Here is a 505,733-nt window from a genome sequence, read left to right as displayed (position 1 = left end):
GCTGAGGAAGCTGTGTAGATATCTTTGTCTATAGGGAATCCCTTGTCTTTCTGGAAACTGAGCAGGATATTCAATATGGCAATAGCAAACCATCTTGGCAGGCATATCTCTCTCCATTTTATACCTCACTTGACATAAATTATCAGATGATCAATGAACAAAGTATTATCTATGTTTTTAACATGTGACTTGGAAATACCTTGTTGGAAGAGAGCCTTTAAGATTATATTTTATTGTACCAGAGTAATATACTTTTTATGATTTCTTAAAAAGGAACATAGTTTAATTTTGTATTTTCTATACGGTTTATGATTGTGAAAATATGTTATAAGCTATTTGTAAAATCTTGTCTGCTTATCTTCTTGTTAAGGAGATGCTGCATAAATAATACTCATTAAAATTTTATAGAGATGAGAAAATAGGCTCATGGATGACTTTATGTTATATACTTGATGGGATGGTGGTGATCATAGTATCGTCTGAGATTTTTTTTGAATCGATAATATCTTTGCTTCTTGCAGATATCTTGAAAATATCTTCCATATCTTCAAAGTTGTGTCATCACCATCAGATTTCCTCTACATGTACATGGTCTGGTTCCTGTTTTCATTTTCTTAAACTGAAAGAAATATCTACTTCCTCGTATAACAGATCTGAGGATCAAAGTATTAAAAGTCTAGATGTGGTTGTTCCATTGTCATCTGTTACATTTTATGTCTGTTGTTCTCCTTCTATGCTCTTGAGGGCTTCCTTTTTTCCACATTTGACCAAGTTTTTCTTTCTTCTTTCTGTAGTTGTAGTCAATGTGTATACAATTCTGACTCTGCTGATATAACACTGGTGATAGCATCTCTTGTAGGGCTTTCATATTCTTTTTAAAACTTCATTCTATTTTTTTATGGCACCTATTACTTTAAGCAACATTTTCACAGGGAATCGGAACCTGGCCTTGAATCCAAGATTGAGTCCTTATCTCTCACTCATCCTAACGATATTATTTAGCACTATATTATTATCACTTTAAAATTCTCTAAAAAAAAAAAAGATATCTATCTGCATAAGGAGTGGGGAATTTCTTTTATTGATGAAATCATAGGTTCAGTTCCTATCTTATAAAATATCGTTATATTAATATTATAACTTATTTTAGTCATTCTTCAATCATTAACAATATAGGCTGTCTCCATTTTTTTCCTGTTGCAAACAGAGAAGCCATGGATGTGTACAGCCAAATCTTGGCTCATTTCCTTTTTTTTTTTTTTTTTGGAAGCCTACAGAAAAACAGGTTGTTGACTTCATAAGTCAATGTAGTATATTATTTGGCCTCTAAGTGTCATCCCCTCAAATCATGAACCAAGTATTTTTGTCTGATAAGGAGTAGCACTTGGCTTTCCCAAAGGCTGTTGTACCTTTACAGCTCCCCAGAGGAGGTGGTTTATAAGCTTTTAGTCTACTTGGAATCACAAGGCTTGTGGTATAGCAGTGCTGGTCCCAATATAGTACGTATCTCGGAATATGGGAAGCATATGATTTTTAAAAATTTTCATTTATCTCATTTCCATCATGTTTCTTAGAGATATTCTTTTTTGTTTATTATAACTTTTTAGTGACAAAACATATGAATGAGTAATTTTTCAACAATGACCCTTGCAAAAACTTCTGTTCCAACTTTTCCTCTCCTTTTCTTCACCCCCTCCCCTAGATGGCAGATAGTCCCATACATGTTAAATATTAAAGTACATGTTAAATACGATATATGTATACATATTTATACAGTTACCTTGCTGCACAAGAAAAATCGGATCTAGAAAGAAAGAAAAAAACCTGAGAAGGAAAAACAAAAATGCAGGCAAACAATAATAGAAAGAATGGAAATGCTATGTTGTGGTCCACACTCATTTCCCATAATTCTCTCTCTGGATGTAGCTGACTGTCTTCATTACTGAACAATTGGAACTTGTCTGAATCATCTCATCCATCAGAGAGTTACATCCATCAGAATTGAGCATCACATAGTATTGTTGTTGAAGTGTTTAATCATCTCCTGGTTCTGCTCATTTCACTCAGCATCAGTTCATGTAAGTCTCTCCAGGCCTCTCTGAAATCATCCTGCTGGTCATTTCTTACAGAACAATAATATTCCATAACATTCATATACCACAATTTATTCAGCCCTTCTCCAATTGATGGGCATCCATTCAATTTCCAGTTTCTAACCACTACAAAAAGGGCTGCCACAAACATTTTTGCACATACAGGTCCCTTTCCCTTTTTAAAGATTTCTTTGGGATATAAACCCAGTAGTAACACTGTGGATCAAAGTGTATGCACAGCTTGATAACTTTTTGAGTATAGTTCCAGATTGCTCTCCAGAATGGTTGGATCCATTCACAACTCCACCAACAATGCATCAGTGTCCCAATTTTCCCACATCCCCTGCAACATTCATCATTATTTTTTTCTGTCATCTTAGCCAATCTGACAGGTGTATAGTGGTATCTCAGAGTTGTCTTAATTTGCATTTCTTTAATCAATAATGATTTGGAACACCTTTTTATATGAGTAGAAATAGTTTCAATTTCATCATCTGAAAATTGTCTGTTCATATCCTTTGACCATTTATCAATTGGAGAATGGCTTGATTTCTTATAAACTAGAGTCAATTGAGAGATATTCTTTAATCCAATCAACTATATTTACATTATAAAGGAGCCTTGCACATGTTTTGTTGTACAAAGAAAGTGATTAAGATACTTCCTAAATATTACCCTATTAAATGATTGATTAATCCTCCAAACCACACTCATCACTCTCTGGGTAATGGGAAGAATGATTAAGAAATGATTTAGTTGTCTTTTACCTTAGATTTAGGGAGAAATGATTTGCATCTTATTGTTCTTGTTCTATAATAGTAGGTCATTGGCCTATAACTCTGCCAATTGCCCATCATAGTGATGCTCCCTGACTTCTGTCACTTCTTTGACTAGTCTTGGTCCTAGCACATAATGCCTTAGATGCAATAGTGGCAGCAATAGCAGAGCTGTGACTTCTGTCCTCTGAACACCCCATGTTTAGTTTGAAATTTAAGAGAAAAACTGAGGGAAATTTCCATGCGATATATCATTTATTGTAAGGGAGCATATGACCTGATAATAATGGATAAGTCTAATGACCATACTTTTGGCCAGGAGATCTCAAATTGAGAATATAATACATTTTTTTATGAGCCGAACAAAGAACAGAACTGAAATCATCTAATCGGCCATCATCACAGAGAGGAAAGATCATTATTGGTTACATAAAACAAAGTGTCATGAAGACCAATTTTCATTATCTCTAAGTAATGCCTTTGCAAATTTATGGTCTGAACTATTCTCTGAGATCCCTGATAATGGAATAATTACTGGCAACTGAGGAATTCAATAAGTGGGGATAAGATCAGGTTGCCTCAGTTAGGTTGTTCTAGCTTCTGATGAATACCTCCATAAACCTTGCAGAGAATGTTAAGACAATGTTATTGAGAACAGTTTTTCTTTAACAACATCCATTATATTCTTTATATCTAACATCAGGATAATGTTTGGATTTTAGCAAATCTAAGCTTTACCACTCAAATCTTCTGAGAAGAGGCTTCACTTTTAATAGTTATTGCAATGTGAAATAAAATATAAAGTATAGCATCAAAAATAATTTCTTCAGGTATTTTCCAGGATCTGAATAGATACAGTGATGAAAAAGAATGAGCCCAACAAAAACAACTGGAATAAGAGATTGGGAGTTTCTCTTTAGAAAAACTTCCAAAATTTAAGAGAAAAGGAACAAATTACATATCTGTATGCTATATTATCAGATGTTCTGCTCGATTTCATTCCTGTTTCAAACTTAGTTTAAAATGTTTAAAATTATTGTAAATGTATAAGTTATATCAGATTGTTTGCTTTCTTGGGGAAGAAGGGCAAAAGAAGAAGGAAGAAAAAAATTGGAATTCAAATTACTACAAAAATGAATGTGGAAAACCATCTTGAAAAATATGAATAAACTTTTTACTCAAGTTGTCATTATAGAAAGTAAGTGTGTGAATTATATAGCTATTATATACATATACATACATGTATACCACTCTAGTGATTTAAGTAATATTTTAAGCTTATCTTGGCTTATAGTTCTGATTATTAGAATTTGAGTATTTTTAAATATTAATAGTTTATATTTCTTCCCTAATTTACCTATTTGTGTCCTTTGACTATTGAGCGCATATTATGTCTAATAATGCTCAATTGCTTGGTACATTTACCCTACCCTTTCATTTCTTTATATTATCATAGAATATCAAGAGAAAATCTGGTCTACTCCTTTTGTTTTGCAGTTGAGAAAACTGAGTCTAAGAGGTTTTTATTAACTGCCCAAGATTACAGAGATTATCAGCAGAACTCAGAAAGCCAAAGGTCCTAATTCTCAGTTTCACAGATGCTTTTACTACTACAACATGCCACTTCTAAATTCTAAATTTTAGAATTTCCCATTCCCCAAATATATCCAACAGCAAAGACTTTGTTTTGATAAGCATAAATTTCAATAAATTTTCTACTCCTGAATACCACAAAACTTTTAATTGCATTATATTTTTTATTCATTTTGTTAAACATTTCCCAATTAAATTTTAATCTAGCTCCAGATAAAATACTTTTAAAAATTCTATTATAACTTTTTATTTACAAGACATATGCATGGATGATTTTTCATCATTGACCTTTGCAAAACCTTCTGTTCCAACTTTTCCCCTCCTTCCCCCACCCTCTCCCCTAGATGGCAGGTAGACCAATACATGTTAAATATGTTAAAGTATATGTTAACTATAGTATAAGTATACATATTTTTCAGTTATCTCACTGCATAAGAAAATTTGGATTTAGAAAGAAGGTAAAAATAACCTGAGAAGGAAAACCAAAAATGCAAGCAAACAATAATAAAAAGAGTGGAAATGCTATGTTGTGGTCCACACTCATTTCCCATAGTTCTTTCACTGGGTGTAGCTGGTTCTCTTCATTAATGAAAAATTGGAACTAATTTGGTTCATCTTATTGTTGAAGAGAGCCCCTTCCATCAGAATTAATCATCATATAGTATTGTTGTTGAAGTGTATAATGATCTCCTGGTTCTGCTCATTTCACTCAGCATCAGTTCATGTAAATCTCTCCAGGCCTTTCTGAAATCATTCTGTTGGTCATTTCTTACAGAACAATAATATTCCATAACATTCATATACCACAATTTATTCAGCCTTTCTCCAATTGATGGGCATCCATTCAATTTCCAGTTTCTAGCCACTACAAAAAGGGCTGCCACAAACATTTTTGCACATACAGATCCCTTTCCCTTCTTTAAGATCTCTTTGGGATATAAGCCTAATAGTAACACTGCTGGATCAAAGGGTATGCACAGATTGATAACTTTTTGGGCATGATTCCAGATTGCTCTCCAGAATGGTTGTATTCGTTCATAACTCCACCAACAATGCATGAGTGTCCCAGTTTTCCCACATCCCCTCCAACATTCATCATTAACTTTTCCTTGTCATCTTAGCCAATCTGAGAGGTTGTGTAGTGGTATCTCAGGGTTGTCTTAATTTGCATTTCTCTGATAAATAATGATTTGGAGCATCTTTTCATATGGCTAGAAATAACAGAACTCAATTTATTGAAATCAATGTGGTTATATTGTACTTGACTAGATACGTAGTAGGTAAAGTTAACATAGTTCAGATTCTCTGGAGATCAATGAGACAGAATCAGATGAATGTCATACCAGAGATAGGTTTTGGACAGGGGTTGCAGGGTGGGCTGGAGATAAAAAGCAAATTCTAACTTCAAACCCAAATACATAAAAAATAAAAATTTAGGGCAAAATAATTTCATGGGATTGGTTACATAGTAATATAGCTGACACTGCCTGGAGCACTGCTACAAAAGACTTATTTGTAGACTTTCTAGTATAAGACAGGAATTCAGTTCACTTGTTCCCCAAGCTCTTTTATAACTTCAATTTCTCCAGGTATTGTAGTGATTCTCATTAAAGATTGAGAGAAAATATCATTACTTTGTCTAGGGATAGAAAGCTAGCTGATCTCAAGGACAATCTGAATCAGCTTGTTGGAAGAAAGATGGGGATAGGCAGGAGGACCACATGTGGAGGAATACTATATTAAGAACCTGGAAGCAAATGTTGGGGATGATCATAGGTTACTTAACTAGCTAGAATGAAGAGCAGCTTATGGATAGATAGCCACTCGTTAGGGTTGTTATAGAGGGGATTTTTGTCTAAGAAAAAGGTTAGATTAAATGATCCCCAAGACCCCTCAAATTCAGAATTTGTGATTTTATGAAATGACAGCCCACTTCCTCCCCTGCCAAGTTTTACTATCCTTTGAGATTTACTGTTCTCCAATTTGCAGAATTTAAGAAATAAGTGGGCAGCTAGGTAGAGGCAAGTAGTCAAGGTGACAGAGAGTAGATAGGACATTGCCTGAGCTCTCCCCAGATTCTCTTAGAATCAGTACTAGTTCAAACCTTTAAACGAATTTTGAGTGACCGGACTCACATTCAGAGTATAATAATTTTTCAGCTTAAGATATCTTGGAAGGACTTCAGGGAGGATCTGTCTCATTAGGCAGGGGGAACACAGCCAGCAGGGAGAGACCTTACGTGGGGAAGCTCCATGAGGGGGAAATCTAGCAGGAGGCTCTTAGCCACAATACAGCAGTGCTGGTTACTCTGTCCTGGTTCAGAAGGCCAGTGGTTCAGCAGATCAGCTGTGAGACCTACAATGCAACTACAGAAGGCAAATTTTGAGCCACCAAACCCCAGTATAACTGGCAAGATTTGGCCAGGTCCACTCAGGGCAGTGGGGAAACTTCCAGCATTACCAGCCCAGTTCCAGTCCCAGCACAATATAGTGAGAGGCTCCTATCCCCCTGCAAATGAGCTTGGGACAATTTTCCCTGTGACTAAGAGCAGAGCTCAACTTTTAAAAATGAGCAAAAAAGCAAAAAGAGCTATAACTATAAAAAGCTACTATGGAGACAGGGAAGATCAGAACACAAACCCAGAAGAGGATAGCAAAGGCAAAATGCCTTCAGGTGAAGGCTCAAAGAGGGATATGAACTGGTCTCCAGCTCAAAAGGCTCTCTTGGAAGAGTGCAAAAGAATCTTAAAAGAGAGCTAGAAGAAAAATAGGAAAAGGAAATGAGTGCTATGCAGAAGAAGTATGAAGTTTAGAGAAAAAAGAGCCAATAGCTTGGAAAAGGAAACACAGAAAATGACTGAAGAAAACAACTCTTTAAAAATAAATTTGACAAAATACAAATGAAGGTAGCCTAGCTGTACTAGATCTAAAACTATATTATAAAAGATCAGTCATCAAAACCATTAGATACTGGCTAAGAAAAAGAGAAGTTAATCAGCAGAATAGGTTAGGTTCACAAGATATAATAGTTAATGACTATAGTAATCCAGAGTTTAATAAACCCAAAGACCCCAGTTTCTGAGATAAAAACTCACTATTTGAAAAAAAAAATTCTGGGAATATCAGAAAATAGTAAGGCAGAAATTAAGACACTGACTATCACTTACCAGTCTATACCAAGGTAAGTTGAAATGGTTTCATTATTTAGACATGGTGATATTATAAACAAATTAGGAGAACTCTCAGATCTATGGAGAAGGAAGAAATTTATAGCTAAAGTAGAACTAGAAAACATTAATTTTGATTATATTAAATTAAAAAGTTTTTGTACAAACAAAACCAATGAAGACAAGAATAGAGGGGAAACACAAAACTGATTCAGATAAAGGCCCCCATCTGAAGACAATTTTCAGATAAAGAAATTAAAACCATTACTAGTCATATGAAAAAATCACTATTGATCAGACAAATGTAAATTAAGACAACTCTGAGGTACACCTCTCAAATTGGCTAAGATGACAGGAAGAGATAATGATAAATGTTGGAGGAGATGTGGGAAATCTGGGACATTAATATCTTGTGAAGTTGTGAACTGATGCAACCATTCTGGGGAACAATTTGGAACCATACCCAAAGGGCTATCAAACTGTGCATGCTCTTTGACCCAGCAGTGTCTGTATCCAAAAGAGATCATAAAAACGGGAAAGGGACCCAAATGTGCAAAAATGTTTATAGCAGTCCTTTTTGTAGTGACAAGGAACTGGAAATTGAGTGGATCAGTTGGGGAATGACCAAATAAGTTATGGTATGTAGATGTTATGGAATATTATTATTCTGTAAGAAACGACCACCAGGATGATTTCAGAGAAGCTTGGAGAGACTTACATGAACTGATGCTGAGTGAAGGGGGCAGAACCAAGATTACATTGTACATAGTAACAACATGGTTATGGGATGGTCAGCTGTGATAGACATGGCTCTTTTTAACAATGAGACGATTCAGGCCAATTCCAATGAACTTGTGATGGAGAATGCCATCTGCATCCAGAAAGAAGACTGTGGGGACTGAATGTGGATCACAATATTTCACCTTTTTTGCTATTGTTTTTTGATTTTGATCTTATTTTTCTTGTGTAGCATGATAAATGTAGACATACATATAGAAGAATTACACATGTTTAATATGCATTGGATTTATTTTATCTCTAGGGGTGGGAGTGGGGGAAGAGAGGGAAAAAAATTTGGAACACAAGGTTTTGCAAGGGGGAATGCTGAAAATCATCTTTGCATGTATTTTGAAAGTAAAAAGCTATTTAAAAATAAATTTGGCAAAAAGGAATAAAATATATTGAAGAAAACAACTTCTTAAAAAACAAATTTGGTGGAGCAACTAGGTAGTGCAATGGATAGAGCACCAGCCCTGAAGTCAGGAGGACCTAAGTTCAAATATCAGACAATTAATAATTCCTGTGACCCTAGACTAGTCACTTAACCACAACTGCCTCAGCAAAAAATAAACAAATAAATAAATAAATAAAAATAAATTTGATGAAATGGAAAAAAAAATCCACTGAACCAATTTCTTTAAAAGTACAATTGGAAATTTTTTTTAAAATTTGGTCAAATGTAAAAGGAGAGGAAAAAAGCTAACTGAAGAAAATAATTCACTAAAAATTAGAACTGGACAAATGTGAGTGAATGATTCGAATCAAATACAACCAAAAAAAAAAAAAAAAAGAAAGAAAAGAAAAGAAAAAATATATATATATTATTAGAAAAGATCCAAGAGAGACAATCTAAGAATTATTGGACTATCTAAAAGCCATGATAAAAAAAAAAAAAAAAAAAAAAAAAAAAGAACCTGGGCAATACCTTTCAAGAAATCAAGGAAAATTGCCCTAATATCTAGAACCACTGGTCACCCCCTGAAAAAGACTTCCAAATAAAAACTCCAAGGAATACCATAGCTAAATTCCAAATTTATCAAATCAAGGAGAAAATACTGTAAGCAGCTAGAAAGAAACAATTCAAATATTGAGGAGCCACCATCAGGATGATCCAGGACCTAGCAGTTTCTACTTTAAAGGATTGAAGGGCCTGGAATATGATATTCTGGAAGGCAAAGGAGCTTGGACTATAATCAAGAATCAACTACCCAGCAAAATTAAGCATTATTTTTTTTTCTTTTTCTTTTATTTGCTGAGGCAACTGGGGTTAAGTGAGTTGCCTAAGGTCACACAGCTAGAAAGTGTTAAGTGTCTGAGGCCAGATTTGAACTCAGGTCCTCCTGACTTCAGGACTGGTACTCTAACCACTATGCCAAGTTGCCCCAATTAAGTATTATTTTTCAAAGGAAAAGTGCACATTCATGAAATATAGGATTTGATGAAAAAATATAAAACATGAGTTTTAAAGGTTAAAATGTTTAAATCCCTACATGGGAAGATGCTATGTGTAATTCTTAAGAACTGTATCTTTGTTAGGGCTGTTACAAACTGTTGTTTGTACAGGAGCCAGCTGACAGTGGCTGCTGGAGATCCAAACCAGAACTGCAGAATGGATCTCCTCCTGAGAGGCAGTTGCTGTTCTCTGATCTGAGAGGCCATTGCATTACCTGACTTCTCTTTTCCCCGTGTCTCCAATTTATCTCATTCCCAGTTTGCAACACTTGTGTCAGCAAAGGCTGCCCTGCAACTCCTTCAGATGTTATGATCCACAGCTGTGAAGGCTCTTGGAATTGACCTGTCCCTTAACAAGAAACTTAGAGGGTGTAGATATAAGTAGACTTTAATACGATGATATAAAAAAAGAAAAATAGGAGTGGAAAAGGAATTGTACTGGAAGAAAAAGAAAGGGGAGACAAAATGTGGCAAATTACAGCACATGAAGAGGCACAAAAAGCCTATTACAGTTGAGGAAAAGAAGGGAGGGAGATGAGCATTGTTTGAAACTTAATTTCATTGGATTTGGCTCAAAGAGGAATAACATATATAGTTAGATATAGAAATTTGTCTCACCCACTAGGGCAGTAGAAGGGGAAAGGAGAAAAAAAAGAGGGAAATTAATAGACAGAAAGGCAAAAGTAGAAGGCAAAAATAGATTGGGGGGGATAAGATAAGAGGGCGGAGATGAAAAAAGAGAGGACAGATTGAGGGAGATGGTGGTTAGAAGAAAAATACTGGTGAAAAGGGAAAGGTGAAAGAAGAAAGTATAAAAGGGGAAAATAGGAAATATAGAGATTTTAATGTAAGAATATGAATGGAATGATCTTTTCTGTAAAATGGAAGCAGGTAGCAGAGTAGATTAAAAGCCAGAATATTACAAAATGTTGCTTACAGAAAACACATGTGAAGCAAAGAGATATATACAGTAAAAGGCTATATCAGAATCTATTATTCTTTAGCTGAAGTAAAAAAAAAAAAAAAAAAAAAGCAGTGGTAGTGATCCTGATCTCAGATGAAGCAAAAGCAAAAATAGACCTAATTAAAGAGATAAGGAAGGAAACTATATCTTGCTAAAGTAATGTAATATCAATACTAAATATATATGCACCAAGTGATACAGTATCCAAAGTCTTAAAGGAGAATTAAATGAGTTGGAAGAAAAAATAGATAGCAAAATACACTAGGTGGGGATCGCAACCTCCCTCTATCAGAACTAAATAAAGCTAAATACAAAATTAACAAGAAAGTAATTGAGGTGAATAGAATTTTAGAAAAGTTAAGTATGATTGACATTGGGAGAAATTTGAATAGGGATAGAAAGGATATCAGCAGTACCTGGCACCTATACAAAAACTGATCATGTCTTAGGGATATAAAAACCTCACAATCAATTGCAAAAAGACAGAAATAGTGAATGCATCCTTTTCAGATCATGATGCAATAAAAAGTACTTGTAATAAAGGTCCAAAGAAAAATACACCAGAAAATAATTATAAACTACATAATATAATCCTAAAAAATAAATGGGTGAAATCATAGAAACAATAAATAATTTCATCCATGAGAACTACAATAATGAGACAACATACCAAAACCTATGGGATGCAGCCAAAACAGTTCTTAGGGGAAATTTTATATCATTCGATACTTACATGAGTAAAATAGAGAAAGAGATCAATGTACTGGGCATGTAACTAAATAAGTTAGAAAAAGAACAAATTAAAACCCTCCAATCAAAAATCAAATTAGAAATCTAAAAAAAGCAAAGGAGGATCAATAAAATTGAAAGAAAAGTATTGAACTAATAAATAAAACTAAGAAAAAAACAACAAAATAGATAAACCTCTGGTTAATTTGAATCGAAAAAAAGAAAATCAAATTGCCAGTATCAAAAATGAAAAAGGTTAACTTGCCATAAATGAAGATGAAATTAAAAAAATATTAGGAGATATTTTGCCCAATTTTATGTCAATAAATCCGACAATCTAAGTGAAATAGATGAAATTTTTTCAAAAATATAGATTTTCTAGATTAACAAATGAGGAAAAAATTACTTAAATAGTTCCATTTTATGGGGAGGATTCCTGGAAACTGAGTGGATGCTCATCATTTGGGAAATGGCTGAATAAGTTATGATATATGAATGCAATGGTATATTATTATTCTATAAAGAAATGATGAGTGGACTGATTTCAAAAAAGCCTGGAAAGACTTACACAAACTGATGCTAAATTAATTGAGTAGAATCAAGAGAACACTATACACAGTGACAACAAGATTATGGACTTGACTCTTTTCACCAAATGAGGTGATTTAAGGCAATTCTAATAGATTTGCGATTGAAAGAACTATCCGTATCCAGAGAGAGAACTATGGAGACTGAATGTAAATCAAAGCATAGTATTTTCTTCTTTTGTTGTTTGCTTCATTTTATTCTTTCTCATTTTTTTTTTCCCCTTTTGATCTGACTTTTCTTACACAGCATGATGAATATAGAAATGTTTAGAAAGAGAGGCGGAAAAGAGAGAAGCAAGGAGGAGGGGAGAAAAATTTGGAACACAAGGTTTTGTAAAAGTGAATGTTGAAAGCTATCTTTGCATGTATTTGGACAAATAAAGTTATTATTAAAAAAAATGAAATCTAAAGGAGAATCAGTTTAAAAAGAGCCTTCCCAAATGAGTCCAAGGGAATTGATAAAAAAGCTGTCCCCAAAGAACTGATTCCAGATCTTAGAGGTACAGATTGATTTAGGTGTTTCCTACTGCTGGAGCTTTCAGAAGCTACTTCCATTATCCAGATCCCAATTTAATACAACCATCTATTAAGCACTCTCCATGTGCCAAGTTTACAAAGATGCCAAAAATAATTAGTCCTTGCATTAAAAAGTGTTTACAATCTATTTAGTAAAGGCATCTTATTAGGTCATAAAGACCTAATACTTCACTATTAAGATGCCTTCTAACTACTTTAAGGTTACCTAATAAACATATCAGAACCTTTCCCCCATGTCCCTTATTTAAGGGAATTAAAACTATTAGTTTTCTTTCTACTACAGCTCCAGAGGAAATAATTTAGTATCAGGCACTGATTATGCTAAATTCCTTAAGGGTTAGGGCAAAAGGTGATCAAATCTCTGCCACTCCCCACAGGAGGGAGGGTAACCAATCCTGGTTCCATATATATATGATTAAACCTTGTTTGCTTTATCTACTCCTCATCTCCACAGTTCTTGCTATCTCATAGGAATTCTCTTTGACATGCCCCATTTCTGGCACTGTCAAGATGTATTCAACTTAGAAATTTGAACAAAGGGTTTGAAACTTCCAGCAGTCACACCTATACTACAAGATTCCTATTAGAATGGAAAATAGTAACTCTAGGCATGAACCATGTATTCCACAAAGGACAATTGTTTCCAAAACCAAATTTCTGAATTTGGTTCCAATTCCTCTCTTGAATAGAACATATGCAAATTAGTACTAAATAAAAGTAGATTGTGATAAGAGCAAAGGAGATATCTTGGAAGGTTCTTGTCCCAATAAGTATAAAGGAAAAACTAAGTAGAATTGGGGATTAGGAGGAGATAGGATAGTCCACATCCTCCTTTTGAACTCTTTTCTTGGGAGAAAGGCTGCAGTCTTCCATAATATTTAAGTGAGTTCATAGATATGTAAGCAAATATAAGAACTTGTGAGAATACTGCTACAATTCTCTCCTGAGCCATCCATCTTTCCTTCTTCTCCCTCCCTTCTCTTACTCTGCTCACATAGGGAATCATATTGTTATCAGCAGGTACTCTGCCCAAAGGGATATAAACTTTGCTGAAATATCTTGAAGGATATAGGCTAGGTTTGTTTTTGCAAGGTAATGGAGTTAAGTAACTTGCACAGGGTTACACAGGTCCTTCTGACTCCAGGGCTAGTGCTCTATCCATTATATCTAGCTGCCCTGAATTTCTTTTCTTTTCTTTTCTTTTTTTTTTTTTTAAAGGACCATACCTTTTATCTAAAGCACTCTCACTGATTGGCCAATAATATATCCCAGCTCAAGTCTACCTTGGTGGACCTTGGGTTCTAATGACTCAGAGTGAATGTAAATAGCAATTGTTTCTGTTTTGGCCAGAAACCCTGAGTATCTTCTTCTCCCAGATTCAATTTTTTTTTTTTTTTTGACCAGGTAAAAAAGTTTTTTTTTTTTTTTTTTAAATTTTATCCAGCCTTAATCACTGAGTAGGCATTGCCTCAGATAAACTGAGATCTTGGAAAGATCTTCACTTTAAAAAGGCTAAGGCCTTCCATTGCATCCAAGGGACACCTCCAGTGGTTCTGATCTGTATCTTGCCATTGGATCCAAATGGTTCAGGCAAGAATAAAGCTAATGGTTATGACTGCACAGTCTTGCCTCATCCTTCCCAACATCATGGTCTTCTTCTGGAATGAAGGACTTGATCACAACTGCTATAATACTTCCTACTTTACTTGTACTTTACAGAACTCTTCCTCCTCTCCCTGTATATACCCCCATGGAATTACCTTTCCCTCCATAATCCACTATTTCTAATATGGATTCTCTTTCAGCTCTATTATCTATTTGACAAAACACCAGATCTACATAGCAATCCCTGCTAGCCCTGGCTTGAGTCATAAAAAGATGAGTTTATAGGTGGTACACCTATCCCTTTTTCAGCAATGAAAGCCATACTTTCTTCATTTTATTTTCTTTCAGTATTTCTCGTTTAATTAAATGTGTCTCTCTTTATTATTACTTAACATTCTGCCTCCTATTACAGTCATGTGTTTGTCTTACCTTTTCATAGATTATCAACTCAAGGGCAGCTGCACATCTCAACTTCAATTACCAAGTGTTTAAAACAGATATTTTCCATATTCAATGTTTCCTGAATGAATAAATGTATAATTTGTAAATTATAGTGGACAAATCATAAGAATTCTCTGGCTCAAATTTCCTTGAGAAAAGGTTTATCTTAAGAGGGTAAACAGTTGCCCTGCTAATCCAGAGGCTAGTGGGAGGATCTAAAGAAATAATATAAAAGGATAAAGGTTAAAGATAAAGAAGGTGGCAAACTCAAGTTCCCCAATTCCTTAAAATATTGACTATATAAAAGAAGCACTTTTCTCCCTCCATTCCTTTTCCCCTCCTTTAGTTGATGCTACTTCCTTGGAACTAGTTAGGTGACTCAGGACAGAGAATGAGGCTTAGAATCAAGAAGATCTCAGTTCATATCATATCAGTTCATATCTCAATTTAGAGATTTTACTAGTTTATAATGAATAAGTTACTTAACTTCTTTCAATCTCAGTTTCCTCATCTGTAAAATAAAAGGTTTGCCCTTGATGATCTCTATTCCAGCTCTAAATCTATGATCCCATGAGTCAGTCAATTTACCAAATACTAGAGATATACACTCTCTGTTGAGCACTTAATTTGCAATTTGGAAACATAATTTGCATTGGGACAATTTCTACAAAAAGAATGCCTATTAAAAGGCATATTCAGAAGACACAGCTAGAGATGGCTTTCATAACACTAGGTCCTTAGGGAGGGTTCAGGATGTCACCTGGTAAGATACAGAGCTGGAATTAAGGTCATCCAATGAATTATAGTCTAAATCTCTGGAGAATAAGATATAAGCTGGTCCTGGTATAGATATTGCAGGAAATAAAATAACTAAAAGAATATGAAAAAAGCCCTTATAATTTTATATTTCAGATAATTTCATATAATTTCACGGTATTCACTTTCAATTATTTTATTGTTCCTTCCATTTACTTTGTTGCACTCATCATGTATATTTATTTTCCTGGCCTGTAATCACTTGGAAGATAAATTATAATGAGCAACTTGACCTCAAAGAATAGAGTTGAGAAGACCCCTTTCCTCTTTCTTTGTAGGGATGGAGAACTATGAGGGTGGAGCACTATATGTTAGAGTAAAAAAATGATTGTCATAGTTTTGTGGTACCATGGCTGTCTGGGAAGGGAAGAAGGGAGAGATAACATTGGGGAAATATTATATTATATTATATTATATTATAAAACAAATGACATCAATTAACATTTTTAAAGCTCGGCCTCAAAGAAAAACTGAGAAAATGATCTTTCTCCTTTCCTTTCCTTGGTGAGGCAAGTGGGTATTACCATGGGTGAGAATACTGTATTATATATCACAGCTATTTTATGTGCTTTTGCTTTTTCTTCTCCTCTTTCACTTTTGTTCTTTATTACAATAAATGACTCCTTGGGTAATGGAGTGAGGAATAACATTACAAATTAAGGTGATGTGAAAACAAAAGATATCAACAAACTGTTATCATGGTTGAATGATAAATGAATGAATAAAATAAGTATTCTACCTTAAAATAAATGATCCTGCCTTTGAAGAATAGAGAAGGGGCTTTGTCAGCTTTTCTACCCTAGGAGCAGAATTTCCTATTTGAGTCCTTAAGACGGGCCTCACAATGTATAACAAAAAACAGCTTTCTTCTTTTAATTTATCAAGATTTACTTCCTGACTCTACTTCATCCCTTTCTTCTTTATCTATCATCTGCTGAGTAAAGATAGTGTGTTAGAGGAGACTTCTAAGGGCTGATGCAAAGATTAGAATCTGTATTATAACTTGTGAGTTCTGTATTTAGAAGAAACCCAGCATTTTAGACATAAAGCTATCATCACACAGTTTTAAAAAGTTACCTTGCTACATTTCACTTTGAGGCTGGATTTCTTCCAAAGTCTAACAGTACCTAACTCATAGTAGGCACTTAATAAAAGCTTGTTGCTCTCTTGCTTTGCTTTCAAATAAAATCTGATCAAAATTATGCAGTCTTACCCAAGGAAAGAAGATATTGCTTTTGCTTCCCTGCAGTGAAAATAATTTTCGAAGGCATGCTGTGGTCATATTGTGTGTATAAGGAGAAGATTCTCATTTGTACAGCATAAGCATAGTGATCCCTTTAGATAATGACTGTAATATTAAATTTCCTATTTACCTCCTAAATGCCTGGAATAATACTCAGTTGCTCTGTTTGTGTTGAAAAACCACCTTGGAAGGTGTGGAAGCTCTGTGAAAATTTGCTGCATTAGTTTATGGGCCATCCAAGAAAGTTCTCAGGATCCTCCGAAATATAGGTTCCTTGAACATAACATTGTATTTATGATTTGATGTAACCTTGATAACCTTAGGAAGAGCAGAAATTATTTGGAATCTTGCTTTTTAAGTAAAAGCACTTTCAAATTTCAGAAAGAATTCATGCAGATGTTTGCCAGATGGGAAAAATGAACTATGTATATGCTCTAGGACAAAACAGGGTCAATATCTACCAGCTCAAGTAATATAGCAAAGCGTTCTTCCCACGTTCCCCTGAGACACTTTTTAATAAAACCATTCAGAGATTTATTTTTTGTTAAAAATGTAAAACTTTTTCCTAGTAATAAAATAGCTTTAAAAACTAAATTTAAATGATTTAGTAAAAGTTTTTATATATTAAAAACTCTTTTTTAATGTTATCTCTCCAACCCCCCCATTGTCATTTCATCCATTGTTTGCCTCATATCCCAATAAAGCATTAAAAAGATCAAGAAATATTTCTTGATATACCTTCTTGTTCAAAAGATTTACCAAAAAAGGGGAAGAAAATTAAGAGTAGCACTCTTAAAATTATTCCCTAACATTAATACTCAGAATTATTGTACACATATTGGAACAAGAGAAAAAAAGTCAATGGTCAGATTATATGCTATATGCTAGCCTACACAAGTCCCTACAGATCTGAGGAAATGAAGGCACCACTTAGAATGGGAGAATTTGAATTCTGGAAGCTTAAGAAGTTGAGGAATGTTTTCGCTAATCTAATCTTCTTCATCCTGAAAACCTAGTTCAAATCAATAATTTGATGTAATTGTACTGATAGCATAGTAACCTCCTTTCAAAACTGGTTCATACTTTATAAAAGTACCATAACACTCTAATGCTCATCACAAGCTGGATTCAGGCACTTTTTTTTTCTGGCCTAAGGCAATAGTGTGGTATTTTGCTCTTTGAAATGTGCCATTGGAATTATCTCCTTCAGAAATACATCTTTGAGATGGGTGGGAGATACCAGCTCCTTTCTGGAACCAGTTGATTTGTCTGGGATACCTGAAGGAGCTATGAACTTGACCTACATCTTTTTCTAAAAAGTTTACCTCATCCTTTGTCAGGCTTCCTCTAAGCTTGCTGAGAAACATGTTATTACCCTGTTCTTTATCTCTACTGCTCCATTTGTTGTTCCATGGGAAGATGAGGGAAGAACTCCTAGAGATCTCTGAACTGTTATCCTTCTCCTTTACCTCTTTTTTTAAAACAATGGATTTGACAAGAGCAAACCTCCTTTGTTGGAGCTGTTCTGACTCAGGAATTCTTTCCTGTGTTTTAGCCTCAGATTTGGCTGAGACTCTTTGATCACTTCTGTTTGTTCCAGAAAAATGTATGACGTTCAGAAAATCCTTGGGACATGGTAAAATGTTATTCCTTTGGCTTTTCCCACAAACATTTGGTTTGTTCATATGGCTCTTTGTCTGAGCCAGCCCTTCAATCCTAGCTGATTTTGTCATAGATAGAGGAATGTCAAGTTTTGGGGGTAGTCTTATCTCTTGACTCAAACTTTCTTTTGGTTTCTTTGTTCTTCTTAGAGAATCAATATTACCAATAGTATTATGATTACTAGAAGGGCTTCTCAGAGGAGCCTGTACCTTCCCATCTGCCCACTTGCTATCCCCTTCATCATTTGTGGGAGCTGTTGAGTTTGATGGTGCTGATACTGATAAATTTGCTTCCTTAGTAGCACTAGTCATCGTCACTGGAATGATGGATTGGTTAGTATTCTTGGGTCTTCGTTCAGACTCTAAATATTCCATCAACTGAACAGAGTGATGTTTTGTTCTATCTTTGGTTCCCAAAGACCATCTAAGGGGCATGGTCTTAAAAGTCCCCTGTGGCTTTCTTTTAGATGTGACAGGCTCCTTCATGCTGGCGCTTTTGCCTTGAACACCTCGAACAAAAGGCTTTGACTTAGACTTTCCTGAAAAGAGAGAGACAGGGTTATTAGTGCCTAAACAACATTCCAGAACCACTAAAAGTAATCAGTTAGTCATCGTTTCCTTTTAGCTTTTCTCAGTGTTTAGTACACTCCTCTGTTGTAGTATATTATTGCTGACTGACAACAACTAGAATGGAATGCATTTGCTAAAATCCTTTAGTATTTCAGTAAGTCACAAAACAAGCCAAAATTAGGGAATTTTCTGATATTCTCTGGCATCTGCTAGCCTTGATTTAGCCTATCTTCACTAGAAGAATCTACCTTCTACTTTTATTATCTCTAAATTGTTTACTTCTAGCTTGAATTTTCACTAACACTGTGGAAGGTCTTACATCACTTGACCTGTTTGCCTCAGTTTCTTTGTCTGTGAAATGAGAATAAAAATAACACTCTCTGAGGGATGCTGTAAAGATATAATGAGATTATAAAGTTTTTAGTACAGTGCCTGGCACATAGTAGATGCTCTATGAATGTTAGCTATTACAATTATTATCAGTTGACTAAATTTAGTCAGCCATGGTTATAGAAGTTATTAGAATGATCATACACTACAATTCATTAATTCCACTGGTGGAAATATACCCGAGTTAGATTTGTTTTTTTGTTACTTTTTATTTTACATTTTTTCCACTATCTGTTCAAAGACAGTAAAATATTATGTATAACTGGGAATAATGGAAGCTATCTAAATATGTTTACTAAAAGAGGCATAGTTAAATAAATTGTGGCCCATTAATATAATGGAATACTGTAAGGCAATTAAAGTCAACAGGTAAGGTGAATATGAAAAAATCTAGAAACATATCAAACAAAGAAAAATGAAAAAATAGAATCAGAAGAATAGAATTAATGCTAAAAGAGGAAAAGTGAATGAATATAAATGAACAAAAATCCTGATGGAGAATTAAAGGAAGGGGCTAAAATATTATACCATTTCAAGTATTTGAAATTAAGTATCAAGAAGATATGAAGTGTAAATATTTCATATTTAAATTGAAATAATGAACAGTTGGGAGAAAACATGTGAAAAATATACTACAAAGTCTGGAAGATGGAAAGGCATCCTCTTAGGAGGAAAAAGAAAACAAATCTTATGATAAATATTTACAATGGATAATCGTTCTAAACTTTTGTTATTTCTCACAACCACCTTAAAGTACTAGTTGAAAAACTGAATGCAGTTTGCTTTTACATGGCTCTCATCTGGTAGAATAGTGACTTCTTTTGAATTAAATAAGTTAATTTCAGGAGCTTCCCATGTTGCTGTGTAATTATTAAGAAATTTGCTATATATTCAGAAAAAGGTGAGCTGTTATACTGAACATAAGCATTTGCCTTCTGATTGTATCTTGTGAACTGTTCACTAGATACCTTCCTTCCCTTCGAAATCTATTTATTATAGTTCTCTGTCTTCTACTTTGAGAGGGCAAAAAGCCAGCAGCAGGTTAATATAATGAGAATTTTTTAAAAATCATAATAATTTTGAGATAATTTGATGCTAGATGCCTGATCACTATCTGATAAGTTATAATTTTACCTCAATTCTCAAAACAAAAAGAACATAATGTTGAGTCTACCAACCTAACAAATATTTTTAATCAAAAACTGACATGAGTATTGTATCTAACATTAAATGCTTAATACATTTATTGTAATCAGCCTATGATATATAAATTCCAAAATAACACTACATTACTGACATTCTCTGATGGAAACTGTTGGAGAACAGTGTCTAGTTGCTATCATTGTATTCATTGGAAATGTAAAAGATTTTAAAAGATAAGAAAAATATTTTAATATGTAAATGTTTCCAGAGAAACAAAATGTGGTTGAATATTGTGAAACTGTGAAATTTCCTTATGAATGTTTAAGCTCTAACCTAGTCAACTTCAGCCCTGGCCATGACCCAAGTTTCAGTAAAGCAGCACCTCTGAATCATTGGCAGTTCTGGTGGTTTCCAGACCTCTTAGTCCAAAGACTACAAAGAGGACTTATAAGATCAGAAGGTCTGTGGCAACAGAGTGGGAGTTCAGCCTGTAAACTCAGCACAGGCTGCACCAGCACAACCATAGGCCTAGCAACAATCCCAGCACCAGCTAAGCAGGACTCTGTCTAGATCTTAAAACTACAGTGGTTCAGGGGCACACCTAACAGTAACAGGGCAGAAAAGAGGGCTTATGATCAGGTCACTAGAAAAATATCTGAAAATAGTGTGGGACAGGACATCCTCAATCCTGAACAAAGAACCCTATTTTAACAAAAAGTTAGAAGCTGAGTGATAGGCTAGGAAAAGGAGCAGGCAATCAAAAGTGTTTGTGACCATAGAAAGTTATTATGATCACAAGAGAGATCAAAATACATTTTCAGAAAAAGATAAAGTCACAGTTCCTACATCCAAAGGCTTCAAGAAAAATAAGAACTGGGCTCAGACTATGGAAGAGTTCAAAAGGGATTTTGAGAATAAAGTAAGAGAAATAGATGAAAAATTAGGAAAATAATTAAGAGTGGTACAAAAAGAAATACAAAATGCCAATGAGGAGAACAATGCTTTAAAAAGCAAAGTTAGCCAAATGGAAAAAGAGATACAAAAGCTCAATGAGGAAAATAATTCCTTAAAAAATTAGAATTAAGCAAATGGAAGCTAATAACTTTATAAGAAATCAAGATACAATAAAACGAAACAAAAAAAAATGAAAAGATAGAAAAGAATATGACTATTTCATTGGAAAAACAACTGACCTGGAAAATATATCCAGGAGAGATAATTTTAAAATTATTGATCTACCTGAAAGTAATGATAAAAATAAAAAAAAATAAAAAAAAAAAAAAAAGCTCTGGACATTGCACATCTTTCAAAAAATTATCAAGGAAAACTATCCTGCTATTCTAGAATCAGAAGGTAAAGCAGACATTGAAAAAAATACACAAATGCCCTCCTGAAAGAGATCCTAAAATGAAAATTCCCAGAAATGTTATAGTCAAATTCTGGATCCCCCAGTGAAGGAGAAAATACAGCAAGCATACAGAAAGAAATAATTCAAATATAGTGGAGCCATAGTTAGGATAATACAAGATTTAGCAATTTCTACATTAAAGGACAGGCAGACTTAGTATATCATATTTTGGAGAGCAGTGGAGCTAGGATTTCAACCAAGAATCATCTACTCCAAAATTCAGTATAATACTTCAGAGAAAAGGTGGTCATTCATTGAAATAGAAAATTTTCAAACATTTGTGATGAAAAGACCAAAGACGAATGGAAAATCTTGACTCTGGAGAAGCGTATAAGGAGGTAATTAGGAAAAGTGATATCATAAGGAACTTAATAAGGTTTTATCTATTTACATTTCTACATGGAAGGATGATACTTGTAACTCATTAGAATTTTCTCATTAAATGACAGTTTAAAGGAGTATATATAAACAGAGGGCACAGGTGTAAGTTGAAGATGAAGGAATAATATTTTTTTTAAAAATGATGAAATTAAGGGACGAGAGAGGAATATACTGGGAGAAAGGGAAAAGTGGAATGGTGCAAATTATCTGCCATAAAAGAGGAAAGAAAAAAACTTTATAGTGGAGCAGAAGAGGGGAAGAGAGAGGGAAAGAGTGAGCTTTACTCACATCAGAATTGGCTCAAAGAGGAAATAACATATACATTTTACTATGAGTACAGAAATCTATCTTACTCTGCAGGAAAATAGGAGGGGAATAGGACATGGGAAGGGGAGGTGATAAAAGAGAGGACATAGTAAGAGAGTGAGTGGTCAATAGCAAAACATTTTTGAGGAGGGACAGGGTGAAAGGAGAGAGAAAATAAAAGGGGAGACACAATTATCAATAGTAATTGTAAAAAGGATTTTCAAACAAGTTTCTCTGATAAAGTCTCATTTCATAAACATAGAGGGAACTGAGTCAAATTTATAAAAAATAAGAGCCATGTTCCAATTGATAAATGGCCGAAAGATATGATCTGTGCTCAAAGGGCTATAAATTTATGCATATCCTTTGACCTAACACTACCACCATGTTTCCCCGATAATAAGACCTATCCTGAAAATAAGCCTTCCCCTTACTGTGTAAAATCCCTCTAAAATAAGCCCTCCCCCGAAAATAAGCCCTATTGAGATTGCTACTGTAGTGAAGGTGATCCCCTGCGCTACATGCTACATTACGGTACCCTCTGTATGCACCACCCCCTCCCCCTCCCCCAGTGAAACGGACGCTGTACTCCGAGCTGCATCCAATCAGAGCTGCAGCAGTGAGCTTGTTTTTTTTTTTTTTTTTTTTTTTTTTTTTAATAGCTTTTTATTGATAGAACCCATGCCAGGGTAATTTTTTACAGCATTATCTCTTTCATTCACTTCTATTCTGATTTTTCCCCTCCCTCCCTCCACCCCCTCCCCCAGATGGCAAGCAGTCCTTTACATGTTGAATAGATTACAGTATATCCTAGATACAATATATGTGTGCAGAACCGAACAGTTTTCTTGTTGCACAGGGAGAACTGAATTCAGAAGGTATAAATAACCCGGGAAGAAAAACAAAAATGCAAGCAGTTTATATTCATTTCTCAGTGTTCTTTCTTTGGGTGTAGCTGCTTCTGTCCATCTTTGATCTATTGAAACTGAATTAGTTCTCTTTATCGAAGAGATCCACTTCCATCAGAATACATCCTCAAACAGTATCATTGTTGAGGTATATAATGATCTCCTGGTTCTGCTCATTTCACTTAGCATCAATTCATGTAAGTCTCGCCAGTCCTCTCTATATTCATCCCGCTGGTCATTCCTTACAGAACAATAATATTCCATAACGTTCATATATCACAATTTACTCAACCATTCTCCAATTGATGGGCATCCATTCATTTTCCAGCTTCTAGCCACTACAAACAGGGCTGCCACAAACACTTTGGCACATACAGGTCCCTTTCCTTTCTTTAGTATCTCTTTGGGGTATAAGCCCAGTAGAAACACTGCTGGATCAAAGCATCCTGTTCTTCCCCAGTGATTTGCTTGCTGGCACCATTGAGAGCAGTGCCGCGGAGGAGAGCTGAGGCAGGACAACATAAAAACCCGGTATGTAAGTGGGAGTGAGGGGGCATGATGGAGGATAAAAGAAGAACTCAGGGGGCATGATGGAGAATAAAAGAAGAACTCAGCCAGCACTCACTGCGCTAAAGAAATGAAAAACTTCCTTGCAGAGAGAAGAATAGATCAAGTAATGATTCTTGCAGGAATGACTGCCTATCTCCAGACCCTTGATATTGCAATAAACAAGCCATTCAAGGACCATTTGCGCATGGAAGTCAATGACTACATTGAAAATAGAATGGAAAGAAATCAGCGTGGAAACTTGGTGAAGCCCTGTCTGCAAGAAGTTGTGACTTGGGTGAAGAAGTCATGGGATAAAATTACTGACAGCTGTGTTGCCAAGGCACTACAAGCAGGTTACCTGGACAAGACATGTTCATTTAAAGAGAGCTATATTGCTGGACATGACAGATTGGGTCTACTTCTTCTGAAGGAAATAGAGGTGCAAGACATCCAGGATGGAATTCAGGGTATGGACACTTATGACGATGTTGTTGAAGAAGATGACATGATCATTATTGAATAAAGGTACTTTTTTTTGTTCACATTTACCTGTTTATTAAAATCGCTGTCAATGTTCATTAAAATAAGCCCTCCCCTGAATATAAGCCCTCTGGTGTTTTTCTGTCCAAAAAAATATTAAGACAGTGTCTTATTATCAGGGAAACACGGTAATAGTCATAGATACCAAAAGAGATTTAAAAAACAACAACAAAAAAATAACCTATATGTACAAAAAATAATTTACAGCACCTCTCTTCTCAGAACAAAAAATTGGAAATTGAGGGGTTGCCCATAAATTGAGCAATGGCTGAATAAACTATATGTGTTTGTGATGGAATATTATTGTTCTATGAAAAATGATGAACAGGATGCTTTAAAAAAAAAAAAAAAAAAAAAACCCTGGAAAATCCTCCATGAACTCAAGCAAAGCCAAACGTATTGTATACAAAGTAATAGCAATGTTCCATGATGACCAGCTGTAAATGACTGCTATTCTCATCAGTACAATGATCTACAATTATGCTGAAGGACTTATGTTGAAAAATCCTATCTCTACCTACAGAAGAAACTGGTTGAGATTGAACCCTACTCTCTCTCTTTCTTAACTTTATTTTTCTTGAGAGTTTTTTTTTTTTTTTTTTCCATTAGGGTAGGAGATCTATGTTTTCTTTCACAACATGACTTTTATGGAACTGTTTTGCATAACTTCACATGTGGTTTCTTAAGGCGGGCTGGGTGGTGGGGATAAGGGAGAGAATCTGGAACTCAAAAGTTTTAAAAGCAAATGTAAAAAAAATTGTTTAAATGCAACTAGGAAAAATTATTAAATAAATTAATTTTTAACAAAGAAAAGAAATTTATTATCAAATATTTTAGTTTTGAAAAAATAAAATAAAAAGTTTAACGCAGTGACTTTGTCTAGACTTACAAATTACATCAGGCATAGCCACTTTAATAGTAATAGTGGATTATATTTGCACAAACTTTAATCTCTACAAACTTCTTCAGGAATCATTATTATGTAGTATAATATCTTGACAGGCCTAGCCTGATGAAGATTGGTCAAAGGGTTCAATAAATAGTGTTCTTTGTTGCCAAGAAATAAATTATATTATCTCTTGGCAATAGACTGAGACAAAGCCTGGAGGATTTTTTATTCTAAGTTATGAGAAGTTGAGTGAGTAAGCAAGGAGTATTTTCAAATTATGTATAAGATTAAGAGTTGAAATAAAATTCTACCAAATTAAAAGATTAGTGATAAAAGAACAATTTTGTTGTGATATGGGAGTCACCTGCCAGTGGCTGCTGGAAATATAACTCAGACCTGTAGAATGAATCTCTTCATATGAAAGAATGATGATGATACAAGGAGACTGAGAGACAGTTGCATTCTCTGACCTTTCTCTTCTTTCCTCTTGCCTCCAATTTATTTCATTCCCAATCCACAAGCAACATCTGTGTCAGCAAAGGCTGCTTTGCAACTCTTTCAAGTGTTATGATTCACAGCTGTGGAGGCTCTCAGAGATTTAACCTGCCCCTTCACCCAGACATGGTCCTTAATACAATTTGAAGTTAGAAGTTTTTTTAAGCTTACTACAATCTTTATGAATGTTGTTCAGATGCATTACTAGATGCATTTTGATAAAATATCACGAAGAAGAAAATAGAGTTTGGCTTGAATAGAGAACTCACTCTGAATTGTTGAAAATCACTGTAACAACATACATTTAGAAGGGAATAAAAATATAAATTTCTAAAGAAATGAGAGGGTGAGGAAATAGGATAAAGGGGGTGTGTAGGTGGGATATAAGGGTGGGTAGATTAATAGGAATGGGATAGAATGGGAACAACATACATACTTGAAAGATTATAAAGTCTTCTAAATTCAGACAAAAACAAGAAGGCAAAGAGAAGGGGAAAAGAAAGATGATAAGGGAGGAATTCTTGGGAGGAGAAGTTAAGGAGGGCAAGGTAATGGGCAAAAGTAAAGCAGAGGAGTCAGGAAGGATAGGAAATAAGAGACACAAATATAAAATAAAGAGGAGGAGTAGAATTTATTATGTAAAAAAAGCAGAGGTATGTATGTAACACATATACACACATAAATACACATGCTTAGTTGTAGTCTTCTGGAGGGGTGATAGAAGAATAAAGTAAAAAACACCGAGAACAAAAGAAAACCTATAAGGAAGCAAAGAAAAGATGGACAGTTTTGAACACAATGTTAGCACTTATCATATAGCCTCTCTTGAAATGGAAATGTATTGGTTTATATTTTGAATCCTCTCATGTTCTGCTGTGTAGATGGTATGTTTTTTTTCCCTTTTCCTGTTTTGTATTTAACTTTAAAAAAAATTAAAAAAAAAAAAAAAGAAAATTACTGTAACAAGCCTCAGAACCAAGGTTCCTAAAGTACAGATTTTAAAATTGTTTTTCTTTGAGGAAGGAAGTGAAGTATTTATATAGCACTTACTACTGATAAGATATTGTGCTAAGCACTTTACAAATGTTTCTCATTTAATTCTCATAACAACATTGAAAGGGAGATGCTATATTAGTACTTCCATTTTATACTTGAGGAAACCTAGTACTGTGCCACTTAGCTGATTTATGAAAGAAGAAAAAAAGAAAATTAGGAAGTAATAGCAACATAAAAATCATTTATATGCAGAGAGATAGCAGTGATTTTAACAAAAATGAACAGTTAAAACAAACCTTTTTCCTGTTTGGTAGAGACTTCTGAGAAGACAAGAGAATCAGGCATTTTTGAAAGGGAGTCAAAATTTGTAGAACTCCAAGATGATAGGCTTTTCTTCTGGATGCTGTTGTTACTCCTAAGCCTCATAAGCCAGTGATCAGACAAGGAGGAGCTCATGGAACCTATGAGAAAAATATAGATTTTATAGTTGATTAGCACCTTAGTACACTGAGGGAGAGCTTATGAAATCTAGGATAAACACCAAAGCAAAAAATAAAATAAAAGAAAGAAAGGAATTTAGGAGAAGAAGGAGAGGAAGGAAAGAAGGAAGGAAGGAAGGAAGGGAGGAAGGGACAAAGGAAAGAAGGAAGGAAGAAAGGAAGGAAGGAAGGAAGGAAGGAAGGAAGAAGGAAGGAAGGAAGGAAGGAAGGAAGGAAGGAAGGAAGGAAGGAAGGAAAAAAGGAAGGAAGGAAGGAAGGGAAGAAAGATGAGAAAGAGGGATGGAAGAAGAAGAAAGGGAAGGAGGGAGGAGAGGAAAAAAAGAAAGAGAGAGAGACAGAGAGAGAGAGAGAAGTAACAAGAAACACAACCTTTTAGTGCTCCAGAAAACTCCTAAAACTATAAATTACATATAAGTCGCCAATTTGTTTCAGTGGATTTTTCATACCAGGACTCTCATACATTAATGACATGACAGATTTAGATATATCTTTCCACTCTCCCAACTACTTAAAAAACAAATAAACAGAAAAACAACCTCCTATTGTTCAGGCTTTCAATCATGTCAATATCTCTGTGACCCTGTGAACCATAATACAAATTATTGTCCATAGGGAATTCTTGATAAAGACACTGAAGTAGTTTGTCATTTCCTTCTCCCATGAATTAAGTGATTTACTTAGGATCACAGAGCTAGTAAGTATCTGAAGCCAAATTTGAATTCAGATCTTGTCATTGAGCTATCTATCTGTCTCCATTTATCACTAATTCTTGACTGGTAAACCCCTCATTTCCTATAATTCATAGAAATCAATGAATCTCAGAGGCCACTTAATCCAACTTGACACTAAATATGAATCTCCTCTACAACATATCCAACAAATGGTCAACACGGAGAATTTGCTTGAAGACCCATAATAAGGAGCAGCCTACTAACAAACACTTCCAAGGTTCCCAACTTCACTGAATTGCTTATGAAGTGCTCTAATTAATAGAAGTTTTTCAACTCTCATCCACTGATACTAGTTTGTCTTCCTTTTCTTACCTCAAACTACTCTTATCCTAGAGTCAAAATAACACATCTAATCGATTCTTCTTTCACTATATATCTCTGCATATACTTCAAAGATAGTAACCTGTCTTTCTAAACTCTTCCCCAAGACAAACATGACCTATGCTTTCAGTTAATATTCTTGAAGTCCTTCTTCCTCCTGGTTACAGTGGCTTCTTAAACTTTTCCACACATAATAACCCTTTCATCTGAGAAATTTTTATGGGACCCAGGTACATAGGTATATAAAATAAGTATAAAGATCAATCATTTACTGATAATATATCATAATTTTGCAACTCCCAAATTTAGTTACAAGATCCCATATTTGGTTGCAAATCACAGTTTAAGAAGCTGGGCTTTAGTTTAGCCTTTCATAAAATATGTAGTATGTCCAGAGGAAGGTAGTATGTCCAGGGATCGTTACCTACCATGTCCTAGCTAGTCAGTCTTTTTTAATAATATAAGATAACATTTGTCTTTTTTTTTTTTGCTTCCATGTAACACTGCTAAGAAATGCTAAGCTTATCTTTTGCAAGAAAACCAGCTGTCTAGCCACATCACACCCATCTTGTATTTGTATGGTTGGGTTTTTTACCCAAGGGGAATAATTTAAATGTCTTTATTAGATTTCTTCTTGCACTACTCAGTCCAGTGTTCCTGCTTATTAAAATCTTTTTAGATTTTGTCTGAGATCCAATATGTTGGCTATTTCTTCTAGCTTTTTGTCATTTCAACAAAGTCCAAGAGGCAATTCACCAGAGACATCCATCCATATTGGCATTAATGACAACTTTTCAGGTCTGCCCTTTCAGCCAGTTTTGAATCCCCCTATACTTTACTAGTAACTGGTGCACATGTCTCCATCTTGTCCCAGAAGGACAGAAAATGTGACAGTATCAAATGCTTTGCTAAAAAAAAGGTAAATTATAGCTTCAAAATCCCCCCTTACGTCCCTCCCCCAATTAGGCAAATCTAAAGGAAATGAGTTTAATTTGCCAAGATGTGTTCTTGATGACATCACACTGGCAATTTGTCATTGACACTTTCTTTTCTAGATTTTCTTTTTTGTTTGTTTGTTTGTTTGTTTTTTATTAAAGCTTTTTTATTTTCAAAACATATGCTTGTATTTAACATATATAGGACTGCTTGCCATCTTGGGGGGGGGGGGTGGAGGGAGGGAAGGGAAAAAAACGAAACATAAGCGAGTGCAAGGGATAATGTTGTAAAAAAATTATCCTGGCATGGATTCTGTCAATACAAAGTTATTATTAAATAAAATAAAATTTAAATTAAAAAAAAAAGAATTTAAATGCTAAAAAAAAAAAAAAAAAACATATGCTTGGAAAAATTTTCAACATTAACTCTTGGAGCAAACCTTATGCTCCAATTCCACCTCCACCCCCTTCCCTCACCTCCTCCCCTAGATGGCAAGTAATCCAATATACATAAAACATGGTAGAAATATATATTAAATGCAATATATGCATATATTTATACAATTATCTTGCTCCACAAGGAAAATCAAATTAAACAGGAAAAATGACAAAGAAAATAAAATCCAAGCAAACAATAAAAAGAGTGAAAATGCCATGTTGTGAACCACATTCGATTCCTACATTTCTCTCTCTGGGTGTAGATGTCTCTGTTCATCACATGTTCATTGGAACTGGTCTGCATCACCTAATTGTTGAAGAGAGCCACATCCATCAGAATTGATCATCATATAATCTTCTTGTTGCCATGAACAATGATCTCCTGGTTCTGCTCATTTCACTTAGCATCAATTCATGTAAGTCTCTCCAGGTCTCTCTGAAATCATCCTGCTGATTTTTTCTTTCTTTCTTTCTTTCTTTTTTTAAAAATTTTATTAATAATAACTTTATATTGACAGAATCCATGCCAGGGTAATTTTTTTTACAACGTTATCCCTTGCACTCATTTCTGTTCCGATTTTTCCCCTCCCTCCCTCCACCCCCTTCCCTAGATGGCAAGCAGTCCTATATGTTAGATATGTTGCAGTATATCCTAAATACAATATATGTTTGCAGAACCGAACAGTTCTCTTATTGAACAGGGAGAATTGGATTCAGAAGGTAAAAATAACCCGGGAATTAAAAACAAAGATGCAGATAGTTCACATTAGTTTCCCAGTGTTCTTTCTTTGGGTGTAGCTGCTTCTGTACATCATTCTTTTCTAGATTTTCAGAAAATCATTAGTATCATGGGTGTAGAGCTATCTTGCAATTTCCCATCTTGCAAATGAGAAAACTGAGACCCAGAGAAGTTACCTAGAGCTAGAAAGTTATCTAATCCAAACATATTATAGCATTAATCATTTCTTTAATTAGATAGTCTTTATTAGGGGTTGGGGGGAAAATGAAGATATACTGTCTAAAGTTTAGAGACTCTATTGTCTCCTGAATATCTTTGAAAATTGATCCATTTCTGTAGTCTTCTGTCATTGTTTATAATTCTCTCTAGTCTTTCAAAAGGATAGCTCAGTCAGTTGTTTTTATACCTGAATTCCTGGGACATGGTGACTTATTTTCCATTTCTCATTTGCCCGAGACTCTCAATTGATGCAAGCTTGAGAAAGGCACTAAATTTGTGATCAAAATTCCAGCTTTGATCTACACCACATTTGCAATCTTGAATAAACTTTTCCTTGTCTTGGCTTCAGGGACTACATTAAATGATATTTAAAGTCTTTTTAACATCGAAATCTTATTATTTTCCTTCTTTCAAAATCTATTCTTCAACTCCTTGATATGTTTCACTTTGTTTTTAGACATATAGCTTCTGCTTTCCTGTGGCAAATAATCTCACTGCCTCCTACCTTGAAGAATCTGTTCCAGGACAATATGTCAGGTGGGGTTGATGTTTTTGGAAGCCCACCTCAACCAAAAGATAAAAGTCTAGCATTAGGAAACTGAGGCAATGGAAGGGTGGGGCCAATAGGGTAAGGGGTTCTCTGCTTGACCTCTTTCTTCTGGGACATGATCTGAAACATTTATCCTTGAAAAAGAAGCCTTGAATAGAAGCTAAATTATCCACTGATGCCTCTGGCTTTTAAATAGGCTCAAAGAAGGTTATTAATCAGAAATGGCAGACACAATGGCTTGGATGGCATGTAGTTGCCCTTTACCCTGCAAATGAGACCCATAGTCACCAACCTACAATCTTTAGGGCTCTTTCAGCATCTTTCTATGCTTCTTCCTTCAGCTCTTTCCTCTGCACAGGTGTACTACTTTTTAGGAAGAAAAAAGAATGAACTTGGAGGATCATTTCTTCTCCCCATACCCTCTTGTGGTTAGCTACAGTACCTGTCATTGAGCTGCTGGCTGACCAGTCAGGTATGATATTCCTTTTCTGATAAAATAGAATATAGGCTCCTTGGGTGCTGATATCATCTTCTAAAACAGGCTCTACTGTGCTGTCATCAAAGTTGTACCACTGGCCATCCAGTGAGTTTTTGCAGTAAGCTGAAAAGTACAAAACTCCAAGTCTCAATTATTATTGCTTTCAGAGGCAAAAAGCATTAAGGCAAAGAGGAACTGTGATTCTTAAAGAAATCAGTCCATATTAGACTTCAAATTTGAACTCAGTATGAGAAAAAAAATTAATGTTCTTATCTATAATTTTTAGAAATTCATAGATAACTTGGCATATTATGATCATTCATTTTTAAAAAATTTTTTTATTTAATAACTTTTTATTGATAGAACCCATGCCAGGGTAATTTTTTACAGCATTATCCCTTGCATTCACTTCTGTTCTGATTTTTCCCCTCCCTCTCTCCACCCCTTCCCCCAGATGGCAAGCAGTCCTTTACATGTTGAATAGGTTATAGTATATCCTAGATACAATATATGTGTGCAGAACCGAACAGTTTTCTTGTTGCACAGGGAGAATTGAATTCAGAAGGTATAAATAACCTGGGAAGAAAAACAAAAATGCAAACAGTCTACATTCATTTCCCAGTGTTCTTTCTTTGGGTGTAGCTGCTTCTGTCCATCTTTGATCAATTGAAACTGAGTTAGATCTCTTTATCAAAGAGATCCACCTCCATCAGAATACATCCTCAAACAGTATCATTGTTGAGGTAACCATTTCACTTAGCATCAGTTCATGTAAGTCTCGCCAGTCCTCTCTGTATTCATCCCGCTGGTCATTTCTTACAGAACAATAATATTCCATAACGTTCATATACCACAATTTACTCAACCATTCTCCAATTGATGGGCATCCATTCATTTTCCAGCTTCTAGCCACTACAAACAGGGCTGCCACAAACATTTTGGCACATACAGGTCCCTTTCCCTTCTTTAGTATCTCTTTGGGGTATAAGCCCAGTAGAAACACTGCTGGATCAAAGAGTATGCATAGTTTGATAACTTTTTGAGCATAGTTCAGGGTAATTTTTTACAGCATTATCCCTTGCACTCACTTCTGTTCCGATTTTTCCCCTCCCTCCCTTCACCCCGTCTCTCAGATGGCAAGCACTCCTTTACATGTTAAATAGGTTACAGTATATCCTAGATATATGTGTGCAGAACCAAACAGTTCTCTTGTTGCACAGGAAGAGTTGGATTCCAAAGGTATAAATAACCCGGGAAGAAAAACAAAATGCAAGCAGTTTATATTCATTTCCCAGTGTTCTTTCTTTGAGTGTTCAACATTCATATTAGAATCCAAATTGAAGATGAATGGCGAGGTTTTCCAATTTTGGTTTTTTTCCTCTGCTTTTAGTTAACATTATGCTGGCTGCATCAAATCTCAGAATATTGCAGTGTTCTTGATGAGATCTGTAACCACTCAAAAGTTTGGCCTAACTATTCCTTACTCTACTTCTGTGAGCATTCTTATTTGTCAAGAGGAGAGAAATTGTGCTGCCAAGCAAAATTGCCACCCACTTTAATGACCTCAAGACCTTTCCTTGAAATGAAGGTCATATTTTAATATCAGTATTTTACTAGTGTTATTAAATGGCTGAGTAATAGAACACTATAGTAACCAATGAATTAGAACCAGACACCATATAGAGAACAATAGTGACGTAGAGGAACCCAGGATTACAGGTCTTTCTAACACCAGGTCAAAGTCCTCTATCCACTGTGCTATGTAGCTGCCTCTTTGACTCAAAAATCTTTACAAAGAAGAGATGAAATGGGTCCTACATATCAACAAGGAAAAAAAATTCTCAACTGTCATTAGGAATAGGATAAATTCAATGCTCTTGGATCTTCAAAGTTGGCCAGTTACTATATAAGGAAGAAATGTGGGCTGAGTTTGTGGGTTTGTTCTTAATCTTTAACTGAAAATGTAATCCTGGGTTCCTCTATTTATTGCCTTGCTCAAATTTCCTCTCTCCCTTTTTTCAAGTTCCTGCAGGGAAAATAATTGTGCTCAGCTGAGGATGGAAGGATTTTTAAATTCATTTATATAAATAGGATCAAATAAGATTAATATATGTAAAGGCTTTGAAAATCTTAAAACATTACATAAATTCTAGCTATGATTTTAAGTATCAAGATGACTAAGGAATATCTTTTTTTCCTATAGAATTAGATGCTCATAATGGATGAACAAAAAAAGCATTAGCGTCTTCCTACATGCAGAGTACTGAAAATACAAACAAATACAGTAGAAAAGAGAGAGCAGCCTATTCTCAAAGATTCACACTATCATTCAGAAAACAACACACAAAACAGGTTTCAAGTGCAAATCAAATAGAAAGATTGTTGGGGTGCCAAAGACATTTTTAAATGTCATTTGTATTTATAAAATAAATTCTCTTCCTCACATCAAATTATCATATAGTACCATAGATTATGGCAGAACCAAATCTAAAGGCTCCTTGCTATGCAAATGAGCACCAAGAAATACACAGCAAGAATTCAACATTAGGAATGGCTTACCTGTATAATGTCCACCTTGCATACTGCCATGGTGATTACATACAGCATACAAATCATACAAGAAGTCAAGGGAACAGCTATTAGGTAGGCAAGATGCCTGTTCCCAAGATGGCCAAGAGTTCAGGCATTCCTGGCTAAAATTTCTTTTGGCTACATGGGGAGCCATGTTGAGCCCATAGAGAGGAAACTTCACCAGAGTGGAGAGCTTGTTTCTTCTCCCCCCAACTTGACAAAATCGTTTGAGGTGAATTATGAGAATATCAGGCAATGTCCACAAACTTAGTTTCACCATTCCCTGTTGGAGGACCTTGCAATGGGGACATTTCCATGCATCGTCAGGAGCCAACTGCAAAAAGAAAATTGTTTTGCACATATTTTAAAATTTTATCTCAGGAATCAACAAAATATTCAAATAGCTAAAATGCCTTTTCCCCCCTGAGGCAATTGGGGTTAAATGACTTGCCCAGGGTCACACAGTTAGGAAATGTTAAGTGTCTAAGATCAGATTTGAACTCAAGTCCTCCTAACTTCAGAAGTGGTGCCCTATCCACTGCGTCACCTAGCTGCCCTTAAAACTCTTAAAGAGAGATCATATATAATACAATAAACTCTCAATTATTTACAATTTGTTCCATAAGTTGAAATTGTATTGCTACCCAGAGTAAGGCCTTTAGCATTCTAGGCAAAGCCTCTATGAAGATTTATGAGAGGACATGGCCAAGAAGCATAACAATGGAGAAGTTAATATCAGTACCACTAGAGCGAGGACTCATATCACTGAAAGTATTGATATATTCAAGTACTTTAACAACATAATTTTTAAAAATCCTATTTGCTTCTATATCCCCTTCTTAGCTCTTTCATTTCTGACTCCACCAATTTTATTTTTGTTATTATTTTTCTTAGGAAAAAGAAATTATTATAATTGTGGAGTTATTTTTGGCAATGTCAACTTGCATGAAAACTATTTACTTCTGTATAGCTTCATACATAGCAAAAACCATACCCAATAAAACACTAGGAACTTTCTTGTACTTAGTCTAGAAGTGTATTTCAGTAAAATCTTTTCCCTATAAGTCCTCAAAGAGGACTAGCTAAATCCATGTTGGTTGGCAAGTACCTGTTCCTCCTTAGTATAGAGCTGAAAGCATTCATTTAGGGTACAGCTGGGCTGTTGATGGGCTTGCTGTTGGAGCTGAACACTTGGGGCATCTTGTACTACTTCCTCCTGAATATTTCCAAACAAGCTGTGGGGAAAGAGGGAAAGAGACACATACAAAGAGAGAGACAGAGAAAAGGCGAGGTGAAAAGTTTCTCAAGTTAGGGCATAAAATTTTTCCCCAACAATAGGCTTCTATAATTTCAACAAACAACTTTTTGATGATTGATTCTTTTCCAAATCAAGACTAATAACCATTCTCACCTAGATTCCTTAAAAGTATTGATTTTATTTATTTATCTGTTTGTTTTTGACATGCATATGTGATTTTGTTAAAATTACAGGGAAATTCTACATGGGAGACTCCAATGCAGAGAAGCAACTGTTCTCCAAATTATTATTCCTTGAAAGCACCAAGAAGTTGTGACTTGACTAGGTTTACACAAATAGAATGGCTTGAATGTACATCTTCCTACATCTAAAACCAGCTCTTTTACTCCATATCACAATGAGTAGTATATAGAAATAGATATATTGCTGTCATAGATACATATTATTTAACATTTCTATTTAAAAGCAGAATTAAGCTCAAGGTAGACAGAATTAAGCTCAAGGTAGACTGAGTCTCTTGGCCAGGGTGCTATCTTTTTTCCAATCTGGGAGAAAAAAAATATTCTTTGGAAATAAAAGAAATACTTTGAACTCACAGTTGTTTGGTATTCCTATCCCATTCTACTGCCAGCTTGATATGTGGGGGACTTCCTGGCTTGCTGAGTTTCAAAGATCTAGGAAGAGAATAAAGGGCAGAAAAATCCATCATAGAATCACAGTAAATAATTTTTCACTCCCATATCTCGACTTTAGCAATTCATCTAACCTAGTATTTCTTTTCAAAACAAGTACATATGCTTGTCAAAGATAAGACTTGTTGCTTAAGTGGTAGTTATGATTATCATTAATAACTAACATTTATATAGTTTGCATATATAAGGTTTGCAAAATACTTTACAAACTTTAACTCATTTTATTCTCACAAGAAATCTGGGAACTTAAACCTAGGTTTCTGGTGATTACAAGTCTAATGTTCTTTTCATTATGCTACAGCCTATATAATATACTCATCAAGACATCTGAGTTTAAATCCTAATTTCTCCAATTACTGGCTGTATGACCTCAAGCAAATTACTTAGTTTTTCTGAGCATCTATGAAATACAAATGAGATAAAACAAAAGTAATCTTGGAAGTTTATCAAAACCTTCCTTTTTAGTTCAACTGAAGCTATTAAGAAATAATATTTCTTAGGCCTAAAATCTTTTCTAGGTTTTTCCTTTTAGGAAAGTATATGAGAGAGCAAAAACAAAAAAAAGTAAAACTTTGGTTAAATTTCACTGTTCTTCTTAAGGAAAAATAAAAGAGCATTATTGGAATAGGGTAGCAATTAAACATGGAACTAAAAAATACTTCTTGCCTACTAAGGTCATTGATTGTCTTTCCCATTTCAATAGAATTTGACATGTTGAATACATGGAAAAAGCCCTTTCAATACTTGAGAGAAGTGATCAAGAAAGAAAGAATTCCAGTAGTTAGAGAAGATTAAATGACCACTGTTCTAGAATATTACTCTCAAACTATATTTTAAAGTATTGTATGATTTTTTCCACATTCAAGATTCCTACAAATGTTACCTAAAATGTAACATTTTAAATAGAGAGGTGTTTGAGAGTATGTTGTTTTGCACATTTTCTCTCTGGACTAACAATAATTGGATTTAGAATGTTAAACTTTAATAAATATTTCTGGAAAACTTGTACCTAAAATGCAGAATATAGCATTCCTATTTTTTATTAACATGATATAAATATAAGCTATTACTTTTAAGCCTATCCCATTCCCAATGCCTCTTTAAAAAGACTAAAAAAAGATGTGTTTACTACAAAATGTCAACTTCCCCATTTTACACATAAATATGCGTATACACATAAACACACACACACACACACACACACACACACACACATACACACACCCCTCTTCTTCCCTTGCCAATTAATTCCATATAAAGAATTGAGGATCATTACAGAAGACCTGAGCTTGTTTGAATTGATTCTAAATTGACTAATTACTTTTTGTGAACTTGGTCACAAGGGTTATTTAGTCTCCTTGGTTCTCATAGCCATATCTCTTAGATAATCATCACTGATCATATTAGAATGTTTCTGAGAAATCTCAGTTAACCTCTAGATGGAGGTTAATCTGTACCTTTTACAGCAATGTAAACTTGGGCCACCTAGGCAGGGAATCAAGAACAATGAAAGACAGAGAATAGGTTTCAAAGTTTGAGGGATAATTATTATTAAATAGAATTAAGGAAAAGATATTTGAAAAAACAAAATTCTATCATGAAGTTTTAGCAAGTAATTCACATGAGAAACCACTCACCATAAATTTATTGATTGTTGGCTAGTCTAATTAATAAATTATTAATTACCCCAAACCTCTTAATTTCAGAATTTTAATTTGTGTCAACTTATATTTATTCTGTCTATACTTACACAGGTATAAGTCATATATCCCAGTGGAATGCTAGTTCCTTCCTCTTTTACTTTCTCTGTCTGTATTCCCAGCACTTAGCACAGTATCTGTTACACTGCAGATGATTAATAGTTAAGAAAATCATATGCTTAATCAACAATCTAATTCATAGACTTGCCTCCCACACCTCTAAAAATCAAAAAAAATAGATAAAATAAGAAATAGAAGAATGTGTAGAAGCCAAGTGGAAACAGCTTTTAGATTAATATAAAGAAAAACTGCCTAAAAATAAAGTGCAATATCTATCTTAGAAGATAGTGAGTTCCTTATCAGTTTGCTTTCAAATGGAGTCTGGATATTCATAAAGTTTTGATGGAAACAAAACAAGTGATTCAAAGAGGCAAAGATCAAGAAAGTGTATGTTTTAAGTATGGGATATAGTCTATATAAAAGCAGAAAGACAAGAAATTGAATATTAAGTATGAGGAATGGCAAAAAGATCTGACTATATCCTAATATGCACAAAGAGGAATAATGTATAACAAAAATGAAAAGGAAAACTGAGGCTAAAAACCATATAAGGGAATTCCTATTCGATTTTAGAATAGGGAACCAACACAGTTTATTCAATAGGGTAATTGTAATGTTCTCTTCTCTAAAATATAATGTTCTCTGTGAGCAGATTTCTTGGGGAGCTTCTGGAGGCAACCTTCGTTTCAGTTCAGATCAATAATCACCTCAAATGGAGCCAGGAGTTAAAATCCAAATCCTTTATTGTCTCCTTCAAAATAGCCCAGTTAGCTTTCTTAGAGGCCTAAGTCTCTCCTTGGTTCCAAGAGCTCTTCCCGATACTCCTTTGCCTCTGCCTCTGCCAGCTTCAACTTCTCGCTCCCAATGTCTCCAGCCAGCACAAAGGTTGAAGTTGGAATGAATCTTGACTCCTCCTTTGGGAGTGGGCTTGTAGGCTTGTGGGCTTCTGGGCTTCTGAATCTTCCAAAGTGAATCCTGACTTTTGAATCTCCCAGAGTCTCTAGTGGGCTTGTTCTTTAGTGGGCTCCTCCTTATATGCTCTCTTAAAGGTGTGAACTCTAATGTGTGGACTCTCTTAAAGGTGTGAACTAAGTACATAAGCATTCTCTCTCTCAATTCTACTGACTTAGCACCTTGTTTCAAGTTCTGGCCCATAACAGGTAAAGACATGGTCAGGTATGTGCATAAGAAAATTAATTTGGCAGCTGAATGATGGATGAATTGAAGAAAAAGACTTGAGTAGGGAAGATCAACTAGGGAGTAATGAAAATCTGAACAAGGAGGTTGCCTACATAACTGGAAATGCAAGAGATTTTATGAAGATATAAACAAGATTTGGCGTTTGACAGGGTGAATAAGGGCAAGAAGTTGAGGAAACATCAAGGTTGTGAACCTGGTAGCTAAAAGGATGGTGGTACCTTGTACAAAAGCAAGAAAGTTAGGAAGAGAGGTGGATTTGAAGAAAATATAATGAAGTCTCTTTTAGAAATATTGAGTTTGAGCTTCCTGTGGAATATCCTTGTAAATGTTCAGCAGGTAGTTGGAAAACATCACTAGAGATAGATGAAAGCTAGAAATATAGATTAGGTAATTTTTTTGCATAACGATGATAGTTGAACACATAGAGCTATGAGATCATAGGAAAAATGTAAAAAGAAAAGAGAAAGACCATAAAACTCTGGGATAACCTATGTGTATTTAACTCATTAAATTTGAGTTGTTTAACCTAAGTAAGATTCAAAGAGCACAGAACAGCTTTCTTCAAGTATCTGAAGTTCATCATATAGAAGAATTAGGGTTGTTCTTCTCTAAGTCCAGAAGGCAGCATCAGAAACAATAGGTGGAAATTACAAATCTGCCAATTTAGGCTTGACAGAATAATTTAGAGTTCTCCAGTGGGTTCCTTTTATATGAGGTCTTTAAATAAAGAGTAGATTACTATGTTCAGATATATTACAGGAGGGATCCTTTCTTAAATACTGTTTAGATAATCTCTAAGATTCCTTTGATTCTAAAATTCCGTGTCCCTATGGATGCAGGATCAGTGGACAAAAAACAACAGGTTGCTAGGCCTTTCCCATCTGTCTTAAGTAAGCTCTAACTCAGTCTCCACCCCCATAAGCATATCGATATTTGCCTCAGTTTTTATTCCCTCCATATAATCCTAATCTCTTCACTTTCCATGTAAAATTTTATGATTTGTACCTTTAAAATATCTTCCATGTTTTTTCTTTCCACTTACACATTATCACACTGATCCAGGTTCTCATGTACTATTACAATAGTCTTCCAGGTGGTTTTCCTGCCTCAATTCTCCCTCTATGCCAATTTATTACCCACTCAGCTGCCAAAGTGCAAATCTAACCACGTCACCTTTCCTACTCAATAATTTCCAGTCATTACCTATTACCCAATATATCAAGAACAAAGTTTTATGTTTGACTGTTTTATCTGTTGAAGTACAATAAGAAGTTTATTAAGATTTTATTAATTATTAAACATAAGTGATTTATATTAAAAGAGTTCAGTGAAATGACCTCCATTTAATGGCTCATTTGCCACAGCAAATGAATCTCTATTACTCAACTTAAGTTCACAATAAATTCTTTCCTATGCCAAAACAGGTTAGGTTTGCACAATGTTGCCTGAGTTGCTGTCCAGTATACAGCATTTTCTTTAAATACCCTTCCTCTCCTTGCCTTATCCAAGCCTGGGGTTTTAAGACCTTCATTATCATAAAGGAAGGGTCCTTATAACTACTAGAAAAAACAGGAGAACAGAGTCAAATTGACCATATCTTCCTTTAGGGAACATGATTCTGTTAATCAGATACTGGTAACTATGTTCTGTACTGCTAAGTACACTGCACTGCCTCCAAGGAGCCTCCTGGAATAAGGAATATTGTTTATTCTCTTGTACCATCTAGAAAAATTCTCTTACCTTTCAACAGCCCAGTGAAAGAGGGGCCTGCTGTCCTGTGGAGATAAGTAGCTGCAGATGTTGGATAATCCTACAACCCGAACAGCAAATAATGATCCCAAGCTCTGCTAATGCAAAAAGGGAAAAGATGAGTCCTCTGGATATTACAAAGTCCTGATTTAATTCATTATTTAAGTTTAAAATAAAGCATTAACTAGATAGACTCAATTTACTAATTTTCTTTTCAGTAAAAACTATAGCCTATGTACTAGGGTTGCATCAGACAAAGCATTTTCAAACTAGAAGATACGCTTCCTTTATAGAAGGGAAATATGAACTGAAGTAAGTACTTGTGCAATAGTTATGGTGTGCATTGTAATTCAACAGAATAGTAAATGCTTTTTTTGCCATACTTTGTTAGAAAAGCAACCACTATAACCCCTAGACAACAGCAATTTGTTTTTATTTGTATGTTCTTGATATTTTCATCTAATAAGAACCTGAAGATTATCCCATTCATGCAGTGAAGACAAATGTCACATAATAAAGAATGGCAGTAAGGTGTACTGTCAAGAGCACTTCACAGAACACAAAAGATTCAAGTTTCTAATTCCCTATTTTGTATTATTGACTAGATTAAGAGCTAGCAACCTGTTGTTAGTAGTTAGTGTTACAAAGGTGTGTGATCCTAGTCAAGTAACTTGGCCAATCAGAATATGCCTCAGATATCTCCTCTGAAAAAGTTGGTCTAGATAATCCCAGGGTTCTATCCAACTCTATTATCTGACAAGAAAGTAACCCGGCCCAACAACCAGGATTTCTGATTCCATAGATTTTTAATTAAATGTTCTTTTTTGTTATAAACTTAACATCAACAAACAAAAAAAGAAAAACAGAAAAAGCTTGCATATGAAACTGTGGACTCCTAAAATATATATATATATACACACAAAATATATATTAAATTTAACATTAAGAGTAATAAAACTACCCTGCTTCTCTTATGTATCTTTTTTAATATTCTTCTGCTTACTTCTGTGTATTTTTTAAATGCTACAAGGATTTCTTCAATATTTCACGTGATTTTGTAGATACAACTATTTTCTTCATATATCCCACTACTTTATATACTTCTTTTTATGTTAACAATAAAAAGTTATCTCTCTGATTGCATTTATTAAAGAATTTTGTATAATTTTAACACAGGCATGAAAATTTTTAGAAGAGATCTTTTTAAAATATGCTTCTCTTTTCCAGTCAATGCATTTTCCCCTTGTCATCAACAAAAAATAAATATAATGGGATTTCTTTATGAATGATTCTTGAATATATAGGTACTAAGCCATGTACATAAGAGTGCTAAATAATATGCACCTACATTTACATACTATACACATACATACATATATATACATAAACATCTGTAATCATACTACTTAATATAGCACTTTTTATCTTGATGTATGAATTATATATCTTAAAAATATTGAAGTATATTTTAATTTCAACCACAAATTTTTACTAGAGCAAGTAGATATTACTTACTCTAATGGACTTGAAAAAACTTATATTTTATGCATTATAATTAATTTAAAGGTAAGTTAGCTGACTGTGATATTCAATGTAAAGCTTTACATAAAACCATTTTAAAAAAAGAAAACATCCAGGAAGCAACACAATTCAGTTACTTTAGAGCTGCTTTGTAATCTAGGAAGCCTGGCCTTCGACATATGCTGAGGGCATGATCTGGGCAAATCACTAAACTGTCAATGCCCTAGTCCAGTGAAGTTACAGAGTAGACACAAATTGGCAGAGGGAATTTCTTTATCAGGAGTTCTCTATTCCAATGAAATCATTGGTCTGGTCCAAAAAGGGAGGAGGAAAAAAAAGAAAACTCATAAAAATAAATACTTTAATTCTCACTAGACACTTTTAGCTAAAGAAAATAAAAATGAATACATAACATATAACAAAATTTTATTCTAGTAGAATTCAGCTATGTACAAAGGAGAGGAGGGTTATGGTATCCGTAAAGGGGCACAATTAAGGCACATTTGAAGGCACAATGAGTGGACCAAGTGGACAAATCAATCTGGTAACGTGTGTGTGTGTGTGTGTGTGTGTGTGTGTGTGTGTGTGTGTGTGTGAAGGGTTTGCATTGGAAATACATAAGATAAACTAAAAGGGTAGATTGGATCTATTTTATAGAAGGAATTGAAATTCTCAATCTACTTAAATAACAAGTTATTTTTAGTAATTCTATAATGGCAGAAAGACTAAGTCAGGACACTGCTATTATTAGCTATTGGCCTAAACTGAATAAAAAAAGAACATTAAAGGTAAGAGGAAATTTTTGTAAGGGCTTTTTACACAAAGTTAGAAAATAACATAAACCCTAGGAATGTGTAATTAGAAATAAGGAGATATACAATAAGTTCCTTTCATTCCAAGGAATCTCCATATAAATAAGAACTGATCATCAGTGAGAGAGGTATCTAATATATTGATCCTAACCCTAATATATATTTATTAAGGATTATTTGATATTCCACATGACAAGTCCCACAAATGTGGATGGGTGAGAAGAGAACAAGGATGCATCAGATAGAATGAAAAAAATAGAACTTCAGAATTAGGTGAGCCCCTAGTGGTACTCAAGTCCAAATCTCATCTGAAGGGGATCTAAGAGAGGTTTAAAGAATTTGAAAAAGAAAGTGTTATGGGAATACTGGATCAAATTACAAATATATTTATCGGATAACTGGGAAGCCTCGAGAGTGGGATTCAAAAGAAGAGTGGAGGTAGCTTATAGAGGGCTGGAACTCTGAAAAGGTGTACTGGAATCTAAGACAGCAGAGTACTTAAGGCTAAGTACCTACTCTATGTGAGATAATAGTTCTATAAACATATATTTAGATGAAATGGTGATGTGATGGCTCTCTTCACATTGGCACTTGCTGAATGTGTTGTGGTGAGGTAATGGTAGGCAAGAATTGAAGGGCTGAGCGAGAAGGTCAGAGGCTCTCTGTCACAATAAGCTCAGGAGGAAAAACTTCAGGCTCCAGAGTCTGAGTCCCATCTTTGACGAGCCTGCTTACTTGCCTCCTTCACTTCTCCTAAAGACCAAGGAGTTTGACTGATCCTGAGGCCCTCCAGAGAGCTAGGACATTATAGTAGCTCAGTAATGTTCAGAAAGACCAGAGTAGAGTATTTGCTTGGGTGAGGGATCCAGGCAATGACAAATCAATTGAGTTAAATAATTAAAAGAAGCTAAGTTTGGGGTTAGAACTTAAGGACAGCTTTGGAGGACAATGGGGGGAAAACTACATAATCCAAAGACAGAGGTGAAAGGTGAAAAACAAACAATCCAGCACAAACAATTACAGCAACATCCTAAAAGATCCTGATTAAAAAGTAATCTGCATCTAACTAGTTTAAGTAATAAGTTACATCTAAGGTTGTATCTAACAATATTGAGATCTATTGTTCTATTATCTGTCTACAGTTTCACACCACATCCATTACTGTAAAATAGATCTGACTCTATATGTTGAAGAGATCCTTGAAGAAACAGAGACACAGGAGAAATACAAGGAAAGGATAATTTCCTTCTTATTCTGCCATTTCTCAGAACATGGAGAATTGTTATGCATAAGGTTTGCTACTTGAGCATTTCTTGTCCACTTTCTAAAATATATACTGTATTCAATCAAAAAAGATGTACCCAACTTGAAAAGTTTACTGTCTGCCCTTTTGTTGCCAAATATCCAACCTGAAATATATTTGATATTCATAAATAGCACACTCTATTTGGTGAAAATGAGTCATTTTCATAAGCTATCAGTCTGATCAAAATATTCAATATCATTAATTATGTTACTTCCAGTCTTATGCTCTGCATTAAAACCAAGAAAAAAGTCATGAATTTATCATTCTTTAAATATCAAAGGAGGAAAAATAAATGTAGACATTGTTATTGCCATTAAAATTTTAACCCAAAAATTACATAATGAACAAAAATGACAAACTTTTTTTGTAGTCCTATAGGATTAAGGAGAGTTGAAACCTGTTTCTAGTTATAATAATAAAAATGATAACAATAACAAAATTGATTCAAGATTTTAAAAGAAATGGATACATTTCTTTTATTCAAATGGTATTGTACAATGATTTATTTCAAAAATTTTTAATACATAATGATATATGCAATACATAAATATACCTTAATATATACAGCTTTACCCCATGAACTACTTAGTACCTGCTACCACATATAAAAATAGTTAAAATAGATTTAAGGGGCACATAAACAATTTTATATATGTATCTATTTTAAAAGGAGCAAAATTAAATGTTTTATAATATTTTCTTTGGAGTGAAAATTACAGCTTCTTCTTTACTGAAATCATAAGATCATTTTTTGCCCTAAGATAAAAACACATACTCATCTTTAATATTTATTCTATGCATTCTCATCCCTGTAACATTAGACACACACACACACACACACACACACACACACACACACACACACACACATCTAATGGGAAAATTGCTGCTGCAGGGCTGTAATTTTCTCATTAGATCTTCATAACTAGGACTAATTTTTAATTTAAATAATGTTATATCATTAGCTAGATTTAAACCTCAGAAAACCCAAACTGTCACTGTGTTATATTCTCTAGCCTTCCTAAGCCAGATGCTGACAAGTTATTCTATATTTTTCTATTTCCCTTGCTTTGGCAAGAAGGCAGAAGACATAATTCTCAAAGGGTTCAGTATAGTTCGTATGATCCAAAATTACAAAGTCTGTCTCTTCAATTACTGGATCAGGGAAATTCACCCATACTTCAGTATGCTGAATTTCCAGCACTCTAAAAGTTTTACTAAGTCTATTTTAAAAGGCATTATGCTATCAGATAATAGATCCATTTAAATGAGGACTTCAATAGCAGAGGGGAATGTTTTCATCTGGTGTCCTACAAATAACAATGATTCTTTTCAGAGTCAAGTCTCTTGGATTCAAGTGAGTCCAATTTGGCTTTGTGGATAAAATTTCCATTGCCAATTGAGTAAAGAATCTCTTTTACAAAAAAAAGTTTGAGGCCCAAAACACAGAAGCAATAGAATTATTTTATCTTGATCAGGTAAATTAGCTATTTGCAGATTAGCTGTTCAATACAAAAATATTGGCGATAAGTTCTCCTTCATTCCTTCTGAAGCCAACAGGCTTTTGATAAATTTCCATGTCTCATAGTATGGAATTTTGGTATAGCATCCCATAGTTGACATTTAAAGTTTACACCCAAAAGAAAGTGAATAATATAATTTTCCAGATTGACATCTTCTTTACCTGATTTCATTGGTCAGGAGCCAATTTTTAAAAATCTAGTTTGAATAACATTAAATTTTATTATTATTTATTAATTAATCAAATATTAAATTTTATAATACTAAATTTTGGTTTAAAAATATATTATATTAAATATTATAAATCAATCATTCATAACTCTAGGCTCAACCTATTAAGGATGATGATAAAATGCCTAATTTCAATTTATCCTTAATTCTTATATCGTCTGATATAGCCTTATATCGTCTGATATAGCCTTATATCTTTCTCTATCCCTAAGCTTCTTTCCTGTCACTATCCTTAGCACTAACCCCTTACCACATACCTAAAATTTTTCTTAAAAAATTACCGCTATTTCAATCTATCCCAGATTCCCTATTTCTATTTCTTTCCATATTAATTCTAATTTTTATATTATACATGTATACACACATACACACACACACACACACATATGTATATCAGACACTAAATATGAAATCTGATCAAAATTAGATACATAAGCTATCAAAGAATAGCCAAAGACAAATACGAAATATTAAGCAGTCTGATCTAAGAGCAAGCATTTCTATCATCATTTTACAGATAAGAAAACTGGCTCTAGAGGCTAAGTGATTTCCCCAGAGTCACACTAATTAAATGACATTATAAAAGCAAGCATCCAGATTTCAAGCTAAGTGTTCTTCCCTCCAAGTCAAAAACTATTTCAGTGACCTACTTGGGGAAAAGCTGGATGGTCTAATTTGAATTTTATTATAGAAATCTGAGTTGGCCTTATAGCCAGCAATCCTGAATTCAAGTGTCTTTTCTGAAATATACAGACTGTGTGAACTTCTCAGTGCTATGCTATTTGGAGTCATAAAATTTGCAATTTGTGTGGATATGTAAAAATAAGTGGTTGGGTTGCATGATCTCTAATTTCTCTAATTCATGAGTTCCCAACAAAATTGCTGACAACAAGGAAGAATCTTTAGACAGCTACAAAATAACAGGTACAAGTGAATAATCTCATTATTTATGATAATAAAAGGGTGTAAACAAAATATGTCCTTCCAAATTAGGGAATGACTCACCAAACTCTAGTATATTAATGTCATGGAAAGCATTATATGGAATGATTAATTTAAAGAATCTAGTAAAAAATGGAAAAAGTTACATAGAAAGATGCAGGGTAAAGATATCAGAAACAAAAGAATAATATGTAATGGCAATGTTATATAAAGAAAGTCAAAATTAAGAGAAAATAAAACTAATCAAGGGAATTCTTAAACTTTTTTTATGACACAGACCACATGCCCACTGGATGAAACCTATGGATAGTTCTCATTTCAGAATGTTTTTAAATGAATAATAAAATATATAGGATTACAAAATAACTCAATTATTTTGAAATACAGTTATCAAAGAACCCCTGCTCTAATCAAAGAGAACATTCAATAGTATTATCATGCTATCAGAATTAAAGTGCATATTCTTCCTTTCTGTTAGCAATGTTTCTTTCCTTTCTAACTTTTTTTAAAGGAAATGTACTTTGTAGAAGAATATTGTTTGAGCATCTGCTGCAAACTGTCTTTGTGTTCACATAAAATGTATTAGCAAATACATTTTTTGTAAATGCTCACAGGAGGTAAAGAAAGCTCCTGATACTGGAGCACATCTACAGGACAGACTGAAGTTTTGTTGCTCTTACCAATGTTAGAGAAAGAATTTTGCACAAACCTGAGCATGATTAAAAGATGCTAAGTTGTGCATTTTGATTTTGCTGCTAACAAATGTAACACCACCACCAAATGCAGATTGTTTTCTTGTGAATTCTGCATTCTTTTTCTAAAACAGAAAAACAAATTTAAAAAAAAGCCCCTTAAATTTGAATATAACCATTAATCCTAATTTTTCACAGGAAGGTAACCAAGACCATCCTGGTCCTTGTCATTTTAATTAAAATTTCATTCTTTTATAAAACCAGTTCCATGAAAGGTTGTTATTATGGTGCTGTGATGATGTAACATAATAATCAAAATCTATCCTATATTGATATTTTAATGCTTTAATGAAAATTTGTAAAGTTTGAAATCTAGATCCTAATGCTTCAGCCCTTACATGAAATCATAAGATCTCTCCCTGAAATTAATTAGCAAATTATATCCTAATTCTCCCCACTCTGGTCTGTCTTCAGAAGTCTCATACCAACCTGCACTGGCACTTCCTGTTTAATTAGATATCTCATTTTATTGAAGACCTGTTGTCGGAGCTGGTCCCAGGATATGGCTCTATCTTCTCTCAATAGTAAAGGTGGACCAAATCTGTAGTAAGACATAGAGAAGTTTCTTTCAATAAGAGAAAAACTAAATAACTGCAGGAGAGTCTTAACTGATTGAGTGATGTTTATCCTTCTTAAACTCTTGTTTTCAATAAAATATTGTCTTTAGCACAGTACCTTTCACGTGATAGATATAGCCAATAATTACATTTTGACTGCACAGAGACAGGGTGGATGTTTTTTATGTGTTTTTAGTCAAGGGTCTTTGAGCTATGGAGAAATACTTAAGGAGAAATGGCATATAACTAGATCTTTAAAAGACATCAATGGATCTGATTATCTCAAATGTTTCCATTTGTAACCTGTATATGACTTCTCCCATGAAAATCATATCCCTATCCTTCCATAATCCTAAAAGGAGATCCAATCAATTAATATACTGGTAGCATCTCTCTAGATGTCTTGTTATTGCAGGAATACCAGTAAAGCATGTAGAACAAGGAAGAATCTTTAGACAGGTACAAAATGACCCACTGATAAGTACAAGTGAATAATCTCATTATTTGTGAAAATAAAAAGATGTAAACAAAATATGTACTTCAGATATTCCTTGCTCCTGCTTTGCACCCTTTTTTTCAGTATTATAGCTCTCTGATCATATACACAGTATTTTTATGACATTCTTCATTGACATTCTTCATTTCTCCCTGATACTTACAGTTATAATTCTTAGCATGACATGAAATTCTGCAACTTCCAACTGTAGCAGCATGAGAAGAATACTACTCCACTAATCAACATTTTTACGTTTTATCCAGTGCCACATAGTCTGGATGATTATTGTTTTGAGTTTAGTTTGAGATTTTATACTGCTAGACCCCCTCCTTCCTGCCTTTTTTTTTCATTATTTCTTTTGAGATTCTTGACTTTTTATTTTAATGACCTAGAAAAAATAACAACAAAATTCATATGGAAGAACAAAAGGTCAAGAATTTCAAGGGAACTAATGAAAAAAAATCAAATGAAAGTGGCCCAGCTGTGGTATCGGCTAAGAAATAAACTAGTTGTCAGTGGAATAGGTTAGGTTCACAGGACAAAACAGTCAATAACTATAGTAATCTAGTGTTTTGACAAACCCAACCCCAGCTTTGGGGATAAGAATTCACTATGTGACAAAAACTGCTAGGAAAATTGGAAATTAGTATGGTAGAAACTAGGCATTGACCCACACTTAACACCGTACACCAAGATAAGATCAAAATGGATTCATGATTTGGGCATAAAGGATGAGATTATAAATAAATCAGAAGAATATAGGAGAGGTAAACCCTCTCAGATCTATGGAGGAGGAAGGAATTTGTGACCAAAGAAGAACTAGAGATCATTATTGATCACAAAATAGAAAATTTTGATTATATCAAGTTAAAAAGCTTTTGTACAAAACAAAACTAATGTAGACAAGATTAGGAGGGAAGTAATAAACTGGGAAAACAGTTTTCCAGTTAAAGGTTTTGATAAAGGCCTCATTTCCAAAATATATAGAGAATTGACTCAAATTTATAAGAAATCAAGCCATTCTCTATTTGATAAATGGTCAAAGGATATGAACAGACAATTTTCAGATGATGAAATTGAAACTATTTCTATTTATATGAAAAGGTGTTCCAAATCACTATTGATCAGAGAAATGCAAATTAAGACAACTCTGAGATATCTCTACACATTTGTCAGATTGGCTAAGATAACAGGAAAAGATAATGACAAATGTTGGAGGGGATGTGGGAAAACTGGGAGACTGATGCATAGCTGGTGGAGTTGTGAACGGATTCAACCATTCTGGAGAAGAATTTGGGACTATACTCAAAAAGTTATCAAACTGTGCACACCCTTTGATGCAGCAGTGTTACTACTGCGCTTATATTCCAAAGAGATCTTAAAGAAGGGAAAGGGACCTGTATGTAAAAAAATGTTTGTGGCAGCCCTTTTTGTAGTGGCCAGAAACTGGAAACTAAGTGGATGCCTATCAATTGGAGAATGGCTGAGTAAATTGTGGTACATGAATGTTATGGAATATTATTGTTTTATAAGAAATGACCAGCAGGACGAATACAGAGAAGCTTGGAGAGACTAATATAAACTGATGCTAAATGAAATGAGCAGAACCAAAAGATCATTATACACTTCAACCACAATAGTATATGAGAATAAATTCTAATGGAAGTGGCTATCTTCAACAATGAGAGGATCCAAATCAGTTCCAATCAATCAATAATGAACATAACTAGCTACTCCCAGCAAAACAACACTGGAAAATAAGTATGGACTACAACATAGCATTTCCACTCTTTCTATTATTGTTTGCTTGCACTTTTGTTTTTCTTCTCAGATTATTTTTACCTTCTTTCTAAATCCAAATTTTCTTATGCAGCAAGATAACTGTATAAATATGTACACATATACTGTAGTTAACATATACTTTAACATATTTAACATGTATGGGACTACCTGTCATCTAGGGGAGAAGGTGGAGGGAAGGAGGGGAAAAGTTGAAACAGAAGATTTTGCAAGGGTCAATGTTGAAAAATTACCCATGCATATGTTTTGTCAATAAAAAGCTGTAATTAAAAAAAGAGATTCTTGACTTTTACTTCTTTTAAAAGACCTCAATTCAGGCCTGTACTATCACAATGGCATCCTATTTGCTCTCTCCCCCTTTTAAAGCTCTTCCCACTCTAATCCAACCTCCACACATCTGCCAAAGTGATATTCCTAAAACTTAGGTCTGATCATGAGGGTGTCTCTCCATGGAGAGAGAGGAGCAGTTTGTAAATTTTTAGTTATTACAAGTTAATATGATCTAGAGAAAATTGTATTCACTGTTCTCCTGACTTGTGCTCTGGTGAGTGACCATAAGATCTGCTGATGCTTCTTTTTACCCTGGGATTGGTCTGGAATTGCATGTAGGCAAAGCAAAAGAGTCCTGCTGCCAATGATAGTAATGGATCCCTTATAATCTCATTCTGACCAATGAGTCTATGAGTTGAGAGCTCTAGACGCCATGAGCTGCCAAGATGCCACCACAAAAGACTGCTACTGGCTTTTCAGAGTCTGGCCTGAGCTGGCTCAGCCTATGCTGGACAGCACTACCCTCTCCCTCCAATAAGATAGACTTTTCCTGCTATCCTTCTAAGGTGTCTTGGGCTGGAAAATTGGTTCACCTCATCCTTTTGTAGGTTGTACTACTTTAGAATTCCCTTTGAGATACATTTTAATATAGATTGAAAGAAAACTTGAGGGAGCTCTGAGAGGTACTGCCTTTACTCTGCCATTTTGGGAACTGTATTTCTTAAGAATTCATTATAAAAACCACAAGAAATAGGATACTGTTTGTTAAACAGAGTATCCTGATTAAAACTAATCCAAAAATTATGATTTAAGAAATTTTTAGCTTTACCATTGCTTAGTATCACATTAATAACTTTGACTACTCTCATTATCTGCACACTAGAGATCACTTAGAAACACTGACTCCAATATTTTCCTATATTTTCACTTTCAAAAACCTCAGATGTGGGGGTATAAGAAGTCTTGTTAATATCATCTTCACCTGTTTCACACAAATCCAAAGGGATTTGTCCCTGTCATTGACCAAAAATTGTAGAACATTTCACACCAATTCTGTTGCACTCATATTCTTCCCAAACCATTTAAAACAACTGCAAACAAATTATAGCAGAGTGACTGTAGCAGGTGATTCAAGCCTTGGAAAGATAACAAGCATAGTGATTGATAGTTTCTAACCTTGCAATTCAGAGTAATTTTTTTGAAGCCAGACCAATTTTGGACTTACATCAACAGAGCAGATGATATTTGGAAGCCATGACTTAAATGCATCATAGTGCAGCAAAATGAAGCTTATATTTTCTACTAAAGCATAAATGTTAATCAAAGTTTTTCTTTTCTAAATTAATCTCTCTAGAGCGAGAAGAAAGTGATCTCCTATGCAAACACCTGTATCTTACACACTGTAACAGTGTAGATAGCAACAGTATAACTTAAATACTGATATTTTTCCTAAAAGCTTTATCTCACTTCTCATGACTATACACCAGAAGAAGTAAATTTTTCTTCTTTCTTCAAATAGTTTATAACATGTATACTTATTTTGTATTTAATTTATACTTTAATATATTTAACATGTATTAGTCATCCTGCCATCTAGGGGATGGATTGGGGGAAAGGAGGGGAAAAATTGGAACAAAAGGTTTGGCAATTGTAATGCTGTAAAATTACTCATGCATATAACTTGTAAATAAAAAGCTATTAAAAATTTAAAAAATTAAAAATTAAAATAAAAAATTAGTTTATGACAGTTCTAATCCCCAACACTTTTCCAGGTTAATATTTCTAGTTCAATATTTTTTACCATGTTGGTTGCCCTCCTCTAAACATTCTCTAGTTTTTTACTAATGTTATTAAACCATGTCACCCAGCATTCAGTTTGCCAAAAAACATTTGATAAATGCTTACTATGTACCAGGCACTGTGCTAAGCATGAAGGACACAAATAAAGTAAAAGATCCTTTCTTCTCTTAAGGAACTGACAAACTAACAGAAAATGAAAAACAAACTGTATTGGATATGACAGTGGAAGTATCTTGCTGGAGCAAATGGAATGGTCTCTCTTTTTTTTTCCCCCAGTAAGGCAAAGTTCTCAATTGGGAGAATGGAAAGAAGATGTAGGAAAGATTAAGGAGGGAAAAAAAAAAAAGAAGTTTAGAAGAGCCTCTGTGGTGAGTGGGATAATTTGAGTTAATTAGGATTGCCTTGCAGTAGTGAGGACCCAGCTGAAATTATGTAAGATAGGGAAGAGTCAAGATTGTGGAGAGGAGACCCATCTTTGAGCTCTCCTGTTGTCCCTCAGATCAACATCAAATCAAGACTCTGAACTGATTTTGGAGTGACAGAACACACAAATATTTGGAATATAACAAATTTCCAGCAGAAGATATTTTAGAAGAACTTCAGAAAAGGTCTGTTTCAATGGGGGGATGGGAGGAGTGGGAAGATGAGGGGAGGATGGAGGTAGAAGCGGCCCAACACAGAGACCCAGGACAGTGTAGGGTTTATATACCAGGGAATCTACTGGAAGAAATCTAAAGCAGTGTTGGCTACTCTGTCCTGGTTGCAAGGCAGTGGATGGACAAAGTAGCTGCAAGACAGCCAACACAAATACAAGAGGCAAATAGTGAGTCTCTAAACCCCAAAATAATATGGGAGCTGGCTATACCCACCTAGCACTGGAAGTTAATCAGCACCACTGTCGCCTGTGGAGGAAGCTTGGGACAATCTCTCCTTTGCTCTAAGAACAAACCTCAATCTTTTTTTTAAAAAAATGAGCAAAAAAGCAACAAGAATTCTGACCATAGACAGTTTTTATGGAGAAAGAGAACAGACCTCAAATCCTGGAGGACGCTAAAAGCAGATCATCTCCAGATGAAGCTTCAAAGGGTGATAAGAGTTGGTTTCCATCTCACAAGGCTCTCTTGGAAGAATTAAAAAAGGATCTTAAAAGAGAGTTAGAATAAAATGGGGAAAGGAAATGAGAACATTGCAGGAGAATTTGGAAAAGAAAACACAGGAATTATCTGAAGAAAACTTCTTACAAAATAGAGTTAATGAAAGGGAAAAAGCATATTACTCTTTACAAAATAGATTTGACAAAATGAAATTATGTAAGATAAACTTGTATTTGACCCAAACAGAAAGGTTTTGTGATTTTCTCTGTCTTCATTAAGTAGTACTTGTGTAGAAGCAAAGGCAGGGGATAGTGAGAATGACCTAAGGCTGAAATATAAGTAGAACTGTAATGGGAAAGGGGGCACAAGAGGAAAAAATGGTGTAGAATTGAATAGTTCTCCAAGGGATCAAGATGGGGAAGAGATCAGAGTGATACCTTGGGGGAAAACTGAGAGACTGAGAGGCTGCCATAATTCAGATAAGATTCGATAAGGGCAGAAATAGAACTGTCACCTTCCTTTTTCTGGAAGTTATGCTTCTGTGTGTATGTGTATGTGTGTGTGCGTGGGTGTCTATCTATCTGTCTCTGTCTCTCTATCTTTTTCTCCTATTCAATTTATAATTTTTTTTTCCCCTGAGGCAGTTGGTGTTAAGTGACTTGCACAGGATCACACAGCTAGGAAGTGTTAAGTGTCTGAGATCAAATTTGAACTCAGATCCTCCTGACTTCAGGGCTAATGCTCTATTCACTGAGTCACCTAGCTGTCCCTTAATTTATAAATTTAAGATAGATGATATTTAAATGCTACACCCAGAAATGAATGACAAGATATGAAAATATAACTAATTTTAAAGAAAGAAGACAATTTAAATTAATTGCTATATAATTTTTAATTAAATGAACACACTGTTGTATTCTATACATTTGACAATAAAGAGAAGATATTAAGAAAAAATACTTTTATATAATCAATGACCTTAAAGCACAATGTAGTTATATTAGATAACGAGAAACCATTATACACAAAACAAGCCAGTTTGCTATTATGTATTTCTGTAATATGAGTATTTTTATGATGAAAGAGTACCCTTTCCCAAATAAAAAAATCTAACACTTCCATCATTTGATTGTTTAAACAATGTGGGGGGGAGGAGGGGCAGTAGATAGTGCTAAGCACTTCCTAGCTGTAAGACCCTGGGGATACTTTCTAGCTGTAAGAACCTGGGCAGGTCATTAACTTCAATTGCCTCAGCAAAAAAAAAAAAAAAAAAGTGGAAGAGGTATGCTTTAATCACCTCTCATTTTACTGAAATAATGTGATAAACCAATAATGCAGAAAAGTTCTGAGGTTCTACAAGATATTTTCTATAAAGATACAAAGCAATGGATACAGAATATTTTAAGACTTTTAAGATGCATCTTCCACATCTATCTTATAATTCAATATAATTTTTATTCCAATTGTTTTCTTCAGTTCCCAAAGAGTGCCCAGATACTGTGCTATATGTTTTATTTATATAATTCTTTGTTTTTCCTCAGCTTGTTCATTTTTAATTTAGCTTGATACTATTATTTGATTTTATTTACTCTCTTAATAGCATCAATTATTTTGTTTAATAGTTCTTTAAATTTTTTTGGTTTTGTCAGTTACCTTTCTGAAGCATGGAGTTCACCTAATTTTATAAGAACTGTGCACTCTTATTAAAGATTTTATGGCATGTAGGCACTGAAGTTAAACCTCATGTGATCTCCTGGGTATCCTGGCCATCTCAAACACACATCTCAATACTGAGCCTCTACCTTTATTAATTAGAGAGAAATATTATGATTGAAAATGCAGCACTTTCTCCCTCCCTTCCTTCCTCCCTCTCTTTATTCCCCCCTCAACCCCCCATCTCTGTCTCTCTCCTGAGGCAATTGAGTCCTTCTGACTTCAGGGTTGGTGCTCTATCCACTACACCAACTAGCTGCCCCTTTCTTTTTTGCCTGACATACACATCATACGGACTCATTTTCCACAAAAACTCCTAGAAATTTTAAAGAATCTATCTATGCTGTCTCTATTAACAAAATGGATTTTTTTTGCATCCAAGAGAAGATTCAACATTTATCACTACTGAATTTTCATTTTATTATACTTAGCTCAATGCAAAATCTTCAGTATTTTTTCTATACTATTTTTAGTCTGTTAGCTATTCTGCACCTATGTTTACCTTCTAGCTTTGTGATAGTGTACATTTCATGAAATATACATTATATATCCCTTCGTCTATCCCTACAACATTTTGGGTAAACAAGTTATTGTGCATTTTCATCTCTCTCTTCTGAAACATCCCATTTTTTTTCTTCTCACTGTAAATGATTTCGTTTCTATCTTCAGAATGTTATTCTTGAACATTTTCTATCCCTCCTAAACTATTTCTGATTCATTTTACTCCATGAAATTCTACTCTACATTTTCCTCATTGAACCCAATGTCTATCAGAAATTATAACTGAATTAAAAGTCACAGGAAGAATATTCTGACATAAGCCTTTTCCCTACCTTCCACCTTTTTGTTTTGATTCTTCTCTCTAAAACCAACCAGACATAACAATCCTTCTTCCATGTGTAGCTATTGAAATATATTTAGACAACTATTCTAATGGTTCCCTCTGTTCTCTCTTCTCCAGATTAAACATCCCTAGTTTTGTCAATTTATCCTTATCAATGTCTCCCTTAAACACAGCACCAGATGCTTAAAGCACAATGCTCTGGAGAGGTTTGATGAGAGCAGAGAATAATGAGGCTATTAACTTCCTATTCTGTAATATTCTCTCTAAAATATAATGTTCTCTTGTTGAGGTTTTCTTGGGGTCTCTGGAGGCAGCCTTTGTTTCAGTTCAATAATCACCACAAGTGCAGCCAGGGGTTAAAGTCCAAATCCTTTATTGTCTCCTTTAAAGTCTTGTCTCTTTTCCTGGGGCCCAGTTAGCTTTCTTAGAAGCCTATCTCTTTCCTTGGCTCTGTAGGCTTGAGCTCCTGCCTCCTTCTCTAGCTTCTGAATCTCTCCAAAGGTCTCTGAATCCAAAGGATTGTGTTTCAGCCTGCAGCTACCACAAAGGTGGAAGATGGAATGAATTTGTCTCAGCCTCCAAGAGCTTCTAGTGCACTTGTCCTTTCTGGCCTTGAGAGCTTCTTGATTATATGCTGTACACTGAGTACAAACCAATCATTATATAACTAGGAAACGATTATTTGTTGTAGGATTAAATCAGTGCTAAATTAGATTTAACCATGTCTCCTCAATTCCACTTAGTACCTTGTTTCAAGTTCTGGTCCATAATATCTCCTTGTAGTATTAAATCAATCATACTGAACCATGCTAAATTAGATAACTATTGTCTCTATCAATTCCACTGATAGTACCTTGTAAGAATCCTTTGTTTTAAGTTCAGAGTTCTGGCCCATAACACAATTCCTGGAAACCATATTCCTTTTAATTAAGTTCTTTGTAATCACAAAAAAGCTAGAAACAAAGTAGATGCCCATGCAATACAGGATAGCTAAACAAATTATGGTATATGAAAGTAATACTACTCTGCTAAAAAGAAATGATGAAGATGATGAATACCGAGAAGAATGGGAAGGCTTACAGTGTGAAATGGAATAAGCAGAACCACTAAAATAATATATAACAATATAAATGGAAATAGGAACAACCAAAAAATTGAACCTGAATGCTTTAAAATTACAATGATCAAGCTTAGCCTTAATGAGGAGTCATAAGAAGGTACCATACTCACTTTTAGCTTATCTGTAATGATGAAGGGAGTCTGGACATAGACCACCACATATAATGTCAATCTTTTTGAATATGTTGTATAGGTTTCTTTCCTTTTAAAATACTTTGTTATAAGGGATTATTCTCTGGAAATGGGAGGTGGAAAATATAGGTAATGTAAAAGGAAAAGAGATTAATTTAAACACTTTTTTCTAGAAATCCAGTAGTCTTTTTTACAAACTATAATATCACTCCACCTAGATCTTGATTCTCAATAGACAGTTTTCAAAGACTTTGATGTGGGTCAGGATACTTGCTTTTGTTGGTGGTAAACAGGCTGAAATGCAAAGTGACTTTGATGGGAGATTCACTTGACAGCCATGGAACTCAATTCTTTAGGTGATCTTCTAAGAACCAAAATCATAATTTTCTTCATGCTCTTAGAGCTTCCATCAAATTTGGAATGAGATGCTGAATGGTAGAGCTACATATACAAAATGAGCCAACTAAACTGAGCCATTTAGGACATAATGAGCATTAACAATGTGTTCACTTATTAGAACATTCCTATTACATATCTGATGGCATTAACTTGACAGATACATTAAAATAAAGTTCTTAATCAGAATATGGTCTTTGATACTCTTTAAAAAGAGTTCCTTTGAAAAACATAGAAATCTATATAAGTTTGTCAAGAACAAAGATCTTTTATGTAGAATGGCCTCTTTTAGATGTGTCTACATGGCAATTTTTTTATATTGTTCTAAGTATGATATACAAAGCACAAGCCATAACTATTTACATAAAATTTAATCTCAGGTAGAATTCTAGTCTTTGCCAAAACAAGCCAAAAATGTCTAAAAATCCCTAAAAGTACTAAGTTAATTAAGAAAGCAAAAAAAAAAAAAAATAGCAAGAATTATAACATACCTTTTAGCTTTGTGTCCTGACCCTACCAAGTTACACAGTAGAATTAGCACTTTGCTCCCATTCCCAGAAGACCAAGATTCAGTTGATAAGGCAGCCATCTGTGGAAGACTTTGGCCTTTGTGTTTGGTGAATTGAACACTGGAGGAACAATCTAAAAGAAAGAATGCACATAAGAGAATTGTTTTTTGATTTATATGAACTACTCTACTGGGCTTAATTTCATACTCCTTTCATTCTAATGCTTCACTTCAAATAACAGGGAAGTAGTGAAAGAGAATGATGGATCTAGAGCTGAGAGAGATAGATCCTGTATCTGAGGCCTATGAACCACATGATCATGAGCAATTCACAACTTCTTGGTATTTCAGGGCTCTTGGTGGTATCTGCATTACCTTCTCTTGCAAGGTATTAAAAGGAAAGGACCTTGTAAACCTGAAAGTATGGTATAAATGTTAGCTGTGTTATTACTGTTAGCAAAGTGGGGAGGGAATAGGCCTTTATATAGAACTTTTTATGTGCCAGATACTATGCTAATTATATTGCAAATATTACTTCATTTCATCCAACTTGCAAAGTCATGACTACCTGTCATGACATGAACTTCAAAATGTTATAGACTTTCTTTAATAGACAGGAGCACATCAGTTTCAACATTATTTCTGATATGTGTAAAATAAAATAGGAATTAGCTTCAGAAACCTAGTACCTGCACCATACCATTTTGTATGTAAAGAGGCAACATCAGTAGTAAATAAACCAAGTGCCTCTGTTTGATTGCCATACAATTTATATCTTATTTTTAGTTAATGGGATAATATATACATATGCATGTGTGCTCACATATGTACACACAAAGTACCCTGTTTGAACCTGCAAACACTACATATCAAAATGCTTCATAGTTTTGGCCCAGTGCAAGATCATCCAAATCCAATTCTCACGCAAAACTAAAAAAGGGATGAAATTGAGCACTTCAATTGAAGTTGAGGATCACAATTTCTCCAAACAAATCCATTAAATGCACCAGGACAAATTCTGAGGGAGAAATCCAGAAAAAAAGTCTGAGTAAGTCCTTTCCTGGTTCAGATTGGTATAGAAAGATGGGTATAGAAAGAAAGGATCAGGGCAGTACCATGCAGCGCAGCACAAAAAACTCCAGTACCCAGCACACCAGAACAAAAGAAAGTCCTAACAGCAATAGGGGTCAACTGGCACCTTTGTGACTCACTACAGAGTTCTGTGTCAGATCCAGGACAGAGTGAGAAGGGAATATGTGTATAGCCAAGGTATTATCAGGTTGGGAAAATTTGGATGATGTACAACAAAGGACAAAGTTTAGAAGCTAACAGCATCAGGGATGTGCTTCAGATCCCTAAACTCTGAATACAATCTAGCTTGCAAAGGAATAACCAAGGCAGGAAACCTATATGAAATGGGAGTTTATTTCTGTAACATTAAACCAGCAGAACTTTTCAGCTAGCTGACAAGGGCATAAATATAGCAGCATGATACTGCTGCTCAGACTCAAACAAAATCAGGGAATTGCTAGGCTGAGACCAGGAGTAAGCACTTAGATTTTGCTCTGGATCAGACTCTTTTGGAAGCAAAAATCACTTAAAGTGTTCCCAGCCTGCCCCTAAGATACTAGAATAACACTACACTGAGTACTCCAAGAAATCAACAGATAGTCCAGTTCAGAACTCCCTTCTAAAAGTGTGGCAGCTCAGCCCTAAAATCAAATCCAGAGTTAGGAAATAGGCTGTAAGAATGGGCAAACAAAAACAGAACAACATAATAATTGTTATGGTAGCAGAGATGTTCAAGGCACAAATGTATAAGAAGATAATTAATCTAAAACACCTAGAAGCAATGCCTCAGAGAAATACACAGCATGGGCACAAATTCAACTAGAATTCCTGGAAGTAATGAAGGGTTATAAAAGGAAAATTAGTGATTTTTTTTCAATAAGTAAAATGAGAAAGTTTTTTTTTTATTTAAATGGAAAACAAATAAGAATTATGGAAGAAAGAAATGGAAAGGGAATTAACAGCTTGGAACTTAGTGCTTTCTCTGTTTCCAATCAACAAAAAATATTGCAGGCAGCTATAAAAAAAGAATTCAAGTACTGAGAAACAACAGTTGGAATCACATAAGATTTAAGAGCTTCCACTATAAATTAGAAGAGGATCTGTAATACAATATTCCAGAAGTCCATTACCCACCAAATGCTACAGTGGTATAATGTCCAGGTTACCTCCCTGGAGGGCCAGCCTCAGGATCAATCAAGAGTCAGGATAAATCAAAGTTCTTGGTCTTTAGGAGACAAGGCAAGCTACCATGTGGCTTGCCAAAGATGTATCCTGGATTCTGGAGTCCGGAGTCTCCAGCCCCTCTCCTCCTTGTCCTGCAGCCAAGTGCATCTGACCTCTCTCCTTCTGGCCTAGGATTACCTCACCACCAAACATTCAGCAAGTGCTAATCATGAGGAGAGGCATCATATTACCATGTCATCTAAAAATATGTATATAAAGCCATTATCTCACATCAAATAGGTAATTAGCATTAAGTGCTCTGTTGTCTGATTCAAGCACACCTTTTCAGAGTTTCAGCCCTTTATATCTCCCACTTTCTTTTGTTTTAGAACACAGGTCGTCACGCCCTCCCTGACTTCTCAGGAAAGGAGGTGAAAACACCAAAAAGGAGGTGATCACGCCCCCACCCCCCCACTTCTCAGGAAGAGAGATGAAAAACACCAAAGGGAAGTGGGGAATCAAGCCAGATATTGTTAGTGGATTTCTGGGCTGAAGGGTCTTACACAAACCCATCAGCATGGGAGGTATTACACAAGCACATAGCAATAAAGCACAGGCTAGCAGTGATGACTCTCCCCACAGCCGGCGCAGATGTGGTGTAACAAACAGGAATTGTACATGTAAGCAGGGATATAACAAATAATATGAATCAACATGGTGCTGTAAAAGATTTCCAGAAGTCCTAGAAGGAGGGTATGTAAATAACAGTCATATATACACCTCCTTCAGCAACCAAGAGACATTCCAAAACCAATCTATTGTCTATTATTTCACATGTCAGAGAATCCAATGATCCCTGCAGATTTTGAAGTCCTGCAACAGTCTCATCATGTCGTAGGGATTCCAATGATTCCTGAGGGTTTTGAAGTCCTGCATCAGTCTCATTAAACAATGTTTGATGCCCATGAGTCAATTGCCATAACTACCATGCTCTTTCAATTGTGGGCACAATCAGCCCCCGATGTTTCTTGGGTCTTCTCCTTTGTTTCAAGGGTCTGCTTCATATCTCTCTGATGGACAAGGCAAATATGGCTCGTTGGCACCCATCTGATTCCTTTTCCATCTGTAGAAATATAAGCAAACCCTCTCCCCCAAGCAGTTAACCTACCTAGACTCTTCCATTCACCACTTTCTGGATCTCTCCACATCACTTGGCAATTGCCAAGTGCATCTTTATCAAAAATCAAAAGGTTAATTGTATAAAGAGCTAAATTTAGAAGTTCTCTAGGGCCCCTTTCTTTTGTTTTTGGAAGAGTGTCTTGATGTCTCTGTTTCTCCTCTCTACTACTGTTTGTCCTTGAGGATTAAAAGGTATGCCAGTAGTGTATAAAACCTTATACTGTGCACAAAAGTGTGCAAAACATTCACAAGTATATGCAGGTCCATTATCCATTTGTAATGCTTGTGGCACACCCATAATTGCAAAAGCTTGTATAAGGAATTCAGTGACTACTTAGGTAGTCTCTTTTGCTGCTGGTATTGCAAAAGCAAATTCTGAAAAAAAAAAAAAATTCTGAAAAGGTATCTACTACTACAGGGATAAAAGCCAGAAAATGACCAGAAGATTTATAATAGGTCACATCCATTTGCCAAATTTCATTGGGTCTCAAACCACGATTGTTCTTCCCTGGAGGGAGCATAGGAGCATGGAAAAGAAGGCAAGCTGTACAGGCTTTTACTAATTTTTAACTATATTTTTACTATATTTTATTATATTATGTTATATTATATATTTACTATGCTCCTTGCTTCTTCTTTTGTTATCCCAAATTGCAAACATAAAGCTCGAGCAGCCTGATAATATTTAAAATGAGATTGTTGGGCTGTCTGAAATAAAGGAGTATTGGCCAACATGATTAGAAGGCTATCTGCCTTTGAATTACCATCAAAAATAGGACCTGGAAGTCTACAATGTGAGTGGACATACAAGATATAAATCTTACCTGGATACTTTCTCACTTGCTTTTGAAGTTCCTTAAAGAGCTGATATATTTTAGAGGCTACAGATTTTATTTGGGCTGTGGCAATTCTTTATATCATACCTAGTGAATAGGCAGAATCAGATATTCTATTTACATCTCCTGGATAATAAGAGCTAGCATAATTGCATACAATTCATTCTGCTGAGTAGACTGAAAAGGAGTTCTGACTACTGTCTTTATAGTTAAGTCATGAGAGGATATAGCACAAATGTCATGTTTGGATGAATCTGTAAAGATAGTTGGTCCTTTAAGAGGAACCATAGAAAGCTTTTCTTCAAAAATCCATTGCCAATTATATAACAGTCAGATTATCTTTAATGGAGACCCATGTGTAAAATTTAGAGGTGTGGCCAATAAAATTTGCCACTCTGGGATGGTTTCACAACATACATTAATTTTTGCATTGGTATAAAAGGCTATGTAAATCTTTTCAGGTCTTATCCCAGATAATTGTAGTACTCACTTAATGGCCTTTAATAAAATTTTAGTCACAAGAACTGGATAAGGAGTAAGTCTTTGTTCTGATTGTACTGAGAGATTCACCCCCTCTACCATACTGTGTCTTTGATAAAGGACTGCTGTGGGTGCCTCTTTTGTAGCAAAAACTGAGATTTACACGGGTTTTTGAGTAACTCTTTCAACCACATTGGATAAAGCCAATTCAACTTCACTCAGAGCCTCTTGAGCTTCTTTTGTAAGCTGGTGTGATGAGTTTAAAGCACTGTCTACTCTTAAAATGTCATATAATGATTGCAATTGATAGGTAGTCAAGCCTAACACTGGACGCATTCATTGGATATCTCCTATCAATTTCTGAAATTCACTTAAGGTGTTTAGCGTCTCTGTTCTTAAGAAAAGTTTTTATACAGTAAGCACCTTAGGGTATACTTTATATCCTAAATATTGAAAAGGAGCATGTCTTTGAATTTTTTCTGGAGCTATATACAATTTGTAGTTCCTTAGTGTTTCTATGATCTTTTGTAGACATGCTTCTAACATTTACTTCAACATAACTTTTGGAAATGCTTTTCTTACTGGAGTAAAAACAGCAGCAACATACATTTGACACATAGTAGGGCTATTTTTCATTCCCTGTGGCGAAACTGTCCATTCACATCTTTTATAAGGCTCAGCTAAGTTAACACTGGGCACTGAAAAGGCAAATCTTTTCATATCCTCCTTATCTAGAGGGATAGAATAGAAACAATCTTTAATGTCTATAACCCAAAGAGGCCATTCTCTAGGCACTTGAGTAGGAGATGGAAGTCCAGACTGAAGAGTTCCCATAGTTTCCATCTGTTCATTTACTTTTCTTAAATCAGTCAACATCCTCCATTCCCTAGATTTCTTTCTTACAACAAATACAGGGGAATTCCAAAAACTCAGAGAAGGTTGTAAGTGTCCTTGGTCAAGTTGCTCCTGTACTATATCTAATAAGGCCTGAATTTTATCACTAGCTAAGGACCACTATTCTATCCACACTGGTGTATCAGTTTTCCATTGAATAGGAACAGTATTGGCAGGCCTTCAATAGCAGCCCTGCCTAAAAAAACGAAGTACTCATTTGTAATCCTAACTGTTGCAAGATGTCTCTTCCCCACAGATTGATGGGGATTTTTTTCAACTATAAAAGGAGTAAAAACTCCTGTTTCACCTTCAAATGTCTATCTCAAAGGGATAGCACTAACTTCAGCTGCTATTGATCCTCCTATACCAGATAAGTAGGTGTCAGCTTTAATCTTTGGCCAGTGACTAGGCCAGTTGGCACCTCTAATGACTGTACAACATGTACTTGTGTCTACCAATCCTTCTAATAGTATGCCATTTATATAGAAAGTGAGCATAGGTTGGTTAGCTGTAACATCTGCTGTCCAGAATATTCCTGGATTCTGTTGCTTGGAGTCAAAATCTGGGCAACTATCACTAGATTGCCTAATAGGAGTCTGTATCAGTAAACCTGATGCTACTACTTCTCCTGGTTCATAAGTCACCTATTGTCTACTGGTATTAGTGACTGGGATATTATCTATACATTCCCCAGTTTCCAACATCGTGTATGGATGAACACTGTTTTGTAAACACTCTCAGGAGGTGAAATGGTCAAATCTATTGTGCCTGAAGGCAAAGGATCCATAGGTTGGACAGGAACAGATTTCACCTCTTCAGAGGATATCTCAGTAAGTCCCAGCTGCATACAACTCTATTCTCCCCAGTTGTAATTCCTTTCTCCTATAGGGTTGCTTCCTGGCTGATTGATTATATAATCCCTTTCTCCCATCAGATTGTTTCTTGGTTGTAACATCTCTGGGTGTAGCATCAGCTGCCATCATATATTTTTTGCCTTGGGTCTGAGGCTGGGCCCCGCCGTCCTGTTTGCCTGAATCACTCTACATTCTGATGCCCAATGGAAGCCTCTGTTCCATTTTGGACATGGGGTTTTGGGTCTTGTTCTCCCACCCTGTTTTCTCACTCTGTCTCTATGCTTACATTGAGCTTTCAAATGCCCTACTTTACCATATTGAAAGCATAGACGAGTCTCTCTGGAAGTCCCTTGCTAAAAGGGACCCTGTCTTCCCATGTTTGGATCTTGGGAAGTCTGCATCATAGCCTGGCTATAAAAGATATTTGTGTCCACTGTGGCACAGTGTCTTATGATCTCCTCTAAAGGAGCATCCTTGTGTAGTCCTAGTATAATTCTACAAACCTCATTAGCATTTTCTTTAGTAAGTTTTCTTACAATTTCTGTTGCTGCATTTTCATCAATGAAGTTCATATGACAGCTGTATGCAGGCGTCTCACAAAATCAGCGAAGGATTCATTTGGACCTTGCTCTATTTTTGTTTAGATTTCCCCTCTATCTTGCTTTCTTGGAAGGGTGCCCCATGCTTTGGTAGCAGCAGAAGCAATTTGCTCATTTGCTGCTATGGGGTAATTTGTGCTGAAGCTTCTGCATATGGACCTACACCTATTAGTTGGTCACAGATGATTGGTGCATTTACTCCAGGTTGCCTATTTTGTTGGGCTTGTATCCTGCAGAGTTCACTATATTAAGAAAGCCACAACGAGTGGCTAAACATGTCCTTGCTATACATTTCCAATCACTAAGGGTTAAAACCCAAATTATGTAATAACATCTTAACATAAGATGATGTAACCTCGTAAAGTATGCAAGCCTTTTTCATAGCTTTGATAATTTCTAGATTAAAAGGAATGTATCTTCTCCTTTCTTGACCTGAAGAGTTAAGCTGTTCAATCACAGGATAAAAATCTATTCTTAAATTAGCTGTATTCTACCCTTCCTCTTTGGCTTTAAGTAGTACCTTTTGCATGTCATGAGGAGATCATTACTGGGGGAGAGGTGCTGGTGATATCACTGCCCCTCCCACTCCTCCTCTTCCCTCCACCCAGGAAGGTGAAATTGATGGGGAAGGGTCAAGAGCCTGCTGGGATGTAGGTGGAAGTGAAGCTGAGCTGTGAGAGTGAGAAGCACCATGCCCTTTAAGTTCCCAATGCCTTTCAGCGATTTTTTCATTCCCCTTCAGCTTCTTTTCCTCTTTCTCCTCATGCTTCCTTATCTAGCTGTTCTCCTTAAAACTTTTCTTTTTTCTAGAATTTATGGGATTCTTTAAGGCCAAATATATTATGTTGTGTATATATAGAATGCTTCCTTAGAAAGTGAATTAGGACCGTTATTATTGTAATATTCACTTAGTTTCCAATTATCTGCCTCTATTTCTTCTTCCTTGAAGAACCAAGGGGACATGCATTCTAATGTGTCTAAGAGTCCACCAATCTGCTCCCAAGTTACAAGCAAACCTTGCCTCTTTATTAACCTAAGTATGCCCTCTATAGATCTCCCTGGGGTGAGGGTGGGGGTGGGGGTGGGGGAGGTTCTTTTCCTAGTATCTGCCCCATTTCAGCCCTTAACAAAGTTTCCTCGTTGTCTATTTTAATACTCATCTTACTTCCTGGTCACAGGAACTTTTTCACTGAAATTACAATCTAGATTTGTGTGCAGGTCCTGATTTTTCCTTGGCAGATAGATTCCTAAATATTTTATACAATCAGTAGTTACTTTAAATGGAATTTCTTTTTGTAACTCTAACTGTTGGGTTTTGTTAGTGATATATAAGAATGCTGATGACTTATGTGGGTTTATTTTGTACCCTGAAACTTTGCTGAAGGTGTGGATTGTTTCTAATAACTTTTTAGTAGAGTCTCTGGGGTTCTCTAAATATACCATTATATCATCAGCAAAGAGTGATAATTTGGTTTCCTCATTGCCTATTCTTATTCCTTTAATCTCTTTCTCAACTCTTATTGCCAAAGCTAGCATTTCTAATACAATATTAAATAGTAACGGTGATAGTGGGCAACCATTGTGTGCAGGTCCTTAGTCCACGTTGGGGCACCAAATATAATGTCCAAGCTAGCTCCCTGTAGGTGCCTCAGGATCAGTCAGAGTCAGCATAAATCAAAATTGTTAGTCTTTAGAAGGAGAAATGAAGGATGCAAGGCAAGCTACCACATGATTTGCCAAAGATATATCCTGAATTCTGAAGTCCAGAGTCTCCAGCCTCTCTCCTCCTCATCCTGCAGCCAAGTGCATCTGACCTCTCCAATCCTTGCTTATGATTACCTCATCACCAAACATTCAGCAAGCAGGAATCATGAGGAGAGGCATCACATTACCATATCATCTAAATATATTTATATAAAGCCATTATCTCACATCAAATAGGTAATTAGCATTAAGTGCTCTGTTGTCTAATTCAAGCACACCTTTTCAGAGTTTCAGCTCTCTACACAGTGGTAAGGTAGGGTAAGAACAGGGGACTTGCTTTTTAATCAGAGAGAGGACTTTTAAACATTCATGATGAAAAGATCAGAGCAGTGAAGAAACTCTGAACTTCAAACACAGGAGTGAAGAGAATCATAAAATGAATAAACTGCTTAAACGCCCCCATTTAAATATGGGGAAACAATATATGTGTCACGGAAACAATATATGTGTCATCTCTGAACACTATGATCTTCAAGGGTCATAGAGAAAGTCTAATTAGAGTCAATGCCTACAAATAGTTTTCTTATGTTTTCATAATTTTAAGAGAACAGAAAAAGAGGGGAAGAGAAATATACTGGGAGTTGAGAAAAGAAAAGGAAGATTAGCAAATATATAGGTGCTCAAGTAGACATCCTTACAAACAAGAAGGAGGGATAGAGGAACAGGTGACAATTGAACTTCGCTCTTCTCTGAACTAGTCAAAAGAGGGAATTCACATATATACAGTTAGTTACTTAGAGAAATGTTTCATTAGATAAGGAAACAGGAGGAAATGAGGAATAGAGAAAATTAGAAGGAGGGTAGATTAAGAGAAGGATTAATCCTAAACAATATAAACTAAGGATGTACAAAAATATGTATAGGTCTTTTTCAGGTGATAAAGAGTGAGAATATGAAAAGATGCTTATCAGTTGGAGAATGGCTGAAACAATTGTGGTTCATACACATGGTAAAATACGTTTGTGCTTCAAGAAATGAGAAAGGGTATGATTTTAAAAGACCTGTATGAACTGATACAGAATGAAGTGAATAAATACAGGAAAACAACTAATACACTGACAATGTGTTTAAAACAACAACAACAACAACAACTTTGAAAGAATTAGGAACTCTGATCACTGTGATAACCAATGACGATTTCCTGCTGAAACATGTTACCCATCACCTGATAGTGAGGTAAATATCTCAGAATAAGACATGTTTTTATTGTTTTGTTGTGGCCATTGTAAAAATATATTTTGCTTGCCAATATATGTTTTTTAGAAGTTTTTTTTTTTTTTTTTAAATCTCAATTGAGTAGGACTATAAAGGCTTTGGGATAGGAGAGTGAGAAGGCAGCTATTTGATGATTTAAAAATATATTTTTTCCCCCTCAAAGATATTTATGCACCTTGTGACAAGTTGCTAAATGACTTCTTCAGCTCTCCCTAACCCCCAATATGCAGAGTAAAATAGAAAGCTAATTTTACTTTAGGCTGAATTAGAAGAGACATAACATTTAGAATTAGCAACACAATAATATAATTTTGTACTCTGTTCTGTTATGGGCCAGAACTTTGAACATGAAACAAGGATTCTTACAAGGTGTTAACTCAGTGAGACATGGTTATCTAGTTTAGTTCAGTATGATTGATTTAATCTTAAAACAAATAATGGTTTCCTGGTGATATAATGACTGGTTTATACTCAGTGTAGAGCACATAACCTGGGACTCAGACTCAGAGCCAGATTCATCTACTTCATCTCCCAGCACTGTGGCTAGCCTGGCCTCTTGCACTTCCCCACTCTGAGACCAAGGCCTGTCAGAGGCAGAGACAGACTCAGAAGGGCTCAGAGGGAGACTCAGAAGGGCCAGACAGAGACGTGGAAGGGACACAGAGCCAGATTCATTCACTCCATCTCATACTACCATGGTAGCAGGCCTGTCCTGCTGAGCTTCTTCACTGAAACCAAGACTCTGGAAGGCCTTTAAGAAAGCTAGTCTATGTACAGTATTTCAAAGCCTGATTCTTTTTATACAGCAAAATAACAGTTTAGACAGGTATACTTATTTTGTATTTAATTTATACTTTAATATATTTAACATGTATTGGTCATCCTGCCATCTGGGGGGGGGGTAGGGGGAAAGAGGGGAAAAATTGGAACAAAAGGTTTGGCAATTGTCAATGCTGTAAAATTATCCATGAATATAACTTGTAAATAAAAAGCTATTAAAATTAAAAATAAAATAAAATAATGGTAGAAAATATTTTAAAAAAAGAAAGAAAGCTAGCCCAGACCCCCCAGGCAAGAAAATTAGACTGTGAAGGAGATAATAAAGGATTTGGATTTTAACACCTGGCTATTCTTGTGGTGATTACTTGGCTAAAAGGAAGGCTGCTTCCAAGACCTCCAGAAAACCAAACTAGAACATTACACTGTTCTCAATAGATAGCATTTGGAGTATATAAGTATGATCTAAGACAAATACTTAGCCTTCCATGGGCCTTTGTTTTTTTATTTGTAAAATGAAAGGACAAAACTATATACATGGCTTCATTTTGAGATTCTGAGGCAGACCATATAGCATATCACATAGAGCAAGATATAATATCCTATACCTGGCAGAGAAGCATGATATAGCTGTGATAGCATGATGAAAGGATTCCATTTATCTGAACAGCAGGTAGACCAATTTGTCCCAAAATTACAAAAAGAAAGCTGTCTGGATTACAATTCAGAATTTACTTGGTACTTTCAAAGATTCTCTCTTGGACAACCCTAACCCTTTTAAAAACTATTATATCCCTTTTCAATTATATCCCCTTTTCTCCTTTAAAGCCCCCCTATTTGTCTTTCACAATATTGATGAAAATGGTACCTTGTACTTCCAAAGAAATCATTTTAATTCTTGTAATTTGCTTCCTTACTGTCCACTCTATTTGCCAACCTTTTTACTTAACTATTTTGTCTGGTTTTCACTTTAGTTTGTATTGTTGAATATTCCTGGGAATCTTGGGACCCTCTAAGTAAATAACTTTCTATCCTTTCTCATGCTAAAGTCATATTATTGATTGGGGATACCTTTAACTGACTATATATATATATATATATATATATATGTTTTGTTTTTAGCTGAGGCAACTGAGGTTAAATGAATTGCCCAGAGTCACACAGCCAGGAAGTGTTAAGTGTCTGAGGCCACATTTGAATTCAGGTCCTCCTGACTTCAGGGCTGGTGCTCTATCTACTACACCACCTATCTGCTCCAACTGACATTCTTTACAAGATGTAAAGCAAATATCTATTTCATCTAGCCTTATCTAATTAGATTTATCTCCACTTTATTCTTCCTTTACTACTTAGCTCCAATTAGTGCTTTATACCTTGTCCCTTTTGTTGTTAGAAAAGGAGAATCATAGAATAAGACAAAATACATTTCTGAGAATCATTAGACTATAGAAACATAATCTATAGGGATCTATATTCTTGACACTATACAATAGAAGTGGTCAGGGTGAGCGTTTGTGGGTTAAATATAGAAAGAAAAATGTCAGCCTTTCATTAATTATAGATACAGGAGAAGGACCTAAGACCAGAGGATCTGAATCACAATTTATTGGATTAGACAGATGCAAATAATCAGATCAAGATCATGTGCCAGAAACAGGTTGGAAACACAATCACAAGCCCAATATACTGACAAGGAATAATTGTAACAGAAATACCAAAGGTAAAAATTCAGGAGATGAGGAAAAGCTGACAGCCATTGGAAACTATAGAAAGGTTTGCCTCAGGTAAATTTTTCCTATATTTTGTGCCAGGAAAATAACTTGTATAGAGCAAAAAGAAAGAAAGCTGCAAAATAAACATATTCTGGTAAAGACATACAGAAGAAAAAAGAAACATTAAAAAGATGAGAGGGAAGACTTTGGGGTTATTTGGGAGTAGACAAATTATTCCTATTGGTGCCATTCTGGTTGAATCTAACTCCCAATCTTCCTGCCAAGACTACCCCAACTTCTGGTAATTAGACATTATCCCTCCTCACTTTTATGAAAAGGAATCCAGAACTAAGAACTCTGCTTGGATCCTTGGGCCCAATTCCTCCCCTCTTCCCAGTGGTGGTAGATGGAACCTCTCCCAATCTTTCTCCCACTCTCCAACACACTTGTTGTGATATAGACAGTTAATCACTGATTGGATAAACGGAGATTTACAATTACAATTCTTTCGGTAAAATTAAGACTCTCTAAGGACTTATCACCTGTCCTGCCATTGTATCCTCTGAACCTTCCTATCTCACCTAATAATGTTCCCTGAGGCCCTTGGCTTTGCCATCTACCTTGGTGCTTAGAACTTTCAGGCCTTTCCATCTGCCCTGTAGTTGACCTCTCTTATATATGTCATTTCCTTCAATTAGAGAGTGAGCTTTTTGAGATAAATGATATTCCTGATTTTCTGTTAATATCCCCAACTAAGTACTAGGACATACAAGCTTCATTCACTTATAGTAAGTACTTAAAAACATTCATTTATTTATTCATCAATTTGGGACCAAGAGAAGGATGAGATTTATAGGTACTCTAAGACCTTCCCTGACCCTGGTGTAGAGCAGGGCTTTATCTTGAAGTAGACCAATTTATCTTGAATTTTCACCAGTTTTTATTATTTTTATTGTTGTTTTTATCCTGCAAAGGCAGTATTTTATCAGCAAAGACAAATGAATTTATCAGAGGATTTTATTTAAAAAAAAAAACTTTATTTCCTTTAATCAGAGAAAAATCTGTCTTTTAACATCCCCCTCTCCTTTTTGAGAACAAGAGAAAAACCAAATCCATCAAAAACATGTATAGTCAATCAAAACAAATTTCCATATTTGCCATGTCCAAAAATACTTGTCTTATTCTGTATTCTGAATCCTTCTCTTTGTTAGATATAAATTATTAGTTTTCTGGAATCCTGGTTGGTGATGATGCCAGTGAGAGTTCAAAAATCCACCACACTGAAATAATTAACTTGTTCATCCAATTCCTAATTTATTCCCCAATTTTTTCACCTTAAAGAATTATAAATATGTCTATACATCCTTAGAATTTGTTTTGTTTGAGACTAATTCTTTCCTTAATCTACCTGCTTTCTAAATTGTCTCCCTTTCTCTCCTTTCCTTCCTATTTTCCTATATGAACTCTTCATATTTTTGGTCACCTTAGATGAAAGTGAAGTTCAAGTGTCAGTCCCCCACCTTCTACCTTTTCCTGGTTTGCATAAATGTCTATCTGAACATCCTGATTTGGTAGTTCCTCTCCTTCTATCCTTTCTGTTCTCTTCCCTTCTTTTTCTATTCTTGTCTTATAATCAAGACATAATAGAACACTCCGGCCCTTGTCTGATTAGGTTTTCTCTGTGAATCTTGATAAAAGGGTTCAGAGAGATATATATATCATCTCCCCACATTTGAAAGTAAGTAATTAATGCTTTAGTCCTTTATTGTTGTTCATTCATGTTTACATTTTTATGCTTCTCTTCACTGGGTTTGAAACTCAAATTTTGTTCTAAATTCTGAGCATTTTCATCAGGAATGCTTCGAAGTCCTCTCTCATTAAAGGACCATTTTTTTCCCTTGTAGAATTACACAGTTTTGTTAGGTAAATAAAGCTCAGACTATATAGTCTTCTGTAAGACTATATTTCAATGTGGAATATATATACACACTATTATATAGTAGCTGTGAAGTTGTGTATGATCTTACCTGGTTCCTTGTAAATAGCTAGCTGCAATATTTTTTTTTAACTAGAAGCTCTAGATTTGGCTATGATGTTCCTGGGGAGCTTTCATTTTGGACTTTCTTTTTAGATTTCTTGAAACAGATTTCTTTTTTTCTTTTTTAGTCATGATATTAAGATAGTCCTGTGATTCTTTAATTTTTTTTTCATTTCTTGATCAAGTGTTTTTTAGTCTGTTGACTTTAATATTTCTCATTGTCTCATGAAGTCACTAACTTCTATTTGGTCCATTTTACTTTTCAGGGAGTTTATTGCTAAAGCAATGTATTGCATCTCTTGGCTCAAATTGTTAATTCTCTTTTCAATTCCTTGTATAGTTCTCATTTCTTTTTCATCAAGCTTTGTCATTTCATTTATTAAAAACATTTTTAAAAATTTTTGGTAATTCTCACGTCACTACTTCCAGGAATCCTACTTGAATTTGTGCTTATACTGTATACTTCTCTGAGACATTGTTTGTAGATGTTTTAGATTCATTCTATTCTTATACACTTGTGCCTTGAGTACCATAATAATGCATTGTTATGTGGTTCTGTTTTTGTTTGTCCATTCTTGCAACCTATTTGCTAACTTTGGATTTGATTTAAGGGCTGGGTTCTACCACACTTTTGGAGGGGAATTCTGGACTGGACTTTCTATTGCTTTCTTGGAGTACTCAGTGTAATATTATTCTAGTGTCTCAGGTGCAGACTTGGGACCTTTCTTTTATTGCTTCCAAAGGAGTTTAATCCAGGGCAAAGTCTAATTACTTGTCCCTGGTCTCAGTCCAGCAAGTTCTTGACTTGTGTTTAGGTCTGTATAAGAGCAAACTGCTACCAAATTTATGCCTTATCATTTGGGGAAACTGCTGCTTCAATGTGACAGAATTGTAGGGTTTTCTTTTGTCTGGAATTTCTGTTTTGCAAACTTCAGATTGAGTTAACAACTTGAACTGAGACCTGGCTGTATTTGTGGGTCTGAGCAATACCACTATTGTTTGCTTCTGAATTTGTTCTGTTGTCACAACACTCTGAATCACCACCCATTCTCAGTCCACTCTCAATCTTTGACCTGGAACTGGGTAGTGGGCACCAAAACTGCCAGTTTGCACTTATTGGCATACCCTCAATGTAATTCCTTGGTATGACGCTGGAATTTCCTTAGCTACTAAAGTCTTATGCAGAAAATATGCTCAGGGCCAGACTCTGTCCCTATTGTCTTCAGACCTCTTTGTCATACTTTGCCAACCTGGGCTGGACAAATGACTTAATATGACTTTTTCTAGATTTCCCCATCATGATTCATTTGGGGGGAAAGGGATAGTCTGTTTTTCTGCTTCTGCCATTTTGCAACCTTAGCTCTTCTCCCATAAATCAATTTCCCAGCATCATTGAGAGATAGCCAACCAAATTGTAATATAACGTATGGAGTGACAAGGAAGAAAATTATATCAAAGGAGAAAAAAGGAGGGAAGTGTACAGGGATTAAACGTCATGACAAAGACAGAAAATAAGTTTAGAAAATATGAGATGAAGATGGGAGGATGGAAAATTATGATAAAAGTATAACTTTAGGATCATGTAAGCAGCACAATTACAAATGACATTGTGATCTAAGGCATGTTCATTCCTGTGAGTGATTGAGGTGACTGATAGGAACTGAATTTTTCATGAACATGGAGGAAGAGGGACTTAGAGATCCTTAAATTATTGCAATAAGGATTTATAGTAGGGGATATAAATGAAGTTACTCTCAAAGGAGAAGATGCTAAGTTGTGATAACAAAGGAAAGTAATGGTGAAGAGAATCAAGGACTATACCTATTTCATGAAAGAATGAACGAAGGTCATGAGAGAGGTCATGAAAGAACTGCCATTTCTATGGGAGAGGGTGGTCAGGACAGCAGTGTCTCCTGGACAAAGACAGATTTCTGAAAACATAAGATAATGTGAGAAAGGAAAGTTTATGTCAAAGGGGAGTGAGTTTCTTGTTTTTCCTAATTAATTAACAATTTAATTTAATTCTTGTTTATAATAATTTCCTAATTATTAATTATTTTAATATATTTTTAAAATTTGAATTCCAACTTTTCCTCTCTCTTGCTCCTTCCTACCCATTGAAAAGATAAGCAAGGGGCAAGTAGGTGGCCCAGTGGATAGAACACCAGCCCTGAAATCAGGAGGACCTGAGTCCAAATTTGGCCTCAGACACTTAACACTGCTAGCTGTGTGACCCTGGGTAAGTCACTTAACTCCAATTGTGGCAGTTTAAAAAAAAAAAAAAAAAAGAAAGAAAGAATTAAGTGAAGCAAGACAGGAATCCTGCAATAGGATTTGAGGTGAAGAAGCTTGGTACTGGGGCTGAAGTATGATGAAAATGAGAGAACTAAAGAAACTGGATTCTGCAGGACAGAGTGAGGCTGATAACTTTGCAGGACTTTTCCTCACTCAAATTCATTTTATTTGCAAGTTAAGACAATGTTTGCAAGTTAATGACTGGTGATCATTGGTCCTTTTGGAAAATAAAGGACCAATATTATCAACAACAAACAAACAACATCCAAAGAACTTATAAAGAGCAAGAAACACATCTGCATGAAGAGAGAAAAACCAATAATTTTTTTCTATCAGCCCAAGAACATTAAGAGCACATATTTATACTTTGTAAAATAAAAATCAACTGATAAGCAATTTAACAACCTTCTACTTAACATTTATTGAAAATCTATTTGAATCTTAGAATGTTAGAAATAATTTATTAAATATCTCCATAAAAAAAAAAAATCAGGACAATCTGACAGTCCAAAGTACAAACATCAAAACATTTATGTCCTATGAAACATACTACTTCAACATCCAATTCAAAATCTAAATGGGATGCTACATAGTACCTGAAAATGTGGCAGGGACTCCCCAGATGGGTGACCAGGATGCTTGGAAAGCATACACATTATCTTCTTCTGAAATGGTATTCAAGTCTTCTTCATCAAAGAAAGAACGCTGGAAGCCATTGGGGGACAACTCCACCAAAACCAACTGAAATGGAGAAAGTTGCTTCTTTTCATTTTTAAAGCTGTAGCCAATAGCAAATAAAGTAAGAAATGAAAACATAAGACCTAAGTACAGTAATTCTCTTCTTTCAAAATCAGGGGGGTATAATAGGAGTCCTTATTCTCTCTGAGTCTCTCACTGAGCAGCTACATAAAGATGTTTACCTTTCCTATTTTATAGAAAGGCTGCCTCCAGATCTGAGATGATCGTCACAGAAATATGTAGGAAAAAAGACCCAAAAAAGTAAGTTATTTTAAAACAGTACTATATAAAGTAATCAATCTAAAAAAGCAAATAGCATAAATACCTAGAAAAGACACAGTAAAAAAAAAATTTTTTTTAAAACTATTTCAACTATTCCGGGTTCATTCTAACCTGGGTATGACTCATCTGATACAATCGCTCTGATTCAGAAAGGGAATATTAAAGTAAAACAATTTAGGGCAGAGAAGATTTGGCTCTGAATCTTGGTTTCATGCTGGAATGAAGAGTATTTTTACTAAAAAAGCAACACTACATTTAGGAGGTCAAATAATACGAGTTCTGTTCTTCTATCACTTTGTAAGCTTGTCTCTTTGGGTAATTCTTGTGAACCTCAGGGAGATAATATTTTGGAAAATAAGGAACTAAAGTGTGTAACTTCTTCTGACTCTCAGATATTAAGATACTAAGCTATTTCTCTAGTCTGAACATTATCCACTTTATCACTTTTAGTGGGTGATCTAATTACAATTGTTATAGGAAGACTTTTGCTAAGTTATGTGCATAAATGCCTATCATCACTACATATGATCAATCAAGAAAGCATTGATCTAGTTATATGCAGAGAATGATAAAGTGATACCCTAGTTCCCATGAAACATAAAGGATGCCTCCCAGCAGATTACATAGACAATTGATTAAAGTGCTATATGGATAAACATGGTCACAAAGCATTTGTGTGAAAGGGTTGCAATTTTCAGGGATGAAGGGAGAACTCAAAGTAATGAGATCATGGATTCACTGTTGTATTGAAAAAGAATATGTAGCAACAATATATCCAGCAGCAACAAACACATCTTGCCAAACAGAATGAATTGTTTGTGAGTGGACTAAATGTTCACAGGAATTTGAAGCATCAAATTTTACAAAGTGGAACAAAAAAACTCAATCTTTAACAAAAGTATTTCCAATAGGGATATAATTCAGTATTCCCTCATTTGTTACTGTTTAGAAGTTTGTTTGTTTGTTTTTTTTTTAAATAAACTGATTTATACTGCTTGGCTTTGAACTTAAGAAGAAAAAATCAATCATAAATAAATTTAAACCAGCAGCATCAAAGTCAAATAGAAGTCTGAGTCCTATATGAGGATCCCTGTGGTCACATACTACCTTAGTTTTTAAATGTAAATTATCTGTTTTATCGTATTTTTATTTATTATTTTTAAAAACATTTCAATTCCATTTTAATCTAGTTTGGCCTGTATTAGAATCCTTACAAAGTGTTAAGTCATTAGAGTTGAGAGAGACCATAATTATCTAATTTAGCATGGTTCAGTATGATTGATCTGATCCTACAAGGAGATGTTATGGGCCAAAACTTGAAACAAGGTGATAACTCAATGGAATTGATAGAAGCAATGCTTGTGTGTTTGGGTTTGCACCTTTGAGAGTTCACACATTAGCTCACACACATTAGTTCACAAGTTTGGAAGATTCACAAGTGTTCACAAGTATGGGAGTTACACAAAGTTAACTTTGTAACTTTGTGAATTCACACCTCCCATAATCCCACTCTCAGAGGAAGAGTCAATCTCTGAGTTCACACCTCTAAAAGAGCATAAAAAAGGAGCTGAATTAGTGAAGTCAGTCAGTTCGGAAGATCGACAAGCTAGAGACTGTAGTCGGGCATAAGGAAGGATTTGGAGGAGGAGAACCAAGATTCAGAAGGAGCTGGAGGTGACAAAAGACAAGCTGCAAGAGCTCTTGGAATCAAGGAGGGAGAGAGGCCTCTAAGAAAGCTAACCAGGCCCAAGGAAACAGATAAGACTTGGAAGGAGAAAATAAAACTTTGGATTTTATCAGCTGGCTGTATTTGAGGTGATTATTACTTTGAACTGAAACTAAGGCTGCCTCCAGAAAACCTCCCCAAGAAACCTGCTCCCAGAGAACCATTATATATTTTAGAGAAAAAGAACATCACATTTTGGCACCTGAACAAGCTTGCACTTGAGAGTGCTATGGACTATACAGTTGCATGTTTGACATTTATGTATTAAATGTATTAATGTATTAAATGACAGTGATAGATGTTTCATTATACACAAAGGAGAATGAAAACAGGACTAGATAATATCAGTGGTCTGATTCAAACATTTATTAAGCGCTTATTGTATGGAAAATAATATGCAAGATGTTAGAAGAAATACAAAACTTGGAAAAGAAACAGTCCATGCCTGATGTAGAAATGCTAGTGGATTTTGCTAAGAAAGAGCTGAAATGTTCCATGGTGTTCCAAGGATAGACACTGTTTTGACCTCAGAAAAAATGCAATTGTATAAAATATAATACCTTCTCATTTATATCTCATCTGTGGAATTTATAAAAACAACAACAACAACAAAGATTTGTAACAAAAGAAAAACAATGGCAATTGTCTTAATGGAATGCTTCTGCATTCAGGTAAATTAAAAATATCTAAATAAAACTGAAAACGGTTCCAATCTTTTTAAGTAAGCACTGGAAAGAAACTACAGAAAATTAACATGAATAGAAGAAGATGGTCACAGGATAAAATGAAAATGAAACCATACACCAGGAAAAAAACAAAACAAAACATGGAGAAGATGGACAAATAAAATGTCAGGAGATTGAGAGGGAAATTTCAGAAATAACAGAGATAACAAAATTTTGGATAACTGTGAGTTCTAAGACAAGACTATTTCAAAGGGATAAGAAAGAAAAAAGATCATGACCAAATAAGGGACAGAGAATGAGAAAAAGTAACATAGATTTTTATTACATGTAATTTAAATTTGTCTTGCAAAATAACCAATGAATTAAAAATTATAATGGAAAATGGATAACTGGAAAAAATTTTCTCTGCAGCAAGTCTTTTAAAAGGAATGTGTGTGTGTGTGTGTGTGTGTGTGTGTGTGTGTGTGTGTGTGTGTGTGTTTATGGAAATGATCCAAATCTATAAGAACAAAAGAATTTCTCAATTCATAAACAATCATGACACAGGAAGTTTTCTAAGGAAGAAATTCAAACTATGAAAAAGTGATGCAAAATAGTAATAATTGGAAAAATGCAAATTAAAACCACTCTGAGCTTACACCTATCAGACTGGCAAAACTGACAAAAAAGGAAATGCATTGTTGGTGAAGCTATAAGTTAATCCAAAATTAATCCAATTCTTATGTCAAAAAAGTTACTAGACTTTGCATAACTTTTGACCCAGAAATACTATTAGTGGTCCATATTCCAAAGAAATTAAAGAGAAATGACAAGACATATATACAAGCATATTTAAAGCAACTCTTTAGCAATAGCAAAGAACTGGAAACTAAAGAGTTGTCCATCAATTTGGGAACTGGACAAATTATGGTACATCAACATAATGAAATAGTATATACATATGCCTACGCACATACCACAAAATTATGAAAGAATGAGTTTTGGTGAAACCTGCAAAGACTGTTTTATCTAATATAAAGTGAAATAAGAACACTTTTTTCAATAACAACATTGTAAAAACAATACTGAAAACTTGAAGAATTCTGTTCAATGGAATGATCAACCAGTGATTCCAGGGGAGCAATCATGAAACATACTACCAATCTAATGATAGAGAAGTATTAGATGCTAAATGCAGAATAACATTCATACACAAACACACACACACACACACACATTTTGCTGTATTACATGTATTTGTTGCAAGGGTTTTCTTTTTCTTTTTAACTGAGGAATGAATAGGAGGTTGTTAATTTTAAAAATTTATTTAAAAATGAAAAGGTATAAACTGGAGCCCAGTAAGAAGCAAGAAAAAGAAGAGTACAAAGACATATTCAACTTTGTAGGTAAATGAAACTTGATAGAATAAGACCCATAAGCAGCTATCAAAGATAATTGCAGACTTCCGGACAAGATGGCAGAGAGGAGCCACACAGCTGTGTAACCTCCGCATTTTTCTCTCATTATCCATTTCATTACAAGCCTCTGAATTAATGCTCGACTGAAAAAAAAACCTACAATTAGTTACCAAGAGAAACCATCCTTGAGACTCGTCAGGAAAGGTCTGTTTTTGATCGAGGGCAGGGACGGGTTTAGATCGGAAGCAGGCTGCGGGCAGGCGGGCAGACAGGCAGCGGCAGCGAGAGCAGGGAAGGCAGCTCAGAGCCGAGCAGAGCGGAGAGGGGGTGGGGTGTGATCGCAGCAGTCTCTGTGGGGAGAGCTTTGCTACAGGATTGGATACTTTGCTCCGGCAGCAAGTCAGCAGCCCAGCAGAGAAACTAAAAACACCAGGGGTGAAGAATACAACCCCAAACAGCTGGAGTCTCTCGCCACCCCTCCCCCACAGTGTCTCAGCTCACTCTCGGATCTCAGAGCCCAGGTGCAGCACAGCCATCGCTGTCCTGTTAGGGCCTCACTGCTGCCCCCAAAGTCTGTAGAGGAAGCTCGGTAACACCACCCAGCCCCTCCCCCCTCCCAAAGAAAGCAGCCTCCATTAAGGGGTTTTTTCTTTTGTTTCTTTGCTAGTTTATCTTTGATTATTAGACAGAATGAGCAAGAAACTGAAGAGGACTTTAACCCTTGACAGCTTCTATACAGAAAGAGAGCAGACTCTAAATCCTGAGGAGTCTAAAAACAGACAGTCTCCAGGTGAATCCCCAAAGGAGGAGATCATCCGTTCCTCAGCACAGATGAACCTCATAGAAGAAATTAAAAAGACTCTCACAAGGGAGCTAGAAGAAAAATGGGAAAAGGAGAGGGAGACTTGGCAAAAGAGTCTGGAGAAGTCATCCCACTCAGTTAAAGAGAGAGTGGATAAAGAAATCAAATCCTTGAAAAATAGGATTAGTGAACTGGAAACAGAAAATAGTTCTCTAAAAAACAAAATTGGAGAAATGGAAAAAAATTCCATAGAACAAAAGAACTCAATTGGACAATTAGAAAAAGATTTTTAAAAAGTGAGTGAAGAAAATACTTCACTGAAAATCAGGGTCGAACAAATGGAATTGAATGACTCGAGGAGACAAGAAGAATCAGTCAAGCAAATCCAAAAAAATCAAACAATGGAAAAGAATGTGAAATACCTTCTGGGGAAGACAACAGACCTGGAAAACAGATCCAGGAGAGACAATCTGAAAATCATTGGACTCCCAGAAAAGCATGATGAAAAAAAGAGCCTGGACACTATTTTCCAGGAAATTATCAAAGAGAACTTCCCAGAAGTCATAGAAACAGAGGGTAAAATAGACATTGAAAGAATTCATCGATCCCCTACTGAAAGGGATCCTAAAATCAAAACAAATCAAAATCAAAAATCAAAACACCAAGAAATATAGTGGCCAAATGCCAAAACCCTCAGACGAAGGAAAAAATACTGCAAGCGGCTAGAAAAACCCAATTCAAGTATCGAGGAGCCACAATAAGGATCACCTAGATCTGGCAGCATCCACATTAAAGGATCGAAGGGCCTGGAATATGATATTCCAAAAGGCTAAGGAACTCGGTATGCAACCAAAAATAACTTACCCTGCTAGAATGAGCATCTTTTTCCAGGAAAGAAGATGGACATTCAACGAAGTAAGCGAATTTCACCTATTTTTGATGAAAAAGCCAGAACTTAACAAAAAGTTTGATCTACAAATACAGAACTCAAAAGAAATCTAAAAAGGTAAAGATTAATCTTGGGAACTATATTTCAGCTATAAAGATGTATAAAGAATACATGTATACCTTGTTCTAGAAACTAGATGTGGAAAGGACATTCTACCAGAAAAAGGAGAAAGTGGGGGTACTACATCTCATGAAGAAGCAAAGGAAACCTATTATATCTGAGAGAAAGAGTGGAGGGGGATGAATATAGTGAGTATTTTACTGCTTTCAGAATTGGCTTTAAGAGAAAAAATTTAGACATATTCAATCTATGGTGAAATTTCTCCCACCGCATTGAAAAGTGAGAAGGGAAAAGTGAAAAGGGAAGGAATAAGCTAAGTGGAAGGGAATACCAAAACTGGGAGGGAAAGGGGTAAGATAGGGGGAGGAACTCTAAGGCGGGGGGAGGAATATTAAAAAGGGAGGGCTGTGAGAAGCAAGTGGTGCTCACAAGCTTAATACTGGGAAGGGGTTAAGGGGGTAAGAAGGGAGAAAATTATAAACCGGGGTTAACAAGATGGCAAGTAATACAGAATTGGTCATTTTAACCATAAATGTGAATGGGGTAAACTCCTCCATAAAGAGGAAGCAGTTACCAGAATGGATTAAAAGCCAGAATCCTACAATATGTTGTTTACAGGAAACACACCTGAAGCAGGGAGATACATGCAGGTTAAAGGTAAAAGGTTGGAGCAAAACCTACTATGCTTCAGGTGAAGTCAAAAAAGCAGGGGTAGCCATCCTGATCTCAGATCAAACTAAAGCAAAAATTGATGTAATCAAAAGAGATAAGGAAGGGCACTATATCTTGCTAAAGGGTAGCATGGATAATGAAGCACTATCTATATTAAACATATATGCACCAAGTGGTGTAGCATCTAAATTCTTTAAAGATAATTGCAGTTTTGCTTTGCAATTATTATACTATGTCTCCTAATTTTCAATTTTTGGTCTACTGGCTCTTTTCGGGCTGCCTTATAACATGTTCAAGTAACTTTCATCCTTAAAATAAAATCAAAACAAAATAAAAAAAAAAAATCAAAACAAAATAAAACAAGAATTCTTTACTTAATTCTATACCATCAACTAATTACATCTCTCTCTCTCTCTTCCCTTTCAGGCTAAATTCTAAGGAAAAATTGTTGACAGGTTGTCTCTACTTTCTCACTTCCCACTCACTCCTCTATCCCTTGTAATCTGATTTCCTTCCCCACCCCTGAATTAAGACTTCTTTTACTGTAAAAGCCAATATCCTTTTGGCAATTTTTGTCTTTCTCAAACTCTCCTCCTTTAGACACAATTAGCCACCCACTACCTTTCTAGATAGTCTCTTTCTTAAGTTTTCATGACATTGTCCTGTTGTGGTTCTATTGTAACCTAATTAACTTATTTTTCTTATGCTTCTTTTCAGATTCATCATCTGTGTTCTGTTCCTGCTCTCTCTCCACATTTTCTCCCATCAGAAGACAAGCTATTTACAAATAGAGATATTTTACTGAATGTACTTATATTTCTAAAGTCTAGCATAGTGCCTGGAGGTTAATAAATAATTGTTAATTTGACTTATTGATCTAACAAGATTCTATGGATTCACCTATCAGAACTATGAAAATGACTCCCAATTTTTTTTTGAGATTATTAGTAATTTCATTTAAAAATTATTATAGTATTTTATTTTTTCAAATAAATGCAAACACAGTTTTCAACATTCACCTTTGTAAAACTTTATATTCCAAATATTTCTCCCTAGTTCTTCTAAACATATTTCCATATTCATCATGCTGAACAAGAAAAATCAGATCAAAACATGGAACTAAAAGCAAAACAAGCAAAAAAAAAAGAATGAAAACAATAACAAAAGATGAAAATAATATACTTTTATCCATATTCAATCTCCATAGTTCCCTCTCAGGATGTGGATGGCACTTTTCATCACAAGTCTGTTAGAATTGCCTTGAATTGCCTCATTGTTGAAAGAGCCAAGTTAAAAAAAATAAATAAAATTAAAATTAAAATAAAAAAAAAAAAGAAAGAGTCAAGTTCATCACAGTTGATCATCACACAATCTTGTTGTTACATGTACAATGTTCTTTTGATTTTTATTCACTTCACTCAGCATCAGTTCATGTAAGTCCTTCCAGGTTTTTCTGAAATCAGCTTGCCCATCATTTCTTACAGAACAACAGTATTCCATTACATTCAGATACCATAATTTAGTCAACTGATGGGAATCCATTCAATTTCTAGTTCCTTGTCACTACAAAAAGGGCTGCTTATAAACATTTTTGAACATATGGCTCCTTTCTCCTCTTTTATGACTTCTCTGCAATATAGACCCAGTAGAGACACAGCTGGATCAAAAAATATGCACAGTTTGATAGTCCTTTGGGTATAGCTCCAAATTGCTCTCCAAAATAGTTGGACCATTTCACAATCCTATCATCAATGCATTAATGTCCCAGTTTTCCCATATCTCCTCCAACATTTATCATTATCTTTTCCTATCATCTTAGCCAATCTAAGAAGTGTGAAGTGATATCTCAGAGTTGTCTTAATTTGCATTTCTATAATCAAGTTACTTAGAGCATTTTTTTTTCATATGATTTATCAATTGGGAAATTGCTAGTATTCTTACAAATCTGAGTAAATTCACTATATATTTTAGAAATGAAGCCTTTATACCTCAACAATGATACTGTCTGAGGATGTATTCTGATGGAAGTGGATCTCTTCGATAAAGAGAGCTAATTCAGTTTCAATTGATCAAAGATGGACAGAAGCAGCTACACCCAAAGAAAGAACACTGGGAAATGAATATAAACTGCTTGCATTTTTGTTTTTCTTTCCGGGTTATTTATATCTTCTGAATTCAATTCTCCCTGTGCAACAAGAAAACTGTTCGGTTCTGCACACATATATTGTATCTAGGATATACTGTAACCTATTCAACATGTAAAGGACTGCTTGCTATCTGGGGGAGGGGGTGGAAGGAGGGAGGGGAAAAATCAGAACAGAAGTGAATGCAAGGGATAATGCTGTAAAAAATTACCCTGGCATGGGTTCTATCAATAAAAAAGTTATTAAAAAAAAAAAAAGAAATGAAACCTTTATCAAAAACACTGGATGTAAAAAAACTTCCCAGCTTGCTGCTTCCCTTCTATACTGGCTGTATTGGTTTTGCTTGTAAAAAATCTTTTTAATTTAATGTCATCAAAATTATCCATTTTGTATTTCATAATATTCTCTAGTTCTTCTTTGACCATAAATTCCTCCCTTCTCCACAGATCTGAGAGATAGATTGTCCTTTGTTCTCCTAACTTGCTTATAATATACCCTTTATGTCTAAATCATGAACTCATTTAGACTTTATCTCAGCATAGGATATTAAATGTTGCTCAGTGTCTAGTTTCTGCCATACTATTTTCCAATTTTCCCAGCAATTTTTGTCAAATAATGAATACTTATCCCAGAAACTGGAGTCTTTGAGTTTCTCAAACACTAGATTACTATAATCATTGACTATTGTATCTTTTGAACTTAACCTATTCCACTGATCCACTACTTTATTTCTTAGGCAATGTCAAATGATTTTGATGACAGACATTTTATAATATAGTTTTAGATTTGGTATATTTTCCTTTGCAATTTTTTTATTAATTCCCTTGAAATTCTTGACTTTTTGTTCTTCCAGATGAATTTTATTATTTTTCTAGTTCTATAATGTAATTTCTTGACAGTCTGATTGATATGGCACTGAATTCATAGATTAATTTAGATAGAAGTCTTTTTTTATTATATTAGTTTAGCCTACCCATGAGCACTTGATATTCTTCCAATTGTTTAGATCTAACTTTCTTTGTGTGAAAAGTGTTTTGTTATTGTGATCATATAATTCCTGTCTTTGTCTTGGCACGCAGAATCCCAAATACTTAATATTATCTGCAGTTATTTTAAAAGGGATTTCTCTTTCTATATGTTGCTGCTGGATTTTGTTGGTAACCCAGAAATGCTGATGATTTATGTGGGTTTACTTTATGTCCTGCAACTCTGCTAAAGTTGTCAGTTTTTTCTTGTAGTTTTTTAGTTGATTCTATAGGATTCTCTAAACATACCATCAAATCACCTCAAAGAGTGATAGTCTGTTTCATCATTACCTCTAATTTCTTTAATTTCTTTTCCTTCTCTTATTGCTAGAGCTAACATTTCTAGTATAATATTGAATAATAGTGGTAATAATGGGCAACCTTGTTTTACCCCAATTTTATTGGGAATGCTTCTAAACTTATTCCCATTACATATAATGCTTGATGATGGTTTTAGATAGATGCTACTTATAATAAAAAGAAAACCATGCTTATTCCTAAGCTCTCTAATGCTTTTTAATAGGAATGGGTGTTATACTTTGTCAAATGCTTTTTCTGCATCTATTGAGATAATCATATGATTTCTGTTAGTTTGATTACTGATACAGTCAATCATGCTGATGGTTTTCCTGATACTAAACCAGCCCTCCATTCCTAGTATAAATCTTATTTGGGATGATCCAAAATCTATACATAAAGCCCTTATTTCCCTATGGCACCCCAATCCCATTCTCCAACTATTTGCTGGAAACCCTCATCCCTTAGATGTCTCATACTCAATAGGTCTTAAGTGAAATTCATCATCGTTCCCTATAAATCTATCTCTCTTCCTTTATTCCCTATTTGTCAAAGGCACCATCATTTTTCTAGTTCTCAGGTTCATAATCTTAGAGACATCTGCTTCTTCTTTATTCCTTTCTTCCCCTCCAATAAACTGCTAAATCTATCGAGCTAACCTTTTCACCACATCTCACAATTATTTCTTTCTTATACTACAATTACCTACATTAGACCTTTCTTACTTCTCAGAGAAATCCCTGAAGAAGAAGCCTACCCATATATCTCCCTGTATCTAGGTTCTTTTCTTTCCAAACCACTATCCCCACAACCATCAAATGGATGTTCCTACATTATTCCCTGCTAAAGAAAATTTACTAGCTTTCCACTTCCTCTAAGATAAAACATGAAGTACTCTATTCAACACTGAAAGAGCTTCATAGCCATAGGCCATATGTCCAGGTTAATCATATTACTTCTTTTCATCTCTGTGTTACAATCAGATTAATCTAACTTGCTGTTTCCTACATACAACATTCCATCAAAGACAGTTTCCATGTCTTTGCAAAGGCTCTCCCTTCTTTACTTTGCATCTTGGAATCCTTATCTACTTTCAATGTACAAATCAATGCCAACTTCTTCAAGAAACTTCTCTTATTTTTCCCCAGTTATGCTTCCTTTATTGAAGTCAATTTGTATTTTGTCTCCTGCATTTGATCATTTGTGAATAGATTTTATTGCACAAACATATTCTGAGTCCCTTGAGGACAAAAACTGTCTTACTTTTGCATTTATACTTCCAGGACCTAACATATTTAGTAGATACTTAAAAAATACATGTTAATTGATTTGAAGAATATATTTTATTCAAAAGAAGCAGGAGCAATATAAGAAAAAGGTAAAGATGGAAGTGCATATTAAGATAATACACTTAAGTAAGGAAGTCTGGGAATCTAGAAACCAAAGTAGGAAATATAATGGAGAACACTTACACAAAGATCAATATAAGTAAAAACAAATACATTAATGCAATATTATAAAATTAGAATATACTCCTAGGACAAAAGGAGGTAATTAAATAAGGAGTTTGGAAAATGGACCACATTTCAAAAAACTTTTGTTTTGGATAGACAGTATTTTTGTCTTTCTTTGTGTCTCCAGCACTTAAAACAAAGTACTAACACATTTAACAAATGTCTATTGACTAAATGCCCTTTTTAATCCCAGCTCCACAAGTTTCTTCATCCTGGAAGTTGCTTCTAATCCTGGAATTCACACAGTGGAAGTACATTCCACTCTCAGAACCTCCACTGAAGTAGGGTCCACATGTTTCATTCCTTTTCTTTTTTCTTTTTCTTTTTTTTCTTTTTTTTTTTTTTGTTTCATTCCTTTTCAAGCTATGCTTTGGACTTTTTCTGCCCCTCACTTTTCCTTTTCCTTCAGTGTGTTGTTTTCTCATTAGAGTGTTGGCTTTTTGAGGACAAGGACTATCTTTTTTTCTGCTTATATTTGAATTCCCAGCACTTAGCATATTGCCCGGCACATAGTAAGTCCTTTACAAATGCTACTTCACTAACTTGATACCATATTTTAGGAAGAACACTGATAAGTCATAGAATATCCAGGTGTAAAACAGCCTTTTAGGATGGTAAACAGCTTTGAGTTCATGTTTTTTGAAGAAATTTAACATGAATAAAAGTAGATTTATTTGTGATTTAAATATCTGAGGAGTTGTCATGGGAATGAGGGATTTGATTTCCTTTGCTTGGCTTCAGAAGGCAGAGTTCAGAATAATAGGTGGAAATTTCCATCTACTAAAATAAGACCTGATTTGAAGAAAATCAATTAGAGCTATTAAAGCTATACCAAAATGGCATAAGTTAGCCAGGGAAAACATGGTTTCAAAGTTAGGAGAAACCTTAAAGGTCAACTAGTTCAATCTCCTCATTTTATTTCAGAGGTCCAAGCAAAGGTTATTGAAATACTTGTTGGGTGTGATATAGAAGGGATTCTTGTTCAAGTTTGGGTTGGACTTCTGAGATCCCTTCCAACTCTGTGTTTCTATAATTATGTAAGGTGATAAAATTGAACGCAGAATAATCACTTCTGGTGGGTTATTTTTATCCTAGATTTTCAGTGCAAATACAAAAAAATACTTTGCCAAAAATGCAACTCAAATTCTATTACTAAAAATGTCCAGCTACCTCTGGAATACAACATGAAAGCTATTTCAGAATCAAACTGAAAAGGAGAGGAATGGTAAAGAAAATATGATCCCATTATATCCTACAGAACCTAAATTCTGGAAAATTCAATAGCTAATATAAAGACAATAATGTTACTATTTCCAAGCACTAATAAAAATATTCTTTGAATGAATGTTTTCAGAGGGAAATCCAAAGTAGCTCCATCACTAAATTATATGCATAGGTTTCAGTTACCTGAAGCATTCATTTCTTTCACAAGAAGTCATTCCACATTTTGAATCTCAAAATCAAAAGAACTAAGTATCAAGTGGCTTAGAAACAGATGTAATAATGTATTATGTAATAAACTTATTAATGTAAATTCAAATAGAAAAGAAAATGATAGCATTTCTACTCTTAAATTCACAATATAACATACTTTGAGTAATTCTTTCCTTCCTTTCTCTGAAAATACTGGGGAAGAGAAAGTATTCAGAAGGAGTTAATAGCTGACAGTGTCAAATGCTATAATGGGTCATAATCTTTTGCACTTGGAATGTTTTGAATCACAGATTTTGAGTTGGAAGGAAGCTTGGAAGTCATGTTGTCCAATTCCCACCCAAGAGAAAGATGCCAAACAAATGGTCATCTAATCCATCTGAAGACTTCTGTAGAGGGGCAACATAATTCCTCCCTTTAGGCTATTCTATTTTTGGACAGATCTAAACATTAAGGCTTTCCTCTCTGGACCTGGCAATCAAGACTTAGCAGACTTCTTATCTTGTAACATCTCTTCTCACATACTAGCCTCATTCTCCAATGCTAAGTACTCCTAGGGCCTCCATTTTGGAGAGAGAACCAGGCTGGCCAGAACTCCTTCCTTCCCACCAGTGATTTTGACTCTCTGGAGTTTGCTGCTACACTTCCAATTAGATATCTTCCTTTCTCCCCATTTTCAGTTCTCTCTTATGTGTAGTCTTTTTCCATTAGAATGTAATCTTGTTGGACATGGCTCTTTTCAACAATGAGATGATTCAAACCAGTGCCACTTGTTCAGTGATGAAGAGAGCCATCTATACCCAGAAAGAGAACCGTGGGAACTGAGTGTGGATCACAACATAGCATTCTCACTCTCTCTGTTTGTTGCTTGCTTACATTTTGTTTTCTTTTTGTTTTTTTTTTCCTTCCTTCTTGATCTGATTTTTCTTGTGCAGCAAGATTACTGTATAAATATGTATACCTATATTAGATTTAACATATTTTAACATATTTAACATGTATTGAATTGCCTGCCTGCTAGGGGAAGGGATGGGGGAAGGAGGGGATAATATGGAACAAAAGGTTTTGCAATGGTCAGTACTGAAAAATTACCCATGCATGTTTTGTAAATTAAAAGCTTTAACAAAAAACAAACAAACAAAAAAGAATGTAATCTTATTTGTGGAGGGCAATTCTCAGAAAACCAAATGGTTTGGTCAAGGTCATATTGCCAATAAGTGACAGAAATAGCACTCCAGCCCAATTCTAATGACTACAAGCTTAGTGTTTTTTTCAATCCAAAGTAGTTTCTCAAAAGTTTTTTTTTTTTTTTTTTATTTTAGTTGTTAAACCTGAAAGCCTCTATATCCACTCTTTTGTTAACCTTTCATTAATACAAAAGCCACATATGATTTCTATGGTAAAAAGGGGTTCCCAATAAAATGTCAGTCAGAAAAGCATTTGATGTCATACATTTCTTAAGATGAAAGTTGATCCCTTCTAGTCAAATTACTAAGTCCAAAGACAAAAAGTACATGTAAATCTAGTGATGAATATGCAATGAAATAGCAATTTATGAGTGAAATAGCCACCATTACTTAGCTTAATCAATCTAGACTGTTAAGCCAATTATTTTTCCACTATCTGAAGAGATTGGCATCTATTAAATTTAATTTCACCAACCTCATTAGCTGTGATTTTGCTTTCTTCTGCTACCATCTTTCTCAAGGTTGCCACTGTGCTGAAAAGTGGCACTGCCAAACCAATCCGCAAGAACCTCTGATTCTTGGACTGGAAGACCAGTGTGACATTTAATGATCTGAAAAACAGAAAAAGAATGTATTTCTAGAAAGACCAAAATGAATGGAACTTTTGTGTCATGAATTATCTAGTTCAGCATTTAAGAGATTAATGTCTGCTTCAGTACTTTAAGCATACTTGTGACTCCCAATTTTACAAGGACTCATTTATGGTAGGTCTCCTATTATGAACACCAGGAACATAAATTTTAAAATAACAAAATTAAAATGTTTGTTTCTTTCAATTACCAAGTATTTTTTTTCTCCCTCACAACTCTCCCTGCACCCTTCACTAAAAGAAAGAAAAAAGTGAGAAAAGAAAGGGAAATAGAAGGGAAAAAAGAAAGAGAAAACAAGCAAGCAAGAAAGAATTAAAGACAGGAAAGAATCATTGCATAATATTGCATCATTGCATCATAGTCAAGTAAAACTAAGTTCCCACCAATATTGACTATAACCAAAAATTTATTTCTCATTCTGGATAATTATTTCAGAACCAGAATTCTTAGGACTTTCAAAATTGTTTTTTAATATTGATATTATGTATAAATTGTTCTGGTTCTGCTCACTTCTCTCTGTATCATTTCAGGTAAGACCCGAAACTCTAAATTTCTTTTTCTTCATTTCTTACAGTGCAATAGCTTTCTTTATATTTCTATGCCCTGATGTACTCAATCATTTCCTAAGTTATAGAAACTTTCAGTTTCCATTTTTTCGCTACCACAAAAAGAATTGCTCTATTTTTGTACACATAGGACATTCTCTTCTTTCATCTCTTTGTGTATAGGTCATGAATGCTCTGTTAAGTAGTCTGGGTTTGGAGGATAGGAACTTAAATTGTTTTCCAGAAAAGTCAGACAAATTCATATTTCCATCAACAGGACAATATGCATGTTTTCCTGAATTCTTTCCAAAATCTGTCATTTTCATTTTTCACTTTTTATTGGCTTTGCCAATCTTATGAACTCAGATTTGGTTTAATCTGCACTTCAGAAAAAGAAGAATTTTTATTCATATAGCTATACACCATCTGGATTTCTTCCCTTGAACAAATTGCATTTTAATATCATTCAATCTTTTATATCAATTGAGAAATAGTTCTTATTCTTATAAATGTTAATCTGTTACATATTTTGGAAATGAGACCTTTATTAGAAAAACTTGTTACATATCATTCTTAATAGGCAAAATTGGGCAAATTTTAGATAAAACCTAAATTTCAAAACATTTCTTTGGAGAAAAATTTCTAAAAACTTAATATTAAAATGCATATAAATATCTTACTTATGGCTTCACAGTAGTTTAAATTTAGGTACCATCAACAGTTCAATAGGAAAACTGACTCACATTGAAAAACCTGGGGTATTTACAAATTAAGCAAACTGAACTCCTGTTTCTCAGTTTCCTCAGCAATAAAGTGATAGGATTAGTCTAATGGCCTCCATACAAAATCTTTACCAGAGCTTGTATCTCTAAAAAGATCAAAGACAACTACAACTGTACACATACAAAAATGCATTATGAAAACATTCATAACAACTTTTTATTGTGACAAAGAACTAGAAACAAAGTAGTTATCCATCAATTAGCTGAATAAATCATTTTCTATAAATGTAATACTGTATTATAAGAAAAACTGAAAAGTACAAAAATTGCAATTCAGTTGCTTAATAAATGCTTTTAAAAAATTTAATTTACCATCTGTAGCATATCCCCCTTTGGGCTACTCTAACTGCCCACCCGTTGGTGGCATGGTTAAGCCAAACTTACCCGTCTTCGGGCACCAATCCAGATTTTACAGAGATAGACCACCAGGAGGTAAGGGTGAAGCAAAAAAGAACTTTATTCTTAAACAGCACATATTTATACCCCCCTGAAGATCCAGGGGAAAAGGAGTTCCTCTAGGAACTTGGCATAACAAGATTGGCCTGAAAAGAGGGAGGGAAGTGTGCTACGTTTTGAGAACACTAAGGAGGGAGATGTAGTACCTGGGATCAGACACCGCCTCTTGGGGCTGTGCCCCACCTCCACATAGAACTCACCTGAGCCTCGGTACCTCTCCTCTCTGAGGTCCTCCCATATGCCTTAAACTGCATTCCTTGCTCTTAGAGGTTTTTTAACCCTTACACCATCCACATAATGCTCTTTTGTATTTTCTCCTCCAGGTAAAATATTGATAATTCTTTCTATTAATTTTAGCCATAATCTCCTTTATCTCCTTTTACCCTTCTCAAGATGATCTTCAATTTGTTAATGTGCTTTAAAAAATACAGTACCCTAATGTGGTATAAGGGAAGTTCGTAAATTACACTGTCCTTTAAGTCTTTTTTCATAAAAAGTTGTTAATGATGGAAAAGTATTTTTGTTCACAGGAAAAAAGTTTGTATTTATTTTGAAATTATGGTGAACATTTTGATACCTAATATAAGTAGAAAAATAACTTTGTTTTAATACATGCTTCTAAAAATACCTATATGAAGAAATAGCTTTGGGATAGGATTTTGTTCAAGTTTAGAGAAAAATGACTTTTGATGGATATTTGCCTTCAATCTTTTCCGATCAATTGGTCCATATTTGGATCTAATTATTGCTATCTGACCTGCATAGAGATTCCTCAGAAGACAAATAAGATGACTTGGTACTCTCATCTATTTGAGTTCTTGCCACATTTTGTTGCAGTTCATACAGTCAAAGGCTTAATATAGTCAATGAAGCAGGAGATGTTTTTCTGAAACTCCCTTGCTTTTTCCATAATACAGTGAATGTTGGTAATGTGGTCTCTAGTTTCTCTGCCTCTTCAAAAATAAGCCTGCTCTTTTGGTAATTCTCACTTTCCATATTGCTGAAGTCTAGCCTACAGAATCTTAACCCTAACTTTGCTGGTATGGAAAATGAGTACAATTGTTTAGAAATTTGAACATTCTTTGGTACTTATTTAGGGGACAACTGATCTTTTCCTATTCCATGGCCACTGTTAAATTTTCCAAATTTGCTAGCATACTGAATGCAGCACTTCAAAAACATCATTTTTCAGCATTTTAAATAGCCGAGCTAGAATTTCATCACCTCCATTATAGTTTTATTGTTTGCAATGCTTCCTATAGTCCATATGATTTCATTCTCCAGGATGTCTGGCTCAAGATCAGTAACCACACCCACATAGTTATGAGTGATGATTATTTTTGTATAGTTCTTCTATATAGTTTTGCCACCTCTTCTTAATCTCTTTTATCATTCCCATTTTTGCATGAAACATTCCCTTGATATTTTTAATTTTCTTTAAGAGATTTCTTGTTTTTCCCATTCTATTGTTTTCTTCTATTTCTTTGCATAGCTCAGATAAGAACCATATTTCTCCCTGATATTCTTTGGAATTTTGCATTCATTGAGTTTATCTTTCCCTTTCATTTCTTTCTTTAGCTATTTGTAAAACCTATTGTAATAGCCATTTTGCTTTCTTGGTGTTATTATTTTTTTTAATTTTTGTTATTGTTATTGCTGCTCCCTCTGGTACAATACTGCGAATCTCCATCCATAATTTTTCAAGTTCTCTGTCTACCAGATTTAATCTCTCATCATTTCTCCTTCATAAAGGATGTTATTTAGGTCATATCCATGTGATCTGTTGGTTTCCCCTATTTTAAATATGAATTTTGCAATAAGATGCTGATGATCTGAGCCAATCAACTCCAGATCTTGTTTTAATTAATTTTATAAAGCTTCTCTATCTTTGTCTACAAATTATATGATCAATTTGATTTCTATACTGACCATTTCTATATTGTCCATGTTAATGACCATTAACATGTAATGATCACATGTACAGTTATCTTTTAGGGTACTGAAAAAGAGTATCAGCTATGACCAGTAAATTATCTTAACAAAACTCTATTAGTGTCTGCCTTGCTACTTTTTGTATTCCAAGGCCAATCCACGGCCTGTCAATCCAATAATGTTTTGATTTCCTACTTTAATCTTCCAGTCCCCTATGAAGAATGTGATATCTTTTTTAGGGCATTATTTCTAGAAGATGTTGTAGATCTTGATAATACTGATTATTGAATTGAGAGAGTTAATTGAAAAAAGTTTCAAAGCCTACATTTCAGTAGAGATGAGGATTTCTTTCAACTGAAAAGTTGTGACAATCAATAGACAAGTAGTGAGCAGAATGCCAATGTTCCTGAATGGACCAATGAAACAATGTGTTCTAAGGATATTTTAAGGAGCAAAGCACTCCCAACAAAGGGAATTATAAAGGAGGAAACATCTGAACTGGGATGAAAAGAAAAAGGATGGAGAAAGAGACATAAGGCCAAAAGACTTCCCATAAAGGGTTAGGTTTAAAATTGATTCACTGGCTGGAATCTGAAGTTTACATACCTGGTCTGACATGATGGAATGGGTAGTGACACACAAAGGAAGGGATCAAAGGTATTGCTCTGTTTTTGGCAGTGAGGACAGGTCAACGAAGACCTATAACAAAAAAGAAAAAAGATAAAGTACAAAAAGAAAGAATACAGCTTTCATCAGACTGGCCAGGAAGATTTTAATGTATTAGAAAAATGAGATTATAGATCTAGAAGTCTCATTAGACTTCATAGGCCATATTAAATCCTAATTTCTTGTTTTAGAGATGAGAAAACTGAAATACAAGAAGGTAATGAGACTTAGCTAAGGTCAGACAGATAGTATCAAATGGGATTTGAACCAGAACTCCATTGTTTCCAAAGTAGTATGCACTTTTTCCCTTGCCCTTGAGGTACTCTATTTTAAAATAATATAAGCTTTATCACTTAAATTTTGATTAATATCACTGCCCTATTTCTAGTTGTGTCCCACTGGGAAAAATATAATCTGAAAATGATTTCACTGCGTGGCTAAACATAATTTAACAGGCTTCAGGCACAGATTGTACACACAACGAAGAGCTTATTATTTTACTGGTTTATCTCTGTGATTCTTTCTTAATAACATAGTTGTAGAGTTGGAAGCCCTAGAAATTATCTAGTCTAATGCAGTCATTCTACAATTAAATAAGCTGATGTTCAGAGAAAGAAAATTACTCACCAAGTCATATAATCTCAAAAACAAACAAACAAACAAAAACCCAACAACAAACAAACCTTAAGATTTGAAACTATGTCTTCTGATTCAATAGTTAGCACTTTTCCTACCACATCACACTTCCTTTTCCGCTCATTTTTGTCCTCCCCTCATGTTCTCCCCATAACACACAATGAAGTACAGCTTATTATTATCTATTGACCACAGTTTTATTCCTGTTAACCTATTCAAGGAGACATTATGAAATGTTCTATATTTCTTATTCTAAAAATTTTTTAAGCATACAAAAATTAAGCATTTGTGCATATGGATTCCCAGGTCTATGGATCTGAGTTTACAATGATTCACATAAACAAGCTTTAGAGAACTTCAACTCTTGAGAAACTGTGCTCCATCTCCATATACTGTGATAGAAATCATCCAGCAAAAAAGTGGTTCCAATTTTACCCCAAGATATATGGAAGGTAAAGTAGGAAAACAGTCAGTGCTGTATAATTTCCAGGACTATTTTCTCAAGACACTCTCTATCAAACTGTAATGGATGGGATACTGGACTTGAAGTTAGGAAGATCTGATTTAAAATTCCATCTCAGATAAGTATCTGAGCTATATGACCCTGGGCAAATCTTTTAACTTCCCTTTGCCTCGGTTTCCTTATCTGTAAAATTTGTAAAATGAAGCTATTAGACTCAATAGCCTCTAAAGTTTCTTCTAACCACTCTGAGATACCACTACAAACCTGTCAGATTGGCTAGAATGACAGGGAAAGATAATGAGGAATGTTGGAGGGGGTGTGGGAAAACAGGGACACTGATACATTGTTGGTGGAATTGTGAATACATCCAGCCATTCTGGAGAGCAATTTGGAACTATGCTCCAAAAGTTATCAGACTGTGCATACCCTTTGATCCAGCAATGTTTCTACTGGGTTTATACCCCAAAGAGATACTAAAGAAGGGAAAATGACCTGTATGTGCCAAAATGTTTGTGGCAGTCCTATTTGTAGTGGCTAGAAACTGGAAAATGAATGGATGCCCATCAATTGGAGAATGGTTGAGTAAATTGTGGTATATGAATGTTATGGAATATTACTATTCTGTAAGAAATGACCAGCAGGATGAATACAGAGAGGACTGGCGAGACTTACATGAACAGATGCTAAGTGAAATGAGCAGAACCAGCAGATCATTATATACCTCAACAACGATACTGTATGAAGATGTATTCTGATGGAAGTGGATTTCTTTGACAAAGAGATCTAACTTAGTTTCAATTGATCAAGGATGGACAGAAGCAGCTATACTCAAAGAAAGAACACTGGGAAATGAATATAAACTGCTTGCATTTTTTTTTTCTTCCCAGGTTATTTTTACCTCCAATTCTTCCTGTGCAACAAGAGAACTGTTCGGTTCTGCACACATATATTGTATCTAGAATACACTGTGACATATTTAACTTGTATAGGACTGCTTGCCATCTGGGGAAGAGGGTGAAGGGAGGGAGGGGAAAAGTCAGAACAGAAGTAAGTGCAAGGGATAATGTTGTAAAAAAAAATTACCCTGGCATGGGTTCTGTCAACAAAAAGTTATAAAAAAAAAAAAAAGTTTCTTCTAACGCTAAATCTCTATTCTAAATTTCAATGAAAAAAAAATTTCCAAAGTCATTATCTCCTTGACATCTCTAGGTCTAAGGTAACAAATGTATAATAATATTCATTTCTTCTGTCATATACTTATACATCCTATCCTGATTATAAAATGATGAACACTAAGTAACTTCCTATCACTCATATAATTTGTATCTTTCAATATTTTAAGTTGCTGTTAATGATAAAAAAAAAAAAGTTTTGCTAGCAAAATCTCCATACAAATGGAGGTGATTTATTCAGCCACTATTAATGAAGCTTTAATTAATGATCTCTCTATTACTGCTGCTGCTCATCAGTTGATTCAACTGTAGAACAGAAATAAATACTGCCATAGATTCATGCCTTAAATAAACTACTTCTCTAATTTTAAAGTCTCTTGTTTTAGCATAGAAAATACGCCCCCACATTTTTTTTTGCTTTCTTCTTAATTTTTCAGTGATATAATTTGCTCCTTTACATTACCACATGCCTCAGACTATTCTTTATACTTCTGACTTTATTAAGTGTAGAGACAATCCACTGTAAAGCTATTTAACTGATAGGTATAACATACTGGAAGTATTATTCTTCAGCTTCCCATCAAAACTACTTTGTAAAAATCTCCTTTTTTTTTCTTTTATATTTCTTTCCTTCTTTCTCTTTTATACTTCTCTATTGTTTGTGCCTTAAAACTATGATTGGCACACACAAATACTGTTTAGCTGCACTATGAGCACTCAGGACCAAAAAAGTTGATCATGTCTATTTATTACATTTTCCCTAATGTCTTGGAATTTTTTTTTTTTAATACAGAACCCACTCTTCTTCAACATGTAACTATGAAACAGTTGAAATTATTACTTTATTTACAACAGCAAAAGCAATAAAATGCTAAAGATTAAAAAAAAAAAGTGCTTGTGATTGAGTTAAGACAGTTCAACTAAAAAAAAAAAAAATTAGTAATTTACTATGAAAAAGAAAAACAGTGCAGTCCCTATGCTCAAAAGTTTACAGTCTCTTGGAGGAGGAGGAGGAGATTACAATTCAATGGAGTAGTCTTGTGATTACAAACTAAGGGGAATAGTCTGGTGAACACCAGTGTTCAGTTGGCTTTTAGAAGATGAGTTTCTTTTGTCTATTTGCAGAATCACATGCTTTAGAGTTAAAATGAATCTCCAGGGTCACCTGCTCTGGTGAATATCCAAACAGGAATGCTTAATACAACAGCTCAAAAGAAAGTCAATCAGCCTTCATTCCATGATCTCTGATGGTGAGAAACTATCTACCATCAAATAAATCAACTTTACCTTTGATTTTGCTTAATTCACTTTGCTTTAATTCATATGTTTTTTCGAACTTCTCTAAATTCTTCATATTCATTAAAAGTGTTAGAGTTATAGTAATATTGCTCAAAAAATAACTGCCAGCAAAGTTTTTTTTTTTTTAGTACAATAAAGGACCTATTGTACACCTCTAGAGAAAGAACTGACAAATGGAAGCACATATAGTATAGTTTTACATATATTTATAAATCTGTGTCAAAATCTCTAAAGCAGGATGAAGAAGGGAAGGAAGAAGAGAAGAAGATGGTTTGGAACTTGAAAGGAAAAAATGAAGAGAAAAACAAATGGAAAAAAAAAAAGATACTGGCAAAAACCAAATTTTTCAACCTAATCAAGACAACCAAAATGAAGCCCCACCTTTAATATTCAGACTTCACAAATTTAACTTCAGTTACATAGCAACTTTGTGACCCTAGGCAATTCCTTTACTTTCTCTCAGCTTCAGTTTCCTTATTGGTAAAGTGTGTATAATATTATCACCTGGGGTTGTGAAGACTTAAATAAATGTTCAATGAACTTCTTAAACTATAGAAAGAAACCCAAAACTTTCCCAGATAGGACTGCTTGCCCTAAACCTCATGGAACTCTTATTTTCAAAATATCAGTCAAAAGATAAATCTGGATATCTGAGAATTTTTATTGCTAAGTAGGTTTACACAGCCAACTGAGGGAAGAAATTTTCTTACCTATACTGGGCTTGAAAGTGATTTTGAACAAAACTTTGTCTTTGAGAAGGCCAATCTGATGATAGAGTTTGCACCAAATTTTTGCTAGGCCCAGGCTGGGACTGTGAAAAATAAAAGCAAATGAAGATTAGATAAGCATTTTCAATTAACCAATAAAACCATAACTATACCAAACTCACTCAATTCCAAGGTCAACTCCAGACTCCCATGTTCCTTTGTCTACCATTATTTTGGCTGAACCAATTCACAATATGGGATCAGATTCAACATTCAATTTCTCTGTACTTATGTCAAAAAATCATCAGAGAAAAGATACAGAATCTTAGAGCTAGAAAGTGAAGAAACTGTGAATGCATGGAGAGAGGAGATGGAATGCAGAGTTCAGCCAACAGTAAGTCTACTTTAGTTATAACAGTGTAAAAATGACTAATAAGAAATATAGTTAGAAAGGGAAGTTTGAGTGGTGAAACTTAAATGCTAAGCTAAGAAGTTTACATTATGTCCTTGAAACAATGGGGAACCAAGTCTGTAAGCCGGGAGTGATGTCAGATCTCAAGAAGATTATTTTGGCAGTTCTGTGGAACATGGACTGGAAAAGGGAGAGACAAGTGCAGTGACTAATCAGAAGGCTTTTATAACAATTTCAGCATTAAATGACAAAGGTCTGAACTAGGGCAGTGAGAGTAAAGAAAGGGAGATTCTATAAAATGTTGCAGAAACAGAATCACTAGAATTTGGCAACTGATTGGATAACAGAATGGAGGAAAGAGTCAGAAATGACTTGGAATTGGGTACAGACCTAGCTGTATGGGAAAATAGCTAAATCTGGAAGGGGAAGTAATTTGGAATGGGGTATTACCTTTAGGGAAGTTCTAGGAGCAAGTTCCTTTTATGGTTTTCTCAGGCTATCTACAAAATATTTAATTTCCCAGAGTTCTCATGTCCAGTTATTCTCCACAACTATTTCTAGTCATAGTGTCTTTTAAAAACCTTCTCTTTCAGCTAATTCAGTTTCAATTGATCAAAGATGGGCAGAAGCAGCTACACCCAAAGAAAGAACACTGGGAAATGAATATAAACTGTTTGCATTTCTGTTTTTCTTCTCAGGTTATTTATACCTTCTGAATCCAGTTCTCCCTGTGCAACAAGAGAATTGTTTGGTTCTGCACACATATATTGTATCTAAGATATACTATAACCTATTTAACATATAAATGTTCAGAGAGGGCTTCTGGCTGAACTCACTTGACACTCCCCTCTCAATCTTCAGCTGAACTCTTTTCTGCCACCAGCCAGCCAAGTGGAAAATGGAATGAATCTCCCTAATTGGGCTTCTGCTTTCTTCTTATATATCAGAGAGAGGGATTATGGGTTTTCTCCCAGAGTGCTCTCTGGCCCTAAGAGCTTCAAGGGAGGTGTGAATTCACAAAGTTACAAAGTTTACTTTGTGAATCTCCCATACTTGTGAACTCCGATGAGTAAAGGTGTAAACACAAGCATTGTATCAATTAGTTCTACTTAGTACCTTGTTTCAGGTTCTGGCCCAAAACATCAACTCTAATGAATTAGCAGTTTGTAAAGATTCCAACAAAGTATCCTTTCTTCAAAGGTCCATCCAACATAAAATAGTATTTTCAGAGAGGAAAAACATTTAGCATAACCAATCAATAAATTTTTAAAAATCTGAAACTCTGGGAAATGTGTAATATGTATAGGCCTTCCAGTTACACAAGGGGGTGTCCTCTCATATCTTTTCATTTGAGTCATTCTTGAGCTTTGAGGTTCTGTTATTCACTTTTAAGTTATGTAGTTGTTATTATGTGTAATAGTTATTATGTATAGTCACTGATATATTATTTTCACTGTATATTATTTATTATTTATTGTATATATTATTTTATTGTCTCTATTTACTTCCCTCTATATCAGTTCATATAGATCTTTCCATGTTTCTCTGTATTTACCATTTGAACAGCACAGTAATAGTCCATTACTATGTCCATTCACAAACTACAATTTGTTAATCAACCAATGGCCTTCTACTTTGTTTCCAAATCTTTGCTAATCATAAAAAAAAAAGTGCTGCTGAAAACATTTTGGTGTATATGAGGGTTTTCTTTTTATCGATGGCTTCCTTTGGGGTATAAGTCCAATGATGAAGTCTCAAGTTTAAAGGGTACAGACATTTCAGCCATTTTACTTGCATAATTCCAAACTGCTTTCCAAAATGGTTATACTATTTCACAACTCTATCAACAATATATAAGTATACCTATCACTATTGCCATTTTTGTCATCTGTGCCAATTTGCAGGGTATGTGGTAAAAATGCAGGGTTGTTTTAATTTGCATTTATTTCATTATTCTCTAATTATTAGTGACTTGAAGCATTCTTTCATGCAGTTGTGAATACTTTGCAATTTTTTCAGAACTACTTTTCATATTCTTTGACCACTTGTCTATTGAAAAATGGCCACTCATATTATATGTATTAGTTAATTTTTATATATCTTGGACACCAAGTCCTTATCAAAGAAACTTGATACAAAGATTTTTTTCCTCCATTTTTCTTCTTATCCTAAGTGTACTAATTTTCTCCATGCAGAAGCTTTTCAAATTCATATAATCATGATCATCTTTTAGAATTGTTTCTATTCCTTATTTGGTTAAGAATATATCTCTTTCCCATACCTGTGAAAAGTATATGATTTGCTTTTATAGTATGACCTTAATAATAAAGTCAAGTATCTATTTAGAACATATTATAGAATATGGTATAAGGTCTAAATCTAAGCTTAATTTCTGTCTGTCTGCCTAGCAGTTTCAATCAAATAAGTAGGTTTTTCCCCGCACAGGTAATTTGTTTTCATTTCATCAAACAGTAAGTTGTTGAGTTCTGTAGCTTCTGATTTTCCCTTGTCTAGTCTGCTCCAGTGATGTTCTCTTTATGTTTTAAGTAATACCAAATGGTTTTGATGACTGCTGCTTTGTAATATAATTTGAGATCTACAAGTGTTATTCCCTTTTTCATCTCTTCTTTTCATCATGCCTATTCATATTAAGATATCTTGTTTCTCTAAATAAATTTTGTTATAATTCTGTCAAGTCCTATAAAACATGGGCTTGATAATTTAACTGATATAGCATTGAGTATAAATTAACTTTGGTTATTATTATTATTTTTATTATATTGACAAGGTTTAGCCATGATGACTGATTGTCTTCAGAAATTTAGACTGAATTAAGGATGTCTTTTGGAGACCTTTTCTAAATCAAATCTATACAGGTCTTTTATGTGCTTTGAAAGGTCTACTACCAGAACTTTTATGCATTTTATAGTTTTTTAGAATAGTTTTCCCTTAAAGGGGCCTGTATGTGCAAAAATGTTTTTGGCAGCCCTTTTTGTAGTGGCTAGAAACTGGAAATTAAATGGATGACCATCAATTGGAGAATGGCTGAATAAATTGTGATATATTAATATTATGGAATATTATTGTTCTGTAAGAAATGACTAGCAGGAAGATTTCTGAAAGATCTGGAGAGACTTACATGAACAGATGCTAAGTGAGATGAGCAGGACCAGGAGATCATTATATCCTTCAACAACAATACTATATGATGATCAATTTTGATGAATGTGACTCTCTTCATCAATAAAAGGAACTAAATCAGTTCATTTGTTCAAAAATGAATAGAACCAGCTACATCCAATGAAAGAAATCTGGGAAATGAATGTGAACCACTACATAGCATTTCCAATCCCTCTGTTTTTATCTGCTTGCATTTTTTATTTCCTTCTCAGCTTAATTTTACCTTATTTCAAAGTCTGATTCTTCTTGTACAGCAAAATAATTATGTCTCTGTATGCATATATTGTATTTAACATATACTTAAACATATTTAACCTGTATTGATCTACCTGCCATCTGGAGGAGAGAGAGGGAGGAAGGAGGAACAGAAGGTTTTGCAAGGATCAATGCTGAAAAATTACCCATGTATATCTTGTAAATAAAAAGCTATAATAAGAAAGAATAGGTTTCCCTTTCTATTATTGCTCCTTGTGTTCTATTATTCTGTAGAAATTGTGTTGATTTTTGAGGTTTATTTTCTCGCCTGATATTAGCTGAATGTGGCTGAACATATTAACTGCTTCAATAAGTATTTTTGGTGATTTCCTTGAGGTTTTCTGAATAAATCATCTAATCAGCTAATGGAAATAATTTTATCTCCTCTTTACCTAGCTTTATTCCTGTAATTTAGTCTTGTCTCATTGTTATTACTAGCATTACCAGAACTATATCAAATAATACTGGGTAAGAGTAGAGATCCTTGTATTACTTTCAACTGGAAAAGGTTCTAGTTCCACCATTGTGTATGATATTTGCTTTTGGTTTAGGGAGATAGTTTTTTATAGTACTAAAAAAAGATTCCTCTATGCCATGTTTGCCTTTTAAGTTTTTTAGTTTAAAAAAAAAGTGTTGTACTTTGTTAAAGGCTTTTTCTACATCTATTAAGATGACCAAGTGATTTGGGATGTTTTGGTTTTTAATATGATTAATTAAGCTGTGTGACTCTAAAGAAGGAAATGGCAAACTACTCTAGTATATCTGCCAAAAAAACCTCAAATGGGATTACAAACAGTCAAAATAATTAAAACAATTGAACAAGTATTTAATCCATTCACATTTAAAATTATAAAAAGTAGATATTTTCCTCTATTTTAGGATCCCCCCAACCCTTCTGCTGTGAATACAAAAAGCTTTTCCTTAAGCTTTTTAAAAGTGGTCTTATTAACAACAGCTCTCTTCTCTCAAGCATAATCTTTCTTCTCATTTGTTACCCCTTTCCCTTTGGAATTTTGCTGATTAGTTTCACCACCTCTTCTTTATCTCCCTTCTCAATTCAATAGATTCTCCATTTCCCTCCTTTGCTTCAATTAGTTCTGTTCATTACTTTTGAAAATTTCTCTTTTTTGCACCCCTTACCAGAAAGGCTTTCTCATTCTCTTCATTATCCCATCGTGTTTTTCTGTCTACTGTAGACCCCTATTCTTTGATTCATGACCCCTGCTGCACCATCCCTGTAGCTTCCCATATTACATTGTAGTCCCACAAAAAACCTTGATTCATAATGCTCTGCGTCTGCCTTTTCTCTGAAACCTCCACCAGATTTTTGCCTTCACTTTGTCTCTTTGCATATTGGCCTCCCTGCAGTCCCTCTATTAACTATTGCTGTTCTTCCCTGCCGCGTTTTATTCACTCCTACTACATATCTGTTATGGGTTTAGAGAAGCAAATAATTTCAGCAGTTCTTGTTTTTTGTTTTGTTTTTTTTTCTCCCTAAAAACATTTCAAATAGTTCTTTATTACTCCATCTTTTTTCATTGATGATTAAGCTCAGATCTACGGGATAGGTTATCCTGAGGTACATATTAAGTTTTACTGTTCTTAAGAACACATTGCTCCATCTCTTTTTGCATTTACTAATGAGTACAGAAAAGTCTTGGATTATTCAAATTTTCTTTCCTTTGTATTTGTTTGGTGAACTATGTGATATATGTGTGGATGTGTATTGGAAGCTTTCTTCAATGCAACATAATTCTAGTGCCTTCCCTCTGTTAATTACTTCCTATTTATCCTGATTATATTTTACTTTGTACATCTTTCTTTGTATGTTATTTCCCCTATTAAATTGTAAACATCTTAGGAAAAGAACTTTGTTTTGCCTCTTTTTGTGTCCCTAGAGTTTGGTGCTATGCCTGATACATACTAGGTATTATTAAATGTTTATAAATTCTTTCACTTCGTCTGCCTCCACTAAAGATTGAGATAGATATAATGAGATATATATCAAGATATATATTTTTATATATACACATGCATATATAATCTCAAGATATATATATATATATATATATACACATATATAGGGGTGTGTGTGTGTGTGTGTGTGTGTGTGTGTGTGTGTGTGCTGTATACACACATACATAAAAGTTAATTGATTTGCCCAAGGTCACACAGTTAGTATGTCTGAGGTCACATTTAATTCCAGAGTAGGTGTTCCAAATACTGTACCACCTACTTATTCCTAAATCCTATCTTCTTTAAGAAACCTTTTCTGGTCCTCCCTCAACTGAGTCCTCCTTTTAAAATTATATTAGCTCTAGCTGAGCCTATCTATATCATTATTTATAATTAAATATATTATATTTAATTGTTAATATTTTGTCTCTCCCACTAGACTATGTCAGGGACTGCCTTTTTTTGGTATCCCTAGTGCTTAGCACAGTATCTGTAACATAAAAATGCTTAATAAATCTTTGTTGCCTAAGTCTCACAAATATACAGAAGTACTGAAAAAAAAAAAAAAGCAATCCACTAACATCAAAAAGATGTTTTCTATGATCATGGTAAATTCTATTTTAAAAGCATTGTACAACTTCCTAAATGTAATCTAGTTCTTCTCTTCCTTATATTCATTTCAATAGCAGTTAAGGTAGTAGAACAGATAAAGCACTGGGTCAGGAGTAAGGAAGGTCTGAGTCCAAATCTGGCCTCAAAAATGCAGTAGCTATGTGACCCTAGGTAAATCACTTAATCTGTTTACTTCAGTTTTTTCTTCTTCTGTAAAATAAGGATGATAATCTTAGCTCTCAGAATTGTAAGGACAAAATGAGATAATATTTATAAAGTGCTCTATAAACCTTAAAAGTGCTAAGTAAATACTAGCTATTATCATTATTTCTAGGTCCTGTTTGTTCTAGTTTTAATTAAATATTTTATCCTTTAAGTTCTCTCTATATATCTCCAGCAGATTCAGTATTTTTGTGTTGGCTGTCTCCCATGGTATGAAATGTAAGCCCTCCTCATTTAGTTCCTTTAAAGTTTGGATTAGGTGCTACTTCAAACAGAAAGTCTTTCTTGATAATCCTAGTAATAAGTATACTCTCCTTGAAATTATGTGACTACGGTTGAATCCTTCATCATAGGCTCCCACAAGATAAGAAGCACATTCCATTTTATCTTTATAAGCCGACTCTATCGTAAGTGCCTTATAACTAGTAAATAACTATCTCCACACGAACAGTCTTCTCACCCTTGAAAATGCTTTCTCCCTTAACTGATAATTTCATAGAGTCCAGGTCATCTATCTACTCTCTAGGCTCAACTCCTTACTCTTTGGACTCTTCCACCATCTGCTATGTACATGCTTACAAGAACTCTTCCTTCTGCTCTTCCTGCCGATGTGGTACCTTTTCCTTCAGACTGTGGAGATTGTCTTTATTTGTATTTGTATCCCTATATTAAACATGGTTCTTGGCATATAATAAATATTTAGTAAATGTTCCATCTATCTATTTATTTTTTCTTCAATTTATAATAAGACGTAGACTGAAGTGGATAGAAGAGATTGATGAGTGGAAGCATAAATTCAAGGGGAGTTTCTTTCTTGTATTTCACTGTTACTACAAATAGGTATACAAATTCTAGTCTGTGAAGCTCCCAAACTCAACCCCATAAATAAGGGTTAGCAGCCTCTTCAGAGTTTAATCTTTACATTGTGATTCATTATTATTTTGGAAGAGCTACAAATTCCTAGTTCAGACTTTGCCAAATGCAATAATGAAAATACCTGCCAAAGTAAAAATAAATTTTAGAGTATTCATCATTTTGGTTTATTCAAGTCACCACTCTCCTCCATTAATATTAGTAATCAAAAGCTGCTAACACATTGTTGGCACAAGCTCTCTATGTTATTAATTCCCAAAGGATATATTTTTTTAACTCCACAATGTTCAAGTCTTGTTTAATTGTAGTGGCTCACCTTTTCAGAAGTCTGTCCAGGAGATGAAATGTTCAAGTCTTCATGCACACGATCCAAAAGCCATAGGAGAAATTCCAGAGCATCATGTTGTGAATTACCTTGGAACTGAGAGCCATACTTAGAAACTGTGTTCTAAAGAAAAAGAGAATCAAAATCATTCATTGAGCACAGCCAAGAGGTTCTTCATATCTCTTTTTAAAAAATTTTTTTCATATCTCTTTACTAAAAAAACGAAAACAAAGAAAAAATTTCATCATGTTTGGAAAGGCAACAAGGATTAAGTGAAAGAAGAAATCAATTTTTGCTAAAGACCACAATGGTGTTTAAAAGAAAAAAAAGACTGATAATAAATATGACCCCTGGCAATCAATTAATGCATTAAAATTTGCATATGAAAATATGAACTTATATAGAGTTTTAGTTGTATATTAAATTTAACAAGAGAGTCCCCAAAATGCCCTGTTTTACTGTATTCCCTACAATATTTACTTCTGCTTTTATATTTCTTTTAAAAAAATATTTATGCTAATTCATTTCTTCTTTTTTCTGCCTTCCTAATACTACCAACTCTTCATATAATACTTCCCCACCTCCCAAAATAAATGTACTCCCTTAATAATAAATATAACAATTCATTGGCCATGTCTGAATATACACACACAGAATGTTTTATCATTAGCTTTTCTGGGTCCTGCTCACTTAATTCTAAATCAAGTAAACCAAGTCCTTCCCAGAATTCTCTGAATACATGGCGTTTATTATTTTTATGATGTAATTTTATTCAATTACATTCACATACAATAATTTGTGTAGCCAATCCCTAAATGATAGATACCCATTTTGTTTCCAACTCTTTGCTTCAACAAATAGAGCTGCTATAAATATTTTTGAACACATGGGTCTTTTCTCCCTGTTTTTAATCTCTTGGGGATATAAGTAATATGACTAATTCAAACGGTTTGAATAGTTGGTGACTTTTTGTATATAGTTCCAAATTCTTTTTCAGAATGAATGGATCATTTAATAATTCTACCCACAGTAAATTAGTGTGCCTATCCTCCTATGGCCCCTTAATTAATTTTCATTTTAATTATTTTGATCAATCTTTTTTTACCCTCTATGAGGCAAAGCTCAAAATTATTTAGTTTCCATTTACTGATAATTAGTGATTTGTAGCATGTTTTCATGTGGTAGCTAATAATCTGCATTTCTTTTGAAAACTACCAGTCAGTACATACAATTCTTCCAATTTCCTTAAATGCATCACTTTCTTCTTTTTGGCTTATAATATTCCATTATTTTCATATATATAATCTCTTCAATCATTTTCTATCTGAAAGACATTGACTTTGTTTCCAATTCTCTGCTACAACAAAAAGTCTTATTATAAATATTTTTGTACAAATGAGTCATTTCCCTCTATCATCTCCTTGGAACATATGCCTATCTAAAAGTTGTATCATAAGTCAAAAGCATATATAGTTTAGTCACTTTTCATATATAAGGGGCACAAATGGAAGAAATTTGTAATTATTTTGTTAAATTATACACACACCTATTGTTACTTGTCTGTTGTTCTCGAAGAGGACTAATGACATCAGGAAGGTGGTATTTTGATCCACACTGAAGTGGATTTCAATGAAGCAGGGTTGTACAAAGTCACCAGTCTCACTTTTCCCTCCAAATCCATCTGAATCCAATGGCAAAATATAGATCAGGAAAATGAGAGATGGCCCTAGCTGCAGTGGGAGATCTCATTCTTTTTAAGTTCAATTTGTCTGAGGCAACACCCATTCAAGTTATTAAGACTGGGTAAGAAATGAGGCCCAAAAAAGGCCTTTTTTACCTAATTCAAAAAAAATCAAAACAATCTAAGAGGAAAAACCAAACTTTCTATACAAAACAGAAACAATTGCTGTTTACACTCACAATGACCAAGTAAGGCTTGGGCTAGGGCCCATTACTGACCAAAGAGTATAAGAGGAATTATGTAGTTATATAATATAAGATTAATAAATAATTATGATAATTACATATTAATATATGTAATTACGTGTATATGTTAATATAATTAATATTATATTATATTATTATGGTCAAGTAGCTCCATTTGAATCCCAATGAGCTGTATCAAAGCTTGGGTTTCCAGTATTCTATTTCAAGAAATCATAAATGAAACTCCATGGGGCAAAAGAGAATTGTTCCATTTTTTAAATTGATAGAATAATTGAGAAGAAAAAAAGAAGAAATCTAGCCCATAAACCCTAAGATATCTTATGAGGTTTTAGTGATCAAAATTTATATTCCTTTGGACAAAGCATCGACAAATAAGGGTATGATTCTTTAAGTGAAGAGAGGAAAGAAGGGAAGAAACACAGAGAAGGGAAGGAAGGAGGAAAGGAACATGACTTGCCTAGGACACACATCTAGTAAGTGCCTGAGGCAAGATTTTAACTGAAGCCTTCCAGTCAAGTTGAATATATGTATACATATCTACACACACACACACACACCACACACACACACACACACACACACACACACTTTGGCATTGATTTTATTATGCAAAAACTTATCATGAGAGGAATGTAAATTGTATATTTTATCATTTATAATTGTCTCTTTCCTTTACCTGACCCCAAACTCTACACAGATGTGAATGTTTCCTCCTTCCTCCTACTCTATAATTAGTTTATGATGTGATTTTTATAGGCCATGAATTCACTTAGAGTTTATTGTAGTATCTGTAGTATCAAATAGCAGTCTGAATCTAATTCCCGACATACTGTTTTCCAGTAGCAATTTTATGTGGTTATGTGGTTATGTCTTTAATTTTACTGAAAAATAAGCTATTCTGTTTGACTGCCACTGGGTCTGATATGTCTAATCTGTTCAGCTGATCAACAAATTGTTTCAATGCTTACTGCTTTACAGTATAGTTATTAGTATTGTAAAAAAAATATTTCTCTAGAGATTATTGACTTTTTGTTCCTCTTCATGAATTTTCTTTATTATTCTATATAGTTCTATAAGATATTTTCATAGTTTGGTATGATTCATTATTTTGAATTCCATAAATTAATTTAAGTATTATCATTTTTATTCTATTAGGACAAACTAACCATGAACAATTAATTGTTATACTTATTTATCTAGATTTCTTTAACCATGTTTTATAGTTCTATTCATATAATTTTTTAGTACAAGTAGACTTACAGATAATTTATACAATCTGAACTTATTCTGAATGAAATTTATTTTTTTGTCTCTACTGAGTTTTGTTAATTGACACTTTTTCAACATTTTCATCTTTTATTATGAACTTAACAAAAAAGATAAAATCAGCATTTCCATGTTAAAAGAACTGCATATATTTAATCTACATCAGATTGTCTACTGTTTTGGAAGGGAGAAAAATCTGGAACACAAAAGTTTTACAAAAATGAATGTTGAAAACTATATATGTATTTGGGAAAATAAAATACTGTTAAAAATAAAAATAGAATAAAATCAGCATTTCTATATATGCTCTAGAACAGAAGGTACAGACTATATATGAATTACTAATAGTATATAACTTTCAAAACTAACATGTTTCATTGCTGGTAGAACACTGATTTTATATGGTGATTTTGGAAAACAAGGAGGAATTATGCCCTCAAAGTTACTAAACTATGAATATGCTTTAATTCAATGCCACTTTGAGGCCTAAACCATAGTGAAAATAAAGAAAGAGGGAAAGGTCTTATGTATATGAAAATATTTATAGCAGTGCTTTTTAATATAGCAAAGAACTGTAAACTAGGGCATGATCACCAACTGGAAAATGGAAACATGAATGAAACGACACTATTTTGAAGAAAAAAAAAAGATGGAAACATTTTCAGAGAAACTGAATAAATTGTTGCAGAGTAAAGTGGTCAAAGTCTGAAGAGTAATTTATACGATAACAACACTGTAAAAAATGAATAAATTTGATAGACTATCATTCTGATCAATAAAATGACCAACTCTGATTCTAGGAAAGTTGTGATAAAAAAATGCTAGTTACCTACTGACAGAGAAGTGACAGAGATTTGCCAAATAGAATGAAACAACTTTTTGGACATGGCCAATGTGACAACTTATTTTAGTTCATTTTTTTTTTTTCTGTCCAGAAGTGGGTAAGCATGCTTCATCATCAGGACTCTGAAAAAAACAGTTTATCATTTCATTGGAGACACATTCTTCAAAATGACTAAAATATTGAAAGTAATGGTATTTCCAGCTAAGGCACTTATACTTTTTCACAAGTTCAAAGATAATTCTTTATACCGTGTCAGAACCTTTCCATTAAAACTCTTTAGGGTTTAGACTGGCATCCATCCATTTCTGAGGAACTTTCAACAACTACAACAAAATAAACAAACAAACAAACTAAAACCTCAAAATCAAGTGGAATCCCTGAAGTGACCCTTAGTAGCATGATCAACAAACAAGATATATAATTAAGCCTGTACTTAAATCTGATGATCATTTTTAATGCAATTAAGACAACCTAGTTTTAATTTCCAGTTGTACTATTACACATGATCTGTGTGATCTTGGGCAAGAGACTTTATATAACTTGTCTGAACCTCACTTTGAATATTTGTAAAATGAGGGATATGATGATCTCTAGATGATTTCTAACACTTCCCCAGTTCTAGCTCATAATCCTGTGACCTTTCTTTCAAAGAACTGGAACTATTTTAATGTCAGTTTTAATCTATAAAATATTTCAGCTCTCATTTTTGTGTACTTCTTTCATACTTTCCTATTTACCACCTCACAATAAGTCCATCCTTTGGGAGGTAGGAGATTTTCAGAAGGTTAAGCTAAAATTACCAAAACACCACCTGTGTTCTTGAACCACAAACCTGAGTATGAATGGTTCTAAAAAGAATTAACTGTAGTATGTTGTTCAGAAGAAATAAAAAGATCTTAGGTGACAACAATATTATGTAGAATAGACTCAAAATATGGCCTCAATTACCTGAAATTATGTCATATTTTCTTCCTTTATCTGTCACCTTATCAGTGTGAATGCTTCCATCATGCAGATTTCAACTCATGTTCCTCCTGTATTCCTAACAACTTACTGCTGCAAGCAGTTCTTTTCAAAACTTACTACTGCAAAAGTCAACTGTACTCCAGACTGACTGGTGCAAACCTGGAAAAGCAGTAATGAGTAGCAAGATTATCAATACCAGTTCACCAAAGAGAACCAGTTTCAGTCATTACATTAAAAGCGAATTAATTAAATGTTTGACCAAATATAGCAGGCTAATTTTTAAGTTTATGATTTTGTATGGCCTACGAAAAATGTTACAAATATCCAAATAGCCCTTAGCAGAAAAAAAGGTTCCCACTCCTGCAGTAGAGGATGGGATTTTAGAAGAGACTTAAAGGAAGCCAGTGGTGGAGATGAGGATAAAGAGCATTCCAGGCATGAGGGATAGCCAAAGAAAATGTTCACATGTACTAGAGAAAAGATAAAAGAACAGTGCCAAATCAAACAACAAATAAGAAGTGCCATTATCCAGATTAAATTTGTAAAAGGTAACCCCCAGAATTCTGCAATCATTGGGGAGAGGAGCTAGGGCAAGAAAAGAAATATATCAAAATCAAAAGATGAAAAAAATTGAAGAAAATGTAAGCTATTTCCTATTAAAAGCTGCAAATTATAAAAGATATCAAGAAGAAATCATCTAAAAAATATCAAATACCAGAGGGAAATGCCACTTGAATACCATATTTAAAAAATAATAATAATAATGGAAAACTTCCCAGACCTACTAGAAAACGAGGACAAAGTGAAAATAAAAAGAATCCACTGGAGATCTAATGAAATAAAACTGAAGATTTGACCAAAGTATAATATGCAAAATATCAGGAACTAACTCAAATAGATAAAAAAGTCATTCCCAAGAGATAAATGGTTAACAAATAAGAACAGGAATCTCTCAAGAGGAAAAAAATACAAACATGCAACAATTACATTACATTAAAAAATATATATAATAAACCGGGGGCAGCAAGTTGTGTACATGATAGAGCACCAGCCCTGAAGTTAGTAGGACCTGAATTTAAATCTGGCCTCAAACACTTAATACTTCCTGGCTGTGTGACCATGGGCAAGTCACTTAGTCCCAATTGCCTCAGCAACAAATAAACACACACACATACACACACACAAAATCTATAATGAGAGTATTGAAAGTTAAAGTAACTCTCAAGGTCTACTTCATACTCATTTGATTAGCAAAAACTGACAACGAAATATAACAAGTGTTGAAGGGGTTATAGAAAAACAGAAATATTAAAGCACTGTTTTTAGAACTTTGAACTGGTCCTTTTATTTAGAACTATGACCAAAAATCATTACACTGTAATTTTTCAACCCAGCAATACCAATACTAGGCCTGCCCCCAACAAGATCAAGGAAAGAAGAAAAGGATCCATGTAGACAAAAATATTTGTAGCATATTTTTTATAGTGGCAAAAGAAGAGGAAATGAGATATCTAGCAACAGGAGAATAGAAGAACAAATTATGGTTCCTAAGTATAATGGATATTAATGTGATTTTAAAAATGATGAAAGATACCAGTTTAAAGATATTTGGGTAAACTCATATGAACTGATACTTAGGGAACGGAGTACACCAACAATATAAAGAAAACTATGAAATACTAAGAATTCTGATTAATAAAAGGACCAATAATGATTTTTGATAGAGCAATAGTGAAATATGCTACCCATCTCCTGATGGAGAGATGATAAATGCAAGATACATAACAAGACATATTTTTAAATATAGCCAATGTGTGGATTTGTTTTGTTTACTATGCATATTTGTTACAAGGTTTTGTTTTATCTCATTGGGAAGGGATGAAGAAAAAGAGCTAGGGTTTCCCTCTATCTACAGAAAAAGATATAGAGAGAAGATAAGGAAGACTGGAAGGAATCACAGACAAACAAGACATTTATTAAAGAGGCATGATGAATGTTATATACTTAAAGCAGAAAGCAAGCCATACAGAATATTATATCCAGAATTTCACAATTTTACACAGATTCACAATTTTATGTGTAACTCTCTATTCTACAATGTATCTGGAAATACTCATTTTATTTTATTAAAATCAGGAAAAAAAATTTTAAATTTTTTACATATACCTTTGAGTAATGAGGTATAAGAAATTACCTATGACTTCTAGAAACTATGTGTTCATAAGCACTTCCTGCTTCTATAACTAAGTCATAATCAAAAATTTTAGATATGTTCAGCTATTCCTTTGTTATTTTATGTTCTATGAGAGGTTGTTAGGGTAGACCACACCCGAATATGGATTCCAGAGCAAAGCTAAGTAATTAGATCACATTTTTTCCATAAGAAGGAATAACCTTGCAAAAAAATCTTACATTTTGACACAGGCAACCTTTTGCAGGCATACTTTTTTTTTTTTTAAATACACATGAAACAAATATTAAGCTATGTAGTACAAACATTAAGAACAACATACAGACAAGACAGAGACGATGTAAAGTAATCAAAGAACACTTCATAAGGTAGATGGGCTTTCCATTGAACTTTGAAGGATACACATGGAAGACTTAGGCAGAAGGGAGAAGGAAACATTGTAGAAACAATATGAAGACTTAGAGACGGAAATGTGCACTATTCAATATATCATCTTTGTTTCCTTTCATCCACCCTCCAAACAAAATACTTTTGCTAGATTGATAATAGGAATGGATGTTATTAACTTTATTTTAGATTTTTTTTCTTTTTCTTGAGATATTGGGCTCAGGGGTATCCCACAAATAACTGATAAAAAGGAAAAAGACATAAATAAAACATTTTAAAAACAAAAACACTTTGGTGAGTTTTAATAAACTTTATTTCTCTTAAGCTTAATAAGCTGGAGATACAGATATTCTGATCCCCATTTTAATATGACAATAATAAAAACAGCTAGCAAATATGTAGTGCTTTTAAGATTTTAAAAGTGTTAGGCATATGTTATCTCATTTAAAAAAAACATTTTTTCCAGTAAATTTATTTACTTTTAGTACACATTGCTTTGTGAATCATGTTGGGAAAAAAAAAAATCAGAGCAAAAGGGAAAAACCACAGGAGAGAAAAAAACAGAAAAAAAGAAGTGAACATGATATGTGTTGATTTACATTCAATCTCCTTAGTTTTTTCTGGATGCAGATGGTATTCTGTCCAAAGTCTATTGGGGTTGTTTTGGAGCACTAAAACACTGAAAAGAACCAAGTTTTTCATAGTTGATCGTCACATATGTTTGCTGTTATTGTATATAATGTGTTCCTGGTTCAGCTTGTTTCACTCAGCATTAGTTCACGAATCTTTCCAGGTCTTTCTAAAGTTAGCTTGTTCATCATATTTTATAAAACATTAATATTCTATTACCTTCATGTGCCAGAATTTGTTCAACCATTGACCAATTGATGGGCATCTATTCATTTTCCAATCTTTGCTACCACAAAAAGAGCTGCTACAAACATTTTTGCACATGTGGGTCTTTTTCTCTTCTTTATGATTTCCTTGGATTGCAGGCCAAGTAATGGCACTACTGGATCAAAGCATATGAAGTCTGATAGTCCTTTGGGCATATATCCAAATTGCTCTCCAGATAGGTTGCATCAATTCACCAACCCCCAACGGTACATTAGTATTCCAGATTTCCCAAATCCCCTCCAACATTTATTATTATCTTTTCCTGTCATCTTAGCCAATGTGAGAGGTATAGTGACTCAGAGTTGTTTTCATAAGCATTTCTCTAATTAATAGTGATTTGGAGCCATTTTTTCCTATAATTATAAATGACTAATTTCTTCATTTGAAAATTATTCATATTCATTGACCATTTATCAATTGGGGAATGACTTGTATTCTTATAAATTTGACACAATTCTTTATATGTTTTAGAAATGAGATCTTTATCAGAAACATTGGCTGTAAAGAATTTTCCCCAGCTTTATACTTCCTTTTAAATCTTGATTCTGTTGGTTTTGTTTGTGTAAAACTTTTTAATTTAATGTAATCAATTGTAATGTAATGTAATCAAATTTGTCCATTTGTCTTTCATGATGTTCTCTAGTTCTTTTTTGGTCATAAATTCCTCCCTTCTCCAAAGACCTGGTAGGTAAATTATCCCTTGTTTGTTTGTGGTATCATTGTTTATGCCCAAATCATATATCCATTTTGACATTATTTTGGTATGGGGCATAGCTCTAAGCTGAGTTTTTGACATTATTTTCTAGTTTTCCCAGCAATTTCTGTCAAATAGTGAGTTTTTATTCCAGAAGCTGAAATTTGGGGGTAGTATTTCTAAAGCAATAGTAGATTGCTTTAGACCTTGATTATTGTGTGTGTTTGTATCTAATTTATTCCATTGAGCCACCACTCGATTACTTAGCCAGTACTAAACGATTTTGATGATTGCTGCTTTACAATGTAGTTTTAGTTGTGGTACTACTAAACCACTATCCTTTGTATTTTTTTTTTTCATTCATTTCCTTCATATTCTTGACCTTTTGTTCTTCCAGATGAATTTTATATTATTTTTTCTAGTTCTATAAAATCATTTTTTGACAGTTTGATTGGTATGGCACTGAACAAGTAGACCAATTTTGACAGAATTGTCATTTTTATTATATTACCTCGGCCTACCCATGAGCAATAGATATTTTTCCAATTGTTTACATATGACTTTATTGTGTGATAAGTGTTTTGTTCTTGAGTTTGTCTTAGCAGGTAGACCCCCAAGTATCTCATCCTACAGAATAGGATATCATCACATCATGTTTCCAGTATGAATTTAATAGTTATGTTAGTTTCATGTCCATTATTTATTATTTCTCTTTTACATATTTCTGTTTTGTTCAGCCATTTTCAAGTGTGTCAGACTTTTGTAACCCCATTTGGGGTTTTCTTGACAAAAATAATAGAGTGGTTTCCCACTTCCTTCCTTGGCTCATCTTATCAATGAGAAAAAACTAAAGCAAACAGGATTAAGAGACTTGCCTAGATTCACACAGCACATCTCTTTTAGGGCCACATTTGAGCCCAAGTCTCCCTGACTTTAGGAACTGCATTCTATCCACTGTGCTCTCTAGCCAACCTTTTTACACATTATTTTCCCACAATTTAATTCCTTTAGAGCAAAAGCTATTTAGTTTTTGTCTTTGTATTAGTACACAGCATAGTGCCTTATACATAGAAGGTATTTAAAAAATGCTTATAAGTTTGGATTGGTTCTACCACTACAGCTGCCCTAAGAGCAAAGAACTCAGTCCTTACCTTTCCTGAACACATCAAAACAACTAGCATTTGCACAATGTACTGTGTATTACACATACCAAATAAATACCTAATGGCTGACTATAAGCAGTAAGTCTTGATAAAGGATATTGTTACTTTCACCTTCTAGTGACAGAGTCCAATTGAACAGACTCAACCACTCCCCTGGGAGGTGTGCAGGAACTACATAACATTTGCAACTGTACAAACCAGTTCTTGTCAGAGTATTTAGTATCTTAAAAACAAACATTCAAGCTATTTAATAAGCACTGTTAAGTACCAGGAAGGAAAAAAAGGCTATAGTAATCATTAAAGGCACCTGGGAAACCTGTCATAAGGACCACTGCCACATTTGCCAGGTAAAAGGTGTTGATCTTTAGATCCACTCTTTGGAAAAGGCCAAAATCAACTTCATTAGGTTTCAGTTTCCTTATCCTCGAAATCAGAGAATAGGGTATACTAGAGGTGTGTCTTTTTGTGATTGTAATTGCACATTGCAATATGCAGAGTAAACCTCAGTATGAGAATAGATATTCGGCATCAAGGATGATTTAACACCAATGTGATTACACAGATATACTAACACTATAAAAAAGCACAGACATTAAAAAGCATAAAATTTCTATCTCTTGCTGCTGAGCTTTGCTAGTAACACATAGAAATGCTGATAACCTATGTGGCTTTATTTTATATCCTACAACTTTGCTAAAGCTGTTCATTGTTCCAAGTAGTTTTTTGTTGATTCTCTAAAATTCTCTAAGTATACCATCACATCAAAGAGTGATGGTTTTTTCCCTCACTGCCTAATCTGATTCCTTTAATTTTTTTCTTATTGCTAAAGCCAACATTTATGGTAGCACATAATAATAGTGGTGATAATGAGTATCCTTGTTTCATAGCAAATCTTAATGGGAATATTTATTAGCTTATCTCTATTATATACAATGCTTACTAATAGTAAGAGAGCTGTTGCTTATTTTTTCAAGAAAAACTCCATTTCTTCCTTTTCTCTCTAGTATTTTTAGTAGAAATGGGTGCTGTATTTTGTCAAAAAGCTTTTTTTTCTATATGTAGAGATTATTATATGAATTACATTAGTTTTGTTATTGATATAGTCAATTATGCCAATAGTTTTCCTAATGTTGAACCAGCTTTGCATTCATGGTATAAATCCCACTTGGTCATAATGTATTATACTGATGATAAATTGTTGTAATCTTTTTGCTAATATTTATTTTAAATTTTTGCATCAATAGAGATCGATCTATAATTTTCTTTCTGTTTTGGCTCTTCTTGGTTTGGATGTAACCTTTATTTTTCTGTCATAAAAGGAACTTGGCAGAACTTCTAAAAAATATAATCTAAAAGACATAACAAATAGACTCAAAAATAATGAAAGAAAAAAAGCTCTGAAAGAAGGAACTGTGAAGAAAATAAATAGCTGAGAACAAAGTTAGTAAATCTTATTCAATTAATGGACTCTCTGAAAATCAAAATAGACCAGACAGAAAGCAGTGGGGGCAGCTAGTTGGTGTAGTGGATAGAACATGAGCTATAAAGTCAGGAAGACCTTAGTTCAAAATCTGGCTCAGACAATAACACTTCCTGACTATGGGACCTTGGGCAACAGGAGAAGGAAGAGAAGAAGAAACTCTGAATCAGACAAGAATCAGACAAGAAAGCACTTAAGGCTACCTATTCAACGTGAGATGATGGTTCTATTGGCATATATTTGGATGATGGCTATTTTCACCAATGGTGCTTGCTGAATGTTTGGAGGGCATAGGGAGAGAAGTCAGAGTCATTTAATGGCAGGACAAGGAGGAGTGAGGCTCAAGACTCCGGATTCCAGAATCAAGGATACATCTTTGGCAAGCCATGTGGCAACTTGCCTGCCTCCTTCACTTCTTCCCCTAAAGATCAAGGACTTCAATTTATCCTGACTCTGGCTGATCCTGAGGCCCTTCAAGGAGTTAGCCCATACTTTATATTTGGCACCCCAATGTGAACTAAGGACCTTAATTTCAGTGAAGAAGTCCCTGTGACCAGGGAATAGGGTGAGTATTAAAATAGACAAATAGGGAACTCTGTCAAGGTCTAAGCTAGTAAATTTTGTTTTCAAGCTAAAATGGGGTAGATATTAGGAAAGTATTTTCCCCCAACCCTATCCCCACCCTCACCCCAAGGGAGCTGTATAGAAAGTATATTTAGACTAATAAAAAGACAAAAGTTTCCTTGTAACTTGGGAGCAGATTGGTGGACTCTTGTAAACATTAGAAAGCACGTCCCCTTGGTTCTTCAGGGAAAAAGAAATAGAGGCAGATAATTGAAAACTAGTAGAAGATCAACTATGTGAATATTAAAATGATAAAGGTCCTGATTCAATTTCTAAGGAAACATTCTATATATACAACATAATACAATTGGCCTTAAAGAATCCTGCAAGTTCTAGAAAAAAGAAAAGTTCTAGGGAAAACAGTCAAACAAGGAAGCCTATAAAGAAAGAGGAAGAGAAGGGGGTGATAAAATAGCAGAAAGGCATGAGGAACTTAAAGGGTGTGGTGATTTTCATTCACACAGCTCAGCTTCACCTCCACCTATACTCCAGCAAGCTTCCCCATCAACTTCACCTTCCTAGGTGGAGGGAGGAGGAGGAGTGAGAGGGGCAGTGATATCACTAGCATCTCCCCCCCAACTACTCCCCCCTCCCCCTAAATCACTCCATTGCAAAAGGCACCACTTAAAGCCAAAGAGGAAGGGTAGAATACAGCTGATTTGAGAACAGATTTTTATCCAACTCTTCAGGTCAAGAAAGAAGATACACTCTTTTTAATCTAGAAATTATCAAAGATCTGAAAAAGGCTTGCACTCTTTATGGGGCTACATCATCTTATGTTAAGATGTTATTACATAATTTGGCTTATGAAATTTTAACCCCTAGTGATTGGAAATCTATAGCAAGGACATGTTTAGAACCTGGACAAAACTTGTTGTGGCTTTCTGAATATAGGATACAAGCCCAATGAAATAAGCAATCTGGAGTTAATACTCCAATCACCTGTGCCCAACTAACAAGTGTAGGTTCTCATGCAGACACTTCAGCACAAATTAATTACCCCATAGCAGCATATGAACAAATTGCTTTTGCTGTTATCAAAGCATGGGGCTTCCTCCCAGGAAAGCAAGACAGAGTAGTCTTCACGAAAATGGAACAAGGTCCAAATGAACCCTTTGCTGATTTTGTGGGACATCTGCAGACAGCTGTCATAAGAACTATTGGTGAAAATATAGCAACAGAATTTATAAGACAATTTACTAAAAAAAATGCTAATGAGCTTTATAGAAAAATACTAGGACTATGCAAGGATATTCCTTTAGAGGAGATCATAAGATGCTGTGCTTCAAACTCAAAATGATAAAGTAGGGTATTTGAAAGCTCAATGTAGGCATAGAGACAGAGTGAGAAAACAGGGTAGGAGAACAAGACTCAAAACCCCATGTCCAAAATGCAACAGAGGCTTCCATTGGGCATCAGAATGTAGACTGATTCAGGCAAACTGGATGGGGGGCCCAGCCACAGGGCCCAAAGCAAAAAATACTTGAGACATGATGGCAGCCAATGCTATATCCAGAGAGTCCTTAGAAGTTCAGTACTCAGACATGACTAATCAGCCAAGAAGCAATCTGATGGGAGAAAGGGATTCCATAATCAATCTTCCAGGAAGCAACCTGATGGCCTCTTTGGGTTACAGACATTAAGGATTGTTTCTATTCTATCCCTCTAGATAAGGAGGATATGAAAAGATTTGTCTTTTCAGTGCTCAGTGTTAACTTAGCTGAGCCTTATAAAAGATACGGACAGTTTTGCCACAGGGAATAAAAATAACCCTACTATGTGTCAAATGTATGTTGCTGCTGTTCTTATTCCAGTAAGAAAAGCATTTCCAAAAGTTATGTTGAAGTAAATGTTAGAAGCATGTCTACAAAAGATCATAGAAACACTAAGGAACTACAAATTGCATATAGCTCCAGAAAAAATTCAAAGACATGTTCCTTTTCAATATTTAGGATATAAAGTATACCCTAAGATGCTTACAGTACAAAAACTTTCCTTAAGAACAGAGAAGCTAAACACCTTAAATGAATTTCAGAAACTGATAGGAGATATCCAATGAATGCGTCCAGTGTTAGGCTTGACTACCTATCAATTGCAACCATTATATGACATTTTAAGGGGAGACAGTGCTTTAAACTCACCACACCAGCTTACAAAAGAAGCTCAAGAGATTTGAGAGAAATTGAATTAGCTTTATCCAATGTGGTTGAAAGAGTTACTCAGAAACCCCTGCAAAATCTCAGATTTTGCTACAAAAGAGACACCCACAGCAGTCCTTCATCAAAGACACAGTGCAGTAGAGGGGGTGAATCTCCCAGTACAATCAGAACAAAGCCTTACTCCTTACCCAGTTCTTGTGGCTAAAATTTTATTAAAGGCCATTAAGTGAGATATACGCCTTTAATACCAATGCACAAATTAATGTATGTTGTGAAACCATCCCAGAGTGGCAAATTTTATTGGCCACACCTCTAAATTTTACACATGGGTCTCCATTAAAGATAACCTGGCTGTTACATAATTGGCAAGGGATTTTTGAAGAAAAACTTTCTATGGTTCCTCTTAAAGGACCAACTATCTCTACAGATGCATCCAAACATGACATTTGTGCTGTATCCTCTCATGACTTAATTATAAAGCCAATAGTCAGAACTCCTTTTCAGTCTACTCAGCAGAATGAATTGTATGCAGTTATGCTAGCTCTTATTATCCAGGAGATGTAAATAGAATATCCGATTCTGCCTAGTCACTAGGTGTGATATAAAGAATTGCCACAGCCCAAATAAAATCTGTAGCCTCTAATATATATTAGCTCTTTAAGGACTTCAAGAGCAACTGAGAAAGCATCCAGGGAAGATTTATATCTTGTATGTCCACTCACATAGTGGACTTCCAAGTCCTATTTCTGATGGTAATTTAAAGGCAGATAGCCTTCTAACCATGTTGGCCAATACTCTTTTATTTCAGGCAGTCCAAGAATCTCATTCTAAATATCATCAGGCTGTTCGAGCTTTATGTTTGTAATTTGGGATAACAAAAGAGGAAGCTAGGAGTATAGTCAAAGCCTGTACAGCTTGCCTTCCTTTCCATGCTCCTACGCTCCCTCCAAGGAAGAACCTTCATGATTTGAGACCCAATGAAATTTGGCAAATGGATGTGACCCATTATAAATCTTTTGGTCATTTTCTGTCTTTTATCCATGTTGTAGTAGACACCTTTTCAGGATTTGCTTTTGCAATACCAGCAGCAAAAGAGACTACCCAAGTAGTCACTGAATTCCTTATGCAAGCTTTTGCAATTATGGGTAAGCTACAAGCAATACAAATAGATAATGGTCCTGCATATGCTGCTAAACATTTTACACACTTTTGTGCACAGCATAAGATTTTATACACCACTGCTATTTAATATATATATATATATATATATTTGATATAAACATAAATATATTATATGTGTACATACATAAATATATAAACATAACATAACAAATATGTAAATACATATATTTGATAATAATATCCTTTAATCCTCAAGGACAGGCAATAGTAGAGGAGAAACAGACATCAAGACACTCCTCCAAAAACAAAAGAAAGGAGCCCTAGAGAACTTCTAAATTTAGCTCTTTAACTTCTTGATTTTTGACAAAGATACACTGGCTCTGGCAGACAGGTTTTATAACCCACTAGAAGGGCAGTATCCAATACAAGCAGTTCCACTACCTTTAGATAATCACCAGATGATGTCGAGAGACCCAGAAAGTGGTGAATTAACTGCTATGGGGAGAGGATTTGCTTGAATCTCTACAGATGGAGAAGGAATAAGATGGGTGCCAATGAGCCATATTCGCCTTGTTCATTGGAGATAGAGCAGACCCTTGAAAAGAAGAAGATTCAAGAAACATTAGGTGGTTCCATTGCTGATTGTGCCCACCATTGAAAAAGCATGGCAGTTATGACAATTGACTCATGGACATCAAACATTGTTAATGAGACTGATGCAGGACTTCAAAACCCTTAGGAATCACTGGACTCCCTGAGACAAAATAAGATTGTTGTAGGCAATCTTCAGAATCTTCAGAAATCATTGGAGTCCCTGAGACATGATGAAACTGTTGCAGAACCTCAAAATCTGCAGGAATCATTGGATTCCCTGACACATAATAAAACTATTGAAGACTTCAAAAACTTGCAGGGATCATTAGATTCCCTAACACGTGAAGTAATGGACAATAGATTGGTTTTGGACTATCTTTTGGTTACTGAAGGAGGCATATGTGTGATTGTTATTTACATATCCTGCTTTTAGGACTTCTGGAAATCTTTTACAATACCATGTTGATTCATATAGTTTGTTAAATCACTACTTACATGAACAATTCATATTTGTTACACCACATTGAGCCTGTGCCTGCTGTGGAGAGTCAAAACTACTAGCCTGGGCTACATTGCTATGTGGTTGTGTTATACCTCCTATGCTGATGGATTTGTGTATACCTGTTTCTACTAAGACCCTTCAGCCCAGAAACCCGCTAACAATATCTGGTTTTACTCCCCACTTCCCTTTGGTGTTTTTCATCTCTCTTCCTGAGAAGTCAGAGGGGGACATGATCATCTCCTTTTTGGTGTTTTCACCCTCTTTCCTGAGAAGTCAGGGAGTATGTGAGCACCTGTATTCTAAAACAAAAGAAAGCAGGAGATGTAGAGGGCTGAAACTCTGAATTAGACAAGAGAGCACTTAAGGCTACCTATTCAATGTGAGATAATGACTCTATTAACATATATTTGGATGATGGCTCTCCTCACCATTGGTGCTTGCTGAATGTTTGGTAGTGAGATAATCTTAGGCAAGGATTGGAGGGAGGAGGGAAGAAGTCAGAGTCACTTGGCAGTAAGACTAGGAAGAAAGAGGCTGGAGACTCTGGACTCCAGAATCAAGGATACATCTTTGGCAAGCCACATAGTAGCTTGCCTGCCTCCTTCACTTCTCCCCCTAAAGACCAAAGACTTTGATTTATCCTGACTCTGGCTGATCCTGAGGCCTTTCAGGGAGCTAGGTAGTACTTTATAAAGTACAATAACCTAATATCTGACAAACTCAAAGATCTCAGCTCTTGTGGCAAGAATTCACTACTGGGTAACAAATGCTGGGAAAACAGGAAAAAAGTCTGGCAGAAATGAGGCACAGACCAACATCTCACACTGTATTCCAACATAAACTCAAAATGGGTGCATGATTTAGATTTAAAGAATATAAGCAAACTAGAGGAACGTTGGAAGAAATTACATGTCAGAACTATGAGAAGGGGGAAAGTTCATTTGGTCAAGAGACAGGAAGTAAAATTTATCTTATAAAAGTGTCACTTCTCAAATACAAAGAAAACTGAGCCACATTTATAAAAATAGAAGCTATTCTCCAATTGATAAATCATGAAAAGATATAAATAAACTGTTGTTAGAAGAAATCAAAACTGTCAATAATGATATTAAAATGCTCTAAATTCCTAATAATTAGGGAAATCAAAAGAACTCTGAGGTACCACCTCCTCTACCCAAAATGACTAAAAAGGAAAATGTTGAATGCCAGAGTGGGTGTGAAAAAATAGGTTTACTAATATACTTTTGGTACATTTGTGAATTAGTCCAACCATTCTGGAGAACAATTTAGAACTATGTTCTAGAGGTTATAAACTGTGCATACCTTTTGATCCAGCAATACCACTATTAGGTCTACATCCAAAGGATATTAAAGAAAAATGAAAAGAACTCCTACGTACAAAAATATTTATAGCAGCTTTTTTAATGGCACTGAAGTAAAAACTCATCAGCTGGGGAATGGCTGAAGAAGTTATGATATATGAATGTGATGTTATGTGCTATAAGAAAAGGTGAAGAGGATGGTTTCAAAAAAGAAAAAAAAACCTGGGAAGATCTCTATGAACTAAGCAAAGTGAAGTGAGCAGAACCAGGAAAAAAAATCTTCAGTGATAGCAATATTGTAAGGGTAATAAAGTATATAGTCTTGATTCAGAGTTATCTGACACATTATCAATATGTAACGACTAGTTTATGATATTTTTTAGAAGTCTCCTCACCATATTTCAAGAAACCATGATTAAAAACTGCCTATCTATTAGAACCAGAGGACAAAGTGAAAATAAAAAAAATCAACTAATCATCTCCTGAAAGAAAGTCTAAAATGAAAAGTCCCAGGAGTATTACAATCAAATCCAGAATTTCTAGGTCAAATTAAAGAAAAATACTTTCAGGTTCCATAAAAAAGTTCAAATACTAAGATCCAATAAGATTTGACATCTTCTATTCTACAAGAAGAGATCTTAGAATATAATATTCCAAATGCTTAAAAGATACAACTAAGAACAACAGATCCTATATTGCTGAAAAATAATCCTACAGAAAAAAATAATAATTTGCATGGAAAGACTTGAAGAGTAGGAAGTTTTACAAGACCCAATAACTCATCCTGCCTTTTCAGGTTCTCTGGGCCTTACAAATTCCACAAAGATGAAGGTCTCCTTATATTTATCACCATGCCATAAGAGCACATTCATTAACACATCAATTTTGAAGATTTACGAAGGTTTTCATCCTAATTCAAGAATAATAGCCAGGGATCCTTTGAATGTATGGCTATAACACTTGTTCATAGTATCATAACATGAGAGTTAGAAGGAACCTCAAAAGATCATCAAGTCTGAACCTCATTTTCAGAGGGAGGAAATTGAGACTAAGAGTATTTATACCTACTCTAGGATTACCTTTATATGTCTAAGATATGCTTCAAATTCAAATCTTCATGACTTTAAGTCCAGTGCTCCATTCATTGCATCCTGGAGATCCTCCATTTCTTAAAGGCTCAAAATAAACTAGAGTATTCAAGATTGCAAGTTCTGCAAGACTCTTAGAGTCTCAAAAATGATTTTGTAAACAGCAGAGTTAAGGAAAAAAGCATAGACAATTTCAGTGTCTCCTAATCAGTATTCCTTCATATCTCTCCCTGTAGTTAACAAATTTATTTCTCTCAAACATAGGTCTTAAAACATTTCCCTACTCAAACCTCAATGACTTCTATTACTTGGAGGATCAAATACATTGATTGTTTTGACATTTAGTGACTTTAACAAACTGGTCCCAACTTACCTTAATAAACATTACTCTCCATCTATATTTATCTGTCTTTCTCTCTGTCTCTGTCTCTCTCACACATCCACACCCACACAAGTTTGTTGACTAATTAAGTAAGTATACCTAGGAATTCTAGCACTTTGGGGAAATTCAGTCTTGCTTCAGGGATGAGACAGTAGTCTGAGAAAAACTGCAGGGAAAGGGGAAGCAGTGGTTAGTCCCATGAATCACTTTTAAACCTTAATCCTGTGCAAGCCACATAGTAAGCATAACTTCTTGGGAAAAGAGAGTTTAGTCTTCCTATACCAAAAACATGGAGCTTATGGAAAGAAACAGCCACAGGACCTTAAGCAATGGTAGCAAGGGAGTCATCTAGTTGAACATGTGATTAAAACACTGGGGCTGAGAAGAGCCAAAGGATAGATAAAATTGGTCTTCCTGACACTTCAATACATTCTCCACTCACTCTCGTGCTAAAATGATTTTCTTAAAAAATAAGACAGTCTGAAGCAGCTAGGTGGTACAGTGGATAAAGCACCAGTCCTTTAGTAGAGAAGAGCTGAGACACTTAATACTTCCTAGCTGTGTGATTCTGGGCAAGTCACTTAATCCCAGTTGCCTGGGGTGGGGATGGGGGGTTGAGGGGAGCGGCAGACTGACCATATTGACTCAATTCAACAAACTACAATGGCTTCCTATTTATCTCTAGGATCAAATATCAAGTCCTCTATCATTAAACGCTCTTAGGCTGATTTCAGAAAATCGCAAAAAGACCCACATGAACTAAGTAGAACCAAGAGAACATTGTACACAGTAACAACAGTATTATATGATGATCAACTGTGATAGACTTAGCTCTTCTTAACAAGATAGTGATTCAAGACAATCCCAATAGAGTTGGGATGGAAAATGCCAATCGCATCCAGAGAGAACTATGGAGACTGAATTTTTATTAGTTTTTTCTTTCTTTTGTTTTTCCCCCTTTTTGGTCTCATTTCTCTTGTACAACATGACAAATATGTTTAAAAGAATTGCACATATTTAACTTAGATCATATTGCTTGTTGTGGGGAGGGGAGACATATGAAAGAGAGGGAGAAAAATTTAGAACACAAAGTTTTACAAAAATGAATATTGAAAACTATGTTTACATGTGTTTGAAAAAACAAAATACTACTGAAAGAAAAAAACATTAAAAGCTCTTTATAACCTGATCCCTTCTTACCTTTCCCTCTCCTCCATTTATCAAAACTGGTCTATTTGCTATGTTTCTCCAAAATAACACTCCATCTTCCATCTGCTGACATTTCTTCTCACTGAATGTTCTTACTACCTGGCAAGTAAGTCTTCCTCTTTACTCTGACTCTGAGATTTCTGTTTCCTTCAGGACCCATTTCAAATCTTACCTTCTTCTAGTCTTTCCAAGTTGGTAGTGTTTTTTCCTCTGAGATTACTTTCCATGTTATTTCTCACATACATAAAAAATGCCTATGACTAAGGCTAAGTATGGCCTCTGTTCAGAAAATCTAGTTTTAACTCACAGTTATGCTGCTTAAACCTTGAGCATATCACTGAAACTTCCTAAGCTTCAATATGATTTCTAGATGTCAAGATGAAAGAAAGGTTGCCTCTCAAAACTGTTAAATCCAAAAAGAAATGAAAAAATTGTATAGCAAAATGATTAATTACATTTATTCTTTAAAAGTTACATTAAGTTTTTAGAAACTAAGTAATTTAAATATGAATATATTTAATGAAATCTTTAATAAATAATTTGCAAAGGAAAATAACACTAAAAAGCTCATTCCCTAATTCTGATTCTGTTTGTCTTTGTTCTCTATAATTCCATTTTATATAAAATTAAACCTATTCTCAATGACCAGAGACAGTAAGAAAAGATGAGGTTAGATATACTGGCAGCAAAGGAATTTTCATGGAAAATTTCAAAGTATATTTTACTCAGATAATCAATCAAAAATACTTATTAAGCACAGTGAGGACACAAAAACAAAAATAAAACATTTCCTACTCTCAAAAGAGCTTATATCCTACTAGAAGAATAGTACATAAAGTAAATAAAAAATAAATTCAAGAGGGAGAGAATGCAGAGTGCTCCAGGCTTTTGTAAAGTTCATTCATAAAGCTACCTACCTGCTAGAGCAACTATTTAGATCTTCAGTTCTCTTTCCTATACAATTTATCACTGAGGTTTTCCAAAAACAAATAACAGTTAAAATCACAGAACTTTAGAGCTGAAGTAGTTTTATAGCTTTCTAATTCCAGTTGCAATTCTCTGATTTTACAGAATAAGAAACTGAGATCCAAAGGAGAAAGTGATTTTACCTTAAGGTAAATTAATCTGTCTTCTAACTCAAAGTTTAGGGCACTTTTAACTAAATTAAGTTTATTTCAATGACCAAATCTTGGCTTTGTCTCCAGCTCTTACACTTCCTTTAGACTCAAAGTAGTAATGATAATAATAAATACAGAATATCTCTTTTCAAAATTTAAATAGCACTTTCTTCACAAGTCTCTGAAGTGGGTACTAATAGATATTGCCATCCTCATTTTTCTCAGTAAGGTAGATTTGCCCAAGGACAAGCAGAAAGGGTCAAAGCCAGAATGTGAACTCTTGGATTTGAATTCAGAAGACTATGGTCCACTTCCAATGGATACGACCTCGGGCAAGTAACAATCTGAGCCTCAGTTTCCTTTGAAAAATGGGAATAGCAGCTATTTCACAGGATTTCTGCGGTATCTCCCAGGATTTTTGTGAGACTCTACAGAGAATCTTAGTAAAGCATTTTGTAAACTCTAAAGTCCTATCTATGTTAATTGTTTTTTGTTTTTAAAATACACAACACATTACCCTTCTCTACTCTCCTCCTATCAACCTTTCCCCTCCTCCCCCCCCCCCCCGCCCCCCAAGGTCTGATAAAGTTTCATTCTCTTGTCCTCGAATTTGAAAACACACCCCTAGTTACTTTAAATTCAAGCCTGCCCAATCACTCTTATCTAGGCAGCTAAAAACTAAAGGAAACTCAATTATAAAGATGTAAAATAGGGGGAAAAAACCAGTTCTGAAATAGAACAGAAGAAAATCATATAATCCTCTTCTGATTGTAGAGCCATTTATCTTTAAAAAGTAGAGTATTGGGGAACAATTAAGTAATTTCATTCCAAGGAGTGCCGACCTGCAAGGTGCGCATCGGACCAGCGCCAGCCCAGTTTTACCCACCTTGAATTCCACTGAGAGGTGTGGAGTGTAGTCCCGAGTCCAGAGAGCCCGCACCAGCCCCGCCAGCTGCTCCGTGACTTCCGCTCGTCCAGGCCAGGCCCGGTAGTGTCCCAGGGCCAAGAACTCGGCCAGCAGGTCTGTGTTGCTGAGGCACTGCACCACCGCGTTCATGAAGCAGGTGTTACCATGGTTCTTCAAGCCCTGCGTGCCAGGGGGACGCGCCTTGTCTCTGGGAAGAGGCTGGGGAAGGAGCACGTCCTCAGCCTCCCAGAAAATCTCTTTGGCTGGCCAGGTGGAGTCTACAAAGACCTTGATGCTGCTGCCCGGGTCAGGATCATTCTGCTCCGCGCCAGGCTGGGTTCTAGATGGGGAGCCCCTGGAGCGGGAGAGAACACCCAGAACTCGCAGAAAACTCCCCAAAAGGCAAAAGGAGCGGCGGTGACGAGGAGAAGAGGGTAGTCCCCCACATGCTTGGACATAGGCCGCCGCGGCTGTTCCCTGGTCAGTCATTGCGCTTATCGCCCCCGCTTCTCCCAGCTTCCCTCAGCTTCTCCCAGCTTCCCTGCAGTGTACCCAGCAAACCCGCGCCAGGGTGGGGCAGGTTTAGACCAGAGAGTTGCAAGCCTACTGGCTGGCCTCTCTTTTGATCAGGAGGTGAAGGGCTCCTGCTACCTGTGGGGCAGGTGAGTTCGGGGTGGGGCCAATCGGGGAGGAGCCAAGTAGCCTCCGCCCTGCCGCAATAATCTGATTGGGGGAAGAAGGAGAAAAGGACTTCTGAAAGTGTGCAGTGATTGGGTCAAGTGATGCTGTGGGCGCCCAGGTTGCTCTCCATCACTTTTCTCATAAAACAAGAGCTGCTCTTGAGAAGTACCACCTAGAGGGAAACTTGAGAGATGCTAGAGGAAAGATAGAGGAAGTAACAGACGTTGATCTGTAAAAAATGCTGGCTGTGTGTAAGCAAAATGAAACGAGTTATAAGCTTAATTCATCTCTTTTCCCTATTTAATTCACGAAGGCACTAAGATGTTTATCTCTTAGAACAATTTTGTATCTCATAGATTTTAATCCGTTCTTCATGTCTTTTTTTTTTGTTTTTTGTTTTTTGTTTTTTGTTTTTTTTATGATCTGTTTTTCAAGTCCTTTGTTTAATTGGTTTTGTTTCTATGAACTTTTGTAACTTTAGTTCGGTGTTATTTAATTTCATTGTGGAGTGAAAATTTATCTTCTATATCACCTTTCCAACCGAGGTGCTCTCAACCGGCTTATTATAATAACCTCATAATGAATCTTGCTATCTGATAACTTTTCTCCCCAGACTGCCACACAGCTGCCTAAGAATATTAAGATGAGTGAACAAGTGGCTAGAGTGCTGAACCTAAAGTGAAAACTTAAGTTCAAATTCTGCCTTGGTCACTTACTAGCTGTGTGACCCTGGACCTATTACTATGCTAAGTACTATGAATAAAAAATAAATAATTTAAATTTTAAAAGGCAAAAAATCTTAGCTCTCAAAAACCTTAAAATCCAATTTAGAAAACAACATGCAAATAAGTAAATACAAAAGTTATAAATAAGATAAATAAATTAGGATAAATTAGAGATAATCAAAGAGGTAAAGCACTAGAATTGAAGATTGGCAAAGACTGCCTATAGAAACATTAGCTGAGACTTGAAAGAAGCCAGAGAAGATCAAAGGCAGAGATGAGGAGAGAAAATGCCAAATATCAGAAATAGCCAGTCAAAACGCTTGGAGTAGAGAGAGGGTCTTATACAAAAACATCTGGGATGCCAGTAATAGTTGCAGAAGACGTAGAGATGAGTGGAGTCTAAAAGCAGAGACTAAATAGAAAGGAGCTAGGTTATAAAGGGCTTTAAAACACAGAGAATTTTAATTTGATCCTGAAAGCTAATAGGGAACTCTGAGTAAAAAGGTGATGTGACCAGGACTTTCACTTTAGAAAGATCACTTTGGCCCTGATAAATCAGAGTAGGGAAAAAAGACTTGAAGTAAGAAATGCAATCAAAAAGCTGTTTCAATAGGTTAAGCCTAGATTAAAATTGACCAGACTGAGAGTGAGAATTGAGGATGATAATTAAATTGGGAACTTAGGTCACTGGTAGGATGGGATGACTCTAAACAATAACTGAGGGGAAGGGGGGAATAAGAGTTCCATTTTTAACATTTTTAATTTGTCTGTGGGAACATGTAATCCATTAGACATGTGAATCTGCAATAGGAGTGTAGGGGTGATATTGGGGCATGAGAAGTAGACCTGAGAATTCCCACAGAGATAATTGAATCCATGGGAACTGATGAAATGACCAAGCAAAATATAGGACACAGGCCTAGGCCCTTGGGGGACACTCATTAGTGGCTGAATCCTGGATAAAGACCCAGCAAAGGAAACTGAAGAGAGAGGAGAATTAACAATTCCAAGGCTACAGAGAGGTCAAGACAAATGAGTATTGAGAACAGGCCATGATAATTAGCAAATAGTTTAAATTGAATAGTGGAACAACGCAAAAGCCAGACCACAGAGAAGAGATACAAGTGGAGAGACTGGTTATGGATGACCTTATGGATTTTAGTTATTAAAAAAGACAAAGGATGACAAATGAGATAAAAGAATGAAAGGCTTTTTGAAAATTGGGGAAATACATATTTGTAGACAACAGGGTAGCAGCTAATAGGCAGAGATTGCATATTAGAAAATAGGAATGATAGATATGGGCAATCTCCTTATGATAGTAAAAATGAAATGTGTGAACATTTAGCTATGTCAAATGCCTTATAAATTTTAAAATGCTATTATACTCCTAAAGTATATTATTCCCCTAATCAAGAAACTCCATTACTTTCCTATTCCATGAATACAAACTCCTGTTTAGTTTTTAGTTCATATACAACCTGTCTCCAATCTCTACTCTTCTCGTTTAATTAATCTATATTTTTCCAGTCTCATTACAGATTATTTGCTTCATATTCTCTTTGGTGTGGCCAAACTGGTCTTCTTGTTCTTTCTGATATGTGATATTCCATTTTCCATTGCTATTATCTTTGTACTAGCTATTCCTCATACCTGGAATGCACTTCTTTACCATCACCTCTTAGAATTCCTACTTTACTTCAAATTTTACTGAAGTGTCACCCCCTACATGATTGTGTAGTCACTGAATAGATTTTGTGTTTACTTAATATGTATGCATCTCTCCCACATAGACTATAAATCCCTCAAGGATTTTATTTTGTTTTTGTATTTCCAGTGCCTTGCTGGACTTTACATGGTAATGCTGTATGTGGAATTTCTGCTTCTTAAATATTTATATAGATTCTATATTTATATATATTTAATTAGACCTGTTATTTAAATGTTTATTTTAAAAGATTTTTAAATGTAATTTTAGCTACCCCTTTCGCAAAAAAATACACCTTTAAGCCTGTTACTCAAAAAAAGGAGAGGGATATACCTTTGTTCTACAATTTAGTTCTCTCCATCATCTGTCTTCCACTTGTTTAGTTCACTTCTAGTATTTATTAATTTTTTTATTTGATTTGTCAAGTTCTGATAAACAACTGTTGAAGTCTTATACTGTTCTATCTTTTATTTCTTGTAAATTCTTTTGAATTCTTTTTATGAATCTGTCAAATTGTTGAATGGATGTAAATTGAGAATTGTTATTTTTTTCCTTTTGCCCTTATGAGCTTTTTCTTCAGCTTTTCTAATGTGAACTCCACCTTCAATATCATTACCATATCTGATTTTTTAATTGAAGTTATATTATGCAACTTCCTAATTTTAATCTAGCTATATTTTTGCACTAAATGTATTTCCTATAAGTAACATGATGAATTTTGTATTTTGATATATCTACTTTTAAGTAGGAGAATTCACACCATTTGTATATATTGTTATGTAATTAATTTTATTTTTCTCTAATATTTTCTTGTTCTTGATATTGCCTAGAGGGAACAAATCTATCTTAACCACACACATTTCAATTAGTAAATAAAATAAGTTCTGTTTCTTCTTTCAGATTATTCACATAAAGTTTTAATCCCAGCTTTTCTCTTTTTTGTGTGAAATATCTTTTTTATTATTAAATGTGAAAAAATCTAAATATCTAATAGCAAGAGAATAGTTAAATAGTAGCACATTAATGCAATTTAATATTATAATGTAGATAAGACACAAATAATTGAAATATAAATACATATGATAATAAAATAATTTGAAGGGAACAAAAGCAGAGCAATAACTATATAAAAGAAAGATAAATTAGAACACATATACCCATAAAATAATATAAATATCTTAATGGATACTTGCAAAGACTAAAAACTGATGACAATTTAATACATTGAAATTAATTTAATATAAGTAGTTAACAAAGCAAGTTTAATAAATTACACTGATATTTGAAACTGAAGTTTTAAGAACCATCAAAAATTCTATTTTGGCTTCCAAAAATAAGCAAATTCAAGTCAACCTATCTCAGATGTTTTTAATATTACTTGATGGAACCTCTTTTTTCCCAACAAAACTACTTTGTGAGTAGAAGTTGGTGGGGAAGGTAAGAGGCTTTAAAAAGCAGAGATTGGAAACAACCATTACCATTTAAGAACAACAAATACAAGAATCTCAGAGCTTGAAATTATCTCTGATACAATTTAATCCAATTAATTTAATTCCTGTTCTGATATAAACAGGAATCTCTGTACTACAAATTTGTACTTATAATCATGATCACATCATTCACTATAGAAAACTCACCACTTTCCAAGGGACAGCATTCTAGTTTTGAATAACTCTACTTAAAAACTCTTAAGTTTTTCCTTATATCAGACCAAAATTTGTTTCACTGAAACTATTCTTATTCAAGTTAAACATTACTATTTCCTTCAACTGATATTTCAGTATAGCAGGTCTTTAGTTCTCTTACCATTCTAGTTACCTTCTTTTAAATATGCTCCAGTTTGCCTGTACTCCAAGGAACCTGTTAACAGGATAAATATTCCTTCCAGGAATTTGTACTGCAATCTATCTGGGTCTGCATATCCTATGTGAGATATATCCAAGTCCTCCCATAAGCTCAGTACAACACTGAGCTTAGTATTCTTTTTGTATTACATTTATATGAATGGATCAATGGACACAGCAGTCAATCTTCATTTTTGCAATATAACCAACCTTGCTTATCTTTTTCTCCAGCCATACATTTCTGGTGGCATTTTTTATACTTCTTATAATTCATCATCTATAATGTGTTTCAGCCTGCTCATGTATTCACCATTCTCATTTTCACTGTCCTATAAATGATCTGCAACAGCTTTTTTGGGAGGAGAAATTCTAGTTTTCTATAATTCTCAAATATGTAGACAAGAAGTAGAGATGAAGATTGCTAAGAAAGTTATGGTCATAGCAAGGAACCATGTCCCATGCACCAAACACAAGTTCTTACGATTATTTCAGTAAATAGGTACTTTTTTTTTTTAAACATTTGTTGATCTTTGTAAAGTACAAGTCCATTCATGTCACCACTCTCCTATTCAATAAACCACAATGGTCCCCTATTATCTCCAATGTGAAATAAAAATAAATAAAACCTTTTCCAGGGTTATTATACCTTACTTCCCCACTTTGTGTACTCCCTCTTCTGATTCTGTGCATTTTTACATGTGTCCCCAACTCTGCCTCCTATTTACCTGGCTTCCTTTGAGTTTCAGAGCCTTTTATATTCCCCTTATATTCCTTTTTATATTCCCCTTAATGCTTCTTTTTCTTTGTTGATTATCTACAATTTGATGTGTGTGTGTGTGTGTGTGTGTGTGTGTGTATAATAGCACAGTTAATGGCACATAGATGACACTTAATGCTTGTTTGCCTTGATTTGAATCAAAGGCAGAATGGTATAATAGATAGATAGTCTCAGATTCAAGACAACCTGGATTCAATTTCCCTGGATTCAATTCTCTGGTTCTATGATTTTGGGTAAACCTCCTAACTTTTCAGTTCTCTCAGTAGTAACTTATTATAAATTGTAGAATAGATGCAAAGCTGTGATGAGAGGAATCTCAACAATGAAATTATGTTTAATTGAAAATTTATTCTTTGGGTTTTTTTTTTTTAAACTTTACTGTCAACTGTCACTTTCTAAGAATTCTTCCTCCCATAGAATCCTCCCCTGCAACAAGGAAATTAAAAACCAAAACTAATCAACACATTTACCATTCTGAAAATATCTAATTTATTCTGTACCGATAGTCTACCGTCTCTCTAATAAGAGAAGGAAAATGTTTTAATCTTTTGCAGTCAAGATTGATCATTGCATTGAATTCTGATGTCTTTTCATGTTACTTTCTTTTTACATTATTGCAGTCAATGTGATGGTGGAATCTTGAAACTATATATTTTTCTCTTAGTTCTGGTTACTTTACTTTGTAGCAGTTCAAATAAATCTCCCCAGTGCTCTATTTTGTATTCTTCATATTTGTTTCATGTAGTACAATAATATTCCATTAAATTTATATGCCATAATTCATTTTAGGTTTAAGAGCCATTTTTATTCCATTTTTTGTTATAAAAAGTATTATGCCTATTCATCTATATCTATATAATGTATATATATATATTTTTATCTAAGTATATCTACTTATACATACATATACATACACACATGTAGACATATATATACAATTCTGTTCATCCTTGACCTCCTCAGGATATATAGTATATGTATATGTGTGTGTATTTGTGTAGTAATAGTAGTTATTGTTATAGTGGTAGTCATATCAAGGTATGATCGAATAGTTTTGTTTTTCTCCCACTTTTTTAGTATAGTAAAAAATGGTTTGTGCTCTCTTTTGCCAAATGAATTTTATTATTTTATTTAGTTTTATAAAGAAACTAAGACACTAGCTTGAGTTGGCGTATCATGTACATTAATTTAAGTTGTATTATAATTTTTACATTATTGGCCTGCCCCAACCATGTATATTTTTCTCCAGTTATTTATTCCCCATTGTTTCTGTAAAGAATGTTTTATATTTGTATTTGTACTAGTCCTGTGTTGTAGTTGTTTAACTTTGTATAGTTGATGAATTTTATAGTTATTTTGAGTGGAATTTTATTTTTATTTGGACTTGCTGGCTTTTATTAGTATTATTAAAAATTAGAATTAGTATTATTAGAAATTAGAAGGAAATGTCAAATCATTCTAATATCTTTGCCAAGAAAAACCCAAATGAGGTCATGAAGATTCAGCTATGACTAAAATGATTGAACAGCAGCAAATTCATGTTTCTCTATTGTAACTTATTCTAGATCTTTATTTTGCATGCCTTTAAATCATAACAAATATTTTATTTTTTTTGGCTTTAAATATGAGTGCTATATTTTGAAGGAATTTTCTGCATTTCAATTATATTTGTGTTTTTCCTAATGTTAGTTTTTCTAATCATATCTGAATATTCTAAAATGATCATAGGGAATAATTTTAATTATTTAATTAAATTATTATATTATATTGTTATAAATTAAATTAAATAATTGCTGCAGCCAATTAATTTGCCAATAATTTGATATTTTTATATCAATATTCATTAATAATATTGAATTATGTCTTTCTCTAGTTTGAATTATCAGGATCCTATTTGTCTCAGAAGGCGTCTGTTAACTTGTCTTCTTTCCATATTTGTTGAGAGAATTTAGTTAGCTTAGAGCCTCAGGGGAAAAAAAAATGGCTTGACCAAAAGGGCTTCAGAAAAAAGTGAAACAAAAAGATGGATAAAGATAGAGGCACAATGTTGCATACATTGGCAGAGTTGATCATTTTGTGGGTTGGTTTTTGTTTAATTTGTTTTTTTACAAGGCAGGATTATATATATTCAGAATTCAGTGGAGGTGGTGGTACTAATGGCAATGTGGTATTGGAAAAAGACTGTATTAACAAGTTTAATACATCAATAAAAACATTTTAAAACAAAAAATTTAAATTAGATCCTTTAAAGTAAAAATAGAAGAATAAATAGAACATAAAGTGGAAAATATGGCCTAACTAGTAAACTCTGTAAAAATGGAAGTAAACAATTCAATGATTCCATCAACAAGAAATATTACAACAGAGCCCAAAGTCTGAAAAATTAGAACATGAAGGTTTTTCTGTTAAAAAAATTTTTTTTGACCTGGAAAACAAGTAAAAGAGACTTATCAGCTTCACTGAAAATGGTGACCAAACCAAAAACCACAATACTCTTATTTCAAGAAATCCTAAAAAACCCTTCCATATAGAACATTTCAGATGCTGGGGGAAGACAGGAATCAGAAGTGTGTGATATACTCCAACTGATTATAAAGCTCAGTTCATTGTGTCCTTAACTTAAAAAATAAGCCAAAAAAATCTTTTTCTTCATCCCTATATGGGGTGGTTGGTTTCATACATTTCTGTAAAGGGCTGAAACTCTGAATAACTGGCACTGGAATCAGATAATTGAACACTTAAAGCTAATTACCGCTTGGCCAATAGTCTATTAAAATATGCTTGGAAAATGGTCCTTCTCACTATTCTGTGCTGGCTCAAACTTTTAGTATATACAGATAATTGTAGGAGGGATTAGGGGGTGGAGTAAGACAAGCCAGAGTCACTTTGGAAGAGAACTACAAGGAGAGAGGAGGTTAGTGGTGAGCCTTGTGGAGTTTCGTCCATCTCCTTTTGTTTCTCCCCCTAAAGACCAAGAACTTTTCCTGATCCTGACTCTGGCTGATCCTGAGGTCAACAGGGAGCTGACCCAGACGTCACAGGTTTCAGAACCAGAAGGACCTGAGAAACACAACATCTTCATTTTTTTACTTTAGAAAATATTTTACTGATGTCTGTTTTCTTCACATCAAGTAGTTCCTTATTTCCATTTTCAAATCCCCCCACCCATTTTACAGAGGAGAAAGACCTAGAAAGAGGGAGTTATTTATCCACAGTCATATGTGTAAGTAGCATATTTAGATTTAAACCTGAGACTTAAAGCAAAACACTTTTACCCAACTAACTAGCATACAGAAATTAGTAAGCCTAAGTCCTCAAAAATTTTAACTATACAAACTGTGCAGTGTTTGGGTGTTGAAATCTTTACAAAGTGTAAAGTCATTAGAATTGATAGAGACATTATCTAATTTAGCATGGTTCAGTATGATTGATCTGATCCTACAAGGAGATGTTATGGGCCAGAAGAAACAAGGTACTAAGTAGAACTGATAGACAATATGCTTGTGTTCACTCCTTTACTCATTGGAGTTCACATGTTTGGGAGATTTCAGGGTTTATTATGAGATATCCGAATTCATAACTCCCTTGAAGCTCTCAGGGCCAGAGAGCATTCTGGGAGAAACCCCCCATTCTCTCAGAGGAGATCATATATAAAAAGCAGACAGAGACTCTCTGGGAGAGTTCAGCTGAATTTAGATTGAGAGGGGAGCATCAAATGAGTTCAGCCAGAAGCTTTCTCTTGGAGGCAAGAAAGATTCATTACAACTTCCACTTGGCTGGCTGGAGGCTGAAGGACAAACCTTTGGATTTTGAGACATTTGGAGGGAGCTCTTGGAACCAAGCAGAGAGATAAGCCTCTAAGCTAATGGGCTATTTTGGAGGAAGCAATAAAAGATCTGAACTTTTATCAGCTGGCTGTATTTGGAGCGATTATTAATCTTAACTGAAACTAAGGCTGCCTCCAGAAAACCTCCCCAAGAAACTTGCTCCCTCCCAGAGAGAACCATTATTATTTTAAAGAAAAAGAACACCACATTTTGGCACTCAATGTGGGGCTGACAGACCCTCCCCTCCCCGCCAGTGGATTTCAGTGGAAAAACTCCAATCCTGATTCCAGTGAAAAAGACTCTCCAACCCAGAAATTAGGGTGCGTACAACAAAGAAATTTTCTTAAAAGAGTTAAAGTAGAATTTCAGCTAAGATGGGACAGATATTTAATTAGTTTAGTTTAGTTAGTTTAGTTAGCTTAGAGCTTCAGGGGGAAAAAAATTCTTCTGTTCTGTTCAAGGAAAATGTTTAGAGAGTCTAAGTTATGGAAAGCCAAGGTTTGATTATAATTTTGCAGCAGATCACTGAACTTTTAGAAACTGTAAAAAACATATGTCCTTGTTTCTCTCTGGAAAAAGAATTGGATCTAGACGAATGGAAATTAGTAGGAGAGGATCTTTGTCAATTCTATAATAAAACTTAACTCAATTTCCAAAGACATACTTAATACATAATTTAATACAACTGACTTTAGGAAATTTTATAACTATTAAAATAAGGAAAAAGATGAAACAGCAGCAGGGAGAGGTGCTAACTAAACTAGGTGAAAAAAGCAGAAAGAATAAGATAAGAAGGGAGTTAAGAGGAATTCCTCCTGCTGTGAAGTATCACACTCAGAATTCTACTTAACTCCATTCTTATCTTATTCTTTCTGCTTTTCCATTCCACATCTCATGACCCTCCCCCCTCAATTAACCCTTCATGGGTGGAGAAAGAAGGGGCAGGGAGAGAGGCAGAAACACAGTTAGCGTCTCCTGTGAAGCAGCATATGACAAGATTAGAAGAGGCATTAATTAAAGCAAAAAATGAAGGAGAAGATATATCTGATTTTATAAATGCATATCCTGTGATTGAAAAGTTTGACTCTTCAGGTCAAAAAGAGAGAAAATACACTCCTTTTAATTTGGAAAAAATTAAAGATTTGAAAAAAGGTTGCACTCTTTATGGGGCTATATCCTCTTATGTTAAGGTGTTACTAGATAATTTGTCTTATGAAATCTTAACCCCAAATGATTGGAAATCCATAGCTAGAACATGTCTAGAATCGGGACAAAATTTATTGTGGCTTTCAGAGTATCATGAATTATTGCCAACTCAACAGGCAAACAGGAGCTAATGTATAAATCACTTTTGACCATCTAGCTGGTGAAGGTCAGTATAGAGAGAATTCAGAACAGATTTATTATCCCATACCAGTGGATGAGCAAATTTCTAAGGCTGAAATAAAAGCTTGGAATTCTCTCCCTGGACAGAAAGATGGAAGTAAAGCTTTTTGCAGATTTTGTGGGATATTTGCAAACAGCTGTAATAAGAACCATTGGAGACAATGCAGCAACAGAAATAAGACCAAACATCTGGCTAAGGAAAATGCCAATAAGGTTTGCAAAAGAATTATATGGGGATTAGACAAAGATTCTCCTTTAGAGGAGATCATAAGACGCTGTGCCACAGTGGGCACAAATGCTTATTATACCCAAACTATGATGAACATGAAAAAACAGGGTCCCTCTTGGCAAGGGACTTCTAGAGAAACTCGTAGATTGAGAAGGGAGCATCAAATGAGTTCAGCCAGAAGCCCTCTCTTGGAGGCAAAAACGATTCATTACAACTTCCACCTGGCTGGCTGGAGACTGAAGGACTAGATGTTTTCAGTGTGGAAAAGTTGGACATTTGAGAGCTCAATATAGATATGGAGATAGAGTGAGAAGACAGGGTGAGAGAAAACTCAAAACCCCATGTCCAAAATGTAACCGAGGCTTTCACTGGGCCTCTGAATGTTGATTGACCCAGAGAAATGAGAGGCAGGGCCCAGCTCCTAGATATCAATCAAAAGACAGATGGGGCATGATAGCAGCTGAGGTTACACCCAGAGAGTCTTTAGAAATGCAGGGCTCTGATGTTATCAACCAACAGAAAAGCAATCAGGGTTACAGCTGGGGAGAATACAGGCCTTTTAAACTAACAGGGCAGTGTCCAGTGCAAACAGTTCCAATGTAATTACCAGTTGATGAAGAGAAACCCCCAAAGTAGTAAATAGAAGGGAATTAGATAGGTTAACTGCTTGGGGAAGAGGGTTTGTTTGTATTTTTACAGATGGAGAAGGAATCAGATGGGTGCCAATGAGATGTATTCGTCTTATCCATCAGAGAGAAACAGAAAAGCAGAAAAACTTCAAAACAAAGGAGAAGATTTAAGAAACATCTGACACTAAAAGAGCATGGCTGACAATGAGACTGTTAAAAGAATTTTAAAATCTTCATGAATCATTGGATTCCTTAACACAAGATGAGACTCTTTCAGTTCTTGAAAACCAGCAAGAATCATTGAATTTCTTGAGATGAAAAATTGTTGATGAGACTATTACAATACTTCAGAGCTTACAGGAATTATTGGATTCCTGGCACATGAACTAATAGACAATGGATTCCTTTTGGACTATTTCTAGGACTTATGGACATGTATAAATTCTCATGTTGATTCATGGTATTTGTTACATTACTACTAGCCTATGTTATATTGCTGTGTGTTTATATATTTTATGTAATTATGTGTAATGCCTCCCATATTGATGGATTTATGTGTACCTGTTTCAAGTGAGCCCTTTCAGAAATCCACTAATCTGATTTGACTTCCTATTTCCTTTGGTGTTTTCATCTCCCTTCCTGAGATGTCAGGGAGGGTATGACCACCTTCTTTTTATGGTGTTTTCACTTCTTTTTTGAGCAGTCAGGGAAGGCGTGATCACCTTCTTTTTGGGGTTCTCACCTCGAGAAGTCGGGGAGGTCATGACCACCTTATGTTCTAAAACAAAAGAAAGCGGGAAATATTAGAATCTTTACAAAGTGTAAAGTCATTAGAGTTGATAGAGACAATAATTATCTAATTTAGCATGGTTCAGTATGATTGATCCGATCCTACAAGAGATGTTATGGGCCAGAAGAAACAAGGTACTAAGTAGAACTGATAGACAATAATGCTTGTGTTCACTCCTTTACTCATTGGAGTTCACACGTTTGAGAAACTTCAGGGTTTAGTATGAGATATCCGAATTCACACCTCCCTTGAAGCTCTCAGGGCTAGAGAGCACTTTGGGAGAAACCCATAATCCCATTCTCTCAGAGGAGATCATATGTAAGAAGCAGACAGAGGCTCTCTGGGAAAGTTCAGCTAAATTTAGATTGAGAAGGGAGCATCAAGTGAGTTCAGCCAGAAGCCCTCTCTCAGAAGCAAGAAAGATTCATTATAACTTCCACTTGGCTGGCTGGAGGCTGAAGGACAAACCTTTAGATTTCGAGACATTTGGAGGGAGCTCTTGGAATCAAACAGAGAGATAGGCCTCTAAGCTAACCGGGCTATTTTGGAGGAAGCAATAAAAGATCTGAACTTTTATCAGCTGGCTGTATTTGGAGTGTTTATTGATTTTAACTGAAACTAAGGCTGATTCCAGAAAATCTCCCCCAGAAACCTACTCCCTCCCAGAGAGAACCATTATTACTTTAAAGAAAAAGACCACATTTCGGTATATTTCTTTTAATGAAACTGTTGAAAACAATTTGAAAAGTGATATAAATGTTGAATCAGAATTGAATTGTTCTCTAAGGGAACTCACTCTGGAGTTCTTCAGTTGGTTTAATGTTGGTATTCCACTAACTTGACTTAAGTGATTTAGGTTCATCATCATGTATTTTTTTTAAAAATATTTTTTTAAAATTTTTAATAGCTTTTTATTTACAAGTTATATGCATGGGTAATTTTACAGCATTGACAATCGCCAACCTTTTGTTCCAATTTTTCCCCTCCTTCCCCCCACCCCCCTCCCCTAGATGGCAAGATGACTAATCCATGTAAAATATATTAAAGTATAAATTAAATATAAAATAAGTATACATGTCCAAACTGTTATTTTGCTGGACAAAAAGAATCGGACTCTGAAATATTGTACAATTAGCCTGTGAAGGAAATCAAAAAATGCAGGTGAGCAAAAATATAGGGATTGGGAATTCAATGTAATGGTTCTTAGTCATCTCCCAGAGTTCTTTGACTGGGTGTAGCTGGTTCAGTTCATTACTGCTCCATTAGAACTGAATTGATTCATTTCATTGCTGAAGATGGCCAGGTCCATCAGAATTTATCATCATATAGTATTGTTGTTGAAGTATATAATGATCTCCTAGTACAGCTCATTTCACTCAGCATCAGTTCATGTAAGTCTCTCCAGGCCTTTCTGAAATCATCCTGCTGGTCATTTCTTACCAAACAATAATATTTCATAATATTCATATACCACAATTTATTCAACCATTCTCCAATTGATGGGTATCTACTCAGTTTCCAGTTTCTGGCCACTACAAAGAGAGCTGCCACAAACATTCTTGCACATACAGGTCTCTTTCCCTTCTTTGATCTCTTTGGGATATAAGCCTATTAGTAACACTGCTAGATCAAAGAGTATGCAGAGTTTGATAACTTTTTGAGCATAATTCCAAATTGCTCTCCAGGATGTATTCACAATTCCACCGACAATGTATTAGTGTCCCTATTTTCCCACATCCCCTCCAACATTCTGCATTGTCTTTCCATGTCATTCTAGCCAGTCTGACAGGTGTGTAATGGTATCTCAGAGTCATCTTAATTTGCATTTCCCTGATTAATAATGACTTGGAGTATCTTTTCATATGGCTAGAAATAGTGTCAATTTCTTCGTCTGAGAATTGTCTGTTCATATCCTTTGACCATTTATCAATTGGAGAATGGCTTGATTTCTTACAAATTAGAGTCAATTCTCTATATATTTTGGAAATGAGACCTTTATCAGAACCTTTGACTGTAAAAATGTTTTCCCAGCTTATTGTTTCCCTTCTAATCTTGTCTGCATTGGTTTTGTTTGTACAAAAACTTTTCCATTTGATATAATCAAAATTTTCTATTTTGTGATCAGTAATGATCTCTAGTTCTTCTTTGGTCATAAATTCCTTCCTCTTCCACAGGTCTGAGAGGTAAACTATCTTGTGTTCCTCCAATTTATTTATAATATCATTCTAATATTTTTTAAAAGAAACCTTCCAGTATTATGGACATGTGAGTTAATAATAATGTGGTTTTGGAAATTTACCAAACGTTTTCCTAACAACAAGCTAATAAGATTGATGTATAAATATTATCATTCCATTTTACAAATAAGGAAATGGAGGATTACAGAGTTTAAGTGACTTTCTAAATGTTATGTATGTATATGAGATCCATTATTTGCAAATAAGTCTTTTAATTCCAAATCTATGTAGGTTTTTTTTTTTTACCTTACTTATGAGAACATGTCCATTTCTTTTTTTAAAAATATATATTTTATTTTATCTTATAATAACTTTATATTGACAGAAGCCATGCCAGGGTAATTTTTTTTTACAACATTATCCCTTGCACTCGCTTCTGTCCGATTTTTCTCCTCCCTCCCTCCATCCCCTCCCCTAGATGGCAAGCAGTCCTATATATGTTAGATATGTTGCAGTATATCTGGATACAATATATGTTTGCAGAACCGAACAGTTCTCTTGTTGCCCAGGGAAAATTGGATTCAGAAGGTAAAAATAACCCGGGAAGAAAAACAAAAATGCAAGTAGTTCACATTCATTTCCCAGTGTTCTTTCTTTGGATGTAGCTGCTTCTGTCCATCATTTATCAATTGAAACTGAGTTAGGTCTCTTTGTCAAAGAAATTCACTTCCATCAGAATACATCCTCATACAATATCGTTGTTGAAGTGTATAATGATCTCCTGGTTCTGCTCATTTCACTTAGCATCAGTTCATGGAAGTCTCTCCAAGCCTCTCTGTATTCATCCTACTGGTCATTTCTTACAGAACAATAATATTCCATAACATTCATATACCACAATTTACTCAGCCATTCTCCAATTGATGGGCATCCATTCAATTAACAGTTTCTAGCCACTACAAACAGGGTTGCCACAAACATTTTGGCACATACAGGTCCCTAAAGGAACTTCTTTAGTATTTCTTTGGGATATAAGCCCAGAAGTAATACTGCTGGATCAAAGGGTATACACAGTTTGATAACTTTTTGGACATAATTCCAGATTGTTTTCCAGAATGGTTGGATTAGTTCACAACTCCACCAACAATGCATCAGTGTCCCAGTTTTCCCGCATCCCCTCCAACATTCATCATTATTTTTTCCTGTCATCTTAGCCAATCTGACAGGTGTGTAATGGTATCTCAGAGTTGTCTTAATTTGCATTTCTCTGATCAATAGTGATTTGGAACACTTTCATATGAGTGGTAATAATTTCAATTTCATCATCTGAAAATTATCTGTTCATATCCTTTGACCATTTATCAATTGGAGAATGGCTTGAGTTCTTATAAATTTGAGTCAGTTCTCTATATATTTTGGAAATGAGGCCTTTATCTGAATCTTTAACTGTGAAGATGTTTTCCCAGTTTGTTGCTTCCCTTCTAATCTTGTTTGCATTAGTTTTGTTTGCAAAAAGGCTTTTTAATTTGATATAATCAAAATTTTCTATTTTGTGATCAGTAATGGTCTCTAGTTCATCTTTGGTCACAAACTTCTTTCTCCTCCACAAGTCTGAGAGATAAACTATCCTATGTTCCTCTAATTTATTTATAATCTCGTTCTTTATGCCTAGGTCATGGACCCATTTTGATCTTATCTTCATATATGGTGTTAAGTGTGGGTCCTTGCCTAATTTCTGCCATACTAATTTCCAGTTATCCCAGCAGTTTTTATCAAATAATGAATTCTTATCCCAAAAGTTAGGATCTTTGGGTTTGTCAAACACTAGATTGCTATAGTTGACTCTTCTGTCTTGTGAACCTAACCTTTTCCACTGATCAACTAATCTATTTCTTAGCCAATACCAAATGGTTTTGGTGACATGTCCATATTCTTGAATAGCTGACATTTATCACCGTTACCACTGATGATAAAAAAAATTTTGCCTGCACATATATGGATTCCTAATTATTTGGTCCACAGCAGAAAAAGCTGAACTCTACTACCTTCAAAGGTGTTTTTCTAGTTACATTTCAAAGTTTCAAAGTTACATTTCTAATTTTTAATTGAATCAGTATGATGGCTGAGATAAAATTGAATGATATTTTCCCTTTGTAAATTACCATTTACTTTCACCAATCAATGAACTTTTGTTAAGAATCAACTATCTGCCAGGCATTTTACTAAGTAGCTTAGGGAAAACAGCCAAAGGATAGTCCCTGCATTCAAAGCACTTAAAATCTGCTGAGGGCTTTCTCCTGTTTCATATTCTAAAGGCATCAATATCATGGCCATCAGTTCCATTTGGTATAAACCTAGAAATGTTATAATAAATAAACCTTAAGAAATGTTTGTAGGGCTTCCTATGAATGGAAGTTCCTCCCTACAGAAGCTGACACATTTACAATAATTTCCAATAATATCAAGAGAATGATCTTTGTATTCATGAAAAATAAATAGTTGCCTTCACAATTTGGGTAGTGGATCCTATTAGAACATATTTTAAAAATACATGATGAAAAGTGCACTTAAAGGGTATTCTGTCAATTACTAGTCTGTGATAGGTGAGCCTCAATTTCATTCTGTGTAAAATTAGGTAACAGCTGAATTTCTTGTCAGTTGAAAATATATAATTGCATCCTAACTTGTACTCACATTGACATAACACTTATTTGGAGAGGACTTTCCTCATAACAACTTTGTGAGTTAAGTATCCTCTTTTATGGAGGAAAAAATATTACCTCAGAGAGGTTGTATCTTGTTTATAATCTCAAAGCTAAGTAAAAATCCAAGGAAGGATTCAAAATTAGGTCTTCATATGCCAAGTTCAGCATTCTTTCTCCTATAATATAGTACTTATCACATTTCTGTACATGTCCCAGTTCTAAGTCAGAGGTTTTTAGACTTAAGGATCTTTTTGGGAATCTGGTAAAAACCTGTGGATGTCTTCCCAGAATATTTTTAAATGCACAAAATGAAACACATATGATTATATTCATATTGAAATAAAGATATATATTTTTTCATTATTCAAGTTTTCAATACTTCCCCCTCTAAAATCTATCTATAAGCTCTTTGGGGATCTGTGGAATCTTTATTAAGAACTTCTGGTCTGGGTTATTAACTTATTGGGGCTAAAACCTGTGTGTCATCCTTCCCCCCCCACCAAGCCTTGCTAATAAATATTTTTTGCTTTGAACTAAACTGAAAAAAATTACTTGAGGAAAAAGATGCATTGGTGGCAAGCTGTAAATTAATACAAAAAATGTTTGAAAAAAAGACATTGTAACTTGGAGTTCTATGACATGCCCATCTTGATCCTGCCACTCCTAAGATCCATTCATTCAACAAATAATTATTAAACATCTACTGTGTGCAAGATATTGGAGGTTAGGTTCTGGAGTTACAGAGATAAAATGACTTTTTTGAAGGAGCTTTCATAATTTTGTGGAAGAGTTTTCAGTATAGGATTATCTGAAGTTTTAAGATTCACCTTATGCCCTTTCTAATGATTTTACTTCCAAGGGGGTAAGTTATGTGAGGAGAATTCTTATCACTTGTAAAAAATTAGTGTAATTAATATTTAATTAATAAAGGTCCCAGACAATTTATATGTATATATCAGAAAAATGTTGTTTTTGTTATTCAACAATGGTGAATTTTGATTAAAAATAAAAATCAAGATTTTTAAAGAACAATACTTCTAATTGAAGAACAAACCACGAATAATTACTAGGAAAGATATTAGGAATTGCAAAGCTTTAGATGACAGAGAAATTATGAAAGCAATCAATCAATGGGATTTTTATTTGTAACAAAAGTATAATTATAATATTAATAAAATCTTTAAATTCAAATCAATTTCAATGGAAAAATCTTCTCTTTTCCTGAAGCTTCTTTTAAAATGTAAAACATCCCATGCAACAAAATTTAAAAGTAAATAAGAAAAAAATAGACATATAATCAAATGTAATTTTGACCAAAGAGCAAACATACAAATGTGAGAAATGAGCACAATTTTCTTGCTCAAAAGTTTGTTCAAACAAGTTCAATGGTGAATAGTAACATGAATAATGTCCTTGAAGAGATTCCAGTACTAATTCAAGAGGAAAAAGGGAATTTCCATCTCAAAATGGCTCCATCGGCACTTACACTAACAATGTGCTGATTTTTGGGGCTTATCTTCATGCGGATAATATTGCCACTGTGTCCCACCCCAACGTGGGTCACTTCACCATCACTATAATTCCACACTTTGACTAAATGGTCATCCCCACCTGAAATGAATGAACATATACACATGAAACTTAGAGTCTAAAGTACTTATAAAAAGGGACTTATTTTTTGTTGTAAAACACAAATTGAGGTAAGAAATGAAATCTCTTTTCTATTAAAAAAACACAATAGCAAATTAAAATTAACTCAAAGGTAAAAGAACATTTTGGACACTTTAAATACTCTTCAGTTTATTAATATTCTAAAAAAAAAATAAAGATGTGTGGAACTGAACATGCTCTCATATCCCTGATTAGAACTTTTTTCAGACAATGCCTTTTTTTGGAAAGCTGATTTTTAAAAACATGACAAAGTTTTTGGTACATTTGTTCCCTGATAAATTACATTAAGAAAAATTTATACGTAGGGCCTCAACAGAAAACAAAAAAGTATGAAGTAGTTCTATTCCCTTAGTAGGATCACAGATTTAAAACTAAAAAGGACCTTAGAGATCATCTAAGTCCTTCTCATTACACAGAGAAAACAGCCTCAAAGAAGTAAGTTGACTTACTCAGGGTCACAAAGCTAATAAATAGCAGAGAATTCAAGCACAAGTTCTTGAATTCTAAAATTTTTCCATTGTACCACGTTGTATTCTATTAAGGACCAATTTTTCAGCTTTTTTTTTCCTATTGTCCATCAAATAAATGAAAAGCAAGTCTTGGGAAGTCTAAATTTTACTCCACTCTTATCTTGGTACTAATCTTGTTTTCCTGACTTATTTTTCTAATATTTTCTTCCCATGAAATATCTGACAGCTGAATTTTCATTTCTAATGAGAGCTTCATGACTCCAAACTGAATTTGACTTAACTTCCTCTAGGAGCTGTATATAAAATTCTTCTCCAGACTAACTTGTTAATATACTTAAATAAGGACAATTTTGCTTCCTTTTCTTATTCCAACACTAACCTGTGACAAAATGCACTCCTTCTGTTGAAATATCCATTCCATTGATTGAACCAGACAAGGAACCTTCTAACTCTCTAATTATTGTCCCATCAAACACTTCCCAATAACCAATCTAGAAATCAGGATAGAAGGGTTTAATAAGAATTTGTAGCAATGAATAAACATGTAGTCAGATGTATATATCTTATAGAATATATGCTAACAAAATGAAATACTTAATACTCCTCAAAAAGTGGCACAGGGTAAAAAGATAAAAGAGATTAAGGAAAAATTGCAAAAAAATTACTTTACACCATTCTTTAATGCTTCAATATTCTAAGAAGCCATGATTTGATCTATATGATTCCACTATCATTTTATCCCTTAAGAGATTTCATTAGTTGATGTAAACAAACAAACACTTCATTACAAACACAAACACTATCAACTATGTAATTCTGAGTCTTTCCAAAGTGGATTGACCAGCACTTGAAGCCTTTGAGCTCTTCTTAGCCTTTAAGGTTATCTTCATATCACAATGAAGGCATTAAAATAGGGTGTTTGTTAGAGGATTTCTTTGTTTAAAAGGTGGATGTACAAAAATTGGAAGAGCATTTGGAGTAAAGTTAACAAGAGTTAAATAGGTTTTTTTCATGTTACATTCTCTTTTTTTTTCATTTTTCAACTTTTTAAAACATTTCTCATAAAAACACTTCTTTTAAAATTTATCATGAAAATTGTTTTATTTATTTAATTGAAAGCTCTAAAGAAACTAAAGAACCTTATAAAAATTGGAGAATAGCAATTTAGGAATTGTATATACTTTAAATGAATGGCTAATAATTAATATAGGTGCTTCTGAAGATCCAAGGAGGACTAGTGTAAAAATAAGGTTTTACATAGTTTAAAATAGTAGTTCTGTAAGGTCTTTACAGAATTAAATTGATAAATTTTTTTATGGATAGTAAAAAAAAGAATTGCTTCTCAGCTCCTATTCAATTATTCCTAGTAATGAATTAAAGAAATCTCAATTAATAAACTTTTTTTTTTAGTAGTAATGAATTGGGGCAGTTTACAAAGCTATGACTATCTAGTCTTTCTCACTTTGAATTTAGTCATGAAATAATAGCAATAATAATTGGTCTAGCTATAGCCTATTAGTACCTTTATGTAATAAATCTTAGCTCTCTAAAGGATCTTGTCTTTTGCTGGTATGGCTACTTACTTTTCTGTCGGTCCCACTGGTGATAATCTGAAACTCTTCTGGATGATAACAAACACATTGAAATAAGGTGTTGGCCAGAATCATCTGGTTCCTTTTCAGACGCCTGAAAAATAGCTAGCTGTAAAAAAACTCTGGAATTTACTTATTCTTTCTCCACTAATTGACTGTGCCAGATTATTTCAGGATTATTTCTTCTAGCTCAAGAAACTCCCAAGATCATTGATTTCAAGATAGCAGAGACTTTCAAGATCAGATAATTCAACTCTACTTTGTAGATAAGGTAAGGGTCCCTTTCCAGACTCCCTGCCTCTTCTTCTTCCCCTTCCCCCCCCCCAAAAAAAAAAGTTTCAGAGAGTTGTCAAAGACCATATAGGCAATGAGACCAAAGCTATTCCAGCTCAAGCCTTTGATTTCCATAATCTGAAACAATCAGTTAGGGAAGAAAGTTCTTAACCTATCTCTTAATTTAATACTCTTTTAAAAGGATATTAGACTATTAAAGACAGAAGAGATTCTCTAGTCTAAACATCTTTTACAGATGGAAAAGTTAAAGATCATAAAAATGAGATGATTTGCACAGTCACACAAAGTTATTAATATCAGGACCAGAATTAGAGTCTAGTTATCCAATCTTCCATTTCTTTCCATTGTCCTCAGATGGATGGGGGAAAAATGCATCTAATGTAAATATCTTATGTTTTTGATTACTTTTCCAGTTGTTCATAGCAATTATTTCTCTTTCTCCCCAAATGAGTACATTTTATAATAATGCTTTCTTTTTCTATTTGTTTTATTCAAGGCTTTCCTATGGAATCAGTTTTTTTTTTTTTTTAATGGATAAAACAACTAATTTCTCTCCTCCAAATTTCTCATTTTCCTGAAAGTCTTTGAGAAAACTAATATTAACTTCTATAAACTGATAGTGAAAAAAATCCTATTGGACATTTATAGTTCATTTCATAGTAGAATGGTTTCCACAGGGGAATTTTAATAATCCAGTCCAAGTCCCCTCATTTTATAGCCAAAGAATTCTGTGATTGCTTAAGGTCAATTCTTTTGATTTGAATCATCTTTCAATTTGGATTCAATCCTGGAAATATGTACCCTCCTGAACCATAACATTATATTTTCAGGGCACTTGACTAATGTCATTCCATCATCCTCACCATTACAGTGTACGTACACAAGGTCCCAAATAATGCAAGTTCCATCTGTGCTGGCTGTGACACACTCTTCATTATTCTTCTTTACCTTAATACAGGATACTGATGATTTATGCTCCTTTAGAGCTTCCTCCAGTTTCTGGGAGTGAGGGCCTATTTCCCATACTCTCACCTCAAAGGAAAACAAAACAACATTGAAAAGACCCTACATCCACTCAAACTCAAATGTATATAACTCAATGTGATCAGAGAATCACAAGTCCTGGCCCTTTCCACCCCATTAAAGAAGCACTTCATTTCTGAGTTACAAATCTCTTCCTCAAAATTGGTAAAGGATATTTAAGTTTATAAACTGCCATGGAAGGGAAAAAAGAAAAGAAGGAAGGGAAATATTAAGCATCTTCTCTTTATTATATGGTAGGTATTGTGCTAAGTACTTTACAAATATTATCTCATTTGACCTACATAACAAGTCTGGAAAGTAGGTGCAACTATAATCCCCATTTTACACTTGAAGAAACTGAAGCATGATAAGTAACTTTCCTGGAATTACATAGCTAGTAAGAGTTTGGGGTCAAATTTGAACTCAGTTTTTTTTTTAATAACTCTGGGGCTCCTTATTTACTGTGCCACCTAGTCCAGAAACTGTTTTAGATCATCTAGTTCATATCTCTAATATAAGAACAGGTCTATGACTAATCTTGATAATGCCTTAGCTATAGGAAAGGAAATATCAATACTGATAAACTAAATGAAATTTTTCTATTTCTTTTAAGCAATAAACTTTTAGTGCCAGTTTTAGAATCCAGTTTTCCAAACTCCCATTTTTTTCCATTGTTCCTAAAAATGGATTAAAAAAATGCAAGTTTCTTGACTGTTCAACTCATGTCCAATTGCCTATAGTAATTATTTTTCTTTATATCCAATAAAATGAATTAAACCTTTCTATTTCTCTTAAGCAGTGGTTTATAATCTCATTTTGCTAAGTCTATCTATTGTCTAAATAGACAAAGTATTGTTTATTTTATGAGATGTCCAAAATCATAAGTTATGTATTCATTTTAAGACCTGCCCATCAATCTTTTAAAAAAAATTAGAGCTAACCACAATAAATCTTACTACCCTTAAAATGATTGATTCGGGTTTTTTTTTTCATTTTTTTCATTTTCAGAGCTAATAAAGTGTTTTCTTCTGTTCCTGTCGATCAGTACTTGCTCTGAAACTCTGAATCTTGGAGACTAGCAGGTATTCTTAGGCTACCTAGTGATTGCTCACTTTGTGATATATAAGACACCTACTATTACTGTTTCATCTCTTTATCACATTCTACCCAAAACACAAAGGCTTCTTCTCCAGGTAAACAGTTACACTAACCTGAAAATAATTGCTTATAATGGGTCCCCTCTTTCTATAATGCATACTTGACAGCAGATCCAACTATCCAAGCCCATGTCTCTTTTCACTTTAGGATTCTGGCTGAAGAGGGTGTTTTACAACTCAGAAACCCTTGTAATCCATTCTTCCTGCTTTTATGAGGATCTTGATCTTGTTTAACAAGATGGCCAGAAGGAGAGGGTTTTAGTAACAATTTCCAACTGCTCTATTTTCTGGCCCTACAGTTTTAAGCCATGCACCTAACATAGTAACTACCTTGCCATCTTTCCTAATTCTTCAACAGTAAATTATATTCCCCTCAAAGGGTTCTCTGCAGGTTCCAAGACTTTTTAATAGTATTTTCATCACAACCTGCATGCACCTCAAAAATCAACAAACACCTTGGTTAGGGCGGATACTTATCCCTATGCCCCAGTCCACTAATTAAAATATGTAGCAATGGTGGCTATTCACTTCCTTCCCCCTCTCCAACCTCAAGCTACTATGCAATGTTTCCTAAACTCATTCTAGACTTGATGCTTACAGGGGCTCCATTCTGATTCATAAGGGATGCCTTATAGCCTGCAAAATAAATAATCCCAGATGAATCCCCCAAATATAACCTATACTGTGACTTCTGACATTACAGACAGAGGTATAATCTTAATAGCAGTCTCTGTGATATATGTTTCCATAGGCTAATAAGCATTCAGAAGCTGAAAGGGAACTCAGAGACCACCTAACCTGATCCCTCATTTTATGGATGAATAAACTGAGGCTTGATTTAAAGTTGCTTTTCTGATTGATTTAATGCTTATAATTTTTAATAATTTAAATGATTCTAATTACCCTGGCATGGATTCTGTCAATATAAAGTTATCATTAAATAAAATAAAAATTTTAAAAAATTATTCTAGACTTCTTTTCTTTCTCACATGTGAAGTAGAAGGAGGAGAAAGAGAAAGAAAGGATGGAAGGAAGGAAGGAAGGAAAGAAAGAGGAAGGAAGAAGGAAGAAAAAGAAAGGAAGAAAGAAAAAAAGAAAAAGAGAAGAAAGAAGGAAACTTTTAACTAGGTAAAAAGCTAGAGCAGCTTTGGAAACTCTTAGGAACTCTAAAGTTTAGAAACTGAGAACAAAAAGATTTTGAAGCAAAACTAATTTGACTTATGACAATCAGATAATTAGAAGACAAATAATAGAAATGAAAAAAATGAGAATTTTTCAATTTCTTTTTTTTACATCATTTGGGGATCAGGACTATTTCTCCTGAATACTTTTCACTTACTGAAATCTTTCTCCCATTAATATTAACCTCACCTGACTAAAACCTAACTCACAAGTTTTAATGATAGCAATAAGTGACATTCCTAAGATAAGAAACCAAAAGAGAAGAAGGGAATATAACAAAATTTTAAACCTCTGAAGGGCATTTGGCTTACCTTTTCCCTGCCTCCTACCTTTTGGCTCTTTGTGACATATAAACTTCTCTTTGATCAGCCCAACATTAATTTTTTACATATAGTATTTCTAGTATTATTGTAGCCTTGTAGTATTATAGAGTAAATTTTTACAGACTCTGTGTTTAAATTGTTCATCAATTTGTTTTTAATTTGTTTAATCTTAATGATTTTGGAGGAAAATTGTGATATGATTCTGCTTGATCAGACCTGTGTGACATTTATGGCATTTAAACATTATTATATGTTTAAACTTTTTTTTTCTGTTTCTCTGACATAATTTTTCTCTATTAAAAGCTTGGTCTGGACTCAGGTCTTCTGAATCTTAAACATGTGCTTAAGTATAATAAAATCTTAGGTTTTAACCTCTAGAATTTCTGCATCATGATAGATTTGTTCAACAATTACCTATCACATGAAATCAATGACAATCTGTTTTTTTCCCCATGATAAAGGAAAGGAGTAAAAAATAATAACTCATATTTAAATAACACATGAAAGTTTATGAAGTATTTTTCTGAAAACAAATATATAAGATATTATGAATCTATCCCCTTTTTAGAGATGTGGAAATAGAAGCCCAGGAACATAAATGATTTGTTTATGGTCATTCAGCTTATATATGTTAAGAGTCTGTATTTTCAAATCAAGGTGACTGCCTCAAATAATGGCATTTATTTTATAACAGCACAAAAGATCTGCTTTGCTATTTATTAGTGGGTATTGAAATTTTGCTATTTTAGTAGATGTCTTTTAAAAATGTCAAATGAGATTTGCAAAAATCTGGAGTGGGTTTAAGCAAAGAACCATTATCCTGAATCTCAGACAAGGAGCATGATATAAGGCTGGGGTCCATTTGGCTCCTACTACCAGAGCACCTAAATTTCAGAGGCAGGCTTTGAAGAAGAAGAAAAAATCCTTTAAGTTTGAAGTAACATAAAGAGTGTTGAGGTACCAATTTTATGACTCCTTTTTCCCCATTCTTACTCTTCTATCATTTGCCTTTATATATAAACTTATTCAACATCCTACCTCTAAGAAAAATGACATTTCTACACTTGCTATAGCGCTGGTCTTACAGTGTCTTAGTTTGATTTTACACAAACTACAATCTATTGAAAACAAACAGAAGTGAAAAAAGAATGAAATCCTAGATGGGTAGATTTAGGTGGGATTGTTCACATTAATATTTTAAAGTGAAGTTCACCTATAGTCTTCCTCTTTAAAAATTATTTTCATTTTGCCAATGATTGTGACACTCAAGAGTGTTTCTGAGTTAAATACCAACTACATCACTTCCAAACAGTCTTAATTTCAAATACCACACCTGCCCTTCACCACCTCCACTGATGATTCTTTTGCAGTCACTTGTAGTTGCAATGGCTGTCACTCCAATACTGTGAGCATTGTTTATCACATACATCAGTCGACCTGTCTCTGGAGTGAATGCACGGATTTTACCATCATTCCATGCTAGGAGAGCAGAAAGAAAGAAAGAAAGAAAGAAAGAAAGAAAGAAAGAAAGAAGAAAGAAAGAAAGAAAGAAAGAAAGAAAGAAAGGAGAAAGAAATATAAACAGGATAAATAAATTAACCTCAACCTGAAACATAGAATTACATAAATCATAATTAAGAGACAATATAGGAAGAGGAGTGATATAGGAAGAATAAGGCTGAGGACTATTTGTTGTCGGAATTCCTTTCTTCTCTACCTCACCTATATTAATTTCCTAAAATGTCCCTGGATTGTTCACATTCTCAGCTTTTGGATTATGACGTATGTGTGTTGTTGTGGGAAGAGGAATAGAGAACGAGGAAATATGTTGGACATTGGTATTACCTAATTAACCATACCAAAGTTTCTTTTTAGGTCATCACACCCAACTTCTTGCCTATAGAAAGGACCTACATAGTATGCTATGACATCTCCATTTCTTGGTTGGGAAGATCTAAACCTCTTCTATTCCATCCCATAATCCATTTCCAATCACTAGATCCTTCCTGCTGAAAAAAAAATCCATTAGATTTGGCATTTAATAGGTCTTTGGTGACATTTGAGAGAACAGTTTCAGTAGGGTCATGGGACACAACAAGATTATAAGAGCTTGAAGTGAGAAAGAATAACAAGTTAATGTCGGTAACACATCCAAATATCAAAATACTCCTCATACATGGATGGGAAAGAGGATAGTGTGAAGAATATGTTATGAGCATTTTAGACAGCTAGTTGCTATAATAGATAGAACATGAGAGGAACTCAGTCAGGAATTCTTGAGTTAAATAGTGCCTCAGATACTTACTAGCTATGTGATCCTGAACAAATTCCTTAGTTTCCTCATCTATAAACTAGGAGTTGTTATGAGGATCAAACTCAATTTTTTTTTCTTTTGAGATGATATCTCCCTATCTCGCCTGGGTTGGAAATTCCTAGCCTTGAATGGCTCATTCTTAGAAATGATATGTTACTGTGCATACCCTTTGATCCAGCAGTGTCTCTACTGGGCTTATACCCCAAAGAGATACTAAAGAAGGGAAAGGGACCTGTATGTGCCAAAAGGTTTGTGGCAGCCCTGTTTGTAGTGGCTAGAAGCTGGAAAATGAATGGATGCCCATCAATTGGAGAATGGTTGAGTAAGTTGTAGCATATAAATGTTATGGAATATTATTGTTCTGTAAGGAATGACCAGCAGGATGAATACAGAGAGGACTGGCGAGACTTACATGAACTGATGCTAAGTGAAATGAGTAGAAGCAGGAGATCATTATATACCTCAACAATGATACTGTTTGAGGATGTATTCTGATGGAAATGGATCTCTTCGACAAAGAGATCTAACTCAGTTTCAATTGATCAAGGATGGACAGAAGCAGCTACACCCAAAGAAAGAACACTGGGAAATGAATATAAACTGCTTGCATTTTTGTTTTTCTTCCCAGGTTATTTATACCTTCTGAATTCAATTCTCCCTGTGCAACAAGAGAACTGTTCGGTTCTATACACATATATTGTATTTAGGATATACTGTAACCTATTTAACATGTATAGAACTGCTTGCCATCTGGGGGAGGGGGTGAAAGGAGAGAGGGGAAAAATCAGAACAGAAGTGAGTGCAAGGGATAATGTTGTAAAAAATTACCCAGGCATGGGTTCTGTCAATAAAAAGTTATTTTTAAAAAAAGAAAAGAAATGATTTGTTAGAAAGCTTTAAATCTGCAAAGTTTTTTTTTTTTAAATCTAGATGGTTAATGCAATCATTGGAAAGTTTGGTGGTGCTCCACTCCCAGAAGCTCACTATATTTGTGCCAGGCTCTGTAGAAATAAACTGTGACCTAAATTTAGCCCTATTCTAGCTTAGCATTTCCAAGTTCAAGGAAATCATTCTATTCAGCCTTCTTCAGTAGAAAGGATTACAGGGAATGGATCAGCACACTATAATGTAAAGTGCTATATAAATGTTAGACATTACTATTGTTGCTTCCTAATTGCCAAACCTACAGATCCCAATGAGACTCCTTACAGAAATGAACATAATTGAAGATACTGGATATTCTGCTGTTCTGAACAGGGTATCCTAATTTAACTACTATATTTCATATTCTATAAGAGATTCACAAAAAAAATTACCCTTTAGCTTATGCAGAGAACTTGAAGGACTGAATGATAGCTACCCATATGACTAGCTATTTACTAGACTTTACTAATGTGAGATTAAGTTCTCTAAGAAAGTATTGAGTATTAAAGCTAGAAGATAAGACATTTTGAATATTTCTGGTATTTTAGCATTAAGTAAGGCCAATTTCAATCTCTTTAGGATATTAGCAGAATACTGTGAATAGAAAATTTGTATTTGATCATTCTATACACTGAACATCCATGCTACTACTATATGATCTTACTAGAAACAAGAGACAGGTTCTAATGAGAGCATCACAAGAGCACCAAATCCCTAAAATTGAGAGTTGATTCAGAAAAGCTAGATTTTGATGACATTTAAGTGCCTGTAAATATATCTCTAGATACATGGTGTTTAAAGAATAGGCTTAATTTTAACCTAGGGATTGAAGAGGAAAAACAAGACTAACTCAAGTCTTGAAGAGCTACCTTGGCAATTAGAACCAATGTGGCAAATTCTTACAAATCACATGGATGCTTATGAAGCAAATTGTTGTAGAACATAGATACAGGAACCACAGCATGTTATAATATCCTTGATATTTTTTCCACTACTGCTTAAATTGTTCTCCCCGCAAAAAAACCAAAAAGCTTTTTTTTTTTTTTTTTTAAAGTGCTCATGAAGTGCTTTTCTCACAACAAATATATAAAATGGATAGTATGGATTTTTTTTTCCTCTCTAAAGCTGCCTTTGAAATTTAGTTGCTCTGCCAACAGGAAGCTAAATGGACCCAGCCTTAATTTACCAAAATGTAAGGCTATTATAGAATTGAAACAGAGCAATAAAACTCTTTTTTTTTTTTTTTTTTTTTTTTTTTTTTTTTTTTTTTTTTTTGCTGAGGCAATTGGGGTTAAGTGGCCTGCCCAGGGTCACACAGCTAGGAAGTATTAAGTGTCTGAGGCCAGATTTCAACTCAGGTTCTCCTGACTTCAGGACTGGTACTCTATCCACTGTGCCACCCCAGCTGCCCCAGCAATAGAACTCTTAATTCCTTGATAAAAACAAATAAAATCTCTATGCCTACTAATGGCATTCCCTAGCAAGCTGTGTATCTCTGATCCAGAGGAACAAAGCAGAGCAGGGATCTTATTTTCGGCATCCATTCCAATCTGAAGCATGGAATAGAATAACAACAACAGGAAGTGTAAATTAAAAAGGGGCCTACAGTTCTTTTAGCTCTGTAAAGGGTGAATTGGAAAATGGAGACACTGGAAGCTGGGGAAACAATTAGAATATTATTTCAATATTCCAGACACATGGTAATAAGTGCCTAAACTAGGGTGCTGATGGTATGAGCAGAGAGAAGATAACAAATGTGAAGGATGCTTTGGATTTAGAATTGACAATATTTGGGAATTAATTACATATGTGGGATGAGGCAAAGGGAAATAAACTTTGAGATTCCAACTGGGGAATATCTGTGAATAGAAAAAATGACATTTTTAAGAAGAGAGGGTATGGAGGGAGATAAGATCATGAGTTCAGTTTCAGATGTGAAGTTTGAGGTGCAAACAGGACACTCAAGTAAAGATCTATCCAAACATTTGAGATGAAAATGCTCACAGTTATTTTATGTTTTAAGTTATTTCTTCCAAGTGTAGGACTTAAAAGAGAGGTTTAAACAAGCAAGAATAATAGAAAAAAGAGCTGTTCTAGATCAACCATGTTATAAAGAAGCCAAAATAAAATAAAAACTGAAATAATCAAACCTATCATGTGAGTTTGAATCTTAACCTGACATAAGAACATTACCTGAAATGATGCTTCTGCCATCCCTCATGAAGTCAATAGCATTGCAGGTCATATTAGGCACAGTGATCCTTAACAGCTCTCTGCTGGAAGAGGTGTGCCACACTCGGATATCCTCCTTGGAACAAGTGGCAAACAAATCAGCAGTTCCACTGAAAAAGCAAAATTATCACAAAATGTGATGTACACATTAGTCTTAAATTCAGTTTTTCTAAGTTAAACATTAATTTTTGAACTGCTTTTCATAAAATAAGGATAATAAAGACACTGTTTACATGGCACTTCTGATATGTATGAAATGCTTTTTATTCTCAAGAGATGTAGTATTCCTGTACTATTTCTGCTGCAAAATATGCAGAAATCTTGTATCTCTCGATAAGAAAGTTACTCAGAAATAAAATATACTATGCTCAGAAACACAGAGATTTATGAGAATCATCAAGGAAAAAAAAACCAAGTGGATGAATTAGGCTATTGTCCAGATTATGATATGTAGTTAAATGGATAACTTAACCAGATTGTCCTTAAGCATAATATCTTAACCATTAATAGAGAATATGTTGAGCTCCAAAATTAACAGAATGGGAGCAGGCTGTATTGTATTTGGAAATTTGTAAAGTTCTTTTGATATCCTGTTTTCCCTGAAATGAAGTTTCATCTTTTTAATAGCAATATTGTTCCACAGAGATGAAATATGACTGTGAATCACGAAACACTCCAGTCTCTGAAGAACTGAAGGTAAGCATCAAACAAGGAACAACGAGGTATGATAGACATTACAATGAACTTAGAAATAAGTGGTAAAAATAATATCATGAAAGAAATGTATGATTGAAAAAGAAGAAAGATTAGTAGGTTGGTCATGAAAATAAAGGATAATTGAAGAATATCTGTGTACTCTACTGGTATGTATATACTATCAAGAGAAAGATGAAGGCTCTGAGTTTGTAAAGTGCTTCCCCTCTGACAACCTTATGAAAGGACAAGAGTAATTATGGTCCAGGATAAGCTTGGATGAGATACGGTCTTCACTAAATGGAATATCCTCCTTGATAAAATCAACAAATCCACTGGAGCACTGGAGTAAAGAAACAAAGTATCTTTCAGTTTGAGGAAATGAAATAGAGAAACGATATATTAAATTCAATGAAATTATGTTAAAGAAAAATCCTGCAAATTATACAATTTTGTTAAAACTCTATTGACTGAGATACCACTTCACACCTCTCAGATTGACTAAGATGACAGGAAAAAATAATGATAAATGTCAGAGGGGATGTGGAAAAACTGGAATACTAATGCATTGTTGGTGAAGTTGTGAATTGATCCAGCCATTCTGGGGAATAATTTGGAACTATAAAGGGATATCAAACTGTGCATACCCTTTTATTTAGCAGTATGGTTGTTGGGTCTATGTCCCAAAGAGATGATAATAAAGGGAAAAGGAACCACATGTGCAAAAATGTTTATAGCCGTGACAAGAAAAAAAAAATTGTAGTTGCACTAAACCATTAAACTAAAAAGAACTAAAAATTGAGTGAATGCCCATCAGTTGAGGAATGGCTGAATAAGTTATAGCATATGAATGTAATAGAATATTATCATTTTATAAAAAATGACAAGCAGGCTAATTTCAGAAAAGTCTGGTAAGATTTACATGAACTGATGAAGTGAGTAGATGAAGTGAAGTGAGTAGAACCAAGAGAACATTGTACACAGCAACAACAATACTACATGATGATTAATTGTGTTGGACTTGGCTCTTTTCAACAAACAGCTGATTCAAAGCAGTCCCAATAGACTTGTGATGGAAAAAGCTATTTGTATCCAAAGAGAGAACTATGGAGACTGAATGTGAATCAAAACATAATATTTTCATCATTTTTTGTTGCTGCTGCTGCTGTTTTTTGCTTGTTTTTTTGTTTCTTGTATTTTTTTTCTTTCACTTTTTGGTCTGACCTTTCTTGTGCAGCATGACAAATATAGAAATGTGTTTGGAAGAATTGTACATATTTAGCCTGTATTGGATTGCTTGCTATCTATGGGAGGAAGTAAGGGAGAAGGAGAGAGAAAAATTTAGAACACAGGAATTAATGTTGAAAACTATCGTTTTATGTATTTGGAAAAATAAAAAGCTATTTTAAAAAACTTAAAAATAAAATTCTATTGATGGTAGGGGAAGGAATAAATAAGCATTTGCTAAGTGCCTAATATGTGCCAAGTTATTTACAGATATGATCTTGTTTGATGCTCATATCAGCCCTGTGAAGTAAGTTCTATTATCCATTCCAGTTTTACACTTTAGGAAACTGAGAGAGACAAAAGTTAATTGACTTGTCCAGGATCCCACAGCTTATAAGTATCTGAAGTAAGATTTAAACTTAGGTTTTTCTCACCATACACCCTACATTCTATCTACCATCTTTAACTGCCGTCCACTAATAAAGGGCTCTCATTGTCTGCTTATGGACTTCTCATAGGTTTAAAGAACAGGATAAGACAGATAAATCCTTAGACTAACCTGCATAGCACTACTATATAAATTTTTTAATTTTATATTATATTTATTTAATATAATATTTATATATTTAAATAAACTTACATTTTCCCAATCAAATTTAAAGAATATAAGATTTCAAGAGACTCTCTAATAGTTAAATTTTATTTATGAATAACTTTCTTCTTTCCTTCCAATGCAAAGAAATTCCCTTTAAAAGACAATTAAAGAAAAAACAAAAGATTCAAGTGACTTAAAAAAAAAACTGCTTCATATAGTGACAGAAAGCAGAACTATTCAACCAACTCCAAATTTTCTTCCACTCTCAAGAAGAAAAATCTTCAAATGGAAAAGGTAAAACAATTAAGATTTTGACGTTCAGATAAATAAAGTAATAATAGTAGAAGAGTATCTAATTGATTTAAATGAAGTTTACAGGCTTATAATTATATCTCAGAATACAAAAACAAAAACTAAAAGATAACTACTGACCATTATCAATCTGAGGGAAAAAAGAGGCATCATAAGCTTAGAGGTGAGAATTCTGACTTATGTAATAGGTTCATCGAACAAACTACAGACTTCTAAGTGTGCTAATTCCATCATTCCAGCAAAATTCTATGTGAAACTTTACATAAAAGTTACATGAAACACCCTTTGAGCATCAAGAAAAGGAAGTGATGATCACAGTAAGCCAGCATGAATTTAAGATAAGTTATGCTAATATTCTAGTGATGATCAATTGTGAAAAACAGATATTCTGATTAATATCATGATCCAAGATAATTCCAAAGGAGGACCTCATAACAACAAATGCCATTCGCCTTCAGCGATAGAGCTGATGAACTCTGAGTACATATTGAAGCATACTTTTTTTCACTTTATTTTTCTTGCTTATTATTATTATTATTATGAGGCTTGCAACATAGCTAATATGAAAAAATTTGCATGACTTCACATGTTTAATAGTCATCACATTGCTAGCTTGCTTCTCAATGAGTGGAGGAAGGTTTGGAAAAAGTAAGAAATTATGGAACTCATTTTTTAAAATTAATGTTAAAAATAAATGCAGAAAAAAGAATAAGTTATGCTAGACTTTATGATAGGGTTATTTGACTGATATATAAATGCCAAATATACAGTATATGTGGATTAATGAAGATATATAATTGCTTCTCTTGTTATCCTTGTGAACAGGTGGTAAAATGTAGTTTGAATAATAATAAAGTTACCTGAATTTATAACTATTTTAACAATTATACCCTCCAAATATTAATGTATGATTATTAATTTGGAGGTATATCTCAAGTGACATGCCAAGGATCATGTGGTGTTGTCCAGTGTCCTTTTGGGCACTTTTATTAGTATCTTGGCACAGCAACTGCTTTTATTGGCTTTGTGACCCCAGGCAAGTCACTGTTTGCTTCAATTTCCTCATCTATAAAATGAGCTGGAGAAGGAAATGGAAAACTACTCCAGTATCTTTGCCAAGAAAATGGCATATGGGGTCATGAAGAATTGGAAAAAACTGAAATGACTGAACAATAGCAAAAAGCTATGTTTGTCTAATTTCCATAAAACAAAATTAGAAAAGAAACCTAAATGAGTTTAGACTTGAAGACCTTGTTAGTTGAAAATGATGGGCCAAATCTAATGAGGTAACGTTTAAGAAACTTTTTTTTCAAAAGTGTAGGATTTGATATCTAAGTCCTGCATTTATTTAAGATTGAAAAAAAACAATTAAAGATGTAAAGACAGGCTGTCAAAAATAATATTTTATGTGAAAAAGTATTTGATGTTTTATCAGATTAATATCCACGAGTTACCAAAAAAAAGAGCTAGTCTTGGGCATCATTGATAGAACAAGAAAGGTGACATTCCCACTGTCATTTATTCTTATCAAACCATGCTCAGGCTTTCATGGTCAGGTCCTAGGCACCATATTTTAGAAGCAAAACTATCAAACACAACTAGAAGAGGGCAGCCAAGATGGGAGAGGAAATGTAACAATCTCACCTTTGCAAACATACCTATAAACTGCTTTAGATTTAGGTTCTTATGTATCATTCTGAAAACTTTGTATTTTCTGACATATTAAACTCTACTCAGTGTAGATCCTACCATGTATTAAACTGTTTTAAAGTGATTACTTTCAAACAATCCTGTCTAGTTGGGTTGCTACCCATTCAACACTCAGCACATTATAAATGCTCAATATTTAACCATCAAAGAAAATTCAGACTTTGTAATATATCTCATTGAGAGACTCTTCTTGCCTTTTCTGTTTATTTTTTTTCATGTTTTTATATCCTTGGAAGATTATGGAAAAGACAATATCTACTGAACATCATCCTGAGTTTTTAATAAATATATAGCCCTTACAAGTAATTAATAAATAATATTTAATAAACATGTAACCCTTACAAATGCAGATCCTTACAAGAGGACTGATTATATTGAGTAACTTTTTTTAACTGAGTAACTTTTAACAACAACATTTTCTCTAGTATTAAACAAAGATTTTAGGTACAGCAAAGAAACAATGTAAGAAGTTTCATCATCTATTAACTTAATAAAAACAAAGCACGTAGTCTTCTTGTAAAAGCAACTTAAAGTCAACAAAAATATTAATTAACAGTAGTGGTTGCAATACACTTTAATAGCCTAAGTTCATAGGCAAAGAAAAATAACAGGAGATAGATGTATGAAAGATAATGAAGATAAATGAAGAATGACTGGGGACATTCTAAGTAGTCAGCTATTCATAACACATGAAATTATTGCTACACTGAGGATCACTTAACTGCCTAAAAGTACCTTCATTAGAAAAAAAAATCCAAAAAGGATGTATAAACTCACACTCTTGTCAGCTCTGATTGGAATGAACATTCATTCTGGTGAATTTTACTTTATTTGAACTTCATTATTAAGATTATATAAGATGGGGCAGCTAGTTGGTGTAATGGATAGAGCACCAGCCCTGACATCAGGAGGACCTGAGTTCAAATGACACTTAACACTTCCTAGCTGTGTGACCCTGGGCAAGTCACTTAACCCCAATTGCCTTGGGGGAGAAAAGATTATGATATGGTTGTATATATATTTGTATAGGATCCTATGAATTACAAAATAATCTATATATTATATTATCATATTTAATCCTGTCAACTCCTCTATGACAGATATTGTGACTAATAATTTTCTTTTAACAAATGAACATACTGAGTTTCAGAAGGAAAATGACCTGCTAAAAATCACACAACTAGGATTCAATATCTATATTGAATATCTAGGATTCAAACATAAGTCTTGTTACTCTGAATCTGTTGGTCTTTCTGCTATAACTTGCTTTAGGGGGCTGTAAAAGATCCGTGGCACATAAGGTAAAGATTTGGAGGATTTGGAATCATGGTTTCAAAAGACCTCTGAAATATTATAGTTATATTACTTACCACAGAGACACATACTGTATCTGCATCATCTCCACAACTTGCCATTTCACACATGCCAAAATTTCAGGAAAGAAGCCATTAAGGAATTTTTTTCAGGGGAAATTATATCCAAATGGTGTGTATATATACATATATATATATATATATGAATTTTTCAGGGGAATAAAATTATATACAAATGGTGTGTATATATATATATATGTATATATATATAATTCCCAACTTCTGATTGAATTTAAGAGATAAATTATCTCCCCCCTCCTACTTACAACGGAAAAACAATGTCTTGGACAGCTCCACTGTGACATGTGGCAATGAGTTCTTCCTTAAAATCAGTGTAACTGAGACAGTAAATGTGAGCTGCTTCTGTTCCAACAAAGAACTGGTGCCCATGACCTCGAAGTGCAATGGAAGTGATTCCACCTTTTAACTGAATTTTCCTTAAAAAAAAAAAAGCAATAGGTTGGTTGTATAGATTTGATCCAATTTAGCATGTATAAAACTAACCATTTGTTATGTATTTGGCAGAGAAAAAACACAAAAATGTGTTGTAGTTCTTACTGTAAGATGGCATTGAAGGCTATGAGACAAAGAATTAGAGATTTAGAGACAATATTATTAACTTGAAAGTCAGGGAAGGGAAGGAAATAAATCTGGCCTTTTTGGAGGGTCAGGGATAGGTGGGGATGGGGAAGGAGAATAAGCACTTATTAAGCATCTACTACATTCCAGGAACTGTTAAGCACTTTGTTAAGCACAAATCATTATCTCATTTGATCCTCACATTAGCACCAAGAGGTAGGTGCTATTATGATCCCCATTTTACAGATGAGGAAACTGAAATAGTGGTACATGGCTTTGTCCAGAGTCACACAGCTAGTAAATTTCTCTGGCTATATTTGAGCTCACATCTTTCTGACTCCTGGCCCAGTGCTAGCCAGCCTAGCTGCCTCCTACCTAGAAGAAAATTATGTATTGGGCAAGAATGGGAGAATAACAGGATAAGAAAGAGTAAGATGAATTGGACAATGTTCTGGGTACCTAATTCCCAGTTAAGGAACTTACAGACATTCTTAAACAGTAGACATATAATGAAAGCAATATTAAAACAGCTCTCAAAATAGAGGCAGGCTCCCTTGTCTAGCTAATACCTACCTACTATTCCTCCCAAACCAAAAATTCAACCAGACCAAAGTTCAAGAAATCTATTGAATTGGATTTATTGGCTGTCTAGGGAAGGGGGGATGGAAGGGGGGAAAAATTAGAACACAAGGTTTTGCAAGGATAAATATTGAATACTATCTGTGCATGTGTTTTGAAAATAAAAAGCTTTATATAAAAAATTATTGAGAAATCTCAGGAAGAGACTTTTTCCAACCAACAAGATTACACAGAAAGTCAACAATCCCTATTAGAGAAGCAGACTGCCACCACACTATTGCCACTTCAGATAAACAAGGCAGATAGGTATTTATTAGATATGCTACATAAATGTATGTAAAAAAGAGATTCACCAGAGTCAAATATAGTTTGTAGAGAATTGTTTCAGAGAGATGCCTAAAGAAAGGCCTATGGTGGTAAGAACATCACACAGATGGTATCTTGAAAGTCATTAGGAGCAGCACTGTGGTCCATTGTATGCTCAAACTTGGACAGCCCAGAACAACAGAACAACTCCTACTCTGTCTCTCTTTTTAATAAATTTATTCATTTTGAACTTAAATATAAAGCAAAAGAACATTTCCATGTTCACAGCCCAACATATAGAGAATAAAACCATGAATTTCCATTTTACATTATTTGCTTTTATTTTGAAAAGTTATGTAATAAACACTACAAATCGTGTTTTCTTTTGTCCTCTGATGTGCACTTTTTTCCTTCTTCCCCTTCCCCACTCTAGAGAAAGCTACACTTAGATACAAATACATATGTATGTGTATATATGTATGTATATCTATATATCTGTACATACATATACTTATCAAATTCTTATCTCCAAAGCTAAAATCTTTGCATTTGTCAAATACAAGGTTACTATAATCATTTGCTACTGTATCTTGTATGTCTATTCTATTCGACTGATTTATCTTTCTATTTCTCAGCCAATACTGTAATGCTGGAGAAACTGAGGCAAGATAGAGATTAGAGAATATTTAATAATTTATTTAAAAGGGAGAGATTTACTGGGACCAAATGGATCCATAGTTTGGTCCTAGGGCTGAATAAAACTATCATCTCCAAGAATCCAGCAAACAATATGAGTTCTCAATGATATATATACACGTGGCAGACTCAGGGGATAGATCCAGGCAGGGGTGGAGTCAGGATGCTGAGAACAGGAATGGGACTCTGACAGGGTGGGGAGGTGGGATGACATAATGGGGGGAGGCACTCCAGAGATGGGGGGAGGCATCTTGAGAAGATGATATCTGATATTCTAATAGCTTGGGATGGGGAGAGGCATTCTGATATTCTAAAATATAAGATTTTTTATCCTTATCAAATATTCTGATTAAGAGGGAGGGGTGGTTTCACAGGACTGAGCAGAACAATTATAAACTGAGGCAGAACAATTAGGGAAACTGAGTCAGGACAATAAAAGAGCACTGTGGCATAACAATACCTGGTAGCTTTAACAATTCTATCTTTATATATTTCTGCTTTATAATATGGTTTGAGATTTAGTATTACTAAACCACTTTCCTTTATATTTTTCATTGGTTCCTTTGAAATTCTTGACCTTTTGTTTTTCCATATAAATTTGGTTATTTTTTCTTATTCAGTAAAATTGTTTTTTGGTAATTTAAATAGGATGGCATTGAATAGATTGGTTTGGGTTAAAATTATAATTTTTATTATATTGACTCTGCCCACTCACTTATAGTTCTCCATTTAAATTGGGTTTATTTGTATAAAAAGGGTTTTATAATTATATTCATGTACTTCCTGTAGCTTATTTTGGCAGGCATTTTATATTGTCTACAATAATTTTAAATGGAGTATCTCTTAATATGTCTTATTTTCAGGGTTTTGTTGGTGATATGTAGGAATGCTAATGATTTTTATAGATTTGTTTAAATCCTGATACTTTGCTAAAATTATTAATTGCTGCAACTAATTTTGGGATGACATAATGGGGGGTTTTATCATTTCATTGCCCATTGTGATTCTTTTAATTTCTTTTTCTTCTCTTATGGTTATTGCTAGCATTTCTAATACAATATTGGATAATACTGGTGACAATGAACATCTTGTTTCACTCCTAATCTTATCGGAAAGGCTTCTAGCTTAGTTCCATTACAAATAATGTTTGCTGATGGTTTTAGGTAGGTACTTCTTATCATTTTAAGGAAAAACCCATTTCCAACTAGGCTTTCAAGTGTCTTTAATAGAAATAAATGTATTTTATCAAAAACTTTTCATCATCTAATAATAGAGTCATGCTTTTTGTTAATTTTGTTATTACTTATTTCCTCAATTATGTTAATAGTTTTCTTTCTGCTATACAATCTCTGCTTTCCTGATATAAATTCTACTTGGTCACAGTTATAATCTTTGTGATATATTGTTTTATATAGCCTCCTCCCTAGTATATTTTTTTTTCTGTGTATTTGTTCTTCCTGGATCAAATATCAATACTATATTTGTTTCATAAAAGGAGTTTAGTAGGATTCCTTCTTTTTCTTATATTGCAAATAATTTAATTAATATTGGAATTGATTTTTATGTGTTTGGTGGAACTCATTTGTAAATCCATCTGTTCCTGATGCTTTTTTCATTAGGAAGTACATTTATGACCTGTTCAATTTATTTTTCTAAATAAGTTTATTAAGCTATTCTATTTCCTCTTTGGTTAATCTAAACAATTTATATTTTTCTCAGTATTCTTCTATTTCACTTAAATTGTTAAATTTGTTGGTATGTAGGTGGGCAAAATATTTCTTTATAATTGCTTTTATTTCATCTTTATTAGTGGTATATTAACTCTTTTCATCTTAAATACTTGTGAATTAGTTTTTTCTCTCTTGTTTAAAAATCATATTAACCAATAGATTTATCTATTTTATTGATGTTTTCATAAAATCAACTCCCAGTTTTATTTAGTAATTCAATGGTTTTCCTACTCTCAAATTTTATTAATCTCACCATTAATTTTTAGAATGTCCAATTTGGTGCTTTTTATTGGGGAATTTCTAATTTGTTCTTTTTTCAAGTTTTTTTTTTTTTTTTTTTTTTTGCATCTCCAATTCACTGGTCTTCTCTATTTCATTAATATAAGCATTTAAAAATGTAAATTTTTTTCTGATTGCTTCTTTTTCAGTATCCCATAGATTTTGATATGTTGTCTCATTGTCATTTTTAAATGAAATTATTGTTTTTATGATTTGTCCTTTAACCCATTCATTATTAAGATTGTTTTTTAAATTTCCAATTAATTTTTAATATATTTTGGGAGGAGAAGTTAGCAATAATGATTATCAAAAAAAGTCTTTGAAACACTTTTTTTTAGATGTACAGAAAAAGTCAGAAGGAAATTCAGGAAAAAAAAAAACACAAACAGGACAGTTTCAAAAATAACATGTGGAACATATTGTATATTTTTTAAAGGAACCAATATGAAATAGATATGCATAGTCCTCTTTTGTTTTCTGCTATATATGTGAAAATGCTCTTTTTTACTATTTAATTTCAGAATTTTTAAAAGTAAGATTAATTTCTAAAAATTTATTACAAAAAAATTAAGAGAGTACAAACAACTCTTCCCTTATCAGTTTTATTACCAATCATGTTAGATTTTCCTGTATGTTTGATAAGAAAGCCTTTTATTGCAATTTACTCTGTATTGTCAATAAGAGGGAAATGATGTGCTAAAGTAAATTTCACCTCAATATTTATGAATTATTTTGATTCTTATCATGAAATCTCAAATATATAAATTTAAATGAATGAATTTTAATATTTAATCTTTTCTCATTTAATTCTTCTAATAAACTTTTGAGATTGTTAGATAAGCATCAGTACCAGCAACCAAAAAAAAAAATAAAAATATTCTTCAAGAACCTACCTTCAGCTAGAAAGTTTAAAAAGCACATATAAAGGAATATATAAAATACATACAAAATCGATGTAAATGTAGGATAAGGCTGAGCATGTGATCAGGCCCCCTAAAAGACATGCATGACCAGCAGCTCCTGAATGATCTGTGTATATTCCCATAAGTAGGGCTTTGTCAAAGATAACAAGCAACTAAGCTGGTAAGAGCCATCCACTCTTGTGGCTCATAAGGAGAAAGCTTCTTTCAAAGTCTCTTTGTCAATCAAGGCAATCTCTCTTTCGATGTGGGAAGTAGGACTAGAAAAAAGAGGGAAACTGACTGCTTTGTACACAAGATATTGAAAAAAATTTTCTCACTAGGATCAGCCTGAAACTGAACTTCAAATCCTCGGCTGCCTCTTTTGCTTTGTGTCCTCCACCCCCAAACACAGGTGACCTCACAACAATTCTGAAAGGTAGATAGAAATTATCTTCAGTAACTTACCTCATGAGTTCAGGAAGTCATGTACTGGTCAACTAGCAGGAAATGATTTCTGCAAAAACTTTTAGACTGGACTGAAAGGACTAAAAAATGGCTTCACTAGCCAGAAGCTCTGTGAATTACTCAGACAATACAGGTCCAAAGTGAATATGAAATATCTGTACAACAGTCCTAAAAAATTTGTCTTTGTTTGTTAATGCTCACTTCTGAATCTTTTGTCTTTTATGCATTTTTATAGTAGAGGAAAAAATATCTGTCCATTATCAGATATATAGGTATAGATTATGCAAACAGATCTATATTGTCTATTTAGAACTATTTCTAGAAAGAACCCTATTATTCCCTTTTAAGGAAGATTCTGAACATGATATAAATATCAACCCTCCAAAACTCGGTGGGGATATAAAGAATTCCTTTGGGTTCAACCTGCTCCAGCACTGAATCTTTTCTTAGACCCACCCTAAAGTCATGAGTGCAAGATGTTACCAAATCCCAAGGATACCTACTCCCATAAAGGAACCAATGTACCTGAACTCAAGGGGAACTATCATTTGGGGAAAAGGGAAAGTTACTGATGCTTAACAAAAAGATTAATATATTCTTTTATCCTAATAATTGGTTAATTTACTTTATTAAAACAAAAGCTTTATAAGAGCAGATCAATATTACTCTGGAGCAGATTTTAGTCTATCTGCCCCACATACTTTACCAATCGAATTTAGGAGAACTTAGGCAACAAAACTCACTTGATTGGTTTGTAGCATGGGCTTTTACAAAGAGCCAACACCCCTGCTCCAGAGCCTATTAACACATTTCCCATCTTCAGACACGTGATAGTGGTGACTCCCTAAGATAAAAATACCATTATCATTGTGTGAACAGTTTCATTGTCAAGAATCAGTTGCAGAAATGAGTCCCCTTACTAACATGGAGGACTGTACTTCTTATACCACACGTTCAGGTACCATATATGTGCTATAGGGAGCCACCTGACAGTGGTTGCTGGAAATCCAACCCAGACCTGCAGAATGGATCTCCTCATGTCAGCAGATGATATAAGGAGATTGAGAGATAGTTGCTGTCCTCTGACCTCTCTGAGAGACCATTGTGTTGTCTGACCTCTCTCTTCTTCCCTCTGCCTCCAATTTATCTCATTCCCAGTCTGCAACACCTGTGTCAGCAAAGGCTGCCCTGCAACTCCTTCAGATGTTATGATTCACAGCTGTGGAGACTCTTGGAGAATTGACCTGCCCCCTAACAGGGGACTGTTAACCTGTTGATAACAGGTAATTTGATTCAATTCCATATTCAAGAACATGTATTAAATATAGTATATGAACATAATGTAATATATCCTATAAGAAATCAGCAAGCTGATTTTAGAAAAGCCTAGAAGGATTTACATGAATTGATACTAAGTGAAGTGAGTAGACCCAAGAGAACATTGTACACAGTAACAAGATGATGTGATGATCAACTATGATGGACTTGGCTCTTTTCAATAGTGCAGTGATTCAAGACAATTACAAGAGACTTGTGATGGAGAGAGCTATCTGCTTTCAGAGAGAGGACTGTGGGACTGAATGTGGATAACAATATAGTATTTTCACCTTTTTTGGTTGTTGTTTGCTTCCCCCCACTTTTGATCTTTTCTTTTTTGCTCAGCATGTTTAATATGGAAAATCTTTAGAAGAACTTCACATATTTAATCTATATCATATTGCTTGCTGTCTTGGGGAGGAAGAAGGGATAGAAGAGGGAGAAAAATTTGGAACACAAGGTTTTGCAAAGGTGAATGCTGAAAACTATCTTTGTATGTATTTGTAAAAAATAAAATACAAAAAAAGAAAGTATCATTAAAAACAATGCACTGAGGTGTTAGAGTTCAAATGTTGGAGTTTGTTCTTCTCAGAGCACAGCCGGTTTAGAGGCTTAGAGCCCTTCGGATATCTCCAAATCCAAAGGTTCTGTCCTTCAGCCTCTGCCTCTGCTTTCTTCTGCCTCCAACAGAGATGGAAGATCTCTCTTATCTCCTTCTGGGGAGCCCAGACACCAACTTGCCGCGGAGAGAGGGCTTCTGGCGTAGCTCCACTGAAGTCCGTCAAAAGTGTTCTCTGCAACAGAGTCGTTCCTCTCGAGTCTAGCGCGATCAGCCAGCCAAGAGGAAAAAATGTATTCTGGAATGGCTGTCTCGCCTTATATGTGAACCTTCTGAGAGAATGGGATTATGGGTTTTCTCCCATAGTGCTCTCTGGCCCAAAGAGCTTTAAGGTGTGGATTCCCTTGAGTAAAGGTGGGAACACAAGCCTTGTCTTGATTAGTTCTACTTAGTACCTTGTTTCAGGTTCTGGCCAAAACAACTTCTTGTAAGATTAGATCAACTCTAATTACTTAGCAGTTAGTAAGGATTCCAACATCTCCCCCTTTCTTTTGTTTTAAAACATAGGGGGTTTCTGAGGGGGTACACATAAATCCATCAATATGGGCCAGAACTTTGTAACAGATATACATGGTATACATAAATCCATCAATATGGGAGGCATTATACATAATTTACATGAGCACATAGCAATATAACACAGGCTAGTAGTAATGTAACAAATAACAAGAATCAATCTGAAAATTTACACATGTCCATAAGTCCTAGAAACAGTCCAATAGGATTCCATTGTCCATTAGTTCATGTGCCAGGAATCTAATAATTCTTGTGAGCACAATCAGCAACAGAACCACCCGATATTTCTTGGGTCTTCTCCTTTGTTTCAAGGGTCTGCTCCATCTTTCTACGATGGACAAGGCGAATGCGGCTCGTAGGCACCCATCTGATTCCTTCTCCACCTGTAGAGATGCAAGCAAATCCTCTCCCCCAAGCAGTTAGCCTATCTGGTCCCTTCCATTCACCACTTTCTGGGTCTCTCCACATCACCTGGCGATTATCTAAGGATAGTGGAGCTGCTCGCACTGGACACTGCTCTTCTGGTGGGTTATAAAACCTGTCTGCTGGAGCCAGTGCATCTTTATCAAAGATTAAAAAATTAATGGTATAGAGAACTAAATTTAGAAGTTCTCTAGGGTTACCCGTGGCTCCCCCTTTCTTTTGTTTTTGGAGGAGTGTCTTAATGTCTCTGTTTCTTCTTTCTACTATTGCTTGACCTTGAGGATTGAAGGGTATGCCAGTAGTGTGTAAAATCTTATACTGTGCACAAAAGTGTTCAAAATGTTTGGAGGTATATGCCGGTCCATTATCTGTTTTTATTTCTTGTGGCACACCCATAATTGCGAATGCTTGAATGAGGAATTCAGTGACCACTCGGGCTGTCTCTTTTGCTGCTGGTATGGCAAAAGTGAATCCTGAAAAGGTGTCTACCACAACGTGGATAAAAGACAGACGACCAAAAGATTTATAATGAGTCACATCCATTTGCCAGATTTCATTGGGTCTCAAACCACGAGGGTTCTTCCCTGGAGGCAGTGTAGGAGCGTGGAAGGGAAGGCAAGCTGTACAGCTTTTCACTATGCTCCTAGCTTCTTCTCTTGTAATCCCAAACTGTAAACGCAAAGCTCGAGCAGCCTGATGGTATTTAGAATGGGATTCCTGGGCCTCCTGAAATAAAGGCGTACTGGCCAACATAGTTAAAAGGCTATACCAACAATCACAATTATAATATATTTAGTATGTCTGTAATATTGTTACACCACCAATAGTAATAATGTAATAATAGTAATGATGATGGTAACAGTCAACAACCACTCAGTATATAAAAAGCTTATTCACATGTGTATGCATAACATAAATAATAAATCTCCAATCTATTAAAAAAAAAAAAAAAAGAAGGAGATAAGAGAGATCTTCCATCTCTGTTGGAGGCAGAAGAAAGCAGAGGCAGAGGCTGAAGGACAGAACCTTTGGATTTGGAGATATCCGAAGGGCTCTAAGCCTCTAAACCGGCTGTGCTCTGAGAAGAACAAACTCCAACATTTGAACTCTAACACTGAGGGACAGTAAAAAATTAGCTATCAACATAGGCATAATAATGTTTGTGATTCAGTTGTGTTTGATTCTGTGTCCCTGTTTGGGAGTTTTCTTGGCAGAGATTGGTTTGTCGTCTCCTTCTTAAGCTCATTTTATAGATGAGGAATTGAGGCTGACAGGGTTAAGTGCCTTTCTAAGGGTCATACAACTATTAAGTATCTCAGACCAGATTTGAACTTGGGAAGATGAGTCTTCATGATTTCAAGCCCAATGCTTCACCTAGTTGCTCCATAGACATAATATTCTGAAAGTATTCTGTTCAACAGTTACAGAAAGAAACTATTAAACATCTATCTATTTTTAGCCTTGGCAACTCTGTCACTAGCAGTTAACATCTGCACATTTAGCTACACAGACACATATATAAAATGTATTCTCTTATGCCGTTCTGCTCCTAGTATGACAATAGATCTCAGAAAGAAAGAAGGCACATATGATTGAAGAAACTGGGTTTTTTTGGTTGTTGTTAAATTTGGGGTTAAATTTCTTTATTTTAAAACTGATGTGTTCCTTCCAAATCTCCTTCCTGTCATTTGTACCGCAGACTTTAGAATGCAGATAGTATTGATTTTGCTTCTAAATCCTCAGGGAAAGCAGAAAAGGCTTTAGCTAAGTCATAAATAGGATGGTAGTAGATAGGAAAAAAAGATATTCAAGATTTCCATTCTCCCCTTTGACACTTTTCTCTTATGGTCATATTAGAGGAAGCAATTTTAGTCTTCTTCTTGTGGCATGTAGCTACAATCAGCAGCTCCCTATTTTGTCTCTCAGGAACTGGGAGAATCCTGCCAAGATATACTCAATAAGGATCTAGCATAGTAATTATCTAAGGATTTAAGAAGTGTCTAAGTGATGTAGTAGATAAAAAGTGATGAGTCTGGAGATAGGAAGTTTTGAGCTTAAATATAGCCTCAGACATTTAAATATCTATATAACTTTGAATGTCATTTAAATTCAAGATTCCTCAACTACAAAATGGGGATAATAATGACATCTACCTTCAAGGGTTGTTGTGGGGATCAAATAAGATAATATAAAACTTGTAAAGTACCTGGTATATAGTAGGTACTATTGATTCCATATTTTTTGCAGGAATACTTGTGTATTTTCATTTTTAGAGGTGTTGTTAAGAATTATATTCTTCAATAACTAGGAGTAATTTAAAGTAGATTTACATGTTTCTATGGTGACACATTTGCTATAATAGGAATTTGAGTCAAAGGGGGCTTTATTCTCATCCAGTCTAATGCCCTCACTTTAATAGATGAGGCCCAAAGGTGGTTATTTCCTTAAGGTCACACAGGCAATAACTGATTCAATTTAACAAACATTTGTTAAGTACCTGTTATGCACAAGGTGAAGGCTGCATGGCAAAATGATTAGAATTAGAAAAACATGGATTCAAATCTGCCTTCCAATACATATTTGCTCTGTGACCTTGGACAAATAACTTCTTGATGTCCCAGATAGCTCTCTGTTCCTGTAAGTTATGGAAGGCTTTCAGGTTAGTACTGGAGAATTGAATTTCCATACATGGTGTGTGGTACATCAATGAAATCATAGATTTATTCAAATGGAGGGGAAAAGTACATGTGTATATCTATACACAGACATAAATACATTTATATTCCACACACAGATATATAATTATACTTTGGTGCCTAGAGAGCTAAGTAGAAACAGAGAGGGAATAGGAAGCAATGAAAAGATCTGTGGATTTGAAGTCAAAGGGTATGGGGTCAAGTGTAAGTTGGTGATTTGCATCAGTAGAAAGATTTTCCACTTTAAGAGTCCCCTTCATTGATACAATCATTGATCTAGATTCCTCCTCAAAACAACAAAACAAACAAAAACCCTTCAAGGAGCTTACATTATATTCCTCCAGGAATTTACATTCATTTTATTGAATGTAGCATAATCATGATTCAGATCCAAATCCTCTGACTCCAAATCTAATATACTTCCCACTATTCCATGGTTGCAAATATTCATTAAATATTTCCCTCTTGTACAAAATCATATTGAATGGGATTCAGTCTATTAGAGTGTCCCATAATAAACTGATACAAACTGTGTCCCCTTTGACTTTTGGGGGGAAAATGATAGGGGTGAACCCTGAAACTGTCTAAACTCTCCTCTAGGAGAGACCCCCCCCTCAGGGAATCAAGTTAAGTGGTCTCATTCAGTTGGAAATCTTGGCCAGGGACATGGTTGTATTGCTATTGAGTTGAAGATTAGTCTAGAACCACTCCCAGTAGCTTATTCAATTGGAGATCTCAGTCTGATTGTCAGTTCAAACTGCTCCCCAGCCCCCAGGCCAAGATTTACCCATATAATCAAAGGTTGGTCAAACTATCTTTGCAGAAGTCTGAAACAGCCCTGCCAGGACTTTTGCCCACTGGTGAAGATATTGTTCCAATAAATCCCTTTTGCCACACAGATTTCAGGTTTGCAAATTCTATTGCATTGGACCTGCACCTCCAATCAGTGGGGATTTCCCACCCCAATTCTGAAGAGGGTACTTCATCATTTGCATCTCATCATTTTGGTGACCCGGAATCCCAGAGAATCTGGATGGGGAAAGCCTTTTATTGTTGTCTATTCTATAGCTAGGATGATACAAATTCCCAGGAAAATTTGGATTGTTGGGGCTCTATGCTCAGGCAGAATTCTATCTCAGGGACACCTAAAATGAATTCCTGCATTCTCTGACAAAAAGTCCCCTTAATCAGGGAGCATTTTGTCATCTCTCCATCTCTAAAGATATCTAGAGAAGGTTGGGGCGCTATACAATCAGGGTTAGGGTTGTGGCAAAATGGGACAAAACACCTCCATTTCTAAGGATCCTTCCTGAGGAAGCCTTTTAAAAAACAGAGACAAATTGGGCCTGAAAGATCTCAAAACTAAAAAGTTTAAATTAAAACAGTAAAACTACTTTTATAACCCTAAAATTACCCAAAGAATCCTAAGAATCCAAATCTGATCACCTAGCAATGTTGCTAACATAGCAACATTTTAACTTTTAAATGACGATATCTTTGATGCAATTCATATGTATTTATGAGTGAGGCTATATTAACTTTCCCATAATTTATTGTTTTTCCCTTATTCTAGTTGCCCCGAATCTGTCCCAATCTCTATACCTTTTCAGTTTCCTCACCCTACACTCCCATCTCCAAAGCTTGCTCCTTGCCAGATGAATCTCATCCTTTTAGTTTTAACTATCTTTTTCAATTAATCCTAAAGTCTCATAGCCCTCTTAAGAATCTCACTGGGATCGAACTTGAGGACAAGAGCTCCTCTTCCATGGCTAGCAGAGTTTGTTTGTTAATAGCTCTATGTAAGTTTTTGCAGGTTTTCTAAAGACATCTCCCTTGTGAAATACCAATATAATCTTTTGAAAAAATATTTGAGGCAGCTAGATTGATACAATGGATAGAGCTCTGAAGTCATTAGGACCTGAGTTCAAATTTGACCTCAGACATGTAGCTGTGTGAGTCTAGGCAAGTCACTTAATCCCAATTGCCTTGCCTCCCCCCCCCCCCAATAAAGTATTTAAAAATAATATAATCTAAATTTGTTTAAATAATTTAAGCAGCATTTATTTTCTCAACTGCCACAATTATCATCTGTTTTTCAATTCTTTTAGCCCAAGGATCCTTATAGTTCACATGCCAAGGAATCTATAGAACATTCTATATTTTTCAACTTCTTTCTGAAGAAGCACTTATTGTTTAAAATAATACAGTATGTATAGATTGTTTGGTTTATATGATTTTTCTTTTAATCCCCCAAATAATCTATTCCCTTTGTACATTATAGTCAACAAAAGTTTCCAAGTTAATGATATTCAAATGTATTGTGGTGACACTGTTGTTTTGTTAAATTCCTTAAAAGTGAATACTATTGATTTTTTCATTGCTGGGGGGAGGGGGGGGAAGGGGGGAGGGAAAAGAGGGAAGGAATGAATATGTGACCATACATCCTTAGGTCCAGAAATGTAAAATTTCTTCTGTAGTTGTGGTGTTCTCTTCTTTTTTATATGATGGTTCTCTGGGAGCAGGTTTCTTGGGGAGGTTTTCTGGAGGCAGCCTTAGTTTCCGTTCCAAGTAATAATCACTTCAAATGCAGCCAGCTGATAAAATCCAAATCCAGCCAGGAGATAAAATCTCCTTCCAAGTCTCTTTCCTTGGACCTGGTTAGCTTTCCAGTCTTCTGAACTGACTGGCTGACTGAAGCTCTATTTATGCTCTCTCAAAGGTTGACTCCTCCTCCAAGAGTGGGATTATGGGAGGTATGAATTCTTGTGTATCTCCCATACTTGTGAATACTTGTGAATCTTCCAAACTTGTGAACTAATGTGTGTGAGCTAATGTGTGAACTCTCAAAGGTGCAAACCCAAACACACAGCATTGCATCTATCAATTCCATTGAGTTATCACCTTGTTTCAAGTTTTGGCCCATAACATGTAGTCACATCCCTGTTGCTAGGATTCAGTACTTCAAGGTCTGTTAACACTATTTTTTTTTTTTTTAAGTACTCTCTCAATCAAAACAGATCAGAGTTACTATGGCCAAAAAATTCATAACCCTGCAACCAATTTATTAATGAGACTCTCCAAACTTACGTAGGCTCCTCCTCCAAGACAAAACATTGGAACCATACTTAAAACCTTTTTGCTTCATCAGAGCTTACTAGAATTTGTTCTCTAGAGTCATAATCTACAAAAACAATGAGTTATCTCTGTGTCATGATGAACCATTTGAGCTTTTGTTAGAATACAGTGTGAACAGGATGGGTGTGACCTTAGTCAAATTGAGATCTGTTGAAGACCTTAGCTTTAAAAGGCCAAGGTCTCCCACAACATCCATGGAATCAATCACTTTCCCGATTTGATGGTCCTCTCTGAGAATGAAGGACAAACAATAAGGACATCAATGAATGTCCTTTGACTTAAGTGATATTAAATTGTGATAAAAAATTGGGAATACCGAAAACTTAAGAAAGACACAAACTATCAAAATGTTTCCCTTTAATTTCTAGGAGTCCCACACAAGATGAAAAGCGCATAATTTCTCTTTAGGAAAGAGCAACTTTGGAGAAATATCTCTCAACATTTATCTACTTCCTCATTGTTGTAGGAAAACATCCTTTAAGTCCTTCAAATTTATAAATCCTTCAAAATTCTTTAAAATTGTAATTGCCGTTCTTCAAATCTTTCAAAATATGAGTTTAATAAAAAAAAATCTTCTCTTTTGTTTAAATCTGTTAAAACAATGAATAATTTAGTTCATATCTTACTTTCAAGGTCTTGTTTTTTGATTAATGATTTGTGCCCTTTTATAAATTCATCTGATGCCACTCAAAAAAGTCTTATGAGAGACATGATTAAAAACTATTTATACTCTCTGTAGAACAAAGAAAATACCATGATTCTAAAGCACTAGACTCTATCATGAAGATTGTCAATGTGACCACACAGTCAAGCTCTTCAGCAATTTATTCTGGGGCCTTCAGTAAAGACATTTTCAAATGTCTCTCTCTGAGTCTCAGAATGCTCTCTCCTAAGAAATGAATAGCATAAAGCACAAAAGACCAGCAATAAAGAGGAGCAGATTTAGTAAAACATATTTTCCAGTATAAATTAACTTCTGCAAATGAACTTAGAAAATTAGGGAGATGGACTAAATGAACTTTCAGGTCCTTTCCAGAATTGACATCATAATCTTTTTTTTTTTTCCCATAATTATAACTTTTTATTGACAGAACCCATGCCTGGATAATTTTTTACAACATTATCCCTTGCACTCACTTCTGTTCTTTTTCCCTCCACCCCTCTATCCCCTCCCCCAGATGGCAAACAGTCCTATAAATATTAAATATGTCACAGTATATCCTAGATACAATATATGTGTGCAGAACCGAACGGTTCTCTTGTTGCACAGCAAGAATTAGATTCAGAAGGTAAAAATAACCTGGGAAGAAAAACAAAAATGCAAACAGTTTACATTCATTTCCCAGTGTTCTTTCTTTGGGTGTAGCTGCTTCTGTCCATTATTGATCAATTGAAACTGAGTTAGATCTCTTTGTTGAAGAAATCCACTTCCATCAGAATGCATCCTCACAGTATCGTTGTTGATATATATAATGGACATCATAATCTTTTATTTATGTTCTTATTAAAGACAGCAACTAGAAGGGGAAATGTTTTCAAAACTACTAGGAAGAGCTACTTTTTGACTATGCTATCTTTCTTCCCAATGATTTTTTTTTTTTTTTTTTTTTTTTTGCTGAGGCAATTGGGGTTAATTGACTTGCCCAGGATCACACACTTGGAAGTGTTAAGTGTTTGAGGTCAGATTTGAACTCAGGTTCCTCCTGACTTCAGGGCTGGTGCTTTAACCATTGCACCACCTAGCTACCCCCTTCCATCTGACTTTTCAATTTCTTGTAATCCTGGCTTTCAATCTTATTTGAATGAAATTCCACAGTCTCCAAATGATCTCTCTTTTGTTAAAGTCCAATTGTCCTTTTCTCAAACTTCATTTAAAAATTTCTCTTCAGTATTTGACACTATAGAATTTTGAACAGTCCCTTCTCCCCACAATACTTTCTTCTCACTGGGTTTTCATAAACTCCTCTCCCCTGGATTGCTTCCTCTCTAGTTGTCCGTTTTCAGTCTCTTCTGCTAGAAAACCATCCATGTCCTCTCCCATGTATGAATATATCTCAGGTTTCTATCCTGGAACCTCTGAAATTATCTTCAATTTATACTTGTTTGTACATAGTTGTTTACATGTTGATTCTTTCAAAAGATCTTTAAGGGCAGGGACTTTATTACCTTTGTATCCTTGAGCATTTAGCATAGTGTCTGGCACACAGTAAACTCTTTTTTTAAAATAGTATTTTATTTTTCCAAATACATACACAGATAGTTTGAAGCATTCACCTTTGCAAAAACCTTGTGTTCCAAATTTTTCTCCCTCTCCTGTTGACACCCTTTGAATTCAACTATCATCTTTATGTAGAAAATGGCTTCCCAAATCTACAAATCCAGTTCTTCTCTCACCCCAGAGTTCCAGGATCATAACTAGAAACCTCTATCTAGATATTCCAGAAGTATCTCAAACTCAACAATCTGAAACAAAACTCATTAATTTTTTCTCTAAATCCATCCCTCTTCCTAACTTTTTTTTTCTGCTGAGGGTACCATCATTCTCTGTGTCCTTCCTTCTCCAATCCATTCTCAACACAGTTGTCAAATTGATATTTCTTTTTTTTTTTTTTGGCATTAATCATTTTTATTATGTTGATTTATCTTTGTTGTTCAGTTTTTTTTTTTAATTTAAATTTTATTTTATTTAATAATAACTTTGTATTGACAGAATCCATGCCAGGGTAATTTTTTACAACATTATCCCTTGCACTCGCTTATGTTTCGTTTTTTTCTCCTCCCTCCCTCCACCCCCCTCCCAAGATGGCAAGCAGTCCTATATATGTTAAATATGTTGCAGTATATCCTAGATACAATACATATTTGCAGAACCGAACAGTTCTCCTGTTGCACAGGGAGAATTGGATTCAGAAGGTAAAAATAACTCAGGAAGAAAATCAAAAATGCAAATAGTTCACATTCGTTTCCCAGTGTTCCTTCTTTGGGTATAGCTATTTCTGTCCATCATTTATCCATTGAAACTCAGTTAGGTCTCTTTGTCATAGAAATCGACTTCCATCAGAATACATCCTCATACAATATCATTGTCGAAGTGTATAATGATCTCCTGGTTCTGCTCATCTCACTTAGCATCAGTCCATGCAGGTCTCCCCCAAATTGATATTTCTAAAGCACTGATCTGACTACTATATCACTTCCTATGGTTCCGTATTGATTTTGGGATAAAACATAAACTCTGCTCAATCTTGCTCCAGCCTACCTTCTCAGGATGATTATATATCACTCCCATGTCCTTTAAGTTCAAGTAAAACTAGCCTATTCCCAGCCTTTGTGACTTGCTCAGACTGTTCCCCAAGCCTTAAATATATTTCCTCCACACCTTCCTCTCTTAAAATCCTTAGCTCCTTTTCAGAATCAGGTCAAGTTCCAACTCCTATATATTACCTCACCACTTGCTTCTCTCCACCCATCTTCCTCCACTGATAATACTTTGTTTATCTTGTATTTATTATGCCTCTTATAATTCCTTCCAATATAATATAAACTCTTTGAAGGGATTGTTTTGTTCTTGCCATTGTAAGCACCTACCCCAGTACCCCACTGTTATTTAATAAATATTCAATGAGTTGAATTGAAAAACAGAGTTAGACAGGTTCTACTCACCAGACTGAACTTTTCCTTGACAGGACCTGTGTCAGCTAATAGTTTTGTTCTGGGGTTCAATTTAAGGATATCTCCGGTTGTTGTTCCAACATAGAAATAACTATCATCTTCTGCCATCTGATGGGAAGATGGAGAGATAATGATAAAATCTCATTTGTCCTGACTTATATGGTAAATTATGTCCTTAAACCTAGCTAAGTCTAAAGATGGCTTTTAAAAAAAAATCAGTGACATACAGAAGATTATGATTATGAAAAGATTATGATAAGAAAGAAAATATCTTTCCAGACTCCCTTACAGACTCAAAAGAGAAATAGGAAGTAGTGCAGAGTAGTTTTGAATATTTGAAAATCAGGATACTGAGAAGTCTGCCATGATTGGGGGAAAATTGATGGCACAGTAGATAGAATGCTGTACCTGAAAGTCAGGAAAATTTGAATTCAAATCTAGTCTTAGACACTATCTATCTGACGCTTAATCTCTATTGGTTCAGTTTCTTCATCTATAAAATGGAGATCATAGTAACACCTTCCCCTAGGATTGTTGTGAGGATCAAAAAGCCTGGTATATTATAAATTTCTATAGTGCTTGACACTATGAAAATATTAGCTATGATGATGATGATGATTCTACAAGGAAATATTTTTATTTCAAATAAAATTAATATTCTCTTTCAACATCTTAATTATGTGAAGAAAGTATTTCACAAGAAAATAGTGTAGAACCCAGGGAAGGTAATGAAGATCCACAAACAATGCAATAGATATGTGATCTCAGTGATATGACTATTCCTTCTCATAATGTTTAAAGATAAAAAGAATTACCTCTTGGAAAACCACCACCAAAAAAATCTCTGAATAGAGCTTATTTCCTGACACCCATCATCTTGTGTCACTGTTGTCAATCACTTTCCATAAGTTTATTCAACCTGCTGAAGGCCTTTCTTACTTTCTTTGGATATTGTAAGGACACCAGCAGAGCACATGGGCTGTTGACTTTGTTTAGTAGAATATTACTGTGAAAGAGATTACCATTCATAACCATTCTAGACTTAAACTTGCAACAGTTGACATGCTAATTTATTGCTTTATTCCTCTCCCTGTTTCAGCTGCCTCATCCTTAAATGGAAAATACCTGCAGTTCTTTCTGTGAAAATTTAGTAACTATACTTATTGTTTTGTAGGTGACAATGACTATAGTCAAAAGAGGAAAAAAAATTAGTAAGAGGTCATGAAATAGTGGATTCAAGCAAGGGGAGGATTATGTCTTCATATCAGAAAATAAGCCCTATTCAGAGGAATGTTTTTTTGGTGGTGGTTATTATCCCAGCAGTTATTCTATTTACCTGTAAAATAAATGTAAAATATGAAGGGAAGTCTTAAGAGATAGGCTTACTGACAGGATATTACAAATATAACATATCTGGAGGGCTATTCATTCACAAATATGTACACCCCATACATACATATATACATACATTTATATATATATACACACACACACTCTAAGAGCATATAAAGCAGTCTTTATGCAACAAACATTTATTTAGCACCTGCTTTATGCAAAGTACAAAAATGGGAATGGTACGAAATTAAGGTAAAACACGATTCTTGTCCTAGAATATAACATTAAGTACCCCAAAAGTGTCCAATTCAAAAGCCAAAGACATTCAAAAAAGGGAAGATAATTGAGCTTAAAGTCTCTCAGAGCAAGTGGAATTTCAGCTGGACTTTTTTTTAAAATGGAGTTTGAACAGTCAAAAGACAGGAAGGAAGGCATTCCAAATGAGGAAATAGCATGAGTAGAATTGGAAGAATAGCATGGAGTTCTGAGAACAGAAAAAAAAAAAAAAAAAAAAAAAAAACAAGGCTTCCTGGAACAATAATTTCATGAGGGAAGAGGATGGGGAGGAGGAAAGCTGCATTAGCCAGTGAGTATAGATACAGCATGGATATCAGGAAAGATGGTGGGAAAAGGGCATCCACATTTAGATCAATTTGAAGGCATGGATTTTAGGATTCTTACAAGGTGCTAAGTCACTGGAATTGATAGGCACTCCAGGAGATTCACAAGTCAGGATTCAGTCGGGAGATTCACAAGTCCAGGAGATTCACAAGTTCAATGGAGGAGATTCACAAGTCACAGCTCCCACAATCCCACTCTTGGAGGAGGAGTCAACCTTTGAGTTCATACCTCTAAGAGAGCATATAAAAGGACAAGCCTAGTGGAAGCACTGGGAGATTGAGAAGCCAGGATTCAGTTGGGCAGAATGAAGGATTCAGAGAGAGCTGGAGGCTGAAGCTGGCAGAGGCAAAGAACTAGCAATAAGAGCTCTCGGAACCAAGGAAAGCTAACCAGGCTATTTTGAAGAAAACAATAAAGGATTGAACTTTTAACTCCTGGCTGCATTTGAGGTGATTATTAATTTGAACTGAAGCTCCCCAAGAAACCTGCTCCCAGAGAACATTATACTTTAGAGAAGAGAATATTACATTTATCACATCAGAGTCCTGACCTTTTAAATACTCTCCGGGTATAAACTCAGCTGTCATCATTCCCTACCTATCTTTTGTATGATATGTTGGAGCTGGGTCCTGCCTCTCATTTCCCTGGGTCAAACAACATTCTGAGGCCCAGTGGAAGCCTCAATTGCGTTTTGAACAAGGGGTTTTGGGTTTTCTCTCCCCCTGTCCTCTCACTCTATCTCTGTATCTACACTGAGCTCTAAGATGTCCATTTTTCCACACTGAAAACATCAACGACTCTCTCTAGAAGTCCCTTGCCAAGAGGGACCCTGTCTTTTCATGTTCATCATAGTCTGAACATAATAAGCATTTGTGCTCACTGTGGCACAGTGCCTTATGATCTCCTCTAAAGGAGCATCTTTGTCTAGTCCCCATATAATTCTTTTGCAAACTTCATTGGCATTTTCCTTAGCTAGATGTCTGGTCATTATTTCTGTAGCTGCATTTTCTCCAGTGGTTCTTGTGACAGCTGTTTACAAATGTCTCACAAAATCCACAAAAGGTTCATTGGGACCTTGCTCTATTTTTGTGAAGGCTTCCCCTCGATTTTTTCCTAGAAGGGAGCTCCAAGCTTTTATAGCTACAGTTGCAATCTGCTCATAAGCTGTTGTGGGGTAATTAATCTGCTCTGAATTCTCTCCATACTGACCTTCACCAACTAGTTGGTCGAAAGTGATTTGTATATTAACCCCTGTTTACCTATTGCATCTGGCTTGAATCCTACATAATTCATGATACTCTGAAAGCCACAACAAGGTTTGTCCAGGTTCTAAACATGTCCTAGCTATGGATTTCCAATTACTGGGGGTTAGGATTTCATAAGTGAAACTATTTAGTAACATCTTAACATAAGATGATGTAGCCCCATAAAGAGTGCAACCCTTTTTCAAATCCTTAATTTTTTCCAAATCAAAAGGAGTGTATCTTCTTCTTTTTTGACCTGAAGAGTCAATCTCTTCAATCACAGGGTATGCATTTATATATATTAAATTATATGTATTAAGTGTGTCTTTGGAAATTGAGTCAGGTCCATTATCATCATAGGATTGACAAAGTTGCTCTCCTACTAATTTCCACTCCTCTAGATCCAATTCATTTTCCATAGAGAACCAAGAAGATATATATTGTACAGTTTCTAAAAGTTCAGTGACCTGCTCCCAAATTATAATCAAACCTTGTCTTTTCATAAACCGGACAATGCTCTCTAAACATTTTCCTTGAAGAGATGGCTGTTTTCTAAATATCTGTCTCATTTCAGCTGAAATTCTACTTTAGCTCTTTAACAAAGTTTCTTTGTTATACTCACCCTAATTCCTGGGTCAAGGAGACTTTTTCCATTGAGATCAGGATCGGAGGCTTTTCCACAGAAATCAGAATTGTGTTTGTCTCATGTTTGGGCACCAAAATGTAATGTTCTCTTCTCTAAAATATAATTTTCTCTGTGAGCAGGTTTCTTGGGGGGCTTCTGAGGCAGCCTTCCTTTCAGTTCAGATTAATAATCACCTCAAATGCAGCCAGGAGTTAAAAGTTCAATCCTTTATTGTTTCCTTCAAAATAGCCTGGTTAGCTTTCCTTGGTTCTGAGAGCTTTTGTTGTTAGTCCTTTCCCTCTGCCAGCTTCAGCCTCCAGCTCTCTCTGAATCCTTCATTCTGCCCAACTGAATCCTGGCTTCTCGATCTCCCAGTGCTTCCAGTAGGCTTGTCCTTTTGTATGCTCTTTTAGAGGTATGAACTCAAAGGTTGACTCCTCCTCCAAGAGTGGGATTGTGGGAGCTGTGACTTGTGAATCTCCTGGACTTATGAATCTCCCAACTGAATCCTGACTTGTGAATCTCCTGGAGTGCCTATCAATTCCAGTGACTTAGCACGTTGTAAGAATCCTAATACATGGACACAGACTGCATGAGCCAGGCTGGCTTGGTATAGGTTCTAGGTAAGATTTGCTTGATACTGCTTAAGAGCTTTAGAGGAAAATGATGAATTTGAAACTGCTTGTGGTCATGACTAATATTTTGTCATGAATTTACTTGGTCTGTGTCCTCCCTCCCATGTAGAGGATACAGAGGAATTGAATTGAGATTTAATGCTTGAAATAACTGTATGGGCATATATACATATATTGTATTTAACTTATACTTTAACATATTTAACATGTATTAGTCAACCTGCCATTTTGGGGAGGGGGTGGGGGGAAGAAGGGGAAAAACTGGAACAAAAGGTTTTGCAATTGTCAATGCTGAAATATTACCCATGCATATATCTTATAAAAAGCTATAATAAGTAAAAACAACAACAACAAAAAAAAAGAGATTTAATGCTTGGTGTCTCATGGAAGCATAAGTGACAGGAGTGTCTAGGTAAAGACACCAAGAACTCTTGCTGCTTCATTAATTTTATCGTTAATTTATATTTCTCTTTCATTAAATTCCTTTTGATTTGATTTCATGTCTTTTTTGTTTGTATTGATGCTGTCACTATTTCTTCTATATTGCTACAGACTCTGGGCTGATGTACCAGTTGATTATTATAAATTATATATATCCAATCCTTTTTTTAATCTTTTTTTATAGCTTTTAATAAAAAGACAGAACATATGCATGGGTAATTTTTCAACATTGTCCCTTGCAATCACTTCTGTTCCAACTTTTCCCCTCTTTCCCTCTACCCCCTCCCCTAGACCAGGCAGTCTCATACATGTTAAATATGTTAAAGTATATCTTAACAATATATGTGTACATATTTGTACAGTTCTTTTGTTGCGCAAGAAAAATCTTTCCAATCCTTTTTTTTTTTAATTGTCCTGTCTACTTTTTAGATTGGTCATAAGGAAAGATTATTTAATTATGTGTGAGTTGATGTTGTTATCCTATGGGCTCACTTCCAGCCTTCTAGAATTGTAGTAGAATTTCATCAAATGAGAAAGGATTTACCAATCCAAAATATTTGTCAAATGTAATCTGTAGTGTTTCCCTTGCAAAATATTTATGTGTCATATCCTCATAAGTTCCATGGGGGGCAAGGAATTTTTTCTTACTTATACTTTATATCTCTTCCATGTCAAGCACAGTAGGTGCTTAATAAACATTTCATTGAACTTAAATATTGAGAATACAGAATAGTATATATTGAAAGGATTAAGCATTAAGGATTGGGTAAAATTGGGTAAAATGACAATAATGTTCCATGTTTCATGAGTTGTCATGACTGAAAAATTCACTTTGTGGCTGACAGCCACCTTTCCTGATAAATCACTTAGTTGGACTAAATATGATACACAAGTACAACAATATTCTCTTGGTCCTCATGTTTTGTTGGTAGAGTCTTCAAGAACCTCAGTTAACCTCCATTCTAAGGAAAGGCATCCAGGAAGGATTTGGTTAGGAAAGGAACACACATAGAGATTAAGAGGTTTAAAAATTCCTAGAGGGGAACAAATACAATTTATAGGTGAATTTTTCCTTTATAGGACAAAAATACTGAAAGTTAATTATCCTATGACTCTAATCATGTAAAAGTCAAATCTAAAGGCAGTCCATAATAAGCCACCAGTTTATATGCTAACAAGTCTCTTAATGAGATAGTAATGAAACCTCTGAAGATTAGGATAAGTCTGTGTTGGATATTGAATGTAGGAATATTAATGAGGAGAATATTATAGTATCATAGGCATAAGGTAATGAGCAATGGGAATGGCAAGGAAGGAACAAAAGTGACAGCTATTTCCAAGTAAGATTAAATACTTGGATGATTGGTTATGGAGGTAGCCAAGAAATTTGTTTTTAGAACTAGATTCCCTCCTTGATGCACCTCATTCCCCCTAAGCTGATAGATCTGGGCAGGATGTTTTCCAGCCAAATGATATCAATTTCATGGATAGGCAAAGCCTAAGTAATGTCACTTGCTCCCAGGAAATAAAGTTCTAGAAGTATATCCCAATATACATAGAAGCATATCTCAACTGGGCATGAGATCACTTTCAAGAATCTGATATTCAAAAACCACACCACTGCTTCCTTTTAGGCTTCTGCTGCAAAAACTCAGCCCAGAGAAACCCACCACTTCTTTGATCCCTTTATCCTAGAAAACTTTATTAAGAAGAGTTTTTTCAAATTGAATTTATTAACTGAAATATCATAATACTTACTGTAATACTTAAAACTATTCTTTTCAATTGTCCTGTTTGGCATTCAGTTGGCCAGATTTTCCTGTTCGGGAAATCGAGATCCCATACCCGGATTGTTCCACTAAAGCCCAAAACAAGAAATTCACAAACTCAGAACTTTTGGGACTTGAACACAGTCCATTAGTGGCACATATATAGCATGTCTCTCCTGTGTGCTACAGTTTCCCAAAAGTTAAGCTGGATAAAATATCTAGGGATTGGGTTGAAAGTGGGCGAGGAAAAGCAGGATTCATCATGTGCTTTTCTAATTCTCTTTCAATCAATACTTCTGCCAGAGGACTCAAGGTACAAAGACTCTACACTAAGGCATTTATGAAAATTGTGTATTACCACTAGTCATCTCATTTTACGTTCAATGTAATTATCTTTAGACCAATGAGGAAAAGTCGATTTTTCTCCTCACATTATTATTTCAGGTCATATAAATACACACATACTCTAATACTTCCATGGATTCATAATCTCATCAAAAGGGAGATTCTTCAAGGATACAAAGCATAATCCAATTGTTTTCTATGGGATTCTGAATCATGTCTTCACATAAATCCTATATAAGGAGTCCACTTAATATATTAGTCTTCCTCTGGATAGCTTTGTGTGGATACAATAGAATATGAAGAATCTATCAAGTTACCCCATACTCTTGATATTTAACTGGCATGTTGCTTTTCTCAACCACATATATCTCTAATGAGATCATTTATGCAATTTCTACTTTGTAATTCTTCATTATAATGTGTTGCAATCTGCTCACATCTATGAGCTTCTCTATATTATTCTTTGTGTGACCTATAACTTTAATTCTTCAGGAACTATGGTATTCATGACTTATAGCCTTACAGACTTGCCAGGAAAGGAGGTGATAGTTTAAAAAAAAAAAGGTAGGGTTTTGTCCTAGGAAAAAAACTTGGAGCCAATAAGAACACAACACAAATGTAGTTTGTAATTTAACCTACTCCTATCCTCCTATTCAATTCATTATCTACTTGAAGATACATTATCTACTGTCCAAGATATATGTAAGGCAGGAGGACTCTTTGTGTCAGGGAACTTATAATTTGTTGATTGTAAGAAAGCATTATGTCTATTTGACATATGGGATGGCTCTTGGGGAGAGGGTAGGAAATACATGTGATACTACGGTGATATGTAAAACAGAAAACACCAATAAAAGCTAGGTGGTACAGTGGATAAAGCACCAGCCCTGAAATCAGGAGGACCTGAGTTCAAATATGACCTTAAACACTTAACGCTTCTTAACTGTGTGACCCTGGGCAAATCACTTAACCCAAATTGCCTCAGCAAAAAACAAAAGAAACTATGTACAAGAAAGCAAAACACTTAAAAGTTCTCCCAAAAGGTATCTTCTTTGAATATTTTAAAATCATAAAAAGTATTCCGCCAAAAGATATAACTTTGTTTGATAACCCTCTGTTTGCTTATATCAAGCAAGGTGCAAAAGGAGAAGAATTATGTTCTTTTAACATGCTTATCACCATCATGGATAATTTTCTTCAACAATTCTACAAAATTCAAAGATTCTGAGTTGAAGAGTTATATGTAGGTGGTAAAGTTTCCAATGTGCTCAGGTTTGCACTTGGCATTATGCTGATTGTGCCAAATTTTAAATCCTGCAGAGACTCCCAAATGAGATCTAAGAAAAGACTTCCAAAAGGGATCTAAGAAGACTCATTGAAAAGAATTTGGCTTAAGTATCCACAAAAAAAAAAAAAAGAAATGAAAGAAGAATGGTAATATTAATATTCTTTTGGAGATGCTAAGTGGCTACAAATTATTTAACTTTATAACCTATGAATAATCGAATTGTTATGATAAAAAGGACTATTGAGGGATGCATAATAGACACAAGTGGAGCACCACATATCACTAGTGATGGCTTGTATGCAACAAGTAGTAGAGACATCATCCAGAAGACTCTCTCAAAAGTTTTAAAAAATAGTGACAAACTCCATTAAAATTAAGATAGACTTTCTAATGCTTTCTTTTTTCCAGAAAAAAAATTGGTCTTGCAATAGGAAAATGTATTTTCATTCACATAAAAACCAATGCTTTTAGCTTAAAGCACATTGAAATTGTTATATAATTTTAAAAATTGTCAATTGTCAAAATGTCTCTTATTGAAGGATTTGTCCTTTAATTTGGATGCTAATATGTTTTCTACATTGGGGGGAAAACTATTTACAATTCAGAGAATATTGAAGAAACTTACTTTCCAGCAGTAACAAACATCTCATCTTTGCAGTTTGAATAGATAATTGTTGTAGCATTCCCAACATTAAGACCTGCTGCAGGACTGCCACAAATGGCATCTCGCTTGGTGACACTCCACACAACCACACTGCCAAAACAAAAACAATACTTAAACTAACAGCTGAGCATCTGAGTGGAATTAGTTTAAGAAAAATGGAAACTAGGACTATCTTTAATCATTCTACTGTAAATTCTTTTTTTTTTTTAAGGCAGGAATTATCTCATTCACTGTATTTGTATTCTTATTATCCAAGTATAATACCTAACATTTCATAAATGTGTGTTGAGTGATTTTTTGATTATTGAGAGGCCTGATTGGTAAAAATCTATCTGGTCTGTAAATCAGGAAGGCCAGCTTCTGACATACACATTGGCTATGGAACTCTGGGCAAGTTATTCAACCATGAAGTCTCTAACGTAATTCTTTATATTCATAAATTATAGGGGGGTGGACCTGCATTTGTAAAGGAAGTTTCCTTACTTTGGGAGTTCCCTCTGCCAAGAAAATCACAGGCCCAATTCTTATCCTTAGATAGTGTTAGTACAAAATGAGAGATTGCTTAGAAACATAACTTTAAACTGAAAGAGCATAGTAAGAATGACTAAATTCTTAGAAAATATTGTTGACATCTAAAAGTTTACATTTTGCATAGAGCTTTCATACATATTATTCAACAAATAATCATTATTAAGCACTTACTGTATGCTTTTAGTGAAGAATATAAAGACAAGAGTTGATCTGGGTCTTGCCTTAAAGGAACTTAAATAAGTAGCTATATCTCCAGGGCTATATATATTTTTTTTTGCCAAGGGAATTTTTTAAAAGAGCAAAGTTACTATTTTTGGTGTAGGAAAACTAGCCTTCCACCATTCTGCTGCCAGGGATCCTTATTGCCTCCAGCACAAAATGCAAACTCCTGTGTGTCTCATATAAAGTTATTTAAAACCTAACTTAACAATGCCTTTCAAGTATTATTATCCTCCTTCTTGTTTTATATAATCCAGAAAAATGAGAGAGAAGAATCATTGTATTACTTGAAAGCCAGGATTCCCTAAAACCCCACCAAAAGCCTAGACATATTATTTTAAGAAATCATAAAAGAAACTGCCCAGATCTTTTAGAAGTGGAGGATGAAATAAAATAAAAAGAATTCACCAGTCACCTAATGCCCTCTCCTCTCAAAATAACTCCAGAAACATTCTAGCCAGTCTCAAAAGAAAAAAAAAATATTGCAAGTAAGTAAAAGAATTAATCTACCAAGGACCCCAGTCAGGATCACATGTGAGTTAGCAGCCATCACTATAAAAAGAGCAGAAAGCTTGAAATATAGTCCAGAAGACCAAAAAAAAAACAAAAAAAACAACAAAAAAAAAACAAACCACATAATTTACCCAGATGAAAGAGATAAAACGGATATCCAAACATTCCTGATAGACAATCATAGGAACTTTGAAATATAAATAGAGTCAAGAGAAATATAAAAAGCTAAATATGAGAAAATAATTAGAAGAGAGTAAGCAAAGATGAATTGTTTCATTTTAATATGAGGAGTATCAGGGCAGCTAAATAGCATAGTGGACAGAGTGTCCTGGCTCAGAGTCAGGAAGACATCTTCCTGAGTTCAAATCTTGACTCAGACACTTGCTAGCTGTGTGACCCTGGTGCAAAAGGAGTCATTTCACCTTTTCTCATCTCATCCCATCACCCTTTAACTTTCTCATCTGTGAAATGAGCTGGAGAAGGAAATAGCAAACAACTCCAGTATCTTTGCCAAAAAGCAAAACAAAACAAAAAACCAAATGGGATCACAAACAATCAGACACACCTGAAACAACTCATCAACACATGTGGGGAAAATGATACATGTGTTTCTTTAGAATGCTATTAAGTTCAAGAGTTAATGAGGGAGTTTTATCAGGGAGTAAGGAATCAGTGAAGAAGTGGTTTTGCTCTATTTTTTGTTATTTCAAAAGAAGAAAGGAAAAGGGAGAGGAAAAATAATACAAGACAGAGAAAAAATTATCTCACAAGATTGGAGTACACAAGTATAAGATAAAATATGACAAAAAGATAAAATATATTTAAAAAACAAGGAGGCAGAGATGGTTTTATGCCTTTCTCTGTAACCCCAGTGCTTAGCACAGTGTCTAGCACATCTACCATACTTATTTGCTAACTGAATAAATTCCTTTGATTTCCTATCATTTCCAGGATCAAATATAAAATCTTTTTTTGGCATTCAAAGACGTTCACAACCTGGCCCTCTTAACTTTATAATCTTCTTGAACCCCATTCCCTTACTCTGTGATGTAGTGACACTGGTGGTCTCTCTGTTCCTCAAATAAGATATTCCATTTTGTGATTCCAAGCATTTTTACCCACTATCCCCCATTTCTGGAATGCTCTCCTTCCTCCTCACTGCCTCTTGACTTCCCTGACTTTCTTCAAGACCCAGCTAAATCCCACTTGTTACTCTGGGATTTCCCAATTCACTTTAATTCCAGTGCTTTGCTAATTTAGTCAGTTTCAGTGTAATCTGAGTAAAATTTATTTGTACATGGTTGTTTACATGTACTGTGCACTCTACAATTTTACATGAAAACCAAACTATAATAATGGGTAATTGTCATATACCATTTTTTGACTAAGATAAATTTAGCCAAAAAGAAAAAGCCAACAATGATCTGAAGAACATTTTAAGAAAATCAGATATAATAGATTTTTAAGAAAATCAGATATAATTTAAATAAAATAGTAAGGAGACTACAGCAACATGTTCCAGAGATTATTTAACATAACCACTCTAACTACGTTTATACCAGGAATGCAGGATTGGCTTAATAATGAAAAAGATGCAAACAGAATCGATTATATTAATAACAAAAGCAAAAGTCATCATATGATTATTATAATAGATGAAAAAAACTTTTGACAAGATATAATAATTATTCTTGTTACAAATGTTAGAGATAATGGGAATAAATGAATCTTTCTTTAATAAGATAAATAATATCTATTAGAGATCTTTCTAATAAGATGAGAAGGAAAGTGAGAATGATATTAAAAAATTCTAGCTATAGTGATAAGGCAAGAAAAAGAAAGTGAAAGAATAAGTAAAGGCAAAGAAAAATATTAAAAAATCCATATAAAGTCAACTAAAATTCATTTAAACAATAACTTCAGAAAAGCTGTAAAATATAAATAAATCCTGTATGATTAATTCATCAGAATTTCTGTATACTACTGACAAAACTGAAGAAGAAATAAATTCCATTTAAAATAATTATAGAACATATGAAGTGCTTGGGAATTTACCTACCAAGATATAGAAACTATATGAATACAACTACAAAATATTCTATATATAAAAACCACTCAGTAATTGGGAAAATAGTAATTGCTACCAGCCAAGTCAATATATATATATATATTTTTTTTTTAAAGTAACTTTTTATTGACAGAACCCATGCCAGGGTAATTTTTTACAGCATTATTCCTTGCACTCACTTCTGTTCTGATTTTTTCCCTCTCTCCCTCCACCCCCTCTCTCAGATGGCAAGCAGTCCTTTCCATATTAAATAGGTTACGGTATATCCTAGATACAATATATGTGTGCAGAACTGAACAGTTCTCTTGTTGCACAGGGAGAATTGGATTCAGAAAGTATAAATAATCTGGGAAGAAAAACAAAAATGCAAGCAGTTTATATTCATTTCCCAGTGTTCTTTCTTTGGGTATAGCTGCTTCTGTCCATTCTTGATCAATTGAAACTGAATTAGCTCTCTTTATCGAAGAGATCCACTTTCATCAGAATAAATCCTCAAACAGTATCGTTTTTGAGGTATATAATGATCTCCTGGTTCTGCTCATTTCACTCAGCATCAGTTCATGTAAGTCTCGCCAGTCCTCTCTGTATTCATCCTGCTGGTCATTTCTTACAGAACAATAATATTCCATAATGTTCATATACCACAATTTACTCAACCATTCTCCAATTGATGGGCATCCATTCATTTTCCAGTTTCTAGCCACTACAAACAGGGCTGCCACAAACCTTTTGGCACATACAGGTCCCTTTCCCTTCTTTAGTATCTCTTTGGGGTATAAGCCCAGTAGAAACACTGCTGGATCAAAGGGTATGCACAGTTTGATAACTTTTTGAGCATAGTTCCAAATCAGACAAGTCAATATAATAAAAATGACAATACTACCTAAATTAACTTACTCAGTGCCATACCAAACAAATTACTAAAGGATTACTTTATAGAGATATAAAAAAATAGCAAAATTCATCTGGAGGAACAAAATTTTGGTAAAGAATAGTAAGAGAATTAAAGAAAAAAAGGGGTAAGGAAAGCAATACCAGAAGACAGATCCCAAATTATTGTACTATGGGATCCAAAATTATCCTATCTGCAAGAAAAGCCATTGAGGCAGACGGAGGTCTATAATGTTCTGGTTTAGCTTTCTTGAGATCTTTGGACAGCCTTTGTTTCAACTGAGTAATCAACAAAAGAATAGTCTTTATTATCTCCTTCACAGTCTGTCTCCTTGCCTAGGGCCTGGGCTAACTTTCTGGAGGCCCTTCAGTTAGGCTTTGGTCTCAGTGGAGAAATGAAGAAGACAGGCCAGCCACCAGAGTGGTGGGAGATGGAATGAATCTCTCGTCCAGTCCTTGTTGGTTCTTATATACTCTATTATAATTACATCATCATAGGTGTGAATCTTGTAGAATAGGTGTCAATCTTGTGGAACTATATGAAGTACTAAGTATATGTAAAACTAGATAACCATTGGCTTATCAATTCCACTGAGTTAACACCTTGTTGTAGGACTAAATCAATCATACTGAGCCTTAAGTATACTTCTCCAGAATTCTGGCCCATTACAGAGGTCTGAGCTAATAACTTTATTAAAGGGAATGGACCCCTTCAATGAATGGGGCCTCAGGTGTCATGATACAAGATGCCCCCTTTCTTCAGGTTCTTATTTTTATCAGGCTTGATACTGAGATATTTAGAAAAGGCAAAGTAAAACACAGTCTTAGTAGTTGATAGACTTTGCTTATGACCTTTCTGAAACAATGAATTAGTATGGGTGGTCAGAGGTTGGACAAGATAAGGGTCATCTTTTGACTAAGAGATCATAAGATGATTCTGGTCTCAAGCTGGACAAGACAGGGTGATCGAAAGGTACAAAAATAAATTAGGAGGCTTTCCATATCACATTAGGACATCCCACCCACATGGGGCTTGGTGCTATATGTTAAAAGGGTGGAGGTCCTCTAGTCAACATTCTTGACTTATGTTAAGCAAGTGAACCTTGGAATTTTTATATCAGGTTATTGAACAATGAATTTATGAGCTCAGAGTTTAAAGTCTGAGGCTTATTGTAAGAAAGCTTATTTGTCCTTAGACATAACTAAATATATGTAAAATATGTATTAATATGCAATTCCTATACTAATATTAGATGATTGGGCAGACAGAATGCATATTACTAGATGAGTACATCACTAATAATTCCTAACAAGCACTAACAGTATAGAATCACACTGAACTGATTAATACTGATTTACTGATTGGAATAGGCTTTGGGGTCCAATAAATCATTTCTTTAGATGTAAAGGTGTAATCCACAAAACACTTTGATACTGGGTAAGAAATAGAGAAATGGATCAGTAGAACAGTTTAGGTATACAATATACAGGCACATAAATACACAGATTTCTAGTGATTGATAAACCCAAAGATTCTCACTACTGGGGACAGATTACTCACCTTTCAGCAAAAACTACTAGGAAAACTTAAACCAACGTTTCATGGTTTATACTAACAAACTCAAAATGGGTACAGTATTTAGATATAGTGATATAAACAAATTAGAGAAGCATGGAAGAAATCACCTGTCTTATCTATGGATAGGGAATTGTTCTTGACCAAACAAAAGAGAAAGAAGTAAAATATACAATTTTAATTACACACACACATACACACACACACACACACACAAACACACTGTGTGCGTGTGTGTGTGTGTGTGTGTGTGTGTGTGTGTTTAATTAAAAATTTTTTCAACAAATAAAACTAGTTCAGGTAAAATTAGAAGAAAAGCAGCAGGAAATTGGGAAGGAAATCTTTGCAAAATGTTTCTCTGATAAAAATTTTATTACTATAATATATAGGGAACTGATTCATATTTATACAAATAAGAGCCATTCACCAAATGATAAATTATCAAAGGATATCAATATGCATATCAACTAGGGGAACAATTTATAAAACAACATAATAAAGACAAACAACTTTTGACTTAAGAACTTTTAACATTACAATAACTAATTGCTTTCTGATTCTCCAGTTTTCAGCACAAGGCCTCCTTATCTCTCTGACATATATCCCTTTGTCCTTGCTGCCCTCTGTGCCCTCCTCTCTGCCACATGGGTTAAGTTCCTTCCAGAATTTTCATTTTGAGGAAAGGCTAACGGCAGCTATCCTTCACTACTCTCCCTGCTCTACTTCTGACATTTTTCCTATTTTTCATGTGCTATTTTCTCCCTCTAGAATGTAAACTCCTTGAGGGTAGGGACTGCCTTTTGTTTTATATTTGTATCCCTAGTACTTAGCACAGTAGGGACATAATAAGCATTTAATAAATGTTTGTTGATTTGCTGACCAACCAGAATTCCAGGAATTCATGATAAAATTTTCTTTCAGTTTTCTAAGAGAATTTCAGATTAAAGATTGAAATATATGTATTTCTGGACTTGGCCAAGGAAGGAATTTGTATTGCTTGACTATGTATACTTATTACAAAACTTTTGTTTTTCTTTCTTTTTCAATTAAATGAGGGGAGAGGTGTGATGGGAGGAAGAGAAGTAGATTTTTGTTCATTTAAATTGTTAAATTAAATTTTTGAAAAGAAAAATGTGTATCATGATTTATCAAGGGCAAGCAAAATGTATTTCTTCTATCTGGCTCTCTGTATCTTTGTGAGGCATCTATCTATTTAAACTGTTGTAGCCATTAAAATCAAGTATTAAATAAATTAAATTTAAGCTAGATCTTCAAATCACTGTATTTTCAAAGTGTCAAATCAAATTAAAAAAATAAACAAACATTTTCAATCATTTAGAAGCAACCAGGTGACATAGTAAATAAAGTGTTGGACCTAGAGTCAGGAAGATTTGAATGCAAATTCTGCCTGGAATATTCATTAGCTATTTTAGCTACTTTAGGTAAATCACCTAATCTCTCATGCTTCTAGCCTCTAAGGGTTCTTCCATTTCTAAATCTATGATCTTATTATGCCTTTCCACTTATTGAAAATATTTTAATAATTAATAACTTATTATTAATAACAGAAATAAGTTATTTTGCATATAATTGGAGAAAATAAAATATTAAATTATAACATATATGAAGAAAGGTACACACACACATATTGATAGAACTGTATTTCATGAAACTGCCTCTCATTGATATCTATAATACTTAACTAATAAATGTGGTTACTCCTAAGAAGCTCAACATCCAAGAATTTCATGCCTTAAAAACTGAATGGAAAAAGTCTAGTAAATTTTTTTTAGTTCATTACCTTCCATCATCTGGACCTCCTAATGATACCAAGTATTTGCTATTTGGAGAAAAAGCCAGAGATTCAATTTTGCCCTTGTGAAGTGACAGTCGTGCAATCAGCTCCTTCTTTGCATAATCCCACAAAATGACATCTGCCTATAAATGAAAAGAAAAAATATATATACAATATACATAATTACAATATTTCATTGTAAAGACAATAATCACTATGAAGATAACTACTTTGTAAACAAGACCTTGACAGAGCAATTTCTCCCTACCTTAACTCTTAAACCAATTCTCTTGACCTTAGATCATGTCATTTAAACTAAAAAGTCCTCCTCCCCCAGTTCTCTTTAAATAATTCTAGTTTCTGGAAAATGAATGGATGCCCATCAATTGGAGAATGGCTGGGTAAATTGTGGTATATGAATGTTATGGAATATTATTGTTCTGTAAGAAATGACCAGCAGGATGAATACAGAGAGGCTTGGAGAGACCTACATGAACTGATGCTAAGTGAAATGAGCAGAACCAGGAGATCATTATACACTTCGACAACGATATTGTATGAGGACATATTTTGATGGAAGTGGATTTCTTTGACAAAGAGACCTGAGTTTCAATTGATAAATGACGGACAAAAGCAGCTACACCCAAAGAAAGAACACTGGGAAACGAATGTGAACTATCTGCATTTTTGTTTTTCTTCCCGGATTATTTATACCTTCTGAATCCAATTCTCCCTACGCAACAAGAGAACTGTTCGGTTCTGCAAACATATATTGTATCTAGGATATACTGCAACATATCCAACATATAAAGGACTGCTTGCCATCTAGGGGAGGGAGTGGAGGGAGGGAGGGGAAAAAAAATCGGAACAGAAATGAGTGTCAATATAATGTAATTATTAAATAAAAAATTTTTTAAAAAAAAATAAAAAATAAAATAAAATAATTCTAGTTTCAATCTTATACATTGGGGGAAAAAAACTTGATATTTTAAAGGATTGTATCAATTTGGGTACACCTTTTAGTGTTATCAATAATGATCTTACCATTTTGTGGGATTCTTCATGTAAATTTTCCACATTGGTCTATTTATGACATTATCTCTTCATTGATCTTGTATGACACAATTTTGTTTGTTTCTTTTTTGAGATTTATAACTTTATGACTTGAGCAGATAGTATCACTGGAGTTCTATTGATGTAAAAGATAAGTTTTTTTTTGTTTTTTTTTTTAGAGAAACCTGGTGTTATTAGGCTGACTTTTATTGAGTGTGGATCATAGGAGACTGAAATGTTGTAGATTTTGAGACAATTAGCATATCATTATCCATAAGAGAAGCATCTGTATAACCTTTTCATCTGTAGGGAATCACTTTTTCATTTGAACTCTTGTGTTGGACATCCTCTGTAACAGTGGCAAGCTTCTTTGATGAACATACCTATTCCTGTTTTATGTGTCAACTGCTATGTAATCATGAAATCAACAAAATTATTTCATCTTCTGAAGAATGTTGTAAGCTTTTAACATATGCATGAGAGGTACCCTATTGGAAGGAAGCCTTCAAAGCTATATTTTATTTCATCAACACAAAAGCTTTTTAAAAATAATCAATAATTAGGATGAGCTATCTTAATAGGATTTCACTTCTATTAATTTATTTTTCCTTCCAGTGCTTCTGATTATTTTAAGAGATACTGCTTATACTTCATAAAATTCTGCCAATTAATTTATATTTAAAAAACCTCATTATTCCAAGCTGTTTTATTTTGCTAAACTTCCTTAAGAAATAGTGATAATCCATATATATCTCTATTTCTTTGTTCATTTTTTTGATTTATCAATATGTTGTCTGAATTGGATAGCTTGAAAATGTTTTGATGGTATTTCTCATTTTTATTATTTTTATTTTCCTGTAATTTCATATTAATTTTTATCTTTGCCTTAACAAATCAAAGATCTAGTTGCTCAACAATAATTAATTTAGATATGACTTCCACACATTGCTATTCTGTCATATTCAGTTAATAAGATTAATTTTGCTAAGTTGTTCTTTTCCCTCTTTTCTATTCTTTTTTATGCTTTATCAGAGCTAACTCTTCGAAGAGAGGGATAGTGATACTTGAAAATGAAGGTGAAATAAGTACAAAAGATAACATTCTTTTTTTAATTTTAAAGAAATGACTTCCACATGACACTAATCATTTCCTTTCTATTAAGATATGATCAATTTAATTTTACACATAATGCTATTCAATGTTTACTATATCCAGAGTCTCTCCACACTTTTCTTGATGTATAGGCTTTTGGATATTCTACACATTGTTAGCATCTTTCACTTCTAGATCATAAACTATATTTTTTGTCATTCTTTACCATCTTCTGCCCATGCTTATCTCTGCAAAGAGGCCATGGCCTCTTTATGACTCAATAAGTCATAAATATTTGGCTAATTAATATGAAGAGTATTATTTTTATTCTGAATTAACTTATTTGTACATGTTGCTTTATTGTCTTCAGAAGTAGATTGTGAACTCCTCGAGGCAAGTTTTACCTTTAATAATTTTTTTAATAAATATTTTTTTCTTTTACCTTTAATAAGTGCTTATTGACTGAGTTCTTCATAAACTTTCTTTCTCCTAATCCTCTACAACACATATTGACACATAAGTTAATTATTTTTATTGTGGTCATATATTATGATCACTTCAAAACAAAATAATCAAATGGCCTAAGGAATTATTTTTATTATATTTAGGCACATGATAAAACCAACTTCTAACAACTCTATGATTTGCATCTCCAACTTTTGACTATCTTTTCATTTAATTGATCTTTCTTGAAGGGTTTTCACTTATTTTAATAAGGTAAAATTAATGTGATTCAGTTCCTCCATAGTATGTCAACTATTTGGTTACTGGACAAGGATCTCACATTTATTTAGAATATCAACTTAGTTAATGTTTAGAGATGGTTTCTTAGAACCTTTTATTCCCTTTTCCACCTCTAGGATCAGTACAGAAATAGGGCTACATAGGACTAAGAACCATTTTTCATTTTTGTTTTATGGGTTCCATGATCAAGAAATGTATCACTTAACAGCTAGTGATGAGCCCCTCAGTATTTAGCTACATAGTACATATAGTCACTAGATCCATATTCAAAGACTTTTCAAGACCAAAATTTGTGCTTACTCTAAGATCATCTTTAAGAGTTATCTCTATGCCATAATGAGTTATTGGAATAGGGCTTTCATAATCAACAACTATGTATATATACATGTGTGTATATGTACATATGCACAGATAAGTTTATACACATATAAGTTTATAAAGATCCTGGAGTGGTTTTCTATTAATTTAATTAATTAATTTTGCTGAGGTAATTGGGATTAAGTAACTTGCCCAGGTCACATATCTAGGAAGTATTAAGTGTCTGAGACCTGATTTAAATTCAGGCTCTCCTGACTTCAGGGCTGGTGCTCTATTCACTGTACCACTTAGCTGCCCCTGTTAATTTTACAGATGAGGAAACTGAGGCAAACAAGATAAAGATGGATTTGAATTCAGGAAGATGAATCTTCCTGATTCTAGGCCCAGAACTTTAGCCACTTCATCACCTAGATGTCTTTATATAAACACAGACAAAAAAAACATACATGTATTAATTACATATGTAATATATATACACATGACACACATATATAATGTATATATAATCAAAATCAAAGACTATATATGATTTACTAGTCCATAGAAAATTCAACTAGGTAAAGTCAAGTAAAAGGAAGGAGCAAGAGTGAGAGACCCATTGCTCAATTTAACTTCTTCATCATCAAACCTAGGTTGCAGAAAGACTACTCACTTCTTCTAGAAGCTGAGTAATCCTAAATAAGAAGCCTTTCTGTGAGGATTATCCTAAATGAATAAAAAAGTAAATATTGAGGTAGTAAAGTACATCATAAAGAACACTGGTCTTTGAGTCTGAGAATCTGATGTTGCACTTATTACTTTATGATCTTGAGTAAATCACTTAAACCCCTGCGCCTCAGTTTCCTCATCTGAAAGTAAGAAGGTTGGACTAAATGACATTTAGATCCCTTCCACATCTAACTATGATATTATGCATGTATTATCCTTAAATTATTCACCTTGAACCCCATAAAGGTAACCTGTCCAGAAGCAATATAATCACCATTTGAGGAGATAGTAACACAGGAGACATTGTTGCTATGTCCATGTAGAAAATATTGCTTATTTGTGTTTATTGATTCAACAAGGACCGTGCAACCCAAAGGATAGACCAAATGTTCCTGATCAGGATGGCATATCAGACCACAAGGAACATGTCCTAGAAGAAGCAAAAGGAAAAAAAAAAAAGGAGTCAGTTGCAGAAGTGGCTTCTATTGCATAACAAACTAAAACATATAAATGAAACAGTGACTATTGAGAGAATATTACATGTCTTTTCTGAAGCAACTACTTCAAGACAATTTCCAAATGATTTAAAATTGGGAGTGGGGCTCCTGTTTCACTGACAGAAGTGATTCTATGGTACTAAAAAAGCCTTTAACAATAACCAAAATTTTGATCATGAACCATGAGTGCCTTTAGTAATTGTATACAAGATGAGTTTCAGAAAAACAAATTGTCATGAAATTTGACTTGTTTTTCTTTTTTGCCCTCAAATCTTCTTGCTATAAATTTGCCTGTTAGTGTCAATCATAAAGAAGCACTATGAAAATGTTAGCTATTATCATCATTATCATTCCAAGATTTTAAATTACAGAGCAGTAGTCTATCTGCATTTGTGGAAAGAATTTCCAAGTCTGCAGTTCCTTAATACAGCACATAGATCTGGACCAAGAAGAAAAACAAAACTTGCGCAGAGGAAAGGACTTTAGGAAACTAAAAAATTACAAACATAGTATTATTACTACTTAGTTTGAAATCTCACTATTGGAGTTATTCCTTTTTAATTGACAACAAAGACCCGCTCCAGATGAAAAACAAATTATCTGTCCTCCTTCCAGGCTTTTTTCACTTTCCCACAGATTCTCCTCACCCATAATCAGAAAATTTTTAATCTAATTTGATCAGTATTTTAAAAGATAGAAAAAACAATGAGTTAATAGCACAGTGGATTTTGAATCAGGAGCAACTAGGCGTCAAATACATAGCAATGCCCCAAACCCAAGTGACTGGAGTCAATATTATAGTGCTTTGGATCAGAAAGAACAACTTCAAAGATCTGAAGTTAGGTACTCCGAAACTGGAGAAGGAGCTTTAGAACAACTTTGTTTATTACAAGGGCCAGCTCTGAGCCAGCCAATAAGCCTATGGAATCATTCTTGATGATTCTAGCCCTCTCTCTCCACCATCCTTGTAGCTAGTCCTCCCCGCTTCTCTCAGATCAACAAATCAGAGCTAGACTCCAGGAACAAGGTCAGGGAGGGAAAAGGGAGGTCGGGTGTAAACTGTCCAGTGTCTCAAACTCCCCGTTTGCCACCTCACTTCTACGCATATGGGTTTTTCGTTCCCCTTGTGGTTCAGAGAATCTTAAAACTGCAAGAGTCCTTATTAATTGTAAACCCAACACCCAGTTTATAGAGTAAGGGCCACTGTGACTAAGTGACTTTCTTAACATCCCAGGGACAGAGCCGGTTTAGCATCCCTCTTCGTGTCTCACCATTGAAACCGATCACCGCTTCAAGCTCCAGTCCAAGCACCTCGGATTCTGGCAGGGTCTCGGAATCCGCCATGGTCACAATACAACTTTCTTCTGCTTAGCTGAAATTCAGCAAGCACTCCGCGTCTCTTTGTCGCGATGGCAACGAACTTGCACCTGCGCTTGCGTACAAGTCAGCGCCAACAACCACTAGCGGGCGCGCAGTACTTCCACGCCTTCTGCAGATCTTAGAGAGCCGGCTGTGTGAAAGAATTCATTCCTCCGGATGAGATGGAATGCGTCACAGTCCCGTCTAATTTTAGATTGTGAAGGCAAGCAATTTGATAAATGTTATACATTTGCTTTCTATACTAGTCATTTTGTGAAAGAAAACCCAAGACCCAAAAACCCTACCAAAAAAAAACCCCTACAAGAAATATAGTTTTTAAAAAAGTATGCTTCAATTTTTATTTAGATTCTACCAGTTCTTTTTCTGGAGGTAAATAACATTTTTCATCATAGGTGCTTCAGGATTATTTTGGATAGCTGAAAATAGTTATCATTCATAGGTGATCATTGTACAATATTCCTATTACAATGTTCTCCTGGTTCTGCTCACTTCACTTTCCAGGTTTTTCTGAAAGTATCCTGCTTATCATTTCCTACAATATTGATGCGAGTAATGTAAACACCAGATGATGGTAAGCACCAAAAGTTGGGGTTCATTCATATAAAGAATTCACAATGACCATTCTCTTTGGCAAAAAGTAAATTTATTTAGGGGGATGAGTTACAAAATGAAAGTATACAATGGTACAATGGTAAGATTGTACCAAGAATGATAAATATGAAACAGAGTGGGAAAGCACATGAAAGACAGGTTCCTCAGTGGAATTTACAATTACCCTGTGGAAAGGGAGCATCCCATGAGGTTGAGGATTTAGCTGGCTGGCTAAATCCTGAAAGGGACTTCACACCCTAATAGAGTTAGCTGTAAAGAGAAGTGGAATTAAGAAGTCTACTGGAGTTAGGAGAGATATTCTATGGCATGGGGAGGGGTAAGTAGAAAGACACCATAAGGCAGAGTACCATGCAGGACTGACCCAAAGGAGGGCAGCAGCCATGGGATGGCCCATAAGTAGATTTTTTTAGGAAAAATTTAATCTCTGGGACATGACTGGGATTTCTCACAGGGTGGGTCTCAGGAGTGTGACATAACTTGAATTTCAGATTGGACCATCTCCTCAAAGGACGGGACCATGGAGCTAAACTACTTGCCTCAGGGATTAATTTTTTTTATCAATTCTTCTGATAACCACACCTAACACTGAAGACCTCATCAGTACAATAATATCCCACTACAATCATATAACACAACTTGTTTAGCCATTTTACAATTGATGGCTGCTTTTCTATTTCCAAGTCTTCGCCAACACAAAAAGAACTTCTATAAATTTTTTTGTACATGTAAGAAAAGTTGACCATTTTAAAGCCAAGTTAATAAGCTTTGTGGAATCCTACAAGTAACTGATGCCCTAAAGAAGTGACCCCTGGTCCTGGTTTTGCTACACCATAAGAATTCGGTCATTTGTAATAATAACATTCTCAAAAAATTAACTTTAATTTAATTTTGTGATTTAAATACTCAAATACTCATATATTTGAGTAATTTACTTTAAAATGAATAAAAAATCTAGTGTTTCCACAAAATTTTTAAAGAGTTATTACATTTTTTGACCTATGCACTCCAAAGTTAAGCAGGATGCACTTTTAAGTTTAATTTGCATAAAATTTGTTGGTCACTTTTTAAAGTTTAGACAACCAATAAAATAGTAGATTAAACTCTGATTTGTAGTTTTTTATAGATAACCTCTGTATAAATATTCAAACCAAAAAAAAAATAGTAGCATCTTTTTTTGATGTTTGGTAATCAAGAACTGGAAACAAAGTAGGTGCCTATTGACTGGAGAATGGCTAAACAAATTGTGTGACATGAATGTAATATTTGTTTTTCTCCCCAATTCAGTTGATGATGTGATCAATGATTATATGATTGCATCAATATATATAATATAATATATGAAATATATAATAATAATGTGTTAACAAGGGCAGGGGACAGATGGAGAGTAAGAATCAATCTGCTAGTCAACTAGCATTTATTTAATACCATTTACATGTTACATACATTAATAATGGGGACACAAAGTAAGTAAAAAAAGTCACAACTTTCAAGAAGTTCACAGTCTAACGAATGAGAATGAATGAATGAAACAGTTCAATGCAAACAGCTATGTACAAACAAGATAAATTGGGGGAGTCTCAGAGAAAAAGTCTAAAAATTTAATTAAGACAGGGAAAAAGTTTTGCAGAAGTTGGGATTTAACTGAGATTTGAAGGAAGCTTAAGAAACTAGGAGGGGAAACAAAAATAAAAATGTTTAGAGTCTGGAAACAGTGTGTTGTGTGTAAAGAATAGCAAGGAAGTCAAAGTCACTGCAAGGGAGTAAGATTTAAGGAGACTGGAAAGGTAATGATGGACCAAATTATAAAGAGCTTTAAAGGCCAAGTAGAAGATTTTGTATTTAATCCTAGAGGTGAAGGGAGACACTGTAGTTTATTGAGCAGGAAAATTACATCAGATCTGTGCTTTAAGATCGCTTTGATAGCTGAATAGAAGGTAGAGTATAGTGCTGAGAGACTAGAGGTAGAGAGAACATTCAGCAGGCTATTGAAATAGTTAAGGAATAAGGTAATGGGGATTATACCAGGGTAATTGTGTCAGAGGAGAGAAGGGATTTTGAGCATGGGTGACTAGGAGGATGGTGATAACACTTGACAGTAAGAGAGAATAGGGAGGGGGATGATTTTTGGGGAAAAATAATTAGTTCGATTTTGGACATATTGAATTTTAATATAAGTATAAGACATCCAGTCAAGTGTCTAATAGACAATCAGAAATGAGAGAATTTGGGACTGGACAGTGAATCTAAGATTTATTTGTATAGTTTAAGTTTCATTAGAAGGAGCAGAGACATATACATCAGCCAAACATAGATATAGAGAGGACAAAAATAGCTTCAAGGGGCATGACACCCAGTAGCAAAGAAGAGGATCTATCAAAAGGGTTCAAGACCGATCTAGTCCTAAGCAATAAAAAAGTTAGCCTTGTGATAAGTCTAATAAAATGTTTCTAATAGAAAATATTTCAAGATCCTATTGTACCAGAGGACAGAGTAACCTTGACCTATCATTCTATTCTAAGTTTGTGTCCCTTCTTCCCAGAGAACCCATGTATAACTGTGGAGGATTTATAGAGATTTAATATATATTGTTTTTTATAATGCCATCTTAGGAAAGAATTTTGCTAAAAACTAATTATTTCTTAAGTTGATGTTAAAGGACACCAGTATGTGACACATTAGTAGAAGACCCTCATACTATCAAATTGAAAAAGATGACCAAAAAAGGTAATAATCAATATGAGAAGTTGAAGAATGATAGGCAATGTATTAGTATATTTTGTTTATGGGGATTTATTTTGTAGCCAGCTACTTTGCTAAAATTATGAATTATTTCCAATAGCTTTTTAGTAGAATCTCTGGGGTTCTCTAGGTATACCATCATATCATCTGCAAAGAGTGATAGTTTGGTTTCCTCATTGCCTACTCTAATTCCTTTAATTTCTTTCTCGACTCTTATTGCCGAGGCTAGTGTTTCTAATACGATATTAAATAATAATGGTGATAGTGGGCAACCTTGCTTCACTCCAGATCTTACTGGGAAAGGTTCCAGTTTTTCCCCATTGCATATGATGCTTACTGATGGTTTTAAATATATGCTCCTGACTATTTTAAGGAAAAGTCCATTTATTCCTATGCTCTCAAGTGTTTTTATTAGGAATGGATGTTGGATTTTATCAAATGCTTTTTCTGCATCTATTGAGATGATCATATGGTTTTTGTTTGTTTGGTTATTGATATAGTCAATTATGCTAATAGTTTTCCTAATATTGAACCAGCCCTGCATTCCTGGTATAAATCCTACTTGGTCGTAGTGTATTATCCTGGTGATGATTTTCTGTAATCTTTTTGCTAATATTTTATTTAAGATTTTAGCATCAATATTCATTAGGGAGATTGGTCTATAATTTTCTTTCTCTGTTTTCAGCCTACCTGGTTTAGGTATCAGTACCATGTCTGTGTCATAAAAGGAGTTTGGTAGGACTCCTTCAATCCCTATTTTTTCAAATAGTTTATATAACATTGGAGTTAATTGTTCTTTAAATGTTTGGTAGAATTCACATGTAAATCCATCTGGTCCTGGGGATTTTTTCTTAGGGAGTTGATTGATAGTTTGTTCTATTTCTTTTTCTGAGATGGGACTGTTTAGGATATTTACTTCTTCCTCTGTTAGTTTGGGCAAGCTATATTTTTGGAGGTATTTTTCTATTTCATTTAAGTTGTCGAATTTATTGGCATAAAGTTGGGCAAAGTAACTCCTAATTATTGCTCTAATTTCCTCTTCGTTAGTGGCGAGTTCTCCCTTTTCATTTTTAAGACTAACAATTTGATTTTCCTCTTTCCTTTTTTTAATCAGATTTACTAAAGGTTTGTCTATTTTGTTGGTTTTTTCATAGAACCAACTCTTAGTTTTATTAATCAATTCAATAGTTTTTTTACTTTCAATTTTATTGATCTCACCTTTTATTTTTAGAATTTCAAGTTTAGTGTTTGACTGGGGGTTTTTAATTTGTTCCTTTTCTAGCATTTTTAATTGCAAACCCAATTCATTGACCTTCTCTTTCTCTATTTTATACAAATAGGCCTCTAGAGATATGAAATTTCCCCTTATTACCGCTTTGGCTGCATCCCATACATTTTGGTATGATGTCTCATTATTATCGTTTTCTTGGGTGAAGTTATTAATTATGTCTATGATTTGCTGTTTCACCCAATCATTCTTTAGTATGAGATTATTTAGTTTCCAATTATTTTTTGGTTTACTTCCCCCTGGTTTTTTGTTGAATGTAATTTTCATTGCATCGTGGTCTGAAGTATATTTTGTTGATGGAGTTGTAAATTAGCATAACCATTTTGGAAAGCAATTTGGAATTATAAAAATAAAGTGATTTTAAAAAGTCCATATTCTTTGACATGGAGATTATTCTGGGCTTGTACCCCAAGGAAGTCCTTCAAAAGAAGAAAGTTTCCATTTATACTTAATTTATTATAGCAATACTTTTTTGTGATATTGAAAAAAATTGGACTCAAAGCAGAAAATCACCAACTGGGGAATGAATAATCAAACTGGTATACTGTCCTGTAAGAAATAATGAGTGTAATGAGAACAGAGAAACAGAGAAAGATATACATGAACTGCTACAGAGTGAACTAAGCAGAGTGAAGAAAACAATATACACAGTGACTACAATAATGTAAACAGTAAAGAACAACTATAGATTGGCAGGAGGCAGGAGTGGGGAGTAGTGGAATCAAGACACAGGAGAAAAGGCAATGTATGGAATGGAGAGATGAGATGAAGAACTTACAGGGATGTGTGAATGTTTTTCTGTATTCACTCTTTGGGCCTCCTGCTGAGTCTTTTTATCTGGAAGTGGGACTGCCCTGACTCTCATGAGTTGCTGTAATAAACCTTTTCTGCTTTCTACTTTGAGTGAACTCTGAATAGTTATTTTGGGTAGGGGTCTTTTTTGTCCCACACAGTAGCAATCCAGCTTTCCCAATATCCCATTTCAGACAATTTAAAAATAACACTGAAATTAAATTTTAGAAGGTCAGAATTGTAATGTTCTTGTTTGGTTTTCTGGAGATCTCTGAGCAGCTTTCCTTTCAGTTGAGCAATCACCATAAGAATAGCCAGGTGTTAAAGTCCAAATTCTTTATTGTCTCCTTCACAATCTAATTTCCTTGCCTGGGGCCCAGGCTAGCTTTCTTAGAGGCCTTCTAGAATCTTAGTTTCAGTGGAGAAGCTTTCTTAGAGGTCTTCTGGAATTTTGGTTTCAGTGGAGAAACTAAGGAGGAGAGCCCTACCATCACAGGGTATGAGATGGAATGAATGAATCTGGTTCTGAGTCCCTTCTGAGTCCATGTCTGGCCCTTCTGAGTCTCTCTCCAAGCCCTTCTGAGTCTATCTCTGGCTCTGACAGGTCTTCGTCTCAGTGGGGGAAGTGCAGGAGGCCACAGTGGTGTGAGATGAAGTGAATGAATCTCACTTTGAGTCTGAGTCCCAGTTTACATGCTCTACACTGAGTATAAACCAATTATTATATCTCTAGGAAACCTTTATTTGTTGTAAGATTAAGTCAATCATACTGAACTTAGAAAATTATTAAGCACCATGCTAAACTAGATAACCATTATATTTATCAATTCCACTGACTTAACACCTTGTAAGAATTCTTGTTTCAAAGTTCTGACCTATAACAAGAGTGAATAAAAGGTCAGGGAGAGACACTTTCACAGTCTAGGAAAACTTAGAAGGTTGGCAGGAAGGGTCTGTGATGCTATGGTTGGGGCCTGCCTGGAGTGCCTAAGGTAACAGCACCATGTAAGGGCATTGAAGGCAGATTTGAGTGTCAGCAGCAGGACCCTTGAGAGTTGTTGGAATCTTTACTAACTGCTAACTAATTAGAGTTGATCTAATCTTACAAGAAGATTTTGGCCAGAACCTGAAACAAGGTACTAAGTAGAACTAATTAATACAAGGCTTGTGTTCACACCTTTGCTCATTGGAGTCCACAAGTATGCTAGCTTCACAAAGTACACTTTCTAACTTCAAGGGAGTCCACACCTCCCTTAAAGCTCTTTGGGCCAGAGAGCACTATGGGAGAAAACCCATAATCCCATTCTCTCAGAAGACTCACATATAAGGCGAGACAGCCATTCCAGAATACTTTTTTTCCTCTTGGCTGGCTGGTGGCAGACGAAGAGTTTACAGAGGAAGAAGCTACGAGTGGAAAGTTCAGTGGACAACCAGATTCATCTTCATCTCACACCACTGTAGTTGGTGCCTGGGCTCCCCAGAAGGATACAAGAGAGACATTCCATCTCTGTGTTGGTTGGAGGCTGAAGAAAGCAGAGGCAGAGGCTGAAGGACAGAACCTTTGGATTTGGAGATATTCGGAGGGCTCTAAGCCTCTAAACCGGCTGTGTTTTGAGAAGAACAAGAACTCCAACATTTGAACTCATAACAGAGAGTAGTCAGCCAAGAGACATTAAGGGGGTCAGAGATTCCAGGAGACATTTTGGATCTTGATTTGCTTGGGTGCTGGTTTGGCTCTGTTCTTTACTATACTATATACAAACTATATATACTTATACATATATATTCATACATACATACATAGATGTACAAACATGCACACACACACACACACACACACACACACACACACACACACACACTATAGACAGGAGGACAGGACTGTTTGGGCTTGGTATTTCCTGGTTACTTATTTCATCTTGTGTCTGGATGGGGCTCAGGCAATGGATATCTGGATGCTAGGCTGATCCTATCCTTTGCCTTGGGGTGGGCTGCTGGGGCACTGTGCTACATTGCTTGGGCACTGATGTAGTCCTGTCTCCTGCATGGGCTCCATTGTAAGAGTCCTGGATCCTGTCTTCTTGTGGTTTCATTAGTAGTGTACCTTTTGACTCTTCTGGTTTACCTCTGCTCAGTGTAGAAATCTTTCTCATAGAGGGGTTTCTAAGTCATTTCTCTTTGTTTTTCTTTATCAGTAATGGTTCTATTTCATATTTTGAGTTTTACTGGAGTGTAGTAATGCATTTTCTCTATGGCCCATTATGTTGCCATCTTAAGCTGGCTGTACAATTTGTCAACAACATAACAAATGTTTGTAGATTGCACAGAGCATGCTTATATATTTTATTCCTAGTTTCTGACCTTCTGATTGTATGAAAACTGGAGAGAAACTGATTCCTGGCCATGGAAAAATAAAGGTTTATGTGATGACTAAAATTTGGTTGCACAACTGGAAGGACTGATAATTTAGGAATTGCTAAACTAAACCTGAGTACAAAAAAAAAAAAAATTACCCAGTCTTTCATCCTTTTTTTTTTTTTTTTTTTCAGCTTTGAGGAAGCTGAATTGATTTGATGAAAAAGTCCAAATTTGATCTTTATAAGTTTACCAAGTTCTTCTGGCCAAAAGGCATCCAGGCTGGGGACCTGCCACCTTGGAGGCAGAAAAGCTAGATTGAAACTGAGTTAGTGCTTTGTTCTTTCCACAAAAATGATTCCTTCTCAATGTGTTAGCTGAAATGATTTCTCTTCTTCAGACATACCTATCTCTGATTCTGTCCAGTCCATTATTTTTATTCAGGTCCTAGAGGATGTGACCAAATGTTTCAACCAACTAAAAAGATTTTTTGTTGCATCTAAAAAAGATAACTAGTTCATACAGTGAAGATGTTTTCACTTGATAAATGCATCTCCATAGTATGTACTTTTCAAGGTATAAATGCGCACATTGAAAATGTGGGTATGAACAAATGTTTCAGTAAATCTAAACAGAATATATTGCACATAGGGATATAGCGAACTAAAGAGATTACTTAATAAATGTATCAGGGCTAAGTGGCCAACATGTGTTAACATTTGATTAAACTTTTATCTTCCTCTAATAGGATGAGGTAGTTGATCTGCTAAATTCATTAATTAACTCACCTTTACAAAGAATTGAATTTAAATTATAAAAATTTAAGATTTTGTCAGTTGATGAAACATTTTCATTTTATATTTAGAATTCTTTGGGTTATTCTAAAATTGTAATATATGCTTAATTCTATTTGATTAAAATATGGGCTAAAATGATTTTTCATAGATTTATGTTGTGGGAGTGGCAATAATCTCTTTGAAAACCACCTCTTAGAGAGTTCTAGGAAGGAACTGAGGTTAAAGAGTATAATCTTAAAGTTTCATCTCAATTAGTCTCTAGTTCACATCTAATGCCTACTCAGATCTTCCTTTCTTTGATGTGGCCTGCTTTCCATTCACTCCTCTTCCTTCCCCTTTCTGCATTTTTGCTCTTTTAATTTTTATTTTACATTCATAGGCTTGTTGGAAAGACCTTTTCAGGTTTTCCTTTCAAATCTTGTCCACAGATGAGAAAATAGACATTAAAGGTTAAGTGATTTGCCCAGGATCACTGTAACACAGGTAGTAACCATTTGAAAGAGGCTTTGAATAAATAATACTATCTAACATCTATATTGCACCTACATAAGGAGCTGTGTTTTACAATTATTACCTGATTTGATTTTTTTTTTTTTTTTTGCCTACGTTTTCTTTCACAACGTAATCATTATGGAAATGTTTTCATGACTTCAAATTTTTAACCTATATTGAATTACTTGTATTCTCATGGGGGGCTGGGCAGGGAAGAAGGGAAAGAATCTGGAATTCAAAATTTTAAAAACGATTATTAAAAATTATTTTTACATGTAACTGGCAAAAAATAAAATGCTAAATAAATTTAAAATAACACCCTCCCCCAAAAGGAAATCAACAAAAAGATGGAGAAATAGGGGAGTTAAAGTAAAGGATTTCTTAGACTCCCCTTCCCTTCTGGTAAGGATTTTTCTCTCCTTTTTAGGTTCCACTTTTTTCCTTCTAGCCCCGCCCCGCCTTCTCGTGGCTCCGCTAGAAAGATACACTCTTGCTTCTCTGACTCCGACCGTTGGAGTTTGAGCCATTTGGTTTACAGTAGCTAACGTCAGCAACCCGGAAGTTTTGGGAAGCAGCGGAGGCAGCGTCATGGCGCCGGATCCCTGGTGAGGCCTGGACTGAGGGACCCAGAGCAGGCTTCTGGGGGACAGGCTGCGGAGGTGGTAGGGCTGGAGCGGGGGGGGGGGGGGGGGGGCGGGGGGGGGAGCTGCTGCCAAGGTGGGCGGGAGTGGGGTTAGATGCTGGGAGCAGCTTTCTCGGGAGGAAAAGAAGGAAGAGCGGAGAGTCTGCTCTTTCTGAGGGCAAACCTAACCTCTAGAGAACAGAACCGCATTTAGGAAACTTGAATTGGATTTCGTTGTCCCTCATCCTCATCCACTTCAGCCTATCGGCGACACAGAGGAGAAATGATAATTAAAAAAAAAAAAATAATGACATGTATAGAGCACTTACTATGTGCCAGGCACTGTGTTACAATTTTCTCATTGGGAAGGAGTGCTAATAGTATTATTCCCATTTTACTGTTGAGAAAACAGGCAGTTTCATTGATTTACCTAGAGTCAAAACTAGTAAGAAAGTAACTAGTAAGAAGCCGAAATTGGAACTTAAATCTTCCTGACTTCTAGCTTTGGGCTCTATCCATTGTCTATCCCAGATGGCCTTGGTAAAAAACATCCTTTTCATTAACAAAAGCGAGCACTGATAAGTAATGCGCCAACTCTCAACTCTCCTACCTGGCTTTTAGAGGACTCTCTGTAGTCTCATTTTATTCACATTCACTCTGAATTATGTACCCTAACATTAGGTAATCTATTGCTATGCTCTACTTTGCTCCTTTATTTAATCGATAAATCAATCAAATAACACTTTTTTCAGGCCTTTGCTATACCAGACACTGTGCTATGTCCTGGATATGATACAAAGACCAAAAGGAAAACAATTTTTGTTCTTGGAGAGAGCTTACATTTCAAGGGAGGACACACAATGGACATATATGGGTGTAGTCAAAACATACATATCATGAGACAGATTTATAACTACAGGTCATCTTAGAGGCCAAACTTAAACCTACTCTCATTTTATACATGAGGAAATTGATTCAAGAAAGTTAAGTGACTTTTCCCAGGTCACTTAGATTAGTAAATAGAAAGTATGGCATTTGAACAAAGATCTTGTTTCCAAACCCTAAATTCTTTAACATGGGGAACGATCTAACAGTAGGATCAGGATAAAATCCATACCGAAAGTAGTTCTTGATCTGAATCTGGAAGGAAGCCAGGGAGTCAGAGATTTAAAGATTTAGTTTTCTAGGTTTGGGACACAGTGAATGCACATATAAAAGTTAGAAGGCAATTGCCTGCAACTTGGTCATGAATAACTAAATACAGGATACAAAGACAAATGCATACGTGCATGGAGATAAAGGCAAAAACCAAATTGCTTCATATTTTATCAATTTTCCCTTTTGAAATTGAGTAAAACATTTATACCAGCTAAGTTAGCATTCACCTTGAAACAACAGAAGTTCTTAATGAATCTTAACCATAGGAAGCTGAGAGTGAATAAGGACAGGTATCCCATTTCTTTCATAGGGGCTTAAAAAGAGTGCTTTTGTGGAAACTTACAGAGAAAAGATGAGAGCTCACAGTAAATAGGATAAGAATGGAAGGAAAGGAGGCTAAGGCTAGTTTGAGTATCAACCTAATAAACTACAAAGGGGATGGGTAGGTGGGAGATCATTTCCAAGTATTCTTTCATTTATTCTTTCATTATGTAAAAACCCAATAAATATTCATTAAATATGAATAATGTGCAAGGTGATGGAGTACTCATCAGAAATGAGGTAAGGAAGGAGTGTTAGCTCATAGAAAAGGAAGGTAGGTGCAAAGAGAACAACTTTGCAAGAAAGTTTTTAAAGTGTCTTTAAATATGTGTAAGTCACAGCGTTACTAAGGCAAGATGGAAAGATACATAAGCCTGGATCCCTTAAGAAAGGTATAATGTAGAGAGAGAAAATATACATGGGTAAATAAAATTCAATAGATGTACCAAATCCATATAGCCAAGACACTGGGGACACTTTTTTTTTTTTTTTTTTTTGCTGAGGCAAACGGGCTAAGTGACTTGCCCAAGGTCACACAGCCAGGAAGTATTAAATATCTGAGGCCAGATTTGAATTCAAGTACTTCAGGACTAGTGCTCTATCCACTACACCAACTAGCTGCCTCCTACATATCTTAAAAACAATATCCTGGTTGTTGAAGAGCTTACTTGGTGAATTGGGGGCAGGGAAGAATAGGGAGTAAATTTTGATATATGAAAAATTTAGGTTTAATTTCAGGGTAATTAAGTGTGACATGCACAGCAGTGTCTATTTGGCCAACAAATGATGAAATTTTTTTTTGTAACTCTATATAGTATTTAGTAATGAAAAAGGGATAGAACCTGCTAGAAATCATATAAGTCCTAAACTCCATAATAGTAATAGTTACTATTTAAATAGTATTTTAAAGTTAACAGAACACTTTATTATTTCATTTGATCTTTATACTCTATGGGGTAGGGTCTATTAATATCTCTATTTTTCAGGTGATGAAACAAGCTGAGATGCTAAATGATGTGTTTTGCTTCACATAGCTAGTAAACATTGAGTAAGAAGCGAAACTCAATTTTTTTTTTTCTGATTCCAACTCTGTGCAATTACCCTGGCTGTCCCACATACCTAAAATGTACACCCTTCTTACTGTTAGGGGCCTTGTTGAAGGCTTAGCCTGAGAAAATATGAAAATACCAAGCTGGGTTAGTTCAGGGTCAATTTATCAGGTTGGTATTTTCTCATTTTCTCAGGCTAAGCCTTCAACAAGGTCTCTAATACTCACCATCTTCTGCATGAAGTCTTACCTGATTTTCTCGAGTATTAATATCTTTCTTCCCAAATAACCTTGTATTTAATTCCTTTGTGTATGTATGTATGTATGTATGTGTATATATATATATATATATATATATATATATATATACACACTTTTATTTATGTTGTGTGTATATATGTGTATATATATACATGTACTTGTCTCCCCATTAGAATGTAAACTCCTTGTGAGTAGAGATTGTCACAGTATGCCTGGCACATAGTAGGCACTTAATAAATGTTGATTTGATTGATCTGTCTGACTCTATATCCACTACAGTTTAGCTACTAACAAACATCAACAAGTGTGATTTTCATCTAGTGATGAAGAGTTTATCCTTTACCAGAGGAACTACATATTATAAGGAAGGCCTCTCATGTGTTGTAGCTTTTCTAGAGAATTTGTAGAAAGACATGAATAAGATTTATGGTATAGTGAAGTTGTGATCTATATTCATAGAAGAATTATGTACATATATAAATCACAAATCATTCTCTTAGGAGTAAATGTCACATGATTTCACAATCTGGCTCCTTTCTATCCTTTATAGATTTATATCCACATTATGGCCTCTATGCACTGTATTGTTTAGTTAAACTGGCCTTGATGTTATTACACTTAACACTTCATTTCCCATTCCTCTGCCTTTACATTGAATGTTCCCCATGCCTGAAATATGTTCCTATCTTGCGTCTGCCTCTCAGGATCCTTTGAAGACTCAAGTGCTACATTCTGCAAGAGGCCTTCCTTTCTCATTCTCCCCAGTTTTATCCTACCTTTCCTACCAAGTTTAATTTATATGTGTTGTTCATTTACTCAATTGGATCCAACTGTTTGTAACCTATGGCCCATAGTAAGTCAATATTATGTATGGAATTGAGGTTTTCTTGACAAATGACTAGAGTTGTTTGCTATTTCCTTCTCTAGTTATTTGAGGCATACAAGCTAAGTGACTTCTCCAGTATCACTTAGCTAGTGTCTGAAGCTGAATTTGAACTCAAGTCTCCCTAACTCCAGGCTCAGCACTCTATCCATTGAGCCACTTAGCTACCTTCATTTTTTGTATGTACTATAATGTATGTCTGTTTTATTTTCCTCAATGTGTTCCCCATTCCTTACACTGTAAGTTCCCTGAGGTCAGACTTTTGCGTTTGTAGCTGAATACCTCAAAAAATACCTCAAATTGTATTGAACTTAAAATGGCATGCATATGTGTGAAGTTTCCAACTTTTTTGTATATTCAGCCTTGAAAAAGAAAATAAGAATTGCTTAGATGACTCATAGACCTATGGATCCAGTGTCTCTCCCCTGAGCTTTTCAATCCTAAGAGCCTTTTGGCTCTTTCAAACTGGATGTCTGCCAAAATATCTCAAACACAGCCTTTCCGAACATAATTTAGTGTCTTTCCTTTCAAACCTATTCCTCTTCTACACTTCCCTATTTCTGATGAAAGTACTATCACTCAGTATCCAGTCAATTGTTACCATTTCTAATTTCACAACATTTCATCTTTCCATCTACTCATACAGCTATCTTCATCTGGTTCTCTCTTCTTGCTTAGATTATTGCAATAGCCTCTTAATTAGTCCATCTGCCTTAAGTCTTTAAAGCTTTTTTAAAAAATCTTTTATTATTCATTTAAAAAAATTTCATTTCCAAATTCTCTTTCTAGTTCTTCTCCTAACTATTGAGAAGGCAGACTATTATACATGTGAAATTTTGCAAAGCATATCTCTACCTTAAGTCTTTCATCATTGAATTCCTCCTAAACTGTGACTTACTAAACCAATTCTACTGATTCCCTGTTGCTGGTTGGATAAAATATAAATTCCTCTGTTTTCATAACCCTTTACAACCTGGTAATTTTTTACATTTTTGTAGTCTGATTGGATTTCCTAAACTTTGCAATTTAGCCAAAATAGCCTTCTTTTTATTTTTACACAAGGCAATCATTTCCTTTCTCCAAATTTTTGTCCTGACCATCCTACATATCCTTCTTTACCTATACCTCATAGAGTCCCTTCTTTTAAAATGTGGCTCAAATGTCATCTTTTCTATAAAGCTCTTTTGATCTCTCGATAGTGCTCATTCTTCCACATTATCTTGTGTTTATTTAAACAAGTATTTACTTTGTACTTATTCTTCTTATAGTTATCCAGCATATGTTTGTTTCTTGCTTGATTTAGGTGTAAGTTCTTTGGTAGGAGAAATTTTTTGTTTTATTGTATTTGTATCCTTAGCACATGGTATAGTGCTGGCACACAAATGTCCATTAATTGTCTTTAGTAGTCATCCAGTCTAATCCTGATTCCCCGGGTTAAGTAACTTGCCTAACACAGATCACAGATATATTAAGTAAAAAAGGTGGTATTCAAACTTTTATTCTCTAACTCTAAATCCAATGTTCTTTTTGAAAAAATTCAGTAAGCTTTTTAAGCTGCATTTTTAGTCTTACTCATCCTTTATTTTTCTGTTTCCCACAAACTCTAGTTTGATAGTTGTGAAGTCTGGGTTAGCACCTTGGATGCCTTAAAATTAGCCAGAGTCAGGATAAGCAAAAGTCCTTGGTCTTTAGAGGGAGAAGTAAAGGTGATGGATGAAAACTCCACGAGCTCTCCACAACCTTCTCTCTCTTCCTTGTCCACAGCCAAAGTGACCCTGGCTTGTCTTACTCCACCGCCTAATCCCTCCTACAATTATCTATATACACCAAAAGATGGAGCCAGCAGAGAATAGTGAGAAGGGCCATTTTCCAAGCATATGCTAATAGAGTATTGTCCAATTGGTAATTAGTCTTAAGTGCTCTGGTGTCTAATTCCAGTGTAGTATTTAGAGTTTCAGCCCTTTACAAATCGGAGCTTTCATATCATGGGCATTAAATGTTTGTTGAATGAGCAAATGATTATAGCCCATTTAGTTTTCTATCAGGTCAAATAAGATAATATTTGTAAAGTGCTTAGCACTATGCCCAGCACATAATAAGTGCTTATCCCTTCCCTCTCAGGTTCCTTTTTTCTCTAAAACACTTTGAAGCTTTGATTGGAGAATTCCTTTAATACTTTTTGATACCTTTTTTCATTTACAACTTGTTTCTATTTCACCAATGCTAGAAAATAGATCTGGATATTTAAAATTGGAAAATAAAGACATTTTCTTTAAGAGTCTGAAATCTTTTTTCACTTAATTTTGATAAAGGTTGTCTACATATGATTCCACTTGTTATATTGCGCAAGAAATTGCTGAGAAAATCCAACAGCGCAACCAGTGTGAAAGAAATGGAGAAAGTACAACCAAGGTAAAAGGCAATAATAAATTTTTTGTTCTCCTTTGTTTTAACTTGGAATCTGACAAACCTTTCATCTTTGAGATTAAGTATTTAAGATCTGTATATTCAGTGCTTAACTGGAACTCACTGATGTGGGTATTCCTGCCAATGCGGGTACACATGCTAATCTTTCATGCTTACTTCTCCTATGTGAATCTTATCTTCCATAGATCTTGCAAAGAGGAATTGTAAGAGGCCTTTCTCTAGGTCTTGTTAATATAGAATAACAGTAATACTACTAACATTTATAATCTGATGCTTTCAAGTTTGCAAAGAATTCTGTATCTTAACTGATTTGAGTTTCTTAACAAATAGATATGATTTTTTTTTTTTAATCCTTATTGTATAGATAAGGAAACAAGCTCAGATTAAATGTCTTGCCCTTAGTAACAAATCCGATAAGCACAGTTCCTGACTCATAGTCCTCCTTTCTTCTTCAAATATTGCTTACATCATTAGGGACTTTAACATATATATTGAAACTCTTTCAAACATATGTGTATTAATACTATGTGTAATTTCTAGTTCCTGAATTTACCCATTTGCCATTATCTATAGCTACACACTTGTCATACTTTTGATTTTGCTGTCACTCACAGATATACCTCTTCCATGTTGGTGAATCCTGAAACAGTCTATTGGCATTTCACATCAGTCTCTGTCTTTTTAACCCTTGTTCTTCCTCTTCATTATGATCTTGACTCCATCTGCCTCTCAGTTCCTTACTAGTGTGTTTCTAGGTATATTCTCTTCCTTTGCCCATTTTGACTAATTAGTAAAGCATTTCTTTCAAAAACAATCTAATCCTGCTCCCTTATCCTGTCAATCCTTGGCACTTCCCAGCCTTATTACCATTGTACTCCTATTCATATACTACTCAACAAAATTGGAGAAAGTTACAAAACCATACTGCTTGGATCCACTAAAATTTTATATTACATAATCTCAATGAGGTCCTCAGTGCTGCAAGGCAATCCTTTTATACCTCCCCAGTTGACTAACTGTCCCACTCACCACGTGGCTCTTTTCATTTCTCCTCAAAAATTTTACAACTTTTCCAAATCTTCTCAGTTGAAAACTTTACTTGATATTTTATCTCCTCTTCCTTATCAAAACCCAGCTGTCATGCTATTTCTCTCCTTTACTCTAGTCTCATGTGAAGAAATGTTTCTTCTTTTAAGAAAAAACCTCTGCTTTCACAAGTGGTACCACTCCATCCCTTCTTTTCCAGTACATTGCCCTCTCTAATATTCCATTCTCTCACTAATCTTCAGTCTTCTTTGTTTATTGGCTATTTCCTTACTGCTTTCAAACATGCCCATTTTCTCTTTTTCCTTATTTGATCTATCCATCTCCATTAGCTATCATCCTTTATATTTCATTCCTTTTTATGACAATACTTCATGAGAAGACAATCTGGAAATATGTTTTCCTCTAAGTACTGCTCTGAGTACATTCCACAGATTTTGTTATGCTGTCTCATTGTTGTAAATTCTCTTTTATGAAATAATGTTTCTTTGCTTTGTTCTTTGATATAATCATTCTTCAGGATTAAATTATTTAGCTTCCAGATACTAAAACCTAAGTGAAGAGTCCAAGTAATTTAACCAAAATACTGGCCTTGTAAGTCAACTATGAAGGTACAATTCCTTCCTAGGACCCATCAGGAAGAAGGCATTACACCCCACCATCAACACCCAAAGCTGATACTCTCCTTAAACTATTTCCTGCACCTTATCGAAAAATTCTTTTTTTAATTTGTGAAATTTAATTTCTTAATTTATGCATTCATAACCTTTTATTGAATGTAGTTTTTATTGAATTATGATCTGAAAATTCTGCTTTTCTGCATTTGATTGTGAGGTTTTTATTCCCTAATAGTCAGTTTTTGTGTTGATGCTGCATAGAACCAAGAAAAAAAGGTATACTCCTTTTCATTCCCATTCAGTTTTCTAGAAGTCTGTCATATCTAGCTTTTCCTAAGAGTCAGTTCATCTTTTTAAATTGCTTTCTTATTTATTTTATAGATAGATTTACCTATCTCTGGGAGAGGAAAGTTGAGTTCCCTTGCCTATATAAGCTTTCTGTCTTTTTCCTCTTATTATAATTCATTTATTTTTTTCCTTTAAGAATTTGGAAACTGCCATTTGGTGCATATATGTATGGTAATTTTTGATAAAATGAAGTATCCTTTATTATCTCTTTTAGTTAGGTCTGTTTTTACTTTTGCTTTGTCTGAGATCAAGATTGCTTCCTCTGACTTTTAAAATTTCAAATGAAGTATAATATCTGCTCCAGCCCTTTATTTTAATGCTATGTATATCTCTGTTTCACATATTTCTTGTAAACAACACATTGCTGGATTCTAGTTTCTAATCCATTTTTTTACTGTTTTATGGATGATTTCATCCTATTCAGTTTGTGGTTATTATTACTAACAACTCATTTTTCTCCTATTTTCTTCTGTTTATCCTTCTTTCTTTTCTGTCTTTCTCTTAGAGTCTGTTTTGGTTCTGATCACTGCCATCTTTTATTGCCCTCCCTTTTACCATCCCTCCCTTTCTCTTATCCCCTTCCCTTTCTACTTCCCTATTGGGTAAGATATATTTCTGTATTGAGTGTATATATATAAATATGTGTGTGTGTGTGTGTGTTTTTCTCTGAACCAATTCTGATGGGAGTGAAGTTCAAGCATTGATAACATTCCCTCCTCCTTTCCCCTCCAGTACAAAAGCTCTTCCTTGCATTCCTCTTTTATGTGAGAAAATTTTTCCCCTTCTCCCTCTCTTTTATCTTTTTCTCTCAGTGCATTTCTTTCTTCACTTTTTTTTTTTGAGTTTATTGCCAACATAATTGACTCACATCTGAATTCTCTATTTAGAATCCTTCTTTATGCCATAATAATAATAAATTCTTAGAAATTACAGATATCATATTTTCATCTAGGATTATAATTATTTAGTTTAACTTTAACCTTGTGATTTCTCTTTCATGTTAACTTTTTTATGCTTCTCTTGAATGTTACATATGAATTTCAGATTTTCTATTTAGTTTTGTCTTTTCATCAGGAATGCTTGAAATTTACCCTCTTATTTAATTAAATATCCAATTCTCCTCCCCCCACTCGAAAGATTATACAATTTTCCTGGGTAGACTATTCTTTATTTATTATTCTAACACCATTGCCTTCTGGAATATCATATTCGTTTGATGTGGATCTTGTGTGATCCTGATTATGGCTCCATGGATTTTAAGTCGTTTCTTTCTGGCTGCTTGCAGTATTTTCTCAATGACCTAAGAACTTTGGAATTTGGCTGTAATATTCCTGAGACATTTGATTTTGAGACCTCTTTCAGGAGGTGATAAAGGATTCTTTTGATTTCTCTTTTGCTCTCTGGTTCTAACATAGAGGAGGATTTCCCTTTTTTTGAAATATGATGTCAAGGCTCTTTTTCTGGTGATGACTTCCAGGTAGTCCAATAATTCTTAAATCCATCCTCAATCTATTTTCACAATCTATTTTCCAGATCAGTTGTTTGTATGATGAGGTATTTCAAATTTTCTCCTACTTTTTCATTCTTTTGATTCTTTTTTATTGTTTCCTGATGTGTTTTGAAGTCATCATATTCTGCCTGCCCAATTCAAATTTTTAAGGAGTTTATTTCAGTGAATTTTTGTGCCTCTTTTTCCATTTGGCCAATTCTTTTTTTTGAGCTGTTATTTTGTTTTGTGCCTCTTTTACCAAGCTGATAATTATTTTTTTATAATTTTTTTGCCTTGTTTTCATTCCTTATCCTAATTTTTCCTTTCCATTCTTATCTCATTATGTAAGTCTTCCAATAATTCTTGCTGGGCTTGTGTTCATTTTGCATATTTTTTCTTTGGAGGCTTTGCTCATGACTGTTTTCATGTTGTCGTCTTCTGAGTTTGATTTTTTCCCTGTCATCAGAGGAGATGTTTATGGTCAGCCTTTTTTTGGTTGCTGTTTGATCATTTCCTCAGGCTGTTTCTTGACTTTGAACTTTGTGTTAAAGTTGGATTTTGTTCACTGTCTCATGTTTTAGGCTTTTTTGTGCTGCTATTTTCTTTTTTTCCCCCCACTTAATTAAAAAATAAAATAACTTGTATTTTTTTCCAATTTCATGTAAAGATAGGTTCATTGGGACCTTGCTCTATTTTTGTGAAAGCATTATTTCCATCTTTCTTGGAATACAAATAATTCAACAACTTTGGCAGATTTAACTCTTCTCAGCAAAACTGCATTCTGTCTCAATAGTTCTTTCTCTGGGTGTGGATGGCATTTTCCATTTCAGGTGTATTGGAATTATCTTGAATTATTTGTATTCCAAGAAAGATGGAAATAATGCTTTCACAAAAATAGAGCAAGGTCCCAATGAACCTATCTTTACTATCTATTATAGGCCTATATTCTTCCCAACTGTAATCCTGATTGCTTTTCTGTTGGTTGATGACATCAGAGTCCTGAATTTCTAAAGTCTCTCTGGGTGTAACCTCAGCTGCTATCATGCCCCACCTGTCCTTTGATTGATACTTTGGAGCTGGGCCTTGCCTCTCCTTCCTCTGGGTCAATATACATTTAGAGGCCCAATGAAAGCCTCGGTTACATTTTGGACATGGGGTTTTGGGTTTTCTCTCACCCTGTCTTCTCACTCTATCTCCATTTCTACATTGAGCTCTCAAATGTCCAACTTTTCCACAATGAAAACATCGACGAGTTTCTCTAGAATTCCTCTGCCAAGAAGGACCTTGTCTTTCCATGTTCATCATAGTCTGGGCATAATAAGCATTTGTGCCCACTGTGGCACAGCGTCTAATGATCTCCTCCAAAGGAGCATCTTTGTTTAGCCCCCATATAATTCTCTTGCAGACCTCATTGGCATTTTCCTTAGCCAAATGTCTAGTCATTATTTCTGTGGCAGCATTATCTCCAATGGTTCTTATTACAGCTGTTTGCAGACGTCCCACAAAATCTGCAAAAGGTTCATTGGGACCTTGCTCTATTTTTGTGAAAGCATTATTTCCATCTTTCTTGGAATACAAATAATTCAAGATAATTCCAATACACTTGAAATGGAAAATGCCATCCACACCCAGAGAAAGAACTATTGAGACAGAATGCAGTTTTGCTGAGAAGAGTTAAATCTGCCAAAGTTGTTCATCTCACAGTCTTGCTATTACTCTGTACAGTATTCTCCTGGTTCTTCTCATTTCACTCAGCATCAATTCATGTATGTCTTTTACATCTCCCATGTTCCACTTTTTCCCTCTATCCACACAGTTACCATTTTAGGCCCCTATAGCTTCTTGCCTAGATTATTGCAGTTGCTGTCCTAATTGATCTCTGCTTTAAGTTTCTCACCATCTGTCTTACGTTCTGCTGCAAAAGTAGTTTTCCTTAAGCCCAGATGTGACCTTGTTTAGTAAATTCTAGTGGCTTCCTGTTGCTAGGATAAAATAAAAATTCCTGTTTTAACTTATATCAGGGAAGGAAAGAAAGATATAATTAATACTGTTTTGAGTTTCAATTTTATTTTCCTTCCTTCCCCCTCCCTAAGGGAGAAAGCAATTTAATATAGGTTATAATCTTTTTAAATGTATTTCCATATTGATCATCTTGTGAAAGAAAAAAGAAAAGGAAAAAAACCTCAAGAAAGAAAAAACAACAAAAAAGGTAAAAAGAGTATGCTTCAAACTGCATTCTGTCTCAATCCGTTGAGAAAGTAAGAATTCTCCTTCCTGGAGGTGGATAGATAACAACCGCAGAATCTTAATAGATTAAATGAACTTTTATGGAGTAGAGATCATTGAATGATGGTGTTAGAAAAAGAACCTGAAAATGACAGGAGTAAATCCTATTTCACTTCTCCCACTGTTGAGTCAGGTTGTATGAGTCAAAGTGCAATGCAAACCAGTGCTGGAAAGAGTAGTCAAGGAAGATGTGTCACAAGGAGGTAACCTGGTCTCAGTGAATTCAAGTGGTTGAAGCAAAAAAAGAAAAAGATTTAAGATAAAAGTAGGTTTGCTACTTATGCAACAGGCATTGCAGAAATCTCAATAGATACTAGTCACTGGAACCCGTACCTTCCTATGAAAACTCTTAGAAAAACAGACATTTGAATTTGTTTTTAATCATGAAGTTTAGGGTGTGGTGAGATTGAGAGTAAACACCTTTCTTCCACTTCAACTTATATATTGATCTCCCTCAAACGTCCTAACCACTCATCTCTCAATATTATACCTCCATCCAACCTCAGCCACACCCAAAGATAGGTCATACTTTATTTTTTTTTTTTAATAATAACTTTTTATTGACAGAATCCATGCCAGGGTAATTTTTTTTACAACATTATCCCTTGCACTCGCTTCTGTTCCGATTTTTCCCCTCCCACCTCCACCCCCTCCCCTAGATGGCAAGCAGTCCTATATATGTTAAATATGTTGTAGTATATCCTAGATACAATATATGTTTGCAGAACTGAACAGCTCTCTTGTTGCACAGGGAAAATTGGATTCAGAAGGTAAAAATAACCCAAGCAGTAAAACCAAAATGCAAACAGTTTACATTCATTTCCCAGTGTTCTTTCTTTGGATGTAGCTGCTTCTGTCCATCATTTATCAATTGAAACTGAGTTAGGTCTCTTTGTCAAAGAAATCCACTTCCATCAGAATACATTCTCATACAATATCGTTGTTGAAGTGTATAATGATCTCCTGGTTCTGCTCATTTCACTTAGCATCAGTTCATGTAAGTCTCTCCAAGCCTCTCTGTATTCATCCTACTGGTCATTTCTTACAGAACAATAATATTCTATAACATTCATATACCACAATTTACTCAGCCATTCTCCAATTGATGGGCATCCATTCAATTAACAGTTTCTAGCCACTACAAACAGGGTTGCCACAAACATTTTGGCACATACAGGTCCCTAAAGGAACTTCTTTAGTATTTCTTTGGGATATAAGCCAAGAAGTAATACTGCTGGATCAAAGGGTATGCACAGTTTGATAACTTTTTGGACATAATTCCAGATTGCTCTCCAGAATGGTTGGATTAGTTCACAACTCCACCAACAATGCATCAGTGTCCCAGTTTTCCCGCATCCCCTCCAACATTCATCATTATTTTTTCCTGTCATCTTAGCCAATCTGACAGGTGTGTAATGGTATCTCAGAGTTGTCTTAATTTGCATTTCTCTGGTCAATAGTAATTTGGAACACTCTTTCATATGAGTGGAAATAGTTTCAATTTCATCATCTGAAAATTGTCTGTTCATATCCTTTGACCATTTACAATTGGAGAATGGCTTGATTTCTTATAAATTTGAGTCCGTTCTCTATATATTTTGGAAATGAGGCCTTTATCTGAACCTTTAACTGTGAAGATGTTTTCCCAGTTTGTTGCTTCCCTTCTAATCTTGTTTGCATTAGTTTTGCTTGTACAAAGGCTTTTTAATTTGATATAATCAAAATTTTCTATTTTGTGATCAGTAATGGTCTCTAGTTCATCTTTGGTCACAAATTTCTTTCTCATCTACAAATCTGAGAGATAAACTATCCTATGTTGATAGGTTATACTTTCAATCTTGCCATCACTCACATATATACTACTTTTATGTTCAAGAATTCTGTAATCTCCTTATCTATTTCAGCTTGGAGGGAGGTCTCCATCTGTGCTTTATCTTGTGGTGTTTAACATTTTTATTAATAAGCAATTCAAAATGCATACTTTTCTAATGATGTGTTAAAAGACTTGTTTTTGTTTATGAAAAGTGGCACATTACTACCATTTCTGAGACAGAAACTTTTCTTGATAGGATCATATATGTATCAGAATTAAAATGATTTTGTGTAATTTGTTGTATATTTTAAGACTAGAATAATTAAATATGCTCTTTTACTTTTCAGCTTTCTGTTGCAATCCGAACTTTGTTGCAGAATCTGAAGGAAAAGATCACCCTTTTGAAGGACTTATTGCTAAGAGCTGTATCAACACATCAGATGTATCCATGCAAATATTTCAATGCCCTTTCCAATATTTTAAGATGGGGAGAAAAAATACTTTCTTGAGAGAGTAATAGGGGCCATTCAGATTTTTCTGCAGTGTGAGGAAGGCCTCTCCAAAATGCTACCTGTAATTTTAATTTTCTATTTTAAGTTTTTACTAAATATTTTGTGGTGAATTATGCTGGCATATACAAGATTTGCTTAAAGAAATTATTTTATTTGGTTATAATGTTCATATATAAGGAGGCTTTGTTTAATGTGTTACATTTAATAGACTTCTGTTAGTACTCCCTGCCTGGAATTCCACTTTCTAAAAAAGTGGAATCCACTTTGATGGATGACTTGAATTGATTACATTTCATGATATATAGTCTCTTTTTAAAGGAACCAACATTAGTAAGAATCATACATTAACTCTTTCTCTTTTTTCCTCTCATGTCTCATATCTGTGATTGGATTATTTTCTCTGTTCTTTTTTTTTTTTTTTCCTTTTCCCTTGGAAGAGTCTGTCTGACATGTACAAAAGTAGACAAAAATTTCAGTTAAACTAAAATTATACTATGTTATTATTTCTTTAACACCCATAAACAATATCAAGCTTTTTTTTTTTCCCCTGAGGCAATTGGGGTTAAGTAACTTGTCCAGGATCACTTTGCTTGGAAGTGTTAAGTGCCTGAGGCCAGATTTGAACTCAGAGCCTCCTGACTTCAGGTCTGGTGTTCTATCCACTGGACCACCTAGCTGCCCCTCAAGCTTTCTTAAAAACATAATTTAAGGAATTCATAATCTGTTGTCTTTTTGATAGGAGATTTTCTCAGTGTAAAGTATTTTTAAAAAGTGATTTTAATTTTTTTTTTTTAGCTCTATCATTTTTGTAATGCTAAAGCAAGCACTATAGCTGATTTTAGGGTTAGTTACATAAGGGAACGGTTAAGAAACCTTCTTTGTTAATAAAAAATATGCTAATTTCAATGAGAGGTATTCTTAGTTTTAAAAATTAGATCATTTTGCAATTTTTTCCCTTTGCCATCTTTAGAATCAAAGAATTTTGGTATTGGAAAGGATCTTAGACTAGCTAGTTTTACTGTGTTCAGTGATCAGAATAAAAATCCCCTTTGTAATATACCTTAGACATGATCATCTAGACTTTGGCTTAAAGTTAAGCCAGAATTTGCCTCTTTGTGACTTTTTACTAGTACTTTCAGATCTCAAATTATATTATAATGGAGCAGTCATCAAAACCATCTGATATTGGTTAAAGAATAAAGAGAGAGCAATGGAATAGATTAGACTAGGAAAAAAATAGAAATAATAGTTTTTTGCTCAACTCTAGTGTTTGATAAAGTAGGAAATATTAGTTACCAAGGGAAAACACTGCTAGTAAGAACTAGTATTTGCTACTTTGCTTGCAACTAGAATAAATCCAATTCTTCTTTAATATGATGATTGTTTAAGTACCTGAAGGGAATTGTCAAAATCTTCTTTTTTTTAGGCTAAATACCTCCAATTCTTTTAACTGATTTTCATTTGCCATGCTCTTGATTGGTCTTCCTTGAGGACTCTTTAGCTAAGCAATAGATTTCAATAAAAATGTGGGCCTAGCCTAAGCACAGTATTCCAAATGTACATTTAGATTCTTACCTCTATAGTTCTATTTTATTATATCTGTCTTAAAGTAGTTAAAGATTAGATTAGCTTTTTTGGCTATATTCTTGATTCCTGCTGAGCCTTTATTTCTATTAAAATCCCTGTATTTTTCAGATGAACTGTTTTTCAATATATCTCCCCCATCTTGTGCTTGTGAAAAAATTTTTTTAGCCTTACTATAAGATTGTACATTTATTCTTAAGTTTTATTTTGTTAGATTCAGTGGTCTAACCTGTCAAGATCTTTTAAAAATTCTGATTCTGTTATATTATCTATCTTAGCTTTGTCTTTTTTTTACTGTACAACTGAATTCTGCTAAAAAGAAAATTATTCTCATTTTGAGACAGGTTTTGCTGAGTCAGTAAATCTTTGTATTTAGATCTTGAAGGCATACAATTTTGATTATGACTTTTTTCCAACAGTCAAATTAAACTCTTGGAGTTCTAGCCTCTGCTGCTTAGCTAATGATAAAAGATAAGATGAGCAACCTGATTTTATATATCTATATATATATATATATGTGTGTGTGTGTGTGTGTGTGTGTGTGTTAAATTTTTTTTTTTTTTTTTGCTAAGGCAATTGGGGTTAAGTGACTTGCCCAGGATCACATAGCTAGGAAATGTTAAGTGTCTGAGACCAGATTTGAACTCAGGTCCTCCTGACTTCAGGGCTGGTACTCCATCTACTGTACCACTTGGCTGCCCCAAACTGATTACATTTTAACATTTTTAAATGTAGGCTTATGAGGTGTTGGAATCCTTAAAAAATGTTAAGTCATTAGAATTGATAAGAGACAATAATTATCTAATTTAGCATGGTCGTCCAATATGATTGATCTGCTCCTACGAGGAGATGTTATGGGCCAGAACTTGAAACAAGGTACTAAGTGGAATTGAGGAGACAATGTTTAAATCTAGTTTAGGATTGATTTAATCATACAACAAATAATGGTTTTCCCAGTGATATAATGATTGGTGTGTACTCAGTGAACAGCCTATAAGCAAGAATCTCTCGGAGGTGGAGTCAGATGCATTCCATCTTCCACCTTTGTGCTGGCTGGAGGCTGAAGAAAGCAGAGGCAAAGGACAAATTGCAAGAGCTCTTGGAACTAAGCAGAAAGATAGGCCTCTAAGAAAGCTAACTGGGCCCAAGACTTGGAAAGAAAAAATAAACGTTTGGATTTTATCATTTGGCTGTATTTGGAGTGTTTATTACTCCGAACCGAAACTAAGCCTACCTCCAGAAAACCTCCCCAAGAAACCTGCTCCCAGAGAACCATCACATATTATATAAAAGAAGAGAACACCACATTTTGGCGCCCTGAATGTGGAACTGATAGGACTCTTATCTCAGTGGAAAAACCTCTGATCCTGATCCAGTGGAAAAGTCTCCTCAACCCAGAAATTAGGGTGAGTACAACAAAGAAATTTTGTTAAAAGAGTTAAAGTAGAATTTCAACTCAGATAGGACAGATGTTTAGAAAACAGCCTTCTGTTTCTGTTCAAGGAAAATGTTTAGAGAGCATTGTCAAGGTTATGGAAAAACCAAGGTTTGATTATAATTTTGGAGCAGATCACTGAACTTTTAGAAACTGTAAAGCACATATGTCCTTGGTTCTCTATGGAAAAAGAATTGAATCTAGATTAGTGGAAATTAATAGGAGAACAACTGGGTGAATACTACAATTCTAATCCAAACTCAATGGAGTGGAAATTAGGAGAGAATCTTTGTCAATTCTGCAATAAAAATGCAATTTTCAAAGACATACTTAATACATATAATTTAATACAACTGGCTTTAGGAAATTATTTAAGTGTTAGAATAAGGCAAAAGAAGAAAGAGCAGGAGGGGGAGGGCCAACTAAACTAGGTAAAAAGAAGGAAGAATCAGATAAGAATGGAGTTAAGTACAATTCTGAGTGTGATACTTCACAGCAGGAGAAATTAGATCATTTCACATCTCATGACCCTCCCCCCTCAATTAACCCTTCATGGGTGGAGGAAAAAGGGGGAGGGAGAGAGGCAAAAACACAATCAGCATCTCCTGTGAAGCAGAATATGACAAGATTAGAAAAGGCATTAATTAAGGCAAAAAATGAAGGAGAAGATATATCTGATTTTATAAATGCATATCCTGTGATTGAAAAGCTTGACTCTTCAAGTCAAAAAGAGAGAAAATACATTCCTTTTAATTTGAAAAAAATTAAAGATTTGAAAAAGGGTTGCACTCTTTATGGGGCTACATCCTCTTATGTTAAGCTATTACCAGATAATTTGTCTTAAGAAATCCTAATCCTGAATAATTGGAAATCCATAGCTAGGACATGTTTAGAACCTGGACAAAATTTGTTGTGGCTTTCAGAGTTTCATGAATTATGTAGGATTCAAGCCCAATGCAATAGGCAAATAGGAGCTAATGTACAAATAGCTTTTGACCAACTATCTGGTGAAGATCAGTATGGAGAAAATTCAGAACAGATTTATTAACCTCTACCAATGTATGAACAAATTTCTAAGGCTGCAATAAAAGCTTGGAATTCTCTTCCCGGACAGAAAGATGGATGTAAACCCTTCACAAAAATAGAGCAAGGTCCCAATGAACTGTTAGCAGATTTTGTGGGACGTTTGCAAACATCTGTAATAAGAACCATTGGAGACAATACAGCAATAGAACTAATGACCAGACATCTGGCTAAGGAAAATGTCAATGAGGTTTGCAAAAGAATTATATGAGGACTAGACAAAGATGCTCTTTTAGAGGAGATCATAAGGCGCTGTGCCACAGTGGACACAAATGCTTATTATACTCAGATTATGATGAGCATGGGAAGACAAGGTCCCTCTTGGCAAGGGACTTTTAGAGAAACTCGTCAATGTTTTCAGTGTGGAAAAGTTGGACCTTTGAGAGCCCAGTGTAGAAATGGAGATAGAGTGAGAAGACAGAGTGAGAGAAAACCCAAAACCCCATGTCCAAAATGCAACTGAGGCTTTCACTGGGCCTCTGAATGTAGATTGACCCAGAGAAATGAGAGGCAGGACCCAGTTCCAAGGTATCAGTCAAAAGATAGGTAGGGTATGATGGCAGCTGAGGTTATACAGCTGAGAGAGTCTTTAGAAGGTCAGGACTCTGATGTGATCAATGAGCCTAAAAGTAATCACATGCAAAGAGATTACATGATCAACCAACAGAAAAGCAATCAGGATTACAGCTGGGGAGAATACAGACTTTTTAACCCAACAGGGCAGTGTCCAGTGCAAACAGCTCCAATGTAATTGCCAGATGATGAGAAGAAATCCCCAAAGTGGCAAATAGAAGGGAATTAGATAGGTTAACTGCCTGGGAGAGAGGGTTTGCTTATATTTTTACAGAGAAGGATACAGATGGAGAAGGAATCAGATGGATGCCAATGAGCTGTATTTGCCTTGTCCATCAGAGAGAAACAGAAAAAGAGAAAAACCTCAAAACAAAGAAGATTTAAGAAACATCTGACATTGAAAGAGCATGGCTGACAATGAGAATGTTAAAAGAACTTTGAAATCTTCAGAAATCATTGAATTCCCTAATACAAGATGAGACTGTTTCATGAAAACCAGCAGGAGTTATTGGATTACTTGAGATGAAAAATTGTTGATGAGACTATTGCAGTGCTTCAAAGCTTGCAGGAATTATTGGATTCCTGGCACATGAATTAATGAACAATGGACTCCTTTTGAACGATTTCTAGGACTTATGGACATGTGTAAATTCTCATGTTGATTCATATTATTTGTTACATTACTACTAGCCTGTGTTATATTGCTATGTGCTTATGTAATTATGTGTAATACCTCCCATATTGATGGATTTATGTATACCTGTTTCAAGTGAGCCCCTTCAGAAATCCGCTAATCTGATTTGATTTCCTATTTCCTTTGGTGTTTTCATCTCCCTTCCTGAGATGTCAGGGAGGGCTTGACCACCTTCTTTTTATGGTGTTTTCACTTCTTTTTTGAGCAGTCAGGGAAGGCGTGATCACCTTCTTTTTTGGGTTTCTTACCTCCTTGAGAAGTCAGAGAGGTCATGACCACCTTATGATCCAAAACAAAAGAAAGCAGGAGATGTTAGAATACTTAGAGTGATAAGTCATTAGAATTGATAGAGACAATAATTATCTAATTTAGCATGGTTCAGTATGATTGATTTGATCCTATGAGGGTATGTTATGGGCCAGAACTTGAAACAAAGTACTAAGTGGAATTGAAGAGACAGTGTTTAAATCTAGTTTAGGATTGATTTAATCATACAACAAATAATGGTTTCCTAATGATATAATGATTGGTGTGTACTCAGTGAACAGCCTATAAGCAAGAAGCTCTCAGAGCCAGAGAACACTCTGGGAGATAAAGAAGCCCTCAAGCCCACTCTTGGAGGCAGTCAGATTCATTACATCTTCCACCTTTGTGCTGGCTGGAGGCTGAAGAAAGCAGAGGCAAAGGACAAACTGCAAGAGCTCTTGGAAACAAGGAGAGAGATAGGCCTCTAAGAAAGCTAACCGGACCCAAGACTTGGAAGGAGAAAATAAACATTTGGATTTTATCATTTGGCTGTATTTGGAGTGATTATTACTCTGAACCAAAACTAAGACTACCTCCAGAAAACCTCCCCAAGAAACCTGCTCCCAGAGAACCATCATATATTATATAAAAGAAGAGAACACCACAATAAGGAATAATTAGGAATACAGTTTTGCTCTAAAAAGCTTAAAAGCTATCAATCTATTTTAAGATATCTCTAATCTTGGTTTGTCTAGGTCAGTATTATTCTTCTCTTTTAGTAAGGAAATCAGGAGTTGCTTATACATAGTTTGTTTGATAAATGTCAGAAATAGACTATTTTAAATATTATTACTACAAATTATAAATCTTAAGTCTTAACTATAAATCCTGTTAATTAGAGTTGTACTAACTTTCCTGGATAGATTTTGATTTTATTATCTCATTTCCCCATTAGTTTTTAATCTAAAGAATTCTAAGAATCAGTCAAAAAGCAAGTGTTTTTCTTGAATAAGCAGTAGTTTGGAGAATTTAATAGAACTCTAGGTAGGTAATTCACGATTATCCAGAGGAAATCATAAATTCTCAAAAATTCTGAGGGTATATAAATTTTCTGAAAAGTCCTCTCTTTTTGATATTATTACTTAGACAACTACAGAGTAATTGGTTTGACTTCCTTTAGAGCCATCACTTTTGTCAGGTATTTAACATGTTTAGGGGGTGTTCCATGTCATAATAGGGGAGGTTTCATGTCTCATATGTTCAGAAAAATAAGTTTTCTTTTCTTTTGAAACAGTAGGAAAAAGGATAAGATAGTAGCAGCTATTATTGTTGTTGTTACATCCCAGGTACAAGAGACTACCTTTTTTTTTTTTTTAATAACTTTTTTATTGACAGTACATACGCATGGGTAATTTTTTTACAGCATTATCCCTTACATTCACTTCTGTTCCAACTTTTCCCTTCCCGCCTTCCATCCCCTCTCCTAAATGGCAGGCAGTATTATACATGTTAAATATGTTATAGTATATCCTAGATACAATATATGTGTGTAGAACTGAACAGTTCTCTTGTTGAACAGGAAGAATTGGATTCAGAAGGTAAAAATAACCTGAGAAGAAAAACAAAAATGCAAATAGTTCATATTCATTTCTCAGTGTTTCTTCTCTGAATGTAGCTGATTCTGTCTATTGTTGATCAATTGGAACAGAATTAGATCTTCTCTTTGTTGAATATACCCCACTTCCATCAGAATACATCCTCATACAGTATTGTTGTTGAAGTGTATAATGATCTCCTGGTTCTGCTCATTTCACTCAGCATCAGTTCATGTAAGTCTTTCCAAGCCTCTCTGGATTTATCCTGCTGGTCATTTCTTACAGAACAATAATATTCCATAACATTCATATATCACAATTTGCCCAACCATTCTCCAGTTGATGGGCATCCATTCATTTTCCAGTTTCTAGCCACCACAAAAAGGGTTGCTGCAAACATTTTTGCACATACAGGCCCCTTTCCCTTCTTTAGTATCTCTTTGGGATATAAGCCCAGTAGTCACACTGCTGGATCGAAGGGTATACACAGATTGATAACTTTTTGGGTATAATTCCAGATTGCTCTCCAGAATGGTTGGATTTATTTTACATCTTTATAGTACTAATTTTTAATCTACATCTTTTCCACAAAAGAACTTTTTTTGAGATCAGAGCTAGCACAATCTTAGAAGGATTAAAATTAAGGGTCAATTAAAGGACATTGGTATTCTTGGTGAGTAGGAATCGTCTGTAACACATTGCCAGTAAAGAATTGTGAAGTTGAGTGTTTTATAACACTTTGAATTTAATTTGAGAACTGTATGACCTGAATATGAAGTGGGCTCTGTATAGTAAGATTGTCGATACTCTGTAAACTTTTCTACTAGTAATTCAATATTAAGAGATCAGTGCACATTCTGTAGGCTGCTTTCGGACAATTTGGGAGAAGTCATATACAAATCATAAGATGGAAAGACATAGATGACATGTGAGCTGCAACCTTTAGATAGATCACCCCACATTCATAAACATATCACACAATCACAGGATTCATGAGTGTTAGTCATGTAGCCGTACATAAAAGGTGTGCCTTATACGATCCAGACGAATGGTTTCCCAGTTTTTACTTAAACACATTTAATGAAGGACATTCCACCACCTCTGGAGGCCATTTGCCCCACTTTTGGACAATTAAGTTTTTTCTGACATTGAACTTGTTTGTCTTCTGCTCATTGCTCCTGGCTTTGCTCTGTGGTCAAATAGATTAAATGTATATGCCCTTCTACATGAAAGCTCTAAAAATATTTGAAGATAGCTATTATGTTTTTCCTTTAGTCTTCAGATCCTTTAGGATCTACAAAATAGTATAAAAGTAGGTCCAAATAGAGTGGAACAGTTAGAAATATTTTTGTATTGGCAAGATTATTGTTGGTAAAATCATCCTGGCTTTTAGTGATCACTGCTTCTCATTTTAAGTACTCCTAAACCCTCTCTATAATATATGTGTTATAGGATTTTAATAGGAATAAATAGAAATGAAACTGATTATCTTATTATCAAGAGATGCTGCCTTTTTTCTTTTTGTGAAATTTGAAACATTTCTCCACTTTTGTAGACTCTGTTCCACTGGTCAAGATCTTTCTTTTTGGTGCCTTGAGTCAATGCTGTATGTCAAGATAACCAAATCTTTTTTAGCAAAATTAGTCAAATCTTTTGCACAATGCTTGCAAACCATATCATTTACTTTGGGTCTCCATTCCCTGGTAACCAATTTTTTGTTTTATTTTTCCCAGTTCAAAGTTTTTGTTATAAGTAGAACAAGTAGTAGAATAAAAGCTAAACAGCTCTGCCCTCGTTTTCAGTCATTATTACGATTCCATTTATATAGACCAGTACCCTTAATGCTTCTTTCATCCACTTGGCTTCATCATAATTAAAAAAAAAAAAATCCCCACGTCCTTTTGTTTTCTCTGATATCAGTCTTAGCAGGTGGCCTTTAGCTTCCAGCCCCATTATTCTTTAATATTCATTTTTGGTTGCATTTATTTTCTTTAAAAATTAGTCTAGTTTTATTGGTAATTCATTGGTATTCATTTTTATATTGTGTTCATTTTTCTGTCCTTCTTTCCTTATCTAAGGGACTGTGATTAACAGGGAAGAGGGTAGGACTTAGAAGAAATAAGATAGGAAAAAAAAATTATAAGGAAAGAAATTAGAATTTCCAAGAACAAGTTCTTGAAGGTATCTACAACTGTAGGTGATATAAAGATCTAAACTTGGTCAGCTCTTTTGATGGATACAGGGGAATTATAAGTATTGGTAGTGGCAGAATCATAATTCAAAACTTAGTCTTCTATGAATCTAGTGCTCTTATTCATGTCAAAACCTCCTAATTTAACCATATACTTTATTGATTTGTTAAATGTATGGTTCTGCTTAAATGCTGATCCTTCCCATATTTTAACCTTTACACCTCTCTCACATCTGTATCCCCTAGACAAGGCAAAATCTTCTACATATACATGTAATCCATTCTATTTTCTTCAGCAGATTGCCTCTTCTATTATCCTCACTCTTTCCTGTCTTCAGTCATTCCCTATCTACTGCTAGCTTCCCTTTTTACTATCTTGAAAAGACACTCAATTGATCTTTTCATCTCCTATTTATTGTTTCATATATATTTTCCCTTTTAGGTCTAAACTCTTAAGAAGGACATTTAAAATAAGTGTTTCTACTTCATTTCTTCTCCCTAATTCTTTGCAGTCAGACTTCTGATCCAATTATTCAATAAAAACTGATCTCCCCAAAGTTACCAGTAATCTCTTAATTGTCAAATTTAATGACGTTTCATAGTCCTCCTCCTTCTTGACTTCTTTGCAGCTTTTGACACTGACCATTACCATCTTTTCTTTCTTCTCTAGTGTTTTTGTGACAATTCTCTGTCCCGGTCCTCCTCTTTGTCTTACATTATAGCCACTAAAGGTTTATTGAGTTTCTACTATGTGCCAACTCCTATACTAAGCACTAGGCATTCAAAGAAAAGACCAAAAAAAAAAAAAAAAAAAAAAAAAAAAAAAGGCAGTCTCTGTTCTTAAGGAACTAATAATCTAATGGGGGAGAGAACAAATGTGTGTTTGTGTTTTGTGTGTATGTATACATAAACACATACATGCTGAATTAGAGATACTCAACAGCAGTCAGACAGTAGCATTAAGGGGAAATCTATTTCTTGTTAGAAGGTAGAATTTTATCTTTGAGTTGAAGGAAGCCAGGAAGCAGGGATAAGGTGGGAGAGAGTTCCAGGCATGAAGAACAGCCAATGAGTGAACATGAACAGATTAAGGAGATGAAATGTCTTGTGTAAGGAACAGTAAACAAGTTAGGATACATGGATTGTAGAAGCAGGTAAGGTATAAAGGGAAAGATAATGAGCTTAGTTTTAGATCTGGATGAAGATCCAGCAAAGGAGACTAAGGGGAATCAGATAGGTAGGAAGAGAAAGTGAAGGGCGTATACTGTAATTGTATCATCCATAGCTCATTCTTAGGCTCTTTTCTCCCTATGTACTATTGAGATATCAGGTCCCATGAATTACTTATGCAGCCCTAACCTCTCTCTTAACTGCTATTTCCAACTGCCTGCATGTCCTATAAACCTTTTAAACTAACTATATCCAAAATAGAACTCATTTTTTTCTAAGCCCTTCCTTCTTCCTGTCTTTTTATTACCATTGAGGGCACACCTCGGCTCAACACATAAGTGTCATCCTTGAGTCTTCACTTTCTTACCCTCTCCCCAATTCCAATCTATTAACAAGTCCCATCATTTTTGCCTTTGTAACATTTCTCATACATACCCCCTTTTCTCCTATCACTATCACGGCCCTTATCGTCTCATGTCTTGACTATTACAATAATTTTCTAGTTGTCCTCCTTGCTGTCAATCTATTTTTATTCCAATCTATCTTCAACTCAACTGTCAAATTGATCTTACCAAAATGCAGGTCTGATTGTGTCACTTCCTGTTCAGTAGACTCCAGTTGCTCTGTCACTTCCAGGATCAATTATGAAACCCTCGTGTTTAGCATCCAAAGCCCTGGTTACATCCTACTTTTCCAATTTGCTTATATTACTCCCACATATTCTGTGACATTGATCTTCTTGCTGTCCTTGTACCAGATGTTTCCATTTCTTGCCTTTGTGCATTTTCCCTGACTGGAATTTTCTTTCTATTCATCTGCTTCAAATCCAAGCTAAAATTCCACTTTGTGATAGAAGCCTTTCCTGAGCTTAATGTGAGTATCTTTAGATTGTATTAAAGTCTTGCTTTTAAAAATTGGTGGGAGATCTTGGATAGTTATTTAAACTCTGCAGACCTCTCTAAAATATGGGAGAGGTTATCCTTTCCTTGCAGAGGTTTGGAATATTGTATAATATTGCAAGTTATGATTATTAGTTTTGCTGAACTACTTTTTTTTGTCTTTTAAATACTTTTTTACAAGGGATACCTTTTGGGTATATCCTAGGAATATATTTAGAAACAAATATAAAAACTAAAGGTATAATTAAAATAAGATAAAATTCAGTAAGAAAGTTGGATAATATAATCTCTACCTTCCACCTCTAAGAGTTTGATTTATGTTCACATGTCACAGTTGATATTATATCCAGTTAGGATGAATTGGACAGCATATTTCTAGTAGGGTCAGAATTATTAGAATTATTAGAATGTATTAGTGAAGACTCCATTCAGTACAGAAAGATTGGGGGAGGGGCATGTGTGTAGGCAATTAAGGTTAAGTGACTAGCCCGCACAACTAGGAAGTTTTAAGGCCACATTTTAACTCAGGTCCTCCTGATTTCAGGACTGGTGCTCTTGTCTATTGCACCAACTAGCTGCCCCTAGAAAGATTGGTTTTTGCAGCATTTCCTAATGCATGCCACAAACATACTGAAGTATGTTTAGTATTTTGAGGAGAGGAGAGTATATTGAGAAGTAAGGTTACACTGCTCTACTCAGTATCATTTTAAAATTCTTCTTTAGAATTTGCTACCTATTCAATTCAATTCAATTCATTGAGAATTTATTTTTTCTCTTTCAAACACATTTTTATTATAATATGACATTTTAAAATTTCTAAAACTAGGCAAGATCTCCATGACAATTTCTTTTTTTCCTCTCTTTTTTAAAATAATAGCTTTTTATTTTTAAAATACATGCAAAGATCGTTTTCAACATTCACCCTTGCAAAATCTTGTGTTCCAAAATTTTCTCCCTCTCTTCTCTCACCCTCCTCCCCTCGACAGTAAACAATCCAATATAGTTTAAACATGTGCAATTCTTTTGAAGATATTTCTATATTTATCATACTGCACAAGAAAAATCATCAAAAAGGAAAAAAATGAGGGGAAAAAAAGCAAGCAAGCAAAAAAGCAAAAAAAGCAACTTATGAACCACATTTAGTCCCATATAGTCTTCTTTCTGAATGCAGATGGCTTTCTCCATCACAAGTCTATTGGAATTGGCCTAAATCATCTTCAGTGAGCATTTATTAAATACTTAGCATTTGTATTACTATCTCTAGCTTGAAAGAAGGTACATTTTGTACAACAGGAATAAATGTGAAATACATGAAAAGTAAATTTGAGTTGGGGAGTACCAATAAAGGAAGGCAACAAAAAAGTCCCTTGGTAGAAAATGGCACTTGGGGGAGAGCCTTTGAAGAATTCCAAGCATTGGGGAAATGGAGCAGCCTGGGAGGAAGCAGGAGATTTGATGTGTTTGTAGGATGTTCCATGATAGTCTATGTTTGACACAGTGTAAATCGGTGAGAGTAATGAGAAATGAGTCTAGATTCAGGTTAAATTGTTATTAATTGTTAATATTTAACTTAATTTTTGTTTTATTTTCTAGGCAATAAGGAAGGCATTAGAATGTTTTGGTTAGGAAATGTCATGGTCAGACCTGCACTTTTGAAAGGCAGTGCTTTAGCAAAGGACAGTGCAATTTTTCAGAAGTCACTTGACTGAAAGCCTGGAATATATTCTAGTTTTAACAACTGGGACTTATTTTTTGCATTCCTGCAAGTGGAGTTAATATCCTAGGAATAAGTTAAAATAGTTTATATTCTTCTTTCAGAAGAAAGGTAATATAAAAATCTCATATGATAGTTTTTGTTAGTGTCACCCAGAAGTGTTTATAAACTAAATTGTGTCTAGTGTTTTTCTTATGACAAAGTTAAAAGCAAATCCTCTAAGATTCAATAGGTGGATCATTTTTTGACTGAATTCAGTAATTTGCATAAGAAATATCCTTTTATCAATTTTTTCCAATTATTAAAATCTTCAAGGTAGATACATTTTTCTCTTGTTTTTTTAATTTGAAAATTTTAAAAGTGTCACAATGCAAATATTCCTTGCTATAGAAAACCTACTGTACCAAAATTTGATTTCTTTTAAAAATCAAAAGTGTATTTTGAGTATTAATATCTAAATTATTGATAGACAAAATTGCTGTTGAAATGGTGAAGATAATAATAATAAAAGATATATTTATAGATAATTTGATTTTAAATTAAAACTTAGTTAACTTTACAATGTAGACTAGGTTATTAATCTTATTGAACCTTAACAAGAAATCTTCAGAACACAGCTTGAAAGGGATCGAAGACAGAACTTATTGGATGACCTTGTTACCCGTGAAAGACTACTGCAAGCATCCTATAAAAATGATGGTACAGAACCAGATCTGATCAGGTATAGTGCTCTAACTTAATAATATTTAGTTGGTGGGTAACAATTTATTCCTGAAGACTACTTGCTTGTAATTTAATGATTGATTTCTTTGAGAAGAAAAAGTCGCCTTCATTTATAGTCAGATAGATTATCTTTCAATTTTGTTTAATTTATTAATTTTCTTTCTTTTATTTAACTGAAATAATGTATTTCTAAAGTAGTATATGGTTGAACTTTACGGTAGATAGAAATAATGCAAGGTAGAGTACAAATTAAAGTAGTAAATGACTTTTGGGTCCTTGGAATACATCTCTTCTAGACTGCTTATAGCAGGGGTCCTCAAACTTTTAAAATAGGGAGCCAGTTCATTGTCCCTCAGACTGTTGGAGGGCCGGACTATAGTAAAAACAAAAACTATGAACAAATTCCTATGCACGCTGCATATATCTTATTTTGAAGTGAAGAAACAAAACAGGAACAAATACAATATTTAAAATGAAGTAAAGTTAAATCAACAAACTTACCAGTATTTCAATGGGAACTATGGGCCTGCTTTTGGCTAATGAGATGGTCAATGTCTGGTTCCATATTTGTCACTGCTAGTCATAACAAGTGATGCAAGTGGGCATCCGTTAGTCTTGATCTGGTTGGAGATTTCAAATGTTTCATTCTAGAAAAAGTCTTTTCACAGACATGTGTTGCCAAAGATGGTTGCCATTTTGAGTGCATGATTCCTAAGATGAGGATATGTCTCCGATGGGAGAGATGCATAGAAATTATGAAGGCTGCTTGGCTTGAATGGGTCTTTCAGAGAGTCACAATTCTGCAGGTCAGCCAGTTCCATTTGGTAAATTGTATCCACATTTTCAATGTCAATAGAAAATGGGTTACAGAAAAGCTGTATGTCCTGTTCATGGAAATGAAGCTCTTTAAATCTAAATTGGAACTCCTTTTGCAATTTTTCCAGTGAATCCACACATGTTTTGTTTGGGAATGTAATCAGCGGTTTTTCTGCTAACAGATTTTGAGTTGTGGGGAGCTGGCAGAAGTTTTCCTCCTTCACTTGTTTGATGAGGAGGCCTAATTTTACTTCAAATGCTTTGACATGTGATTGCATATCACAGATGAGCTTCCCCTTTCCTTGAAGTTGCATATTGAAATTGTTGAGTAGCTCTGTTATATCTGTCAGAAAGGCAAGGTGCCATCTCCATTCTGCATCATTGAGCTCTGGTACTTCTTTGTTTTTTGAAAGCAGAAAAGTTGTAATCTGTGGAAGTAAGTCATAGAAATGTTTCAAAACTCTCCCTTGACTCAGCCAATGGACTTCTGTGCGGTATAGAACATCTTCATTCTCAACATTTAGCTCAGACAGAAATTCCTGAAATTGTCTGTGATTTAGTGCATTAGCTCTAATGAAGTTAACACAAGATACCACAATTTTCATAACAGAGTCCCACTTCAGTGATTTACTACACAGCGCTTGTTGGTGGATGAGGCAGTGTATGGCTATTGGATGAGAATGGTTATGTTTGTCCATCTCTTGGTTAATGCAAGCAATTACTCCTTTCTTAGACCCCACCATGCTAGGAGCACCATCAGTTGTCACACTGGCTAGTTTAGCCCAGTCCAGCTCCAAACCATTCATAGTTTGGCAAACCTTTTCATAGATATTCTCTCCTGTAGTTGTTCCTCTGATGCTTTGCAGTATAGTAAGCTCTTTTATGACTTCAAAATAATCATTCGTCCCACGAATAAAAATTAGAAGTTGTGCAGAATCACGAACATCATTGCTTTCGTCGAGTGCCAAGGAAAAATATGAATTTTTTTTTATGGAGTTTTGCACATGCTGATGCAGATTGTCTCCCATTTCTTCAATCCTCCGTGTAATTGTAAATCCTGAAAGACTCGTACTAAATAAATCGGCCTTCTCTGGACATATCTCTTTGGCAACAGAAAGAAGGCATTCTTTAACAAATTCTCCCTCCACAAATGGTCTGCCAGTGCGTGCTATTATCTTGGCAACTTGAAAACTTGCTCAAAGTGATGAAATATTTAGCTGCTTCTGCTTCACAAAAGTATTTTGCTGAGTTGTCAATGTATTTTTCAGTTTTAATATTTTATCTTTTCTTACTTCTCCAACCAAACAATCATATTTATCTTTATGTTGAGTTTCCTAGTGTCAACGCAAATTATATTCTTTGAACATAGACACTATATTCTGGCATATCAGACATAGAGCTCTTTCCTTGTACTGCATGAAAAAGTAATCATAAGTCCACTGTTCTTTAAATAACCTACACTCCGAGTCAATTTTTCTTTTTCTTGACATCATTATTTCCTAGGGATTCCAAGTTGCTATTAGTAAAATACCTATATATATACACACACACACACAGCGCTATAAAAACAATATACCAGCAATAATTTTGCCCACACACATAGAGACATACAGACTGCAATGCCCAACTTTCTCCAAGCTGCCTCTGCGCTGTGATGCCTCCATTTCCCGCACTCTCTCCCGCTCTTCACGCTCCCGCTTCCGACCTTCACTGCTGCAGTGAATTTCCCCTGCAGTGGCCATGACATGCGCAGCATGCACTGTACATCCCCCGCGCCTGTCTGTTGTGGTAGCTGCTGTTAGTGTACAAGGCTGCGGACTAGTCAGTTCTCCGTCTTCTGCATCTCTCTCCCTACCCCCCACTACACACCTCGGCCTGGGAACTCACCTCACCACGGAATTGCCTCACACTCTGTCTCCTCCTCCTCAGCCCAGTGCTGGAAGTGTGCCTTGCTAACGTGAGTTTAGGTCAAATGTCACTTCCGGTCTGATTTTGCCATAACCCGGAGGGCTGCGTAAACATTCTCAGCAGGCTGCATCTGGCCCGTGGGCCATAGTTTGAGGACCCCTGGCTTATAGCTTCTTTGGGGGATTGCTGTAGTCAGTTATTTGGTATTACTATCTATGCCATCAAATTGAGTTTATCCTCGACAAATATGAAGAGTGCCAGAGAGGTACTAATAGAGAAATTGAGTTATTCTTTTTGTTTCTTGACTGTGTGTAATTTTTAATATTGGCTTGGAAGAAAGTTTGAAATTATCATGAATTTTTGAAAGATTATGATAGCTTATTAAGTTCAGAATCAATGGACTTTGAACTATTATTTCCTCATATGTGTATGTATACACAAAAAAGTAAAAAATACTATGTTTTGATTCACATTGTTTTCATAGTTCTCTTTGCCCTTACTTTTTTGGTAGTTACTAATAGTTTTACTTTTCCTTCTACAAATGTGAGGTTGATGGGTTTTTTAAAAATAATATTTTATTTTTTCAAATACATGTAAAGACAGTTTTCTTTCTTTTTTTTTATTATAGCTTTTTATTTACAAGACATATGCATGGGTAATTTTTCAGCATTGACCCTTGCAAAACCTTCTGTTCCAACTTTTTCCCTCCTTCCCCCCACCCTCTCCCCTAGATGGCAGGTAGACCAATACATGTTAAATATGTTAAAGTTTATGTTAAATACAATATATGTATATATATTTATACAGTTATCTTGCTGCACAAGAAAAATCAGATTTAGAAATAAGGTAAAAATAACCTGAGAAGGAAAAGAAAATGCAAGCAGATAATAACAGGAGTGGAATTGCTATGTTGTGGTCCACACTCATTTAAATGCGCTGGGTGTAGTTGGTTCTCTTCATTAATAAAAAACTGGAACTAATTTGGTTCATCTTATTGTTGAAGAGAGCCCCTTCCATCAGAATTAATCATCATATAGTATTGTTGTTGAAGTACATAATGATCTCCTGGTTCTGCTCATTTCACTCAGCATCAGTTCATGTAAGTCTCTCCAGGCCTCTCTGAAATCATCTTGCTGGTCATTTCTTACAGAACAATAGTATTCCATAATATTCATATACCACAACTTACTCAGCCATTCTCCAATTGATGGGCATCCATTCAATTTCCAGTTTCTAGCCACTACAAAAAGAGCTGCCACAAACATTTTTGCACATGTGGGTCCCTTTCCTTTCTTTAAGATCTCTTTGGGATATGAGCCCAGTAGTAACACTGCTGGATCAAAGGGTATGCACCATTTGATAACTTTTTGAGCATAGTCCAAATTACTTTACAGAATGGCTGGATCCATTCACAGTTCCACCAACAATGTAACAGTGACCCAGTTTTCCCACATCCCCTCCAACATTCAGCATTATCTTTTCCTGTCATCCTAGCCAATCTGAGAGGTATGTAGTGGTATCTCAAGAGTTGTCTTTAAAGACAGTTTTCAACATTCATCTTTGCAAAATATTGTATACCAAAATTTTCTCCCTCTTCTCTTTCCTAAGATAGCAAATGATCTGATATAGATTAAGTATGTGCAGTTCTTCTAAATGTATTTCTACATTCATTATGCTGCACTAGAAAAATCAGATGAAAAGGAAAAAAAAAAAACATGCATCAGTAAGCAAACAACAATAACAAAAAGGAGAAGTACTATGCTTTGGTCCATGTTCAATCTTCATGGTTCTCTTTCTGGATGTGGATGGCATTTTTCATCACAAGTCTATTGGAATTTCCTTTGAATTGCCTCATTGTTGAAAAAGATCCAAGTTCATCCCAGTTGATCATCATATAATCTTATTGTTACTATGTACAATGTTCTCTTGGTTCTGTTCACTTGATTTAGCATCAGTTCATGTAAGTCTTTACAGGCTTTTCTGAAATCAGTCTGCTAATCAATTTTCTTTTCTTTTTTTTTTTTAATAATAGCTTTTTATTTTTAAAACATATGCAAAGGTAGTTTTCAACATTCACTCCTGCAAAACCTTGTGTTCCAAATTTTTCTCCCTCTCTTCCCCTATTCCCTGCCTTAGAGAACAAGTAATCCAATATATGTTAAACATGTGTAATTCTTCTATACATATTTCCATATTTATCATGCTGCATAAGATAAATCAGCTCAAAAAGGGAAAAAAATGAGAAAGAAAACAAAAAGCAAGCAAACAACAAAAAAAGGTGAAAATACTATGTTGTGATATCTATATCTTTAGATATAGGGATAAGATTCTGTAGGCCTCGGCCCTCAGTTTCCCTCCATGTCCATGGGATAATTACAGTACAGTGAACTATTATTCATTGTTTTTTGCAGCTGCTGAATAACCCTGGGAACAAATATAGTGTAAAGAACACTGTCCTGAGTGGATTTTGGCCAAATCCAACAAGGATACATTATCTATATGCTAGACTTAGCCACTCCAGGACTAAAACTTCACTCTTGACAGACTCTGGCAGGAATGCTCCCCCTTCTGGATTCACTCAAGAAAATGAAGTCAGTATTTCTGGCATTTAGTTACCTTTGTCCCCTGGGCTATTTTAAGTCATGATAGATCAATATCCAAATTGGAATCTTACCCATGATGAGGACGTTCTGCCTGGGATATCCTCCCAGTTGGGACTTGCAGGTCTGTGATCTGGGATTCCCCAGTCTGAGGTTTGCAGTGTTGGTGCTTCCCCGAATCAGTGATGTATTCTTTCTTTTCTTCCCCTCTGGCCTATCTCTTTGTATTATACTTGTTATATCAATCATAGGATGCATTAAGTGCTTTTGCTATAAGAACTGCACTGTCAGTTCTTATTTTCCTTTCTTTAAAATAATTCATTGTTATTAAACATTGATGTATGAAAATACAACTTGGAATCTTAGGTCTTGTTGTGGCAAGTACTCCTGAACTAACTTAAACAAGCAAACAAGGAAAATGAAGGTGGGGAAGGAAAGCTGCTATATGGTTATACTTCTAAACCAAATCTGGGTTGTATCATAAAAGAGTCTTTATTCAGGAAATAGTCAGTTTGAAATTTTCAATATACAGTTGGTAATTCAGAACTAGAGTTCATTAAAAAAAAAAAAACTGAGAAGATATGGGTCTGGGAATTATTTGCATAACAGTTAAATCCAAGAATGTTGAATAAGTCACCAAGTGAGACAATCTATTGAGATTCACTTAATCTGGAGCCATAGAGAATATGATGTGTATAACAGCCTAGCAAAGAAGATAAGAGAAGCTAAAATCCAAAAAGTTGGAGAGAGACATAAAGGTTTTGAAGACAGTTCTAATATGTCTAATATGTAAAAGGTGCCAAGTTCTAGGAATATGAGAGTGAACACAAATGAGGATGATGAGAGGAAGTACTAGACTTTCCCAGATAATCAAGCCATGCATACTTAGGGCCTACTTTGTCCAATTGAGGTGTGCTTAAGTGTGGTGAGACAAGGATAGAGATGGCCTGTTTATGCATAGACATTAGACCTCCCACAACTAGCTATAGAGACAGGTATTAGGGAAATGAGGCAGAAGCTTGAGCAGCCCTAACCATGCAGCTATGTCTTGAAAAACTGGGTTAAGAACAGAGCAAAGTATATCCAAGTACTATTGAAGTGTTCAGTCCATCTCTCTAGGATCATTTCCAAATCACTTATTGATGTGACTTCATCAGCACTGAGTAGTTAAGATGCCCATTAAGCCTTTGGCCCATAAATAGTCTTAAGGACATCATAAAAGCCCTTCAGATTGTTACTATCCGCATAAAACTGAATTTCATTTGCCTGTTTACTGCGCCAAGAATCTTGCATCTTTCTAAGCTTCACTTGTACTTTACTTTTGATGGAATTAAATACTGCCTTTTTTTTTGAGATGGATGAACTATCTTTCTGATACAGCCTATGAAGTTCTCACTTTTTGTTTAGCAGCTTCTCGATTTTCTCAACATTTTTGTCAAACAGTTTTAATGTTTCTGGGAGTTCTGACCATGAGAAGCAAATGCAGTGTTGTACACTGTACATTGCACCCTTGAAAGCTGCCCACTTCTTTTCTGCTTCACTGTTGCCAAATGTATGTTGGTTCAACTTTTCCAAGTTAGTAACAAACTGTTCCTGTTCAGAGAAGCACTCTAATCTGTTGACATTAATTCTTCTGGTAGACTTTTTGCCATGCCGTGGGACCACTGCTTTTAATGAAAGTGAAAATTTAGTTTGGAGGAAGTCTGTGATCAATCCAGCACTTTGTACCACACATTGCCTTTGTCACTCTCACATCCTGTCTGTCTTTTCTCCTTAAAATCATAGTCTTTTAAATGCCAGTGTTTGTTGTGAGGGTGCATCCACAATGTTTTATTGCATATAGGTAGATACAAGTCATTGTTGATGAGAAGATCATGAGATACATAAGTCTTCAGTAGTAAGTGGCCATTGCTGTTGCTGTTTCTCCTATTTTCTCCCAGGGACTCCCTGCCATGTCTAGTAATCTGAGTCTATTTTATCATTAAAATCCCCTAGAATTATAAGCTTGTTCTCTTTTGGCACATTGATGACAAGGGTTTCCAGATCTTGATAAAATTTTTCTTTGACTTCATCAGGGTTTGTCACGGTGAGAGCATAAGTATTGATGAAGATTGTACTATTTGGGCTAGCTTTCTATCATAGTCTAACTTAGTCTCAGTCTGAACCAATCTCTTCCAGCAGTCTGACAATCTGTTAGTCTCAACCAGTCTTCCTCCAAGTCTGACTTTGTCCCCATTTTAAATACCCTATTACAATTACAATATACTGAGTATGTGTGAACTGGAGAACCATTATCATCATCATGCTAATTACTAAGTATATATGTGAACTAGAGAACAATCATTTCATCATTTCCACTGAGTTAACACCTTATTTCAAATATACTTCTCCAACGTTCCACCCTCTACAGAAGGTAATATGGTATTTCCTGCAAGTGGCAATCACGTTGCTAAGAGTCTGCCATTCACTTCCTTTGTAGCATACAAGCTTGTTGCCTAGATTGGTTTTGATTTCAAAACCTACACCATCTTCACTGTACTCTCCTTCCCTGTCACCACTTTAGAAAAATGTGTATCTAGTGCCAATTTCATTTGCTGGCCTTATTTTATTCATGGCTGCTATTTGGATTGTGCTATTCTCTCCTAATAAGAGCAGTTTGTCTTTTGTGTCTTGATTTTGTGTTGTCTATAATTGTGTGCACCTAGTCCATGTATTGATGGTGAGTGGAATCATCTGCAGAAGTGTTTGTACAATTTTTTGTGCTTTCAACCACAGGATGGGATCTGTGCCTGCTTGCGGTTATTTTTCTAGGGTTGGGTAAGCAGACAATTTTTAGGTTTAGGTATGTAATGCCAGAGAACTGAGGCAGAATAGAGATTAGAAAACAATTTAATAATTTATTAAATGGAGAGATTTACTAGGACCAAATGGATCCATGGTTTGGTCCCAGAGCTGAATGAGACTATCATCTCAAAGAATCCAGCAGACAATGAGCGTTCTCAATGAGATATATACATGTGTCTCAGATATAGGGGGTAGACTGAAGCAAAGGTGGAGTCAGGGTGCTGAGAGTGGGAACAGGACTCTGGATATGAGATGATATAATCAGGGGGAGGCACTCTGGACATGGAGAGAGCCATCTTAATAAGACAGTATCTGACATTCCGATAGCTTGGGAGGGGGAGAGGCATTCTGATATTCTAAATCATAAGATTTTTTATCTTTATCAAATATTCTGATAAAGAGGGAAGGGAGGTTTTACAGGACTCAGCTTTGAGAAGCAGGGAAACTGAGTTGGGACTGGGTCAGGATAATTATGGAAACAGAACTGTGGCATATAAGATAAGCAGACATATTTTCTATCCCCTTCTTTACTTCATAAGTATAATACTTAAAAGGTGCTGAGACAGCCTTTTAAACATTAAATATTTTAATATGTATTAAAAATTAAATAAATGGTCTTTTGCATAAGACATACATCTTTTTTGACATATGTTTTAAATGTATAATGATTCTTAGGTCCAGTCTGATGGCGAAAACTACTAATCGAATTGTGTCTAATCCATGGCTTTTTGAGGAGCCAGAGGAAACGAGGGGTCTAGGCTTTGATGATCTTCGACAACAGCAGCAGAAAATTATTCAAGGTACTCAGACAAAAATGTGAGACATACGTGTCAGGATTGTCAGCTTAATTGCAAATTGAATACATTTTAGTTTGTTCTGAAGCTCAAGGTTATTTGATATTTGAATGTTGATTTCTTAATGCAAGACTCATTTCTATTCTCATTATATAAAACTACTTTAATCAAATAGCTTTTGCCTTTTTAGATTTGCTTTTTTTAATAGCAGCTTTAAAAAGGCATTTTATTTTTAATTCGTTTTTCCATGATGAAATTTGCTAAATGAGACACTAAATAAGAAACTTTAACATCAGACAGTTCCTTGCCTATTATTACTTTTTGATACCAAATAAAATAAAAGGAATTGTCAGAGAACTAGATCTATTTTTATTTAAATTGCATTGCTTAACCTTGTTCTAGAAATACTAGCAAAATGTAGCTCTTATTGTTTTGCTTAATAACAATTTATTTTTTCTAATCAAAAGATTTCTTATACAAAGTGAAACATCTTTTCTTCTAGAGCGATTACATATAGTGTTACTTGTAATTTGGGTATGAAGAGACTTGTTTTTTGGTCTCTAAAAGATAAAGATACTCAGAATCAGTTCTATGGAAGGTGGATGTGGGGGAGTTGGGATACTAATTTGTTAAATCTAAAATAGGTTTTTTTTCCTTTATCCTATCATTGCCTTCTGCAACTGCAAGAGTTTACTGAGTATTTCAAAGGGAAAAGTCTAAAATCTGTAGTAATGGTTTTCTCAAATTCTGTTTCTAATGTTTGACCTTGGAGAAGTGACTTCACATTTCAGTATCTAGGTTCCAGCTTCTTAAACTTAGGTTTGCAACCCTATATGGGGTTTTATAACTGAATAAGAGGATCACCAATTGATGATTTATCATCTTTAAATGTTTGATTTGTATACCTATTTTTGTATACCTATGTTATATACCTCTCTTTCCACATATATATATGCAGTATACGTGTAAGTATATATTCACACATACTCACACATAGTCCATAAAAAAATTTTTGACAAAAAGTTGAAAAAGTTTAAGAAGCCCTCTCTGAATAACCCAAAATGAATTGGGAAAATTTCTTTATATGCTAGTGCCCTAAAACATGAAGTCACAGTGAAGAAAGGACCCCAAAACTCTAAAAATCCTTGAAGGAGAAAATCTCCTTCAACTCTGCCTCAGTGAGGGACCCTGCCCAAGAGAAACAAGACAATTTCATTCTGTTATGTAGGTGGGGTCAGTTCAGTCCTGAAACTAATGAGTTTCAATTATTTCAATAATGAGTTTGAATTCTATTCAAATTCAGCTCAAGCTGAAACCCATCTTGTAGAACTCCATGAGTTCCCTTCAGCTGGTAGCCAAAGCTCCTATTATAAAAGAGCCAATCTAAAATCCTCTCTTTGTAGAGGTTCTAAACATGCCAGCTATGCCATGCTTGCTATGCCAAGGGCCTCTGCCCACTGCAATATTCTTTTCCAGTGGCACACTCTCTTTACCCTTACCTATTTCCCTAAAGAGACTTTATGCCTCTCTGTCAGGATTTCTAACTTTACTTCCCAATCCCTATAATAAACCTCTTTTATCAGTCTAGGTTTTACAGGTCTGTAAATTCCTTTACAGAAAATTTCTGCACCACCAGACGGGAGTTCCCCAAAACTCCCTACCCTTGCACTGAATCCCAAGGAGGTGCAGGGGAGCCAAACCTCTCCATTTGGCTCCTTGAACCCTGAACCTGCCACTAGACTTTATCATTTAACTCCCTGACCACCAGAAACCCTAATCTCATTTTGGTTCCCTAAATCTAGCCCTTATCAACAGGTCCATTTCTGATCCCTGTCTTTAGAACTATATTATACAGAACATTCAAAAAACTTATGGATTATATGACTTATCATGATAGAGGACTAGATATTTTGCCTCTCTAAAATAGGAATTATCCATCGTAGATAAAGCATTTTTAGATACCGTGTTTCCCCGATAATAAAACACTGTCTTATTAATTTTTTTGGACAGAAAAACACCAGAGGGCTTATTTTCAGGGGAGGGCTTATTTTAATGAACATTGACAGCAATTTTAATAAACAGGTAAATGTGAACAAAAAAAAGTACCTTTATTCAATAATGATCATGTCATCTTCTTCAACAACATCGTCATAAGTGTCCATACCCTGAATTCCGTCCTGGATGTCTTGCGCCTCTATTTCCTTCAGAAGAAGTGGATCCAATCTGTCATGTCCAGCAATATAGCTCTCTTTAAATGAACATGTCTTGTCCAGGTAACCTGCTCCTAGTGCCTTGGCGACACAGCTGTCAGTAATTTTATCCCATGACTTCTTCACCCAAGTCACGACTTCTTGCAGACAGGGCTTCACAAAGTTTCCACGCTGATTTCTTTCCATTCTATTTTCAGTGTAGTCATTGACTTCCATGCGCAAATGGTCCTTGAATGGCTTGTTTATTGCAATATCAAGGGTCTGGAGATAGGCAGTCATTCCTGCAGGAATCATTACTTGATCTATTCTTCTCTCTGCAAGGAAGTTCTTCATTTCTTTAGCGCGGTGAGTGCTGGCTGAGTTCTTCTTTTATTCCTCCATCATGTCCCCTGAGTTCTTCTTTTATCCTCCATCATGCCCCCCTCACTCCCGCTTATATACTGGATTTTTATGTTGTCCTGCCTCAGCTCTCCTCCACGGGCACTGCTCTCAATGGCGCCAGTAAGCAAATCACTGGGGAAGAACAGGATGACGCGCTCACTGCTGCAGCTCTGATTAGATGCAGCTCAGAGCACGGTGTGTGTTTCACCCGGGGTGGGGGTGGGGGAACGGTGCATACAGAGGGTACTGTAATGTAGCGTGTAGCGCAGGGGATCACCTTCACTACAGTAGCAATCTCAATAGGGCTTATTTTCAGGGTAGGGCTTATTTTAGAGGAATCTTACACAGCAAGAGGAGGGTTTATTTTTGGGATAGGTCTCATTATCGGGGAAACACGGTATATCCAGGACACCAAAGGAAAGAATAACATCAACACTAGCTAAATTAATAGCTGAGAACACTATTCCCCCAAATCTAACATAGTCTTCCAAAACTGTTATGAGCCAGAACTTGAAACAAGGTGTTGACTCACTGGAGTTGATGGAAACAATGCTTGTGTGCTTAGGGTTTACACCTTTGGTAGAGTTCACATTAGAGCTCACACCTTTGAGAGTTCACAAGTCAGGAGATATCTAAGTTTATACTTCCCACAATCCCACTGTCTCAGAGGAGGAGTCAACCTTTGGGTTCACACCTTTAAGAGATCATATATAAGAAAGAAACTCTCAGTCTCAGTGAGGGTCAGTTGGAGAAGAGTAGAGCCAGAATTCGGAACCAAAGAAAGCTAACTGGGCTATTTTGGAAGAGACATAAAGAACTATTTTAACAGCTAGCTGTATTTGGAGTGATTATTGATTTGAACTGAAACTAAAGCTGCCTCCAGAAAACCTCCCCAAGAAACCTGCTCCCAGAGAGAACCATCATAATATACAAAAGAAGAGAACACAACACAAAACCATCTCCCTCTTTCTCCCATCTACCATGGTCATGAAAGCAAAGTTGCACAAGCTGAGCCACCTAATTACAGTAGAATTCATCTCTCCACACCTAACTCCATCTCTGCCATCTTCTTCCTCCTTCACTTCTTCCCTTTTAAGTACCTTGGAGATCCAAGCAGCAAATATTTGATCAGGCTGCTCAGTAGTTAGGAGTGGTAACACTGATTGCTTCAACAGAATTCAGGTAGGTACTGGGGAATAGAAGAGAAGTTTGTAGTTTTTTGAAGAATTGTGTGTTGCACTCTACTAAGCCTAAGTAAATGTCCTGCATCCAATTAGGATCAGTCCTGTTCCCCCAGTACCCACCCTCCCCTCCGTCAAAAAAAAAATTTTTTTTTTGGTTGAAAGATCTAAACTAGTGAACCATAAATTCCCTTATGTGAGAAGCAGCTGAGACAACTTTAAGATTTAGCTCTTGAGGGAACTGTTCACAAAGAGAGTAGAATCAGAAAATGAGCAAGAGAGGAAAATAAAGAAAAAAGAGTAAGATTGCTAATGATCCCAGGAGGAAGAAAGTTAGACTAAAGTCCTTGAGTATAATCAAATAAACTAATAGAAAAGACTTTATTGATGTAAGGGTTAGATTAATTAAAATCTCTTAGTTCTGTTTCTGGCACATAGTGGGTGCTTAATGAATATTCATTGATTGAGTAACTGAGAGAAGAGAAAATGGATTCCATATGAAAGAAAATACTCTAGGACTTTATGAATAAGTAATACAAGATATAGGTAAATAAATCCAGATCTGGTGAGGCAGGTAACTGTTGATTTTCAACTATGTAACCACAGAATGGACTAAAAGAGAAATTTAGAAATGTAAAAGCAGAATTTTTGGCCCACATAGAAATATTCAGCAGGGGTCTACTCAGCGTAGCAGCAGCCCTTCTTTCTCCACAGTGGTCAGCTACGACCCCCGACTCCCCAGCAACCATGTCGAAGGGGCCCGCAGTTGGCATTGATCTTGGCACCACTTATTCCTGTGTGGGAGTCTTCCAGCATGGGAAAGTGGAGATCATCGCTAATGACCAAGGAAACAGGACCACCCCCAGCTACGTCGCCTTCACCGACACAGAACGATTAATCGGTGATGCTGCAAAGAATCAAGTTGCAATGAACCCCACCAGCACAGTTTTTGATGCCAAACGTCTGATTGGTCGAAGATTTGATGATGCAGTTGTACAGTCAGACATGAAGCATTGGCCTTTTACAGTGGTGAATGACGCAGGCAGGCCTAAGGTCCAAGTGGAGTACAAAGGGGAGACCAAAAGTTTCTATCCTGAAGAAGTATCTTCTATGGTCTTAACCAAAATGAAAGAAATTGCTGAAGCTTACCTTGGGAAGACTGTCACAAATGCTGTGGTCACAGTACCAGCCTATTTCAATGATTCCCAATGTCAGGCCACAAAAGATGCTGGAAACCATCGCTGGTCTTAATGTGCTCCGAATCATCAATGAGCCAACTGCTGCTGCTATTGCTTTATGGCTTGGACAAAAAGGTTGGTGCTGAAAGAAATGTGTTGATCTTTGACGTTGGAAGTGGTACTTTTGATGTTTCTATCCTTACCATTGAAGATGGCATTTTTGAAGTCAAGTCCACAGCTGGGGATACCCACTTGGGTGGGGAGGACTTTGACAACTGCATGGTCAATCATTTCATTGCTGAGTTCAAGCGAAAGCACAAGAAGGACATCAGTGAGAACAAGAGGGCCGTTTGCCGTCTGCGCACCGCTTATGAACGTGCAAAGCGTACCCTCTCTTCCAGCACCCAGGCCAGTATTGAAATTGACTCCCTCTATGAAGGTATTGATTTCTATACATCAATCACCCGAGCCCGGTTCGAAGAGCTGAACGCTGATCTCTTCCGTGGCACACTGGATCCTGTGGAGAAGGCCTTAAGAGATGCCAAGCTAGATAAATCTCAAATTCATGACATCGTCCTGGTGGGTGGTTCCACTCGCATCCCCAAAATCCAGAAGCTTCTGTAAGACTTCTTCAGTGGCAAGGAGCTCAACAAGAGCATCAATCCTGGTGAGGCTGTTGCTTATGGTGTAGCTGTCCAGGCTGCCATTTTGTCTAGAGACAAATCTGAAAATGTGCAGGACTTGCTGCTGTTGGATGTCACTCCTCTTTCCCTTGGAATTGAAACTGCTGGAGGAATTATGACTGTTCTGATCAAACATAATACCACCATCCCCACCAAGCAGACACAGACCTTTACCACCTATTCTGACAACCAGCCTGGTGTGCTTATTCAGGTTTATGAAGGTGAGAGAGCAATGACAAAGGATAACAACCTGCTTGGCAAGTTTGAGCTCACAGGAATCCCCCAAGCACCCAGAGGTGTTCTTCAGATTGAAGTAACATTTGACATTGATGCAAATGGCATCCTAAATGTTTCTGCTGTGGATAAGAGCACAAGTAGAATAAGATCACCATCACAAATGACAAAGGTCGTCTGAGCAAAGAAGACATTGAACGTATGGTCCAGGAGGCTGAGAAATACAAGGCTGAGGATGAGAAGCAGAGAGACAAGGTTTCTTCCAAGAATTCTCTTGAATCTTATGCCTTCAACGTGAAGGCTACTGTGAAAGATGAAAAACTGCAGGGCAAAATTGATGATGAAGATAAACAAAAGATTCTTGACAAATGTAATGAAATAATCAACTGGCTGGATAAGAACCAGACTGCTGAAAAGGAAGAATTTGAGCATCAGCAGAAAGAATTGGAGAAGGTCTGCAACCCCATCATCACTAAGCTGTACCAGAGTGCAGGGGGTATGCCAGGAGGCATGCCTGGTGGGTTTCCAGGGGGTGGAGCAGCCCCATCTGGAGGGGCTTCTTCTGGACCCACCATTGAAGAGGTTGACTAAGTGCACCAGAAGAAAGAGCATTCCACACAGCTTTCCAAAAATTGAAGGACTCAAATTTGTAGCCAAGGCAGTAGCAGTCTAAAAAGTAACATTTAAGCTACTGTGTATGTAAATCTGGGCATTCTGAATACTTGAATGTGTGCAGAGGGAGAAGTTAAACAACATTGCACTTTATCAGTACTGTAATAAACAAGTGGAAATGCAATTCTTGTCCTGGAGAATAAAATCTATTTAATTGGCACCATAAAAAAAAAAAAAAAAAAGAAATATTCAGCAGAAGAGAGAGAAAATAAGTGACTTAGTTGCAAGTACAAAGAAGTGAAGGAAAATCTAAAAAAAAAAAAATCCAATTAAGAAACTATGATTTCATACAACTAAAATGCATCAGTTTCAAACATAGGATCTCCCAGAAGAAAACAAGTCAAAAAGCTTGAATACTATAATGTGAGAGAGAATTATGAAAAAACTTCTTAGAACTTCTTAAAACAGAAAAACAAATTGACAATCAAAAGAGCCCAGGGGTTGTCTTTTTTGGGGAAACCCCCTATGCAACAAATTCTTTTTTTTTTTTTTTTTAATTTTTATTTAATAATTAATTTATATTGACAGAATCCATGGCAGGGTAATTTTTTTTACAACATTTATCCCTTGCACTCGTTTCTGTTCCGATTTTTCCCCTCCCTCCCTCCCTTCACCCTCTCCCCTAGATGGCAAGCAGTCCTATATATGTTAGATATGTTGCAGTATATCCTAGATACAATATATGTTTGCAGAACCGAACAGTTCTCTTGTTGCACAGGGAGAATTGGATTCAGAAGAAAAACAAAAATGCAGATAGTTCACATTCGTTTCCCAGTGTTTTTTCTTTGGGAGTAGCTGCTTCTGTCCGTCATTTATCAATTGAAACTCAGTTAGGTCTTTTTGTCAAAGAAATCCACTTCCATCAAAATATGTCCTCATACAATATCGTTGTCGAAGTGTATAATGATCTCCTGGTTCTGCTCATTTCACTTAGCATCAGTTCATGTAAGTCTCGCCAGTCCTCTCTGTATTCATCCTGCTGGTCATTTCTTACAGAACAATAATATTCCATAACATTCATATACCACAATTTACCCAGCCATTCTCCAATTGATGGGCATCCATTCATTTTCCAGTTTCTAGCCACTACAAACAAGGCTATCACAAACATTTTGGCACATACAGGTCCCTTTCTCTTCTTTAGTATCTCTTTGGGGTATAAGCCCAGTAGTAGCACTGCTGGATCAAAGGGTATGCACAGTTTGATAACTTTTTGGGCATAATTCCAGATTGCTCTCCAGAATGGTTGGATTCGTTCACAACTCCACCAACAATGCCTCAGTGTCCCAGTTTTCCCGCATCCCCTCCAACATTCATCATTATTTTTTCCTGTCCTTAGCCAATCTGACAGGTGTGTAGTGGTATCTCAGAGTTGTCTTAATTTGCATTTCTCTGATCAATAATGATTTGGAACACTCTTTCATATGAGTGGTAATAGTTTCAATTTCATCCTCTGAAAATTGTCTGTTCATATCCTTTGACCATTTATCAATTGGAGAATGGCTTGATTTCTTATAAATTTGAGTCAGTTCTCTATATATTTTGGAAATGAGGCCTTTATCAGAACCTTTAACTGTGAAGATGTTTTCCCAGTTTGTTGTTTCCCTTCTAATCTTGTTTGCATTAGTTTTATTTGTACAAAGGCTTTTTAATTTGATGTAATCAAAATTTTCTATTTTGTGATCAGTAATAGTCTCTAGTTCATCTTTGGTCACAAATTTCTTTCTCCTCCACAAGTCTGAGAGATAAACTATCCTATGTTCCTCTAATTTATTTATAATCTCGTTCTTTATGCCTAGGTCATGGACCCATTTTGATCTTATCTTGGTATATGGTGTTAAGTGTGGGTCCTTGCCTAATTTCTGCCATACTAATTTCCAATTATCCCAGCAGTTTTTATCTAATAATGAAATCTTATCCCAAAAGTTAGAATCTTTGGGTTTGTCAAACAATAGATTGCTATAGTTGACTATTCTGTCTTGTGAACCTAACCTTTTCTACTGATCAACTAATCTATTTCTTAGCCAATACCAAATGGTTTTGGTGACTGCTGCTTTATAATATAATTTTAGATCAGGTACAGCTAGACCACCTTCATTTGATTTTTTTTTTTCATTAATTCCCTTGAGATTCTCGACTTTTTATTGTTTCATATGAATTTTGTTGTTATTTTTTCTAGATCATTAAAATATTTTCTTGGAAGTCTGATTGGTATAGCGCTAAATAAATAGATTAGTTTAGGGAGTATTGTCATCTTTATTATGTTCGCTCGGCCAATCCAAGAGCACTTAATATTTTTCCAATTATTTAAGTCTGACTTTATTTGTGTGGAGACTTTTTTATAATTTTGCTCATATAATTCCTGACTTTCCTTTGGTAGATAGAGTCCCAAATATTTTATGGTATCAACAGTTATTCTGAATGGAATTTCTCTTTGTATCTCTTGCTGTTGGGTTTTGTTGGTGATGTATGAAAATGCTGAGGATTTATGGGGATTTATTTTGTAGCCAGCTACTTTGCTAAAATTATGAATTATTTCTGATAGCTTTTTAGTAGAATCTCTGGGGTTCTCTAGGTATACCATCATATCATCTGCAAAGAGTGATAGTTTGGTGTCCTCATTGCCTACTCTAATTCCTTTAATCTCTTTCTCTATTCTTATTGCCGAGGCTAGTGTTTCTAATACGATATTAAATAATAATGGTGATAGTGGGCAATCTTGCTTTACTCCAGATCTTACTGGGAAAGGTTCCAGTTTTTCCCCATTGCATATGATGCTTACTGATGGTTTTAAATATATGCTCCTGACTATTTTAAGGAAAAGTCCATTTATTCCTATGCTCTCAAGTGTTTTTATTAGGAATGGATGTTGGATTTTATCAAATGCTTTTTCTGCATCTATTGAGATGATCATATGGTTTTTGTTTGTTTGGTTATTGATATAGTCAATTATGCTAATAGTTTTCCTAATATTGAACCAGTCCTGTATTCCTGGTATAAATCCTACTTGGTCATAGTATATTATCCTGCGGATGATTTTCTGTAATCTTTTTGCTAATATTTTATTTAAGATTTTAGCATCAATATTCATTAGGGAGATTGGTCTATAATTTTCTTTCTCTGGTTTCAGCCTACCTGGTTTAGGTATCAGTACCATGTCTGTGTCATAAAAGGAGTTTGGTAGGACTCCTTCAATCCCTATTTTTTCAAATAGTTTATTTAGCATTGGAGTTAATTGTTCTTTAAATGTTTGGTAGAATTCACAGGTAAATCCATCTTTTCCTGGGGATTTTTTCTTAGGGAGTTGATTGATAGTTTGTTCTATTTCTTTTTCTGAGATGGGACTGTTTAGGATATTTACTTCTTCCTCTGTTAGTTTGGGCAAGCTATAGTTTTGGAGGTGTTTTTCTATTTCATTTAAATTGTCGAATTTATTGGCATAAAGTTGGGCAAGTAACTCCTAATTATTGCTCTAATTTCCTCTTCATTAGTGGCGAGTTCTCCCTTTTCATTTTTAAGATTAACAATTTGATTTTCCTCTTTCCTTTTTTTAATCAGATTTACTAAGGGTTTGTCTATTTTGTTGGTTTTTTCATAGAACCAACTCTTAGTTTTATTAATCATTTCAATAGTTTTTTTACTTTCAATTTTATTGATCTCTCCTTTTATTTTTAGAATTTCAAGTTTAGTGTTTGACTGGGGGTTTTTAATTTGTTCCTTTTCTAGCATTTTTAGTTGCAAGTCCAATTCATTGACCTTCTCTTTCTCTATTTTATACAAATAGGCCTCTAGAGATATGAGATTTCCCCTTATTACCGCTTTGGCTGCATCCCATACATTTTGGTATGATGTCTCATTATTATCGTTTTCTTGGATGAAGTTATTAATTATGTCTATGATTTGCTGTTTCACCCAATCATTCTTTAGTATGAGATTATTTAGTTTCCAATTATTTTTTGGTCTACTTCCCCCTGGCTTTTTGTTGAATGTAATTTTCATTGCATCGTGGTCTGAAAAGGATGCATTTACTATTTCTGCCTTACTGCATTTGAGTTTGAGGTTTTTCTGTCCTAATATATGGTCAATTTTTGTATAGGTTCCATGAACTGCTGAAAAGAAAGTGTATTCCTTTCTGTCTCCATTACATTTTCTCCAGAGATCTATCATATCTAACTTTTCTAGTATTCTATTTACCTCTTTGACTTCTTTCTTATTTATTTATTTTATGGTTTGATTTATCTAATTCTGAGAGTGCAAGGTTAAGATCTCCCACTATTATAGTTTTACTGTCTATTTCTTCTTGCAGCTCTCTTAATTTCTCTTTTAAGAATTTAGATGCTACACCATTTGGTGCATATATGTTTAATATAGATAGTGCTTCATTATCCAAACAGCTGGAGTCTCTCGGGACTAGGACTGGATACTTTTGCCCTGGCAGCAAGTCAGCAGCCCAGCAGAGAAGCTAAAAACACCAGGGCAAAGAATACAACCCCAAACAGCTGGAGTCTCTCGGGACCTGGCTACCTCCCCCCCCCCCCCCCCCCCCAGCCGCCACCCCCACAGTGACTCAGCACGCTCTGGGATTTCAGAGTGCAGGCGCAGCATAGTAGGGCTAGTGCCTCACTGCTACCTCCCCTCCTTCTCCCCCCCCCCCCCCTGCAGTCTATAGAGGAAGCTCGGTAACACCACCCAGCCCCTTCCCCAAAGAAAGACTCCAGTTTTTTCTTTTTTTCTTTGCTAGTTTGTCTTTGATTATTAGACAGAATGAGCAAGAAACTGAAGAGGACTTTAACCCTTGACAGCTTCTATACAAATAGAGAGCAGACTCTAAATCCTGAGGAGACTAAATACAGACAGTCTTCAGGTGAATCCCCAAAGGAGGAGATCATCCGTTCCTCAGCACAGAGGAATCTCATGGAGGAAATTAAAAAGGCTCTTACAAGGGAGCTAGAAGAAAAATGGGAAAAGGAGAGGGAGGCTTGGCAAAAGAGCCTGGAGAAGTCAGTTAAAGAGAGAGTGGATAAAGAAATAAAATCCTTGAAAAATAGGATTGGTGAACTGGAAACAGAAAATAACTCTCTAAAAAACAAAATTGGTGAAATGGAAAAAAATTCCACAGAACAAAAGAACTCAATGGGACAATTAGAAAAAAGATTTTAAAAGAGTGAGTGAAGAAAATATTTCGCTGAAAATCAGAATTGAGCAATTGGAATTGAATGACTTGAGCAGACAAGAAGAATCAGTCAAGCAAATCCAAAAAAATCAAACAATGGAAAAGAATTTGAAATACCTTCTGGGGAAGACAGCAGACCTGGAAAACAGATCCAGGAGAGACAATCTGAGAATCATTGGACTCCCAGAAAAGCATGATGAAAAAAAGAGTCTGGACATTATTTTCCAGGAAATTATCAAAGAGAACTGCCCAGAAGTCATAGGAACAGAGGATAAAATAGACATTGAAAGAATTCATCGATCACCCACTGAAAGGGATCCTAAAATCAAAACACCAAGGAATATAGTGGCCAAATGCCAGAACCCTCAGACGAAGGAAAAAGTATTGCAAGCGGCTAGAAAAACCCAATTGAAGTATCAAGGAGCCAAAATAAGGATCACCCAGGATCTGGCAGCATCCACACTAAAAGATCGAAGGGCCTGGAATATGATATTCTGAAAGGCTAAGGAACTTGGTATGCAACCAAAAATAACTTACCCAGCTAGAATGAGCATCTTTTTCCAGGAAAGAAGATGGACATTCAACGAAGTAAGCGAATTTCACCTATTTTTGATGAAAAAGCCAGAACTTAACAAAAAATTTGATCTACAAATATAGAACTCAAGAGAAATCTAAAAAGGTAAAGATTAATCTTGGGAACTATATTTCGGCTATAAAGATGTATAAAGAATACATGTATACCTTCTTCTAGAAACTGATGTGGAAAGGACATTGTACCAGAAAAAGAGTAAAGTGGGGGTAGTACATCACAACCCCAAACAGACCATGTATTCTTCATCCTCGGTGTTTTTAGCTTCTGTGCTGGGCTGCTGACTTGCTGCCGGAGCAAAGTATCTAATCCTGTAGCGAAGCTCTCCCCGCAGAGACGGCTGTGATCACTCCCCATCCCCTCTCCAGTCTGCTCCCGGGCTCTCACTGCCGCTGCCTGCCGCCTGCGCCCAATCTAAAACTGTCCCAGCCCTCCAATAAAGACAGACCTTTCTTGGCGAATCTCAAGGATGGCTTCTCTTGGTAACTATTTGTGGGGTTTTTTTCAGTCAAGCATTAATTCAGAGGCTTGTAATGAAATGGACAGTGAGAGAAAACGCGGAGCTACACAACTGTGTGCCTCCTCTCCGCCATCTTAACCGGAAGTCTGTGCAACAAATTCTAAAGCACATAGTAATAAATTTAACAATTCTGTTGAAAACAACAAATTTTACAAGTGGCCATGGGAATTCCAAATATAAAGAAAAGGAAATTTGAATAACACAAGACCTAACCTGTGACCAATAAATACTGAGGAGGGAATGGAACAACAATGTATTCTGAAGAGTAAAGGTTCTCAAGATGTAGAAATCTAAACTTAAACGCAAATGAAAAAATGACGGCTGTATTATTTTGTTTTAAAAGAAGCATTCAAAGCATTCCTGGAAAGAAAATTAGTTGAAGAAATAATTTACTTCTCTTATATACTATAGAAAAATAGATAAAAGAAGGGTAAACAAATAAAGCAACTAGTGAGAAATGAGTGTGGCAAAGTAATATCAGAGAGGCCATTATCAAAATATTTCTTTCTAAATGTACATGAGGAGACAAATATGAAAATTGAAATCATATAAAAATTATGGGGAGACACAAACTTAATACATTAAAAATTAAACCTGATAACATTGTACCTACAAATGAATCAGGTTTTGTTTTGTTTTTTTGGGGGGGGGGAATAAATTTCAAGAATGTGCATAAATGGGAGGAGAGGAAGAAAATAGAGTGGAATGTATGGCCTGCTTGAATCAAGTCATAGACTTTATGATGAAGAGAAAATTAATGCCTATAGTCCCTTTGGAAGAAAAGAACCTACAAAAGAATGAGCAAAGGGTAAAGGGAGTCTTGGAAAAAGAAAGAAAAGGAAAGAAAATGTTACAGTGGTAGGAGATGTTACCACTAAAGAATATTCTCGTGGGAGTAAAAAGGCATTCTAAAAATGGAGATAAGATTCTTACCATGGGTCTGATCTGTAGGAATTTGGTCCTTAAGAGAAGCCATTCATCCTACCCCAGGAAAAGGTGAAGCAGTGCTTCTGGGAATAACTGACACCCAGAAGAACAGGAGGGCATATACCCAGGGAAGAGATTTCAAGGCAAATGGGAAGAAAAATAACCCAGGGGAGGGCAAATATCAATAATAAACTGCACAATCAAGGACATAGGAAGATTCCGTCTACAAGGAAATCTATCACTTGCAGGAATTGGTATTTCTGAGAGTGAGGCATTGGTGGGGACAAAACAATATCAAAAATGTTTATAAGAAATAACCCCAAAAAAGTACCTTAGAAGCTTTAATTTCATGAGAAATACTGAAACATTTTAAATAAGTATAAGGGCTATGAATCAAACTATAAATGCCTAGAATAGACAGGAAAACTAAATAATGAAGAGAATGATGGGAAAAAGTTCTTTTTTTTAAAAAAGTATGGCGTGAAATCTAAAAAAACCTAATAAATAGAGTAGGAGAGGAGATTACTTAACTGAGAAAAGAGGAGAATTAAATAACTAGATAAAAGAAAAAACTGATAAACAAAACCAGGGAAAGAAGTAACAAAATGAAGGGGTTGATATCATGAAAGTGAAAGAAAAATAGCTGATGGGAATAGCATTGTCTTAAAATAGATTACACTAAATTAACTGAAGAGATATAATACTGTGTTCACAAGGGAAGAGGAAAATACCTTAATTTGTTCCCAAATTGTCAATATTGTTGACAATTGGAACAAAAAAAGTAAGCCTAACTCATAACTTTAAATATGAATGGACTAAATTCTGTAAAATAAGAAAAGAGTGACAGATGGGATAAGAAAACAGAATTCAACAATCAGATGCTTATAAGGAAAAGATTTTTAAAATCTAATTAAAGTTGGCTCCTTCCTTCAAGTGCCCTTTATTTTTATAATTTATTTGTTTTTGTGGTTACTCTTAAGGGTTGTGTTTAACATTTTTCTTCATGCACAGCTGAGAAAAAAATATATATATTCTGAATTTTAAAAATGAGCTAGATATCACAATGGATAGTCCTTTGGACCTTGAGTCAGGAAGACCTGAGTTCAGATCTGGCCTCAGACACTTACTGACTATGCCTGTTACTTAATCTTTGTTTGCCTTAGTTTCCTCACTTGTAAAATGGAGATAATAGTACCTATCTTCAAGAGGTGTTTTAAAGATCAAATGAGATAATTTTAAAGTGCTTAGTATAAAATCTGGCACATAGTAAGCCCTATATATGTTAACTATTACTATTATTAGTGATCACCAGAGAGGTATTATAGCTAATATAGCATTATAAAACTCTGCTCAGCTCCCTAACTTCTTTCCTGTTTATCTTTTTGTTGGAAGACAGTGAAATTCTGAAAAGATACTTGTTCCTCTCTTAAAACAAAATCAGTTTCTTTATCCAATGACTTGGCAGATAGATTCCCAAATATTTTATTTTGTTTATAGTTGTTTTAAATGGAATTTTTCTTTCTGTCTCTTGCTGATGGGCTTTGTCAGTAATATATAGAAATGCTTATGATTTGTATAGGTTTATTTTATATTGTATAACTTTGCTAACGCTGTGAATTATTTCAAATAGGTTTTTGGATGATTTTCCAGAACTCTAAATATATCATCATATCATCTGCAAAGAGTGATAGTTTTATTTCCTCAGTGTTTATTCTAATTCTTATAATTTTTCTTTTCTTATTACTGAAGCCAATATTTCTAGTGCAATGTTGAATAATAGTGGTGATAAAGGGCAATCTTGTTTCACTCTTGATGTTATTGAGAATACCTTTAGCTTTTCTCTGTTATAAATAATGTTTGTTGTTATTACTTTAAGGAAAGCTCCCTTTATCCCTATGCTCTCTCATGTTTTTAATAGGAATGGATGCTGTAGTATATCAAAAGCTTTTTCTCTATCGAGATTATCATATGATTTCTGTTCATTTTGTTAATGATATGGTCTATTATGATAATTTTCCTGATAATATTCTTAGTATAAATCTCACTTGGTCATAGTGTATATTATCTTGCTGATAAGTTGATATAATTTTTCTTTCTTTCTTTCTTTCTTTCTTTCTTTCTTTCTTTCTTTCTTTCTTTCTTTCTTTCTTTCTTTCTTTCTTTCTTTTTTTTTTAGCTGAAGCAATTGGAGTTAAGTAACTTGCCCCGGGTCACACAGCTAGGAGGTGTTAAGTGTCTGAGGCTAGATGAACTCATATCCTCCTAATTTCAGAGCTGGTGCTCTAACCATTATGACACCTAGTTGTCTCCTAAGTTGATACACTCTCTTTGCTAACATTTTATTTAAATTTTTTGTATCAATAGTCATTAGGGATATTTGTCTGTAATTTTCTTTCTCTGTTTTGGGTCTTCCTAGTTTAGGTATTAATACCATATTTGTGTCATAGAAAGAATTTAGCAGGGCTGTAGTATTGGAATTAATTGTTAGAATTCATTTGTGAATCCATCTGTCCCTGGAGATTTTTTTCTTAGGGACATTGATGGTTTTTTCAATTTCTTTTTCTAAAATGGGACTATCTTAGTAATTTATTTCCTCTTCTATTAATCTGGGCAATTTATATTTTTGTAAATATTGATTCATTTTAGTTAGATTATTGGATTTTCACCATAGAGGTAAACAAAATAGCTTCTAATTATTGATTTAATTTCTTTTTCATTGGTGATAAATTCATTTCTTTAATTTTTGGTGCTGGTGATTTGATTTTTTCCTTTACTTTTTCTAATCAAATTAACCAAAGGTTTAGTTAGTTTTTTTTTTTTTTTAATAAAGCTAACTCTTAGTTTTATTTATTAGTTAAGTATTTTTTTTTAGTTTCAATTTTATTAATCTCGCCTTTGAGTTTCAGAATTTCTAATTTGGTATTTAATTGGGGGTTTTAATTTGTTCTTTTTCTCGCTTTTTTTAGTTGCATGCCCAATTTTTTTATCTCTTTTTTTCTCTATTCATGTAGCTCTTTAGAGATATAAAATAATATAATAAATAAATAAAATAATAAACTTTTTAAAAAACCCTGAGAACTGCTTTGGCTGTGTATTGTCTCATTATTGTCATTCTTTTGGTTAAAATTATGGGTTGGTTCTGTGATTTGCTGTTTGACCTACTTGTTTTTTAGAATTAGATTAATTAGTTTCCAATTGGTTTTTAGTCTATCTTTCCCTGCCCCTTTATTGAATATAATTTTTATTGCATTGTGCTCTGAAAAGGGAGCATTTATTATTTCTGCCTTTTTTTGCATTTGATTGTGAGGTTTTTATTCCTTAATATATGGTCATTTTTTGTGTAGGTACCATGTACTGTCGAGAAAAAGATGTATTCCTTTCTGTTTCTATTCAGTTTTCTCCAGAGGTCTATCATATCTAGGTTTTCTAGGAATCTATTACCTCCCTAGTTTTCTTCTTATTTATTTTGTGGTTAGATTTGTCTGATTCTAAGAGGGGAGGGTTGAGATCTCCCACTATAGTTTTTCTGTCTGTTTTTTCCTGTAACTGGTTTAAAATCTTATCTACGGATGACTGCTCTATCACTTGGTGCATAGACATTTAGTAGCCTTACAACTTCATTGTTTATGGTACCCTTTATTAAGATGTGCTTTTCTTCTTTCTCTCTTTTAATAAGATGTATTTTTACTTTTGCTTTCTGAGATCAGAATTGCTACCCCTGCTTTTTTTTTTTTTTTCTTATTTTTTACTTCAGCTGAGGCATAATAAATTCTTCTAGCTTTTTACCTTTATTCTTTCTGTGTCAAATGTGTTTCTTGTAAACAACATATTGTAGAATTCTGTTTTTTAATCCACTCTGTTATTTGCTTCAGTTTTATGGGAGACTTCATCCCATTTACATTCACGGTTAAGTTTATATTTCAACCTCCATCCTATTTTCTCCTCGGTTTATACTTTTATTTTCTCTTTCCACCTTGTCTTTAGTAGTGTTTTTATTTTTTACCCCCCTTCCATCTTCTATCTCCCTTTTCCCCTTCTCTTACCTTTTTTTCCTAGTGTTTCTGCCTTCCTTCTAACCTGCCCCTCCCTTTTCTTTCCTCTTTCTCCTCCTATTTCTTTGTAGGATAAGACAAATTTCTGTAACCCCATTGAGTGATTAAGGTATTCCCTCTTAGAGCCAAAACTAATGAGCTTAGGGTTTAGATAGTATTTATCCTCCTCCCTTTTTTCTCTCATTGTGATAGATCTTTTATATCTCTTCATGTGATCTAATTTGTCCCATTATACCTTCCCTTCCCACTTTTTTCCAGTAGAGATCTTTTACTACTCCTTAATATCTTTTTCTTTGATATCATCACATCAGGGAATATTCGCAACTATACCCTCCATTTATATGATTCCCTGTCTGCCCTAGTGATAGATACAGTTCTCAAGAGTTACAGGTATTATTTTTCCATCTAGGGATGTAAACAGTTTAACCTTTAAGTAATATGTTTTTCTTGTTTACCTTTCTGTGCTTCTCTTGAGTCCTGTGTAAATAGATTAAATTTTCTGTTTAGTTCTGGTTTTTTCAATAGAAATGATTGGTGTTTTGATCAGCCCTGTCACCATAATAGCTTTCTATGGTCAAGGTTCTTTTGTTTCTTGCTCACTTTCTCTTGATGTCTCTATTTATTTATTTATCTACTTATCTATCTATTTATATATTTACTTGCTTATTTGTTCATTCATTCATTTATTTATTTGTTTATGTATTTGTTCATTCATTCATTTGCTTATTTATTTATGTTTGTTTATTATTTATTCTGTTCATAATTAATTAATTGGTTTATTAATTAATTGCATTTATGAATGAGCTCTTCTTCTGGGGTAAAGCTTGTCCCAAGCTTCATGTGAGGCTCTGAGCCTTGCCTTTGAGCACAGGGACCGTCCCTTTGTGTCTATAGGGGGTAGCTTTATCTGCTCTGCTCAGGAAACAACAGTTTCCCAGAGTTTGTCTTCTGAGCTGGGACTAGAAGCCGCCCCACAGATCTCCTTTATTGAACCAGGACTGAGGGTCTTAGTTGCTGATTTGCTATGAATAAGACCCTCATACCAGCTTTCCCACAATCTGTCTGAGTTACGCTGAACAACCTTTTCACCTCAGTGAAACTGACCTTTCTTGAAGTTTTTCTTGAGCTGGAGAGAGTTTTCATTCCACCAGACTCTATTCAGACAGATCCCACTCATCATGTTTTAGAAAACTCCATTTATTTCTATGCTTTCTAGAGTTTTTATTAGGATTAGGTGTTGAACTTTGTCAAATGCTTTTTCTGCATTTTTGAGATTATTATATGATCTCTGTTAGTTTTGTTATTGAAATAGTCAATTATGCTGATATTATCCTGATATTGAACCAGTGTTACATTCCCGGTATAAATCCCATTTGGTCATAGTATATTATTCTCATTATAAGTTGCTGCAATTTCTTTGTTAATATTTTATTTTAAGATTTTTGCATCAGTATTATTAAGGAAATTGGCTTATAATTTTATTTCTCTGTTTTGGCCCTTCCTTGTTTATGTATTAGCACCATATTTATTGCATAAGAAATTTGGCAGGACTCCTTCCCGTGAAGGAGTTTTTCCATATAGTTTATATAGTATTGGAATTAGTTGTTCTTTAAATGTTTGGTAGAATTCACTTATAAATCCATCTGGCCCTGAAGATTTTTTCTTAGGGAGTTCATTGATGGCTGATTTCTTTTTCTAAAATGGGACTATTTAAGTAATTTATTTCCTCATCTTTTGGACAATGTATATTTTCATAAGTATTTATCCATTTTACTTAGATTGTCAGAGTTACTGGCATACAATTGGGCAAAATGGCTCCTAATTACTGATTTAATTTCTTTGGTTTTCAGAATTTCTAATTTGGTATTTAATTGGGGAGTTTTAATTTGTTCTTTGCATGCCCAATTTCATTGATCTTCTTTTTCTCTATTTTATTCAAATAAGCATCTAGATATATAAAATTTCCCCTAAAAACTAAGTTGGCTGCACCTGTAAGTTTTGGTGTGTTGTGTTAATATTATCATTCTCTTAGATGGTATTGTTGATTGTTTCTATGAGTTGTTTTCTCACCACTCATTTCCAATTAATTTTTAATGTGTTTATGATTATTAGGCCCCTTTATGACACATAATTTTTATTGCATCATGATCTGAAAAAGATGCATTTACTATTTCTGCCTTGAAGTTTTTATGCCCTAATACATGGTCAATTTTGGGGTAGTTGCCATGTACCATTAAGAAAAAGGTATATTCCTTTCTAATCCTATTCAGTTTTCTCCAAAGGCCTATCATACCTAACTTTTCAAAAATTCTATTCAACTCCTTCTTTCTTGTTTATTTTGTGCTTAAATTTATCTAGTTCTGGTAGAGCAAGGTTGAGATTTCCTACTATTACAGTTTTATTGGTTATTCTTGCCAACTCATTTAGCTTCTAAGAATTTAGATGCTATACCACTTGGTACATATATGTTTAGTATTGATATTACTTCATTGAATACAGTATCCTGCAGCAAGATTTCCTTCTCTATCTTAATTAGATCTATTTTTTACTTTCACTTTGTCTGAAATTAAGATCTTTCTCTCTGCTTTTTTTACTTTGTCTGAAGTATAATATATTCTGCTTCAGCCTTTTACCATTGCTCTGTATGTTTCTGTTTCAAATATGTTTACTTGTAAACAATATATTGTAGGAATCTGGCTTTTAATCCACTCTGATATCTGCTTTTATTTTGTGGGAGAGTTCATCCCATTCACAGTTACATTTAAGATTACTAACTCTGTATTTCCCACTTTCTTATTTTTCCCAGGTTATGCTCCCTACATTAATTTTTAAGATTGATTTGCAAATAGTCCTTGAAAAGTAGTGTTATTTGTGAATTCTTAGTATAGTACAGATTCTTAGTATAATTATCACAAATAAGATGCTGATTTTTGTTTTCTGATAACTGAATGAATAGATAGACATTTTAGAGGTCATGGCTAATAATCTGTTCCAAAAAAAATGGTATCAAATTCTTTATTTCCTCAGAGTCTACATGTTCTGTTTTTTCTTTCTTTTTCCTTTTGCTTTCCTTGTAAAAGAAAAGCAGTTTTAAGAAAGTATAGTACAAATCCTTTTAGTAGACTGAAACAGAATTATAATTGTGTCTTTGAGTTTCATAGTTTAGGCTTACTTTTTAGGAGACATCACTTTATATATATCCTTTTGGTATTTCAGTAAGAAAACTCTTGGATGAGATCCAAGATGAACATACCTCATACTGAAAAAATTTCAGTGTTATATATATTCTTAGAGTTTTATATCTGGCAGGTACAGTTTGTATATTATGTCAGCTATAAACTTAATGATTTTTCCATCTGTTTCTTTCAGAACAAGATGCTGGCCTTGATGCTCTTTCCTCAATTATAAGTCGGCAGAAACAAATGGGTCAAGAGATTGGGAATGAACTCGATGAGCAAAATGGTAAGATTGTGTTTTTGGATGTCATTTATAGATAAGAAAGAATCATTAGTTAGAGGTTAAATGGAATGATTATTTTTGGTAGATTAATGTAGTTTAATGCAATTGTTTGTGGTTTATGAAGAAATAATGATGTTAATAATGTTAACTATGTTATCAAATAGCAAATTATTTGTTATTATTTGTTAATTGTGTTAATCCTTCTATTTAGTAGAGATTGTGAGATGAAACTTGATTTGCTAAAATTGCTTGAAATATTCTGTATGGTTTCCTTTTCTATCCAGTTAGATGAAACTATAAGCTGATACTACACATTTTTAGTGAGCTAAACAACTGAAATTGTTGGCAGTAATCTTAGCTTCATTTAATATGTTTTGGGTTGTGTGGGTTAACATGGGTTTTATGGAGATAAAATGTGTTCCCAAATATGTTGCTACTTTAAAAAATTATGAATGTGATTTTTGACTTTAATGAAGCATAGTTTCCAGATCATGGGAGTTGTACTCTGTAATATTCTTCTCTAAAATGTAATATTCTCTTGTTGAGGTTTCCTTGGGGTCTCTGGAGGCAACCTTCCTTTCAGTTCAGTAATCACCCCAAATGCAGCCAGGTATTAAAGTCCAAATCCTTTAGTGTCTCTTTCCAAGTCTTGTCTCCTTTCCTGCGGCCGGGTTAGCTTTCTTAGAGGCCTTCTGTAGTCTTGGTTCCGAGAGCTTGAGCTCTGGCTTCTGAATCTCCCCGACTGAATCCTAGTTGAGGCTCCTAGCTTATATAGCCTCTCTTAAAGGTGTGAATCTTGTAGAATTTTAGTAAGTACTAAGTACATGTACTGAACTAGAGAACTGTTAAATACCATGCTAAATAATCATTGTCTCTATCAATTCCATTGACTTAGGATCTTGTTTCAATCCTTTGTTTCAAGTTCAGAATTCTGGCCCATAACAGTATTCATTGTATTATGTTATTCGGATTGTATCTGGCTAAACAGTCTGAATTTTTGACATCTGAGCAAGCTCTCAGATATTGACCGAGACCCGTGAGTAAAAAGGGTGAATGATTCATGAATTAAATATAAGTTGCAGATAAAGACTAGAATTGGTAAGAGCTACTTTTTTTTTTTTTTTTTGGAATAGCAAAGAGAAGTTTCTATCAATTTGCCCCATCATTTTCATATTTTTGTGAATAAAGGGGGAATGATTCTAATTTTACAAATTTCTTGTAATTGTGATACATGAAACAATAGTAAAACAATTGATGCAATATAACTAAATGATAAGATATATAAGACTAGGACTTCTTAAACTTTTTTTTTTTTTTTTTTTTTTACTCATGACCCCTTTTCTCCTGAGAATTTTTTATGCCACTCTGGGTATATATGTATATAAATATTGATAATAAATCATCAAATAAATTAATTTTAAAACTATTCTAATAAAAATATACTTGAATATATTATAAATTTTACCATTTATTAAAAACAGAATCAAATTTGCTTATGAGATGAATGTGCTTGTTTATTTTTATATAAAAATTAAATCTTGATGGAATATTTGATATCTTTTACTGTTGCCAATTGTTTTGCAATCCCCACATTATGTGACTCACATCTGAAGAAATCTTTGTATATATTAATGTTGTATAAATTCAGAGGTTATATGAACAACTGTTCATAGTAATAATAAGAATATATAAATTTATTAGGGAAAGAAGTGGTGACACATAAGTAGTATTTTGAAGGATTGCAGATAAATAGAAGTATGTATGGAAGACATTTAAAGGGAGGGAAAAACACAAGCAAAAAAAGAGATTTGAAAGAGTTTAGTGAGCTTCTGAGTTAGTTGAATAGGATGAAATTAAATAGGAGAAGACAGATTATAGAAAATCTTGAAAATTAGACAATAAGATGACAATTTAGAACTGTGAAAGAGACCTTAAAGGTTATCAAGTTCAATTCCCTTATTAAACAGATAAGAAAACTGAAATTCAGAGATTGTGACTCACCCAGAGTCACAACATCTATTTCAGGATTCAAATTCAGTTTTTCCTGACTACAAGTACAACATTCTATTCACTATGAATTATGTATGAAAAAGTTAAGTTATTGAAGATTTTGAATTGATTAAGTCTAGTAGCTATATGTGGGATGAATTGAAAGAAAGAATGAACCTGGAGTCAAAAGGTTCTAAAAGACCTTCAATAATCTTGATAATAAGGATCTAGACTATTGTAGTAGAAATATATATAAATATATGTAATATAGGTATTAAATACATAAACATACATGCATACATAAAAATTCAGCAGATATCAGTTATCTTTTTGTATAATGTAAATATGGATTCATATAAAGAAAACTTATGTGGAAGACACTTTGGGGTAAAAATGATGTAAGTTCTTTGTATATAGAAAATAAAAGACAAGCATTAAATAAAAATTAAACATGCGAGAATAGAAGAATAATAATGAATGGAAATAGGGAAGTTAGACTGTTTTTTATTTTTTTTCTGGTTATATTTGTACTTTCATTTTTTAAAATACACATTTCTTCATAAATCATGTTGGGAGAGAAAAATCAGAACAAAAGAGGGAAAAAAGTGAACTTAGCATGTATTGGTTTACATTCAGTCTCCATAGTTCTCTCTCTGGATATTTTCTTTCCAAAGTTTATTGGGATTTCCTTTGATCCCCGAACTGCTGAGAAGAAACAAGACTTTCATAGATGATAATTGCACAGTCTTGCTGTTACTATGTACAATGTATTGCTGTTGCACTTGTATTCACTTACATGAATGTTTCAATTCATGTAAATCTTTCCAGGCCTTTGTATTATCAGCTTGTTCATCATTTTTTATAGAACAATAATATTCCATTCCCTAATTGATGGGCATCTATTCATTTTCCAATTCTATGCCACCACATAAAGAACTGCTACAAGTATTTCTGCACATATGGGTTCTTTTCTCTCCTTTGTGATTTCCTTGAGATACAGACCCAGGAGTGGCACTGTGAATCAAAGGGTATGGCACTGAACAAGTAGACCAATTTAGGTAGAAATTCTTACTTTTAGAATAATGGTAAATTCATTTTTATACATTTTGATTTTGAAGTCTCCAAATAGAAATGTGAAATAGGCATATGGAGGTTTTGTGAGAAGAAATATTTGGGGTTCTTTAGCATAGAGATGTTGAACTCCTGAAAATGGAGAAACTCTTCCCATGAGAGTATGGATAAATAATAGCAGAGGGCTTATGACTGAGCTTAGAACATATGTAACTAACAGTTAATAATGACAGAGAGAAGAATGACTATGAAAGATAACACAGAAGTTAGAGAAGGACTAGGAAATTAATAATGTCATAGAAGCTTGGGTAGTGGTGGGGGGTTATAGAGATTTTCAAGGAGAGTTGTAATCAAACCCTTATAATACATGAAGTCTCCAAGAAAGGGTGGTATAATTCTTGTCTGTTTGTAGAATTTAACTTTTTCCACCCCCCACCCCCCCACTTTTACAGAGAATGAATGGATTTTGTCCACTTTTGCCTACAGCCATTTGTTCATGTGGAACATGTAATAAAGATTTCTTAAACAAAGCACGGAATCTTTTGTCTTCCACAATTCGTTTTTCTTTAATAGTTCAAGCATTATGTGGGAGAATTAATTCATTTTCTTGGTGATAAGTGTTCCTATTTATTCAGTCAGTGGTTAATTACCTACTTTCATGAAGAGAAACATTGGCACCAAAATACAACATTTAGGAAAATCTACTCATTTTCTTTGAGAATAAAACTAAAGGGCATTTTTCATATAATATGACTTTCTAATTTAAATAGAAAATGTCATCTAACTGTAGAAGCATTCAAAATTGATAAAAACAATTAATCCACAACTTAATATAACTTACTTATAAGGGATTTGAAAGTTGAATAAATATTTGATTAAGGAATGATGACATCCTTTTCAGGGCAGAATTGATTACCATCTAATATTTGAATATAGTACATTTCATCCTCTCCTCCATATCACAGTCTATCTCTTATTCCATTTCTCCCAATTATAAGCCTCTATTAGAATTTACATATATTTATAACTATACTCACTATCATAATACACAATAGTGATATTGACATAAATGTATTTATGTACATAGAATTATACAGAATTAACCATGATAGCATTATATTCATCCTTGTAAAATACATGCCATTTATTCAACAAACATTAATTCATAAAACAAACATTTATTAAGTATTTTGAATGTACAGAAACTATGGAAAGGGAGGGACATCCAGAGAAAGACAGTTTCTTTTCTCATTGATTTTATAGATCAGTAGGGGATATGTTATCTGTTATAAATATAGACTGCCATAATAAATATTTTATAAGACATTAGAATTGTAGAATAAAATCCCATATTGTATTTTGTTCCAAGACAGCCCAAACATGGATCTCTGTTTTTCTCCCTGATACTTATACCACACAAATACATACATAAAAAGGAGTGTTTTTTATTCCTGAAATAATTTTATATTTCTAGGATTGGTCACTCAGAAAGATTTCAGTGGAATGACATTTCTATGTTAGAAGTCTCCTTAGAAATATATCAAGAGTCAGCTACTTCTGTAAGAACTAATCAACTGTAAGGGAGTTAGAAACTAGCTGTGCCAGTCTGTTGTTTTTTCTGTTATAGTGTCAGGTTGTCTATTTTACCCAAAGTCGGACATATGATACAACTCTGTGCTGATACATAATATGATCTGATTATCGTACTTGAAAACAGAAATAATTTATCTTTAACTGAGATTCCTGCTGTGACCTTTAGTGAACAACTAATAACTATCAATAACAAGTGACAGAAATAATAGTCATCACTTGTAAAAGTTAACAGGAAATGATGGAGGTTGTTTTAGGGTTACCATTAAAATGCTGGGAAAAAAAAGCAACAGAAATTCAAGAGATGGTTGAGTTGTTAAAGCTTTAAATGTCTTTATCAATTTAAATTTGTTTCCTATTATTTAGAAGAAAAAAAGATTTTGCATAGCATGAAATTCCAATGAATTCCTTTCCATTGTCGAGTTCTAACTTTAACACTCTTGGTTACTTTTAGTAATATTGTTTTGGTTATAATTTGGAACATATCTTTTCTTCTTACTAACCAATAATTCACCAAAATATAAAAAAATCCCTTCACACTTAGGCATCATGGTAAAGTATATAAATAAAGATGTGGTCCACAGTGGAATATATATTGTGGGAAGTGTGTTAGTTCTTCCTTAATTTCATTACAAATAACAAAACAATAAGTTTTTAATTCTCATAAATTTTTCTTAGATGAGAATGTATGGTTAATAGTTTCTCTGTTGCCTTTGTTGTCCAGGCTCACATGACAAACAACCTATAGAACTGGTCTATCATGTATCTTAGATACTGTGAATGGACAATAATGAACTTGGTCTGAAATTGAACAAGAGGAAAGCAGAAAAGTATTGTTGGGAATTTGTATAATGCTTTAATAATGACACTATTTTCCCTGAATATAGGCTAATTTTTTAAAATAAAAAAGCTTTATTTGTGACTTTTTTGGGCCATCCTCATAGTTTTCATTCAGTTTTTAAAAACGTGAATATTCCTTCATTGAGATTTTGTAGCTGAAAGTCATGAAAAATTAAATACCAAAGTCCCTGGAGCAGTGAAGTAACAGGTACAGAAAAACTCAGGGTTGACATGAATAAGATAAAACATATTATCAATGAAGAATTATTCAGAAGAAGTGACATAAAAATATCATCAGTTACATGCACTATTAGAAAGATCATGAATCAGTAATGTAATGAGAATAAGTGATAGCTCATATTTCCTTGATCCCCAATGTCCAGAATTCTACAGAAAGGTGACCCAGCACTTAAGAATATAGACAAGATATTCACAGACAGTAGGATGTACTTATGTGAGTGATAATCATGTCAGAAGTGGTGCACATCCTCTCATATCTTATGTAACAGCTAAACCTAAAAATTTGATGTAAGAAAAGCAAGTACTTTTGCCTGTTCTTCTTTTAACCTCTGATCCATAATTTCTTAACATGTTTAGATAGATAGGTATGTCTATATTTTTAACTATGTCTTCTTAATGTGGAGAAAAGTCCTAAATCATTAATATCTATTTTATATGTATTCAGTCATTTATTCAACAAGCATTTATACTTGTTTTCTGTGGGCTTAAATTCTAACAAGAGGAAAACACATATTTTAGAGAAAAAGAAATAGATTGAAAAATAGATTAGGGAGGAATAAGAAGATTGCATAAAAAGAGTGCTCATTTGAGATTATGTAAAATAAATTTATAGTGGTCCCAATCAATTACAGATTTGTTTCTTTCTTTAGTTATGTTTATCAGCTCATACATTGGAGTGAAGCTGAGGGTTTTCTCACAAGTTGGAGTTTGACAAGGACAGTTAGTGATTTGAGAAAGGGATGACAGAGTTGAAATAGAAAGGTGAAAAATAACTTGGGAAAGTATTTATGGAAAATTTCAGGTCATAGTAAAGATGAATAAATTTAGAATTAGGAAGAGATAGAAAGGCAGAAATAAGAAGTTATTATTATATAAAGGCAATTTCAGAGTTCATGAACAAGGAAATATGGTTTTTTTTATTTCAAGGTGAATAGTCTGTTCATATGTGTAGCTGAGGTAGGATGGAGAAATGGATTATGGAAGTTGAGTCATTGAGAAACTGAAGAATCAGGTTATTTGTTTTTTTTTTTTCCTAATATTTTATTTTATTTATTTAATAATAACTTTATATTGACAGAATCCATGCCAGGGTAATTTTTTTTACAACATTATCTATTCCTTGCACTCGTTTCTGTTCTGATTTTTCCCCTCCTCCACTCCCTCCCCTAGATGGCAAGCAGTCCTATATATATTAGATATGTTGCAGTATATCCTAGATACAATATATGTTTGCAGAACCGAACAGTTCTCTTGTTGCACAGGGAGAATTGGATTCAGAAGGTAAAAATAACCCGGGAAGAAAAACAAAAATACAAATAGTTCACATTCGTTTCCCAGTGTTCTTTCTTTGGGTGTAGCTGCTTCTGTCTCTCATTTATCAATTGAAACTCAGTTAGGTCTCTTTGTCAAAGAAATCCACTTCCATCAGAATACATCCTCATACAATATTGTTGTCGAAGTGTATAATGATCTCCTGGTTCTGCTCATTTCACTTAGCATCAGTTCATGTAAGTCTCTCCAAGCCTCTCTGTATTCATCCTGCTGGTCATTTCTTATAGAACAATAATAGAATGTTATAGAACATAACATTCATATACCACAATTTACCCAGCCATTCTCCAATTGATGGGCATCCATTCAATTTCCAGTTTCTAGCCACTACAAACAAGGCTATCACAAACATTTTGGCACATGCAGGTCCCTTTCCCTTCTTTAGTATCTCTTTGGGGTATAAGCCCAGTAGTAGCACTGCTAGATCAAAGGGTATGCACAGTTTGATAACTTTTTGGGCATAATTCCAGATTGCTCTCCAGAATGGTTGGATTCGTTCACAACTCCACCAACAATGCCTCAGTGTCCCAGTTTTCCCGCATCCCCTCCAACATTCATCATTATTTTTTCCTGTCATCTTAGCCAATCTGACAGGTGTGTAGTGGTATCTCAGAGTTGTCTTAATTTGCATTTCTCTGATCAATAATGATTTGGAACACTCTTTCATATGAGTGGTAATAGTTTCAATTTCATCATCTGAAAATTGTCTGTTCATATCTTTTGACCATTTATCATTTGGAGAATGGCTTGATTTCTTATAAATTTGAGTCAGTTCTCTATATATTTTGGAAATGAGGCCTTTATCAGAACCTTTAACTGTGAAGATGTTTTCCCAGTTTGTTGCTTCCCTTCTAATCTTGTTTACATTAGTTTTGCTTGTACAAAGGCTTTTTAATTTGATATAATCAAAATTTTCTATTTTGTGATCAGTAATGGTCTCTAGTTCATCTTTGGTCACAAATTTCTTTCTCCTCCACAAGTCTGAGAGATAAACTATCCTATGTTCCTCTAATTTATTTATAATCTCGTTCTTTATGCCTAGGTCATGGACCCATTTTGATCTTATCTTGGTATATGGTGTTAAGTGTGGGTCCATGCCTAATTTCTGCCATACTAATTTCCAGTTATCCCAGCAGTTTTTATCAAATAATGAATTCTTATCCCAAAAGTTAGGATCTTTGGGTTTGTCAGAAATCAGGGTATTTGAAGGAAGATCAATATTCAGTTTAAAAAATATTTATAACAGTCTACTTCTATTCCCTTATCTTTCAAATAAAACTTAGAGCATTGAATAGTAATTTTTTTTTTTTTTTTTTTTGCTAAGGCAATTGGGGTTAATTCATGCAGCTGGGAAGTGTTGTGTCTGAGGTCATATTTGAACTCAGGGCCTCCTAACTTCAGGGCTGTTCCTTTATCCACTGCTCCTAGCTGCCCTGAATAATAATTTTTTCAAGAACTATTAAGTGCTTCCTTAGAATTTAGACTTTTAAATCTAAAAGTCTGGAGGTCCGAGATCCCACTTTGTAAATAATACTTGGAGAAAATTTAGGGAGACCTAATAAAGAAATTTCCAGTTTGGAAATGAAATGAATTTTGATGTTGTATTATTTTTCCAGTATTCTGAACTATTTTAGATAAATGTAATATTGGATTTAGTTTCATTTTACTCACAGTGGAATAGCTTAAATGCTCTAGAGACACAATTTCAATATATATTGGAAAAATGTTTAAGTTTTCTTATTGTATTATAATCAGATCCCCATTTTAAAAATTTTTATTTACTAGGTTATGGTAGGTTGTGGGACTAGTGGAATGATTTCTCTGCTCTGTGTTTTAATCATGAACAGAGAATAAGTTGTTTTGTCTGATAGAATCCTAGCTCTTGAAAAGATTTTATGAAGTTTTGTAGAAGGACCTCATTTAAACCTTTTCTGAAAGGAAATCATCTCATTTTCTTTAATAAATTTTTAGAGAAGGAAACTCCATAACATACCTTTCTTGAGGAAGAAAAAGAATTCTCACTTTTACTCTGACAAATTCTTAAAATTATATTAAAAACTATTATTGAAATATTTTTAGGCTTTTATCCACATTAATTTAACAGTTTATTTTTTCCTTTTCTTTTAGGAACTTTCCCCTAAATATTCAAATAATTTATTATTTACTTTGGTACCTCTTCAGGTTCTCCAATGTTACATTTACTCCAGTTTGGGTCCAAAAATATTATGTACTTTTAAGTTTTGGTCAAAATTAAAAATATGAGTATATTTACTCATATTTGAATTTTTTAAAGTATTGTTAGTTTTTTGAAACTAAAAATTTTGACAATGTGTTTTGGTGACATAGTGTCTTTGTAAAGCTAAATTTTTATTCCCCTCAATTTTCTAAAAAAAATTATTTTTAGGAATTATCTGAATATGACTTAAATTATGTCATTTTTCTTCATGCAAGAAGAATTGGTAAAGTATAAAAACTCAAGTTCTCTTGTAAAAGATTAAGAATCTTTAATAGAGGCAAATAGTTACACTTAATGAAACTTCAACTCTAATTCTACATAGGTCCAGCATAGGTTGTAGAATAGCACAGAAATTTGAATGAGTTTAGATTATCTTTGGGATTTTAAAACTCAGAATATGTATCTAGACAGAAAAAGTGACTGTTAGATTAGAAGTAGATTCAGTAAGAAGAATTTTTGGAATCATAATCAAAGGAAAGATTAGAAAGTACTCTGTAATTAAGTGAATTAACATATAATTAATATTAATATAATAGGGTCTTAGACACACCTAGAAGTAATTTTTATTAATTTGGAAGCCAAAAGAATGATATAAAGAGACTTGAGAAGAAACATAATGTGATCATTACAATTTATTTTGAGGAATTACATAGCATTCTTCTTTTCTGCCAATCTTTTACATGAAGTGACATGATATTTCTATTTTTACATTTAAAATAGGGTAAAATAGGAGCTTACTTGTCTTTAAGGTAAAATTATTCTGTTATTAAATAGACTAGGTTATAGTTGTTTGAAATAAACATAAATATAAAAATAAACTAGATATAAATAAACAATAAATAAACATATATACACAGAATATAATAAATAAATTAAAAAAAAAACAAAAATAAAATAAACATAAAGCATTCCTCCCTGCCCCCCCTTTCACAGAGTTAACAAGTCAAGAAGTTAGTGTGCATTACTTATAAGCACTTTTGTCTGTCAGACATAGTGTTAAATGCTGAAGGATAAAAAGAATGGCAGAAATATTGTTCTTGCCTTCAAGAAGCTCATGTTCTAATGGGAGAGACAGAATGCAAACAATGATACACATAAGTAACTTGGAAGTAATCTTGGAAGTAAAGGAGTAGCAGAAAAGAAAAAAGGAGATGGGAAATTGGGAAAAGCCTCCTGTAAAAGACAGGCAAAAGACAACATATACTAGATATCTTGTAAAGATATTAATGACAAGACTTGGCAGCATATTGGATATATGAAATAGGACAAGAGAGGAATTGAGGATAACACGAGAGTTGAGCTTGAAATCCTGGAAGTATGATGGTGTTTCCCTCTAGGAAGAGGGGGGAGAGTTGGAGGGAAAGACAAGTTGAGTTCTTGATGATTATGGGTCTTGTTGTTTTTTGAGATATCTAACTAAAGTCTGGGTAAGAGCTGCTGAAAGAAACTAGGACTGAGTATATATATATATATATATATATATATACATATATATATATATATATATATATATAGGAATCATCTGCCTAGTAGGACTGAGTATATATATATATATATAGGAATCATCTGCCTAGTAGGACTGAGTATATATATATATATATATAGGAATCATCTGCCTAGTAGGTATGATCATCGAATCCATGGTGATAACATCTATAAGTGAGATAGTATAGAGAGAGAACGGAAGAGGAGAATCGTCATGACTGATGGTTGTGACTTTATGAAAATTCATCAAAGAATAATTGAGAAGTAGCTGTCAATTACTAACAGTAGTTGAGAAGTAGGAACCAGAAGAGATTGGTGACTTGAGAAATTTAAGAGTGAAAAGAATATCCAAGAAGAGAAAGTCATTGAGAGTATCTAAGCTAGTAGAAAAATCAGGAAGGATAAATATTGAGAAAATACTGTTAGCTGTGGCAGTTAAGAGATTGGTAACTTTGGAGAAATCAGATTCAAATTGCAAAGAGCTTAGAAGCAAGTGAAAATTGAGGGAATGGAGTCAGGTAACATAAATAGCTTTGGAAAGGAATTAAAAGATGATAACTAGTGGATGATTGAATTAAATGAAGGTTTTTTAGTGATAGATGAGGCATGAGCATATATTTAGAGAGCAAGGAAGGAGATAACAGATGGGGAGAGATTCAAGATTTGGGGATAGTAAAGGAGCCTCTCTACTTCAGGAGATGGAAGTGGATGAGATCAAGGATTCATGTTTGTTAGGGTCAAGGAAAAAGGTCATGTTCAGTGCAACCAGGAGGTTGAACTTTGAGAGCCCCAGAAGTAACTTCTGTTTATTGGAAGAGACTGTATAATGGGCGGAAACTCTTAACCATATTGAGGTAGCTTCATAATGAAGGTGTCTCCCTCTCTGATTGGCTGTGCTCTGACCCTACTTAAGCTCTATGGAGGAGGAAGTCTGTCTCTTTAATCTGGGAGTAGCCGAGAGGTTGGAGGCATGTTGTGAACACGTGTGACCTCAACAAGAGTCAGGGCAGAATGTGAATATGTGAATAAAAGACTTTAAGCTTGCACATGGCGTGCTACCAGTTTTTAAACTAGTTTGTGAAACTGTAGCCAGAGACCTCTGAAAACCACAGAATGAGGTATGCTAGGTAAAATTGGTTTATGCACTGCAAAAGACAGTGGCCAGAGGATTCTCTGAGGGCCTGGGAATTAGGAGAGACTGGCAATGTAAAAAAATGCAGAGTAGTACTAGGGTGTTCGCACATATTGAGGAGTATGTTTTAGCAAGAACAAGGATGACCTTCATGTGAAACAAGTGAAGGAGATGGTAAAAGAGTGATGTGAATTAAGAAGGAATAAAAAGAGTTCTTCCTGTTATGACTTCATTTTGGTGGGTTAACATCTAGATCCCACATAGGCAAGTTTTACCATTTATGAGCCTCAAACTATTGTTTTGTTGTGGAAAATCAGGAAAAATGATATGTTAGCTTTATGACCCCATTTCTCCTGCTATCACCTCATTAGGTAAGTTCTGAGAGTCCCCTGTTAGAAATTACTTGGGTTTTTTCAGTGAAATGACCTAGGTTTTTCACTGATGTATGAGATGAGATACTCATGTGAGAGGGTGGGGAATTCCAAGGAAGGCTTAAAGTATTTGGAATAAATATATCTATCTTTATAAGATCAAAGATAAGAAGAAACAATTCTCAAAAGAATAGATTGTAAACTGTTAACAGCTGCATGAAAGAATCACTAAAAATAAGAGAAGTGCATATCAAAATAACCCTCATGAAATTTCACCTCATACTTAGAAAGTTGACAAAGAATAGGAGTAATCAATATTGGAATGAATGTGGGAAGATAGTTACACTTATACATTATTGGTAGAGATATGAATCTGTATAACCATTTTGGAAAGTAATTTGGAATTATGCAAATAAAGGGAATAAAATATCTATAACTTTTAAATGCAGAGATTCACTGTTAAGTATATGTATATATCCCATGGAAGTCATTGATAAGAAGAAAGAGCCTTTGGTATATATCACCAAAATATTTATAGCAATACTTTTTGTGATAGCAAAGATCTAGAAATAGAGTTGATGCCCCAAATTGGGAAATAATGAATAGAATAGAATATCACTATGCTGTAAAAAATAATAACTGTGATGAATTCAAAGAACTGTGCAAAAAGATAAACTTAACAAAATGAAGTAAACCAAGTCAAGAAGACAATATACTTCATGATTATTATGAGATTAATGGAATGAGCAATCACACAAAAGAAATCAAAAGTGAATATTGTGAAATTATAGAAAGAAGCATGACTTTATAGAAGAGATAAGAGAACACATCTCCATTCTGCTGTTTTCCAGAGGTTTGAAGTCTATAGTAATAAATCATTGTATATAATTTTAGACTTATAAAAGGCAATTAAAATGTAATTTTTATTTATTTTCCTTTTCTTCTTCATCTTCTCTCTTTTTCTTTAAATATATTATGTCATTTAGAATGATTCTCTGAGATAGGTAGTAGGAGAAATACTTGAAAAAATTTTTGGTAATATAAACACAAAAGGTTATGAGCAAAGATTTATTTACTTATTTTTTAATTTTTGAAAAAAGTTTTGAGTAGGTAAGCAAATAAGTTAGGGAGATATAAAAGGATTGTCTGTCAGCAGTATGGGCACAGTTGATGTTACATAACACAGATATTAGGGTAGTTAGTGGATAGAACAAATGCAATAGATTCTTAGTAATTGTGTGACCTGGATAAGTCACTTAACACTATTTGCTTTAGTTATCTTTAACATGAGAAGGAAGTGGCGAACTATCCCAGTGTCTTTTCCCAGAAAACTCAAAATGGAGGCAGAAACAGTTGGATAGATTCACTTAACTAAACACAACAACAACACAAGTATGTAGGACCTTCGGTCAGTCTGGTTTCATGACTATCTTAAATTCACTTAAGCATAAGTGGAAGCAAAGGAGTTAAATGGATGAGACTTATTCCAAGGTTGAAGTCATTATTGACTTTTGGATGTTGGACAAAGGAGCAAATGGTTTAAATCTGAAAGAGTGTGGAGTTGAATGAACTTATTATGAAGTGATAAGTGATGTAGGGAAAGAAGAGTACAGCCAGTACATAGGTGACAGCCTACAAAAGAAATGAGGAATGGAAGGTCACAGCAAGTATAAACACCAAAATTAGGTATTATAAATTGAGAAAAGAGAAGAGATTAGGACAAGAGGAAGCAGTTTTATAGCTCGTGAATATGAAAGAAGAACATTTGTCAGTGATGACAAGTCCAAAGGTATAATAATATGTGTGTAGTCCAGAAGGAGTAAAAAAGTAGATCAGAACAATTAATTAGATTGAAGAATGGGAAGGTTAGGATGCTTGAGGGAATATCAGTATCCATATTGAACTTCCCTAATAAGAAAGGAGAATTTGAAGTAGAGAGAAAGACTGAGGCAGGCCCTAACTTTATTGAGGAAAAAAGACTATCTAAGGGATGGATAGATTATAGCAGCCAGGAAATGAACTTTGAAATCAATTTGCATTTGACTTTAAAGGATGGGAAACAAGGAATCTTTCATTTTTCCCCACCACAACTAGTGAATTATGGGTTATAAATGGCATGCTGTTACTGGAGAAGATAGCCAGGGATGCAGTGTTGTGAAAATGGAGCCAGCTCCAGTTTGTATTGTGCCCAAAGATGGAAACAATAAGAAAAAGAAAAGGTTCAAGAAGAATTTGTTGATTTCGGAGGAGGCATCTCAGAGAATACAATGTTTGAGGAATGTAATCTGGATACTGAAAGAGTAGGCAGTTGGAGATGAGAAATGGGGCTTTTTGTACATCAGTTACTGGTGTTTCAGAATCACTGGAAAGAGGAGAACGAGCACTAAAGAAACAAAAATAGCCATTGGAGTATGACTGATTAATTTTAAATCTTTGAATACCAATCCCTGGCTATATGCTAAGTGCTTTGAGGGCAAGAGCAGTTTATCTTTCTTTTTTATATGCCCAAAACTTAGCTTACCCTATAGGAAGTACTTAAGTGATTGATTATTGTGGGAAAACTTGTTTGTTTTGTTGTTGTTGTTCCAATTCTGTTATTAGACAATTGTCTGGGCTTATGTCGTTTTTGTCAACATTTCTATACTGTGAATATTGCACATAATATCTCTGGGATTCTTTTCTTCATTTGTAGAGGGGTCTAAAATAGATGGCTTCCAAGAATTCTTTCAATTCTATAATTCTTGAATTCTAAAATTCAGTGTGAAGCTTAGAAGCTATCCTAATTAGATTGTCTTGCTTTAGTTCTAATTACAACTCTCTTGACAATATTACTCAAAATATATTTGAATTGTGGGATATTTTGTCTTTTCATTCTTGCCCTAAAGTATAATTGTGGTAACTTTGGCGTGTTATATGATAGTAATAATTACTGAAACTATCATTTAATCATGGCTTATTTAAAGAAATAATTGAATCCATCAACTGTTATTTCCTAGAAAACCCATGTTCTCATGACAGATTGCTCAGTATTCTTTTTGCTTACAAAGCCAGAGGTTTAAAGTCTATAATAAATAAATCATTGTATATATATTTAGACTTTTAAAAGGCATTTAAAATGAAATTTTTATTTATTTTCCTCCTCTTCTTTGGATAGGAAATTTCAATGGAATATTTTGGAGATCCAAAAGACTTTTAGTAGGAAATGACTTACAGTCTGATATAACTTGGGAATAAGATTCCTGATAGAGACTTAGTTCATAAAGAATTACAGGGTAGGAGATGATGTAATGAATAAAATGCTGTGCTTGGAGTTTGAAAGACCTGAATTTAAAATCCAGCCTCAGTCACTTACTAGCAATGTGATCCTGGCTAAGTCACTTTACCTCTAGGTCTTCCTCACTTTCTTCAACTATAAAATAGACTCTATCTCACAGGATTGTTGTAAGGATCAAGTGAGATAATATTTGTAAAGTATTTAACATAATATCTGGCCATAGTTGATGCTTAAAAAATGCCTATTCCCTTCTCCTTCACAAAGTTGGAAGGCATTCATTGACAATCTAGTTCAAGTTAGAACTTGGATAGGAATTCCCTCTACCAAACTCCAAATTCCTAGTAGCCTTTGTTTGAAGCCCTTCAATGGGGGAAGAACCACTATCTTCCAAACTCTAATTATTTGCAAGTTTTTATTTTCATCAAGACTAATTTCGTCTTTGTAATTTCCATCCATTGCTTCTAGCAGTGTCTGGAAACTAAGCAGAGTAAATATAATCTCTCTTTCAAATAATAATGCTTTAATTATTTACAGTGAAGGAGGGAAAAAATGAGGAGTTAGGTAAATAGATAAAAAACCTGATACAGTGGCATTATGTAGTAGAAGTAAGAACCTGCAGTTATGTTGCAATTTGCAAGAGCCCTCTTTCTACTAGAGGTAGAGTTGCTCATAATTTCTTGACTAGCTTTAATAATACTTTTATCTTTCAAAAGGTTGAAGAACTAATAAGGGGAGCCTCTACTCAGTTTAAATAAATCAAATCCTCATCTTTCTCCTGAGTGTCTCTCTCACATCTCCCAACTGCCTATGAGATACCTTTATTTGGATATTCCATAGGCATCTCAAGTTCAATGTGTCTAACACATGCAAAAGAAAACATACATAAATAAGGAAAATAAAGCAAAAAAAAGTATGCATTTTTGACTACAGGTCCTTTGGACTTATCTTGAATCATTGATTTGATTGGAATAGCTAAGCCTTTTAAAGTAGCTCATCTTTACAATATTGCTGTTACTACGTACAGTTTTCAAGGAGCTCATTTTCTGATAGGGAATACAGCACATTTAAAAAGGTTCAGGTATAGGGAACCAAGATGTATTGTTCTAGATATTCACTTCTATAATTGTTATGTTTGAGATAATTTCCCTAACTTTCTTTTCTCCCTTCTGGCAGTATTTTTTTCTTTCCCTCCCTCCTCATTGTTTTTTAACATAAGACATAAGACATCTCTAAATCCTGTCTAATTATAGGTTTCTCTGTATGATCCTTGATGATAATAAGGATCAAAGAGTTTATAGTATTTCTTTTTTTAAACTCTTATTTTTTCTTTTTTTTAATTAAAGTTTTTATTTTCAGAACATATGCATAGATAATTTTCAACATTTACCCTTGCAAAACTTTGTGTTCCAATTTTTACCCCTCTTTTCTCCTCAGCTTTTGCCCTAGACAGCAAGTAATCCAATATATGTTAAACATGTGCTATTCTTCTATACGTATTTCCACAATTATCATGCTGCACAAGAAAACAATCATATCAAAAAGAAAAAAAATGAGAAAGGAAACAAAATGCAAGCAAGCAACAACAAAAAAGATGAAAATACTATGTTGTGATCCACACTCAGTCCCCACTGGCCCCTCTCTGGGTGCAGATGGCTGTCTTCATCACAAGACCTTTGGAACTGACCTGAATCACTTTGCTTTTGAAAAGAATCAATTCCATCAGTATTGATCATTGTATAATCTTGCTGTTCCTGTGTACAATGATCTGGTTCTACTCACTTCACTTAGCATCAATTCATGGAAGTCTCTACAGGCCTCTCTCAAATCATCCGGCTGATCGTTTCTTTTTATAAGAAACAATAATATTCCATTACATTCATTCATGTACCATAACTTATTCAGCCATTCTCTAACTGATGAGCATCCAGTTTCCAGTCTTTTGCCATTTAGTATCTCTCCACATTAAAATATAGGCAATTTATCCTTATTTGTTCTTTTATTATTGTGTTCACTTTTTATGTTTTTCTTAACTCTTGTGTTTGAACTCAAAGTTTCTTCATGGCTCTATTTTTTATTTTTATTTTATTTATTTATTTTTTTTTGGCAAGGCATTTGGGGTTAAGTGACTTGCCCAGGGTCTCACAGCTAGGAAGTATTGCGTGTGAGGCCTCATTTGAACTCAGATCCCCTTGTCTCCAGGGCTAATGTTTTTTCTACTGTGTCATCTAATTTCCCCTACATATCTTTGGTCTTTTAATTAGAAATGCTTAGTCCTATATTTCTTTTTTTTTTTTAAATTTTTTATTTAATAATTACATTATATTGACACTCGTTTCTGTTCCGATTTTTTTCCCCCTCCCTCCCTCCACCCCCTCCCCTAGATGGCAAGCAGTCCTTTATATGTTGGATATGTTGCAGTATATCCTAGATACAATATATGTTTGCAGAACCGAACAGTTCTCTTGTTGCACAGGGAGAATTGGATTCAGAAGGTATAAATAATCCGGGAAGAAAAACAAAAATGCAGATAGTTTACATTCGTTTCCCAGTGTTCTTTCTTTGGGTGTAGCTGCTTTTGTCCGTCATTTATCAATTGAAACTCAGGTCTCTTTGTCAAAGAAATCCACTTCCATCAAAATATGTCCTCATACAATATCGTTGTCGAAGTGTATAATGATCTCCTAGTTCTGCTCATTTCACTTAGCATCAGTTCATGTAAGTCTCGCCAGTCCTCTCTGTATTCATCCTGCTGGTCATTTCTTACAGAACAATAATATTCCATAACATTCATATACCACAATTTACCCAGCCATTCTCCAATTGATGGGCATCCATTCATTTTCCAGTTTCTAGCCACTACAAACAGGGCTGCTACAAACATTTTGGCACATACAGGTCCCTTTCCCTTCTTTAGTATTTCTTTGGGATATAAGCCCAATAGAAACACTGCTGGATCAAAGGGTATGCACAATTTGATAATTTTTTGGGCATAATTCCAGATTGCTCTCCAGAATGGTTGGATTCGTTCACAACTCCACCAACAATGCATTAGTGTCCCAGTTTTCCCGCATCCCCTCCAACATTCATCATTATTTTTTCCTGTCATCTTAGCCAATCTGACAGGTGTGTAGTGGTATCTCAGAGTTGCCTTAATTTGCATTTCTCTGATCAATAATGATTTGGAACACTCTTTCATATGAGTGGTAATAGTTTCAATCTCATCCTCTGAAAATTGTCTGTTCATATCCTTTGACCATTTATCAATTGGAGAATGGCTTGATTTCTTATAAATTTGAGTCAGTTCTCTATATATTTTGGAAATGAGGCCTTTATCAGAACCTTTAACTGTGAAAATGTTTTCCCAGTTTGTTGCTTCCCTTCTAATCTTGTTTGCATTAGTTTTATTTGTACAAAGGCTTTTTAATTTGATGTAATCGAAATTTTCTATTCTGTGATCAGTAATGGTCTCTAGTTCATCTTTGGTCACAAATTTCTTTCTCCTCCACAAGTCTGAGAGATAAACTATTCTATGTTCCTCTAATTTATTTATAGTCTCGTTCTTTATGCCTAGGTCATAGACCCATTTTGATCTTATCTTGGTATATGGTGTTAAGTGTGGGTCCATGCCTAATTTCTGCCATACTAATTTCCAATTATCCCAGCAGTTTTTATCAAATAATGAATTCTTTTCCCAGAAGTTAGGGGCTTTGGGTTTGTCAAACACTAGATTGCTATAATTGACTATTCTGTCTTGTGAGCCTAGCCTTTTCCACTGATCCACTAATCTATTTCTTAGCCAATACCAAATGGTTTTGGTGACTGCTGCTTTATAATATAATTTTAGATCAGGTACAGCTAGGCCACCTTCATTTGATTTTTTTTTCATTAATTCCCTTGAGATTCTCGACTTTTTATTGTTCCATATGAATTTTGTTGTTATTTTTTCTAGATCAATAAAATATTTTCTTGGAAGTCTGATTGGTATAGCACTAAATAAATAGATTAGTTTAGGGAGTATTGTCATCTTTAGTCCTATATTTCTTTAAGGGTCCATGTTCCTCCATAAAATTATACTATATACTCACTTTTGCTACGTAATTTATTCTTGGAGGTATGCTTTATTCTTTGCCTTTTGTATTATCTTATTCAAAATGCTCTACTCTTTTATAGTGATTATTGCTGAATCATTTGACTGAATTATGGCTGACTAGCTTCTTGGTTCTTGAATTCTTAAACCAAGTGTCAACATTTCTAATAGCTGTCTTCATGAAATCTTTACTGTAAATCAAAAATAAATCAAAGATATCCATTATTACCACTAATATTAAAATAGTGCTGGAAATCCTAGTTAGGGTGATAATAAGAAAAAAAACCACAGGAATGAACACAGGAAAAGAGGGAATATAATGATTACTTTTTTGCATATTTTATGTTTACTTAGAAAACTATAGGAGATGAGAGCTACTTAGGAAAGTCACTTTGTCTACTAGTGGAAGGACTGGACTAGGAAGAGGTTTGAGGTAGTGGAATCAACTAAGAAGGTATTACAATAATGTATATGAGAGATGATGAAGGGCAGAATTAGGGTAGGGAGTGTGAGTGAAGAGAAAGCAGTTTATGGCAAAGTTGTGAAGACAGAAGTGTAAGTGTTTGGTTACTGATTGAATATGTGAGTATATTCAGAATAAGGAGATAAATCTTGGTAACTGGAAGATACCCTCAATAGAAAATTTGGGAAATGTTTGCATTTGGGAAACAGAATAAATTTTCTTTAATACATACTCAGTTTGTTATCTATGAGATCTCTACTTTGAAGTGATCACTAGGAAGTTATTGTTAGGGCCTAAAGGTTAGAAGAGAGATTAGGGAATGGAGAGTGTGTATGTGTGTTCTGCAAAGAAGGTAACTTTATGGCAGCTAGTGAGGTCACCAAGTGAGAGGCTACAAAGAAAAAAATGAAGGCCCAGGAAAGAGCTTAAGCTACAACTGTAGTTCGTGAGAATAGGATGAATGAAAATCTAGCTACTAGACTGATTACTATCAGTGGGATCAGAAGTGAGAAGTAGCAGGAAGAGGCTCAGAAGTGATTGGTGTTGTGAAAACCACTGTAGATTGGTTAAGAATAATGATGCTAGCCACCCAAGCTTAAAATCTTGGATTAATCTTTGATATTTACCTTTCTTTATTCCTCATATTCACTCAATCATTATGTTATATTGATGTTTCCTCTTTAATGTCTGGAGTTCCATCTTCAGCATTCTAATCTGTTGTCCCTTTTCCCTTTTATCAACTAGGCATTCATGATCTTCAAAAGATGAGTCAACATTATTACCACATTCAGAATTATTTTTCCTATTACCTAGCATGAAACTACAATCATGAGAGGCAGTCTCTATTTTTCCCACTCTGTGCACTCTGAGCTTTTGTTATCATGCTATTTCCTGTAGTTAGAATATTCTCTTCTTCCTCTCTATTCAGCTCATTTCCTACTTATTTCATGAAGCTTTCTCTGTCTACAAAAATCCATGATAAAATCTTTCTTTTATCTCTGAACTTCTAAACTTCCATTAGGTGAGGGAAGATATACTACCATTAAACTAGAAGATCAGTAGTAGCAGAAACCATGTATGTCTTGAATTCTATATCTCCTGACTTTCTAGCATAATTCTTTGTGCCCAGTGAATATGTAACATATACATTTTTCTGTTTTGCATACATCACAGTGCCAAGTATGTATCAAACTCTCAATAGATGTGTTGAAGAAGTTAGTATTTGAGAAATAAGCCAGAATACAAGTTCAGAGAAGCAGGAATGTTTTACAGTTTGCATTAAGTGCAGTATTTTGAATACTTCAGAATACTTTTTAAAAAAATTTATAAAAAACAAAAAAAAAATTTGGGAAAAATGAATAAGTAATTTGAATTTTGGAATACTCTGAAGTTTAGCAGTAACTTTACAAATTGCCAGATTTATTTCCTATTGTGACCTATATTTATCCAAATTGTTCTTTCTCAAGCAACATTGAAATAAATTTAGGACATTTACTTAAAAGAGGTTGTTTTCATAAATCTAGATGTTTCCTAACTTAAAACATCTTGAACCTAGAGCTAAGGAAGAATTAAGAGAATTAAAGCCATTCATATTTTTTGTCCCTACAGTGTGGGACCACTTATGTTAATAGTTTAATCAGGTGACTTTGACAACTGTGAAAGCTGTTCAGTGACTTTGTTGAACTTAACTGTTGCATTAACTTAGTTTCAAATTAGAAAGGCCAAAGATCACCTGTGGTTTAGTGTTGAAATGAGCTATTTATATTCTTGTGCTTTTAATTATTTTAAAAATGTGTGTGTGTGTGTGTGTGTGTGTATGTATGTGCATGCGCACATGTGCGTGCATGGTTGTGAGGAGTGAGTGTGATCTGAAAAAAATGACATGCCATTACATCATCATCTAAAGATATTTTGGCAAAATAGCATTCTATCGAACCCTACTTCTGTCAGTACTATTCCCTGCTTGATTATTTGGTTGTTTGATTATGGCATTCTTAGAGATCGATATATCATAAAAGATAGTGAGTCAAAATTAAATTTTATTTATTATTAAAATAAATTACCATTTTCTTCTCCAGCTCATTTTCCAGATAAGGAAACTGGCTTGTCCAGAGTTATATAGCTAGTTATAGTACAGTATAGCCTTGAATATAATAAATATTGGATTGAATTATATTAATATTCTTGTTCAATTGTGTCCAATTTTTCGAATGCCATTTGGTATTTTTTTTGGCAAACAAGATGGAATGGTTTGTCATTTCCTTCTCCAGATCCTTTTACAGAGGAGGAAACTGAGGCAAACAGGGGTAAATGATTTACGCAGGTTCACACAACTAGTTTTGAGGAGAGATCTGAACTCACAAAGATGAGTTTGCCTGATCCAGGCCTAATACTATATCTGCTTTGCCCCCTAGCTGCCCTGTATATATAATTTTCTTTATTTTTTTCTCATTTCCTTTACTGTTTTCCAATTAACTGTAATAAAAAATTAGCATTCATTTAAAAAATCTTTTGAGTTCCAAATTCCCCCTATTCTTCTTTTCTTTCTTAAGAAATCAATTTGATATAGACTATACATGTACAGTCATAAATAACATTTTTATACTGCAAATATTTCTTGTTGCCAAAAAACAAAACAAAACACAGATCAATCCCACCTTAAAAAAACAAAATAAAGTTAAAAAAAAGTTTTTAATCTTCAGACTCCATCAGCTTTTTTCCTGATTTTTGTTAGATTTTTTACCATAAGTCCTTTAGAATTATCTTATATCATTGTATTGCTGAGAATGGCTAAGTCATTCACAATTCATCATCGTACAATAATGCTATCATTGTGTACAATGTTCTCCTGGTTCTTCTTATTTCACTTCACATCAGTTCATCTGAGTCTTCCCTGGTTCTTCTGAACTATCCTGCTTGTCATTTCGTATAGCATAATAGTATTCTAGCACAATCATATATCACAATTTGTTCAACCATTCCCAAATGATGGACATCTCTATTCCAAGAACCATGAGGACAATTAAATTTACATCATTAAAACTCAAACTATAATCCTCATGTAAAATTATTCAAATTATTTATCAGTAAACATTTACTGGTCACTTACTGTATGTACAACACTGTACCAGATACAAAGTTTAGATAAGATGGCTACTTATGGGAATTATAGTCTCAAACAATAAATGAGATACAGTGCCCTGAGATAAAGGACGCAATCTGAAATGTTCCTATAGAAAGATGAAGGCAGTTAGGTAACACAGTGAATAGAACACTGGACCTGTAGTTAGGTAAGAACACTATTCAAATCTGACCTCAGATATTTAGTAGTTGTGTAGCCCTTGAGACAAATCATTCAATTTCTATTTGCCTCAATTTCTTTATCTGTAAAATAGGGATAATGATAGCACACAGTAGTTGTGTGAATCAAAAGAAAACACTTTTCAAGCAATTTTGCAATTTTTAGTGTTATGTAGATACTCTCATTATTAAATAATTTATTTAAAATGCTCTTATTAAATTAATTATTATTAAACTGTTATTGAAGAAACCACTATATTCAAGGAGAGCCTAGTGCCCAGTGTAGGAAATCTTATTGGACACTAAAAATATGGTTCATTCTTAAACTTTGGATTTGTGTATCTTTAGGTGGAAAATTTGTCAGTTTAGATTATGTTGAAAATGAGACATAGGAGAAGACTGTATCAGCATTGTAGTAAAAGTTTTATTTATAGATTTAATCTCTGACTCCTTTTTAAAAATGATATAAGGTTTCCAAATATTAAAGTATTAGAAGATTGATTTAGTGTGTGGATTTGAACCCAGATAAAGAGGAATATCAGAGGGAAAGGGGCAATAGGAAATAAAACAATTTTTAAAAATGTTTTTTTTTATTTTCAAAATACAAAGATATAGTATTCAACATTCAACCTTGTAAAACCTCATGTTGCAAATTTTTCTCTCTTCTCCCCATCCTTTCCCTTGGACAGCAAGTTATCCAATATATGTTAAACATGTGCAGTTCTTTTATACATATTTCTGTAAATCATGCTGCATAAGAAAAATCAGATCAAAAAAGAAAAAAAGTACTTTCTCTGGGTGCAGACGGCTCTCTCTATCACAAGTCAATTTGAATTGGCCTGTGTCGGCTCACTGTTGAAAAGGGCCAAATCCATCACAATTGATCATTAAATAATCTTGTTGTTGTTGTGTACACTGTTCTCTTGGTTCTACTCCCTTCACATCATTCACATCAATTCTTGTAAGTCCCTTCAAGCCTCTTTGAAAGCATTCTGCTGATCATTTCTTATAGAACAATAATATTCCATTACATTCATATAGCATAACTTATTTAGCCATTCCCCAATTGTTAGGCATCCATTCAGTTTCCAGTTCCTTGCCATTACAAAAAAGGCTGCTACGAACATTTTCGTACATATGGGTTCTTTTCCCTCTTTTATGATTTCTTTGGGATACAGACCCAGTAGAGACAGAGTTGGATCAAAGGGTAAGCACAATTTGATAGCCCTTTGGGCATAGTTCCAAATTGTACTCCAGAATAATTGAATCAGTTCACAATTCTGCCAACAATGTATTAAGTATACCAATTTTCTCACATCCTCTACAACATTTATCATTATCTTTTCCCGTCATCTTAGCCAGTTTGAGAGGTATGCACAGTTACCTTAGTTGTCTTAATTTGCATTTCTCTAATCAATAATGATTTAGAACATTTTTTCATATGACTAGAAATGGCTTTAATTTCTTGTCTGAAAATTGTCTCTTCATATCCTTTGACCATTTGTCAGTTGGGGAATGTCTTATATCCTTATAAATTTGAGTCAATTCTTTATATATTTTAGAAATTAAACCTTTATCAGAACACTTGGATGCAAAATTTGTTTGCATTGTGTTTTTTTTAGTTTAAAACCTTTTTAATTTAATATAATCAAAATTATCCATTTTGCATTTCATAATGTTCTCTAGTTCTTCTTTGGCCATAAATTTCTTCCTTCTCCACAGATCTGAGAGGTAGACTATCCCTTGTTCTCTAATTAGCTTATGGTTATCACTCTATATGTCTAAATCATGAACCTATTTTTACCTTATATTGACCTACCTTTGGGTAGGTGTTGGTCAATACCTAGTTTATGCCATACTATTTTCCGATTTCCCCAGCAATTTTTGTCACATAGTGAATTCTTATCCCAGAAGCTGGAATTTTTGGGTTTATCAAACATTAGATTACTATAATCATTGATTATTATGTCTTGTGAATCTAACCTATTCCACTGATCAACTATTCTATTTCTTAACTAGTAACCAAATGGTTTTGATGATCGTTGCTTTATAATATAGTTAAGAAAACAAACTTCTAAAGAAAGTATTCCTGTGGTTTTAAGGCATGTATTTTTTAATGATACCTTTAAGCCATTAAAGAAGTAGTGTTTGGGAATATTTTAAAGAAGGTCCTACCCATGAGAAAAGAGTACATATGACTTCCGTGCGAAGGATGTGATCAAGACGTGAAAAACTCAGTAAAAAATCATCATGAGAAGTGCTCCTTAGAGGAAACTGCTTTTAAGGTGATGAATGAAATGTATCTGACTGTACTTAGTGGTTCCTGATACAGTTGCAAAATCAATCAGAAAAGGAAATCACAGTTTTAAAATGTGTCAAGTATATTTTCTGAAACTGAAAATTTTTAGTGTTAGGAAGATTTTTTTTTTTTAATTAAAGTTTCTAGAAAAGAAAAAAAAAAGCTTTTGGATAAAAAGTGATTGGATTATCATTTATATTGATTTGATTGAAAACCAGTCTTTCTTAAGAAACAGTTTTATTCAATTTTTAGCACAGAAAAGTAATAAACTAGTATTCAGTCAAGACATTTTTAACTCAACCACTTCCTATTTTAAATATTTACAGAGATATAAGTACGAAGCACTACTTTGGTGATTTTATGATGGAAAACACTTTACATACATACTTCAGTATTATAAAGGAACATAAAATATTGTAATTGAGATTTTACCATACAGAGATGAAGGGTACAAGTTTTAATTTATGTGATAAATTAATGCACTTATCAAGCCTATTGCCTAATTATAATTATGGCTTGCCCTAGATTGGCTGCCAATATGATATTACCAAAAGAAATCACCTCTTTTTATTGAAACAAAACAATAACTTGGTTTTCCTGAATACACTATATAAGGAATCCAAGTTCTTAACCTTGAATATTTTACTAATAGTATTCTGTGCCAGGACGACATTTTCTGAAATGTTTGAGATTTATAACATAATAGCTTGAACATATGTGTCCCTCCCTCCCCCAACCTAAAACCCATCAAATCAAGATTAATTACCTATTAAAATAACAACAAATAGTGTAGTACAGGTGGTATAACAAGCTGTCTCTCTTCATCTGTGGTTACAAAACAAACTCTTTTGTGGTGACATGAAACATTATATATCTTTTCTTTCTGAGTGGGAAAAATTTGCTACTTATTTATTCTAAGTGGATTTTGGCATTTCATTAGGAAGCATAAGCATGAATCTTCTCCCAGGAAAACATGTGAAAAAACACACTGGAAACTACTAAATTGCTTGATTTTTGTACTGCTATCAAAAACAAGTTTTCCTCTACATCATTATATCTCTAGAAATGAATAATAATAGTTTAATTCTACACCTTCAAAAATATAGGAAAATAGAGTGTAGGTATAATTTGACTTTATTGTGATGATATAAAAAAGAATCTAGAGATAGAAAAGGGATTGTCCTGGGAGAAAAGGAAAGGGGAGGTAACAATGAGGTAAATTATATTACATGAAGAGGCAAAAAAAGACCTATTACAGTTAAGGGAAAGAAGGGGAGAGGGGAGTATTGTTTAAACCAAAAATATAGGAAAATATTGTGAGGTGAATTTCTTTTTCTCATACAGCTTTTCACTTAAGTAATATGGTACTTTTCACTGAGAGTGAAATACCATCTGCAACAAAATAGTGAAATTATCTCTTATTTTCCCACTTTATTTTTTTTTTTTAAGTTAGAGACTATTTTTGATGAGAATTTGCTTTTAAACTAGATATGTGAGAGGAATCTTAAATAATAGTTTTGATATAGTGACCACAGTGATCACTGCCAATAGTTATTTTTTCTGGTGTTAGCTGGAATTCTAGAGAATACATATTTATTTTGAGAATGAGGGTAAAAGGATTGTAGAAAATAATCCCATTGAAAAATTCATACATTTATAGTTTTGTGACAGTTCACAAATACTTGGGTAACCTGGATTTTTCCCTCCAGTAATTCTTAATTTTTTTGTTTTATTGTTGCTTTTTGCTTTTGCACCATAATAAATTCCCTTTGCTTTCCTCTGCCCTTGAACACTCCTTTGTAATAAGGGGAAAAAAAACAACCTTTTTTTTTCCCCCAGGGAAGGAGATGATTTTATTTTATTTTTTTACTTTTTTAAATTAAATTTTTTTAATTTTCAAAAGTTATGCATGGATAATTTCTTAACATTAACCTTTGCAAAACTTGCGTTCCAATTTATTCTCCTCTTTCTCCCCCCATCCACTGCCTCAGATAGCAAGTAATCCAGTGTATGTTAAACATGGTAAAAATATATGTTAAATCCAATATTTGCATATATATTATCTTGTTGCACAAGAAAAAATCAAATCAAAAAGAAAAAAAAATGAAAGAAAATAAAATGCAAGGAAACAACAAAAAGAGTGAAAATGCTATGTTGTGATCAACACTCAGTTCCCACAGTCCACTCTCTGGGAACTGAGTATTGATCGTAACAGCATTTTCACTCTGGTTGTAGATGGCTCTCTTCATCATGAGAACTGGTCTGAATCCTCTCATTGTTGAAGAGAGCCACTGCATCAGAATTGTTCATCATATAATCTTGTTGCCGTGTATAATGATCTCCCGATTCTGCTCATTTTACTTAGCATCAATTCATGTAAGTCTCTCGAGGCTTCTCTGAAATCATCCTATTGATCCTTTCTTACAGAACAATAATATTCCATAACATTTATAAACCATAATTTATTCAGCCATTCTCCAATTGATGGGCATCCATTCAGTTTCTAGTTTCTTGCTTCTACAAAAGGGCTGCCACAAACATTTTAGCACATGTGAGTCTCTTTCTCTCCTTTAAGATCTCTTTGGGATGTAAGTCCAGTGGAAACACTGCTGGATCAAAGGGTGTGCACAGTTTGATAGCCCTTTGGCCATACAGGAAAACACCATTTAAGAAAAATAGTAGATACATGACTGAATCTGACTATCTGTACGCTGTGTTCCACAGCCTTGGGCTCCCTCTACTCAGAGAAGGGAAATATGTTTTATCATCTGTTTTCCAGGGCAGAAGAGTAGTCATTAATCTTAGAGTTCAGCTACTTTTTAGTATGGTTTCCATTGACATTAATGTAGTTACTCTGCATATCATTCTCCTAATTTTGCTTCTTTTACTCTGCATCAGTTCACCAAAGTCTTCCCAACTTTTTATTTGCTATTCTTTAAAACACAATAATATAGTTCATTCATATACCACTAATTCTTTAACAATTCTCCAATTTGTAGGAATCCTATTGTAGGATTTTTAGCTGAAAGAGAGACAGAAAGCTATAATTGAAATCTCTTTAGAAATCTAGGAAAACATACTGCTGCTTTGATCTATGTTTTAAGCCATAACATGGGCTTAAAAACTCTTAAATAAATATGTCTACTCCGGAATTTTAAATGGTGTTATAAAAATCTTTATTTTGTGTACTCTAAGTCACCTTCCTGAACCAAACAGCTTTCTCTAGAATCCTGAACTTAAAGGCTATGGTCACAATTTGCTTTCTTGGGTGTTCAGTTTTTTTATATAGTTTAAAAAAACATTGTAAGTTTTTAAAGAGTCATAAAGCAAATATAACACTTAATTTCCCTTTAAAACTTAAGTCAGAAAGGTGGGAAATTTTATTTTTCTAAGCAAGGAAGCATATGATTAATACACTTAAAGCTTATTTAATTTGTCTTTGCATTTTCATCTTCAACTTCTCTCAAAAGAGTATATACATCAATCTGCCACTGATAGGGGTAGCAAAGAACCTATAGTGGAATGACATAGTTCCATGCTGGTGATCAATTTGTGTTAGCAACATGTTCACCATTAGCTAAATTTCCCTTTTCTGCCATCTTCTAAAAGAAAGATCCTATTTTAATTCTTTATTTTAAAAAATTCTGCTTCTTAAATAACCAAATACTTTTTAAAAAGCAGTATACATTAGCGATTGTGGCTGTGAAAATCATTAAATTTGAATCTAGAATAGAAAGCAATGAAATCATTTTTTAAATTGCTGATATACAAATATAAAGTATAACAACAAGCAATTGTCTTGGTAATCCCTACCACTAATTGCATTATATTTAGTCAATAGGAGATTATAACCTAGATCTTGGAACTGGAAAGGATTTTAGAGGCTATCTTGCCTAAACTCATTTTACAAGTGTGGAAAGTTTTGGGCCAGAGAATTTATATGCTTTAGCTAGTAAATATCTGAGGCAGGTTTCTAATTCAGGTCTATTCAGTATAGCAGACTATCTTGTAACAATATAAAGGAATTGAGAAAAATCTTGCGGTTCTGTTTGGTCACAACCTCATTGTAAATTATTAGTAAAGATATGTTTGAATCAGCTCATATGTTTTTACATTGCAAAATTTTCAGCCTGAGCACTTATACCTGAGAAATTGTCAAATGCTACAAATCAAGACTTAATTTATTATTTTATTGATTTTCTAGACTTAAAAACTGAGGGAGAAAACGTTAACGATGCAACTTAATCTCAAAAGTGTATAATGTGTATATGTTTTGAGAGAGCTGATTGTTAATTTACCAGCATATTCCTCATTAATAATATAATGCTGCTGCTTCAAAGATAATATAAAATTAGGCTTTAATTAAAATAATTATATTACTCCAAATCAAAAGAGGTACCATTATTCTATTTTTACTTGTAGATGTTTATTTAAAAAAGCACATTTTCAACCTGAAATATTTTGAGAGGAGTGTGACCTGTAGGGTAAGTGCTCTAGAAATTATGTTTTATGAGGAATAATTTTAGGTGCTGGAAATATTAGAGCTGTCTTCAAATATTTGAAAGTTTTCAAGTGGAAGAGAGAGAATAACTTTGTTCTCTGTTCTTTCAGAGAGCAAAACAAGCTCCACACACTGAGTCCACACAAGGTCCTGAGATGGGTTCATATAATCCAATCTTCTCTTTTTGCAGATGAGGAAATATTGCCTCCCAAAAGCTGCAGGATTTTTTAATCTTTTTTGCAGCTGAACCTTTTTATATATATTGACTCTCCTACTTGGAGTGTGATCTCTTTGAGAATAAGGACTGTCTTTTGTCCATTTCCAACACAGCTAGCAAATAATAGAACATAGATTTGAGCCTAGGTCCTCTGACTCCAGATCCAACATATTATTTTTCCTAGCCCATACATCCCCCTCAAAATAGCTGACATATTTTGCTTATAGTTTTGTAAAATACTTTAATATCCACATAATATCCTCTAGAGGAATACAGAACACATCTACTCCTTTTTCCACATGACAACTTTAAAGTATATGAAGACAGCTATAATGTCTCCCCTTAGTCTTCTGTATTCCAAGCTAAACATTTCCAATTCCTACAACAATTCCTCAGATGACCTGGTTTTCACACCTCTCACCACTGAGTAAAAATTACAGGAAAGCAAATTTTGGCTCATTATAAGGAAGACTTTTTCTTCTTTTTTAAACCGTTAGGTTCAAGAATTGATTTGGATTGCCCAGTAAAGTAACGAACTTCTTTATCAGCCTAGATAACTAGCTTCCTGCATGGATGAACACTACATACTTTCTAAGATCCTTTCTAACTATGAGGTTCTATGGGGAAGTTCATGTGATGAGTTCATTAAGATTCCTGAAAGTCTGCAGGCATGAAAATTTGTAGGATACATTTATAAGCTAATAGAAAACATACTGTATTTGAGATAGGAGGAAAAGGGCAGGATCAGAAGTTTAGATCTAAAAAGGACTTTTAAAAGCTTTAGACTATTTCTCTAATCTTAAGGTAAAGAATCTGAGACCCAAAGAGGTTCAGTCACTTGCTTAAAGAGGACCATTAGCTTTAATTATAGTTGCAACCTTAAGGAAAGATGAAGACAAGGATATAATCTTTCACATTGGCCTCGTTTTCTATTGCATCACTAATAGTGCCATATCTTTCTTAGCAGCTGATTAGATGCTTCTTGTGGTTTTGTACAGTGTTTTCCTGCTTCTGCTTGTTTTGCTCATGATACATTCATGTAAATCTTTGAAGCTTTTCTAAAATCAGCCTGTTTATCATTTTTCATAGAAAAATAATATTTCATTACTTTCATATACCATATCTTATTCATATGCCATAAATTATTCAGTTGTCCCCCAATTTATGGACATCTACCCATGCTAGAAGGGACTAAGCAATGGAGTATTTATAGGAGGGCAAGAAAAACAGTTAAAGTCCTAAATTACATGCCATTCTGTTGAAGAAACTGAAGATATTTAATCAATTAAAAATGAGGCTCAGGAGAGGATATAATGTAGTAGCAGAAGAAAGAACCTTTCACAAGACAAAATCTTTTTTTTTTTTGGAGGAGTTTTTCAAGGAAAATTGTTAGTTGATTTAGATATACAATGCCAAGAATAAAATAATTGTTCTAGTAACCCACTATTTCTATTGAGTTTCTTTTCACCATAACATCTTTTCTCCTTTCTTAGCTTTATGAAGAAAGAAGAATTTCTTGCTCCCTAGCCACTTCCATGCAATTTAGAAACTTTATATTGTTATGTTTTTATTGTGGTCGGTATTTGGTTATGTTAAGCAATCAATAGTAGTTTATTAAGCACCAACTGAGTACCAGGAACTATGTTATTCTCTGCAACAAGTATAGTCCCCCTGTTAGAAGAGTTAAAAGACTTAAGAAATACCACATGGTAATCCAGATTATCAGAGAGGATGAAATGTTCTTAGATGGTAGTAAAGAAATATCATAGAATTTGAATGGAAGGAACTTCAGACGCTATCTGGTCCAACTTCAACAACATCCCTGACAAGTGGCCTGTCAACCTTATCTTGATATCTTCCAGTAAAGGAAAAAGTACAAACTTCCCTTTCTTTTTTATATTGATCTAATTATTAGAAACTTTTAGGAAGAAAGCCTGAAAGGAAAAAAAAAATTCTTGGCGTGGTACTGGTGAAAAATCAATGTTAAAAAGTGGTACAGTAATGATGAAAAAGATATAATACAGAAAGAAGATCTCTTTTCGGGTGATACATAACAGAAATTCCTTAGGGTAGGAAAACCCCATGTAATATTTCCTCAAGTCCTTGAATGATTGTAGAGACTCCTAAGATTCATAACCACTCAAAATTCACATAGGAAAAACCGTAGGAGATCAAAACATTGGATATTTGTGGTGATCTTTTTCTTCTCAAAACACAGCCAAGTGATAAAAGTTCAGATGTTTTATTGCCTCCAATATAGCCCAGTTAGCTTAGAGGTCTATCTCTCTGCTTGGTTCCAAGTGCTCTTACAGTTTTGTCCTTTGCTTCTGCCTCTGCTTTCTTCAGCCTTCAATCCAGCTCCACTCTTCATATAACTCTGCTGAAATCTCGACTTGTAGCTTCTTCCTCTGAAAACTCTTCTTCTGCCACCAGCCAGCCAAGTGGAAAATATTCTCGAATAGATCTCCTTGCCTCAAAGAGAGGGCTTCTGGTGTAATTCTGCTGAAAATCTCTCAAAGTGCTCTGTGTCTGCACCAGTGTGCTCCTCTCCAATCCAGCTGAACTGTCTTCTGCCACCAGCCAGCCAAGTGGAAAATATTCTGGAATAGATCTCTCTTCACTGGCCTTATATCTGACTCTTCTGAGAGAATGGGATTATGGGTTTTCTCCCATAGTGCTCTCTGGCCCAAAGAGCTTCAAGGGAGGTGTGAATTCACAAAGTTACAAAGTTTACTTTGTGAATCTGGCATACTTGTGAACTCCGATGAGTAAAGGTGTAAACATAAGCATTGTACTAATTAGTTCTACTTAGTACCTTGTTTCAGGTTCTGGCCCAAAACATCATCTTGTAAGATCAGATCAATAATCTATCAACTCTAATGAGTTAGCAGTTTGTAAGGATTCCAACAGATATTCACTAATAAGTTGGAGCACTACAGTTACCCAGAAACTATATCCCCAGTTTCTATTCCCAGAAAAACCCAGAAAAAAAAAAAAAGAGTTATGATTGTTAGTGATAGATAGAGGCAGGCCAAAATAGAAAACTCAATGAGTCACAGGTTGGAACAGGTTGGAAAGGTGGCAGTATTAGAGTGGAGATGCAAACTAGGTATTACTTCTCAAAGGAAGTCCTCAGTTCTTTTAAAAATAGTTAGGAATGAGGGTAGAAGAAAAGTTTGAGACATAATTTCTCTGTAATCAATATCTATTCATTATGACTACTGATAACTAATAAATGAGATCAGTGGTACTTTGGGAACCAAGAGACCACTGAGGGTTTTGATATCTTTGGAAGGGGGAGTGTTCCTAATAGGTAGAAATAAAGTCTGATTGGTTAATAATGAGAGAATGATTATTATAATGAGAAGTGGGCTTATTCTAGAAAAGGGTTGGGCTATGTGACTTTGAGTATATCATTCTTACTCATCTCTATCCAGGCTACCCCCACCTATCCCTCTTTCTGGCAATCTAGACAAAGGGCGCTATCTCCACCCAAATCACTTATGTCCCAATTGGGTGGGATTTTGTCCAAGATTGAAAAGAATGTTAACTCAGTTGGGGGTGGAGGCAAAGAGGCACTCTTCCTATTTCAAGTTCTCTCAGTTTCCCTCAAAAACCACATAAAACCGGCAGAGATTCCAAACATGGCTACCATGTAAGGACCCTCTGTCCACTGGACCCTCTGTCCAGTGCTCTCCTTATCTCTACCTTTGCCTGTACTTTAACTTTGTTTATTTAATAATAAACCTCTTTTATCAATCTAGCTCTCTGGGCCAATAAATGCTTTTATTGGGAACTCACGCCGCTACTAGACCCCCTTGTGCCAAATCTGTACCCCAAACTTGCCACTAGACCTTAACCCTATTTTCATTTAGCTACCCCAAAGCTAGACCTCAACATTTGGTTCCCTGACGAACGAACACCGGAAGCTAGATAATTTGGCGATCAAACTGGACCCCAACCTTTTCGGGGCACTTAGAACCAATCTGGGTTTTGAGCTGTTCAGGCAGTATTCTTCTGGGAAGAATCTGCGTTCTTTCTTTGGTCTCACTCTATCTCTAAAGGTAGTGGGGACAATATCTGTGTTCTGTCTCACCCTACTTCCATTTCAGGTGAAAAGGCTTCTATTTTTAGACACTCCCCTGCCTCTAAAGTCTTTCCTGGAGCAGATGCTTTGCTTGAAGAAACTCCCTCTGACCAAATCCTTTGGAGAGAGAAAGGCCCTTCCTTTGCATCTCAATGCATTTCTAATCTTTTTTTTTCTGTCACGGGATAGTCCTGCTCTCCAGCAGGAACTGTTGAGACACAGAGGAAGTGTCTCTTTAACACCACCCCAGACCAAGGAGACACGTGGCTGTTCTGGAGACCCCACTCCTTTTGGGGGTCCCAGGCCAGCGCTCTCTTTGCTCTGTTGTGGGGAGATAGCCGGAGAAACTTGAGCCCTTCTCCCAAGCCACTGTTAAATGCAATGGAGTCTGTAATGGCCAGGCTGTAGCCACGAGGAGAAAGGTCACTGAATTGGGATGAGTTTAGAGAATGTCTCTGCCTACAGCAACTACTCCCTGGACAGGGGTAAGCGGTCTTGCCTTCAGGTTTTGCTCTCCCAGCAAGATTTGGGGGCTTAGATGAGCTGCCCCACCTTCAAGTTCCAGCGTGGAATTGCCAGAGGAGCCCTCCATTCAAGACGCACTGCGCTGGGTAAGATGGCATCTCTTTCTCCCCAACCCTTGTTCTGGCCTTTCCTCTCCCTTCTTCCATGGAGTGGGGAGTGTAGAACTCGAGGCCTGTTTCAGACCTCTCCCATGTGGCTTGGCAACCTGCCGTTTAAATGTTCCTATCCTGCCCCCTTCTTGGGGTTACTGTACAGTGGGGAGATTGGGGACTCAATCTAAATCTTCTCAAATCTCAGCTCAAATGGCCTGGGCTAATTTTTTTTTAAAATTTTTATTTAATAATTATTTTATATTGACAGAATCCATGCCAGGGTAATTTTTTTTTTTTACAACATTATCCCTTGCACTCGTTTCTGTTCCGATTTTTTTCCCCCTTCCTCCCTCCACCCCCTCCCCTAGATGGCAAGCAGTCCTTTATATGTTGGATATGTTGCAGTATATCCTAGATACAATATATGTTTGCAGAACCGAACAGTTCTCTTGTTGCATAGGGAGAATTGGATTCAGAAGGTATAAATAACCTGGGAAGAAAAACAAAAATGCAGATAGTTCACATTCGTTTCCCAGTGTTCTTTCTTTGGGTGTAGCTGCTTTTGTCCGTCATTTATCAATTGAAACTCAGTTAAGTCTCTTTGTCAAAGAAATCCACTTCCATCAAAATATGTCCTCATACAATATCGTTGTCGAAGTGTATAATGATCTCCTGGTTCTGCTCATCTCACTTAGCATCAGTTCATGTAAGTCTCGCCAGTCCTCTCTGTATTCATCCTGCTGGTCATTTCTTACAGAACAATAATATTCCATAACATTCATATACCACAATTTACCCAGCCATTCTCCAATTGATGGGCATCCATTCATTTTCCAGTTTCTAGCCACTACAAATAGGGCTGCTACAAACATTTTGGCACATACAGGTTCCTTTCCCTTCTTTAGTATTTCTTTGGGATATAAGCCCAATAGAAACACTGCTGGATCAAAGGGTATGCACAATTTGATAATTTTTTGTGGCCCGGGCTAATTTGAGCTCGCTGGGAGACTCCTGCAGTCTTGGGGGGATTTGTCGCTCATAGGACGCTGTGAGATCGAAATCCTGTTTTTTTTTTTTTTTGGCAAACGGTCCTCTGGGAGGGCCCTTTGTGACACCTTCTAGAGATGTCTAGGGAGTTTACGTTATAGAATGCGAAAGTTTTCGGGTTTTGCCATGAATTAGCTTTCTTAACTCTGGACAAGGTAAAAGATTTTTTTTCTTTCCTTATCTTGCAGTGGACACCCAAAGCCCTCGGGATCTGGCTTGGGTCGTCGTTGGGAGCTCTAAGCTCTGGCACAATTCTTTCGGAATTGCTCCAGATTGACAAAAGGCCTTCTTTTGTCGGCTCTATCTCTAAGAAATACTAGGGAGGCTGCAAGGATTTGGAAGAATGAAAGTTTTTACCTGTCCACACCCCATCCCTATGGAGATTTTAAGCTGTCTCTTAATGCAGAGACAAACACTGGGCTTGAGAAAAATGCCTCATTCTCAACACCTGAACTCTGAATAGATTAGCTGAATTCCCAATCTCTCTGGACAAGTCCATCCTTTAAAGTTTTTTTTTCTTTCTAATCCTGGGACTGATTAACACTTGTGCCCTCAGACAAAAGCAGCCAGCCAAAACACACCCAGCACTCTTGTCTCTTTAAAAGCTGAAAGACTCAACCTAGTGAAACCTAGGACCCACCCACCATCTCAACTTTTTCGGGGTCCAAACCTCAATGTTTCTTACACTCTGCTGCTAACAGCTGTTGGTTTCCCTTTAACTCTAACCTGAGACACTGAGCTCTTTTCTCAGGGCAACTTCTGCCTCCTGAAAAAACATTTGGAGCAGAAGCGCCGTTTAATACAAATCTCTCCCAGACTTAGGCCTGTAGGTGCCCTGGAAACTGTCCGAGGAGACCCTAGTCTCTGTCCTGAGTTCGAGCAGGAGGAACAATGGAGAAACTGCGTCACACCACAGGGGCTGAATTGGCCCCCGGTGTCCTGCTCCCCGGTAGGGAATTGGGGTCTGGCCCTGTTTCCCTTTTTATCCCAGGACAGTCCCAACACCTCAGGGGCCCGTAAGCTGGGTTGGCAGTGCTGAGATACTTTGCACTCCCTCTGACCCCTTCTACCCTCCCCCATAAGAGTGGGGAAAGTGGGGAGAAGGCTTAGGGTCTTTGCTTATTGAAGAACCAACTCTTTTTAAAGAAAGGCAGCACAGTAAAAAGATTTCTAAGAGTTTAAATTGCATTCTTATCTTGATTAGATATATAGTCCTCCAGTTTTCCCCTGACTTCTTAGTCTACACCCTGGACCGACACCAGAGAAATTAGCTTTCCTGGAAATTAAGAGTGAAAGGGCTAAACTCCAGGCTACTTAACACTTTTACTATAGACAAATAATCTTTTGCTCCCAGCATTTTCTCCTACTAATCCTTGCTAGATGGGCCATCAGCATTTTTACAGGCAGCCCACTGAAGGGACCTGATGCATCTCCTGCTGTCGTCATCTCCACCCTGGATGACATCCCGGTTTTAACCTGCTCCCGAGATCTGGGCTTGGACTCTCAACTGCCCTTCAGCCTGGAGAACATGGGACAACTGATTGGAAATGACTGACCGGGACACACACACCCCTTAGATGCACTGCTACCATCCCCAAACCCACACCTCACGCCTCACCTCCTGGCATGAAACCCCAAATCTCTACGACCCTTGCCAGCTCAAAGCAGTTAAGAGGAGATCGGCACCCCTTTTCCCACATGCCTTTGGAGGTAACTGCTTGAGGGGGGGGTGAAGAGGGGACCCCTGAACTTGGAAAATCCTGGAAGGAGAAAATCTTCAATTCTGTCTCAATAAGAGACTTTGCCCTATTTCTTTTTCCTTAAATGAATTTAAGTTCCAACTGCTTGAGGGGGGAATGATGTGGGAAAGATTCCTTTCTAGATTCCCACCCTCTCCTAGTTAATAATGTAAATTGCCCTTTAACTCACAAATCCTGGTCCCTTTGAATTCCAATAGAAGATCTGACCTGTTCCTAGCCCCACCCGGATATGAGCCAACTTTGGGGCTACACCCGAAAGCCCCTCGAGCTAAGTCTTCTATTATAAAAAGGCCACACTGGGCCTCTCTTTGCAGAGATTTCAAACATGGCTACCATGTGAGGACCCTCTGTCCACTGGACCCTCTGTCCAGTGCCCTCCTTATCTCTACCTTCGCCTATATGTTAACTTTGCTTATTTAATAATAAAACTCTTTTATCAATCTAAAAAAAAAGAAAACCACATAAAACCAAGCCTCTGAACAGAGTCTGATGGAATGAAACCTCTGTCCATCTCAAAATAGATTAGAAAAACTTCAAAAAAGGTCAGTTTCACTAGGGTGAAAAGGGTGTTTAGCCCAGCTCAGATGGAGTCTGGGAAAGCCAGTGAGAGGGTCTTAATCACAAGATCAACAACTAAGACCCTTGGTCCTGGCTCAGTAGAGTAGCAAACCAGTGAGACAGCCTCCAGTCCCAGCTCAGAAGGTAAGTTCTGGGAAACTGCTCTTTCCTGAAAAGAGCAGGCAAAGATACCGATTGCAAACCCAAGCAGCCCCTGTGTTCAAAGCCAAGACTCAGAGTTTTAAAAGAAGTTTGAGATAGTGCTCTCTTTACCCCAGGAGCAGAGCTAAACCATAAAAGTTTAAAAAAAAAAAAAAAAAGGAGATACCAAAAGAAAAGGAAACAAAATGAACAAGAAATAGAAAAGAACTTTGATGACAGAAAGTTACTATGGTGACAGGGAAGACCAAAACACCAACTCAGGTGAGGACAAAATGTTCACAGAGGAAATTTTCACAGAAATATCCACAGAGGAAATGGGCTTGATAGGAATTGTTCTCAAGCTTATTGGATGGGTTCATAAAAGACCTTAAAAAGCAAATAAAAGAGATAGAAGAAAAGAAATGAGAGGTATGCAAGAGAGCATCAACAGCTTGGAAAAGGAAGGCAATTCCTTAAAAATTATAATAGGTCAAATGCAAAAAATATTTACTGAAGCATGTTAACCCAAACTCATCTATCAGCATTGTCCTGTACAAGGATTGGGCTTTGAATGAGGAAACAGAGAGGGAAAAAAACCCGGGGCCTCTGATATTAATTAAGGTTGTTAACATAAAAGAAAAATTACAATTTTCCCCTTTGAAACTGAAGTATTAAGAAGATTATCTGAGACAAAAGTTTAGGCAAATTACTGGTTGAAAAAAAAAGTCAGAAGGGAAAAAAAAAATACAAGATCTTGCTCATTTTTTGGAACTAAGATCAGGACTGCAACAAGGTTGACTTAATCTTAGGTTGACTAAATTATGACTACATCAGATTTTTGTATTTTTTTCTTTTCCTGGAGGCCAGATTGATCATAGAGCCCTAGGCTACACCTTAAAGCTTGCAGGTGGAGTTAAACAACTTCAGTTTCAGCTTAGGTCTCTACTTTGGGAAAATCTTTTTATTCATGAGCTTTCTATCCCTACAGCTACCATTTCTTTATCATCATATATTTGAATTATCACAATAGTTTCCTAATAGGTCCCTTCACTCTCTTCCCCTCCCATTTCCCATCAGTCCTTTATACCTCAGACAGACTGGTCTTTCTTAAACACAGGTTTCATCTCTCAGCTTGAAACTTGTTACTGGTTCTTTGTTGCCTACTGAGTCAAGGTCAAATTCTTTAGCTTGGCATTTTAAGTTTTTCAAAATCTAATGTTACCAGTCTTTATTGCTTTCCTCATATTAATTTTTTTTTAATAGAACTTTGATTTCATTAGTTTAGGGAATACCCAGTGAGGAAGCTCCTTCTATTAAAGCAGATCTGCAGCAGTTTTAAAGAGTAGCCTGGGAAGATGAGAGGTTAGGTGAGTTGCTTGTCATAAACTTGAATGGAGAAGAGAACTAAGGTTTTTCTGATGTCCTTAAGGCTGGCTGTCTCCATCATGGATGTGAGGAGAACCCTTGCGGGAGTTGGCACACAAGTGAGACTGCTCTCTCCGCTACTACTACTACTACTACTGCCATAGACCTCTATGGAGCTCGCCTTCAACTTTTCTTCCTCTTTCCTCATGTTTTCTTCTTTGTCCAATGCCTATTTTTTTCTCTGTTCTGACAGAGGAAACTCTAAATCCCTGTTCTATTTCAATCATTATTCCTTTCCTAATGATGATGGGCTGCTCTCTTTCATACTCTATGTGTAGTGTTTCAGTATATCCCAAGGATTCTTCAAACTTGCTATTTCCTTTATTATTGAACTAATATCCTCTTGGCAATAATCAATGCCAAATAAATTCTTTTTCAATCACCTATCTGCTATGATTCCTTTATGTAAATTATATTCTAGCCAGACTGTATTACTCACCATTCCTTCTATATGACTAACTACTTATGGATGGGTCTTTGCTTATATTGTTCTCTATATCTGGAATAGCTTGTGCACTCTTACTCCCTACTGGCCCTCTGTAAAGGACCATTACCTTTAAGATTCAACCAAGTTCTACCTTCTCCATGAAGAATTCCTTGATCATATACTCCTTAGTTATCTTTCCCTTCTCTGACTTAACATACTTTTTCAGTTAAATTCAGAAAACAGTCATTAGTATTCACCCTTTAGCATTTGAACTTGATCTAAACTTAGTACCTCCCTCAATATTAGATATTCATTTATTATGCAAATATTTATTAAATGTTCACTAGGTAAATTGATATTATAGAAAGGATTATTACATTGTGTGGGAGAAGGTCATACTTGGTGACCACTAAAGTTAATTCCTGTTACGGGCCAGAGCTCTTTATTTAAAACAAGGATTCTTACAAGGTGCTAATTCAGTGGAATTGATAAATACAATGGTTATCTAGTTTAGCATGGTGATTAATAATTCTCTAGTTTAGTACAAGTACTTAGTTCCACAAAATTGACAACGATTCTACAAGACTCACACTTATGATAATATGATTAGAATAGAGCATATAAGCTGGACATATAATCAGAGCCAGATTCATTCACTCCATCCTATACCACCATGGTGGCGCGCCTCTCCTCCTTCTCTTTTCCACTGAAACCAAGATTCCGGAAGGCCTCCAAGAAAGCTAGCCTGAGCTCCAGGAAAGGAAACAAGATTGTGAAGGAGATAATAAAGGATTTGGACTTTAACATCTGGCTATTCTTGTGGTGATTACTCTAACTGAAATGAAGGCTACCTCAAGACCTCCAGAAAATCAATCAAAACATTACAAATTCCAATTCTTCAGATTCTGTTATCTCAGTTAAAGTAAAAGGAGTGGAATTTCCAAGGAAGCAGACACATACACATTCAGGTATACAAAGCTTCATTCTGGTACTCAGAATGAGGAATTCTGGAATGATTTGAGCAGCTTGTGAATGGGAGTAGCAAAAGTTGACGTATACATTAAACAAGCTTCACTGTGAGGAGATTGAATTTGATGTGATCTTGAAATTCTAGTGTGACTTTAACATTGTCAGTTCAAGTTTGTTAGATGAATACAGAGAATCTTTCAATGTAGTCTTTGTAATCTAGCATGCATTGATTTTTTTTTTTTTTAACTGAAGCAATTGGGGTTAAGTGACTTGCCTAGGGTCACATAGCTAGGAACTGTTAACTGTGTGAGTCCAAATTTGAACTCAGGTCCTCCTGACGTCAGGGCTGGTGCTCTATCCGCTGCCCCTAATGCATTGAATATTTAAGTGTGAACTTAACCATAATTACTAGTATCCCTTAAACTCTTGTATTCACTGAGAAAACAACTATTTCTGTGTTCCTTTTATGGCCTGAACTAAAGAGTATTAATCCCCTGACTCCTTGTTCTTCTGAGCATTTGCTTTCACCTCCCCTATATCCCATTCCTAAATCTGAAAATATTAGCCTGATGAATGATTCCAGATTTATAGCAGGATGTCACAGGTGTACTTTATATTGGGCATAAAGAGAGAGTCGTCTTGTTGATGATTCTTTTAAGTTGCATTAAAAAACAACAATAAACCAGGACTCTATAGCATTTATTTCATTGTGAACAATTCAACAAATGTGTGGAACTGAAACATATTTAGACAGATTAGTAAATCCTATTTTGTTCTCCAGGTTGGTAATTCTAATACATTAGAATTATTAAATCAGTGGCAACATTTTTAATATCAGAACTTGATGAGAGATTGTAATTTAGTCACCTTATATTTATTTTAAATTTTCCACTTAGAATGCTTTTCATATAATCTTGTCCTGACTCTTTAGAGACATGATTTATGTTTTATAATCCTCTAGGGAATGTAAGTATTTTCATATTTATTGCTTGAGCAACATTTTATAGTTGCATGCCTGTCTTAAAGTCATTTTGTCTCTGGAAAAGGGCACAAGAATTTTGACCTCAGTCTAACATTCAAACAAGGAGTCAGAATTTGAAAAATGTGAATAGATTATGTTTGGCCTATGGAGTGAGTTCCATTTAAATATGTGAACCAGAGAGAAAAACAGCTGGTGGGAGGCAGTATTCAAACAATGATGCCTTTTGTTCTATAAATCCATATCGATCAGTCTGGTCACACTGAAAAAAATCCAGAAATCTCCAGCTATTCCAGATTTTCCTCAGACTCTTCTTAGTTATTGAGTTTTTTTTTTCTTTTACCATATTTATAACTGTCATAGTCATTAAGAACTGACTACTTTATGTATTATAAACCCATGCTGGGCAGCATGTAAAGTAACTGCCTTTTGGCAACTGATAGTTTAGTTCCAATATGAATACAATTAGCAGTGGCATAATCATGGTTTAAGAAAAATCGGGAATTTATTTATACATATTGCATTTCTTTCATCCTAACCCCAATAATTTTCCCTACTCTTTTGTGTTGGAATCTTTACAAACTGTTAAGTCATCAGAGTTGATAGAGACAATAATTATCTAATTTAGCATGGTTCAGTATCATTGATCTGATCTTACAAGCAGATGTTTTGGGCCAGAACCTGAAACAAGGTACTAAGTACAACTGATAGAAACAATGCTTGTGTTCACACCTTTAGAGAGCTCATATAAGCAAGAAGCTCTTAGGGCCAGAGAGCACTCTGGGAGAAATCCCACAATCCCTCTCTCGAAGAAGGAGCATAAATAGAGCTTCAGTGAGCCCAGTCAGGGGAGTTCAGCTGAAGATTGAGAAGGGAGCATCAGTTCAGTTGAGGAGAAGCACTCTCTCGGAGGTGCAACCAGATTCATCTTCATCTCACACCACTGTGGTGGCTGGGCTCCTACACTTCCCCCACTGAGACCAAGCTGGTCTGAAAGGCTCTCCAGAAAGCTAGCCAAGCCCCAAGTGAAGGAGACAAAAGATCCATTCCATCTTTGTTGTGACTGGAGGCTGAAGAAAGCAGAGGCAGAAGCAAAGGACAAAGCTGCAGGAGCTCTTAGAACCAAGCAGAGAAATAGGCCTCAACTAACTGAGCTATTTTGGAAGGAGAAAATAAATATTTGCATTTTTAACACCTGGCTGTATTTGAGTGATTATTACTTTCAACTGAAACTAAGGCTGCCTCCAGAAAACCTCCCCAAGAAACTCTCACAGAGAGAACCATCATATATATTTTAAAGAAGAAAAACACCATACTTTTGTCTCTCAAATATCTGTCTTTTTCAGTATCAGAACTAGAAGGGATGATTAATTCATTTAACAAACATTTGGTAAGTGTCAATACTCTTGTCACACAAAATCCTGGTGTTTCAAAAGATAAAAATAAGTGATTCCTTTCTCAAGGAGCTCAAATTCTATTTGGAAGTGAGTTAGAACAATGCCAACATAGATTAGTAAGAATAAAAATATTTACAAAATAAATAGAAAATAATTTCCTGTGAGGGAGGAAGATACTCCTTCTCTATACCAATCCTTATTCCATTCAGCTACCCAAGTGATTTTCCTAAAGCACTGGTCAGCCACCCTCCACTGTAACTTCTTGTCATTTCTAGCATCATGTAGAAAATCTTCTGTTCGGTATTTTTCCTTCACAACTTGTCTTTCTACCCTCCTAGAGTTATCTTACACTTTATACTCCATGTATTCTTTTTTCTAATGACATTAACCTTCTGACTAATTCAGGAACAACATATTCCATCTCTTGCCTCCCATAATTTCACTGTTATATACTTGCTTAAATTGCTTTCCCTTCTCATCTACACGTTTTGGTATCCCTGACTACTTTCAACTCAAAACTTTTGGAAGTTTTTCCTAGTCCCTCTTAATTCTGGTGCCTTTCCTCTTTCTATTTTCTTTTTAACCTATATTAGTGATTTTGTACATATTTATTTGCTTATTTCACCTCCATTAGATTGTAAGCTTTTTGTCTCTTTTATATATTTCCAAAACTAAGCATAGTGCCTGCCACATATTGTGTGCACTTATAAATGCTTATTGACTGACATTGGCAATTTGGAGCATCTGGATGGGCCTTTTGTAGGAGGCTGTACTTAAGCTGCACTTTGAAAGAAGATAATTTAGAGATAATCTATTAGTATTCCCTCATTTTACAGATAAAATAGTCTTATTACAGCATTTCTGCAGATTTTTGTATATAAACGGTCACTTATTAGCAGGCTCTTTATGTAATGTATTGTTCAAAAAACAATGGTCTCTCAGTTTTTATTTTGGTTCTGTCACTAATTCAATATTGAACCAAGAGAATAAGTTAATCTCTCAAAACATCTGTCTTCACATCTGTAAAATCAGGATAATACCTACTTTACTTGCCAAACAGCATTCTTATAATGTTCAAATAAGAGAACATATATAAAAGTACTTTGTAAAGCACTCGAAATAAGAATCTGTAATTTATCCATGTAGTTCTTCCTTTGACTGACTCAAATGACAATCCTTTTTTTGTAGGAAGTCTTTGAGTATTTTGTGACTGATACCTTTGTTAATTAGAAGCCAGTCTGTTGATGATTTTCTTCTGACTGATGAGATTTGAAAGAACTTGTCCTCTGCTGGCATAGTTTTACTACTACCCTGATATTTACCATTACCACTACTACCTTCATTATAATACCACCTAGTATTAGCATCCTGACCTCTATTCTTCCGTTTCATTGTTTTGCAGAAGAGTTTGTAGTGCACAGTTTGTGCAGATAATTCTCCTGAAAAAGTCTGAGATTGAATAGATTATAATAGACAGCTTTGAAGTTATGATGTTGCATTGGTCTTGGTTTTCCTCTTCTTCCTTTCTTCTTTTTTTTCCCTTATTCTCCTCCTCTTCCTCCTCCTTTTTCTTCTCCTCTTTCTCCTCCTTTTCTTTCTTCTTCTTCTACTACTATTACTTCTATCACTAGTGTTGTTTTTTTGGACTGGACCTGTGATTTCATCAATATAGGAGACTCTCAGTGGGGGAAGCCAATCTATAAATGCACAGTAGTGCCAATTTTGCCATTGAAAGATTTTGGATGTTGTTTGGAATTAGTAATATTCATAGGGTAAATGATTAGTAATGATTAATAATTAATGATTAGTAACATTCTTAGGGTAAAACAGATAGTAATTATGTCATAGGCATATTTTGACCTAGATTTTCCTGGCTTCCTGTTTCCTATGCCATTCTGACTCATAGCCAGTAATTTGATAAATTACTAGTTTTATCTTATCATTCCTTGAATTGATAGTCATTCAAGAGTAAAGCCCAAATTAAGGTCCTCTTTAGTCTGGGTTCAATCTTGTCTTTCCAACTTGCAGAGTGTTTCTACTATTTCCCAATCATGTCACGCATACAATCTTTTCTAATTTTCTTTCCTTCAATAAAATGCCTTTCATATCTTTAAGTCCTCTAAGGCCCAGCTCAAGTCTTGCCTCTTAGAGAAAGTCTTTCCTGATTATTCTAGCCAGTAGCGATCCTTCTGTCCTCATAATGTTTATTTCATTTCAATATTAACTGTTTGTTTTTTCTTTTAAATAGTATTTTTTCCAATTACATGTAGACAATTTTATCATTCTGAGTTCTAAATTTTCTCCCTCCCTTTTCCCTAAGACTGTAAGCAAATTTATACAGGTTACACATATGAAACTTTTAAACTATCTATTATGTGGCGTTTTAAATTGTTTTCATGTGTGCATCTTGTGAATTATAAGCTTCTTGAAAGCAAAAATCGTTTGTTTTTTTTTTTAACATACTGTTGACTTGTATTTAGTAGATATATTTAATACTTTGAGAGTAAAGGATTGAGTGAATTTAAATTAATTGAATGCTTTTTATACATAGAACACTAATTCTTTTCACTGTGGACAATAAAGACAGGAATATTTGAAGGGCCTATATACTAGAAGAGGTGAGCATGCATGTCAGGTCCCAGACCTGCCAGATGATTGGTTCTCTGTAGACTATGAAAGAACCATGATAATTATCACATCTCCTTTGACCAAGAGGGTTTTAAGTACAGAGAAGATTCATCACAGGGAATCTCTCTTAGTTGTAGTCCTTTTCTAGATTTATCTTGTTTTTTCCACATTTGATTTTGGCTTTTACAGTTGACTTTTTTATTCTTTGGATTACATTCTGTTTGGTTCAGGATAGGGGCAGCGGGTGGGGAGGCAGACTTCCCTGGGGCAGGGGTGGTTCTAGCCATGTCTGTGAGGGCTTCCAGGTTTGGGGAGCTCTGCATCTTCTTCAGACTGTCATGCCAGCAGCATGGGGTTGGTGCTGGCAGCTGGAGGAGAAGCTGACGAGGAGGAAGGATGTGGTCTCTGAGGATGTAAAGGAAAGGGATCGAGGGGCAGGGAAGGTTCTCTGCGACCAAAGCAGGAGGAGGATCTGTCTTCTCCCCCAAGATTTTGTGAAACCACTGCAAGGCAGTCTTCTTTTCCAAGTCCAGGTCTTCTGTTATGGTGGAGTAACTGAGTTGGGGAGGTGAGGACAGGGTGAGCTAATCTTTTCTCCAAGAAGCCAATAATTGAATTTTGTGTTTGTGCTTCCCACCACTCCCTGAGGTACATTCTATTAACCTGGCCCTTAATTCAACTTTTTGGTATTAGACTTTTCCCTGATATTTTGATGAAAACTCTGTTGTTGTTGTTATTGTTGTTATTATGTATCAAAATGTATTATAGTGTTCATACATAAATAGGATTTCTTTTAGGCTTTATGACAACTTTGTGAATGTTCAGCTATAGGCACTCACTTCATGATTATGCCCAGCTTGTTTCTGCTCTTTCTGAGTTTGGCCTTTGCTTTCTTCTGTTGGCTGTGTATGAATAGTGGTATCTCAGGCAACTCATATTTAATGCTCCAATTCCCAGTTTCCAGAATACAACAAGTATAGGAATAAATTCTACCTGTACTATAAGGCAGCCTACTAGTTTTTTGTATAGTTTACCCTGTTCTCTATAAATATCTTCTTGTTCTAAGCCACAGAAGTTCTAGCAAATGCAGAGAGATAAAAAATGTACGTATAAGAGCAATATGACCAGCAAGGAAAAAAATGTAATTTATGAATTGTATTATTTTCTGTTCTAAATTCATGTAACTCTTTTCAGTGGAGAGTTCAGTCACTTATGAGAATTAAGATTGTAAATTTCTGTAGTAATTGACATCAATTTGACTGTTTATTGACATCTCTCTGTAACCTGATTATTTCCTAATAGGCATGTTTGTCTGCAATTTTAGTATCTGCTTATTAAGTAAAAAGTGATACTAAACTGTTGTTTAGTCTAACCATATAGATTATTTAACAGTATATCATATTTGTATAACAGTAATATCATATTTTTTCAACAATAGTTGTATGCCTTAAAATATGTATTAAATACCTTCTATGTGTCAAACTATGACACATATATGAATCTGAGATTCATTCACATTCTGTACACAGCTAATAAGAAATACTTTAGTTCTGGTGTCTTACTGTGTTTGCTTTCTGACAGCGTAGTGCAGCTAAGTATGGAGAGGCTTAATGACTAAAAATTGGCCAATAATAATACTGAGAATTATTATTATAATAGCTAGCATTTATATAGTACTTTAATGTGTATAAAATGTTTTATCTATGACATCTAAAATTAATCCCAATAATATATACAGATGAGGGAAATCAGCCTGGAATAAGTTTAATGACTTGCCAAATCACAGGGTCACACAGTAAGTGTCAGAGGAAGAATTTTGACTCTGATGTTCCTGACTTAAAGTACAACTCTTATCTAGGAACACTACCTACTTGGCTTAATTCATCACTAGATAATAAATTATTTAGTCATGTCAGCATCAGAAGAAAAGAAAAGTACAGAATGACTCTATGTCTTATTTGTCCTTGGTTTGCTTTTTTTTTTTTAGTAATTGCCAATTATTCCAAGCTATTTTTGATCAATTATTTCATACATTTAAAAAATGCTGAGTATGCACCCCAATTGCATATACTTATTTTTAAGTTACGTACCTATAATGCTACGTAGTCTCACATTTATTATAAAACATACAGAGTAAAAATAAAAAAGGATAAGATAAAGTAGAAAAACTATTTTAAACATTATTTTATGTATGAGCTATACTAGAAGCCTTTTTGTTCTCAATAAAATTAATAATATTTTAGTAAGAGTGTTTTGATTGAAAGGAGTTCATTTTTCATGGAACACTTTATGTTGATACTTTTTAAATTTTACATCTGTCATGACTGATAAAGGTAATTCAAAGGTATTTAGATTTAGATGGAAGAAGTATATCAGTAGATGAACTTTTCTAAATCATGATTCTGTGCCTAGAATGCTCATCCTCATTTCTGCCTCTTCTGGCTTCTTTCAAGGCCCAACTAAAATCCTACCTTCTTTCCCAATTTTTCTTAATTCTAGTGTTTTTCACTCTGTTGATTGTTTCCTATTTATCCTGCATGTGGATTGTTTGTACATATTTGCATGTTGTCTCTGTTTCCTGTAGAGGACCTCAGATATTGGCTAAGTCTGAGAAAAGTATACTTGAAGCAAAGATACTTAGAGCAGGGTGTTTACTTAGTATGATTGATGAGATAATGGATTTCTAGTTCACATATACTTAGTACTTAATGTGATGTAATGGTTGTACAGTTGGCACATGCTCAGTGTGCTGTAGTGATGTAATTGTACTAAGGTATGAGAGGACTTGAAATGAGCAGACTCCAGTGAGAGTATGCTTGAGCTCAGATTCCAGACACTATCCCTGACCATTCTCATGGTGACTCGCCTGTGAAGATCAAGGCCCGTCCAGAGATCCTTTAGAAAACTGTCCCGGACATTACAGTTTCCTACTAGATGGATACTCCTTCAGAACAGTAACTGATTTTTGCTTTTCTTGTTTGAAGATATGTACAGGCTCTGATACATAGTATATGTTTAATAAATCATTGTTAACTGACTGACAGATACTTATTTTTTAGTCCCATATTCATCAGGAGAAGCAACGTGGTTTAGAGGTTTCAGGTACCAACCTTGATATTTCCTGGCTCTCTGATCTTGGATACTCAGATCCCTCAATGCTTTCTTTAAGGCTACAATTGTTAGAGAAGGGGTGAAATTGTACTGTTAGACAGAATTTCTTTCTTTATCCAGGAGTTTCCTCTACCTGTGAAGCATAGGTTTGGTCCCTTTCCTTGTTCTCCATTTAGGCAGATATTTTGGTTGAAAATCAGGTAGTGATTTTCCATCTTCCATCAGTTAATTTTTGCAAATTTATTGGAATATACATACATGTATCTCTGTGTGTGTATACACACACACACACACACACACACACACACACACACACATAATCAAAAGGAGTTAAACTCTACTGCAAGTCTTCATTTTGAACATTTTTAGATAAGTTCATAAAAGAAGGTTACATTGTTTTGGCTATAAGAATTTGGTTTTTAAATGTCTTAAGGAAAGAGGGAAAAGAAAGGAAGGGAATACACATTTATGTTGTATTTACTTTGTACTAGGCACTATGCTAAATGCTTTTACAAATATCTCATTTCATCTTCACAACAACTGCTAAGTAGATATTATGATTATTTCCTTTTTACAATTGAAGAAACTGAGGCAAACAAAGGGTAAATTACTTATCTGGATTCATATAGATGATAAATATCTGAGGCTGGATATGAATGAACTCAGGTCTTTCTAATTACAGGCCTACTTTCACTGTGCTACAAACTTATGTTCTTAAGCTACTTTAATGATAGTAGAGGTGAAGTGAATCTATATTTTAAATAGTATTGATGATTTTGAATTTGTTTGATATTTCATAATATCTGATTAGATTGTCATTGTCATTATGGCTTATATAGAGCTCGTATAATAATAGGAGAAATGTTGTTAGAGTTCAAATGTTGGAGTTCTTGTTCTTCTCAAAGCACAGCCGATTTAGAGGTTTAGAGCCCTTCGGATGTCTCCAAATCCAAAGGTTCTGTCCTTCAGCCTCTGCCTCTGCTTTCTTCTGCCTCCAACCAACACAGAGATGGAATGTCTCTCTTGACTCCTTCTGGGGAGCCCAGCCACCAACTACAGTGGTGTGAGATGAAGATGAATCTGGTTGTCCACTGAACTCTCCACTCGTAGCTTTATCCTCTGAAAACCCTTCGTCTGCCACCAGAGTCGCTCCTCTCGAGTCCAGCTGAAATTTCTTCTGCGACCAGCCAGCCAAGAGGAAATAATGTATTCTGCCATAGAGCCCTCATCGCTGGCCTTTTATCTGACTCTTCTGAGAGAATGGGATTATGGGTTTTCTCCCATAGTGCTCTCTGGCCCAACGAGCTTCAAGGGAGGTGTGAACTCATTGAACTCCAATGAGTAAAGGTGTGAACACAAGCCTTGTATTAATTAGTTCTACTTAGTACCTTGTTTCAGGTTCTGCCCAAAACATCTTCTTGTAAGGTTAGATCAACTCTAATTAGTTAGCAGTTAGTAAGGATTCCAACAAAATGTCATCTCAACATTTTTTTGTTTACATAGGCTTTGTAGTATTAATATTATCCATGGTTTGTTTACAGGAGTCTTTTAAAGCTACTTGTTTATTTTATTAAGGATTGTTTTGTTTAAATTAAATAGCATAATCTATAAGTACTTACCCAGATATAAGTAAATTGCTATATGTATTAGTGCATCGAAGATGGAAAATTAATTAGAGCACCATTATCAACATCTCTGCATTGTGGAACCTTCACATGTATCACATATTGCATATTACCATCAGATGTATGGAACTAATGAGGGTGCCCATGCTAATTTGTATACTCAATCTTGTTAAAGCTTAATTTCTTATTTCTTTAAATTAAAAAAAAAAGACATTTTGTTGTATATTTAAAACTTAAAAAATCATTTCATGGGACAGTTAGATTATTTTCTCTGGTAATACATATGAATGTAATTGAATAAATAATTTAGATAAATGTAGCTTATACACCAACATTTACTGCAGAATAGAGAAATTCTTGTTATAATAATAATAATGATGATAGTGACAATAACTGATTTTATGAAACATTTTTAATGTTTTCAGACTGCATAATTAACTTTATTGTTCTTCTAAGAACTCAATTAGATATTCCAAATTGAATCAGTATATTCTTTATACTTGCTGACTTCATTTTAAGGGGATATAAAGAAGGATGGCAGAAAAGTTGAAAAGTAAAATTTAGGCTCAAAAATAAAAGAGCCAGAGGTATCTGGAAGACCTGAGTTCAGATTTGTCCTCAGATAATTAATAGATATATGACTTTGGTCAAGTCATTGTGGGTGAGTTTTGTTTGTCTCAGTTTCCTCACATAAAATGAACTGGAGAAGGAAATGGCATTTCATTTCATTATCTTTGCTGAGAAAGTACCAAATGGGGCAATTAAGAGTTAAGATACAACTGAAAATGACTGAACATTGAAAATTAGTGTTGCCTCTCATCAAAATCCATTGCAAATATCCCTCTGTTAATGCTTATCTTTAATGAGATTTTAGTTTAGACTTTGAAAGTGTATTTTTCACGTAGATAGGTAGTCTGTATTATGCTATCAATTCATGAACATATAACTTTGAGTCAAAAGACTAGTAGTTTTAAGCAAATTTATTTTTTCTGACACATTTCTTTGCAATAAAACAGATTTTTAATTACCTTTCCATTGATAAAGAGTTTTCCTTGCTTCTCTAACAAAATGAAACTCTTGGAAATTTATTTTAGTTGCTGCCTCATCTTCATTTTTTATCTTTGTCAGGAAATTTTACTGTGTTAAAACATTTCATTTACAAATTTAAAAATATTTTCCAACTGATACTTTGCTGTGAGTTGAAGATGTTGTAATGAGTACATAGTCTGGGAATATGTTGTATTCTTTTAGCATGGCTATAGTATCATTGCATAATAATATATACCTTAAATATGACATTTGACATTTTTTTGTTTGTATGTGTGTGTGTGTTTTTCGATAAAAAAGATCTAGACTTTTGGGCAAAAACAACTTCTTCAACAAAAACTGTTGGGAAAACTGGGGGAGCAGTTTGGCAGAACCCAGTATAGTCCAGTATTTCATACCAAGTACCAAGATAAGGTCAAAATAAGTAGATAATTTAGACAAACAGTGATATGATAAGCAAATTACAAGAGCATGGAAATTTTACTTGTCAGATCTTTGGATAAGAGAAGAATTTAATACTAAATAAGAGATAGAAAACATTAAGGGATATAAAATGAATAATTTTGATTACATGAAATTAAAAAGTCCGCTCAAATAAAACCAATACTGTCCGGACTATAAAGAAAGCAAAAAAACTGGGGGAAAATTTACATCTAGTTTCTCCGATAAAGACCCCATTTCTCAAATATGTAGAGAACAGCATCAAATTTATAATAATACTAGTCATTTCCCAATTGATCAAATTGGTCAAAAAATATGAACAGGCCATTTTTAAAAGAAGAATCTCATTTCTTCATCTGTAAAATTAACTGGAGAAAGAAATGGCAAACCACTCCCAATATCTTTGACAAGAAAACTTTAAATGAGGTTTTAAAGATTTTAGGAGTGATACATATCATTGAACTAAAATACTTGTTTCATATCATCTTTGAATTAAATAAAATCATAAAGGCACAGTGCTTTTATTCTAGCAGATGTTTAAGGTAAAACTGGTAAGAACTTGATGTTATAGTGTCAAAGGATTTATATCAAAAGAGATCTCCAAGATCATTTCCAATCTTCTTTTGTGATTCAGTCAAAGGCTATGTAAGGCGAAAATCCCCTTCTCCATTCTCTAACCTCTGTCATCTTTAAAGCCTATCTCTCCTGTTTCCCTATTCTATTTACAGTCCCCTCCCCTCCATTGTACCATGTGTACAATGTTTAAAAACAAACACAAGCCATTGAGGCCCTCTTAGAGAGCTCAAAGCATATGAGCCCTTTGATCTCAAAGGTGAGATGAATAAGGTGAGAGACACATAAAGTGTTAAAAAGAGTTCCAGTTTATTATGCTTTACAGCCTTGTTGATATACATTTTCGCAAGCCTGATCAGCCTGTGAACAGTAGACAATCCCCAAACACCATTCAGAGAAGCAGTTCCTGGGCTTTGCGTATGCATGGTATCTGCCAATGGGAGGAGAGTCAATCCAGCAATTCAGCAACTTGCTCAAAGGTGAGAGGCTCTGTCATGGAATCCCTGCTTACAAGCCCTCAGCTTGACCCTCAGACTCACACCCGTTCCCATGATCACAAATTACTGCTCCTTGTTCAACAAGGGTGTTTCTGCCATGTTGCAGAAAACTTATTATGCATCAAAGGTCAAGGTGGCCTCAGTATTCCCTCTTGGTAGAGTCCCATAGCTTAGTAGTAAAGCAAAACCAAATAACTGTCCTTTACATTTATTAGATTTCTTCCTTTTAGGCAGTGTGGTATAGTGGAGAGCTAGTCATCGAGCCAAGGGTTCCAGTCCTCCCCTTGTCATATACTGGCTGTTCATATACTGGCTGTATGACCCTGAGTAAATCTCTTAACATGTCAGTTTCCTAGACAGTTGTTTATAATTTGTCTATAATAAGTATATATTAGTCTATATATAAGTCTATAATTTGGTGAGAAGGTGCCACCCTAACTCATATTAATATTTACCATATTAATGAAATAATAGGTCCAGTCTTTACACCTTCCTCCCACACTTTTTCCCTCTCCATGAAGTAATGAAAATTGCTATCTCAGAAGACAATATATTGTAGGCCATTCTCTCCAGGTCTAGATGCTGCTCTTCCATTAATTCATCTTATGCTTGCCATTGCTATTTCTAGAACTCTTCTTCTTCTATTTTAGAAACTTCTATGATATTCATTCCATCCAGGTATATCACCATCCAGATTTTAGTGTCCATATTCTCTTCCAGGGAATTCTCCTTTCATTCTCAAAATGTGCAGTATCTGACCAATGCACATATTGGTGTCCTCTGACTTTGATCAGTTTCAACTCCCTGCATCAGAAACTTCACTCCAACTCATCCATATAATGGTTATTATATAACATTTATTTAATCATCTCTCACAAGTACCCTGTAGGGTCCAGAACTCAAAAATTCCTATACCTGACCATATTAATCTTACTTTTTTTTTTCTAACTTAAACCTTCATTTCTTACCAATTATTGCTTCCTAATTCATCTCCCTGATTCTGATCTCCTGTAAAAAAAAGAAAGTTGAATTTTATAGAATGATAAAAAACATTTTAAAAATCTTATTTATTTAAAATGTCTCCCTTCCTCAGCTCAAAAAGTTATCCATTATAACAAAAATAAAAAGGAAACAAATTAAATCAGTAAAACTAAGCAGTATATCTTTTGAGTCTCAGTAGTATTTCACACCTTAGAGTCTCCTCTCTGCAAAAAAGGGATAAACCTTTATTGTTCCCCCTGTCCCTCCCCTCCCCCCTCACCCCCCAGGGAAATGCTTGATTATCACTTTACATAGTGTTGTTCTTTTAAACCATTTTAAAAAATTGTTATAACTTTTTATTGACAGAACATGTGCATGAGTAATTTTTTACATTATGCCTTGCACTCACTTCTGTTTCGACTTTTCCCTTCCCTCCCTCCACCCCCCATCTCCTAGATGGCAGGCATTCTTATACATGTTAAATATATTATAATATATACTAGATACAATATATGTGTGCAGAACCGAACAGTTCTCTTGTTGCATAAGAAGAATTGGATTCAGAAGGTAAAAATAACCTGAGAAGAAAAACAAAAGTGCAAATAGTTCACACTCATTTCCCAGTGTTCCTTCTCTGGGTGTAGCTGATTCTGTCCATCACTGATCAATTGGAACTGAATTAGATCTTCTCTTTGATACAGTATTGTTGTTGAAGTATAATAATGATCTCTTGGTTCTGGTCATTTCACTTAGCATCAGTTCATGTAAGTCTCTCCAAACCTCTCTGTATTCATCCTGCTGGTCATTTCTTACAGAACAGTAATATTCCATAACATTTATATATCACAATTTGTCTAACCATTCTCCAATTGATGGGCATCCATTCATTTTTCAAGTTTCTAGCCACTACAAAAAGGGCTGCCACAAACATTTTGGCACATACAGGTGCCTTTCCTTTCTTTAGTATCTCTTTGGGATATAAGCCCAGTAGTAGCACTGCTGGATCAAAGGGTATGCACAGATTGATAACTTTTTGGGCATAATTCCAGATTATTCTCCAGAATGGTTGGATTCATTTACAACTCCACCAACAATGCATCAGTGTCCCAGTTTTCCTGCATCCCCTCCAATAGTCATCATTATTTTTTCCTGTCATCGTAGCCAATCTGACAGGTGTTTAGTGGTATCTCAGAGTTGTCTTAATTTGCATTTCTCTGATCAATAGTGATTTGGAACACCCTTTCATATGAGTAGAAAGTTTCAATTTCATCATCTGAAAATTGTCTGTTCATATTCTCTGACCCTTTATCAATTGGAGAATGGCTTACTTTCTTACAAGTTAGAGTTAGTTCTCTATATATTTTGGAAATGAGACCTTTATAAGAACCTTTAACTGTAAAAAATGTTTTCCTAGTTTATTGCTTCTCTTCTAATCTTGTTTGCATTAGTTTTGTTTGTACAAGCTTTTTAATTTGATATAATCAAAATGTTTTGTTTTGTGAACAATAATGATCTCTAGTTCTTCTTTGGTCACAAATTCCTTCCTTCTCCACAAGTCTGAGAGGTAAACTATCCTATGTTCCTCTAATTTATTTATAATCTTGTTCTTTTTACCTAAATCATGGATCCATTTTGATCTTATCTTGGTGTATGGTATTAAGTGTGTGTCGATGCCTACTTTCTGCCATACTAATTTCCAGTTTTCCCAGGAGTTTTTGTCAAATAGTGAATTCTTATCTCAAAAGTTGGAATTTTTGGGTTTGTCAAACACTAGGTTGCCATAGTTATTGACTATTTTGTCCTATGAACTGAACCTATTCCACTGATCAACTAACCTATTTCTTAGCCAATACCAAATGGTTTTGGTGACTGCTGCTTTATAATATAGTTTTAGATCAGGTACAGCTAGGCCGCCTTCATTTGATTTTTTTTTTTTTTTCATTAATTCCCTTGAAATTCTTAGTCTTTTGTTTTTCCATATGAATTTTGTTGTTATTTTTTCTAGGTCATTAAAATAGTTTCTTGGGAGTCTCATTGGTATAGCACTAAATAAATAGATTAGTTTAGGTATTATTGTCATCTTTATTACATTCGCTTGACCTATTCAAAAGCACTTAATATTTTTCCAATTATTTAAATCTGACTTTATTTGTGTGGAAAGTGTTTTCTAATTTTGCTCATATAATTTCTGACTTTCCTTTGGTAGATAGAGTCCCAAATATTTTATGCTATTGACAGTTATTTTGAATGGAATTTCTATTTGTATCTCTTGCTGTTGGATTTTGTTGTTTTTGTATAAAAATGCTGAGGATTTATGTGAATTTATTTTGTATACTGCAACTTTGTAAAGTTGTGAATTATTTCTAATAGCTTTTTAGTAGAATCTCTGGGGTTCTCTAAGTATACCATCATATCATCTGCAAAGAGTGATAATTTGGTTTCCTCATTACCTATTCTAGTTCCTATAATCTCTTTCTCAACTCTTATTGGCGAGGCTAGTGTTTCTAATACATATATTGAATAATAATGGTGATAGTAGTGGTCAACCTTGTTTCATTCCTGATCTTACTGGGAATGGGTTCCAGTTTATCCCCATTACAGATGATGCTTACTGACGGTTTTAAATATATGTCCCTGACTATTTTAAGGAAAAATCCTATTTATTCCTATCCTCTCAAGTGTTTTTATTAGGAATGGATGTTGGCTTTTATGAAATGCTTTTTCTTCATCTATTGAGATGATCATATAGTTTTTGTTAATTTGGTTATTGATATAGTCAGTTATACTAATAGTTTTCCTAATATTGAACCAGCCCTGCATTCCTGGTATAAATCCTACTTGGTTGTGGAGTATTATCCTGGGGATGATTTTCTGTAATCTTTTTGCTAATATTTTATTTAAGATTTTAGCATCAATATTCATTAGGGAGATTGGTCTATAATTTTCTTTCTCTGTTTTCAACTTACCTGGTTTAGGTATCAGTACCATGTCTGTGTCATAAAAGTAATTTGGTATTATTTTTTCTATTTTTTCAAATAGTTTATATATAGCATTGGAGTTAATTGTACTTTAAGTATTTGGTAGAATTCACATGTAAATCCATCTGGTCTTGGGGATTTTTTCTTAGAGAGTTCATCTTTTTCTAAGATGGGATTGTTTAACCAATTTACTTATTCAACTTTGTTAATCTGGGCAAGCTATATCTTTGAAGGTATTCATCCATTTCATTTAAGTTATCAAATTTATTGGCATAAAGTTGGGCAAAGTAACTCCTAATTATTGCTCTAATTTCCTCTTCATTTTTAAGACTAACAATTTGATTTTCCTCTTTCCTTTTTTAAATCAGATTTATTAAGGGTTTATTTATTTTGTTTGTTTTTTCATAGAATCAACTCTAATTTTATTAATTCAGTAGATTTTTTTACTTTCATTTGTATTAATCTCTCCATTTACTTTTAGAATTTCAAGTTTTGTGTTTGATTGGAGCTTTTTAATTTGTTCCTTTTCTAGCATTTTTAGTTGTAAGCCCAATTCATTGACCTTCTCTTTCTCTATTTTATGCAAGTAGGCCTCTAGAGATGTAAAATTTCTCCTTATTATTACTTTGGCTGCATCCCACACATTTGGGCATGATGTCTCATTATTGTCATTCTCTTGGGTGAAGTTATTAATTATGTCTATGATTTGCCCTTTCACCCAATCATTCATTACTATGAGATTATTTAGTTTCCAGTTATTTTTTGGTCTTTTTTCCCCTGGCTTTTTATTGAATGTAATTTTCATTGCATCATGATCTGAAAAAGATGCATTTACTATTTCTGCCTTTCTGCAGTTGAGGTTGAAGTTTTTATGTCCTAATATATGGTCAATTTTTGTATATGTGCCATGAGCTGCTGAGAAGAAAGTGTATTCTTTTCTATCTCCATTTAGTTTTCTCCTAAGATATATCATACCTAACTTTTCTAGTATTCTATTTACCTCTTTGGCTTCTTTCTTATTTATTTTGTGGTTTGATTTATCTTGTTCTGAGAAAGCAAGGTTGAGATCTCCCACTATTATAGTTTTGCTGTCTATTTCTTCTTGCAGCTCTCTTAACTGCTTTAAAAATTTAGATGCTACACCACTTGGTGCATATATGTTTAATACTGATATTGCTTCATTATGCTACCTTTTAGCAAGATATAGTGCCCTTCCTTATCTCTTTTAATTAGATCAGTTTTTGATTTTGCTGGATCTGAGATCAGGATGGCTACCCCTGCTTTTTTGACTTCAGCTGAAGCATAGTAGATTCTCTCCAATCTTTTACTTTTACTCTGTATGTATCACCCTGCTTCAAGTGTTTTTCCTCTAAACAACATATTATGTAGGATTCTAGCTTTTCATCCAGTGTACTATCTGCTTCCTCTTTATGGGGGAGTTTACTCCATTCACATTTATGGTTAAAATTAAAATTACTCTCTATTTCTCTGTTACTTGCCATCTTGTTAATCCCTGCTTATGCTTTTATCCTTTCCTTCCCTCTTAATCCCCTCCCCAGTATTAAACTTGTGAGCACCATTTGCTTCTCACAGTCCTCCCTTTTTAGGATCCCTCCCCCCACCTTAGAGTTCTTCTCCCTTTCTTCCCCCCTTTCCTCACAGTTTCTGTATTCCCTTCTACTTAGCTTACTCCTTCCCTTTTCACTTTTCCACTCCCAATTTTCAATGAGGTGGGAGAAGTTTCTTCATAAATTGAATATGTTTAATATTTTTCTCTTTAAGCCAGTTCTGATGAGAGTGAGATACACACTATGTTCATCCCCCTCCCTTCTTTCTCTCAAATATAATAGGTTTCCTTTGCCTCTTTGTGCGATGTAGTAACCCCACTTTACCCTTTTTCTGGTACAATTTCCTTTCCACCTCTAGTTTCTAGAACAAATTATACATGTATTCTTTGTGTGTCTTTATTATGGAAATACAGTTCCCAAGATTTCTTTTTACCTTTTTAGGTTTCTCAAGTCCTATATTTGGAAGTCAAACTTTTTTTTTTTTTTTTTTTTTTTAGTTCTTTTCATCAGAAATAGATGAAATTCACCTATTTCATTGAATGTCCATTTTCTTCACCTGGAAAAAAAATGCTTGTTTTGGCTAGGTCAGTTTTTCTTGGCTATATACCAAGTTCCTTAGTCTTTTGGAATATCAGATTCCAGGCCCTTCTATTCTTTAATGTGGATACTGCTAGATCCTGAGTAATCCTTATTGTGGCTCCTCTATGTTTTATTATTATTTTTTTTTTCTAGCACCTTGTAGTATTTTTTTCCTTGGTCTAATAGTTCTGGAATTTATCCACAATATTTCTTGGAGTTTTGATTTTAGGGTCCCTTTGAGTAAGAGATCGATGAATTCTTTCAATGTCTATTTTACCCTCTGTTTCTATAACATCTGCACAGTGCTCTTTGATAATTTCCTGGAAAATAGTGTCCAGGCTCTTTTTTTTCATCATATTTTTCAGGAAATCCAATAATTCTCAGATTTTCTCTCCTAGATCTATTTTCCACGTCTGTTGCTTTTCCCAAGAAGGTATTTGCCTTTTTTTTCTTTTGTTTCATTTGTTTGGTTTTGCTTGACTGATTTTTGGTGTCTCCTTGAGTCATTCAATTCCATTTGTTCAATTCTGATTTTTAATGAATTATTTTTTTCACTCTTTTTATTCCTTTTTTTAATTGACAAATTGAGTTTTTAAGTGAGTTGTTTTGTTCTGTGGAAATTTTTTATCCATGTCATCAATTTTATTTTTTAGAGAGCTATTTTCTTTTTGCAATTCACTAATTCTGTTTTCCTTGGAATTGTTTACCTTTTCCAATTCACTGATTCTGTTTTTTCAATTTTTAAACCATTTTTACAAATATTTCCTGCTACTCATCTTTTCTGCATTGGAAAATTCTCTTTCATTGTCATGAGAAAATATTTTATTCAGAATGAACAAGTTTTTTTTTTTTTTAATTGATTTCCTATAGTGAATCATGGTGAAAATAGTTTACAATTCAGGTGCTATTTTAAACATTTTGAATGAAGCAATCTTAAGGTAAAATGTTAGTACAGCAGAATGTATACCTTAAGCAATAAAAATCAAAGTAGACTAATGTAGATAGTACATAGGCTAGATTGAAAGTTTGTAAAGTTATCAAATCCTGGCTAAAGCAAAGTAAATAATTGAGCTGCTTATGTAGAAATAGATATAGGTTAGAAAGGAAATATTAATGTTACTATTGTATTGATCATTAGAATCAAAAGAAACATACAGTTCATTTTCTACTAAGTTAAAAATGAATTTATCATTAGTAAAATACATTTGTGGTCTTTTAAAAAAATTGTTTCCTCATGTTTCTTTTAGTAGTTAATATCCATCTATGATATTGATCTTGTCTGAATCAAGTAATGATTACTGTTTTTCACCTGTAAAGAATAAAGAACTCAGCAAGATTTATTGTTTGTAAGGAATAAATGGGGAATGGAGCTTTAGAGATTTTATATTTGCTCTTTTCAATTTGGCCAAGCTGTTTTCACTATGTATTATCAAATTGTATGCCAGATATTATCTGTGTTTATCTTACACACAGTGTGTATCTTTCGCTTATCAGAATTGGCTTAAAGAGAAAAACATTAGACATATTCGATTTTCAGAGAAACTTCTCCCACCTCATTGAAAAGAGGGAGGGGAAAAGTGAAAAGGGAAGAAATGGGCTAAATAGAAGGGAATACAGAAATTGTAAGAAAAAGGTTTAAGAAAAGGGGAGGGATTCTAAGGGAAGATCCTAAAGAGGGAAGGCTGCATGAGGCAAGTGGTGCTCACAAGTTTAATATTGGAGAGGGAGGAGGAGGAAAGAAAAGGGAAAAACATAAGCAAAGATTAACAAGATGGCAAGTAATAGAGAATTACTAATTTTAACCATAAATATGAATGGGTTAAACTTCCCCATAAAGATGAAGCAAATAGCACACTGGATGAAAAGCCAGAATCCTACAATATGTTGTTTACAGGAAACACACTTGAAGCAGGGAGATACATACAGAGTAAAGGTAAAAGGCTGGAGCAGAATCTACTATGCTTTAGGTGAAGTCAAAAAAGCAAAGGTAGCCATCCTGATCTCAGATCAAGCAAAATCAAAAACTGATCTAATTAAAAGAGATAAGGAAGGGCTCTGTATCTTGCTAAAGGGTAATATAGATAATGAAGTAATATCAATATTAAACATATATGCACCAAGTGGTATAGCATCTAAATTTTTAAAGGAGAACTTACGAGAACTGCAAGAAAAAATAGACAGCAAAATTATAATGATGGGAGATCTCAACCTTGCTCTCTCAGAACAAGACAAATCAAACCACAGAATAAATAAGAAGTTAAAGAGGTAAATAGAATATTAGAAAAGTTAGGTATGATAGATCTTTGGAGAAAATTAAATGGAGACAGAAAGGAGTACACTTTCTTTTTGGCATTTCATGGAACATATACAAAAATTGACCATAAGGACCTCATATTCAAATGCAGAAAGGCAGAAATAGTAAATGCATCCTTTTCAGATCAGGCTGCAATAAAAATTATATTCAATAAAAAGCCAGGGGAAAATAGACTAAACAGTAATTGGAAACTAAATAATCTCATCCTAAAGAATGATTGGGTGCAATGGCAAATCATATACACAATAATTTCACCCAAGAGAATGACAGTATGAGACATCATACTAAAATGTATAGGATGTAGCCAAAGTGGTAATAAGGGGATATTTTATATCTCTAGAGGCCTACTTGCAGAAAACAGAAAAAGAGAAAATCAGTGAATTAGGCTTGCAACTAAAAAAGCTAGAAGAGCAAATCCCAGTCAAACACTAAACTTGAAATTCTAAAAATAAAAGGAGAGATTAATAAAATTGAAAGTAAAAAAACTATTGAATTAATAAATAAAACTAAGAGTTGTTTCTATGAAAAATCCAACAAAATAGATAAACCCTTCGTAAATTTGATTTGAAAAAGGAAAGAGGAAAATCAAATTGTTAGTCTTAAAAATGAAAAGGGAGAACTTGCCACTAATGAAGAGGAAATTAGAGCAATAATCAGGAGTTACTTTGCCCAACTTTAAATTCGATAACTTAAATGAAATGGATGATTATCTTCAAAGAAATAGCTTGCCCAGATTAATAGAGGAACAAGTAAATTGATTAAGCAGTCTAATTTGAGAAAAAGAAATAGAACAAGATGTTAATCAGCTCCATAAGAAAAAATCCTCAGGACCAGATGGATTTACATGTGAATTCTACCAAACATTTAAAGAACAATTAACTTCCGTACTATATAAGCTTTTTGATAAAATGGGGATTGAAGGAGTCCTACCAAATTCCTTTTATGACACAGACATGATCGTGATATCTAAATCAGGTAGATTGAAAACAGAGAAAGAAAATTATAGACCAATCTCCCTAATGAATATTGATGCTAAAATCTTAACTAAAATATTAGCAAAAAGATTACAGAAAATCATCCCCAGGATAATATTCCACAACCAAGTAGGATTTACACCAGGAATGCAGGTCTGGTTCAATATTAGGAAAACTATTAGCATAATTGACTATATCAGTAATTAAATTAACAAAAACCATATGAGTATCTCAATAGATGAAGAAAAAGCATTTGATAAAAGCCAACATCCATTCCTAATAAAAACACTTGAGAAGATAGGAATAAATGGACTTTTCCTTAAAATAGTCAGGAACATATATTTAAAACCGTCAGTAAGCATCATATGTAATGGAGATAAACTTCAACCATTCCCAATAAGATTAGGAATGAAACAAGATTGCCCACTATCATCATTACTATTCAATATTGCATTAGAAATGCTAGCTTTGGCAGTAAGAGTTGAGAAAGAGATTATAGGAACTAGTATAGGTAATGAGGAAATCAAATTATTACTCTTTGCAGATGATATGATGGTATACTTAGAAAACCCCAGAGATTCTACTAAAAAGCTATTAGAAATAATTCACAACTTTAGCAAAGTTGCAGAATACAAAATAAATTCACATAAATCCTCAGCATTTTTATACAAAACCAACAAAATCCAACAGCAAGAGATACAAAGAGAAATTCCATTTAAAATAACTATCTATGGGATAAAATATTTGGGAATCTATCAAATAAAGTCAGATCTAAACAATTGAAAAAATATTAAGTGCTCTTGGATAGGCTGAGTGAATATAATAAAGATGACAATAATACCTAAACTAGTCTATTTATTTAGTGCTATACCAATCAGATTTCCAAGAAACTATTTTAATGACCTAGAAAAAATAACAACAAAATTCACATGGAAGAACAAAGGGTCAAGAATTTTAAGGGAATGAATGGGAAAAAAAAATCAAATGAAAGTAGCCTAGCTGTACCTGATCTAAAAGTATATTACAAAGCAGCGGTCACCAAAACCATTTGGTATTGGTTAAGAAATAGACTAGTTGATTAGTGGAATAGGTTAGGTTCACAGGACCAGATTGTCAATACTTGCAATCTAGTGTTTGACAAACCCAAAGATCCCAACTTTTGGGATAAGATTTCACTCTTTGACAAAAACTGCTGCGAAAAGTGGAAATTAGTATGGCAGAAACTAGGCATCACCCACACTTAACAACATACACCAAGATAAGATCAAAATGGGTCCATGATTTAGGCATAAAGAACAAGATTAGAAATAAATTAGAAGAACATAGGATAGTTTACCTCTCAGATTTGTGGAGGAGGAAGGAATTTGTGACCAAAAAAGATCATTACTGATTACAATGTAGAACATTTTGATTATATCAAATTAAAAAGCCTTTGTACAAACAAAACAAATGCAAAGAAGATTGGAAAGGAAGCAATAAACTGGGACAATATTTTTACAGTTAAGGTTTCTTACAAAGACCTCATTTCCAAAATATATAGAATTGATTGAAATTTATAAGAAATCAAGCCATTTTCGATAAATGGTTAGAAGATTTGAACAGACAGTTTTCAGATGAAGAAATTGAAACTATTTCTACTCATATGAAAGGGTGTTCCAAATCACTATTGATCAGAGAAATTCAAATTAAGACAACTCTAAGATACCACTATACACCTGTCAGATTGGCTACGATGACAGAAAAAGATAATGACTAATATTGGAGGGGATGCAGGAAAACTGGGACACTGATGCATTGTTGGTGTAGTTGTGAATGGATCCAACCATTCTGGACAGCAATTTGGAACTATGCTCAAAAAGTTATCAGACTGCATATCCTTTGATTCAGCAGTGTAGTAACACTACACTGGGGTTATATAGTAACTTACTAGTAACACTAGTAAGTGGGGTTATATCTCAAAAAGATATTAAAGAAGGGAAAGGGACCTGTATGTGCCAAAATGTTTGTGGCAGCCCTTTTTGCAGTGGCTAGTAACTGGAAATTGAATGGATGTCCATTAATTGGAGAACGGGTGGGTAAATTGTGGTGTATGAATGTTATGGAATGTTATTGTTCTCTAAGAAATGATTAGCAGGATGAATACAGAGAGTCTTGGAGAGACTTACATAAACTGATGCTAAGTGAAATGAGCAGAACCAGGAGATCATTATACACTTCAACAACAGTACTATATAAGGATGAATTCTGATGAAAGTGGATATCTTTGTTAATGAGAAGATCCAATTCAGATCCAATTGATCAGTGATGAACTGAACTAGCTACACCCAGAGAAAGAACACTGGGAAATGAATGTAGACTGCTTGCATTTTTGTTTTTCTTCCCAGGTTATTTTTACTTTTCTAAATTTGATTTTTCTTTTGCAACTGTATAAGAGAACTGTATAAATATGTACACATATCTTGTATTTGAGATATACTGTAACCTGTTTAACATGTATAAGACTTCCTGCTGTCTAGGGGAGGAAGGAAGGGAAAAGTTGGAACAGAAGTGATTGCATGGGATAATGCTGTAAAAAATGACCCTAGCATGGGTTCTATCAATAAAAAGTTATTTAAAAAAACATAAAATTATTAAATTTATCCCAAGTCATATCTGATTTAAGAATAAACGCTTTAAATTTTCCTAAATCAGTCTTATTTATGCAGTGCTATCCCAATCGAACTGCCAAGAAATTATAGTTAGGAAAAATAATAACAAAATTTAAAAAAAGGTAAAGAATTTCAAGGGAATTAATGAAAAAAAATTCAAAGGAAAGTGGCCGAGCTGTATGAGATCTAAAACTATATTATAAAGCAGCAGTCATCCAAACTATTTAGTACTAACACTAATAAGAAATAGATTAATGGATCAGTGGAATAGGGTGGGTTCACAACTGACTTGTATAATCAATGACTAAAGTAATCTAGTATTTAAGAAATCCAAAGAGACTAGCTTTTGGAATAAGAATTCAGTATTTGACAGAAATTGCTAGAGAAACTTGTAAAATAGTGTGGCAGAAACTAGGCATTGACCAATATCTAACACCTTATCCCAAGGGAACATCAAAATGGGTTCCATGATTTAAACACAAAGGGTGATACTATAAGCAAATTAGGAAAAGAAGGGGTAATCTACTTGTCAGATTTGTAGAAAAGGGATGAATTTGTGGCCAAAGAAGAACTAGTGAACATTATTAAATGGAAAGTAGATAATTTTGATTTTATTAACTCAAAAAGCTTTTGACAAACAAAACAATTGCAGCCAACATTAGAAGGGAAGCAGAAAACTGAGGAAAATGTTTTTTACACCAGTGTTTCTGATGAAGGCCTTATTTTTAAAATATAGAGAACTGACTCAAATTTATAAAACTACAAGCCATTCCCCAATTGATAAATTGTTTAAGGATTTAAATAGACAGTTTTCAGATAAAGAAATTAAATCACTATTGATTAGAGAAATGCAGATTGATATAACTCTAGGGTACCACTTCACACCTCTCAGATTAGCTAAAATGACAGAAAAGATAATGATAAATGTTGGAGGTGATGTGGGAAAATTGGGACACTATTGCATTGTTGGTGGAATTGTGAAATGATCCAACCATTCTAGAGAGCAGTTTGAAATGATGCTTAATGGACTATCAAACTATGCATACTCTTTTATCTAGCATTCTCTAGTGGGTCTATATACCAAAAAGATCATAAAAAAGGGAAAAGGACCCATATGAGAGAAAATATTTGCAGCAACCTTTTTTGTAGTAGCAAGGAACTAGAAACTAAATGTATGCCTATCAATTGGGCAATGACTGAAAAAGTTATAGTATATGAATGTAATGGAATGTTATTGTTCATTACTGTAATGGAGTATTATTGTTCTAAGAAATAATTAGCAGGCTGATTTCAGAAAAGTCTGGAAGGACTTACACAAACTTATGCTAAGTGAACTGAGTAGAACCAAGATAACATTATACACAAAAACAACAAAATTATGTGATGATCAATTGTGATGGATTTGAGTCTTTTCAACAGTGAAGTCATTCAAGGCAATTCCAAGAAACTTGTGATATAAAATGCCATCCACATCCAAAGAAAGAGACAGAATGTGGATCACAACATAGTATTTTCACTTTTATTGTTATTTGTTTGTTTGCTTTTTTTTTTTTCTCATTTTTCTCTTTTGATCTGATTCTTGCATAGCATGCTAAATGTGGAAATATGTTCAGAAGAATTGCACGTTTAATCTATATTAGATTACTTGAGATCTAGGGGAGGGTGGTGGAGGAGGAGAGAGGAAAATTTAGAACACAAGGTTTTGCAAGAGTGGATCTTGAAAACTATCTTTGCATGTATTTTGAAAAACAAAAAGCTATTTTTACTTTAAATTTTTCCTTAAATGTTAGAGAATTCTCAATTCAGTAAACATTTGTTGTTATCAAAAAAACAAAACAAACAAAAGAAACAAAAGAAATAAAATTGTCAAAAAAATGGACTTTAATTTCCAGAAGGCATTTGAGTTTATTAAGGAAGTTTGTAATTTCCCAAAGTCAAGTCTTCCTATTTTCCTACTATGTAATTCTGGTCCCAACTCATTGTCTATTAGCAGTATCTGTACAAAAAGATATAAATTGATAAATAAAATCTATAAGTTGTTCATCTGATTGTAAATAATAAATAGGGAAAATAGAGGGGGGGGAAAGAATAAATGCTTTTTAAAATCCCCTTAAATATATATCTTTTTCCCCTTTGAATTTCTAGTTGGGAAAGAAAAAAGAAAAAAAAAAAAAGCAAAACAAAACCCTTTTAATCAGTCCACATAATAGAGCAAAACAAGCTCATATTGGCCATGTCTGTAAGTATATGTCTCATTCTATATGTTGAAATCATTAACTACCTCTCTGTCAAGAAGTTGGTAGCTTACATGCTTAAAGTATGAGTAATCAATAGGGTAAACCAGAAAAAGGTGGTAGTTTCTTGCTTTGAAAGAGGATTAAAATAATATCACTTTATCATAATCATATACAGTGTGTCTGTTTCTGACTGATTAGACCAATCTAACACAGGTCTGGCAAAAATAATTCATATGAACATTTGGAGTAGAAATATCTCAATTTCTGCATCTCACAATTTTTTTGAGCTAGGGCAGTTCTGCTTTGCTCATAGGGTGCAGTGCCTTCATTGATGGGGGCATGCCATGTTGAACAGTCCTATACTGTTTCCCATGCTTCACAATTGATTCTATTCTTCAAAAAAACCTTGAGAGTGTCTTTGTATCATTTCTGTTTTCGGTTGAACGTTTGTTTGGTATCTTTTAGGCAAATGTACATTTGGCATTTGAACATGGGCAGCCTATTGGAATTGTGCTCTCCACAGTAGAATTTGAATGCTTAGCAGTTAAGCTTGGGCAAAGGTATTAGTGTCCAGTATCTTATCTTGCTTGGTGATATTCAGAATCTTCCTAGGATAATTTAGATGGAAGTGATTCATTTTCCTTTTATGGTGTTGATATATTATACAGGTTTTACAGGTATACAGCAATGAGATCAGCTCAAAGACTCTGCAGACCTTAAGTTTGATAGTTAGTCTAATACTTCTCTCCCACTTTGGAGCCTCTCAAACACTCAGTTAGCTCTGACAATAAGTGAATTAACCTCAACTCGTGTATATTCTTGGAAATTATGCTGTCAATATAAGTGAACTTATGCATAGCATTTGAGATTTTTCCATTTGTCATAACCAATTGTTGCACGAATGGGTGATGCGCAGTGCTGGCTGGTGGAGAATCTGTTTTCTTAGTATTTCTTAGTATTGTCAGGTCCAAATTTGCATAGGCAGCAGAGAATTGTTGCATCTCAGCCTCAGAGGCTTCATTGAGTGCCCAGTTATCTGAGAACAAAAAGTCATGCACCAGCTCTCCTACTTTAATCTTCACTTTTAACTTAAATAATTTACCATCAATGTGGCATCTGACAGTAATGCTGAATTTTTTTTTCCTTATTGAAGACATTCAGTTCAGGATTACTATATTTTAAACCATATTCTAAAATCTGAATCCCATTCTTATATACTATCTTAATTCTTAGTCACCTGATACCTCAAATCCCCAGCTTAGTTATTTCACAGTCTTTTGAAATGCTTCCTAGGTTTTTTTTTTTTTTTTTTTTCTTAATGGTATCATTTGTCATGAATGGATCACAATGACTATGGATTGCTTATAACATTTGACAGGTATCATGAGGTTCTCTGTCATTATGCCAAATAACTACATCAGGACCATTTTTTTTCCACTTATTCTTCCTTTTCATTACTGAATCACTTCTGAACTTTTTGTTACTTACTGATCCACTTCATTATTCTTTGGACCACAAGTATATCTTTATATTGTAGATGATCTGATGCCTTCTTCCCTCAGACTTATTTCCAAATGTTCAGTGGTCCTTTTTCTTTGACTTTTTCTGTGTTGTTGTTCTTCTTTTTTATAATATGATCATTCTCTCTGGAAGCAGGTTTCTTGGGGAGGTTCTCTGGAGGCAGCCTTAGTTTCAGTTAAAAGTAATAATCACTCCAAATGCAGCCAGCTGATAAAATCCAAACGTTTTATTTTCTCTTTCCTTAGGCCTGGGTAGCTTTCTTAGAGGTCTCAGCTTTTCTTGGTTCCAAGTGCTCTCATTGCTAGTCTTTTGCCTCTAGCTCAATTCCGAATGTCTTCAACCAGCACCAAGGTGAAAGTTGGAATGAATCTGTCTTGCCTCCAAGACTGGGCTTATTCTGAACTGATGCTCCTCCACTCTGAATCTTTTCAAATGAACTTCTGACTGAGTCTCTGTCAGCTTCTTATATATGATCTCCCAAAGGTGGACTCCTCCTCTGGGAGAGTGGGATTATGGGATCTGAGAGTGGGATTATGAGTTTCTGACTTGTGAATCTCATACTGAATACTGACTTGTGAATCTCCCAAAAGTGTGAACTCCAGTGAGTACTTAAATATATTAGTGAGCTAGAGGATTTGCTAAGTACCATGCTAAATTAGATAATTATTGTCTCTATCAACTCTAATGAGTTAACACTTTGTAAGGATTCCAACATTTTCCCACATATCACATTGTTTTCTTTCCATCTTCTTGATTCAAATTAGACTTTCCTTTATCATTTTTCTATTTTTTGCTTTATTTTGACGATGATTTTTTTTTCATTCTTTTAAGTTGAACTTAATTCTTCTTCAAAATAGAGATGTCATTCACTATCATTTCCAATTTCTTCCTTATGATAATACAAATATTATTTAGTACTGGAAAAATGTTTAAGACTTAAGAGATTTTAGTAATTATCTGGTCTAATCCTCATATCAACCATATTTTCATAAGTATATCTTAGCAAAAAAACAAAACCCAAAATAAAACCTTTCAATAAAAAGGGACTTTTTTTTTTTTTTGCTTATGTAGATTATCAAGATCATAAAGATAGTATGTTTCAGAGTTGTGACTAATATCTAGGTGTTCTGACTATGACTCTATTGCCCTTGCTATTATTTCTTCAATTTGAAAGGGCTTTTCTATATTGGTTTTGTGGGTCTGTTAAACACTGCTTGTCATTTTTTCCCTTCCTTTTATAACATCTTACATTCCCATATTCAGTGGAAAGTAAGGAATTCTTGTATAATATTAAACAATGAAATTGTTAAAATTTAGTTCAAATCCAAGAGGAAAAGGTCAATAATAAGTCATTATAATTGTCTTTTTTATTTAAATATAGATGGAAATAGCCATACATAAGTGAAATACATCTATTTGAATGAAAACGTGAAAATGAAGAAATATACAAAAAGGGCCTGAGCAATTAAAGTAGATGTCAACAAGGACATTTACTAAATAAATTTGATATGTTCATGTGTTTATTGATACACAATCTTAGGGTCTCTTTCTTTAAAAAAAAAAATCCACAAATTTCAAACTTGCATGGAAAAGGGCAGAAAAGAGAAATGTTTTATATAGAGAAATAAGATTTGGTGATTTTTTTGGATAAATGAGGTAACTTAAAGTAGATACTTGAGGGTGATACTGAGATTGAATGAAAGGATGGTATTTTCAACAGAAATAGAACAGTTTGGAAGAGAGGTGGATGGTGAGATAGTAATGCAAGAATGAAGTTCAAAAGAGAAGTTAAATCCAATTAATTTTTCATTTGCATGACCTTTCCAAAATGCATTTCCTAACAGACCAGTTCTATGGAATTGTTCATCCAGTTTGCTAGTGTTGTTTGTTTACCAAGCATTCTTTTTCCACTTGGTTTTTTTTCCTGTGTAGATAGTTAGACTGAACTTATTTGAGTGATTATGGATCTCATTCTGAAGGTTTCCTTGTTCCAGAACTTGATGTAATTAGCCCACTGTCCTCCAATAGCAGCATCTAGAGAACCTTACTGCCAATCTGTTTCATTTGGTCTCTGCCCAGGGATTTGACTAACTTCAGGGGATAGCTAATAGGAATAGAAACTAGACAAAAGTGAGAGAAGATCTAAGGAGCAAAAGTAGTTTTAGGCATTTCTATAGGTTATTAGTGAAAGGTAGAAGGGAAGAGTAACAAATAAAATAAATAATCAGAACTCTTAGTTCTTGCCTTTATGTTTAGAATCTATTGCTCAGCAAATCTTTTCCAAATAATCCTTGCTAAATTCTATAAGCTCTTGATCTTCTTTAGAGTACACATGGTCCTGTCCCTGGTAAAGGGTTAAAAGTTAAAAGCTGTTCTTTGTCCTAAACATAATGTTTTGCTAGCACTCTTTTTTCCATTTTTCTTGTTTTGCTTTTGGCTAGAATTTTTGGAACATACAAATTTGGAGAGGATGATCATCTTCCCCTCTCCCATTTTCGGTGGATAGGTGTTTTTATTGTGTAAGGGAAATCTATTGAATTGTTATCATATAAACAGATAGTCTGGGGCAATTGATATCTGCAAGGGATCTTTATTTTCTTTTTAAGGTGGCAAAAGACACTCAACAAGGAATTTGAAAAAAACCTCGCTTGTCTTTATGTTTTACATTTCCCCCATTTTCTCTTCCCCTTTTCCCTTTTCCTTCTTTTTCCCCTCCTTTCCTTTTTCCCTCTTTCATTTTTCTCTCCTTTCTGTCATTTCCCCCTCTTTTCCCTTTCCTTTTACTGTCTTTTTTTTCGTTCCTATTCTTTTCCTTTTCTTTTTCTTTCATTTCATTCCTCCCCTCCTTTCCCTCTCCTTTCTCCCATTTCTCCCTTTTCCCTTGCTAAAAAGAAATTTCTTATACTATTTCTTACACTAATTGAATTCTTCCCTTTTTTCTTTACTCAGTTATTTTTATCAGTTACTGAGTTATTTACTCAGAAAAATTTCATTTAATAATCACAATACATTTTCCTTTTGAAATGCTTTTATTTATAATAACATTAATTATTTTATTTAAAGATAAGTCACTAGATTTTTCATAACTAAAACTGAAGGTATTTGAAAGAGAGTTGTATGGTGTGGTTAAAGCATAATGCCTTTTACATAATTTTTAAGTATTTAATTTTTTTTCCCCAATTACACGTCAAAGTAGTTTTTAGCATTCATTTTTACAAGATTTTGAATTCCAAATTTTCTCCTTCCCTCTCTTCCCTCTTCTTTTCCCAAAATGGGAGGCAATTTGATAAATTATACATACGCTATCTGATTATATTCTTGGTGTTCTTCTTTGGAATTAATTTTATCTTATTTCAGACAGAAATAAGAATTAATGCTCTGATCCATATCATTTTAACAATGTAGTATAGGAATTGTTTGGATATGTGATTGAAGCATATTTGAAAATCTCAAAAACCTAGTTTACTTGAAAGTCTCTTGATGTTAATGGCATACAACTATTTTTCTTACAGAAAAAGTATTTGCAAAGTTATTTTTCCTTAGGGATAAGAGGGTATCAGCCTTGGAACTAATGGCTTAAATATCTTTGCACTGGAACTAATGATTTCTTCAGATCTGGAGAAAGATTGAGAAATTAGATTCCATGCAAGGTGCTTGGGAAAGTTCTCAGTATCTCCCGATTGGATAAGCTTTTGTTTTGGAGGAAGAGATTTGTTTTTAGAGGTTAATCACCGAAACATTGGAAACATCATTCACTAATTATGTGGGTCAAATGCTAACATATGCAAGTTTTCTTTTCAGTGGTGTTATATTATTAAGCAATCAAAGCCTACAAACCTCCAGAACAGATTTATTGAGAAATTTTCTTTTTGTTCATTAAAGTTTTGAAATTCATATAGCTAATAATTATTTAAATACTATACTTAGGTTAAATACGTAACATGGTTAAATTATGTTTGGATGACTATGCTAGATAATAGTAATATGAATTTCTAACATTGAGAACTGCTGGACTTAGGCTGAGACATTATTATCTCTCCCTTTCTTTGAGAGATATATCTGTTCTGGGCCCAGGTCTACAGCTCTGACTGAGTTCAGTCTTGAAAGAGTCTGGTCTCTAATGAGAGGGATTCAATCCAATTTCTCACTGTCTTTGGCCTCAGTACCAATATCATTTCCCCATTCTTGGTCCTCTGCTTAGGTTCTGGCTTATGATTTAGTGTCTTACCAAAGCAGGAATCAGAAGGAAGAAGAATAGGAAGGCGCTCAGTATACAATGTAAATCAGATATGACACAGATATAGTTTTTCTACATAATAGAAATGCTAGAAGACATAAAATATCCACATTGTGAAATGAGAATAAGTCTTAAAACAGGATTAAGTAACTCTCTGGAAGTTAATATTTAAGCTTCATCAGTACATAATATAATTTCTGGATTGCTGATTGATCATTGCTATACAGCACTTTGGTTTTAGACTATCGAAACTACAACTCTATATTTTCTGGCAAAATGGCTCAGTCTTGTTGATTTTACCTTTTCCCAGGAGTTTTGTAATAGTTGCTAGGAGCTTTGCTTTTTTCCAACTAGGAATTCCAACCAAAAAGATCTAGTGTCTGACTCTATTGAACATATAAAGTGGCCTTTAAGCCAAGATTTCCTCCATCTTAGGATAAATATTTGTTTACCTAACATCAGAAAAGGAACAAACACAAAAGAGGCAGCTCCAACCTAAGTTCAGGCTTTTTTAGACAAGATACATGCATTATTTGCTATGTATTTTTAGCCACTTGCTGACCAGTTTGGGGCATACTACCCCTTCTTCATTCCTTATAAAAAGGGAAAATACTACTGATCATTTTCTTTTAAATATCTTCTGGTGTTCGTATTTGCTACTCAGTTCATGAGGGGATTACCTCATCATCTCAAGACTCAAGATACCAAGTTAGGCACTAGAGATACAAAGGCAAAAAAGAAACATCTGTCCTGAAGGACCTTATATTCTATCTATCAGGGATGTGTGTGTGTGTGTGTGTGTGTGTGTGTGTGTGTGTGTGTGTGTGTAATATAAATTACAGAAAATAAAGAAAATGTTATTTTTGAAGAGGAAAAGACATTAATATCTGAAGTGGTGATGGTAATAGCTTTTACATTGTATTTTAATATTTGCTAAATTCCTTACATGTATTATGACTTCAAGCAATAAAGCCCTTATGTTTGAGCCAAGGACTAAAGGAAACTAGGGATTCTAAGAGTTGCATTTTAAAGAATGGAGAGAGCTTTGTGCTAAGGTATGAAAAGGGAAATAAAATGTTGCATATGGCATATATTACATGGATGTTTTGTTTTTAAGTTTTTGGTAAGATGCTTAATGGTACATGGTAACAACCTGGTAAAAGCTTGTTGATTGAATGAACATATAGCATTTAATTGTTGCCTTAAAAAAAAGTCTAAATACATCTTGTGAATGGCCCTAGACAGCTGCATTCCTCATCATTATTCAAATGATTTCTTTGTGTCATCTGTAAAAGTAGGCAACTTCAATAACTAAGCATGGAATTAATTGCATAGCATAATCCAAAATCTTACTAACTTTAGTAGCCAGAATCTGACCTGTAAATAAATAGCATAAAATTTGTGCAAAAATTTGAACATTTTATTTGTCCTTCAATTATAAACTGTCATTTGCTAAATGATTTTTTAAAAGTATATGTTTTATTAGATTTTACTTTTTTATTGTTTAAAGCAGAGTATAGGACTATCAATGGAAATAGTCTTCTCTGGCCTTCAATTATTTGACACAAAAATCAAGAATCAGTAATTTCAGACAGTATTGATAGCTTACTATTAAGTCGTAATGAAGAGAATTCCAGATTTTGTACCACTTAGTCATGCATGAAATGGAATTGAAGGCATTTAGGGGCAACACCTGCAAGCCAATTGTTTTTCCTGTTCCACTGCCAAAATTCTTTTTTAGGTTGCTTTGACTCCTTCACTCTCACTCCCTTTTATTTATAGCATATAAAAAGATGATATACATCTTTAAAAGCCAACTATTCATTTCTGCTTGGCTATCAAATATTTCTATACAGATATCTTTTTGATTGTGGTCAAAGAGACTATCTCATGTTTGTATTGATCTTACCTTCTCTTAGTTTTACATATATCTTTTTGCCAAGCTATAAACAACTAATCTGGCTTTCTTCTTAGTGCTTCCAATTAAGAGAACTGTTATCTCATTCCAAACAATTGGAAAAATATATTAAAAATACTACCTCATGTAAATGCCTGCATTATATTACTGGAAGTTTTGAGCACATCTGGAATGAGAGCTGCTCCAGGAACATTCAAGCATAGTATTTTGATTGGCACTGTGACATTGTAGTATATGCCAATTTGTAATGGCTTTTGGAAACAGTTTTAAACTCTCCCTGAACTATTCCCTTGAGAAATCATTCAATTAAGTAAAAGTAAATTTAATGCTGAGCATTTTTGTTTAAGCAAAACAATAGTTTTAAGGGAAAATCTGTGGTATATACTTAATACTTTTGTTTTTGTTTACTTTAAAACAATAGTTAAAATTAATAAATATGCCCTAGAATCAGTTTGACTTTTTATTGTTTCAAGAATTGGGGAAGCCTTTCATATAGCGATGTTTAACTTTGTAAGAGGTGATATTACTGCCTAAGGCATCTTTACTAATGGATGTTCTTGTCAGTTGTCTTGAATCCCAAACCTTTAAGTTAGTGAAAGTGCGCCATAGATCAAGAAGGAGAACTGTAATCAACTATATATTAAATACCAGTTTGATGATGTTAATAGAAATACTATCTTTTGTAGGCTTTGGGCTTTGATTAATATGCTTTGCTTCCAGATGTTCTGCTTCCTTCTCTAGCACTCACATATTCATTTCTTTTTTTTTCTCTACAGAGCCTTGCTTACATGAAACCTACTAGAGAGTTATACTTAAGACTTTACTACAATAGGTTAGGTTATCCTTTTTACTACTATGAGGTGTAGAAGGAGTTATAGGTAGGTCATGATTATGTATATTAGAAAAATAAGAAATTTAATTTAATATGAGTTATAAGGATATCAATTCACATTTAATGTGAGCCAAAATTCAATTAATGTGATAGGTGTGATCCAGTCAGGAGTTTTAACATTCTGTTATATCATCAGTCTGCTCTTACCTGTTTTCTTGTATGGATGTGATGTGTTGCCGTGAATTATATTAGCAATCCTTTCTTGAAAAGGTAATTTATTGTTATATATTTTTAATACTCCCTGATATTCTGCTTGGCACATGATAATGTTCTGTTTTGTTTTCCTTTAAAAATTTTTTTAAAAAAATAAATTAAAAAAAAAAGAAAAAAACACATATTGATCAATTCAGCTACCTTGTTTGATTATTCTGTACTGATAAAGATATATGTCCTCATCTGCAATAGTTATCTCTCTGGTAATTTAAATATTATGCGACTAAAGGTAACTTTTTAAAGCGAATGAAACACTTGCAGGAAAACTTTCTTTACTTGCCACTTAATATCCATTTTCTTTCATAGCCAAAATTATTGAAGTTTTTGTTGAAATGATTGTTCTGCTAAGAGTTATATTTTCCTTGTAGTTGTTTGCAAACCACAAAAAGCTGGAGACCTTTTTTATTTATATGTTTTATACTATCTCAGACAGTAGATTCAGGCATTCCAACTCATACTACTTTAGAGTTACTACAACCAAGTTTATACCATTCCATCACACTTTCATTCTAATATAACAGGCCTCCTATATATAACAATAAATTACCTTTTCAGGAAAGGATTATATGAGTAGAAAAATTCTGTTCATGAGTGTCCATCTTTTCTTCCTTGTAGATTTTCTGTTGTGCACTTTCCCCCCCCCCCCCCCCTTCATCTTCTCCACCTCTCTCAAGCAGGCTATAATTAAGTAATGGTATATTTTATATGTACACACACACACACACACACACACACACACACACACACACACACACACATACTCCTCCTCTCCCCTCCCTTCCATCCCACCATCCCACCACACACATAAATCTTTTCTATCCCTGCTAACTCTGTTTTAATTCTGCTCCTTAACTTTCCTTGCTATTACTTAACCTTCCCTTACCCATGGATCCTTCACATATCTTCTTCCCCCATTCTTTGCTTTCTCCTCCATTCATCTCTCCCACATTATTTCTTTATAAATTTTGGAGGGGGCTATATAAATAGTGTTGCCTATTTAACTAACTCATTCCCAACTTGAGTAGGTTTTAAAAACTAAGAGCTTTCCTCCCCCCTTCTAATGCCTCTGTGTCTATTGTTCTTCTGTACCTCATTTGTATAATTACTATTTTTACCTTAACTGTCCCAATCTTTTTTTTTTGAGCTACCCAATTACTACTGTCCATCTTAAACATGTGATATGCATTTCCATGTAAAAAACATAAACAGTTTGTCCATGTTAAATTCTGGGAAATTGATCTTTGATATTGACTCTTATATGTTAAATTTTCTATTGAATTCGGGTTTGGTTGAAAGAAAATCCTGAAAATCTGCAAGTTCTTTGAATGTCCATTTTTTTCCCCATTCAATATTATATAATTTTGCTGGATGTGGTATTTTTGGCCACAAGCCTAGTTCTTTTGATTGCAAGTATAAATGATTCCAGAATCTATAGTCCTTTATTGTGGCTACTGATAAGTTACTGTACAATTCTAATTGTAGCTCTTGCTTTTTTGTTTTTTTCTTATTTCTTGTAAGATTTTCTCTTTGATTTGGGGGTTTCAAAATTATTTTTTTCTATTTCTACTTCTCCCTCATGTTCTATCACTCTAGGAGAATTTTCTTGGATTATTTCTTGCATTATTGTATTGAAGTTGTTTTTTTGGTCACAGCTTTCAGTTAATCCAATTATTTTTATATATTTTTTCTTATAGCTTCACATTCTTTTCTATTTTTTCATTATATTGTTTTGCTATTTCTTGGCCTCTTATACATTCATTGGCTTCCCATTAGAATTCTAATTTTCAAAAAGTTATTTTCTTCTTTAAGACTTTTTCCAACAATAATCTTGGATGACTTTTATATATTTTTTAGTTTTTCTTCAATGTCACTCATTTGATTTTTAAATTCTTTTTTGAGTTCTTCTATAAATTCTTTCTGGGTAGGGAGCCATTTAATGTTACTCTTTGGGATAAAAGAAGCTTTTTTTACTTGTATCCTTCTTTGAAGATTAACCCCAGGCTTTCCTTTTGCATTTGGTTGGGTTCTTTGCCAGTTCATTTTTTTTTTTTTTAATGAGAACTATTAGTGTAATCACCTCTAGTCCTGGGGTGAAGGATGGTGCCTCTAATTTCACCTTAGTCATCCCCTCTGATCTGGAACCCCCAAACCAAGAGCTCCACCCTCCTGCAAGTACCTGAAGCTAGGAGCATTTCTGTCCCACTGCTTCTTGCAGTGTACTGTTCCTTCTCCCTTAGGGCTTCTTCTCTGAAGCACAGTTAGGCCTGATGTTTCTGATCAGCAGGAATTCACTCAGTCTTCCAGGTCTCCACCCAAACAGTCTGGGAGTTGAAAATTTCTATGGTTCATGCTAAGGCTCTAATTGAACTCATCTAGTCCCAGGGAGTACCTACTTGCTATTTCTGTGGAGCTAGCCTGAATGTGTTTGCATTTCATACTGGTTAATCTCCAGCCTAGAGTCTTTTTTCGCATTTTCTTGGGTTGTCCCGGGAGAACCCTTGTTTTGCCTGGAGTCGTCTTGATTTTTTACCTATGTATGTTCATCCTGAGGTGCAGATTTGTTCTGTTTGTGGAATCACTCTGGAGAGCTTGAAATTTACTGACCTATGCTCTTCCAATTTATTTATAATCTCATTCTTTATGCCTAGGTCATGAACCCATTTTAATCTTATCTTGGTGTATGGTGTTGGGTCAATGCCTAGTTTCTGCCAAACTAATTTCCAATTTTCCAAGCAATTTTTGTCAAACAGTGAGTTCTTATCCCAAAAGCTGGGGTCTTTGGGTTTGTCAAACACTAGATTATTAAAATTATTGTCTGTTTTGTCCTTTGAACCTAACCTATTCCACTGATCAACTGGTCTATTTCTTAGCCAATACCAAATGGTTTTGTTAACCGCTGCTTTATAATATAATTTTAGATCTGGTACAGCTAGGCCATCTTCATTTGATTTTTTTTTTTCATTAATTCCCTTGAAATTCTTGACCTTTTGTTTTTCCATATGAACTTTGTTGTTATTTTTTCTAGGTCATTAAAATAGTGCTAAATAAATAGATTAGTTTAGGTATTATTGTCATCTTTATTATATTTGCTTGCCCATCCGAGAGCATTTAATATTTTTCCAGTTGGTTAGATATGACTTTATTTGTGTGGGAAGTGTTTTGTAGTTTTGCTCATATAGTTTCTGATTTTCCCTTGGCAGATAGATTCATAAATATTCTATACTATCAGCAGCTACTTTAAATGGAATTTCTCTTTAACTCTAACTGTTGGATTTTGTTAGTGGTATATAAGAATGAGATTATAAGTAAATCGGAAGAGCATAGGATACTTTACCTCTCAGACCTGTGGAAGAGGAAGGAATTTATGACCAAAGAAAAACTAGAGATCATTATTGATCACAAAATAGAAAAATTTGATTATATCAAATTGAAAAGTTTTTGTACAAACAAAACTAATGCAGACAAGATTAGAAGGGAAGCAATAAACTGGGGAAACATTTTTACAGTCAAAGGTTCTGATAAAGGCCTCATCTCCAAAATATATAGAGAATTGACTCTAATTTATAAGAAATCAAGCCATTCTCTAATTGATAAATGGTCAAAGGATATGAATAGAGAATTCTCAGACAAAGAAATTGAAACTATTTCTAGCCATATGAAAAGATGCTCCAAGTCATTATTAATCAGAGAAATGCAAATTAAGACAGCTCTGATATACCACTACACACCTATCAGATTGGCTGGAATGACAGGGAAAGATAATGCGGAATGTTGAAGGGGATGTGGGAAAACAGGGACACTGACACATTGTTGGTGGAATTGTGAATATATCCAGCTATTTTGGAGAGCAATTTGGAACTGTGCTCAAAAAGCTATCAAACTGTGCAGACCCTTTGACCTAGCAGTATTACTATTGGGCTTATATCCCAGAGAGATTTTAAAGAAGGGAAAGAAACCTGTATGTGCAAGAATGTTTGTGGCAGCCCTCTTTGTAATGGCTAGAAACTGAAAACTGAGTGGATGCCCATCAATTGAAGATGGCTGAATAAATTGTGGTATATGAATATTATGGAATAATATGGAAAAGGCCTGGAGAGATTTACATGAACTGATGCTGAGTGAAATGAGCAGGACCAGAAGATCGTTATATACTTCAAGAACAATATTATATGATGATCAATTCTGATGAATGTGGCCCTCTTCAACAATGAGATGAACCAAATCAGTTCCAATAGAGCAGTAATGAACTGAACCAGCTACGCCCAGGGAAAGAACTCTGGGAGATGACTATGAACCACTACATAGAATTCCCAATCGCTCTATTTTTGTCCGCCTGCATTTTTGATTTCCTTCATAGGCTAATTTTACACTATTTCAAAGTCCAACTCGTTTGTACAGCAAAATAACTATTTGAACATGTATACATATATTGTATTTAACTTACACTTTAACATATTTAACATGTACTGGTCAACCTGCCATCTAGGGGAATGGGTGGGAGTAAGGAGGAAAAAAGTTGGAATGAAAGGATTTGCAACTGTCAATGCTGAAAAATTACCTATGCATATATCTTGTAAATAAAAAGCTATAATAAAAAAGTAAAATACCACACAATAAGATTAAAAAAAAAAATAAATTTACTGACCTACTCCGCCATCTTCCCAGAATCCATCCCATATATATATATATATAAAATAGTTTTAATCTGGAAAAGAATACCCTTCAGAACTTACATTTCTAATAAGGAAAAACTAGAACTGCATTTAAAGTGTATAAAGATTGCCTGTTGCTTTTATTGGAAGGTAATTCAGAAGAGGATTTTAAATTAAAGCCAATTCCTGATTTTTGGTCTCAAAATGTTTCACTTCCAGTTCTTTGGTCAAATAACAAATCAAGGATGATTAAAACTATTTTTGAAGACTGTTTTTCAATGATTTTAGCTTAGTATTGAAAAATATTGCAAAAACAATATCTATTTTAAAATATTACTGATTTTTTTAGGTAATGCCTCAAGTTATCCTATTGTTTGAGACTGAGCATTCAAATTCCCTTAGATGTAGTCAGACAGATTGAAAAAGAACTAAGAGAGAACAAAGTCATGAAAATCTAGAGGAGAGTGTTTCAGGAGAAGAAAATTGTTATCAATTATCAAATATTTTAGAGAAGTCAGGAAGAATAAATATTAAAATAATTAGAATCACTAATTAAGAGCTCATTTTGTTGGTCATGTAAATGGAAAGAAGGGGTAGGAAAACAAGAGATAATGTGGAACTAGAATACCAAAATTTGGGGAAAGTAGTTTTGTTTAATAGGTCTGAAGCCAGATTGTATAGCTTTATGAAGATAATTTTGAAGTGATGAATAATTGAGGCATTGATTTTAGATGACTTTTAAAATAAGCATTTAGTTGAGGAGAGACCATAGTAAGAGCTTAATGAATTTTTTTCATTCATTCATTTATTCCCTGTGCATATTTGCTAAACTAATCTAATTGCTATTCCCTATTGATTTTATTCCATTTTCAATGTCTCTGCTAGGCTCTCTTTTTCCCAAGGTATAAGTTACTTCTCCTTTTCCTTTTTGAATTCCTGCTTAGTAACAAAGTTAAGGTCAAATGTCATCTTCAGAAAGTTTATTCTGATCCCCTGATGATTAATATCTTCTTGGGAAATTATCTCGTGCCTACAATGCATGAATCGTATCTTTAATTTTCTGAATCTATCTTGTTTCTTCCAATAGAATCCAAGCTTCTTGAGGGCAGGGACTGTTGGTTTCATTTTTGTCTTTATACCCCCAAACCTACCAGACAAAGTAGTCAATAAAAAAGTTCTTAATAAAGTCTTGAAGTAAATGGAGAGCATAACTGTTGTGAAGACTGAAATGCTCATGTCCACTTGTAATGACATTCCCATTAATATGCTGGTGATATCTGAAAAAACTCATCAGTAAACAGAAAGCTATTAAGAGAAGTTAAAACAAAATTTTATTACATATATCTACTTTGTATAGAATACTATATAGTATAGAAATAGATTATTTAACTGAATATTTTTAGTAAACTGTCTTAGCCTACATGAATAACCTTTTCTTATTCGTTCTACATTTTTAGTGACTGTATTTTTTCTTCTAGATTGTGCAGTATATTGACAAATTTTTTCTTGCTATATGCTGTGGCCATCATTGCTCATTTATTTTTATTTTAAAGAACACTCTTTTTTTTTTTTTAATATTAAAGCTTTTTCACAAAGCATATGCATGGGTAATTTTTTCAACATTGACCCCTGCATAACTCCCTGCTGCAAATTTCCCCCTTCTTCGCCCTATCCCCTCCTCCACTCGGCAGACAATCCAATATATGCCAAATATGCTGAAATACATGCCAGATCCAATATGTATATACATATTCACACAGCTATCCGGTTACGCAAGAAAAATCAGATCAAGAAGGAAGAAAAAGAAAAACTGAGAAAAAAGAAACCAAATGCAAGCAAATAATAAGAGAGAGAATGAGAATGCTATGCTGTGTTCTACCCTCTGTTCCCATGGTTCTCTCTCTGGGTGTAGATGGTTCTCTTCATTATTGCATAAGTGGAACTGGTCCAAATCATCTCAGTGTTGACGAGAGCTATGTCTGTCAGAATTAATCATCATATAGTCTTGATCTTCTGATTCTGCTCATTTCACTTTGCATCAGTTCATGTAGGTCTCTTCAAGACTCTCTGAAATCATCTTGCTGGTCGTTTCTTGTAGAACAATAGTAGTATTCCATAGCATTCATATACCATAATTTACTCAGCCATTCTCCAATTAATGGACATCCATTCAGTTTCCAGTTTCTAGCCACTACAGAAAGGGCTGCCACAAACATTTGCCTCCTTTAATAGCTCTTTGGGATATAATCCCAGTAGAAACACTCCTGGATCAAAGGGTATGCATAGTTTGATAACTTTTTGAGCATAGTTCCAAACTCCTATACAGAATGATTGGATCTGTTCACAGTTCCACCAACAATGTATCAGTGTCCCAGTTTCCCCACATCCTCTCCAACATTTATCATTATCTTTTCCTGTCATCTTAGCCAATCTGACAGGTGTTTAGTGATATCTCAGAGTTGTCTTGATTTTGTTGTATTGATTGATTTTTCTAATCAATAGTGATTTGGAGAACTTTTTCATGTGATTACAAATAGTTTCAATTTCTTCATCTGAAAATTGTTCATATCCTTTCACCATTTATCAGTTGGAGAATGGCTTGAACTATTATTTATTTGAATCAATTCTCTATATTTTTATATTTTCTCTATTTCTCTGTTCTCTATATATTTTAGAAATAAGGCCCTTATCAGATCCCTTGGATGTAAAAATGTTTTCCCAATTTATTTCTTCCCTTCTATTCTTATCTGCATTAGTTTTGTTTGTAAAAACAAACAAACAAACAAACAACTTTTTAACTTAATACAATCAAAATTATCTATTTTATGATCAGTAATGATCTCTAGTTCTTTTTTGGTCACAAATACCTTCCTCCTCCATAAATCTAAGAGGTAAACTATCTTATGTTATTCTAATTTATAGTATCATTATTTATATCTAGATCATGAACCCATTTTGACTGTATCTTGGTATATGGTTTTAAGGTGTGGGTCAATGCCTACTTTCTACCATACCAGTTTCCAGTTTTCCAAGCAGTTTTTATCAAATAGTGAATTCTTATCCTAAAAGGTGAGGCTTTTTAGTTTGTCAAATATTAGATTATTATAGTCATTGGCTATGTTGTTCTGTGAGCCTGACCCTATTCCACTGATCAACTAGTCTTATTTCTTAGCCAGTACCAAACGGTTTTGATGACCGCTGCTTTATAATATAGTTTTAGGTCTGGTATAGCTAGGCCACCTTCATTTGCTTTTCTCTTCATTAATTCCATTAAAATTCTTGATCTTTTGTTCTTCTATATGAATTTTGTTGTTATTTTTTCTAGGTCTGTAAAATAGTTTCTTGGGACTTTGATTGGTATAGTACTAAATGAATAGATTAGTTAGAGAGTATTGTCATTTTTATTATATTTGTTCAACATTTCCAAGAACACTTGATATTTTTCCAATTGCTTAGATCTGATTTTATTTGTGTAGAAAGTGTTTTGTTGTTTTGCTTATATAGTTCCTAACTTTCCTTTGGGAGATAAATTCCCAAATATTTTATATTATCAAGTTATTTAAAATGGGATTTCTCTTTGTATCTCTTGCTGTTGGATTTTGTTAATGAAGTATAAGAATGCTAATGATTTATGTGGATTTATTTTGTATCCTTTCCTTTTTCTAATCAAATTAACTAAAGATTTATCTATTTTGTTGGGTTTTTTTCATAAAACCAACTCTTAGTTTTATTTATTCATTCAATAGATTTTTTTAGTTTCAATTTTATTGATCTCTCCTTTTATAGAAATTCAAGTTTTGTATTTGGGGTTTTTTTTATTTGTTCTTTTTTTTAGCTTTTTTTCTTGCAAGTCCAATTTATTGATCTTCTTTTTCTCTATTTTATTCAAGTAAACCTCTAGATATATAAAATTTCCCCTTATTATCTCTTTGGTTGCGTCTCACAAATTTTGGTATGTTGTCTCATTTTTGCCATTCTCTTGGATGAAATTATTATGTCTATGATTTGGTGTTTCACCCATTCATTCTTTAGGATGAGATTATTTAGTTTCCAATTTCTTTTTGGTCTATTTTTCCCTGCCTCTTTTTTTGATGTAATTTTTATTACATTGTGATCTAAAAAAAAATGCATTTACTATTTATGGCTTTCTGCATTTGATTTTGGGGTCTTTTTGTCCGAATATATGGTCAACTTTTGGATAAGTTCCATGAACTTTTGAGAAGAAAATGTACTTCTTTTTGTCTCCATTCAATTTTCTCCAAAGATCTGTCATATCTATTTTTTCTAGTCTTCTGTTTACCTCGTGAACTTCTTTCTTATTTATTTTATGGTTTGATTTATCAAGTTCTGAGAGAGCAAAGTTGAGATCTCCCACTATTATAGTTTTGCTATCTATTTTTTTTGCAACTCTCTTAACAACTCTTTTAGGAATTTAGATGCTACATCACTTGGTGTGTGTATCTGTTTAATCTTGATATTGCTTCATTATCTATGGTACCCTTTAGCAAGATATAATTTCCTTCATTATCTCTTTTAATCAGATCAATTTTTGCTTTTGCTTTATCTGAGATGGGGATGGCCACCCCTGCTTTTTTTACTTTACCTGAAGCATAATAGATTCTACTCCAGCCTTTTATCTTTACTCTGTACGTATCACTCTGCTTTAAATGTGTTTCTTGTAAACAACATATTATAGAATTCTGGCTTTTAATCTAGTCTGCATTTTATAGAAGAGTTTACCCCATTCACATTTAGAGGTAAAAGTACGAATTCTGTATTTCCTGCTATCTTGACCCCAAATTATGCTTTTTTCTTTCCTTTTCCCTCCTCCCCAGTATTTTATTTATAAGCACTACTTGCCTCAATCAGTCCTCCCTCTTTAAAGACCCTTCCCATTTCTTATACCTTTCTCCTACTATTTCTCTCTTCCTTTCTATTTAGCCTACTCCTCCCTTTTTCCCCTTCCTCCTTCCACTTTTCTATAAGATGAGATATTTTTCTCAGTGAAACCAAATATATATCTAATATTCTTTCTTTGGGCCAAATCTGATGAGAATAAGATTGATACAATATTCATCACCCTCTCTTCTTTCCCTCAATTATGTGTTTTCTTTGCCTCTTCCTGAGATGTAATTTCCCTCATTTTAACTCCACTTCCCCCTCCCCTTTTTCTGTTACAATCTCCTTTTCATTTCTAATTTCTTTTTTATATTATAACAGTAAAATCAGATTATACATGCATTCTCAAGGTATATGCATAACAGAAATACAGTTCTCAAGAGGTTTTTTTTTTTTTTTTTTTTTTTTTTTTTTTTTTTTTACCTTTCTGTGTGCTTCTCTTGAGTTCTGTATTTGGAGGTCAGTTTTTGGTTTAGCTCTGGTCTTTTCATCAGAAATACATGGAATTTACCAGTTTCATTTAATGTCCATCTTCTTCCCTAAAAGAAAATTCTCAGTTTAGCAGGGTAATTTATTCTTGGCTGCATTCTAAGATCCTTCACTTTTCAGAATTATCAGATTCCAGGCCCTTCGATCCTTTAGAGTGGAAGCTGCTAGGTCCTGAATAATTCTTATTGTGGCTCCTTGGTATTCGAATTGTTTATTTTTGGCTATTTTTGGCTGCTTGTAATATTTTTTACTTGGTCCAGTAGTTCTCGAATTTAGTCATGATATTCCTTGGGTTTTTAATTTTAGGGTCTCTTTCAGGAGGTGTTCAGTGAATTCTTTCAATGGTTTTTTTTACCTTCTGTTTCTATGATATTTGGGCAGTTCTCTTTGATGATTTCTTGAAAGATAGTGTCAAGGCTTTTTTCATCATCATGTATTTCAGAGAGTCCAATAATCCTTGAATTGTTTCTCCTAGATCTATTTTCCAGGTCGGTTGTTTTCTCCATTAGGTATTTTACATTTTTCCTATTTTTCATTTTTTTTTTTTTTTGGTTTTGCTTGACTTATTCTTGTTGTCTTATTGAGACATTCATTTTCATTTGTTCAATTCTGAATTTTAATGTTATTTTCTTCATTTACTTTTTTTTTTTTTTTTACTTCTTTTTGTATTTGTCTAATTGAATTTTTAACTCAATTTTGTTTTGTTGTTGTTTTGTTCTATGGAATTTTTTTTTCCATTTCACAAATTTCTATTTTTTTAAGAAGTTATTTTCTTTTTCTGTTTCACAAATTCTGTTTTTCTGGGAGTTGCTGTCTTTTTCCAGTTTATCAAATCTATCTTTTAATGAGTTATGCTTTTTCCATTTCACTATGTCTGTTTTGCATTGTCTTTTCTAAACTCTCTTGCAAGGCTTTCATTTCTTTTCTCCATTTTTCTTCTACCTCTCTTGCAAGATCCTTTTTAAGTTTTTTCTAGGAGAGTCTTGTGTGATGGGGCCAGGTTACTTCACCTTTTGGAGCTTCATCTGGAGACGACAGTCTATTTTTAGTCTCCTCAGGATTTGAAATCTGTTCTTTTCTTTTGCCATAAAAGCTGTCAATTTTTACTCTTTTACTCATTTTTTTTTTTTTTAAGCTAAGGTTTGCCTTTAGGGCAGGAAAGGTTTTCCAACTCACTACAGCTGTGCTGGGTCAGTGCTGATTCACTCTTGGTTCTAGGTCTGCCATGTGGTGTCAGCAATGCCCTGGGGCTCTGTGCTGTGTGCGCTGGCCTTTGTGGTCACAGTCTGCACCACCACCTTGAGACTGCACTGCTCCAGGACTCTGAGCTGTCTGCGCTGGAGTTTGTGGTCAGCTGCCTAGGCCTTTCTGTCTCTGCATTGCCATATTGAGACTGCTCTCTCCTGGGCCTCTGCTTTGTCTGCTGCCTCTCTCCTGTTTCTGATTGAAACAGATCTTTTGTGGTCTGTTTCCTCCTGTAAATTCTCTGCCCTGTGATTTCAAGTTGTCTGTCTGCCTCCCTCCTGTTTCCATTGAAACAGACCTTCTTTGGTGATCTTTGAAATTATCTTCTGCTAATAATCTGTTGCACTTCCAATATTTGTGGGTCTGCCAGCCCAGAGCTAATTCAGAGGCTAGATTATTGTGAGGGTTGTAAAGAAGGTCAGAGATAAATGTGTGTCATCCATGCCATCTTCAAGAATTCCTACTCTTAATAGATTTTCTTAATACCATACAAATCCAATATGAACATTTAATTTTATGTTGATCACATTTTGGATTGGTAGTTTCCTGTTGTTATATAGGATGATAACCTCAATTTCCTCAATAATATCTTTATTTCTGTATCATATTATGAAACGAATTGTTATGTCAGTACTTCATACAGACTATTAATGCCAGTCTGTATATTTTGTTGGCATCATTCAGAAAGGGTAGTCCTTATTGGGTTTACTTATCTTCCTTGCATCATCTCTTGTTTTAAGAATCTGGGGTTCATGGTCTTCACTCAGTCTACTGATTGCTCAATAGATGTGAAAGAAAACAAATCAAAGTCCAGGAAATTTTTGCCAAATTGAATATAAGAAAATGCATAATCAAATAACAAACAATTCAATAGCAACCAATGTTTAGAATAATTTTCAAATTAGTGTTATACAGCTTCTGATATATGCAAAACAAAATTATAAAATGAGAATCAGTTTTGATTATCTCCATCATGTAAATTGCAAATAACATCATTGAAGTAGCATGTTCTATATATGGGATGAAAAAGTCACTCGAGTGATTTGGGGGTATTGCTGGGACTTAAAGAGTACTCTGTTTAAATTTAGAATTTTGATTATCTAGCCAGAAGTCTGATAACATAAAATGGACTAGACCAGTGTTAACTTTGCAGCAAGTACATATTATTTTTGCAGATATTTAAATAATTTATAACAATGATTATATGTAACAATTGCTAAAAAGTATTGAAACATACTGAAACTCCATTAACTTTAATGCAGGTTGGCACTTTGAGAGAGAGGGATTATGGGTTTTCTCCCATAGTGCTCTCTGGGCCTAAGAGCTTCAAGGGAGGTGTGAATTCACAAAGTTACACAGTTAACTTTGTGAATCTCCCATACTTGTGAACTCCAATGAGTAAAGGTGTGAACACAAGCATTGTAATTAGTTCTACTTAGTACCTTGTTTCTGGTTCTGGCCCAAAACATCTTCTTGTAAGATCAGATCAATAATCTATCAACTCTAATGAGTTATCAGTTTGTAAAGATTCCAACATCTCCCCCTTTCTTTTGTTTAAGAACATAGGGTGGTTATGAGCTCCCTGACTTCTCAGGGAGGTGAGAACCCCCAAAAAAGGTGATCACGCCTTCCCTGACACCTCAGGAAGGGAGATGAAAACACCAAAGGAAATAGGAAATCAAATCAGATTAGCGGGTTTCTGAAGGGGCTCACTTGAAATAGGTACACATAAATCCATCAATATGGGCCAGAACTTTGAAACAGATATACATGGTATACATAAATCCATCAATTTGGGAGGCATTACACATAATTTACATAAGCACATAGCAATATAACACAGGCTAGAAGTAATGTAACAAATAACATGAATTACCATGAAAATTTAAGTGCTGCAATAATCTCATCAACAATTTTTTATCTCAAGAAATCCAATGATTCTTGCCATTACATAAAATACATAAGCACATAGCAATATAACACAGGCTAGTAGTAATGTAACAAATAACATGAATCAACCTGAAAATTTATACATGTCCATAAGTCCTAGAAATAGTCCAAAAGGATTCCATTGTCCATTAGTTCATGTGCCAGGAATCTAATAATTCCTGTAAGCTCTGAAGTACTGTAATGGTCTCATCAACAATTTTTCATCTCAAGGAATCCAATGATTCTTGCTGGTTTTTCAAGAACTTAAAACAGTCTCATCTTGTGTTAGGAAATCTAATGATTCCTGAATATTTTAAAAGTCCTTTTAACAGTCTCATTGTCAGCCATGCTCTTTCAGTGTCAGATCCTTCTTAAATCTCCTTTGTTTTGAAGTTTTTCTCTTTTCCTATTTCATCTCAGGAAGTCCAGTGATTGTTGCTGGTTTTCCAGGAACTGAAAGCTGAAGATTTTAAAGTTCTTTTAACAGTCTCATTGTCAGCCATGCTTTTTCAGTAATGAGCACAATCAGCAACAGAACCACCCGATATTTCTTGGGTCTTCTCCTTCATTTCAAGGGTCTGCTCTGTCTCTCTGCAATGGATAAGGCGAATGTGGCTCGTTGGCACCCATCTGATTCCTTCTCCACTTGTAGAGATGCAAGCAAACCCTCTCCCCCAAGCAGTTAGCCTATCTGGTCCCTTCTATTCACCACTTTCTGGATCTCTCCACATCACCTGGCGATTATCTAAAGATAGTGGAGCTGCTTGCACTGGACACTGCTCTTCTGATGGGTCTGTCTGCTGGAGCCAGTGCATCTTTATCAAAGATTAAAAAATTAATGGTATAGAGAACTAAATTTAGAAGTTCTCTAGGGTTACCCATGGCTCCCCCTTTCTTTTGTTTTTGGAGGAGTGTCTTAATGTCCCTGTTTCTTCTTTCTACGATTGCCTGACCTTGAGGATTAAAGGGTATGCCAGTAGTGTGTAAAATCTTATACTGTGCACAAAAGTGTTCAAAATGTTTGGAGGTATATGCAGGTCCATTATCTGTTTTTATTTCTTGTGGCACACCCATAATTGCGAATGCTTGAATGAGGAATTCAGTGACTACTCCGGCTGTCTCTTTTACTGCTGTAATTGCAAAAGTGAATCCTGAAAAGGTGTCTACTACAACGTGGATAAAAGACAGACGACCAAAAGATTTATAATGGGTCACAACCATTTGCCAGATTTCTTTTTTATAATAAACACTGGGGAATTCCAAGGACTTAGAGAAGGTTGTAAGTGTCCTTGGTCAAGCTGCTCTTGTACTATATCTAATAAGGCCTGAATTTTATCTCTTGTTAAGGGCCACTGTTCTACCCACACTGGTGTATCAGTTTTCCACTGAATAGGAACCGGTGAGAGTGCTGGCAGGCTTACAACAACAGCCCTGCCTAAAAAGCCAAAGTACTTAATTTTAATCCTATCTGCTGTAAAATGTCTCTTCCCCATAGATTGAGGGGATTTTTTAACCACAAAAGGAGTAAAAACTCCTGTTTCATTTTCAAATGTCCATTTCATAGGGGCAGCACTAACTTCTGCTGCTATTGATCCTCCTACCCCAGACATGTAGGTGTCTGCCTTAATCTTTGGCCAGTGACTGGGCTAGTTGGTACCTCTAATTACAGTATGATCTGCACCTGTGTCTACCAGTCCTTTTAATGGTATTCCATTCCCATAAATAGCGAGCATAAGTTGGTCATCTGTCACAGCTGCAGTCTAAAATATTCCTGGACTCTGCTGCTTGAAGTCAGCATCTGGGCAACCATCATCAGATTGTCTATTAGGGGTATGTAACAGTAAGCCTGATATCACAACTTCTCCTGGTTGATAAATCACAGGTTGTCTACCTGTGTTAGTGATGGGATATTAGCTACAAATTCCCCAGTTTCCCACATCAGTGTGTGGGTGGCCACTGTTTTGTAAGCACCCTCAGGAGGTGAACTGGTCAAGCCTACTGTGCCTGGAGGCAAGGGATCCATAGGCTGGACAGGAACAGATTTCACCTCTCCAGGGGATATCTCAGTAGTCTCTACTGCATACAACTCTGTTTTTCCTAATTGCAATCCCCTTTTCCCCTCCGATTGCCTTTTGGCTGATTGATTGTGTAATCTCCTTCTTCCATCTGTTTGCCTTTTGATTGAATGATCATTTCTAAAGACTCTCTGGGTGTAACCTCGGCTGCCATCTTGCCCCACCTGGGGTCCCGAAGCTGGACCCCGCCTCTCATTTCCCTGAGTCAATCTACATTCAGAGGCCCAGTGAAAGCTTGGGTTACATTTTGGACATGGGGTTTTGGGTTTTATTCTCTCATCCTGTCTTCTCATTGTAGCTCTGTATCTACACTGGGCTCTTATATGTCCAACTTTTCCACACTGAAAACATCGACAAATTTCTCTAGAAGTCCCTTGCCAAGAGAGACCCTGTCTTCCCATGTTCATCATAGTTTGGGCATAATAACCATTTGTGCCCACTGTGGTACAGCATCTTATGATCTCCTCCAAAGGAGCATCTTTGTCTAGCCCCCATATAATTCTTTTGCAAATCTCATTGGCATTTTCCTTAGCCAAATGTCTAGTCATTATTTCTGTTGCTGCATTGTCTCCAATGGTTCTTATTACAGCTGTTTGCAAACTTCCCACAAAATCTGCAAAAGGTTCATTGGGACCTTGCTCTATTTTTGTAAAAGCTTTACTTCCATCTTGCTGTCCAGGGAGAGCATTCCAAGCTTTTATTGCAGCCTTAGAAATTTGCTCATACACTGGTATGGAATAATAAATCTGTTCTGAATTCTCTCTATACTGACCTTTACCAGTTAGTTGGTCAAAAGTGATGTGTCCAATAGTTCCTATTTGCCTATTGCATTGGGCTTGAATCCTACATAATTGATGAAACTCTGAAAGCCACAATAAATTTTGTCCCAGTTCTAGACATGTCTTAGCTATGGATTTTCAGTCATTCAGGGTTAAGATTTCATAAGATAAATTATCTAGTAACATCTTTACATAAGAGGATGTAGCCCCATAAAGAGTACAACTCTTTTTCAAATCTCTTAATTTTTTCCAATTTGAAAGGAGTGTATTTTCTCTCTTTTTGACCTGAAGAGTCAAGCTCTTCAATCACAGGATATGCATGTATAAAATCAGATATATCTTCTCCTTTATTTTTTGCTTTAATTAATGCCTCTTCTAATCTTGTCATATTCACAGGAGACACTGATTGTGTTTCTGCCTCTCTTCCTCCCCCTTCTTCTTCTACCCATGAAGGGTTAATTGAGGGGGGAGGGTCATGAGATGTGGTATGATCTAATAACTCCTGCTGCCAAGCATCACACTCAGAATTGTAATTAACTCCATTCTCAGCTGATTCGTCCTCCTTTTCACCTTGTAAAGTTGGCACATCTTCCCTCTGCACTTTCTTTTTCTTCATTCTAACACTTAAAGAACTTCTTATAGCCAATTGTATTAAATTGTATGTATTAAGTATGTCTTTGGAAATTGAGTTAAATCCATTTTTCTTATAGAATTGACAAAGATCCTCTCCTACTAATTGCCATTCGTTTAGATCTAATTCCTTTTCCAGAGAGAAACAAGGACATATGTGCTTTACAGTTTGTAAAAGTTCAGTGATCTGCTGTAAAATTATAATTAAACCTTGGCTTTCCATAACTTTGACAATGCTCTCTAAACATTTTCCTTGAACAGAAACAGGCTGTTTTCTAAATATCTGTCCCATCTTAGCTGAAATTCTACTTTAACTCTTTTAACAAAATTTCTTTGTTGCACTCACCCTAATTTCTTGGTTGAAGAATCTTTCCCACTGGATCAGGATCTGAATCAGTCCCTGTTTGGGCGACCTGCGAGATCTGCAAAATTTAATCTTAAGAGACTTGTGTTGGGCACTAGGGGATAAATGACTTGCTCAAGGATACATACTAAGGATGTGCCACGTTTTCCTGGTTCATAGGCCAGCCCTTCATTCACTATAGCACTCTGCCTCTCACTAGGAAAGGGAGTTTGTTCATCTAGAACCTTGATGAAATCCCAGTTCCTATTCCTGCCAGAGTTTAACAAGATTGAGTTGTTTTTGTTTGACTCAAATGAATTTATTGGGAGAGCTTGTTTTCCAAGTACTAGTAAATGACATTACACTGCTATGCTTCATGGAAACATGCTATGGTTCACTAAAGGTCCTTCAAAAAATATATATAACCGTAAAAGCCTGATTCTTTTTTTCCCCTTTCATTCTGCTCCCTTCCCCCAACCTCCAGCCCACCTCCTCCTTTTCACTGGTTTCCATACCTCCAAATTCAGGAAATGCAGAGGCTGAAGAAGAAAATAGGCCTCTCCTATATAGAGAATTTAGATTTTTTTACTTATTTGCAGCTTAATTTACATTAGGAAATAATGATGTAATGGAAAATAGCACTAAATTTTGGGAATTCCTCTTCAGTGTTTGAGGGTGGGTTGGGGGAGACTAATATAAGTGATGAATCAGAGGGTATAAAATACAAAAACAATGTTAATGATGTTCACAAAACATTGTTACTTTCAAAGTAAATCTATTTTCTTTTAATTATTGCATCCTATAAAAATCTTTGGGAAATTTAAAAATTTTATTGAAGACTTTGAGCCAATTCATGTGCAAGTCAGGACGTCACTTTCATGATGGCATTGGTCCTCTTCAAGAATGAAAGATGAACAACAAGAGTGACATTTCTTTTTACTCTATTAGATTTTATTTAGTACATCAGATTTGATTTTTGTGTTCTGAGAGAAGCACAGAAGACAAACAAATGAAATTTTATGTCTTTGGTCTTTTGTATTTATTGAACTGTGATTTCCTCCATCTAGGAAAATCTCAGGTGATGAAACTCTTTTGTAAAATGCTGGTCAGCACCTTCTCTGCAGCTTACCTTATAAAGAGTTGTTTAGAGTATTAAGAAGTTAAGTGACTTACCCAGGATCATAAAGTTAGTATAGTTCAGAAGAAAGACTTCAAAGCTGGACTTTAGATATTTGTATGTAAATTGTCTGCTTAAGGGAACCATTGGTAGTTTTCTTTATCTTCAAAGCATCTTTTTAAATATATCTGGGATGACCATAATTTAATGCTCCTTAATGATTTGAACTGTTTCATTTTTGTCTTTGTATTTGCAATATAACACAGTGCCTGGCACATATTTGGCATTTAATAAATGCTTGCTGCTTTCATACAGGTGAAGCCTGGGGACCAATTAAAACACACATCCTCCATGTTGTTTAGAAAAAGTCACTAAAAATGAATGGTCTTAAGTCATGTGTTCTCTTCCAGGTATATTTTCAATATTTTGTTAATATTGCGTAGTTTTAAAAACCTATGTAAAATTGATAAATATTTTGTTGCTTAATTTATTAGGAATTGGATGTTGACTGGTTAAGTGACCTTTCCCTTCTTATAGATTTTTACTAAATAAAAGAAATATATGGCTGAGTCAGTGATTGACTACCAAAAGAAACTAGGCACATGACACATAGCTTATTACTATATGCATGATAAAAATGCTTCATTTGTATAAAATTAAATAATATATGAATCATTAAACACCAGCATTGTAAAAATAATTGTGATTTATGTGAATGCTTGGAAATTTTTATCTTAAAAAAATTCAAGTGGGAGTCGATCAGGGAAATCTCTCATGCTTATCTCTTTTCTTACAGTATAAATATGTTCACTGGTGTCTTGTTAAGAGAACAGAGAAAATTTCTCATTAGATTTTTAAGGCTGAAGCACCTTTTCACTTGGATTTTCGTGATGAGGGTTTGATTTAAGGAAGACAATTCTCATTCCTTTTTTCTTTTCTTTTTTTCCTTTTTGGTCTTTTTCCTTGTGTTTGTCTTTAACAGAATTCAGGGAAGAAATACATGGGAGTTTCATGTGCCCACCCAGTTTCCTTGCTCACTTGACCTGAGATGAGAGTTCTCATTTTCTGTCTTCTGTATTTTACCATTACTTAGCTGATACCATATCTAAATAGCTGAAGAATAGTGGTAAAGTACATAACAGTAACTAACATTGATATAGGACTTTGTGTGTGTGTGTGTGTGTGTGTGTGTGTGTGTGTGTGTGTGTGTGAGAGAGAGAGAGAGAGAGAGAAGGAGAGAGAAAGAGATTCACTGTGCATTACATTTTATAGATATTATCTCATTTGATCTTTACAATAATCTTATAAGGAAGGTGTTGTTTTAGAGATGAAGAAACTGAGGCAAACAAAGGTGAATTGACTTGTTTAGACACATCTATTAAACGTCTGAAACTGGATTTCAACTCAGGTCTTCCAAACTCCAGGTCTGACATTGTATGATCTGAGAATCTTTCATGAAATCTGTCTTAGGAGCCCTTAGCTCTGGCCTTTCATGGTCCAGATCTTATCTGGAGTCTGACTAAAAAAGGTCATATTGTTTCTCTCATTCAGATGTCAGTCAGGGAAACTTCCATTTATAACTTAAGTTTGTGGTTGTTGTTCAGTTGTACTTGACTATCTGTGATCTCATTTGGGGTTTTCTTGATAAAGATACTGGAATGGTTTGCTACTCCAGTGATGAGAAACAAAAAACAGGGGTAAATGACTTGCCATGGTCCCATAGCTAGTAAGTGTCTGAAACTGGATTTGTGTGTGAGTCTACACAAAGAGGAGTCTTTTGACTCTAGATCTAGTACTCTATCCCTTGTGCCACCTAGCTACTTAAGCTTATGTCTAGGTTTCTACCACAATGGGGATAACAGGATACTCAGCTTCTGTTCAAGATTTTATGATAATAAATTGCATATTGGTTGTAGTCAGGCTTTAATTCAACCCACAGAAAATGTAGAAAATAGCAATGATTCCTAGAAGCCATAAAAAGGTGCAGAATATGTAGATATCCTTTACAGTAACTCTTGGGTTCTGCAGAGTCTTACTGTCCTAAGTGCCTTTTTTTTTTTCCCCCATGAGCTAGTATCTTATATTGACTGTTGTCATTGTCTCTCCTATCAAATCTTAATTATTCAAGTAAATCATTATAATAACAAGTAATGATGAGGCCCAAATTTAATGTCATGATTTTTGTTTCATTTTTGTTGCTTTAACTGCATTTAATTGTCCAGATGGACAATCCTTTTTCCTAAGAGGACCGGTATTCAAGAACTTCCCTTCCTTCTCTAGATGAAAAGTCTCTTTATCCTCAAAATTGGTTTTACTTTTGAGACAACCTTGAAATTTGATTATACCAAAAAATCTCCCTTCTCTGGAAAGGGAGACTCTGAGATCACACTACCTAGGAAATAAATCCCCCCCCCCCCCTTCTCCCTTCTCTTCTTCTACAGGAGGTGGTAGTTCAGTAATAAAGTCTATAACTTTTCATCCAGTATGTGAGGCTTCTGTGTGCTTCTTCAGCATATTTGCCCATTGTTCAATGCTGTTGCCATGTCTTAAAATAGTATTGTCTGTTCTCAATTCTTCAGTTTCTGACCTGTGTCCAAAAAAGTAAAATACAGCTAGGAACTTGAGGTTTGAGAATTCCCTTTCTCAGGTTACCTGGGAAAGCACATACAGCATGGCAACTTTCAGTAATTCTGTGAGGAGTCAGCCATGGAGTGGAAAGGAGTGAGACTTTTCCCACTCTGCTTTACCTCATAGGAGGTAGAAAAGGAAAAGGTGAAAACTCCATTGCAAAGGGGAGTTTTCTCTTATAGATGCTATACCTCCCAAGTAACATAACCAAGCAAATCATTTTTTGGACAAGCCCAATTACTGATATAGGCCCTTCCACTGTGATAGAAATGAGAAGCCACTTCAAATCAGCAGATACATTTTCAAGCATTTGCAAAAAGACCACCATTAATATAATTGCAGATTATGTGCCAGTACTCATTACAAAGAATGGAGTAAGTAGAGAAATTCCATTAAGCACTCAAAAGGACTTTCCAAATTAGACTAGTAATTCTTTGATTCTTGGTGACTGGTACAGAAATAGTCATGGGAAGGATAGCTAAAAATATTTTGGAAAATATTGCTCATGATTTAGAAATAAAAATGACTAAGAGATTCTGCTTATGTATTATAGTGCCTGGCATAGTGTTTAGTTGATTATTGATTTTATTGATAATTGATCCCAAATACCTTTTTCACAAAGAGTTTTGAGAGGTATTGAAAAGAGTATGCCAAATAACATTATAAATTATGAAATTGACTCAACCTAAACAGATAATAAATTGGTTACTGATATGAAAATTTTTTCTGAATTCTCAGTTAGGCCATCAGCTTATTTGAGCAAAGATAAAAATCAATGCCAAATTTTTAAAAAAAGTTAAAATATTTTAGCAAAAATTCTATCCATGGTCCTAATTTGAGACCTCATTTTGTTTGTGGAAGTGACATAAGCTTTAGAATGTTACAAAGGCTTTAGGTACAGTCTCAACAATACACTGTGTCTTGTTTTCCAAACACTAGTCTGCTAAGGACAGTGAAACTTTAGTATAAATTCTTTTGGCCATAGCCACCTTGAAAAGGAAAAAAAAAAATACAATGTGGCCATCAGCCCTCTTGCATTAATGCCAGAGAAAGAGACAGAGAGTATGAAGAATCACAATTTTTTTTTGTTTTTTGACTGTCTATAGACATTAGTTTAGTTATTGGCATTCTAAATGTGAAGTATTTGTTGACTGGCATGTGACTAGAGGAACAAAATCATATGAATCTTGACATTTACTATAATTGAAAAAAAATTCCTCCTAAATGGAAGAATGAATCAAAGGCTTACTTTGGAGTAGAAAATAAAGGAGATGATAGAAATTGGTTTTATCATATATCAAAAGGCAACAAAAATAATTGAACTTTTGGTCATCTTTTATTGCAATACTTATAAGTATTTGCAAAAAGACCAGCAGAAAAATAATTGCAACTTTTGTACAGTAGCTGTTGCAGAGGATGAGCTAGAAAAATTCTAATAGTAATGATAAGCACCACTAGATTAAATGTATTACATATATTTTTAATATTGATCAGCCTAATTGCAAAGACAGTGATAAGGAAGCACTGTGAAAAATATATTGAAAAATGTAATTTAGGAAAAGAAAGAGTCTGGATGCCTTTTATGAAGATGTCATGATAAAAAGAATCAGGAAATACTGGGCAATGGTGAGCCCTGGATAACATAACAAAAAAGTGAAATGGATTATATTTTAACAGTCAGAAAATGACATGGTCATATTGGCATTATTCTTGAAATAGCTAAGTATAATCAAAACTGAAGTGATTGGAGTAGAGATCAAAATCAATACAAAACTAGAAGGAAATACAAATAAGGAAAAAATAGTTATATTATCAAAATAATTACATAGCTATTATTGCCCCCAAATGAGTAGTAGCTAGAAAGAAGAATGGATGTTGATACTGCTTACAGTTATTTTCTAAAGAAGTTTATTTAATGTAAATCAGTTATCATAATGAGGAAACCAAAAAAGCCTAGACACCATCTCAGCCAACAAATAAAATTTATTTTTATTTAAAATTTTTTTAAAATTCAAAACAAATTTAAAATAGAAAAAGAAAAGAAATAGAAAAAAAAGAAAAAAATTGCCATGTGCACAGCAGAACATAAGAGGATTCAAAATATGAGACAAATATCCATTTTAAGAAAGCCTACAAAATAAATACTACACATTGTGTACAGAGCTGCCTATCTTTTCTTCTGTGTAGGTCTTTTATTCTTTGCTGTGCACTTTTACTTTTATTTTTTCCTCTCTTTCCTCCCCACCATATCCTTGAAGAAGGTTCCTTATCATCTCCATTGTGGTTTGTTGTTCGTCCTTTGTTTTTTAAAAGGACTGGTATGATCCCCATGATGAATTATGAACTCCTTAGCTTGGTATTTACCAGTGTGACCTTTAGTAGGTTATATGACTTCTCTTGTTCTCAGTTTCCTCATCTGTAAGATGAAGTTACTAAGATGATCTTCGAAGTCCTTTCTAGCTCATAATTTGGTACTCTTATGAATTTGAAACCTCACACCATCTGGTTCTGCCTTTCTTTTTCAAATTTGATTCTCATTATTCATCTTTACTCCTTCTGAATTCCAGGTAAACTGATCCATTGGTTGGGCTATATTCAGTTTTCACTTCCATCTGTTAAAATCCTAACTAACCTCAAGGCTAATTTCCCACTTCCTACACAAAACTTTTCCCTGTTTACCCAGTTATTATTGCGCTCTCCTGTCTTAAATTATTATTTTTAATTATTGGTATATAATATTTTCCCCATTGTATTCCAAGTTCCTAATAGAATGCCATCTACATAGGCGATGACTAATAAACATTTGCTTTTTAAAAAATTTGTCTAAATATTAGAGTTTTGCATATAAGTAATGCATTTATATAAACAAGTTTGTTCTGGGAGGCCTGTGAACCTTTATTTATCTATATGCATCTTCTCTTTGTAATCAATATGTTTTGCTTATATAGAAATTTATTTTGCTTCTCATCCAGAATACACTTTATTTCAATATATGTATATTCCTAATTTGTTGTTCTTTCTTTCACTTCTCAATATAATATTTAAATTTTGCTATTATGCTAATTATTTTTACTCTAAAGATCATAAAATCTGCTTTTTTCATATGAATTCCTTTCTCAATTCTGATTTGTTTCTTGAACCTTAGAAAGTATTTTGTGTTTCATAAGATATTGATTTAATTTCCTTTATCTTACAATATTTATTTAGAATTGTTTGTAAATCTTGTTACTCATTTATACTTCAGATTTTAGTATATTATTAACGTTTAAAACTGATGTATGTGGATATATTACATTTATATATTTCAGTCAGCAAAAAATTTGTTTTTTTCCCTTCCCGATAACTTTCTCCTCTCCACAATTGAGAACAAAAGGAAAACAAAGCATGTCATAACACGTATAGTCAAGCAAAGCGATTTCCTCAGTGAAGTCCTTCACTTCACAAAAGTCAGGTAACATGTTTCACCATGGAGTCATGATTAGTCATTGCTCTGATCAGAGTTTCTAATTTTTTCAAAGCTTTGTCTTTACCATATTATTTGTATAAATTCACTACATCCTCCAGCTGTTCTTATTTAGTCTTCTCAGATTTCAATGAAACTGTTCCTTTCATCATTTCACATAGTACAATTATATATCATAATTTGTTTAGCCATTCCCAAATTTAGGGCACCTCAGATTCCCATCCTTTTTTTACTTCAAAAAGAGCTACAAATATTTTTGTACCTTGTTAAGGTTTATTTTTCTTAAGACTAATCACTCTTTTGATCTACTCTTGATCTTGTTTTTCTTTCTCTTTAATTCCCTCTTAATTCTCTGTTGAGTGATATGTATTTTTGTACCCATCCATCTGTGGATGTATATATTCTTCCCTCCTTTGATCAGTTCACATGAGTAAGGTTTAAGCGATGGCTGCTCCTTTGCTCCTTTGCTCCTCCTCCTTATTTGTATAGATGTCTGTTTGTAAAACTCGATTATGTGAAATGCATTTCCCTAACCTTTCTTTTCTTCTCTCTTCATATCCCTTCTATCATTCTCTCTAGAAGTGCTCACATTCTGGTCATGCACAGAGTCTGAATTCAGGAAGATTGGGAAAATGAATAAACAAAAGACCATACTAATAATAAACAATATTATGGAGACAGGGGTGCTCAAGAAATAAAACTGATGAAACAATAACCCCATAACATTTACAAACCAAGTCTCAAGGAAAAATGCAGCTTTGCCACATATGCCACTGTGATTTTTAAAAGAAATGAAGTAGCAGTTTAAAAATTATAACATAAATAAAATGAATACTTTAGAGCATAGGTTGATAAACTGTGGCCTGAGGGCTGAATCGGTACTCACTGCTCGCTTTTGTACAACCTGTAAACTGAAACTAAGTTGTTTTTTTTTTTTTTTTTTAATATTTTAGAAATACAAGAAACTACTTAATAAGTAGGTCTATCCAAAAGTTAAATAGGTTGTGTTTTTCCTTACTAGAGGTCTTTAAGCAAAGCTTAAGTGACTTTTCTGCCATAACCTTTCATTTTTGAGGTGAGTTCATCCTATTCATGTATACAGTTATTATCTTTAATTCTGTATTTTCCTATATCCCATTCTTTTATTCCTTTTTCTCTGTTTCTTTCTCTCCTTTACTGTGAAGAAGAATGCTTAGCACTAGTGATTCAAATATTGTTAACAAATATTGAATGTATACTTTGTTTTGTACAAACCAGGGGTCCTCAAACTATGGCCCGTGGGCCAGATGCAGCAGCTGAGGATATTTATCCCCCTCACCCAGGGCTATGAAGTTTCTTTACTTAAAGGCCCACAAAACAAAGTTTTTGTTTTTACTATAGTCCTGCCCTCCAACAGTCTGAGGGACAGTGAACTGGTCCCCTATTTAAAAAGTTTGAGGACCCCTGTTAAACACTGTGAATAAAGATAGAAAGTAAAAGATAGTCCCTGCTTCATATAGAACTTATATTCTAATGAAGACGCAGAGTTGATGTGTGTGTATTGGGATAGGGGAAGGAAGAAGAGTTAAGGATCAAAAGGTACTAAGACATTTTCAGGGACAAGGTGGAGAAATTTCCACCATGTTGGGAATGGAGCTGGGAGAGGAGTGAAAGGGCAAGAATGACTGGTCTGAGCACATCTTCAAAATGGTGATTCTAGACAGAAATCACCAGGTGAAGAAGGGAGCCACAGAGGTGGAGGGATCTATGGTAATGAAGGCTTCAGGGATGAAGGCATTTTCTGATGTGAAGATGCTGCTTGAGCATGATAGGAGAAGTTTAGATAAATTAAGACTGGCCTGGAGAAAGAAATGAAGGAGTAAATTATGTTCCATACGGTGTGCTTCCTCATCCCTTTGTCCAGACCACCATTTTTTACTCTTTCTTCACTATCCATCCTACAAGGTTGAAGTTATGATTAATCTTGAGTCTCCTTCTCTTTTATTCCATCCTCTTCTCTCTTCTTAGTTCATTCCAGTTTCCCTGAATGCATTTCTACTTCAAGACCTATGGGTGTGGGTTTTCTCAGTTAAGATGAAAATGAGGTTCAAATGATGCCCGTTCTTGTTCTTTACATAATCCTTTCTTTTTATACTCAGATTATGTGAGATAGTAATTTCTCATCCCAGCTTCTTGCTTCCCCTTTCTTCTTATGTTATTTCACAATTACCACTCAGTCTGGTGTTGATTGTTCTTATTTAAGTGGGTATAGGAGAGATCTGGTTGTGTTTGGGGCCAGATTGTCAGAAGAACTTAAAATACCAAAGTTGTTTCTAATTTGTCTTAGAGGCAAAAAGAAACCATTGGAATTTACTGAGCAAGGGAACAGACCTGCTTTTTAGTAAAATTATTTTATAAGTTTTGTGGATCTTTGATTGGTAAGGATAGAGAGATAGGAAGAACAATTAGGATGCTATTGCAGTAGTACAGGTGAGGTAATAAGAGTCTTTCTTGTAATGATGGTAGCTTCTGGTCTTGTGATTTCATCTCAATAATGCTTTTTTTTTCTTTGAGCTAATTATAAAAACATTGCAGGGAGGCAGAAAAGAGGAGAAGAGGACAAGTAGGAAGAGCATATATAGGCTATAAATTCAGGAGTGTGGACTCATAGGGCATCTTGGACTTGGGACAGTTATATCCAGGAGACCAAGACAGGAGTGTGATCATCTAAAAAAGAGGCAAGTCTGGAGTGTTGCTAAAACTTGTATAAATTGTATATTATATATATCTTCACAGGTTCTAGCATTGTAGGCAAAGTGACATGAGTAAATATTTCATAAAGCTAAGTTGAAGACTCCAAATTTAAAATGATTTCTCTAAAATGAAAAAGGGTCATTTTATCCCTGTATCCTATATTTAATACATATATTTATATTTATCTCGTTTAGTAAAAATTAATATATTTCCTTTGCTGTTGCTTTTGGTTTTAAACTTCACATCTCTTCTACACCATTTTTACCTTTTCCCTTATTTTTTTGCTCTCATTTTTCTCAATTTCTTCTTCAGACTCAAAAAAATATTTTGAGTTGCTAATATGAAATTTGAAATATAGCAGTATTTAAATTCCTTAGCTACAGTTTCTTCATTTGTACCATTTATATTGTTTTCATCTAGTTCAGATACCTTCATCTGCCACTAGATGGCACTTAGAGGTGAATTTAAGTAAACCCCATTTTAAAATCAAAATTTTTAGGGGAAAAACTTGATATTTTAGGTAAATTTGTAAGATAGTTTGTAAGAACTTGTCCTTTTCTAGTTTTGGGAAGAAAAAATGTGTAGATAATGAGAGTTACACCTAAAGGATATTTGTAAGCTAAATCACATTTTTTCTAATGAGTTTCATTATACTTTCAACATAATGTGTCTACTATTTCCCCAACAGTACTAAACAAAATATATTTCTTCATATCATAATATCCCTTCATAGAATGAGGGTAGTACCTAGGGTTGGAATACTCAGCCACATTATCTGTTTTTCAATAATGAATTATTATTCCTGCCATTTAAGAAAGTTTACACAATTTATAGCAAAAAAACAAACAAAAAACAAAACAACACCCTAGCCACCCACAAAGTGATGAGGCCCTCAGTAATTGGGTGCGATTGGCAGAGAGATTAGAGCACTGATGAAATTGTTCCCTGGGACAAGGCTCTGATAAAGATCAGTTTAACCTTGTGGTTCCACCCTGTGGCGAGGTCATCCCATTAGAAATCCAAGTTATGTCAAGCTCCTGGAGACGCACTCTCTGTGGAGGGTATGGGAGCCCTACCTCGTTGGGTCCTGTCAGAAATCCCAGAAATGCCTCTGATCCTAAATTTCCCATATAAATCTGTTTATGGCCCATGCCATCTTTGCTGAACCCCTTTGGGTCAGTCTGTTTCGTAGTGTCTTTTCCTTCAGCCCTCTCCCATGCCATGTAGTGTTTCTCCTCTCATCCCCCACCATGCTTCATGGTGTCTGTTTTCTTATCTCCCCACTTTGCCTTATGAGATCTTTCTCCTTATAGCTAACTAGCCCCTTTAAAGTGCTACCAGCTAAGGACATATTGCAACCTCATTTTCTTTCTTCTGGTTACTGGTATGTGCCTATGTTCCACTAAGGAACTTGCCCTTTCCATCATTAATTTTTAGAACCCCTTTCTTGCTAACTATATATCTATGCTCTCTCCATTCACATTCTCCATTCACATTTACCAATTCCTGGTGTCTATTGTCTTTTTTTTTTTTTTTTTTTTCTGAGGCAGTTGGGATTAAATGATTTATGCAGGGTCACTCAGCTAGCTAGGAAGTATTAAGTGTCTGAGGCCAGATTTGAACTCATGTCCTCCTGATTTCAGGACCAGCACTCTATCCACTGTGCCATCTAGCTGTCCCCCTGGTGTCTATTGTATCTCTTCATTTTGTCTGTAACATCTGTTCCTAAAAAAAATCTATACCTACATCAATGTCAACATTTGCTACTTCAATCACATCATTAAGATTGAGACATTGTAGAGGAGGCTAAGCCTAATAGACATTGGGGAAAATTGTGGTTTTAGAACTTATAATAATGTTTACATGGCATGTGTATAATTTATATATAGTATCATTTGTAATAATATTTAATATATCTAAAACTACTTCTAATTTGAGACATTTATAAAGTGGGAAATCATAAAATCAGATTTTTCACATTGAAAGTACCTCAGATACCATCCACTTCAACCTCCTCCTGGTCACACTGATTAAGGAATAGAATCACTTATCTACTGAATAAAATTTGTATATCATTGAGTGGAACTTTATATTAAGTGGCTTAATTATATCAAATATATAAGAACATTTCATAAGTAGAAATTAAGTATTAAGCAACTTTTTCAAATGATATATAAAATATTTCATATATATTCCAAAGATTTTTTATTTTTTATTATGAGGAGTCTGGTAGAATGGAATCCTCTTATTCAATTCAGTCCAATATCCCACAAACATTATATACCTACAGTATGTACAACATTGTGCTTGCCAGGAGAGAGAGATACAAACACTGGACAGTTTTTGTTCTCAAAGAGCTTTCATTCTATTAGGAGATAGCATATGATACTGGCAAGTAAATACAATATGATATAAGGAGAGAGAATGCATTTAACAGATGGGATCAAGAAAAACTTGAGCTTCAGCTCATCTTGGACAAATATTTATATGTTGATCCTTGAAAGAAACCATTCATTTTAAGAAAAGGTAAAGAAGATGTGCATCAGGTCTGGGAGTATAGCCTTTCAGGCTTGATGTAGTAAAAACAAGGCTAATTCAAGGAACAGCTAGTATGTTTGTTTTACTGAAATGTAGAGTATGTTAAGGGGAAGGTAGGAGAAAGGAGTCTGATTGTGAAGGACTTTTAAATGTCAGGTAAGGAAGTTTCCATTTTATTCCACAGGCAATAGAGTTTTGAGTGACAGATTGATTGACAAGGTCAGCCCTGGATTTTAGAAATGTTAGTTAGTCAATTTCTAAAATGTTAGTCAATTATATTTATTAAGGACCTACTACAATGTTCTATAATTGTAAAACAAAAATTCTGATGGAGAAAAACAACATAACTGGGAGCTTATTGGTAAAGAAAGTTCTGAGAGTCCAAAATGGAATTGAAAAGGGGTGAAATATGCACCTTTCTTTTATAGATTTAGTTGAAAAAAAGCTTTTTAGGGTTTTTTTAGGTTTAGTTTTAAACAATTTTTTATTTTTTCCCAATTACATGTAAAAACAATTTTTGAACTTTTTTTTAAAGTTTTGAGTTCCTATGCTCAAAAAGTTATCAAATTATGCATACTCTTTGATCCAGCAGTGTTACTACTAGGCTTATATCCCAAAGAGATCTTGAAGGGAAAGGGACCTGTATGTGCAAGGATGTTTGTGGCAGCCCTCTTTGTAGTGGCCAGAAACTGGAAACTGAGTAGATGCCCATCAATTGGAGAATGGCTGAATAAATTGTGGTATATGAATATTATGGAATATTATTGTTCGGTAAGAAATGACCAACAGAATGATTTCAGAAAGGCCTGGAGAGACTTACACGAACTGATGCTAAATGAAATGAGCAGGACCAGGAGATCATTATATATTTCAATAACAATAATATATAATGATCAATTCTGATGGACTTGGTCATCTTCACCAATGAGATGAATCAAATCAGTTCCGATGGAGCAGTAATGAACTGAACCAGTTACATGCAGTGAAAGAACTCTGGGGAGATGACTAAGAACCATTACATAGAATTCCCAATTCCTCTATTTTTGTCTGCCTGCATTTTTGATTTCCTTCACAGGCTAATTGTACACTATTTCAAAGTCCGATTCTTTTTGTATAGCAAAATAACTGTTTGGACATGTATACATATATTGTATTTAACTTATACTTCAACATATTTAACATGTATTGATCATCTTGCCATCTAGGGGAAGGGGAGGAGAAAAATTGGAACAAAAGGTTTGGCAATTGTCAATGCTGTAAAATTACCCATGCATATAACTTGTAAATAAAAAGCTATTAAAAATAGAAAACTTCTTCACTCTCCTGCCTCCTTGAGATTTTAAGTAATCTGATATAGGTTATACATGTGCAAATGTAAAACATTTACACATGTTTAGTCATTTTTGTCCAAAAAAATTTAAACATAAAAGAAAGTTAATAATATAGTATGCATCAGTATGCATTTAGAATTCACATTTCTCTGAAAATAGCATTTTTCATCTTTAGTCCTTTGGAATTGTCTTAAATTTTTGTATTACTGAGAATAGCAAAGTCATTCACAGTTCTTCATTGTACAGTGTTGCTATTAAAATGTTCTCCTAATTTTGCTCACTTCACTTTGTATCAGTTCAATTTTTTTCTGAAATCATACTACTCATTTTTTATAGCACGATAATATTCTATTATAATAACATACCACAACTTGTTCACCCAGTTGATTCAATTTCAAATTCTTATCCTACCAACATACTTCCTTTAAAAATAAAGGTTTTGAGAAGAACTGGCCATTCAGGGATGGAGTCGGCTTCCAGGATGTCTCTCATCAAAAGCTGCTGTGATGGAGTGGAGAAAGTCCAGAGAGTCAAAAGAAGAGCCTGGAGAAGAATGTGTAGAAGATAAGATTCGAGAGAACAGACTTGAGTCAGGGACATTATTGTACTTAGGGCATTATTGCAATGATGAATTCTATTTTTGGTGGATATATAGGAGAAAGAAAAAGATTATATTTGAAAAGGAAATATTAAGATGATTTGAGGTCTTTGAATTGGGAAGTGAAAGCTTGGAATATGGATTACGGAAAATTGAAAGGATTTGAAAAGTTGGAGAGGAAAGATGGAATTAAAAGGGGATGGATTCAATTAGAGAAGAACCAGTTGAATTGAAAGAAGATTTCAAGAGCAGAGGGACTCAAACACAAGAATCTGATCAATTAAAAAATGTAACAGTTGAATGAAAGTTCTCAAAGAAGCAGAAGGACTTTAATTGGAGGAAGAAAATAATTCAAAAAAGCATGTATTTAAGATAAGATAAACAGTTGGTAAAAAGAGATAAGAATTTAGTGAAAGAAAGGAAAGAAGGTGAAATGTGACTATCACAGTGTTGAGGCACTAGAAAGTATCAAGGGTATTGAGTGTTGAAGAGGAGTATGATGGCTCTGAAATGAAATCACCCATAAGCAATTTCTGCACCATTTCTAGGAAATCTGTTTTCAAGCACATACTACTGTGCTATGCCAGGAAATGAAAATATCTTTTAAAAAATCAAATATTACCTGCTCTCCAGGAGTAAAAATTCTTCTACTGGCAATGAGAATGTAAGTGAAAATTAGGAAATGGCCACAAATCTTTAAGATAGAATAATTGTCTGATGGATAATGCATAAGGACTGGTTTTTTTTTTTTTTTATTTTTTTTTTATTATAGCTTTTTATTTACAAGACATATGCGTGGGTATTTTTTTCAGCATTGACAATTGTAAAACCTTTTGTTCCAACTTTTCCCCTCTTTCCCCCCTCCCCATCTCTTCCAAAGGGCAGATTGACCAATACATGTTACATATGTTGAAGTATAAGTTAAATACAATATATGTATACATGTCCAAACAGTTATTTTGCTGTACAAAAAGGATCGGACTTTGAAATAATGTACAATTAGTCTTTGAAGGAAATCAAAAATGCAGGCAGACAAAAATAGAGGGATTGGGAATTCTATATAATGGTTCATTGTCATCTCCTAGAGTTTTTTTGCTAGGTGTAGCTGGTTCAGTTCATTACTGCTCTATTGGAACTGATTTGGTTCATCTCATTGTTGAAGAGGGCTACATTCATCAGAATTGATCATCATATAGTATTGTTGTTGAAATATATAATGATCTCCTGGTCCTGCTCATTTCACTCAGCATCAGTTCAGGTAAGTCTCTCTAGGCCTTTCTGAAATCATCCTGCTGGTCATTTCTTACAGAACAATAATATTCCATAATATTCATATACCACAATTTATTCAACCATTCTCCAATTGATGGGCATCTACTCAGTTTCCAGTTTCTGGCCACTACAAAGAGGGCTGCCACAAACATTCTTGCATATACAGGTCTCTTTGCTTTCTTTAAAATCTCTTTGGGATATAAGCCCAGTAGTTGGGTCAAAGGGTATGCACAGTTTGATAACTTTTTGAGCATAGTTCCAAATTGCTTTCCAGAATGACTGGATGTATTCGATAAGGACTGTTTTAAGAAGAAAATTAAATTTTCAATGTACAGTTTCAAAAATATTAATGGATTCTTGGATAATTTGAAGCTTGCTTTTCTTTTAGTCAAATACCTCAAAACAAATTGTTACCTTCTTTGTATCCCTTGCTATGTGGGATCAGTCAGAAGTTTTAACAAAGTGCAAAGTGTCTCTTTTAAAGGCTATATCATCTGGCAAGATCCCATAAGTCTTGGTGCTCTCACTCCTCACTGTTTCCTTCACTTCTCATTTGCTGGATTGGGCCATGAACTCCAGACTCTCCATTTAAGGAGGATTTCCAGTACAGAACATCATTTTTTACTTGTTTGCATTATTTTGGAACTTTCCTGCTATGCCCTCAGTTTCATTCAGCCTCTTCATTCAACTCCCTTCCCTTTTCAACTTCCTTTTGATTGTCTTCTTCATATAAATTGTAAACTCTTGGAGGCAGAATTAACATGGTTGAGTACAGGCTGAACTCTTCTAATTCCCTCTAAATAATTTAAAAATAACACCTCAAATCAAATTCTGGAGTGGCTAAGCTGACACACAGTCATAGTGAACGAGATAAGGTGAGATCTTTCAAGACAGTTGTGAAAATTGAGTAAGGCTTCATCTATTTCAAAGTTTGAGTAGGCCTGAAGGACTTTATGCATTAAGTCAAGGGCATACTTAAAGTGTCTCCTCCCTGCTATTCTCCTAAGGGCATACTTAAAGTCTCCTCCCTGTTATCCCCCTAAGGGCATTCTTAAGCCCCCTTCTTGTTATCCTCCCTATTTTGACCAAATATGGGCAACTGTGTACTTATTGGTCAAGTTCAATTTCTTGGGTAGTTCCCGTGTTTAGAGTGTAAGATCCTCAGCCAATAAGGATGAGGGTCAGTGGTGGGAGGGGAAATTTGCGTTAGGGATTAAAAGCCTTGACCTCGCCCCCCTACAGGGCTTCCTCCCTTCAATTGTCTGCTCGATGTGTGGGACACCGGATTCTCCCAAGAATGTATAATAAACTTTGCTTTGCTTCTAGAGATCTATCCAGTCTTTTTTTATTAATGGTTTCTGACCCACACAACAGTGAGATATTTTTGCAACCCAAGAAAACCTAGGAGGTTTTGGTCTGTAGCACTGGAGTGGGAGCTGGCCTGGAAGTAGCTCAGAATTCATAGCCTTCAGTAGGTTTTGGAGGCAGCTATAACAATGGTGGAGGCAATTGTAACAATGGCAATAACAGCTTTGAGAACTCTCAGCCCAGAGACAGTAAGGAGGTCAGAAAGAGATTGTAGGAGATTCTTTGCTGGCACTAGGTACAGTTGTGGGCCATACTTCTAGACTGAAGAGGTTCTACTGCTTCAGGGGAGCAGTGTTCTTGATACTAACTCCAGAGCCATGAGGAACTTTAACACCTGTAACTTCAGAATATCTGGGGTTCTGGTCATTGTTTCAGGAGCTAGAAGAACTCTGTTACTTTAAGCTGCACTGGTCACAGTTCCAGAATAGAGAAGAGTGCTTGTGGTTACTCATAAGGGAGCAGGGGCCTAGGTCTCAGTTCCAAAGCAGAAAGGAGCACCAGAGTTTGTGGTTGTAGGGGAATAGGATCACTTTCTGGGTAACAGAGCAAAGGCCAAGAGAACAGTGATCATACTTCTGTTTGAATCATGCTACCTTGGAAACATTGAAAACTTACTTATATTGAAGAAGCAACCCGGAAACACTGTGAAGTTCCTTGAAGGAGAAAATCTCCTTCAACTCTGCCTCAGTGAGAGATCACCCCAGGGAATCAGATAAAATGGTTTATCTAGGTGGGGTTCCTTCAGTCCTGAGCTAAAGAACTCCAACCCTATTGAATTAAAGAGTCTCATTCAATTCTTTTCAAATTCCAGCCCAAGCTGAAACCCAGCTTGTAGTCAGGGGTCCTCAAACTACAGCCCAGGGGCCAGATGTAGCAGTTGAGGATGTTTATTCCCCTCACCCAGGGCTATGAAGTTTCTTTATTTAAAGGCCCACAAAACAAAGGTTTTGTTTTTACTATAGTCCAGCCCTCCAACAGTCTGAGGGACAGTGAACTGGCCACGTATTTAAAAAGTTTGAGGACCCCTGTATGTAGATAAAAAGAGCCAACTTGGAACTCCAACCACTAGCCCAACCCCAATGGAGCAGGCTTGGAGTATAGCCAAAGACTTCCCTTATAAAAACAGCAATTAAAAATTCATTTCTTTCCAAAAGTCCTGACATGCCATGCCATGCTATGTCATGCTAGGCTATGCCATGCTATGCCAAGGAAACCTCTGCTCACTGGAATTATTCTCTTCCAGTGTTATTCTCTCTTTATGCTCACCTATTTCCCTAATGAGACTTTATATCTCTCTATCAGGATTTCTCTATGCCTCTCTGTCAGGATTTCTCTACTAGAAACCTTACTTCCCAGTGCCTATAATAAACCTCTTTTATCAGTCTAGTTTTTTCAGATTTATAAATTCCTTTACAGAGAATCTCTGTACTGCCAGAAGGAGGTTCCCCAAAACTTCCTACCCTTGCACTGAATCCCAATGGGGTATAGGGGAGCCTAACCTTTTGGTTCCCTGAACCCTGAATCTGGCACTAGATCTTATCATTTAACTCCACGACCACTAGGAACCTTAATCTCATTTTGGTTCTCTAAATCTAAACCTCTCCATTTGGTTCCCTGACAGAAGGGAACCCCCAAACCTAAACCTCATCAATATGATCTAGCTCTGAAAACAATAGCATTAAAAAAGCCTAGGGTAATTCCCCAATACTCTTCCCTTCCCCTTCCCCCCCCCCCCCCATCCAATTTTAACATAAAAATTACAAGGGAAAAATGAGCAAACAACAGCAAAGAATATGACTATAAAAAGCTGCTTTGGGGACAGGAAAGATCAAGACAAAAAAATCTGGGGGAAAATTTGGTTTTTCACAACAGCTAATTGGACATAAATTCAACAAGAACTCCTAGAAGCACATGAAAAGAATTTTAAAAATCAAATAAGCAAAGTAAAAAAATGGGAAAAGAAATGAGAGTGATACAAAAAAATTTTCTAAAGGAAAATTAACAATTTGTTAAGAGGGGCACAAAAAACATTGAAGAAAAATAACATCTTAAAAAACAGAATTGACCAAATGAAAAAAGGAGTACAAAAACTCACTGAAGAAAACTTAATTCCCTAAAAATTAGGATTGAACAAGTAGAAATTGAGTCACCAAGAAACAATTTAAGCAACTCAAAAGAATGAAAATATAGAGAAAATTACTTTATTAATTTCTAACTATTATAATTAAATTATCTTAAGGTATAAAACAATAGATCTGGAAAATAGCTCCAGGAGGATAAATTAAGAGTTTTCTTGAAATACTTGAAAGCTATCATTTTTTAAAAAGACCTTAAAAATCATATTTCAAGGAATAATTAAGAAAAACTATTCTACATAAAGATCTCAAAATTAAATGCAGAAAGGCAGAAATAGTAAATGCATCCTTTTCAGATCACGATGCAATAAAAACTACATTCAAGCTAGGGGTAAATAGAACAAAAAGTAATTGGAAACTAAATAATCTCATTCTAAAGAATGAATGGGTAAAACAGCAAATCATAAACACACAATTAATAATTTCATCCAAGGGAATGACAACAATGACACAGTATACCAAAATTTGTGTGATGCAGCCAAAGCAGTAATAAGGGGAAATTTTATATCTTTAGAGGCTTATTTGAATAAAATAGAGAAAGAGAAGATCAATGAATTGGGCTTCCAACTTAAAAAGCTAGAAAAAGGGCAAATTAAAAACCCCCAACCAAATATTAGACTTGAAATTCTAAAATTAAAAGGAGAACTTGATAAAATTGAAAGTAAAATAACTGTTGAATTAACAAATAAAACTAAGAGTTGGTTTTATTAGAAAAAAAAACCAATAAAATAGTTAAACCTTTGGTAAATCTGATTAGAAAAAGGAAAGAGAAAAATCAAATTGTTAGTCTTAAAAATGAAAAGGGAAAACTTTCCACCAATGAAGAGGAAATTAGAGCTATAATTAGGAGTTACTTTGCCCAACTTTATGCCAATAAATTTGATAACCTAAGTGAAATGGATGATTGCCTCCAATAATATAGACTTCTCAGATTAACAGAGGAGGAAGTAAATTGCTGAAATAGTCCCATTTCAGAAAATAAAATAGAACAAGCTATTAAGCAACTCCCTAAGAAAAAATCCCCAAGACCAGATGGATTTAGATGTGAATTCTACCAAACATTTAAAGAAGAACTAGCCCCAGTGCTATATAAACTAGTTGGGGGAAAATTAGGTAATGAAGGAGTCTTACCAAATTCCTTTTATGACACAGAATTAAGCTCTCTATTCTTAATTTATTACTAAATCCTCCTTCATATCTTTGTTTCAGTTGGTATTTTGTTGTGTAGCCCATTGCTTCCTTCTTCATATGCTACACCTTGACATAACGTTTTTATGGTTTCATTATTTTGCTCACTTTGGGACCCTGTTGGGGTGAGCTGATAATGGCGGTATATAGACTGATAAGCGAGAAGGAGTGAGGTGTATTGGGGTTTATTGATTATAGAACAGGCTCCTCTAGGAGGATCTAGGGACCACCAAGTCCTTTGAGTTTTAAGCAGTGGCTAGTAGTTCTCTGGCGAGTAATTTTGTTATTTAATTACCTCGGTTTACGGCTAAGCATAGTGGAGTCTCTAATCCCAATTTGTACCTTAACTAGCTTTAGTGTCTTCAGCAGGGTTAAAGTCACGTAAGTTGCATATTTTAATATCAACTAGGGTGTATTACAGCACAGTTGAGCTTTAACTTTATTTAGTGAGTTGAACACACTTTACACTGTTCTTGTGTTAATTTGGGTTAATCTTATGACCATGGTAAATCATGAGATTTACCAACCCTTTTTATTATGATTTAGTCAAACTTTCATTTATAGCTCAATGTTAGTCATTGCTGTAACCCATGGGGTTGTGGTTAAACAGGTGTCATGGGCTACTTTGGGAAGTGTGCCTGATATCCACTCCTTTAAACTCGATATAAGGTACTGATACAAACCAGGTAGGTTGAAAACAGAGAAAGAAAATTATAGACAGTCTCCCTAATGAATATTGATATTAAACCTTAAATAAAATATTAGCTAAAAGATTACAGAAAATCATCCCCAGATAATACACCATGACCAAGTAGGATTTATACCAGGAATGCAGGGCTGGTTAAATATTAGGAAAATTAGTAGCATAATTGACTATATCAATAACCAAATTAACAAAAACATATCATCTCAATAGATGCAGAAAAAGCATATGATAAAATCCAACATCCATTCCTATTAAAAACACTTGAGTGTATAGAAATAAATGGACTTAAAATAATCAGTAGCATCTATTTAAAACCATCAGTAAACATCATATATAATGGGGATAAACTGGAACCATTCCTAATAAGATCAGGAGTGAAATAAGGTTGCCCGTTATCACCATTACTCTTCAATATTGTATTAGAAATGCTAGCCTCAGCAATGAGTTGAGAAAGAGATTAAAGGAATTAGAGTAGGTAGGTAATGAGGAAATCAGATTATCACTCTTTGCTGATGAGATGATGGTATACTTAGAGAACTCCAGAGATTCTACTAAAAAAGCTATTAGAAATTATCTACATCTTTAGCAAAGTTGCTGGATACAAAATAAACGCACATAAATCATCAATATTTTTATATATCACTAACAAAATCCAATAATTCAGAGTTACAAAGAGAAATTCCAATTAAAGTAACTGCTGATAGTATAAAATATTTGGGAATCTAGCTGTCAACGGAAAGTCAGCACCTATATGAGCAAAACTACAAAACACTTTCCACACACAGTCAGATCTAATCAATTAGAAAAATATTAAGTGCTCTTGGATAGGTTGAGCAAATATAATAAAGATGAAAATACTACCTAACTAATCTATTTATTTAGTGCTATATCAATCAGGCTCCCAAAAAAACTATTTTAATGACTACAAAAAAAATAACAACAAAATAATCTGGAAAGACAAAAGGTCAAGACTTTCAAGGGAACTGATGAAAAAATAAAATAAAATAAAGATAGCCTAGCTGTACCAGATCTAAAACTATATTATAAAGCAGGGGTCACCAAAATCATTTGGTATTGGCTAAGAAATAGACAGTTGACCTGTGAATAGGGTAGGTTCACAGGACAAAATAGCCAATAACTTTAATAATATAGTGTTTGACAAACCCAGTGACCCCAACCTTTGGGATAAAAATTCACTGTTTGACAAAAACTGCTGGGAAAATTGGAAATTAGTATGGCCAAAACTAGGCATTGACCTATACTTAACACTGTACACCAAGATAAGGTTAAAATGGGTCCATGATCCCTAGATAAAGAATGAGATTATGAATACATTAGAAGAATATAGGATAGTTTACCTCTCAGACTTGTGGAGGAGGCAGGAATTTGTGACCAAAGAAGAACTAGAGATCATTATTGGATCACAAAATAGAAAGTGTTGATTATATCAAATTGAAAAGTTTTTGTACAAATAAAACCAATGTAGACAAGATTAGAAGGTAAGCAATAAACTGGGAAAAATATTTTTACAGTCAAAGGTTCTGATAAAGGCCTCATTTCTAAAATATATAGAGAATTGACTCTAATTTAGAAGAAATCAAGCCATTCTCCAATTGATAAATGGTCAAAGGATATGAACAGACAATTCTCAGACGAAGAAATTGAAACTATTTCTATTCATATGAAAGATGCTCCAAGTCATTATTAATCAGAGAAATGCAAATTAAAACAACTTTGAGATGCTACTATACACCTCTCAGATTGGCTAGGATGACAGGAAAAGATAATGCGGAATGTTCGAGGAGATGTGGGAAAATTGGGACACTGATACATTGTTGGTGGAATTGTGAATGCATCCACTCATTCTGGAAAGCATTTTGGAACTATGCTCAAAAAGTTATCAAACTGTGTATACCCTTTGATCCAGCAGTGTTACTACTGGGCTTATATCTTGCAGACATCTTAATGAAGGGAAAGGGACCTCCATGTGCAAAAATGTTTGTGGCAGCCATCTTTGTAGTGGCTATAAACTGAAAATTGAGTGGATGCCCATCAGTTGGAGAATGGCTAAATAAATTGTGATATATTAATGTTATGGAATATTATTGTTCTGTAAGAAATAACCAATAGGATGATGTATACATATATTGTATTTAACATATACTTTAACATATTTATTAGGCTACCTGCCATTTGGGGGAGCCAGTGGAGGGGAAAGAGGGGAAAAGTTGGAACAAAAGGTTTTGTAAGGGTCAATGCTGAAAAATTACCCATGCATATATCTTGTAAATAAAAAGCTATAATTAAAAAAAATTTAAAAAGAAAAAAGAAAAAATGTTCTAATATCCTAGAACCAGAGGATAAAATAGAAACCAAAAGAATCCACTGATTAGCTCCTGAGATTTCAAAATGAAAATGATATAGCCAAATTCCATTAAAGTATGAGAAAAGGGGGAATTCCCTGGGAGAAGGGGGAAGGAAGAGGCAAAATGAGGAATAGTATTTCATAAAAGAAGTGTGCAAGGAAAAACTTTTACAATTAAGTGGAAATTGTGGGGTTAGGATCATTGACAATATCTGAACCTCACTCTCATTGGAATTGATTCATAGAGAGAAAGAACTAATTCATACTCAGTTGGGTTTAGAAATCTATCTTACCTAACAGGAAAGTAAAAGGGGAAACGGATGGAAGATGGGAGAGGTATTAAATGGGAGACAGATTAAGGGAGATCAGAAGCAAAACAGGCTTTTGAGAAGGAACATTGTAAAAAGAGAAAGGATAAAGGGGCTGGGGAGATATGGAAGGAAATACATTATTGGTAATCATAACTGTGAATGTGAATGGAATGAACTTAATCCATTGAATGGAAGTGAATAGCATAATTCATTAGAAAGTAGAATTCAACACACTTGAAACAGAAACAAACTAAAAATAAAAAACTGAAGCAGAATTTATTGGCTTCAGCTAAAGTGAAAAAGGGCAGATCTTGTAATCATTATCTCAAAGAATAAAAAAGTAAAATATATTTAATTTAAAAAGGGTAAATCCATAAATAAACAGGAACCATAGATAATTGTGTAATATCAATACTGAACATATATGTACCAAATATAGCATTAAAATTGTTGAAGGAACAGGAAGATACTGATCAAAGAATTACACATTAAAACAACTCTGAGGTAATACCTCACACCAACATAGACTGTTTAAGTTGATAGAAAAAGAAAATGATAAATTTTGGAGGGAATATGAAAAAAACTGGGACATAGAATGCATTGTTGGTGGCAAAGAATTGGAAAATGAATCATCACTTGGAAAATGGTTGAATAAATTATGATATATGAAAGTAATGGAATGTTGTTATTTTGTAAGAAATGATGAACAGGCTGATTTCAGAAAAGCCTGAACTGATGCTGAGTGAACTGAGCAGAACTAGGATAACATTGTATATAGTAAAAGCAAAATTGTGTTTTGATCACCTTAACTCTTCTTAGCAATATAATGGTCCAACATTTGTTCTTTTACCTTTTAAACATTTTAGCTAATTTTATGGGTGTAAAATGATATCTTAAAGCTGTTTTAATTTTCATTTCTCCAATCAGTAATAATCTAGAGCATTTTTTTTATTTGACTATTAATTGGCTTTATTTCTTAATTGGAAAACAGCCTGTTCATATTCTTTGACCATTTATCAATTAGGGAATGACATATTCTTATTGACTTGACAACAATTCTTTATATAGTTTTAATATGAGACTTTTATACAAACTATCTATAAAAATTTCCACCTGATTTTCTGTTTTCCTTTTGATTTTGATTACATTTGTTATATTTGTACAAAACCCCTTTAATTTAATGTAACAAAAAAATTTTCATTTTACACCTAACTTCTCTGTCTCTTATTTATTCCTAAATTATTTGCCTTTCCATAAATCTGATAAGTAATTTGTTCTATGTTCTTTTGATTTTCTTGAAATCTTTCTCTTTCCATCTAGGACTCATATCCATTTTGAGCTCATCTTGGACAATTATAAATAGGATTTTTTAAAAATCCTACTTATTAATACTTTTTTTACTTTCTTATTTTTCTTGGCAAACATTTTTGTATTTTTTTCTTTGAGCATTTGAGCAAGCAAGAAACTTGGCAATCTCAAATTTATCACTCATTTTAATGGAACTCCTCAGCAAGTACTTACTTTTTTGTATGTTCTGTTTATAGTTAAATTGTATATGTATTTCTACATTCCACTTGTAGAGATTTCAGTTAACCCAGTCATTGCTATGGTACTACTCCACTATGTTGAGATTTAAACCTGTACTCCTTAGTTAAACAGAGAAAATCATAGAACAAGTAAGTACCGTTGTGATTCTCCTGTGTTTCAAAGTATTTTCAGTTATCTTTTCAGTTATTATGAATTTCCTTTTTATCTTTCAGTGAAAAAAATTCCATTGAGTGGGTATCATATATGGCCATGAATATTATAGAAACCTGTTTTGTGTCATAAAAAGCAGAAATTTTATTTTTCTTTTCAGAGGATTTTGTTATTAGGAAGAATTGCCAAAGAAGTATGGTGCTACAAAACAAATAATTATGAATTATTAATGCTTCATTTTGTGTTTTTCCCCTCTAGAGATAATTGATGATCTTGCTAACCTGGTAGAGAACACAGACGAAAGACTATGTAATCAAACCAGACAAGTGACAATCGTAGACAAAAAGTCATCATCTTGTGGTAAGAAAGATCTGTGATACATTTGTATGCTGCTTTAATAATCTTCTTGGGTTTTGAAGGGAACTTAAATTTGGTCTGGGATATTGTTATTTTGAGAGATACATCCAGATTAATTTATCCATTACACAGATGGAAATGTGAAACTGGAATTCAGAGTAACAGAAATACAATTGTGTCCCAACATTATCAAAACTTGGTAATGAGATTAGGTGATATTTCCAGTAGATAGAGCTTGGAATAGTGTCATGGACACTTAGGAGATGACAACACTTAGGGAATGGGATGAGGAAAAAGAAATCAGTGAAGAGGACTAAGATTAAGTTTTTTAAAAAAGGGGCGGGGAGGGGAGGGGAGTGTCGGGAAGAGAACCAAGAAAAGAAAAAAGTCACAGAAACCATGGGAGAAAAATATCATTTTGAAAGAGGGTAAGATAAGAACATCAGATGTTGTAGATAAGTGAAAGATACTGATTACTGGGAAGAGTTTATTATTTTTGATATTAGAAAATGACATGGAAGTAGCAATTTTAATAAACTGGTGGGAACTGAAGACAGGAAATATGCTAATAGAAGTTTGTATTTTGAAATGTTTATTTTTATTGATTAAAATGTATTTCATCATATCATACAAATACCACCCATTCACTGTGTACAATCTGTAAAAGAGTTTAACAAAATGATATAAGTGCAATAGTTTACATACAGTTTTAGTAGTTTTCTGTATATAAGAAAGGCCAAGCATATGCTTGATCAGCAAGTACCTTTACTTTCCAAAGATCGTAGTCTAAATTGTTTTTTGCACTTTAAACTTTTTACTTATGATTATCTTTCATTAATGATTATCTTGTATTATTATTTTTGTTCTATATTGTTCATTTCGCAGTATGTTACATAAGATCTTAAGTACCATATATCTTTGAATTCATCATATTTTATTGTTTCTTATGTAATAATAATATTCCTTCATATATTTCTTCATCACTGTTTGGTCACTGGGGATTCAGTTTTAAATTTTTGCTGTTACTAATAATATTATGAAGAATATTGATTTTTTTCTTACATGCAACTTTCTTGAATTATAAAATCAGCATAGTCATTAGTTCAAAGGGAATGAACAATTTAGGCATTTCCCCTTCAAAATTCCAAATCGTGAAGTGCACTACTATAAGATTTTTTTTACATAATATTTTTTTTATTTTCCCTGATTTTGAACATATTTCAAGTGGTTTTTTTTTTAATACTTAGTATTTCTTCTTTTAAAAACTATTCATATTTTTTATATCCACTTGTCTATTAAGATTTTTAATTCTCTCAATTCTTTTTAAAGATCAAATGTCAGAAACTAAATGGAAAGATTCTCCCCCAAGAGAATATTATTTACACAAATGAATATTAACGGTATCAATGAACTCCTAATAGCCAGTTCCTCCTTTTTGGCATTTCAGGCCTTTAATAACTTGAATCTTAGCTTATCTTTTTAGATAGATTCATGTTTTTTTCCTTATGTACTTTGTTTCAGTCAAATTGACTTACTTGCAAGATAATACATGTATAAGAAGTTAGTTCCATCTCCTACTTCTTTGTCTGTGCATCATACCTGGAATCCTCTAGGCAACTAAATGGGACAATAATTAGAGTGCTGGTCCTGGAGTCAGGACGACTTGAGTTTAAATTTGGTCTCAGGCACTTAGTAGTTTTGCAACTTTGTGAAAGTCTTTTAACCTCTATTTACTTCAGTTTTCTCACTTGCAAAATGGGGATAATAACACTTACTTCTCAGAATTGTTGTGAGTACTGTGCCTGCTATACATTAAGTACTATTTAAACGTTTGCTTTTATTATTATTGTTATTCTTCTTTACCAGAATCCATGTTTTCCTTTAAGAGTAAGCTTAATTTCTACTTTTAATGGTATCACCTTAGTCTTCTAGACTGTGGAGTTCCAGACTTAGTACTCTGCGGTTCTAAATACTTTTTATATATTTTCTTTATAGATTTTAATAGTAGGCATAGTCCCCAAAGAGGTCATTTGCAAAAGTAAAGAAAGCCCCAATTAACAAAATATTTTGTAGGAGCACTTTTTATAGTATCAGAGAATTAAAGACCATGTAAACAGAGCTGACTGTCAGATGATTAAAGAAAATGTGCATACTACTATAAGAGATGATGATTATGATCAATACAGAGAAGCAAATAAAGACTTACTGAAATAATCAGATTGATACATGACCATATCAGTGTGTATGATCCCACCAATGATGATCATAGCCTTTCTACGCCTTATTTATGACTTTTCATAAGTTTACCAGAAGGGGATCTACACAATCCTTTGGGAACCTTTCTGAGCTTTCTAGTAGAGTATATAAATTGTCCCTGTTTTCACATTTTTATTTTTATTTTTAATTATGTTTTAATAATCTAATTTTATTAAATATATAGAATAACATTAGCTATGAAATACTTTATTTTTATATCACATACATTATATTTATAAATTATTTTATATTACATAAATTTCTGAATATTTTCCCCGTCTCACTGATCTAGAACTCCAAAGTTCTGTTTATGTTCTCTTCTCTTTGCTTGCTATATCCTCTTGGTGGTCTTATCGACTTACTTTTGTAAACAGACTGACATTTCATTCATAACAATCTTCCTTTCTAATCTCCTTTTAAAATTCCTATTTTCATTCACAAGTTAGTCATATGCTACTTACTATCTGAGGACTTTCCTGATCTTCCAAACTGCCAGAGCCTTCCTCCAAATTAATATATAAACATATAGATGTATATATAAGTGTTACTTATCTTTGCATATGTTGTTTTCCCCCATGAAATATGTTTCTTAAGAGCAGGAATGATTTTTTTTCCTTTCTATCCTTATTTCCTTGTACAGTATCTGGTAAATGAAATGCTAAAATCTGGTAAATTCTGTGAATTGAAATAGGTTTTTTTTTTTTTTTTTTTAACATTTGCAAGCCCACTATATTGCCCCTGGCATTTTGAAGAAACTGAATAAATGCTTATTGATTTATTGGTTGAAACAATGTGAGTGTTTTGAAGTATCTGAAGGTAAGGAAGATATCAAAGTGGAAACAAACAAATCTTGTACCTCATTAATTGAAAAACAAAGGAGAAGATGAGAATTATCATTAGCCATCATGAATATTCATAGCACATGGTTGATGCTTAATAAAGGCTTCTTTTCTTGTCTCTTGCATCCATTCCTATCTTTCTACTCACTATCCTATTTTGAGCCCTCATTACTTCATACCTGGTTTGACTAGATTCCCTACTTAGTAGCTCTTTATTACTTCTGGACTATAACATAATAATGTAATATAATATCCTTTTATAACTTGGTGCCAACCTCATTCCAAATTACTGTTCCTTATTCGTGCCAAAGTGACTTGATGAGATATTGCATGTTCCCATATTTGTGTCTGCTCTGGCTCGTTCCCTTTGCTTTTAATGCGTTTTCTCCCTTCGTTTTTATCTTAGAACCCATCTTCCCTACAAATCTCAATTCAAACCTATTTTTAATGCCAGTTTCCTGATTTTTCCAGTTGCTAATGTATTCCTCTTCAAAAGTATTTTGTATCCCTATATATGCACACAATACTTCTCTTGATAGAATGTAAACTCTTTGAAGATAGAACTGATTTATTTTGTCCTCATATCCTTTTTTCTGCATTTCAGTAATTTTTTTCCCCAATTGCATGTAAAAACAATTTTTAACATTCATTTTTTAAAATTTTGAGTTCTTTCCTTATCCATCCTGAGAATGGTAAATAGTTTAATATAGAACCAACATGTACAATTATGCAAACCATATTTCATACTAATAATGTTTTGAAAGAAAACAGAACAAAAAAACATTAAAAACAAATTGAAAAACTGTATGCTTTGCTTTGTATTCATGTTTAATCAGTTATTTCTCTGGAGAGGGGAATAGCATTTTTCATCTTGAGCCCTTTGGGTTTGTTTTGGATCATTATATAGTTGGCATTTTGATCTGATTTTCATATATTATTATTGTTACTATGTATGTAGTAACATAGTTACTACATACATAGTAACATAGTAACAGTAATCTATCTCAAGTTACTTCACTTTACGTCCATAGACGTCTTTCTAGGTTTTTCTGAGAGTTTCCTGCTCATCATTTCTTATACTATAATAATATTCCATTAAAATCATATATCACAACTTGTTTATCTATTCCCTAATTGATGGGCATCTCTTTTTTGCTACCACAAAAAGAGTTGCTATAAATAGTTTTGTAGTCCTTTTCTGTTTTCTTTGATCTTCTTGAGATACAGACCTAATAGTGATATTGCTGAGTCAAAGGTTGTACATAAATTTATAGTCTTTTGGATGTAGTTCCAAGCTGTTCCCCAAAATGATTGGACCATCTTTTAAAATGAGCCAGCTTTACCTTGTTTTAAACGAGGTAAGTAGGATTTTTTTTTTTTAATAGGATGGAAAATTCAAGAGTTCTTTCTTTTTGCCACCTAGGTTACTTATGGCCACCTCCTTTTAATCACAGTTTGGTGTGATCTTAGAGAATACATCTGATTTTGATTTTAGTACTTTTAAATAAAAAATAAATAGGAAGTTGAATTTACTGTGGATTTCAGAGCTCAGTATAAATGAACAGTATAAAAGTATGCTTTGAGTTTTCCCTTTCATTTCTATTAGTATTAATAGTTAATTTACAATACTTAACAATTTATTTTATAAATTATTAATGGCATTTTTCTGCCTTTCCAGTTAGATATGCGTTATATATAGATGAGCCAAGTATTCAATGATTTATTGCCTATTTTGACATCTTAGCTACAAATCAAAGATGTTCTCATAGTCAGTTCAATCTCAGATTGATCTTTATGTATTATATTTCTTAGAAAGAGTAAACTTCCTTTTGTCCTATTTTCTTTGCCATTTGTTATAAATTTTTTCATTTCATTTTTGGTCTTGGTAATTTGGTTTACCTCTATTTCTTTAAAAAAATAGATTAAGTTTATCAGTTCTATTACACTTTTAAAAAGCTGTGTCTTTTGTTTATTATCTTGATATTTTGTTTAAAATTTTGTTATTATTTCTTTTGATTTTCAAAATGTATACTTTTGTGTTTTGGGGGGAGAATTCTCTAGTGTATTGCTCTTTGGTTTTTAAAATTGTCTACTTAGTTCATATTTTTCTCTTTTGTTCATATTGATATGTTAGTTATAAATTTTCCTGTAAAGGTTCCTTTGTTTTTATCTTACAAGCTTTATGTTACCTTCTTTAGCATTCAGTTTAATGTCATTTGTTTCTCTGACTTATTCTTTGCTCTGCTCATTTACCCAAACTTATTGTTGTATTCTTGTCTTTTTGTATAATTCACATTGCTTGACATTCAAATATTTAAGTGCTAGTTATTTTGTGTATGTATGTACATGTGGGTACACACTTAGTAGTATTTCAGCATTAGGCAATATGGATTAAGAATCAGCTTTAAGATCAGGATGACTTTTCTGCCTCTTATACATGCTGGCTGTTGCACCTGAGAATGTTACTTCACTACTTAGTGCTTCTGAGACTGTTTTCAATCTTTCTTTTACACAGGAAATTGCTGGGAGGAATTTCCCAATTCATTGCTTAACTTGTTTCCATTTTATGAGCAAAGTCAGCATGTTAATAACATTCACTGCAATAATTAAATTTTTGGTTTTCCTTTTATCAAATTATATTTTTCTTTTTTTAAATGTTAATAACTTTTGATTTTACATAATAGCCATTTCTTGATAACACCATCCATTATATTTAAATTCATTATCTTTTCCCTCAAATGCTTCTTCTTTCAGACAGCACCACCATCCTGATAGTTTCTCAGGTTTATAATCTTGGCATTATTCTGAACTCCTCACTCTTCCTCATGCCACATATCCAATCACTTGCCAAATATTAATTTTTTCTACCTCATCACATTTCTCACCTCTAACCCCTTTCCTCCACTCATATTAGGTTAGGCCTTTGTCACATCTCATCTAGATCATTGGCATGGCTTCCAAATTGATATTCCTTAATCTTTTTCCAATCTCTTCATTTGTATACACTAATACCAAATGATTTTTTTTAAGCACAGACTAGACTGTGTGACTTGTGAACTTTAATGACTTTCTGTTACTTCTAGAATAAATACAGATTCCTTTGTTTAGCTTTTAGAGCTCTATACAATCTAGTCTCAATCTATCTTTTCCTTCCACACTCTGCAGTCCAGCAAAACTGAGCCTTTTCTCTGTATTGTTCACATACAATATTCCATCTCCTTCTTTGGTACTTTATACATGCTATCCTTCTTCCTGGAATTTCCCTCCACTTAATAAAATTTCTTTGATTCTTTACAATGCAGTTCATATATCATCTTTTGTTTGAAATCATTCCTGATAGACTCAACTGCTGTTTGTTTCCCTCTGTCCCAAATTGTTTTGTATTTCCTGTACATTTTGTGTGTGTGTGTGTACACACACACACACACACACACACACACACACACAGAGGTATTTATTCACTTCTGTATTTTTGTTGCATATCTTTATGTATGCACCTGTGGTCTCTTCCTTCCCCCCATTAGAATATAATAAGTTCATAGTGAGAAGGAGCTTTTAAAATTCTGTGTGCTGTATCCCTGGTGCTTAGCATAGTAGATGCTTAATAAGCACTTGTTGATTAATCATCTGGTCCAGTTACCTTCTAGTAGATATTATGATATCATCTCCATTTTACAAATGGGGAAGCTGAAATTTGGAGGTATTCAGTTTTTGCCCAGTCACATATATTGGTAATGTTAGGCCCTAGGACTCAAATTGAAATCTCTTAAGTTTAAGTGTCCTGCTGTTTCTCCTATATTTTATCATTTCATCTCAATTTTGGGGTTATACCATAAAAAGTTATATGTAAATAAAAGTGGTATATAAAAGTGAGCTCTTTGGTCTTGATCTTTTCTCAGTGTGCAGTGTTGAAATGAGCCCTTTAAATGAATCATGAACACAAGCAATAATCCACTTTGGGCAAGTAAAAAACTCTTGTTTCTCCCTGTCCTGATACTGTTCTTATTAAGGAATGATGCATCAAATGTATTAAGCTTTTTCCTGGAGGCCTGGTGGTTTCAGTGTTTAATTAGCATTTGCTGTCTGTGTGCATGCTAATCAGGATGTATTGAAAGAGCTTCCTAGTTCAATTCTTTTACTTTCTCTCCTCTTGCTTGTATTATCACATTCTTCTTAGTAACTGAACTTTAAGAACGGACCAGTGCTACTTAAATCCCTTATTTCTAAAATTATCTAAGTCTTCAAATTAGAGAAAATCCTTTCATTACAGTTTTTCCTCTCCACCCTCTACCCCTAATATTGCAAAAAATTCTCCCTGATCTTTGTCCTCCAAAATATTTTGTATCACTTCATATCAGGATATGATTGATAATATCTGGTATTATAAATCTTGAATCTTCTTTGATTACTAACCCACTAATTTACCCACCTTTCCAACCCTTCATCTCTTCCTCCTTCCTATCTATTCCTTCCCCATCATATTTCAATAATGTCTATAACGTCTGATCCATAATCATTGCAGCCCCACAGTAGCATTATGTAGATCCCTCTTCCTGCCATAGCTGGGATCACTTGTTTTTATATTAATGTAACTTAGCCTCTGGTAACTTTGCTCAGTTTGGGAATGAAAGGGGAAGTAGCAGATGGGATGCAAGTTTGCTTGTTACTTTCAGAACATCTAGATTGTGTTCAAAGTGCACCCAAGTATGTATGTGCTTCTTAGCAAATAGGGCTTTAGTAACTATTAAACCTGAAATTTTTAATGTTTATGGGGTAAGACTCATGTTTTTTAAAACACTAAGTTTTTATGAAAAGATGAAAAAATAATTCTGACTTATGGAAAAATTGCTCTCCTGAAATGAGATTCACAATAATGACTTTGTGAAAATAAGTGGCACAAAATTTTTTTTTAAGGCTTAACCCAAATAAAATGTGTGACAGAGCTCAGTTTTACATATAGTTTGAATAAGTGGTGGCTCTAGAGGCAATGTAATAAAAGGGATGTAGTTATGGTGTTAGTTCTGTGAATAACTATTGTTATTGACCAAATTACTTTCTCTTGAACCACTTTTGTAAATTCTAGAACTGAAAAGGTACTAGAAAATCTTCTAGTCTGGTGTTTTATGATTTTTAAGGGAATTGAGCAGGGCTCTATGTCTATCAAATATTTTCTACCACTTGTCCCCATAAGTAAATGAAAATTTTCACTGTTAGAAATTAATTTCTCCCATTCTTGAAGGAATTAAAGAAATTTGATTTCCTTGTTTTAAAAGAATCTTCTTAATCTCTTACTGAAATGTAAGACTCTTTGAGGGAAGCCTTATTAACTAATTAAAGGGGTCACAGATTTAGAGATAATAAGAGATCTTAAATATCATCTAGACCAACTTTCTTATCTTGTAAATGAGGAAACTGGGGCACAGAGAGCTTAAGTGACATGTGCAGAATCACCATGACTGCATGTGGCAGATGGAATTTAATTTAGATCCTCTGACTACAAATCCAACATTTTTCCTACAAGAACAAGAATCAGTAAATTCTGACCCTTCATTTGTTTTTTATGGCCTTCAAAATAAGAATAGTTTTTAATTTTAAAAAACACAGCAAACATGTATTTTTAAATGTTAAAAAAAAAAACCAACAAACTATTTTAAACTTTGAGGCTATGCAAAAACATGTAGTCTGAAAACTGGGACAATAATATCATAATTTTAAACCTGGAAAACAGTTTTGTCCCAAGATAACACAAGTGGAAGAGCGAGAATTCAGATCAAGGCAGTTGCTTATCAACATTATTTGAACTATGAAGCTTGCCCTTCCCAAAAATAAATCCTCCCTTTTGGATTCCTCATGCCTCAGCCTAGGTCTGTCTTTTGTTTTATATTATTTGTTATCTGTCTATAGCATTATGGTCTATAGTCATATTAAAGGGGTCATAGAATCATAGATTTCATACTTTTAAGAGTCCTTAAAGATCCTTTCATTTAGTCTAGTTCATTATTTATGCATGGGGAAATAGATCCAGAGAAGCAAACTGACTGGCCCAGGGTCACAGAGCTAGTAGCAAGATGAAGCACAAAGTGCTTGCTATTCTAGTCATTGTTCTAAGTCCTGGTAAATGTCAAAGGCAAGATGTATCCTCTGATTTTTCTGATCCTTCTTTATTCTAAATATTATACTGCCTTTCAAGTCAGGTATTAATTTAGGAAAAGATCATTTATGCTGATAGTTCAGCATTATTAATGTCCTATTTCCTAGATGTTAAAGATGTCTTGTTTAAGTAGAGCTTGGGATTGCACTGAAGCTGGACAGGCTTTCTACAGTTGGATCTTGAAGGGAAGGTCTGTATCTTAACCTGGACAGTAGCTTTGTGAAACACAGCTGTGAATTCAAGGCCACTGAATGAGTACCATCTCAGGAGAAGAAAGACACAAGATGGGGTAGAGTGCTTTAGGGGGAAGAGGAATCTGAAGACCTACAGAAGAAAATTTGAAGGAGGGCTGCTGAAGTAATGGAAAGGAATTCTGCTAACAGCTGAATAGTCCTTGTATCCTCAGAGTACCAGATAGTCAGATCTGTTAGAATCCTAGTGTTAACTCAAGAGAGATGTTAGAATTCTGGTGTTAACTCAATGGAATTGATATAGTGCTTGTGTTCACACCTTTAGAGAGCTCATATAAGCAAGATGTAGTTAAGTACTCATTGGAGTTCACAAGTATGGGAGATTCACAAAGTTAACTTTTGTTAATTCACACCTCCCTTCATCCCTCCCTCAATCCCTCCCTCGGAGGAGGAGTCAACCTTTTATACCCAGCATAAATAGAGCTTCAGTGATCCAGTCGGAGTCAGGTCAGCAGAAGCCCTCTCTCAGAAGCAAGACAGATTCATTCCATCTTCCATCTTTGTGTTGGCTGGAGGCTGAAGGGAGCAGAGGCAAAGGATTAGCAGCAAAAGCTCTTGGAACCAAGGAGAGAGAAGGCCTCCAGAAAACTAGCCGAGCCCCAAGCCAAGGAGATAAGATTTTGGAAGAGACAATAAGATTGTACTTTAATCCCTGGCTGCATTTGGGGTGATTATTGATCTGAACTGATACTAGAGCTACCTCCAATAAACCTCCCCAAGAAACCTGCTCCCAGAGAGAACCTTCATATTATAAAAAAGAAGAGAACACTACACAGATCCACATAAGTCCAGAGCTGGAAGTGGCCTGAAACACCATTTAGTCCAATTGATAAGAGGAAGCTGAGGCCTAGAGCATTACTTGCCCAGAAATAGTAAATATCAGAATGGGAACTCAAGCTCAGGCCCAGGGTTCTTCCCACTCCACTTACCTTGGTTCTATCCAGGGTTCTTGGATAGGGTATCCTTATCACTTGGGTCTTAGAGAGCACTCAGGTCTCAATGGTCACTCTAAAGCCTAGAAGTCATGTAATCATCTAGGCAGATGTCTGATCACAGAAGAGCAGCAGGGATGTGGGCAATAGGATGCATATCGAAGTAAAGTTTTGGCAAAAGGTGGGGAAAGCTGTTGAGGTATCTGCCTCTTTCATCCATATCTTTAGCCATGACCAGCAAGAGCCACTTGCCTTTTGGGAAGAAATGTAAGGAAAGGGGGAATTCTCCAGGATTCTTACAGCCAAAATAATGTGTATTTGTTAATTCTATGACTATATCAACATGAGAGGCACAAGCCTCTTAGATGAAAACTCCCTTCACAGATATACTTCTCCAGCAAGATACCAGGAAGATGGTTGTTGTTTGCTTATTCAGTCCTCTCCAATTCTTCTTGATCTGTGGTCCGTAGTATGACAGTCCCTTTTCATTATCTCTTGAAGTATTTAGTTTGATACTTTTCAGCAAAGAATCCAAATCAGGGTAAAGGAATTGGAAACATACCATGTTTAGATATTCTTCAGGACCAGTGATAGATATAAGAAGTTAGTGTCAAGAAGAAAAGGGGGACCCAACATGGCAGATAAGTAGGATAATTGTAAAGGTAGATGTGGAGAGAGGAAGAGATGAGTAAAGATAAGTGTGAGGTAGCTAGACAACTTAGGAACATAAATAGTTGTGAACAAAGATTGGAAGGGAACACTGTAACAAGTATGAGTTCATATATCTTTTGCCATGCACATTTTTAGTCCTACCTTATTTAATAGCGGCCTCAGAATTTATAGTTATGGTACCAAAGAGGAGAAATGAAGCCACACTAAAACCATTTGTGAACTTAAAAATCAAACCCTTCTTCACATCTAAAAATAATGTTGGAACTATGTGAGAGGAATTGAGAGTGAGAAAATGCACCCAAAAGAATAGATAAACTTTGAGTAAGGCTTCCCTACCTTGGCACCAAGAAGTGCCTAGAACAGCCCTCATTATTCATTATTATAGTTTAATTTCTAATGATCCATTTCAAAAAATTAATACCAATATTTATTTCTTAAAATGATACTAAACTTTTTTGTTTTATAGAGTAAAAAATTGTCTTGGGCCCTCTGTTCTGTTTCTCTTTTACTAGTCTCATTTAATCTGGTGGCTTCATTTATTACCTCTAGTAAGACAACTTTCATATGCAGCTTATTATTCTCTGTTCTCTAGTTCTCTATTTCCAAATGCTTGTATCAAAACTTATTCTGTGGGTGACCTCATGGGGGAGTCATAAAATTATGATGTTATCAGTAAATGTTTGATTTTTATCTGTTTTATATATCTATATATTTAAGATTGTGTAAAATTTTCTTAGGGGGTTGCAAGTGAAAAAAGTTTAAGAAGCTGTGGCTTATATGTCAGCTTACCATTGCTTCAAATAAAATAGTCCTAAAATCAAACTCATTATCTTTACACTGAAACTATCTCCTTTTCTGCCTTTTACCATTCTTTTGGCCATTATTAACATGTGAGTCAATATGATTATGTAAGCCAGACAAACTAATGGAATATTTAACTATATTGAGAGGCATAGCATTCAACATTAGAGATATGATTTTTTTTTTCTTTATTCTGTACTTATCATTCCAGAATATTATGTTCAGTTCTGGGCAGCACCACTTCCAGAGTATTGTGGTGAAGTGTGTTGAGTTTATATTGTTCCATGGTCAATGTAAAGAGAGGACTAAGGAAGGAAACATGTTAGCAATCTTGAAGTGTTTAAAAGGTGGTCAAGGGGAAGGGAAATTAATACTATTCCTTTTAGCCCCAGAGGGTGGAGCTAGGTGCAATGGCAAGAAAGTTGTAGAGAGAAAAGTTTAGACTTAAGGTAAAGAAAAACTTCATAAGAATTACAATAATAAAGTATAATTAGCTTTCTTAGGAAATAATGGAGTTTTTTCTCACTAAATATCTTCAAGCAAAGGCTGGATGACCCCTTGTGGATATGTTTTAAATGGGATTTTTGTTGAAGTACAGATTGATTAGATTGCCTCTGATATCACTTACAGCTTCTGAGATTCTATGCTTTTCCTGATACTCTGACTCTATATTCTACCTGTTTGAGAAGTTATGTTTATTAAAAGCAAAAACCCTGTGAATCATCTATATGCCGTTCTTTTATTTCCCAAATCTGATCAGTTACCATGTCCTTTTGTTGCTTCTATCTTTTCCATATGCTTTTTCTTTTTCTTTTCATTGCCTCCAATACTTTAGGCTCTTTACCACATGCCTTTTTTCCCACAGTAATAATCTAACTAATCTCTCTGACCTTTGTATCTTCTTCCTCCTTGATCTTTTCACAACAGTAGCCAAATTAATCTTAAAAACTACTTTAATTTTGTCATATTCCCATTGTTTCCCAGTAACTTCAGGATAAAGTTCAAAGTTCTAACAATATACCAATTATGACAATTATTATTACAATATAAAAATAAGCACTTTCTCCAACGTGTGCTTTTATTTCTAAGATGCTATTGTATACTTTCCTATTTCATCATCACAGTTATCTTTAAACAAGACAGTTGTTATTCAAACTGAGACTCAGATAAGGAAAAAAGCCATATTTTCTGACTTCTAGGTCAGCATTCTTTTTTCTTAATTAAAAACATAAAGGAATAAATATGCCATAAGTATGATAAATAGAATTTTATGGAGGTTATTGGAACCATGATTACTGTCTAAAAGTAGATTTTCAGGATAGGGACTAAAATGAAAAGTTTATCCTGTCAATTATGAGAAATTAATAGAAAAATTCTATTCATGGAATAACAATTCCATTTTATGATTCTTTCAGATTATTAAAGACTTAATAATATGATGCATTTTCCCAACAAAACCAATATTGATGAATCAAATTTTAACCACAACATGTCAACAAGTATGTACTGCCTACTATGTGCCATATTCTATACTTAGCCTTGGCATTACAAAAGGCAAAAAACAATCTCTGCTCTCAAGGAGCTTACAGTCTAATGGGGGAGATAACATGCAAACAACCTTGTAAAAATAAAATATATACAAGATAATTTGGGACTAATCTCGGAGGAAAATCCCACATATTAAGAGAGATTGGGAAAGGCTTCTTGCAAAAAATGGGATTTTAACCAAATTAAACCAAAAGTTGCATTCAGCTTGCCAAATAGAAGTATCCCTTGTCAAAAGGGATATGAAATGTGACTTGGGTTTAGAATCATTTAATCCTGAGATTACCACCCCTGATTTACTAGTTTTTAGTCATATTGTTTAGTAAATTTGCAGGGAACATTTTGAATGAAAAGGAAGCAGTTTTTTAAAGTGATGGGAAATGAATAATGTAGAAATTGCTAACTTGTAGCATTATAAAATATTAGCATCTTTTGATTTGCTGAATTATCTAGATTTAAAAAAAAGTTTCTCTTATGAGATTCTTTTTGAATTTTTTAATCCTTTTCTTAATTGGCAATATTGATTAAATAGACCAAAACTAGAACATTGATTCTTAAACTCTGCATTGTTTTTGGTATTTGGAAAGAGGGAAAAATGATGCTTTCCATCTGGCTTCCCCAACCTTTCCCCTTGAACCCCACCTCTACCCTTATTTCAAACCTTCCAGTTCTTATTTAAAAATCAAAAAGAAAGTAAGTAAGAAAGAAAGAACTGCTTTAGATCTGGTTATTTACCTAATAAACTGGCTCTTGTATTGCCTGGGAAATGCTTACATTTTTCAGCCAAGAAATCCTAGTAACAGGCAAACAGAGGTCTAGCAGTCAGGTCTGAAGAAACAACAAAATGAAGGTCAGCTAATATCACCATTATTCTCTTTCCTGGTGGCCATGACAGCAGTGGGGTTTATTTGAAGATCCCAGACTCAGAATCATTGCTTGCATTGTTAGCCTCCCAAGTATTTTAGTCTGTGCCAACAGTTTCGGATATTAATGTATTCTAGAGATCAGTGAATGAAGAATTCCTCTGTCCTTTTTTTCTTTCTTTCTTTCTTTTTTTTTAATTTTTTTTCCTTCCATACACTTTGTTTGCAGTGTCTTTGTCTGCCAGACGTTGCTGGGCATTTCTAATGAGAAAGCAAAGAATTGCAGAAAGAAAAAGCAAAGGGGGAGGGAGGGAGAAAATAGGAGAGGAAAATAGGGAGTGTTTAGCACTTTAACAGTAAGGTGAAATTTTTACAAGCTAGTCAGGTGCACAAGGCTCATTCAGGGAGGGCATTGGTGATGCAAATACAGAGTGAAAAGCTCATTTTTTTTTGGACACGTCTAACTCATTGATTAGCTTCCTGCAACAAAAAGTACTTTTATTTTTGAACACCATTTTCCCTGCAGGACACCCTGCCTCAGCACTGCTTTAGTATTCATCCAACTTCATTACTGCAGCCACCTCTCAGCCCACCCTGGGTAGCTACTAAAAGGGGGAAAAATTAAAGCAATTCATACTCCTGGTGACTTTCTGCTACAGAATAATTGGTTTCTGTTTGCAAAGAACATTATCACAGCAAAGCCCAGAAAACAGAAAGGCTTGTCTAAAGGAGGGTTGTTGAGAAAGAAACTTGCTAGCAAACATTTTTATTAGATTGTAACAGAATTTGTAGAAATGCACTTTATTTATGAAAAAATCAAGCACATGAAAAAACAATTACCTAATTATTGTTTTGGTAAATCTCAGAAATTTTTTTTTCTAGATTAAAAACAAAATTTCTATTTCATTACTAGAATTTGTACTTAGATTTTTGTATATGTACTTACATACACACATATATTAACATATTCGTTGATCCCTCATGGAAATGTTAATGAGACTAAACCAGTTAAAGAGCTCCCTACACAGTGCTGTGCTTTGGGGAAGGGTGGAATGAAATGCAGACCCTCTGAAGGCTTCTCTGACACACAAGAAGTCCCTTTGTTTCCTGTTTTATAAACCAGTGGCATGTCTAAAATTGCAGAGAAAGTGAGAGGGGACTGAAGAGTTAGTCCTGAAGCTTGGCTTTCTCTAATAAATAGGAAAAAATTATTAGATGCTAGTTTATGTCTGTATTTGAAGTTCTAAAGGAAGGTGCTCTGAAGATGTAAGCAGGATCTGTCTTTCATTTGGACTTAATTAAGAAACTTGCTGGCTTTGTCTGTAGGGGGCCCATTACGTGCAAGCTTCTACCCCTCTGAATAGAGGCTCAGCCTGGAAAGTGTATACATGCCATACTGCCTTTGTGTTATGTTGCCAAACTGGAGACAGTAGCAAGTGCAAGCTAGATTTGCCAAAGGTCATCCCTTGTTGTTCATAAATGTGAACTCACATCCCAAGTAGAAAGCTAAAGCAAGTGTATGAACATTTCTTATAGACCTAGAACTAATGAACTATTTATTGAATATGGCAAATATATATATATATATATATATATATATGTATGTATGTATATATGTATGTATATATCGCAAAGGGTTAGAAAAGAGTTTATCATGTTTTCAAGAGTATACCTTCTCTGGGACCAGCAGTATCATAGTATGGCTGACATTGGACCTGAAGTGGAGTTGGAAGAGTTTGTATCACTTGATATACAGAGTGTTTATGGCATAGTGTAGAAATGCCTTGGAAGCCCATAAAATCTATCTGTATACCTTTAAAACATGTACTTTCAGGGCTCAGAGTTCTACTGCAATTCCACAAAGGAATCTTACCTGGCTCTCCAGCTTTTCTTTCTATCAATACACTCATCTCTATAACTATACAGTATATAGGGAAAAGTAGGGTTGGGCTATTTCTGATTCTACAACATGCCTCCAAATAAGAGGGTCTGATATCATTAGGATTAAAGATAGTATCTACTACTGTGCTGCTCCCTGTCCAGTTTCTCTGATTGTGCTCACTCGTAGACCAGAGGCCATTTAATTCCTGCTAATTCACATAAAATAGGACAGAGAACAATCTTTGCTTAAGAATCAGAGATTATTTTTAGCACTTCTTGTTCACTAGTGCCTTTCTTGAAAGCTCTCTTTGATCCAGATTCTGGATTTTTCCAACCTAGACTTTGGTGCTGGATTTTTCCAGCTAGGGTACCAGCATAGGTATCTGAACCTATGGCATCTGTCTTTCTACTCCATGCTTTAGCAGTCCTGGAGGCAGCCCCTGTGTACTCCTGTAAGTAAACCCACTTTATTTTTTGGACCCATGATACTAGTCAAAATGTTCCTATTTGCTTGAGTTCCCAAGTCCTACCCAGTTTTATTCCTGTTTCCCCTAAGGCCTGGACCATTGCCTCCTTTGCCCAAAGAGATAAGAGCCATTATCCTTTTTCTCTCTTAACTTTCTATTTTGGTGTGTTTTTCTTCTCCCATTCCCCTTCCCCATCACCTATTTTCTTATGTCCTTCTTTGTGGTTCTGTTTTCTTAATACCTTTCTGAATATTTCACAGCATCTAAAAGGATGTTCAACACCTCTTGGCAGATTTTTTCTGCTTTTTTCTTTCCTTTTCTTCTTTTTGTCAATTTGTTTTAGAATATTTTTGGAATTATTGAATGGTATTTTATATTCCTTAAAATCAAGAGGCTTTTCATAATTTCATAATTTTTTATAAAAATCAAATTATAATATTTTAAGCTGCTGTTTTTTTTACACTTATTTGTGACTTTTGTTCCTGCTCTTCCTTTCCCCGACCTGAGTCAGTGATTTGAATTAATGTTATTCTTTCCTCATAATGTACCGAAGAAATAGAAGTTTTTAGAATTATTAGATGATTAGTTTTGACACACACACACACACACACACACACACACACACACGAGTGAGGAGGAGATTGATTCTTGATCTTCAAAGCTGAAAGGGCAAGCTTTAACCTTTTGGTAATGGCAAGATCTGTAATAAAGGCTTTTTTTGAAGATTACCCTTGACATCCAGGAACTATGTGGATAATATTGGTATCTATGTTTTAAATGGTTTTGAGGTGACTTTTAACTGAAACAATTGTAAACATTATAAAGCTTTAGTTTCTTCTAATAGGTTCTTCTAGTTAAAAAAAAAAGGAATGAAACAATTAAAATCTATTCTACTATAGATTAGTTTCCTCAGGAAAGTTAGCAAATTAAGTTGGTATATAATAAAAAAATAGCTAAGAAGCTAACAGATCCATCATTAGCCTTCCTTTCTCTCTTCAGATGTCTAGTCCATTCTTCAGCATACAACATAGGACTAAGGCCTTACACAGGGGATCCAAGAGAACTGTGGACAAGAAACATACAATGGTGTGGGATAAATTTCTTTAGTATAAATAGCTTTCTCCAAAGGTGGCTGGTGTGAAAGGATTCCTGCTGTGTGGGTCTCTGTGCCTACACACGAAAACTATGGCTTTAAGGGCCCTTGTCCTACTCCCTGGGCTGTGCAAGTTCTGAGACTCCCCTGCCAGGCTTGGTGAGCAATCCCCCTGTGGGCCTCCTCTTTCCTTTCAAACTGTAAGTGGTAAGGAGCTCAGTGACAGCTCTCTTTCATTTCTCTTTGCAAATCTCAGTGCTGCTTGGGGCTTTCAAAGCGAAAGTATAAGACATTCTTATGTCCAGCAGGACAGGACCTAAGGTCACTCAAGCAGTAAGCTTGGGGAAGGCTTTCTTTTGCATGTAATGGAAATTCCCTGGAATAACAAGGGTACCCCAAATTGCTATTTTTTCCATCCTCAATATCACCCATCAACTCAAGAAGCTTGATCTGGGATATTATTTTCTTTGGAACTTGTGATCTGTAAACATAGTTCTTCCTGTTCTAGTTACAGTCCCTGACAATTAGGTGTATGATTGGTTATTATCAAGATTGTTGACATAGTGTTCTTTTCTCTTTAGGGAAATGTAGATAACAAAACTACCCTAGAGTTTTCTGAAGCTTCCCCTCTCCTTGGCTACCCTCCCAAAATAAAATAAAAACAACACAAGTACCCCTGTATAGTACATTGACTATTCAGTTCTTGATAGGTATGGCACATATATTTCAAACTCCAAGGTGAACTTTTTGCAGTAACTTGTATTCTCATGAATGGTCTATATGGTAAACAACAATAGTTGGTATATCCTTAGCATTATAAAATCCAGAATGTCATTATCTCATCATTCAGTATTTATAGTGGCATTATTGAATATGTTTTGATTTATTTTATAAAAATAAGTCTTAGAATTCTCCTTACATAAATATGAAATAGATACTGCAGTTGAAAATAGTTATATTCAAAGTCATTTGTAAATCCTTGTATTCTACAATGAATGGCTCATCATTTCAAATAGTTTTATAACATCTGTGAGGAATACAAAATATTCCTGAGAAGAAAATTTAAATGAATTGGATTATTTTATCTTGAAAAATAAAAGCCAAAAAGATGCCCAATATTAAAAAATGTCCAAGTGAAGATTGTTATCAGTAGTTCAAACTTTAAGAACTGCTGGAATTGAAAAATTGAAAATTTTTGAATTGAATTTGAATTGAAAAAAGTGCATAATAGGTATTAGAAAGGACTTCTTGCTCACAAGAATTTTTATCACAAAATCATAGCCCTAGAGCTGGAAAAAAACTTCAGATGTCATCTAGTCCAATTCCCTCATTGCAGATATACTGAAACAGAAGCCTAGAGACTTTAAACAATTTGGCTAAGGATACACAGATATCAAGTTACAGAAGTGGGCCATGAACCTAGGTACTTTTACTCTCAGAGAACCAATGCTAATCCACTGGATTAGATGTTGAGGACTCATTATTTGGAGAGGGGAAAAAGCCAAATCTGGAGAATGGTAGCAAGTTATAGAAGATTTTGAAGCTACTAAAATTGCAATTTAGGAAGAAATAAATATGACAAAGACATTTATATGGTCAGAGGTGAAGAAGAGCTTAGGGGAAGAGGAGGAAGAATAAGTCATTCAAGAAATTGGAAAGATCCTGAACTGTATACCTTAATTTAGGGTGGGGTCACAAGTCTTAATGCCTAATACTAAAAGTGAGCCTTGTAAGATTGGACTAGATAGACTCTTAAGTTCTTTTCCAAGTAAGTCTAAATCTTTGACCCTATAAAGAGAAGAAATGCTGTGGTAGCACTGATAACAATAAATGGCATTTACATATGTTTTAATACTCGATAGAGCTCAACAGTATCCCTGTGAGGTAGATGCTGCTATTATTTTCATTTTACAAATTACTAAACAAACTTGATAAAGTTCAGTGACTTGACCAGAGTCATTGTCAAAGATAATATTCGTGCAATTCTTCCAGTCCAGCATATTTTCTCTTAATTATTTTGAAGCATTAGTTAAAGATTCAATTCATTAAGCATTTATTAGATATGTAGGGGGAATTGCTAATAAAGAAAAGAAAGAAGAGAAAAAACAATTTGGCTTGTTCTCCTGGCATTTCCAGTTAAGTTTTTAAATAAACAAAAAACCAGAACTATATGATAGCAATAAATGAAGGCAAGCCAAGAGAAAGAAGCAAACCTTAAAAGTAAATTCTTCACAAGGATTGGCTAAATAGGGGAGGTAAGTAGCTACCTATTTAATATGTTCTTTATAAATTAGATATAGAATTATATATTCTAATTACAAGGAAAGATAGGAATTATGTATTTTTTGAGACTGTAGATTGCATAGAACTTAAAGTAATTATTAATGTTTTCTGAATGAATTAAAGAGGACTGTATGTACATTTACTATGATCCAAAGACTTGGTATGTAGGAGAAGATTCAATGTAAGCATTTAGAAAAAATATAAATGATCTACTTAAAAAAAATCTAGAATAAATGTTCTATAACTGAAAAAAAGTTTTAATATTTTCTAATTAAGTAAACCAAGTTTAAAGGTTCAGGGTATCAGAGAAATGCAAATTAAGACAACTCTGAGATACCACTACACACCTGTCAGATTGGCTAAGATGACAGGAAAAAATAATGATGAATGTTGGAGGGGATGTGGGAAAACTGGGACACTGATGCATTGTTGGTGGAGTTGTGAACGAATCCAACCATTCTGGAGAGCAATCTGGAATTATGCCCAAAAAGTTATCAAATTGTGCATACCCTTTGATCCAGCAGTATTTCTATTGGGCTTTTATATCCCAAAGAAATACTAAAGAAGGGAAAGGGACTTGTATGTGCCAAAATGTTTGTGGCAGCCCTGTTTGTAGTGGCTAGAAACTGGAAAATGAATGGATGCCCATCAATTGGAAAATGGCTGGGTAAATTGTGGTATGTGAATGTTATGGAATATTATTGTTCTGTAAGAAATGACCAGTAGGATGAATACAGAGAGGACTGGCGAGACTTACATGAACTGATGCTAAGTGAAATGAGCAGAACCAGGAGATCATTATACACTTCGACAACGATATTGTATGAGGATGCATTCTGATGGAAGTGGATTTCTTTGACAAAGAGACCTAACTCAGTTTCAATTGATAAATGATGGACAGAAGCAGCTACACCCAAAGAAAGAACACTGGGAAACAAATGTGAACTATCTGCATTTTTGTTTTTCTTCCCGGGTTATTTTTACCTTCTGAATCCAATTCTCCCTGTGCAACAAGAGAACTGTTCAGTTCTGCAAACATATATTGTATCTAGGATATACCGCAACATATCTAACATATATAGGACTGCTTGCCATCTAGGGGAGGGGATGGAGGGAGGGAGGGGAAAAATCGGAACAGAAATGAGTGCAAGGGATAATGTTGTAAAAAAACTACCCTGGCATGGATTCTGTCAATATAAAGTTATTATTAAATAAAATAAAATAAAATATTAAAAAAAAAAAGACTAAGGACTAAGAAAAAAAAAAAAGTTCAGGCTATGTGTCACTTAATTTCTGTCTGTTAGGTGGTATAGTATATAGAGTTCAGGGCTTGAAGTCTTAAAGTCATCTTCCTGAATTCAAATCTGGCCTCAGTAAGTCACCTTCCTAAGTTTGAATCTAGACTCAGACATTTACTAGTTGTGTAACCCTAGGCAAGTCACTTCACACTGTTCACCTCAGTTTTTTCATCTGTAAAAAGTGATCTGGAGAAGGAAGTGGCAAACCACTTTAGTGTTTCTGCCAAGAAAAATCAAATGGGATCACAAAGAGGCAGACATGACTAGAAATGATTGAATAACAATAACAACAAATAACTTTGTACATACCAATTTTCACAACTATGAAATGGGAAATAATAGCACCTCCGTCCTAGCATTGTAAAGATCAGATTAGATAATCATAGCACAGTGTCTGGGAATGGTAGGTACTTAATAAATGCTTCTGTCTTTCCTTCCATATATGGAGAGGAGAGTATAAGTGTGAAATTGGTGCAGTGCAGAGTAAGAAGGGGGCTAAAAATAGTCTTTAGATAGATACCTTTAGATAGAAATAAAAAGGAGCCTTTCTTTGCATCTTTGAATCTATCTTCCACATTGCTACCCCAAAAATATTTTATGCATAGTCATATTAGTGCTCTTTAAAATCATTATTATATTATATGTAACATACCACATTATTTAATTATATACTAATGATGGAGATGTGAAACTGTGTTCCCCTTTGAGCTGTAAAATGAACTCTCTGAAATTGCATACCCTTTGATCTGTAAAGAGGGGAGATTCGAATCTCAGGCCCTCCTGGGAAGCATATCTCTCAAGACTTACTGGGCCATTTCAAAAGCAAATCATCTCCATTGATAGCCGGATCTCCATTCAAATTCAGGCTGAAAACTTCTTCAAAGTAATTTCAATGGGGAGATCCTGGTCTCATCAATTCAAACTGTCCCCTACCTCCAACCCCATCCCCACCAAGATCAAATCATAACATAGGTTTCTGCTCTCTTCATTTTTTAATAGTATGTCCAAAGCCTGCCAGGACTTATGTCCGCTGTGGAGAGACCCTCTTCTCAGCGAAAAACCTTTTGTTATTTCCCTAATAAGAATTTGCCCTGAAGAAGCCAATTTTTCTAGTAAAGCTGACTTCTCATACAATAATAAACTTCCATTTTTGCCACTTAAAACTCTTTGGGTTTGTGAATTCTTTCATGAAGGATCAAAAGGGGATTTCCACAAATCCCTGACTGCCACTAGAACCCCATCACTAATATGATATATTATGATAAATATATTATTATATATAATATTATGTTATTCATTATATATCATATGTTATATTATACACCATGATATATCATTATGTTTTATATTACTAGTCCTCTTTTTAAAAAATTTTGTTGCCTTCTAGTTATAAGAATAACTAAGTAGACAAAGTTCCTTTGTTTGACATTCAAAGTATCACAATCTGGTACTTCCCCACCTTCACAACCTAATTTTATATTATTCTTTTCAATATATATTCTGGATAATTGCCCTGTTACAATAATTTTTACAAATTACCAATAATAATTCACCATATGTCAACTTTGCCCATTCTTATGAAAAAAAAGGATATATAAGAGAGATTAGGTTTTTGCTGTTTGGAGTAGCCCTTAAGCTACATGACACAAGGGCTTTGCTCTGAACTTCTATCTTGCCCTCTCATGACTACACAAAAGTGCAACAGATACTAATTCATAAGTCAAAGAATAGAGGGAATGGGAACAGGAAACTAGTATGTATAGGTGTACCAAGCCAAAGAAAAGAAGAATAAAATCCAGCTGTGGAGAGTTTTCTCTTTCCCCCTCCTCCATTCCTGAAGCTATTTTGAGTAGGAACCATGGCCAATGAAAAATGAATTTTATAACTTGGGGGATAAACACTTTAGGAAAAGCAGGGAAATCATAAATTTTTATTTACAAATCTTAAATCAAGAGGTCACTAAATTTAGAAAGGAAAATGAGTGTCAAAACATACAAAAGATTACAAATCCCTCTAAATGAATATTTCAAGACAAAAAATTGAATCGAACATCTGAGCAAAGACAGAAACTCTAGGTTTCTATAAAAGTATGGAGTAGAAGGTTTTCAGAGAAATAAAAATCTTGAGATTAAAAGCAGAAAGCAACACATAGAAAAATTTATGGCTTAATTAGCAGAATAGAAAATTTGATTCCATGGAGGTAAGCCTTTCTAGATAATCAAAAGAAAGTAACAGATTGGGAATATAAATACAATGAAGTAGGAAAAAAAGGAAGTAGAGATAGAGAAGCAAAAGGCAATATTGTTAAAAGATCACATAATCTTTCTACTAGAAAAAGACATTGATCTTTAAAACAGAATATATAGAGACCACTTAAAGATCATAATGTTCCAACCTACTCTTTACCCAATAGAAACCACAGAAATATACTTAAAAAATAAAAGTGTAAGATATAATCCAGAATAACATAACCTACACACTTGAATTTAATTATCACTTTAAAAAAACATTCAGAGCATTCCTTGCTCAATATTGTGAGCAGATTTATTTGATTTTCAAATACTATAAACAATGGAAATATAAGAAAGCTAAAATAATTTTCAAGAAAATAATAATGAATTAAGATATCCAATCTCTCGGAAAAACACACAGACACACACACACACACACAAAAAAGGCCATTAGATTAAAAGAATACAAAAACAAAAATAGGACCACTAAGACATTTCATTTTAAAATAAACAAGTGAATAAAGATGAACAACAGGCTTGAAACACCATGGATTAAATTTTACAACCTACTGGTGAATCAAAGTATTTTTTGGGATTAAATTATAAAATGGGATAGGGGAGATAGAAGATAAAGGGAAAGGGGTAATGTACCTTAATCAAACCTATGGATGAATAATAAAACAAAACAAAACAAAACAAAAAACAATCCTTTATTTTCTGAGCAAGAAGAGGAATTATGGGAAAATGAGAGAAGTTGCCAAGGTTGGGATTGAAAAGGGAGAAAGAAAAAAAGAGGGCCCACCAATGAGGAAGGTTAGTGCTCTAAAAAATACTCCTTGGAAAGAAAAGTCACATTCTATAATGGGAGTTGTAGACCTTACAGTGGATCTGATTATCAGAGACCACTTTGACTTAGAAAGTGTTGTGCTTCCTCAGAAGAAAGAAGTTTTAAGTCTTGGGGGACATCTGGCATCCAATAGGGTAGGGAGAACATGGATCCAGAGAGGCAATCACATGGCAAATAGGAAGGAACATGTTCACAGAGAAGGGGAATTTCTATCATAGGGCAATGCTTCTGTCCTCATTACTTCCCTTATGAATTGGTACTTCTAAAAGAGAAGTAAAATGGAAGAAAAAAAAACAGTAGAGAGGAGGTGAATAATAATTAAAAAGCCAATAACAGAAATTAACTAGAATAGTATACTTGGATTTTGTACTTCTGAATTTTAATATGTGAAGAACATGAAGAGATTTGAAAAAGAACAGACATGTATACAGTCCATAAATCTAAAAAAATCCAAATAAAGAAGAAAATTAAGGAAGAGAACAAGTTAAAGAAATTGTTATCAGAAAAAGAAAATACTAAAAAAGAATCCAAGTGGAGTGGGAGTTTGAATTAATCACTTGACTGAGAAAAGAATAAGAAGAAAGAAAAAAGAATGGAAGTTATAGTTAATTTAATAAAAGAAAAAAGCTATCAGTGAAGTTCTCTATGAACATGTTCTTTTTTATTTGTAATCATATCACATCAATAAGTAGTAAAATTTCACAATATAAAGAGAGAGAATCAAGAAATTATGGTGAAAAGAATTACAAACAATAAAATAATAATCAGTATTAAACTTATATGCTCCAAGTTGCATAACATCTAAATTTATGAAGTAAAAATTAATCAGATTTCAGAAAAACTTATTTAGTAGCACAATAACAGAAGATATTAATGTAGCTCCTTCAGGATTGGACAAATCTAACAGAAAACTAAACAAAGGGGAAAATATAGAAAGGAGAAAGGGAAAAAATAGAAATATAAAAAAATTGCTAGAGAAATTAGACTTAAAGGACTTATATCTCCTTCTGAATGGAATCACTAAAGAATATACATATTTCTCAACACTGTATAACATTTATATAAACATTGAAAATTGACAAGGAAATTCTGTTAAACAGATTATAAGCATGTTATCCAATAAATCATTCATTATGATCAAATTAGATTTATACTAGGAATGCAAGAATGGTTGAACATAATGAAAAATATTAATAAATCATATTGAAAACAAAAGTACCTAAACCCAAACTATCCTTATTTGCTGATAACATGATGGCTTAACTTAGAAAATCCTAGAAAGGAATATAAAAGGAAATTTAGGCTATATAAAGGAATATATCAAATTATTTTTTAAAAGCAAAAGAATAAAATAAAATCTTAGAGAATCAGTAAAGAAACTGATTAGACAACAACAGCAGCAGAATTGTATGGTACAAAATAAACCCACAAAAATCAACATTTCTGTATAATAAAACTCAAGAGATAATAATAGAAAGGGAATTCCTATGGAAAATAACTACAAAATAGAATATTTGAGGCTTAATCTACCAAAGCAAATTCAATATTTGTATAGATTGAATTACAAAATATTCCTTAAAAACTGAAGAATAATTTTTATAGCTAAAGGAATGTTTAGTACTTATGGCTGTGTAATGCAAATATATTAAAAATTACATTACTACTCTAATTCATAGATTTGATGCTCTACTAATCAGAACTAGAACTGAACATAGTAGTCCAGATAGTAGTCTAGAATTTAATCATGAGAGAGTACCTGGGACTAGTGCTATTTTTCTCTTAATGTATGCAAAAATTTAGCATTCTCAGTTACCATACGATACTATTGATTCCTCTTAAGCTTATCATAAACTAAAACTCTTAGAACTTAAGCTTGATAAATACTTGAACTGAGTCTTAAATAATGCATGGGATTTGTCTAAACAAGCCCCAGATAGAAGGTTATTCCAAGCATGGAAGAACAGATTTAGAAAATCAGTACATGTTGCTGAATGCCTGATTTAGTTCCTGATAATTGTAAATTGTTTGTTAACATTTTATAATAGGCTGTTGATTGGCTAGAAAGAATCAGTAGGACAACAACCATTTTGGTAAAAGATCTTACTGTTCCTTCTATAGGAGTCAGTTGAAAGAATTGAGCATGTTTATCCTGATGAAGAGAAGGCAGAATGAAAAATTTTAATTATTTTCAAGTATTTCAAGGACTGTGTGTGGAAGAAGAATTAAACTCAATTTGATGGGTCCCAGAGAACATATGGATAGAAATTATTTAGAATTAAATTCAGGTTGACTGTAAGTAAAAATTTCCAAAGAATTAGCGGTAACCAAAAGTAAAATGGAGATTTTTTTAAGGAGATTTGTGGTATTTGAAGACCTTAAATAAAGTTTAATTCTCTCCAAGGCCTCTTCTAATTTTGAGATTCTGTGAGGTTTCAAGTTATGGATCTTTGGTGCTAAATTTTTTACTTAGTCTTAGAGATTATTCATGAATTTGTCCCTTCTGCATTTTTTAAGCATATAAATGGCCATGTTGAGATTATTTGTAGAATTGAAATTGTTTTCTGTCTTACCCTCATTATGTTTTAAAGATATTAATGGAGTCAGGATGGCAATACCTAGTTTAAAATGAAGTTGACACACTCACAGTGGCCATTCTCTTTAGCAAAAGGTAGATTCATTTAGGGAAAGAGGTTACAGGCAAAATGAAGGAATACAATAGACACCAGGAATGGTAAATATGAAATTTTCAGTTGGGAGAGCATATATTTAGACTAATCAGAATTAGCCAGAGTAAGGAGAAAGCTGCCATTAGAAGGAAGGTACTATGGAAAAAGAGAGAGTAACCTCATAGTGGGCTTAGTCATGAAAAGAATTTAGCAGAGATCTTCATGATAACCAAATCTTTTATAGGGGAAATATAGCAAAGACTAGAACTCAAAAGAGGGAGGGTCAGAGAGCTAGATGGAATGCAGCTGACAAACTTGCCTAAAGATATGCTAATCAAGATAGTCAGGGAAAGCTAACTTCCTTTTTGTATGCAATTATGATTGATAGAGTTTATATTATGACTGTCTTAATTTAGGGTAATAAGATAGTCCCTTCAAGGTTGTCTCAAAGGTTGTTGTGAAGATGCAAACTAGATTGGAGATAAAATGTGTTAGAATCCTAGTGTTAACTCAATGGAATTGATACAATGCTTATTGGTTCACACCTTAGAGCAAATCCTTATAAGGTGATAAGTTGCTAATACTAATAGAAACAATGCTTGTGTTCATACCTTTAGAGAGATCATATAAGCAAGAAGCTCTTAGGGCCAGAAAGCACTCTGGGAGGAAACCCACAATCCCACTCTCAGAGAAGGAGCATAAATAGAGCTTCAGTGAGCCAGTCAAGTCAGGTCAGCCGAAAAGATTGAGAGGGGAGCGTCAAGTGAGTTCAGCCAGAAGCCCTCTCTCGGAGGCAAGAGAGATTCATCCCATCTTCCACTTTTGTGTGGTTGGAGGCTGAAGAAAGCAGAGGCAAAGGACAATTGCAAGAGCTCTTGGAACCAAGCAGAAAGATAGGCCTCTAAGAAAAACTAACCGGGCTATTTTGGAGGAAGTAATAAAAGATTTGAACTTTTAGCACCTGGTTGCATATGGGTAATTCTTACTTTTAACTGAAACTAAGGCTGCTCCAGAAAACCTCCCCAAGAAACCCTCTCCCAGAGAGAACCTTCATATTATATTTTAAAGAAGAAAAACACCACAAGAATGGATGAATTAACAATAATTGACTCTGACTTCACATTATTCTATGGGAACAGGATTTGGGCTTTGACAGAGTAAGAGAATAAATCTTATTGTTGTTATTTAAGTTTTTTTCCTAAACCATCCATCCAACAAAATGCTGTTTGGTATTTTCTTTGGTGAAATAAAAACAATTCTCTCATAGTAGGGAGAGATTACTTTGAAATATAATGTTTTTCAGTAACTATGAAATCATTCTATCCTTGATACTAACTTTCCTGTACCTCATATAATCTAACACTTTAAAGAAATGATTGAAGCTTCTTGACAAAGAATATCGTTTTTATTTTTTCCTGTCCTATCAAAATTTATTTCCTTTCAATCCTTAAATATATTACTGATGAGGGGAGCCCCAACATACACACACACACACACACACAACTCTCTCTCTCTCTCTCTCTCTCTCTCTCTCTCTCTCTCTCTCTTTCTTTCTCTCTCTTTCTCTCTCTCTCTCTTTCTGACTTTGGGGAGAAAGTTTGGGAAACTCCCTAAGAGAAGCTCTCCCCTGAGACACCCACTCCAGGGAATCAAGATAAAGTGGTTTCATTCTGTTATCTGGGTGGAACTAGTTGAGTCCAGGACCACTCCTACATTGGTGGAGATCGAGATTTCTATCCAACTCTATTGAGCTGGAAATTAGTCCAGGGATACTCATTCAATTCGAAAATTCTCTATTCTGATTCCAACTCAAAAGTGTTCCCAGCCCCCATCAAGAGTTACCCATACCTGTACCCATACCCATAAGTTTCCTTCAGCTCAATTCCTTGCAGAAGGCCAAAAGCAGGAATCATGCCAAGGAACCTCTCTCTCCCCTTCGTATAGATGCAACCCTCTGCCCACTGAAAAGACATTCTCTTTTCAGGGTTACTCCCTCTTTATCTCTCTCACCTGTTTCCTAATGGGACCTTACCCCTCTTAACCTCTCTGTCAGTATTTCTCTGCTAGATCTTTACTTCTCTGTTGGGACCCTGCCACTAAGGAAGCCAGCCTGTTGAAGCTGATTTCTCAGGTTCTAATAATAAACTTCTTTTGCCAGTTTAACTTTTCAGGTTCATAAATTCATTTACGAAGGATCTGCACTGACCAGCAGGGGGTTCCCACAACTCCCTGCCCTACACCGAACTTCATCATTTTTGGCTTCCTGACCGGGAATCGAGGAGAGCTGACTCTCATCATTTTTGGCTCACTGACTGGAAATCGAGGGGAACTGAACTTTATCATTACTATCACCATTCCATTTCTTTGTTCACAAACCTGAGTTGCTAAACCCAATGGTTAATCTATAACATCATACCACCTAGGTACAATCAATCAATCAATAAGTATTTTCTAAGTCCCTGCTATGTACCAGGCACTATGATGGATTCAATGGATACATAGAAACATTTCTTGTCCACAGAGAGCATGCATTCTGTTAGGGGAGATAGATAGATACATGTAAAAATATGTAGAAAATAAACACGAAGCTTTGTAGAGCTATCATTTCCCTTATACTTATTTCCTATTTTGTAGCAGATTTTGTTTCTTTTTGAAAAATTACCACACAAAATATGGCCCTCTATGTATTTTATGTAGACTAATCTTTCTTGGGAATAGATATACCATAGAATAGTTGTCCAGTTACACTCAAGTTTGAAAAGGCTAACATTTAAGAATTTATGCTAACATAATACTGCGAGAACTCATCACTATCAAACAAGTATCTAAGAGTTTTAATTAATTTTTATTTATTTATGCATTTATGTGTTTTTGGGAGCAGAGCTCTTATTTATTTGATATTTTCCCCAGTTACATTTAAAACAATTTTTTAAAATTTGTTTTTCATAAACTTTAGAGTTCCATATTCTCTCCCTTATCCTCACCTCTAGACCCCATTATGAAACTGGATGTGAATTTGTACAAAAACATTTCCATAAAAGTCATGTTGTGAAAGAAAACTTAGGTCTCCCACCCCAATTTAAAAAACCCTCAAGAAAAATAAAGTTTTGTTTTGTTTTTTTTTTAAAGATAGAGAATATGATTTAGTCTGTATTCAGACACAAATCAGTTTGTTCTCTGGGTATGGGTAGAATTTTTCATCATAAGTTTTTCAGAGTAGTCATGGATCATTGTATTATTGAGAATGCATGAATTTATAGACCTTTGGATATAGATCATATTTTTAAATCATTTATCAATTTGGGATATGGCTCTTATATTTTATAAATTTGACTCAGTTTCATTTGAGAAATAAGGACTTATCAGAGAAACTTCAAAACTTTTACAATTACTATTGCTAACTTATTTTCTCCCATTTATTCTATTCTCTCTCTCCTTTCATCCTACTCATCTTCAGACATATTATTGACCACTCCCTCCGTCAAAATGTACTAAGAGTTTTAATTTAGAAAATAAGCATGACGAGTACATTTTATGTTAACAGGGTTATTCAAGGAAGCATTACAGATATTGGTTTTAGCATATTCCCTATGAGATGCACACACTCAGAGGACTTTCTGAGAATAGTGATAAATGAAAAAATTTCTCTTAATAAAATTTAAATTGTACAGTAAAAAAAAAAGTTCATAGGTGCTTTTTCTTTGTTTTTAGTTAGAGAAAAAACTACTAGCTAATGGGGGGAAATTCAATATATGACATAAGAGAAGTGTACTCTTATACTAAAGTTATAAAATGCTAAAGTTATAATACTAATTATACTAAAGTTATAAAGTTATAATACTAAAGTTATAAAATTGAGTAATAGGAAAGATGGTGGTGTCTTTAACAGAATAATAAATTTCAGAATAAAAGTGTATATGAAGGTAAAAATAATGAATTCTGATTTGGAAATATTTAGTTTGAGATTTCTGTGGTATATATTCAGTTCAAAATGATTAGTGGACAGTGGATTTCCATTTTCTGATAATTCAGTTTCTAATTCAAACAGACCTAAATGACTTGGTTTGTGATCTTGACTTAACAAAAAATTAAGCTGATCTTTTAATTCATAGATTAAGAGGGTGGAATCTCCTTCACTAAAATATGTTCACTTCATGTTGTAAACAAGTATTCAGAAATATTCAATATGAAAAAAATATTTTTGGCATATCTATGGGAACTTGAAAATAGTTACTCTTTTACTAGAAGTATAACTTGTAGCAATAAACTGGGTAAACATTTTTACAGTCAAAGGTTCTGATAAAGGCCTCATATATAGAGAATTGACATTCTATAAGAAATCAAGCCATTCTCCAATTGAGAAATGGTCAAAGGATATGAATAGACAATTCTCAGACAAAGAAATTGAAACTTTTTCTAGCCATATGAGAAGAGGTTCCAAGTCATTATTAATCTGAAAATTGCAAATTAAGATAATTCTGAGATACCACTACACACCTGTCAGATTAGCTAGAATGACAGGAAAAGATAATGCGTAATGTTGGAGGGGATGTGGGAAAACAGGGACACTGATACATTGTTGGTGGAATTGTGAATACATCCAACCATTCTGGAGAGCAATTTGGAACTATGCTCAAAAAGTTATCAAACTGTGTATACGCTTTGATCCAGCAGTGTTACTACTGAGCTTATATCCCAAAGAGATCAAAGAAGGGAAAGGGACCTGTATGTGCAAGAATGTTTGTGGCAGCCCTCTTTGTAGTGGCCAGAAACTGGAAACTGAGTAGATGCCCATCAATTGGAGAATGGTTGAATAAATTGTGGTATATGAATGTTACGGAATATTATTTTCTATAAGAAATGACCATAACAGGATGATTTCAGAAAGGCCTGGAGAGACTTATATGAACTGATGCTGAGTGAAATGAGCAGGACCAGGAGATCATTATATACTTCAACAACAGTACTATATGATGATCTATTATGATGGACATGGCCCTCTTCAACAATGAGATGAACCGCATCAGTTCCAACTAGTCAGTAATGAAGAGAACCAGCTACACCCAGTTAAAGAACTCTGGGAGATGACTATGAACCACTACATAGAATTCCCAATCCCTCTATTTTTGTCCGCCTGCATTTTTGATTTCCTTCACAGGTTAATTGTACACTAATTCAAAATCCAATTCTTTTTCTTTAACAAAATAACTGTATAGATACATATACATATATTTAAAATATACTTAAACTATTTAACATGTATTGGTCAACCTGCTGTCTGGGGGAGGGGGTGGGAGGAAGGAGGGGAAAAATCGGAACAAAAGGTTTTGCATTTATCAATGCTGAAAAATTACCTATGCATATATCTTGTAAATAAAAAACTATATAAATAAAAAAATGGAAGTATAACTTGCATATACCAAATACTATTCCTTTATTTGTCAGTGAGACAGAAAATATACGGAGAAAAAATACTTAAAAATATTGATCTTAAAGAAAATACCTGATGCCAGGAAAGAAAAATATGAAAAGCTGACTACTGTATGTGGTTTTTCTTACTACTATTGCATAACAAAATTAGTTTAATGAACAATTTTATAAGGGAGATGAGTTGAAATGGTTCAGGTTTCCTGTAGCAAAAATTTCCAAGAACCAACAAAGTTAAATAAAAAATGGAATATTTTTGAGTCCTCAAATGTGGATTAAGAGATTTATAAAAATGTAAATGCATTTGAACAATTAGAGGGACTATACAATGATAAGGTGTTTCTATTATAATAGGAGGAACAAAATACATGTCTTTTCAGAATTTTCATGTCTTTAGTGTATTCCTTACTTGAAGAAATAAATAAACCAGAAGATTTAATTTGCATTGGTGATTCCAGAAGAAAAAAAGGTGAAGCGGGAAAAAAACAAACTAAGAAAGAAATGAAAGTAGAATGTAAGTTCTTTGAGGGTAGCATTTGTCTTTTGCAATTGGCCTGAATCGCCTCATTGTTGAAAAGAACCATGCCCATTAGAATTGATCATCACATAAACTTGTTGTTGCTGAGTACAGTGTTCTCTTGGTTTTACTCACTTCACTCAGTATCAGTTCATGTAAGTCTCTCTGAGCCTTTCAGAAATCATCCTGCTGATTGTTTCTTATAGAACAATAATATTCCATAACATTCATATAACATAGCCATTTCCCAACTGATGGGCATCCACTCAATTTCTAGTTTCTTGCCACTACAAAAAGGGCTGCTATAAACATTTTTGCACATGTTTAATGATCTCTTTGGGATACAGACCTAGTAGAGCAACTGCAGCATTCTTTTCCAAAGTTTATTGAATTTTTTTTGTCTTTTTAAAATTTAATTTAATTTTGTAATTTTTTTTTTTTTTTTTTTTTTTTGCTGAGGCAAAAGGGGTTAAGTGACTTGCCCAAGGTGATATAGTTAGGAAATGTTAAGTGTCTGAGGTCAGATTTGAACTCAGTTCCTCCTGACTTCAGGTCTGGTACTCTATCCACTGTGTCACCTAGCTGCCCCAAAAGTTTATTGATTGAATAACTTATTCCTGCCTTTCAGTTTGGTAAGTGGAAATCCAACTTGATTCAAATCAACTTATCTTTATTTTTTTAAAAAAGATGTTCTTAATGATAACTTTTTTTTTAAATTCAATTTTAACTCCTTGAAAACTAGAATTGGGGAAAGGACAATTAGCAAAGGTTATAAGATCAAGAAATTAAAAAACAAAATATAAAGAATGAAAAAAATAGAAGAGAATGTGACACATATCATAAGAAAAATAATATCTGTAGAATAGAACAAGCAGAGAAAATATAAGAATAATTAGACTACCTGAAAGCTACAATTAAAATAAGAATCTTGATATGATAATGATAGAAATGATTAAAGTTTCCCCAAAGTGTTAGAACAAGAAGGGAAAATAGAAATAGAAAAAAAAAAAAAAGCCAGTGATTACCACCTGAAAGAGATCCTATGAGCAATCCTAAAGGAGCATATCTAAATTCTACAATTCCCATGTCAAGTAGAAAATACTAAAAGCAAGTGTAGAAAAAATACAAGTACAATGGAGCCACACTTAGAATCACACAAGATTTAGCTGCAGCTACACTAAAAGACTGTAGATCTTGAAATATTATATGTCAAAGAATAAAAGAACTAGGGTTGATGACAAAAATATCATACCCACAAAGTTAAGCATAATCTTCAATGAAAAAAAAAGGATATTTTGATGGATTGCCTACTTTTCCAGATTTTTTTGCAAAAAGACCTATAAAGATCCGAAAAAAAATCAGATAAACATTAAAGACTCATTTCAAGGAACTGAAAAAGATAAATTGTAAACATTTTTAAAATTATAAAAGGATAAATTGTTTTATACATGGAAATGTAAACCATATGTCCTTAGTAAGTGGTAGTTGGGAAGAAAAATTGGGTTAGAACTGAGTATGATGTAATTCTAAGAAGCAAAACTGTAGGAAACGGTTAAAAAAGTAATTAGATCAGACAAATTAAGTGCAAGAAGAAGAAATGACACAGGAATTAGATGAAGGAGGAAAAGTGGTAGTTCTGGAATACAGCTCACAATGTGAATTAATTAAAGCGAGAAACATGCATACATACGTACATACATACACACATATATTATAAATTTATAAAGAAATAAGAGGAGAAGTGAATAGGTTGGGATTTTTAGAAGGGAATGTAGATTAATAGGTATAGAATAAAGAGAAGGAAAGGGGAGGGGGAGAGGATAAAGGTGGAATCTTTGGGGAGGAGGGAGAACAGTAGAATCCTTGGGAAAGAGAGAGAAAGGTTTAAATAATAGCAAGGCAAGGTAGTGAATAGAATTAAAGTAGATTAGTCAGCAAGAATAGGAAATGAGATATAAACAATAATAATGATCAGGAGTAGAATTTATTAGGGAAAACTAGGTCTATTAATCATTGATCTCTAAAAATATAGATTTAATCAAAAGAGAAAGGTAGGGAAATTATACTATGTGTCAGTCATATTAATATCATTTCAGACTATTTTAAAATAATATAAAGTTGTTATATTGCTGCTGTGTAAGAAATGTTGAGTTGGTGAATTTAGAAAAATATGAAAAGATTTGAACCTAAGAAGAATGTTAGCCACCTTCTGAGAAACAGAAGACAAACAAGCAAAGTACAACTTTACATAGATGTACATGAACATGTATGTGTATATATGATGACTATAAAGAGTTATGTATGTGTATGTATGTGTGTATTTATTTTATACACTTTCTTGAAATAGGATTGTATTACTTCATTTTTTGAATCCTCTCATGTTCTGCTGTATACATGGCAGTGCATTTTTTTCTTCTTTGTATTTGTTTTAAATAAAAATTCAATATATTATATTTTCAGTTTCAAATTGTCTTTGTTCTCCCAACCTTCTTTCATCTATTGAGAAGACAAGAAATATAAAATATAAAACTTATCACAAATTACAAAGAAATCATGCAAAGCAAATTTCTGTATTAACTATTTTATGAGAAATAAAGAAAAAAATATATTTCAGTTTGTGCTCTGAAGCCACCAGTTCTCTATCTGAAGGTAGTAAGCATTTTTTAATTGGGAATCTTTTGGAATTGTGGTGGATAATTGTGTTGAGCAATGTTGATCAGATTCACAATTGATTATCTTTATAATATTGATATGACTACATATCATATATAGGCCTATATAACTAACATATATATATATGTATATATATATATGTAAAACCATATAACTATTCATTTGTATTACCAGATTTTTCTGAAATCATCTCCTTTATCACAATAGTGTTCCATCAATTAATATATCATAATTTGTTCATTCATTGCCCAATTGATAAAGATCCCTTCAGTTTTCATTTCATTTACGAAAAGAGCTCCTATAATATTTTTGTACACATGAACCCTTTTCTCTTTTCCTTGATCTTTTGGGCTATAATAAGGAAATTGCACCATTTTGTAACATTTTTTTGGAGCAGAGTTCCAAATTGTTTTCCAAAATAGTTGAACTAGTCAACAACTCCACCAGTGGTGCATTAGTATACCACTTTTTCCACCTCCTCTCCAATATTTGTCATTTTCCTTTTCTGAAATTTTAGCCAATCTGATTTTATTTTTGCATTTTTCTTGTTATTAGTTATTTAGAACATTTAATATGAACATTTATAGTTTTGACTTCTGAAAATTTCTTTTCATATGTCTTGAGACTTGGATCTTATAGATTTGGTTCAGTTTTCTGTATATTTTAGAAATGAGTCCTTTGTCAGAGAATCTTGCTGCAAAGCCTCTTCCATCCCCCAGTTTTCTACTTTTCTTCTAATTTTATCTACTTTGGATTTGTTTATATAAAAACATTTATTTTACCTTCCTTGAACTTCCCTGTCTCTTCATTATGTATAGATCTGACAGATCATTTCTTTCATGATCCTCTAATTTGCTTTATGTACCCATTTTGAGCTTCTCTTGACAGTGTGAAATGTTTATCTACCCCTTATTTCTGGTGGACTTTTTCCAGTTTTCTCAGCAGTTTTTGTCAAATAGATGAGCTCTCTGAGTTTATTAAACAATAAATCATTGTGCTTATTTTCTAGAATTCTCTGTCTTCTTTCTTATTTATTTTATGGTTAGATTTATCTTTCATCTGAGAAGAATGAGATCCCCTACTATGATAGTTTTATTACTTCTTTCTGAAACTCATTTAACTTCTTTTAAGAATATAAATGATATAACATTTGTTGCATTATTGTACAGTATTTGAACAGTTTTTTACACTATTAATGTTAATTCATTGGCTATAACAGTTTTAGCAAATGGTAATTTTCATGTTTATTTCTTTTAATGTATCTGATTTTGCTTTTGCTTTGTCCAATATAATGATTACTATTTTTGCAATAGTATTTGGATCACCTTCTTCTATTTTATGAATGATTTTATCCCATTCACATTCTCAATTATAATGACTAATTTGTATGTCTTTCCATCCATTTCTTCTTATTCTTCTCTTTTTTACCCTGTGTTTTCCTCACAAGTCTGTTTTGCTTCTGACCATAGCCTCCCTTAATGTACCCTCTCTTTTCATCCCTCTCTGTCTTTCTCCCTTTTCCCTCCTACTTCCCTGTTGGGTAAGATGAATTTCTATACCCAATTATATGTGACTTTCAAGTATTACTTCGGCCCCCATTCCCTCCTCTAGGATATAAATTCTTCTTGTATGTCTAATTTATATGAGATAATTTTCTTCTTCCTTCTCCCTTCTTACCCTCTCCCATTCTTTCCCACCCTTTCCCATTGCATTCCTCTTTCTCTCAACTTCCCATTTGCCTTTTGACTCATTCCCTCTAAATTGACTCTTCTAATGAAGCTATTGATGTTAAAATTCTGATGGTTTACATGTATCATAGGAATGTAAATAATTTAATCCCTTATGATTTCTCCTTCATGTTTATTCACGTATGCTTCTTTTGATTCTTATGTTAGATTGTTAAATTATTCATTTTGGGTCTTTTCGTTAGGGATGCTTGATAGTCCCGCTTTGTATTAAAAGTCTATTTTCTCCTGTAGAATTATACTCCTTTTCGTTTTTTTTTTTTTGGGGGGGAGGAGGTTATTCTTGATTATGATTCTAGCTTCTTGAAAAGAATATTATATTCTAAGCCTTCCATTTTTTGTTATATCAGCTGCTAAATACTGTATAATCCTGATCATATTTTTATGGTATTTGAATTGTTTCTTTTGGCCTGCTAATAGTATTTTCTCCTGAGAGTTCAGATTTCATATATATCATTGCTGGGAGTTTTTATTTTGGGATTTGTTTTAGGTGGTAACTAGTGGATTATTTCAAGTTCTTCTGGTTGTGTGTGTGTGTGTGTGTGTATGTGTATGAAATTTCCCTAATTTCTTGAAATATGGTCTCTGTCTTTTTTTTTTTTTTTTTTTTTGGTTCATTACTCTTAGGTAGTCTAATGATTCTTAAATTTCTCTTTGACTTGTTTTTTCTATGATGAATTTCACATTTTCTTCTATTTTTTTCAATCTTTTGACTTGTTTTATTGCTTTTTGATGTCTTACAGAATCATTAGTTTCCACTTAGCTAATTCTTATTTTTAAGGAATAATTTTTTCATTTAGTGTTTGTGTGTGTGTGTCTTTTACTATTTGGCTGATTCTGATTTTTAAGGATTTATTGTCTTTAGTATTTCTTTGTACCTCTTTTTACTAAACTATTCATTATCTTCACAATTTTCTTGCTTAGCTCTTTTATTTTCTTGCATCAACTTTTCCCCTAACACTCCTGTTTGATTTTTAGAACCTTAAAAAAAAAATCTCTCTTTTAGCTAATTCTTTGGGACTTAAGTCTAATCCTAATTTTTAATTGAGGTCTTGTTTATAGATGTTTTTAAGATATTGTCATCTGACAATGACTTTTTTTGTTTGTGACTTTAACTTCTGTGTCATAAGTTCTGTTGGGTAGGTTTTTATGGTCAGGTTCCACTTTTGTTTGCTCCTTTTTTTCCCCCAACCTACTTTTTATTATTGGACTTTTTATTAGTGATAAACTTTTCGCACTTCTTAGAAGATCTCTTTCCACCCAGACATTCAGTACCCTAATTGTCCCTAGGTACTGGGTCACTCCCTGCCACTATTGCTGCCACAACCCACTGGGGTTTTGGTTTGCGATGCTTTGGCTGCTGTTGTACCACATTTCTGTCCAGCCCCTACCCATGAGTCTACAGATTTTTCCTAAACTGTTCTGGGCTGGAAAAATTGCACACTATACTTTTTTTCCTTCACTTTCCCAATCACAGTTCAGTCTGGTTTGCTTTTTAAATTGTTATGGAGGCAGTTGTGGAAGAGCTAAGGCAAAAAATGTTTCCTTGCATTCTGCCATCTTGACTGCCCTTTAACAGATTTTTGTTAAATACCTATGAGGCTGGTACTCTGCTAAGCCCTGAGGTTTCAAAGCAAAGTCAAAAAGGAAAAAAAAAATAATCCCTGCTCTCAAGGAACTTACAGTCTAATCGGGGAATCAATATGTAAACAACTATGGATAAAAAAAGATTATTGCAAGATAAATTGAAGATAATTATAGAGTGAAGGCACTGAGATTAAAGAGGATTGGGAAAGTCTTCTTTTAGAGTTAGAATTTTAGCTAGGAATAGAAAGAAGAGATTAAAGACCACTAATAAAAAAGCTCTGTCAGTTAACTAGATTTTGGTTGTTTAAAGCTTTTGGTTTCTTTTTCCCTTGTAATTATAGAGCTTCTTTGCTGTACTTAGTGTATTATATGTGAATTGTGACCAAAACAGTGGCTCTTAACTTTTTGAGATATAGTTTCCATGTTGTCATTAATCTTATTAATGGAATAAGCATTCTGTTAGACAAGATACATGTTATATTAGTAGCAATGAAAATTTGTTCCAATCCAACATCAAATCATGCCTAGTGGAATTTATATAGTTATCTGTTAAGGGACAGGTCAATTTTCTGAGAGCCTCTGTAGCTCTAGATCATAACATCTGAAGGAGCTGCAGAGCAGCCTCTGCTGACACAGGTGTTGCAGACTGGGAATGAGATAAATTGGAGGCAAAGGGAAGAGGAGAGAGGTCAGATAATGCAAAGGCCTCGCAGTTAGAGAGGTCAGAGAACAGCAACTGGCTCTTGGTCTCCTTGCGTCATATTCTCACAAGAGGAGATCCATTCTGCAGGTCTGGGTTGGATCTCCAGCAGCCACTGTTAGATGGCTCCCTTGTATTTCAACAGTTCCCATGTATTCCAACAGTCATCAAAAAGTTATCCACAAGACTGCATTTTCCTTCTATATGCATGCTTATTTTCTTTGTATTGGATCTTTTTGTTGTTTTAGGAAACCATAATATACACACTGTCAGAAAAGCTCAGTTATGTTCACTACCTTCCCTTTAAAGAGACAGCAAAATTTGGAGCTAGATAATGGCGAATTAAAATAGAGGAATACATAAAAGCAGTTTATATCACCTATGGTCTTTTATTCTGTGGTTATAAAAGTGCTATATATACTTGTGCCAAGATAGAACCATGAAATATAAAAAAAATTCTATTGGCCTCATGGTTGTCTTAAGAAAATTGTTACCAAGTCATATTGTATACCTAGAGTATAAACACCAGTAAGTCTTTGGAATTTGTGGGCATAGACTTTAAAAAAAAACAAAAAACCCAATTCTTTATATTCATCAAAAATTTTTGCCAAATTTTTTCCTTTCTTCTCTTACTTCTCCCCTTCCTGATACAGTAAACAATTTGGTATAGATTATACATATGAAATCATACAAAACATATTTCCATATTGATCATGATATGAAAGAAGACATATTCAAGGGGGGAGGGCATGAGAAAAATAGAGAAAGGGAAAAATAGCGTGTTTCTATCTGCATTCAGATTCCATCAGTTTTTTCTCTGAGTAGATAATATTTTTCATCATGAGTCCTTTTGAAATTGTCTTAGATCATTATATTGCTGAGAATGGTTAAATCATTCATAGTTTAAAATCATATATTATTGCTCTTACTAAAAGTCTTTGCAATATTTTTATAGCACAAAAGAATTCCGTTACAATCATTTGCCACAACTTATTTAACCATTCCCCAATTGATAGGTATTCCCCAATTTCATTTCTTTGCTACCACAAAAAGACTTACTTGCTATAAATATTTTTGTAGAAATGGCTCATTTTCCCTTTTTAAAATTTTCCTTTAAAAAAAATCTCTTTGGGATATATAGCTATTCAAAAGGTATGTACACTTTAGTAGTTCTTTGAGCATAATTCCAAAAGGAATAAAACATTTCTCCAGTTGTTAAAATCTGTTTTTATGTGAAAAATGTTTTATAATTGTCTTCATATAGTTCCTGAGTTTGTAATGGTACATAGACTCCCAAGTAATTTGTGTCTGCAGTTATTTTAAATGGAATTTCTTTCTATTTCTTCCTGTTGAACATTGTTAGTAATATATAGGAATGCTGATTATTCATGTGGGTTAATTTTATATCCTTCAATTTTGCTAAAATTGTTAGTAGTTTCAATTAGTTTTTAGTAGATTTTTTTAGAATTTTGTAAGTATGCTATCATATTGTCTACAGATAAGTCATATTTTTGTTTTCTCATTGCCTGTTGTAATTCATTAAATTTCTTTTTCTTGTTATTATTATAACTAGCATTTATTGTACAGTATTGAATAACAATAGAGGTAGTTATAGCTTTGCATTTCCTTGATCTTATTGTGAAGGCTTCTAGAAAGATAATATTTGCCCTTGATTTTATAGATATTACTTTCTGTTTTAAGTTCTTCAAAAAACTTTAAAACATGAGTAGGAATTCACTTGGTTAAGGAGAAGGGAAACAAAGCAAATTGACTTAATTTATTAAATTTAAGTTTATAGTGAATGCCCATCTGTTCTGAAGAACTCTACTAGACCAAATCAAGGAATCTCAAAGTTTGAAAGAACCTCCTACATTATCTAGTACAATTTAAATCTTAATAAGAATCCCCTCTTAACATCCTCACAAAATGTAATTCTCTTTCTTGATGAAGACTGCTGTAAAGGGGAACCCACTTATCTCAAGGTACTGTTTTATAGATATATTTAAATATAGGGAAATGTGTCCTTTCCGGTTGCTTTTAATTGTGTCCTCTGGAAGAAACCACAACAAGTTTAATTCTCATTTGACAGGTAGAAAATAGATTAGTTATCAAGTATGATATACAATTATATGCATAAAATATAAAGCATTCTCAGAAAAAAAACGGCACTGGGGATGAAGTCAGAGGAGAAAACTTTGGAGAGAAGATTAGGATTTGAGCTAAGTCTTAAAAGAAATCTAGAAAACACAGGGAGGAAAAGGAAAGAGAGAAAACAATCCAGGCCTCAGGTCAGGCAGAGTGGAGAAATAAAGGCAGTAAAAGGCCATGGTGCCATATCTTAAAGTATGTGGGGGAAAAAATAGGTGGCTTTAAATGCCAAACATAAAATTTTATATTTGATCCTATAATTGATGGCAGAGAGGAGGGAGTGACTTGGTCTGTCCTGTATTTTTGCAATAGCACTTTGACTTCGGGGTGCACCATGATGTTGTCCATGTGAGTAGAAATAAGATGTATGAGCAAGACATGACAAGAGAGAGGACTAGACTCTGCAGTTGCAGAGGCAACTAGGGCAAAACTTGTACTTATGAAAAGAATAAAAGAAAGGAGGAAAGAGTGACCCCAAGGGTGTGAGCCTTAGCAGTGAAGAATGGTGGTATTACAGTAATAGAGAAATTTGGAAGTAGGAAGGTTTTAGGAAAAAGATAACAAATTCATGTTATGCTTTAGATGCATAGGTAGTTTGAGATGTCTAAAGGTAGTGGGTAATGTAAAACTAAGAAACTTAGGCAGTAAGAAGAGTGGTCAGATCTGGGAATTATCTGCAGAGAGATGATAATTGAATACATAGGAATTTATGACTTCTCCAAATGAGATGACATAAGAAGAAGGAAAGAGAATAAAGTCTGGGATACCCACTCCTAGCAGATATATCCTGAAAGAAGGTCCAGCAAGTTAGGCAGGAAGAGAATGAGTAGAGGAAATCATGTGTGATCAACAGTAATGAAATCTGCAGAGAAGACAAGAAAGATGAGCATTGCGTAAAAACCATTACATTTGATGCTTAAGAGATCATTGGTAATTTAGAGACTGTAATTTGTTGAATGATGATATTAGAAAACACAGAGGTTTTTCCCCTCCTCACATACCATTTGCATATTTATTATTTTAAAATTAGGAATTACATTTCAGATATATAGTCTGTTTATTCCCTCCAGTTATATGTACAAACAATATTTTTGTTATACATGTACATTAATTTTTTTCTGCATATTTCCTTATAAATCATATTGACAGAGAAAAACCATAACAGAAAAAAAAAATCGCAAGAGAGAAGAAAAAGGGAAAAAAGTGAACATAGCTTGTGTTTATTTATATTCATTATCCATTGTTCTCTCTCTGGATGCAAATGGTGTTTTCTATCTGAAGTTTATTAGCATTACCTTGAATCACTGAACAGTTGAGAATTACACAATCCTGCTGTTGCTGTGTACAATGTTTTCCTGGTTCTGCTTGTTTCTCTCAGCATCAGTTCATGCAAATCTTTCTAGGCCTTTTTAAAAATCATCATGTTTATCTTTTTCAATAAAACAATAATATTCCACTACTTTCATATATTGTAATTTATTTAGCCATTCTCCAATTGATGAGCTTCTACTCATTTTACAATTCTTTGCCATCACAAAAAGAGCTGCTATGAATATTTTTGCACATATGGGTCCTTTTCCTCCTTTATGATTTCCTTGTAATACAGACCCAGTAATGGCACTGCTGGATTAAAGGGTATGCACAAAAATAACGGTTTGGTCATGTATGTGTATCTAATTTATACTTTAATATGTTTAACATCTACTGCTCACCCTGCCATCTAGGGTAGGAGGTAGGGGGAAGGAGGGGAAAAATTGGAACAAAAGGTTTGGCATACATATAACTTGTAAAAAAAAAAAAAAAAAAGCTATATAACAACCAAAAACAAACAAATAAATAAATAAATAACCATTAAAAAAAAACAAAACAAAAAGTATGCACAGTTTTATAGCTGTTTGGGCATAATTCTAAATTGCTCTCCAGAATGGTGGGATCATTTCACAATTCCACCAACAACATATAGAGTCCCATTTTTTCCACGTCACCTCCAACATTTATCATTATCTTTTCCTGTCATCTTAGCCAACCTGAGAGATGTGAGGTAATACTCCAGAATTTTATTTTGCATTTCTCTAATCAGTAGTGATTTAGAGTTTTTTTTCATATGATTATAGATGGCTTTAATTTTGTCATCTGAAAATTATCTGTTCATATCCCTTGACCATTTATCATTTGGGGGGGTAGGAAATGTAGTCTTATGAATTTGATAGTTTTTTATATAATTTTAGAAATAAGACCTTTATCAGAAACACTGGCTGTAAAGATTTTCCCCTAGCTTTGTTTCTGTCTAATCTTGTTTCTGTTTGGTTTTGTTTATGCAAAGACTTTTTAATTAATATGTTCAAAGTTGCCCATTTTGCCTTTCATAATATTCTCTAGTTGTTTGATCATAAATTCCTCCTTTCTCCAAAGATCTGATAGGTAAATTAGCCCTTGCTCTCCTAATAATGCCCAAATCATTTACCCATTTTGACCTTATTTTGGTATAAAATGTGAGGTATTTATGCTGAGTTTTTGACATATTATTTTCCAGTTTTCCCAGCAATTTTTGTCATATAGTGATGAACCCAGAAGCTGGGTTTATGCAATACTAGATTACTATACCTTGATTATTGTGTTGTGTGTATCTAACATATTCCACTGATCTACTATATTTCTTAGCAAGTACCAAATGGTTTTGATGACTGATACTTTGAATGAATGATACACTTAAATATTGTGAATTTCAAATGAGGATAGTTGGTGAATGATGGTGATATAAATAAGATTTGGAAGTGCATTGGGTAGCAAGGTGCACTCTAATCTCCTCAATGACCATAGTCAAGGAGAATGAGTAAAAGTGCAATCAGTTTTAGAAAGGATTTCCAACAGATTGTAAGGAGGTTGAACAGTTGGCCATGGGTCACTTTGCTGGCCCAGAGTATAGTATTCGATTGCATTGCATCCAGGTCACAGTAGCAGAGTGAGGAGAAATACTAGTAAACAAGAATCAATGGCTACAGAGGATTGGGGACCCAAATCATAGTTCTAGGACAGAAATGAGTGTTTGTGATCATTTATGGAACAGACTACAGGCCAGGAGAGCAGTGAACACAGCTCTCCTTCAGCCAAATTATTTTGTATGAACTGGAAACTTACAGACCCTGCTCAGAATTAGCTCCAAAAACAGAAAAACCTGAAGCTAAGGACAATGCATGCCCCCTACACCTTGACAACAGAGCCTAACTTTAGCATAAAGCTAAAAGTCAAGAAATAGTCTGGAAAAATGAGCAAGCATTGAAAAAAGAATCTGACCAAAGGAAGTTACTATTGCGACAGGAAATATAAAAAAAAACACATTCAGAAGAGGACAAAAGTGTCAAAGTGCAGAACCTCAAAGAAAAAGGCAAATTGGCCTTAGGCACAAAAATAACTCATGAAAGCGCTCACAAAGAATTTTAATAAGTTAACTATATAATAGAGATAAAGGCTAAATTGAGAAAAGAAATGAGAGGGATGAAAGAAGAAAATAACACCTAAAATGCAGACTAAGCCAGATGATACAAAAGTCTGGTGATGAGAACTCTCTAAAAAGTAGAATTGGCCAAATGAAAAATGAAGACTAAAAATTCACTCAAGAAAGCAATTCCTTAAAATTTTGAATTGGGCAAGGGGAAGCTAAGGACAAATAACTAACGTGGGAAATAAATTGAGAAGAATTAATTTAAAAATTATTGGATTATCTGAACACTATGATTTTTTTAAAAAGAGCTAAATATTATATTTCAAGAAATTAACAAGGAGGATTCCAGTGGCAGAGCCAAGATGGCGGAGACAACACACATTTCTCTCTGATCTTCTTTATAAGCCTCACACTGATTACGAAATCAGCCTCTGAATTAGTTCTGGACTGGCAGAACTCACAAATATTGAGAATGCAATAATTTATTATTAGAAGATAATTTTGAAGATCACCAGAAAAGGTCTGTTTCAATTTGAAACGGGAGGGAGGTAGCCAGCGCAAGTAGCTGAGTACAAACGCCAGCATAGACAGTACAGAATCCCTGGGCGGTACAGTCTCCATGTGGTAGTGCAGACTCCGTGTGGTAGTGCAACTCTGTGCGGCAGAGAATCTACAAGGAGGAAACAGACCAGAAAAGGTCTGTTTCAAACGGAAATGGGAGGGAAGCAGCTGAGTTCAATGCCAGCACAAAAAGCACAGAGTCCTGGGGCAGGGTGGACTTCGTGGGCTGTGTAGCAGTACAGATAATGCTTGGCAGAGAATGTACGGGGAGAAATCTACACCAGTGTTTGCAAGCCAGTAGATCAGCGGAGAAGTTATAAAACATCCTACACAAACACAAAAGATTAATAGTGAACCCTGAAACACCAGAATCTTATGGATCCTGGCCATACCTACCCAACACTAGGAGAGAATCAGCTCTGACCTAGTACAGGAAAACCTCCCCCACCCTAAAGGCAGACTTTAACTTTTTTTTTTAAATGAATAAAAAAGTAAAGAGGACTCTGACGACAGACAGCTTTTATGATGAAAGAGAAGAACAGATTTCAAACCCTCAGGAGACTAAAAGGCAGATTGTCTCCAGATGAAGCCCCAAAAGGCAATATAACTTGGTCCCCATCATATAAGGCTCTCCTAGAAGAAATTTAAAAGGATCTTAAAAGAGAGCTAGAAGAAAAAATGGAAAAAGGAAATGAAAAATTTTCAAGAGGATTTGGAAAAGGCATATAACTCATTGAAAGATAGATTTGATAAAACGGAAAAAGAAAGCAACTCCCAGAAAAACAGAATTTGTGAAACAGGAGAAAAAAAATAATTCCTTAAAAAAACAGAATTTGTGAAATGGAAAAAGATATTCTGAAAGGTAAAGGAATTAGGAATGCAGCCAAAAATAAATTACCCTACTAAATTGAACATTTCCTTTCAGGGAAGAAGGTGGACATTCAATGAAACAGGTGAATTTATTTCTGATGAAAAAACCAGAGCTAAACAAAAAATATGACTCCAAATATAGAATTCAAGAGAAGCATAAAAAGTTAAAAAGAAAAGAACTCTTGAGAGCTATATTTTGGTTATGAGTACACATAGAGAGTGCATGTATAATCTGATTTTACTGTTATAGTAGGTTTTCTTTGCCTCTACCTGATATGTAATTTCCCTTATTTTACCTCCACTTTCCTCTTTTTTCCAGTACATTCTCTTTTCCTCCTCCAGTTTCTTTTATATATAGTATTGAAGGAAAGAAGGGAGGGGGATGAACATTATGTGAATCTTATTCTCATCAGATTTGGCTCAAAGAAAGAATATTAGACATATTTGGTTTCACCAAGAAACTTCTCTCACCTTATAGAAAAGTGGGAGTGGAACGGGGAAAAAAGGAGGAGAATCTCAAAAGGGGGAGGACTGCCTGAGGCAAGTAGTACTCATACTTAAAATACTGGGGAGGAGGGAAAGAGGAAAAGGAAAGAGAAAAGTCTTAATTTGGGGTTAATAAGATGGGAGGAAATACAGAATTTGTCATTTTAACTGTAATGTGAATGGGGTGAACTCTCCCATAAAACGTAAGCAGATAGCAGACTCATTTAAAAGCCAGAATCCTACCATATGTTGTTTACAAGAAACACATTTAAAGCAGAGTGGTACATACAGAGTAAAGGTAAAAGGCTGGAGCAGAATCTATTATGCTTCAGGTGAAGTTAAAAAAAAAAAAAAAAAAGCAGGTATAGCCATCCTGATCTCAGATCAAGCAAAAGCAAAAATCGATCTAATTAAAAGAGATGCTAAATGATACCATAGATAATGAACAATATCAATATTAAACATATATACACCTAGTGGTGTAGCATCTAAATTCCTAATGGAGAATTTAAAAGAGTTACAAGAAGTGATAGACAGCAAAAGTATAATAGTTGGAGATCTCAACCTTGTTCTCTTAGAACTAGATAAATCAAATCACAAAATAAATAAGAAAGAAGTTAAAGAGGTAAATAGAATACTAAAAAAAACTAGATATGATAGATCTTTGGAGCAAATTGAAAGGAGACAGAAAGGAGTACACTTTCTTCTAGGTAGTTCATGGAACCTATACAAAAATTGAGCATGTATTCGGACATAAAGACCTCAAAATCAAAGGCAGAAATAGTAAATAGAAATAGTAAAGCATTTTTTCAGATCACTGAAAGGCAATAAAAATTACATTCAATAAAGGGCCAGGGGAAAATAGACCAAAAAGAAATTGGAAAGTAAATAATCTCATCCTAAAGAATGAATGGGTAAAACAGCAAATCTTAGACACAATCAGTAATTTCATCCAGGAGAATGACAATAATGAAACAATATGCCAAAATTTGTGGGATGCAACCAAAGCCGTAATAAGAGGAAATTGTATATCTCTAGATGCTTTAGTTGCATAAAATACAGAAAGAAAAGATCAGTGAATTGGGCTTGCAACTAAAAAAGCTAGAAAAAGAACAAATTAAAAAACCCCAATCAAATACCAAACTTAAAATTCTAAAAATAAAAGGAGAGATCAATAAAATTGAAATAAAAAAAAACTATTGAATTAATAAATAAAACTTAAGAGTTGATTTTATGAAAAAAACAACAAAATAGATAAACCTTTAGTTAATTTGATTAGATAAAGAAAAGAGGGAAATCAAATTGTTAGTTTCAAAAATGAAAAGGGATTACTATCCACCAATGAAGAGGAAACTAGAGCAATAATTAAGCGTTACTTTGCCCAACTTCATGCCAATAAAATTGACAACCCTAAGTGAAATGGAGGAATACCTACAAAAATATAGATTGTCCAAAGGAAATAAATTACTTAAATAGTCCCGTTTTAGAAAAAGAAATAGAACAAGCTATTAACAACTCTCTAAGAAAAAGTATGGCAGAAGTAGGCATAGGAGCCACACTTAACACGATATACCAAGATAAGGTCGAAATGAGTTCATGATCTAGACATAAAGAATGATATAAATAAATTAGAAGAATATAGGATAGTTTATTTCTCATATTTGTGGAAGTAAGAATTTGTGACCAAAGAAGAACTAGAAATCATTATTGATCATAAAATAGATAATTTTGATTATATTAAGTTTAAAAGGTTTTGTATAAACAAAACTAATGCAGATAAGATTAAAAGGAAGGCAATAAACTGGGAAAACATTTTTACATCCAAAGGCTCTGATAAAAGCCTTATTTCTAAAATATATAGGATATTGACTAAAATTTATAATAGTTCAAGCCATTCTTTAATTGATAAATGGTCCAAGGATATGAACAGACAATTTTCAGATGAAGAAATTGAAACTATTTTTAGCTACAAATCACTATTGATCAGAGAAATATAAATTAAGACAACTCTGAGATACCACTACATACTTGTCAGATTGGCTAAAATGACAGGAAAAGATGATGACAAATGTTGGAGGGCATGTGGGAAAACTGGGACACTGATACATTGTTGGTGGAACTGTGAACAGATCCAACCATTCTGTACAGCAATTTGGAACTATGCTCAAAAAGTTATCAAACTCTGCAAAACTCTTTGATCCAGCAGTGTTTCTACTGAGCTTGTATCCTAAAGAAATCTTAAAGGAGGGAAAGGGACCCACATGTGCAAAAATGTTTGTGGCAGCCCTCTTTGTAGATGGATGAAACTGAAAACTGAGTGGATGCCCATCAGTTGGAGAATGGCTGAATAAATTATTGTATATGAATGCTATGGAATACTATGTTCTGTAAGAAATGACCAACAACATGATTTCAGAGAGGCTTGGGGAGCCCTACATGAACTTATGCTAAGTGAAATGGGCAGAACCAAGAGATCATTATACATAGCAAGTCTATATGACAGTCAATTCTGATGGACATGGCTCTCTCCAACATTGAGATGATTCAAACCAGTTTCACTTGTGCAGTGATGAAGAAAGCCATCTACACCCAGAGAGAGAACCATGGGAACAGAGTGTGGAACACAACATAACATTCTCACTCTCTCTGTTGTGTTTGCCTGCATTTTGTTTTCTTTCTCAGTTTTTCTTTTTGTTCCTGCTTGATCTGATTTTTCTTGTGCAACAAGATAATTGTATAAATTTGTATACATATATTGGATCTAAAATGTATTTCAGCCTATTTAACATGTATTGGACTTCCAGTTAGGGGAGCAGGTGGGGGAAAGGAGGGAAAAATTTGGAACAAAAAATTATGCAAGAGTCAATGCTGGAAAAATTATTCATGTATATTCTTTTTAAATAAAAAGCTTTAATAAAAAATATTTTAAAAAAAATAAAAAAAGAAAAGAAATTAACAAGGAAAATTGCCCTGACATTGTTAAAAACAAAGGTAAAAATAGAAATACTGCACCAATCACTTCTTCAGAGAGATCCCAAAACAAAAATTCACAGGAATTTTTTGCGTGTGTGTGTGTGTGTGTGTGTGTGTACATATGCACACAAACATTTATGTATAATTTAGTTCCAGAGCTCCCAGACCAAGGAGAAAATACTGCAAAAGCATCCAAGTGGACAAAATAAATAAAAAATAATTCAAAGTTTGTGGACCCAGAGAACAAATTTAGCAGTTTCTAAATTAAAGGACTTTCAAATAAAAGACTCAAAAAAAAGCATAAAAAGGTAAATGGGAAAGAGAAATAGTAAGGGATTCAATAAGGTTAAATTGTACAATTTCTCTACAAGAAGATCATACTTTTAACTCCTAAGGATTTTCTCATTATTAATGCACTTAGAAGGGGTGTGTGTGTGTGTGTGTGTATACGTATATATACGTATATGCATATATATACATATATACGTATATATGTATATATATATATATACATATATATAACATAGATATGAGAAGACTATAATCGAATGATAGGCAGAAAAAAATTAAGGGGTGAGATAGAGGGATTATTATGATGGAATAATATTTTTAAAAGTGATTTATATTTAATAATTAAGGTGGAACAATCTGAAAAGTTGTGGTTTTCATCATATTCATTGTGGAAACAGATCCTTACATTTACTAAGTACCTAATAAATGTTTGGAACAGTTAGGTGACAAAGTGGATAGTCTTAGGTCTCGAGTAAGGCAGAGTCATTTTTATGAATTCAAAACTGACCTCAGATACTTACTGTGTGACCCCTGGCCAAGTCACTTCATTGTGTTTGCCTCAGTTTCCTCATCTGTAAAATGAGCTGGTGAAGGAAATGGAAAAACATTCTAATATCTTTGCCAAGAAAACCCCAAAATTGGGTCATGAAATTGGACACAACTGTAATGATATATCAAAAGCTTCTTGATTGACAGACTGACAATAATTTCCAAATCTGTCTGATCTAGGGATGAGTAAATATGTTGCTATGTTAGCTTGCTATTCATTTTGAAAAGGTGAAATAAAGGGATTTAGAATTGGAACATTGTGATAAACATTTAATGTTATGAAACTATATATGGAGATAGGTATTAAATTCAACACTTCAAATTGTCTTGTACATGATATGTTGATAGTGTAATAATATACAGAGCTCTGAACAACATATGTTTTGAATTAAGCATGGAGTGACATTTGCACCAGCTGAAATTTTGTAATGACTTAGTCTGGATCTCGGAAAAGCAGGGGAAGTTGTGGTAAGATATGAATCCAAGAGAAAAGGTCATAGAAGAGAGCTCACACAAAAAAGGACAAGGGGAAAAAAACATTATGGGCATAGGGAACTTGTTTCTCATAAATGTTATAGACCAGCTACTATCTTGTTTTTGTCTTTTTATTTGTTCAGTTACTGTTGGGAGTTCAAATGTTGGAGTTCTTGTTTTTCTCAACACACAGCCGGTTTAGCTTAGAGCCCTCCGAATGTCTCCAAATCCAAGGGTTTTGTCCTTTAGCCTCCAACCAGCACAGAGATGGAATGAATCTCTTGTCTCCTTCACTTGGGGCTTGGCTAGCTTTCTGGTGAGTCTTTCAGACCAGCTTGGTCTCAGTGGGGGAAGTGCAGGAGCCCAGCCACCAACTACAGTGGTGTGAGATGAAGATGAATCTGGTTGTCCACTGAACTCTCCACTCGTAGCTTTATCCTCTGAAAACTCTTCGTCTGCCACCAGCCAGCCAAGTGGAATATATTCTGCCTTGCCTCGGAGAGAGGGCTTCTGGCGTAATTCCGCTGAAATCTGTCAAAGTGCTCTCTGTCTGCACTAGAGTCGCTCCTCTCCAGTCCAGTTGAACTCTCCTCTGCGACCAGACAGCCAAGTGGAAAATGTATTCTGGAATAGCTCTCTCTTCTCATTGGCCTTATATGTGAATCTTCTGAGAGAATGGGACTATGGGTTTTCTCCCATAGTGCTCTCTGGCCCAAAGAGCTTTAAGGGAGGTGTGAACACAAAGGTGTAAACACAAGCATTGTACTAATTAGTTCTACTTAGTACCTTGTTTCAGGTTCTGGCCAAAATCTTCTTGTAAGATTAGATCAACTCTAATTAGTTAGCAGTTTGTAAGGATTCCAACAAGTTACCATATTGCCTGATATATAGTAGGTTCTTTTTTATGCATCATAATTATTGATTTGTATTTCAGTGAAAACAATAACTCTTTTCATTTTATTTTTTTATTATAGCTTTTTATTTTCAAAACATATAAATGGGCAGTTTTTCAACAGTGACCCTTGCAAAATCTTGTGTTCTAGATTTTCCCTTTCTTCCTCTCCCTCCCTCCCCTAGATGGCAGATAATCCAATATATGTTAAATATGTTAAAATATAGTTATACTGTTATCTTGCTGCACAAGAAAATTTGAATCAAGAAGGAAAAAAAAAACTGAGAAAGAAAACAAAATGTAAACATACAGCAATAGAAAGAGTGAAAATGATATATTGTGTTCCCACAGGCCTCTCTCTGAGTATAGATGGCTCTCTTCATCACAAGATCATTGGAAGTGGTCTCAATCATCTCATTGTTGAAAAGAACCATGTCCATCAGAATTAATCATCATATAATCTTTGTTGTTGCTGTGTACAGTGATCTCCATTTCACTTAGCATCAGTTTATGTAAGTCTCTTCAGACCTCTCTGAAATCATTCTGCTGGTTGTTTCTTATAGAACAATTTGTTCTTATAGAACAAAATAACATTCATATACCATATCTTATTCAGCTATTCTCCAATTGGTGGGCATCCACTCAGTTTCCAGTTTCTTACCACTACAAAAAGGGCTATCAAAAACATTTTTGCACATATGGTCCTTTTCCCTCCTTTAAGATCTTTTTGCTGCATCAAAGAGTATGCACAGTTTTATAGCCCTTTGGGCATAGTTCCAGAGTGCTCTTCATAATGGTTGGATTTGTTCATAATTCCACCAACAATGTATTAGTGTCCCAGTTTTCCCACATCCTCTCCAATGTTCATCATTATTTTTTCCTGTCATCTTAGCCAATCTGAGAGGTGTGTAGTGGTATCTCAGAGTTGTCTTACTTTTCATTTCTCTGATCAATAATGATTTCTAAATCTTTCTAAACCTTTTCATATGACTAGAAATGGTTTCAGTTTCTTCATCTGAAAATTTTTCATATCCTTGGACTATTTATCAATTGGAGAATGGCTTGAATTCTTATAAATTTGAGTCAATTCTCTATATATTTTAGAAATGTGTTCTTTATGCATCTATATAGTCAAAATATAGTTCCCAAGATTAATCTTTACCTTTTTAGATTTCTCTTGAGTTCTATATTTGTAGATCAAACTTTTTGTTAAGTTCTGGTTTTTTCATCAGAAATAGATGAAATTCGCTTACTTCGTTGAATGTCCATCTTCTTCCCTGGAAAAAGATGCTCATTCTCGCTGGGTAAGTTATTTTTGGTTGCATACCAAGTTCCTTAGCCTTTCGGAATATCATATTCCAGGCCCTTCGATCTTTTAATGTGGATGCTGCCAGATCCTGGGTGATCCTTATTGTGGCTCCTTGATACTTGAATTGGGTTTTTCTAGCCGCTTGCAATATTTTTTCTTTCATCTGAGGGTTCTGGCATTTGGCCACTATATTCCTTGGTGTTTTGATTTTAGGATCCCTTTCAGTGGGTGATCGATGAATCCTTTCAATGTTTATTTTTTCCTCTGTTCCTATGACTTCTGGGCAGTTCTCTTTGATAATTTCCTGGAAGACAGTGTCCAGGCTCTTTTTTTCATCATGTTTTTCTGGGAGTCCAATGATTCTCAGATTGTCTCTCCTGGATCTGTTTTCCAGGTCTGTTGTCTTCCCCAGAAGGTATTTCACATTTTTCTCCATTGTTTGATTTTTTTGGGTTTGCTTGACTGATTCTTCTTGTCTCCTCGAGTCATTCAATTCCACTTGTTCAATTCTGATTTTCAGTGAAGTATTCTCTTCACTCACTTTTTTAAAATCTTTCTCTAATTGTCCAATTGAGTTCTTTTGTTCTGTGGAATTTTTTTCCATTTCGCCAATTTTGTTTTCCAGTTCACTAATCCTATTTTTCAAGGATTTTACTTCTTTATCCACTCTCTCTTTAACTGACTTCTCCAGGCTCTTTTGCCAAGCCTCCCTCTCCTTTTCCCAAGCTTCCTTCTCCTTTTGCCAAGCCTCACTCTGCTTTCCCCATTTTTCTTCTAGCTCCCTTGTGAGAGCCTTTTTAATCACTTCTATGAGGTTCATCTGTGCTGAGGAGCAGACAATCTCCTCCTTTGGGGAATCACCTGGGACTGCCTGTTTTAGTCTCCTCAGGATTTAGAGTCTGCTCTCTATCTGTGTAGAAGCTGTCTAGGGTTAAAGTCCTCTTCAGCTTCTTGCTCATTCTGTCTATTAATCAGAGACAAACTACCAAAGAAAAACAGAAAAAACTGGAGTCTTTCTTTGGGGGGGGGCTGGGTGTGTTATCGAGCTTCCTCTACAGACTGCAGGTGGCAGCAGTGAGGCACTAGCAGGACTGTGCTGCGCCTGCGCTCTGAGATCCCAAAGCGTGCTGAGTCACTGAGGGGGGGAAGGGGGGGGCGGCCAGGTCCTGAGAGATTCCAGCTGTTTGCGGTTGTGTTCTTCAGCCCCGGTGTTTTTAGCTTCTCTGCTGGGCTGTTGACTTGCTGCAGGTTCCAAACCTGTAGCGAAGCTCTCCCGCAGAGACAGCTGCGATCACTCCCCACCCCCTCTCCAGTCTGCTCCCGTGCTCTCACTGCCGCTGCCCGCCGCCTGCGCCCGATCTAAAACCGCCCAGCCCTCCAGTAAAGACAGACCTTTCTTGGCGGATCTCAAGGATGGCTTCTCTTGGTAACTATTTGTGGGTTTTTTTCAGTCAAGCATTGATTCAGAGGCTTGTAATGAAGTGGATAGTGAGAGAAAGCGCGGAGCTTATGCAACTGTGAGCCTCCTCTCCGCCATCTTAACCGGAAGTCTAGCTTTTTATTTTCAAAACATATAAATGGGCAGTTTTTCAACAGTGACCCTTGCAAAATCTTGTGTTCTAGATTTTCCCTTTCTTCCTCTCCCTCCCTCCCCTAGATGGCAGATAATCCAATATATGTTAAATATGTTAAAATATAGTTATACTGTTATCTTGCTGCACAAGAAAATTTGAATCAAGAAGGAAAAAAAAAACTGAGAAAGAAAACAAAATGTAAACATACAGCAATAGAAAGAGTGAAAATGATATATTGTGTTCCCACAGGCCTCTCTCTGAGTATAGATGGCTCTCTTCATCACAAGATCATTGGAAGTGGTCTCAATCATCTCATTGTTGAAAAGAACCATGTCCATCAGAATTAATCATCATATAATCTTTGTTGTTGCTGTGTACAGTGATCTCCATTTCACTTAGCATCAGTTTATGTAAGTCTCTTCAGACCTCTCTGAAATCATTCTGCTGGTTGTTTCTTATAGAACAATTTGTTCTTATAGAACAAAATAACATTCATATACCATATCTTATTCAGCTATTCTCCAATTGGTGGGCATCCACTCAGTTTCCAGTTTCTTACCACTACAAAAAGGGCTATCAAAAACATTTTTGCACATATGGTCCTTTTCCCTCCTTTAAGATCTTTTTGCTGCATCAAAGAGTATGCACAGTTTTATAGCCCTTTGGGCATAGTTCCAGAGTGCTCTTCATAATGGTTGGATTTGTTCATAATTCCACCAACAATGTATTAGTGTCCCAGTTTTCCCACATCCTCTCCAATGTTCATCATTATTTTTTCCTGTCATCTTAGCCAATCTGAGAGGTGTGTAGTGGTATCTCAGAGTTGTCTTACTTTTCATTTCTCTGATCAATAATGATTTCTAAATCTTTCTAAACCTTTTCATATGACTAGAAATGGTTTCAGTTTCTTCATCTGAAAATTTTTCATATCCTTGGACTATTTATCAATTGGAGAATGGCTTGAATTCTTATAAATTTGAGTCAATTCTCTATATATTTTAGAAATGTGTTCTTTATCAGAATCCTTGAATATAAAATGGAAAACAATAACTCTTAAGAAGTTGAAATTTTATAGTGAGCTCTGATGACCGCATTAGCACCCTGGATACTTTAAAATCAGCCAGAGTCAGAATAAGCAAAAGTCCTTGATCTTTATTCTTTATCAAAGGGAGAAGAGAGAGAGTAGACAGAGGAATCTCCTCTTTCTTCTACCGCCAGGAGTCACATTCCCTTGTCCTATTCCACTCTTTTTCCCTCCTCCCAATCTCCCTATACACTAACAGATTGAGCCAGCACAGAATGGTGCGGTGGGCCATTTTCCAAGCAAATGCTAATAGAATATTGTCCAATTGGTAATTAGCCTCGAGTGCTTGCTTGTCTGAACCTCAGTGCATGAACTCAAGAATTTCAGCCCTTTACAGTGAGCTGCTAAATAGGAGGACTAACCAAAATATATTTCATTAGTAGGAGAGTCATGATATATTTAATAATCATGCTTATACTTGTGTTTCACATACAAACTATTTAGCAACTGTGGAATCTCAGAAATGATTTTTTAAATTTCAAGAACATTTAGGCCTTTTTTCTAATCTAGATCTAATCTAATCTAATCTAGATTTTCTAGATCTGGGTTTGTAACATTAACTTTGATGGAGATTAAGACAAAGGTAAGGGGAAGATGAGATGGAAGCACATAGTATGCTCTTAATAAATATTTGCTCAATTTAATTATCTAACTAGTCACAGTTGTTTTAATAGCCTGTTATCACAATCTGTCCATTCCTCCAAATATCTCCTTTTAAAATCTTACAATCTCTTTATCTCCTTACAAAATCTTACCTGGCTATTTAAGAGAAATATAGCATAGAGCCTGTGTGTAGCAATTAGAGAGCCTTGGTTCTTGTTCTGTTTTCCCATTCATACCCTTCGATTAATCAGCTGTGTGACTGGGCTCATTGCTTTACTTAGGTGAGAAGCATGGACTAAGGTTTCTTTCTAATAGGACCTCTAAATTTCTTATAAGGGGTAGCTAGGTGGTGCAGTGGGTAAAGTCAGACCTGGAGTCAGACAGACTCATCTTCCTCAGCTCAAATCTGGCTTTATACACTTAACTAGTTGTGTGACCTTGGGCAAGTCACTTTACCATATTTGCCTGTTTCCTTAAGTTTCAAATGGTCAGGAGAAAATCAAACTACTTCATTATCTCTGCCAAGAAAACTCCACATGGAATCATGGAGGATCAGATATGACTACAAGGCCTAAATAGCAGCAAAAGGTCTGATTATTTCCAAGTTCTTAAGAAACATGGAGTTTGATTTGAAAAGGATATTGGGGTATATTTTGTTTCAGGCATCTATCAACTTTTTAAAAAATTTTTGATAGCTTTATTTTAGTATAATTGGTTTTCTTTATAGTCCTATGCATTTTCTTTTTTACTTTTTAAAATATTTGGAGAAGGGCTTCACTAAAATAGGTCTCAACAGACTTCAAACGTTATCGATATGGGGGGAAAAAAAGTAAAGAAAGTAATGTAATCTAGCTTACCCAGAATTCTACCTGTTACATATTGAACAAGTGGCCATCTAGGTTTTACTCCATTGAAGCTCTCCAGTAAAAGAATTCCCTACTGTCCAACAAAATCTATCAAGTATGGTTTTACTAACCTCTCTAACATACCATTACATATCTTTTAGATTGGCTAAATGACAGGAAAAGGTAATGATAAAAGTTTGAGTGGATATGGGAAAACTGGGACCCTAATGCAATTGTTGGTAAAGTTGTGCATTGATCCAACAATTCTGGGGAGCAATTTGGAGCTGTGCCCAAAGAGCTATCAAACTGTGCTTACTCTTTGATCCAGCACTATCTCTATTGGGTCTCTATTCCAAAGAGATCCTAAAAAAGAGAAAAGAACTCACATGTGCAAAAATGTTTGTAGCAATCCTTTTTATAGTGGCAAGGAACTGGAAACTGGATACCCATCAAGTTGTGGAATGGCTGAACAAGTTTTGGTATATTTTATGGAATATTATTGTTTATAAGAAACAGTCAGCAGGGTGATTTTAGAAAGGCCTAGAAAGATTTACATGAACTGATGCTAACTAAAGTAAATAGAACCAAGAGAACATTGTACACAGCAGCAATAAAGTTATGTGATTATCAACTCTGATGGACTTCTGCTCTTTTCAACAATGAGGTGATTCAGGCTAATTCCAGCAGATTGTGTGGGAGAGAGTCATTTGCATACAGAAGGAGAAATATGGAAGCTGAATGTGAATCACTACATAGTATTTTCACCTTTGTTGTTGTTTGCTTGACTTTTTTTAAATTCTCAATTTTTTCTTTATTGATCTGATTTTTCTTGTGTAGCATGACCAGTGTGGAAATATGTATAGAAGAATTGCACATGTTAACATATTGGATTACTTGCTGTCTAGGGGAGCGGGATAGGGCAAAGGGAGGGAAAAAAATTGAAACACAATGTTTTGCAAGAGTGAATGGTGAAAACTATCTTTGCATGTATTTTGAAAATAAAAACCTATTATTTAAAAAATATGCGCTACCAAATTTATTTTTAAATAATATTTTATTTCTCCAAATGCATGTAAAGATACTTTTCAACATTAATTTTCATAAAACTTTGTGTTGAAGGTAACTTCCCCCACCAAAGACAGCAAGCAATCTGATATAGGTTAAACATGTTTACATGTATTTTTCACATCATGCAAGAGCAATCACATCAAAAGGGAAAAAAAAAACCCATAAGAAAAAAAAAAAGCAAACAACAAAAAGGTGAAAATACTCTGCTTCCATCCATATTCATCTGTAGTCAAAGAAATCTTTTGAAAAGTGGGTTGGGGATCCCTAAACAAGAGGTCTAGCAGAATGATGCTAAATTAGGGGCTAGATCCTGTGACGTTTGTTAAGTAGTGCCCAGAAGTGGCATATGACGTTAGGTTGTTACAGAAATGAACAGAAGCCAAAGTTTGGTGATATCAACAGGGGGGGTACAAAGTTGATTACCAAGGCACAATAACAGAAATTAGCACAGGATCAGTTTGTACTGTATACCTTACTGAGGCCCTACTCAGACACTGGGTAGTATTTTTTGGGGGGTCCATTCTCCTCAACAATCAGGTTTTCCCCCAAACAAATGGGGCCCAAAGTTCTGTGGGATATGGTGCGATCTTACTTTCTGAAACTAGTTCCTGCTGGTTATGGGCACAGAGGTTAGTCATCCTATAGAGTTTGGAGGGGTGCTGAGCTGGAGGGGTATGCCAGGAGCTGATTGAAGTGAAATATCCAGTGAATTCTGAGTCAGATCCCTGAAGCTGATCAGGACAGCTGTCTTGTGCTTATCATTTGAAGGTGAATTAACCAAAGCCTAGAAGGAAACAAAACTACTAAGTAGAGATAGGGACAGAAAATGCCTGTTTGGAAGGTTTTCAGTTGAAGATATTCCTCTTGTTAGGGCCTTGAGAAATGTTTAGAGAAGGCTCATCTTATAACTTGCAGTTAAAAGTTGAGCCAGGAAGAGCTAGAGAGGAGGTAGAGCCATCCTCATTCTTGTGTAATATTCTATATCTTCCCTGAAAATAGAGTATGCCAGATAGGACAGACTTCTGTAAATAACTAGTTATATATCATGTTAAGATATGATAGGAGAGACCAAAAGTAACAATTAAAAGGAGTGGGAAGGGGTGGATTCTTCAAAGATGTCAGTTTCCAGGGACCTCCATTAAAAATCCTCTTAACAAAAGCCTACTTAAGAACAAAAAGCCCACTTAAAGATGGGATGGTGATTAGAAGTGAGGTGTCAAGCAATGAGATTATTAGTTTAGATCTCCAAGAAGGAGATTGCTTTGGGGAGTTGAAGTTATATTTAACCCAAAAGTAATTTTTAGAAAGGAAGATCCCACCAGACTAACTGAGGAATCAACTCTTTCTTAATAGGAATCTGAAAATAATCCCCTGTCAAAAAGCAGGACTTTAAAATAGCGAGATTAGCCCCAACCTATACCTGAGGTATATGTGCAAAATCTCTCTGCCAATATTTTCTAGACAGGTATCACTCCTCTGAACAGGTTTAGAAGAGGAGGTTTAATGGCATTTCAGGAGTCACTTGGGTATAAAAAATCAGACCTCATGCTTTTCTGATAATTTTGCCAAATAGCTTCTCCTAGCTTCTGACCAGTGAAAATAGATTACAAAAAACTGAAAGACATTCTTTGTTGCCTTGCATAGAAGTTTCCACTGGTTTATCTCAGGTATTAGAAACTGACCTAAAAAGGATTAAAACCACCCAGAGGAGGCGGATTTTTTTTTTTTTTTTTTTTTTGGCCAGGGTCTGTCATAGGATGAACTGGTAGAGGCTAATATAGATTGGTCTGCAGCTTTTCCTATCAAATAAGTTATGTATATGAAAACATGTTTGTGTCACAAGATAAATAGATGTTATTCCCCATCAGCTTAAATAAAATTAACTTTCTGCATGAATGTAATACAGAATACTTTATAAGTTACTGTTTGCACTAAAACTCTCTATACTTAAGTCACCCTGCATGAGAATAGCAGTTGGGTCTCACAAACAGTTGCATCAATAGCTAAATGGTTTTATTTTGAAAAATTTAAAGGCTTTATACAAATGTATTTCTAATAAGCTATATCTCTAGGAACAAACAGATGAGTAGGCCAAATATTCATCTGCCCATGATGGAAAACAATCATTTACCTAATGACTATATATTTTCAGATATAAAACAGCAAGATTTTACATATTTATACTTTGCCCATGCCTTTTAAGCTAACCACTTGCTCTGAATATAGAAATTTTCTTTAAGAGAAAAAAAAAAAATAGAACAAAGCCGTGACTGGTTGACTTCATGTATGAAGATCATGAATGACTTCCACTCCCTGGCCAGAGATCAGGAATAGGTGGGAATCATTTCTATAGAAAGGAACACAATTGGGAAATCAAGTTTGAAGGGTCTGACCTCAAGTATAGTTCAAAAAGCCATCCTTCAAACTCCTTTTTACCCAGATGAGAACAAATAAATCTCTATCTTCTGAACTTCTGTGACATTTATCTGGGATGAGGGGTTTTGTGATTTATTGATCTTCATCCATACCTGAATTCAGACTCAAGAAATATTATTAGACATGGTGTCCCAAGAAGTTTTCTCTCAGATAATCAGGTTCCAGTATCAGAGGTTTCAGTTCTTAAAACTTACTGAAGAGAGATAAGAAACCATGGTAGAAGCAATTGGTTTTGAAATAATCATTTTCAGAACTTCCAGTTAATTAGAAATAAAAATATTTAACAAACTTCTCAAGTTCCTTGCATTACTAAACAGGATAATTCTTGATATAGCATCTTGTCTAAGTAAATCTTCAGCATTACAGCAATACAGAAATGATCTATTCTTTTAAATAATGGAAGCACTTTCATTTAACCACAGGGGTGGTCCCCACCAGGAGCCAGAAAAGGGTTGAGCACAGTGAGTAAGTGGGGTTTTTCTCACTTCCCCCAATATTCAGTGAAATAGGGGAAGGGCTAAAGCTAAAGCAGTCATATTTTAAGGCCTATTGAACTAAAATAAAACCATGAAATTATGCAAATACTTAATATACAGTTTTCAATCTCCAATTTCAGATTAACTACCAAAAAATCATAATTAAGAATTTTCAAAAGTTTAAAGATGAAATGATTTCAAAACTATTTCACCTGTGTAAGGGAATTTTATATTTTTCCCTTCTGTTTCTTTAAGTAAATATCCCTATCTTTGTTTAAGGGAGAAAATGAGATATCTTAAAGACCATCTTAAAATTCAGAAAATAGGCAATAACTAAATAATTTGAGCAAAACTTATACCACATGTCCAACAGGACTGATGGAATTTAAAAACAGCTTATACAATTTTTACAAATTGCACAATATGCAATTTAGAAAGCAACATAGCACCTTAAATATATTTCATCTTTTTTTTTCCTTGACCTTGCATCAGTATTGTTTTTTTTTTTAATTTTTATTTAATAATTACTTTATATTGACACTCGTTTCTGTTCCAATTTTTTTCCCTCCCTCCCTCCACCCCCTCCCCTAGATGGCAAGCAGTCCTTTATATGTTGGATATGTTGCAGTATATCCTAGATACAATATATGTTTGCAGAACCGAACAGTTCTCTTGTTGCATAGGGAGAATTGGATTCAGAAGGTATAAATAACCCGGGAAGAAAAACAAAAATGCAGATAGTTCACATTCGTTTCCCAGTGTTCTTTCTTTGGGTGTAGCTGCTTTTGTCCGTCATTTATCAATTGAAACTCAGGTCTCTTTGTCAAAGAAATCCCCTTCCATCAAAATATGTCCTCATACAATATCGTTGTCGAAGTGTATAATGATCTCCTGGTTCTGCTCATTTCACTTAGCATCAGTTCATGTAAGTCTCGCCAGTCCTCTCTGTATTCATCCTGCTGGTCATTTCTTATAGAACAATAATATTCCATAACATTCATATACCATAATTTACCCAGCCATTCTCCAATTGATGGGCATCCATTCATTTTCCAGTTTCTAGCCACTACAAACAGGGCTGCTACAAACATTTTGGCACATACAGATCCCTTTCCCTTCTTTAGTATTTCTTTGGGATATAAGCCCAATAGAAATACTGCTGGATCAAAGGGTATGCACAATTTGATAATTTTTTGGGCATAATTCCAGATTGCTCTCCAGAATGGTTGGATTCGTTCACAACTCCACCAACAATGCAATAGTGTCCCAGTTTTCCCGCATCCCCTCCAACATTCATCATTATTTTTTCCTGTCATCTTAGCCAATCTGACAGGTGTGTAGTGGTATCTCAGAGTTGTCTTAATTTGCATTTCTCTGATCAATAATGATTTGGAACACTCTTTCATATGAGTGGTAATAGTTTCAATTTCATCCTCTGAAAATTGTCTGTTCATATCCTTTGACCATTTATCAATTGGAGAATGGCTTGATTTCTTATAAATTTGAGTCAGTTCGCTATATATTTTGGAAATGAGGCCTTTATCAGAACCTTTAACTGTGAAAATGTTTTCCCAGTTTGTTGCTTCCTTTCTAATCTTGTTTGCATTAGTTTTATTTGTACAAAGGCTTTTTAATTTGATGTAATCGAAATTTTCTATTTTGTGATCAGTAATGGTCTCTAGTTCATCTTTGGTCACAAATTTCTTTCTCCTCCACAAGTCTGAGAGATAAACTATTCTATGTTCCTCTAATTTATTTATAATCTCGTTCTTTATGCCTAGGTCATAGACCCATTTTGATCTTATCTTGGTATATGGTGTTAAGTGTGGGTCCATGCCTAATTTCTGCCATACTAATTTCCAATTATCCCAGCAGTTTTTATCAAATAATGAATTCTTTTCCCAGAAGTTAGGGGCTTTGGGTTTGTCAAACACTAGATTGCTATAATTGACTATTCTGTCTTGTGAACCTAGCCTTTTCCACTGATCCACTAATCTATTTCTTAGCCAATACCAAATGGTTTTGGTGACTGCTGCTTTATAATATAATTTTAGATCAGGTACAGCTAGGCCACCTTCATTTGATTTTTTTTTCATTAATTCCCTTGAGATTCTCGACTTTTTATTGTTCCATATGAATTTTGTTGTTATTTTTTCTAGATCAATAAAATATTTTCTTGGAAGTCTGATTGGTATAGCACTAAATAAATAGATTAGTTTAGGGAGTATTGTCATCTTTATTATGTTCGCTCGGCCGATCCAAGAGCACTTAATATTTTTCCAATTATTTAAGTCTGACTTTATTTGTGTGGAGACTTTTTTATAATTTTGCTCATATAATTCCTGACTTTCCTTTGGTAGATAGATTCCCAAATATTTTATGGTATCAACAGTTATTCTGAATGGAATTTCTCTTTGTATCTCTTGCTGTTGGGTTTTGTTGGTGATGTATAAAAATGCTGAGGATTTATGGGGATTTATTTTGTAGCCAGCTACTTTGCTAAAATTATGAATTATTTCCAATAGCTTTTTAGTAGAATCTCTGGGGTTCTCTAGGTATACCATCATATCATCTGCAAAGAGTGATAGTTTGGTTTCCTCATTGCCTACTCTAATTCCTTTAATTTCTTTCTCGACTCTTATTGCCGAGGCTAGTGTTTCTAATACGATATTAAATAATAATGGTGATAGTGGGCAATCTTGCTTCACTCCAGATCTTACTGGGAAAGGTTCCAGTTTTTCCCCATTGCATATGATGCTTACTGATGGTTTTAAATATATGCTCCTGACTATTTTAAGGAAAAGTCCATTTATTCCTATGCTCTCAAGTGTTTTTATTAGGAATGGATGTTGGATTTTATCAAATGCTTTTTCTGCATCTATTGAGATGATCATATGGTTTTTGTTTGTTTGGTTATTGATATAGTCAATTATGCTAATAGTTTTCCTAATATTGAACCAGCCCTGCATTCCTGGTATAAATCCTACTTGATCGTAGTGTATTATCCTGGTGATGATTTTCTGTAATCTTTTTGCTAATATTTTATTTAAGATTTTAGCATCAATATTCATTAGGGAGAATATATTTCATCTTAATTAGAGGAGATGCAGACATGTGACCTCTTTAAGTTACCAGAGAGCTTTGTTTTAATATCCAGCTTTTAGCTTAAAATTAAATACACTCATATTTCTAAAATATTATACCCAGATAAGTTCACTGTTTTAGCACATACCAGTTAATTGTAATTATCTCATACAATTTAGAATCATCTAGGTGACTCATTATTTTTCACATTTCTTATCATGTGAATGAAGTTTATATTTTACAACTAAAATGTATATGACTGTCAACTAGTGTACCTGGAAAGAACTTGTCAAGTCACAAAATCTATTCCTTGGGAATTTAGTATCCTGAAACTTTGTCATTTTTTATTCAACCACCAAAATTACACTAACACTGAATGGTAATGATTTTACTGGGATTTCCTAGGGATGAATTTGTAATGATAGTAATTGTAGATAGATTGTAAGATAGTCAGTATTAAAGCATCAGAAATGGCAACTTTCTACAGGAACTCACCTATAATAAAATCTGGAATTTTATATGCTATTACTATTCTGCATTTGCTGTTTTAGCAGAATCCCTAATTAAATTGGATGACTTTTCATCAAATGACAGCTCAAAGTACATGAGACTTTCCTAGAAGGATCACAGAGCTAGAGCTTCAAATAGTATCAATAATAAATATGCCAACTTCATTGTTAATTGCAATTGTACAGACAGTTTGGCACTTGGATAATTTCAAGCTTCTAGTGTTTCATCTATATGATTATTCCCTAAAAATCCATATGAAAAAGAATCACAATGGAGGAATGTTCATTCAAAGCTAAAACAATGAACTGATGAAGTAACTGAATAGAAAATTAATTATGTGGCTTATTATATAATCTTGAAATGTAATAATCAATTGTCAGTCAAAATTAGTATTTGTCGAGCATCTATTTTATGTACTACACAGGGCTAGATTTTATAGAAACTACAAATTGGCAAAGAAATAAATTAGCATGTGGTTGTGTCCTTCAAAGCTTAAATGTAATTGAGGAAGTAATACAAATATAAGAAAAACTAATTCCCGTTAATATTAGTTTCAGTTCAAATACTCATTGCACTTAATCTAATCACCCCTACACTTTTATACCAAAGCCTTTTCTTTTCTTTTTCTCACCATTTATTTAATATTTTATTTTCCCAGTTACATGTAAAACAATTTTTGACATTTGTTTTTAAGACTTTGAATTACAGATTCTTTTTCTTTCTTCTCCTTCTACTGAGAAGACACATGTGAAGTTATGCAAAAGATTTTTATAAAAACCATGTTGTGGAAGGAAAAAAACATAAGATTCCTCCCCCAAAAAAATCTCAAGAAAAATAAAGTTAAAAAAAAAGTTTGTTTCAATCTGTATTTAGACCCAATTAATTTTTTCTCTTGATATGGACAGCATTTTTCATCATAAGCCCTTCAGAGAGTAATCTTAGATCACTATATTGCTGAGAATAGCAAAAGGCATCCACAGTTGATCATCCCACAACATTGCTATTACTTTGTACACAGTCATTTCACTTTGCACAAGCTCATGGAGGACTTTCTTGATTTTTTTGAGAGTATCCTGCTTATAATTTCCCAGAGAACAATAATATTCCATGATAATCAAACAGCACAATTTATCTAGCTATTCCCCAATTAATGAACATACTCTCAATTTCCAATTCTTTACCCTGAGAAAAGAGCTGCTATTAATATTTTCATCCATATAGGTTCTTTTCCTAAGACCTTTTCTTGTAACTGTGATATCTTCAGCACTTCAATAAACATACTCACTAACATAATCACATCTGAAATTGCAGCTTTTTCTTCTGAATTCTCAGGGAGATTCAGAATCATCATTAAGACACTAATGTTTCAAAGAGTGGGGAAAAAAGTATATGTTTACCAGATGAGTATTATTCTATCTACAATACTTCAAAGTCCAAGTCATAGAACTTAAAAAGAGACAGAACAAAAAAGCAGAACAAGAAATCTATAGTATTATTTTCAGGAGAAAGTCTTCCAAATAATTTTTCCAACAGACTTTCCTATATCCAATATGTATGAAGCACTTTTTTGGTGCAAGATATTATGCTAGTATTATAAATCGTACCTGTCCTCAATACATAGATAATTAAAGTACATATAAATAAGTGACATCAAACATTGAGATGAAAGAATCGTTTCTTCATTTCTTCTGTAAGAACAGGAAAGAAGAGCTAATACAGAAGCCAATAGTACCTTTCAACTAATCAATTATTCACACTGCAATTCCCATCTGGCCTCAATAGAGAAAGCCATTCTCAATGTCATATTGTTAGTAAGCAATATGACAATATTTATACTTACACACACACACACACACACACACACACACACACACACATGAGATTTCCTCAATCAGGCAAAATGCATTATGTTGCTTTTAATATCTTTTTTTCATGTTGAAAAAAAAACTTTTTAAAAGTTCTGTCTCTTTTTAAAATTTTTTAATCAAACAGTTCTCGTTTACTAGATGGACAAGTCATTTTTCTTCTTTACCTCTGAAAGGAGGGGGGTGGATTAAGTAAGTCAAATTATTTTTAATACTAAAATTTGTTAGGGAATTCATAGTTTTCTTATTTCTAGGCTTCTACATCATACCAGAAAAGTCAAGAACAAAAACTTCCACATCCTTGAAAATCCTAAATAATCTGCAAGGAGAATACATAAGAGATTTTGCTAGCAAGTTCACTTACTTCAGTTATGCTTGGCAAGTGACATTTACTTATGAGTTACTAGCTTGTTCTTGCTCATTAAATAGGACTTTTGCTGCAGAACTCTGAGTTCAGATAGACTAAGCAGAAGAAGAGACAAAATAGGAATATTTGTTCTTAAAAGTTCATGTAAATGTTCCATTTAATGGGCAAATAAAATGGGGGAAAAAGGAACATTCAAGCAGAGAAGATAAAAATATTTACATTATGATTTTAAAATTACATTGGAGATAAGCTCTCTCACAAGACTCATACTTTAGAAAGCCTTCTGAAAGTTCAGTTACTCAAATAGCTCATGTGTCTTTCTTAGCAGTGAATATATATCCATGGATTACGTGTGTGTGTGTGTGTGTGTGTGTGTGTGTGTGTGTGTAATGCACATATGTATATTATGTATGTACTTTGGATTATAACTGCTTCACCTTATGATGAAGAAAATTGAGACACTAAGTCTGTCATTTAAACTCAAAATATTAGGTGTTATCTCTGACTCTCACTAGTATTTCTCTCAACTCCTCTGACTGCTTTCATTCTTTCTTCGTAATGCTTCTTATATTACCCTGATTCTAATCTTCTTTGCTTCCAATCCATTCTTGTGTATGTATCACTGACAGGTTAATTTTTGCAGTCTTAATTTTATCGGGTCACTACATTGATTAAAAACAAAAACAAAACTCAGTTAATACCCTTCCATTTGTGTCAATTCAAAATATTTGGTTGGGCATTTCAGGCCCTCCTTCATCTCACCACAAACTATGTTTCCAAATTTATTTCCTAGTAGATCCCCACAAAAATTTTCTACTCTAGTTCAAAGTAATATAACCATTATCTCCTAAATATGTCTTACTCCTTTATTCAGTTTTTCTCCTTAGCTGGAATGCCAGCAAATTTTGCTTGACCTCTGAAGCCTACCTAGCCCCCAAGGCCCACCTCACCTCTCTAATCACCTCTAATCTAAGTGAGGTGTTGCTTATCATTTTGTAATAGCTCTCATATGATTGCCTTATATTGTTGTTTCTTTCTAGTATTAATTTTTCCCATGTATGTCTTTGTCTCTTTCCATGTCCTCCATAGTACCTACCACTAGGCAGTAGTCTATGAAGTTTGTTTTATAAATATTTCTTACTAATTTATAACTAATTAAACATCAAGTTTCAATGTTATATAATAAGCTGTTATTCATCCTTTGTTTTTGAAGAGGACCAATAACATCACGAGGTAACATCTTGATTCATTTGTGTATGGGATTTAATGAGGAGATCTGAACAAAGTGATCAGTCTCACTCTCTTTCAGAGTCATCAAAGTTCACAAGACAACTAGCAATGGACTAGGGTGATCCTCAAAGTCTGACCAAGTTCTAAGTGCTCCTCAGCACCTTCTTCAGCCTCCTTCATGGCTACTGATACAAATTGTTATTTATCTAATTAGTCTTTCTCTGCCAATTGTACTCATCTATCCAGAACCTCATCATTTTGCCTAGGACCATGCAGCTACTAAATATCTGAGACCAGATTTAAACTTGAGTCTTCCTGACTCCTGGTCCATTTTTATCTACTACTATCTGTTTCATAAGTTTTCCTAGCTTTGTTTAAAATTACCACCTTCTCAGAAGTGGGCAACACATGATGTATTAGTATTCCATTACATTCATATACCAAATGAATTGAGCCATTCTGTACATAATAGGTGGGTACCCTTTGCTTTCTTTATCCCCTCCCACCTCCGCTATATATAGTTATAACTATAAACATTTTTCTCCTTTTAAAAAAGATCTCTAAATGGGTATTCACATGCCAGTAATATATCAAGTCAAAAGATACAGAATTTATTGATTTTTTTGGTATAGTTTCTAGTTGCTTTCTATAAGGACTAGACCAGTTAGCAATTCCATGGATTGAACAATAATGTGCCTGGTTTTTGTTTTGTTTTGTTGACCTGAGGGTAAGAGTATTGGAGAAAAGAATTATAAAAAGTAATGTCAAGATTTCAGATTTTGTGAAATTAATAAGTTTTTGCATAATCAAAATTAGTATAGCAAGAATAAAGGAGTCAATTATGGAGAAAATCATTGCATCAAAATATCTGTTACAAGGCTCAGACATCCAAAACATACAAGGAACTAGCAAAAAATACCATTTCTCTGTGGACACTTGCGTAAAAGGATGAGAAAAAACAATTACAAATGAATAGTTGAACACTTTTAATTGCCTTATGAAGGAGAGCTAAATAATAAAAGAATGACAAATTTAAAGAATTTTACCTCACATTTTACAAATAGAGAAAGATGAAAAAAGATAGGAAAAGTCAGTGTTCTAGAAATTGTGGTAAAACCAGAATGCTAAATGCATTGTTGATTGAGCAATTTGGAATTCTGCAAAGAGTATGACTAAAATATCCATAACCTTTTACCTAGAATCTATTCTTTGGCATATGCCTCAGGAAAATTAGTGACAGAAGAACCGTCTGATATATTTAAAAGAACACATTTTGTGGTACTAAAGAATTAGAGATTAAATAATTGCCTTTCAATTAAGAAAAGGCTAAATTGCTTGAATGTAGTACACTGCATTATTGTGTTATATGAAACTATGAAGATGCAGAAATATTGGGAAAACTTCTATGGCTGATGCAGTGCAAAGCAAAGGAAACAAAACAACAATGGAACATTCAGAATGATTACAGTGGAACATTATAGACAATCAGTTGAATGCTGTAAAATTTTAATGGCCAACTTTGACCCCATAGAAAAGACATAAGAAAGCATCAGCTCTTTGAAAAAGTGATAGGATTGGAGATGTGTGAGAATATTTAAGACATCCTTTTTGGCTATATTCTTTAGTTTTGTTAAACTGTGTTTTTTCCCTCTCTTTCTTAATCATTGTTATAGGTGTGACCCTCTGGAAAAGAGAAGAATACTTGAAAAATCCTGGTGTTATAAAATCAAAAGATATACATAAAAATATTTTTAAAGCCTCTTAATTAACTTTTTGAGATTAACTGGATCTACTGAGGGGGCTAATATCGTGGGATATCAGGTAAATCATATTAGTTCATGGTTGATGTAAACCAGGTGCTCAGTGATTGTGGTGAATCTGACTGTGACTGCAAAAGGACAAGAGTTGATATTTCAGGTTCCTTGGCTTCCTGTATAGGATTAAACTCATTGTGGCCTTAAGTGATGTATGAATAAAACTGTTTTCTATCCCGAAAACGATGTCCATCTTAATGTCCAAATTTGATGACCATTAAATAAAACTTTGCCTCAGTTCCTCATCTGTCCAATTAGCTGGAGGAAGAAATGGTAAAGCATTCTAGTAACTTTAAAGAGATCACAAAGAGTTGGACATGACTGAAATTTCTTAACAACAAAAGTGTATACCCTCACAAGGTCAAAAACTGAGAGAGAAAATCTATTTCTATAAGAAATCACTTTTTTTGAGTAGTGGAAAATAGAAAATAAAGTGGGTAACCATCAGTTGGGAAATGGCTGAATATATTATGTGACTGTAATAGAATCTGGTTGCTTTGAAAAAGGATGAAAGGGATGGACTAAGAAACATATAAACTGATGCAGAATGAAAGAGTAGAACTAGGAGAATTGTGTATGCACCACTGTAAGAGAAAATTTATTTGAAAGATTTAAGAATTCTGGTTAATGCAGTGACCAATTGTAATGGGCTAAAGCTCTTGAAGCCCTCTTTGCATTGAGGTCCCTCTTAGCACTTGAGGCTAATTAGCAATTGGACAATACTCTATTAATATATATGCTTGTAGAAAGAATGGCCCCACCCACTCTCTGTGCAAGCTGGACGTGTTGTATAGGAGATTGGAGAGGATTGAGTGGGTGGGGTTGAGAGCCAGAAGTACTGCTGACGGGATGTGTCTCAACTACTCTCACTTTGTATCACCATTCCCCCTTCACCTACCCAAAGAATAAAGATTGAGGATTTTCCCTTAAACCTGAATCCCTGACTCCAGCTGATTTTAAAATATGTGGTCATCACAACCTGTCATCACTCCAAAACAATAATGATGAAATAAGTTTTCCACCTCTTGGCAGAAAAGTGATGGATTTAGAGCTGAAGAATGAAACTGTCACTATTTCCACCTTCTTTCCCTACCTATATTCTCCTTGTTGAACAAAACAAAACAAAATAACCAACAACCATGTAATAGGTATGAATAGTCAAGCAAAATAAATTCCCATGTTAGCCATGTTAGCCAAAATGTAAGTTTTCCTAGATTTTCCTGAAATTACTTCTTTTGCTATTTCTGACTCAATTACTCAATTCCATTACATTTTCCCCCATTTGGTACCATTTTCCCCCAACCATTCCCCAATTGATGAACATCCTATAGTTTCTAATTCTTTGCTAAAACAAAAAGAGTTATTAATATTTTTGTACATATGGGAGACATATACTTTAAAACATGACCTGTACAACATAGTTTATGGGATGTAGGTACAATACCTTAAAAGGATATCTCAAAAGTCTTAGTGTATTTAAAAGTCTACAATCAGACTCAATAAGGAATTAAAGGACAGCGAAGTAGTAATAGTGATATAAAAAAGTGTCAACAAAACATTTTTTAATAATTCAGAAAATAGATAAAAGATGTTTGCAAGAGATTAGTCAGAACATCATTAGTTACTCCCACATTAAAATTTAATGTATATTTTAAAATCTTCAATCTGTATATAGTACTCTTTTCATGCACTTTAAAAAATTTTAAATGTTCATATTTTTGTGATTTTCTAATTTATAATAAAAAGTCAAAATGAAAACAAGAAGTTTGCAAGTCAAGCTGATGGGGTTAAAGGCAGACAGTTGTTTAAAGGCAACTAATAAGACAGAATCTGATGTTATACTCCTTTATCTCTACATAGGAATATACTTATATATGTGTTTACTTACAATTTTTTTCTAATCAGAATGGTTAAGAAATTATGGGTTCCCAATAACTTAATTTAGCAGTAAACCAAGGAATAAAAAAGATGGATAAAGATGACCATAATAAGGTTTAAAAAGACTGGACGTCTCTTCTTAGATATGTACAAATGTACTGGTTTATCTCCCAATTGTGTACCTTTACAAATAAATTTGCACAACAGATCATCAAATAAATCACCAGATTATCACCTGTAGAACCCAGAATGCTAGAAGTATAAAAGACTTAGGGATTCAGATAGTACAATTTCTCCATGTTATAGATGAAAGAACTGAAACTTGTAAGGGAAAGAGACTTGAAATTTTAATGTCAGTCAGGGCTTATATTCAGGTATCTTGACATATAGTCCAGCTAGAATCTTTGCTATTTCAGTCCAGTTTTTAAAAAGGGTTAAGTTTGTTTCAGATAACTTCAGCAGTGTAAAAAAGGTATCTAGAAGAAAATAACTACTTTATCAAAACTTTAAAGTAGGTACAAAATATAAAGCTTTAGGGGCTCATAAGTTAACATGACAGGTAATTTTTGTGAAAAAAAATTATTTTTGTTAGAAATTTTTTTTAAAAGCCGACTAGAGATAGCTTTGAAAAATGGGACAATTGTAAAGTACTTGTTAAAGTAATCAGTGATAATGATATACATCTCAAGTTGCCTTTGAACCTCTTAACTAGAAGAATAAAAGCATAATAAATTTAGATGAAAATTACAATTTGATAGGAGTAGAAAGCTTCAGAAATTCTTGAAAAATGACAAGTAAATGGGATAAGAATAGTTCTTAATTAATTGAACCCACCAAATAAAGGAAACTGATTTTACTTTCACCACATAATACTTAAATGTAATCCTGATAATTTGTTAAACTTTCAATTTAACCAGAGAAGCCTTCTTTTCTGGTTAATCACCACAAGAGTAGCCAGGTATTAAAGTCCAAATCCTTTATTATCTCCTTCAGTCTAGTTTCCTTGCTAACTTTCTTGAAGGCCTTCCTAAGTCTTGGTTTCAGTGGAGACGTGCAGGAGGCCAGCCACCATGGTGGTGTGAGATGGAGTGAATGTCTGAGTCCAAGGGCTTTGTGCTCCAGCTTCCAGCCACCACAGAGGTGGATGATGGAATGAATCTGTCTCTTAGTCCCACCCTGGCTGAGTTTATCCCAGCTTACATGTTCTATTATAATTACAATGTCATAGGTGTGTTTCTTGTGGAACTATATTAAGTACTAAGTACATATACTGAACTAGAGAACTATTTATCACCATGCTAAACTAGATAACCATTGTCTTATCAATTCCATTGAGTTAGCACCTTGTAAGAATCCTTTTTAAAAGTACAACGTTCTAGCCCATAACAATTCTTCTCATTAGTTTTTTGGTATTTCCTTTTACTTCTCATTTTTCTTCCCAATTTTTCCTTTACCTCTCTTACTTAATTTTGAAAATCCCTTTTGAACTCTTCTATGATCTACCTTTCCACCTTTCCTCCCTCTGTCCACATATGGTATCATGCCTACAGATGTTCTTAAAAGCTTTTTTTTTTTTCTCTTTGGCATCTCTGAACCCTTCCAAGATATCTTGAGGTTTACTGGCTAGATTTCTTTCTTAAAGATCAGGCCTTAAACCAAACTTAATCTGATTCTAATTGGCTACCAATAGGTCCTAGGCCAAGCCCCATTTGGTCATTGATTGACTCAAATTGAGTGTAAGTAGCAGTCATTTCTACTTTGGCCAGAAACCCTGAGGATCTTCCCTTCCCAGATTCATTCATTCATTCATTCATTCATTTAGATTTTTTGTGTACTAGGTGAAAGATTCTTTGCGTCATTTGCAACCTAACCTTAATCACTGAATGAGTGCAGCCTCAGTGAAACTGAGACCTGTTAAAAACCTTAGGTTTAAAAGGCTAAGGCCTTCCATCCAGGACTATCTCCAATCATCTTGCTATATATCTTGCCCCTCAACCTAAAAGATTCTGGAGGGGAAAATGAGGCAGGTGACCCTGCACTCACTTAAATCCAACTCACTTGCATGTCATAACATTACCTCCCTAATGCCATGGTCCTCTTTGAGAAAGGACAAACATTAATTTTTCTTGGAGGCTTTGGATATAGGAGTTTTGACTTTATTATCTTCTCAGTGTGTGTTTTGAGCTTCCTTGTTACCATAGTAAATTTCTGTAATCAGAATCTTTTTGTTATTTCCTTATTTCCCCAATCTATTACTTGACTTTTAACTCTTTATTAAAGTAGTGCTTTATTTCCCAAGCTTCAGGGTTTTGTGCATTTGTTTTCAGAGAGAGAACAATTCCTTCTTGGGATTTGTAAGTTTTCAGTTCTTCCAAGGACCATCTTAATTGTTAAAGATGGAACAAGGTCAAGTAGTCCTTGTGTTTTAAAGATCCCTCACAAGTCTTGCAGGAAATGTTGAGATAATGTTTTATGAGCATATTGAACAGAGCTGTGAGAAAGCTTAACCCTAGTATAAATTCATTGGGGGTGGGGAGGGAGGGAGGCTGAACTTTAGTCCACAGGAGCTTCTTCCCTCAGAGATGGAGAATAGGCCCAGGCTTATTATATAGAACAAAGAATATGGTTACAGAATAAAATCACAGAGTAAAATCAAATGTAAAACCGAAGATCAAGAATTAATTTTTTCAATAACTGACAAGCTTTGGCAATGGGTTGAACATATGGAGTATTTGAGAAAATCAAGAGTTAAGAGTGACAATGATACTAAGTTGTGAGCTTGGAATGTTGGAATGCTGATGTTGATAGTAATAGGGAAATTTGGAAAGGGGTGGGGGGAGTTTTTTTTTGGGAAAAGGTAATGAGTTTTGGATATGTTAAGATTAAGGTCTCTATGGGACATTCATTTCAAGATATTCAATACACACTTGGAGTTCAGTATAGAGATAATTGAATCTCTATAGGAGCTGATGAGATCACCAAGTGAAATAATATATAGGAAAAAGAGATGGTGACCCAAATAAGACATCTACTGCTAGTAGACGTGATCTGAAAGATTCTGGCAAAAGAAACTGACATGGAGTGGTTAGATTGGTCAGGTAGGTAAGAAGTAATGTACTGAAAACCTAGAAGGAAGAGACTATCAAAGAGAAGAGGCTGCATAAAAATCAACAAAGATTGAAAAAAAAAGATATTAGATTTGACAATTAAAATATTATTACTAACTGTAATTTTATTTGAATGATTAGGTCAAAGCCAGACTATACAGAGTTAAAAAAAGAATGAAAAGAAAGGAAGTAAAGGCACCTATTATAGAAGTACTTCTCAGAGTATTTAGCTATAAAAGAAAACAGAAATATAGGATGATAATTAGATATATCAAATGATGGATTTTTTGAGGATGGAAGAGATACGGACATATTAGTATCATGACACAAAATAAATCTGAAAAAAATTAAGAACATTTCTGTGTAGCAGCAAGAAAAAAACTGAGAAGCAAATAATAGAAACTCCCTTTCAAAATAATTAGAAAATCCATAAAATATTTAGAAGATTCAAGATTTGCATAAATTCAATTTCGTAACACTCTTTAATAAAGACATAAAAAGTTGCATGTATATAACTTATCACTAAGCAATTCCTATGTTATGTATGTTAATAGAATATATATTTATATCATATGGTATTACATAATAAAAATCATGATTCTGCATAAATTTCAAATTACTCCTACAGTAATGAAACTACAAAGGCGTATTTTAAAGAGCTGAAAAAATGATGGCAAAATTCATTTGGGAGAATAGAAATGATAAATTACTAAAGGAAATTGTAGGGGCAGAAAAGGTAAGGAGAAAGTACTTCAAAATTTCAATGAAGAAAAAAGAGGGTAAAGCTACTTCAGTGGTATGGGGTATCAGGTAGGACTGGATTCTTCTTTGTATTTATTATATATTTTATTTTTTTAAAGTTCTATTTTATGTCAGTTTCTGTGAGGAGCTAGGTGATATAGTAGATATTGTTGTCAGGTTTGGGGTCAGGAAGACTCAACTTTGGGAATTCAAATTTGACCTCAGACATTTAAGTAGCTTTGTGACCTGGGCAAGTCATTTAACTCAATTTGCCTCAGTTTCTTTATTTGTATACTGAAGTGAAGGAAATGGCATTTATCTTTGCCATTCCTATTTATATTTGTCACTCTATTACCTTTGCCAAGAAAACCCCAAATAGGATCATGAAAAGTCAGACACAACTGAGGTGACTGAACAATAAATCAGTTTCTTTGTCATTTTGTGATTATCTCAATTCCTCAGACTTATTATTCCTTATAACATTATAACCCTTGCATTTTTGTGCCAGTTTAAAAAAAATATGTATTTATTTTTACAATAATTTTTCTCTTCTACTACCCCAGCACCATGGAATTAAAAAACAAAACCTTTGTAACAAATATATGTAGGCAATTCCCATGATGCCCATGCTTAAAAATGTATGTCTCACTTACATGAACTGATGCTAAGTGAAATGAGCAGAACCAGGAGATCATTATATACCTCAACAACGATACTGTTTGAGGATGTATTCTGATGGAAATGTATCTCTTTGATAAAGAGAGCTAATTCACTCTCAATTGATCCAAGATGGGCAGAAGCAGCTACACCCAAAGAAAGAACACTGGGAGATGAATATAAACTGCTTGCATTTTTGTTTTTATTCCCGGATTATTTATACCTTCTGAATTCAATTCTCCCTGTGCAACAAGAAAACTGTTCGGTTCTGCACATGTATATTGTATCCACGATATAATGTAACCTATTCAACATGTAAAGGATTGCTTGCCATCTGGGGGAGGGGGTGGAAGGAAGGAGGGGAAAAATCGGAACAGAAGTGAATGCAAGGGATAATGTTGTAAAAAATTACCCTGCCATGAGTTCTATCAATAAAAAGTTATTTTAAAAAATGTATGTCTCAGTCCACACTTTTAGACATTTGCTTTTTTGGCAGGATACAGTTGTGTGTTTCTTCAGCTCTCTGAACTCATGGCTTATCATTGTATTCACTGATTAGAATTCTAAAATCTTTCAAAGTTGTTTTTCCTTCCAAAATGCAGTTGTCATTGTATTAAATTATTCGACCATTTCTGCTCAAATAACTTTCCATGAGTTCATAGAAATCTTGATTTCTTCTGAAACTCTCTGCTTCACATTTCTCATGACATAATAATAATAATCCATTACTTTGATATACCACTGTTTAACTGGTGGGTAAAACGGCAATAAACATTTTTGTACATATGAATTTTTTTCTTCTTTGTTAATTCTTTGGGGTATAGATCTAGTAATAGTAAGCTCAATCAGAAGGTATGTGCACTTTAGTGACTCCTGGGTAATAATGCCAAATTTCTTTCTAGAATACTTGGACCAATTTATGGACAAGTGTGCCTATTTTTTCATAATTTCTAACAGTTGTCATTTTTCTCATTTGTTTTCTTTGCCAATTTGTTTGAAATGGAATCTTATATTTGCTTTAATTTGTGTTTCATTAATTATTAGTCATTTGGAGCAGTTTTTTCATATAGCTTGGATTTCTTATTTTTATTTTTGTTGTTGAGTTGCTTTTTAATCATATCTGACTCTTTTGGTGACCTCATTTGGAGTTTCCTTGGCAAAGATACTGTAGTAGTTTTCTATTTTCTTCTACAACTCATTTTACAGATGAAGAACCTGACGCAAACAAGATTAAGTGACTAGTCTAGGGTCTCCAGCTGGTAAGAGTCTGAGGCCAGATTGATTTCAGGTCTTCCTTACACTAGGCCCAGTGCCCCAGTTAAGTGCTCTGTATTTCTTAGTTTAATACTCTATTCATATATTTTAACCACTTATCTATTTGTAAATGACTCTTAATTTCATAAATTTGAAGCATTTCTATATATATTTATATGCATATAGAGAGATCTGTTTTTAGACATGAAATACTCATTTGTGAAATCCTGCAAGTATCTTTTCCCAGTTACTTGCTTTCCTTTTAATTGCAGCTACATTAAGCAGAGCAAGGAAATTTTAGTTACTTTTTCCACATATTCCCAAGTTATTTTCCAACATGATTGAATTAGTTCACTGAATGTGCTGAATGTGAGGTGAAATCTCAGGGATTTGGGCAGTTTTCATGCTTATTAATGGTTTACAATTCTTTTGAGAGATGTGTATTGGCCACTTAATTAGGATCTTGGACTTGTTTTAAGTTAAATCCCTATTTATCTTGGACATCACGCTTTATTATAGAAAACTTGTGCAATTTACTCTCTTCCCCATCCAATAGTATTCTTTCTTTTCTTATCCAAATACATTGATTTGGTTCATACAAAAATTTTTAAATTGCATGTAATCAAAATGATTTTTTTTCTTTTGTGAGAGAAGGCAGCATGCTGTGGATAGAGTACTGTATTTAGGATCCCCAAGACCCAGGTTTGAATCTTAATCTTATTCTTGACCACTATTTAGCTTTAGGCAAATAATTTATCCCTTCTGATTTCATCAGTAAAATAAATGGGTTGAACTAGATGGCTTCTAAATCAAATTTCATATCTAAATAAATATAAAAATCCTTTTGTCTCTCCCTAATACATCATCTCCCCTTACACTAAATTCTTTGTTCTAGCCAAATTGATCTTCTTGCTGTTTACTTTATATCTTTGAACAAGATGTACCTCAAGGCATTTTTTTTTCCTTTTCCTTTCTTTTTTCATTTTCCCCCCTGGAAACCCTTACTTGCCCTTCAGGGCTCAGTTCAAGTGGCACTAATTATATAAGATGATTTTTGATCTCTCTAGATGTTAAGATGTGTCCCTATATAAGTTTGCTAAAGGATTTTTTTTCCTCTACACATCTATTTCTTTTCTCCTTCTCCCAGATGTAATCTCTTTTTTTTTTAAATTTTTATTTAATAATTACTTTATATTGACACTCGTTTCTGTTCCAATTTTTTTTCCCTTCCTCCCTCCACCCCCTCCCCTAGATGGCAAGCAGTCCTTTATATGTTGGATATGTTGCAGTATATTCTAGATACAATATATGTTTGCAGAACCGAACAGTTCTCTTGTTGCATAGGGAGAATTGGATTCAGAAGGTATAAATAACCCGGGAAGAAAAACGAAAATGCAGATAGTTCACATTCGTTTCCCAGTGTTCTTTCTTTGGGTGTAGCTGCTTTTGTCCGTCATTTATCAATTGAAACTCAGGTCTCTTTGTCAAAGAAATCCCCTTCCATCAAAATATGTCCTCATACAATATCGTTGTCGAAGTGTATAATGATCTCCTGGTTCTGCTCATCTCACTTAGCATCAGTTCATGTAAGTCTCGCCAGTCCTCTCTGTATTCATCCTGCTCCCAGATGTAATCTCAAGATGAAGGGCTATTTCATTTTTTTTGTCTTTGCATCCATAGGCATAACACAATGCCTTGCCACAGTCTTGGCAAATAACAGAAATCTCTCTCTCTCTCTCTCTCTCTCTCTCTCTCTCTCTCTCTCTCTCTCTCTCTCTCTCTCTCTCTCTCTCTCTCTCTCTCTCTCTCTCTCTCTCTCTCTCTCTCTCTCTCTCTCTCTCTCATTTTTTTTTCCCTTAAGTGAAAGCCTCCTCATATTCAACAAGCATGAGAGTCCCAAATACCTCTCAAGGCTGATGGGAATGTTTATTCCTCATGTTTCTTGGCTTCTCTGAATTGAACTGTTTTGATGCTCACTTTTCTATTGATTTTGGAGGCAATTCTCCTCCTACCTGTCTAAATACTCCTCCATCTCCTTTGCTCTGAATGTTCATCCATTTTATAATCCTTAATCAATGTGTGGAGTGTCTTTGACTTTCTCCTCTTCTCCCTTTCATGTCGTTATCTAATCATCACCTATGGTTTCAATTATCATTTCTATGCAGATGACTCTCATCTCTACTTGTCCAACTTTACGTTTTCTCTTTACCTCCAATATTACATCTTTATTATAGAAACCTTGTACAATTTACCCTGTTCCCCCATTCAATAGTTTCCTTCTTTTTCTTATCCAGATATATTGATTTGGTTCGCACAGAAATTTTTAAATTGCATGTAATCAAAACTATCTTTTTTCTTTTGTGAGAAAACACAGCATGATATTGTGAGTAGAATACTATATTTGGAATCCCCAAGACCTAAGTGGATGCCTGATAGATATCTTAAAATCATGTCCAAAAGTGAACCCATTATCTTTTTTTTGCCAAAATCTTTCTTTCTTTCTTTCTTTATTTCTTTTTTTTTTTTTGCTGTTATTGCTGAGAATTACCATAATCCTCCTTATTACCAAGTTTACAATCAAGATTTTATCCTTTTGTTTCTCACTTTTTCACACACACACTTCCATATATAATTAGTTGACAAGTCCTTTTCTCAACCAAACTCTTTAAAAAGCTATCTCTATTGATTTGTTCCACTTCTTCTCAGCAGTAATGGCTTCAGAATCCAAAACTCAACTGAAACCTATCTTTTTTTTTTTTTTTAAATTAAAGCTTTTTATTTACAAAGCATATGCATAGGTGATTTTTCCAACATTGACCCTTGCATAACTTTTTGTTCCAGATTTTCTCCTCCTCCCCCCCCACACCTTCCCCTAGCTGGCAGGTAGTCCAATACATGTTGAATATGTTGAAATATTTGTTAGATCTAATATATATATATATATATATATATATATATATATACACACACACACACACACACATATACATACTTATACAGTTATCTTGTTGCACAAGAAAAATCAGATCAAGAAGGAAGAAAAAAAAAACTGAGAAAAACAAAAAAGCAAGCAAATAAAAACAGAGAGGGTGAGAATGCTGTGTTGTTTTCCACACTCTGTTCCCATGGTTCTTTCTCTGGGTGTAGATGACTCTCTTCGTCACTGCACAAGTGGAACTGGTTTAAATCATCTCAATGTTGAAGAGAGCCATGTCCATCAGAATTATTCATTATATAGTCTTGTTGTTGCCATGTATAATGATCTCCTGGTTCTGCCCATTTCACTTAAAATCAGTTCATATAGATCTCTCCAAGCCTCTCTGAAATCATGCTGCTGATCATTTCTTACCAAACAATAGTATTCCATATAGCATTCGTATAACATAATTTATTCAGCCATTCTACAATTGATGGGCATCCACTCAGTGAAACTTCTCTTTTTAAAGTTACCAGTGATTTCTTAATTGTCAAGTCTAATGGTGTTTCTTCTATCTTGATCCTTCTTTGATCTCTCTGCACTCTTGACCATATCTTTCTGTGTACTACTATTCTGTAGATTTTCAAGGTGCTATTGGTTTTCCTTCTAACTCTTTGACCATTCCTTAGACTCCTTTTTGTTGTACCATCATCTATCACACCTTCCTACAGTGGAAAACATACATTTTAATAAGATTTTACGTTCCAAGTTTTTCTTCCTGCCTTCCTCTAAAGACAACATGTAATCTGATATGTTTAAACTCTGTGAGGTAAATGTTAGGATTTGATATCTAATCAGATTGTATCATTGTAGATTCAAGAAAGATTTTGTTTTTGAAAGCTGATTTTTGAAAATCTCTTTGTATATTATCCATAAAACTATTTGTCTAAGAATGACAGATTAACCAATGAGAATACACTACTACTTATATTTGTTATAAAGGCTTTTTACCACCAAATCATTAGTAATCAGACAATAAGAGATAAGGGTTTATCTGTCTCATAAACTTCATTCAATTAGGTTAAATAAAAACTTTTTTTTAAAAAGTTAAAAAAAAAAAACTTATTGTGGTAAGTCCACTCTGTATTCAATTATTGAAATATTCCCCCCCTCAAAAAAACAAAAAACAACCAACTGCAACCTGAGATAAAAGATAGTCCATCATCTAGACCTTTCTCATGATCAGGTGTTAACTGCTAGTATAGAATTTTATTTTCCTAGCATCTACATGATACTGTAATGATAAAATGTTATATTGTGATTATTCTGATTTTATATTCAGTTGTTTAGGAATGAAAAGGAGTAACACAAGTCCTGAATATTTCACACACACACACATATACAAACACACACACATATATAATGAATGTGTGTGTGTATATATAATTTATTTATATATATAAAATAAACAAATTTTATTTTTTATATAGAAATTTTAGAAAATTCTTCTCTGTAGCAAACCTGAGCAGATCTGATAAAATTTGGTAAAAAAAAAAAAAAAATTATCAATAGAGGGAAGATATGTGATAGTTTTGTAATTAGTCAGAGTATGTTGAAACATATCTCTTTTCCAAAAATGTTCAGATAAATATTTAAGTGTTTGAAGAAATAATGACCCTGATTCTCTTCCATATAGAAAAATGGCAGGTAAAGATGTCAGTCAGTCTGGGCTTGGACATCAGAAGACTCTGTTGGCAAAGACTCTCAGTATATATCTTTAGCCTTAAACTGCAAGTTCAAGGTGCAGAGTTAGTGTTATGAAGAGAGGAAACTAGGCCTACTTTCCTAATCTATACAAACTAGAATTCTTTCATCATCCTCTCATTATCTAAGTTGCAATCCCCTAACTTTAACATCCTTCTCTATGTGGGTAGCAGCAAGAAGGCTCTGCTTGCATTGGCAAGACAAAAAAAAAATAGAGTAGAGAAGGGGATTTGCTATTTGTGTATCTTCCCTGCTACATGAGAGGGGCCTTTTGTATCAGGAGAGAAAATCATGATAATTATCTATAACTGCTTATTCAACTGCTTTCTGCCAAGGCATTGAGAGTTCTTCCCTCATCTCTCATTTATCTTGTGATAACTGTGAAGCATATTTTCTAAAAGTGCATAGGAAATTATAATACTTATATAATTGAAGTTTTTGATTCTGTTCCATTCTAAACCATGCATTTCATCCTGGCTTACTATTCTTAACATAAGTAAATGTCTTGGAGACTAAAATCTCTCAAGAGTTGGTCCCAGCCAAAGGGTGATTTCTTTCCCCTTTTTGTTCTTACATTTGATTTATTACTTTACATTCTAATCAGGTTCAAAGGATATTCAGAATATTATAAATAATGTGGATTGAAAAGACTAGTGAAATGTTTATTGCATTCTTAGAAAGAGAACCAGTAATGGCATGGAGAAAGAGAAAGGGGCAGTGGTGAGGAGGGGTGTGAGGAGAAAGGGAAAGCAAGTCTAGCCTTTAGAATATTTTAGTATGTCAATAAAAGACAGTACCCTTAAAGGAAATAACTTATATTGTGTTCCTACTATCAAGAATGTAGAAGAGTTCCAGGCAGTAAAAAGAATATACTTTTAAGAATGCAAGGGCCATAAGGAATTAATCATTAGGAATTCTCTTTCCTATTTCCTTGCCCACAAGTTCTGACAACCATTAGGCAACTGACTGGATGGACTTTAAAACTAGCTATTCAGCATGCTATCTTTTGTCTTATGAGTTGAAATCTTTCCATGATGATTAACAGCTGAGGAAAACTAAATGCCTGTGAAGGCCTCACTGTGGTGACTCAGTTGTATTGGTTGCTTTGATATGCTGAATTTTTAATTATTTCTTGAACTTTAGAAGTAAAATTCCAGTATCTCCTTTGCAAAAGTAGGCTCAAGTTCAACTTTTGGAAGTTCTGTATAAAAATGTTGGCTCAACTATGATAATCAATATGGCAATGCTGCTAGAAATGAATTGAAGGTTATATTTCATTTTCTTATGCCCATTTGACATTTTACCTCTTTGTAAGCTTGTCTTAATAATTGGATCCAAAGCTAAAATCATACCATGAAACTGGTGTTTTGATTATATATAGTTAAAAGGATTTGCACAACAACAACAAAAATATTTTTAATCTATAAAAGAAATCAATTGAGGAAATATTGGTGAATCCAAATAGATATATATAGAATTGATCTATAAGATAAATAGAATAAAATGGTCGAAGAAATGACCAGTTAACTTTTGCAAAGGAAAATTTAAATGAAATTTAATTATTTTTAAAGATGCTCAAATACATAATAATGAGATACAATTAATGCACAGAAAATTATAAATTTCAATTGTTGCTGGGACTGTAATAAATATTTTAGAATGTATCCTGTCAACATATAATGAGTCACAAATATGCCTTTTGAAGTAGAAGCTCTATTTATCTAAAAAAATTTTTAAAATACTATTGTAAAAGTATTATTATTCTTATGTAGAAAAATCATGACTTATATGAAAACATTTATTTACATTATTACCAAAAATTTCAAAAAAAGTTTTGATTGAATCTGAATAACAGAATTGATTAAATACAATATTACTGAATACAATATAATATTATTAACCTAACAGAATGATATAATAATATAAAAATAAGAAATATTATTGAAAAAATATATATAGAACACAAGAAGATATAAAATGAGACCAGCAGATCCAGAAAGCTATATACACATTAACATAAAAAAGAAGACAAAGACTATATATTAGAACTTAAGACAGATTTTTAAAGGGACCCAGAGAATATATGTATATAACATATATATATATATATATATATATATATATATATATATATATATATATATATATATATATATATAAAACATATCATTTTTTCCTGTTTGTACTAATGCTGAAATAATAAGGTTTTATGTAAGATACCTTTCTGTATTTTTATATTTATTTTATCATGTTTCATCCTTGATGTTAATAAGGTTATAATAAAAATGTGTGAGAATCATAGTAAAAAATCTACAAATCTACAATCAACTCATATTTTATTCCTCATGAACATTCAATTTGAGATTGACCTTATATTATAGCTACCTGATCATTTTGTACATCAAAGGCACATTCAGTTCAGTTAGTCAGTTAATGTGGCTTTATTAAGCTACTAAATTCTGAGTTAAGCACAGGAGGTATAAATACAGACAAAAGGAAAGATAATCCCTGCTATTATATAGAGTTTACAGTTTAAGTGGAGGTCAGTAGTAGGAGAGAGGGGAAGAGAAGGAGATAATCACTCAAGAGATAGCAACTAAGTTCAGAGAATAAACAATATGTGCTCTGGGTTTTTCCCCAAAAGAAAGATTCAGGAAGAACTCATCACTGAGAGAAAGATCCAGTGTGATCAGAGGTAGAATGCAGCTGGGGCATGGTAATGTTCAAAAACTCAGGGATGGGTTGTTTGAGGCTTTTCCCCTGAATGAAATTCTGGGAAGAAATGAGGCCTGTAGGGTAAATTAGTAGCTAAAGCATCTTCTAGATTTCTCTCAGGAAATAATTAAATTTTCTAATATCACTGACCTATTTTTTAAAAAATGATTCAGCACTCAGATTTATAGTGTAGATAATTTTAGAATTTAAGCCAATTTCCTTAGCATTTGATGAATGGATTTCTAGTCTCTTTCATTTTTTGTTTTGTATAATTTAATTTTAAAATTATTGATATGTAAATTATTTCCTCCTGATAATTCTTCTTAAATTTGGCAATTACATTTCTGGGTTAGTTAATCTTTTAGCTTCTTCTAACAGTGTCCTATGGAGTCTTATCAATTTGAACTTGCAATTTTTTTCTAATGTTTTAAAGCAATTTCTTACATGATTTTCTGGGATGTCATATTCACACTTTAAAGAAAAATTCATATTTTATTGAGAGACCAATAATTCTCAGACTCTCTTGCTATTCTTTACCTCTTTGCTTTGGTTTCGAGAGATCTAAATTTATCTTGTTTTAGATTACTTTTTTTTCCCTCTTAATTCTTATGAATTTTTTTCTTTCTTTCAGAGTCTTTTTTATTATTTAAATGTAGATTCATCAAGATATTCCATCATCTTTTCTGTGTCAATGAGTCTCAAGTTCATTTTAAAAAATTAAATTCCTAATCTTTTGTATATTGTGGGTTTTCCTTCTATTTGAACACAAGATTTATTAAAATAGGTTTATTTCATTCTTCATATTTCAATCTTTAGTGTTTAGTATAGTGTCCCACACACATCAGGCAATTACTAAATATTTATTAATTGACTGTTTTATCTCCTTATTCTTGTGGTAAATCTCTCTGGAGAATCTTATGTTATGTTAATGTTCTTCCCCAGAGGTATAGTTGTTATGGTAGGCTTGTTCTTTCTGTTTGTAGACGTTTTCCCTTATAGAATGTTTTCATTGTATCTTGCACTAAGATGCCTTTTTGTTCTTATTTAATTTTTTGTGTGAAATTTATGAAATTTGTTATGTCTTCCCTTTATTATTATTATTATTATTATTTTTTGCTAAAGTTGTTGTTTTAAGTGAATTATAGGATATGATTTTACTCACCCTTCCATCTTGCCAGAAGTCACTAAATTCCTTAAAAGAGTAGTTATCTCAGTGACATGTATGGCATGTTAGAACCAATAAGAGTTCATATTCCTTACAAATACCCCAGTGATACCTTAAAAATTCAGATTAAAAGTAACAACAAAAAGAACCAGCTCTAAATCTTCTCTACCTAGTTCAGAATTACATACAACAATACTCCAGATTCTTGTGGAATGCCTGTACAGAAATAAGTTAGGTAAGAGGTGTAGTACAAAACAGCTTGGTCCCAGACTCATTAAAAATCAGTTCTCTAATGCACAAAAAGATCCTTGAGCAGAGCCTGGTTGTGTGGAAGGACAGATGGACGGGAGAAGGACAAAAGATGAGTGAGGGAAAGATCTTGAACAGACTACACCTTTTGGATAGACTAAATGACTACATTGCTACAGGAAGAGAAAAAGCCAAATAATTTTTTTGAAAGATGTACTTTCTTTTGATAGTACTACAGTACAGTACAGTAAGGACAAAGCTGTGTTTGCCTTTAGTCATTCCAGAAGTATGGGAATGGAACAGAACCCAAGCATGAACCCACAACTCTTCATCCTTGAGACTTGGAATATGAACAACAAAAAAAAGTTAAAAACAATGAAGAAATATATTTGCCCAAAATGGTAGATACAGAAAAGAGTAACTGCACATGTCTAAGTAGAGCCTCAGTCATTTATAAATTTCCCTATACTCCCCTCTCCCTATGTAACAATGTATAGAAATAAAGTCAAAAGAGAACTAGGAAAGGATAGGACAAGAGAATAGCAGGAGTGTAGAGGGCTGGAACTCTGGTGGAGTATACTTGAAACAAGGATACTTACAACAAGGTGTGTTAACTCGGTGGACTTGATGAGATGATTTAGTATACATATACTTAGTGTTTAGCATGGTAATGGTTCTCTAGTTTACACATATTCAGTATGCTGTAATGATGTAATTGTAATAATGTATTTAAGGGCTGAGAAGGACTGGAAATGAGACATTCTGTTTTTGACCATCCTCCTGGTGGCTCTCCTGCCTCTTGCACTCCTCCACTAAAATCAAGACTGGGCCAGAATAAAGACTTTAGACTTTATTCCTGATCATTCTCATGGTGTCTATCCTGCTGAGACTAAAGCCCGTCTGAAGGACCTCCAAAAAGCTAGCCCAAACAGTACACAGAAAGAAAAATAAGAATGAGAGCATAATAGGAAAGCAAAACAAATAACTCCCAACATTGGAAGGTGGATTATGAAATAGGAATTAAAAAGAAAAAGATGAGTAAAAACCTGGAATTGGGTAGGCCAAGGAAAAGAGAAGTCTGGATATAAACAAAACAAACTTTTAATTTGTAAATAACGTGTTAGGCAAACTCCCTCTCTTAACTACCTTTTTTATTTCAGTAGTGAGGGCTGGGGCCAAGAAAGTAAAAATTACAAATATGAAAGAATAGGAAAGAGGAAACACATCTATAAAATGGAAGGGAATGAATTAGAAAGCAGAATTCAACAATATGTTGATTACAAAAACCATATTTAAAAACAAAGATTAACAGAATTAAAATGATGGGTCTAAACAAATTCTATCATACTTTAGTTAAAATCATTATGGAGGAAGCAATTTTGATTTTGGACAATTCTATTGTAAATACTGATCTAATTAAAGAGATAACCAGGAAAACTGCATGATGCTTAAAGATACAGTGAGGATACATACACACATGCACACATGCATGCACACACACATACACACACCCAAAATAGTATAATATTTAAATGTTTAAAGGGAAAGTTAATTGAATTGCAAGAGAATAAGGGCCTTGAATATGCCCCTTTCACAATTAGACACATCTAACCAAAAATATAATCAGTTAGATGCAGATTTATAAAAGACAGAAATACTTGGTCTCTAGCTATTGCTCAATGGGAAGAGAAAAAAACTTATTTACTTATCTGTATATGGTATTTTTGCAAAAAATAATCATATATTAGGATATGAATACCTCATCCTCCAAAATGCAGCAAAACAGAAATACTAAATGCATCATTTAATAATTTTGATGAAATAAAATTACATTTAATGAAGGACTTTTGAAGAAAGAATTAAAATTAGACTAAATAATTTATTCCTAAAAACTATTTAATCAAAAAAATTATAAAAAATAGTGAAAATTTTATCAAAGTAAAGAAAAACAATGAGGGAAAATACCAACTCGTGGAAAATGTGTATCTCACAGAATATAATATTATAATATAATTAATATAAATGTCTAATATGATACTCTTGAATCAATGAAAGAAAGAACAAATCAATGAGTAGGACTTGCAATTAAAACAACTACCACAAATCAAAATCTTCAATTAAATAATAAAAGGAATTCTGAAAGTCAAAGAAGAGATGTAGTCACTGAATTTCTAAGTAAAAGTAAAAGAAAAAGAAAGAAAGAAAAAACTTTCTTTTATGTGTATATATCATCTATATGTAAACTTGTTAAGTAGCTAATCTGATTCTTAAAAAGACAAGAACACCAAATTTTTTAATAGCAAATATAAAAAAGAAAAATAGGAAATGAAATCAGAAAACTGAAATCTTTGAGAACTGGATGAATAATTTCAAAAACAAAATGTTTAGATTAACAAAGAGAGAATAGATTATTTAAGTAACTCAGTATCAGAAAAGGTTGAATATGCAACAAACAAATTTACAAATGAATTCTGTTATTAATTTTAAAAATATTTCTAATATGACATCTTTTTATAAGTATAGGAGACTTCCAGTCTCTTTATGAGTCAAATATGTTCTTTACACTTAAACCAGGAAAAAATAAACCATATGAAGAAAACTATAGATCAGTGTCTTTAATGAACATTAATGTAAAATCTTGAATAAAATAGTCTTCAGCAGGGTATTGCAAAGATTATATACTATGCCCAAGTTGAATTTATATTAATAATTATTATTTAATATTTAATAATTAATATTTGATTCAGTGCAAGACTGTATAAGTAAAATCATATTAATAACACATATAGTAAAGACAATTTTCTATCAATAGTTGCTGAAAAGAATTTTGACAAAAATTTTTAACACAACAACAACAACATTAGGAAGAATATGAATTGTTGGAATCCTTACAAATTGCTAACTAATTAGAGTTGATCTAATCTTACAAGAAGATTTTGGGCAGAACCTGAAACAAGGTACTAAGTAGAACTAATTAATACAAGGCTTGTGTTCACACCTTTACTCATTGTAGTTCACAAGTATGCCAGCTTCACAAAGTAAACTTTCTAACTTCAAGGGAGTTCACACCTCCCTTAAAGCTCTTTGGGCCAGAGAGCACTATGGGGGGTATGAACTCATTGAACTCCAATGAGTAAAGGTGTGAACACAAGCCTTGTATTAATTAGTTCTACTTAGTACCTTGTTTCAGGTTCTGCCCAAAATCTTCTTGTAAGATTAGATCAACTCTAAGTAGTTAGCAGTTTGTAAGGATTCCAACAATGAATAAGTGAACTTTTAAAAATATAGTAATGGCAACATAAAACCAAGAGCAAATGTAATGGAGAAAAGTTAAAATCTTTCCCATAAAAAGAGGACAAAGCAAGAATTCCTATTATCACCATTACTACTTAGTGTGCATGTCATTTTATGTTAAGCTATGTATCTTTAATAGGACATAAAGAAATGCTAGTTATAGTAATGAGACAGAAAGAGTAAACCAAAAGAATGAGCAATAAATTTAGCAAAATTGAAGGTTATAAATGAAATTCACACAGATCATTATTGTTTATGTTAACAATAAAGCCTAACAGGAAAAGATAGAAAAATTCAACTTAAAATAACTACTGATTATACAAAATATTTGATTGACCAACATACACACAGGAATTATGTGAATTAAATGGTGTATGAATGAAATCAAGCCTCTCCAGGCCAAAAAAAACAAACAAACAAAAAGAAAGTACTCTAGAAGTTGATTCTTACATGATTGCATTTTGCAGGTCACTGTGTCCTAACTTTGTGACATCCTAACTTTGTATTTTTCATAATGTCTCGATTAGCTCTCTATAGGACTTTCTGACTTTATTAATTCACTGTAAATGCTAATATGGACATATAATTATTATGATCACATATTAAGATAACACACTTTCTAATGATCTAGTTACACTTCTAAGGTTAACAGACATAGGAACTTCCCAGGGAGCTTGGTGTATTGTCCTTTGTTTTTAATCTGGGGACTAAGTTTTTAATATAAATCATATAATTATATTTTATTCTAATGATTTTAACTGATAAAAGATTAGCAAGACAATATAGACAAAAAAGACAAAATAAGCTTTTGCATTTTTTCATTAATTCCCTTGATATTCTTGACCTTTTGTTCTAATTCCTTCAATTTCTTTTTCTTTTTTTATTGCTAAAGCTAATATTTCTAGTATGATGTTGAATAATAGTGGTAGTAATGTACAGCTTTTTTCACTCCCTGATCTTATTGGGAATGCTCCTAGCTTATCCTCATGACATATAATAATTGCTGATGGTGTTAGATAGATGCTGCTTATAATTTTAAAGAAAACTCCATTTGTTCCTATTTTCTCTGGTGTTTTTATAGGAATAGGTATTGTATTTTATCAAATGCTTTTTCTGTATCTACTGAGATAAGTATATGATATCTGTGAGTTTTGTTATTAGTTGGTGAATTATGCTGATAGTTTTCCTTGTAGTGAATCAGTCCTGCATTCCTGGTGTAAATCCCACCTGGTCATGGTATTAGCCTGGTGATAAGTTGCTATAATCTCTAACATTTTATTTAAATTTTTGCATCAATATTTATTAGGGAAATTGGTTTATAATTTTCTTTCTCTGTTTTGGCTCTTGCAGGTTTAGGTATCAGCACCATATTTGTGTCATAAAAGGAATTTGATAGGATTCCTTTTTGCCTGTTTTCCCAAATAGTTTCCATATTATGGGAATTATCTTTCAAATGTTTGATAGAATTAACATGTAAACCCATCTGGCCCTGGCGATTTTTTGGGTAGGGATTTCATTGATTGTTCTTTTTTTTTTTTTTAATTAAAATGGGGTTAAGTATTTTATTTCCTTTTCTGTTAAAATGGATGTTTTATATTTTTAAAAATATTCATCATTTTAATTAGATTGTCAGTATTCAGTTGGGTGAAAATAGTTCCTGATTATTGCTTTAATTTCCTCTTCATTGATGGTAAGTTCACCCTTTTCATTTTTGATACTGATAATTTGCTTTTCTTCTTTTTTTTTTTTTTCCTAATCAAATTAACCAAAGGTTTATCTGTTTTGTTGAAATTTTTTGAATTATATCACTTGGTGCATATATGTTTAGTATTGATATTATTTCATTATCTAGCAAGATAATAGTTTCTTTGCTTATCTTTTTAAATTAGATCTGTTTTTGCTTTTGATTTACTTGAAATTAGGATTGCTACCCCTGCTTTCCCCCTCCCTCCTCCCCCGGCTGAAGCCTAATTTATTCTGCTCCAGCTTTTTATCTTTGTTCTGTGTTTTATCTCCCTGCTTCAAATGTGTTTCTTGTAAATAACATATTGCAGGATTCTGGCTTTTAATTCTCTATGCTATCCATTTCTTTTATGGGAGAGTTCATTCCATTCACATGATTCCTAACTATATTTCCCTCCATCCTATTTTTCTCTTTTTATACTTTTCTGTCTCCTTTTACTGTTTTCCTCCTCACCAGTGTTTGCTTCTGACTCCCATCTCCCTCAATCTGCCCTCCTTTCTTTCAATCTCTCCTTTTCCTTTTCATTTACTCCTTCCCCTCCTGTTTCCCTGTAGAATAAAATAAATTTCTATACCCAATGAGATTGTGTATGTTATTTTGCTTTTGAGCTAAATCTGATGAGATTAAAGTTCAAACAATGCTCATCCCTTTCTCCTCCTTCCCTTTTACTGTAATTGCTGTTATATGCCTTTTCATGTGACGTAATTTACCCCATTTTACACCTCTCCTTTTTTCTTCTCCCAGTACAAACCTTTTCCTATCCCTCAGTTTCTTTTTTATATCATCACATCAAAGTCAATTTATATCTGCAAACTCTAATTGCCCTTCTAAATGCCCTAACAAAGATACAGTTTTTTTTTTTTTTTTTCAGTTTACATTTTCTGCTTCTCTTGAGAGTTGTATTTGAAGATCAGATTTTCTGTTCAGTTCTGGTCTTTTCTTCAGAAATGATTGAAAATTTCCTATTTCATTTATAATGTCCATCTTTTCCCCTGAAAGATAATGCTCAACTTTGCTTGGTTGTAGTTCAAGCTACAAGTCCAGGCCCTCTGATCCTTTAATATGGAAATTGCTAGATCCCAGATAATCTTCTCTGTGGCTTCTTAATATTAGAATTGTTTCTTTCTGATTGCTTCCAGTATTTTCATCTTAACCTGGTAATTTTGGAAATTAGCTGTAATATTCTTTGGAGTTTTTATTTTGAAGTCTGATCTTTCAGGAGGTAATCGGAAGATTTTTTTCTTTAAATTAAGATCTTTATTTATTTATTTATTTTTAATTATAACTTTTTATTGACAGAACTATATTATAAAGAACGAGATTATAAATAAATTAGAGGAACATAGAATAGTTTATCTCTCAGACTTGTGAAGGAGAAAGAAATTTGTGACCAAAGATGAACTAGAGACCATTACTGATCACAAAATAGAAAATTTTGATTACATCAAATTAAAAAGCCTTTGTACAAACAAAACTAATGCAAACAAGATTAGAAGGGAAGCAACAAACTGGGAAAACATCTTCACAGTTAAAGGTTCTGATAAAGGCCTCATTTCCAAAATATATAGAGAACTGATTCAAATTTATGAGAAATCAAGCCATTCTCCAATTGATAAATGGTCAAAGGATATGAACAGACAATTTTCAGAGGATGAAATTGAAACTATTACCACTCATATGAAAGAGTGTTCCAAATCATTATTGATCAGAGAAATGCAAATTAAGACAACTCTGAGATACCACTACACACCTGTCAGATTGGCTAAGATGACAGGAAAAAATAATGATGAATGTTGGAGGGGATGCGGGAAAACTGGGACACTAATGCATTGTTGGTGGAGTTGTGAACGAATCCAACCATTCTGGAGAGCAATCTGGAATTATGCCCCAAAAATTATCAAATTGTGCATACCCTTTGATCCAGCAGTGTTCCTATTGGGCTTATATCCCAAAGAAATACTAAAGAAGGGAAAGGGACCTGTATGTGCCAAAATGTTTGTAGCAGCCTTATTTGTAGTGGCTAGAAACTGGAAAATGAATGGATGCCCATCAATTGGAGAATGGCTGGATAAATTGTGGTATATGAATGTTATGGAATATTATTGTTCTGTAAGAAATGACCAGCAGGATGAATACAGAGAGGACTGGCAAGACTTACATGAACTGATGCTAAGTGAAATGAGCAGAAACAGGAGATCATTATACACTTCAACAACGATATTGTATGAGGACATATTTTGATGGAAGTGGATTTCTTTGACAAAGAGACCTAACTGAGTTTCAATTGATAAATGACGGACAAAAGCAGCTACACCCAAAGAAAGAACACTGGGAAACAAATGTGAACTATCTGCATTTTTGTTTTTCTTCCCGGGTTATTTATATCTTCTGAATCCAATTCTCCCTATGCAATAAGAGAACTGTTCGATTCTGCAACATATATTGTATCTAGGATATACTGCAACATATCAAACATATAAAGGACTGCTTGCCATCTAGGGGAGGGGGTGGAGGGAGGGAGGGGAAAAAAAAATTGGAACAGAAATGAATGCAAAGGATAATGTAAAAAAAAAAAAAAAATTACCCTGGCATGGATTCTGTCAATATAAAGTAATTATTAAATAAAAATTAAAAAAAAAGTTTTTAATATAATAGATTAGAGGGATTGTATAAAGAGAAGAGATAGGCCTCACACACAAATATGATAGATGGCAAGGCAGAATATGCTAAAAACTAAAAAAGTCTAGATACACTACTTTAAATAATATAATGAAAAGGTCTATTGGGAAATAAGGAAGGCTTCATGAATGATATGACATCTGAGCTAAAATTTGAAGGAATAGAAGGATTTCATCAGGAAGAGGCTTGGAAGAAGATGGTCAAGACATGAGGAACAGCCTGCAACAAATTTAGAGGCAGGCGAGTCAGGATGAGATTAGAGGGCTGAGTAAAAGACAAATTCAAGTGTAGAATACATGAAAGGGAAAAGCTGGAAAAGAAGGCATGAATCAAATAGCAGAGAGCCAGAAATTATAGCCTAAAATTTGCTATTTCAACCTGTGGGAATTAGAAAGGGTTTTGAGTTAGGGGTTTTATCTTCTACCATATGCATTTTCAATTTGTATGCAGAGTGAATGAAAGCAGGAAACTGAAGGATGAACTGCATCCAGAAAAGCCAATTAGTGGGTTGAACTTTAGGTAAGAAATAATACAGGTCAGGAAGGAGAGTGGTAGTAGGAAAGAGAGAATAAATGTGATGAATATCTTGGAGATATTTTTACAGATGAAAAAGTGAGGCCCAGAGAGATTAAATAATTTGCCCTTGGTAGTAAGTGGCAAAACTCAAGTTCCACCCAGTCCTTTGACTCCAAGATCAGCAAGCACACTTTGCATTATACCATATTGCCTCTTTAATGGCAATTGATTTAATGGCAAGTGTGAGAGATGAGAGAAAGGGTAGAATCAAAGATGATTCCAAGATTTCAAGCCTGAGTATTTCCATCAAAAGAAAAAAATGATAATGAGTTCAATTTGAATTTAAAGTTCTGGTCAAACTTTCAGATGGAGCTGTTCAGTAGCAATTAGGGATGTGAAATTGGAGATTAAGTGATAGGTTGTAGTTATATATGCAGTTTTAGTAATCATTTGAGACCTTGGGAGTGGATGATAATTGCCAAGGAAGAAAAGTTCTAGAGATGTTTACAATAAAGATTTGGAAAAACAGGTATTATTAAAGAGCAGGATAAAGAAATTGAAGAAATTTAGTTACCTGCATTCAGGTTACAGTTACGTAGAAGAGAATTCTCTTTCAGTTCAAATTGTACTTTGATAGGTCATTAATAGTCTCCTTTCAAACTAAATAAAACTTAGTGGCTCCTAATGTTAATCCTCATTCTCTTTGACCTCTTTACAAAACTTGATACTCTTGATTACTCATATCCCCCAATGCTCCCTTCTTGAATCTTCCTTGACTCTTAGTCTCTTTAAAACTATATAATTATGATTTCTTTCCCCACCCCGTCCCAGTCCTTTTCTTTTTCCTTTGTTAATTCTTCTTCATCTTTCTTCAAGCTGAATTAAGAACAATATGGGTATCCCACTATTATTGCAGATTCTTTATATCTTTATATCACTATTCATATTCCCCTGCCAAAAGCAATTCCCCTTCCAGATTCCCTAGTTTCTGTTAATGGTATCATAATTCTTCCATTCCGAGGCATAATACCATAAAAGCATCTCTTGAGTGGTCTCTTTTCCTTGTCTATAACTAATGAGTCACCAAATCCTTCCTTCATATAACCTAATATAATGTTTAAACATATTAAATAATGACTGATTCCCTCTTTCAAGTATAATCCCATTGCCAATACTTAATTTCATCTGCCCTTCTTCACTTTTCACCTGGATGGTTGAAGTAACAATTTGAAGAGTCTGAGTTTCTTATTTTTTAATTATAAACTTGGGCCTTAAAAAAAACAAACAAAATACAAAACAAATAAAACCATACATAAAACTAGGAATTCCAGACTGCCTAAAAACAAAATATACTTGTACATATTTTAACAAAATAATTTTATTTGCTTATTTAATCCATATTATAATGTTTTTCACCTATGTACTTATAGTATGTTGTCATTTTAAAAATACAGATCCAGTTAATGTATGTTTTACTTTCTTTGCTCTGTACTACTTTATATGTCTTCATTATGAGAATTTTTATTATTATCATATTAGCTTTTTGATAGGTCCTCACTATAGTTCATCTTGCATCTTATCACAAGATTAATTTTCCAAAAACATTGTTTGCCATTTTTACATACTTAAAGAGTTTTTGCAACACTTAAATGAGACTATGTATATAAAAAGGCTTTGTAAACCTAAAGTATTATAAAGGCCAGTGATGAATAGTGGTGGTGATGATGATGATGGTCATCATGGTAGTGATGTTGTTGTTCAAAAACATTCAATGCTTCCCATTATCTGTAAAAGAAATTTCCAACTTCTTAACCTTGAATTCAAGGGATTTTACCCTCAGGCTTGTGTGCTTGAAAATCTGATATTATGAGGGTATACCTGTTTGGCAAGTCTATCAATAAGTGTGATATAATGCTCAGTGTGTTAAGACTAGACAAAGTATATATAGACAAAATGCTTTAAGTGATAGAAGAAGTGAGAAAAGTCTCAATTAAGAATCTACTACATTATGGTTCTTTATATTGTTGTAATCAAAGTGTATATTATTTTCCTGTCTGTGTTCATTTTACTTTTAATTAGTTTGTGAAAGTCTTTCCTCACTCTGTTCATTGTTTTTGTTTTTGTTTTTTAATATCATTTCTTTTTAGTACAGGTAATATTCTATTGTATTCATGTTTAGCCATTTTCTGAGCAATCAGTATCATTTTATTTCTATTTCTTTGTCATAACAAAAACTGCTGATATAAATATTTTGTTGTTTTATGGAGTTCTCTTTGTATCAGTAATTTACTTGAGTTATGCACCTGGTAGTAGAATTTTGGGCCAAAGGTGATTTTAGCTACATTACATAATTCCAAATGGCTTTTTGGAGTGGTTTTTATTAATTCATAATTCTGCTAACAATGCATTATTACACTAATGTATGTGTCTTCCAACATTATCCAACATTAACTATTTCCCATCATTGCCAATTTTCTGGATGTGAAGCAAAATCTCAGGGTTGTTTAGATTTATAATTCTATTACTTGTGATTTGTAATATATTTTTCACAAAATAATTAATAGATTGAAATTTGTTTTAGAGTTTATGTTTTTTTGATTACTTGTCAATATGGCATATATTTTTCTTAGTTATCCTGGATATTCTGTATATAAGTTCTTATCAGAAATACTTCATACAAAGATTGTCTTCATATATAAACAAATCTAGTCTTATCCTAGATGCATTAACTTTGTACAAAAAATTTTCCAAATGTTATGCAAATTATATTATCTTTTCTAATTGCCTGATCACATTATTTTTTTATCTTTCCTGTTGGTTTTGTTCAGTTTATCTAGTATTATTTTTTTAATTGATTGGATTTTTACAAATAACTTTATTTGTTATTTTTTTAAAGTAGAGACTTAATTTTTTTTTAGTTCCAAATTCTGTCCCTCCATGTTCTCCACCAAATAAGAAGGCAAAAAAAAGCAAAACATCCTCAAATATGCAAAGTAATGTAAAACAAATTTCCACATTAGACATGTTTCCCCCCCCAAAAAAAGAAAAAAAAAAAACAAGAAAAAGGAAAAAAGAGAAAAAAAATATGCTTCAGGCTACATTCCGAGACTATTAATTTTCTATCTGGAGGTAAATAGCACCATGAATCCTTTGGAATTGTGGTTGGTCATTTTGTTCATCAAATTTGCTAAGTCTTTCAAAGTTAATTATCTTTATTATTGTTACTGTTTAAATTATTCACCTGGTTCTGCTCACTTTGCATCAATTCATACAAATCTTCCCAGATTTTTCTTCCATCATTTTAAAAATATATTTTTCTAATTTCATATAAAAACAATTTACTTTTTTTCCCCCTGAGGCTATTGGGGTTAAGTGACTTGCCCAGGATCACATTGCTAGGAAGTATTCTGGATTTGAAGAAATGATCAGCAGAATGATTTCAGAAAGGCTTGGAGAAACTTACATGAACTGATGCTAAGTGAAGTTAGCAGAATCAGGAAATCATTGTACATGGCAACAGCAGGATTATGTGATGGACTTGGCTCTTTTCAATAATGAGGTGATTCAGACCTTTTCCAATGATCTTGTGATGTAGAAAGCCATCTGCATCCAGAAAGAGGACTATGGGGACTGAATGTGGATCACAACATGGTCCTTCTGACTTCAGGGCCAGTGCTCTATCCACTGTGTCACTTAGCTGCCCCACTTAACATTGATTTAAAAAAAAATTAGTTCCAGATTCTTTCTTTCCACTCCTTACCCCCTTGAGAAAGCAAGCAGTTTGATATGTGCGGTCATGTAAAGCATATGTCCATATTAGTTATGTAAAAGAAAACAGACAAATAAACAAGAAAAATAAGTTTTAAAGAGAAAGTATGCTTTGAACTGCATTCAGAAAACATAAGTCCTTTCTCTAAAGATGGAAAACATTTTTTCATCATAAGTTCTTCACCAATTGTTTTGGATCATTGTATTGTTGAGAATAGCTAAACCCTTCATGGTTTATCATCAAATACTGTATCTCTGTCCATATTTGTATCTTCTTAGATTACCTTAGGATCTGAGCTCCAACTAGAGAGCTCTTCAGATTGATGCTTCCATTTAATGTTGGTATAGAGCTACCTAAAATCCCACTACCTTTGGTATTCAAAGGCTTCTTTTTTTTTTAATTCCAGTGTTTTTGCCTTTAATATCAACAAATGTGTTAAAATATCTATTTCTCAAATAAAATAATAGAAAATCAACTTTAATTGTTCCCTCTCCTCCCAAAAATACCTATAACTAGTAGTGGTATTTCTGGGTCAAAACTATGCACAGTTTTGTTGCCCATTAGGCATAATTCCAAATTATTCTTTAGAATAGTTGGATTAGTTCACAACTCCATCAACAATGCTTTAGTTAATGTCCCAATTTTCCTACATATTATTCAGCATTTTTCATTTTTCCATTCTATCATATTACCCAGTCTGATAGGTGTGAGGTTGCACCTCAGAGTTGTTTAATTTGTACTTCTCTAATCAAAAGTTATTTAAAACATTTTTCTTATTACTAGATAGCTTTTATTTCTTAATCTGAAAATTAAATGACTTGTATTCTTTGACTATTTTCTCTGTATTTGAAAAATTAGGCCTTTATCGGAGAATTTGCAATAAATTTTTTTTCTCAGTTATTATGTACTTCCTTCCACCTTGCAATACTGAAGAAATCGAGGCAAGATAGAGAATAGAGAGATTTTAATATTTTATTTAAAAGGAAGAAATTTACTGGGACCAAAATGGATCCATGATTTGATCCCAGGGCTGAATGAGACTATTGTCTCCAAGAATCCAGCATCCAGTAAATGTATGCTTCCCGTGAAGTATATATACATGCGTGGCTCCAAGCAACCAGGGTAGACTGAGGCAGATGCGGAATCAAGAGCACTGAGAGCGGAAGGGACTATCAGTCTGATTCTGACAGGGGGGGAGGCATTGGACATTCTGATAAGTAGGGAAGGTCTAGGATCATGATGTCTAAGATAGAAGGACTTTCTGCATCATGATGATTAGGAGGGTGGATGTTGCAACCAGGCAGAACAATTCAGGGAAATTAAGGTAGAACAATTAGGGAAACTGAGGTAGAATTATCCACGGAAACTAGCACAACAGCCTTTATTTTGCTGTTTATCTTTTTCTCTCTTTTCATCCTGTCCATTCTCAAAAACATTTTTCTTCTTCTCACTATCTCCTCTAATCTGCCTTCCCTTTGATCAAACCCACACCTTTTTCTTCTCCCCCTCTCACACTACTTCCTTGTAGGATATAATATATTTCTTTACTCAACTGAGTGTGTATGTTACTTCCTCTTTTAGCCAATTCTGATAAGAGTAAGGTTAAAGCATTGTTTGCCACCCCTACTTTTCATCTCTACTGTAAAAGTTTTTTTTTAAATGTGAGGTGATTCACCCCATTCCACTTCTCACTCCCCCTTCTCTTAGTGCTTCCCTCTTTCTCCTTATTTTTTTTTTTTTTTTAGCTATCTTCCCATTATAGTTAATCCACATCCATGCTTTCTTTTTGTGTCCTTCAAACTGCCTTATGAGAAAGTTTTTAGGAATTAATTCAATTACATGTACCATCTTCCCAAATAGGAATGTGAATAGTTTAACCTTATTGTGGTCCTTATGATTCCCCTTTCCTGTTTACCTTTTTATGCTTTTCTTGAGTCTTGTATTTGAAAGTCAAATTTTCTGTTTAGCTCTGGTCTTCATCTGGAATACTCAAAAGTTCCTTTTTCATTAATTATCTAATTTTTTCCCCTGAAGGAATATTGTTAGTTTAGCTAATAGGTTTTTCTTAGTTGTACTCTTAGTTTATTTCTCTCCAGAATATCACAGTCCTAACTTTCTGATCCTTTAACATAAAAGCTACTAAATCATGTTATTGTCCTGACTGTGGCTCTACAATATTTGAATTGTTTCTTTCTGATTTGCTTGCATTATTTTTTTCTATGACCTGAGAACTCTGGAATTTAGTCTGTAATATTGCTCTGGGTTTTTATTTGGGAATCGAGTTTCAGGAGGTCAATTTTTTTTTCAGTTTCTATCATACTCTCTCATTTTAGAAAATCAAGGCAGTTTTCCTTGATAATTTCTTGAAAGATGATAGATATCTAGGCTCTTTTTTTGAACATAGCTTTCAGGTAGTCAGATAATTCTTAAATTACCCTCCTGAATTTATTGTCCAGATTAGTTATTTTTCCAGTGAGATTTTTTACATTTTTGTCTATTTTTTCATTCTTTTAGGTTTTTGTTTTGTTTGTTGATATCTGAGTCATTAATTTCCACTTTCCCAATTGTAATTTTTAGAGAATTGTTTTCTTTAGTGAGCTTTTGTTTCTTTCCTTTCCATTTGACCCATTCCATATTTTAAGGAGTTTTTTTTTTTTTCCCTGAGAATTTTTGTACATTTTTTCCCCATTTAGCCAATTCTGTTTTTTTTTTTTGGGGGGGGGGGGATTTTGTGCCTCTTTTACCATTTTTTAAATTCTGATTTTTTTTAAAAATATCATTTTCTTTTTGTGCCTCTTTTTACCTAGCTATTGAATCATTTTTCATGGCTTTCTTCCATTGCTCTCAATTCTTTTTCCAATTTTTCTTTTACCTGTTGTATTAGATTTTGAAAAATACTTTTTAGCTCTACTAGGAATTCTTTTTAAGCCTCAGACCAATTCATTTTGCGGGGAGGGAAGGTGAGAGGGTAATTTAGCTATTTTGATTTTGTTGTCCTTTTCTGAGTTTGTGTTTTGATCTTTTCCCTAGTATAATGATTTTCTATGGCTGGATCCTTTTTAAATTTTTTTTTAATTTTCTAGCCTATTTCTTGACTTTTTATATTTGTTAAAGTTATAAAGTTATAACTCCGCTATAACAGTGGAGAGGCACTGGTCTTTTAGGTTTTTTGGTACTTCTGCTTTTAGAACTTGTTCTTGGGGATATGTAAGTTTTTAGTTCTTCCTAGGTGAAAGGTGTCTGGTCACTAATCTTATCTATGCTGTGGTCTGTGAGAACCACAAGCATTCTTTTTTTACTCCGGAATTGTGACCAGGGTGTAGTCACATGCTTGGTGTTCTTCCTCTCCCTGGGACTATGACTCAGATCTGTGTATGGGCAGTGCAACAGAGTCCTCCTCCAACTACCAGCAAAGTACCTCCTATAATCTCTTTCTGACAAATTGTCCAATCACCTCTGATTCAGTCACCCCCAAAGGCTATATTGCTGGCTTTCCGGGGCAGCCTGTGCTGGACTGTGCTCTACCCTAGAAAAACAGAACTTTCCTGCCAATTTTCTAAAATTTGTTTTGGGCCAGAGAGTTATTGGTTCTGCCATTCCAGAATTGTTTTTTTAGAAGTTATTTTAATGTCTGGAGGGGAATTTGGGAGAGCTTAGTCAAGTTTCTGTCTTGATTTCACCCCCTATCATTTCTTATAAATTATATTCCATCACATTCATATGCCACAATTTGTTCAGCCATTCCCCAGTTGATGGGTATCTTCTTTGTTTTCATTTCTTACCTGACACAAAATGAACTGCTATAAATATTTTGTACATATGAGTCATTTTCCTCTTTCTTGGAATATAACCCTAGAAGTGATAGTACAGCTTAATAGCTTCTTGGGCATAGTTCCAAATTGCTTTCCAGAAGGGTTGGACTAGTTCACAACTCCACTAACAGTATATTAAAATGCCTGTTTTCCCATATGCCCCCAGCACATGTCATTTTTCTTTTTGATTTGTTTTTTTTTTTTTTTAAATTAATGCCAAATGGTTTTGATGGTCCCAAAGTTTAACTTCATGAGGTGCTATTCCCCTTTTATAAAGTCTGGGCTAGCTCCCTGGAGGTCTCAAGATCAGCCTGAGTCAGGATAAGTAAAAGTCCTTGGTCTTTAGGGGGAGAAGCAGGCAAACTGTATCTCTTCTCGATTGTGGAGTCTAGAAGCTCCACACTTCTCCTCCTTGTCCTGCTACCAAGTGAGTCTGGCTTGTCTCATCCCACCCGCTAACCTGCCTACGATTATCTGTGTACATCAAACATTGAGCTAGCACTGAACAGTGAGAAGGGCCATTTTTCCAAATATATGCTAATAGAGTCGTTGTCTAATAGGTAATTAACCTTAAGTGCTCAGTTGTCTGATTCAAGCACACCTTTTAAGAGTTTCAGCCCTTTACATCTCTCACTTTCTTTTGTTTTAGAACACAGGTAGTCATGCTGTCCCTGACATCTCAGGGAAGTGAGAAACCCAAAAAGGAGGTGATCACGCTCCCCCTGACTTCTCAAGAAGGGAGATGAAAGCACTAAAAAGGAGATGATCACACTCTCCCTGACTTCTCAGGAAGAGAGATGAAAAATATCAAAGGGAAGTGGGGAGTCAAGCCAGATATTTTAGCAGGTCTCTGGGCTGAAGAGTCTTACTAGAAACAGGTATACACAAACCCATCAGCATGGGATGTATTACACAAGCACATAGCAATAAAGCACAGGCTAGCAGTGATGACTCTTCTCACAGCCAGTGCAGACTCAATGTGGTGTAACAAACATGAATTGTACATGCAAGTAGTGATATACCGAACAATATAAATCAACATGGTGTTGTAAAAGATTTCCAGAAGTCCTAGAAGGAGGGTATGTAAATGACAATCACACATATGCCTCCTTCAGCAACCAAGAGATAGTCCAAAACCAATCTATTGTCCATTATTTCATGTGTCAGGAAATCCAATGATCCCTGAAAGTTTTTGAAGTCCTGCAACAGTCTTTTTATGTGTTAGGGAATCCAATGATTCCTGAGGGTTTTCAAGTCCTACAACAATCTTTTCATGTCTCAGGGATTCCAATGATTCCTGAGGGTTTTGAAGTCCAACAATTTTTGATACTCATGAGTCAATCACCATAACTGCCATGCTCTTTCATTGGTGGGCACAATGAGCAATGGAACCACCCAATGTTTCTTGGATCTTCTCCTTCATTTTGAGGGTCTGCTCCGTCTCTCTCTGATGGGCAAGACGAATACGGCTTGTTGGCACCCATCTAATTCCTTCTCCATTTGTAGAGATACAAGCAAACCCTCTCCCCCAAGTAGTTAACCTATCTGATCCCTTCCATTCACCACTTTCTGAATCTCTCCACATTATCTGGTGATTATCTAAAGATAGTGGAGCTGCTCGTACTGGACACTGCTCTTCCAGTGGTTTATAAAACCTGTCTGCCAGATGGGTCAAAAATCAAGTCAAAAATCAAGAAGTTAATAGTATAAAGAGCTAAATTTAGAAGTTCTCTAGGGTTACCTTTGGCTCTCCCTTTCTTTTGCTTTTGGAGGAGTGTCTTAATGTCTCAGTTTCTCCTCTCTACTATTGCCTATCCTTGAGGATTAAAGGGTATGCCAGTGGTATGTAAAATCTTATACTGTGCACAAAAGTGTGCAAAATGTTTAGAAGTATATGCAGGTCCATTATCTGTTTTTATTGCTTGTGACACATCCATAATTGCAAATGCCTGCATAAGGAATCCAGATACCACCTGGGCTGTCTCTTTTGCTGCTGGAATTGCAAAAGTAAATCCTGAAAAGGTGTCTACTACAACATGGATAAAAGACAGACGACCAAAAGATTTATAATGGATCACATCCATTTCTCAAATTTCACTGGGTCTCAAACCACGAGGGTTCTTCCCTGGAAGGAGTGTAAGAGCGCGGAAAGGAATGCAAGCTGTATAGGCTTTTACTATGCTCCCGGCTTCCTCTCTTGTTATTCCAAATTGTAAACGTAAAGCTCAAGCAGTCTGATGATATTTAGAATGAAATTCTTGGACTTGCGGAAACTGAAAGGAGTATTGCTCATCATAGTTAGAAGGCTATCTGCCTTTGAATTACCATCAAAAATAGGACCTGGAAGTCCACTATGAGAGTGGACATGCAAGATATAAATCTTACCTGAATGCTTTCTCACTTGCTCCTGGAGGTCCTTAAAGAGCTGATGTATATTAGAAGCTACAAATTTTATTCGGGGTGTGGCAATTCTTTGTACCACACCTACTGAATAGGCCAAATCAGATATTATATTTATATTTCCTGGATAATAAGAGCTAGGATCATTGCATACAATTCATTCTGCTCAGTGGATTGAAAAGGAATTCTTACTACTCTCTTTATAGTTAAGTCATGAGAATATACAGCACAAATATTATGTTTAGATGCATCTGTAAAGACAGTTGGTCCTTTAAGAGGAACTTTAGAAACTTTTTTTTCAAAAATCTATTGCCAATTATGTAATAGTCTGGTTATCTTTAATGGAGACCCATGTGTAAAACTTGGAGCTGTGGCCAATAACATTTGCCACTCTGGAATGGTTTCACAGCATACATTAATTTGTGCATTAATATAAAAGGTGTATATCTTGTCAGGTCTTATCCCAGATAATTGTACTGCTCGCTTAATGGCCTTTAATAAAATTCTAGTTACAAACACTGGGTAAGGAGTTAGGCTTTAGTCTGGTTGTACTGGGAGGTTTACCCACTCTATCACACTGTCTCCTTGATGAAGAATTGCTGTGGGTGCCTCTTTTGTAGCAAAAATTGATATTTCCAAGGGTTTTTGAGTGACTCTTTCGACCACATTGGATAAAGCTAGTTCAACTTCTCTCAAGTCTCTTGAGCTTCTTTTGTAAGCTGGTGTGGTGAGTTTAAAGCACCATCTCCCCTTAAAATGTCATATAATGGTTGTAATTGATAGGTAGTCAACCCTAACACTGGACACATTCATTGGCTATGTCCTATCAATTTCTGAAATTCATTTAAGGTGTTTAGCTTCTTTGTTCTTAGCGAAAGTTTTTGTACTGTAAGCACCTTAGGGTGTGTTGGCAGGCCTTCAACAGCAGCCCTGCCTAAAAAACTAAGGTGCTCATTTGTAATCCTAATTGTTGTAAAATGTCTCTTCCCCACAGATTGATGGGGATTTTTTCAACTATAAAAGGAGTAAAAACTCCTGTTTCATCTTCAAAAGTCTATCTCAAAGAGGTAGCACTAATTTCAGCTGCTATTGATCCTCCTACACCAGGCATGTAGGTGTCTGCCTTAATCTTTGGCCAGTGACTGGGCCATTTGGCACCTCTAATGACTGTACAATCTGCACCTGTGTCTACCAATCTTTCTGATGGTATGCCATTTATATAGATAGTGAGCATAGGATGGTCAGCTCTAACTGCTGCAGGCCAGAATGTTCCTGGATTCTGTGCTTGGAGTCAGAATCTGGGCAAATATCACCAGATTGCTTATTAGGAGTTTGTATTAGTAAACCTGATGCTACTACTTCTCCTGGTTGATAAGTCACACATTGTCTACAACTGTATTAGTGACTGGAATATTATCTACACACTCCCCAGTTTCCCACATAAGTGTGTGGATGAACACTGTTTTGTAAGTACTCCCAGGAGGTGAAATGGTCAAGCCTACTGTGTCTGGAGGTAAGGGATCCATAGACTGGAGAGGAACAGATTTCACCTCTCCAGGGGATATCTCAGTAGTCCCAGCTGCATATAACTTTGTTCTCCCCAAGTGTAATCCATTTCTCCCATCAAGTTGCTTCCTGGCTGATTGATTGTGTAATCCCTTTCTCCCATCAGATGGCTGAATGGTCATGTCTGAGTACTGAACTTCTAAAAGCTCTCTGGATGTAGCATCAGCTGCCATCATGCCTCAAATATTTTTTGTTTTGGGCCCTGGGGCTGGGCCCCGCCATCCTGTTTCCCTGAATTCTGATGTCCAATGGAAGCCTCTGTTGCATTTTGGACATAGGGTTTTGGGTCTTGTTCACCCACCTTGTTTTCTCACTCTATCTCTATGCCTACATTGAACTTTCAGGTGCCTTACTTTACCACATTGAAAGCAGTGACAAATCTCTCTGGAAGTCCCTTTCCAAAGGGATCCTGTCTTCCCATATTCGAATCTTGGGAAGTCTACATCATAGCCTGGCTATAAAAGGTATTTGTGCCCACTGTGGCACAGCATCTTATGATTTCCTCTAAAGGAGCATACCTGCGTAGTCCTAGTATGATTCTTTGACAAACCTCATTAACATTTTCTTAAGTTGCCTTATCAAAATTTCTGTTACTGCATTTCCACCAGTAGTTCGTATGACAGCTGTCTGCAGGCGTTCCACAAAATCAGCAAAGGGTTCCTTTGGCCCTTGTGCTATTTTCATGAAGGCCTCTCTGTCCTGTTTACCTGGGAGAAAACCCCATGCTTTGATAGCAGCAGAAGCAATTTACTCATATGCGTCTATGGGGTAATTAATCTGTGCTGAAGTGTCTACATAAAAACCTATACCTGTTAGTTGGTCATAGGTGATTGGAGTATTAACTCCAGTTTGCCTGTTTTGTTGGGCTTGTATTCTACAGAGTTCACTGTATTCACAAAGCCACAAGAAGTTTTGTTCAGGTTCTAAGCATGTCCTTGCTATAGATTTCCAGTCACTAGGGGTTAAAATTTCATAAATGAAATTCTCTAATAAGATCTTAACATAAGATGATGTAGCCCCATAAAGAATGCAAGCCTTTTTTAGGTTTTTGATGATTTTCTAGATCAAAAGGAGTGTTTCTTCTGCTTTCTTGACCTGAAGAGTTAAGCTGTTCAGTCATAGAATACATTCTATTCTCAAATCAGCTGTATTCTGCCCTTTCTCTTTGGCTTTAAGTCCTGCCTTTTGCAATCTAATTATAGGGAGGGTGATTGCTGAGGGGGAGGTGCTGGTGATATCACTGCCCCTCCCATTTCTCCTCCTCCCTCTACCCAGGAAGGTGAAGTTGATGGGGGAGGGTCAAGAGCCTGCTTGGGTGTAGGGGGAATTGAAGCCGGGCTGTGAGAGTGAAAATCACATTCTTCAAGTTCCCCATGTCCTCTGGCAATATTTCCATCACCCTCTCCAGTCTCTTCTTTTTCCTCACACTTCCTTGTCTGGCTGTTCTTAAAACTTTTCTTTTTTCTAGAACTTGCGGGATTCTTTAAGGCCAATTGTATTAAGTTGTACATATGAAATGTTTCCTTGGAAATTGAATCCAGGACCATTATCATAGTAATATTCACATAGTTGATCTCTTACTAGTTTCCAATCATTTGCTTCTATTTCTTCTTCCTTGGAGAACCAAGGGGACATGCTTCTAAAGTATCCATGAGTCCATCAGTCTGCTCCCAAGTTACAATCAAACCCTGTCTCTTTATTAGTCTGAGTATGCTTCCTGTAGATCTCCCTCGGGGTGGGGTTGGGAGTAGGGGTGGGGGAGAATCTTTTCCTAATATCTGCCCCATTTCAGCTAGAAAATGAAAGTTACTAGTTTAGCTCTTAACAAAGTAAGTTCCCTGTTTGTCTATTAAAATACACACCCTATTTCCTGGTCACCAGGGACTTCTTCAGTGAAATCAGGGTCCTTAGTCCACATTGGGTGTCAAAATGTAAAGTCTGGGCTAGCTCTCTGGAGGTCTCAGGATCAGCCAGAGTCAGGATCTTTAGGGAGAGAAGCAGGCAAACTGCCAGGAGTTTAGCCAAATATCTCTTCTCGATTCTGGAGTCCAGAATCTCCGCGCTTCTCCTCCTTGTCCTGCCACCAAGTGAGTCTAGCTTGTCTCACCCCACCCTCTAAACCTTTCCTAAGATTATTTGTAGGCACCAAACATTGAGCCAGCACTGAACAGAGAAGGGCCATTTTTCCAAACATGCTAATAGAGTCAATTGTCTAATAGGTAATTAGCCTTAAGTACTCAGTTGTCTGATTCAAGCATACCTTTTAAGAGTTTCAGCCCTTTACACCCTTTCATTTCAACATTTTTCATTAATTCCTTTGACATTCTCAATTTTTTACTACTTTAATTGAATGTCATTATTATTTTATCTAGTTCTATAAAATATAATTTTGGTATTTTCATTTATCTAGCATTAAAGTCATAAATTAACTTTGGTTTTTTTGTTGTTTTTATCACATTGCCATTTAGCCATGAGAACTAAATATTTTCCCACTTATTTAAGATGTTATTTCTTTAGGAAACATTTTATAACTGAATCTCTTGAAGTATTATTGAATGTATTTGGATAGATTGATTCTCAAACATCTTAGGTACTTTTTAGTAATTTGGCTGGGATTTGCTTTTTGGATGTTAAAAATTATTATATAGAAATGCTGTTGACTTGGCGGGTTACTTTTGTAGTCTACAACTTGGATGCTTTTTTTGTTGTTTGTTTGTTTTGAAACATCATTTCAATAAAATAAAAGGAGTAATTTACATTTCTTTTTTTTCCCCCAGGAATGATGGTGGTAATTGTACTGTTGCTCATTGCAATTGTGGTAGTTGCTGTCTGGCCAACCAGCTAACATGGTTTAAGAAGCAATTGCAGATGGACCCTCTAAATGATGGAATTAAATCCCAGAAATGTCTTTGATAATGAAGCAATGGAATTAAATAAATGGAAGAATATTATGTTGATGCTGTGGTCTTCTAATCATCATTGGGTGCTAACCAACTTTATAATGTGAACTATATATTAGAAAGATGACAATTCCTAGTAACTTTATTGTAAATAATGTACACATAGTATTACTTTCACATAGAAATCAACATACAAGGATCAGATTTCTCAGTGTGTACATTTGTGAAGCTACTAGTGAATCAAATTAGGCAACATCTAAGTATGAAATAGTAGTGGAAATGTTATTTAGGACTAGAGTTATTCTAGAAAAGCTTCATGAAAAAAGTATATATGGAATTGCATCTCACAGTTAATTTGAGTGGCAGAAGATGGGGGGAGGGTCATTCTAAATAGGATAAACAGAATGATATGGTGCATTTGGAGTACCTGAGTTCAAATCCTGGCCCAGATCACTTTTCTCATCTTAAAAAAAGAAAAAGGAGTGGAACTACATGACCTCTAAGGATCCATGTAGCTCCAAATTTTATAGTCCTCTAAACTGTATAAACAAGCAACTATAGGAGTGAATGAGAAAGAAAAGACACATATTAAGAAGATCAGTTTAATTGACAAGAAGAGTTCTTATT

The 505,733-nt window shown here is 34.4% G+C and overlaps 3 protein-coding genes, 1 long non-coding RNA gene and 1 pseudogene across 6 annotated transcripts; 3 read left to right on the top strand and 2 right to left on the bottom strand.

Annotated features, from left to right (window-relative positions):
* Window positions 1-15,659: 15,659 nt before the first annotated feature.
* USP43 (ubiquitin specific peptidase 43) lies at window positions 15,660-131,355 on the bottom strand. The gene is made up of 15 exons (XM_051995700.1): window positions 130,746-131,355; window positions 107,896-108,027; window positions 100,073-100,173; window positions 95,733-95,825; window positions 91,237-91,372; window positions 76,448-76,592; window positions 58,957-59,107; window positions 48,674-48,785; window positions 41,151-41,257; window positions 36,355-36,432; window positions 35,609-35,735; window positions 34,489-34,834; window positions 31,894-32,052; window positions 27,315-27,479; window positions 15,660-18,982 (listed from the first exon to the last, which is right to left on the bottom strand). Exons 1-15 carry the CDS (start codon window positions 131,253-131,255, stop codon window positions 17,898-17,900), a joined length of 3,447 nt encoding a protein of 1,148 aa, XP_051851660.1. The 5' UTR covers window positions 131,256-131,355; the 3' UTR covers window positions 15,660-17,897.
* Window positions 131,356-149,356: 18,001 nt separating this feature from the next.
* CFAP52 (cilia and flagella associated protein 52) lies at window positions 149,357-207,798 on the bottom strand. Its single transcript, XM_051995699.1, has 14 exons — window positions 207,495-207,798; window positions 205,957-206,156; window positions 201,818-201,954; window positions 194,180-194,308; window positions 191,911-192,010; window positions 185,243-185,359; window positions 173,617-173,717; window positions 167,604-167,774; window positions 161,389-161,537; window positions 157,291-157,436; window positions 153,153-153,304; window positions 151,970-152,072; window positions 150,766-150,877; window positions 149,357-149,856 (listed from the first exon to the last, which is right to left on the bottom strand). The coding sequence occupies exons 1-14, from the start codon at window positions 207,565-207,567 to the stop codon at window positions 149,681-149,683; spliced, it is 1,866 nt and encodes a 621-aa protein (XP_051851659.1). The 5' UTR covers window positions 207,568-207,798; the 3' UTR covers window positions 149,357-149,680.
* A 9,382-nt stretch (window positions 207,799-217,180) lies between these two features.
* STX8 (syntaxin 8) lies at window positions 217,181-505,163 on the top strand. 3 transcript variants are annotated; one of them, XR_007953408.1, is made up of 9 exons: window positions 217,181-217,286; window positions 223,287-223,386; window positions 231,346-231,440; window positions 245,305-245,415; window positions 254,261-254,385; window positions 275,549-275,641; window positions 395,205-395,306; window positions 465,839-465,986; window positions 504,984-505,163. XR_007953408.1 is itself a non-coding variant. In XM_051995682.1 (8 exons), the coding sequence occupies exons 1-8, from the start codon at window positions 217,270-217,272 to the stop codon at window positions 505,049-505,051; spliced, it is 711 nt and encodes a 236-aa protein (XP_051851642.1). In that variant the 5' UTR covers window positions 217,184-217,269; the 3' UTR covers window positions 505,052-505,163. The 3 variants fall into 3 exon arrangements, 2 of the variants coding, with proteins under 2 accessions (XP_051851643.1, XP_051851642.1); XM_051995682.1 differs by lacking the exon at window positions 465,839-465,986 and having other exon boundaries at window positions 217,184-217,286; XM_051995683.1 differs by lacking the exons at window positions 395,205-395,306; window positions 465,839-465,986; window positions 504,984-505,163 and adding an exon at window positions 308,412-309,929.
* LOC127560799 (heat shock cognate 71 kDa protein-like) lies at window positions 258,849-261,104 on the top strand (annotated as a pseudogene).
* LOC127560823 (uncharacterized) lies at window positions 281,838-293,955 on the top strand. Its single transcript, XR_007953411.1, has 2 exons — window positions 281,838-282,765; window positions 293,803-293,955. It is a non-coding gene; the product is annotated as an uncharacterized LOC127560823 (long non-coding RNA).
* Window positions 505,164-505,733: the final 570 nt, after the last annotated feature.

This window comes from Antechinus flavipes, chromosome 4, assembly GCF_016432865.1.
Source record: "Antechinus flavipes isolate AdamAnt ecotype Samford, QLD, Australia chromosome 4, AdamAnt_v2, whole genome shotgun sequence".
In the NCBI taxonomy this organism is placed as follows: Eukaryota; Metazoa; Chordata; class Mammalia; order Dasyuromorphia; family Dasyuridae; genus Antechinus; species Antechinus flavipes.
The sequence above is the reverse complement of the archived record's forward strand: the minus strand, read 5'-3'. Positions and strand labels throughout refer to the sequence as shown.

What these genes read in the sequence shown, in the direction of transcription:
- USP43 (XM_051995700.1), bottom strand. Translation starts at nt 131,255, where the DNA reads ATGACTGACCAGGGAACAGCCGCGGCGGCCTATGTCCAAGCATGTGGG. An exon ending in ATTCCATCATGTCAGACCAG is followed by an intron (nt 91,373 to 95,732) that starts GTATGTAAACTT and finishes TCTGTTTTTCAG; the next exon opens with ATCATTAAATGTCACACTGG. An exon ending in GCAAGGTGGACATTATACAG is followed by an intron (nt 32,053 to 34,488) that starts GTAAGCCATTCC and finishes TGTACTTTTCAG; the next exon opens with CTTACTGCAAAAACTCACTG.
- CFAP52 (XM_051995699.1), bottom strand. Translation starts at nt 207,567, where the DNA reads ATGGCGGATTCCGAGACCCTGCCAGAATCCGAGGTGCTTGGACTGGAG. An exon ending in ATGTTTGTTACTGCTGGAAA is followed by an intron (nt 192,011 to 194,179) that starts GTAAGTTTCTTC and finishes TTTGGGCTTTAG; the next exon opens with TGGAACAATCCGGGTATGGG. An exon ending in CAAGACATTGTTTTTCCGTT is followed by an intron (nt 161,538 to 167,603) that starts GTAAGTAGGAGG and finishes TTGCTTTTTCAG; the next exon opens with TGGAACTGCTGATTTGTTTG.
- STX8 (XM_051995682.1), top strand. An exon ending in GCTGTATCAACACATCAGAT is followed by an intron (nt 231,441 to 245,304) that starts GTATCCATGCAA and finishes AGAAATCTTCAG; the next exon opens with AACACAGCTTGAAAGGGATC. An exon ending in ACAGAACCAGATCTGATCAG is followed by an intron (nt 245,416 to 254,260) that starts GTATAGTGCTCT and finishes AATGATTCTTAG; the next exon opens with GTCCAGTCTGATGGCGAAAA.